A 411,758-nucleotide genomic window follows, 5' to 3' on the forward strand; every position below is an offset into this window, starting at 1 on the left:
GTAGTGAAAACTAAGGGATACAGAAAAAGCAGTTCTAAGAGGGAAGTTCATAGCAATACAGGCTTACCTCAAGAAACAAGAAAAATCCCAAATAAACAATCTTACTTTACACCCAAAGAAACTAGAAAAAGAAGAACAAGTGAGTCCAAAAATAGTAGAAGGAAGGAAATAATAAAGATCAGAATGGAAATAAATGGAATAGAGACTATAAAAACAATAGAAAAGATCAACGAAACTAAACTGGTTCTTTGGAAAGATAAGCAAAGTCAACAAACCTTTAGCTAGACTCACCAAGAAAAAAAGAGAGAGGACTCAAATAAATAAAATCAAAAAGGAAAGAGAAGTTACACCAGATACCACAGAAATACGAAGGATCATAAGAAACTACTATGAACAATTATATGACAACAAATCGGACAACCTAGAAGAATGGATAAATTCCTCAAAACATGCAATCTTCCAAGAGTGAATCATGAAGATATAGAAAATCTGAATCAATGATTACTGGTAAGGATAATCAAAAAATCTCCCAACAAACAGAAGCACAGGTCCAGATGGCTTCACTCACATATTTCTACTAGGTCATGTCCTTCAGCCTTGCACGTATTTGCTTTCTTCAGGATCTCAGACACCTTCTGTGTGTCCTAACCCATCCTTCAATTTCTCTCAGCAGGTAAGCTGCAGTCTTCTCCATTTAACACCCTTGCCTGTGTTTAAAGAACACTGGTGCCCTGAGGTTTTAGGGCAGATAAACAGCACTCAGCTGACAGGTCCTGACCTCCAGGCAGGCCAGCCTTTGTTCACAAGGTGGAGGATTCAGTGAGCCTGCAGGGCTGTCAAAACATTTATTCTTGTCTACGGAGAGAAAACTTGGCAGAAAATATCCTTCCTTGCTCAGAGTTCCAGAGTCCGAGGTTTGAGCTAGGTCTCCTTATTGCATCTTCATAGTTTTCTCTTCACTTGTCTCATTGGTCCTGATTTTTGGGGTTTCTTTACTGAACACTGAAACCTAATCACTCTCTATACCTTTAAATCATTTTATGATTAGGTGGATTTATTCAGCTTCTAGTGACTTCTAAACATTACCAACTTGAACTTTCTGCATTCTGTTCCTCATATAGGTTTTCTTTCATTAGCTCAAAAGGATCACATATGTCTTTCATGGGCCCGGCACTGTATTGGGCATTGGAGTGTCAAACTAGTTAGGATGGGGCTGAAAAGAATACTATAAGATTTAAAATAAAGGAAACCTAAGATTTGTTTCATTAGATAACACATAGATAGCTAAAAGAGCAAAACATATACGCGTGTATTATAGTTGGGATTGAAGATTAAGGACAAGAAATAAGAGTAAATAATTAATAAAAAGGGTTATACTTTTTAAAGAATCATAAAGAGATTAGGGAAAGATGGTAAATTAGAAAACCCCATAAAAATACAATTAAGGGTATAAATGAAGACAATGCACTTAAATATATTAAGATAATTGGGATATTTTTAAGTAAATTGAGATATTAACAGAAAAAAAATTGTGACGAAAACCCAAAAGGTTTCCTTAGAAAAACAAATAGTCAAACCAAAAAAAAGAGAAAAAAACCAACACACCAGCTGGCAGCAAGGCAGTGATACATGAAGCCTTTGAGCACTTGCTGGCCTGACGTGGCTCTTCTCCCCTGGGCTCAGGGTCCTCACATCCTGAAGAGGGTGCCTGGGGATATCCCCTGCCCCTCTCCCCACCTTCCCCACTAGCACAAGTGAATACTTCTTTTTCTGAGTTCTGCACATTCATTGTATTCTATTTTGCTAAGGTTTTATTCAAGATTTTTTTCATCTCTGTTCATATATATTTGGAATTGTTCATTATCCATTTGGGATCCCCAAATCGTTTTTGTGAATAAATTAGTTTTTTTTAAAGATTCTTTGGTTATTTGGAGGATTTTTTTTCCCCACTGAATCAGGGCCAGATGCCTTTTATTGGATTACACTATGTCTTTTATATATTGTATATATATACAATGTATACATACAATTACAGTGTCTTGCTACGTGTTTGGAAATTTTGTATATTCAAAAAATGACTATGGAAGTTATGCCTCAGTACTATTATTTCTCTCCATTTTGTTTCTTTCTGTTAAGTTTCTTCTTTCTGTATGTTGTGTCTTAGTCTTTATAACAATACAGATGAAACTACAGCTTAGAGATGTTAGGTAATTTAGTCAGAATTAATAACTGAAAGATACCAGAAGCTACTTCAGTCAGTACACAGCTTCCTGGGTAGGATGGAATCTATCTGTAGATAGTATAATCCAATACACTTGACTTTATTTTCTATTTTTTAAAAATGTGACCAAATATAAAATTCTTGATATAATGCCTGGTATTTTGTTATCCCTGCCCCTGAGATGTTACCACAAGGAAATCTCTTCTTCTATTGCTTTTGAAAATTCATCTTTAATTTGCAGGTTAATTAGTCTTGAATCCTGCGTCCATCACCTACTAGCTTTGTGGCTGTTTTCTCATTCATAAAGTGGGGAGAATACCTATTTCCTAGGATGTTGTGAGGATTAAATGAAAAAATACATGTGATTCATTTTACCAGATCCTCATCTTGAGTGCTACCTTGCACAAAAGAGCTCCTGTTATGTCTTCGTACAAGTAGTAGTCCAGAGAAAAATTCGGTTCTTCTCAGGCTATGCTCTGCTGAAGAAACTTGGGTCGGTTTCTTCAAATCTGGCTCTAGGAATGCCTAAGTCTCTCTCTAAACATCAGCTATGTGGGAATGAAAATGAGAATGTCACCAGTGACATGTTATGAGGTAATTTACAGAAAAATTGAACTGAAAAATTGGTTAGGAGATTCTGGGGGAGTGAATTTGAAGCTTGGACCTCGTTGGCTTCCTTCCCATGATGCCACCAGGAGAATGTGGCTGCAGCTGAAGACTGAAGCTTGGCTTAGACCAGGCCTGACCTGAGGCTGGGGAAGGAAGGACAGTGAGAGCTACCGTTGGGCTGCGTGGTCCTGGAGAAGCCATTGCACCCTCTTGTAGGTCTGAAAGGGAAGTTGCAGCCTTCTCCCTGCATCGACTGGATCTGAACTCTGTTTATGACAGTGGGTGCCAAGTCCTTTTGCTGGTTTTCTAATTCGGTTTGAGGGACACACCCTAATGAAAGCCGGGAAGAGTGATTCACCTGTTGTCATATTTACCATGACCATATTCCATTTGCTTGAACTCTTCCCTGGCCAAATGTCTCCAGGGATTGCCTTCAAAGTAACTGATGACACCCGCCCCCCTACTTCCTCCCGGACAGGCTATTGGGCTCATTGAGAGCCTTTCAACAGCTCAATACCCAATAGCATCTGACCCCAGCCTGTTTCCAGGGCCCACTTGAAAGTCAGACTTTCCAGATAAGGATTATGAAGCAGACAGGAAGTGCTCTAAAAGATATTTCCCCAATCTTGTCTGATTGTGTGTTTCATTTTTACAGTAAAGTATCCACATTTTAAATGTTTAGTGATTATAAAGGAAGGTGGGGACACCAATCTTGCATTCAGTTATTCAGTTAGCATCCCCTTTACTCAGTGCCAGTGCCAGCTGCTGTCCTGGGCTTGAAGATACAAGGACGGGCAAAGACAAACACATCTCTGCCCTCAGCTTATAGACCAGACACGAGAAATAAATTACCCAATACTATAGAAATAAATATAAAATTGCAACTCTGATAAGTACTAGAAAGAAGAGATGCATGGTACCCAAAGAACTTATAACCAGGGGATTTGACCCACGTGGGGAGGTCAGGGAAGACCTTGGAAGCCTAAGATCTGGGATCTTTGTCCTACTTTCCAAAGTCACGGGATGAAATTTGGGGCAGGCTTTTAAAAAGCTTGTGTCTCCATTGTCTTTTCTCTAAATCCGGTGTCTCCATTCACAACAAGGGCAAAGATCCTTAAGCCTATCCATTAGAGAGGAGATAACCAAGTTAACATAAAGCTTTGAGAAACATTAAAGAGAGAAATCAATTAGCCATTGTTAAGTGCCACTTGCTCTTCAAGGCATTATTCCAAATTGTAAGCACTTGAAGATAAGAGGCCAGTGACCCCGGGGGCTCGAAAATAACATATATGCCCATGGCTACAGCCATTTTACTAATCACATAACATCTGTTGGTATATCTAGCACTTTGAAGACAAAGCTGCAATATACTCTCTACCTTTTAAAAAGTATTTCCTTCTGTTTTAAATTTTACTCCAAGTACAATTTCAAAAAAAGACTTAGGTGTTAACAACACAATCATCTGAGTCCTGTTGTGTGACTTCAAGTCTGGCTCTCTTACTGAGTCTTGGGGCATGATGTGTCCCCTCTTGGACCTGCTTTTCCTCATCTGTAAAATGGGTTGATAAGAATACTGCCTCATAGGGTTGTTGTGAGGTTTAAATGAGATGTTACAACTACAGGGTTCTGGTTCAGTGCCTGTCTGGTAGTGAGCGCTCAGCTGAGGCTGCTCCCTTCCCTGCAGAAGTGTAGCAAGTAATAAAGGTAGCAGAGACCCATTGAGACCCTATGTATTTGTGCATGCCCCCCTCCCCAGTAGCGTGTTACAAAGCCATGTGGATCCTGGAAATGTTGGGAACACAGAGTGTTCCTTCTCTCTGTGTTAGTTTTCCATAATAGAGGTTGGAAAAAATACCATCAGAATAGCCTCCTGTTTGCCTCTGACACCAGGAATAAGAGTAAAATAACTTGAAATGGCTCAAAAATTTGTCTTGGTACTCTTCAATTTGCATGAGTGAGTACAGAATAAGAACGTGGATCTAACACCTGCCAAACAGTAGTCCCTGCCTCCCACCCCTCCCGGGAAAGAAACCCCAAATGAAGTGATGTGGGGAGGCCAGACTTAGAACTTTTCAAAGCAGGTAACTTCAAGGCAAACATTTCCTCTTCTCTCTCCTGAGCTGGCCGGGTGTGTTATTACTGGAACCAAGACAACAGGTATTGGGTAACAGCGAAGGACTGGATGGAAATTTTTCATCAGCTGGAGCCAAGTTCTCATTCTAGGTGACTCTGTGGGAAAAAAACAGCCTTGAAGTCAATTTACATATTGGACACTTTCTGTCTGTTCATGTTTCTAGCCCAACTTTTTCGATGGGGAAACAAGTGCTATAAAGGAAAAAGGTTGATAGCTTTTGAAAAAATCAAAGTGCTTTGTATGAGTTTCATATTATTCTATTTGCTGCTTTTTCTGCCTGTGTGATAGACCCTTAATAAATACAGAGACCTGGTTTTTTATTTTGTCATCAATTTATGTGAACATTTATTTATTCTCTTAGTCATTCAACAAGCACACGCTAAATGTTTATTATGCACCGGGCACAGTTTTTGAGTGAGAAATTTGGATACATGGTCTGAGAAATATAAATGAATTTATGAAGAAAATCGGTCAGCATGTTAGACATCACTCCTTCCCCAAAAGCCCATCATATATGGCTGCCAAACCTGTGTATGAAAATGGAATAAAGTGGGCTGGCACTTCGTATGTATTTTGAGCATTTCCTTTGAGGAATTCAAAGAACGGATTTATCCTAAAGGCAATACCTGTCACAATCTAGCAAAATATATTATCTCGGATAATTATTCATTGGCTTATTTTTCCTAGTAGGGCAAGATGCCGAGGACTCAGGAAAGCGGGACACACATCTTCACTGCTTCCCACGCTTACCCCTTTCCTGAGGGACGGCTGTGTCATCCCTGACCTTCAGCAGCCACCTCACCATGTGACCTATAAGTCCTAGACCAACAAAATTACATGTAGTTCTGAAAACACATCATACTGTTTCATACCTCTCTGTCTCCACACTTACTCTTCCTCCTTCTGCAATATTCTATCTACTGTCCACCTCCCTCTAGATATCTGCTCGTTCTTCAAATCCCAGTTCAGGCTTCTCATTATTTGCCCCCTCCCACACTTTCCCAGCCACTCTCTCCTTTCTGGTACTTGGAGACCTTGCTATACATCCACCAGACCTTTATACAGACCTTCCCTGATTTATGATGGGATTACATCCCGATAAACTCATCGCAGATTGAAAATATCAGAAGTCAGAAATTCAGTTCACACACTTAACCTACTGAACATGATGGCTGAGCCAGGCCTACCTTCAGCATGCTCAGAACACTTACGTGAGCCACAGCTGGGCAAAATCATCTAATACAAAGCCTATTTGATTATAAAATGTTGAATATCTCATGTAATTTATTGAATGCTGTACTGAAAGTGAAAAACAGCAAGGTTGTCTGAGTACAGAATGGTTGTCAGTGTATCGGTTGTTTCCCCTTGTGATCCAGTGGCTGACGGGGAACTGCGGCTACTGACCCTGCCCAGCATCACGAGAGAGTATCTTACTGCTTATCACTAGCCCAGGAAGAGATCAAAATTCAGAATTTGAAGTATGGTTTCTACTGAATGCAAATTGCTTTAGCACCATGATAAAATGGAGCCATCGTTAGGTCAGGGACCATCTGCGCACCTGTATTTTCCATTAAACTGTGTTCTCCAGCAGGTGCTGTGGTGCCTGGCACAGAGGAAGTGCATAGGAGATGCACAGGTGTCTGTTGGACTGAGAGCACTGTACAGGTATTTTTACAGTTCTTATTAGAAGTTTTATGGGAAAGGAACCATCCAACAAATATTTGTTGAGCACCTACTGTGTGCCAGGCACTCTTTGAAATGCTAGGCATAGAGCAGTGACCAGAACAGACAAATGTCCTGCTGTCATGGTGCTTACAATCTACTCCTTAAAGCTGTTGGTCATGGGTTCAACTAAAAATTCTATTACTAGGGAAGAAGAGGAAAAACTGATATTGAGACAATTAGCAGTCTTTGCCACACTGTTCTTTCCCTTTCTCTGTGTTTAAATGGGCATGTGGCTTTTTTATTCTTAAATAATGGTAGACTGTGATAATTCTGCTTTCTCTGACTTAAATGCGTGTGTTGAATTTTGTTTATCATGCATCTTAAGAGCCTATTTAATAGGCTGCCTTATTTCTTATTTGAGGCTGTGTGTGTGTGTGTGTGTTGGGGACAGCTAGAGAGAGCCCCCTTTTCAAAGTAAGTTATCGAAAACTCCTTCACATGCCGTTGTCTCCTCACAATAGCCCGGTGAGCTAGGCATGAACAACAGTGTTATTACTCCACTTTACAGGTGGGAAAATTAGGCACAGAGAGTTCAAGTAAATTAAGATTAGAGAGCTAATTGTCAGAAGAGCCGTGTCTCCCGACTTGATACTTTTTTATTCGGTTAAGGATGTGGTTAGTTATATAATAGTGTCAAGTAACTCAGGCTCACTGGGTGACTGAAATATTTACTGTTGTTTTTAACTACAGTTTTCTCTAGAAATGAGTGAATCAAAGTAAATCTTTCTGTATAGAACACAGACACTTCTTTCACCTTTCTTCTGATCCTCCACCCAAATGCCCACCTTTTCTTTACATTGTTAGCCCAGATCAGCCAGTTTTCTTCTTCACACAGAGATTGGATACTGGTGGTGAGTTCTCCCATCGTGCTTCATTTAGCCAGCCCAGTCCTTGGGCTGTGACTTTCTCGGTGGGGACACTGGCCCCAGTTCATCATGACCTGTTGTTTAATGGCTCTGTGTTTGGCCAGGGCATTGCCCTGCCAGGCCTGAGGACCAACTGTTTACATCGGTAGCCTTTCCCAGCTTCTCTGCTGAGACCTTGCGTGCTTGTTGACTGCCGCATGTTCCTGGGTTGCATCTCTTCCTATCATATACAGTCAAGACATTCATATAGCTGAGTAAAGGGGCCCTTTTTGTTGCATTGGAACAGAAAACTGAAAGTTTCAGAAATTAAGAAAAATACTTATCAGAGATGAAGCAGAAGTGAAAAGAGAACAAGCTTTGGGAGAGAGTCTCTAAGCCTCAGATTCCTCACCTGTAAAATGAGGATAATAACACCTACCTTGAGAATTACTATAAGGGTTAGAGATATAGCTGGAAAATGCCGAGCTTAGTGCCCAGAACATAGTGGATTCCCCATAAACGGGAGAGAATAAAATAAAATCTATTTTGTTCATTTTCCATAATATTTAAAATTTGGGCAACAATCCCAAGGGAAATGAAAATGCAGGTTGACACAAAAACTTGTACATGAATGTTCATAGCATTGTTCATAATAACTAAAAAGTGAAACAACAAACCTCTAATAACTGATCAATGGGTGAACAAAATGCGGTCTATCCATACAATGGAATATTATTCAGCCATAAAAAGAAATGAAGTACTGATACGTGCTACAACATGGATGGACCTTGAAAACATTATGCTAAGGTGAAAGAAGTCAGACACAAAAGGCAACAGTTGAATGATTTCATTAATATGCAATGTCCAGAAAAGGCAAATCCATAGAGACAGACAGAAAGTAGAAGAGTGGTTACCAGAGCTAGACAGAGGGGATGATGGGAAGTGGCTGCTAACAGTTACAGGGCTTCTTTTGGGGCTGACAAAAATGTTCTGAAATTAGATCATAGTAATGGCTGCACAGCTCTATGGATATGCTAAAAACCACTGAATTATACACTTTAAAAGGATGATGTTAGGTGTGTGCCTTGTATCTCAATAAAGCTCTTATTTAAAAATGGGGGCAACAGTAATTAGGCCTTAGTTGCTCTGCAAAGAGCTGTTACATATGGCATTTGTGGGAAGTGTACCTGTATGGTCAGCCCATGCCTGTATCATTGTTTTTACTTTTTTCTAACAGCAACTCTATTGCTATTAGACTGACTGAGAGAATTATTTAGACCTTGCTCAACCTGTGCATGTCAATCTTTCTTTGTCATTGAAGATGCTTTCTGGGTATGTGAAAGCAGGGCAGTGATATTACTGCTATCCTCCCAACCATATTTGAAATATTTAATTACTGAAATGTGTGCCCTGAACATGTGCGGATGGATGGGCAGTGGCTGTTAAGAGGTGAAATAATGTGGTCTTTGTGTTGGGTCCCTGGTTTCCAGAGAGCTGCTGTCATGCTGGAATATATTCATGGCATTTCAGCCTAATGGGTTATAAACAGACTTTTATCTCTAAAACCTGGATATCTGGCTTCTCTTGAAATGATAGGAAAGTCTAGCATTTCTGGGCACACATTCTAGCATGGCAGCAATCAGGTGGGGCCTGAGTGTGTCTATTCTTAACAGCCCTTCTCTCACACTGTCAGCTCACTCCTTTATGTTATCTGTGCTCAGCCTTTGTAGGCATTTGGGTTGAACTGGGGAAAGTCCTCTTGAAATTGTTCATTCACTCACTCATCAAGCCCGTGATTAGTGCCTGTTTTACACAATAACCTGTTAGGTGCTGGAATAGTCCTGTCCTCAGGGAAGAGAGTCAGGTAATGGAGAAAGACATAGAACCAGTTAATTATATTACAGGAGCAGGTTCAATGTTGGGAGTATGGGCAGGGAATTGATGTGTAGTTACAGGTATGGGGGTGGGAGGTACAGGGCTCCTGGAGAATAACACCTTTCTGGATCCTGTGCTTTTCTCTCTCTAGTATTGGTGCTTTAGTCGTTGACCGTGCAGGAGAACATTTCACCAGTAACTCCATTTCTTCAGGGCACACCCACAAATTTAAAAACTTAATAGAATTGGAAAATCCAGCAAGGAAGAGAAAAGAGGAAATGAGGAGTGGGTGAAAAGGAGTGGGAAGAAGAATAAACAAAGGACAAAGGAGAAGAAAAACAGGGAAAAGTACTTAGGCCAACAAGAAACATACTTATCTTGTCTCAGACACTGCCACTGATGTTTTCATGGAATTCCAAGGGTTTTGACTCCAAGGAAAATTATGCTGAAGGGAACTTCAACACAGCTTAAAGGGAACTAATGAATCTTCCCATTTTTCTTATTTTATTTCCTCCCATCCTTTCGCACTGAGATGATCCCATTGGTCATGGTGATTAACATCTTTAACGATGCAGAGAATTCCTTCCAGTTTGACAGGTGGGCATCCACTCTCTGTGGGTGAGTGCGGTGGGGAGGGTCTGAGCTAGGGTTGGGAGGGGCACCAGAAGGCCTGAAGGAAGAGTCCAGGCTCTAACCCCCACCATTTGTGTGGCTTGAGCAAGACATAACCTCTCATCCTCAGCCTTCTTACCTATAGCATGGGGAGATAAAAAGAATGCCTACCTAGCTAATCATGAGGCTCAAAATGGGACAGTGCAAGACATACAGGTGAGGGGTTCTTAACATCAAGAGAGGAAAACTATAGCTCACAATCAAAAGTAGCAAGAAATGGCTAATTTGTAATATGTTTAATTAAGTTCATCCTGATTTTATTAAGATGATATTGGGCTTTGGAATTGACTGTTAATGGGTCAGTCGGTAAATTTTAACCACTTCTGCCCTTTAGGAATGAAATTGATTACTTGGTTGATTGTATTTTCAGAATTAACATTTCTTTTTACATCACTTTTACCCAGTCTTCAGGTGTGTAACGCCTATGATTGTTTCTGGGATTAAATGGTACATACTGAGGAAGGATACTGAGAGAGTATAAATATTTATTTGTTGGTGAGGACGGTTTCATGAGAAGTGAGTTTTCCTGATTTCTTAGTTCATTAGGAAGAATTGCTACTAAGTGACTTGGTAGGACCTAGGAGAAGGCTTTTGTTGGGAGAGATCCCCAGCCCCCAGTTCATATTCGTATCCTGAACCGTATCCATAGCTAGTTTCCACCCATCAGAAGGATTCTAGTTCTTTAAACAACTCTGCACAGTAACCAAGAGGCAAGAGTCTACCATCACATTTTGCCAAGTGGCCAAGCATATCTCTTCTCACCTTGGCAGAGCAGCTGCTGGTGAAGCTTTCCCTGAGAGCAGAGACAGAGGACTTGATGACATTCCCTTCCTTGAAGATGAATTTCACTAGTTGCTTCCAAAAGTGAAATTTTATTTTGAGGTGGAACTCTCTCAAGTTGGAAAATTCATTTTTTGCCAGATCGTTGGTCATGGTGTGAATCTTCCAGGTGGTGACTAACTTTGTTGTTCATTCCATCACAGTTCCCTTGAGCCTCTTGGAAGCATATTTTGCAGGTTCTAAGGCAGCAAAGATCAATCGCTGCACGATATTGCTTTCCTCCCGCCCCACTGACTGCAGTCCTGTTGTTCTGTAGCATCAGAAGTCTAGACTTTCTGGGGTGGCAGGGAAGCTAAGAACATTCCCTGAGGGTCAGTGCAGATGGAGGTGATCAGAAGTACCATGTCATCAGTATCTGTGTTCCACCTGCTGAGACATCCGGCCTGCATCTTTTTTTTTTTTTTTTAACATCTTTATTGGAGTCTAATTGCTTTACAGTGTTGAGTTAATTTCTGCTGTATAACAAAGTGAATCAGCTATATGCATACGCATATCCCCATGCCCACTCCCTCTTGCGTCTCCCTACCACCCTCCTTATCCCACCCCTCTAGGTAGTCGCAAAGCACCAAGCTGATCTCCCTGTGCTATGCAGCTGCTTCCCACTAGCTATCTATTTTACATTTGGTAGTATATATATATGTCAATATGTCTCTCACTCTGTCCCAGCTTCCCCTTCCCCTTCCCTGTGTTCTCAAGTCCATTCTCTACATCTGTGTCTTTATTCCTTTCCTGACCCTAGGTTCATCAGAACCATTTTTTTTTTTTTTTTAGATCCCATATGTATGTGTTAGCAGACAGTATTTGTTTTTCTCTTTCTGACTTACTTCACTCTGTATGACAGACTCTAGGTCCATCCACCTCACTACAAATAACTCAATTTCATTTCTTTTTATAGCTGAGTGATATTCCATTGTATATATGTGCCACATCTTCTTTATCTATTCATCTGTCGATGGACACTTAGGTTGCTTCCATGTCCTGGCTACTGTAAATAGAGCTGCAATGAACATTGTGGTACATGACTCTTTTGAATTATTGTTTTCTCAGGGAATATGCCCAGTAGTGGGATTGCTGGGTCATGTGGTAGTTCTATTTTTAGTTTATTAAAGAACTTCCATACTGTTCTCCATAGTGGCTGTATCAGTTTACATTCTCAACAGTGCAAGAGGGTTCCCTTTTCTCCACACCCTCTCCAGCATTTATTGTTTGTAGGTTTTTTGATGGTGGCCATTCTGACCAGTGTGAGGTGATACCTCATTGTAGTTTTGATTTGCATTTCTCTGATGATTAGTGATGTTGAGCATTCTTTCATGTGTTTGTTGGCAATCTGTATATCTTCTTTGGAGAAATGTCTGTTTAGGTCTTCGGCCCATTTTTGGATTGGGTTGTTTGTTTTTTTTGATATTGGGCTGCATGAGCTGCTTGTATATTTTGGAGATTAATCCTTTGTCTGTTGCTTCCTTTGCAAATATTTTCTCCCATTCTGAGGGTTGTCTTTTCATCTTGTTTATGGGTTCCTTTGCTGTGCAAAAGCTTTTAAGTTTCATTAGGTCCCATTTGTTTATTTTTGTTTTTATTTCCATTTCTCTAGAAGGTAGGTCAAAAAGGATCTTGCTGTGATTTATGTCATAGAGTGTTCTGCCTATGTTTTCCTCTAAGGGTTTGATAGTGTCTGGCCTTACATTTAGTTCTTTAATCCATTTTGAGTTTATTTTTGTGTATGCTGCTAGGGAGAGTTCTAATTTCTTTCTTTTACCTGTAGCTACCCAGTTTTCCCAGCACTGCTTATTGAAGAGGCTGTCTTTTCTCCATTGTATATTCTTGCCTCCTTTATCAAAAATAAGGTGACTATATGTGCATGGGTTTATCTCTGGGCTTTCTATCGTGTTCCATTGATCTATATTTCTGTGTTTCTGCCAGTACCATATTGTCTTGATTACTGTAGCTTTGTAGTATATTCTGACGTCCGGGAGCCTGATTCCTCCAGCTCCGTTTTTCTTTCTCAAGATTGCTTTGGCTATTCAGGGTCTTTTGTGTTTCCATACAAACTGAAATTTTTTGTCCTAGTCTGTGAAAAATGCCAATGGTAGTTTGATAGGGATTGCATTGAATCTGTAGATTGCTTTGGGTAGTAGAGTCATTTTCACAATGTTGATTCTTCCAATCCAAGAACACAGTATATCCCTCCATCTGTTGGTGTCATCTTTAATTTCTTTCATCAGTGTCTTATAGTTTTCTGCATACAGGTCTTTTGTCTTCTTAGCTCAGTTTATTCCTAGGTGTTTTATCCTTTTTGTTGCAGTAGTAAATGGGAGTGTTTCCTTAATTTTTCTTTCAGATTTTTCATCATTAGTGTATAGGAATGCAAGAGATTTCTGTGCATTAATTTTGTTTCCTGCTACTCTACCAAATTCATTGGTTAGCTCTAGTAGTTTTCTAGTAGCATCTTTAGGATTCTGTATGTATAGTATCATGTCATCTGCAAACAGTAAGAGTTTTACTTCTTCTTTTCTGATTTGGATTCCTTTAATTTCTTTTTCTTCTCTGATTACTGTGGCTAAACTTCCAAAACTATGTTGAATAATAGTGGTGAGAGTGGGCAACCTTGTCTTGTTCCTGATCTTAGAGAAAATGGGTTCAGTTTTTCACCATTGAGAATGATGTTGGCTGTGGGTTTGTCATATATGGCCTTTATTATGTTGAGGTAGGTTCCCTCTATGCCTACTTTCTGGAGAGGGTTTATCATAAATGAGTGTTGAATTTTGTGAAAAGCTTTTTCTGCATCTATTGAGATTATCATATGGTTTTTATCCTTCAGTTTGTCAGTATGGTTTATCACATTGATTCATTTGCGTATATTGAAGAATCCTTTCATTCCTCAGATAAACCCCACTTGATCATGCTGTATAATCCTTTAAATGTGCTATTAGATTCTGTTTGCTAATATTGTGTTGAGGATTTTTGCATCTATGTTCATCAGAGATATTGGCCTGTAGTTTTCTTTTTTTGTGACATCTTTGTCTGGTTTTGGTATCAGGGGGATGGTGGCCTCGTAGAGTGAGTTTGGGAGTGTTCCTCCCTCTGCTATATTTTGGAAGAGTTTGAGAAGGATAGGTGTTAGCTCTTCTCTAAATGTTTGATAGAATTTGCCTGTGAAGCCATCTGGTCCTGGGCTTTTGTTTCTTGGAAGATTTTTTAATCACAGTCTCAATTTCAGTGCTTGTGATTGGTTTGTTTATATTTTCTATTTCTTCCTGGTTCAGTCTAGGAAGGTTGTGCTTTTCTAAGAATTTGTCTGTTTCTTCCAGATTGTCCATTTTATTGGCATAGAGTTGCTTGTAGTAATCTGTCGTAATCATTTGTATTTCTGCAGTGTCAGTTGTTACTTCTCCTTTTTTCATTTCTAATTCTATTGATTTGAGTCTTCTCCCTTTTTTTCTTGATGAGTCTAGCTAATAGTTTATCACTTCTGTTTATCCTCTCAAGTTGCTGGCTTTTAGTTTTATTGATCTTTGCTATCATTTCCTGTATTTCTTTTTCATTTATTTGAATCTGATCTTTATGCTTCTTTCCTTCTGCTAACTTTGGGATTTTTTTTTGTTGTTGTTCTTCTTTCTCTAATTGCTTTAGGTGTAAGGTTAGGTTGTTTATTTGAGATGTTTCTTTTTTTTTTTTTTTTTTTTTTGCGGTACGCGGGCCTCTCACTGTTGTGGCCTCTCCCATTGTGGAGCACAGGCTCCGGACGCACAGGCTCAGCGGCCATGGCTCACGTGCCCAGCTGCTCCACGGCATGTGGGATCTTCCCAGACCGGGGCACGAACCCGTGTCCCCTGCATTGGCAGGCGGACTCTCAACCACTGCACCACCAGGGAAACCCTGAGATGTTTCTTGTTTCTTGAGGTAGGATTGTATTGCTATAAAGTTCCTTCTTAGAACTGCTTTAGCTGCATCCCATAGGTTTTGGGTCATCGTGTTTTCATTGTCATTTGTTTCGAGGGATTTTTTGATTTCCTCTTTGATTTCTTCAGTGATCTCTTGGTTGGTTAGTAGCATATTGTTTAGCCTCCATGTGTTCGTATTTTTTACAGATTTTTTTCCTGTAATTGATATCTAATCTCATAGCGTTGTGGTTAGAAAAGATACTTGATATGATTTCATTTTTCTTAAATTTAACAAGGCTTGATTTGTGACGCAAGATATGGTCTATCCTGGAGAATGTTCCATGAGCACTTGAGAAGAAAGTGTATTCTGTTGATTTTGGATGGAATGTCCTATAAATATCAATTAAGTCCATCCTGTTTAATGTATCAGTTAAAGCTTGTATTTCTTTATTTATTTTCATTTTGGATGATCTGTCCATTGGTGGAGGTGGGGTGTTAAAGTCCCCTACTATGATTGTGTTACTGTCGATTTCCCCTTTTATGGCTGTTAGCATTTGCTCTATTTATTGAGGTGTGCCTATGTTGGGTGCATAAATATTTACAAGTGTTATATCTTCTTCTTGGATCAATCCCTTGATCATTATGTAGTGTCCTTCTTTGTCTCTTGTAATAGTCTTTATTTTTAAGGTCTATTTTGTCTGATATGAGAATTGCTACTCCAGCCTTCTTTTGATTTCCATTTGCATGGAATATCATTTTTCATCCCCTCACTTTCAGTCTTTATGTGGCCCTAGGTCTGAAGTGGGTCTCTTGTAGACAGCATATATACGGGTCTTGTTTTTGTATCCATTTCAGCCAGTCTATGTCTTTTGGTTGGAGCATTTAATCCATTTACATTTAAGGTAGTTATTGATATGTATGTTTCTTTTACCATTTTCTTAATCGTTTTGGGTTTGTTATTGTAGGTCATTTCCTTCTCTTGTGTTTGCTGCCTAGAGAAGTTCCTCTATCATTTTTTGTAAGGTGGTTTGCTGGTGCTGAATTCATTTAACTTTTGCTTATCTGTAAAGGTTTTAATTTCTCATCAAATCTGAATGAGATCCTTGCTGGGTAGAGTAATCTTGGTTGTAGGATTTTTCCTTTCATCACTTTAAATATGTCCTGCCCTCTCTTCAGGTTTACAGAGTTTCTGCTGAAAAATCAGCTGTTAACGTTACGGGGATTCCCTTGTATGTTATTTGCTGTTTTTCCCTTGCTGCTTTTAATATTTTTTCCTTGTATTTAATTTTTGATAGTTTGATTAATAGTGTCTCAGCATGTTTCTCTTTGGGTTTTTCCTGTATGATACTCTCTGTGCTTCCTGGACTTGATTGACTATTTCCTTTCCCATTTTAGGGAAGTTTTCAACTATAATTTCTTCAAATATTTTCTCAGACCCTTTCTTTTTCTCTTCTTCCTCTGGGACCCCTGTAAATCAAATGTTGGTGTGTGTAATGTTGTCCCAGACGTCTCTGAGACTGTCCTCAATTATTTTCATTCTCTTTTCTTTATTCTGCTTCCTGGCAGTTATTTCCACCATTTTATCTTCCAGGTCACTTATCCATTCTTCTGCCTCAGTTATTCTGTTACTGATTCCTTCTGGAGTATTTTTAATTTCAGTTATTGTGTTGTTCATCACCATTTGTTTGCTCTTTAGTTCTTCTATATCTTTGTTAAATGTTTCTTGTATTTTCTCCATTCTATTTCTGAGATTTTGAATCATCTTTACTATTATGACTCTGAATTTTTTTTCAGGTAGGTTGCCTATTTCGTGTTCATTTATTTGGTCTTGTAGGTTTTTACCTTGCTCCTTCATCTGTAACATATTTTTTTGTCGTTTTTTTTTTTGTTGTTGTTGGGTGGCGCTGTATTCCTGCCTTACTGGTTGTTTGGCCTGAGACGTCCAGTACTGGAGTTTTCAGGCAGTTGGATAGAGCTGGGTCTTGGTGCTGAGATGAGGACTTCTGGGAGGCTTCACTCCAATTGATATTCCCTGGGGTCTGAGGTTCTCCGTTAGTCCAGCGGTTTGGACTCGGAGCTCCCACCACAGGAGCTCAGGCCCGACCTCCAGCCTGGGAACCAAGATCCTGCAAGCTTCATGGCGCAGTAAAAAAAAAGGAAAGAAAAAAAAAAGGAATAAAGAAAAAAAGGACTAGTACAATATCAAAGAATAAAAAACAAAATAGAATTAGAAAGATACAAATAATATTAGGAAAAATAAAACCATAATCGTAACAACTGCAACAAGTTAAAATAAAACCACAACGGAAGAAAAAAAAAAAAGGTTGTGAGTGGGGGGAACAAGCCAAAAGGAGAGAACAATAACAAAGTGTAAAGAATAAAATAAAATTAGAAGAATAAAAGATTTATTAGGAAAAATAAAAATTATAAAAGAATCAACAATAGTGAATCAACAAGGTAAAACAGAACCTCAGTCTAAAAGAGGAAAAAGGAAAAAAGAAAAAAAAAAAGACTTGGCTATGGGGACGGAGTTTAGGTGGGGTTGGAAACTAGGCAGGGGAGGGGCTTAGGGTGGGGCGGGACCTAGGTGGGTGGGGGGTGACGTTTGAGCCTGGGGTGGGGCCTCTGCTTAGCACATGGGCAGAAGGCGAGAGGCAGCAGGTGGAAAGGAGGGCCTGTGGAGTGTGGAGTTCTGGAGTTGGGAGTTAGGGTCCTGAGTGAGTGTGTGTGGTGGGGCTTAGGCCCAGCTCATTGGAGGGGGTCTCCCTAGAGGTAGGGTCCTGGGTGGGGGTGTAGGGGTGGGGCTCGGGCTCTGTGTGGCAGGAGGGAGGCTCCAAGGGCAGAGGATTAGGCCCAGGAGCCCAACAGGCTCCCCAGTGCCTAAGTGAACAGGGAAAGAGCTGACCGTGTTCCCTTCTGTTTCTTCACAGCCCTCCCCACTGTCTCCCCCATCCCCTTTGGACCCCTAACCGTGGGTGGGTCCTGCTGGGTGTAGGAACTCCTCCCTTCCCCCAGCCATCCCTCAGGGGTGTGGGTCCTGAGGTCCGGCCTTTACTTTTGCTCCCCCTTCCCTCCCTCCCACTCCCTCAGGACCCGCATGGCTGGAGGGGACCTAGGTGGGCAGAGGATCAGGCCTGGGATCTCAGCAGGTTCCTGGGGGCCCAAGTGGGCAGGGGAAACCTGGCCACACTCCCTTTTGATCCTCTTCTCTCCCGGTGGTTCCCCAATTTCCCCCTTCGGGCGTGAGATCCCTTCCCCTCCCCCAGCCACCCCTCAGGGGCGCCAGTCCCATCCCGCCTCCACTTCTCCTCCCCCTTCACTCCCCCCATATCCCACATCCTACCTGGTCGCTGGGGGTCTCCCACCGGTGTCTGGTAGGTGCCCTAGTTGTGAGAAGACACGAATTCTGTGTCCTCCTAGTCCACCATCTTGACTCCCAAAGCACCGGCCTGCATCTTTAATATGGCTCCAGTGGCCCCACACTTACCAGTGTGAGTTTAGCCCTCACAACCTCAGTAGTTCTTGTAAAAGGAAATGGGTCAGTTGTAATTATTTCAAATTGGCTATTAGTTTAGGAGCCAAGACTGAGGAATGAAAACTGACCTTCTAAAACAAGGAGAAATGTCAGTGTGTTTAGACGTTGCCAAAGAAACCTCTATTTTATTTTTGGCCACAGCCATGTAGGAAAGCTCTGTCATCCTGCAAACATGTTTATCTACTGGTCTGCTCCAGGGTCTCTTGCTTTCCCCTGTAACAGTGACAATGCACCTGCTGGCCTGAGAACTTCATGAGCCAAGGAGATCCCTGAACATGCTGTTGATTGTATTTGCAGTATGTGTTTACCCCTGTCCTAATGTGACTTTGAATTGGAGACTCTTGGGCCTTTGCTGCCTTGCACAGCTAGGGAAGAGGAAGAGGCAAGAGGAACTAGAAGCAAAATCAGACAGAAAGCAGATGTGCAGCATTATGGTAAGAAGTGGCCTAGCCTTCCCCCTAAGGCCATGTGGATGCTGCGCCTGTATCTGCCACCTCTTCCATTTCAGGTACTAGCTCCAAAGAAAGCCAGCAAAGACTATTGGACAAAGAGGGGACCAACCATGAGCCTCACAGCCGTATCAGGGCCACAGCTCTCCTGAAGGTGGAGGAGGGAGACCTCTTAGTGGCTGGCAGGTCCTGGTGCTCCTTAGAGATAAAGGAAAGTCGCTGTCCCAATGGGGCCTTCAAAGAAAATTAATTATGTGATGATTGGCACAGCTCAAGGTCTGAGCTCTCCTTACTATGTCAGCCGGAGCCAGAGATTTAATGTGATTTAATGTGATTCTACTCTGGTTGGGACAATTGAAGCAAAGGTTGAACAGGCTTAGCCTCCCAGGAGCCTGGTCCTCTGGCCAGTGCTTGCTTGTGCTTTCACAAACACTGGTTTTCCAGTTTGATTAGTGAAATCACTAATCACTGTAAATCACTTGTAAATCACCTCTCCAGATGTATCTTCACTTCATTTGTTTCCTTCAAGGAACCCTTTAGCAATGTCCGTTACCTCTCTGGGTGCCTTTCCTGATCTGATTGGGAGAAGGATGGCAGACTCATTTTCCACGGGAGTGGGGGGAGCTGTCAGTTTGGGAGAGAGCCCTCGGCTTCTCATGAAGGGGTTCACACCTGCTGTGTCCTCAGCGTCCTAGCTTGATGGAAAAATCCATCTTAGCCACAAAGATTTTATTTTATTTTTTTTAAACATCTTTATTGGAGTATAATTGCCTTACAATGGTTAGTTTCTGCTTTATAGCAAAGTGAAACAGCTATACATATACATATATCCCCATATCTCTTCCCTCTTGTGTCTCCCTCCCTCCCACCCTCCCCATCCCACCCCTCTAGGTGGTCACAAAGCACCAAGCTGATCTCCCTGTGCTATGTGGCTGCTTCCCACTAGCTATCTATTTTACATTTGGTAGTGTGTATATGTCCATGCCACTCTCTCACTTTGTCACAGCTTCCCCTTCCCCCTCCCCGTGTCCTCAAGTCCATTCTCTAGTAGGTCTGTGTCTTTATTCCCATCCTGCCCCTAGGTTCTTCATGACCTTTTTTTTTTTTTAGATTGCATATATATATGTTAGCATACGGTATTTGTTTTTCTATTTCTGACTTACTTCACTCTGTATGACAGACTCTAGGTCCATCCACCTCACTACAAATAACTCAATTTCCTTTCTTTTTATGGCTGAGTAATATTCCATTGTATATATGTGCCACATCTTCTTTATCCATTCATCTGTCGATAGGCATTTAGGTTGCTTCCATGTCTTAGCTATTGTAAATAGAGCTGCAATGAACATTGTGGTATGACTCTTTTTGAATTATGGTTTTCTCACGGTATATGCCCAAGAGTGGGATTGCTGGGTCATGTGGTAGTTCTATTATTAGTTTATTAAGGAACCTCCATACTGTTCGCCATAGTGGCTGTATCAATTTACATTCCAACCAACAGTGCAAGAGGGTTCCCTTTTCTCCACACCCTCTCCAGCATTTATTGTTTCTAGATTTTTTGATGATAGCCATTCTGATCAGTGTGAGGTGATACCTCATTGTAGTTTTGATTTGCATTTCTCTAATGATTAGTGATGTTGAGCATCCTTTCATGTGTTTGTTGGCAATCTGTATATCTTCTTTGGAGAAATGTCTGTTTAGGTCTTCGGCCCATTTTTGGATTGGGTTGTTTGTTTTTTTGATATTGAGCTGCATGAGCTGCTTGTAAATTTTGGAGATTAATCCTTTGTCAGTTGTTTCGTTTGCAAATATATTCTCCCATTCTGAGCGTTGTCTTTTCATCTTGTTTATGGGTTCCTTTGCTGTGCAAAAGCTTTTAAGTTTCATTAGGTCCCATTTGTTTATTTTTGTTTTTATTTCCATTTCTCTAGGAGGTGGGTCAAAAAAGATCTTGCTGTGATTTATGTAATAGAGTGTTCTTCCTATGTTTTCCTCTAAGAGTTTTATAGTGTCTGGCCTTACATTTAAGTCTTTAATCCATTTTGAGTTTATTTTTGTGTGTGGTGTTAGGGAGTGTTCTAATTTCATTCTTTTACATGTGGCTGTCCAGTTTTCCCAGCACCACTTATTGAAGAAGCTGTCTTTTCTCCATTGTATATTCTTGCCTCCTTTATCAAAAATAAGGTGACCACATGTGCGTGGGTTTATCTCTGGGCTTTCTATCCTGTTCCATTTATCTATGTTTCTGTTTTTGTGCCAGTACCATACTGTCTTGATTACTCTAGCTTTGTAGTATACTCTGAAGTCAGGGAGTCTGATTCCTCCAGCTCCGTTTTTCTTTCTCAAGATTGCTTTGGCCATTTGGGGTCTTTTGTGTTTCCATACAAATTGTGAAATATTTTGTTCAAGTTCTGTGAAAAATTCCTGTGGTAGTTTGATAGGGATTGCACTGAATCTGTAGATTGCTTTGGGTAGTATAGTCATTTTCACAGTGTTGATTCTTCCAATCCAAGAACATGGGATATCTCTCCAACTGTTTGTATCTTCTTTAATTTCTTTCATCAGTGTCTTATAGTTTTCTGCATACAGGTCTTTTGTCTCCTTAGGTAAGTTTATTCCTAGGTATTTTATTCTTTTTGTTGCAATGGTAAATGGGAGTGTTTCCTTAATTTTTCTTTCAGGTTTTTCATCATTAGTGTATAGGAATGCAAGAGATTTCTGTGCATTAATTTTGTATCCTGCTACTTTACCAAATTCATTGATTTGCTCTAGTATTTTTCTGGTGGCATCTTTAGGATTCTCTCTGTATAGTATCATGTCTTTGTGTCCTGTTGCTTGTGGAGCCTCACAGCTGGTCAGGCACTGCACTGTTACATTTTCTACAGGACTCTGAAAATAGAACCTTTAACTAAAGCCTCATGTTTCCTCCAGGGAGCTTGCATCTGGGCCTTTGCTATATCTCTTTCTCCAACCCTCTGAAGAGACAAGCGCCTGCATGTTTTCATGATTACGTATTCAAACGGAAACACACTTTCATAAGAGGGATTAAAAGGCAGCAGTTAGAATTATCTGCCTGGATTTCTGTTTATTTGCCTTTGCCAGGGGAGTGGAGAGGCAGGGCAGTTGGTCTTGAGGGGGGAATGTAAGCCTTCCTCAGTGGGCTGGTGTTCTCTGGGACAGTGCAGAAGACTGGCCCTGCTCATCAAAGACCAGGGTGGATGAACCTGTGACCACAGCTGGAGGATTTGCTCATTTCCTCAGAAGCCTGAGAACAAAGAGAATCTTAACAATTTGGGGAAGTATCTGTACAGGAAATTTTTTAACTCCATCAGGACAGTATTTAAAATCTCTGCCTCTACTTTTAATTAGAGACATCTATCTTTGCATACACCAAGCAGTTAATTTCTCTGGATGTTTGTCAGTAGTGGATACTTAGGCAGAGTTTGGAGTTGTTTAGTCTGTACTCCAGGAAAGTAAATTTCATACAATGAGACCTTTGTTAAATTTAACTTTGTTAAAATGATTAGGAGGAAATGCATCAATGTGTATGGAGGACAAAGAGAATATAAATCCTGTGTAATGAAGAAACAACAGTCAAGGAAAGAAGTAGATGCTATCTAAATTTTCCTACACTATTTATAAGTAATTTGGGAATAATTTAGAATTCCTAAAACTTTTGGCTAACACTATCGTCAAGATTTTTTTTGTTTTAACATACTCTTACTCATAGTATTTTGAGTGAAGAATAATGTGCATTGGAGTGGATTCCCAGTTTCAGGAACTGCTCTACACATGCTTCATACTGTGAGATGAGTGGTTTGACAATTCTAGTGCCCTTCCTGGCTATGATGCTGGCCATCATGCTGGACATTAGTGGCTTGTGGCAGTGTGTGAGAGTGGATGTGATTTTTGCTGACATGCTACACTTCTCGGCACAGTTGCAAACTGGATGGAGCCCGTGTCTCTCTCCCACATTGCTTCCTGGCCCACTTTCTCACCTCCTTGTACACCCCCATCTCTGTCCCAGCGTGCTTACCTGGTATCCCCCAATACCGTCAGCTACACACATCACCTCTCTTCCCTCCAGATAATGGAATGTCTGGGTGGGCCTGTGGGTCTCTCTCCCTCCTAGACCTTGTTTTGAAGAAAGGAGCTGATTCTAATCTGATTTCCAGAAAAGACTTGAAATTAGATCAAGTGGCCATCGGCATCACCTCTTGATCTTCTGGTTTTTGAATAATGTTTTAAAGAAGGATAGTTTTCGTTCAAATATCCATTTTGTGAAATAAGATTTTCAGATATTAGCCATAGACCTCTGTCCTTCATTTTTCTATACCTTGTGACTTAAGTGCATACCTTCACGTTACTTGGTGTTTTATAGAAATTTATTCCCTTTGTAACATGGAGTTTCACCATGCTTTGCTTAACAATGATTTTTCTCTTGAACATTCCTAAATATTCTCTCTCTTAAAGATTTCATTTGTTACTTTTGGAGCAGCAGTGACCTCCAAAAGCTCAAGTAGGAAAAACAAAAACCATTATAGATTGGGTTTAACAAAATCCTATTTACTGAAATTGACATAAATGGAGGACATGACCACTCTTCACATCTCTTCATTTGCTCTTTTCAAGGCTCTCAGGGAACCACTGCTGCTGATAATTCCAATAGCTTTCCCTCCCAGGAGGAACTGCTGAATTGCCAATAAAGTATAAGCCTTTTAAGACTCTCAGACACCTCTATCTTCCCATGACTCTTTCTTTCCTGTTTGCCTGCCCTCCCTCCCTCCCTCCCTTCCTATTTTAATTTTATTCAGTGTGGTTTTAAAAAACCAAGAATAGGTGTTGAATTTTGTTAAAGACCTGTTTAACATTTACAGAGATAATCATATGATTTTTCTTCAGGTCTATTAATATAGTGAATTATATTAATGAATTTCCTTTATATTGCACAATCTTAGGCTATGATATATAATATTTTCTTAATAGGATATTGGATTCTCTTTGCTAATACTTTAGGATTTTTGCAGCATATTCATTGAAAAATATTGGCCTGTAGTTGTGTGTGTGTATCTTTATTAGGTTTAGATATCAATATTGTACTTGCATTATTAAAAGGACTTGGATTTTTTTTTTTTTTTTTGGCCATGAGGCTTATGGGATCTTAGTTCCCCAACCAGGGATTGAACCCAGGCCCCTCAGCAGTGAAAGCACCGAGCCCTAATCATTGGACTGCCAGGGAAGTCCCCATTTTTTTTTTTTTAAATGCTCTGGAGAACAAGCTACGTAACATTGGAAATATCTAATCTATTAAGATATCTGGTAGAATTCCCCTATGAAACCACCTGGGCCAGTGTTTTCATTTTTCTCTTTATTTCTTCCAAGAAAATTGTTCTGTTTAAGTTTTGTCTCTCTAATGGAGTCAGTTTTGCTAACATGTATCTTGCTAGGAAGTCTTCTATTATACCTAGTTTTTAAACTTATTTTTCATTGAGTTGCACAAAGTGACCACTTATGATATTTTTTAAAAATTCCTTCCATATCAGTCATATTCCCCTCATCTTTGTCATTTCTTATTTGTAATTTTTGTGTTGTCTTGGTTAGATTAACTAATGATTGTCTTTTGTTGATTTTGTTCTCAAAAAAAGTAACATTTCTTTTGTTTATTAGTTCTGCTCTTTTTCCGTTTTCTACCTCATGACTTTGTCTTTATTTCTTTATGCTTGTTTGTGTTGTTGCTCTTTTTCTAGCTTTTTGAGTAGGAGTTCAACTCATTTGCTCTTTTTCTAGCTTTTTGAGTAGGAGTTCAACTCATTTATTTTTATTGATTTAAGGATAAAAGAACTGAATTTTTCTCTGACCACTGCTTTAATTGTATCCCCCAGCTCTGATATCTAGTGTTTTCATTATTTATATTTAGAAGTTATAAAGTTGATTTGTAGCTCTTATTTCACTCAATAGTTGTTTAATAGAGAGTTTTTAATGGAATTTTGGGGGTTTTATTTTATTACTAATTTCTAGTTTTATGACATTGTGATCAGAGAATGCTGTTTATATTATTCCAATTTATAGAGGCTTTCTTCATAATGTAATTGTTGGTCAGTTTTTGTGAATGTTCCATGTGCACTTGAGAAAAAAGTATAACCTCTATTATTGTGTTCTGTAGATCCTCTATACATACTTTTTTCCCATTTGCACTTTCTTCAACTGAAAATGGTATATTAACATCTCTTATTATTGGTGCTTGTTTTTCCTTGCAGTTTCTATACTTTCTGCTAAGTCAGGGGTTGACAAACTACAACCTGCAGACTAGTTGCCTACTTTTGTAAATAAAGCTTTATTGGAGTACAGCAATGCTCATTCATTCATGTATTGTGTATGACTGCTTTACTGCTACAATGACAGAGTTAAGTAGCTGCAACAGAGAGTGTATGGTCTGCAAGCCTAAAATAGTCACTATCTGGTTCTTAAAGAAAAGTTTGCCAACCCCTGTGCTATATGAAGTTACATGGATATTCACATTTATTATATCTTTGATGTGAATTATATCCTTTAGCATTGTTAGTAGAATTACAATTTTGCTTTGTCATGTTTAATATTCTTTGGCCTGAATTCTGCCTTATTTGATGTCAAGTTTACAATCCCTGCTTTCCTTCTTTTTTTTCCGATTGACTGGAATATTGGTTCATTTTTAGGTGTTCTGAATAACTTTGTTTTAGATGTATATCTTATACTCAGCATGCGTTTGCTTTGTGATAAAATTTGAAAATACTTTTGTTTTAATAAGTGAGTTAAGCTCCTTTTGAAGTGGATCAGTTTGTTAAACTTTCAAGGTAGAACAGAAACAAGTTTTGTGTACATTGTTTGAAGACTTTTGAAGGTACTCTATGGTGTATAAATGATGGTAGAGTTAATCCAAAATAGATAGGTGAAGATACCTTGGAGTTTGAATTTTATACTGGGAACTGTTATTGTGACCTTCCCCTCTACTGCATACGATTAAAGCAGCACTGGCTAAAATTTTTGTTGGACTTGAAATGAAAACGCAACTCTGAATAATTGCTTAAATTGAGGGTTGTTGTTATGTAAGTTAAAAGGCAGAGTTTACATCTTGGATAACTAAGAATTAAAACAAACAAGAAACTTTCCAAGAATATTAGTTACCTAACTCTACTTTAATTCATTTTATGTATATACTACTTTAGTACAACCACTTATTGATTCTACTATTGGCCAAGTCCTGCTTAAGGATCTAATGACACAGAGATGGTTTAAAGCAACATCTCTCACTTCAGAAATTCATTGTCTAGTTTGGACCATGAGGGAGTCATTTTCATACACACAATGTCTAGAACTGGCCATTCTCCTTTCAGTTAATCTGGGGTCTTTTGGTTTTCCCCCTCTTTCTTTGGATGACATAATAACTGAAATGTGTTGTGCTTTCTTTCATGCAGGGCAGCCACTGATCACAATGTGGATAATACAACAGAAATACTCAGGGAGTGGTTGAAAAATGTCCAGAGAGCCTATCACTATGTGGAGTGGAGGCCTATGGATGAACCTGAGTGAGTAGCAAGAGAACATTTTGTGAACTCATTATTCACCCTTCGCCCCTTAACCAGTCTTCCAGCCATGTTAGGCTTCCAACCTTGGGGGCACATGTGACTTTCCCTTGTTTTTCATCTCTGTGTCTAGTAAGTTACAAAGACCTGCCATTTCTTCCTTTGACAAATCTTCATGTCTCTCTTCCTCTTGACTCCTGCAGCTACCGGCCAAGTTCAGGTTCTCATTAGTTCTTAAGTAAATTACCACAGCAGCATATATTTTTAAATATTGATATTATTTATTCATACTTTGAGGATAACCCTTTTATCCTTGAGGGAGCATAGTGAAAAGCCTGTATACTTCTGACATACACCTTGCTTTTTCACTCATCATATCTTGGTAATCATTCCAAAGCAATAGTTAAGGAGTGTCTTCCATTATTTTTATGACAGCAGAGTATCATTGTGTGGATGTATCATAATTGTTTAATCAACCTCCTACTGATGGACATTTACGTTATTTCCAGTCTTTACCATAGCAATTTCTTAGTAGCCTCCATCTTCAAAACATTCTCTATACCACACTGTCAAATCAGTCTACCTAAAATACTAGCGATGTGCTGTCATCTCTCTATTAAAAAGACTTCAGTGACTCTCTAGTACCTACAGAATGAAGTTCAAATACCTGATTTATATTTTTAAAAGATTTCATAAATTTAGCATCCCTACGTATACACCAATATTTCCTAAAAGAAAACTGCTTCAACTGGATGTTGCTACCGGTTAACTGCTACCAAAAGCTGTTGCTAATCATTCCAGTTACAAAGATGTACCTTCTCTCAACACTTGTATTGCTTATGTCCTATATCTTCTTGTTTGACACAACAATAAACTTAACTAACATTCACTATCTGATTCATGCATTTTTTTTCTAAGTATTTTTTTTATTTCTTTGGCAGGGGCTAAAATATACAAATACTTTATATTTCACTCAGTGGTATGTTCTTGGTGGGCACTAAATTTATACTTGTTGGATGAACAAATAAGTAAATGAGAACATGAATAAATATATTTAAACTTACTACTCTAAATGTTTCCAAGGCTACTACAATTCTAGCTTAAGAAATTGTAGAAATAGGATGAATTGAGCTGCTGAAATTTTGCCCAGGATAAGTCATTTATTGGAAGCCAAATATATATTATCATAATAAGGAGTGCTATTCCAGAACAAATATTTGTTCTTCTAGTCTCTCTTTATATAATATTTTTATTATGTGTATGTATGTACGTATCTACATATATATCTCAAATCTCAGTATATGGTCCATACATGGAGCAAAATTTAACAACCAAGTTTGAACACTGTAAAAAATTTTGAACAATCTTTTGGAGTTCCTTATAATGGAATTTGGTCTAATTAGAGTAGCCCAGAAAGACTCTATGTACCTCTCTTGCATCCTAGTAATTTTCTCCATTGCCAGATTTTGACTAAATATATTGTATGCCAAGGTCATTGTGAGAAATACCAGAGAAGGCGTTTTTGGGGGCAACATATTCAGAAAAACAGAAATTCCACTGATTTTTGTAGAAACAATAATTGAGGAAGACATTCCAGAGACTTCCTGTGCAAAAATAGTTTTATTAATTTTATTTGTATGGTTACGGTCTCATTGTTTTTTGCGGTTTCTCATTCACTGAGGGAAATGTACTGCCAATGCAGCATTAAGAACTTGAAGTGGTGGCCGGTTTGGGGCCACTGCGACTTTATCAATGACCATACCAGTTGGGAGCTTTCAGAAAGGTTCTTGAGGGTGTGCTAACCCACCTGCCTCCATGGCCGTGGACGAGTCCTGGCCTGGCTGCTTTGTGGATGTTGATAGAGAGCCCGGCATTATGCATCCGCTCCATGATCTCACTCCATCTGGGGCAGATCAACGTGTTAGACTCTGTGGAATCGTTTACTGAGACTTGACCATGTAAGGTAGTAAACCTTTGTTTTTCCTGGGAAACTCATATTTTGATGCTGTAACATTTCCAAATGTATTTGATGTCTAAATGTATAAGACTGTGTCTAGGAACATGAGCGTTGGGGTTATGCCTGGATTCCAATTCTGACTGTACCCCTTATTAACTGCATAAGGTTAAGCAAATGGTTTAACCACTCTAACCAAGTTCCTGAGCTCTGCAATGGGGAGAGCGGTAGCACTTACATCACAAGAACTCCGTGAGTTCTAATGAGAACCCACTGAAATACTTCATGTAAAGAGTCACGTGTATGGGAAGCAGCAAATTACTTAATCTCTCCTTGCTCCAGTTTCTTATCGGTAATAACGATAGCCATAACAGTATCGATTTCCTAGGGTTACTACTGGAAGATTAAATGAATTAGTACATAGTGCCTGGAATATATAGGCACTCAATAATTATTAGCTATCATTATTATTAATATTACTGTTATCATTACTATAGGTCTTATCCTGATGAAATTGGACCAAAGCACTGGCCTGGCTCCCGTTTTGCCCATGTGATGAAACTACGACAGGCAGCCCTTCGAACTGCGAGGGAAAAATGGTCAGACTACATTTTGGTAAAAACAGACGTTTAATTTCTTGACAACTGTTATCTAGAATGTTTCCAAATCAATTGTTGATAATGTAGGACTGTGGGAACAATCAAAACAACCCTTTTTTAGACATCTCCTCCTCAACGTTTTAATAAAGGCACAAGAAAAAATCTGGAGAACTTAATATCGGGATACCTGGATTTCATCTCAGACTCATTCCTGGCATTTTTAGTGAATAAGCAAATAAGCTCCTGAATTATTCAATCTCTTTATTGTAGTAGGCATAAGAAACTCTAATACTTTTTAGTTCCTAGAGAATGCTATGGGTAAAGCAATATAAAAGGTCTTGACTTTTTAGAAGACTTTTGGGGATATGAGAAATTGATTATGTAAAAAGAGATTCAAATTAACAGCTCTGAAATGCTATTATTCCCTTTTGCTCCCGAGTGTCTGGGGAATGGTATCTCTTGCTTGGCTTCCTGGTTGCTCCGAATTATGCTGGACTCTCCTGGAGAATTTCTCTCCGTGAAGAGGTTCCATTACTTCCCTCAGAACTTTGAGAGTGGTCCAGAAAGATGCTGGACTTGACAATTAAGAATCAATGTTATCCTTATCCTCCAGGAACCTGTCTCAGTTGGAAAGGACAGCTCCCTAATCAGCAAGAAGCTACAGTCCCTATTCCCTTTGGAAAATTGACACAGGCTTTTCTCCCCCAAAATTTATGGGAACAAAGTTCTTCCTCTGTGGCCCCCAAAATCCATTTAATTCTTTTGGCAAACATTTTCTAGCACACCACTACAAATAACGCCAGTAAAGCAAAGCCAGTGTTGTTTCATTAAACTTATGGACGTCTGTTCTCTGTCGCTAGACTCTGATTCCTAAAGGGAATACTGTTGACCTATGTCCATCCTCAGCCTCTCAACCACAACAAAAATCAGCCCGATAGTTTATCACACACATAATTTCAATACAAATAATTTCATAGAAGTTTCAAATTGTGCTGATGTTTAATGTTGTATAGCTGTTTAAATGTCCTTGAAGCGTACAAGCGCTGAACCACAGAATTTTTGGTGAAGAGATTGACTATCAAAGAATGAAAGCTTCTGATTATTTACTTTGTGTGTTGCAGGGGGGAGATATACATAACATAAAATCTACCATTTTAATTTTTTTAAGTGTACAGTTCAGTGTGATTATTTTATATGATAGAAACTGTTGCTGTACTGTCGCTGTAAATGAGTCAGCGTTAACATGGATTTCTGGTAAGAATGGGAAATAGCTTCATTGGTTAGCATGGGTTGCTATAATGTACTTTAAACAAAAATTCTCATTGTAACATTAAGATAGCATTTATGGATCGGTTTGAGGCCATTTTGGCTTTACTACAGACAACCTGAATAGGTGTGTTCATTTGTACCTAGAGTGGGCACTCAGTAAGTGTGAGTAAGTCCTTATTTAAGGGCTTGAGAGCCGTTAGTAGCTTATACTTAAACCGCTAACCAAGGTGTAGGGTAGGTCCTCATTGAGTTATGTGCCCAACGATGATACCAGTTCATTGCTCGGTGCCTTATGCAGAGCTAAACATGTGGAAGTTAGACTCAATGTATTTTGCCTGAATGAAAGCCATCCAGCTGCAAGGGGTTTCCATAAGGAAAACACGGATAACATGGATAGCTGGTTCCATATGTCATGAGCAAGTTTCCATGATCCTTTGGCAAGTGTTGGGTTACTCTTGTACCCGTTACTGAAAAGTACCTTTTCATGCGATGTCATCCTTTTCTTTTCCTAGTTCATAGATGTTGACAACTTCCTGACTAATCCACAGACCCTCAATCTACTGATTGCAGAAAACAAAACCGTTGTGGCCCCCATGCTGGAGTCTCGGGGCCTGTACTCTAATTTCTGGTGCGGAATCACACCTCAGGCAAGTCTTTTGGGTAATGAAGTAAGGTTATGAGTTTTAACAAGGAAACCACCTGTCAACAGCCCCATCAATCTTTTTCTGATTTTCTCCCTTGAAACATGCCTGTCATTGTGTTATCGGAGCAAGCATTTTTAGGAAAGGAGGTAAATCCAGGTCCAATGCCACAACCCCATGAGCTCTTCTGTATTGATGACTTATGAAGAAATTATTCTAATGAACTTAGCATTAGAAGCTTTAAATTAACCGCCATAGCTTGCTGAAATTTGTACTTTTTTTCTCCCTGATTCAGAGATTTTCAAAAAATTAAACATTTTTTTTGCTCATCAAAACTAACATAAGAACACTATAAAAAACTGGGAAGAGAAAAACGTTTTTTAAAGAACCATTTTAATCCCTACCACTCTAACATCATAGATGACAGCTTGCATGTTTTTAACTATATCATCAAGTGACTATAATGCAATTTACTTAACCTTTCTCTTAGTTTAAAAACATTTAAGTTATTTGCAACTTTTTTTTTTTTTTTCGGTATGCGGGCCTCTCACCGTTGTGGCCTCTCCCATTGCGGAGCACAGGCTCCGGACGCGCAGGCTCAGCAGCCATGGCTCACAGGCCTAGCTGCTCCGCGGCATGTGGGATCTTCCCGGACTGGGGCACGAACCCGCGTCCCCCGCATCGGCAGGTGGACTCTCAACCACTGCGCCACCAGGGAAGCCCTATTTGCAACTTTTAACTATTATAATGACAATCATATTTAATATAAAATTTTCCATATTTAATATTATTTCTTTGGGACAGCTTCTGAGAGCTGGAATTAGTGAGTCAAAGAGTATTAAATATTTTAATGACCTTTGATATGTTGCCAAAATATTTCCAAAGAGATCTAATAATTAGAACTGCCATGGTAGATGTTTTTACAAAATTTGAGTTAAAAAAAATTTCAAATGTCCATCATCTCTCTTTTCCATTGTAAAATATTCGAAGTCTAGAGATCTGTTGCAGTGAATGTTTATGGCTGATTATATTTTTTATTCTTTAGTTAATAAAATAGAGAGATAAACTGATCAATGTAGTACATATCAATGTAGGATAAAGATTCTTTAAGGGAAAAATTATATGTTAAGTGTGTTCTCATGCTCAAAGAGCTAAATTTTCAGTCCCTCTTTTATATTTGGTTTGGTTTTAGATGAAGAATGAGGCCAGTGGTGTGCTGATAAATATATAATGACTGGTTCTCTGTGGGGGAAAACCCTTGATTGGTAGCATTTACCAGTTTTCACGGTGTAAGGACTTCTACCATGCAAATGTTGTTTAAGCTGAGGGAAAGGTTAAGTAAATCGCAATACAGTCACTTGATGATATAATTATTACAAATATGCAAAGCTTGCTGTCTATGGTTTATTTACAATGGTGGGGATTAACGTGATTTTTGATTTTACAGATTTTAAGCTACCAACGTGTCAACTGACTTGCAAACTTCCTGGCCCTAGCACGCTGCTGGATGCGGCGGTACTCTTTCGTTACAGTTATCTCCCGTAGCTCCAAGAGATTTTGAATGCATGTTATCCACATCTCTTTTAGGGACAGATTAAGTTCATATTTATAAAAGCCAATCAGTTCCTTGGGGAGAAGCTGTTATATTAAATTTAAGTTCATACACTCTCAGTTAATAATCTGTAGTGCTTCACATGGCAGAATCACCTGGGGTGTTTTTAATGAGTTGTACATTGACACCAGCATCAAGAGTGGATTAACTTAGTAACCGCAGCCTCCCAGTTTCTGTTGTCTTATTTGCTTTAATATTAACAGTTCACTTACTCTGCACAGTAAAAGTAAAATCTAAGCAATTTAGAGGCAATTCTAATTTGTTTCTGTTTCTGGCTCTCTTATCATCCCCAGTGAGGCTTCTGCTAGGGCAGGAACAGAAACAGCCGATGACTTCATAAGCTTGAGGCAGACCTTGGTTTCCAGAGCCTTTAAGCACATCCAAAACCAAATGACCTCAGGTTTTGTTTTTTTTTTTTTTTTTTTTTTGCGGTACGCGGGCCTCTCACTGTTGTGGCCTCTCCCGTTGTGGAGCACAGGCTCGGGATGCGCAGGCTCAGCAGCCATGGCTCGCGGGCCCAGCCGCTCCGTGGCATGTGGGATCTTCTCGGACCGGGGCACGAACCCGTGTCCCCTGCATCGTCAGGCAGACTCTCAACCACTGCGCCACCAGGGAAGCCCTGACCTCAGTTTTATCTGGTCAATGAACCAGAATCATTACCAACAACATTCAGTTTATGTGGAAAAAATGACACATCTATTGCCTCTGCCTGTCTGCAGGAAGCATATTAAGTCTCTTTCTCTCTTTCTTTCCTTCTCTGCTTCCTTCCTCCCTGCCCCCAGGATATTCAGTGATTCATTATCATCATGAATTTTCCAAGCTTCTCATTCTGACAATATTGTCCTAAGTAGTCTAGAACCTTGTATTTGACATGTGTTCTTAGGTAGTCCTCTGAAGAACCAGTTTTCCCTTTGTCCCTTGGAAGAATATTGATAAGTTGAAGGATGTTAAGTGATCCTTAAGTTTAAGGCTTATAAAAAAATTGTAGGAATAATAATACTTCTTATAATGCATTACAGTTTCCAAAGTATCTTCACAGACCGTATCCCATGTGATCCCTTCTACAACCCTGTGAGATAGACAAATCAGCTCTTACCCCATTTTTTCAGGAGAAGAAACTTAGGCTCAGAGAGGTTAAGCATGGGCCTAAGATCAATCAGCTAGATGGTAAAGATGACTCTAAGACGCACATCTTCTAAGTCTTAATTTGTGATCCTTCTTCCTTACCACGTGGTCAGTGTGAGCATTAGCTCAGCTAGAACACTAGTTGAGACCCTGAAAGAAATGTCAGAGACGAGGCTGCAGTGCCTAATGTGTGGGTACTGACACCACTGCAGAAAGTGTGACCGTAAGGGAATGTGACTGATTAATGAATATGAGAGAACTTTTGCAACTACTGAGTATTGTGCCCTTCGGAGTGCTGGCCCTGTGAAACTTTACACTCATTCCATGAGCCTGCCGTTGCCTAAAATGTTTTTGGAAATGCCTTTCCAAGCTTCACATGCTTTTAAGTATGTTTTGTCAAGACACATCTTCACCTTCTCTGGAATGGGTTTGAGCTTTGGCAATAATCAAGTTATAATTGGTGCCACTGGAGTATAAAGCTCCAGTGGTTTCTGCACCCCGTGAGGGCTAATAACACTGGGGTTGTCAATTTACTGCTAAGCCTCCAGCATCTAACACAGCCTGGATTACACTAGGCACTCAGTAGATGTTTGTTGAATGAACAGTTGAGTTTGGAGGGAAAACAAGCTGGGTTGCTCCAAACCAGTGTGTTCAAAAACCACAAAGTAAGGGCATTGGTTGTCCTGTGTGCTTGCCCAGAGGGAACTTTCAAAAGGGGAATCCCCCCAAAAGTGTGGAGCAGTGGCAGCTCCATCAGGATAGTGAATAAGTAATTGCATTGAAAAAAGACCCCATTTATATGTTTAAGTACTGCATGTTTAGTTAAAAATATCAGCCAATGTAATGTAGTCATTTTAGTAATAGCCAATATTTATTGATGCTTTCTTGGTGCTAGGTACTGCTCTAAGCACTTTTCAGGTTTACCTTCCTTAATTGTTACAGACAACCCCGTGGAGTAGATAGCGCCATCATTCCTATTTTACAGATGAGGAAATAGGCACAGCAAGGTTGAGTAACCTGACCAATACCTACAGACAGTAAGTAGCTGAGTTGTGATTTAACCTCAGACAGCCAGATCCCAGAACATGTGTTCTGAACTGCTCTGCTCTACCACCTCTGATAACTCATGTCATATTCAATCATTAGTCAACACAAAGTATACTTTTATGAAACTATTAAATCAAGAGATATGCTGAAGCCAAAATTATTTCTGGTAACAGGACGCTTTTAGTATTGTTTTATATGTAAATAGCATTTCCTGAGCTCAGCTGGAAATTCTTAGGCCAAGATAAGAAGAGAGAAGGTGACTTTGCTTGGGGACTTGTACTTAACCGGTGATGACTTAGGAGTCAGCCAAAGAGAAGATTGGGAAAGAGGAAGCTCTCAGATCAGTGAACATAACCCAGCCATTTGTTCCTTACAGGGCTTCTATAAACGGACCCCAGACTATCTTCAGATTAGAGAATGGAAGAGGTTGGGCTGTTTTCCGGTCCCCATGGTCCACTCCACATTCCTAATTGACCTCAGGAAGGAAGCCTCTGACAAGCTGATGTTCTACCCCCCGCACCAGGACTACACCTGGACCTTTGATGACATCATCGTCTTTGCCTTCTCCAGCAGGCAAGCAGGTACTTGTTTGTATGCGGTTGTACTGCCACCATGGAAACACTACAAATAACCAGCTCCTTTGTTTTGGGCATTTTATTAAAAAAACACTCTTAATAAGGAAATAGTCTTCCTATTCAAGTAGTGTTAGAGGCAATTAATTGTCCGCAGTAACCATACCAGCACCCTCTGTGTTGCTGTCCCTGTGAGCACCAATGACCAAGAGCCAGGACTGGTCCCTACCCAAGAATCCACTCTCTTTAAAAAAAAAAAAAAAAAAGGTGGTGGTTGCCGTGGGCCTGTGATTCATTCTTTATGGTGCTATTGCATTGCTTTGTTCAATATAGGAGTTCTTTACTTAATTAGAAAACTGTGACAGAGGGCCAAAAGTACACTGGGGAAGACCCAGGCTTAAAAAATGGAAGTTTATTTCTTCTCAAAAAAAAAAAAAATCACAGCTAGTACAGTGGCTCTGTTCCACAAAGTTTTCAGAGACCCAGGCTCCTTCTCTGTTGCTTCTCCACCTTCCATGAGGTATTGTCCTTAATCCTATGATCCAACATGTCTCATCAGTATAGATGCATTTCAGCTGTTGAGTGAAAACCATAGAGGGGAGGGCACTCTCCGGCCCTTTAAGGGTACCATCCAGGAGTTGAACACATCACTGCCATGCATAGCCCATTAGCCAGACTTAGGACATAGGACAACACCTAGCTCAGAATGTTGGGAGGCTCAAAATGTTGTCTTTATTCTATGCAGTCTAGAGCCCCAATTCTCTCTCTGGGAGGAGAAAACAAATTTTGGGAGGTAACCAGCAGTCTCTGCCACAGTCCCCCTGGAAGGAAAGGCAAAACCAGACTTCACTCTTTCATGAACCATTGTAGACTTTTAGAGGACGACAAGTCAGTAGGAAAGTAGGTTATTACTCTTGTGTCCCTTGCACATGCAGTCAGGGAGGATATAATTCACTAAAGTGGTTCAACATGAAGATACACAGCATTCCTAAAGCAAGGCTTTCTTCTCAGGATCATTCAGACCTTCCTGACAGAGGCCAGGTCCCATTATCAATGAGCCAGAAATGTGCCACTTAACCACTAGCAAAAGTGAGTTTAGAAACCGGGCAGATGGTGTATAAATTCATGTGGCTGTATAGTCAGGGTGGATAAGATCATGCACAGACCCCAGGCAGTGGAGGCAGGTTGCTGGCAGCTGCGAATATTAATAAAATTCAAGCTACAGCTCATTCATCAGGCCATCCTAGAAGCCTTAGGTATCCCACTTATCAACTGTAGATTTGGTAGGAATGAGAATATTTGGTGGAAATGTGGAAAGCTGATTATTTTTTCCCTTGGCAGCTAGAACCATTTAGACCCTTTGGCCAGGTGTAGACATGTTTTAGGTCTGTGTCAGGGCAAAAGCAAGTTGTCATACTCATGTGGATTGGAAGTTTTCATGAAGGTCCTTGTGTCAGCGTTAATGGTAACTGCTTCTTTCCGCTTGGTCTGTGATTGGCTCTGATTTCTCCAGGATGGGAAGCAGACTCAGGGCCTTCCCAGTCCTTCAACTTGTGCCAGTCCTTTTGCTTAAGAGCTTGAAGTAAAGATGCTCCAAGAAATTGAGCTATTAACAATTACAATAATGATCTTTGCATAACAAAGGCCTCCTTGATAGACATTGCACAAGGCATTATTGTGACCCAGTCACTAAATTATTATGATACAGTTTTTAAAACCAAGAATTGGATTTGGGGCTGGAAGAATGACATGAGCTAGATAGGAATTTTTCAGCTATGCCCCTTGCTTGGCCTGTTCACTTTGACTTCGTTCTTTATTGGTCAGATTCCCATAGGCCTACCCAGGACATTGAAAGCAGGTGCAGAGGCCCAGAGCTGTTTGATGATTCCGCTGGGAGGAGAGAGGCAGAAAAACAAGGAGAGAGGGTCAGTCCTGTAGGCTTTCCTGCTGTGCCTAGCATTGTGTTAGGCTCTGTGACAGTGGGGGAGATAAGATCTTTACATGTGGAAACAAATAATAGTTATGAAGCAGTGAAAGCTGAGGGGTCAGATCAGTGGTACAAACTGTGAATAGGGCAGGAGTCAAGATAGGAAAGAATGACTGTCATTTGGGGGAATGAAAGAGCTTTCCTGACGGTCGTGTGGCTCTAAAATAGCACTTTTACTCAGCTTGAAGTATTTTTAGAAGAGACTTGAATGAGCCTGGAGTTCTGTGCAGCCCATGGAGTGTTTCTAAGCTCTTTCCCTCTTAGGTTCAAAGCAAAGCACTTCCTTTCTCTCTTGAAAGAGTCTTGATGAAAGATGATTTATATTCTTTTGTTCTCACTCTTATAAAGCTCCCTAGCTATGGATCATCCATTGGAGTATCTTTTTTTTTTTTGGTGTGTTGCGTCTTTGTTGCTGCACGCGGACTTTCTCTAGTTGTGGCGAGCGGGGGCTACTCTTCATTGTGGTGCGCAGACTTCTTACTGCGGTGGCTTCTCTTGTTGCAGAGCATGGGCTTTAGGCGTGCAGGCTTCAGTAGTTGTGGTGCACGGGCTCAGTAGTTGTGGCTCGCAGGCTGTAGAGTGCAGGCTCAATAGTTGTGGCACCTGGGCTTAGTTGATCCGCAGCACGTGGGATCTTCCCAGACCAGGGCTCGAACCTGTGTCTCCTGCATTGGCAGGATTCTTAACCACGGCACCACCGGGGAAGTCCCATGGAGTATCCTTTTTTAAATGTCCAGAAGGAAATAGAGGGTCCACATGTCCCAGGCAGGACCATCTAAGCACAAACCTCGACCCTTAATCTTTCACCTCCAACTCCAGGCATTGCCACATGTGGGTGAGGAGTGACAGGGGCAATCCAAGGGTGCTGGAGTGCTGGGGCGTGCCTGCCCATCCAGCCCAAGAAGAGAGCACAGGGGTCATGGGCAAGTCTCCGTGGCTCTAATGAAGCCAGGGCTGGGAGTTCACCTCCCGCTGTGGCCAGTGATCTGGGCTGTGTGTCACGGCCACAGTAACCATCTCTGGCACCAGCCAGTCATCCTCCACATGTCTGCCGCGAGTCAAAAGAGGCAAGAGATGTGGGTGACGGGCAGGCAGAGCTTCCTCCTGCATGTCACGGGGAGTGCTTGAAAGTGCCTCCCATGCACGGGGATGGCAATCCAGAGTGTTTACTGGTTTTGAGACTCGGTTTCCAAATCCTGGGTGGGTAGAGAGATACTTGACGTTGGCTCTTTAGGGGCAGACGTTTGGCACTAATGGCTCTTTAGCGACAGAGGTGTGACCTTGGGCAAATCACAGCTTCTCAAACTCTGAGCTTCCATCACCAAGGATAAAGGTAAGTAGATCAATCTTGCAATGTTAGGGTACTAAGTGAGTGCAAGAAAATGTTTGCTATCTTCATAAAAGAAGTACAGGCCATCAATCTTGATGGTAGATCAATCTTGCAATGTTAAGGTACTAAGTGAGTGCAAGAAAATGTTTGCTATCTTCATAAAAGAAGTACAGGCCTTCAAGGTATAGTATCCTTCACCATTCTTTTTCAAAGAGAAAATTGTTTGCCCCAGAAGTAGCTTTCACTGAGTGCCAAGTTCCTTCATAGATTTTATCTAATTACCAACACATTTTCTTTTAAATTTTTTATATTTTTATCCAATTATCCAGGTAGATAGTTGAATCAATTCGAATAGTCCCCCACAGTTTATTATAAAATCAGAAGTCCACTGGGTGTCACCTCCCTGTACCATTTCCTTCTTGTGGAAGACAAGCACTTTTAACTCTTCTAGATGATGGTACAAGTGTAATAGTCACATCCATGTTTCTAAGTAGCATGTTTATAATACTGCTTCTTGATTTTCTGGTTTTGCTTCAGGAAAATACCTATTGACTCACTAGTGAAGAGGAGGAGTTAGTCCTCTCCCCTCCCTCTGCCACGTTCACGCAAACGCATTCTTCCCGTCACCCTGTCCTCTTGATGTAGTTATGTGGTACTTTAAGAAAGAGCCATGGTCAGTGTTTTTGCTCTTATAATCATGTGAACCTAATTCCATTTATGGACTATGGCTAGTTTTCCTTTCATATCTGACTTAACAATTGCCTTTTATATTTGCTTAGTTTTATTATTACTAACGCCATCCAAAACTAATCCCTGACTGTCTAGAACTCCTCTTAGAATGGTCAGATTTAGCAGATGTTCTTTGTGTGTGTGTGTAAAGATGTCTGTCCTGGAGCCTCCTGTTGTTCTCTAACGTGAGAGGTGCCACAGCTGCGGAGCTGCAACTCCCTCCTCTTCTCTTCTGTATTGATTCTCCTGTTCACTATGTCCTGCGTATTCCTTGTTTTTTGGGGTTTTTTTGTAATCCTCCCCCTCCTCCTTTCCTCCCCCTTCCCCTCTTTCTTCTCCTTCTTCTTCCACATCATCCAGTCACTGTCTGAGGAAGTGTGATGGCAAGTAAATATGACCTTGCACGTCTGAAAATGCCTTTCTTCTCTCCTCACACTTGATGGATAGCTTGGCTAGGTCTCACCTCCCCTTTTTACTGAAGCTTTGGAAAATTGAATGGTAAAATTATTTACCTAATTAGGGTAGAGCGGCAACCTAAACATTAAATCATTTCCCTTCTGTTTCCTGAATTCATCACGACTTTGCAAGAGGGTCCGTTTGGATTTGAAGTTTCTCAGAAGCATTCATGTCGGCAAACGGTAGGGCTAGTGAGTCCTGTTGGTGAAGGCAAGAGAAGTGACAGTGCTTGCTGGACCAGCCCTGGTGGGAGCCGGGTTCAGTAAAGGGGAGGATAAGAGCTCTTTTCTTTGTTCGTTCTTCTCTGTTAATGCCACAAGACAGCTCCACCTGATTTGGCAGGGGATGCAGCTGACTGGAGGAAATTTCATCTGCACAAAATAGAGAAGTTGCTATGCAGGTAATTCTCTGTCTGCAAAGCATAGGTGATTATAGAAATTAACAGATCAGAAGCTTGGACACATGGACCAGTGCTTGGCAGACTCATCTTTTTACCTAAGCAGTCTTTTCATTAGTCAGGACTGTCAGTTGCTGGATCTCTCTGAGACCCTCTCGATTCCAATATTCATAGCTACCTGGTTGAACACAGGTGCTATATATAACTCTTGGAGTTAGCCAGCTGGGGCTGTGAAGACGGGTTTTGAAAACAAGAGGGCTGTGCTATGTCTCTGGTATTGTCATACTGAAAGTTCTTAACAGGACTTGAAATGCAGACTTTCTTTTGTCCCTTTCTGACTCTTTTATAGAAGTTTCATGTCTGTTGGTTGACTCCAAATCCATGCGTGCTAAGAGAAGAAATCAAACCATGGAGAATCATGGAAATTTTTAAGTTTCCTTTGTTTTTTATTTTTTGTTCTACATATGCTTAGAGTTAGTTTTAATAATCTGTCAGCCTTACAGGATTTTCCTGTTTGCTTTCACATCAAATGTGGCTTTTATTCCTCATTTTCTCTTTATTTCCTGTAGGTGGATTACAGTGTTCCATTCTGTTCTCTGGAGCGGGAATTCCTTGCCTCCTTTTTGATCCCGTCATGCCTTTAGTGTTCATTTCAGGCCACAAGGATGCTTTCTCTTCAGAGAGAAAAAAATCAATTTCCTCTGAGCCGAAGAATGGCCCAGGGTTTTTATTTGCCCCAAATTCTGGTTACACTTTCTTAATAAAGGAGCATTTTTGAGGTCTACACAACCTGCCCGGAACAACTACTTGTTCAGTTTCAGTGCCCAACTCAGCTTTGGCCACAGCCTAGTCTCTTTTTTCTTAGTTGTCACTGTAGAACTAAGAAGTGTATTTTCTGATTGGCCAGTTTTGTCCCTCTCTTGTGTCCTCAGGCATCCAGATGCACCTCTGCAACAGAGAGCACTACGGCTACCTGCCCATCCCCCTGAAGCCCCATCAGACCCTACAGGAGGACATTGAGAACCTCATCCATGTGCAGATAGAAGCAATGAGTGAGTGACCCAGGGGCCTGGTAGTGGCTCATGTTCCGTTGCCACTGTGAACATACCAGCCACTTTTTCCCTCTCCCAGGACTGGAATCTCACAGCCATCAGTCAGCCAAGGCTGAAACATAGTTGTTCATTTGTTCATTCATTCTCAAACTTTTCCTATGTGAAATATGAATATGACAAAGTCTTTGCCTTCAGGGAGCTTCCCTTCCACGTGGAGAGCTGGGTACACAGTAAATACCTTTCACACAGTGTCCTAAGGGCTATAATGGTATTTTGTCTATGGATTTAAAATCTAACTTTGTTGCTTTCTAATTATATGACTTTGGGCAAGTAATCTAACCCCCTTAGTTGTGAAATGAAGATAAAACATCTAGGGTTTGGGGGCAAATTCCCCATGATATATGTAAAAAGTATACTAGCAAAAACAATAATTATGACTTCAACTTAATAATAGCTTATGGTGTAACAGATACCATACTAAACATGTTTTGTACTTTGTCTCATTAATCCTTACAACAACTCAATGAAAGGTTTTATTATTGCTCATATTAAAGATGAAGACATTGGGATGTAGAGAGTTTAAGTATCTTGCTGTAGATCATTCTGCTAAATAAATGATACATTGGGATTTGAACCAACCTTGCTATCTCCAAAGCTCAGATTCTTAAACACTGTATCATATTGCCTCTGGGTCTGGCATGATGTCAGAACTGGTAAATGCTCAATGATCAGGGACTACACTAATTATTATGTGTAATGAGCAGTGGTGTCCAAAGGAGAAAGTAACAAAAGCACTCTGCCTAAGGGAAGATGCTGGAAATGGCTACCCAAAGGAGGGAATATTTGCACTGAATTTTCATGCAGTATCTGAGAAACTCTGTCATTCATCACTAGAGCATAGGATGTGTGTATGTTGACAGTCGGGGTGATTGGGAAGGCACAATGGGAAGCAGGGCTGGAAGGTAGGCAGGAGCCCAGTTAGAAGGACCTCTAATGTATAAGAAGATGTTTGGACTTTTCCTGAAGGGAAGGGAGATTTAAAAGAGATTTTAGCAGCGAAATGTCAGGTTGAAAGGTTGAAATGTCGGGATTTAGAAAGGTCACTCGTGGTAAGAGAAACATGGCTGGAGCAGCATGGGGCAGTGGGTGCTGGTCTTAGGTCAGAGGTGAAGAGACCGTTTTGGACATTACATGGTAAACTAGGCAAAAGATGGTGAGGATCTGAGCTAGGGCAGGAGCAGTGGGAACGGAGATAAACTTATGACATAGACTTGAAAGGACTTAACCAAGAATTTGTGGATGAACAAAAGGGAGGCAGAGGGAACCTTGTAAGTTCTGACTTGAATGTCTGGAATGACTGCAGGAATTTTAAATGCATGTAGATTAAAGGAGACATTTGCAAAGAAAAATCATGAGTTCATTTTTAGACCCATTGAGTTGCTTGTGAATATCTATTTCCTGCTTCTCACCTCCAGACAACAAATTCCTTGTTCATGTTAGTCTCAAGACATAGCCCATTCCCTGCCACCTAGTAGGCACCCAGTAAGTATTTGTTGAATGAATGAACGAGTTGCCCAGTGGATAGATGGAGAGATGAATCTGAAACTTAAGTTCTATCAAGTCTAAAGATGTTGAGTTGGGATTCATCAACAAGATAATGTGATATCACAGAATTTTAAGAAAACAGGAGCACGAGATATGGAAGGAAGTTCAAGTAAGATAAGGACTGAAAAAGGGTCCAGTGGGTTTTCTTCAGCTAATTTCCATAACAAGAATGGTTTCAGAAAAGGCTGACTCAGAATTTAAAGTGTTTGAGAAGTAATTAAAAAGCAAGGACATAGAGAGAAAGCAGAATGTTTTCTTTTAAGAAACATGGTTAGGACCAGAAGGTAAGACAATAATAATTATAAAGATTCATCAGAAGGGTCCTTTAGACAGCAAGCTCTCCTACTGTTTTTACACAGGATTGTGTTTGCAAAACATCAGTCAGCCCGGTATACCAGGGACATATTGGTGGTGATGAGCAAAGCGTATCTGTAGACGATACCTGGGATGGGGGGCGAAGCACCCCTGACATTACAGCCTTTGTTGCTGATACACATGATAGCTTGCAAGCCATTTGGTCTTTCCTGGTCTCAATGTCCCTGAGTTTGAAAACAGAAGCAAGAGATCACTACTGTTCTCTATGAGTACAGAGAATAATAGAGATAACGGAGAAATGATAGAGTATTAATGGTAGTATTAATACTCTATTACTAATAGAGTAGAATAATAGAGTATTCTTGGGGGGAATGGGGATTGAATGATCAGCTGGTTCACTGGGATAGTATGTCTAGGACCAGCCCTTAGGAATTTATTTTGTGAATTTCTTTAATCCATAGTGTCTCTGCCTCTTCTCTGTGTTGTAGACCCAGAGGCCAAGGGCAGTATCTTATTGCCTTCTATCCCAATCACCTAGCACAGTGCCTGACATATAATTGGTAACAAACAAATATTTGGTGAATGCATGACCAGGCGAGTGAATAAAAGAATGAGCAGATGAATAAAAACTGTGTTGCAAAGAACATGCAACATGAAGCCAGAATAATGGACTTGAACCCAGGCTCTATCATGTAAGAAGGGAGAATCAACCTCTCAGAGCTTTAGTTCCTTTATCTGTGGAATGAGGATAATAACACTGACTTTGCTGGGTTGAGAGGAGCAAATAAAAGAATATACATCAACTCCATAAAACAAAGAGGTGTTGCTATTATTAGGGCTCCGTTTAATGCTTGGTAATGTGTGTCTCCTTATCATCCCCATGCCATGGCTTTCAATCTTGACTCCAAGTAAATGTCCACCCAGAGAGGCTGACCAGAGCCTTGCCTTCTCTTCTTTTCCCCCACAGAACTGAGAGCATAGAAAGTTCCCTGTACACAGAAACACACACACTGTCAAAATCAATTTTAATGATTACAAATATGTACAACACTATGCTAGGCAGGTAGATTTCATTTGGGAAGAACCTGTAATTTATAGCTGTCGTTATTGATCCCCCGTACACTCCAACTCTAGTGAGAGGCACTTTATATATGGCGTTTTATTTAATTCTTGTATTTACCTTCTCTAGTTATAATTTTGTTAAAATTTTAGATCCTGAATTTTAAAAGACAGAGCATAATTGGGATAATAAAATAATTGGAAAATAAACCTTTGAGGGTAATAATGCAGAAACACACACTGAAGGCCTATGTAGGATTAAGAAGAGGCTGGTGAAGATGAAATCATAGCTGTCAAGTGTCCTCAGGAAAGATGAACTAGGTGCTAAACGCACTAGTTCATCTGGAGCCCAATGGGCAGTTAATAAATGGCTGCTAATAGACTGTACAACTGAAGCATTAGAAGAGGCATAAAATTTATGTACAAACACCGAATGCCTACCTACAATGTATGAGTCACTCTATGAGGGCACTGGGGATTCACAACATTTTACAACCAATTCTGTTTTGGGTGTTTATATTTAACTAGGGAGACAGGACAGACATTTTAAAAAGACCCCAATGATGCAGTATATTGCTTTGTGAAAGGAGCAGTTATAAGGGCAGTAGGAATTTGGAGTAAGGAGAGATTGCTGTGGGCTGGTGTGATCTAGGAGAGCCTGACAGTTCTTAAGCTGGGCTTTGATAGAAGTGTGGAGTTTAAACAAAGGGAGTGTTATGGTGAGGGCACTATACGTAGAGGAAACAGACTGAACAAAGGCATTGTTCAAAAAGCATTCACACCCTGGAAGAGAGTACGCTTTAAACAGTAGAAGGCAATAAAGTTTGAGTGTTGGAGTGGTTTAATCGTTATGATTCTTGAATGCTCAGCTAAAGTACGATGCCCATTCTAAAAGCAGTAAGGATGCAAGGAAGGCTTTAGAAGAGAGCATCAGGCTATAAGTATTTATTAAACACATACTATGTTCCATGGATTGTTCATATGCTGGGGATGCAGCAGTCAACAAAACCAGCAGAAGCTCTGCCATCAAGGAATTTATATTCCAACACAGAGAAATATACAATATATCAAGGAAGTAGCCACATGAATATTTGGGAGAAGAGTGTTTCAAGCAGAAAAAACAGCACATGCAAAGGCTGTTAGGAAACAGTCTGGGGTACTCCAAGAACAACAGGCCAGTGTGTTTGGCATGTACAGAATGAGAAGTTGAGTAGGAGATGGGGTTATGGTGGAAGAACTGTCCAGATCATGCAGAGCCTTGTGGCCACAATAAGGAATTTGGACTTTATTCTTTGGGTAACAGGATTCTATGTGGGTGGTGCAGGGAGAGTGGCATGATGTGATTTATGTATTTAGGTAAATCACTCAGGCTGGGGTGTGGATACTAGAGTGTAAAGGGACCAGTACATCTTTCCTGGTGAGAGATGATGGTGGTTGGAATGCAAACTGTAGTAGGAAGGTGATGAGAAGCAGGTGGATTTGGGATATATTTTGGGGGTAGAGCCAACAGGACATACTGAGACCTGGATGCAGCCCATGAAGGAAAGAAAGGAATCAATAATGACTCCAGGATTTTGGCCTAGTATACCATTTAGCGAAATGGGAATGGCTTTACAGGAAAAGACTTAGGGAGGGAAGTTGTGGTCATATAAGCTTAAGATAATTATTAGACATCTAAATTGAAAGCTTAGGAGATACTTGGATATATGAATCTGGAGTTCAGGGAAGAGACTCCAGTTGGAAATAGACATTTGAGAGTCATCAGCATTAAAAGGATATTTGAAGCCATGGAACAGTGTGAACTTGTTTTGTAGGAGAACGTAGAAAAGGAGAGAGTGGAGGACAGATCCCTGGAGGACACAAACAGGCAGAAAGCTGGAAGGAAAAATGAAGAAGTGTTTCAAAAAGGAACCAGATGCTGTTGAGAAGTGAAGTCAAATGAGGTTACAGAACTGATCACTGGTTCTCTCAAGGTAGAGATCTGTGATGACCTTGATAAGAACCACGTCAGTGCAAATGATTGGAATAAAGCCCACTGGAGTGGGCTGAAGAGAGGGCCATGGGGAGATGAGAAAGTGGACTCTTGTTGGCACGGGAATAGAGAAGTAGGGTAGTGGCTGTAAGAGAGTGACAAATCAAGGGAGAGGTTGTTTTGTTTTGTCTTTTATGCTGTTTGTGGGGGTTTTTTAGGTAGGGTTTTAGCATGTTTGTATGCTGATGAGAAAAATCCAAAATATAGGGAGAATTTAATGATGTAGCAAAAAGATAATTTAAGATCCTTGAGAAAACAAGTTCTAGATAGAACAGGGATGCTATCGCAGATGGGAAGGCAGAATGCGTAGGCAGAGATGCAGCTGGGTTTGTAGACTTGAGGTGGAAGGAAAAGGTAGGTCTAGTTTGGCTTTAAACATTTTCTCTATGACATATATAGTCCAGTCAACAGCTCGAGAGAGATGTTGAAGATTCCAGGAGAGAGAGCAAGACATAAAATAGACCTCTCAGGGAATGGGAAAATAAATTTACTAGGGAAGTACAGTTGCATCATTTGGCAGTATCGAGTGCCAATTTGACATCTGTGCTATAATTTTGAAGTGACTCAGTAAACGCAGTTGTGTGAATTTCTTTCATAGTGTTCTTCTTGGTGCTAAGAGGACAGTCAGGTTTGACTAGGATTGGGCTTTTGCCAAGAGCAAGATCAGTAGAGGGAATCAAGGGTCTTACAAGGGATGAACCATGAAATCTAGGTTGGGTACTGATGAGGGTGAGAACAAGAAGGGTGTGATGGATGCAGACATGGTAGTGGGTCACTGAAAGAATGATCGTTGGTTCTAGATTGTTGGTTGTTGGATGGATCACCATGTGGATGCTGAGGTTTGTAAGAACGATGGCAGGGACACTGAAACTGTGAGCCAGAGGTTGGAGTCATCAGTGGCTGAGGGAACATGATTAGGAGGTACAGAGTGCTAAAATATGCTTCAAAGAAGCCAGTTTTTGAAGGATGAAAGAGAAACAGTTTGCAGTGAGTTGGGGGACATGAGAAAAATCAGCATTCACTCTGACAGCTGAAAGGGAGGCAGTGTCCTCAAAGGAAAGCCAAGTTTTAGTCAAAACAAAAAGGCAAAGAGACATTAAGAAAAAGTGAAGGGACTGAAAATATCAGGGAGTTTATGAATTTCAGACTGGAGTTTCTGAGATCAGAGAAGAGTTTGGGCTGGGTGGAGATGGGGTATAACAACAATGGCTAACACTTTTTTTTTTTTAACATCTTTATTGGAGTATAATTGCTTTACAATGGTGTGTTAGTTTCTGCTATATAACAAAGTGAATCAGCTATACATATACATATATCTCCATATCTCCTCCCTCTTGCATCTCCCTCCCACCCTCCCTATCCCACCCCCCATCTAGGTGGTCATAAAGCACCGAGCTGATCTCCCTGTGCTATGCAGCTGCTTCCCAGTAGCTATCTGTTTTACATTTGGTAGTGTATATATGCCCATGCCATTCTCTCACTTCGTCCCAGCTTACCCTTCTCCCTCCCCGTGTCCTCAAGTCCATTCTGTACGTCTGCGTTTTTATTCCTGTCTGGCCCCTAGGTTCTTCAGAACCTTTTTTTTTTTTTTTGAGATTCCATATATATGTGTCAGCATACGGTATTTGTTTTTCTCTTTCTGACTTACTTCACTCGGTATGACAGTTTCTAGGTCCATCCACCTCACTGCAAATAACTCAATTCCATTTCTTTTTATGGCTGAGTAATATTCCATTGTATATATGTGCCACATCTTCTTTATCCATTCATCTGTCGATGGACACTTAGGTTGCTTCCATGTCCTGGCTACTGTAAATAGAGCTGCAGTGAACATTGTGGTACATGACTTTTTTTTTTTTTTTTTTGCGGTACGTGGGCCTCTCACCGTTGTGACCTCTCCCGTTGCGGAGCACAGGCTCCAGACGCGCAGGCTCAGCGGCCATGGCTCACGGACCTAGCCGCTTCACGGCATGTGGGATCTTCCTGGACCAGGGCACGAACCCGTGTCCCCTGCATCGGCAGGTGGACTCTCAACTACTGTGCCACCAGGGAAGCCCCCGACTGTTTGAATTAATGTTTTCTCAGGGTATATGCAGAGTAGTGGGATTGCTGGGTCGTGTGGTAGTTCTATTTGTAGTTTTTTAAGGAAGCTCCATACTGTTCTCCATAGTATCAATTTACATTCCCACCAACAGTGCAAGAGGGTTCCCTTTTCTCCATACCCTCTCCAGCATTTATTGTTTGTAGATTTTTTGATGATGCCCATTCTGACCACTGTGAGGTGATACCTCATTGGAGTTTTGAGTTTCATTTCTCTAATGATCAGTGATGTTGAGCATCCTTTCATGGGTTTGTTGGCAATCTGTATATCTTCTTTGGAGAAATGTGTATTTAGGTCTTCTGCCCATTTTTGGACTGGTTTGTTTGTTTTTTAATATTGAGCTGCATGAGCTGCTTGTATATTTTGGAGATTAATCCTTTGTCAGTTGCTTCATTTGCAAATATATTCTCCCATTCTGAGGGTTGTCTTTTCATCTTGTTGGGTTTCCTTTGCTATGCAAAAGCTTTTAGTTTCATTTTGTCCCACTTGTTTATTTTTGTTTTTATTTCCATTTGTCTAGGAGGTGGGTCAAAAAGGATCTTACTGTGATTTATGTCGTAGAGTGTTCTTCCTATGTTTTCCTCTAAGATTTTTATAGTGTCTGGCCTTACATTTAGGTCTTTAATCCATTTTGAGTTTATTTTTGTGTATGGTGTTAGGGAATGTTCTAATTTCATTCTTTTACATGTAGCTCTCCAGTTTTCCCAGCACCACTTATTGAAGAGGCTGTCTTTTCTCCATTGTATATTCTTGCCTCCTTTATCAAAAATAAGGTGACCATATGTGAATTGGTTTATCTCTAGGTTTTCTATCCTGTTCCATTGATCTATATTTCTGTGTTTGTGCAAGTACCATACTGTCTTGATTACTGTAGCTTTGTAGTGTACTCTGAAATCAGGGAGCCTGATTCTTCCAGCTCTGTTTTTCTTTCTCAAGATTGCTTTGGCTATTCAGGGTCTTTTGTGTTTCCATACAAAGTGAAATTTTTTGTTCTAGTTCTGTGAAAAATGCCATTGGTAGTTTGATAGAGATTGCACTGAATCTGTAGATTGCTTTGGGTAGTATAGTCATTTTTACAATGTTGATTCTTCCAATCCAAGAACACAGTATATCTCTCCATCTGTTTGTATCATCTTTAATTTCTTTCATCAGTGTCTTTTAGTTTTGTGCATACAGGTATTTTGTCTCCTTAGGTAGGTTTATACCTAGGTATTTTATTCTTTTTGTTGCAGTGGTAAATGGGAATGTTTTCTTAATTTCTCTTTCAGACTTTTCATCATTAGTGTATAGGAATGCAAGAGATTTCTGTGCATTAATTTTGTATCCTGCTACTTTACCAAATTCATTGATTTTCTCTTGTGGTTTTCTGGTAGCATCTTTAGGATTCTGTATGTATAGCATCATGTCATCTGCAAACAGTGACAGTTTTACTTATTCTTTTCCGATTTGGAAATCTTTTATTTCTTTTTGCTGTGGCTAAAACTTCCAAAACTATGTTGAATAATAATGGTGAGAGTGGGCAACCTTGTCTTGTTCCTGATCTTAGTGGAAATGGTTTCAGTTTTTCACCATTGAGAATGATGTTGGCTGTGGGTTTGTCATATATGGCTTTATTATGTTGAGGTAAGTTCCCTCTATGCCTACTTCCTGCAGGTTTTTTTTTTATCATAAATGGGTGTTGAATTTTGTCAAAAGCTTTTTCTGCATCTATTTAGATGATCGTATGGCTTTTCTCCTTAAATTTGTTAATAGGGTTTATCACATTGATTGATTTGAGTATATTGAAGAATCCTTGCATTCCTGGGATAAACCCCACTTGATCATGGTGTATGATCCTTTTAATGTGCTGTTGAATCCTGTTTGCTAGTATTTTGTTGAGGATTTTTGCATCTATGTTCATCAGTGATATCGGCCTGTAGTTTTCTTTCTTTGTCTGGTTTTGGTTTCAGGGTGATGGTGGCTTTGTACAATGAGTTTGGGAGTGTTCCTCCCTCTGCTATATTTTGGAAGAGTTTGAGAAGGATGGGTGTTAGCTCTTCTCTAAATGTGTGATAGAATTCACCTGTGAAGCCATCTGGTCCTGGGCTTTTGTTCGTTGGAAGATTTTTAATCACAGTCTGAATTTCAGGGCTTGTGATTGGTCTGTTTATATTTTCTGTTTCTTCTTGGTTCAGTCTCGGAAGGTTGTGCTTTTCTAAGAATTTGTCCATTTCTTCCAGGTTGTCCATTTCATTGGCATAGAGTTGCCTATAGTAATCTCTTATGATCCTTTGTATTTCTGCAGTGTCAGTTGTTACTTCTCCTTTTTCATTTCTAATTCTATTGATTTGTTGAATCAAAGTCTTCTCCCCTGTTTTCTTGATGAGTCTGGCTGATGGTTTATCAATTTTGTTTATCTTCTCAAAGAACCAGCTTTTAGTTTTATTGATGTTTGCTATTGTTTCCTTCATTTCCTTTTCATTTATTTCTGATCTGATCTTTATGATTTGTTTCCTTCTGCTAACTTCGGGGTTTTTTTGTTGTTCTTTCTCTATTTGCTTTAGGTGTAAGGTTAGGTTGTTTATTTGAGATGTTTCTTGTTCTTGAGGTAGGATTGTATTGCTATAAAATTCCCTCTTAGAACTTCTTTAGCTGCATCTCAGAGGTTTTGGGTCATCGTGTTTTCATTGTCATTCGTTTCTAGGTATTTTTTTGATTTCCTCTTTGATTTCTTCAGTGATCTCTTGGTTATTTAGCAATGTATTGTTTAGCCTCCCTGTGTTTGTATTTTTTACAGATTTTTTCCTGTAATTGGTATCTAGTCTTGTAGCGTTGTGGTCAGACAAGATACTTGAGATGATTTCAATTTTCTTAAATTTACCAAGGCTTGATTTGTGACCCAAGATGTGATCTATCCTGGAGAAGGTTCCATGAGCACTTGAGAAGAAAGTGTATTCTGTTGTTTTTGGATGGAATGTCTGATAAATATCAATTAAGTTCATCTTGTTTAATGTATAATTTAAAGCTTGTGCTTCCTTATTTATTTTCATTTTGGATGATCTGTCCATTGGTGAAAGTGGGGTTAAAGTCCCCTACTATTATTGTGTTACTGTCAATTTCCCCTTTTATGGTTGGTTAGCATTTGTGTTATATATTGAGGTGCTCCTATGTTGGGTCCATAAACATTTACAATTGTTATATCTTCTTCTTGGATTGATCCCTTGATCATTATGTAGTGTCCCTCTTTGTCTCTTGTAATAGTCTTTATTTTAAAGTCTATTTTGTCTGATATGAGAATTGCTACTCCAGCTTTCTTTTGATTTCCACTTGCATGGAATATCTTTTTCCAACCCCTCACTTTCAGTCTGAATGTGTCCATAGGTCTGAAGTGGGTCTCTTATAGACAGCATATATACATGTCTTGTTTTTGTATCCATTCAGCCAATCTATGTCTTTTGGTTGGAGCATTTAATCCATTTACAGTTAAGGTAGTTATCAATATGAATGTTTCTATTACCATTTTCTTAATTGTTTTAGGTTTGTTATTGTAGGTCTTTTCCTTCTCTTGTGTTTCCTGCCTAGAGAAGTTCCTTTAGCATTTGCTGTAAAGCTGGTTTGGTGGTGCTGAATTCTCTTAGCCTTTGCTTGTCTGTAAAGATTTTAATTACTCTGTTGACTCTGAATGAGATCCTTGCCAGGTAGAGTAATCTTGGTTGTAGGTTTTTCCCTTTCATCACTTTAAATATGTCCTGCCACTCCCTTCTGGCTTGCAGAGTTTCTGCTGAAAGATCAGCTGTTAACGTTATGGGGATTCCCTTGTATGTTATTTGTTATTTTTCCCTTGCTGCTTTTAATATTTTGTTTTTGTATTTAATTTTTGATAGTTTGATTAACATGTGTTTTGGCGTGTTTCTCCTTGGATTTATCCTCTATGGGACTCTCTATGCTTCCTGGACTTGACTATTTACTTTTCCATATTAGGGAAGTTTTCAACTATAATCTGTTCAAATATTTTCTCAGCCCCTTTCTTTTTCTCTTCTTCTTCTGGGACCCATGTAAATCGAATGTTGGTGTGTTTAATGTTGTCCCAGAGGTCTCTGAGACTATCCTCAATGCTTTTCATTCTTTTTTCTTTATTCTGCTCTGTGGTAGTTATTTCCACTATTATATCTTCCAGGTCACTTATCTGTTCTTCTCCCTCAGGTTTTCTGCTATTGATCCCTTCTAGAGAATTTTTAATTTCATTTATTGCGTTGTTCACCATTGTTTGTTTGCTCTTTAGTTCCTCTAGGTCCTTATTAAATGTTTTTTGTATTTTCTCCATTCTATTTCCACGATTTTGGATCACCTTTACTATCATTACTCTGAATTCTTTTTCATGTAGACTGCGTATATCCTCTTCATTTGTTTGGTCTGGTGGGTTTTTACCTTGCTCTTTCATCTGCTATGTATTTCTCTGTCTTCTCATTTTGCTTAACTTACTGTGTTTGGGGTCTCCTTTACACAGGCTGCAGGTTCATAGTTCCCGTTGTTTTTGGTGGCTGTCCCCAGGGCTAAGGTTTGTTCATTGGGTTGTGTTCGCTTCCTGATGGAGCAGACTGGTGCCTGTGTTCTGGCAGATGAGTCTGGATCTTTTCCTTCTGGTGGGCAGTACCACATCCAGTGGTGTGCTTTGGGGTGGCTCTGAACTTGTTATGATTTTAGGCAGCCTGTCTGCTAATGGGTGGGGTTGTGTTCCTGTCTTGCTAGTTGTTTGGCATGGGGTGTCCAGCACTGTAGCTTGCTGGTCATTGCGTGGAGCTGGATCTTAGCGTTGAGATGGAGATCTCTGTGAGAGCTCTCTCTGATTGATATTATGTGGGGCCGGTAGGTCTCTGGTGGACCAGTGTCCTGAACTTGGCTCTCCCACCTAAGAGGCTCAGGCCTGACACCCAACCAGAGCACCAAGACTCTGTCAGCCACTCGGCTCAGAAGAAAAGGGAGAAAAAAAAAGAAAGAAAGAAAGAAGAAAAAAATAAAAGAAAGTCATTACAATAAAAAAGAAATATTATTTATAATTAAAAAGTAAAAATGTAATAATAAAAAAAAGATAGATGGAAAGAAGAGAGCAACCAAACCAAAAAACAAATCCACCAATGATAACAAGCACTAAAAATGATACAAAAAAAAACCCAAACTGGACAGACAGAATGCTAGGACAAATGGTAAAAGCAAAGCTATACAGACAAAATCACACAAAGAAGCATACACATACACACTCACAAAAAGAGGAAAAGGAAAAAATATATTTAAAAAAAGGAAGAGAGCAACTAAATCAATAAATCTACCAATGATAATAAGCTCTAAATACTAAACTAAGATAAACATAAAACCAGAAACAAATTGATGCAGAAAGCAAACCCCAAGTCTACAGTTGCTCCCAAAGTCCACCACCTCAATTTTGGGGTGATTTGTTGTCTATTCATGTACTCCACAGATGCAGGGTACATCAAGTTGATTGTGGAGATTTAATCCACTGCTCCTGAGGCTGCATGGAGAGGCTTCCCTTTCTCTTCTTTGTTCATACAGCTCCCGGGGTTCAGCTTTGGATTTGGCCCTGCCTCTGCATGTAGGTCGCCTGAGGGCATCTGTTCTTCGCTCAGAAAGGATGGGGTTGAAGGAGCAGCTGATCAGGGGGCTCTGGCTCACTCAGGCTGGGGGGAGGGAGGGGTACGGAATGTGGGGTAAGCCTGCGGCGGCAGAGGCCAGCATGATGTTGCAACAGCCTGTGGCACGCCATGTGTTTTCCCAGAGAAGTTGTCCCTGGATCACGGGACCCTGGCAGTGGTGGGCTGCACAGTCTCCTGGGAGGGGAGGTGTGGATAGTGACCTGTGCTTGCACACAGGCTTCTTGGTGGCTGCAGCAGCAGACTTAGCATTTCACGACAGTCTCTGGGGTCTGCGCTGATAGCCGCAGCTCGCACCCATCTCTGGAGCTCGTGTAGGTGGTGTTCTGAATCCCCTCTCCTCGTGCACCCCGAAACAATGGTCTCTTGCCTCTTAGGCAGTTCCATACTTTTCCCCAGACTCCCGTCTGGCCAGCTGTGGCACACTAGTCCCCTTCAGGCTGTGTTCACGCAGCCAACCCCAGTCCTCTCCCTGGGATCTGACCTCCGAAGTCCGAGCCTCAGCTCCCAGCCCACACCCGTCCCGGCGGGTGAGCAGAGAAGCCTCTTGGGCTGGTGAGTGCCAGTCGACCCTGATCCTCTGCAGGAATCTCTCCGCTTTGCCCTCTGCATCCCTGTTGCTATGCTCTCCCCTGTGGCTCTGAAGCTTTCCCCCCACCACCCCCCATCTCCGCCAGTGAAGGGGCTTCCTAGTGCGTGGAAACTGTTCCTCCTTCACAGCTCCCTCCTAGAGGTGCAGATCCCATCCCTATTCTTTTGTCTCTGTTTATTCATTTTTCTTTTGCCCTACCCAGGTATGTGGGGAGTTTCTTGCCTTTTTGGAAGTCCGAGGTCTTCTGCAAGCATTCAGTAGGTGTTCTCTAGGAGTTGTTCCACGTGTAGATGTATTTTTCATGTATTTGTGGGGAGGAGGGTGATCTCCACGTCTTACTCCTCTGCCATCTTGAAGGTCCTCCTGTCTGAAATGAGTCTTTTATGTTTATTTACCTATGTTTACATCTTCAGGACCCATGTAATACTTCTGGCATATAATACATGGTCAGTGTACAAAAGTGGGGAAATTGGAGCCAAGGCACTTCCACTTCCCTCCAGGTGAGGAGAAAAGACCTCTCCAAGTTCCGGCTGTGGCTCCTATGGCAGCTGGCGTGGCGGCACTGGCTAACACTTTTAAAAGCACTCTTCATATACTTGCTCATTTAGTACATTAGGAGCTGTATGGAAAATTGGGAGATGAATGACAGGAGGCTAGATCTTGTAAAGGTGATAGTAGTAAGTGGGTTGTGAGGCATGAGGAGATTGGTTTTGCAAATCAGAGCATGAGGCAGTGGGAAATCTTAGGTACCTCTTCTCAGTAATGACATTTTGAGGCAACAGAATGTCATGTAAAGTTCATTAGGAATATTGGATCTGAAGTCAGAAGATCTAAAACTGAGCTCCAGCTCTGCCAATCACTCACTATTTGACCTTGACAAGACTACATCTGGGTTGGTCTCAATTTCTGTATCTATAAAAACAAACAATACCACCACCCCCCAAAAAAATAAAAGTGAAGATAAAATGACATGGTGATTATGAAATCAGTTAACAAATTGTAAAGCACTTAAGTGCCAAGTGTGACTGTTATGGGCAAGACTAGAGCTGTGCCTAAGGAAGAAGGTTATTTTGGCAACAGTGTGCATAATCAGTTATAACGAGGCAAGACGAAGAGCATACAAGTGTTTGAAAAATATTAAAATGGCCCAAGCCTGTGAGTGAGGGAGGACCTGAGCTAGGGTGGTGGCTGCCACCATGGAAGAAGTCCAGGAGAAACTATAGACAAGTGTTAGGATTCACTCCAAGCACAATCCCTCAAATATATTTCTGGGCATGACTGGGCTGGTACATTGTACACTGGATGGGGTGTGCACCAGTGTAGACCACAGAAAGAGCAACAAAGGAGCGAGGACTTACTTAACTGAGCTACTGTGAACCCAGCCCAGTTGCCCAAGGCCAACTTGATGCTAATGGCTACCAAGGTCTAGCTTTGGGGGTAGAGGAGAGTGGGGGTTAAGTGTTCAGGTGCAGGAGTCAGACCTAGGTTCAAATACCAGCTCTATGAGCTCTGTGATCTTGGGCATGTTATTTAAGTCTTTGTTTCCTTATCTGTAAAAATAGGGATACTCAGATCTATCCTGTGGTACATGTTATGAAGATTAAATAAATGTAATTACATATGTCAAGAGTGTAGCCCGGAGTGCAGTGAATAGTAAGATCTCTATACCAATAGTTATTATTATTCCTAGATCTTGAAACTATCCTGGAGCCAATGAAGCACATCCCACTTGGTGGTACAGTGAGGGACATGTATGGAGAGGGATTCAAAGAGGAACTGAATTAATTATGAATGATGGAGTCAGAAATGATCCCAAACAAAAGCTGGGATGTACCTAATCTTCAAGTCTGATGTCAGCAAAGGTGCATCCCTTCTCCCCCCATAGTAAGCTTCTTAAGTCTAATTAATATCATCTCCTGTTTTTCCCTATGGCTTAGCTCTACCTTCAGCGACAAAACCCAGGCCTGTGTCTCATATTTCTGCTCAACGGTGGTTTTCAGGACCAGCCACTTGTGGCTTTTGGGGGGATACTTGTCCTGTGAACACAATGACTACCCATGTTTGATGGAAGCAAAGTGGCTAAAAGCAGACTCTTTGGCTGAACTGTTAAAGCCAGGCAGCCCATGTGAGTGCCGAACAGAGACCAACAGGGTGGAAAGGGTAACCCGAAATATACCCCCCTCCCAAGTCTAAGGCCCGATGAGAGAGGGCCAGACAGCTCTTTAAACAACATGAACAGGAAGGAGTTTGTATGTTAAGATTTTTTCTCGTAAAAACCTAACGCTGTACATGGTGACCCCACAATCAACATTTGTTGATTTTAAAAGAAATTAATGGAGTGGGGTGGAGCAGGGAGGACCAAAATATTCTGGGTTGCTGAGGGAAACAGAAACACACACACTGTGTACTCATAGATATGTGACGGTTAGGATCAAGATTGAAATAATAAGACCAACTCTTGTGTTTGGCTTAGGAAACCTGTTTCACTACTTTCTACGGTTTCACATCATTTGGTCATAAGTGAAACTGGATGTTGTGGTTTCTCTTTAATATACCAGTGGAGGGTAAGTTAAACAAATAATACCCTTTGGACAGGATCTCAATCAGGACAGGTGATGTTATGCTGGAATATCAAAGAATGCTGAAATCTCGTTGGCTTCATACAACAATGGCTCATTTCTTGTTATGCAAAGTCTACAGTGGTCCTCGTATGTTTCCTGGGCAGCTGTCCTCCACATGTTGGCACATCATTCTAGGCTGTTTCAATTTTTTGGCTTCTCCATATCAACATAGGCTGCTAAGATCATTGAGGTGGGGCTGGGGCAGGGGTGGGAGGAGGGTTTGGAGAGTTGAGTGACAGCAACTCATGTGGCCATGACTAACCTGAAGGTGGAAAAGCCCCTCTCATATGCCTGAAATAGAGGGGAACGGATACTGGTGAACAGTAGCAATGGCCATCAACTATAGTTCTTCAAACAACCCAGTTACCAGCTTTCACTTAACATTTTCCTTGTATTATGTCTTCAAGGAAAACCAAGTGAGTACTTTGAGTTTGTGAAATACTAAAATTTTCAAGACCTTCTCAGGTTCTTTAGTCAATATTACTTTCAACCTTTAAAATATATAGTTTATAAAGAAAGCTTTTTTAGAGTATGAAATAAATAAAACTTTTATTACTTGAGATGCAACACCCCTCCCATCTGGAAACTTCCTTGATAGCCCTGTACCAAGTTCTGGGATGTGGGCTGGGCCTTGGAGGTGAGTTTGCATTAAAATAAAGGACCTTTTGAGTACCTGTAGCTAAACCTGCCTGGATGGGATCTTAAAATAAAATAGTCCCAGAGTTTTACAATCTTAAACATATAGAAAAAAAGCATTCTTTAGAAAAAAGTCCAGCCTATTTCTGAGCTCTTTCATCATGGGCCACTGTGAGTAGTAGCTAGGAGTTATTGAGCATTTACCGTGTTCATCTACTGTGGCTAGTGCTTTGCATGTAGGTCTCATTTAAATTTTATAACACTCTAAGAGATACACTTTTATTATCCTGATTTTACACACAAAGAAACAGGCTGACAGAGGTCACCTATCTGCTCCAGACCTTCATAGACCAAAGTTTGGACCCAGGTCATCTGACTTTAGAGCCCTCACCCTAAATCATTACCCTAGACTACCTTTCAAATGCTCTTAAAATAGCTCTTGAGGGAAATGGAGCAAATACTGCAGTCTGCCTATAAACAGGTGCTCTCAAAACCATCGTTGTGACCATCTGGGGTTCTTATATAGCCACTCAGTCCTAGAAAACTGCCCTGCCCTGAACATGCAGGCTGTGTTTCTAGAGGTCAGACCTGTGGTTGGAATGCTGTTCTCTGAGCCTCTCACTAACAAAGCACTCTGTGTGTTTCTCGTGTCTTCCAGTTGACCATCCTCCAATGGAACCTTCCCAGTTCGTCTCAGTTGTCCCTAAATATCCAGACAAGATGGGATTCAATGAGGTAGGAAAGGTGTCTGTGTGTATGTGCACGTGAGCCTGTGCACCTGTGTACATCATGCTTATATGTTTGTATCAGAACACAAGCCTGACACACGTCTGGGAGCCAGCCAGACCAGCTTGGCTGCTGAAAAGAAACCAAGGTCTTGGGAAAGGTTCTCAGTTTTTGTTGTGCCTCAGTTCACTTATCTTAAAAAAGGAGCATCATGGTAAAAGTAAATTAATGATTGAGTCAGAAAGACGTTACTATTTAGTCATGAAAGTGATATTTTCTAGAGCAGATATTGCCATATTTTATCAAGCTTCAAGGGTAAGGTAAGGAAGATATATATTTTAGGTATTGGAGGACTTTAACTTTATTCTGAGTAAGTGGAAACCATTCTGGAACATTCTTTGCTTTATTTTCTCTCCGCTGTTTTTCCATGGGAAAAGACTGGAGGGCAGAGTTTAGAGGACAAAGAAAAAGTGTAAAAAGAAACCTATTCTAAAATTCTCCCTTCAGCAGGCAAGAACTTCATAATAGTGCTCTGAGAGTCATATTTATTATTAAGTTTCAATTGTATAAAGAATGAAGCAGAAATATAAAGAGATGCCTGTCTTAGTAATATGCACAGCAGATACTTGGTGGGACCAGAATCGAGACTCCAAGTCACTGAATCCTTCCTGGGTCCCTCATGTCACATAACTGGTGATCAGTGTTCAGGAGCTTGGTGGTCTAGAAGCTAGGACAGTGCCTCAGGAATCCACAAACCGAGACAGCACTTTTCTGTGAATTTTGGATATGTTATAAGCCAAGCTTTGTGCTGCATGCTCATTGCCACTGATTAATTGAAAGAAAATGCCCTGTTTATCCCCCTGTACTATGTCATACAGGTCCCCAAAGTACAGCCATCTTAAATTGCTGTTGGAACTGGAAATTGGAATTTATTCTATAAAATTTATTTGCAGGCAGACTTCAGGAATGGAAAGGAGTATTTCATGAATATTAAGTAGAAAGGAATTAGCAGCTATTATGCTATTTCCACAGAGGGCAGGATGAGACAAGATGATTTTAAGTGTGGTAGAGAAGAATTAGACTAAAGTGTACATAGTTTTATAAACAATCAGGGTTGCAGAAAAGTTGGACCACCCAGGCACTGAACCCACTTCCACATATTACTACAGCTTTCCTTCCCTGCAGCTCTCACCAGCTCTCAGGTCTCCAGGTAAAAGAACTCAAGGGTCTTTACATATGTTCATTTTTCCCTTTATAAACACATTCCAACGAGGATCAAATCAGAGCAGATACTATGGGACAAAAGCAGGATCTTCTAGCTCTGCTCTTCCATTTAGAAGGACTGGGTCACTCTTAGAAGCCTTCTGGAAAAGGCCAACTCTGTAAAGGATGCAGATAGGGGGACTCTACTCTCCTGAACCCTGGTACTCATCTCTGTGTTTGGAACAGAGATAGGATAGTGGAAAAAGGGATTTTCAGGGACCTTTTCAACCTTCCCAGTACTCTGTGACCTTGTTGGTGGTGTCTGGGCTGCATTTGGCTGTGTGCCTTTTTGTTTGTTTACTATTCACTAAGTATGAGCAAGCCGTCTGTGTTTTTCCTTCACGGCTGCAATTTTTATTGCACTTGTCCTGGCAGGATTGTTGTTTACTAAAGTCTTCCCAGACTAGAGGTCTTGGATCTGAGGGGACTTTCTGTTGTACTTCTGTTAATTTTTTGTTTTTTGTTTTGTCTTGCTCTCCTGGAGTGACCTCAGGTAGCTCCGTGTGAACACATGAGGAAATGCCCATTCCTTTCCATAGCCTTAAAATTGGGAGATGGAACATGGCCCATCACAGTATGATTCTAAACAGGAAGAAAATGAAATATAAATGAACATGACTCATTAAGTTTTAAAATCCCAGGTAACAAGGCAAATACAGTCACCACAGAAATTGTTTTTTAAAAAATAATTGCCCAGTTATAGGGGTAAGACAGGAATAAAGACACAGACCTACTAGAGAACGGACTTGAGGATATGGGGAGGGGGAAGGGTGAGCTGTGACAAAGCGAGAGGGAGGCATGGAAATATATACACTACCAAACGTAAGGTAGATAGCTAGTGGGAAGCAGCCGCATAGCACAGGGAGATCAGCTCGGTGCTTTGTGACCACCTGGAGGGGTGGGATAGGGAGGGTGGGAGGGAGGGAGACGCAAGAAGGAAGAGATATGGGAACATATGTATATGTATAACTGATTCACTTTGTTATAAAGCAGAAACTAACACACCATTGTAAAGCAATTATACCCCAATAAAGATTTAAAAAAACAAACAAAAAAATAATAATTGCCCAGTTAGATAAACAACGGAGGTAATGAAATCATGACGTACCTAATCCACTTTGCTCTGATTCAGATGGATGATTTCTTCAGAGGACATCTTGCTCCTCCATCAGTTCTTTGCCCAGAGCTGTATAAATGGATAGAAGTGAGAATATTTTGTAAGGAAGAGTTGAAATTTTAGTTAATTTAGCTTTTGATTCGGTAAAACATATAGCATCTCGATGATTACATTCAGAACGACTGTGTGAACCACAGCTTAACCCCCAATAAACTCTGAACTCCAGCCTGCTTGTAAGACATAGTTTCTTCCTTATTCTAAACAGCATAAAGCAAACTTTACCATAAACCACATATCATAGACATTTTAATCTGTAGTGGTCTTGAGAGATGAGGTTGTTCAACTCCCTCTTTTTACAAACAAGGGAACTGGACCCTGGAACATTAAACGTCTTCCTCAAAGTCATCTAGATGGGTCGTTAGGATGAAGCCAATGTCATCCGGCTTATTCCTGGAGGGTTCTCCTTTCCCATGCTATTCAGTATTTCTTACTGGTAGCTGAAGTCTCCCTCTTTTGCAGGACTAGTTTAAGGTACAAAGTGAGTTTATTACTGCTCGTAGAAAAGAACCTTATTAAAGCACATAGATATCTGTAATAACATTCATGAGACTTTGGATATTAATTTGGCTCCTTAAATCTGGGAATAATCAGGCCAGCCTCATTATCTGTGTAACTCCCTGTAGTAGCCTCAGGATATGTGTGTGTTTAGTGCAGTCATTGGGAATTTAGGGGCTAAGGTGAGGGGCTGCAGGAAGACCCAGTCCTCATGTGGGACAATCTGAATGCACAGTTTTGGGACTTCATGGACCAGTATGTGTCCTGTCTATAAGGTTTCCCTCAGATCCACGTGATGTGGAAATGATGCCTTTTCCCAAAGGGCTACCACCAAGTGCAGGACCCTTTCTCTCTCTACTTCTTTCAGAAAAATTCTAAGGGAGTTGAAAACTTCTGGTAAAGAAGCTACTCAAATTAAGACCTTGGTAATTCAATTTGGAACCTTTGGAAATAAAAGGAATTTGTTAAGACTAGATTTTTCTTATTCTTTGAATGACTTTAAATTTTTCTACAGTGGATATAAATTATAAGAATAGCTAATATTTTGTACCCAGGTGACAGGACCAGTATTATCTCAGTTTTACAGATGAGATAGGACGCATAGGAACTGGTCCAAGGCAAACACTTAGTAAACTTAGGTCTGCTGATAAATCTAACCATTTGCCAAACTGCTTCCTACCCGCTTCATCTCATATGTTTTAGGTTTGATATACCTTTGGCCTCCTGAAGAATAACTTTTTGACCTGATATGAAATATAAACAAATCTTCACCACAGTTTTCCCTGTCTTTTCCAATCCTTATTCCAAAACTTTGTTCATTACATTTACTTTACTTTTCAAATAGCCTAGAAAAAGAGTTGACTAATCTGTGTTTCTTTTCCTGTTTTCTTCCTGCATTAGATTTTCATGATAAACCTGAAGCGTAGAAAGGACAGGCGGGACCGGATGTTACGTACCCTGTACGAGCAGGAGATTGAAGTCAAGATTGTCGAGGCTGTGGATGGAAAGTGAGTTGGGGTTTTTCCTCGAGCCCTTGCAGATGTGGTTGGAGTGGGGATGCACCCTCGCTGACAGAGGTTTAGTCTTGGTGGGAGGAGTCTGCACTCATTGCAAGATAGACACGTCTTCACAGTGCAGCCTACTTTGGGAAAACTTTATGACTCATAGTAGCTTATATATGTCAATTTCACCAAGTAGAGCAGAAATCCACTCACCATCCAGTGCTCTCTGGTCTTCATTATGCTGAAGGTTTGCACTGGTTGTGATTTTCCACTGTCTCTGGGGGTTCTTCCAGTGGTTGTGGTGGTTTCCAGCCCTGTAGTGCATTGGAAGGAATGCGATCAGAGTTGCATTCAGAGCCTGATTTAGAGCAAAGCGTCTAACCTTGGGTGACCTGAAGAAAGTAAATGGAAAAAATGCGTAACAGTCTGTGTCTCCTGTTGCATGAGATGCTTGCCACAGTCTGCCTGGGCTGATCACTTTTCCCAGGAACATGTTAGGAAAGTCACATAGGGTACCCAGTTAGATTCCTTCAAGGGTTTTTGTTATTGATGTTGTTGTTCTGTTTTGCTTTGCTTTGCTTTTTTATTTGACACTGTTATTTCAAGGCATAGATATTTGCAAAACCTGCAATTCCGTGTTATGTGAATTTGGAATATGAATGGCTCTAAGGAGTATGACTAGAAGCTGTTGTGGAAGTTTTTATGACTCCTTTAGAGAATCTCATCAGTGTTTCTCAAAGTGTGGCCTGGACACCCATGTCAGAGTCCCTAGGGGCTGGTTAAGAGGGCCAGCTTCCTGAGTCCCAGAGCCGCTGAATTATGATCTGTAGGGAATCTGCATTTAAGAAGTCTCAAGGTGATTCTTTGGTAAGGTTGCCACATAAAATACAGGATACCCAGTTAAATTTGTCTCAAACATTGCATGGGTCTTATTTATACTAAAAAATTACTGTTTATCCAAAATATAAATGTGACTGGACATTCTGTGTTTTACTTGCTAAATCTGGCAACCCTATTCTTGGATGCACTAGAGTTTGGGAACCACTGTTTCAAATACCTCTAATAGCCCCAATCTCCTTCATAGGCCACACGGACCAAGGAAAACTAGTTGAACTGTGAGAGTTTTTTATATACTCTGGATACAAGCCTCTTGTCAGATATATAATTTGCAAATATTTTCTCCCATTTTATGTCATCTTTTCACTTTCATGATGGTGTCCATTGAAACACAAAAGTTTTTAATTTGATGAAGTCCAGTTTATATTTTTGTTGTTGCTTGTGCTTTTGGTGTCGTATCTAAGAATCCATTGCCAAATCCAAAGCCACAAAGACTTGGTTCTGTGTTTTCTTCTAAGAGTTTTATAGTTTTATCTTTTATATGTATCTCTTACACATTAGATCTTTGATACATTTTGAGTTAGTTTTTTATATGGTGTAAGGTAGGGGTCCAATTCATTCTTCTGTACATGGTTATCTAGTCACTGCACCATTTGTTAAAAGACTATTCTTTTCCTTTACTGAATTGTCTTGGCAACCTTGTCAAAAAATAATTAACTCTAAATATAAGGGTTTATTGCTGGATTCTCAATTCTGTTCCACTGACGTGTACACCGGTCCCTATGCCTCACAGTAGCTTCTTATGCAAGGAAGTATGAGTCCTTCAACTTTGTTATTGTTTTTCAAGATTGTTTAGGCTATTTTAGGTCCCTTGGATTTCCATATGAATTTTAGCATTAGCTTGTCATTTTCCACACAAAAAAAGACTGTTTGGATTTTAATAGGAATTGCATTGAAGCTGTAGATCAATTGAGGGGAGAATTTCCATCTCAACAATATGAAGTCTTCTGATTCACGATCATGGGATATCTTTCCATTTATTTAGAGCTTTAATTCTTTGATGTTTTGTAGTTTTTAGCGTGCAAGTCTTGCATTAATTTTGTTAAATTTATTCTTAAGTATTTTACTCTTTTTGATGCTATGGTAAGTGGAATTGTTTCCTTAATTTCATTTTTAGATTGCAAATTGCTAAGTGCATAGAAATACAGTTGATTTTTGTATACTGATCTTATATCCTACAACCTTGCTGAACTCATTTATTAGTTCTAATAGTGTGTGTGTGTGTGTGTGTGTGTGTGTATGGTCAGGCCATTCAAGATGGCTCTTCTCTTGCTCTTTGTACGTCTGCTTTACCCGTCTCTGCTTCACTCACATGACTATCCAATCCCCTTAATTATAGGGCTTAATCAGTAACTGCCTGCATGTTTGCCCCTGCCCCAGCTGCTGGTTTCCCTGGTAACTGATGAGAAAGCGTGATGTTAATTCCCCCTATAAATGGTAAACTCCTCCCTGGCGTAGCGGAGATTTCTGCGGTGTCCTACCTGTTGTCTGCCGTACACAGTGGAGTGACGTTCCAGGACTGTTGGCTTCAGACCTGTAAGATCCCCCTGTCCGGTAAACCATTGATGTCTCTGTGGCTGTGTCTGGGCTCTTTCTTCAGTCTCGAGGCTGAATAATTATAAAGCTTGCAGACCTACGGGGTGCAGTTCAACGATTGTCGAGCTAGCCGGGAGGCTGAGGAAACTCCTGTGAACACCAAAGTGTTGGGAAATAAGGACAGGTAACGAAAAGTTGTGGGGGTAATCCTGAGGTGGCTGTCCACTAGCACATGGGGCCCTGTGGCTGCTGTCCTTGATGAATGGGGGCTGTCAAGAGAGCCTGGATGGTCAAATTGGGACCCCAAGGTATGGTATCCTACCAAGAGTGATGGAGGAGAGGAAGAAGATTGGGACGAGGTCAGAGGTCCCTTGTCCCACAGGATACAGATGGAGAGCAGCTCCTTTCCCCAGACTGGAGGCAACTGACCACCATGAGAGATGTCTTTCTCTTCTGTTATATCGATGATGTCCTGTTAATCTCAGAGTCTCTGACCAGTTTAGAAACATCAGCCCCATGCTCATGGCTCATCTGACTGCACAGGGATGGCTAGTGAATACAAACGCTTTGTTTAGTCTGCAACGTTACAGCAGGTGGAAGACATTACAAAAGGCCTACTGGAGTCCTGGAGCAACACAAAAAACCACTCTGCAGGATCTAGAACAGCCGTGCACGACATACCGGAACCCCATGGACATCTATGGAGACCAAGGAACCCACCTTACCGGCCATGAAGTTGAGAAATGGGCTGATAAAAGTGACATACACTGGCATTTCCACCTGCCCTACAACCCCACTGCTGCCAGGCTAATCGAAAGGATAAATGGACGATTTAAACAACAACTGAGATGGGAAACTTGCCCTCTCAAGTTTCCAGGAGGCTAATTCAAGCCCTACAAACTAAAACTGAACATCCCAGGAGCTATCATCCCAGTGCCTACGCCATGTTAACCCTGAGGCAACTAGTCAACACCATCCAAGTTCAGCTGTTGACCACCAACGGACCATTGCCAACTGTCGGTCAGGACAATAACTCACTTTTGCCCTTCCACAGGACCTACCCTCAGGGAAACACATTATAAAATAGCCCTGGGACTGGCAGATAAGTCCCCGGTGGTTTGGATTTGCCGCCCTGTGGGCAGTAGGATTGGAAAGATTTCACCTAGCTTCTACCCGGCCCCACCTGAGACTACTAAGGTAATTAATCAGGACGCCCTACTGGAAAAAGGCACCATTATATTATTCTTGTGCTCTGTTGTTATACCGTCTCTCTGTAATTCAGCATCAGCTGGGCTGCGGGGACTGAAGGTGGACAGGCTGTATGGTACAGCAGGCCAGGCAAAAAACCACAGGCGGGGGTATGATCTCAGAATGCTGTTACTGCTTATAATTTGCTTAATGGTCATAATCTCCCCTGTATTGTGCCTGTTGAAACATCACATTCCATCCCTAGCCTCAGTGGAGGGAATCTGTTTGAGGACTGGGCAAAAACAGTGGCCTTACTGCAAACTGAGTCGGATTACTGGGTCTGCAGTAAGATGCCAGAGAAAGCTGACCTCGTTAATGTGACTACGTTGGGGACGACTGCAGACTCTCACCTTCTTCCTGTCCTGCGAGCCAAGCCCCTGGCTTACTCTTGGTACTCCTTAGCTGCTGTTGTTTGTGTTGCATTTGTGGTGCTTGTTTGCAGTGCACCTCTGCATACCTGAGCCCAGGGATATCTCAGAAGAGGGGCAGACCAAGACTGTAAGGGTCGTGCAGGGTACTTAGGGGTGGAGTGTATGGTCAGGACACTCCAGGTGGCTGTTCTCTTGCTCTATGTATATTCTCTGCTTGACCAGTGCCTGCTTCATTCACATGACTATCCAATTATCTTAATTATAGGGCTTAATCAGGAACTTGCCCCCTGCCCCAGCCGCTGGTTTCCCTGGTAACTGATGGCCCACCTGACCTCAATTCCCCCCTATAAATGGTAGCCTCTTTCTTCTCCTAGGTAGCAACGATTGCTGCTGTGTCTTGCCTGTTGTCTGCCATACACGGTGGAGGGTTGCTCCAGGACCTTTCGTTTCAACTTGTAAGATCCCCTGGCCAATAAACCATTGGTGTTGCTGTCTCTGTCTCTGGGCTCTTCCCTCTTTCTTGAGACCAGGCAATTACGAGGCTTGAAGGCCTTCAAGGTGCAGCCCAACAGTGTGTGTATTCCTTTGGATTTTCTCTATACAAGGCTATGTCATCTGCCAATGTAGATAGTGTTACTTCCTCTTTTCCAACCTGAATATCGTTTTAGTTTGTTTACCCAATTAAGTTACCCTGGCTAGATCCTCCAGTACAATGTTGGATAGAAGTGGTAAGAGTGGACAGCCTTGACTTGTTCCTGATATTAGGGAGAAGCATTCAGTCTTTCACCATTAAATACAATCTTAGCTGTGGAGTTTTCACAGATGGCCTTGATTGGGTTGTGTGTTTTTTATCATGGAAAGGTGTTGGTATCTTAGTTTGGGCAGCTGTAACAAGTTACCATAGACCAGGTGGCTCAGATAACATTTATTTCTCGAAATTCCAGAGGCGGGGAAGTCCCAGAGAAGGGTGCCAGCATGGCTGGATTACAGTGAGAGACCCCTTCCTGGTCTGTAGGTGGCTATCCTCTTGTGCCTTCATACAGCAAAGAGAGGAGAGAAAGCAAGCTCTTCTTATAAGGGCACTAATCTCATTTATGAGCATTGCACCCTCATGACCTAAGTCCCCGCCTCCTAATAACATCAACATGTGAACTTGGGGGGAATATAAACATTTAATCCATATACAGTTGGATTTTTGTCAAGTTTTATGTCTATTGAGATGATCATGTGATGTTTGTCTGTTAATAATTAACAGACAAACATCACATGACTTTTTTTCACATGTTAAATGAACCTTGCAATTCTGGGATAAATCCCACTTGTCAGGATGTATAATGCCTTTTATGTGATGCTGGATTCTGTTTACTTGTATTTTCTTGAGGATTTTTCTATTTATAGTAATAAGGGATATTGGTCTGTAGTCTTCTTGTGATGGCTTTTTCTGGTTTGGGTATCAAGATAATACTTTATAGAATGAGTTGGGTGGTGCTCCCTCTTCTGTTTTTGGTAAGAGTTTGTGTTAATTCTTTAAATGTTTGGCAGAGTTCTTTAGTGAAGCTCTCTGGTTCTGGACTGTATTGTGGGACTTTTTTTTTTACTAATTCAACCTCTTTACTTTGTTATAGGTATATTCAGAATTTCTATTTCTTGAGTCAGTTTGTATCTTTCTAGCAATGTGTCCATTTTATTCAGGCTGTCTAATTTGTTGGTGTATAATTGTTCATAGTATTTTCTTATCCTCTTTACTTCCATAAGGTCAGTAGGGATTGCCCCCTCTTTCTTTCTTCATTTTAATAATTTGAGTTTACTCTCTTTTTTTTGGCTAAAGGGTTATCAATTTTGTTCTTTCCAAAGAACCAACTTTTGGTCTTTTTTTCTCTATTTTTCTATTCTCTATTTCATTTATTTCCACTTTAGTCTTTGTTTCCTTCCTTTTGCTTGCTTTGGGTTTACTTTGCTCTTTTTCTAGTTTCTTAAAATGGAAAAGCAGATTATTTGAGATTTTTTTTTTTTAAATCATAGGCATTTGTAGCTGTAACTAGCCCTCTAAGTACTGCATTATGTGCATCCTGTAAGCCTTGGTATACTATGTTTTCATTTTGATTTGTCTCAAAATATTTTCTCAGTTCCTTTGTGGTTTCTTTAACTCATTGGCTGTTAAGGAGTGTGTTGTTTAATTTCACATATTTGAATTTTCCAAGTTCCTATCAATTTTTAATTTCATCATGATTGTGGAACATATTTTATATGATTTCAGTCATCGTTTTAAGTGTACTGAGGCTTTATGGTCTGTATAGTCTTTATGGTCTAACATGGTCTTAGAGAATGTTACACGTACAGTTGAAGAATGTGTATTTTACTGCTTCTGGGTAGAGTGTTCTATAAATGTTAGGTCTAATTGGTTTTGTTTCCTGGCTAGTTCTATACATTACTGAAAATGGGGCATTAAAGTCTCCCACTATTTTTGAATTTTCTGTTTCTCCTTTTAGTTATGTCAGTTTGTTTCATGTTTTTGGTCTATTGTAAGATGCATATGTATTTATAATTATGTCTTCCTGATGGATTGACTCTTACCGTTATAAAATATTCTCCTTTGGTAATTTTGTCTAAATTTTTTGTCAGATATTACAGCAGTATAGCTCCTCCAGCTCTCTTGTGGTTGCTGTTTACATGGTATATCTTTCTCTATCCTTTTACTTTAGACCTATTTGCCTTTGAATCTAAAGTCTGTCTCTTGTAGATAGCACATAGTTGGATGTCTTTCTAAAAACTCATTCTGCTAAGCTCTGTCTTTGATTACAGGGTTTAATCCATTCACATTTAATGTGATTACTGATAAGGTAGGATTTACACCTGCTGTTTTCTATTTGTTTTCGATACATCTTATGTCTTATTTGTTCCTCTATGCCTCCATTCTTATGAGGCATAAGAATGTCCATTCTTTTATGTTTAAAAGATATTTTCTACTTTAACATTTTAATTCCTTTGTTTCTTTTCCTATATATATTTTTAGTTATTTTCTCAGTGATTGCCCTGAGGATTACAATTAACATCTTAATTTATAGCAATCTAGTTCATATTAATACCAACTTCCTAGAAGAAAACAGGGGGGAATAAACTCCTTGACACTGGCTTAGGTGATGATTTTTTGGATTTGACACCAAAAGCAAAGGTGACAACAACAAAAAATTAAACAAGTAGGACTGTATCAAACTAAAAAGCTTCTGCACAGCAGAGGAAACCATCAAAATAAAGAGGCAGGCTACCAAATGGGAGAAAATATTTGCAAGTCATATATCTGATAAGGGTTTAACTTTCAAAATATATAAAGAACTCGTACAACTCAACAGCAAAAAAAAAAAATCTGATTTAAAAATGGGAAGAGGATCTGAATAGAGATTTTTCCAAAGAACACATACAGAAAACCAACAGGTATTGATACATGAAAAGTTGAGCAACATCACTCATCATCAGAGAAATGCAAATCAAAACCACGAGATCTCCCGTCCCACTTATTGGACTGTCTGTTATCAAATAGACAAGAAATAACAAGTATTGGGAAGGATGTGGAGAAAAGGGAACCCTTGTTCACTGTTGGGAATAAATTGGTGCAGCCACTGTGGAAAACAGATGTTCTTCAAAAAAAATAGACTACCATGTGATCCAGCAATTCCACTTCTGGGTATTTATCCAAAGGAAATTTAAAAACTAACTCAAAGATATATGCACCCCTGTGTTCATCTCAGCAATATTTATAATAGCCAAGACATGGAAGTAACATAGTGTTTGACAGTAGGTGAATGGATAAAGAAAATATGTGTGTATATATACAATGGAATATTATTTGGCCATGAAAAAGAAGGAAGTTATGCCATTTGTGACATCGTGGATGGACCTTGAGGGCATTATGCTAAGTGAAATAAGTCAGAGAAATACAAATATGATATCACTTATATGTGGAATCTAAAAGCACACAAAACAAAACTTGTAGAGAACAGATTCATTGCCACAGGTGGGATTGGGAGGTGGATGAAATAGGTGAAGGGGTAAAATGTATAAAATTTTTTATAAAATAAGTCATGAGATATAATATACAGTGTGGTGACTACAGTTAATAATACTGTGTGGCATACTTGAAAGTTGCTAAGGATAAATCTTAAGTTCTCATCACAAGAAAAATTTGTAGCTATATAGTGATGAATGCTAACAATACTTATCATGGGATCATTTCACAAAATATACAAAATATTGAATCCTTATGTTGTACACCTGAAACTAATGTTATACGTCAACTATACCTCAATAAAAAAATACCAACTTCAATACTATATAAAAACTTAGCTACTATATAGCTTCATTCCTTCCCCCCCCTTTGTTCTATTGTTACACAAATTATTTCTTTATACATAATGTTCTTTATACATTATTTGCTCTTATTGCTTTATGCAGCTATAATTTAAATCAGATAAGGGGAAAAGTTATAAACAGAAGAACACTTACATCATTTGTATTTATTGATACCTATGCAGTTATATTTACCAGTGCTTTTCTTTCTTTATGTGGATTTGAGTTATTGTCTAGTTTCCTTTCGTGTCAGCCCAAGGGATTCCCTTTAGTATTTCTTGTAGAGCAGATCTACTAGTGACACTCTTTTTGTTTATCTGGAACATCTTAATTTTTCCATTTTTGAAGCCTAGCTTGACTAGATATAGAATTCTTGGTTGACGGTCTCTTTCAGTCAGCACTTTGAATATATCAATCTTCTGCCTTCTGGCCTCCACGGTTTCTGATGAGAATCAGCTATTAATCTTACTGAGAATACTTTGTATGTAGTGAGTCACTTCTCTCTTGCTTACAAGATTCTCTCTGCATTTTTATCTTTAACCTTTTTTATGTCCAAAGGAAAGATGTACACATGCACACAATTTCTCTTCTGATTCCTTCCTGTCCTCATCCCTTCCAGTGTTTAATAGTATTTAAGCTTTCTGTTAGCCACTCTCCTTCACTAGGAAAATACCTTTTCAAAGTTGTCAATAGTGATGACACTTAAGAACTGTGTCGGGCATTGCGAGGGGTATATAAAGTATAAGACTCTTTCTTGTCCTCACAAAGCTCATAATGCTACCACAACACATTAACCCTGAGGAGCTCCTAAGGAATAATGGGAAGCATGAGGAGTCCTTCTCAGTGTGCAGAAAGGCTCCGGGGAATATGCAGAACTCTTCCTTCTGGCTTTTGTGGTGGGGACCTCTCAACCTGTTAATTTTGGGGCATGTTCTGTCTTGCAGGGCACTCAACACAAGCCAGCTGAAGGCCCTGAATATTGAAATGCTGCCAGGATATCGAGATCCCTACTCCTCCAGGCCTCTAACTAGGGGTGAAATTGGCTGCTTCCTTAGCCACTACTCTGTCTGGAAAGAGGTAAATAACGCTTCATTTCAATGTGCAGTTCTTTAATGAGGAGGAAGGGGAGTGGGACCTTGTAGGTGAACTCGGGCCAGATATAAAGTGAACCCGTAACTGTTCTGGGAGTGTGCTTGGAAGCTGTCATTGCCTTATGTCTCCCTCTGACACAAGGCCAGTGACAAACAAGGAAGGATAGCCTTGGTGCCACTTGGGATGATGCTAGGGGAAGACACCCACTTTCTGGGGACCACACTCCTAGTGATGCATCCTCATCCTTAGTAGGAATGCCTTGTGTTTATCTAGCATGTCATCATTTATTAAGTGACTCAGTATAAGAAATCACCCGGAAGTCATGTGAGATGGGTTAGGAGAGATGGGCCCATTTTACCCAAGAGAAAATAGTTATCTCGTTCAGGCAAGAAGGGGCAGAGCCAGGACTTGAACCCCTGTCTTACAGATCAGACATTGATAGGGGTGGTATTAAAGTGTGGGGTTCTTGGTTAAGGGTCAGTTCCCACAAGAAAAGAGAGTCCCCAAAGAAAGCCCTCTTGAAAGGGCCTTCTCCCTTTTAATGATCCAGTCTATGCCTATCTTTTTTATTCAAGAAACTTTGTTTTATAGATAAACTTTAAATTTTATAGGAAAAAATATGTAGATCATAAGATACTGGCCAACGACATTTCACAAATTAAATAATACAGCCAGGTTAACCAGCACCTACATCAAGAAACTGGTTACCAGCACCCCAGAAGCACAGCCCTTCTCTGCATTTTTTCCTAGCCATCAGTTCCCCAAGGGTGACCACTCTCCTGACTTCTAACAGCACAGAATAATTTTGTCTACATTTTTCCTTTTATTATGTGTACACACCATGTGGTTCCATTCAATCTCTCAACATTACATTTGTGAGATTCACCTATAACTTTGCATTTAACTGTAGATCATTTACACTCATTGCTGTAAATACACCACAGTTTATTTATCCATTTTACTGTTGATGGACTTTTGCTTAGATTCCAGTTATGAGCTACTACATGTTGTGCTACTATACTTTTGACTTTTTGATACCTATTTTTTATTAGATAAATAAGTATCAACTTTTCATAAGGTATCTTCCCACTGACCTTTACAGGTAATTGACCGAGAGCTGGAGAAGACTCTTGTTATTGAGGATGATGTGCGTTTTGAACATCAGTTTAAGAAGAAGCTCACGAAGCTGATGGATGATATTGATCGAGTCCAGCTGGATTGGGAACTGATGTGAGTGACAAGATGACAAGCTGTTCAAAGAGTACTGAGAGGCTTTCAGTTCTTTCCAAGGGGCAGAGAGCCCCAGCTCGTAGGAGATGCAGCTCAAGCTTCCATTTACCTGGTTTTCTCTCCATAAATGTTCCCAGAAACAAGAAGTGAGTAGGGGATAACCATTGGATTTTGCATCTCTATGCTCCTCAGGGTGAGAAAGAAACTTTGGGAGATTCTTTGAGACCTGGAGTCTACCTGCAGATCAGGGGCCTTCAGACTGAGTGTTCACCTGGGAACACAGTAGAAATCCACTCATGAACCAGTGTGGTACATGGAGGGAGTATGTAGAGGGAGGACCCATTCAAGGGCAAGGTTCCTGTGCCACACTTGAGCCTCAGCTCCCAGGAGAACAGGTTTCCTCTGTAGCCTCTGATGGTGTGGGAGGTTTGGAAGGTCAGTGGGAGAGCTCCTGTTGGGGAGGGAAGCTGTGCAAACAGGGAGAACACTGAAGTTGGGCTTAGTGGAGGCTCAGAGGCTGTCTTAGAAAAACCAGGCTCATCAAGGGAGTACTGGCTCCAAACTGACAATTTAGTTAATGCTCGTTGCCTGCTACCTCTGGGAATTGAGCTCTCTCTTTTTCTTTTTATGCTAAGATGACACTTTTTACTTCCCTCCAATGAGGCAGAAAGTTCCCAAGCATTATGTTCACTTCCCAGCTGTGTGTCAAAGGCAGTTTCATCAAATCAGAGGCTGTTCCTTTGGAGCAGCTGCAGCAGACAAGCTGTCCCTGCTCCTGCCATCCTTGGAGGGAAACTTAACTGTGGGCCCGGGTGGAATACTTGTTCTCTTAGAAAATGTACCATTCTGAGCTCAAAAGAAACCCAGTAATGGCTCAAGTAACCTGTGGGAAATAGACCCAGGACTATGTAATAAAGAGACTGGCACCCTGTCATGTGATTAGATTCTGCACTGTCTCTTCAGATCATTGTTCCTAAAATCCTCCAGAAGTCCCCGCACCTCAGCCTTTCTGAATCTATGGCTCTGCAGCCTGTGGTTAAGGCCCCACAGGCATGGAGCCCGAAAGCTATTTTATGCTTACATGACATGTGCAAAGGTGATTTTCACTTAAGCCTTGGAATCACAGAGGACTGGACTTGGGCAGTCTAAGGCTTAGAGGTGACATACATCCCAGTTCACTTCCAATTTGGTTGATGCGTTTCTCAGGACAAAGTACCAACAGATCCAAGAAAGAAAAGTTATTGTCCTGGTAAGGATACAGGAAAAAAAGATGTTTCCTAAATTTCCCGGACTGATCAAGTCAAAATATTTCATTGAAATCTATTATGTAATCATAAAGAATTAGTGGTTTCACATTTTTCACATCTCATTTTCTGAAATGAATAAAGCAAATGTTATTTGAACTCAAAACATGAAACCAGATAGACTGTCTGTGACTGCAGTGTTAAGTTTCTCCGGAAAAAGAAAATAGTAAGTGGGAGGAATAGAACAAGCCATTGAAATCATCTAGGGCAGCATGTCAGTAGAAATATAATGTGAAAAACATCGTTTAAAGTTTTCTAGTAATCATATTAAAAAGATAAAAATAGGTGAAATTAACTTTAATAATACATTTTATTGAATCCAACATATCAAATATTATTTTAACATATAATCAATATTTTAAAAGTATTAATGAGATAGTCTATATTCTTTTTTCATACTGTCTTCAAAATCCAGTATGTATTTCATGCATATAACACATCTCAATACAGCTGCTAAATTTTCAACTGTTGAAGTAAACTGTAGTCCTACTGAAATAATACATTTTGTCTAACAGAAAATATTATTTTACACATCTTCAATTTTTTAATTACAATTTGAATCTAGTAAAATTAATAAATTGAGTACAAACTCAGTTCCTCAGTCACTCTGACCACATCTCAAGCGCTCAATAGGATTTTCTCTTCCACTTGGTACATGAGAGAAATTCAGGCTCTTTGCTCTGAACAGACATTGGCTGAGAGACAGGTATATTTGTCCTCAGAAGAACTGAAGGTGAACATAGACTTATTCTACAAATCCTAGGATGTTTCGACAAGTGGGATCCCTTGAATGTTGAAAGATAGTTTTAGGGCAAAATAGAGCAAGTCAACTTTACCTAGCAGGTAGGAAGCTGGACCTCCTCAACTTGGTCCAGGCAAGTGGAAACAACTAGGCTCCAGACAAAAGTAATGGATCACAGATGCATGAGTAGACTGGGGAAGGTAGGAATGGCTGAGGGTACATCCTGTGTTGCAGGAGTTGTTCATGGAAGACAGGACCCAGGAGGAAGCATAGGCAGAGCTGGGTGAGAGGGAGAAAGCCAGGCAGGTGTTGTCATTCATTCTCCCCTGGAGGAAACCCCCTTGGGGCTACTCTTGGCTTCCTAGGTCTTTTACTGTGGACTATATCTTTCCCAAAGCATTTTCTGTCTTGTGTTTACCACAAGAATTTGGAGAACTGTGCAGAAAATATCAAGTCCCCAGGCTGAAACTCTGGGGACTTGAAAGCAAACTCAGGATTCTCACATCTGGCCTTTGTTGTCCCCTTCCAACCACTGTAAACACAGCTAGAAATCCTATACCATCTTTGGGAAATGATCTGAAAGACCTTTTTTGTCATGAAATGTTTTTTATTTTTATTTTATATTGGAGTATAATGGACTTACAATGTTGTGTTAGTTTCATGTGTATAGCAAAGTGATTAAGTTATAATTTTCAGATTCTTTTCCCATATATGTTATTACAAAATATTGAGTATATTTATTTCCCTGTGCTATACAGTAGGTCCTTGCTGATTATCTATTTTATATATAGTAGTGTGTGTGTGTTAATCCCAACTTCCTAATTTATCCCTCCCCTCCACCTTACCCTTTTGGTAACCATAAGTTTGTTTTCTAAGTCTGTGAGTCTGTTTCTATTTTGTAAATAAGTTCGTTTGTATCATTTTTTTGGATTCCACATATAAGTGACATCATATGATATTTGTCTCTCTCTGTCTTAGTTCACTTACTATGATAATCTCTAGGTCCATCCATGTGGCTGCAAATGGCATTATTTCATTCTTTTTTTATGACTGAGTAATACTACATTGTATATGTGTACCACATCTTCTTTATCCATTCCTTTGTCAATGGACATTTAGGTTGCTTCCATGTTTTGGCTATTGTAAATAGTGCTGCTCTGAACATTGGCTGCATGTACATTTTTGAATTACGGTTTTCTCCAGATTATATGCCCAGGAATGGGGTTGCTAGATCATATGTAGTTCTATTTTTAGATTTTTAAGTAACCTCCATGCTGTTCTCCATAGTGGTTGTACCAATTTACATTCCCACCAACAGTGTAGAAGGGTTCCCTTTTCTCCCCACCCTCTTTAGCATTTATTGTTTGTAGACTTTTTGATGATGCCCATTCTAACTGGTGTGAGGTGATACGTCATTGTAGTTTTGATTTGCATTTCTCTAATAATTAGTGATGTTGAGCAGCTTTTCATGTGCTTTTGGCCACCTGTATGTCTTCTTTGGAGAAATGTCTATTTAGATCTTCTGCCCATTTTTGGATTGGGTGGTTTGTTTTTTTGATATTGAGCTGCATGAGCTGTTTGTATATTTTGGAGATTAATCCCTTGTAGTTCACATCATTTGCAAATATTTTCTCCCATTCTGTACATTGTCTTTTTATTTTGTTTATGGTTTCCTTCACTGTGCAAAAGTTTCTAAGTTTAACTAGGTCCCATGTGTCTATTTTTGTCTTTATTTTCATTACTTTAGGAGGTGGAACCAAAGAGACATTGCTACGATTTATGTCCAAAAGCGTTCTGCCTGTTTTCCTCTGTTTTATAGTATCCGGTCTTACATTTAGGTCTTTAATACATTTTGAGTTTATTTTTGTGTATGGTATTAGAGAATGTTCTAGTTTCATTCTTTAACATGTGGCTGTCCGTTTTCCCAGCACCACTTATGGAAGGGACATCTTTTCTCCATTGTATATTCTTGCCTGCTTTGTTGTAGATTAATTGACCATAGGTGTGTGGGTTTATTTCTGGGCTTTCTGTCCTGTTCCATTGATATATATGTCTGTCTTTGTGCCAGTAGCATACTTTATAGTATAGCTGGAAGTCAGGGAGCCTGATCCCTCCAGCTCCGTTTTTCTTTCTCAAGATTGCTGTGGCTATTTAGGGTCTTTTGTGTTTCCATACAAATTTTAAGATTTTTTATTCTAAATCTGTAAAACATGCCATTGGTAATTTGATAGGGATTGCATTAAATCTGAAAATTGCCTTGGGTAGTGTAGTCATTTTGACAGTATTGCTTCTTCCAATCCAAGAACATGGTATATCTTGTCATCTTCGATTTCTTTCATCAGTGTCTTATAGTTTTTGGAGTTACAGGTCTTTTGCATTCCTAGGTAGGTTTATTTCTAGGTATTTTATTCTTCTTGAGGCGATGGTAAATGGGATTGTAACCTTAATTTCTCTTTCTGACCTTCTGTTGTTAGTGTATAGAAATGCAACAGATTTCTGTGTATTAATTTTGTATCCTGTCACTTTACAGAATTCATTGATGAGCTCTAGTAGTTTTCTGGTAACATCTTTAGGGTTTTCTATGTACAGAGTCATGTCATCTGCAAACAGTGACAGTTGTTTTTTTACTTCTGCTTTTCCAATTCGGATTCCTTTTATTTCTTTTACTTCTCTGATTGCTGTGGAGGACTTCCAAAACTATGTTGAATAAAAGTGGCAAGAGTGAAAATCCTTGTTCCTGATCTTAGAGGAAATGTTTTCAGCTTTTCACCATTAAGTATGATGTTAGCTGTGAGTTTGTCATATATAGCCCTTATTATGTTGAGGTAGGTTCCCTCTGTGCCCACTTTCTGGAGAGTTTTTATCATAAATGGATGTGGAATTTTATCAAAAGCTTTTTCTGCATCTATTGAGATGATCATAATGGTTTTTATTCTTCAGTTTGTGAATGTGGTGTATCACACTGATTTGTGGATACTGAAAAATCCTTGTATCCCTGGGATAAATCCCACTCAATCATGGTATATGATCCTGTTAATGTCTTGTTGGATTTTGTTTGCTAATATTCTGTTGAGAATTTTTGTGTCTATGTTCATCAGTGATAATTGGCTTGTAATTTTCTTTTTTTGTCTGGTTTTGGTATCGGGGTGATGGTGGCCTCATAGAATGAGTTTGGGAGTGTTCCTTCTTTTGCAGTTTTTGGAACAGTTTCAGAAGGTGTTAACTCTTCTCTAAATATTTGATAGAATTCGCCTGTGAAGCCATCTGGTCTGGGATTTTTGTTTGGGAGTTTTTAAATCACAGTTTCAATTTCAGTACTTGAGATTGGTCTGTTCATATTTTCTATTTCTTCCTGGTTTAGTCTTAGGAGATTGTACCTTTCTAAGAATTTGTCCATTTTATTGGCATATAGTTGATAGTAGTAGTCTCTTGTGATCCTTTGTATTTCTGTGGAGTTGGTTGTAACTTTTCCTTTTTCATTCCTGATTTTATTGATTTGAGCCCTCTCCCTTTTTTTTCTTGTTGAGTCTGGCTGACGTTTTATCAATTTTATCTTTTCAAGGAACCAGCTTTTAGTTTCATTTACCTTTTCTATTGTTTTCTTTGTCTCTATTTCATTTATTTCTGCTCTGAGGTTTATGATTTCTTTCCTTCTACTAACTTTGGGCTTTGTTTGTTCTTCTTTCTCTAGCTGCTTTAGGTGTAATGTTAGGTTGTTTAAGATTTCTCTTGTTTCCTGAGGTAGGGTTGTGTTGCTATAAACTTCCCTCTTAGGATGGCTTTTTCTTCATCTCATAGGTTTTCGATCAATGCATTTTCATTGTCATCTGTCTCTAGGTGTTTTTTGACTTCCTCTTTGATTTCTTCAGTGATCACTCCATTATTAAGTAGTGTGTTGTTTAGCCTCCATGCGTTGTGTGTTTTGTTTTAGTTTTTTTTTTTCTTGAAGTTGATTTCTAATCTCATAGCATTGTGGTCAGAAGAGATGCTTGATATGATTTCAATTTTCTTAAATTTACCGAGGCTTGCTTTGTGGCACAGCATGTGATCTATCCTGGAGAATGTTCCATGTGCACGTGAAAAGAATGTGTCTTCTGCTTTAGGACAGAATGCTCTATAAATATCAATTAAGTCTATCTGGTCTATTGTGTCATTTAAGGCCTGTGTTCCTTACTGATTTTCTGTGTGGGTGATCTGTCCATCGATGTAAGTGGAGTGTTAAAGTCCCCCACTATTATTGTGTTACTATTGATTTCTCCTGTTATGGCTGTTAGCATTTGCCTTATGTTTTGAGGTGTTCCTATGTTGGGTGCATATATATTTACAATTGTTATATCTTCTTCTTGGATTGATCCCTTGATCATTATGTAGTGTCCTTCTTTGTCTCTTGTAATAGTCTTTATTTTAAAGTCTATTTTTTCTGATATGAGAATTTCTACTCCAGCTCTCTTGATTTCCATTTGCATGGAATATCTTTTTCCATCCCCTCACTTTCAGTCTGTATGTGTCCCTAGGTCTGAAGTGGGTCTCCTGTAGACAGCATATATATGGGTCTTGTTTTCGTATCCATTCAGCCCATCTATGTCTTTTGGTTGGAGCATTTAATCCGTGTACATTTAAGGTAATTATCTATATGTATGTTCTTGTTGCCAGTTTGTTAATTGTTTTGGATTTGTTTTTGTAGGTCTTCATTCTTTCCTCTTTTGTTCTCTTGTGATTTGATGACTATCTTTAGTGTTTTATTTGGATTCCTTTTTCTTATTTGTGTGTATATCTATTGTAGATTTTTTTTTGTTTGTGGTTACAATGATATAGCAGTCTATATAAATACAAGATTGTTTTAAGTTGCTGGTCTCTTAATTTCAAGTACATTTCATATATCCTGTATTTGTACTCTCCTTTTCTCATGATTGCTGGTTTTAATACCATATTTGTGTGTGGATGATTTCCTACCTTTATTGTATGTTTGCCTTTACTGGTGAGCTTTCCCATTCATACTTTTCTTGTTTCCAGTTGTGGCCTTTTCTTTTCCACCTAGAGAAGTTCCTTTAGTATCTGTTGTAAAGCTGGTTTGGTGCTGGTGAATTCTCTTAGCTTTTGCTTGTCTGTAAAGCTTTTAATTTGTCCATCAAATCTGAATGAGAGCCTTGCTGGGTAGAGTATGCTTGGTTGTACCTTTTTCCCTTTCATTACTTTAAGTATATCATGCCACTGATGGCCTGCAGAGTTTCTCCTGAAAAATCAGGTTATAACCTTATGGGGATTCCCTGTATGTTATTTGTTGCTTTTCCCTCATTGCTTTTAATATTTTATCTTTGTTTTTAATTTTTCTCAATTTGACTATTATGTGTCTTGGCATGTTCCTCCTTGGGTTTATCCTCTATGTACTCTCTGCACTTCCTGGACTTGGGTGACTGCTTCCTTTCCCATGTTAAGGAAGCTTTCAGCTATTATCTTTTCAAATATTTTCTCAGGCCCTTTCTCTTTCTCTTCTCCTTTTGGGACCACTATAATGTGAATGTTTATGAGTTTAATGTTGTCCCAGAGGCCTCTTAAACTGTCCTCATTTCTTTTCATTCTTTTTTATTTATTCTGTTCTGCAGCAGTGATTTCCAATAGTCTGTCTTCCAGCTCACTTATCCTTTCTTCTGCCTCATTCATTCTACTATTGATTGCTTCTAGTCAATTTTTCATTTCAGTTATTGTATTGTTCAACTTTGTTCTTTATATCTTCTAGTCCTTTGTTAAATATTTCTTGTATCTTCTCAGTCTGTGCCTCCATTCTTTTTCTGAGATCTTGTATCCTCTTTACTATCATTACTCTGAATTCTTTTTCAGGTAGATTGCCTATCTCCACTTCAGTTAGTTGCTCTTCTGGGGTTTTATCTTGTTCCTTCGTCTGGAATGTACTCCTCTGCCATCTCATTTTGTCTAACTTTTTGTGCAGTCTGTCTTCCACAGGCTGCAGGATTATAGTTCCTCTTGCTTCTGGTGCCTGCCCCTTGGTGGGCAAGGCTGGTCTAGAGGCTTGTTCAGGCTTCCTGGTGGCAGGGACTGGTACCTGCCTACTGGTGGGTGGAGCTGGGTCTTGTCTCTCTGGTGGGCAGGGTTGTGTCAAGGGGTGTGTCTGGAGGCAACTGTGGGCTCAGGAAGACTTTAGGCCTACAGGCTCTTGTGTGGGGCCAGTTCTTGGTGTCAAAATGGCAGCCTCCAGGAGAGCTCATACCAATGAATACTCCCCAGTACCTCCACCACCAGTGTCCTTGTCACCACAGTGAGCCACAGCCTCTTTCCTGCCTACTCAGGAGACCCTCCAAGACCATCAGGTAGCTCTGCCCCAGGCTCCTCTGAAGTCATTGCTTTTGCCCTAGGTCCCACTGTGCATGAGACCTTGTGTGCATCCTCCAAGAGTGGAGGTTCTGTTTCTCCCAGTTCTGTGGAGTTTCTGTAATCAAGCCCTGCTGGCCTTCAAAGCCAAATGCTGTGGGGGCTCTTCCTCCTAATGTCAGAGTGCCCAGAACAGGGAGCCTGATGTGGGGCTCAGAACTCTCACTCCTGTGGGAGAACCACTGCAATATAATTATTTTCCAGTTTGTGGGTCACCCACCCAGTGGGTATGGGATTTGATTGTATCACAAATGTACCCCTCCTACCATCTTGCTGTGGCTTCTTCTTTGTCTTTGGATGTAGAATATCATTTTTGGTAGGTTCCAGTCTCTTTAGTTGGTGGTTGTTCAGCAGTTAGTTGTGATTTTGGTGTTTTTGTGAGAGGAGGTGAGCTCAAGTCCTCCTATTCTGCCATCTTGTCTCGAACCTCTGAAAGGTCTTTTAATCTCTACATCTCAACTTTCACGCTTCAACAGTCTGCTAGGCAAGAATAGTTGGGATGTTGATAAGTGGAGCCACAGAAATGGCCCCATTGATGGGAGATGACAGCCATGGTTGATGTGATGTGCCTTGTTGTGTGATACATTTAAATAAGACACACTTGGTCCAAGCTTTCAAAAGTCTGCAAAGCTGTGCTCCATTCTTATGGATGTCTAATACTAAAATTGGAATTTTCTCCTCCACCCATTTCCTTTTAGTTATATTGGCAGGAAGAGGATGCAACTAAAAGAGCCAGAGAAAGCTGTGCCCAATGTGGTAAATCTGGTCGAAGCTGACTATTCTTACTGGACTCTGGGCTATGTCATCTCTCTGGAAGGAGCACAGAAGCTTGTTGGAGCCAATCCTTTTGGGAAGATGCTACCAGTGGATGAGTTTCTGCCAATCATGTACAACAAGCATCCTGTGTGAGTTACCCTGAACTGCCTGCCTATCCCTTGAGCACAATCCATTCATCAATTATGCTACTTGGTTTCTGGGTAACACTTAATATATTTTAAGGGGTACTACTTTCCTAAGTGATCTTTCCATAATCATGACCCAGAGAGGCCGATTTGAATGATCATCCCCTTTTACAGATGGGGAAGATGAGGCAGAAATGGTGAGTCTTGCATAGGAGTCCTCTTTAATACCCAGCGGGTAGTTTAACTGGACGTAATCTGCTCAGTCCTCTCATCTCTGATTTTCTTACTTCCATAAACCCATATACACCTCAAGGTGAAGGTCATCTTCCTAAACACCTCAGATTTTTCTGTTCATTTCTTAGTTCATTGAGTGTACTGTTGGCCAGGCAGTAGCTCACAGGCTAGTCGGGAACCCAGACTCGAGAACAGTCATTGTGATATATTGTGATACCTGCAATCACAGAGATGTGTTAGAGGCTCAGAGAGAGTGGAGGTGGCCTCTGAGCAAGGTGTCCATAGAAGAAGGCAGTGTGATGCTAGAGTTCCTGTAGCCTGGGGGTTCACTCTGACGTAGTGCTTATCAAGGGCATGGTACATTATGGGTTTATGTGTCAGTCTCCCCAATAACCTATGAGCCCCTGAGGCAGGAACCATCTTTTATCTCTGTGTCCTTAGAGCCTAGTCCAAACTCTATACATAATAGCTGCTTGATCAGTGCTTCCTTAAATTCATTACTGGAGCAGAAGACCAGGTTCTAACCTTGGCTTCTTCTCTCAGTTGCTGGGTGATTCCTCCCTAGATGGTCTTCATGTTAGCAGTTGAGTGTTCTTGTCCTGCATCTTGCTCATTTTGTCTCCTGTCTTCAGTAAAGATGGACAACATGTCGGAGACTGATTTTTATCTCTGCTTCCCAACATAAACATGGAGGTCAATCATCATTCCCTCAACAGAAAGGAAATTGAGACCTAGCAGCCAAGCAGATGTCACCTCATGTAATCTGCACAGGAGCCCTGGGAGGGAGGGCAAGTCATCCCTCCACTTTACACTCACTTGTCGCTGGAATGCAAAGCCATGCTGGTGTGCCTCCAAGCCTACACCACATCACTCAACCCTTCATTGCCATCCAGCTCCCAGCTGTCTAATTTATTAATCCAGGAACAGAGCATTTTTCTACAAAGTGATCACATTTATTTATTATTATGGTCCAACAGAGCTTAATCCTTAATTTTTAGAATAAGACCTGAAATTCATTTTTAAACTAGTCTATCCAAATACAACAGAAACATCCTGACCTTTTTCTTTGTGCATTTGTTTAGACCATCTGAAAGCTTTTAAAGAAAACTGTATTGTGTTCGTAGACTAAAATTTTCCATACAGGAACACAACCTGAAAAATAATCAAATGAATCTATGAGAATTTAAGAGATAACAAGTGGGGCTCTTTTCCCCTGTTCTGTAAGTGTCCTGCCCCCTCACCCACCTGTACACCTCTTGTTTTCAGTGCTGAGTACATGGAGCATTACGAATCCAGGGACTTGAAAGCCTTCTCTGCAGAACCCTTGCTCATCTACCCAACACACTACACAGGCCAGCCAGGGTATCTGAGTGACACGGAGACCTCAACCATCTGGGACAATGAGACAGTGGCCACTGACTGGGACAGGACACATGCCTGGAAGTCCAGGAAGCAAGGTCACATCTACCGCAATGCCAAGAACACAGAGGCCCTGCCACCGCCAACCTCCCTGGACACTGTGCCTTCGAGAGATGAGTTATGAGGGCTCCATGGGGGGTTTACTGCCCTTTGGTTTTCCTAATGGGCTGTTGATGTGTTTGTTCCAGTTTCTTTTCATGGTCACGATCATCTAACCAAAGTGGTCTAATGTGATTGATCAAAATTAGTATATTTTGACAGGGGAAGAGAATAGGGAAACTAAACCCAAATTTCCTAGATGGCTAGAAAATAGGCTTTATGGCAACCATTAAGATGAACTTCAATCCAGACACCTTGTCCCTCAGTTCATTACCCATATGATACTGGTTCTCACATTGAGGTTGAACAGCATGGCTCAGAGATTCGTCCAAGGGAAAGGTGATCACCACACTATCACGTCAATAAATGGGTAGGCCTGGCAGCCAAGTCAACTGGACCACATCTGTTGGTCTAGTGGGCCCATTTTATGTCATAGATGTGACCTTGAAAACTTGAGTATGTTCCAAGTTCGGGGTGTGGGGGAGGGGGAATCAGATCATTTAAAATCGAATTAATTGGGCTTTTTCTTTAAAGGCATTTGCCGTGAGCCTTATTACAAAGTGACTTTTTCATCTTAGTCCCCGTTATCCAACAGGGATGGGTATTTGGGTCTGTGTGTGACTTGGCATTTGACTATCATGGCCATTGAAGCTCCCATGAAGAGGTGTCCATTTTGCCATGAGCATATAGTTTCATAGATATTTGAGGGTTTGTGTAGCTATTTGAGGAAAGCACTCAAACTTTGGCTTTCTTTATTATGGTCGCTTGAGTTGGGATGCTCTATTTATGAAGATAAATTTAATATATAAGGGGCTGGGACTGGTGTGTAATTGCTGTCCCGGGGGGTTCATGTGCTGCCCCAGCACGTCAGACTGTCCTCTCCACCCTGAGCCTGGGAGTGAGTTGCAGGTGTGAGTTTTATGAGTCACTGTTAAGAGGCAGAGCACATCTTTAGGCCAGAAACTGTCCTTGCCTGGGATTTTCATTCTATTTTGAATTATTTATTTTACAAAATGTGGGGGAAATGTCTGTAGGATAAGGCAGAGAAACATATGTGTTAGGCTTTTATTGCCCCCTGGGAAGTGGTGAGTGTAGACACATTGGTTCCAGAATCTGGTTCTTCTGCATTTCCCAGCCTGACTCTTACAAGGAGGCCTGTTGAGTGGGAGATTCTAACCTTCTGGAAACAAATGATTCTCCACCTCAGGCGAGAGACCTTGGTTAGAAACAATGGACTGATCAACTGATTTAGACCAACAACCAGGGAAGCCTTGGAGTCAGGATCCTGGGCAGACCACCTCTCTGCTTTCTTCATAAATGGATTTTATGTAAAATGCAGAGTTGGACTACATCATCTGTTTCAGCTCCACAATCTGTGATCCTTGGATATCTCATGATGGTTTGTTTTAGGTTTCTGTTCTCATGCCTGCAAGCAGTAAAACTTGGTCTCCAGAAATCCCCTCCCCAAGCATCCTGTCCACACACGCTCCTCTCTCCGTGTCCTGGGTGTTGACTCTGAGCTTCATGCTTTGGAGCAGAACCCGTTGGTGGCCTTGCTGGGTGCACCAAGCTTCCTGCTCCCCATGAGGGCCCCAGGCTGCAGGACAACCCGGCAGCTTCCTTCCACAGAACACCAACCTTGGCCTTCCCTCTTGACTTAGGGTTGGTTCTTCTGCATTGACCAATAAGCCAGGAGACTGAGGGAAGGGATCTCAGCTGCCTGATTTTTACTGCTTAGACATAGCTATCAGAGCTTGACTCTTTGTCTAGAAAAACAGAGCATCTGGGGAGCTAGTGAAAAACCCTTAGGCGATTCCTAAGGTTTCCTTGGGTATGCTGTACTTCGTTTGCGTATTTGAGTGTGTGCAGATGTGCGTGAATTTCATGTTTTGTTTTTTTTTAAAGGGGTGGGTGGAGGCTGAGGTATTGGGAGTAGAGGAAGATTTAATTAATTTTTGTGTGGTTATGTTTCATAGAGAACATTGGTGGTTTTTTTTTTTTTCTTTTTCCCTGTCAGCTGGTCTGGTGGGTTTATGAATTCCCTTTTTTTTGAATTCTCATTCTTAAAAGACATTGTTCATAAATTCTAGAATTTTAGATGAGGACTGTTCTACTGTGAATAAAATTCTGGCTCTGTTAGCCCAGCCGTTGCTTTTCTCCACTCAGGTCTAGAATCCCAAGCAGTGTTCTTTCATTGTGAACATTGTGAGCTGCAGACGCAGCTTTTCTTTAGAAGGTCATCTCTTCAGCAATCCAGGGATTCCTTGACCTCATTATTCTTTCCTGCCTCCCGTCTAGCCTTAAGTCAAGACATTAGACCTTTGCGGTGTCAGAGGACTTTGCCTCCGTCATGGCACCTGCTGTCTGCCTCTGGAAGTTAAACCCTCTCTGGATCTTGAGATCCAAGGTGTAATCTTCTGGATGGCCGCCCTGACTTCAGCAGTGCTGGTGCTGCTAAGCGTGGACTGAGTGTGTACAATATGCAGACGACACACTGCACGGGCCTTGCTTTGTTCACTGGGGCCTGCTCCAGGAACTCTGGAAAACAAGAGCCAGCATCCTACACTGTCTGTCATGCTCTGTCATTTCAGGGTGGGGAAGTGATAAACTACTTGCCTTCTAGAGCACTTTGTGAAAAATTTAAAAACGTGCAACTCTATGATTGTTCATTGGTTCCTCCAACGCTGGTCAACAGCCAACACTGCTGGAATTTCCAGGTCTGCACCGGCCAAGGATGTCAGAGGCCAAAGGTAATCGTCACTGCTGTGCAATCCCTGTGGCAAAGAACAGAGGGTGGTCACCAGCCTTCCTGTCCAGTGGGATATGTTTTAGACTGCTGGAGAGGTGGGTAAGCCAAAAAGGATTCTAGGCCTCCAGTGGGAGGGTGATTGACGGAGGATTCATTTTGCATTTCTGTGCTATTGGTCAGCCTATCTATCCATTCATCAAAAGATACTGAAATGCTTGTCCCAGGCCAAAGAGATTTATCTTGGGGCAAAAAAAGGAGAACCCATGTTGGCCTCAATGACCCCCTGTATTTCAGCTCAGGCTCCCCCAAAACCTCAAAAACCAGGTGTGAGCGCTCCCTTGTTTCAGGCCCTGTGCTGGGCACTGAGATGCTCAGAGGTCTAGAAAAGGTCCCTACTGCTGTGGCATCTGTGGTCCAAGGGAGCAGCCATGTAAGCAGGATGGCTTTCTTTCAGAGGCTGGAACAAAAGGGGCCATAGGACCCAGGGAACCTGGTTCTGCTGAGGATGGGGCCATGGGAGGCAGATTTGCTGGGAATGTGACAGTTGTGTTGGGTTTGGGGCTGTGGAAGGGCCTACTAGGGAGTGATGGGGAGCTGGGTAGGACCAAAGAGTCAGCTATGTGTTGGGGTTATTGACAGGAAACAGTCTTGAGAGCCGATAATGACGGCAAGGCGGCTACCCTCCTGCTCCAGACTATTCTCACGAACGCAGAGGCCGTTGTTTCTGGGGGGAATTCTAAGTTTCGTTGCTTTCCTGACAGACAATGCAGAGATTTCCAGTAAAATGCTGGTGTCGGAAACAAAATTCCCATTCAGCTACACACATGGGAATATTTTCACTTACAGTTGGAACAAATCCATCTAATTAGTAACTGTAAGATAAAGGTGAGTTTTCCCAAGAGGCTTCTACAATGTGCTTTCAAGACATTCTTTCCAAGTAAGTGATCTTTATGACTGACAAGAAATTAATTCAGTGAGGATTTAACTAATGACAAAGTGAGAGTTAAAGTGAGGCTGGCCATTTGATAAAATAGCATGTCATGGATGATCTGTTCAGAAACCTCAGCACAGGCAGCCTTGGAAATAATCATTTCACCCACATTTTATGTTTTGTGGCGATGTTTGTTATCTCAGAGAGAACCTTCCTTCCCTGGAGACTTCCTGATTAAATGTGTCAGTGGGAGGGGAGCCAGGAGGAGAGAGCAGTGACATGGGAGGGGACTCCCTGTGAGTGGGCTGATGGCATTCCCTAAATCGAGCAGGGTGGCTGAGACAAGGGTGAAGAGTCTGGCCAGTGGTGGCCAGTATGTTGTTTTTGGTTTTGTTTTTGCCTGCTTGGAAAAGAGAGAAATGATAGGTTTTAGTACATTGTGTTAACAGATTACATAGAAAATGGTGCCTTCTCTTTAACTTTTAATTAAAAAAAATTTTTTTATTGAAATATAGTTGATTTACAATGTTATGTTAGTTTCAATGTACAGTGAAGTGATTCAATTATATATGTGTATATGTATGTGAATATATACTTTTTTTACATTCTCTTCCGTTATAGGTTATTATAAGATATTGAGTATAGTTCCCTGTGCTATACAGTAGGTCCTTTTTGGTCATCTGTTTTATATAGAGTAGTATGTATATGTTAATCCCAAACTCCTAATTTATCCCCGCCTCCCCTTTTGGTAACTGTAAGTTTGTTTTCTATGTCTGTGAGTCTATTTGTTTTGTAAATAAGTTCATTTGTATCATTTTTTTTTGATTCCACATATAAGCGCTAACATATGATGTTTGTCTTTCTGTCTGGATTACTTCACTTAGTATGATAATCTCTAGGTCCATCTGTGTTACTGCAGATGGCATTATTTCATTCTTTTTAATGACAGAGTAATATCCCATTGTGTAATATATGTGTGTGTATATCATATATATACACATTATATATGTGTATATGTGCCACATCTTCTTTATCCATTCATCTGTTGATGGACACTTAGGTTGCCTCCATGTCCTGGCCATTGTAAATACTGCTGCTATGAACACTGGGGTGCATGTATCTTTTCCAATTATGGTTTTCTCCAGGTATATGCCCAGGAGTGGGAATGCTGAATCACATGGTAGCTCTATTTTTAGATTTTTAAGGAACCTCCATACTCTTCTCTATAGTGGCTGTACCAATTTATATTCCCAACAACAATGTAGGAGGATTCCTTTTTCTCCGTACCCTCTCTAGCATTTATTATTTGTGGACTTTTTGATGATGGTCATTCTGAACAGTGTGAGGTGGTACCTCATTATAGTTTTGATTTTCATTCCTCTAATAATGAGTGATGTTGAGCATCTTTTCATGTGCTTTTGGTCATCTGTATGTATTTTTTGGAGAAATGTCTATGTAGATCTTCTTCCCGTTTTTTGATTGGGTTTGTTTTTTTGATATTGAGCTGTATGAACTGTTTATATATTTTGGAGATTAATCCCTTGTCAGTAGCATCATTTGCAAATATTTTCTCCCATTCTGTAGGCTGTCTTTTTGTTTATGGTTTCCTTTGCTGTGCAGAAGCTTTTAAGTCTAATTAGGTCCCATTTGTTTTTTTATTTTTATTTCCATTACTCTAGGAGACGAATCCAAAAAGATGTTGCTGTGATTTATGTAAAAAGTGTTCTGCCTATGTTTTCCTCTAGGAGTTTTATAGTATCCGGTCTTACATTTAGTTCTTTAATCCGTTTTGAGTTTATTTTTGTATGTGGTGTTAGAGAATGTTCTAGTTTGATTCTTTTACATGTAGCTGTCCAGTTTTCCTGGCACCACTTATTGAAGAGACTGTATTTTCTCCATTGTGTATTCTTGCCTCCTTTGTCATAGAATAATTGACCATAGGTGCGTGGTTTTATTTCTGGGCTTTCTACCCTATTCCATTGATCTATATTTCTGTTTTTGTGCCAATACCATGCTGTTTTGATGACTGTAGCTTTGTAGTATAGTCTGAAGTCAGGGAGCCTGATTCCTCCAGCTTCATTTTTCTTTCTCAAAATTCCTTTGGCTACTTGGGGTCTTTTGTGTTTCCATACAAATTTAAAAAATTTTTGTTCTAGTTCTGTGAAAACTGTCATTAGTAATTTGATAGGGATTGCACTGAATTTGTAGATTACATTGGGTAGCATAGTCATTTTGACAATATTGATTCTTCTAATCCAAGAATATGATATATCTTTCCATCTGTTTCTACCATCTTTGATTTTTCTTTAATCAGTGTCTTATAGTCTTTGGAGGACAGGTCTTTTGCCTCCTTAGGTAGGTTTATTCCTAGGTATTTTATTCTTTTTGATGCAATGATATATGGGATTGCATCCTTAATTTCTCTTTCTGGCCTTTCATTGTTAGTGTATAGAAATGCCACAGAGTTCTGCATATTAATTTTGTATCCTGCAACTTTACCAAATTCATTGATGAGCTCTAGTAGTTTTCTGGTAGTGTCTTTAGGATTTTCTGTGTATAGTATCATGTCATCTGCAAACAGTGACACTTTTACTTCTTCTTTTCCAACTTGGATTCCTTTTATCTCTTTTTCTTCTCTGATTGCCATGGTTAGGACTTCCAAAACTATGTTGAATAATAGTGGCGAGAGTGGACATCCTTGTCTCATTCCTGATCTTAGAGGAAATGTTTTCAGCTTTTAGCATTATGTATGATGTTAGCTGTGGGTTTGTCATATATGGCCTATATTATGTTGAGGTAGGTTCCCTCTGTGCCCACTTTCTGGAGAGTTTTTATTGTAAATGGATGTGGAATTTTATCAAGCTTTTTCTTCATCTATTGAGATGATTATATGGTTTTTATTCTTCAATTCATTAATGTGGGGTATCACACTGATTGATTTTCAGATATTGAAAAATCCTTACATTCCTGGGATAAATCCCACTCGATCATTGTATGTGATCCCTTTAATGTCTTGTTGGATTTTGTTTGCTAATATTTTGTTGAGGATTTTTGTGTGTATGTTCATCAGTGATAAGTGGCCTGTAATTGTTTTTGTAGTATCCTTTTCTGGTTTTGGTATCAGAGTGATGGTGGCATCATTGAGTTTGGAAATGTTCCTTCCTCTGCAATTTTTTGAAATAGTTTCAGAAGGATAGGTGTTAACTCTTCTCTAAATGTTTGATAGAATTTCCCTGTGAAGCCATCTTGTCCTGGACTTTTGTTTGTTGGGAGTTTTTAAATCAGTTTCAATTTCAGCACTTGTGATTGGTCTGTTCATATATTCTATTTCTTCCTGGCTAAGTCTTGGGAGATTGTACCTTTTTAAGAATTTGTCCATTTTTCAAGGTTGTCTATTTTATTGGCATATAGTTGATAGTAGTAGTTTCTCATGATCCTTTGTATTTCTGTCGTGTCAGTTGTAACTTCTTTTTCATTTCTAATTTTATTGATTTGGAGCCCTCTCCCTTTTTTTCTTGATGAGTCTGGCTAAAGATTTATCAATTTTGTTTATCTTTTCAAAGAATCAGCTTTTAGGGCTTCCCTGGTGGTGCAGTGGTTGAGAGTCCGCCTGCCGATGCAGGGGACATGGGATCGTGCCCCAGTCCAGGAAGATCCCACATGCCGCGGAGCGGCTGCGCCCGTGAGCCATGGCCGCTGAGCCTGTGCGTCTGGAGCCTGTGCTCTGCAAAGGGAGAGGCCACAACAGTGAGAGGCCCACGTATCACAAAAAAAAAAAAAAAAAAAAAAGAATCAGCTTTTGATTTTTTTCTATTGTTTTTTAGTCTCTATTTTATTTATGTCTGCTCTGAGCTTTATGATTTCTTTTCTTCTAACTTTGGGATTTGTTTGTTCTTCTTTCTCTAGTTGCTTTAGGTGTAAGGTTAGGTTGTTTATTTGAGGTTTTTCTTGTTTCCTGAGGTAAGTTTGTATAGCTATAAACTTCCCTCTTAGAACTGCTTTTGCTGTGTCCCATAGGTTTTGGATCATTATGTTTTCATTTTCATTTGTCTCTAGGTATTTTTTTTATTTCCTCTTTGACTTCTTTAGTGACCCATTAGTTGTTTAGTAGCATATTGTTTTGGTTGTTTAGTAGCAGGTTGGTTAGCCTCCAGGTGTTTGTGTGTGGGGGGCGGTTTGCAGTTTTTTTCTTGTAGTTGATTTCTAATCTTATAATATTGTGGTTAGAAAAGATGCTTGATACAATTTTAATTTTCTTAAGTTTACTGAAGCTTGCTTTGTGACCCAGCATGAGATGTATTCTGGAGAATGTTCCATGTGCACTTGAAAAGAATGTGTATTCTGCTACTTTGGGATGGAATGCTCTATAAGTATCAATTAAGTCTATCCGGTCTAATGTGTCACTTAAGGCCTGTGTTTCCTTACTGATTTTTCTGTCTGGATGTTCTGTCCATTGATGTAAGTGGGGTGTTAAAGTCCCCCACTATTATTGTGTTACTGTTGATTTCGCCTTTTATGGCTGTTCGCATTTGCCTTATATATTGAGTTGCTCCTATGTTGGGTGCATATATATTTACAATTGTCATATTTTCTTCTTGGATTGATCCCTGGATCATTATGTAGTGTCCTTCTTTGTCTCTTGTAACAGTCTTAATTTAAAGTCTATTTTGTCTGATATGAGTACTGCTACTCCAGCTTTCTTTTGATTTCCATTTGCATGGAATACCTTTTTCCATCCCCTCGCTTTCAGTCTGTATGTGTCTCTAGATCTGAAGTGGGTCTCTCGTAGACAGCATATATACAGGTCTTATTTTTGTATCCATTCAGCCTATCTGTCTTTTGGTTGGAGCATTTAATCCATGTACATATCTATATGTATGTTCTTATTGCCATTTTATTAATTGTTTTGGATTTGCTTTTGCAGGTCTTTTTCCTTCCCTTCCTCTTTCGTTCTCTCCTCTTGTATTTTGACGACTATCTTTAGTGTTGTGTTTGGATTCTGTTTACTTATTTGTGTGTATATCTATTAATACATTTTTGGTTTACCGTTACCATGAGGTTTTGATATATGTATGTTTTGATATTTGTCTGTGTATATATATGATAGTTTTAAGTTGCTGGTCTTTTCATTTCAAATGCATTTCAAGATTCTGCATTTGTACTCTCATCCTCTCACAATCATTGGTTTAGATAATCATATTTGTGTGTGGATGATTTCCTACATTTACTGTATGTTTGCCTTTACTGGTGAGCTTTCCCATCTTGTAATTTTCTTGTACCTAGTTGTGGCCTTTTCTTTTCCACCTAAGGAAGTTCCTTTAGCATTTGTTGTAAAGCTGGTTTGGTGGTGCTGAATTCTTTTAGCTTTTGCTTGTCTGTAAAGCTTTTGATTTCTCCATCAAATCTGAATGGGAGCCTTTCTGGGTAGAGTATTCTTGGTTGCAGGTTTTCCCCTTTCATCACTTTAAATATATCATGCCACTCCCTTCTGGCCTGCAGAGTTTCTTCTAAAAAATAAGCTGATAACCTTATGAGGATTCTCTTGTATATTATTTGTTGTTTTTCCCTTGTTGATTTTAATATATTCTCTTTATTTTTAATTTTTGTCAATTTGATTACTATGTGTCTTGGTGTGTTCCTCCTTGTGTCGATCCTGTATGGGACTCTCTGTGCTTCCTGGACTTCGGTGATTGTTTCCTTTTCCATGTTAGGGACGTTTTCAGCTATTATCTTTTCACATATCTTCTCAGGCTCTTTCTCTTATTCTTCTTCTGGGACCCCTATAATGTGAATGTTGGTGTGTTTGATATTGTCCCAAAGGTCTCTCAGACTGTGCTTTTTTCTTTTTATTCTTTTTTCTTTATTTTATCCCATGACAGTGATTTCCACCACTCTGTCTTCCAGGTCACTTATCCGTTCTTCTGCCTCATTCATTCTGCTATTGATTCCTTCTTGTGTTTTTCATTTCAGTTATTGTATTCTTCAACTCTGTTTGGTTGTTCTTTATTTTTTCTAACTCTTTGTTAAAAACTTCTTGTAACTTCTTGCTCTGTGTGCATCCATTCTTTTCCTGAGTTCTTGGGTCATCTTTACAATCATTACTCTGAATGCTTTCTCAGGTATATAGCCTATCTCCACATCACTTAGTTATCCTTCTGGGGTTTTATCTTGTTCCTTCATTTGGAACTTATTCCTCTGCCATCTCATTTTGTCTAAACTTCTATTTGTATTTTTATATGTGTGGAAGGTTAGTTACATTTCTTGACCTTGGAGAAGTGGCCTCCGCTGTAGGGGATGTCCTATGTGTCCCAGCAGTCAACTTCCCTCTCATCACCCAGTGTCTGGGCACCAGCTGGTCCCAGGGTAGGGTATTTGTAGACTTAGCGCCGCAGGCTGTGGGACTGTATATTTCTTGCTTCTGGTGTCTGCCCCCTGGTGGGTGAGGCTGGTTTAGAGGCTTGTGCAGGCTTCCTGGTGGGAGGAGAAAATGGTGCCTTCTCTTATTATGCAAATGGAATGAGGAAATGGCTTGAATTGCAGCATGAAGAGTTTAGGTGTGCTTTCAGGAAGAATTATTAAATACTGAATGGGTTCCAGGCAAGTGGTGGAATGGCTCCATTAGAATTTGTTGTTGGGCTGGAAAGTGGCTTCCTTTCTGGTCTATAGATTTGCCTAAGATGGCCTGTGTCTTAGCCTCCACCCGTAGGTGTACTGATATTGAGATGATCTTAGCTCAGGTCCCTCCTGCCACAACAGGGAGGCCACTCACAGCCCCAAACCGCCCTCCCGTATGCCCTCAAAAGGGATGGAAAGAATGAAGGATCACCTCTGAACACTGGTTTCTCTTTAATTTACTGAGTTTATTTTTTCTGCCCCTCCCTGGAGTTTCTTCAGCTTGGCTTCCTCTGCTGTGGGCACTTTGACCAAATCTCTATGTCTGAACACCAGCTTCGTGCCCCCCCACCCCCACCCCGCTGGTGCAGAGGAGGCTCCTCTGGGTGCTTCCTGTTCTAGGGGAGGCTGGGCAGGCATCTGGGCTCTTGCTCATGAGGGAACATGATTTTCAGTGTCCTGGACAGCCCTCTCTCTCTGTTCTTCAGAGAAGATTAGAAAATAACTTGTGACAAAGTGTCCTCTCCCAAAGGGAACTGGCAGTTCGGGGAAGACCCTCAGACAGGAGTTGAGATGTTTGTATTGATGGTGTGGTCTGAAGGGTTTTAACTGCTCTGTAAAATGCCAGCATGAATTGGGAAGACTTGAAGGGGATATTACTGTTTAGAATGGCCACAGGGAGGAAACCATGCCCATAGCTGAGCAGGGAGGGGACAGATGAGGGGTGCAGGCCTTAGGGAATTAGAGGGGAGAGGAAAGAGGCAGCTTCCAGGGCACAGCACAGAGGTTTATGTCCAGGAGAGAAGTGCAAGGGCCAAAGGGATAAGAAAACAGATTCAGGCTCATTAGTGGAGAAGTGAGGCTGGTGCACAGGCTGGAAAGGGAGGGAACCAGAGGGAAAAAAATAGTAGAAGAGAGGCTTGGAAAGGAAGTGGCAACCCAAGTCCTTAAAATGACTATTTTATCCTTGCAAACCTGCAACAACGGGAGAGGCTGAGGTGGCAGTGAGCTGGACAGCATGCAAAGGAATAATTGGGATGCCCAGGGCCCCCAGTGCCTGTGGAACAGCAACAATTCACTGTCCTGCACGTGAGTCATCCCTGGGCAGAGGGAGAGTCAGAGCAGAGAGCCCCATTCTGCAGGGAAAGAAAGATACAGGTCTGGGAGAACAGGGGAATGGGGGCTCAGCTTCTGGTGAGAGACCTGTCCCCCCCTGACCACAGAAGGAATCCAAAAAAGGTGGGGACCCTGACAGGAATCACCTTAGGCTCTGGGAGGGGGATGCTCCAGCTCAGGGCCGTCTCACACAGGCCAGTGGCTCCCTTCCGAGTCCGCCCAGTGTGTGTCCCTGTGCAGCCTCAGCCCCGCCAGGAGGCACTGTGGTCAGGGCTGCGCTGGGCCCACACTCCCCTCTCCCCAGCCTCTTTGGAGCGGGTCTGTGGAGCAAGCTGCAGGAGCCCTGGCTGCCCTCCAGCTCTGTGAGTCAGTCTTTCCCCAAAGCAGCAGCAGGCTCAGTTTTCCCAGGGTGCTGTTCAAGCATCTCAAGTCCCATGTCTGAGTGTCACATCTGCCCTGTGTCATTGCTTATTAGGGAAGGAGGCTGGAGGGCTTCTAAGAAGACAGCACGCCCCCCCCTCCTTAGGCCACGAGCTTCCCGGGAATAACAGCAGTGAACTCTTAAAGTAAGCACCAGAGGGAAGTGCTTTCTTTACGTGTGCTGTGTAATGTAATATACTACGTGAATCTCCAGAAGTAGGAACTATTTTCAATCCCCACTTTTTAGACGAAGCAATAGCTAAATGACTTGCCTAAGATAGTAAGTGGGCTGGGAGTCAGAGCTAGGCAGTCAGATCCCACCCACACCAAACTGAATCCATGCAAAGCTTCTAGAGAGAGAGTTTGCCTCATTTCTTGTTTCCTCACTAACATCCAATGTTTCTGTCGTTCTCTCTCCCATACACACGCAGCCTGATGTATAAAGAAGCTCTGCAACCCCATCCCCCGTTTACTTCCCATCTATGAAATCTCATACATTAATTCTTTTTAGCGGATTAGACCAATTCGCTGACTTGCTGGAGGCTTGGATGTCAGATGTTATATAAACGAGGATCATCAGAAGTAGACATCTGGGGGCAAGGTATTATTTAGAATGCTTCTCCCATTTAGAATGCTTCTCTCCCATTTAGAATGCTTCTCTCCCATTTTGAAACTGGTGCCCTGGTATTGGGCTGGCCAAAAAGTTCGCTCGCGTTTTTCCATGAGCTGGTATGACAAGCCCGAACGAACTTTTTGGCCAGCCCATCTTTTTTTTTTTTTTTTAAAAACGGCTGGAGCAATCTAGAAACAGTTTAAATCATTTACTTTTCTTCTTTTCTCAACTTGACTTACCGGTACCCTTTGTGTGGGAGATTGTGACTACAGCACAAAATGTTGCTCTGAGTTGAGACAATCGTAGGAATAAAAATGATTTCTTTTGAGGAAACTGTGACGAAGTACTCGATACTGATCACTGGTGTTTGCTCCTTTAACTCCTCATTCAGTTGGTGCTTTTCACCCACCCCACGGGTTCATCATGCATCCTAGGTGGGAGTTAACTCGCAATGCCATCCTGGTCCTTACGGCCCCGTTTCCCCATCTGCAAGATGAAATGATGCTCAGGATATCAGGCAGCAGTTCTCCGACCAGCAGCAGATCTCTCCTTGGAGACTTGACAGAACCAACCAGATGCACATGTAACCAAGGTAGCCTGTGGAAATTCACGTGTAGCTTTTGGAAATTCACATGGTTGGAAGGCTGGGGATAGAGCCAACAGACCCCAGGCATCCTGTCCAGCTCCAGCAGGCTGTAGAGGAGCATCTGTCAGGAAAGCCCAGTCCACTGTGACACCCACATAGCAGGGTTTGGTCATTCAGAGCCCTGCACTTGACCTTTGGCAACTGACGTAACTGCTCTGGGCCTCAGCCCCGGGATCTGTAATACAAGGGCGAGGACTACATGATTTGTAAGATTCATTCCAACTCTTAAGAAAATGTTAAATACCTCAAACTGTTAAATAAGTGAATTGCCTCCACACAGTTTTCTGGGTAGAGATGTTGAAAAACCACACCAAGTGGTGGTTTTCTAATTCAGAGTCTTAAATTAACTAAATTTGTCTGGCTTCTATTTGAATCTCACAGTTTATGTGTAAACACTTTAAATTTCCTAGATTTTTAAAAATTTGACATACAACTACGTCTGTAAAGTAGCTCCTAGTTTAAAGTAGGGACCACATTAGAAGCATGTAAATTGGTGGTGACCGCATGTTAGAAATAAATTCTATAAGGCTAATTCTAAACAAAATTAAATTACTCCTGTTTTTTCTCCTCCTTTGAGCACCTCTCTTTCTTCAACCCTTCCTTTGCTCTGTGCAGCCCCCATCTCAAGTCCTCACTGCCATCTCCTCCAAACACTTTTCGGAGAATGTGGGAAGATGAACAAAGCCATGCACCCTAGTGAGAAGACAGAACTCCTTTGTGCGGGGACGGAAATGCTCGTCTACTCCAGGTGCCCTCCTACATTTCCCCACCTCCCCTGCGTTTAGATTGGGGCCATAGACTGGCCAACGGACTGTGAATGGAAGTGATGTGGTCCCTTTCGTCTAATGCAGTTGTGAGTTCTCGCTACCATCACTGGGAGTTGAAAGAAAAATCTGAGATGGCGGAGTTGCAAGATGGAAGCTGCCTGGACCCTTGGAGCCGCTAAGGAGAGCTGCCCGATTTGCAATACCTAGCTCAGTTTCCAACGTGTCATATCTTAAGTTACTGAGATTTCATGGTTTGTTACTTTAGCCTAGGCTAAATCCCTTCCAGAATTATTTCATTCTAACAGAGATCCTAGGGGAAACGGTAACTCAAAACATGACAGAAATAACTTTTCATAGTGGAACTGTGGATACAGGTCGTCACTGGTGCCATTGCGGCAGCCCTGTAGAAAAAGACGGTTGACATCGGGGAAACTTCTCGATACCACTAAAACTGGGACACGGGGCAATACCGTATGCCTCTAATGGTCCTGTGCTGCATGGCAAATTTGAAAAGGCTCCAAAGAAGGAAATTTTAAGACATTATTCCTTCAGGCAAAATCTCACCAAGCTGCTTCTACAGGGAGGCAAAACAAGGGAACCCATTTTCTCAGATGATCTTGAAAACATAGTCACCTAGTGCCAGACATAGAAATCCCTTTTTTTCCTGCCCATATTATCGATTATTAGAACACCTACTTGACTTTCTCCACTATCCCACAAGGACCCAGAAAACTTGATAATTTGGATCCATTTAAGAATCCCTTTTTATTTTTGGAAACAACGTGACGGAATGACAACATGCATCTGTTGAATGAAGCTGCCTTTTGGGAAGACCTTGTTTCCTTCCTCCACAGAGGCCCTCCCGGCTTCCGGAGCACCATGGACGGTTTCAAGAATTGTGCAGATGGTAGCAATTGGAGACTCAGGAAAGGCTGTCAAAAAGAAGGCAAAGTACTGCCTTGGATCCCAACTCTAAGTTTGATTTTATACAAGGTGTCCCCAGCCAAACTGCTCCTAAGAATGCTGTCCAGCAAGGCATCACATCTGATGGCAGTCTCCTAAGACGTCATTCTTTCCCCTAAATGCGCATGACACTTACCAGTGGAGAGGGTCCCTCCTAACTGTGCCACTGGCTTTCCCTCTGCTCCCTCCAACTGAACCAGCATGGGCTTCCAAAATGCTCCTTGACATACCTGGAACCCAGATCCACCAGATTAATACTCCAGATACAATCCCTTTGGGTCTGGCCGCACATGCCAACCAAGTCCCAAGCCAGTTTATTAATTTGACCAAAAGGTAAACAGATGATGGAGATGCAGAAAGACAAGCATATGCGAGCAGCTAAAAGTATTAACCCGGCTGTCCACCAGGAAACAAATTTAAGACATTTAAAGTGGCATTAAATAAATGAGGCTATGTTTTATCTACTTGTAACTTCCATTGTCTTTTTTAAAAAAGGAAAAAAATATATATATATTTTACATTGCAGTATATAAATCTAGACTCTACATATACAGTATAAATACACAAGGCGAGCACATGGGCACAACACGTATGTCTTGGTAGCCGCGCCCTAAACCAGGCCAAACCAACAGTTCTACATTTTCTTTTTGACCTTCCAACCAAGAAATTCAGGCTGAGGCTATGTTTCCTTCAGTCCCCGTGACGTCTAGCACCCTGGCCATCCCTCCTCCACGCACAGAAGCACAAATCGAACCAGCCTCGCAAACACAGAAAAAAAGTGCTTTTCAACTAGTTGAAACCACTCGGTCTTTACAATGCAGTCTGATCTAGAAAGACCTAAAGGAAATCTGAGGCCTTCCTGGCTCATTCTCGTTCTTTGGTCCACCACCACAAATCTCTAGCCTTTCCCTGGTGTTTCTTGCAGATTTCATATGGCTATTTATGTAACATAAATCACACATAACCTTTGGGAGCTGTCTTACAGGATAGGAAAAAAAAAAGCTCCACATTACAATCTGCGCTTCATATCTGGGTTCATTCTTTATTTTTGGAATAAAAACTGGTATTTTGAGAATTTTCTTCTTAAAAAGGACAACATACTGAAAGTGCTTCTTAAACGTGTCAGTATCCCACGTATGGCTTTGTAGTTCAAACCCCAGCCACAGCTCAGATTTGGAAGGGAGAGGATGATGGTGGTACTGGAGACAAAAGTGTCACTAACAGTGATACTGTGATACCAAGTGTGGAAACCTGAAAAAAAAAAAAAAAGTTATTGATTCCATCTGGAAGAATGTACCTCTTTAGAAACGAGTTGGATAATATACGGAGCCCCATTTCTTTCCCCATGACTAGGCACAGGAAGGCTATAAAAGTTAATAAGTAAAACAGGACACTGCTCTCAGCAGTGAGCATCTCCCGAGGGGCTAATCACAGAGCAATCGCTGTTCAGAAATCGTTCACAGGCTCAAAACCATCAGTTACAGTCAATCGCAGTAGGAATTTCTACACCTGAGGAACAAATTGCACGTAATATAGAGGTACTGCGATCCAGATGGCAAAAGACTGCAGACATGTAGTTTCACATGCAAAAGGCAATCAGAAAAAAACAATGAAGTAGTGGCATTCCGAGACAGATCAGAGTCCACGTGAGTCATCATCCTTTTGTGCTTTCCTTTCTGGCTGATAAGTTACCAAAGAACATGGCTGGATGTGCAAGAATGATTGTGATATGTTCTTTAGGGGGGGGAAACAAACAATGAAGTTGCCAGAAATCAAAATGGGCTTGTGTTGCCTCCAGAGGTGTCACAACGGCTGGACCAGTGGCTCAGACAGTCCTCCAAAGCTGCTCCTAGCCCTCCCTGGGGTAGCAGAAATTGGCCGATGCAAGCAGAGGTCAAAGCCACTGGCTCATCCAAAGCCTTTCCGAGGTGGCCTTTCATTCAGCCTGTGGCAGTTCCCGCCTCTGCGGTTGTTCTTTTCTGGTGGCACTTGATTGAGAAAGTAATCCTCTCCCTTTATAAAAATAGTTTGGACTGCTTATAATACTGGCACAAAGGACACTCTATTTCTAGGGTTGATTCCGTTTACTTGGAAGGTATGAGACGAGGTTCTCAGTTCCTTCTAGTTCCCTGTAAAAAGTGACCTCGACTTCCCAGGCCATTGTGCAAATTTGTTTCTCCATAGTCCAGAATATCCCATAAGTCCCTCATATTTATATATATACACACACATACCAAATATGTGTACATACATATATATTTATAAATGTGGGTAGTTTTGCATTTCGGTCTCAGGTCAAAGAGAATCATCCTTCTCGTGTCAAGTTCATCTCCGATCTCCCCACGACGCCTATCATAGTGCCTTGCACACCAGAGGTACTCCATAAATATCTGTCCACCTCACCAATGATCCTCTAACACTGGGTGGTAGCTGCAATCACCACGGCCTGTTCTCAGCCCCACCCTGCCTTTGGCAGGCAAGGGGCCACTGGTCTCTCCTTTCAGAGGGTGATTTTGCTGTGTCTGTTGCTCCAGCAGCCCCGTTTGGCTGTCCTGGGCAACGTCAGGCTGGTCCGGCTACGCAGTTTTACTTGCTCTTCCACAGAATTCTTTTTGCGTAAGATGAAGTCAAAGTTCACTTGGCTGTTCATGGCATAGAAGACATTTGCCGAGTCTGGGATCACGAGTTCTAAAGAAGATGAGGAAAGAGAAGGTAGTCAGCTCGTGTAGGTCAGCCCAGCACTAACCGTGGCAGGTGGAAATTCTGCTCAGACACACGGCTGGGACTATGGCCGTTTGTCCCTGGAATGCAAATGGAACCAGACAGTGACCACCACTCCCTCCCCGCAAATCGGTTCCAACAATTTCCCAATCCCAAGTTAAAAAACCTAAGTGCGAATCCAATCTTAGAAATTCAAGCCATGAACCAAATGCGCAAATGCAGGATGCTTTAGCTGGAAGGAAGTGCAGTAGGAAGCAGAGGCCTACAGGAGTTAAAAGACATTCCCAAGAGCACAGCTCATCAGGGGCAGAACTGGGACCCAAACCCGGGTTCCTAGCCTCCTGCAGGCCATTTTCCACTCCACTATGCAGTTTTGCACAGAGACTAAGCGAATCCAATAACACGGGGAAAAGGCAGAAAATCTACACCGTTTTCCAGAGCTCTTTACTTGGAAAATCAAAATATTTTTTAATTAATCCCAAATCAAACCAGTATGTTACACCATTTGAGGCCTTGCTTCCTTAAGAACTTGCATTTTAATATTAAAGGGCAACCAAATAAGACAGTATCTACCTCTTAAGGTTTAAACCATTGCCTACTGCAGTGACTCCCACCTATATAGATAGCTGCAATTTTTGAACAAGGATTATTCCAAGCATAATATGAAGTTATTGAGCAAAGTGATTTGAATTTATTTTTAAGAGAAGCTATATACTCTTTAGCACTCAGGGGTAATGGATAGCTTAAAAAACCAACAGGGAAAAAAAAGGTAAAACGTGCAAGTCTTGCTTTGCGGCAGTGGAGTGACGGAGGCAACCAGGAGAGGTGTCTGCCTGCAGAACTGGATTAAGTCGACCTTACGTTAACTTCGACCACTGAGATTCCACAGCACGACTGATGCAGTCAGGTTCTGCGTGACTCCGCTACATTTTGCACAAATGTTCTATAAAGGATAACTCCCTTAAAGTGTCCCCAGTCTCCTGCCCACATATTCCTGGGTCAGTAACAACCTACCTCACAGCTATATATCAACACATCTCCAATACGGTACACTTTCGGGTGCGTTATTTCCTGTCATAATCACCCATGATGCACAAGGAACCAGTAGGGTATTGTCGCCATTTAACTAATTAAGGACCAAGGCCCAGGGAGGTCAAGCAGCCCACCTGCCACCACACAGCTGGTGAAGCTGGGCCCCAGCTGCACTCCAGGACTCCTGGACCTTCACACCCACTGGCCTCACCTTGGCGTGTTGGTTTGTGGACGACACGGTAAAACCCAAGAGACCACTTTTCAGGCTTGGACTTTTAACAGTAACTACATTAAAAGATGAAACTGAGAAAGGTTTGCCCCACGACCTAGGGCTCAGCTGGATGAAAGAAAACGTCCAAGAATTTTCTCAGAGGCTATAGTTTTTCATCGCTAAGAAAAGGTACGACTCCAACTTCGCCTACTCTCGTCGGGGCCTGAGATATAGCCCTGGGTGATTTGTTGGTCAAAGGGAGTATGAATAACTGCTCCCTTCCATCATCCCCGCCTTGTATAATTCTTCTTTTCCTTTCTAGGGGGAATGCTTGTTGGGGAACAGCCCTCCCTTGAGACACTTGCATTGGTCTGTGCTGGGTCTGTCAGCAGACAGCGTTGGCCTCAGTCAACAGTATTGGCTGTTCCTTGTGCACTTGGAAAAGAGACTCAGTCTGCCTGAGTCTCCTTCTCAGATGTGACACGGCATAGAGGAGTTACCTACCAGCTCGCCTCCTACCCCTCAACAAATACAACCCCAATTCAGATTAGCAAATCGATACATGCAGGGGGATTATGTGCCTGGAGTTTTCATAAAAGGGATTTCTTCAACTAATGGACTCCTAGGCAAACTGGAGCATTTCATAATCACCAGTTCTTTGCCTCAGTAAGTGTGAGGTAAAGAACCTTCCAACCCTGGCGCTGGAAGCTTTTGCCGCTTGAAGATCAATCATGAATAAAGATAACTGAAGGACAGACTCTCATAAGTGGTTAACTGAAACCATGAGAAATTATCGCAGGAACTGCGACCTTTCTGGACACACACTATTGGTTAATGGAGGTGCGTGGCCGTCTGCAAAGAGCCAACAGACCCCGTCCATCCCCCAACTCCTGACACAGGGAGGGACCTCCTCCTACAGGAAGGCTTGAGGAGAAGTTTACAGAGAACGGGCGGGAGGAACACTCAGCAAAACCGCAGAAAGCAACAAGGGTTGCTGGGGGACCAGCCTGAGACGCTTGATTCTACAAGCGAGGTGATGGCATATGGCTCCTGGCAACTCCGCCCTAGCGTGATTAAAAACCCTCACTTGGGCTTCCCTGGTGGCGCAGTGGTTGGGAGTCTGCCTGCCCATGCAGGGGACGTGGGTTCGTGCCCCGGTCTGGGAAGATCCCACATGCCGCAGAGCGGCTGGGCCCGTGAGCCATGGCCGCTGAGCCTGCGTGTCCGGAGCCTGTGCTCCGCAATGGGAGAGGCCACAACAGTGAGAGGCCCGCGTACCGAAAAAAACAACAACCCTCACTTGGTTCCATTTAAGAAAGACATTGTGTCCACTTCCCGTCTTCTCACACTGGGGCAATCTGCCTTGAGAAGGAACACGCGCCTACCTTTGTCCTCCGAGATGACCTGTACCAGCTCGTACCCCTCAGCCGGGTCCGAGTCCAGATTGTGCTTCAACATCGCCCTCTGGATCACGGCGGGAGTTTTATCCTGGCTCGTCAACTGGAAAGACAATGAAAGGGTGTGTAAAGCATTTAGCTTCATGTCTCCTGGAAGAGTTGTGCTGACCTTCTTATTCTTGCTGTCTTGTGCCTTCCTGGGAGAAATGGCCAGGTGGAATGAGAAAGGACCAAGAGCCAGCACTTCTAAGTTCCAGTCCTGGCTCCATCCTCAGATAACAGGTCATCTTTTCTCTCAGTCACCTGCTTTCTCAGAGCCACAGTGTCTTAACCCCATCAAAACAGAGAGACTGGGTGCCTTGCCAGTTCCAATGGAGGTTCCGGTGGAAGAATATATATGAGGGAATTGTGAAAAATGCACAGCGTTTGCAGTCCTGGGCCAAAATTATCCTCACCTGTTGAGCACTGGTTACAACCTGTGGGTCAGAACGGCCACGGTTCTGTACGCTGACCATTTCAAAAAGCACAAGTGGCTCTACAACCCAGGAATCCCACCCCTAGGTATCTACCAAGAAAAATAAAAGCATTATGTCCACGAAAGGACTTGTACACAAACATTCATAGCAGATTTATTCGTAACAGCCCCAAAGTGGAATCAACCTGCATCTCCATCAACAGGAGAACAGGGGAGGATAAAGACAGTGTAGTGCGTTCACGATAAGAGCACGACTCAGCAGCTAGAGGGAGCTGAGAACTGAAACATGCAACAACGCGATGCATCTCACAAACATCACGGGTGAGCCAGAGAAAGCAGACGCAGAAGATGACACGCTGCAGGAGTCTGTTCTTTCAAAAACAGGCCAAATTAACCTGTGGGGTTAGAAAACTAGCTAACCTTATCTTCAACTAAGGTTAAAGCAGGATTGAAGGGGCATAAGGGAATTTTGGACGGGGCGGATAAAAAATGTTATTTATCTAGACTTGGGGTGGTGGTTATTTAACAGAAGTATACATATGTAACTATATGTATACATATATATGGTTATAGTTATAAAAACCCAAAGAACTGAACACTTCAGATCTATGTATGTAATTACATGTAAATTACGCTTCAATAAAAATGAGCTTCTGAGTGTTTAAAAATAATAAATCTAACATTTTTTAAAGTGCAAGTTAAGCCTCCTCTCACCCCAATTCTCCCCTTCATCTTTGCCCATCAGCCAACTATTCTCAGGGTGCTCAGAGCAACAGGAAAAGGGGGCTGACTTATGTAACTATCCCTTGGGTGATTTCTTTAAATTTGAAAGAAAGCAAAATGAAACACACATTATTCTTACTTAAAAATAAAAGCTGTTCTCACCAAGAGGTAAGAGGAGAGAGACAGCCAAAAAAAAGAAGAGACGACGACGTAGTAGTCTGATTTTTTCCAAGAAACTCTTATTGTGAGCCCAAGGATGTCTGGGCCCACAGGCCTCCCTCCGATCTGGGGCAGCAGCTGTATTTGTGATTCAGTAAACAATATGCATTACAATGGGGTCCCTATAAGTGACAAAGACCGTGCTCAAGGGTCTGTTACCAAAACATCTGGCACCTCCTTACACAAGGGAGAAAGAGATGCATACAAAATTCTAAAGGGGAAAAATAATTTTTTTATCGTCTGAAGGAAGTACTCCTGCAGCTGGATCAAACTGGTCCAGGAGCATAAAAAGCCAGAGGAGAAAGGACACCAACTTGCGGGATGGTTGTTGGGCTAAGGTGGTTAATGTTAAGTTATCAGCTTTAAACCTACCTAAGGAGAAAACCAGGCTACGCTTATTTTACCTTAAACCTCCCCAGGTGTGTCCAAACAAGGATGGGCTGGCCGAGGGCTTTCCTTGAGGGTCTGTCACTTTGTACCATAAACGCTACTGCGGGGAAATGATGATCACAGACAATACTAACAGCTCAGCCGTGCAGCCTTACGCTGATATCCTGAACCAGCACTGGCCAGTAGATACATATAATTCGAGTCTCATCTGTAATTTAATTAATTAATTTATTTTATTTTATTTGTTTATTTTTTTAGATTTCTTTTTTTAATGTGGACCATTTTTAAAGTCTTTATTGAACTTGTTACAATATTGCTTCTGTTTTATGTTTTTGGTTTTTTTCTGGCCGCGAGGCACGTGGGATCTCAGCTCCCCGACCAGGGATCGAACCCACACCCCCTGCGTTGGAAGGCAAAGTCTTAACCACTGGACCGCCAGGGAAGTCCCTCATCTGTGACTTTAAATACCTAGTAGCCACATTTAAATTTTTTTCAAAAGGGAAATTTTAATAGCTTACTTAACCCAATATGTCCAAAATATTGTATCAGCATAAAATCAATACAAAATTGTTAATAAGCTATTTTACGTTCTCATTATTGTTATTTTTTTGTACCAAGCCTTCAAATACCTGGTGTGTATTTCACGCTTACAGCATATCTCAATTTGGACTTTGCCCATTTCAAATGCTCGGCCACCACCTGTGGCTGGTGATTACGTTACTGAACGATGCTTGGGTGTCACCCTCATCCGCCTTAAATAGGAATGCGATACACTCCCTGTGCCCTCCCCGGAGCTTAGTTTTCTAACGCCACAGGTTGGGCCTGCTTTTGAAAGATCAGACTCCGGCAGGATGCGGGGTATCTGATTTCTTTGGCTCAACGTGGTGTTTTAGAGACTCATCCACATCGCTGCGTGTTCAGTGCTCGGTTCCTTTCAGTTCAGAGACACCGTAGTTACACAGCTGGCACTTACTCCCCTGGTTGGCGTATGTGAGAGAAGCCATGTGAGTAAACCACCCTGAAAATACAATAATACCACTGATGACCTCGGCTGCCTGGTGGTGGCGCCCCTTCCTCTCGGACACTCCCTTATCACTCCTCCCTCACTACCACGTGGGTTCCGCCTCAGCCCTACCTCACTCGCTGCACGACCGCATCCAGCCGGTGGAGCTGGACAACTCCCAGCGTTCGACCCCAGCACCACCAGCCTTGCACCAACCTGTGTTTCTCACCATCTACTAGGTGATGCCATTTGGATGTCCTGTGGTGACCTTGGATTAAGTGCACCCCAAACCCCCTGCTCCAGTAGTTACACTGCACTGGACGGGACCACCAACCATCCGGCTGCCTGGACAACCTTTCGTCCTCCCTCTTCCACTCCCCCAGAACAGTAAGCAAAAAGTTCATAACTAAATGGATGAATTCCATCATTCTAACTTAGAAAAATCTTGCAAAAATCTTGCAAAAATCCATACCATCTCCAGACCATCATTCAAACCCTTAACACGTCCTACATGGAATATAATGGCAGCTTCTAACTCGCTCCGCCACCTCCAATCTACTCCCCCTGCACTTCTGAATCAGGTCTCCACAATGCCAGCTACTTCTCTAAAGAACAAATCTGATCGCCACCTAAAAGCCTGCGATAAGACTCTCCTGCAAGACTAACGCAAACTCCTTCATGAGGCCTGCAGGCCCTTTACAATCTGATCTGACCTCTATTAAAGTATTTAATACGTTTTGAAAAATGCTTTATGATCTCCTTTTTGATTATAAGTTCCTCAAAGACAGAAATGTCTCATTCATCTCCCTGTTCCCAAAGCCTGGTCCAATGACTAGTACACAACTAATGTTCAAGAAATATTTTGTTGATTCAGTGAATGCTTTAGTAAAGCTTTTCTTCAGATGTGAAAAGACAGTGTGACTCCTTATCACTTACATCATATTCAAAGCTGAGCTTATAAGCAGTCAGTGTGGCTCGAAGAAGGCAAGTCATGAAGATGCGGAGAGATGCGAGATTTACACTTTACTGTGGGGTTTTACTGCAAAGGAGAGTCTGCTTTTCAATACATGATACATCCTTTAAGATAAGGAGTCTATTCTTGTAATGAACACACCAGACCTTACACACCTAACGTTATTACCAGGAGAGGCTCTGTACGTATTCCAAAAAGACTGCCATTATTGAACACATTTTTGGGACTGTGCTCAGAAACAGAGTTTTTATAGGAAGCTCAAGAAGATGTCTTATTTATAAGCATAGCTCCTCGCGGACGCAAACTGTACGTCCAGCTTGATCACCCACTTTACTAAGTCTGAGTCCAAGTGACTAAAGGAGAAAGCTTTGCCACCACCGAGGAGATTGCTAAGAATGCACAGCAATTCAGTGATAAACGCAGACACGTTAATCCCCAGGAAGACCTGCAAGGAGGCGTGCAGCAGTGGCATCTTCCCTGGGATGCATTTATGTAGTCATCCCAACCGAGAGTTTTGAAGAGGGTGATACTGACCCGGATGAATAAGGTTTAGCAACTTTTAAGACGTAAAAATTATATCCTATACGCACTGCTGATATGCAGAGTTTTATGTATTATTAGTCTATATCCAGGGAGATTTCGGCATCGATGCATGTGGCACATACTCATTTTGTGTGAACGCACGTATATGTGCTGACACGGCACGTGAGCACTCGGGTGTCGGTCTGAGCGCCTTACCATGATGCTCTTGTACATGTTGCCATTGTTGTCCTCTATGCTGATGCGGATTATGCAGGTGTCTTCGTTCTGTTGGTTGTAAACGGGGGGCAGCACTGTCGAGGTAATGGATGTCACAGAGACAGAGCGCTTGTGGATTTTCGGGTTGTTGTTGCAGGGCGGAGGGGAGGAGAGGGGGTTCATCAAGGACGACATCCCTGAGGAAGCTGTGTCCATAGAGTGGATGGAGGAACATGAGGAAGAGGACTCGGAGAGCTGGAAGGGTAAACACAGCCCAGAAGGAAACAGAACTGTTAGGAACCCTGGCCAACAGTGTGCTTCCCAAGTTTCAAAGCAGAGGTCGAGGTTGAGACTAATAAACTTCCGTTATTTCCTCCACAGCAGCCCACAGCACACGTGTGTCTTATTTCTGGTGGAAGCACCCCCATGGCAGATGCCTGTCAGTGACTCAGTGCTCAGCCGAATCACTCTGCATCATGGGAGGCAAGGTGGTCCTCTCATTTCCAGAGCTTTTAGCTGCTCTGAAGGAGGGTAACCAGCAGGTGGCAGCAAATACCAGAAACTAGAGGCAATATGGGCTTGTGAAGGAACCCCGAAGCTCACCGGGCAGAAAGCCCAGTCCTACTGCCTCGAGCAGGAAGGACGCTTGACCTGCCCCCAGAGATCCTTTCTACTGTGATTCCGTTTCACCGTCAGATTTTGGAGGAGAGAAATGGCTATATTTTTAGAAGTCTCTAAGATGAGGACCACAGATTATCCAGCTCTGCAGGGAACATGAGCCCTGGAAAGGCACCTGGAGATGGCCTGGCCCCAATCCCTCTCTACTGCTGAGGAACCTGAGGCCACAGCTGTTGACAGCACCGGCAGGCTGTGCTCTCAAGTTTCCCGACTTCCACGGCCAGGTTCGCAGAGCAAGGGTGCAGCAAGGGTGGAGTCGGTGAGAATGTGGTGACTGAACACAGCGCACCACTGCCCCAGGGATGCCCAGCACCGTGAGGCTGTGAGGTTTGTGATGAGCTTTCAGACATCTTATCTCATTTTGGTCTCCCAGCTATCTTGTGAACAAAATTCAGAGCATTAGAAATATGAGGGAAACACGATTCAGAGAAAGACAGTGACTTGCCCAAGGGAACACAGCCTATGAGAGGCTCCACCACTTAACCACATGTGCTTCCAGAACCAACTGTACACATTTTCATGTTGTATACCAAGGATAATTAAAGAATGAGGTACTAGAGTTAATGGGTTTTTCTGATTAACGACAGGGTTCTTATATGTGCAACACCAAATACCAAAGAAATAGGATGCCCCGAACTCATTAGGTGGTGGTCCAAAAAATACCATTAATTGAATCATTTGAAATATCAATTCTTTTTATAGAAAATTACAAATAATTTCTCAAAATGAGCTGAGCTAAATTATACCACATTAATCCAATAAAATAATCTGGAAGTCATTTAAAAAATAAATAACTTACTAATTTCTTTCGTACCCATCTACCTTCCCATGGAAACAAAGTACAGAAATTTAGCTTTCTGATTCTCTGGCTTCCAAGTAAAATGGAGTCTCCTCTATTTTATTTCCTATGACTTCCCTTTCCTGTGGCATAACTGTACCTTAAATAACCGTACATTCAATTCGACTGCATCATTAGTTTAATAGAGCCAGCAAGATGATGTGACAACTCTAGTAATGCAGGAGTCCAACTGAGGCTTTATCATAACATTGTTTAGTTACTTTTTTTTTTTTCTTAGCTTCCCAAGTGAATCAGCTTAGTGGCTCAATTTGAGGGCTAACTGGTGGTGGATAATTTTCACAGCCTGACTTTGCTTGCAGGTATACTACACAGTAGCCAAGAGGGTCCCCTTTCCAATTACTGGTTCAATTTTTTCCCCTTCCCTTTCCTCCACATAAATCCTTTTTCTTTTGTTAGATTTTTTTCCATGATTTTAATGACATTTAAGATAAAGCCTTGAAGATGCCTGGGTTATACAGCACCATGAAACAGACCACCTCTTGAGCCCAAATTCTTACTGGGAATTTAAGTAGTGTGGAGCAAATGTGAAATAAATGTTTAGAAACCATGATCAGGGGAATGAAGAAAAAGGAATGCAAATTACACTTTACTCAAAAGAGGGGCCTCACAGTGTGGCCAGTGGGAAAGGCAGGGTGGGCGGGGAGGGCTGCAGGACCTCAGGGTAGGGAGGAGCTGTGAAGGTCTCTGGGGCCAGCCAAGCACTGAGCAGAACTGAGGCCTTTCCAGTTAACATTCGGGGCTTCTGCAGCCCAGCAACTACTTGCGTCCAATTCAATTACTCATTTTTAAACCCACAGAAATTCGTGACTCTGAAAACCGTTCATCCAAAGAATTAAAATTCATGACTTGTGCAAGAGACTGAAGAGCCAGTGTGATAAGGGGGGAGACAAAAAGGATGCAGCAAGGGGTGTGCACAGGACACACGCAGGGCTTCTGCATAGCTTTAAAAGGGATGACCCGGACCTGTGTGCACGTCCACTGCATCAACAGATGCAAATGTGATTCTACCTCCTTCCTGGACAGGTAGAAATCCCACAAAGATGTGGGCAATAGCTTAGTTGTCACTGTTGTACAATGTCCATCATCAGAAATGGGGCCTAAAAAGCTTAAGAACCTGTCAAAAGGTGAATGATGGGGCCTCACTCCAGATTTTGACAAAGTCAATGCTGAGTGTCAAGTCACGGAGAATGATTCCATCCCTGATTAAGGAGATATGCCTGAGAGAACAGCCAGTCCCTGGGTGTTCGCAGAGCTTTCCTTCAATATTTGGAGCATTAAAGATGTGTCTCCAGATTTCAAAGCAAAAAGGTGAGAAATCCCGCTAGGGCAGCATCTGAGTCATCTCAGGTCTAATGAGCCCTTTCTGGATTGGCTATTTTGTGACAAGGTCACCTGAGGGTTCCCAGGTTGCTGCTGGTGCTTATAACGCAATGTGAAACAGCACACACATCCCCTTGCAGAATGGCAGATACAAATGAAAGGAAGGAATTGTTACCAACACTCTACCTCACTGGCCTAAGCGTAAAGCCACTTACACAGCAAGTATGGCAGCCAAGATCCTCCCCAAATGGTGCAAGTCCTAGTCACATCAAAGTTGACATCTCTGACTCAAGCTCCTTGACCAACAGACTGAAGCAGGTGTGTAGAGAAGATGAAGGTGGATCTTTTGTTTCCTTTTCACTTATTTATGCAGCTATGGAGAACAAAAACTCTCTCTGGGAATTCCTTTATCACTTCTCATCACTTTCCCTTTTGGGGGACACAGTAGATTATACCCTTATTACCAATTCCTCAACCTCCCCTGCATCCGTGCCCTTTGCCCTGAGACTCCACAGTTCCTCCCATGAGAAGTGGCATGTAGTTCCCCACCTCATTCATTTATGTGGGATTTGGCCACATGATTTGCTTTGGACAACAAATTTTGGGAGACAGAGCCCAACTGAAGCCTTGTTACGCACTTGCAGGACTGAGACTGCCCTCTTGCTTATCCAATGTAGTGCAATAAGAGCATGCCCTGGGTGGCTCATAACTCCAAAAATAACGAGAGGCAGGTAGAGCAGACCTGGACCAAACCCATGGCCTAGGGCCAAGCGCAATCCAACCTGCAGATGCAGGACAGAGGATAAATGGTTGCTGTTTGAGGTCTCTAAGTTTTGGAGTGGTTTGCCCTGCACCATTATTGTGGTAAAACCTTGGGTGAGACAAGGTATGACACCGAGAGACTGACACACCTTTGGCTCTTGACTTTTTGCTCCAAGAAAATTCTCCATCTCCTGAATAAAGTGTAGCTCATGTTACAAGTCACAGTCCTTCAGTTGCCTCTGGATGTGGGAATGGAACAATATTTCAAAGCCTCAATGAATGTCGCTTCTAGACATGTTTCTATAAGGAATGAGTCCCCAGATTGAACTCTGCTTTTAACACCTCTTAAAAACATGACTTGCAAAATGCTGTAGAGTGATCAACTGGAAAACAGACACCCCTCGTGTGGCAAACACTAGGTCAGGTGCCCGCATTCGGAATTACGGAAAAGGGTGAAGTATATACCTTTTTTTGAGCCTCATCAGGCGTGTCCATGGGAGTGATGGAGCCCTCCTCCGCCTCTGAGTGATTTGACTCACAGGATGACACACTGACAGAGTCCATGCTCTCACCAGAGCTCCCGCTGGCAGTGGACTTGGGCTGTTCTTTGGTGGGAGTGCTACTGGTGATAATGTCCGACCCCAGAAACAGTCTGCAGAAAACATAATGCCAGGCATTCAGGCTCTTACAAATCTGGAATCCATGATTAAGCAAATATTTTTGTGTTAACTGAATCCTCGATGTTTTCTCAGTCTTGTGTACCCTGTCATTATTATTTTAGGGAAACATTTGCTACAAAGTTTCTAACAGATCACAGTAAACATCTTGTCCCAATAGATTATTCCCAACCTCAAAGAACACACAGATTGCTTAGCTGAATGAAAGGCCATATTAATCTGAGGTCTTTCTGGGTCAATGGTTCTCCATTTTTTGAGAGTTCTGTACCACTTTGGCAGGGTCAAATTGTGGCCACACCCCTATCACTTCCCACCATAAAATAAAATCCAGGAGGCAGAAGAAGGAGGCCGGCACTGTGCTGGACAAGAAACCAAGAAGGAAGACTTCTTTTCTAACAATCTAGTGAACTAAAATAACCTAAACTCCTTCACTATAAAACAACTAGATGAGAAACATTAAAACTTCTTTTTAAAGTTGGGCTTGCAAGACAGTAAGAAAAGTCCCTGCAGGCCAGAGATGAAAAGTGCACTGAAAACCAGAACATGCAAACTAATTCTGCTCTGGATGGGGAGTGGAGGTACCAACCCTGGCGAACTAGGCACATGGGTTTCAACACGTACGCAGGGTCCAAAGATGAGGGCTTCTGTCTATGTAAGGTGGGCAGTGAGTACTGACATCCTTTACAAAGAGCCAGGATCCTCAGAGGGCTGTACCCTTAGTAAAAAGATGGGCTAAAAGAAAAATCTTCCTACTGACATAGGAAGACAGCAGTGAAACTTACCTGTTGGCCTGAGCTTGGGTAGGAGAAAAATGTCTCCCCTGATCATGTGTGATTTTAGCCAGCACCTCACTCAGATCTGCTATTACTTAGCTGATCTAGGAACTAGGAACTCTCAGGCCAGTGATCCTTCTGAAGAAACTAGCATTTAAAAAGCAACAGCAACAACAACAAACTTCCTGGAGGAGTACACCTTCAACATAGGCTGCAGAGAATTCCCTGATAAAGATGAGCTCACTATACAAAGTTACAAAATACACACAAGGAAATAACCCACCCGAAGAGAGAGTCAACCGGCATAACAAAACAGCAAATCTAGGCTCCTGAGAACTTTAGATTACAAGAACTGTCAGAAAAAAAGTAATAATTGATTCATTCATTCATTCAACAAATATTTGAGTATCTACCATGAGCCAAGTTATAAAACAAGTATGTTGAAAAACATTAAAGACGTACAAGAAAAAACTGAAAATGGGAGTTAAGAGTGAGACGCTCTGACGAAAGGACAGGAAGATAATTTGCAAAAACAATTTCACTTCTAGAGTGAAAAAGGTAGTGACTTAAATCTAAAAACTCAGTGGAAGGATTAAATAAATGTGGAAGAGAAAAATTGTGAACTAGATGATAGTTCTGAAGAAAATCCTCAGAGACCAGCATCAAGATATAAAGGCATGAATAATAAGAGAGGGTAAAAGACACAGAGAATGGAATAAGAAATGCCTGCATGTACGTAGGGAGAATTCCAAAAGAAGACAAATGAGAGAATGGAAAAGGGACCACATCTGAAGAGACAGTGGCTGAGGAGATTCCAGAACTAATGAACCACATGAATCCTCACATCCAGGAACCACACCTTGAATAGGATAAATAAGACTAAATCCCCACTTAACCTGCACAGTGGTACATCAAAGACAAAAGAAGTTCTTAAAAGCAACAGGGCAGGGGGCATAATGCAAAGGAACAGAATTCAACAGACATCTCAAAAGCAACAACAGAAGTCAGAAGACATGGAATAATATCTTCAAAGTGCTGAGTGAAAATAACAGTAATCCTTGAACTCCATACCCATCTAATATAATTCCAAGAGTGAGGGCAAAATAAAGACTTTCTCAGACAATGACTGTTTACCATTAACAGACAGCAAGGAAGGAAGTTGTAAGATGCAAGAAGGAATGGCACGTAAAGAAACTAGCAGACAGACCCAAACCCAAACAAGCACTGGCTATATAAAATAACAGAAACAATGAAGATGGGTTTGGTTTTTTTTTTATTAAATAATTTTGGGAATCACAAGCTCAAATTCCAAGACCTAAAGCATATCTTTGTTCTGTCTCATCTCCACCCCACCATCTCTTGCCCCATTTTCCATGTCACCTCCTTTCTTGGACCTCCAAGCACTACTGGGGCTTTGGGAAAAAAGCTAAACTGACCACAATTCACAGAAGAGAAAATAATGCTACTGTCTTACTTCTCCATGAATTACAAGGTAGACCTTGGAAGGCTGTGAATTAGTGGTCCTTAGCCCGTTAACTGAGAGTCTCTAACTTAGAACTAAATTGTTCAAAGACTAAAGGTTCTTCCATTGGTACAATCCCATGAGGTCATTCTGCTTTGCAAAGATTAATTCTAGCACAACATTAAGCGTCTCTGACCTTCAAATGAGGCACCTCTACCCCTAAGGCTCCAAAATTCTCTCCGATCTCTTTGGATGATGGGTGATTAAATGTGGGGAGAGGAAAAAATACATTTTCAACACTTGTAAAAAATGCTAAGATCATAAAATTTTTTGAAAATGAATGTTATACAAACACCTTTATATGTACAAGGAATAAGATGGGGGACATGTGACCTGTGCTATTCCTAATCAATGTTCAAACTCAACTGCAGATACCAAGGGTTAAACTCAAGCATATGGGCAAGATTTCACTAACGAGAGAGATGTATGGAGTGTCCACCACACTTTGTGCAGGACTCTGCACCCTGACAGTACTGCCTCTCCTGGATTTCACATGAATATCCTCACAAAGGCTGCACGCTGCCAGAGTGGGTGCTGGGAGAGGACCCCGAGCTGCTAGAGCACCCAGCACAGTAAATACAGATACTCGGAGTCAAGGGAAGCAGTTATATAAAAATGAGCATGCAGTGGCCGCTTCCAGGCACAGGGTCTAATTAGACTGACATCAGTCTTCCTTTCCTTCCTTCCTCCTGAGCCTTTCTCTCCTCCTACTTTTCTTACTTCCCTCCCTCATCTTCTCCCCTCCTCCACTTCTTACTTCCCATTCCATCTTTCCTTCCCCTCTTCCTTCAGAAAGTATTTCTCCACTAGGAAGACGGTAAAAGAGTTATGACCTTGGCTCTAGAGCTAAATCTTGCATTTGAGCCCAGATCCTACAATAACCAGCATACTACTTACCTTGTCTGTGCCTTACTTTCCTGGTTTATAAAGTTGGTATAATAGCAGGACCTACTAGGTTATTTTGCGGATTGGATGAGAAATACATGTATTGTTTTCTCAGAACAGTGTTGGCACACGGCTCAATGTATTCATTCAATAAATATCTATTAACCGTCTATGTGTCGGGCACCAGTCTAGGTTCCGGGGTTAGCAATGAATAAAAAACAGACATAAATGCCCGTCTTCATAGGGTTTGCATTCTAGATAATAAACAGACACATACAACATAGAGCACGTCAGCCAGAGGGAAACGCAATGGAGAAATCCAAAGCAGCGGAGGGTGAGACAGTGTGCCACGGGTAGGCAACGTGGACAGGCTGTACTATTAAATAAGGTGGTCAGGGAAGGCTCATGAGAAGGTGACAGAGATCTGGGGGAAGTGAGGGAGTGAGCCATTTGGCTATCTGGGGAACAGTGCTCTAAGCAGAAGAAACAGCAAATAAAAATGAGTGTGACTTGTGTGCTCAGGGTGGCCTGGGGGGCCGGGGTTCACGGAGTAGAGTGAGAGGGAAAGGTGAGACGACAGACGGGGATGGGACGGGCAGATGGGGTTCAGTTGGTACTGCAGGTCTTGAAGGGTCTTGAGGGCCACTGTAAAGACTGGATTGTACTCAAAGGGAGACAAGGTGTTACGAAGTTAGCTACGCCTTGCACTGAGCTGGGCAAACAGCCATGGGTATGATTCACAAGGCTCCTGCTCTCAGGTGGCTTACATTCCAATGAAGGTGACAGCCGGTATGATTGGGACTGACTGGGCAGACGGCAACATTAGACAGGATGCTCTCTCGGGAGGTAATGGTTCTGCCGACATCTGAAAGGAGCGAGCCCCAGAGAGAGCACACGCCAGGCCACAGGGACATCTAGTGCAAACACCTGGTGCATCTAGCGCAGAACGAGCCTGGTGTGGTTGAAGGATGGCTGGGAGACAGGTAAGCCTGGATCCTGGTGAACAAGGGGGTGTGTCGGACAAGAGGAAGCTGGTAAGAAGAGTAGGGGAAAATCACGCTGCACCTAGTGAAACAGGATAAGGAGTTCAGGGCTACCTTAAAATAAGACCATCAGAAGTTGTAAAGTAAGGAAGCGATGTAATCTGGTGTACATTTTAACACATGACCAGACTACTGGGTGGAGAACAGATTGCTGGAGCAAGGGTGGGGCCGGAAGCCAGTACTGATGTTGCTGGAGTGCTGCAGGCAGGAGATGATGGTGGTTCAGACCAGAGGGAACACTGGGGAAGAATGAGTGGATTTAGAAAACCTATTGAATTCATGACAGAAAGATAAACTATTTAAACTATTCAGTGAGTGAACTGGCTCAGGGGAACTCTGTTGGATACCCTTCCCCTCCCGACTCAGACGGGACCCCCTTGGGGCCCCGGGACCCCAGGGTGGCACTCACAGGCTGAGCCTCTTCACCATGCTCTTCCGAGGCTTGGGAGAGGTGGCACTGGCATCGGCCGCCGCTTCTATCTCACAGGAGAGGGCGTAGCTGGGGGAGAGAGGGGAGCTCGTGAGGGCAGAGCTAGGGAGGTGAACAGATTTAAATCCACATGATTTACTGGCTTCCTTTTAGACGTAGGCTCTGAGTATTCAAAGTAAAGATACGTACCATGTTGTTCTATGGCGAATGTCAGAGGGTACTGACTTAATGACCAGATTGTACAAATTGGCACATCCCTCCTCAAAGCCCTACTGGTGTACAGAGTGAGGCTGTTTAGTTTTGCAGGCGTCAAACACATGACTTTGCCTGCTCTGGCAGCATCAAAAGCTGACTCCCTTCTGTTTTCCTGATTGTTCTCAACCCACTGCTGGGCCAGGGGAAGAATCATTTCTTCTCTCCCACCTCCCTCCCATTGCTCTGTGTGTGTGTGTGTGTGTGCTCGCGCGCCCCTGCACGTGCTCAACTTACTGTTTATCTAAGGGAAGTGAAAGAAGAGACATTTGTAAATGATCTAATCTTCGGTAAATAGACATAGGCAGTTATATTATTGATAAAAATATATAAATATGATTTCTAATTGACAAAACCTCCTAAATTAAAAATGCTCCAGATTCAGACGTCTATATGCCAGGCAGATATAACTTCCACAGGCACAAGAAGAATTTATATCTGCCTTGAAATGTCTTTTATGAAAGCTTGGAGCTCTAGCTAGGAGATGTACTTGATTCCCGGTAGGTGAGGAAGGCTAAGTGGTGAATATTAGCTTGGGAAGTTGCTTATTATGTGTACTTTTTTTAAACCTGAAGATGTATCCAGGTAGTTGGTCAAGCAGAAGTATTCATTGAGATGGGAATTATTCAAATATTAACTTAAGCCGTAGGGGTTTTATAAACAGCAAGAAAAAAATGGGATATGTTTAACAAGATTCCTTTAATCATTAGAAAGTCAATTCCACAGCTGATATTCTGAGTCTGAACTCTCTGATCCAAACCACCAGCCATGGTGTGTATGTTCCATACGTGAGAAGGATATCCACAGAGGCAGTTCACACACACTGATCATCAGACCAGAAAATGTAAAGAGAGGCAGCAACTGTTTTGTTTTCTACATAGCAAAGAAAAAGTCTCATTAACCGATGGGTACTCTGAATTAAAGGGTTTTTTTTTTTTTTCTTGAATCAAAGGTTTTAATGTAACAGGACCAAGCCATTCTGAGATTTAAAAGGACCTCAGAAATCATCTGGCTTTCAAATGAGGAAACAGGCTTCCAGGGCTTGCATGACCTGTCCAACATTATACAACCACCTTCAGAGCTTAGGCTTAGAGTCAGGCAGACCTGAGCTTGATTCCAAACTCTGTCACTGACCAGTTATAACACTTCTCTAAACCTCAATTTCCTCATTGGCAAAATACTTATTTTGCTGTCAACTTCACCCTCCCTGCTGATAAACTTTCAAGGAAATCCCCTAGTCTACAGCAAAAGTCAGCAAATATTTTCTGTACAGGGCGAGTCGCTGTTGCAGCTACTCAATTCTGTCTCTAAAGCACGAAAGCAGCCATAACTAGGAGGGAAATGAATGGGTTGTGTTCCAGTACAACTTTATTCATGGATATTAAAATTTTAATTTCAAATAACTGCCTCACGCCACAACATTCCTCTTCTTCTGTTTCTTTTTCAACCATTTAAAAATGTAAAAACGGGAGGTAGGCTGGATATGGCCTGTGAACTCTAATCCTCTGAACTACAGGGTAAAGGCTACACACCCCTCCCTGCTGGGCCAACATTCAAGGCACTGGAGTTAATGTACCTTTCCAAGCTCGCCAGCCTCTATTTTGACACCCGTCCCTTGTGAACCAACCAGAGTCCAATTGTTCTTCCAAATGCCAAGCTGGTCAGGCCACCAGGCCTTTGCTCACGTTCTCCTCTCTGTCTGGAATGTTCTTCTCCAGTTCTCCTGGTGAAATCTTTTCTTTCTTTCACAGCCCAGCCCAAATGTTGATGCCTTCATGTTATCTTCCCTTTTTCCCCCCCTTCCTTGGCCAGGTGAACTGTTCCTGCCTATGGGTCCTGCAGCACTGTGACTATCCATTGTTATTTCAATTCTTCATGAGTCTGTCTCTCCTCCCCACTTGAAAGCTCCCTCAAAGCTAGTACCAATTACTAACAGTGACAAACATGGTAACGATGCTGTCTCAAATATGATTACATTTAATCATCTTAAAGAAACATTTTAGAGTAAGCATCCTGAAGATCAGGAAGAAGTGACTTGTTCAAGGTGACAAAGATAAATAAATGGTAGAGCAAGAATCTGAAAGCACATTTTCTGATGCCATCAGTTCAATTCTTCCTGCTATACCATTAACCTTTGAAAACCGAGGATCTGGAACCTTGGAGCTGCTCACTAAATAGTTGTTGAATAAACGGCCAAATGAGGAACCAGATGCAGTATCCCTCTGGCCAACACCACAGCTCCGCCCTGATGGGCAATGTGTCCTCCTACCTCTCCTCCTCTGTTAGGAGCTGCTGCCTCTGGAACCACTGGATGAACTTTGGGTCTGGGGTCATACAATAGCTGTTGCAGGCAGACTGTAAGAGCTTGATTTGGGCAATCACTTCAAATTCCTAGAGCAGACAGAGCACCAAAGAGAAAGAGTGAATTAAAAGGCCAACCAAATAGACATGTTTTCAACATGAAAACACACCACAGTAGGATAAATGATGGACAAATGCACCTAGGAGGATTCTAAAGTACTGCTTGTAACTCTGACTCACTGGTGCCTTTGCATGCTTTAGTGGTCAATCCTTCTTTCTCCTTGAAAAAAGCAATTTATGTGAATAAAACAAGCTACCAAAGCGACCCAAACTAGGTACTACCTAAAGTCATAGTGACTTCCTTTTTCTCTTTTCCATCTCCATTCTTGAGACAGAAGAGTTACTTTTTAAGCCTAAGTCCTTCTAAAATGTATTTAAAAATTCTACTTCCTAAAAGATAACGAAAATAATTACTCTTAAGTCAGGAAGCGCACAAGTTTCCCACCCCCATCTTCTTCAACCCTTACCCCTCAATAAATAAGTTTTGGTAGGTCTGAATATCTAAACAGTCTAGGGCCTCATAAACTTGAATGTTTAGATTTCCTGAATCTTTGGGGTTTTACTACTCCAGTAAATCATTTAACTCGGTCTTTTAAAGCTCACAAGAGAAGCAAGTGTATAATTATGTCCAAAATTATTTATACTTCTTTAGATGTTTCAATAAAGATGTTTTTAAAGTCAGCAATGGATATAAGCTTTAGCTTTAGGTTTTACACTGAAACTTTCCCAAAGTTTAACACGCTAGTCTTAAAAAGAAAGAGATTACCGTCCAGGGTTATTCTGAAGGGAAAGGACAGAGACGGGTAACTGTGGAGGCAATAACTGAATTTGTTTTAATGTTACAAGACAGAAGCAGCCCAACAACTGGCAGATTCCGTAGGTGTCAACTTCCCATCCAGTCACCTCCACCCTTGGTCTCAGTATCCAAGGAACATTTATCATCAAACACTAGCAGGGACAGAAGGCTTACATTCGTCTAGGGTAGTATATCTTGTCACTGATGAGTTCAGCCTGGTCAGCTCCTAAAACTTTGGTTTTAACTGCAATGTCATTTCCTCCAGGAAGTTTCTCTGACCCCACAGGTTGGGGCTAGATGCCCCTCCCATGTGCTCCTATAATACCCACTACTTCTGCTCACAAGCCCTTATCAGGCTGCATTGTAACTGCCTGTTTGTCTACTTTCCTCCTTGACTGTGAACTTTATGAGGGCAGGGAGCTCTGGGCTTTTTCTGCTGCAATCCCTAAACCTACCACACTGCCCGACCCCTGTTAGGTCTGCAGTCAACGTTTGTGGGATGAAAGAATGAAAGAATAAGTAAAGAACAATGAGAGTTACTACGGGGTGAAGTCATTATTTTGCTCACTCATATTCCTTGGAATTGTTTAAATGTACGATTTTAAAAAACAGTAAACCCATAGCGAATTTTCAAAACTCTGTTTTATCTTTTTTCAGGCAGTGTGGAACTCTTCTACTCTCCACAGAAAAATTTCAAATTGATGTTGCACACCCCTTCCTATGCTGACAGGAAAGGCAAAGAATAATTATCCACATGTTAACAATGAAGACCGTTTCCTTTCCTCTCTTCAATAGGCCTACAGGAGTTAACCATCTTTATTAACCCTTCCATAACATATACTCTTATGAAACCCTTTCTCCTTAATAGAATGGACCTGTTATTGCTGAAGCTGATTGTAAAGAAGGAGATGATGAGGGGGTAAAGGAAGAACTGAAGGCTCAGGAGAGACAGGACAGCATTTGAACCCTGGCTGTGCTACCCAGTGACTCTGGTCAAGTTACTTCATTTCTCTGCGTCCTGGTTTCCTCACCCTTGAATTGAGGATGATAAAACCTACCCCACAGGGCTCTTGGGCAATACCACATAACAACATGCCAAGGACAATGACATCTGATAAATTTTCAATAAATGCTAATTTTTTTCTGCCTCTGCAAAAAATTTAAGTCTCCACTCCTCTAATTTTTTTCGTGCCCAGATGAAGTAAAATGGAAAACCACAGCCAAGACCCCTACTTACCCTTCTCCTCTTCTCAAAGTTTATCAGCCCACCCTGAAAGAAATTTTTTTAAATGAATTACAAACCAAGCTACTTTGAAACTCAGCCTTATTTGTTCTAGGTTTTTGTTAAAATAGCTCAAAGGGATAATAAAGTCACAATTATTCATGACACTGTAATTATGGCTACAATGGAGGAAAAGAAACATCATTCACTTAAAAGAAAAACATTCTTTTAATTATAATAGGACAGGATTGGCAGACGGCCTTCTCTTAAGATGTCTGAAACCAACTAAAACAGTAATGATAAAGGATTTACAACACAGAATCCAAATACATTTGCAGAGACAGTAAAGACAAAAGTTTGAGTGAATATTCTGTTACACTTTTTTTTCTTTACCAAAAGCAACAAAAACAGATGGTCATTGACTCATACTGGAAACCACATTGTCAATGTTTTATCAAAAGAAGTTTATCAAACTTCTACACAACATCATCACCGAACACCAAAGTTAAGTTTCAATTCTCCATCGTCCCAGCTCCTATTCTCAGTAGGCTGAATTTAACTTCTAAATCATTGGTCACTCCCCTCAAATTCCCCAACACTGATGAGTGTTTCCTGAGATAAGCTGAGGCAGAGGATGTGAAGAGACACGGAGCATCTCTCTCTGAGGGAGCATGTCCACAACATTTACAACCACCTTGGAGGTGGGAATTTGCAAGATAACTGCTACTCCTTCTAATTATGATAGAGTAAAAGCAGACTGACTGACTGCATGTGATAACCAGGAAGGTGAGATAAACTTAAATATACAGGAAATCCTTAAATTTCATTTCAAATATCCAATCTCTTCTCCATGTAATATTCTACTGTATTACTGTTACTAACAAGTAGCTTGTTTCACTTCTTTCCCCATTCTGAGAGAGAAAGAGAAGGTAATAATCTGAAACAATAAAGCGATACTTAAAAATCCACGAGCTTGACTGACTCCTTACCCCAGCAGGTAGAATGTGAGGGTACACTATCCCCCCAGCTCCACCTGCCAAAGTCCCACCCAGCACCTCGGTCTTTGCTCAAACCCACTCCTTCCTAAGGATCTGCCATGACCTCCCCTCACAAGGAATTGATCGTGGCCTGTCCTCTTCTCTCTTTGCATTTCTGTTTGAATTCTTACTATTTCTGTCCATCACTGCCTGCTTTGATATATCCCTTCCACTGGATTGTGAGCCACTGCTGGTGTCACTCATCTTCGTATTCCTCAGAGCATCTAGCGCAATGCCACGTTCATAAAAAGCCCTCAATAGGTACAAACAAAGGTGTATTTCTCTCTTGGGTAACCAGCGAGAAGGCTGCCGATCCACCTGCACCATCAGCCTGGAACTCACCTCAACGTAGTCCTGAAGGGCAGTGTCAAGCATGGTCAGGTCAGTCAGGAAGGTGCCCAGGTAGGGCACAGTTCCCTGCATCACACCCTGAAGAACAAGCACAGTAAAACCATCTTCGCTGTTATTGAAAGTTCAGGGTTTCAATAATCTCCACACTGGACCAAATGGACTTGTGGCCCGCTACAGTCAGCAACGTGCCCATTTGCAGATGGAAGCAGCAGTCTTCGAATGGCTAGGTGATCCTCGACAGCATTTGGAGAATAATTAAGGACCATTCAAGGCCTAATCTAAGGCCACTAGTGCTAACCTACATGAATGAGATTTTAAAAAAATCCCTACACAAATAGGTCAGGAACTCTGTCACCAAGGTAACTTTCAAAGTCATGAAAACCAAGCCTCAAAGCCAGGAGATGGTTCACATGTGTTCACAGTGGGGTTTACACATTGCTTAGGCTCAGGTCAGAGGGACCTCTGTTCTCTTTCACAGCATGTGGACACTCCCGGTGGTTCAGAATGGCCCTGGGAGGGATGGTCTCACCATTGGTAGAGGATTGGGCTGCTGCCCACTGGAGAAGTGTGACCGCAGGAGGACGGGGTGTCACTAGTAAAGTGGCTTGGTGACTCGGTTCTGAAGAATACAGGAGGGAAAGGGAAAAATAGTCCCTTTAAAGTAGAAAACCTGCCAAACTCTACCTTAACCAAGTGATGACAGCTAATATCACCAGTGACATCAGATGTCATGCTGATGTCATTCACTCCTTGATACGATGAGAAGACACTTCACATCTGTGATATTCTTCCCCAAAACCGTGACCTCAGTCTAATCACTAGAAAAACAACAGACACCCCCTGGTTGTGGGACATTCTAAGGATACTAGAACAGTCTTCCTGAAGACTGTCAGGTAATGCCAAACAAGGAAAGACTCAGAAACTGTCACACAGCAGAGGGTACTAGGGTGGCAACTAAATGCAGTGGGGTGCCCTGGGTTGGATCCTGGAACAGAACGAGGATGCTCATGGAAAACTGGTGAAATCCAAGTCAAGTCTGAGTTTCAGTTAACAGCAGTATGCCCATGTCGGTTTCTTAGTATTGACAGATATGCCACGGTTACAGAAAATGTCAATGGGTGGGGAGGTGGGGAGGTGGGGAGGTGGGGAGGTGGGGAGGTGGGGAGGTGGGGAGGTGGGGAGGTGGGGAGGTGGGGAGGTGGAAGGGGGATGGGGGAGGGATTCACAGAAACTCTATGTATTATCTGGAACACTTCTCTAAATTCTAAAATTAAAAGTTGATTTAAAAAGAAATATCCCCGGGCTTCCCTGGTGACGCAGTGGTTGAGAGTCCGCCTGCTGATGCAGGGGACACGGGTTCGTGCCCCGGTCCGGGAGGATCCCACATGCTGTGGAGCGGCTGGGCCCATGAGCCATGGCCGCTGAGCCTGCGCGTCCGGAGCCTCTGCTTCGCAACGGGAGAGGCCACAACATTGAGAGGCCCGTGTACCGCAAAAAAAAAAAAAAAGAAAAAAGAACTTTCCTTCAGAAATAAAGGTAGAAGCACTTCCACTTCAGGTATATACATACTATATTAATTTCACCAAATTTCCTTTGAAATCATCCCTATTCTCCATAAGGCCACAGAGGCACTAACCATTCTGAAGAGAAAATAAAAAGGGGCTTCCATGGACACCTTATCCTACAGTCCATTAAGGCACTTATGGAAATTCTGGCCAGAAGACAAAGTCTCCACCAGGGCAGGACAAGGCTGCCTGATGTGTGTGCAGCTGGCTGCTTCCTCAGCCAGAGCTGCTTCTTGAGGTTCACTCCAGGCAGGGCTTTGTCCTTCAGGAGCTCTATGTCAGCTGCAGTATGTCCTTCCCTATCATGTGTACAAGGTCTCATCCTGAACTGAAATAATCTCTCTTTTTTTAACGGCTATTTTTAACTTGTCTTTGAACCACCAAAAAAGTCTGAAGTGCTGTGAATGCTTTACAGGCTTTATGTTACAGAAGACTCCCATCACTCAAAACCAGCATTTCTGATTTATGCCCAGCTTTCCAAAGAAGGAGAAAATCTTCTCAAAGCAGGGATGAGAGTATTTTGAGTTTGTCCGTCTCCGTTCTCCTCTCTCTGGTTTTCCCCTTCTATGCTAAAAGTTAGGAGCGTGTTAAAAATAAAGCCAATGATGTCAAGGACTACCTTTCAGTCTTGAAGAGGGAGGTATCATGTTCCTTTGAGTACTGAAAAACTAGAAAGATTTGGCTAGTACTTGGGGTTAGTGACGAGAGCCAGAAAATGACTAGAGGATTTGGAACAAATGAAAAGATCTCCGAGTACAAGGACCAAGTCCTCCTGGGAGCTGACACTCTCTCTCCCCAGCACCCAGGTACTGGGCCACCGTGTGTTCCAAGCTGGCTACAGTAGGCATTCCCGTCGGGGAACTGAAGCCCAGGGGTCTCAAGGCCAAGGTCGTGGTAGCTCCTAAGTGCAGGAGTGGATAAAGAAGACAGCAAAAGGGACAGAAATCTACCTGCCGCAGATATTCCCTCACTTCCAGAAAATAAAAATGTTCCAGAAAACAATGTGATTTGTGACTTTCAGTGTTTATTTCCTGCTGGGTCCAGTGGGAGTGAAAATAGCTTCAGACCTCCCAGGGCTGCTGAGAACAGATGGGGTAAAGAATGGAGAAGTTCTTTGAGGGCAGGGGCACCCTGCACACTAAAGGGTCCAGGGCCATGCAGGAGCCCAGCCCCCGACATAGGGCCGCTCTCTGGTGGGCCCTCAGGGAGACCCAGGGCCTTACATACCATGTCCTTCTGGAGCTGAAGCCGCCTCTGAGTGCGCTTCTGGTTTTCCTTCACACTGCTGTCCAGGTTTGCAAATTTTGAGGTTCCTTCCTAAGAAACAGAAGTACACACAGAGGAAAGTGATACAGGGGCAAGTGAAGGGGCACCTAGTTTCTGGGGCGGAACCTCTGCACGACTATCTGGACGCCATGCAAAGTGAAGAGGCCTCCAGCAGGCTCTGGACTATTATGCAAACACTTGGCTGGCTAGTGGTTGAGCCATCTATTCTTGAGGGTGCCTGGTGGCCATGGCTTATCCCGTTTCCCCCCCTATTTTGTAAGAAGAGCCCCTGATTTGGTTATAAAATCAATCATTAATACAAGGCAGGCAATTCCTGGAACTGGAGACAATTTTTACACATCCCAAATTTCACTTGAAGTAATCACACATCCTGGAAATGAAGATCTCTTCCTCTGTAAATTTTATGATTTCTTGATCTTGGCCTGAAAGGCCTGTGCCAGCATTGTGTGAAAGAAAAGGGACTATTTCTGTGGTATTTCTTAGCTAAATGAAACTTTTTATACCGGAAGTTTTCTGAGGAAGTCCAGCACTGATCTATGAAAGCCAGACCTTCATACATTTTTCTCCCCTTTTTCTCCCCCAGTCCATCCTCCCAACTTGCCTCTCAGGTTTGGAACTCCTACAAATCAATCTTTCCTCCTGGCGCCTGAGAACAGATGGCTACCCTTTCTCTCCTCCCATCTGTTGCGACAACAAACTCTTCTACATAATGACTAATCTCCAGTTTTGCTGACTGAACATAAAGTATTTTTGGTTTTGTGGTTTGGGGGGTCTTGTTAAGTTCTCATTTTCCAGGAACTGCATGAATGGGAGGCAAATTTCACAATTCAGTAGTGCATAATTGCATTGTTTTTCCATTAGTCAGTTCTCCCTGGGTTTATTATATGACCACAGCATGTGACTTTTCACTACTGTACGACTACGAGGGAATCTTTTCCAGTGACTTAGCCTTTCCAATGACAGTGCGACATCAGTATCTTGTATCATTCACCAGCCTTTACCCAGGTCCAGGTACATCACTGGGGACAGAACCCATAGTGACTCATTACCTATTTTCAGTCTCCCTATTACAAATGATAATAAGAAGAGGTATCGTTTAATGATTCCCTGCTTACAGTTTTTCCTGGGGATGAATGAAAGTGTCCTGAAATGTGCCACTTCCTGTGCTGGCTGGTTGAGTCCTCCCAAACTATTGATAATTTTTCTGTTGAATTTTATTTTTTTATACAGCAGGTTCTTATTAGTTACCTATTTTATACATATTAGTGTATACATGTCAATCCCAATCTCCCAATTCGTCACACCACCACCACACCCCCACCACCAGCTTTCCCCCCTTGGTGTCCATACATTTGTTCTCTAAGTCTGTGTCTCTATTTCTGCTTTGTAAATAAGATCATCGATACCATTTTTCTAGATTCCACATATATGCATTAATATACAATATTAGTTTTTCTCTTTCTGACCTACTTCACTCTGTATGACAGTCTCTAGGTCCACCCACATCTCTACAAATGACCCAACTTCGTTCCTTTTTATGGCTGAGTAATATTCCATTGCATATACGTGCCACATCTTCTTTATCCATTCATCTGTTGATTTTTAGGTTGGTTCCATGTCCTGGCTATTGTAAATAGTGCTGTGATGAACACTGGGGTGCATGTGTCTTTTTGAATTATGGTTTTCTCTGGGTATATGCCCAGTAGTGGGATTGCTGGGTCATACAGTAATGCTACTTTTAGTTTTTTAAGGAACCTCCATACTGTTCTCCATAGTGGCTGTATCCATTTACATTCCCACCAACAGTGCAGGAGGGTTCCCTTTTCTCCACACCCTCTCCAGCATTTGTTCTTTGCAGATTTTCTGATGATGCCCATTCTAACCGGTGTGAGGTGACACCTCATTGTAGTTCTGATTTGCATTTCTCTAATAATTAGTGATGTTGAGCAGCTTTTCATGTGCCTCTTGGCCATCTGTATGTCTTCTTTGGAGAAATGTCTATTTAGGTCTTCTGCCCATTTTTTGATTGGGTTGTTTGTTTCTTTAATATTGAGCTGCATGAGCTGTTTATATATTTTGGAGATTAATCCTTTGTCCATTTATTCATTTGCAAATTCTGAGGGTTGTCTTTTTGTCTTGTTTACAGTTTCCTTTGCTGTGCAAAAGCTTTTAAGTTTCATTAGGTCCCATTTGTTTAGTTTTGTTTTTATTTCCATTACTGTAGGAGGTGAGTCAGAAAAGACCTTGCTGTTGATTTACATCAAAGAGTGTCCTGCCTATGTTTTCCTCTAAGAGTTTTATAGTGTCTGGTCTTACATTTAGGTCTCTAATCCATTTTGAGTTTATTTTTGTGTATGCTGTTGGGGAGTGTTCTAATTTCATTCTTTTACATGTAGCTACCCAGTTATCCCAGCACCACTTATTGAAGAGATTGTCTTTTCTCCATTGAATATCCTTGCCTCCTTTGTCACAGATTAGTTGACCACAGGTGCATGGGTTTATCTCTGAGATTTCTATCCTGTTCCATTGATCTATATTTCTGTTTCTGTGCCAGTACCATATTGTCTTGATTACTGTAGCTTTGTAGTATAGTCTGAAGTCAGGGAGTCTGATTCCTCCAGCTCCATTTTTTTCCCTCAAGATTGCTTTGCCATTTGGGGTCTTTTGTGTCTCCATACAAATTTTGAGATTTTTTTTGTTCTAGTTCTGTAAAAAATGCCATTGGTAATTTGATAGAGATTACACTGAATCTGTAGATTGCTTTGGGTAGTATAGTCATTTTCACAATACTGATTCTTCCAATCCAAGAACATGGTATATCTCTCCATCTGTTTATGTCATCTTTGATTTATTTCATCAGTGTCTTATAGTCTTCTGAGCACCTTAGGTAGGTTTATTCCTAGGTATTTTATTCCTTTTGTTGCAATGGTGAATGGGATTGTTCCCTTAATTTCTCTTTCTGATTTTTTGTTGTTAGTGTATAGGAATATGAGAGATTTCTGTGCATTAATTTTGTATCCTGCAACTTTACCAAATTCATTGATTCGCTCTAGTAGTTTTCTGGTGGCATCTTTAGGATTTTCTATGTATAATATCATGTCATCTGCAAACAGTGAGAGTTTTACTCCTTCTTTTCCCATTTGTATTTCTTTTTCTTCTCTGATTGCCATGGCTAGGACTTCCAAAACTATGTTGAATAATAGTGGTGAGAGTGGACATCCTTGTCTTGTTCCTGATCTTAGAGGAAATGCTTTCAGTTCTTCACCACTGAGAATGATGTTTGCTGTGGATTTGTCGTATATGGCCTTTATTATGTTGAGGTACGTTCCCTCTATGCCCACTTTTCTGGAGAGTTCTTATCATAAATGGGTGTTGAATTTTGTCAAAAGCTTTTCCTGCAACTATTGAGATGATCATATGGTTTTTATTCTTCAGCTTGTTAGTATGGTGTATCACATTGATTGATTTGCATATAGTGAAGAATCCTTGCATCCCTGGGATAAATCCCACTTGATCATAGTATATGATCCTTTTAATGTGTTGTTGGATTCTGTTTGCTAGTATTTTGTTGAGGGCTTTTGCATCTATATTTGTCAGTGATATTGGTCTCTAATTTTCTTTTTTCGTAGTATCTTTGTCTGGTTTTGGTATCAGGATGATGGTGGCCTCGTAGAATGAGTTTGGGAGTGTTCCTTCCTCTGCAATTTTTTGGAAGAGCTTGAGAAGGATGGGTGTTAGCTCTTCTCTAAATGTTTGATAGAATTCACCTGTGAAGCCATCTGGTCCTGGGCTTTTGTTTGTTGGGAGATTTTTATACTTCTTTTTTTTTTTTTGCGGTACACGGGCCTCTCACTGTTGTGGCCTCTCCCGTTATGGAGCACAGGCTCCTGACACGCTGGCTCAGCGGCCATGGCTCACAGGCCTAGCCACTCCGTGGCATGTGGGATCTTCCTGGACTGGGCCACGAACCTGTGTGCCCTGCATTGGCGGGCGGACTCTTAACCACTGCGCCACCAGGGAAGCCCTGTTGGGAGATTTTTAATCACAGTTTCGATTTCATTACCTGTGATTGGTCTGTTCATATTTTCTGTTTCTTCCTGGTTCAGTATTGGAAGGTTATATCTTTCTAAGAATTTGTCCATTTCTTCCAGGTTGTCCATTTTATTGACACAGAGTTGCTTGCAGTAGTATCTTAGGATGCTTTGTATTTCTGTGGTATCCATTGTAACTTCTCCTTTTTCATTTATAATTTTATTGATTTGAGTCCTCTCCCTCTTTTTCTTGATGAGTCTGGCTAATGGTTTATCAATTTTGTTTATCTTCTCAAAGAACCAGCTTTTAGTTTTATTGATCTTTGCCATTGTGTTCTTTATTTCTATTTCAGTTATTTCTGCTCCGATCTTTATGATTTCTTTCCTTCTACTAACTTTGTGTTTTGTTTGTTCTTCTTTCTCTAGGTCCTTCAGGTGTAAGGTTAGATTGTTTATTTGAGATTTTTCTTGTTTCTTGAGGTAGGATTGTATTGCTATAAATTTCCCTCTTAGAACTGTTTTTGCTGCATCCCACAGGTTTTGGATCATCACGTATTCATTGTCATTTGTCTCTAGGTATTTTCTAATTTCCTCTTTGACTTCTTCAGTGATCTCTTGATTATTTCGTAATGTATTGTTTAGCCTCCAGGTGTTTGTGTTTTTTACGTTCTTTTCCCTGTAATTTATTTCTAATCTCATAGCGCTGTGGTTGGAAAAAGATGCTTGATATGATTTCAATTTTCTTAAATTTACTGAATCTTGATTTGTGACCCAAGATGTGATCTATCCTGGAGAATGTTCTGTGTGCACTTGAGAAGAAGGTGTAGTATGCTGTTTTTGGATGGAATGTCCTATAAATATCAATTAAGTCTATCTGACCTATTGTGTCATTAAAATCTTGTTTTTCCTTATTAATTTTCTGTGTGGATGATCTGTCCATTGGTGTGAGGTGTTCAAGTCCCCCACTATTATTGTGTTACTATTGTTTTTTCCTTTTATAGCTGTTAGCATTTGCCTTATGTATTGAGGTGCTCCTATGTTGGGTGCATATATATTTATAATTGTTATATCTTCTTCTTGGATTGATCCCTTGATCATTATGTAGTGTCCTTCCTTGTCTCTTGTAATATTCTTTATTTTAAAGTCTATCTTATCTGATATGAGTATTGCTACTCCAGCTTTCTTTTGATTTCCATTTGCATGGGATATCTTTTTCCATCCCCTCACTTTCAGTCTGTATGTGTCCCTACGTCTGAAGTGGGTCTCTTATAGACAGCATATACACGGGTCTTGTTTTTGTATCCATTCAGCCAGTCTATGTCTTTTTGTTGGAGCATTTAATCCATTTATATTTAAGGTAGTTATCGATATGTGTTTTCCTGTTGCCATTTTCTTAATTGTTTTGGGTTTGTTATTGTAGGTCTTTTCCTTGTCTTGTGTTTCCTGCCTAGAGAAGTTCCTTTAGCATTTGTTGTAAAGCTGGTTTGGTGGTGCTGAATTCTCTTAGCTTTTGCTTGTCTATAAAGGTTTTAATTTCTCCATCGAATCTGAATGAGATCCTTGCCTGGTAGAGTAATCTTGGTTGTAGTTTCTTCTCTTTCATCACTTTAAATATATTATGCCATTCCCTTCTGGCTTGTAGAGTTTCTGCTGAGAAATCAGCTGTTAACCTTATGGGAGTTCCCTTGTATGTTATTTGTTGTTTTTCCCTTGTTGCTTTTAATAATTTTTCTTTGTGTTTAATTTTTGTCAATTTGATTACTATGTGTCTTGGCATGATTCTCCTTGGGTTTATCCTGCCTGAGACTCTCTGTGCTTCCTGGACTTGGATGGCTATTTCCTTTCCCATGTTAAGGAATTTTCAACTATAATCTCTTCAAATATTTTCTCGGGTCCTCTCTCTCTCTTCTCCTTCTGGGACCCCTATAACGCGAATGTTGGTGTGTTTAATGTCGTCCCAGAGGTCTCTTAGGCCATCTTCATTTCTTTTCATTCTTTTTTCTTTATTCTGTTCCGCAGCAGTGAATTCCACCATTCTGTCTTCCAGGTCACTTATCCGTTCTTCTGCCTCAGTTATTCTGCTATTGATTCCTTCTAGTGTGTTTTTAATTTCAGTTATTGCATTGTTCATCTCTGTTTGTTTGTTCTTTAATTCTTCTAGGTGTTTGCTCTTTAATTCTTCTAGGTCTTTGTTAAACATTTCTTGCATCTTCTCAATCTTTGCCTCCATTCTTTTTCCAAGGTCCTGGATCATCTTCACTGTCATTATTCTGAATTCTTTTTCTGGAAGCTTGCCTATCTCCACTTCATTTAGTTGTTTTTCTGGGGTTTTATCTTGTTCCTTCATCTGGTACATAGTTCTCTGCCTTTTCATTTTGTCTATCTCTCTGAGAAAGTAGTTTTTGTTCCATAGGCTGCAGGACTGTAGTTCTTCTTGCTTCTGCTGCCTGCCTTCTGGTGGATGAGGCTATCTAAGAGGAAACTCTTGAGAATTTTCTTGGAGTGAGAAATCAATTCTTTCTGACTTGAATGCAATGTCCACCTCTTTCCAGGGAGTAGGTTATTCTGGTTCCCTTTCAGTTTCTCAATCACTGACAGACATTTAATGTATGGACATTATTGCAGGTATACCTAAAATTATTAAGAAGGATTTCTGAAAAGTTAAGAGGCTCCTGAGAATCACAGAAGTAGGATCCTAAAAAAGCACTTAGGAAAACCTCCTCATTGGGAGGACAAAGATCTGGGATGAGGAGCTGGAAGGTTTGCTGATTTCATGACTTCACGAGAGCTAGATTCCACTCCTGGATAGATAACTAAAAGAAGACTGACTAGTAGTGCCAGCTCTTCCAGGTGAGGTGTCAACTGAAATCCCCTATGTGCCACATCCAACCATGTTTTGGATGTGGAAGTGTTTTCCTTCCTTGGCCGTAAATCCTTTGCCCTGCAAGGTCTCACAACACCAATCCCTTGACACTTCTTGAGACTCTTCACAGGATTTGTGATTGCATCGCTCTGGGTCCCTCCTCTGGCCTCCTTTTCCTGCCTGTGTTCACTCTCTCTTAATGACTCTTCTTTCTGACAAAGTCATCTTGTTTTTCACTCTACTCAGGTATTTGGAAATACTATCCAGTCCCGTGACCTCAATCATCACCCATGTTTGGATGAACTCCAAATCTTGCCCTCCATTAACCTTCCACTCTCCTCTTGTCTCCTCTCCTCTCTGTCCTTCTTTCTCTCCCTCTACTGCAAACTTCTCACCTGAGTCTCGCTTTCTCTCTATCTCCATCTGTGGCAAAGGACAGCTGCCCTCATCCATCCTGTTCCTGGGCCTCAGAGGGGCCTCTTCTACTTGGGTGCTACACAGACATTTGGATCCCTCTCCATACATGTTGATTAAATGACAGCTCAGCAGTTAATGGTAATTATGTGAATAGGCCTTCCCAGCCCTACAGTCTTCTACCCCAGCTCTGACTTCAATGTGCTTGGAGCTTCACTAAACAGACATCTCCACCAGAGCCTGGGCCTTTCTAGCATTTGTTTCTAGCAATGTAACCCAGAAGAGTTCTCACCAAGAATCCCAAGAAACAAGAAGATTTGGTGAGATTCTGCCTTCCTGTTGGTTTGAAATGTGCAGACTCCATAGATAACCTGCTTGGAATGATCCAAGTTTCGGAAATCATAAGACAGTAACAGGTTTAAGATAGTCTCCGAGTAAAATAAAAACATTTGTCTCCAACAATTAAAAGGAAAACCACAGATTTTTGCTAATTTTGATGTTGCCTCAGCCGTAGTATTATAGAGGTAGCACCTTACATCTGTTCAGAAGCAGAAGAGAAGATAGGTCATTCACAACTAGGATTACCCAACCACAAATCAGTTTAAGTCCAGGAGTGGCATATTAAAAACAGAGACCAGCCATGGTTCTTCTGAAAACCCAGGTACCTTCATTTCGTTACAACTGTGCTGAGAATTCATATCCAGAATTATATACTTAGTATGAAGAATAATAAACAAAGATGACTGGAAAGGGACCCACAGAGACGTATGACCTGCCCAAAACATTCCACTATCGTTAACGATAATGCGCAGACCACATGAATTCATAGCCAAGTTTTTCATCTTTGGAATTCCAGCCACGTATAAGAAATTTCACCTAGAGCACCGAGGTAAACTTCTACATTTCAGAAAGTTTTATGGGACCTTTAATGTCTAGATATAGCTCTGCTTCTAAGGTTTCAGCCAGAAGACGGCCACCAGGCAATGAGCTGCACAGTATTCAATTTATCTGCTTTGGAAGGATGACTCAGAGCTATTGGGATTTGAATGTGTGGCTCCAATTAGTCCAGCTTTGTATTACTGACAGGGAGACCACTAAGCCATCTCCTTCCAGCCAGATGAGTTTCCATTTAAAGTCTGCAAATCCAAGGGGATGTGAAGCAGGGAGTAACACGACATCAGCAAGCCAAGCATTGTTTAGCGTGCAGTTCATCAGGTGAGCCTAATCCAAAGTCAGACAGCAGACACCCTGCCTTGCTCACATCATCTACGCCAGGAAGGGCTAAGAGTGGGCACGTTGTTAAAGTCCTGTGAATTAGGAGGTCCATCAATGGATGTCAGTTTCTGAACACTTGCTACATGCCCAATGTGTTAGGCATTAGAGACATAACAGTGAAAAAGGCCCTGCCTGCAAGAGGCTTACAGGCCAGCAGGGAGACAGGTGAAATGCACAAGCGATTCTAATGGAGCATATGATAAGTGTTGGGACAGAGGAATGACGGGCTTCTGGAGGACATGGGAAGGGGCCTAATCAGACCTGAGGGTGTCAAGGAAGGATTCAAGCAGAAATTTAGTCCTCACTGAGACATGAAGGAAGAGAAGCAGGACTTAGGAGGAGAATAGTCGAGAAGACCGTAACAGATGCTCTTACAGGAACGACTAACCTAACAGTTATCAACTGATACCTTTTCTAAGTAACCCCATCCCCACTTGACTCTCATTCCTACTCCAAGTGTCTACTGTAAGCTTACATGTATCACTTATACTTTCTTCATTTTCATTTGTTATGCATACTTTGGTTTCACATGTAGATAGCTTGCGAAATACTAAAAAAAAATGGACATTTGCACATGGCTTTCAAATATTTCCTTAGTCAATCTTCCAAACAATTCCATGAGATCAGTAGACTAAACAGTACTATTATCATCTCCAATTCACAGAAAAGGAGACCAAGGACAAGGGTCCTCTGTTCTCACAGCCCAGTTCAGGGCTTCCTCCTACAGTAGCACATATCATAGTTTTTTTGTTTTTATTTTTGGTTTGGGGTTTTTTTTTCATAATTGCCCACTTCGCCTCCCCCATGAGACTGCAGTCTCCTTAAGATTGGAGGCTGCCTTCAGAACGGCTGTACCTCCCTCACCCAGCACACAGTGAATGCCCAATCAGGATTAACTGAATTACCAACTTATTTTCCTTCTCCATGAAGTTTCACATGACATACCCTGCCTCCTACTCCCAAGTGGTCAGAAGAAACAGTTTTATGCCTAAGTGATGAAAGCACTGGCTTTACAGTCTCACCAGGCTGGACTCACATTCTAGCTCCACCACCTACCAGGTGTGGGACTTCGGGTTTGTTCCTTACCTCTCTGAGGCTTGCCTAGCTGCAAAATAAGGAGGATAAAATCTACTTTATAGAGAGGCCGTGAAGATAATATCTGGTCTATGTTCCCCTCTGACGATTGCTCACAACCTATCTTTGTACCTTTCTTTGACTACTCGTTCTTGTTTAGTGTCTATATCCACCCACCAGCAGGTAAGTTCCTGAAAACAGGGTCTGTGTTCTTCTTCATACTCCCAGAGGCCGGTCAAATGCTTTACAAATATCAGATGTTTAACAAACATCTAGAGAAAGAAAATGAACCGAGCTGTAGCTTTACCTAGCCTGCCGTTCAGAAGCCAGCACTCATCTGGTGTTCGATAAATACTGCTGACGGACTGGCTGTGCAATTTAGTGCAAATAAAGGATGTAGAATTGCAGGCTTGGCCCCTGTCCTTCTAGAAGCTGTTTTGCTGAGAAGGATATTCCAGGCTCTCTCACCCACCTCACTGCCAGCACTCAGTGTTTCCAGGGCAGCTTGTTGAGGAGCTACAGGCAGCAATGCAAATTTCACAATCTGGTTGCGTCGCAGTGAAGCTGAGGAGCTGGACTTAGAATTTTCTCAGCCTCAGGCTTCTTCGATTTGGCATAAAAACCAAAAGTCCTGCCTTCCAGTCCCTGTAGCCTCTCTCAAGGGACTGCAGGCATCCAAGGAGCCCTCAAGCTACCCTTCCGTTGAACGGATGCCAGAGCAGTCAGCACAATACAACCCAGCGCCCTCACCTTCATCAGTAGCTCCCGGCTGGTCAGGTGGTTATTATGGTCTGAGAAGATGTCCGAAAGTTCTTCAAACATTAGCATTCGGTCCCTACAAAGGAATGAAGAAAACATTAACAAATGAAGATTAGTAAAAGTCCCACACCTTGGGCCCAGGTGCCCTCAGTACCTCTGGCTACAGAGGGGAGGGCTACGTGAGCACAGACAAAGCCAATGACCTTTCTCATGCAGGGTGGCTTTTTTTTTTTTTTTTTTACAGGTAGACATGATCACCTGTGTGAAGAGAGGGATATTTTCTAAACATGCATGTTATAATCATAAAAAAAGATCGTTAAACTGGGGTATTAAGTTGTCTAATTGGGACATGTTCTCTTCGGCAAGTTAAAAAAAATTCTCTCTTAGCAACACACCCACAGCCCTACAGGACCTGAGAACTCTTCTTGGCCAGTCCCCTCGTTTGAGAGATGAAGATGCCAGGGTTGGGGATTTGTCTGAGCTTCCACTACTAACTGCTGAGAGCTGCAGTACAGAACCCAAATTTCCTGAACCTCTTAGAGTCAGAGTAGATGGTGGAACCAGAACGGGCTCTGGAGTCAGAGGGGATGGGTTCCAATCCCAACTCGGCCACTCACTCCCTAAGTGATCTTAGACAAGTTGCTCAACTTTCCTGAGCTTCAGTTTTCTTATCTGCACTATGGAAACAGTGACAGCCCCCTCGCAGGATGGCCGTGAAGGTCACCACGATCACACATGTGAAGCACCTACTCCTCCCTTGCCCCTCCCTGGTACACGACGTCTCCATGGGCCTCGCACTTTTCTCTACACCCCTCCAGGGTTACTGAGAGGATGATCTGAAGGCAAAGAATTAGCAGAGGCAATGTCATTCTATATGCAACACTTTCATCATTATGAGAAAGCCATTCCTAAGAGCTGATGTGTCTTACAACGAGTGTAGCATTACTCTTAGAATTAAGAAAATCATTAAAGCTATTTATATTTTGGAAAAACTCATTAAGAACTTAATTGCATGTGGGCCTAAATAAACAGAAAGAAATAGATGTCTTCTCTGTCCACTGAAAGTTATTAACATAAAGGGTTATCAGGAAAGTAATAACTGAATAAAAACTCTTAACCCTGTTCCTTGAATTTAGCAATAGAAACTATATAGAGCTGATATGCAAGTGGCTTCTCTCGGGAACTGTGATACTTCTCCAGCAGCCCTGCTAAAATATGAACCCACCAACCAATGAAGACACAAACCAGACACCCATGTTGTAAAGAATAGGGCTTTGAGGTTTGTTTTGTGGTGTTTCTTAAATACAAAAGCCAGCTGGTATTTGTAATGAGGTGGATAGACCTAGAGTCTGTCATACAGAGTGAAGTAAGTCAGAAAGAGAAAGACTAATACCGTATGCTAACACATATATATGGAATTTAAGAAAAAAAATGTCATGAAGAACCTAGGGGTAAGACAGGAATAAAGACACAGACCTACTAGAGAATGGACTTGAGGATATGGGGAGGTAGAAGGGTAAGCTGTGACAAAGCGAGAGGGAGGCATGGAAATATATACACTACCAAACGTAAGGTAGATAGCTAGTGGGGAAGCAGCTGCATAGCACAGGGAGATCAGCTCGGTGCTTTGTGACCGCCTGGAGGGATGGGATAGGGAGGGTGGGAGGGAGGGAGACGCAAGAGGGGAGAGATATGGGAACATATGTATATGTATAACTGATTCACTTTGTTATAAAGCAGAAACACACCATTGTAAAGCAATTATACTCCGATAAAGATGTAAAAAAAAAAAAAAAAAAAAAGCCAGCTGGAAGAATGGACCTTCTCATATGGTAACCAAGGAGATGAAGAAACAAGTCCACTAATTTTTTTACTTGTGTTTTAGCCTCAGATTTGCTATGGTAGAAATCTTTGCCTGGCTAAGTGACTTTCTATAGTGTTCTACTTATCAAGCACCAAGGAAAGACAGGATTACCTTTCAGTGCCACCAGAGAAGGGTGCAGTGGGGCAAGTCTTCATTTTAGCCCCTGACTGTCCCGTTGCTGCTGATACCACAGTTGAGGAGCAGGGATGAGAGGAAGGAGCGGGGCTGGGGTGCTGAGGATGGGGATGCTGTACGCATCTGATTTTCCCATCATATTTCGCCAGGGCCTAACATCTAAATGATTTTATGTGATCCTTATCTTTCCTAAGACTCCTGTGCAGAGGAAAATCAATTAACTAATCTCTCACACAGAGTCACATTCTTCATTCAAACTAATGAAGAGGAGAAAGAACCCAGGAAAAGAGTGGTCATCGAGAAAATTGCACTGGACTTTGAAAAGCCTATCTGCCACTTTTTCTCCTGAGAGATAACAGAACACGAGCTCTGGAGTCCAAGTGGGCTGAGGCGTCTGCAGATCTATAACACCAGGCAATAAGATCACCTGCTTCAAAACCCATCAAAGAATTATATAATAAATAACGTGACTTCCCCTAAGCAGCCTTTCCTCTGATAGAGAATGTGAGCTTATCAGTAGGTTGAACACTCTGGCACCCCTTTTTCAGCATAAATCTATGAAACTCTGGTTTACCAATCTGGATCTCTGTTGAGTTTGGGTAGTGTCAGTCCCTTCAGGCTTACGCAGCTCTGAGGGAGTTGATGAAATTGAGTACCTAGACCTTCCACTCTAAGGACAGAGCCCACCAAATGCACAAGGCAGGCCTGCCTGGGGAGCAAGCTGGCCTGGCTCCCGACTGGAACTGACAGTGCCTCACACGGCACAGACTGCACTGCACACAGTATAGACTGTACTGCATACAATATAGGTTATAAACAGTTCACGCATCCTTCCCTGTTATGGCCTGACTTCTTGATTAGTGCAAACCGAGAGAGACTTTGTTGAAAGTAGCTGACCTAGTTTGTAGTCACGACACATGCCCCAGCATCTAAATCTGTACTCATTTGGGGGACCAGAACTACCTCCTCACTCACTCTTCCCTCCTTTGCAAAAAGCCCTCTGGTCTAGAGTTCAGTGAAGCTCTGGACATGGGGGCGAGAGCGACAGTGAAACAATAAGGAAGGACACAATTGTTCATTGTTCCAAAGGTTACGGCAAGAAATGTGAAGAAAAACACAATACAGGATGTGGGCAGTTAATCATTTTTAGGCAGGTACCTAGGAAGGAATACTTAGAGGTTTTTAATATCATTAAGATAGCTCTTAATAGGCGGAAGCAGAAACAAACTAAGTGGATTCTTGTTGAATAGCAAGAACTAATGTCCTATCTGCACACACTATCCCTCACAGCTTGGAACAGCTTAGGGCTTTGGAATGTGGCTGAAAAATAACCAGAACTAATGGCAAATTGCTGTAACTTCATCACTCCACAACCTTATCCCTCAAAGCCCAGATAATATGCACATCCTTAAAATCATCCCCAAAGCCAATCATCTTGGCTTTGGCACCCTTTGAGAATGAGTTTGATTTCTGCAGCAGCCCTGCCTCAAAACTCATTCATGATGATGTGTAAAACACACCCTGCCTGGAACACACAGAGGCTTTCAAAGATGTTTCTCTAGTTATATAATATGAGCTTTGAAAATGAGGACCCACACCATTTATGCAGCAACGAATCAGCCCAGCCAAAGAAAGCAGAGCAGAATACTTGGGAACTTACTTTGGGACCGCGGCCCAAGTCTTTTTTAACCGATAGATGGAATTGGACTGCAGTGCCGAAACGATGGCCCTCAAGGAGGAGAAATTCTTCAGGATTCTACATTCCTGGAGGGAGAGGGATTAAAACATACAAGGCATTTAAATATCAATAAAACAGTGAGTTGGTGGTTTCCTGTTTTAGAGGTAGCACAGCTGCCATGAACTCTTACCACTAAACAGGCGGCTGTATAAATACTGAACATCAAAAAGTGGCTCCTTTGCTCCCACCCCAGTCACTGAAACACTTTACAGATTTTGGCCCTGAACGCTTGTTTTTCTCCCTTTAATATATTTTCTGTGTTGTTGTTACAGTTTTATAGTTTCCAGCTTTCCCAGTAAAAACACGAGTGGAGGTGAGTCTACAGAGCTTTGCTAGAGAAAGCAAACTTTCTTCTGAAGAAAGCATACATATGCCCTAAAAATACACATGAAAGATGACTGTATCCTTCAGACCCACAAAGTGAACGGGGCAGAAGCTGCTTCGAGGTCAGATGCTATCAAACATCTCATGACCAACCCTTGTCCAGAGAGGGGTATATAACTTGGCAATAAAAACTCACCACAAGTTGAACTTTGGCTTTTATGTTCTTAGCCAAGAGGGAATATTTTTATACACATCCATTCGGTTTCAAATGGGCTTGTGCCGCAATCATAAACATTCAGAAACACCTTGGTACTTACAATGGTTCCAAAATAACTTGGGCTTTTAAAATAAAATTCCCTTTGGCAGCATTTTCAAACAAAATAGAAAGAGAACAGGAAACATTCTGGATGTCATTTTCTGGGGAAGGAGAAAGACTGCCTGATCCTGAAACTTCAGCTACCATTCAGAGTCTGTAGCATCAGCAGGCAGTGACCCTGAAGTCAAAGTCCTGCTGAACGAATGGCAGGGGACAGCGAAACAGTCAGGGAGAGGGTCCCATTTGCGGCCAGAATGGGGAAGGTGGCAGCCTCGAGAGAGTGGACAGTGCCTTATGTCCAAGGAGATGCTCCGTGTGCAGGCGTATGGGGGAGTGTACTACATCCACTGTTGACTATCGAGTGCACTGTGTGAGCATGGGCTTGGCTTCGTGCAGAACATCTGGGGCAAGAGGTCCCAGGGTGGTTGGGCATAAATGCACGTCGCTTGAAAGATCACTTCATGAAGTCACGCGAGTCCTGACTGGGAAGGAAAAGTGGCATTCTCTGACTTGGCGCCCCCAAATCTGGCTACTTAACATTACTACGCCAAACAAACCCCACAACATTTTCTTAGAGTAAATGCCAAAGTTCTTTACAAAAGTCATGCCCACGCTTTTTAAACGCCTCAATGCTTTCCCTTTATTTAAAAAGAAAGAGAGAGAAAGCTAAGGAGAGAGAGAAAGCTCCCGCTCTGAATTACAGTCAGTCTGGAAACCAAGCCCATGACAGCATGGTTCAACGAAGGTTCAGAATCCGAAAGTTATGTTCTAAAAATCAGGAAACTTGCAATAAATAAAGGGACTCAGGCCCAGATATTTCATGCAAATTGTGATAAACATATGGAACACATTATTCAGAAAGCTAAGGGTTTAAAGGAGTACAAGGGGCATCTGGCCCCATTTCTAGAAAAGGAATGATCTTTGAGGAGAGGTGATACAAAACTAAAAATGTAGCAGTAAGGCCAGTCCAAGAAAATACAGTCATGTTAGGTCAGAAATATTTTCTGCATGTAAAATTATCATTTTTTCAAACATCCTCTCAATAGAAAATGACTGATTAATGCAGGAAAAGTAAAATAAATCTTGGCTGGAAACCACCTGTGAGTCTTGTTATTTTATTAAGTTACCTACACAATTTCAAGGGACACAGCATGCTCCACACTGGGAAACTGCATCACCAAGCGTTAAGGACCCTTGGCTTTTAAGCACGTGCTATGGGATTTGGAATATATCTCAAATTATACAACTTGTATTTCTTATTATCACATAAACACACGATTGATATTTATATGGGCCAAAGTCATTGTTTGAGTCACCCTGTCACATATACAGATGCTACACGCTTGCTACAGATTTTCTAAGCAGTTGAACAGATTAAAAGTAGATAGACTATTTTCTTTTGAGACATGTAGATGACTATAAATGATATGGCGTTTGTGGCCAAAAAATACTTTTTCTTATCAGTCTAAGAAGACAGAGTAATTCCATGCTCTATCAGAACTTCTTTTGTAGCTCTTACTTGTTGATAAATAACCTCAGTTCAGAATAGGAGAAGTCAAAGTTGCATAAGATATTTTTTTGTTTTTTTCCATATAGTATTTTTCCATGTACTAAAAAGTCTGTGGTATTAGACCACCTACAGACTCAAAATAAAGCAAATTCTCTGGCACAATTATGGCTTTGCTATTTAATCAAAGACCACAAAAGAGAATGTGAAAAAAAAAAAGAGCAAAAATGTGTAAGTTTAAGCCTTATGCCCACAGATAGGGGCTTAATGAGAAAAATATATAATGGGGTAGAAAACAAAATGTGTTTTGGTTAGGACTGACTCATATAGCCCAGAACAGAGTATATTTACATAATAATTATTTGTCAAAATTGTTGTTAACTACATAGCTCTTGCTGATGTAATTTCTTCTTCTGAGAAAAAAAAAATCTTCCCAAATCTTCAAATACCCAAAATCCTATCAATTATTCAAAGCTAAATTCAAATGTCATCCTACCCATGAAACCTTCCTGGATCACCCCAGTCAGAAGTGATTTCTCGCTCCTCCACTTTTGCAGCACTTATGTCATACGGCCCTACTCCTCTTCAGCCCAGGCTGAGATAATTCCAGTATATCTTAGCTTCCTCGTTTGACTATAGGCTCCTGTAGGATCAAATTAATTGTGTTTAGCTTATCTATGTCCGCAAAGGACATAAAATTGTAGCTCTGAAGCATTTAGGGGCTCATGAAATGTGTGGTGACTGACTGAATACTGTTCACCTTTCCTCACTCATGAAATAAGATGCTGATAAATGAAGGTCAAGGTCATAGGGCATGGAAGGAGTTGATCCGATAGACTGGACTGACACCCAGGAGAATGTAATTCAGGCCTAGGAATAGACTCTGCCCCTCCAACTTCAGATATAAAGCCCTCAGGAAAGCCCTTGATTAATGTGAAATCTGTATATTTCAGTCTTTTAGAAAAGAGGTTCGAGATCCTAAGAAGGTATTGGCTCTTCAAGTCTGCAGAAAATAGAATGCTCCCAGGTACTGGAAGGGTGCGAGATAATCCTTCTGCATTGTCAGAGCAGTCCATTTGACACTGAGGCCACCGTTGATATTTACTGAACACGGCGCAGAACCAACACTCAGGCTGTGAAAAAGCAGACATTCCACTGCACCCGGAAGGGGCCCACAAGCAGAAAGAAGTGAGCAAGGGACGAATTTTTTTAAAGAGGAAAAATAAATAAACTCCCACGTTAAGAAAGGCAACTTTTCTCTTACTTTGGAAGGACAACAAAAACTATACTAAAATAGTATAAAACTCTACTAAAAACTACACTAAAAATAAATGGTTCTGAAAAACCTAGGGGCAGGACAGGAATAAAGACACAGACGTAGAGAATGGACTTGAGGACACAGGGAGGGGGAAGGGTAAGCTGGGACTAAAGGAGAGAGTGGCATGGACATATATACACTACCAAATGTAAAATAGATAGCTAGTGGGAAGCAGCCTCATAGCACAGGGAGATCAACTCTAGCACAGGGAGATCAGCTTGGTGCTTTGTGACCACCTAGAGGGGTGGGGTAGGGAGGGTGGGAGGGAGATGCAAGAGGGAGGGGATATGGGGACATATGTATACGTATAGCTGATCCACTTTGTTATAAAGCAGAAACTAACAAACCATTGTAAAGCAATTATATTCCAATAAAGATGTTAAAAAAAAACAAAACCCATGGGCCCTCACATATGGTCTTTTGACTGCTTTTCAACCAAATGGAAACATCAGAGTGATGGCAGCATACTCTCCCATATCTACTAAACCCAAAGAATATTTTTAAAAAGACAATTACATGAGCAATGTTAATCCACTTCTCGATGATTTTGGCTCTCTGCTGAGTTTTGAGTTCTTTGCCCCCCAGAATGGTGCTGACAACGCATTTGGTGAGGGTATTAAACTGAGAGATGGTAGCACGGATCGTAGGAGCCAAGTGTTTGTTTTCCTTCTTGTCCCTTCGAGACCAAATGCAGCCCAGGCAGTGGTGAGGCACTACTTTCTTGAATAGTTGCTAGAATAAAAGAGGAATTGACTTTAAGGACAACACACACATTTCATATGGCAAAGCATGTCATCTGTAAGTTGGTACTTTGTGAATGGACAAATAACCCTTTCCTACTTGATTTGCCTCATGGTGTTCATTTCAATAGAAAAAAGTAAATAATTAATACATTAATTGATCAGAAAAGCCCACGTGTTCCTTCTAAAGCTGCTCAACTGAACAAATGGAACACGATGACCAAAAGAAAATTTAAATGTCCAAAAACATTTTGACTTTTCTGTCTTGGAAGGAAAGCCAGGTAAAAATCTGTACTACTAATCTAAAAGAAGTGGTTAAGATTATTTTGACCTCAAAATCATATCCACGGTACGTCCTGGACACTCATGATCATGAACTGTGTATAATGCATATGAATGACCACCTGAAAAGTGATTCACAGAAGTACAGTACTTGTGACACTCATCAAGGTCACTATTCTATTTCCCATTATTTAAAATGAAGAAACTAAGAAACATACAAAAGGAAAAACTATTCAACATCACACAGTAAAAGGAAGAAAGAGGGATTTAAAGCCTGGTTTCCAGGTCTTTGCCTAAAAGTCATAGCCAATGAAGTCTTCCATCTTTCTCTTCTGCTATCAGTGTGTGAAACAACAACAAATTTGTTGAACAAATCTGATTCTCATTTGTACAACAATTTCAATACAAGATGTGCAAGGGCTTGTGTAAAACAGAGAACACCAGGATTTACTTTATATAGACTATCTGATTTACTTCTGAGAATCTATTTGCATGTTAACTAGATGGAAACTCTATGCTGCTTCCTCTAAAGTGCTAAGTGTGGAAGAGCTAAAAACCATTGTGATCACTGATAACAGCCCTTTTTTCTTTAACCAGCTAGCACTGAGCTATGAAATGTGGCTGATGAAACCAAATATGTACAGCTAACAAAAATATCCAAACTTCAAAAGACCAGGAAGCACATGTGGAAATGAGCTGCCAGATATAGTCACATGTGGATTCAGTGAATTTATTTTATCCTAACTTATACTTTGACCCCTTTACAATCCTCCAAATAAACAGTTTGGATCTTGAAATATTCATGAGTCTAAAGGGAGAGAAATACCCATGGAACAGGATAGATTTTTGTTTCCCTAGAATTAGAATTCTTATTTCCCTCTGGGTATTGAGTGCCAAGTAAAAAGCACCTTCTCCCAGAATTGTAAGAAGAGCTTAGGCCTGAATTATTCAGATGATAGATTCAAATCACATCTTCACTCTGCATTTACAGGCACAGCCTCTCTCGGGGATTTGGAAAGACTTAAATCATGTGACCCGGGGCCACCAGTACTGTCACTCCCCACATTCTAAGTAGAAGCACATCGGAGGCACAAAGAGAAGACGTACTGCATCCATGTAGGTCAGCTGCTCAGCCACGAGATCTTCTGAGAAGCACGTGAACTCTGCAGATCCGCCACCCTCCAGTTCCTCTTCCTCTTCCAGGCTGAAGGAGATGGTGCTGGGAAACCCATCTGTTCACAGGTGGAAAAAAATTAGTAATTTGGTGCTGCTGTATACAACCTTGTTTACAGAGTCCAACTGGACTTTTTTAATTTAGGAAGAAAAGAGCTGCTCCTTTAGAAAACCCACAGGGAGAGAACAGCAAGGACAATAAACCTGAGTGAAATGGAGGTTTTCCCAGTCTCTGCTTGTTCCTAGCTGCGTTATTAAGTTCAGAGGCCTCATGTTGTCACCTGGACAAACACTGGTTCCTTGGTCAAGGACAGAGCCAGGTTAGGCAAAGTCTAGAGAAACAAAGCTGGCCTACATTCAGGGGGTCACCCTCATTTGGGGGCTCCCTCAAACCCTCTGATCAGCTCAAGCACTGATCCAACTACTTCCTAAACCCCAACTATGCAGTTCTTAATTACTGGGCCATTTATAATCAGAAGGCTGGAAGGAATGGACATGAAGGCAGGCCAGGCTCTGGGGGTAGAACAGGCCATTCTGGTGTCAGAAATGTTGATGAAGTCCTCAGAATTCTCAAGAAGTACTTAGAATCCTCAAAATGTTAGGATTAGCTTTCAACTTCCACCTAAAATTAAGTATGCATGAGACTACTACAAGCAACTCTATGCCAATGAAATGGACAATCTGGAAGAAATGGACAAATTCTTAGAAAGGTATAACCTTCCAAGACTGAACAAGGAAGAAATAGAAAACATGAACAGACCAATCACAAGTAATGAAATTGAAACTGTGATTAAAAATCTTCCAACAAACAAAAGCCCAGATGGCTTCACAGGTGAATTCTATCTAACATTTAGAGAAGAGCTAACACCCATCCTTCTCAAACTCTTCCAAAAAATTGCAGAGGAAGGAACACTCCCAAACTCATTCTATGAGGCCACCATCACCCTGATACCAAAACCAGACAATGATACTACAAAAAAAGAAAATTAGAGACCAATATCACTGATGAATACAGATGCAAAAGCCCTCAACAAAATACTAGCAAACAGAATCCAACAACCCATTAAAAGGATCATACACCATGATCAAGTGGGATTTATCCCAGGGATGCAAGGATTCTTCAATATATGCAAATCAATCAATGTGATACACCATATTAACAAATTGAAGAATAAAAACCATACGATCATCTCAACAGATGCAGAAAAAGCTTCTGACAAAATTCAACACCCATTTATGATAAGAACTCTCCAGAAAGTGGGCATAGAGGGAACCTACCTCAACATAATAAAGGCCATATACGACAAACCCACAGCAAACATCATTCTCAATGGTGAAAAACTGAAAGCATTTCCTCTAAAATCAGGGACAAGACAAGGATGTCCACTCTCACCACTATTATTCAACATAGTTTTGGAAGTCCTAGCCATGGCAATCAGAGAAGAAAAAGAAATAAAAGGAATACAAATTGGAAAAGAAGAAGTAAAACTGTCACTGTTTGCAGATGACATGATACTATACATAGAGAATCCTAAAGATGCCAACAGAAAACTACTAGAGCTAATCAATGAATTTGGTAAAGTTGCAGGATACAAAATTAATCCACAGAAATCTCTTGCATTCCTATACACTAATGATGAAAAATCTGAAAGAGTAATTAAGGGAACACCCCCACTTACCACTGCAACAAAAAGAATAAAATACCTAGGAATAAACCTACCTAGGGAGACAAAAGACCTGTATGCAGAAAACTATAAGACACTGATGAAAGAAATTAAAGATGATACCAACAGATGGAGAGATATAACATGTTCTTGGATTGGAAGAATCAATATTGTAAAAATGACTATACTACCCAAAGCCATCTACAGGTTCAGTGCAATCCCTATCAAACTACCAATGGCATTTTTTACAGAACTAGAACAAAAAAATCTTAAAATCTGTATGCAGACACAAAAGACCCTGAATAGGCAAAGCAGTCTTGAGGGAACAAAACGGGGCTGGAGGAATCAGACTCCCTGACTTCAGACTATACTACAAAGCTACAGTAATCAAGACAATATGGTACTGGCACAAAAACAGAAATATAGATCAATGGAACAAGATAGAAAGCCCAGAGATAAACCCATGCACCTATGGTCAACTAATCTATGACAAAGGAGGCAAGGATATACAATGGAGAAAAGACAGTCTCTTCAATAAGTGGTGCTGGGAAAACTGGATAGCTACATGTAAAAGAATGAAATTAGAACACTCCCTAACACCATACACAAAAATAAACTCAAAACAGATTAGAGACCTAAATGTAAGACCAGACACTATAAAACTCTTAGAGAAAAACATAGGAAGAACACTCTTTGACATAAATCACAGCAAAATCTTTTTTGATCCACCTCCTAGAGTAATGGAAATAAAAACAAAAATAAGCAAATGGAACCCAATGAAACTTAAAAGTTTTTGCACAGCAAAGGAAACTGTAAACAAGACAAAAAGACAACCCTCAGAATTTGCAAATGAACAAACGGAAAAAGGATTAATCTCCAAAATATATAAACAGCTCATGCAGCTCAATGTTAAAGAAACAAACAACCCAATCAAAAAATGGGCAGAAGACCTAAATAGACATTTCTCCAAAGAAGACATACAGATGGCCAAGAGGCACATGAAAAGCTGCTCAACATCACTAATTATTAGAGAAATGCAAATCAGAACTACAATGAGGTATCACCTCACACTGGTTAGAATGGGCATCATCAGAAAATCTGCAAAGAACAAATGCTGGAGAGGGTGTGGAGAAAAGGGAACCCTCTTGCACTGTTGGTGGGAATGTAAATGGATACAGTCCCTATGGAGAACAGTATGGAGGTTCCTTAAAAAACCAAAAATAGACTTACCGTGTGACCCAGCAATCCCACTACTGGGCATATACCCAGAGAAAACCATAATTCAAAATGACACGTGCACCCCAATGTTCATTGCAGCACTATTTACAATAGCCAGGTCTTGGAAGCAACCTAAATGCCCAGCGACAGACGAATGGATAAAGAAGATGTGGTACATGTATACAATGGAATATTACTCAGCCATAAAAAGGAACGAAATTGGGTCATTTGGAGAGATGTGGATGGATCTAGAGACTGTCATACAGAGTGAAGTAAGTCAGAAAGAGAAAAACAAATATCATATATTAACGCATGTATGTGGAACCTAGAAAAATGGTACAGGTGAACCGGTTTACAGGGCAGAAATTGAGACACAGATGTAGGGAACAAATGTATGGACACCAAGGGAGGAAAGCGGCGGGGGTGGGTGGGGGTGTGTGTGATGAATTGGGAGATTGGGATTGACATGTATACACTGATGTGCATAAAATGGATTACTAATAAGAAAAAAAAAGTATGCATGAAGCAGTAGGATAGCCTTAAGCTAAATTCACCTGAGCCTTATTAGAGATAAGATCATCGATTAGCAAATTAATCGGATACAGACTGAAGAAGTAGGAAAAAATAAATATTTTCTACCTAGGGCTCCAAATCAAAAGCATAAGTGCTCAGCACATGGAACAGGACCTCCAGTCTCCATTGTGAAAGACTGTGGACCTGGAAGACGTTTACCTTGGGTCCCTAGCCTCTCTTCCGGGGAGACCTTCCCCAATTCCTGGGTTGTTCCCCAACCTCATCCCCCTTCACACTCCTTGCTCTTCTGCCTGTCAAATCCATTCTCAAGAAGAAAAATCTAGTTGCATTCAGTTATATCTTAGCAGACATTTAAATCAGGACGTTACTACTCCCCCAGAATGTTTACATTGTAAGCCTTTGCAGAATAAAAGACTTTTAGGCATCTTGGATCAAGTTGGGGTGGCCGTTTCTTAGTTTCCGAGGGGAAAAGGGGCGCTGAGTGGACCCTACATCACCTACCCTGTCAGAGCACCACGTGGGTATCTGCCAACTTTGGTGACAGGTATGTGATTTAAGACTGGCCGCCTCACCCTGGAGTTGAAGGTACTGATGTGAACGGGGTTGGTTACAACCAGGTTAAGGAAGGAGGGGATCTCTGCCTGCCTCTGGAGTCTGAGACACAAACAAGCATGAGCTAAAGAAAGCTAAAACCCCATGATTTCACCACTTTTCCTCCACACAATTCTGGTCCTCTTCTCACTGGGTGGAGAAATAAGATATTTGAAATCCCAAAGGTTCAGAATGGGCCTCTCAACCCTCTTGCTAACCACTGTGCATAAATCCGTCCCAGTCGCTCTGCAATGCAGAGGCTGGCCCACTTCAGCCAAGGAGTATATGTGCTAAGGCTTGATCTCATTCACCCAACACTCCATAGCAGCCTGATATGTGCCTTGGATCAACTCTGCTGTATCTGAAGATTACATGGTCCTTTCTCTCCGGGGTCTAGTCCATGCTTTCACTGTTTCTGCTTTTGATTCTTTTCCAGTGGTAAGTAGGTAAAAACTTGAAGCAAGATTTCACTTTTGGAAAACATGTAGGAGAGCTTGTTTGCTTTTGCCGGCATGAAACTGGGTAAAAAAAGCACATGGGAACCAAGCTCCTAAAACTCTGTTTTGGTAATGATTCCTGTACTTAATAAACAGAGAGTTTAGAGAGTTCTTGATTAAAAATTTCCAAACACAGAAAAAATTCATTTCTGGGATTGCCTAAAAACTTTACCAAAATCAGGCCATCTCGTTCTCCCCCGCCTCAGCCTGCCAAATGAGCTGGCCTTCCAGTCCCGGTTGGAAACAATGAACCACTGGTCCCACCGGTTCCCCAATTAGGCCGGAAGCCAGGGGCAGCTCCCGTGGGGACAGCTGGGCTCTAATGGTGTATCCACTCCAGCACGAAGACAGGAGGGGAGGCCCTGAAGGGAGTTGAGGTCCGGCAGCTGGAGGAGTGCCCCTGGTATTCAAACATTCCCGGCAAATGAAGTCATCGGAGATACCGAGGACTTGGCAGTCAGCTTTTAATGATGCAATTGCATTTTCCCCTCTCTGGTCCCCCACACATAAAAAATTCAACAGGTCCTGTTTGGAATTTAAGGTTATTTTCTTTGGCGCTGACGCAGCTTCCCTTATCGGTGTTGAGGAACCATTTCCTTTCCCTCACTGAGGAAATCAGGCGTCACTTCAGGGAAGTGCCTGTCAGAAGCTCCAAGGGGGTCAGCTGCCATGGCAACCATCCCCCAGCAGCCAGTGAGGGGATAAAACGTCACACTGAAAGACCGCCCTAGCCTCTTTCTGACTTTCTTTAAAGCCTGATGGTTCCAAGCCGCCCGTGACCCGCAGTGGTGGCCCTTCCTCTGTCCTTGAAAATAGGCAGTCAATTCCTCAGATAGGAAAAAACAGCCACAGAAATTTCCTCTGGATGAGGCCATCAGAGATGCGAAATGATGGTAATCTGCCCCAGTAGGGGACAGATTACAGGGATGCTTTCCGGCTGAAGGAGAAACATCTTTTCTGAGCTTTTCAAGCTTTTGTGAGGACAGGAGCAGAACTGGATTTAATTCCTCGCCTGCTGAATGGGGGTGGTGGTTTGTGAAGCGTTTTCATTTGCTAGAAGGAGGAATCAATTAGGCAGATAATGAAGAGCAAATTCAAGTTCAGCAGGGTGTGTGATGACAAGGAAAGGTAAAAGACCATCAAGGAGATCGTCCTCTTTGTGGTATTAAAGGAAACCCTGAGAAATCATTTCACCTCTGAGCCACTGTTTCCTCACGTAGAAAATGAGGGAGTTGGACTAGGTGATCTTGAATATCCCCTTCTCTGCTCTAAAATGCTATATAGGTCCTGTAATTAGTACTTCAATAACCTTGAGAATTTTACCACAGCCCCCAATCCCCCAGCAGCCTGTCCTGCAGGAAACCAAGGCCTCCTATTCAACAAGTACAGGGAGAACATTTCCTCACTGTGGAGGTTTGCAGGATCAGAATTTAGCTTCTTCCCTGGAATCAAACAAGTAAGTACTCACTGTCAGTTTCTACTTCTTGCTTGTGAAACTGCTCAAGAAGATTCTGTGCTCTTCTCTCTGGGTCAGAGCCTGGCATCATCCCCTTGAGATAATCCAGCAGTTTCCGTAAGCAAGGGAAGTGAGGGGGCTCTCGGAAGTCCTCTGCGCACTGGTCAAGCCAGGCCCTCAGGATGGAGGCGATTGCACTGAGAAAGAGAAAACAGAAAGTCACTGCACTCAGCTGGCTCTGGAGACGCAAAACCAGCCCTGGACACCAGAGCCTGTCCCAGCCATGCCTCAGGAAACCTTGGGCAAGTGATCAACTGATAGTTCCCTAGAAGTTCCCAGCGATGTCAGTGAAGTTAAAGCATCTGAAAACAGCCTGACTACCTTTCATTATTTTAAGTGGTGGTTGGGGAGCTGGGGAAAGACTGGTAAGTTAAAAAAAAAATAACAAAAACCGGACCATAAACTTTGGAAAAACCCACACAGGGCAAAAAAAAGACACGGAAGAGAAGATTTAGTGAGTCCTGAAGCAACTTCAAAGTAACCTGTATACAACAAGATTATGTGTTTCCAATTCTGGATTCACTCAAGTCAGAGACCACAAAATCTACTGTGATAACATTTTAGGAAATAACAGACAGTGGGCCAGAACTTTGATGGACGGAAGGGCCTAGATTTAGGAAAGATAATGTGTAAATTTAATTTTACAAAGATCACCAGGGTTTCAGCATAGCACCAAAAACGTCCTCACAAAATTATCCTTTCACTTTTCAAATTCCAGAGGACAATGTGTTTCCATTCCAGTGGGAGAAACAGTATGAGTAGAAAGTTAGGTTTTGAAAAGTAAAGGAGAAAAACTTGATAAGCAAAGCCATTCACTGAGAGGGCGACTTCTTCTGATGGCTCAGCTGAGTCCACCTTGGGTGAAACAAGGACCAGGGCAGAAAAAGAGACTGGGTCACCATGGGGGCACATTTCCCTCCTTTCATGTTACTAATAACACGAGCTTGTTCTCTTTAAGGTAGGTGCAGCCCCTCACTCAATGGAAGAGACAAACAGCTGACAAAAAGGACAACTTTTGAGTGTTATTGTCCTACGCTTCATATTCAAAGAAGGCTTTACAGCCACTCCTGAGTCGGGCACTTGCTGGGCTGTGTCCCATGCACATGGTACTTTGCCTCACTAATGACCAGCCAGCCCCAGGAACAAGCTGCATCCATTGATGATGGCCAGAGAAGATGACAGGGACTCTAAATTAATCCAAGCATGTTTTATTGACAGAGCTGGGACACTCTGTTTTAGCGAAAGACCTAATTAAAATTTTTCAGCTGAAAAAAAAATGTCTAGCAGATTTTAAAATTACCATCTGATTAGACTTCAAACAAATTGTTCGCTTAGTTAACGAACTGTAAAGAAACGAGAAGATATAATGATCCATATATATGAAACCGCCGCCTGGACTTTCATAGGTGTGTCTAAACTTCACAGGTCTCAAGTTCATAGCAGAGAGCTAGACTGTGATCAAGGCAGAAATGCAGCTAAAGCCAATCTAATGCTGAACTTTTGGAACTGACGTACAAACACAGAAGGGAAAGAAATTAACTGTTTTCACTGCTGTGGAGATCACTGTTTCACCAATATGGACATGAAGACATTGGGAATGATACTATTCACATAGCTACAGCAGAAGTAGATTACATAAAACCACTAATTAAGGTTGGCATGTAAAACCATAGAAATAATTCAGTATTTTCTAAATCTTCAGTGCAGATTCAAAAAAGAAACAAAAGTTTCATTCCCTCACAGAAAGCTAGAAGAAATTAATCTGGGCTCTGGGATTAATTGAAAGAACGAGCAAAATGAAATTAATGAACTTCTAGTCAGTGAACCTTCAATATTCGGGTCACTTGTCACATCATGTTATTTATGAATGTTTATGGCCCCCCAAGTTCATATGGTGAAGCCCTAACTCCCCCTGAAATGATGGACTTCAATTATTTTGAGAGCCCACACACGGCACTCATTATTTCTCCTTTCTTCACCAAAACCAAATATCATGAATTGAAGAAGATAATGATGAGGCGGCATCCTGATATTTCATTTTTATAAGGGAGATGATTTTTTCTGTGAATAATTTCCCTTCTTTGCTGACAAGCATTGAGTCCAGAACTGGGGTAGGCACATAGGTGGGGTGATAGCACAGAACTCAGGAAAACCTGACGTTTGCATACATTATGGTGACTCTTACAGAACGGTTTTGCACTCCTCAAAAGAAGGGTGATTTAATTTAATTAGTACTATCACTCACTTAATATTTTTTAATATTTCAATGAGGGAATACTCTTTCGATGACAGTGATTAAAAGACAGATATGGAGGGATGATAATTCACATCACTAAATTAAAAATCTAAAAGAGCATCCAACCAACAACGAGACCAGCAACTCAATGACCCTGATAACACCTCAAAAGCTCATAACCTGAAAGAAACCCAGGTAGAAATCCAAAATTATAGTAAAAGACAGATGTTAAAACATATCAATATGTCATTTATTCATTTACCCCCCATAATTGCTAGTTTTAAAATTACAAAACAATTTATTGAAAAAAGTAAATATTACAAATACACAAATATCTATAAATTAAAACAACAAAATATCTACCCCCCTTCATTCTAATCTTATTACCATGACCTTGTGTGAACAGTTTGGAGTATATCCTTCTAGACTTTTCTATGGATATGTTTACATATTTAAGTAGATGTCATATGTATAAACCATGGATTTTTTTTCCCCCATGAATAGTATGTCATAGACACCTCTCCATCCACACCAGGACCTCTAGCTCTCACTGTTTCTCAGGGTTACATAGTATCCATTGCATGCACACACCATAATTAATATAGGTATTCTACTAGTGCACAGGTAGTTAAGTTATTGTTAGGTTCTCACACTTACAACTACAAAATGAATATCCTTGTTTACATCTCTGTGTACTTGTATATTTCTATGGGGCACGTTGTATAGGACTTCCTTCCATGGAAAGCTGCAGCCTTGGAAGGTCCAGGGGAATTCTGAAGGGGGACCTTAATCCATACTGGACTCACCTTTAGGTGCACATTTTGTCCTCCTCAGACTGGTATTTTCTACTAGCGTTGTTAATCTACTCATTTTACTCTTTGTGACAGTGCCCTTCCCACAGCTTAGCGCAAGAAGGCTTTGAAAAGTCACTACAAACCCAGACATTGAATTAAAAAGCATTTTCAGACAAAAGAGAAATGAAGGAGAGGAGGAAGAATAAAGAGAAGAAGGAAAAGACATATACAGACAGCACAATACAACACGAGGCAGACCCCTGCCCTCTTATTAGCAGAGTTTTATCAGCATCCCAGGGAGGCAGGCTTTCTGGAAAGGCCTGGACGTGTGCCCAAAGCTCAGAGCAGCTTTATGTTTGCCAGTCCTGGGAAGAAACTTTCTGTTCTTGATAGGCTAAGAAGCAGATAAAATGTGAAACTTTTGAAATCTCAGAAGGGAAAGCAACATCACAAAATCATGACAGAGACAACAGGATTACTGGCCAGTGACTTTTCCATCTTACCTTTCCTGGCTCCACTCCTAAGATCTAAGGTACATCCTAACCAGAACTGGTTAGTTGGAAGGTGTAAAGAACCTTAATAACGAAGGGAAGCCCTCGTTAAAAGTCACAACCTTACAGGAAAGGTGTGACTGTTAAACTAGAGAAGCTACTTGGCTCTATGCACAGAACAAGAAATGAGGTTCCAGAGGAAAACCTGGTTCCCATCCTCACTGTGCCACCTGTGAACAATGGGAGTGGGACTGATCACTTAGCTCCACTGACCCTTATCTGGAGAAGAGACATAATAATACCTGCCTTCATCTACCTGACACTGATCGGTTGAATTTCAAATGACATAATGTCAATAAGGATATTGAGGTATCTGGAGAGAAACATAACTGTTAGCAGTCTTAAGACTACTTGCCGTAAATCACAAAAGGAAGGGATTAAAAAAGACATGGCTCAATGAACATCAATGAGCACTCATGGAAAGAACTCAAGGAAACTGCCACGTAAAATAGAGTGATACAGAATACAGACCATGCTCCTGCAACACTTGTGGCTCCAGGCCTGCTGGAGGAAGGCAAACACTGTGAACAAATACCACCACCCACACACACAGACACCACACAGTCACACACACACACCACACACTCACCACACACACACACACACCACACACACACCACACACCCATACATACACTCACACACACACACCACACCACACACACACCACACACTCACACACCACACACTCATACATACACCACACACTCACACACACCACACCACATACACACACATACCACACACACCCCACACTCACACACACCACACACACACCACACACACACGCCACACACACACATACCACACATACACTCACGCCACACACACACACACCACACACACACCACACACACACCACACCACACACACGCCACACACACCACACCACACACACGCCACTCACACACAACCACACACACACAACCACACACACACCACACACACCACACGCCACACATATGCCACACACACACAACACACACAACACACCACACACACACCACACACACACGCCACACACACATGCCACACACGCCACACACACACACCACACACCACACACACCACACCACACACACGCCACACACACACACACCACGCCACACGCCACACATACTCCACACACACACTCACACACACACAACACACACAACACACCACACACACACACACCACACTCACACACACCACACACACTCACCACACATACACTCACACACACCACACATACACACACACACCACACACACACCACACACTCACTCACACCACACACACACACACACACACACCACACACTCACACACCCACCCCTGAGTTAGCCCCCCTCAGGACAGACCAATTCAGGAACATCAATGTGTAATAGAGGGACTTCCCTGGTGGTGCAGTGGTTAAGAACTCGCCTGCCAATGCAGGGGACACGGGTTCAAGCCCTGGTCCGGGAAGATCTCACATGCTGCGGAGCAACTAAGCCCGTGCGCCACAACTACTGAGCCTGCGCTCTAGAGCCCGCGAGCCACAACTAGTGAAGCCCACGTGCCTAGAGCCCATGCTTTGCAACAAAAGAAGCCACGGCGATGAGAAGCCTGCGCACCACAACAAAGAGTAGCTCCCACTCACCACAACTAGAGAAAGCCCACGCACAGCAACAAAGATCTAACACAGCCAAAAATAAATAATAAATTAAAAAATTAAAAAAAAAAAAACTTGTGAAGACTGAAGAAGTAATTTCTGAAGCCAAATGGAAAGATTAAGATTGTGACATAATCTAAACTCAGTAAGGAGAAAAGCCAGCACTCCTCACTCCCAAGGGAACGTTGTGTGTCTGATTAAGAATGACTGGATGGGGGGTGGGGAGAGCAGGGGCAAGACCCAAATCTGATGGCAGAGCAGACAACCAGGATTGCTTTCTCTACCTCAGACATCCTTGGCAAGGTGCAAATTCTTGCAGTATGTGAAGGAAGGAAGTCGTGTCCAGACCCAGATGTGGTTTCTAAGACTTTTACTTGTAATAGAACAGACCCCTGGGGAAAATGAATTCACTAATCCAACTAATATTTATTGAGTACCCTTTATTTTCCATATTTACAAAAACTATTTATGTGATGAATGTCACAGTAGGGGAGCCTAGGGTATTTACCTTCAGAGAGAGTAAACCTGGTCAGGGCTCCATGGAGTGCTTCCCTGAGGAAATGACGTTAAAGCTGAGATCTTAAGGATAAGGGAGAATTAGCAGGGTAAAGACTCTGGGGTAACAGCGTAAGCAAAGGTCCTGAGGTGAGAGAAAGCAAAACACTTTTAAGAGACATAAGGAAGAACTGTTTAAAGAATAGGAAAAGAGGGGAGAAATGGAGCATGATGAGATTTGCTATGCTCATTTGATTTCTTAGCCAAACAGAAATCACACTTAAGAATACCTGGTTGGAAGACATCAGACAGATGTCTTAGCTGAGAGGTATAAGGAAATAGTACAAAACTTCTAATCACTCTCAGGGACCTTCAGGGATGCAATGCAGAGTAAGAGGGCTGACTGAGGTGAGCATTGGGCTATTATGCTCAAACCACAGATTTTTAATACGTACAGGGATTTTAAGATAAATGCATTAAATCATGTTAAAATCGCATAGGTAGTAAAATACTCTAGAATTGGTAAAAGGTTTAATAAAAAAAAAACCTTCTAGGTATGAGGTCATCGCTCCCATGATGTATAACTTCCAAGCCAAGAAATAGGATTATTATGACAAAAAGAATAACTCTGTCCATGTAGAGCTTTCTCTCCCCAGAAATCTATTTGAGGTAATTTTTTTTTTTTGCGGTACACGGGCCTCTCACTGTTGTGGCCTCTCCCATTGCGGAGCACAGGCTCCAGACGCGCAGGCTCAGCGGCCATGGCTCACGGGCCCAGCCGCTCCGCGGCATGTGGGATCTTCCCGGACCGGGGCACGAACCCGTGTCCCCTGCATCGGCAGGCGGACTCTCAACCACTGCGCCACCAGGGAAGCCCTGAGGTAATAACTTATCGTTACTTAATCATCAGCAGAAGATTAGACATGGAAACATTTTTTAAAAGCAGCAAAACATTTTTTCTATTTTAGGATACTCTCCAAGAATTGGATCTTTCCCTAATATAGATAATGAAAAGGTAAAAAGATCTATGTAGAGGGTGGCCTTTGAAGCAGTGTAGCACAGGACACTGCCAGGCCCTCTGGGTGGGAGCCAATGCACTTTGCCCTTCAGGGAAAGAAAGCAAAGTAACCTTGACACTGACTCTGAGCTAGACCCTCCACCTTGTTCTCCTAGTCACAGAATGATTTTCTGCTGTTTCTGGGAAGGCTGCCAGTTACAGTCTGCCTCTAAGACCCCTGGCTAGATGGTTTTCCTGATGAGAAAGAACAAAGGGAGATGCAGAGATTTTTTTTTTCCTTTTTTTGCCTGTAAAAGCATGTAAAGGATGGAAACATTATCTAGACTCATCAAGGTAATCTTGCAATGCTTTCTTGTACATTTTCCATTGTACATTTTGGTACTGGTGATGAGTAGAGGTTAGAACGCTGGGAGGGAAAGTAAAAGAGGAATTAAGAGAGACCCAGGGAAATAAATGTAAACAAAGCCAGAGTAGGGACTAAGCACCAGAAGGCAATATAGGGCAGAAAAGCCAGTGAAGGGCCATGGGCAGTTAAAGAAGAGGAAAACCTCCAAGGCAAGAAGCAGGAAGAAAAAGACTGGGATAGGAAAGACACACAGTATAAAGAGTAAATATGGGTGGGAAAGGGTCAAGAGTAGGAGGAGATGAGCTCAAAACCAATAACTTAAAATCAAGTGTTTACACACCTGTCTTTCATTCCCAAACTACATGTGCAGATCCTGGCAACTGAATGTAAATTTACAGAAACTGAAGGGAATTGTTGTGCAGAGACTCAATCCTATATTACCAAACCTTACTCAGTATGTCAGTGACTGCACTCCATTAGAAAAGGAACAAAACTAAGAGGTCTCCTAAATGCCTATTTTTCATGAGCAGTATAGCCAATGTGGTTACACACATTCTCCAGAGTCAGACTGACTCTCTGGTTAGTCAGACAAACCCAACCTCTTTATGCCTCTGCTTCCTCATCTGTAAAATGCATACAGTAATAGATCCCTCCTCACAGAGTTCTTATGAGGCCTAAAAGAGATAATATATCTGAAGTATTTAGAATAGTCCCTAAGACATAATCAGTGCTCAAAAACATTAGCTATTTTCATTATTTTAAAAAAGAAGAATTACAATCTATAAGATTAAGGACTAAAGGCAAAAGGAACTACACATCAACACTGGACTCTGGTTGAGAAAGTTGTTTCCCTCAGGGGTATGAGTTAACGATTCTGATACTGCTATACATATATACTGAAACTGAACAATTAAGTAAATGGAAGGCAGAGGGTAGAAGCCGGTTTTCTCACTGCTGGAGAGGATACTCACAAATAAGCAAGGGGAGGAAGCTAGAATGGTCCATGTGGTAAGGATCAGAGTTGAAGGCATCAGTAAGAATTCATATTTAGTATAATATATAGATGGTTATACATAGAAGTATTTATAGGTATATGCATTTACACATATATTTCCTAGCCATGTCAGCTGACAGGGCCAGAAGAAATGACACCCCAGCAGTGATAAGCACACCTAGCACCCAGATCTTGGTTTCTAATATCATTCTCCAATAAAAAGAACCAGGTTGGGCTTCCCTGGTGGCACACTGGTTGAGAATCTGCCTGCCAATGCAGGGGACACGGGTTCGAGCCCTGGTCCGGGAGGATCCCACATGCCACGGAGCGGCCGGGCCCGTGAGCCACAACTACTGAGCCTGCGCGTCTGGAGCCTGTGCTCTGCAACAAGAGAGGCCGCGACAGTGAGAGGCCCACGCACCGCGATGAAGAGTGGCCCCCGCTGGCCGCAACTAGAGAAAGCCCTCGCACAGAAACGAAGACCCAACACAGCCAAAAATAAAGATAAAAAAAAAATAATAAATAAAACTTTAAGGTCTCCTGAAAATCTAAAAAAAACAAAAAAAAAGAGCCAGGTCTCCTTGAAGAAATGGCTGATTCTAAGACCGGGATGGGAAATATACAAGGTGAGTCTAGAACGTCTTGTAGTGCCATAAAGTAAGGAAGGGCTCAAATACAATAATAGGGATGTGTGAAAGTGACACAGGAGTCAACCAGAAGAGTTCCCAATGGCCAAAGCTGGAATAATCTGAGCAATAAAATACATAAAGTAGCATTGCATTATATCCCACAGTATAAATAAATTTCCATGAGTCCATACTGATATAAATAAAAGACTGAATAAATTAATAAATGGGTGAGACAAATCTCCCATGCAGAAGTTTTCCAAATAAATTAGGTAGATACTTTACCCTAAAAGAAGGGAAGCAAACCAAAGGGGTTGTGCATAGTGACTTCCTTCCAAACAATATAGTATAGAAAGGAAGGGGGAAAAAAGACATATGCCATGAAGAAACCTGAAAAATAACAACTTCATCCAGGTGATCAAGGCCAACATCAACAGTCGTAAATCATGTTGAAAGTATGTGATGAGAATGGTATTTTATCTCTGTGATGTTTCTCTCAAACCTCATAAATTCAGTCTAACTATGAGGAAAAATATCAGTCTAATTACAAGAAAAATTCTAATAAAGGGGTGTCCTAAAATATATCTGGATCAGTACTCCTCACCACTGTCAAGGTCATAAAAAACAAGAAAAGTCAAAAACTGTCACAGCCAATAGGAACCTAGAGAGATATCCCAACTAAATGTAATGTAGTATCCTGGATGGGACCCTGGAACAGAGCAGGGCCATTACGTAAAAATACAAATAAGGAACTCTGACTAAACTATGAACTTTAGTTAACAATGCATTGATTCATTAATTATAACACATGTGTATATTCGTGTTAGAAGTTAACAATAGGGGAAACTGTGCGGAAGGTATATGGGAACTCTGTATTATTGGCTCAATTTTTATATAAATGTAAAACTGTTGTTTAAAATGTCCTAAGGGGGAAAAAAAGATGAACAAGAGGGTCCAACCTAAGTACTTAAGAGAAATAGTCTCATTTTTATCACAGGGAAAGAAGTAGAGACCACACAGTGTTGAGGTTAAAGCCTGGGTTAAATCCCACTCTCTCATTTATTCACTGTATGACCTTGGACATGTTCCTTAACCTCTCTATGTCTCAGACTCCCCATCTGTAAAACAGGAATAATAACACATAGGGTTATTATGAGGGTATTAAAAGGATACTCAGTACTTAACACAGGGACTATTCCTATGAAGCAGCCAATGAACTCTAGCCATTATTATTAGAAAGAGACACCGCCGCTCCCCAAAGTTATTTTTCAGGGACCTCAGTAACTCATTATTCTCCAATTCCTCACAGTCCGAGAAGGGAGTTTTTATGCTATAAATAGGCCTCTAATGAAAAAATTACTGAGGCGTTCTACAGTTTTCACCATTAGAATGGAGTTTCCGTTGGGGATGACAGATGCTACAAGGCACCAAGAACAGGAAGCAGGCGCTCAGATTGATGGGCCTGGCCAATCTGGTCTTCCTTCTTCTTTCCTCACATCCTCCAACCCATCTCCTTCCCCAGGAAACAAGCCTAACTTCCACATTTCTAACAGCTGTTTGGGGACCTTGTTCGGGGTGTTCATTTCATTAAAAAGCCAGGCAAAACAACACAGGCTAAAGGAAATAATCCCAAACTGTACAATCTCAGAATGCTAACAAGCTAAAGCACTAGTCACAACGGTGAGACTATACCCTAGTTCCTCATGTACTTCTCTCTGCAGCTCTTTTACTGTAATATAGACAAATATGGCGGGAGGGGTGAGGGGGCAGGGGGAATTTGTGAGCACCAGAGATCCCAACCGCTATTTTTGAAATAACAGGCCTGAGAGCAAAACGGTGAGAAATCCAAGTCCTGGAGTCAATTGGACCTAAGATCAAATATCAGACCTGTCATTAACCAGTTGCTTGATCTTAGTCAAAGCATGTAATTTTTCCGGAGCCTCAGTTTACACACCTATAAAATCAGGACAATATCTCACAGCATGTCTGTGATGGTAAAAAAAAAGGTACAAAATGCCTAGCGGAAAGCCTTGCACTAAGGTAAGTACACCCCAAACTGTAGCCAGTGGTGGTGGTCGGAGAGGTGACAGTGGTATCATCATTTCCATCATCTCTGACGCTGCCGGGTGATCAAGGGATGGAGTCTGGTTGTCATGTCTCTTTACCTTTCTCTAACATGTAGAGGGCCTTAGGAGATTCTCAGGGGGCCATTTATTCTTCTCTCTGAATCAATGATTATCGATGTTGTTTCATTCCTCCATTATTAGAAAAGTAATTTCTGCTTGGGAGCCTGCACTCTTCCCTTAAATGCATAATTTTGATTCAAGATTTCAATGACTTTTTTAAAACTATACTTTGTTTTTCTTTGTCCAGTATGGATGTTTTAAAGACAATACCAGGCTCTTTTATGTGGCTTATTGCATCTCCATTTCTACTTTTGTTTTACTTTTTAAAAATATTCCTTTCACATTATAGCCTTTAATTGTTCTAAATTTGGAGTTTTAAATCTTATTTTTGCTTTTTTCTTTACTCTTCTTTCTTTGCCCCATTTTTGTTACAATCACTCAGATTGATTTCAATTGCCTTCTTAGGTTATTTGAATTTGATGGAATGAACATTGATTGCGAACTCACTGGGAAGATTTGTTAATACCTTCCACTGTAAAGTTTCCCAGATATAAAGAATTACAGCCAACTTCCTTTAACTCATCTCCCTTTTCTTTAAAATGTTTCTAATATCTTAGATACTAATATTTATAGGACTCTTTACCACTGAACTAAAACCTGGTGTCACTATTTACAACTTCTGGGAAAAGATTACAAGAATGACTTTTATATCATCTGAATGTTTGGAGATGAAAGCAGTATGATTTCAGTGGTTTAAACCACTGCTATGGTAAAGAGTTTGAGAAAACAAAACATGGCATTCCAGAAGGGAAGTGATGAGAGTCAATTAAAGAAAAAAAACCAAAACTATTTCAACATTACAATAGTAATTTTTTAAAAGGAATAAAAAAGCGTAATTCCTGAATAGTTTTAAACATCTTTAAATAGAGTTCTGTGTGTGTATACATACATATATATATATATATATATATATATGATATTCTAATCTCAAATACATTTCAGAGAGTGAAGATTCACGGTGTCAAGGCTCTGTATGGTTAATATCCCTTCTTCATGTTCTCTTCACTTCTGAATTCAATGACTGTAATAAATCTGCACTAAGGAAAGTTTCCTTTTCCCATCTGGTTCAGATTTTATTATTCTAAATAGATAGCATTTTCTCATGTAAAAGTGTCTGCAGGAAGGAGGAAAGGGGCGCAGGTAGAATGAATGCTGGCAGAGATGTTTTCTTCTGTCATAGGAAGTGAGTTCCCTGATTTCCCAACAGTGACAAGTTTAGGGATTGTAGAAACAAACATGGTATGACTTATTATTTACATCAGTCTAGTGCTAACATCAGAAATCACTGTGTGGCAAAGATTCCAACATCTAAAATCCTTGCAAGTTGAATTCCCTGCAACTGAAGGAATTCTTACTTTAGCCAGATAACTTTAAAGGTCCTGATATCACACAAAGCCTGAACCGGGCATACTCGGGACTGGAATTACAAGTGAGAGTCACAGCACAACCAGATACTTTTTGAAATTCATGAAGAACACTAGCCAGTTGTGGTCCAAGACACCAGAAACCAATCTTTCATCTTGACTGTTTCATCTGTTATTTCCACATTTTTGCCTTCTTTTAAGTTCTTTTATCCTTTGAAAGGTTCATTAGATCCATATTCAGAAATACAGGAAAGACTGTTACCTTGGGACTTGGGAGCCTGTATCAAATGTAAGCCTTGTCCTATGCTTTACAACAAAAACTGAAAAACCAAACAATAGTTGAGCATTTTCCTTTTCATAGTTAAACCCAGTAGTGATTCCCCACCTCCACCCCCCCATATCCCTGGGCTGCAAAACTGAAGGCATCTGTCCTAAAACAGGATGTTTACTTCTTAGAATGTCACTGAATTCCTGCCGTCTGTTTCCCACCTGAAATCACAAGAACACAGATTTGCAGCAAAGGAAAACAATGGGCATTTTGCTGCTCCTTGCCTGACCCCACAATACAATGCTTTAGCCCATCTCTTTATTTATGATCCTAGCCAGCAGTTCTGATGTCACGATTAATAAGAAGCAAATCAAAGAAGCTGTGTATATTTTCTTTCCTATTTTATCAAAACTGGTTACCCAATCTTTCCAACAGAGACAAGCAGTAAAGGGCACCTCTCAAACAATCAATATAATATTCGGACCATAACTCTGCTTCTGATATTCATTTTCATTTTTAAGAAGATGAAAAGAGGGATTCCCTGGTGGCGCAGTGGTTGGGGGTCCGCCATCCGATGCAGGGGACACGGGTTTGTGCCCCGGTCCGGGAAGATCCCACATGCCGCGGAGCGGCTGGGCCCGTGAGCCATGGCCGCTGAGCCTGCGCGTCCGGAGCCTGTGCTCCGCAACGGGAGAGGCCACAACCGTGAGAGGCCCGCGTACCGCAAAAAAAAAGAAGATGAAAAGAAAGCTAAATAAATTTTATCCTAGGCATCCTTAAACTTGAAAGGATCTCAGAGCACTCATTTTTCAGGAAAAGAGACTGAAACCGAGAGAGGTGAAGTGACAGTGATGGAGGAGGAGCTTGAGTCCGAGTTCTCCAGCCTCGTTTCCCAGGGCCTGTCACCTTCCATGAGGCTGGCTCCACGGCCACTTCAGCACTGGATTCGCCTAATTATAAGAAGGGGCATAAATAAATAAATTTCCAAATAAGTATGGTATTCTTTTTACATATATTTAGATGTTCATAAATAAAGACAGTTTTCACTTGAGCACTGCAGCAGCCTCATCGCCATCCAGCAGGGTTTCTTACCTAGGCACTATTGATATTTAGGGTCAGGTAATTCTTTGTTGCAGGGGGGAGAGGGGCCGGTCTTGCACATGGTAGAATGTTTTGCAGCAATCCTGGCCTCTGCCCACTAGATGCCAGAGCACCTCCCCACCAAGTTGAAACAACCAAAAATTCTCCAGATCTTGCCAAATGTCCTCTGGGGGCAAAACTCCCCCACTGAGAACTGGCATATAGCCATATCTCCTACACATCTATCAGCCATCAGGAAGCCTTCAGTCACTGCTACAAGTCAGCTGCTGCAGCTCTGAGATGATCGAGGAACTTTCCATGTGTTACATGTGGAATGGACAAGGTGCTTCCCTGATTTCCTCCAAAAACAGACAAAGCAGTGACCCTATCAAGTCACAGAAATGATCAGAAGGGTAACTTGTGAAAAAGAGAACAAAAAGAGAATGCTCAAGTGAGATGAAAAATAATAAAAGGAGAAGCGGAGGGAAAAAACCCAAAAAAGACAGAAGAAAGGGAAATGGAAAGAAGAAAAGAGGTCAGCAGAGAGAAGGGATTTTAGCATTCCAGTATCTGTAGGACAGAGTGACCCATTATACGATAAAGTGGCATATTTTCATCAGGCATAATTTTTTAAAAAGGCAACTCAGTCTGAGGAAAAGGGTCAAGAACTTTCTACCAATTCACTGTGAGGCTTTAGGAAAGGACGATTGTCCTCAGATGATGGACCCCTCAGGGGAGTTCTATGTGAAGCTCTTTGTTAAGGCCTCATATGCTTAAAACTGTAAAGCCCTTTAAAACAGCTTATCCTGGAGTCTCACCCACGTTACTGTTCCTGGTGTACAATTCATTTGAATGAAGTTTTAGAACAGGCCTTTGAAAGAATGAGCATGACTCTTCACGTGCAGAGTACAAATCAATTTGCTTTAACTGCTACTTCCCAGAAAACTATTTAACCTCAAAACACCCCCTGGGAAACAGCAAAGCTCTCGATAGTTTTCATACTGTTACTCTCCTCAGAGTTTTCAGGTGGCTGGTTGAATGGTAGCTCTAGACGTGGCGCAATTCCAAAATACGTAGATAACAACACGCTTATTGCCGCATCTGGTCACAGATCGAGGTTACATTTGACAAGCTGGCCACTCAATTCGTAGAGTATCTCTTCTTTAACATATGTTTTAAAATTCATTCTAAAAAGGTTCTTGTTTTAAAAAAATTATTATTTCCGTAAGTTTTCATGGATAAACAAAACTAACAACAACATAACCCCTCTAATCCTACGATTCTCAAACTTTAAAATGCATAGGAATCACTTGAGGATCTCATTAAAATGCAGATTCTAATCGAGGTCTGGGGCGGGGCCTGAGACTCTGCATTCCTAACAAGTTCCCAGGCGATGGTGATGTGGCATTTATGGGCTAGGCAGTGGCATCTGGATTGGGCACAACAATGAGATAATAAAGAACCACAAGAAAAAAAAAAAAAGGTTGTAAGTCTAATCCATTCCCTCAAATTACCTATCTGATTATACGACTTCCCTCCTGCAAAAACTTTTTAGGGCTGACTGCCCACTGCTTACCAGGGAAAGTCCAAACCCTCTTGAATTTGTGAGAAATTCAAACCTTTCACGATAACTTCAGCTCCACTAGCTGCCCTCACCCAACATGTACACAGTGAAGCAGCTGCCCCAATTGTGTTGTTCCCCCAAATATCATATACTCTGCACTTCCCTGATTTGATCCCACTGTCCCCTCTTCCTAAATGGCTCTACCATCCAAAACTTCACGCTCCTTCAAAGCCTGCTTCAGATGTCACCTCTTCCAAGAAGCCTCCCTAAAGCCCTCTAGGGATAAGGTATCTCTTCCACTCACCACACCTTGCACTTGGCATTCAAATATCTACACTGGTGTGTTTAGTTTTCTGGAAGGTTATGGCCCATCCAATAAAATTATGAAACTACCTGACAACTAACTCAGGAGTTAAAAAGATACCCAGTTTTCTCATCTTTATATCCCTGGCTCCTGGAGAAAGGAGTCCATCAGCCAATTGCCTGAACAGTTAAAAATTCCATAGGATTACCTCCCTGAACTTTTGATCCCAAAATGAAACCACGAGTGGTTTCAAGCACCCTAGTATATAACCTATCTACTCAAGAACCTCACTCCTTCAGCAGCCTGTACCCCTACATCGTGGATTTCTTCTTCACTGACTGCTGGATCAAATTCATCAGCATAAACTACCTCCCATTTAAAAAAAAAAAAAGGCACAATGAAAAGACCATCCCTTGCCCTCATCCTCCGCCCCATTTCTGTTTCCCTTTACAACATAACTCTTCCAAAGAGTCATTAAACTTGTCGTCCCCACTTCCTCCCCTTCTAACCTCTCTTAACCCACATCTGCATCCACCAAAACTGCGCTTGCCATGCGTGCCAAAGACGGAAGTGTGGCAAAATTAGGAGTCACTCCCCAGACCCCTCTCTCTTGATGTCTGGGCAGCATCAGACACAGTTGGTCACGCCCCCTCCAAAACCCCCTCTCCGCTTGTCTTCTGGAACACAGCTTCTTTCCTCGCCTTCCCCCTGCCTGCTCTGTTCCAGTCTCCCCTGCTGGACCGTCCGCTTTCCTAAGTCTCAGTACTGGAGGGAACCAAGGCTCAGTCTTTGGACCTTTCCCTTCTAGATTTACCCTTCATCCACAGGAGGTCACATCCATTCCCATAGCTTTAAACACCACGTCTAAACTAAGGATGCCCAAATGCATGCTTCCAGCCTAGACTTCTCCCTGGAATCTACACTCACCCAATTACCTCAAAATTAACACGTCTAAGATGAAATTATTGACACATGCTCCCCACCAAACTTTCTTATCGCATAAAGCCGGGGCTCCATTCTATCACTCGTTCACACACAACCCTTGGAAGCATCCTTGCCTCTTCTTTGTCTCATATGCCGCACCCACTGCATCAGTACATCCTGTCAGCAACACCTTCAGGACTTCTGCAGAAGCTGTCATTACTACAAGCTACTACTTCTTGTTACCACTCCTATAATGACGATGTTGACAACTACTACTACTACTCACGTCCATGCTGTCATCACCCCTTGCCTGGACCCACGTAAGGGCCCTAACCGGGCTCCTTGCTGCCACTCTTGCCCCTGTCCCCAATGTCATGGTCTATTTTCCACACAGAGCCAGAGTAGGCCTTTTAAATATAAACCAGGCCATAGCACTATTCTCCTAAAGGCCTGTTAGGTGTTTCTTATCTTTCTCAGAATAAAATTCAGCATCCTTCCCAAAGCCTCCATGTGATGAGGGGCCCTTACAGATCTCATGCCCCAGTACTTGCCACTTCATTCACTTGGCTGCAGCCTCATTCACCCCTCTACTTGTTCTCAAACACTGTTCCTGCCGCAGAGCTTTTTCCATATTCTCCCTGCCTGGACATTCACAAGGCCTCACCTGCACCACATGCAGGTTTCTGCTCCAATGTCTCCAGATCAGATCAGAAAGCCTATGTGAATCAAAGTCTCCATCAGGATCTAGCCCCCCTGCCCTCCTTCATTCTTTTTTGCCTGGATTCTTTGTCTCTCTCTCTCTCTCTCTACTAAAATATAAACTTCATAAGAGCTTGGACTTACTTATTTTGTTCATAGCTGTATCCCTTAGCACAGGGCCTGGCCAAGAGTGGGTGATCAATACATGTTTACTGAATGAATAAACGAATAGCATTAGATGGTCAAAAAATACTTCTATGACTTTATATGTATTATGGAAAAAAACCATGGCAACATTCCAAAGGAAATTAAAAACTCCACTAAATTACATTCTTTTAAGATAATAAGTCTTGACTGAGAGCTTGTAATGCAGAGAAGAGGCAGACTCACTTCCTGATCACCGTCTTAGACTCTGATGAATTTTGGCCTCCAACTTCTTCACAGTTTGGGCTTGTCAGGTTTCCATACCTTTATAGATAAAAACAAACAAACAAACAGACAAACAGAAAATACAGTCAGTAGTGTTGGAGAGCAACTCTTTTCCATTTCAAACACAACAGTTCTACTTTTCAGGAGTATTTAAGGAAAGTAATATCTGTGAAATAACATCAAAAATGATACTATATTATTGATATTTATTTAATGGGTAAACATATATATGTGTGTGTATATATATGTGTGTGTGTGTGTGTATGTATAAATATACGGTCTACAAGGAAAGTGATTTAGCAATGAATCACATTACTTAAAACTTTCTCTTAATATTTAACATTTCTTTGGATTTTTTTCGATGAAATTACTCTTTTCCTCTTAGCAGGAGAATCAGGCGTTATGTGATGCACAGGTGGGAGATTCCTCATGAACTCTGGAGCATCAACCTCTCTGTGTAGCTACTGAAGGAAGATGTGGCTTTGCTTGCACAACCTTCACGCCTGTGCCACACATGGGCACAAGATGACGACTCCACGCTCTGCTTATGAGTCTGGTCTCCTTGAGGATAGGTCCTATTGGAGGAAGGTGATGGAAATAATTCCAAACCCTCAAGTAAAGGCTGAGATAGAGACAAGGACTGAAGAACAGAATCCTCGTGTCTCAGCAACCAAGAGGGCAGCAGTGTGTACACCGAGGTCAGGCTGATCTAGGCTTCCCCAGCCACTGGGGAAGGGGGACAAAGGGGAACAACGGTTTAGAAAGCAATAGGTGCCTAAATTTTAAAATTTGTCTCATTACAAACTCAAAACTTATTAAAACATTGATCAGGGGCTTCCCTGGTGGCTCAGTGGTTGAGAGTCCGCCTGCCGATGCAGGGGACACGGGTTCGTGCCCTGGTCCGGGAAGATCCCACATGCCACGGAGCGGCTGGGCCCGTGAGCCATGGCCACTGAGCCTGCGCGTCCGGAGCCTGTGCTCCGCAACGGGAGAGGCCACAACAGTGAGAGGCCCGCGTACCGCAAAAAGAAAAAAAAAAAACATTGATCAGTCCCTGGTTACACTGTTAGATGTCCTTCCAACTCCATAGGTAAGCAAGTCTATTTCATACAAATATATCATGCTTTGTTTGGTTCAGAATGTTCATTTAGTAAATTCACTTTAGACTCCTAAGGAGGAGCCTTTATGTTAACTTATAATGCCTGGACTATTTCTGCAGTTTCTCTTCCCATCAGTGGAGAATTCAGAGATTCCTTGGAGTTTCACAAGCTGGTAATCTGTCCCAAAGTTTTGATAATAGAAATTCTATAACTGGTGGGGTTTACATTTTTAAAGAGAACACTTCTGTCTTCTACTAATAGGATTAAGAACCCCAGTACCCTTATGGTTCCTTGTTCCTAGGATTTACAAGCCCTTTTAAAAATAAAAGCCCACCATCTGGTTTGACAGAATGCCAGTCCATCTGGTCTCCCCATCGCCCTATCCCGGCAGGTTCTACTTTACGCCCGCAGGGATCAGCCCCCTTCCCCATCCACGTGCTCCTTCTCAAGCTCATCAGCCTTATAGACTCCTTGGCCTCCCAGAGATATTTTCCACTGGCCTCCGCCCTCCCTGTTCCTCTTCATTCTGTCCTGCACCTGCTATTTAGAGGCTTCCAGGGCTACCCTTTGCTTTCCCTGAGATAAGAACTCAGTCAGATTAAGATTTATGCAGCCCCATGTGGGCAAGGCAGGGCTGGGAAATGAGATTCCTAGTAAATAAATAGAGTGGGATTTCTTGGCTCTCTCTTTGGCCACCGTCATAGCAAACCCTGTCCTCATGTTCCCTCACAACAGACTCTGGTTTATTTAAGTAGGAAAGATGGGGTAAGTACAGTGAAGAGGGAGGCCACTGTGCCCGCCACCCATCTGACTTGAGTGATCCATAAACTCCCGCCTTCCAGCCCTCGGTGACTAAATGCGGGACTTAACCTTCGTTTTGGTCACATTCTGTGTTCCTTCATTAATTCTCTTTCTGGTTATCCCGGAAATATTGCATCTTTTATCTTCCAACTGGAACCTCTGAGAGGTCGAAATAAAAGCGAAAAAGCTTCACGAGGGAAAGATACACATTTTATTGCACCTGATATTTTTCTTTCCAGAGATGTTCATACTAAAAATCCCCTGGTCTTCCTATTCCTTGTCTTTACTTTTGCTTCTCACACTCTGCTGCTCTTTCTCTGCGTTTTTCAGACTCAGAGCTGAGATGCTGGCTGGGATGACATGAGCACCCATCACAGTTCTGTTCCCAGAATGCGATGCCACAGGTGCAGTCAGACGGTGTCACAAAGCACTAAGTAACTTACACTGGTGAGGGAGCAACGTCCTCTCTCCTTAATGAACCCGGTACCATCTGCTCAGAAGACCACATGGATACTTCTCCCGGCCAGCAAAGTATTATGAGTAGAGGCTCATAGTCAGGACCAGCATGATTGGTTCGTAATAACTTGGAGACCAATCAGGACCATCAATAACAAGGCATGTGTGTGGTGGCGCACACGGTCCAGGCACTCAGGCTCTTTAAAGGCTGCAGCATCCCTAACTCTTTCTTCTCTGCCCGATCCACTAGAAAAATCTTTTGGCTCTGCCTTTATGACATATCCTGAATCCCAGCACTTCTCATCACTCTGCCCTGGCTCACACTGCCACCATCTTTGGCTGGATCCATGCAACAGGCGCTTAACGCCTCTCCTGGCATGTCTGCCTCAAGCCGCAGCGATGCTGTTCATGCCGCTGCTCTGCTCAAGACCCTCCCCCAGCTCCCACTCTTCGGAAAGGCCAACATCTTACCCATCTCCTGAGGCCCTAAGTGACCTGCCCCTGATATCTCTGACCACGTCTCCTACACTCACTCACTTCCCCTCAGCCTCACTGGCTTCCTTGCTGCTTCCCCACACCACACACACGCACGCACACACACGCACACACACACACGCACGCACACACGCGCACGCACGCACACGCACGCACACACACGCACACACACACACACGCACACACGCCAGGCATCCTCCTGCCTCAGAATCTCTGCACACTCACTGCCACCGCCTCCCACGCCCACACCGATGGTGCACTCCCTGGGCCCCTGCAGGTCTTTGCTCCAATGTCACTTTATCAGCGAGGCCTTCCCTGACCATCCTATGTAAACCAACACTAACACCACTGTTTTATTCTCCTCCACAGCCTTTAACACATTCTAGTATACTGTGCAATTCATACAGCTATTGTCCATTAGAACACAAACCCCACGAGAGCAGGACTTCTGTCTCTTCTGCTCATTACTCTTTAGAGCTTAAAGCAAGGGCTGGCACCCAGCAGGCATGCTGATGGCTATTTGTTGGGAGCAAATGAGTGGTCTAGTGGGGTTCCCTAGGCAGACATGGAAATGAACTTCCCAGCGACTAGGTTCATATTTGTCTCTATAAAGGCATTCTTTGGCTTTTTGCTTATACAAGTGTCTTAACCTGTCTGTGCCTTCATTTCTAATGGTCCAGGAGCATAAAAAAGCTTTAGGATAGCTGTGATCGTTACAAAAATCTAAAATTAAAATGCGAAAGGAACTTTTAAGATCTTAAAGCTGAGACCTTGAAGGTGTAAGCAGTATAAGAATACAAAAAAAAATGTATATACAGTTTTACAAAGGAGACCTTTAGAAGCAAGATAAAATTAAAAAGCCTATAACCCTCTGGAATTTAACGGACTGGGGAGGGGACGATTATTTGCCCCTGCACTTTTCTTATCATTAAGGAGAATTAAAGCCTTACAGAAAAGAAACTAGACCAGCACTGGAATCAAGAACTCTTTGACGTTCAAGCTAGGTCGTTTGAGAGTTAGGAGTTAGTTTTATGAGATTAAGAGTGTTTCTTTGATGTTTCCTGGACCCTCTCATAGCTTCCCATCAAAAACCAAAGTCAAGTTCAATGCATTTACTCCAGGGGAGTAAATGAAGGGTGTGTATGTGTGTGTGTGTTTAATTAATGAGTAGCTACAGACAAACCTGTCAACAATGTCACCTCCAATTTCTGCAAAACCTCCCTAGAATTTAAGATCAAAGCTCGAACCTCTTAAGAAGGCTTACCAAACTGCCCTTCTTTAAATGGCAATTCATAAACCTTAAAATACAAATTATCAGAATGACTTCTGACATGGTTTTCTCTGTATCACAAGGCAAAAGAAAGATTTACAAACGTCTCCTAAAGTACAGCCTTGCGCAATTTTTACTGCAGCCTAAAATTTACTAGAAAAAGAAAAAAAAAACCTCAATATAACGTTTAACTGGTTGCTAATATTTAAACAGGAAACAGTTATTTCCAGGGGGGATGGATGTATTGTTTGGAGCCTATCCGTGCAGATAAAACGTTTAATATGTGTTTGAAGGGACGACCAGGGATACTTGTGGTTCAAAGAAATCTTAAGATAAAGTTATCCCCAGGGACAGTACTTCTGGTGGTGGCGGCGGGGGTGCTTTCTAACCTTTACTCTCTAACAGAAAAGTCTCAGCAACATCAGACCAGGATGGGGATAATCCTGAAGAACCTTTCAGGCTCCACTTGATTACGGCAGGTGATCCCATGATAACAGCAGTTAATAATTAGTGAGAGCTCCCTATATACCAGGCACCATGCTAAGCACTTTATATGGATTGTTTCATTTAATTCTCACAATAATCCTAGATGATGGTATTATTATTCTTCCTATTTAATGGATGAGAAAATGAGGCCCAGAGAGCTTAAGTAATTTGCCCTCAAAGACACAGCTAGTAAGTAAAGGAGGGATTTGAACCTTGACAGTCAGACTCTAGAGCCCAGTCGCTGAGTCAACACCCGATCACACAAACCATAGTTATTTTGTTTATTTATTTTATGTCTCCCTCCACCAAATGATAAGTTCTTTGAGGCTAGAAACCTTGGGCTTTTCACTTACTCAGTCATTCATTCTTTCACTCATTTAGTCCTCATTCAATGAGTATTTATTAAAGCCTATTTTCAGGTACTATTCTGTGCGCTGAGGATACAGCAGTGAACTAACCAAAGCCCCTGTTTTCATGGAGCACAATGTAGTGGGGGGAGATAAGCAATAAACTAGTAATTAGTTAATATATACTAGTCAGATGGTGAAAAGTGCAATGGAGAAAAATAAAGTAGGCAAGGGCACTCAGACATGATTGGAGGGCCTGAGGTAGCTGCTTCACATGAGTGCCCAGGAAAGGCCTGACGTGAATGTGACAGTGAACTAAAATCCTCCAGAAGGCGAGCGAATGGGCCACACACATCTCTAGGAGGAGAGCCTTCCAAGCGGAGGGGAGAGCCAGGGCAAAGGCCTTGGGACAGTGGCAGGATGGTGCGCTTGAGAAACGTCAAGAAGACCAGTGAGGAAGGAGCAGAACAGATGAAGCGGAGACAGAGAAGGAGGTGAGCATGCAGGTGGCAGGGGCAGATCACGAGGGCCTGGCCGGCCATGGTCAGGGCTTTGCTTTCACCCTTTTACCTCGCTTACTGCTATATGCCCTGAGCCTGGAGTAGAGCCTGCGCTTAGCGGACACTCACTAAACATTTGCCAAATGAATTCATTAATGCCCTCTACTATCACGAATAGTTGAGGATGGGGAGGGGAGGGAAGGGAAGAAGCTACTTACTGGGGATGATGAAAGAACAGAGAGGAGGAAGTTAAGGCAGGAGAGACCTCACATGAAGCTGCTGACTCAAGGACCTCTGGGAGCCTTTGCTTTTCTAATCAACCCCAGCCTGTGAACATCTGAAGCATTTTTTCTTTAACTGACCCACAAGAACACAGGTCAGGTATGAGGAAAATGTTCAGAAGCTGACCTTGACTCAGAAGAATGACACAGTGAAACAGCCTGCAGATGTCGGGAACACCAAGTGAGGCCTTGATTAAGGCTGCAGACCGCACACCACAGAGCAGCCAGGGGCTTGCTTTTAATCACTCCGAGTAATACCCTCCACGGCAGGCACCTCTCCACCCAAGGGTGACCTGACAACTGGGTCACGGCCACCAAGCCTACCTTGGAAAGGTCTTGCTACCACCATGGAGCCAGTTATTCAAGGAGAGGACAAAGGTCAGAGACAACAGGCAAAAACTCCTTGTTCTCTTGCAAGAAAGGAAGGGGTCAATGATGCCGAACAGAGAACCAGGCAGTGTGATTTCACTCACGAGGTCTCGTTCTCTAGGCAAAGTTCTCCCATGATCAGAAAAAAAGTCAAAAAACCCAGAAGGAGCCTCAGTCCTCCCCTCCAGGCCTTTGCTGCGAAGGGCCCTCCACCTTCCTTGCCCTTCAATTCGTCACATTATCTCCATATTATTGATGATGGTAGCAGGAACATTAATGTTCCCTTTACCATCTCCCTGATAGTTAAGGGAACATTAATAGCCAAAGTACCTAGTATTTCTGTTCCACTTGATGGTTTCAAGACACTATAAGACTTCCCTTGACAATACTATCTCCACCTCCAGCCCCAACCTACAACTGTCTGAGAGGGAGACCAAGAAAAGGACAAATACTTTACAGTCACTATTCAGCCAGGGAAAGAAAATGAAAAGGTGTCTCTTGCTATAACTTGTTTCTCATTCACATTTAAAGTTTTTTCTCAAGTCTGATGGCCTTCATGCCCTTGCTGTCAGGTTTCTTCTATTTTCTACTGCAGGTCCTTGTCACCCATCTCTCTTCTCTGGCCCGTTTACTGCCCCCAAGAGCTTGGTGGCTCATCGGTGCCTCCTTCTTCCACCTGTAATTGGTAACAATTCTAAACCATCAGCTGCGAATCTGTCTTGTTAGCATGCTACAGCCGCTGCAGACACAACAAAGGTCAGAAGGTCGACAGAAGAAACCCGTTACAACTGGGGGCAGGGAGCAGGCAGCACCCTGACAACCACAGAATCTGTCTACAAGTTGGGATTTTCCTTAGGTTTAAGATGAATTAATACATTATTAACAAGTCAGTGCGAGCCTGTGGTTCAGTTTTCCCCGACCACAAAAAGATGCTCTTGCAGAGCTCTTCAAGAATCTTCTCAGACTTACCTGGTGGTGCAGTGGTTAAGAATCTGCCTGCCAATGCAGGGGACACGGGTTCGTGCCCCGGTCCTGGAAGATCCCACATGTCGCGGAGCAACTAAGCCCGTGCGCCACAACTACTGAGCCTGTGCTCTAGAGCCCGCGAGCCACAACTACTAAGCCCACGTGCCACAACTACTGAAGCCCGCGCACCTAGAGCCCATGCTCCGCAACAGGAGCTACCACATTAAGCCCGCGCACCGCAACAAAGAGTAGCCCCCGCTCAACGCAACTAGAGAAAGCCTGCGTGCAGCAACAAAGACCCAACGCAGACAAAAAATTTAAAAAAAAAAAGAATCTTATGAAAAATGCTACGTAAAATCAAATACAATGACAATGAATTTAGTATCATGGTATCCCATCAGTTTGGAGACTACTTTTCTCTCCTGTGCTCACAAAACTCAATATAACATCCATTTATCTAAATTGGTGCTTGCTGGCAACTTCAGTAGAGACCAAAGGCAAAAGAATTACATTTCCCAGGACTAGGATCTTGAAGTCATTCTCCAGGGCTAAGTTCACTCCACAAAAGGTTAAAAAAAAGAAATGTCAGGGCTTCCCTGGTGGCGCAGTGGTTGAGAGTCCGCCTGCCGAGGCAGGGGATACGGGTTTGTGCCCCGGTCCGGGAAGAGCCCACATGCCGCGGAGCGGCTGGGCCCGTGAGCCACGGCCGCTGAGCCTGCACGTTCAGAGCCTGTGCTCCACAACGGGAGAGGCCACAACAGTGAGAGGCCTGCGTACCACAAAAAAAAGAAATGTCAAGTAAGAGAAAAGTGATTAAAAAAATAAATAAATAAAATTAACTCAAAAACAGCCAGTCCCCTTTTCCTTTTAAAGTTTCAGAGATATACCTTTTAAAAAAAAAAAAAAACATTGCATTTACTTTAATGAAATTAATGAATTTACTTTTCAGAACCATACTCATACTAGGAGCAGTGCCCTCCTCTGACTCCTAATGGCCACCCACAGGGTCCTGTCACTCATGCTAGGAAACCTTTGCCTGGAGAGTCACAACCTAGGGTCCCTGGATGAACTTAGGGAAGTTTGCGAATCCCTAAGCCATAAGCCAAATTTGGTGATGTGGTTTTTTTTTGTTTTTTTTGTTTTTTTTTTGCTAGAGAGGGTCCATAGTTTTTAGCAGATTCTTAAAGGGGTTTGTGATCAACCCCTCCCACCAACTGCTAGAAAATGGTCAAAACCATAGCTTTAGGTTATCAAAGGTGAATTGAAAACTTTCTGATAATCACTCAGAATGTATGCACCTTGCCTTTCAGGTTTTTTTGTCAGTTTTGCTTTGTAGTTTCCAAACATAAGCACATTTTTTAAAAACCTGCTGGGCAATTTGGTATTCTTTTCTAAAAAAGAAAGATAACTGCATGTGCTGCCTCCCTTTGCCAAGTGAAATTTTTTTTTCAAAAAAGAGCTACTTGAGAGAAACATTTTTCTTTCATTCCCAGAAAAGAAAGCTAGCCTGGTGAAGCTCTGAGGCTCAGTCCTTGACAGCAACCTTTTAGTGTTTATTCTAGCAGAACCATCACTACCATCCAGATTCTGCTGTCCAGCCACATGTTCCCATGGAGAATCCCCACTGTGATGCTGGGTGAGAGTTGGGTCCTTTTGACAAAAATAAAGATTTACCAAAGACAAGCAACCCAGCAGTGAAGAGAACTTATTTCCATTTTCCCTCGTGTGATTACAGTTGGATGTAATTCTATAGCAGCACCAAATTAAACTTTTCTGGCTAACCCAAAGCAGAGCCACAGGTACAGGGAAGAGAGAGGAACAATGCTTGTAGGTAGTGGCTAAGCCCTGTCCTTTGTTTCAGGCCATGCTTCCAGAGCTGAGTGTGTGGGCCACGCTGAACAGGGCATGAGGGCCTGAACAGAACAAGGTGAAGGTGAGCGAACACTTGACCTTCAACTTCCCTAAGCCCACAAGCACTAGATTTTTAGAGTCAATCTCTCTGACAAGAATTCCTTGTTTCCTATCGAATCATGAACAATTTCCCTTGTTCCCTAACAAGACCAAAAGTTTTGTTGATGTTGTATTCGTTTTCTATCGCTGCTGCATCAAATGACCACAAACAAATTACACAAAATTACTATTTTATAGTTGTGTAGGTCAGAAGCCCAACACAAGTCTCCTTGGGCTAAAATCAGCTGCTCCCCATCGCTCGCATTACTGCCTGAGCTCCGCCTCTTGTGAGATCAGTGGCGGCATTAGATTCTCACAGGAGCATGAACCCTACTGTGAACTGTGCACGCGAGGGATCCAGGTTGCGCGTTCCTTATGAGAATCTAATGCCTGATGATCTGAGGTGGACCTTCGGGTGTCACTGTCTCCCATCACCTCCAGATGGGACCATCTAGTTGCAGGAAAACAAGCTCAGGGCTCCCACTGATTCTGCATTATGGTGAGTTGTATAATTACTTCATTATATATTACAATGTAATCATAATAGAAATAAAGTGCACAGGAAATGTAATGCGTTTGAATCATCCTGAAGCCATCCCCTGCCCCACCCCCACCCCGGTCCGTGGAAAAACTGTCTTCCACGAAACTGGTCCCTGGTGCCAAAAAGGTTAGGGACCGCTGCTATAGGAGACAATCCATTTAACTGCCTTTTCTAGCTTCTAGAGGCTGCCTGCATCCTTGGGCTCAGGGTCCCGTTCCTCTATCTTCAAAGCCAGCAACATAGTATCTCTCTGATCTTGTTTCCATCCTCACATCTTTTTCTCTGACTCTCTCTTTTGCCTCCACCTTTCACTTTTAAGGACCCTTGTGATTACACTGGTCCTAACCAAATACTCCAAGTTAACTTCCTTATTTAAAAGGTCAGCTGATTAGCAACCTTAATTCTGCTTGGCCATGTAACCCAATATATTCATAGGTTCCAGGGATTAAGACTGGACATCTTTGGGGTGGGAGGCATTATTCTGCCTGCCACAGTTGGGAGTGTAAATTATTATAAATGTTGTATCTTCTGTGGCTTAATGAAATAAACCCTCTTTCTCCCCCTGATAAAGCATGAGCCAGCAAGAGCACGGGACCCTTCACAAAGCATGTGCCCTACAAAAGTTTTCAACGTTCTTTTCGATGTTAGAAGCATTTCGATACCCAAAGATTCTCATAGCCCTTGTTATAATCCTCTTTTCTATCAGCAATACTTTCATCGTCCTAATAGCCACAGGAAATAAGATCTGAGTTCAATTTACCTTTAAGCAATCTGTCTTTTTTTAAAAACCTATAACATATACACAAACAGAGGGTTTTCTTGCCTATGTGGTCATCAACACTCAAACCTGGACAAAATCTATTCAAACTCATCTGCTATAACAAAAATCCTAAGAAATGGCCTTCATGTTTAAATAAATTCTCACCCTCGTCAGGATATCCAGTGTATCTGTATTTAAAGCTAAAAAAGGAAACAAAGCAATGTTAGGATTTCCTGAAAGCTTTCCCACTCTATAAATGGGATGAGCATCCTGGAATCAACTGACCAATAAATCTCAACTTCTTCATGCACGGTGGGACAAAAGATTCAATGGATGAACCAACCACTCTGTTTGTTTCCACTTGATTTTGTTGAGAGTTATGGAGGGAAGTTACTAAAATAAATGAAGAGAATGGCATGGTATTGAAAAACTTTCCTACATAAGTGATAGAAGTTAGACATAAATCACTCTGAGACAGAAGTGTAGAAAAACTGTACTATGAGTTTAATAGTAACATTTAATATAAGTGTTACTGTTATAAAGAGACAAGCACCTGGAAGTGACTTATGGTCGTCACTAGTATAAGATGCTGTGAGGCCCTCTAAGTAGGTTAGATTCCAATACCTGCTCCCTAAGTGCTCTCTGCTCATAACCCCCTCTCTTAGGACCTGGAAGAACAAAGGGAAGATATTAGTAAACCTTGCTCCTACCAAAAGAGAAGGGAGTTAGGGAATCCAATGAGCACTGCATGGCAGCATGAATCTAGGAATATTTGGCAAGTGCCTAGTCTAATTACAGAACTAATTTTCTTTTAAAGCTTAATTATTTTTAAGTGAGGTTTCACAAAAAGTAATTTGGAACATTTCTGTGTGCAATTCAAAAATGCTTACCCAGCTTCTTATGCTAAGGAAGCATTTAAGAGCTGAATGGATCTGTGTTATGAGCTTTTAAAAGGAGGTTCGCTACAACCACCTCACAGTTCCCGGGGTGGTGGTGGGGGGGGTAGGGTGCGGGGAGGGGGGGGTTCTTTAAAGTACACATTCAATTGAGAAACTGATAAGATAAGCCACAGACAGGGACAAAATATTTGCAAAAGGCATAACTGATAAAGAACTGTTATCCAAAATGTACAAAAACTCTTAAAACTCAACAATAAGAAAATGAACAACTTGATGAAAAAATGGGCAGAAGAGGACTTCCAGTTTCCAGTCCAGCAAGTAAGGAGCTTAGGAGTCACCACTTCATCCTAACAACACGTAAAAAGCTGAACAAACTGGAAAATCAACAACTCTTCTTAGATCCGTCAGAGAAGTGTGGTCACAAGGCAAACCCGTGCCCACTAAAACTGAAGAGACCGTCAGACTGATACAGAAAACCACAACAGAGCAGAGCAGAAATCTCCATGGGAAACAAATGCTGAACTGTAATTGATGCAGACTTAGTGTGGACAAGTCTGAGGGATAAAAACTCCAGGGGGACCCAGTCATAGACACAGCACCACACTGCTATGAGTTTTACCTCCAGGAACTTGACCAGGTTATCATAGTTAATATAGGAGAAAAACCTCCTCATGCTTCCAGCAAGGGAAGGGGAAAAGGAACCATTAAAATACACTAGAGCACTCTGTTCTTCTTAACAACACCTGCCCTCAGGACAAAAAATTTTACCAGAGTCTAACCTGCTGGGGCTTTGTCACAGCTTCACCTACCTTGGGTAAGGAAAATACCTAACTCTAGTCTTCTCTAGCCTTCCACATGGGGAAAAGGAAATACCCGTCTCCAGGCCCTTCTAGCCACCCTTTCCCTAAGGGAGGAAATAAAAACAACAGAGAAGCACTGATGAAGTTCACAGTCCAGGGGCACAGGCTAACCAGAAGACTGAAAGCTAATCACAGGACTACAGAATGCCTTCCTGTCCCCCACCCCCGTACATTACAAGTACGTTACTGAATGCCATTTCCTTCCACCTGGTACATCATATCCACCTTTTATTCAAAAATTACAAGGCATGCTAAAAGGCAAAAGAGCACATTTTGAAGAGACTAAAGAAACATCAGAACAAGAGTCAGATATAGCAGGAATGGTAGAATTATTAGACCAGAAATTTATAAAGACTACAATTAACACGCTAAGAAATTTAATCAGAAAAGTAGACAACATATAAGAGCAGATGGATAATATAAGCAAAGAGATGAACATTCTAAGGAAGAATCGAGATCAAAAACACTGTAACAGAAATGAAGAATGCCTTTTAGGGGCTCATTAATAGGCTGGGCATGGCTGAAGAAAGAATCTCTGAGCTTGAGGATAAGAAAAGAGTTCTAAAACTGAAAAGCAAGCAAACAAATAAACCAAAAAAAAAAAAAAAGAGAGAGAGAGAGAAAAGAAAAAACCAGAACAGAATACCAAGTACCATGGGACAACTACAAAAGGCATAACATATGTGTAATGGGAATACTAGAAGGAGAAGGAAGAGAATGGAATAGAAGCACTATTTGAAGGAATAATGACTGGGAATTTCCCCCAAATTAGCATCAGACACAAAACACAGATCCAGGAAGCTCAAAGAACACCAAGCAGTGTAAATGCCAAAAACACTACATATTCGAACTTCAGAAAATCAAAGATAAATAAAAAATCTTGAAAGAAGCCAGAGCAAAAAACAAACCTTAACCTTAACTAAAAAGGAGCAAAGATAAGAATTATATATGCCATCTCCTTAGAAAGCAAGAAAAGAAATATTTAAAGTGTTGAGAGGAAAAAAAAATACCAACCTAGAATTCTTTACGCTGCAAAATTACTCTTTAAAAGTGAAAGAGAAATAAAGACTTTCTCAATCAAAAACTGAGGGAATTTGTTGCCAGTAGGCCTGCCTTGCAAGAAATATTAAAAGAAATTCTTCAAGGAGTAGGAAAGTGATATAGGTCAGAAATTCATATCTACATAAAACTCACACAAGAAGAAATAGACAATCAGCATAGAGCTGTATTATTAAAGAAATTTAATCAATAATCAATAGCCTTCCAAAACAGAAAGCACGATATCCAGATGGGGTTCACAGATGAATTCTTCTGAACATTTAATAAAGAAACTTTACCAATTCTCTACAATCTCTTCCAGTAGACAGGATCAGAGGGACTGCTACATAACTCATTCTATGAGGCCAGCTTTACCCTAACACCAAAACCAGGCAAAGACATTATAAGAAAAGAAAACTATGGACCAAGATCTCTCATGAACACAGATGCAACAATCCTTAAAATATTAGCAAACTGAATCAAACAAGGCACAACCAAGAGGGATTTATTCCAAGTATGCAAAGGTGGTTCAACATTTGAAAATCACTTAATGTAATCCACCATATCAACAGGCTAAAGAAGAAAAATTACATGATCATATCAATAGATGAGAAACAGCATATCCAACATCCATTCATGATAAAACTCTCAGCAGACTAGGAATAGTAAGAAATTTCCTCGACTTGATAAATAACATCTACATAAATATAGCTAACATCATACTTAACGCTGAGAAATGCAAAGCTTTCCCACTAAGCAAGGATGTCCCCTCTCACACTGCTTTTAAACATTGCACAGGAAGTCTTTGCTGATGCAAAGAGAAAAGAAAAGGAAATAAAAGGTATATATCAATAGATTGGGAAGGAAGAGATAACAGATGACATGATTGTCTATATAGAAAATCCAAAAGAATCAACCAAAAGCTTTTGGAACTAGTATGTAAGATTGCAGAATACAAGGTTAACATGCAAAAGTCAATCGCTTTCCTATATACCAGCAATACACAAGTGGAATTTGAAATTAAAAACATATTACCCTTCATTTGCAGCAACACGGATCGACCTAGAGATTATCATACTGCGTGAAGTAAGTCAGGCAGAGAAAGACAAATACCATGTGATATCACTTGTATGTGGAATCTAAAAAAAAAAAGGCTACAAATGAACTTATTAACAAAACAGAAATAGAGTTACAGATGTAGAAAATAAACTTATGGTTACGGGGGGGTGGGGGGTAAGCGGCAGGGGAGGGATGAATTGGAAGACTGGGATTGACACATACACACTACTATATATAGATAACTAATTAGGACCTACTGTGTAACCTAGGGAAATCTACTCAATACTCTGTAATGGCCTATATGGGAAAAGAATCTAAAAAAGAGTAGATATATGTATATGTATAACTGACTCACTTTGCCGTACACTTGAAACTAACACAACGTTGTAAATCAGCTATACCCCAATAAAAAATTTTTTAAAAAAATATTACCCTTTACATCAGCACCCTCCCCCCCAAATTAAAATATTTAGGTATAAATCTAGTGTATATATATATATATATATATATATATATATATATACACACACAAGATCTATATAAGGAAAACTACAGAACTCTGATGAAAGATATCAAAGAAGAACTAAATAAAGGGAGAGAGACTCCATGTTCATGGATAGGAAGACTCAATATTGTCAAGTCAGTTCTTCCCAATTTGATCTGTAGATTCAATGCAATCACAATCAAAATCCCAGCAAGTTATTCTGTGGATTTTGAAAAACTGATTCTAAAGTATATACGGAGAAGCAAACGAACCAGAATAGCCAAAAATCCAAAACACCGACAATACCGAATGATCACAAGGATGTGGAGCAACAGGAACGCTCATTCACTGCTGGTGGGAAAACAAAATGGTACAGCAACTTTGGAAGAGAGTTTAACAATTTCTTACAAAACTAAACATACTTTTCCCATATGATCCAAAATTCTTGCTCCTTGGTATTTACTCAAAAAGAGCTGAAAATTTATGTCTACACAAAAACCTGCACATGGATGTTTACAGCACCTTTATTCATAACTGCCAAAACTTGGACACAACCAAGATGTTCTTCAGTAGGTGAGTGGGTAAATAAACTATGGTCCATTCAGACAATGGAATGTTATTCAGCACTAAAAAGAAATGAGCTATCAAGCTTTGAAAAAACATGAAGGACCCTTAATTGCATGTTACTAAGTGAAAGAAGCCATTCTGAAAAGGCTACATACTGTATGATTCCAACAATAAAACATTCTGGAAAAGGCAAAACTATAGAGACAGTCAAAATATCAGTGAGTGACAGGGACTAAGGTAGGGTAGGGAGGGATGCAGAGGCAGAGCACAGAGGATTTTTAGTGAAGCAAGATTATTCTGTATGGTACTATGATGATGGACACATGTCATTATACGTTTGTCCAAACCCATAGAATGTACAACACCAAGAGTGAATCCTAATGTAAACTATGGACTTTGGGTGATAATAATGTGTCAATGATTACAATAAGTGTACTATTCTGGTGGGGGAATGTTGATAGTGGGGATATGATTGGGTGCAGGAGTTATATGGGAAGTCTCTGTACTTTCCACTTAATTTTGTTGTGAACCTAAAACTTCTCTAAAAAATAGTCTATTTTTTTATTGAATTATAGTTGATTTACAATGTTATGCCAACCTCTGCTGTACAGCAAAGTGATTCAGTTTTACACATACATACATTCTTTTTTTAATATTCTTTTCCATTATGGTTTATCCCAGGAGATTGCATATATTTCCCTGGACTATACAGTAGGACCTTGTCATTTATCCATTCTAAATGTAATAGTTTGCATCTACCAACTCCAAATTCCCAGTCCATCCTTCTCCCTCCCCGCCCCCAGAAACCACAAGTCTGATCTCTATGTCTGTGAGTCTGTTTCTGTTTTGTAGACAGGTTCATTTGTGCCATATTTTAGATTCCATATATAAGTGATATCATACTGCATTTTCTTTCTCTTTCTGACTTACTTCACTTAGTATGATAATCTCTAGCTGCATCCATGTTGCTGCAAATGGAATTATTTTGTTCCTTTTTATGGCTGAGTAGCATTCCATTGTATATATATGTACCACATTGTTTTCTTTTATCCATTCATCTGTTGGACATTTAGGTTGTTTTCATGTTTTAGCTATCGTGAGTAGTGCTGCTATGAACATAGGGGTACATGTACCTTTTTGAATTATAGTTTTGTCAGGGTATATGCCCAGGAGTGGGATTGCCTGATCATATGGTAATTCTGAAAACAGTCTATTTTTTTTAAAACACACATTGAGCCCTAACTGCCTTGACAGTAACGGTATGAGTCTGTAGATTTATTAGTCTCTCCCACTGAATGTAGGCAGAAGCTGGGTAACGTTCACTGTTGTATCTTCCAGTGCACCTGCTCATAATAGGCATGAATAATAGTGATTACTTATTTGTTAGACAAATAGTTCCTAAGCATCTACTGCCAGATACCGTTCCTCTCTAAGGTTACGGCAGTGAAATAAACAGACATGGTCTCTGCATAGGAGCAGCTATCAGGAAATAAGCAAGATAAACAAGAAAGGTACTTTCAGGGGTTTCCCTAGTGGTCCAGTGGTTAAGAATCCATCTTGCAATACAGAGGATGCTAGTTCGAGCCCTGATCAGGGAGCTAAGATCCCACATGCTGTGGGGCAACTAAGCCCGCATGCCACAACTAGAGAGAATCCAGTGCACTGCAACTAGAGAGAAGCCCACATGCTGCTATGAAGATCCCTTGTGCCGCAAGTAAGACCCGACCCAGCCAATAAATAAATAAATAAGTATTTTAAAAAATTTTTCTATTAAAAAAATAAGAAAGGTACTTTCAAATAGTGATAAGTGCCATGAAGAAAGGAAAACAAGGTAATGGTAATCTCTTAAGCACTTAATATTTGCCAACCACTATAATAAGAATTCTATATCATCAAGCTTAACCCTCATAATAGCCCTATAACGTAGGTTATTTTTCACTCATTTTATAGATAAGGAAATGAAGCTAGTAAGATAAAGCAACCTGCCCAGTGCCGCAGAGCAAGTAAGAAGTGCAAAACCAGAATCAAATTCATTTTCTGACTCCCAAGCCCACGCTCTTAACCATCACTATACCTCAGGCATAAATCTCATGACTAAAACAAAGACAGGAAAACTGCTTTTCCCATAAAATATCTTCAGACTCTGAAAGGAAGGGGAAGCATATTCGGCACTTATGACAAAATCTATGGAAATAAATAAACTGTTTTCAAGTTTTATATTTGATCGCTTTCTCTATGCTGTGGAGGAACTGGCTTCACTGGCAAGGGCAGCTCCATTCTTGCCGGTTATTGGTGGTGCATCAGCTTTTACACATGATGGTGTTACTACTCCAGGTGTCATAAAATATGGATTTAAGATTACTATCCCCATGGTGGTAATATATCTGCATAAATCCTCCCAAGCTTCTTCACTTGCTATCTCCCTACCCTCCAAGAAGAGTTCTCTTTGGGAAGTAGTACATTCAGGTCAGGGGATTTGGTCTGAGTACATCAAACAAACAGAAACACTCCAGACCCATGGACCCAGCAGGGACCTTGATGGCCCATGACCTATCTAACCATCTAATATCACTGGCCAACATCCAGTTTTGTTTTGATAATATCGTCCTCCTCCACGCAATCCTCTCTTATTGTCTCTGTCATAGAACCTAGCTCTTACCTCCCGAGGATTGTATCGATTTTAATTACACACATTTGTTTGTATGCTTATTTAATGTTACTCTCAGCCGTTAAGCATGAAGAGGGCAGGAGTCATGACCAGTCTGTTTACCATTATATGCACAGCACCTTGCACAATACATGGTAGATATTAAACACCTGGTAAATATCATGTCAATGGATGGATGAATAGGAGCACTGATGTTCAAATGACCTGCTCACAACTGTGTGAAGGGAGTGTTCCTCAGGAAATCCAGTTTCCAAGGAAAATCAATTGAGGTATCAGAGAAAAGGATAGCTGAGTGGGATACCCAAGTCATCCCTTTCTTTAAAAATGACACTAACATGGGGACTTCTCTGGTGGGGTAGTGGTTAAGAATCCGCCTGCCAATGCAGGGGACACGGGTTCAAGCCCTGGTCCAGGACGATCCCACATGCCGCAGAGCAACTAAGCCCCTGTGCCACAACTACTGAGCCTGCGCTCTAGAGCCTGCGAGTCACAACTACTGAGCCCGTGTGCCACAACTACCGAGCCCATGTGCCACAACTACCTAAGCCCGCATGCCTAGAGCCCATGCTCTCTTTAATTAATTAATTTTTTCAAAGTAACATTTTTAAATGACTTTTTAAAAAATATTTATTTATTTGGCTGTGCCGGGTCTTAGCTGCAGCACATGGGATCTTCATTGTGGCATGCGGGATGTTTAGTTGCCGCATATGAGCTCTTAGCTGCATGTGGAATCGAGTTCCCTGACCAGGGATCGAACCCGGGCCCCCTGCATTGGTAGCGCGGAGCCTTAGCCACTGGGCCACCAGGGAAGTCCCTTAAATGACACTTTAAATGACATGGGAGGCGATTTGGTGTGCTTGAAAAGAGCTTCCAAGTCGGAAAGAGATAGGTTTTAATTCCAACTCTGCCTCTTACTGACTGAATGTTTCTGAGCCTCAATTTTCTTATCTGTAGACATGCAGGTAATGATAAATGGACTAAATAAGATATAAGTCTGTGAAAATGCATGGCAATCCAACATGGGAATAAGAAATAAGTTCAAAGACCCACTGAATTAGTCTCCTCTCTACGACCTAAAGCAAGCAAATTCAAGTCAGATTGGTCTGAAAAGCATAGTGTTTATGGGATGGCTTCAACCTTTATTCTCTAAAAGTCCTGCACTGGGAGAATTCACTCAAAATGAAGGGGCAATTCAGATTATTACTCAGTCCTTTCCAAACTGTGACCTGAGTGCCATTAGCGGCTTAGCAAAAGTTTCTAGAGATTTAGTTCACCCCATTACGTTTGTCCTTGGCAGTTCTGCTCATTCCTGATATCAGAGAAAGAGAGAATGACCAAGAAAGAGCCCAAAAGTAGCTTATGTGACAGCTATCTGAAGAAAAATCTAGATATTTGTATAGACACTTCATGGTTCTCAGTGAGGGTCACTAGCTGAAGTAGGTTTCTCCCTACATCTGAGGTTGGGTATTTTCAGTGGTATCCAATTTCCTCACTTTTTTTTTTTTTTAATGGTATGGTGGGAAGAATATATTTTTAAGTGAAATGTATGTTTAAAGTTAGAAAAAATAAAATCTCGAAGCCCCAACACAGCTAAACCACAACTCAAACTTTCTCTTAGGATAAAAGGAAGCCAATGAGCCCTAGAATTAACTCTGAGCCACAGTGAGAAGCACAGAAAACAGGATTTCTTGTTAACTGCTGATCGCCCCCAAGCAAGGGATAAAGCAAACACAAGGAATTAGCCATATATGACTTCAAACCACTGTCCACTGGTCAATCACAAAGGCTCATATTAGCAAAATGAAAAGAACTATTAAAAATATTTTTAAATCACAGAAAGCAAACAGTTCCATATGAGAAAAGCCACACGATTGGAAGTCTTAAGAAAAATCAAAGCTTGATTTCAAATATACTTTTCTCTGGAGGGAAATAAATGCCACAGCATCTGCCTTCAATTCATTCATGACTGGTTAGGATTAGCACATCCCGTAATAACTTCTCGGCGTTAATTTCACAAAGGATAAGTAATCTACTATTAAGAATCCAAGAGAAATCATTTTAAAAATAACATCAGAACACCAGCGACCCAAAAACAAGTCTACCACAATTTACTAATAATAAAATAGAGTATCTAGCTTATTTTCAGAAAAGGCAAGTTCATGCAGCTTTACTGCTTACCTCCCAATTGCAGACATTAAAACCCCCGACAACCAATTTAAGAACCGAGTGTTTCACAGAATCTGCGTTTTGGTTAAAATCAAAGATTAACGTTTGGCCACAGGATATAAGAGAGAGTAGGAAATGGAATGAGGAAGAAATATTTATAATGAAGTTTGTACATATATGGACAAATCCAAATTTCTGCAGAGGAAGCATAATAAGTGGGATTTATTTCTCTGAACTTCCATAGAACATGTCAGAGTTTCACTATTACACCATTTTAAGTAGTTGTCTACTTGTTTTCTGCACGTAATTATCTTCTGCACTAAAATATTAAGTTGTCAGGGTGGATCCATGTTTTGTGGGGCCAGCATATGTAATCTGAGGGCTCCTCTCTAAGAAAAAGAATATAAAATTATGAATATAAATTACGTAGAGTGTACTGCAAGTGAGGGCCCCTGGAGGTTAAATACCAGCAGCTTCACAGTAAATTCATCACAAGGGTGAGAACTTACCAAGTCTCAAATTTCTGCTTCGTCCACATGGTGTCTTGCAGAGCACTGGGTATTTTATAGACATTCAGTATGTGTTGATTCCACTCATGTCAGAATCAAAGGATCTGACTATGAGATTAAATTCAAGGTCAAGCCTTGGCCTACCTAAACAGTTCAAGATATATCTTAACTCTTCATTCAGTTATACCTTAAATGATTGTTTGAATTAAATGTAATTTGAATTCATGTTGATTCTGTCATTTAACAATTGTCATCTAGTAATATTTTAACAATCCAAAAATGTCTACCCACCGTGATAGGAGAACAAACCGATTTTTTTTAATCATCAAATAAAAGCTGGATGTACATAAGCCACAGACTAAACACTCTAGTTCCTGTGTGTATGCCCACTATTTATGATGAGCAGCTGGAATTCACGTGTACTCTTTTACTGACTATGGACATCTGTGGCCTATTATCAATGGAGTTACCCCATAAGCAGAAGAGGTTACCAATTCCAAAGAAAACTTGTAGGAGTTTTTGATGTGTTGACCTATTTCCTCATACTGCCTGCCAACAGTTAGCATACTGCATCCTTTTTATAAATATGAAACAGTGGAAAGAAAATTCATATAATTCCTCAGGTTCTATTTATAGGTGTGAGGTATTATACAAGCAAACAAACTATGAAAGAAATGACTCACTAATCCCACAGGTTTATACTCCAGGCTTAATATTTTAAGTACTGCTATGTGAAAAAAAACTACAGAACTTCCCACCTATGTCGAAGTCCAGAGTTATCTTAACCGGATCACTGCATAATAAAGTATAGACGTTTTGTGAATGTTCCTGAATATGAACATATCGATAACCATTGGTCCAAACGATTTCACTCTATATGCACCTATGAGGAAAATATCTTGAGAAAAACTCACTGTTATCAACAACCTTATTCACATCGTAACAGAATTAGATTATTAAAGGCCTTTCTTAAGACTGATAAACATGACTGCATAAAAAGAATTTTTAATGTCTTCATAAAAAAGAATATTTGTAAACAACTTTTAAAACCAAGGGACAAATTAGAAAAAAATATTTCCAACATATGATAGGCAAAAAAACCTAATTTTGATAATATACAAAGAGCTATAATTAGATGATCAACAATTAGATAACAAAATAAAAATAAAGATATGAACAGAGAGTGCACAAAAAACACAAATGACCAATAAGTATTTTAAAACATGCTACACCTCACTCATAAATGTAAGAAACATAAATATAAAAACAATGAGCTACTTTTCAATGGACAGATGATAGCAGAGATGGTTTCAATTGCAGACATGAAAATACAGCTGGCAAGAGTGTAGGGAAAGCAAAGGGACACTCTCATTTTCTATGGACAGGAGAGTGGTAGGTACAGCTTTCTGGAGGGCAGTCTAGCAACATCTTTCACATTTTAAAATGCTTATAAGTTTTGACCCATCAGTTGCTCTTCAATGAAATTATCCTACAGAGTTCTCAACAAATACTTAGAAAATATATACTCAAAGACACTCTTTGCAGCATTGTTTAAAAGTTTAAAAACAAATTAAACTGGAGAGAGCTTAACTGTCCATCCATAGAATATTCCATTCAATAAGTACTGTAAAGCCACTAAAAAGAATATAGTAAATCTATCTATATGTGCTGACTTTAAAATAACAATAACTTACATTTCTTGAGCTTTCACTATGCCAGCCGCTGTTCTAAGCCCTTTACATATGTTGAAGAACTTACTGAGTAAAAACATCTCCAAGATAAAGATAAGGGAAAAAAGCAAGGTGCAGAACACACTGCGTACTATGATTTCTATTTATATCGTAAATATATATGATAAATATCATACATAAATAAAAAAATATAAATACACATTTCTATGCACCCAGAAAAACTTGGGAATAATACAGAAGGAATAATTTACAGTTATTATCCAGGAAGAATGGGACTGGAAATGGGACTTGGGGAAATAGAAATGTTTTCTTTTTATTTCTTACTTTTTTTTCATAATTTTCTGAATTGTTTGAACTTTATATACATGGATTACTTCTATTTTTAAAATGTTAATATGTGTTACCTGCCTAATTAGGTTACAGTCTGTGTCTATTTTTTTTTCCTACTTCCACGTATTTTAAAAAACCTAATAAATGTTATTTGGGAAATAGTAATATGAGAAAACATTAACGTTTCTCTTTATACCCTTCTATGGTATAAGAATTTTTAACACGAGCATCTATTACTTTCAAATTTTAAAAAATCTAGTTAAAAATCAATATTCACTAAGTCCAACAGAACACCCTATCTTCCTTCCTTCCTTCCTTCTGCAAGAAACCCCAGAATACACGGATGTGGATGAGGACTCTCATGATTCTAAAGCAATCGTTTAGCTGACAGTTTTCTTCTTCCCAATACCAAGTCAATTTAATAATAATTTTTAAAAGATCAAGCTTTGGGCTTCCCTGGTGGCGCAGTGGTTGAGAGTCCGCCTGCCGATGCAGGGGACACGGGTTCGTGCCCCGGTCCGGGAAGATCCCACGTGCCGCGGAGCGGCTGGGCCCGTGAGCCATGGCCGCTGAGCCTGCGCGTCCGGAGCCTGTGCTCCGCAACGGGAGAGGCCGCAACAGTGAGAGGCCCGCGTACCGCAAAAAAAAAAAAAAAAAAAAAAGATCAAGCTTAATTAATGGGGGGAAATACAGCTATCAATTATCAATGTGTGAATTATAATGCACACTGCTCTATTTATTCTATGTAACATATGACTTAACAACATAGATCAAGGACGATATGTCTGTGCATACCCGTAAAGCAGCCAATACATGGTGATTGTTAATAGTACATTTAGCATTTTAATTCTCACAACAACCCAATAAGATTCCTGGTTAATTGACTAAGCTAGAAAATTATGAAAACATGGAGAAAATTTTAGAGTGGCAAATGATAACTGAAATCTATAAACAATTGAATCTACCTTTATGATAGGCACTCCTAACTCTTTTATAGATGTTTTTGTGAGATATTTTTACAGAAATGGACCGTGAAGAAGCTCCTGAATAATCTCCATGCCCTTTGTTCCAAAGGTCCTTCCTTCCAGGCAACCCTTCCTCACGCGTCTCTCTCTCAGCATACCAAGTGCAGGCGATTCAGAACCTCATGCCTTCACTCTGCAAACAGCCTGACCTTTCTGTCGCCTCTCACACCCCTTCAGATTCTTACCTGTCCAGCAGCAGCTCCAGCACTTCTTTAGTGGAGGCAAAGCCTCTGTACGTTGACAGGAAGATGCTGATGTAGGTAAAGTCATTGTCCCCAAAAGCTGTCAGCAGGTTCTCCACGAGCTTCTCCAACGTGCCAGCTTTTATGGTCCTGATCTTACACGTCTCATACTGACTGACTGTATGCCCCGGAGGCAGCTGGTCGCCTTCAACCTGTACAATAAATTCATGATTTTGATCAGGAGGAATGACTCCCTAAGGTAAAACTGAAAACATTGAAGTAGTGGAAGCATGTTTTCCCTTACTCTTAATTTCCCTGCAGGAAAGTCAGGTAAGGCAATCCTCTCACCTGTGAGTGTAGTAGAGCGGGATGGGCGAGCGGGGGCGCGTAGGGGTGGTATGTGCATTCCCTTCCTCTCTAGAAGTAGAGGTATTACTTCATAGAGGTTACATGTGCTTCTACTTACTTCCCTATCAAGAACTAGGTTGCTGGCATATTCTGTCGAGAATGCTTTCTATGACCCCCAGGATCAAGTTTAGCAAATCTTTATCAATCACTCCCTTTGTATTGTTCCACGGTAAGTTTTCAAACTCATTCTCGAAAACAGCTCCTACTATGGTGTGCCGGAACCGATCGTGCTGGCTTTGGAGAGCTGATAGTTAAATTTTTAGATTTGTGTGAGCCAGATGACATCATGCTGATAGCTGGAAAAAATCAGCCATGGGAGGAATATGTTCTCCACAGACATCTAGGGAGATCTGACCGCAATCTGATGTTCTTTAGTTCATGGGAGGCGATAGACTTTCTGATTCAGTATCACTGGCTGAGAAGTGTCTGTACGGAGCAGACCTCGGCTAATCGCTGACGAGTAATGGAAAGGGTAGGTGGGTGCGTGACCCCTGCCTCCTGGAGACTTGCAATGTACAAGAGAAGATGTTTCCTTCTGAAAAGTAGCTATCACATGAGAATGAAACTGTGAATAGTATTGGTAGGTATAACTGCACCTTGGAGACATAAACCATAATACTAAAGAACAGATTAGTGATAATATCTGTAAATCTTCAAAACTGAGCATGGGGGAAGTGAAATAAACTGAAGAAAAATACAGGTGTGCCTTACATTCTACAATAAACCGGTGCCTAACAAATTATACGGTGACGTGATTTTCAAGGTTTAACCTGTCCTTCATAGGCATAGGGGAAGATGCCCTACAGAGAGGAACTTTTTCTAAGCAAATAATCATTCTAAGTGATGCAAACAATCACCAGGCGATGTCTCTGAATTTGAAGTGTGAATTGTTTTATATCAGATTTTCCTAAATTGAAATCATCAGACGTGTGAAAATTAAAGAAAAGGGGCAAAAAAGAGAGAACCGAACCTCTAAACGATGATATTGTGCTTATTAAGTCACATGTCTGCTATTTCTTCGCCTGGCCTGTCAAAAGTTAAACCGCTGGAAGGAAATTAGCAGGCAAGATTGCCTTCTGTAAGACCAAAGCCAAGGCCATCACTTTTAGGAGGGGCTTAGAATAGCTTAATGTCATCACAGCTAACTGCTAGTTGGAGTTAATATTAAGACTCCAGCATATGCGGTGGATGACTTGATTTCTTTATTTAATTTTTGAAAGATACTTTTACTTTACCAAGGAAAGGGTTCTGGTTCAGTCAAAATACCAAATGTTTCTTTAGGCCTCTTAGGCCTGTTGACTCAGATCATGGCCTTACAATCATTCTTTATCACACTGTACGTAGTTTTAGCATAGGCCTAATAGTATCCATCTGTCTTCCAGGAGCTTCAGTTAACTTTAACTAGAAACAACAAATGAAGAATATATATGGCTTCAAAGTCTAATTATGTTTTTAATTACTTGGTACAGTGTTGTCCTAAGTGTGTGCTGTAAAACAAACACTAGTTCCAAAACAAAAGGTCCTGCAGTCAAGTTTGGAAACTACAGAGTTAGACAAAGTCCAATATACTTCTTTGTTGGAGAATTTCTTAAAGTTTTTAACATGTTAACATGGTATGAAACTCCAAAAGAGGGATATGGTATATGACATTTTCTAATGGATTTCCCTTTAGTCTCAGAGCATCTTGCAGAACATCAGAATGAACAGACTCTGGGAAATGTTAGCTTAGTAAGTCACTGTGACGCATTTCAAACTTAATTCACATATGCCACTTTTTACTTAAAAAAAGAAAAATCAAGACACTGTAAAATAAAATGTTAATTTTTATCTTCGAACATCTATGTTCCAAACTTACGGTTACCAAGTGGGAAAGAGGGGGATGGGATGACTGGGCGATTGGGACTGACATACATACACTACCGTGTACAAAACATATAACTAATGAGAACCTGCTGTATAGCACAGGGAACTCTACTCAGTGCTCTGTGGTGACCTAAATGGGAAGGAAATCTAAAAACAGGTGTATATATGTATACGTATGACTGATTCGCTTTGCTGTACAGCAAGAAACTAACACAACCTTGTAAAGCAACTACACTCCAATAAAAATTAATGTAAAAAAAAAAATCTATGTTCCTTTGATCTCTTTCTTACTACCCAAATTTAGGGATATTTTGTGTTTTTTACTTTGTCACCTCAAAAGATCTGGCCAACATAATGATCAGTCTGATAATATTAAAAAGTAGTAGTTAAAAAATATACCTCAATTTCAAATGTTAACAACAACAAAAGGAATGGCTTCTCAGTTTCTACAGATATTCAAGCTCTAATCCTAAATCAAGTTTCCTTACCTTGTGACAATGTCAGGGTTCCCTCACCAATTTTATAATTTGATGATTCTTATTTTACTCACAATGCAAATTCCACTTTAAATCTTTTCTTACTAGAAGTAATAACTATTTAAAAGAACTGATTTTTCCCTAAGCAGTGATGTCGCCAAAAAATTCAAACACAGAGAAAAATGCTTGTCAAAGACCCTGATGAAGTGGGTCCCTTTTCCTGCCAGAAAGCAGATTTGGCAGGAAGCCAAGTTTCTCCCTTGGGAATGGAATCATGTTACTCATTAACCCAGTCGCCTCCCTTCACTCCTCCTTTTACTCTGAAAAAAAAATCTCAGTATGCATGCTTGATCCCCATAAGTCCCTTTAATGGTTTCTGTTCCTCAGTGTTTTTATCTGTACATTAGGAAGAACCATGATTGAGCTCACAGAATGGCTAATAGAATATTCTGCAATATTTAGATTTTAAAAATCATTCTCTCATTGCAACAGGTGAGCATCAATGGCAATATCATAAAATGAAGTACAGGAATTGCTCTGATGCCTAAAGTCATTCTCACAAAAATTAACAATGCAATTTAAGATGGCAGAGCACTTGCTTACTCTTATTTTCTGCACATTTGCTAAGTACCCTAATATCTCTTTGCTATAGCAGGGGGAAGGCCAGATTTTCAAAGATGAGTTTTAATTTACCAACATTCAGATAAAGTACATTTTTATGAAATAAAAATTCTGTAATTATCTGCTTGTTACTGGAATTGAAATAAAATTATACAAAAGTGAAACACACAAAAATACACCATGCCTATGGTTAGAATGGAGAAGCTAAAATTGTAGTTTCATTTTTGCAGCAAAATATTCAATAGCTACATGACCCTTAAGAGACTTTAGGGTCTGTTTTTGTTTGTAATATCTCAATACCTTTAAATTCTAGTTTAAAAGAATAGTTGGGAGAGGCGGCGGGGAGAGCCTTGGCAGACAAGTGTTTAAAACCCCAGACTTAGAGAGCAAGACATGGAGAGCTGAGCATGCCCTCTGGGTTAGCACGCTAACAGGAAACAGCTCAATCTGGATTTAATCAGAGACCATCGCTTTACTGACAAGATCATGATACTGAGGCCACAAGAATGTTTCATAATTGTTTTTTTGGCCAATCCTTCTGCCATTAGAGTTCAGCTTTTCCTAAGAGAACATGCCTGACTCCTATGGGGTAAATATCTAAAACCCTGCCCAACTGTCCTAGCCATGGAATTTCCATAATTACCAATTCTGACATAAGGGGAACAAGAGAAAGAGAATGTGAGAGATGAAATGTGCCATGTTTCAACCGTGTTTCCAGTCATTGAGAAATATACTCTTTCGCATTCTAAAATGTAAACTGTTCACAACTTGGGTGTTTCTAATTTTTAAAAAATTGTCTTCAATCAATATAATCCTTTAGTCATCTGATACTTTAACAGGGAACATGTTAAGTAAACAACCTCATTAGACTGGAGACAGTATGAAGTCCTTCTCCAAGCCATGCTTAATCTTCAGTACATCAGTTCTCAGGCAGCCTGGCTTGAGCAGAAACGTAAATAGTGAGCACTCTTCCAGTCATACATAACTCCCTAAGAAAATCTAAATCCCAGAGCCAAGGTTTTACAGAACTTTAAGAATAGCACATTGCTCTCTGTACGCTCATCCCAGAACACCAAGGGTCCATTTTCTAACATCTATTCAAATGCTCTGTAACCACCACCCAGAAACAATAAGAAACCACCACAGTATAGGAAATGCTGTGAGATGACTCACAAACTCTGATCATTTGTCCATATTGCCCAAATACATATAGATTAAATGTCCTTGCCATGCAAAGAAAAAATATGTGTATGTAATGGCACAAAGCAGAACGTTATGGAGAGGCCAGTGCATCTGAGTATAGAGATCTATTTACACGTGGGACGTTCAGAGACGTAAGGCATAGTCTATACGAAACTTAAGGCATGTGATGTCAAGCTCAGTGTGAACTTCTGCATCGTGTGAACTTCTACTCTGGGTGTCAACTAACTTCCTTTGCTAGGTTAGGGTTGCTAGGATGCCCAGCTAAATTTTAATTTCAGAAAAATAATAAATGAGTAATTTGGGAGCGTAAGTATGTCTCATGCAGTATCTAGGACCTACTCATACTGAAAAATGATTTGTTGTTTATCTGAATTTCCGAATGAACCTGGCATCCTGTATTTTTATTTCCTAAGTCTGGCAATTCGGTGCTAAGTGCATACAAAGGGTACAGAACGGATCTCTCATTTATTCATCTACTTATTCAGGCACACATTAACCAAACGGTACTATGTGCCAGGCACTGTGCGAGACAGTAGAGATACAAAGGTAAATAGCATGCAGTTCAGACACCAGGATGTTCAGTCTGAAGGAGGAAACAGACACAAAGAAACCATTATAATGCAATATGAGTAAAATGGTGGACAGATACGCAGATACCATGGAAGAACCAGGAGCGACTTTACATAGAGGCAGCATCTGAAAGTGACTGGAAAGATAAGGATACCACCCACATGAAAGAAAATTGAGAAAGAGAAGCCAGATTCTTGTGACGCAGAGGCACTGAATTCCACTTCAGTGATGTAAAACTTGGGAATTCCCTGGCGGTCCAGTAGTTAGGACTCTGCACTTCCACTGCAGGGGGCACTGGTTTGAACTCAGGTCGGGGAACTAAGATCCCACATGTCGCACAGCATGGCCAAAAAAAGGGGGAAAAAAAGAAAAGTAAAATGTGAAGTATCTTTGGGATTTTCCAATGGTACCGTCCAACAGGCAGTCAGAATCCAAGAGCTGGGGGATAGGTCTAAGATGGAAATATATAGAAGTCACATCAATTAAAACAGCTTCACCCTCCAGGCAGAGTGAACAGAAGAAAAGACTAGAGGGCAGAGGATGGCATCTAGAAGAATACCCAAATTAAGAGGGTTCCAAGAGCAAAGATGTCAAGCACCAGAAGAAGCACCTGCACATATGGCCAGTTTACACTCACCTGATCTGTGGTAGCACTTCTGGACAGAGAATCCAGGAGTAATCTTCACTGCCAGATTCATATAGATGCCAACATATGCACCTTCCACCTAATTACACAAACATATCGAGGTCTAGCCAGCAGCATGCTGGAGCCAGCCCATCCCACTTGCAAGAGCTGATTGTAGACATTCCTCAATCCTATGTTCCATGACATCATGTTGGTATTGTGAATCTGGCCATGGTGGAAATATCTACACCATGGAAATTGGCAAACTGGCTAGAAATCGGGGCTTTGGGTCTGGAGAGTTGATTTACCCGCACACCACTGCCTAGAAGTCCCCCTCAGATTATGCCAATGGCAAATTCAGGAGAGACTTCATTCTGGTAGAACATTTTTCTCTTTCTGTGTCCACTCCAGTTAAGGCATGTGTGTTGTCACCATGACCTTTGACCTCACAGAAGATAGAAAATTATGCCTCTGAACTAAGAAAAAAGGAGAAGAGGTAGAGGAGCATGTGCCTGACAAATTAACGTGCTCTGAAAAAAATTACAAGATCCCCAAGAGCTGACTTTGCTTGAAGCCACACACGTTAGAATGTGGTCAGATTTCTACGATGAGTACGCTTCATCCTCAGGAAAATGCTAAGAGAGCTGTAATAACAAACAAGGGCCAGTGTTTTGTCAGACAGAAATCCCAGTCCCTTCCGCCATCCTGTCTCAGCAGAGTTTCCTAGATCATCCCAAAGAGTCCAGGAACTCTCCAAGGGGAAACAGGAAGTTGTGTTTTCCATCTCCTAAAACATGGTCATCCTCCTGGCTGTGAATCTGTTCTGCCCGGTGTTAACCCATAACAGACTGGATCTTCTCTCACACAAACCCCTACTGCTGTCATTCTGGTCCTCCTCCTTTAAGGATTTAAGGAGTCTCTAAGGAGGCAGATTCAAAAATTAAGCGGATTTAAGGGAGTTTGCTGACTCTGTTTTTCAAATAAAATAATTTCACTTTTATATGCTCCTCTGCTGCTTGAGACTCAGAACGCTAATGATTAAGATGATTAAACGGCTTCCCTTTCCATCTCTGAGGCCAATTTACTATGGTACCTAGGGCAATAACTTAAAGTTTCAATGCCTCGGTCATTGGCTTTGCAAAATGAAGAAATCACATGCTATTTTGAGAAGTTCAAGGATTTACAAATATGGGGGGAGGGAGGTTTGAACTAAAATAGTCACCGCTGCACGTGCCAAATTACATCACAAATTGTCACACAGGGTTTTTAGCGTCCAGAGTGAACTTGCAAAATTCACAGCTCCCTCCTGTCTCACACATTCAGACCTCAAATGCCCAAGGTCTTCCTATGCTGAGGTCATAGGTTAACAGGCGCCCTGGCTTTCTGGAACTCATTCTGTTTTTGTGCAACCGAGCCAACCTCTGTCTGAAAAGGTCAGCAGGGAGTAGTGAGCTTCTGTGGGACCTAATATTCTCTGTGAATGAAGCCTGCTTTGAATGGAAAGGCTTCCTCACAGCCCAGCAACTTTCCCAGCCCTCCATAAATCCCACCGACAGTTCCACGGGGCTTCATCTCCCGTTGAGATGTAAAGTGTTCCTTCACCAGGCTTTGCGGGAGCAGAGGGTGGCAGCTGCCTGATGTTTCCTAACGGAATCATTAGCTTGATTCTTCTTCTGCACACCACATTGAGGAATCTCTTATCCTCCCCACTTTCCTATGGGATAAATTCAGTTTTAAACAAAGTAAACATTCAGTTCCCACTATTATTATCACCTATTACGATACAAGCATAAAAATCAAGCCCCATTATCAAAATGCCAGCAAAATCATTATTCCCCTGGGTTTCAGAATTTGAGGAATGACTATCCAGCTTGCTCCTTTTCTGCTCCAAAAATGAATCTTTCAAGCCTATGTGAGCTTATGAATTCAAATGTACAGTTGCACTTTACAGTTCCCACAAAGCTCTGGGACACAGAGTCCCTGGCAAGCACTTTACCCTCAGCGCTGCATTTGGCACAGGTAGTATTCCGAGATCATGCACGGGCTTGTAGAACTGGCCACCTACAGAGTGACAAGGTATCTTTCAAGCATCCTATCAGGTGATCCAATCTAGGGCAAAGTATGAAGACCGATTTAGTTTATCTTGAGTACCTCTCTCTGAAAGATACACCGAACTTAACTGACTTTTTTAAAAATAGGTTTTCCTATTCATAAGCTGCAAATTAATTCTAAGAAAATCATCCGTATGCCCTGAATAAAAAGGAAGAGAGGGTTAACAGATATTTATTGAGCCTTTATGGGTTAGCTGCTCAATCCTTATAACAATCCTTGGGTATAGGAATTATTCTTACTTGACTTGAGGACACTGAGGTTTGGAGAAGTGAGCTGTCTCACCCAGTTAGCCAGCCAATTAGCATAACTGACAGAGTCAGGATATAAAACTAGCCCTGTCTTTCTATTACAGCATGTTGCATTAAAACGCAAAGTGAGGGGCTTCCCTGGTGGCACAGTGGTTGAGAGTCCGCCTGCCGATGCAGGGGACACGGGTTTGTGCCCCGGTCCGGGAAGATCCCACATGCCGCAGAGCGGCTGGGCCCGTGAGCCATGGCCACTGAGCCTGTGCGTCTGGAGCCTGTGATCCGCAATGGGAGAGGCCACAACAGTGAGAAGCCCGCGTACCGCGAAAAAAAATAAAAACACGCAAAGTGACACAGTGTTGGGTATTCGGTCTCCTTATTTGTACACCTAAGACTAGAATCTCCATACTTCATAGGACTGTTGTAAGAAAGAGATAAAATTAGATAATAGATCTGAAAGCATGTTGAACGGTTACAAGAACTATTCAGGATTCTACAGGTAAAAGAAAATATTGTATGTCATACTAAAATCCTTCTCTTTTCACTTTCTTTCCCCTACCCCAACTACTTTCACCAAAATTAGGCCTTATGACAGCAAATATTCTCTGGCATTATCCCTCTTACTTCCTGACATTGACTGAGATCTTTAACACCTAAAGATTTAAAAAAAAAATACTGTTTTTGTGTTAAACACCCTCTTTGGAGGAAAATGAAACTTCCCCTTCATTATTGTGGTTTCTTAAATGGGTAAATTAAGTCCAAGAAAGATGAATGACTTCGCTCAAGGGCTCCAAAAGATGCCAGGAGAACAAGGTCAGTAAGATGCATGAGAAGTTACTGGATAACACAGTGTAGGATCCCTGGGGGTTGCAGGGGGACTCATTAATAATCCAATTTCCAGATTATTAATTAGTTTTCCTACCTGCTAGTTTTATAAATCTCTCTAGTCATGAGACAATTGCCTTATATTTTTAGAAAGAAAGGAAAATGAAAGCAAAATGACAATATGATTGGTTATGTGATATAGCCAGACAAAGTGGGGCTGACACTTAATAAAAATAGATAGAGGAGAGGGCAGAGGATAGAGAGAATTGATACCTGGCAAAAACACAGATCCAATTTCCCCAAGCAAACAGAAACTTTTGAAAAGAGAACCATTTTGTCCACTAGACTTTAATGTGTCAAAAATATATGTAAAAAAGTAGGCATGTCAGTTGTAAAGAAAATATTTATCTTCCTAATAACATGCTCATCATTCCCATGGCTCATGACCCACTCTTGATGTCAGTTAGTAAAAAGAGTATTAAAAGAGCTCCCATTATGCAAAGAATCCAAATGAGGGGCTAAGGGAATCTACAAAAGAAATGAAAGACTATACTCTAAAAAAACAGTAGAGGTTATATGAATGTGAATTTTTTCATTTAATGGGATGGAAGGAACGATGTGTAGAGCTTAACATCAGTGAATATTTAATAAATTAAATAAATGCCAGGTAAATAAGCAGCGGCCTTACAGAGAGAATTTCAGCACTGATGGGGATAAAGGTCTCTTGCAACCCTGGACTTCAACTTCCATGCCTTCATAAGGAAGGCATGGAACTAGATTCTTTTTCTAGTTCCAGGTCAATTAATCTTCAAATACTTGTTAGTGCCCTCTGTTTGTCTCAGCAGTGAGCTAGAATAACTCTTTCTAATTTAATTGCTTTTATTATTTCCTAAATACACTTGAGAGGATCCATTCATTCAACATCTATTTGTTGAGTTCCTACTCATGTGACTGCTGAAGGCCAAGGTAACAACAGAGAACCCAACAAGACGTTGACTTGCACAGAAAAGTCCCCTTCCTCTACAACTAAAGGAGAAGAAAGCAGATGGATGAGCCGTCATGACTGGATCTGGGCTTGGTCTTATGAAGCCCATTCCCTAGAGTCAGAGTCTTCAAATTACCCAGTCCTGAGAGTTTAAAGCTACTCTGCAAGGAATACCACAGAGAGATATGGCTGATTTTACCATGACACGCAAATAGATAGAAGCTATGACTATAAAGAGAGCGACTCTTTCTAATCAATGCTATATAACTGTAAATAGTAATTGGAGATGGAACCACTGGCCAAATTAAATATATACAGTCCTCAGCCATAGCTTCTCTGTGACACCTCCAGCCATGCTCTGGTAACAGACCAATGGACTGCGTCATTCATTTGTATAGATCGAATCAGTTTTATTTTTAACCAAAGGCACTACTCAACTTCATAAAGACCGTATGTTTAGAAAAGCTTCTAAAGTTTTAGTTATAGTAGTTTGAGTTTCTGAATATAAGATATTTTAAGATCTTTTTGGTACAAGATGTCACTAAAAACAATGTACATTTTGGAATTTGTCTGTTTCCTTGAACACACTAAGCAGTTTTCAAGAGGATCACTTGAGATGCTGGGTAAAATCAGATTCCTGAGTCCATATTCCAGAGATTCTGATCAGTAGACCTAAAATAAAGCCAAGGGATCTGCATTTTAGCCAGCATCCCAGATAATTTTAAATGCAGAAGATCTACTGATTACCCTTTGAGAAATACTGTGTTTGACAATGCAAAAACCAAAGATGAGTAAGGTTTATTGATGGGATAAAGGAGTTGATTAACCAATATAAAGCTTAGACAAAGTCGTGTGGCCTCTCTTAGTCTTAGTTTCCTCATTTGTAAAGTGGGAACAGTTTTACCTTTACCTTCCTTTACTCACCTTGATGTTGCATGGGTGATTCCCAAAAAATGTGGGATAAGCTTTGAACCGCTTGAGATAAAAGAACTACATAGTAAACTAAGGTATTATTGACACTTATTCAACGGCCAGAGATGCTTTCAAGCAAACCAAGTGATCTTTCTTATGTGTTTATCTTATGAAATTCAATGGGTTTTCCCACAAGAAGGGAAGGTATTACATGGGCCTACAGAGTTTACTTCTGCCCTCATTACTCCTCCACCTGGTTGTCGATCCCATGGAAATGCTTCCTGCAGAACTGGCACCGTGGATTCCCGCCTGGAACTGTCTGCCCCTTGTGCTTACAAACATCGCCTTCTCAACAACAATCAGTAATTCTAAGCGCTTTCTATGTGTCCCATAATAACCTTAGAGAGCAGATAAATTTCTTATCCCCATTTTACAGATATTTTACAGAAAAGTGAGGCCCAGAGAGGCTAAGTGACTTGTCCCAGGGCACACAGCTAAAAGTGGCCAAAGCCAGGATTCAAGTCCGAGTGGTATGGACCCACAGTCACACTTAACCAGAATTCTATTTCATCTCCTTCAAGGGTCTCCTGTGATACTACGGGTGGGTCACTAGTTCTTGGTCCTTCACTTACCATCAGTATGGAAACATTCCCAACCTCAAGCCTCCTTCCTTCTTAGTCTATACTCTCTTTCTGGCCATTCCATATATACTACGCACTGCCCCCACCCCCCGTTTCACCTAACACAAATATTATACTAACTCCCAAATCTTTAACTCCAGTTCTTACTTTCCTTCTAAATTCTAGACATGAATTTCCAATTACTACACATCCACCTGGATAATCCATAAGGAACTCTAACTCAACGTGTACAAAAAAAACCTCATTTTATTCCTCTAAAATCTCACCCCTTCTCTAGCTTCTGACTTCGTTAATGATCCAAGTCATAAACCTACAAATCATCTTTATTCCCGACTTATCTCCCCCTCACCTCCAAAATCCAACCTGTCCCATTCCCTAAATATCTCTCCATTCTATTCTTCTCCCCCATCTTCACTGTCTTACCCTAATTTAGACCTCATTTCTTAACTGGGTATGTATAACAAGCACTTAAATTGTTTCACTTGCCTCTAGTCTTGCTAAAATCATCTTTCTAAAGCACAAATCCTAGTTTCAGAATAAAGTCCAAGTACCTGCCAAAGCTAAACATGCCTATCCGATGACTCAGCAATTCCATTCCTAAAAGATACGAGTATTATGCCCACCGAAAGACAGGGACAGAAACATTTATAGCAGCTTCATTTATAATAGCCAAACACACTTTCCATAGTATGTTGTAAGCATTTGTTTACTGACAGGCATCCTCTGCTAGACCATAAAATTGTTAAAGGCAAAGTCTAGTCATGTGAATATTTATAGCTCCAGAAATTAGCCTATAACCACATCAATAAGTACTTCGAGAATATTAAATATGTTTTTAAGATAAAAATGAGTTTTTCATCTAACAAATCTAATGATACTATGCTCCCTAAGTAACATTTTTCTTGATTCTTCTAAATTCAGTCAAATAAAAAAATGTACATACACACAAGAAAAGTCTGTCCATACACAATAAAAGTATACAATGCTCGCTCATCACCTCTGAGTTGGACTGCTAAGGTAAATACCCTTTCAAATTGTTTTTACGGCATCCCTAGTAATCTTTTAAAGACACAAATCAGATCATGTCACTCCCCTGCTTAAAGCCTCTCGCTGGCTTCCCATGACACTTGGAATAATAGGCAGACTCTACCATGGTCCACAGGCCCTTCCTGCCTACCTCCCTGACTCCACCACCAAAATCATCTCCCTCCCTCCCTAAGCCCCAGCCATACCAGTCTTCTTTCGCTTCTTCAAACACAGCAAAGCTCATTCACACCTAAGGATTTTTTTGTGTTTGTTCCTTCTGCCTAACACACTGCTCAGCCTGATTTTCTCCTCGTGGGTCCTTCCCCTCATTCACTGCTTTTGATCAAGTGGTATCTCCTCAGATACACCACCTGGACCATCCCTCCGGTGTCTCACTACCCATCTTCCCCGGCCAGGCCAGATCATGTCATCTAGGTTAACTGCCTTATAGCCCTGGCTTGTTTGCATGTTTGCTGTCTGTAAATTCTGCAACAGCAGAGCTCTTATCTATCTTGTTCACTACTATATCCCTGGGGTATAGAATAATGTCTAACACACAAGTGCTCAGTAAATGTTTGTTGTAGTGAGTGAAAAACAAATTAATGTTGTAATTAAATGGCAAATCATTTAACAATCTGAACGAAAGGCTGATTATACTCCATAGATCTATTGAAGAATGCCAAACTCTCCTCGGAACTAAAAAATCTTAGGTAAACAAAGTTAACTGTTTCTATCTCTTCACAGCAGTTGAGAACTACAGTGAATTCTCAAAATGACTATTTGGAGCTTTTTTTGAGCCTCCATTAATTCCATACTTGGTTATCATGATTATAAAAATTACTGAAGGGCTTCCCTGGTGGCGCAGTGGTTGAGAGTCCGCCTGCCGATGCAGGGGACACGGGTTCGTGTCCCGGTCCGGGAAGATCCCACATGCCGCAGAGCGGCTGGGCCCGTGAGCCATGGCCACTGAGCCTGCACGTCCAGAGCCTGTGCTCCGCAACGGGAGAGGCCACAACAGTGAGAGGCCCGCGTACAGCAAAAAAAAAAATTACTGAAGTCATGGGGGTTTTCTTCTCCAGAATTCATCAAGATCGAGTCCCTGAATCAAACTACACATCTCAAGGATCTCTCATTCTCTGAGGCTGACACTGTCCTCACTGTTCTGTCAGAGGTAAATGCCACTGAACCAATTTCTTGCTTTGAAAACAAAGAGTGGGAATATGCTCTTGTTTTGACTTCTTGCAGCTCCAACTGGGAGTATCTGAGGAAACGAATACACAAGCTAATCAACCAGCTACATAATGTAAGTGTAAATACACTACAAGTTTACTTATGAGGTGTTGGACTACCAAGAAGCTTCCAATACTTTCTGCATGAAAGACATGGTATAAAGTAAGTAAGGAGTTTATTTGAAGCCTTTTACCGTCCCCTTTCTTCTGTGCCAGGTTCTAAGCCTTGAACACTAAGAATGCTGTTTGAGGTCCCTGAATTTATAGTAAGTTGGTATTACTGAAACAAATAAGTGCTCTAACGTCGCATTATAGAATGCTAAGTAAGGGTGCTTTCCACCTTATAACAAGGCTAACTTGCTATCCCAGGCATTAAACCCTCTTCAGTGGAGGTCTAGAGGACTGCAGCTTTACCACAAATCCTACTTTCATTCATTCATTTATTCCGAAATATTTAGTGAGCTTTTACTATGCTTAAGTTGCTATATTATAAGACACTGCAGATACAGAAGTGAACACAGACATGGTCTCTATCTGCATGAAGCCAACAACATTCAAGCAGAGAAGACAAATACTAAACAGATAATTTAACAATTAACTATCTAATGCCAAGAGAGATCACAGCTCTCCATAAAAAGGTGCTAAAAGAAAATAAGGTAAAGGGATCAGACTGTGTCCTGGTGATCAGGGAAAGTTTCACCGAGGAAACAGAGATCAGAATATCAGCAGGTGTTCACCAGGCAAAGGTTGAGAGAGAGAACATTTCAGGTGAAGGAACTGCATGCAAATGCCCTGAAGGAGGAAAGAAACCTGGCATCCTGGAGGATAAAGAGAAGCTGACGTGGCCAAAGGAGAGGGACCCAGGGTAGGTAGGGTGGCAGGAGACAAGCTTAGCCAGGAGAAGAATGCGAAGCCACTAAAAGATTTTAAGCAGGGAGGTATACCATGATCAAATACAACATGGATCTACAAGAAGAATGAACTGCAGGAAATAAGAAAGGATTCAATTAAAAGACTACTAAAGAATGCAAGGGTTTCTCAAAATGTGGAATGTGATCCACTTGCATCAGAATCACCTGAGGTACTTGTCAAAAGCAGATTCACGGAGCCAACCTCCAACCTACAAAATGCAGGTCCCTGTAACTGGGAAATCAGCAGTTAGTCCTAGATTATTATAATAAACTTTAATGATTAAGAAGCACAGTAATAATGCCAGAGGAATTCCAATGATCGTCAAATGAAATAAACCAGGATTGAAGTAAAATCCTCTGCTTTTACTTGGGCATGAGTTCCCTCTTCCGATTTTATTCTTTCTCCATAGTCATCAACTGATATTAGTTTTACTCAGAGCAGAAGCATACACTTACTTTGACTTGTTCCTGACAGGAGCAGATCAGAGTAAATGAACGCATAAGTTAATCAGTGTTACTATACAAGTCCATTTCTGACTAGAAAAGCTCAGGTTGGGAATGATGTTATCTTGCGTTTGTGTGGCCCTAATATTCAAAGCTCTTGTATATACACAATCTCATTTGATTCTCACAATAATCCCAATTTATAGACGAGGACACTGAAGGCTCAAGGGGCTAAGTAACTGACCCAGTCACATTCCTAGAAATTGAGAGAGGCCAGAGGCCAGCCCGGACCCTTCAGACTCCAAAGCCACGTTCAAGGAGCAGTGCCACGTGGCTCCAGCAGGTCGGACCCCCAGGTGCTCATGGAAGGTCCCCCATGTACTGCCCTCTGCCCCTCATGCCACACACGTCAAATAGTGAGAGCCGACTGACTCCACGTCAGGTTCTGTGAATGAATCACCAACTCTCAGGTCCTATACTCAACAGCAAGTCAAAATTCCCTCTATGGGGTACTGGGAGGGAAAAGACGCCACCGTAGACAAATTACGACAAAGCTGTTCCAAGTCGCCAAAACTACTTGAACATAAATATTTAGATTTCGTATTAACACAACAGAGGTCACGGGGCTCTGGGAAATTATAACTGTCTTAATCAAACAAAACATAAACTTCTCTTGTCAAACAGGTGTAATGGTCATGTTGCCAGTAGTAATTGTATGTTTGGATTTTCAAAAATGCATTCTCCTCTCCCATTTAAAAGAAAAAAAAAAAGCTGCAACATTTCCCTTTCCAGGAATGTGATTGAACTTAATAGCTAAGCTAATAATCACTAACTGCTTATTTGGTGCAAACAAAGAAAGCACTGTCTCTGCAAGTGGGCACAATGGTTCTGAATGTGAGATGGATTTAAGTATCTGGTTGTGAGCGACCATTACGTTATGTAACGAACGGAGCTGCATGAATACCTATTACATAACTCCATACTGCCTGGGCACTCTAATTAAAGTGGGGGGACTTTCCCATCACATGAAAAAGCTCTCCTGAGTCGCTTCTATAACTTGTAAGGTTAAAAAACTTAAATTATACTGAGCCAGGGAAATTGTGTACACAGCTGTTGTGTCCAAAGTAAACCATGAAAGAGGGGAATAAGAAAAGAAATGTTTCTGTAGGGACTAGAAGGTAACTGTCCTGGAAGAGGTAGAAGGTGGCCAGGCTGGAACTGAACTGAAGAGCTATGCTTTGTAGCTCTAACTGGGGAGAAATGTAGCATTTTTCAAATATACTTATGTAATCTGATGGACACCTAGCACTTAGTTGGAAGCACATAAAGTCGTCCCTCGGTAGGTGTCCGCGGGTGATTGGTTCCAGGACCCTTGAGAATGACAAAGTCCACAGGTGCTCAAGTCCCTTACATAAGATGGTGCAGTACTGTCACACAACCCACACACATCCCCATATACTTTAAATCATCTCTAGATTACATATAATAGTTAATACAACGTAAATACTATTTAAATAGTTGTAATAACAATGTAAATGCTATGTAGATAGTTGCCGAAGTGGCAAATTCAAGTTTTGCTTTTGGGAACTTTCTGAAGTTGTTTTTCCCGAGTATTTTCTAGCCACAGTTGCATCTGCAGGTGGGGAACCCGTGGATACAGGGGGCCAACTGTATTGATTCATTTTGTCAAAAAGGCACGAGAGGCACAAGATGTCATATAAGAAAGCAGTAGTCGGTGTGGAGGCAAAACCAGTGAGGGTTTCTAATTTATTCATTTGTAAGTTTAGCCACCACATACTTCTCTGTAGCTCCAGCATCTAACTAATTCCACACCTTCTGAGACTGGGAAGGAAGGAGGCAGTACCTTTAACATTTCCTTCCAGTAGCCCTGGAAGGAAGCTGTTCAGGGTGCAAACGAGGCCAAGGAAAAAAATCAAAGTTTTAACAAACCAGTACAATTTAAATCACGTAACAGTGATCCTTCATGGGGAAATTTAATGTTCAACCCAGAAAGAGCTGTTTTCTCAGTGAGGAACCTTTTAAACATCAACATTCTAAAAGTTTTATTAATTCGATGGAAATGTCTCTGTTCTTCTGCCTTCAGAAGTAGAATATCCTGAGCATGATTGAAACCTTCATTCAGAGCTCCATGAGCCATCAGCGCTACAAGGGATTGTACATGTGTCCCCCAGAGACAATGACAGAGAGCAGTGCTTAGTCCAAGGCGAAAGGATCCCATACGGTTCAATGCCTGCTATCTAACCATCATCACTTTCTCACATTCATTTATTCAACAAATAAATATTCATTGCGTCTTCTGTCTGCGAGGTACTGTTCTAGACTCTGGGGAAGAAAGGACCAAAACCCACGTCCTCTTGGAACTCACCTTCCAATGCAGGAGAGAGGCAATCAATCTGTCTGTCAATTACAAAACAAAAGCAGTACCTTACACAGTGGTTAAGTGGCAAGGAGGGTGAAGCTGAAATGGAGGTCGGTGAGTTCCAGGCTGGGGGGGGGCTGCAATTTAAGTGAGTGGCTAAGAGTAGGCCTCACTGAGACAGTGACATATGAACGCAGCCTTCCACTGGATGGTCCATGTCTGTTATTATGAGCATGTCTACCTCTAAAAGCCCCACTCTCTTCAAATTTGCCATATCCAGTATGACTATACATAAATAACCAACTTTGTTATGTATTAGGAATTAACGTGGTATATATTAAGAATGATGGCCTTTCCTACGGGGTGAGAGCTATTTGGGCTACTCAGAGAATTTTTTCAATAACTTTCAGTTTTTAAGTGTGCTCTGGAAAGCTGAAATAACCAAAACTGAGAGAGTGTTACCCTGCTGTTTTCTAGAGTACGTAAGCCTCTAACTCCGGCGCCGCCGTCCCCTGCGCTAATGAACTAGCCTGCTTCTCCCCCTTACCGCTCCAGCTACACGTCTCCTGACTCCTAGACCAGCTGCTCTCTGCCTTCTTGCCTCCTGAATATGACATCACCCAAGGCCCTCACCCGTGTTCTATTTTCCGTATCGTCCATTCTTACTGCTTCACTCGTCGCTGAGTGAGCAACACCCAAATGTATTCCTCTAATCCCAAACCTCTTCTAACTGGAAAACTTCTCCAGCGTGCTATGTCTAAAATTAAAATGGTCATGGAACCCCCTTCCCATCAGCACCACAAAGAAGCTCTTCTTCCCGAAATCCCATTTCTGCCAATGGTATCTCTATCCTCTCAGCTCAACTGCACCGAAAATCTTAGACTCATCTTTGACTCCGCACTGCGGTCACCAGGGAAACAGCTGCTGATGCTTTCTTCTAGGTTTTTATCTGCTCTGCTGATAGGAGGGAATGAAAACAATAATTTGAAGACGTAGTTGTGATCACTAACAAAGAGTCACTGCTGCAGGATTTACAGGAACCTTGGGAGAAAGTGATTATGTTCTCCTACAGGTGTCAGATAGAATCCCAAACATTAGGAAAACACTGTTTTTTAGGGATAAGTTGGGAGATTGGGATTAACATATTCACACACTACTATACATAAAATAGATAACTAATAAGGACCTACTGTATAGCACAGGGAACTCTACTCTACTCTGTAACGACCTACATGGGAAAAGAATCTAAAAAAGAGTGGATATATGTGTATGTATAACTGCTTCACTTTGCTGTACAGCAGAAAGTAACACAACACTGTAAATCAACTGTACTCCAATAAAAAAATTTTAAAAATAAAAAATAAAATTAGCATAAACCTTCTGTTACAGGGAAGAGGATTCAAGAAAGGTAGGACAAATATTCCAAGTACAAAGTAAAAGTTTTAAGAAATCAAGGAGGTTGTACAGGTTTCCCAAATTATTTTTTAAATTTATTTATTTTTGGCTGTGTTGGGTCTTCGTTGCTGCGTGCAGGTTTTCTCTAGTTGCGGTGAGCGGGGGCTACTCTTTGTTGCGGTGCGCGGGCTTCTCATTGCAGAGGCTTGTCTTGTTGCAGAGCACAGGCTCTAAGCACGAGGGCTTCAGTAGCTGTGGCACACGGGCTCAGTAGTTGTGGCTCACGGGCTCTAGAGCACAGGCTCAGTAGTTGTGGCGCACGGGCTTAGCTGCTCCGCGGCATCTGGGATCTTCCTGGACCGGGGCTCGAACCTGTGTCCCCTGCATTGGCAGGCAGATTCTTAACCTCTGTGCCTCCAGGGAAGCCCTCCCAAGTTATTAGAGACAGAAAGAAGGCCCCATAATTAAGGCTATATATTTAGGGTCTAAAAGCATGGTAACATGGAAGTTAACAGTCATAACGAACTGAGTCTTATGAATATGTGAAGGTCAAGTTAAAGAGCTCTCTTCAGCTATATTAGGAGCAAAATGAGGAAAAGAGCTGCTCATTGCTGATACGTGGGGTAATGTTAACTGATAAGAGAAAAAAGAGAACTACTTCACTCCCCGTAAGCTTCTATCTTCACTATCAAGGAAAATGATCTTCAAACTGGAAAAAGGGCAGGACCAGCATGATGAAGAGGAAACTAGAGCCCAAGATAGAGAAGGCAATATTAAGAAAGCTCTTAGCCCTTTAAGTGACTTCATGTCTCTGGAGCCAGAGAAATAGCCTGAAGGGCACTGAAAGGACCAGAAGATGTGATCATAATATTGATGAATGGAATCTTCACAGAAGCAGAGAATCATACAAGTGACTGAAGCCTGGCAACAAGAAAACAGCGATTTTCAGACAGGAATTTAAGGTGGACTAGAAACAATGGACTGATTTGCCTACAAACCGCTTTCTCCAATATCCCAGATGGTTTGTAAGCAATGAACACTTGGAGCTAACATGAAATCACTGAGAAAAACAAACCAGATCAAACTAACTTTCCATCCTATTCTGACCCTAGACAAGAAAAAAGGAGTACTACAGACATGACAGATGTCTCACACATTCAAAAAAACCATTCCACCAACTCTCTCCTTAGATCTTTTTTTTTTAAACATCTTTATTGGAGTATAATTGCTTTACAATGGTGTGTTAGTTTCTGCTTTATAACAAAGTGAATCAGCTATACATATACATATATCCCCATATCCCCTCCCTCTTGCATCTCCTTCCCACCCTCCCTATCCCACCGTTCTAGGTGGTCACAAAGCACTGAGCTGATCTCCCTGTGCTATGCGGCTGCTTCCCACTAGCTATCAGTTTTACGTTTCGTAGTGTACATATGTCCATGCCACTCTCTCACTTTGTCCCAGCTCACCCTTCCCCCTCCCCGTGTCCTCAAGTCCATTCTCTAGTAGGTCTGCGTCTTTATTCCTGTCCTGCCCCTAGGTTCCTCATGACCTTTTTTTTTTTTTTTTTTGATTCCATATATATGTGTTAGCATACGGTATTTGTTTTTCTTCCTCTGACTTACTTCACCCTGTATGACAGACTCTAGGTCCATCCACCTCACTACAAATAACTCAATTTCATTTCTTTTTACGGCTGAGTAATATTCCATTGTATATATGTGCCACATCTTCTTTATCTTTATGGATCTGATAGAGCCCTAGGGGTTCAACGGTTGTAGAGTTGTATTCCAGTCAAATACAGTTAAGTCCCCTACATACGAACCTTCAAGTTGCGAGCTCTCAAAGATGTGAACATCCAATCATGTAAGTTAGTTCACGTGGCTGGTGTACATTGTCACTTGTGTGTTTCCTCTACAAGTGGCTGTGCTTTTGTGTACTTTACTGTACAGTACTGTATAGAGTACAGTAGCACAGTACCTTTATTTCAAGCCCAGGATGTCTGGAAGCAAGCTTAAAAGCAGCAGTACATAGCCAATTGTGTTAGTTGGGTACCCAGGCTAACTTTGTTGGACTTATGAACAAATTGGACTACAAATGCGCTCTCCGAACTGAACTCATTCGTATGTAGGGGACTCACTGTAGTCAGGGAACGCTGAATGGTAAAGCAATGTCAACTAGTGAGTACGGCTAGGAGCAGGGAATGTCTCTAGTAATATAACAAAGAGTTTTGTCTTTGGCCATGTTGATTAAATCATTTTAACAAATGAAGCAGACAATTATATAGAACCTTATTAAACTGAATTGAAAGTTATATATGGTAGGTTGACTTATGGAATCAAAATTTTAGAAGACTTGTTTTAAAACCAGGAATATTGGGCTTCCCTGGTGGCACAGTGGTTGAGAGTCCGCCTGCCGATGCAGGAGACGCGGGTTCGTGCCCCGGTCCAGGATGATCCCACATGCCGCGGAGCGGCTGGGTCCGTGAGCCATGGCCGCTGAGCCTGCGCGTCCGGAGCCTGTGCTCCGCAACGGGAGAGGCCACAACAGTGAGAGGCCCACGTACCGCAAAAAAAAACACCAAAAACAACAACAAAAACCAGGAATATTAGCTAAGACTAATAAAATTAGATTTAATAAAAATAAATATTTTCTACAACTAGGCCTTTTTAAAATCAGCTCTCCAAGTACAGGCTAAATGAGACTTAGTTTCATAAAAGTTAATATTACAAAAATTAAAAAGACCAAGGAATCTTAGGTAAACATGAGTCATGAGTGTAGTACATGTGTAAAGAGACCTAATTTAAGTTCCACACATGAACACTAATATTAAAAAGAATAAAAAATTGCCAATATTCAACCATTTTTAACTTACTAATATGGCAATCTCATACGGTTCAACCTAATACGATTACATGTGAATCACAAGAGAAGTACAAAGTGCTACAGAACTCAGAAAAGGATAATTTACCACCATTTGGGAAACCGAAGTGGATTTGTGAAAGAAATGGCATGTGAGCTGGAATTTGGGTGATGGCTGGGATTTGCACAGGAGATTAGGGGGAAGGGGGACATTTCAGACAGCGGCAACAGTTGGGGAAAAAGACCCTGGGACAGGAAAGTAGTGTAGTTAGGTTAAAGTGTGGAATATGTAAAAGTGAGACACAGGAAATAACACTAGAGAGGGAGAGACTGGAACTGAACTTTGGAGGCCCTCAAATCCACTGTAATAAAAGTGCTCAAAAATTCTATGAGCTGCCTACAGAGACCAAGAACAGTACTGGGCACATAGCAGGAGTCAAATTTGAATGAATAAGTGAATCAATGAAAGAAAGAGTGAATTATTTGTTATGGGTACAGAACAAGAAGAGGTCAACATAAACACAGCTCCTGCTTGCCAATCCACTACATCACCGACATCATAGTACTTTCCATCTACAAGGGATCTTGGAGATCATTTCGTCTAACTCCCTCAAAGATTCTGGGTAACTACCAACAGGACTGGAAATACTCAAGCAAAAGAGGCGAAAGGCTGCCTGGCCCTCTGCCAGTTCCTAGGGTAATCTGATTCACCACAGCAAAATCTCCAAAGAAGATTTCAGTTCAATAACTCCTAAATATTGTGTTTTGGACTCTTTACTGAAAATGAATGCCATCTAAGTCTACAAGTTTCGGAAACAAATGTTTGGTGGCTTTTGTGGGCAATTGTTTTTAAAACATCAAGCATGTCTAAGGTATAATTTTAAAGAATCTGGCTCCAGGAGAAAAAGCTGAAGCATTAGTCACATGTTTTACATTTCTTACTCTTGCCTGCCAGATTTTTTTTTTTTTAATTAAGAAAGGAAAAATGGGTCAGCCCAAAAGAATTTTTACAACTGTCAGAATAAATACAAGGCCCAAGCAACCCCATAAACTTCATTTTTGGAGGCTTATCTCCTCCTCTCTCTGTGGCTTTAAGTGTCCTTTATTTAGAACCCAGCCAAAGACACAGCCCTGGTGACTCCCCCTACATCTTGCATACTGTAAGGACATGTTTTCTTTCTGTCAAGAGGGAAGAAGACTGGTGTGAGCCTAGATGACAGTATAGCCTCTTCTGATTTCAACAGGACACGGTGGGTGGAGGATCTAAGGGTCAAAGAGAACCCTCGTCCAACCCAGCTTGACTCCAAGGTCCTTAAGAAACCACTCTCCTTCTTAGAAAGAATCACCACCCATGAGGCAATTTTGAAGGCATCTTCAAGAAGCAACTCATCAGATAAAAGAAAGTCTCTCCTGGGCTTAAGGAACACTTTAGTGCTGAGCACACGTGTCCAGACTTCGGTCGCCAAAACTATAACCATTCTTAGTCCGCCCTTCACTCTGGGAGTCCCCTGAGGAGCTACTGCTTTTAGGATGAGCACCAACGCTCAGGTTTACTTTCTTGCAGGGTCTGGTTTGGTTGAATTGTTCCAGAAGAGCTTCTACCAACCAGACCTAACATTTCTATGGTGTTGCCGGTAGCAACCTGCCCTCTTACAAATCAGACCAGGCCTCCTGGTGATGCATTGATTAAGCTGGACCACACTGGAAGAGTGAGTTTCAAACTTCTTAACCATGAGTCACAGTAAAAAGAAAAGATGCCTTTTACACATGACTCAGTACCTACTTGCACATATTTAAAACAAGTTTCACAGCGTTATTCTAATATTTTTTATCTCATTCTGTTCCAATTTTGAAATATTGATTTTTTAACCCACTAAATTGATTTCAGAGCCCACTCTTAAGCTATACCCTGCATTCTGAAAGGCAAGGCCCTAGAGCAACACTGTCCAATAGAAAGATAGTGCCAGCCACAGTACGATATTTTAAAGTTGCTAGTAGCCACATTAAAAAAAAAAGTAAATAGAAACAGGTGAAACTCATTTTGACAATGTATTTTATTTAACCTGTTATATCAGAATATTATCATTTTAACATGTGACCACTATAGAAAATGACTGAGCTGTTTTACAGTATTTTAGCATACGAAGTCTTCGAAATCTGGCGTGGACTTTGCACGCACAGAACGTTTCAATTCAGACTAGCCACATTTCAGGTGCTCCATAGGTACATGAGGCTAGTAGCTACCATACTGAACAGTGCAGCCCTCAGAGCTCTGGTCCCACATCCCCCAGAGCAGCAGGACCCACGAAGGTGCCCGACAGCAGAAGGGAGGGGAGCCATCCACCCCTGCTGAACTGCACTGCATATTTGCTCACACGTCCTCAACTCACACCGCACTCTCAGGCTCCTAGTGAAAGCTCACAGCCTGGATAAAGGATAGGAGATTTCACAAGGAAGAAGAACAGAAATGAGGCTTGTTAACTAATAACAAGCAGTATCACTCTGAAACTCCTCCAAGTCCAAATGCATTCTTTTGTCTGTGACATCAGAAATATAACAAATGCACATAAGATTCAAACCAGAGAGTAACTTTTAGAGAATTTGTTCTGAAAAATATATCTTACTGATTAAAAAAACTGAATAAATAGCACGATTGCAACTATGTTAAAACGTGTGCCTGTGAACGAAGATTGGAAGATAAAAAGCAAAAGTTTAAAGAACTGTGTTACTGTGGTAGAATTATGGGTGATTTTTTCTCTTCTTGTAAAAATAACGTGTACAATGTTGTGGCATCACTCTTTTAAGAATAATATTGTTTTGAAAAGGTTCTTCCCTCTTTTCCAAAGCAAACATGTATGCCATTGAATCCCTATAAAAAGAAAAGGGTAAGGATAACATGCTTGGATAAAAGGCAAGAAGGACCAGAAGCAGTCAGAAAACTTGACCTTGACAGAGCCAATTACACTGGGACAGTCTGACGGGAAACACCTCACGACAGCTGGACTGCCAAAAACTTCTAGCGTAGGCTTTACGTTTTGCCTGAAGTAGAAACTTAAGAGTTAAGAATGTAAGACCACGTAGCAGAGGAAACTTTGAGAGGGTAAGAGAGCAAAAGCAGCTGAATTTTACTAACAAAAACTGAAAAGTCTACAGATACTATTGTGTTATATAATAGAGTATAATTTATGCCACTTTTTAAAAAATCCCCTCTTGCCAATGAATTCTGGTAAGAGGAGCACACCCCAGAAAGTGCCGTACACAACAAGCCTGCCCCCAAAATCTCAGAGAAGCAGCTTCATCATTATGTGCATAACCCTAGTGGTTATGAGCATAAAGGGTGTCAGATCCCTTTACAAAAATGCGTTCTACAGAACAAAGCCAAAGTGGTTTGATACTGGGTTAATACAAGCTTGAAGCAAATTGCAGCCCTCAGATAAGAGACCAAATAAAATATGTGAAAACCCTAAGTAAAACAACTTTGGAATCCAAAGCAGGATTGGGTTCTCAGAGGTCTATCCTTGACTCATGATTCAAACCTGTATGTCACCAAGAAGCTTATGGATTAACTTTAAATACCATGTTATTCTACCTATAGAGGTCACCATAATAGTTAAACCAATTTTCATAAGATCATGAAATGTGTAGAAAAAAAGCAATGATGACAAAACTGAGGCAAAAGCAGCATTTTTCCTTTTTTGTCTTGTGTCATCCGTTGAAGTATAAAATACAAATTAGATTTAGCTTATTTATTCAATATTTTCCTTTTTGTTTCAAAGAATGCGATTTACATTACCAAATGGCCAAAAAAAAAAAAGTCATGAAGACACATGTTTTATAATAGAGATTAGGTCAAACAACTTGTAAGATTCTTACTGAATACTGACTATGGCTTGGACATGGTTCCAAGTGATGGGAATATGAAGGTTGATTAAAGATGGTCCTACCTCCTGCCCTTGAGAAGCTCAAATGAACAGGGCAAAGTGAAACATTTTTTTTAAAAAAAGGATACAATGTGACAAGTGCTGTAATAGAGCTTTTCCTAAAGTGCTAAGATGACCCAGATAAAAGGATAATTATTCCCGAAGAGGGATCAGGGAAAGTAGAAGAGTACAGATGACATTTGAGCTGAGACTTGAAAGGTAAGTAGTTTATCAGTCAATCAGTGAACAGAAAAGCACTGCAAGCTGATACAATAGCATATGCAGTGACAGGAGGAGGACAGAGCTGCATATAAACGTGGACTTCACCATGGATGATGAAATCTACAACTCTATATTTTCAACTAAGAATAGGGCTAGTTCTTTTAATGGAGACATAACCACATAGGGAGCTGGAGGGTCAGAGAGATGGAAGGAAAACTTTTAAGCTTCCATCTGCCACATAGAAGAGTATCATCAACCCTGTTGCTGTAACTCTTAGCAAAATAGGGAGTTCAGGTTAGGGATGGGGGCTGAAATCAGAGCTGCTGCCATCAGCACTTTGCGGCCCAGTCATCTAAAGTTTTACAAGGCTTTATCCCTCGAGCAGACACTCATTTGTGGATTGTCTAGGTCAACAATGGATAGAAAGTCATTTTTGTAAAGAATATCATAATCCTTCAATGCTGAACAAAGAATGTTCTCGAAGAAACACTTGAATCAACTTTAGCTCCCTGAGAAACACTTGTGTGGGAGCGAAGCGGCAGCAGGGCCCTCCAGGATACCCAAAGCAGCGTGATGGGTGAAAGCTGGTCCTGGGCCCAGCTGATCTCGGCCCCGCTGCTTTGCACATAGATGATGTTACACAAGCGCCTTGAGTCAGTGTGTAAGATCCCTTCTTTTGTTCCACATACAGAGTCAGCACACGCAGGGAGGATTCAGTGTCTGTCAGTAACACTTAACCTGAGCAAATCACTTATTCAGCATCTTTGTGCAAGAGATTTAATTTTTCAATTACAGCTCGGAGTACGAGGGTCAGTTAGCCCCACAAGTCAGCTGAGAACAGGCGTAAAAATAACAGAGAATGGATGCAGGAGTCTGAGTATCCTGAGAGCATAGGAAAGGATCTTACGATAGTCAGGGGGGACCCTATATGAATAGAAGAAAGGCCAAGTTCGTGGGCAAGAAGCCAGAGACCCCGGAGACTATTTTTAATCCAGAAGAAGGACAGGAAGGAACAGGAACAAAACAAGGAACTCACACAGGAGAAATGGAAAGCAAGAAGGAAGCGACTGTAATAAGCAAATGGAAAGACGGTGAGAAAAATAGGTCTTAAAACTAAAATTGTATTCCTAACAGGGAAGCCAGGAGCGCCACAAGAAAAGGCTGAAAGAGAGAAGAGAACCCAAAAAGCAACAAGAGGACTGACTACTCAAAGGAAGTATTTTAAATGCCTGCATCTTATGAGGGTCAGTGTGGGCTGGTTGGTAACACTTTGCCTATGGCATTAGGTCATGAGTTCAAGTCCCACATCAGGATTTGGCCTAAAACCAAGTGCTGATTTTCCAGCAGCTCTGAAAGGCTGGAAGCACTTTCCATTCCTGGGCACATTAACTTTACTATCCTTCTCTGCAACAAATTAAAAGTACCCCCAAAGAAAGGGAGAATCAAAGAGAATCAACAGCCACTATCTCAAAACAAAACAAAATCATACTGGAGAGGGAATAAGAAAATAAAGAGAAAGTAGGATGTTTTCATATGCAAGATATTTACTGCATTTGTCTTTAGAATCCTGTGAGTATGGGATAGTTGTTCCCACATCCCGTCTGTTGAGAGAAGCCATCTCTGCACTTTCAATGCACCAAGAATACTACTAGTAACAGTGGTCATGATGGAGGAAACACTACTCCTTGCTGAGCATGAAGATATCATTAGGTAATCAGCAAGTAGGAAGAAAAAAATATAGAAACGATTCCCACTGGGATGAGGGAAGAAAGGCAGGACTAATGAACAGACCATATGCCAATCACGCACTTAGGTGGTGAGAAGAAAAAAAAAAACGGCCTTACGGTTAAATAACAATAAGAATATCCTTGTATTTGTATAATAATTTACATATTAAAAAGTACTTTGATATACATTAACTCATATGATCCTCACAAAACCCACGGGCAGAACGATTATCCCCATTTCACAGGTGATGAAAGTGAAGGTTTAGAAAGTCCTGTGACATTGTGAAAGCCACAACCTCGGGAGCAATTCAGCACAGTCCTAGTTTGGGGCTCAAGTACTGCATTAGCTAATCAACATGCAGCCCAATGAGAAATTTTACCTTTACTTGAACTTGTGAAAACACAATTTACTCACATCCTAAATTATGCCCAACGAAGAATGATTAGCATAATGCTTACCAGGCAATTTTTAGAAAAATTGTTTCCTACCTTCCCATTTTTCAGGCAGAAATGGCAAATACAGGAGACAGAATACAGCCCGTTGTTAACTAGTACAATATTTTTAAAGCATAAAAATCAGAGCACCGACAAATTAACTATACAGGAAAACTGAAGGAATTTGAAATGCGAAATACTGGAGCCCAGGCAATCATCATCTTTCACTGTACAGGCAGCCAGACAGAGAAAACACGACAATAGATATTACTTCTACTAAACAAGGATTACTAAACCCTGCCACGGCCCTTCCTCCCAGATGTGCAAAATGAGAAAGGGATGTCAGGAACACAAAGCCTCGCTAAGACCGTGTCTCAATCAAGCGGTCTGGATTCTACACAACCACAAGCGTCCAGGGCGGAACCACGCCTCTGCAAGTTTCCACCATGGGGTTCAAAGAGGACCCAGATGGTGGGGTCCCGATGAGAGCCCCACCACTCAGTGAGGGAGGGCAGACCATACCCTAGGTTCTGCGCCAAGCACCTTACACACACAACTCACTCCTCACAGTAACTCTGTCCAGAGAGGACCGCTCATCTCCTCCCTTTCCAGGTGAGGAGCTCGGGCTGAGAGAGGTTAAGTAACTTCAGAGCCGTACTTCACGTAGCCGCACATGGGGCAGAGGCCAGCTCTGGATTCACACCTGTCTGGCTCCAAAGCATAGGTTACCTCCCTCAACTGGCGCTCCTGCTGGAAACACCCGTGAAAAGAAAGAGCATATAGGAGGTGCCGTCTCCTACAAAGGCCCCCAGCCAGGAGAAAGAACCCCAGCCACGCCCTGATGGCTCTGGGCCCTGTTAATTCTTGGTTAGGTTGCAAAACAGATATGCTCATCAGATATGCTCATTGTGTTGTGTCATTAGGAGAACTCAGCATTTGGATAGAAAACAGCAAATGTTTTCCCTGTGCTCCACAAGCTAACCCAATGCTTCCGATTTCCTGAATTATCTATTTGGGGGTATCAGTCACCTCAATAAAGAATTTCAAGTATTGCAATTTTAATTAGAAAAGTCATGACTGTAAAGCATTTTATTTTTAGCCAATGTCTAACCCAGTTTCAATTATTTTTACCTATATCCATTACATGTACTTTTGTTAGACAGAAATTGTCCACAGATTCTAGCTCTGTCACCAGCAGTGACAGCATGAGAACAGCATCTGACTAGAAAAGAGCTGCTGCCAAGAAAGTTGCCAAGAGCCTCAGCTGATGTTACCTACCAAAGACATCCTACTTTTAGCAGAAACACTTTGTTTCTGGCCTTCAAATTATCTTTAGAATGATGAAGCTGGAAGGACTCAGCCTTGGCTTTGCTTTTATAAAAGATGAAAATGGGTACTAAAATCGGCAGGAAACAAAATAAAGGGGGAAAGTTGAATTGCTCAATTCCTTGCTGAAAGAGCAAACAAACAGAGAATGTCTGGGGGAGTTAACATGGGATGAGATTAACTGTGTGGAAATGAATTCAAATGAATGGACCACAGATGGCACAAAAAATTATACTAGAAAATGTAGGGTAATGACTCCGTGAGTGTGGAAGGATATACAGAACCAACAACAACACGCCATCCCACTCCCAACCACCACCGTTATTATCCTTGGAAGTCAGTCATACACGGCATGACATAAAGGAGAAGACGGCTTTGAGGAACGAAGCTAGGCAGAAACCCCATTTATCAGACCACAATACACAGCCACACTGGTGAAAAGGCACAGGTATTTCTACAGTGTTAAGCCCAAAGGATCAGTGGTAAATGACATGCCTCTCTCTCTGCACAAGACTAACTGGGCTTCCTCCAAGAAGGTGTCTTCTACCTAATGTAGTCTTGTCCTACCTTTATTCCTTCATTCCTCCCTCTATTTGTATCCTTTTGAAGACAGTTCCTAAACAGAAGAAAGTTAATCAATCACAATAATGACACAAGGGAAACCAAGCAAAACATAACAAAGTCAGACTTTGATCAGTTATATAGAAGAGGTCATGAGATGACATTAGAAAGGTGCACCAAATCCTAAAAAATGTGATATGAAAAGACATTTTAATTTATGGTGTACGTGTGTCTGTGTGTGTGTGCAAGAGAGAAAGACTGAAATTGTGGAAGCGGTAAACTAAGGAAGAATTAGATCTTATCAAATTTTTTCTTCTGTACAAGTGGAGTCAGCAATCAGAGTGAGCCTCTAAGAGCACCAATGCTAGCACCCAGGATAAACAGTTTCAGAAAGGGTTTAAAGACGTTGAGGAGGAAGAGGAAAAAAGACCAGGACACCTAACCATAAAATTTCTTGCGTCCCTAACAACACAATTATAAGTGTAACCGCTGTTGTCTAAAATACAACTCTGTAATCATAGTCCTGTGGGTTCCATATTTATTCTCTCTCCATGGCATACAGATTCAATCTGTTTAGTTTGTAAGGAAACAGAAGACTTTAGAAGGAAAAGAAAAAAAAAAAAAAAACAAAACCAGAAACCACCAGCTCTCCAAAGTGCTCTGGAATCTGAGAAGCAAGCAGTGCTTGCTGCCCCGTTCATGAGCCTGAACTGAGATTCGTCTCTGGACAGGACACAGCAGGCATGCCTGGGTCTGGTCTGCAGGGCCTGCTGACAGGAAAGGAGGCATTTGCTAGTGTTTACATGGAGCAAGGCTGCCTTGAAGTCCCCAGGACATTTCATCCAATAAGAAGAGGATGGCACTGACCCCAGAAAGCCAGAAGGCTTTTGACCTGCTCTTTGAAACCAGGGTGGTTAAGATCCACGCCTGCCAGACCTCCTCTCGTCACCCTCCACTCCCACCACTGTCCCGCCTCTCCCTGCACTCTCCCCCGTCCACCCTCTTTGTTCCGCTGCCCCGGTTTCATCTGGATCCTCATTCCTTTCCTCACTTCATGACCACTTTTGCCTCCTCCCCTAGTCCGGCTCCTTCCCGATGCATCCACCCGTCAGCTGTCAGTCATCTTTCTCAAATGCAAATCTGATCACCCCACTCAGCTGAAGCCCCTTTAGTGCTGACTATAGAGCACTGAGGACCAAGCAGATTCTACAGCTTAGCACAGACATGGCTCCAGTCTTGCTCTCTGGCCTCCTTTCCCATCAGTCCTCCAGCAGGGGCCCTTCCCCCTTCCCCCTTCCCCCTTCCCCAGGCTGAGCCTCACACAGGGCTCTCATCTCTGGCCCCCATGCTTTTCCCCATGCTGTGCTCTCTGACTGGAATGCCTGTCTCCTGTGCCCCACACACCCTCATTTAACTCCTATCATCCGTCAACTCTCCACTAAAGGGCCCTTCTTCCGTGCAGCCTTCCCGGAGTGCCCACTCCCCACTCCCATCTGATTTATATGCCACCCTTTGGGGTTCCCCTAACACCCAGTGCAGATCTCTCACACGGCACTGATCACACCTACCACAGTATATGGTAATTAGCTTACGTTCCTGTCTCCCCTACTACCTGAAATTTCCTTAAGAACAAGGGGTGTCTTGCTTTACTTTGGATTCCCAAGATTTAACGTGGTGTCTGGCATAAAGTAGGCTGTTGATGAATAAATGAATCCTATCGAAGGTGAGGTTAGCAGACTCAAATGCAGATGACAGAACCATACAGAGATAGGCCACAGCAGCCAGGGAGTTCACAGTGGCTGTTTCACTAGCAAACAACCCAGAAACTGCCCCGAACTCCAGATTCCAAATCAACTCTGTGGGGATAACCACACCCATCAGCAATCCAGACACGAGCTAAGCTGAGCTTCTCTCACAGAATAAAGCTACATTCCTCATCTCCCCCCATTTAACCAATACTTTCCTTGCTTCGTTTACAGAAATCTTTTTTTTTTCTGTAAAAAGTATATCTTGGTAGAAACTTAAACGTTTTATTTATGTCAGCTTATTACTGCATATTTTAATGTAAAATGTATAAGACAGTCACTACAAGATTCTGATTACGTAGAAGGGGGATATGTACAAGGATATGCATGCCACGGACAAAGGAAACTAAAATTAGTGGGATGGGGCAGTGGTGAATTCCAGCTAAAGGGGAAAGGTACAGTATCGACTTCATTGCTCTACTTTTCTTTCTAAATTTAAAACTCCAGGAAATTTTTCTTTATGCTTTTACAGAAATAACAATGAAATACGCTTACAATATTAATTTAACAGCATGTATACTTTAAGCATAAGGAATTAATGTGACTCATAGTTACGCTGTTATGTATTTGCTGGGGGCAGACATGTATCTTGCACTCAGCTGAGTGGCCCCAGGATTGCTGAACTGAAATGGATGTTCTTGGGTTACATGCTAAATATTCCTTACACAGACCCCCAAAGATTCTGAAAGCAGTGAAGGACTTAACATAATAACGATAGCTCAGGCAATTGAAACTGACCGTATTTTCTTGATTGGTGTACGCCACATGCTGTACTATTGGATTATTTTAGAAACGTGTTCCCAAGGTCAAAATGAAAAATATATCAGTTGCTTCATTTACAGGTGGTTGCTAAATTTTGGAATTTACTTTCTAAAGCCTAAATTAAACATTCCGATAGACAGGAATAATGCAACCCGAGGGCCTGTATTCCTAGATGAAAACAAGGATGACAGACTGTAAACTGAGGGCTCCTCTAGGGCTTATCTCCTTACAATTCTAAAACCCTCGCTCCTGAGCGCTGACCATACATAATGGTAACGCTTGCCAACACTAACTTGTGCATTGCCTTTCTTTCTTCAACGTTCAATACTATCCGACCGCTCGCCTTTAAAAGGCACTGGGGGATTGTCTAGTTAATTCACTGCCATGATTTTGTTGTTGTTGTTAAAATGAATAATCACTACCTTTGTTTGTGCCCTGCTTTGTTACAGAAAGGATGTAAGATAGCTGTAATCGTTAGCTAATTAGTTTTTCTCACTCCCATGCACCGCTCCTTTTCTTTATAAGCTAACATCTTCATGCTGATTTGGGTTTAAATGAGGAGCAACCATACATTCAGATTTATCAAGACAATATTTGCCTCGCAGAAAGGCATGAAGCTTGATCCGCTCATTCAACAAACACTTACTGAGTGTCTGCCAACTAGATGGCCATAGTTCTCACTTCACAGAGCTTACAGTCTAATGGGAAATACAAATAAACAGGCAATTACAACAGAGTGAGGTAAACGCATCACAGAGAGACAGGGAATGCTTCTGGAACGCGCAGAAGGGGTACCTCCTCCAGACTCGGGAGATCGGAGAAGCTTCCCAGAAGTGAAGTTTGCCGAAACTCAGGGAACTATGTGCCATTTAAAGGCAATATGGAGAGCAATGCCACGGAAACACCAGGTAGAGTCAATCCAAATAGTGCATCAAAGCGAGGTCAAACTTCTCCATTCAGATGTGACAAGTGGTTATCTTACCACTGCACTCATATAACCCACTGGGTTCTATAACAGATTTCCAGTCCCTTTTATTTCTAAATGCATTCTTTTTTCTCCTGTCCTATTTTACTATCTTTACCAGCCTCCCAGCTATCAAGTATTTCAATTCAAACCAACAAGGGCCTCTGTGGGAGATAGTGTGATAAATACAGGACACAGGGCAGGGAGGCACTGGGGGCCTCCCCACAAGGACCACGCAGCCACAGAAGCACAGAACTGAGAAAACCACGTGACTATCCGCTGACCATTCCACTCCCCACAAACCTTGCAGAGGTGACCTGGCACTACCAATCCTGCCTGTGAAACAAATATCCCCACTTTGACTTTATCTTGGGTTTGATACATTTTTCTGAACCCTGAGGCTGCCATATTCCGAAGACAGCAAAATGGGCTCTTGACACTGAAGCCCCTTCCCTAACAGTGGGATCCTTTTCCTCTGTCCATTTGAGTATTCCTCCTAACATGGGACATTTCCTCCTTCCAGAGAATACTGGTATTTTCTTAAATTGCTTCTACACATCATTGTCAATGTACAATCACAATGCTGGGACCAAAGAAAAATAACTTTTCACCATTTGCTCTTCCAAAAATTACTCGAAATTTTTCTACAAGCTAATTGAATGGTTGGATAAAATTACTTTTTTTTTTTTTTAAATGTTGGGGGTAGGAGTTTATTAATTTATTTATTTATTTTTGCTGTGTTGGGTCTTCGCTTCTGTGCGAGGGCTTTCTCTAGTTGTGGTAAGCAGGGGCCACTCTTCATCGCGGTGCACGGGCCTCTCACTATCGCGGCCTCTCTTGTTGCGGAGCACAGGCTCCAGACGCACAGGCTCAGTACTTGTGGCTCACGGGCCTAGTTGCTCCATGGCATGTGGGATCCTCCCAGACCAGGGCTCGAACCCATGTCCCCTGCATTAGCAGGCAGATTCTCAACCACTGGCCACCAGGGAAGCCCTGATAAAATTACTTTTTAATGTCTCTTCCAGTCCTGAGATTTTATGATTCTCTGACATAATCAGAACCATTTTTCCTTGAGGGCTATAGTTGGGTAAAATTATCCCAGTCTAAGATGTTATTGTAAAGGAAAAATTGGGTCAGTATTTCAATAATATTTAGTTTTTCAAAGTTGCCCAACATAACCTCACAAAGATGCAGCTGCTGTACCAGTAAGTCCAGCCTGGTAGTTGGTTGAATATTTTACGATCAAAGACAGGGTTTTTCTTCAAAAGATCAACTGAACACAAAATCTCACAAACAAAACAAAAAAGAATGTCCCAAATGTTTTTGGATTGTATGATACTTCACATCTAAGGATGTGCAATTATTTTGCTATCATTCCCAAACTGGATCTTAATTGTTTTGTGATCTGAGTACTAGAAACTACAAACATGGTACTCAGTCACTTAGGCTTTTTGACATGTAGTGAGAGTCGTGCCCACCCTCAGGTGCTACATAAGCTCACACGTCTTTGGTGTACGACGCTTTATACACTCAAGACGGAGAGCTTATCATAAGATACACATCTTCACAACAAATGTCTCAATTTGCAGCTCAAGTTATCATTCAAAACATAAAGAAAAGAAAGGTGTGTCGCTCAAGTCTTGCAGCAGCTGCAATATCTAGGGGGGAAAGTACATCATAAGCATCCTTGTTCTTCTGAGTTGAAGTTCTCTTCCACCACTATGGAAACAGCCTTAGGGTCCCAGGCAGCTCCCAACAGCAAGGAACTAAACATCTGGGTTCAAATCCAGCCTCTACCACTTCCTAGCTGTGTGACCCTGGCAAGCAATTTCATCTCTCTGGACCTTTATTCCTAATGTGGAAAGAAAGAGATAATCACAATATTACCTTCCTCAGAAATTGTTGTCATATTTCGATATACCCTCACCTCACTTCAGTCTCTAGTTCACTCTAAAACCAGTTGCTCTGACGTGAGGAATATGGTCAACAATATTGCAATAACTTTGTATGGGGACAAATGGTTACTAGGCTTATCATGGTGATCACTTCACAGCTAATGCAAATGTCAAATCATTATGCAGTACACCTGAAACTAACATCAGAGTGTACGTCAACTATATTTCAACAATAAGTCACTAAATAAAATGGTTGCTTTGAAGAATTTTGAAAGGGTTACTGGAAAAACAAATATAGAGAAGCCACTCACGGCCTAAAGAGAAAGGCTTTGTAATTGCTATGGCTCGATTGGTTGAGTCACATTTAATTAAATCTGGAATTTCCAAGGACAAAAACAGTGCTTCCCAACAGGACACCTAAGATAAGAAAACAAGGGGGATCTGGGTTGGAGAGTCCCTAGGAACTGGCTTCTGAGAACAGATTCCTCCATCAACTAGAAGCAATCTTTTTACATATTTCCCTCTTGATATTTTAGCTCTACCGCTAAATCCAGGGTGAACCAACTCTGAAATCTGTATAAATATGAGAACTCTGGGAGAGGGGGAGAGAAGAGGAGTCCAGTGAACGGAACAGTCAGTGAGAATAACTAAATAACTGGGAGCATCTAAATGAACCATACTTCGTGTGTTTGGGACCTCCAGAGTTAACCCCTCCATTTCTCCATGACTTACTCATTCACCGCTATTGTGTTTGGCCAAAAACTTAAAACTGTCGCCCAAGCAACATCAGTCTTACTATAAAAGAGGAACAACCTGGCATCAGAAAATGTAATGACCTTTTTGAAGGCAGCTGCTTCAGAATTTGTGAATCATTTTGAAATACTCAGGCCAAACCACATCAATACCACATTTAAATAAAATGCAATAAATACAACCACCAAAAACAAAATGACGACTTGTCAGAACTCTAGTTCTGCTTTTCCTATCAGGTCTGGCTGGTGATACACCTAATTAACTTCAAAATCATATTCCAAGTAAGGTACCTACTGGATAAGTGAAGACCTCAGGTTTTCAAAGGAAAGGTTCCGACTTCTCCAGAGCACACCTGCAGATGCCACTAACAATTTACGGCCCTAGTGGGCGATACCTCAACCCCAAGTACGGAGCATGAAGGGCCTGACTTGAAACAGCTGGGGAAGCCCAAAGCAGTGAACGCCTGTGTCAGCAGCCCAGCAGACCCATGGCAGAGGAAATCACTGCTGCTGGCCATCCTGCCTTAAACTCCAGGAATTGCAAGTCACGTGCTGCCTCTAGTCTTAACACAAAGTCCTGGGTAGTTTTGTTTCCTGTCCTCCTTCACACCCGACCTTTGATTTCTGCTCAAAAAACTGAATTTTCTGAAACCCAAAGCCAGTAAAGATTGGATGCCAGTGCATAATCTTCATTGCTCTCAAGCCCATCAGCTGTGAAGCCTCAATATGGCCAAAATAAGGCCAGGTGAAACCACACTCCATCCTCTCTGTTCGCCTACCACTATGTTCTTTTCTCAAGGCTTTTTGTGTCATCTGTCACTGCTCTCTGGTGATTACTTCTACCTCCAGATGAAGAATTCCTTCGTTCTTCCACATGATGATGTTTGCCAAAGCAGCGCTGTTTGCCCGGGTTTTCCATTCCTCACATCCCCTTTAGCTGGGATATGTTGAATGATCCATTAGGAGATAATGAATAACCCACATGATCTCACCCATCCCTTTAAAATCTCAGTGGAAAAAAATCTCGTTTATGGAAGCTGTGTTTCTCCAAAGACCCAGCCCTCTACGCGTTCTACTCATGAAGTCGTGGGCACTAAGCATGCATTTGCCTCCTCGTAGGCTCTGGAAAGGATGAACAGTGGGAAATCTGCCATCCCCCATAGGAGGCAGATTTGGAATGTCAGGTCCCCTGAGCACACTGGGTACTTGGTAAAGGTACAGGAGTAGGAGAGGGGCTGTCAGCATCAAGAGTGGGGAAGACAGAGAGAGAAAAGGATGCCATCTGGGCAAAATGGCTCTCGTCTAACACAGTGCTATTTTTTGGTCCTGTTACTCTGTGTCACTTTCTGCCACTCCACTCCCACTATATTTGTCAAATACCTCAAGATGTTTCTAAGAGGTTCTGAATTATTGATAAACCTAAGGGAGATGCTTTGGAAAACAGCAAGTACAAAAAGAGACCGGTACTGCTAGTGCAAGCACTTGGTCATTGGTGGTTTCCTTTTTAAGGCCAAAAGAGAAGAAGAAAAAAAAAAAAAAAGCCTGCCTCTGCTAAATAATAATGATATTCACAGAACGAGAGACACTGCAAGTCCAAAGTTCACAATCTCTCCAGCTTTACTCACCCCTAGCCATCTTGCTCCTTTATTGGCAGCCTGTTGAATCTGGACTCTTTTGAGGGTGACATGGTACACAGCTCCTTCCTCTACCTCTTCACCCCAGTCCTGAATCGAGCTCTGCCAGGAGATGGGACAAAGAGAAAGAAAAAGAGTTGTTTTTTTTTTTCCTCTCCGCTAACCACAATCTATCCCAGCTGCTTTGCTGCTTACAACAGCACTCGGGGCATAAGATGGGCTGTTCAAAATAAATGTTACAATCAGAGGAACACAAGACACATTTGCGATAGAGGGAATGCTGAGATTTTCTTGGCCCCCAGCCCTTTCCTGATATCAGGATCCCCGGGCTTTTCCATTTAGTTATTTTTCCTAGACTCACTCACATATCTTAAATAGTTTTTTAAAGTCTTTTTTTTCTTCTTCTTCTTAAAGAAAGTGGGGTTTAGTCCTGATTAACTTTTCCTCCTCAAGTGAGAGGAAAAATAATTCATTTGCAGAAAAAGGTTGTCCTTTTATAAGTGGCTCCGTTATTCGAGCAAAGTACATTTTAAACTCTGCCACAAACAAGTGTTTAAAATGCCAAGAGTGCTCGCTCCTTTGGAGTGAAATGCTTCGCATGTCTTTTTCTCCTCTTATTGTTTTGGAACCCACAAAGTTAGCGGGAGGTAGAAAGTTTTCATTCCCGTCAAATAATCTGGCATGTGCAGAAAAAGCAACACGTCAACTGTGTGCAGCGACCCCCCTGGGTTTCCCTAAACTCGAAGTTTGTGTTGTTTAAAGAGCCGCTGGGACACAGAAGCGCTCCGCGGTTCACCCAGACTCACAGTCCTTTTGCCTTAAAAGTTTTCCTTTGCTGACACACATCTGCCCAGACACACCAAAGGCAACTGCTGAGAAAGTATGGCTTAAAGGGAGAAGACACGCAGAGAGGAAGGCGTAGAAAGCCAAGGGAGAAAGCTTTAGCTCTCAAGCCTGGAATCGGATTGCTCCGTTCACTCCGAGTGAGTTCCAAAACCCGCCCAGAGAAAGCGGGAGGAGATTCCCCACCAGAGCAGCCTCGGGAGAAGGCAGAGAGTTCTCGTTACCATTTTAGCTTGCCAAAGCAATTTCATTCTCAGTTTTCTCTCCGGTGTGTGGACGCGGCATGATGCGCCCTGCTCCCAGGCGAACGCAGTCCCCGCCCGGCTCAGCCACGGCGCCTCCAGCCCCGGCCCCGCGCGGCCGCCGCGCACCCAGCACAGACACGCGCCCGCCGCCGCCGCCGCCGCCGGTGCGCGCGACTCGTCCACAAAGGGAGCGCGGCGAGCGAGCGAGCGAGGGCGCCGCAGACTCCTCCCCACGCCACTCCGCCGCTCCGTGATGTCAGGCTTTCCTGTTTGTGCTTAGGAGCACACTCTCCGTCTCTGAAATCCCATGGATAAAGTTAGCTTAGCGCACAGTGATTTCTCCAGCTCTGATAGTGATCGGCAGACAACTACCCTTTCAAGTGGATCAGGTTTTCCTGATTGGCCACCAGGTGCCAAAAAAGATCTGGGTGTGGTATGAGGAATCAAGTGTGTTTCTCCTTTCCTTCGCTCAAAGAAATAAAGGGGGAAGGGGAGGTGCAAAAAAGGATGGGAGGAGGCGGTCAGAAAAACGTCTGTTATCTGCCTGTTACCTATTGAATTTAGATTCAATCAGGGCGACCCCAATGAGAGTGGCAATACTAGAAGCCCGGAAGTTTTTCATTAGGACAAGAAAAGAATTGGTCAGAGAGTATTCCAAAACCCATGCCCAAGGGCTGCCCCTGTCCTGCATCAGCACACCATCAACAGGAAATGGCTCTGGACTTCTTTCTACCACCCATATGATAAAGGCTCATCCAACTGTAACCGGCCATAGTGGGAGGGAAAGGGACAAAGCAGGAAAGGGTTTCGCTGAGACTGACAGCTTGGAAATGGGGCCACCAGTGGCCCCGGAGGTTCTGTGAGTCTTTGTGACTCATCACCATGGGTTGAATTGTCTGTACTGTAGGGACACAGTGGGATAATAACTGCAGGGAAAGAGCCATTCATGAGGAGACTGCCAGAGGGAGTTTTGTCCTAACAGAAAGTAAATCAACAGCAAGATACCAGATGATAATATAATCAAACTTTGGCACGTGACAATTCCATGCCAATTGCAAAAACGTTTAGGGCTCATGTCTTTTATACTATTCAGCCCTAAATGGATTTAGTCGCCTTTAAATTTTTTTTAAAGAAAGGCCTCTCACTAATTGCCATGCTAAGGCATAAGGCTGGGCTTTGGTTAATAATAAATAAATTACGAACTGAAAAGCTAGAGAATCAGGTGTACTGATGTACCCAGGAGAGCAAAATAAATGACAGTGAGGCCATATCAAGGAAAAAAAAATCTTTGGACACTTGAACATCTTCAAGTCACTCAGCAAAGTTCCCCGCATACAACCAGAACCTACGGGGCTCAGTAACTGTGGAGAGACAGGACACTCTTTTTATAAAACGGAAGTGATCATTTCTATTTTTTAAAAAAAACACATAAACTAGACCCTTCTGTGACCACCAGGATAGAGTGTCCCCAGTGTCCAGAGGAAATGGTGTGGAAGACCTACCTCCCTGCTTCTTAAGCCATCCTCAGCCCCCAGGACCACCCCTATTCAGTGATCTTGAAGTACACAAGATGCACCTGGGGACAGTTAAGGAACCCATAAGATTAATTTCACCACTACTTTAACCTGATTTTTAGCTGTGAATTTGGAGATTACTCCTTAAAGTTTTCCACTCCAGGGATATCGAGAAGTTTCTTCAACCACGCCCCTCCCGGGAAGCCCTCCTGGACAGGGCAGCTTATAACTCACGAGGCTCCACTCAGGTTTCATATCTCCTCAGCCTCCTCTCTACTCCACCAATTCCCAGGCTGGTCACCTGGTGTGTAAGGGAAAAACAGGCTTCCAGCAGATGCAACTTCAAATCCTGGTTTTACATTAAGAGTGAACCTGGGTGCTACTTCCCTGGGCTTTCATTTCCTTATCTGTAAAATGGGACAAACATCGATCTCATAGAGTTTGAAAAAGGAGTAAATGGAACTTATATACAAAACACCTAGCACATGATCAGAAAAAGCTCCATTCCCTCATTATTACTGCACTTCCTCCCAAGCTGCATTTTCCCAGACTCACTGAAAAGTTGTACACATGCAATGTGGGGAAATCTAAAATGATGTCTTCTTGCTGAATAATTTCAGAGAGGTTTTCTCTGAATGACTACTTGTATTTATATCTGATAATGTACGTGATTTTATCCAAATGTTGATCCTCAAAGAAAGGTTGGTTTTAGATACAGCAATCAAGTGTTGCAGTTTATAATTTTTAAATATTTATTTTAAAATATTCCACATGCAGGCAGCTCAAGTCAGTATTACCTTATTACACATACTTTTGGGTTAAAATACTTCTGGTCAATATGTGGGAAGGATAAACCAGTAAGCCATTTATAACTAAGTTTGAATTTAGTTACCAGATTAATCTACCCATGATCTAGCATGGCCCTTAGAGAACAGGTCAAGTTTTGTTAAAAGGATATCAGCAATGTTTCGTACTTTTCAGCATACAAGTCTTTGAACTCCTTGGTTAAGTTTATTCCTAGGCATTTTATTCTTTTCAATACTATTGTAAGTGGGACTGTTTTCTTAATTTCATTTTCAGATTATTCATTATTAATGTATATAAATGCAACTGATTTTTATATATTGATTTTAAATGCTGCAACTTTACTCAATGCATTTATTAGTTCTGACAAGTTTCAACACACAGTGCTGGGAAAACTGGATATCCACATGCAAAAGAATGAAATTGAACACTTATCTTACACCATACACAAAAGTCAACTCAGAATAAACTAAAGACTTGAAACTATAAAACTCCTAGAAGAATACATAGGGGAAAAGCTTCATAGCATTGCTGTCTGCAATGATTTCATGGATATGACATCAAAAGCATGGATATGACATCAAAATCATGTAGTGAGACTACATGAAACTACAAAGCTTCTGCACAGCAAACAATTATAACAGAGTGAAAAGGCAACCTATGGTATGGGAGAAAATATCTTCAAACAACATATCTGATAAAGAGTTAATATCCGTAATATACATCCATAATATATAAGGAGCTCCTACACTCAATACCAAATAATAATAATAATAATAACTGAATTTTAAGATGGGCAAAGGACCTAAAAAAAATTTCTCCAAAGCTGTACAAATGGCCAACATTATGTGAAAAGAGGCTCAACACGACTAATCATCAGGGAAATGCAAATCAAAACCACAATAAGATATCAGCTCACACCTCTTAGGATGGCCATTACTTTAAAAAGCAAAACAACAACAACAACAAAAAGACCAAAGACAAAAAAAACCCCACAAATGTAGACCAGGATGTAGAGAAAAGGAAACTCTTGGTAAGAATGTTAATTGGTACAGCCATTACAGAAAACAATGTGGAAGTTCCTCAATAAATTAAGAATAGAACTACCATATGATCCAGCAATCCCACTACTGGGTATTTATCCAAAAGAATTTAAGTCAAGATCTCAAAGAGACCTGAGTGCTCCCACATTCATTGTAACACTACGCATAATAGCCAAGATGTGGAAACAAACTAAATGTCCATCAATGGATGAATGGATAAAGAAAATGTGGTACATATATACAATGGAATATTACTCAGCCCTAAAAAGAACGAAATTGTGCCATTTGCAGAGATGTGGATGGACCTAGAGACTGTCATACAGAGTGAAGAAAGACAGAAAAACAAATATCATATAATATCATTTATATGCGGAATCTAGAAAAATGGTACAGATGAACTTATTTGCAAAGCAGAAATAGAGACACAGATGCAGAGAACAAACGTATGGATACCAGGGGGGAAGGAGGGGATGAATTGGGAGATTGAGATTGACATAAATACACTACTATGTATAAAAAAGATAACTAATGAGAGCCTACTGTATAGCACAGGGAACTCTACTCAATGCTCTGTGGTGACCTAAATGGGAAGGAAATCCAAAAAAGAGGGGGTATGTGTATACATATAGCTGATTCACTTTGCTGTACAGCAGAAACTAACACAACATTGTAAAGCAACTATACTCCAATAAAAGTTAATATAAAAAAAACAAAAACGAAGATGTGGTATATACAGACAATGGAATATTATTCAGCCTTAAAGAAAGGAGGACATCCTGTATGTGTGAGAACACAGATGAACCTGGAGGACATTATGCTAAGTAAAATAAGCCAGTCACAGAAGGACAAATACTGCATGATTCCACTTAGATGAGGCATCTAAAGTGATCAAAGTGGCAGAAGCAGAAAGTAGAAAGGTGGTTGCCGGGGGTTGGGGGAGGGAGAAATAAGGAACTGCTTTTCAATATGTATCGAGTTTCAGTTACGCAAGATTAAAAAGTGCTAGATAAAGGTTTTGTTGCATGGTAGCAAAAAAAAAAAAGTGCTAGAGATCTACTGTACAATATTGTGCTTATAGTTCACAGTAATGTACTGTACACTTGAAAATTTGTTAAAGTTGAGGGGGAGGTGAAGGAGATCAGAAGAGATCTATACTTAAAGCATTAGGATGTTACTAGGAATAGTTTTATGTTGCCATATTTGGTGATGACTGACAGTCAGTAGCAATAGAAGATTCTTAGGATATAACAGGAAAAAGGAAGAGGTGTGGAAGAACCCCAAACTAAAGGAAAAAAAAAAAAAGCTTTCTTGCTCTACAGTTTCAGCAGAGCCGATAAATAGAGAACTTGTAAGAGCAAACGTAAGAAGCTGGTGTGCAGGTTCTTTAAGAGAATCTATCTAGAAGTGGAAACACGTAGTTTATATACTCCATTTTTCATTTATTTATTCATTGGCTTCTATGACACCACGCTTTTCTAGATTTTATTCTACATCTCTGGCTGCAAGAAAAATATAAAAATTATGACAGTATACTTATGCACATAGGTTGACATGTAGTAATACTTATGTGCCTAGGTAAATGATGAGACATTTGGCATCAAAGAGCCAGGATTTGAATCCCAGCTCTAGACAATATGTCAACCAAGAGTTTGACCCTCACTTCTCACAGGTTTGGTGTCCTCATCTGTTTCCTTTCATGCTTATCATGAGTGTTAAAAAAACTATCCTATATAAAGTATCTAACAGAATAAACTATGCTATATAAAGCACCTAATAGAGTGCTTGGAACATAGGGGGCCTTGAATAAAAATATATCTCCTTCCCTCCCTAACCCCACACTCTTTCCCTTTAATGTAATTCTGTATTCATTTACTGCATTTGGTTTGCAATCTGCATGTTCTTTAGATGTCCGCTTAGGTAATAGATTGTACTGCATGACAGAGAAGTAAGAGCAGTGCAAGTATAACAGACGCTGGACTTGGAAATAAGTAGTTAAGAACTTGCCTTAAAGATGGCAATATCCACATAAGATGGTATGAAATGGGAAGGCCGTGGCTTTGTCCTCAAACTCAATGCCAGCCTATGATATCCTGCTCCCAGTTAAAAGTACAGAGGAAAACAGTCCTAAGAGAGCATTAGTAATAATAATAACAACAACAGCTAAGTGAAAAAAGCTAAATAATTGAGAGGTCAGGATTCTCCTTCCATGTGTTAGGACTGCTGAGTGCATATTGCTTCTACTTCCTTAAAGACCTCACCTAAACAGATAAGTTTGAAAACCTTTCCCACTTTTGAATGGAATTGACAATAGCCATTTTGCAACATTTTATTCACAAACTATACCTTTAGCTGTCTGTAGGTCCCGAAAAAAACGTTTGGTGGAGGACATAAGCAAATAAGTTACTTATTTGCTTCTTAACTCCTTCCCCTAACAATATCAAAGGTTTGTCAAAATGCAAACTGCTTAATCCTCCCAGCATCCCTATGAAATGCTTCTCCCTACTCCTAAGGCTTAGAGGCTGTGTCGCTCATTTACTTTCCATCTTCAGCTTCCCACTATCAGCCAGGCATCCTGCTATGGTTGTTTCTAGCTCTGCTAACTGGGGTTGCCCCCATTCACCTACACTTTGCTTGAACTTTCAACCTTGCTTTGCAAAAGGTAAGGAGCCAGCCATGCTTGGTTACAGATGGCCAGTCCTCCAAACACTCTTAAAGAAGTAGACAGTTGCTTCTATCTTCTGTGAGCCCAAAGTGATTTTTACTAATTATCACAGAGATACTATGAAGTATAAGTTAAAATTTTTCAGTTCTCTATTAGGGGTTTTTTATTTAGGCAAGCAAATGACAAGTCAATTTTAGTTGGACCTACTACAACTAGAGTAGAGGCTGCCCTAGGGGGCAGAAAATGGAGACAGAAGAAACATAAATAGCACTCAACAGATGGCAGGCCAAAGGCACAGGACTCCTCTGGCCATGATGACAAACACTTTTCAACTAATAGTTTACCAATTGTTGGTGGTTACTCCTTTTTTTCAACTTGAAGATATATATTTTTTAATCTTTATTGGAGTATAATTGCTCTACAATGGTGTGTTAGTTTCTGCTTTATAACAAACTGAATCAGCCACACATAAACATATATCTCCATATCTCCTCCCTCTTGCATCTCCCTCCCACCCTCCTTATCCCATCCCTCTAGGTGGTAACAGAGCACCAAGTTGATCTCCATGTGCTATGCGGCTGCTTCCCACTAGCTATCGATTTGACATTTGGTAGTGTATATATGTCCATGCCACGCTCTCACTTTGTCCCAGCTTACCCTTCCCCGTCCCCGTGTCCTCAAGTCCATTCTCTAAGTCTGCATCTTTATCCCTGCCCTGCCCCTAGGTTCTTCAGAACCGTTTGTTTTTTGTTTGTTTCTTTTTAGATTCCACATATATGTGTTAGCATACAGTATTTGCTTTTCTCTTCCTGACTTACTTCACTCTGTATGACAGACTCTAGGTCCATCCACCTCACTACAAATAACTCAATTTCATATCTTTATATGGCTGAGTAATATTCCATTGTATATATGTGCCACATCTTCTTTATCCATTCATCTGTTGATGGATACTTAGGTTGCTTCCATGTCCTGGCGATTGTAAATAGAGCTGCAGTGAACATTGTGCTACATGACTCTTTTTGAATTATGGTTTTCTCAGGGAATATGCCCAGTAGTGGGATTGCTGGGTCATATGGTAGTTCTATTTTTGTTTTTTTAAGGAACCTCCATACTGTTCTCCATAGTGGCTGTATCAATTTACATTCCCACCAACAGTGCAAGAGGGTTCCCTTTTCTCCACACCCTCTCCAGCATTTATTGTTTGTAGATTTTTTGATGATGGCAATTCAGACTGGTGTGAGGTGATACCTCATTGTAGTTTTGATTTGCATTTCTCTAATGATTAGTGATGTTGAGCATCCTTTCATGTGTTTGTTGGCAATCTGTATATCGTCTTTGGAGAAATGTCTATTTAGGTCTTCTGCCCATTTTTTGGAGTGGGTTCTTTGTTTTTTTGATATTGAGCTGCTTGTAAATTTTGGAGATTAATCCTTTGTCTGTTGCTTCGTTTACAAATATTTTCTCCCATTCTGAGGGTTGTCTTTTTATCTTGTTTATGGTTTCCTTTGCTCTGCAAAATCTTTTAAGTTTCATTTGGTCCCATTTGCTTATTTTTTGGTTTATATCCATTTGTCTAGGAGGTGGGTCAAAAAGGATCTTGCTGTGATTTATGTCATAGAGTGTTCTCCCTATGTTTTCCTCTAAGCGTTTTATAGTGTCTGGCCTTACATTTAAGTCTTTAATCCGTTTTGAGTTTATTTTTGTGTGTGGTGTTAGAGAGTGTTATAATTTCATTCTTTTACATGTAGCTGTCCAGTTTTCCCAGCACGACTTACTGAACAGGCTGTCTTTTCTCCATTGTATATTCTTTCCTCCTTTATCAAAAATAAGATGACCATATGTGTGTGGGTTTATCTCTGGGCTTTCTATCCTGTTCCATTGATCTATATTTCTGTTTTTGTGCCAGTACCATACTGTCTTGATTACTGTAGCTTTGTATTATAGTCTGAAGTCCGGGAGCCTGATTCCTCCAGCTCTGTTTTTCTCTCTCAAGATTCCTTTGGCTATTCCGGGTCTCTTGTGTTTCCATACAAATTGTGAAATTTTTTGTTCTAGTTCTGTGAAAAATGCCATTGGTAGTTTGATAGGGATTGCATTGAATCTGGAGATTGCTTTTGGTAGTATAGTCATTTTCACAATGTTGATTCTTCCAATCCAAGAACATAGTATATCTCTCCATCTGTTTGTATCGTCTTTAATTACTTTCATCAGTGTCTTACAGTTTTCTGCATACAGGTCTTTTGCCTCCCTAGGTAGGTTTATTCCTAGGTATTTTATTCCTTTTGTTGCAGTGGTAAATGGGAGTGTTTCCTTAATTTCTCTTTCAGATTTTTCATCATTAATGTATAGGAATGCAAGAGATTTCTGTGCATTAATTTTGTATCCTGCTCCTTTACCAAATTCATTGATTAGCTCTAGTAGTTTTCTGGTAGCATCTTTAGGATTCTCTGTGTGTAGTATTGTGTCATCTGCAAACAGTGACAGCTTTACTTCTTCTTTTCCAATTTGTATTCCTTTCATTCCTTTTTCTTCTCTGATTGCTGTGGCTAAAATTTCCAAAACTATGTTGAATAATAGTGGTGAGAGTGGGCAACCTTGTCCTGTTCCTGATCTTAGAGAAAATGAGTTCAGTTTTTCACCATTGAGAACAATGTTGGCTGTGGGTTTGTCATATATGACCTTTATTATGTTGAGGTAAGTTCCCTCCATGCCTACTTTCTGGAGGGTTGTTATCATAAATGGGTGTTGAATTTTGTCAAATGCTCTTTCTGCACCTATTGAGATGATCATATGGTTTTTCTCCTTCAATTGGTTAATATGCATTATCACACTGATTGATTTGTATATATAGAAGAATCCTTGCATTCCTGGGATAAACCCCACTTGATCATGGTGTATGATCCTTTTAATGTGCTGTTGGATTCTGTTTGCTAGTATTTTGTTGAGGATTTTTGCATCTATGTTCATCAGAGATATTGGACTGACATCTTTGTCTGGTTTTGGTATCAGGAATGATGGTGGCCTTATAGAATGAGTTTGGGAGTGTTCCTCCCTCTGCTATATTTTGGAAGAGTTTGAGAAGGAGAGGTGTTGGTTCTTCTCTAAATGTTTGATAGAATTTGCCTGTGAAGCCATCTGGTCCTGGGCTATTGTTTGTTGGAAGATTTTTAATCACAGTCTCAAATTCAGTGTTTGTGATTGGTCTGTTTATATTTTCTATTCCTTCCTGGTTCAGTCACAGAAGGTTATGCTTTTCTGAGAATTTGTCTATTTCTTCCATGTTGTCCATTTTATTGGCACACAGTTGCTTGTAGTAATCACTCATGATCCTTTGTATTTCTGCAGTGTCAGTTGTTACCTCCCCTTTTTCATTTCTAATTCTATTGATTTGAATCTTCTCCCTTTTTTTCTTGATGAGTCTGGCTAATGATTTATCAATTTTGTTTATCTTCTCAAAGAACCAGCTTTTAGTTTTATTGATCTTTGCTATTGTTTCCTTCATTTCTTTTTCATTCATTTCTAATCTTTATGATTTCTCTCCTTCTGCTAACTTTGGGGTTTTTTTGTTCTTCTTTCTCTAATTGCTCTAGGTGTAAGGTTAGGTTGTTTATTTGAGATGTTTCTTGTTTCTTGAGGTAGGATTGTATTGCTATAAACTTCCCTCTTAGAACTGCTTTTGCTGCATCCCATAAGTTTTGGGTTGTCGTGTTTTCATTGTCATTTGTTTCTAGGTATTTTTTGATTTCCTCTTTGCTTTCTTCAGTGATCTCTTGGTTATTTAGTAGTGTATTGTTTAGCCTCCATGTGTTTGTATTTTTTACATATTTTTCCTGTAATTGATATCTAGTCTCATAGCATTGTGGTCAGAAAAGACACTTGATGGTTTCAATTTTCTTAAATTTACCAAGGCTTGATTTGTGACCCAGGATATGATCTCTCCTGGTGAATGTTCCATGAGCACTTGAGAAGAAAGTGTATTCTGTTGTTTTTGGATGGAATGTCTGATAAATATCAATTAAGTCCATCTTGTTTAATGTATCATTTAAAGCTTGTGTTTCCTTATTTGTTTTCATTTTGGATAATCTGTCTATTGGTGAAAGTGGAGTGTCAAAGTCCCCTACTATTATTGTGTTACTGTCGATTTCCCTTTTTATGGCTGTTAGCATTTGCCTTATGTATTGAGGTGCATAATATTTACAATTGTTATATCTTCTTATTGGATTGATCCCTTGATCATTATGTAGTGCCCTTCTTTGTCTCTTGTAATAGTCTTTATTTATTTATTTATTTTTCTTGCTGTACGCGGGCCTCTCACTGTTGTGGCCTCTCCCGTTGTGGAGCACAGGCTCCGGACGTGCAGGCTCAGTGGCCATGACTCACAGGCCCAACCGCTCCGCGGCATGTGGGTTCTTCCTGTACCGGGGCACGAACCCGTGTCCCCTGCATCGGCAGGCAGACTCTCAACCACTGCACCACCAGGGAAGCCCATAGTCTTTATTTTAGATTCTATTTTGTCTGATATGAGAATTGCTACTCCAGCTTTCTTTTGATTTCCACTTGCATGGAATATCTTTTTCCATCCCCTCACTTTCAGTCTATACATGTCCCTAGGTCTGAAGTGGGTCTCTTGTAGACAGCATATATACAGGTCTTGTTTCTGTATCCATTCAGCCAGTCTATGTCTTTTGGTTGGAGCATTTATTCCATTTGCATTTAAGGTAGCTATCGATATGTATGTTCCTATTCCCATTTTCTTAATTGTTTTGGGTTTGCTATTGTAGCTCTTTTCCTTGTCTTGTGTTTCCTACCTAGAGAGGTTCCTTTAGCATTTGTTGTAAAGCTGGTTTGGTGGTTCTGAATTCTCTTAGCTTTTGCTTGTCTGTAAAGGTTTTAATTTCTCCATCAAATCTGAATGAGATCCTTGCTGACTGGAGTAATCTTGGTTGTAGGTTTTTCCCTTTCATCACTTTAAATATGTCCTGCCACTCCCTTCTGGCTTGCAGAGTTTCTGCTGAAAGATCAGCTGTTAACCTTTTGGGGATTCCCTTGTATATTATTTGTTGTTTTTCCCTTGCTGCTTTTAATAATTTTTCTTTGTATTTAATTTTTGATAGTTTGATTAATGTGTGTCTTGGCATGTTTCCCTGTGGATTTATCCTGTATGGTACTCTCTGCACTTCCTGGAGTTCACTATTTCCTTTCCCATATTAGGGAGGTTTTCAACCATAATCTCTTCAAATATTTTCTCAGTCCCTTTCTTTTTCTCTTCTTCTTCTGGGACCCCTAAAATTCAAATGTTTGCATGTTTAATGTTGTCCCAGAGGTCTCTGAGACTGTCCTCAATTCTTTTCATTCTTTTTTCTTTATTCTGCTCTGTGGTAGTTATTTCCACTATTTTATCTTCCAGGTCACTTATCCATTCTTCTGCCTCAGTTATTCTGCTATTAATTCTTTCTAGAGAATTTTTAATTTCATTTACTGTGTTGCTCATCATTGTTTGTTTGCTCTTTAGGTCTTCCAGGTCCTTGTTAAACGTTTCTTGGATTTTCTCCATTCTATTTCCAAGATTTTGGATCATCTGTACTATCATTACTCTGAATCCTTTTTCAGGTAGACTGCCTCTTTCCTCCTCATTTGTTTGGTCTGGTGGGTTTTTGCCTTGCTCCTTCATCTGCTGTGTATTTCCCTGTCTTCTCATTTTGCTTAACTTACTGTGCTTGGGGTCTCCTTTTCACAGGCTACATGTTCGTAGTTCCCATTGTTTTTAGTGTCTGCCCCCAGTGGCTAAGGTTGATTGAGTGGGTTGTGTAGTCTTCCTGGTGGAGGCGACTGGTGCCTGTGTTCTGGTGGATGAGGCTGGATCTTGTCTTTTTGGTGGTCAGGACCACATTCAGTGGTGTGTTTTGGGGTGTCTGTGACCTTATTATGATTTCAGGCAGCCTTTCTGCTAATGGGTGGGGTTGTGTTCCTGTCTTGCTAGTTGTTTGGCATAGGGTGTCTAGCACTGTAGCTTGCTGGTCGTTGAGTAGATCTGGGTCTTAGTGTTGAGATGGAGATCTCTGGGAGAGCTTTCACTGTTTGATATTATGTGGAGCTGAGAGTTCTCTGGTGGACCAATGTCCTGAATTCAGCTCTCCCACCTCAGAAGCACAGGCCTGACACCCAGCTGGAGCACCAAGACCCTGTCAGCCACCCGGTTCAGAAGCAAAGGGAGAAAAAAAGAAAGAAAGAAAGAAAAAAATAAATTAAATAAAGTTATTAAAGTAAAAAAAAAATTAAATTATGAAAAATAAAAAAAGCTTTTAAGTAATAATATAAAGAAAGAAAGAAGAGAGCAACCAAACCAAAAACAAATCCACCAATGATAACAAGTGTTAAAAACTATACTAAAAAAAAAAACCAAAAAAACGGACAGACAGAACCCTAAGACAAATGGTAAAAGCAAAGCTATGCAGACAAACTCACACAAAGAAGCATACACATACACACCGACAAAAAAGAGAAAAAGGAAAAATATATATATATCTTTTGGGAAGTCTGAGGTCTTTGGCCAGCATTCAGTAGGTGTTCTGTAGGAGTTGTTCCACATGTAGATTTATTTCTGATGTATTTGTGGGGAGGAAGATGATCTCCACGTCTAACTCCTCTGCCATCTTGAAGGGCTCCTTTTTGGTTACTCTTAATTGTTGATGATGCTTTCCTGAGGAGGAAGTTGGTTACTGGAATACTATTTGTAACTTGGGCTAATAAGCATTATAAGCTCATCTAATTATAGATTTCTGTAAAGAAAAAAGGACATCCAGAGATGTGTTCACATGGTTGAAAAGATCAAAACAGAGAACAATCAGCTCAAACATAATGCCAGGTCTCTGTGACATACAATAAAACATTCTACAAAATGGGAGACAGGTGACCTGATGCCATGAAGGGCTTTAACCAAGATTCTGGAAGGAGTTACTGTGCAATTAGCCAAATCATATCTTGTTTCAGGGCTAAAGGAACCTCCTTTTTCCATAATAATGGTGTTGAAGTAGTACTGAAAAACCCACTAAATTAGACCTGTTAGAACATAGTAGCTAGAATGACGACAATGTAGTCAGAGACACCTAGATTTGAGTCCTGATCCATCACTTCTCTCTGAGGCAAGATCTCATCTCTAAGTCTATAAAAAATAGGGATATAAACACCTTCCTCATTAGCTCATAGTGAGGGTTAAATGAAATAATCCACATCAAGCCTTTGGCACCATAGTTAATAATGTTGATGACGATGATAATGGTGTCAAGTTAACACATTGCAAAAGCTACAAGAGACTGACTACTTTAAAAATCAGACCTATAGATTGAGTAGTTCAAGATTTTGTAGCCTGAAGCTAAAACTTCATGTTACAAAGAAGCCCCATAAGCCTCACAAACTGGTTAGTCAATGAGCAACATTTACTGAGTTGCTACATGGCACAGGAAAAAACTGTGCTCTGTATCCTTTCCCACCTCAAACTACCTCCACACAGGGATCAGAGTAATCTTTTCCAATCACCATACCATCAACTCCTATCCTTAAATCCCTCCAGTAGCTCCCCATTTTTAAGGATAAAAACCTAAATCCTTTTCATATTCTATAAGGCCTTGCCCAGGTGGGCCCCTTCCACTTTACTTTATGTACATTCTCTGGACTCAGTGACCCCAGTCTTCTTTCAATGTCTTGAACATATCTGGCTCCCCACATCACAGAGCCTTTACTCATGTGATTCCCTCTTTTGGGGAACATCCCTCCCTCTTCTCCTCTCCCACTTGGGCTAAATCCCCCTCTTATGTGCTCTCATGGCACCATGTTCCTCCCTTTGTAGCTCTATCACAGTTGTAATTTTTCACTGAATTGTATGATTATTTGATAAATATAGATTTCCTCCAAACTCTATGAAGGTAGAGGTAATGTTAGTTTTTTTCTCATCTCTGTACTCTAGCACCTCACACAGTGCCTAGCACATAGTAGATGCTAAATAAATAACTATTTGATCTACTGATAGAGTGATACATAGATGAATGTCATGCTGTAAATTCAGCAAATGCTTAGTAATTGTTGCTGAGTAATATAAATAAATCTTAGATATTACCTCTACCTTAAAGTTGCTTATACTCTAAAAGCAGAAAAAGAACAAAGGGAATAAACAAAAAATGACTTTACGAAGCCACAGACCAGCAGGTACAGATTTAGAGAACAGGGCACACTGAGCAACGTGTCTCTGAGAGGACACTGAGAAAATTAGCCACGTGGTGAGCACCCTTAAAGGACTTGCAGATAATTACGGTTTTTATTAAGACTGTGTTAACCACTAGCTTTGAAGAAAAAGAAAAATATGAACTGGAAGGAAGAAAGGAAGATCTTCCTATAGAGAGAATGAAAGCTTCAAAGGATGATATTTGCTTGGAAAAGTGGCTCATGTAGTCCAGGGAAATGAGGTTTGGATAAAGAAGGTAGTTGGTGGAGATTCCTGAATTGTTCTTAAGAGGAAACTGAAATGATAAAAGAGTGTGAACAAGATGATTCTAATACTTGTCCAAAGGATAGCTTAGAGGGAAGAAAGCAGAGAGGTAGAGCCATCTGATAGGAAGCTATTATAGTCATGTATGTGCCAAATAATTAACACCTAGGCTGAGATAAGGGTTTTGAAATAAAGAAATGAGTCTGAGTGATATTTTGGAAAAATAAATGTTGCAACTTGAGGATAGGCAGCATGTTGCAAGTAAATGAGGAGAGAAAGAAAAGAAAAAAAAAAAACCTGCAGGGTTTTAAGACTGGGACGCTGGGATTGTGGTGGAGACGTGAAAATAGAGAGAAAATGGGAAGGACATTCTCCTATGGGGGAAAATATGATCAGTTCAGTTCTGGGGAGAAAGAAAATAGAGATATTGAAGTGATAGGAAGGAAAGATAAAGACTAGAAATGAAGGAAGTGAGTTGCAAGTTAGTACTTACAGGAAGTTGTTTGAAACCATGAACGCACATGATTTTTCCTCAGTGGAAGAGACGCAGAGTCTAAACTGTCTCAAAATGTACCCACAACTGAAGACGACCAATCAAAAGTAACAAGAGACAAGAGCAAGGGGGAAAGGAAAACTGGGAGAACTTGGGTTATGGAAACTAACGCTGAAAGGAAAACTTACTGCCACTAATAATTCTCAAACACACTAAAATCAGTCTTGGAATACAGTTCAGTGTGCTTTAGAATACCTCAAATGACAAAAGATTTACCTTCTCTCATTATCACAAGACGATACACACATTTAAAAGGATTTTCCCTGTTTAAAAACATCCAAAAGTTTTTTTAAATTATCACCAGTTATTCTGTTCTGTGACACTCTTCAGTAAAATGTAACCAAAGTTAATTGAACCTCTTAGTGTGGTCAGTTACATAACATCAGAATTGCTGAATAGCTTAAATGTGGTGTTTTCCCAGAAATATTTGTCTTTTGGATGAAACCAAGAATGGAAAGTTTCTGCCTTAAAGGAGAACTTTTGAGAAGGCAGAAAGAAAAGAAAAACATATATAATGGAAATATAACTTTCACAATAATTAACCAAAATCCTGCAAATACAGTAACTACTCACACAGAGATACACAAAAACACAAAGAAAAGTGAATTTTACCACTTTAGAGAGCTACTTGTGGAATGTGTATCAATTAGATAATATCTTTTTAAAAATAAAAAATATCTCAAATGTTGCCTTTGCCAGGAACAAATTTAGACAGATCTTTGGTTCTTGTTATTTTCCTGTTAAACTGGCAGAATCAACTCATACTAACCCATACTGATCCTGTTTTGTCTAGGACACGAAGTAAGGTCCATAGAATGAAACTGTGTTTAGTTCAGGGCAGGAGAAGGGGAGGAGTCATAACCTTGGCTTATTCAGCTTCTTACAGATAGGAGAACAGCTGATGCTCTAGAAAGCTGTCTACCTTGGTTTTTCTCCCCTTTTCATCCAGAGATTTTGTGTGTGTATGTGGGGGGGGGGGGTGTCTGTCTGAACTGAGTGTGTGTATGTATTATGGGATAAGAGAATTGATAGAGTAGGTTGGCCTTGATCTTGAACCTTAATCATAAAGTCTAATGATTTCTCTCCAGAATAATGTAAACCCAACAGAAAGGCACTGTAAAGAAATGACGGTGCAACTGTAAGTTATACAGCAACCTTAGAACAAAATAAGTAACATACTTTTACTTATAGCCAAATAGATAATGTATTTAACATTATTCAAAGGAATTCCTCTCCTTAACTTACCAGGATGCCCTGCTGTGAAGTCAGTGTGTCCTCAGTCTCAGGAAACCACACCCCCCTTGGTTGAGGCTCATGACCTTAGCAGGAGGACCAGCTGGCTTTCCTGGCATACCACTCGGGCTAAGTTCTTGGTCTTTGCCACCTGAAAAGGCTCGGGGGTAAAGTGGACATTGGGCAAGCAGTGGGAAATCCCTCAATTTGATTAGCCCTGTAAATCCATACCAGACTCAAGCTGCCCAAAGAGGGTCCAGAAGGTCCTAGAATCAGTTCCAGTACCAAAAAGAAACTAACTTCACTGTGGGTATAGGTGCCCAGGATTCCAGGACCAAATTGGACCTCCTAGGATTTTGTTGTGACCATGAACCACGTGAAGGGCATCATCCTAGGATGGGGGAGCAGCAAGACAGAAGAAGCCCAGCTGTACCATCTCATAGAACAGAGCTGCCGTCACAGTCCTGGATGGCCTATCTCCGGACTGTTTTGTGGGAGAGAAATAGAATTCCTTCTTGTTTAAACTACTGTAAATTTGACTCCCTGTTACAAGTTGCCAAAGCTACATCTTAATATACCTGTTAAATAGAGCAGAAATCATTAGAGGTAAGAAAGTCACTTAGCCAAAGGCTGAATCATAATATTCTGAGATTGACTCTCGTGCACTCTGATTCTGAAATTGTTCTGGGCTCTGAAAGGGATTCTTTGACCTATTTATGAACTCCCGTGCGATGAATATCGACTAAGTGTTCACTACACCACAGGCACTGTGCTAGGCATTGCAGAAATAACTTTCAACAAGACAGTTGTGGTACCTGCCTCCTGGTGCTAATGGATAAGAGGGAGAAACAGAACAAACCATGTACATTACAATACGACAGATGCGGAGAGAAGGGTTGCTACTGGAGTATAGAGGCTGAGCCTATAGGATTTAGGGATCGCTTCCCGGAGAAAATGATCTCTAAGTTGAGCTCTGAAAGATGAGATGGACTTAGAAGTAGTAGAAGTGGATGGGGGAGGAGGAGAGAGCAATCCAGGCAGAGGGAACAGACTAGGGGAAGACCCGGGACTTAGAGGGATCACAGACCAAATAGAATCCTAGGCATGATCCCGTAGTTCACAAAACATGCCAAATATTTTGTACCAAATGGTACTACATATTTTTCCTAAAAAAGAAGTAGCACTATAGCTTCACTTTCTGAGCACTAATTTGGTGTAATAGTATAATATACTAACTGGATGTATGTCCCTTGGAAACATGAAGTATGTTTTGTTTTATTTTATATAATCACATAATCCCTCAAATAATCCTCTGTGAAGGGTCAGGTAAATAAATAACTATTTTAATGACTTTAACAGAGCACACACTATGTGTAAGGTGCTGATTGCACATCCTGGTCCTGGGTCTAAGTGAGGAAGGCAAACAAGGGAATGACCTAAGTAAGCAGGCAAGAGGGAAGGGCATGATTGTGGGCTTCTATGGAACTGTATAGACTCCAAATTCCAAATCAGAATGCTAGTGTTGCAGTTTGTTCCGCTTAGAACAGCCATCCTAGCACATCCCAGGTAAGAGTCTGACCCCTGTCTGGGGGCAGGAATACAGGCTGGATGGAAGGACCTCTTGCAAGTCCACCTTGGAAATACTCGGTGTTGGTGCTACCCCTGATCATTGAATGAGAGAGAAGAGTGGGATCTCTTTTTGAGGGAAGAAAAAGAAATTTAGAGAGCGTGAATGCTGTGAGGCTCCTGAAGGAGGCTTGAAGTAGGAATAGAATTTCTAGGTGGCAGGGAGGGGGTTTTAGGGAAGTAGGGCAGGAACGAAGGAGAGAGCAGTCCGAGCAGAAGGAAAAGTGTGAGTCCAAGTTTAGAGTCAAATGTGAGACCATGACAGACCAGGCAGAGGGAAGGAGGCCACCCAGCCCTGCCACACCACCTGGGCACATGTGCCCATTGCCCCTCTGGCTCACTCTCTCACCAAAGCATTCCATGAGTCATATTGATAGAAATGTGTAACTTCACCCAGCATAGGCTGTCCAAGTTCCTCCGTGCTCTGGTGGTTTGTTTGAGATTTACATCCCTTCTTGGGGTAGGTCAGAATTTTGTATCATTTAGTTACTACAGCATGATTGTCACCTGTTTGCAGGTATGAATACCTTTGCATTGGTAATCACTAACATTTTCTGTCACTTTGCAGTTTACAAAGTGATTCTACATGCATTAGTTCCCTTAATCCTCACAACAACTCCCAAAAGTAGAGGTATTACTATCGCCATTTTATGACGTAAGAAACAGAAATGTCAAGACTACAAAGACAATGTACATGCTTGGAGCCAGGTCTTTCAACTCCAAATATCATGCTACTTTCAAAAGAATACATTTTTGGTTTTAGAACATTTGTCTGCATCTTTGCTTGTATTTTTTTTTAGGACTTACAGCACCTCATGAAGTACATTAGTTTTTCATCCCCATTAATAAGTAGAGGTGCATCCACACAGTTGCCAGCAGTCAAGGATTATGTCCTTTCTGGCTCTTTCATGAGTGTCTTATCCTTCTCATTTCCAGTGCCACTATCCTGGTTCAGGTTCGTACTGCCTGGCACGATGGCTCCATTCGTTCATTCATACAATCAGTCATGCTCCAGGTACAGTGCTAGTGCTGGGTGTGCTGGGGGATCAATACAGAGCCCTTGCTTTCAAAGGACTTACAGTCTAGGGTGGAGAGAGACAAGTAAATAGGACCTTGCAAAGAACGTGAGAATGCTTCATGGAGGGAGCACATAGTGGGGCCCCTAGCATCAAGAGGAGGCACTGAATCCAGAGTCAGGGAGTTAGGGATGCCTAAAGCTGAGACTTCAATGGGAAGCAAAAATTAGCAGATGGAAAGGGGGAGAAATGCTTAGTTCAGGAAAAGGAATGACATGAGCAAAAGCATGGATGCTGATGAGAAGAAAGTAATTTCTCAGACAGAAATGAATATAGTTTGATAGACTGAAGGATGAGTGCAATGGGAAGGGGCTGTTGAGAGATGCCATAAGAGTCCGATTACGAAGAGTTTGGGAGCCACATTAAAGAATCTGGACTTCATCCTGGAGCAATGGAGACCATCGAAAGCTATCACACAGTAAAGTGATTTATTTAACCCACAGTACTAGAAAGAGGTATGGAGAGAAGTGAACACACTGGAGAAGTATTCAGGAAGGGGAATAGCAGAAATTTGTTACAGGTGAGAACTTACTTTAGTTCATGTTTTACACTAGGATCAAACTAATCTTCCTGAAATACAGCTCTAATTAGGATATTCCCATGTCTTCATTGTTCCATTTCTCGCCTTTTGCCTACCAAATAAAGCCCAGACTCTTTAGCCAGCAGTGGACGCTGTCTTTCCTCCAGCATGGGCATCCTCCCCTCCACACAGCTGGGCCTCTTCGCTCCCATCTCTAGACCCGGTGTCTAAGACCAGTCGTAACCTTATGCAGAAGGAATGAAAAGACCTTGGCTCAGCACTCTGGAATGGAGCATCAAACCATTCCTCCTTCGAGTCAGGCCCCATGTTCCAGGTCTGACTCCTGGCTTGGAAGTCTGCCTGGTCCCTTGGGGGCGGGGGCCCTGCTTCTCGCTCTCCATTCCACGCTTTCCTCCTTCCAGAGCTTGGGAGTCTGCCTGTGAACCTGAGCTTAGCGACACGAGCCTGCTAACTGCTGACAGACTTTCTTATTTCCTTATTCTTGACTACAGTTCTAGATATTGCTAGATATTGCAGTACCAGCACCTCCCAGCCTCAAGACTTGTCACCCACCTCCCAATGCCAACTCTACTCACCCAGGCAAGTAGAGTGACCACCTTTGTCATCTGTTGCCATACTCCTCTGCATATCCCTTCCAACACCTTGTCTGCTGGCCTAGACTTCTCTCGCAGCTCCTGCCCCATCCCCATGGGCAGATCTAGTCTCTGCCAGTTCGCTCTATCTTTGGCAGTGAACCAGGCCATTTCTAACAATGTCTTGAGCTATAACAATTAACCTTCAAGGCCCTGAAGATTAGGGCCCACCCACCACTGAACTTTCTTTCTCACTATGTTTGTGTACCCTTTACTCCAGTCAAAATAATCTCATCATCGTTTGCCTTTTGTGCCCCATGCTTACAGACCCCCAATTCATTCTACCCACCCACTCAGCCTGGAAAGGGCTTTCTCCCATCCATTCCATCCCCATTTTCTGAGGAATTCTTAATAATTTTTTTTTTTTTTTTGCGGTACGCGGGCCTCTCACTGTTGTGGCCTCTCCCGTTGCGGAGCACAGGCTCCGGACGCGCAGGCTCAGCGGCCATGGCTCACGGGCCCAGCAGCTCCGCGGCATGTGGGATCCTCCCGGACCGGGGCACGAACCCACGTCCCCTGCATCGGCAGGTGGACTCTCCACCACTGCGCCACCAGGGAACCTCCCTTAATAAATATTAAGCCCCCAAATATGACAAGTCATAATCTCCTCCCCATCCTGACTGCAAATTACATCTCCCTCCTCTGAACTCCTGCAGCTCATTATCTGGACTTCCATTATGGACTTTATTACATTCTTCCTTATTTTAAATGTCTTATCTCCCTAAGAATATAAATAAACATCTTGGGAATAAGACCCACGTCTGATTACTTAGCAAAGCAAAATAGCTAGGGGAGAGGGGAGAAGGGAAAGAGAGACTTGGCTCAATTTCACAAAATGAGTAATGGTCCACCAAGGATTATAAGTGAACAAGCTCACACTGTCAAGTGCCTGCTTAGCATCCTTAATCAAGTCATTCCTGAAACATGGGGGTTAAGGGCCCCTGTTCCTATAGACTTCAAGGAAATTCACTGAGAGCCCCTTAAGTAATAATACAATATTATTCTATATAGCCTCTCTATTTAGAGTTATTTCTTTGCATCTCCCCCGCCAACCCCAAATGCATCTGGAAGCCCCCATCCCCACCCGAAGTTTTGATGGTTCCCTGAACAGAGCTGAAATAAACTCAGTTACCCAGTTTAGATCCCTTCAGTTCCTCTTTTGGCACCTACTAGGTCCACAAGTGTGACAAAAGGGGGCACAGCAGCTTTCCCCAATGATAGAAGGAAACTCATGGACCCAGGGGACACAGCTCTTCCCCCTAGCATGAGTAGGAAAACTAGACTGACGAGAGTGGGTGTTTATGTTTATTATTAAAATGGGCAAAGTTAGTTCTTGAACCCTGAATGATACTCAGCCTCTTGTTCCCTCTACAGCAGTACATCCTGGACACGGAGATTGTTTTGCCAAATGTCTATGCCACAGTGTAATGGGGGAGAGTTAAGCTCATTGCGCATCACTATTTTGCACTCATTTTCCAGCTTTCCTCTTAGGAGCTCCAGATTCTTTACAAAGCATGACAACTATCTCACCAAATCCAGGTACATTAGGTAAAGGACATTACCAAGAAAAATAAAATGATTATAATCCGCCCACCACAATGTCTGCTCTACCTGTGTTATTCTGTAATATTTGACATCTGAGTGGCTTTCATGTCTAACATTCCCATTCAACTATAAAAATACACAGTGCCAAATCCTAGGCCAGGAGATCTAAAGGCCCAATGGTCAGGAATCCTATGACGCTAGACAGACGTCAAAATGCCAGGTTTTATGAAGAAGCATTTAACTGTGAGTAAACATGCTTCAAAGCCTTTCAAGTGGTTAGTCATTCCTCCCTGCTTCCCTGTCTGAGCAATGAGCTCCAATCCCTGATGAAGCTAAAAGTGCTGAGTATCCTTTAGACGCATTAAAGAAGATTCTCTCTTGTCTCACAAATTTGATGGAGCAGCAGAGTTGGTGGTGACTTCTCAAAACCTCATGTGTCTGGTGTGAGATAAAATGGTCAAACCCTATCTTTTAGATGCTTTACCTGGAATCGAAGCCCTGGTGTCCTTGTGGCAGGTACCCTGCAGACAGAATTCCATCACCGTGGACAGTCCTCACAATTAGAACCCACATCCTCTTCTGGCCCAACACAGGTTGAAAATTAACTTTTATGGTTTGGCACAAGAATTACTCTATTGATTGGCTTTAGAGCGTGACGACGCTCAAGGGAGGCAGGAAGGAGAGAGCTGATGTAAGCTTCATTTATTTATGTATCAGATTCCAGAAGCAAAAACACAGAAAGCACTTTAAGAAGAAAAACAGAAATCAGCTACACAAGTCTGAGAAAACATTATTTTTCTTTCTACTCAAAATAGATTTTATAATCTTGAGAGTGTAAACGGGCATAACCTTTTTAAAGCACAATTTGGTAACATCTATCAATATTAAAAACACGCTTTCCCTTTGAACAAGTAATGTCACCACTAGGAATTTACCTGATGGATATACATGGAACACTTCAACAAAACATATGTCCAAGGATGGCCACTGAAGCATTATTTGTCATGATTTTTAAAAATACATCAAAATGTCCGTCAATATAGGGACTGGTTAAATAAAAATGACATATCCGTATAGTGGATTAGTTCAAAGAATGAGATGGATCTGTGTGTGCCAATATGGAAGGATTTCCATGACACATCACTAAGGGAAAAAAGCCAAGTGCAGAACAGTATGTATAGTGTGATCCCTAAGTGTTAAAATACACATAAGTATGTGGAGAGGAGCACATAATTACATTCAGGCATGTGCATAAAAGCATCTCAGGAAATGGTTAGCAGTGATGAACTTTGAGTAAAGGACCTGAGATGGGTGGAGGACCAGCTTAATAGGGCAGGGTGGCATTTGAGAGAGAGAGCAGGGACCAGTGAAGGTTTCTTATTTGTACTACCCATTATTAAAAATACTAACAGGGGCTTCCCTGGTGGCGCAGTGGTTGAGAGTCCGCCTGCCGATGCAGGGGACACGGGTTCGTGCCCCGGTCCGGGAAGATCCCACATGCCGTGGAGCGGCTGGGCCCGTGAGCCATGGCCGCTGAGCCTGAGCGTCCGGACCCTGTGCTCCGCAACGGGAGAGGCCACAGCAGTGAGAGGCCCGCGTACCGCAAAAAACAACAACAACAACAACAAAAAAAAAAAACTAATAAATATTCTATTATTATTTAAATGGTTTCTAAGTTAGTGTCTTCAAGAGAAATTGGGTATGTGGCCAAAGAGGGAAGAAAAAAAGAGATTCTTGGTTGAGAGATCGATAATGCCCTCAGCCATCTCGGCTAAAGAGGAAGTATTCCAGTCCACAGAGAGGGGGAAGATGGCCTCTGCAAAAACTGTTCACTGTGTATTAGGGTGGAGGGGGAAGTGGAAAGAAGAAGAAGAATTGCCTCATGTGGGATTTTAATTGAATTTAATTTTTTCTACTTGTTTTACTTTGGAAAAAAGACTTTGATAAGAGGAACTAGCCCTTGCCCAAGAGTATGAGGGACCAAAACGTTGTCTCAGCTACCTAGAAAGACTCGGAAGGAACACTCATCCCTTCCCCACCCCACTGGCCAATCGGAAGACTAAAAGAGGTGTTCAGAGGGAATGTTGACAAAGGGTAGACCTTGAAGTAGGAGGACCGTAAACCAGCCTCAGTGGACAGAACTTTCAGAGTTGCTGGTGGCTCCCTTTCTACTGAACAGCATGACTCTTTCGTGTTCTTGGACTTGGGGAAGAACCGAAGTTTCGCTAATCCATTTCACAGTCCAGGCTGCTGTGGCATTTGCCATTGTCCACCCAGACAGAGTGAAGAGAGAAGACAAGCCTGAGATTCAATGGAGTCCACTGCACTGAAAGACTCACCTGCCACACGACTCTTGTTTGTGATACACATGGAGGCTTTCTATTGGCCAAAACCAACCTCAATGGCTTTCATTACGGAGCAAGATTGTCAATATTTATCTGAGTAAAATATCCATGGCATTAGTCTAGATACAAATCCTATAAAATAAGCACGACTTTAACATTATGTTCTACGTGATGGTGATCCCAGGACCACCAGTCCCAGGGTAAGCACAGAATGTTCCCCTCTTTCACTCACCATCCAGTTATTCATCACCAGGGCAGAGGAGGGTGGTCAGCATCATTATAAGCCTCGTTGGATAATTTCTAAATGCTGGAGCATCTTCAGGGAAGTGGACTTTCCCCCAGGCCAGGCTACTTCAGCGAGTTACAGCACAGGGCTAATAAGGCCAAGGTCATGAGCTTATTTACCCTGAGGGCCAATTAGCTTTGATCTGTTTCATGGCCATATCCTGTATCCCTCAACCCAAACAGCTGTTTCAAAAATGGATGCCCTTGATGACAAGGGGGACTGGTCCAAAGTAACATAGATGTATGAGTTCAGGATCATGCTCATGCTCATGAGTTCATGCTCCTGGAAAAATGACATACAGCATATTAAGAATATTGAAATTACATCACCTGATCTTTGTTCCAAAGAGATCAGGAATAATAACACCAAGCAGATCTCAAAGATCTACACAACTGCGAGATTGGTCATCAGGCAGAAAACAGCTACATATTCATAACAGCTCACTTTTGTTTTAAGAAGAAGGCTATCATACCATGAACCCATTTTTCCATTAAAATAATTCTTTAGAGAAAGTTACTTTGTTTAGTATATAAAGAATTTTCTACTTGTTTACAGGTAGTTCCTCAGGGAGGAAACTGAATTCAAGATGAGTTTTATAAAATTCTATGCCCTTTATATCTCATTAAGTATTTTATATAAAAAGTAAACTAAATGAACATTTTGGTCACTGTTTGATCTGAGCATTTTTCACGCTAATTATGTACTGATTTTTTTTCTTTTATAAATTGATAGTTCTTCCAATTGCCCTGGTTCTTTCCTCACAAATATGTTCTTCACCCATATACTAAGCATAAAATACCTTCTTTTTTCAATTGGTCCACAGAACCCAATACTTATGCTTTTCCACCATTCATAAAAAGAAACAAATTTCCAAACTGTCTTTTCTCACACTTCTATCTAGCTCCTTGTTTCTGAAGTTCCCAACACAATCCACAAACATAGTCAATATCGGAAATACCACGTGCGCCAGTATCTGAAGCACATATAAAGACCTAGAATTAACCTTGGGGATTATCTCACACACTCACTTTGACCCAGAATTAATGTTGAGGGCCTTCTTACATGCTTCGAAATCTGAGTGCATCTGCAACTGTAAACTCTCTGACCTCAAGATAATAAAAGTTTGCAATACTACAAATAAGAATCACCATTTTTAATCCCTGATCCCAGAAAACGGGCAGCTATACTGCTCCCTTACTGGTATGAGTCTGTCCTCTGGGGGGAGAAGGGAGTCTTGCTTTCTCTGTTTTCCTTCCAGCCACCTACAGATGTCCCTTGAAAGACTGAGAGAAGAGTCTACAGAGGCTCCCAGATCCAAGAGTGCCAAGTGTAAAATTCTGCCGGGGGTGGAGGTAAGGGGTTGGAATGGGACCTTCTCTTTCAGAAACTCCTCCATTTACCACTGCTCATTTGCCTTCAGAGGAACCTGAAGCCAGCCCTCAAGGAAAGATACAGCTAATTCTGTGGAGGTAGGTAGTGATCTGAGAAAGTATGTCACCCTACTCAGAGAGACTTATGCTGACTATGTAAATCTTGATCTAAAACCTAAGGCTTGTGGCTGAACCATGGATGACATACATCAAATCAGGCTGAGGACAGAGAATCTGGGATATGGAATCCACACCTTTTTCCATCCTAGAATTTCTATGCTTCCCAGCTTCTTTCAAGAGCCTCTCCCAGTCCTCCACAGGCTATCGAGCTATCCCATATTCCCCTGTTTACCCTGATAAAGGACAGGAACATATTTTAAAATAAGATGCCCCCAATTCCTGCAAACCATGGAGGATGGTATATGAACATCATTTTACTCAGTAGAACTGTACACAGTGTATATAGTTTCCTCCTCACTACTTATCTATGAGGTCACTAGGAAAACTGCTACTCTTTTAATGTCTTCCCTCTCCTGTTTACCTTTGATATCCCCCTTCTCCCTCCCTAGCTTTTCCCTTCTTCTCTATCCTGTAGTACAGAGCCTCTTTTCTTCACTACTATATAATTCTAAACACAGGCTCTGACAATAACCCTAAGCTATTGCTGCATCATGCTGATTTGCACCAGCTGTGCCTCATGGCGGTTAACCCACACTTATAACAGAGCCTCCTTAGATCTTCCTCTGAGAACAAGATTCCACATATACATCTAAAAGTCATAACCAGTGGGGTGGAAACTGAGCCAAGAATAAATAGGTCCTGCTTTGAACTACTGACTACATTAAGTAAGAAAAATAACACGACTGGAGGAAAGAAAAATGCTACCCAGAGGTGTAGCTTAAAGATTTTCTTGGACATGTACAACAAACTATTAGATGATCTGCCCCCTCAAACATCCCACTCCCAAATTTAAGGTCAATTTTCTCAATGAAAGGAAGATGCAGGTCAGGGCAGGGAGTGAAGGAAGGAAAGACTTCATTATGAAGAACTCAAGTGACAATAAAAAGTATACTCCCAAATGAGAGCATCCAGGAACTTTACCATGTAACAAGAGTTTGCAAAGCTTAGAGTCTTTGAGACCCTTAAACAGTTGGGAAATACCAAATGCACGGAGTTGGGAATTAGAGTATAATGACGTTATTCTGCAACTTTGGGCAAATCACAATCTCAGATCATCAGTTTTCCTATCAACTCCCTCCTGAGGAGTCACTGGCAAGGCCACTACCTGGTTTGTGTATACTGAATTATCTGGCCCATTTATTTTCCATTATGAAACCATGTGTAATGGTCCTGTGTCTGAACATGATCAGATAATGTGAATGACTATCATTAGAACGTAATCATCCTTCTTTGTCTCTGTCCCAGTGCGACTGTGTTACAGATTCTTCAAACTCCATTCTTCCTAGCTCCATAGTATAATAGACAAATACCATTCTTTTTATTAAAAGAAAAATCTTCCAGATTGTAAAATTATTTATTAGTCTCAAAAACTCTGGCTAACTTCAAGATCAGGGACACAAACATGATCCATCTGATGCAAGAGGACATCAGCAGTCTAAGAAAAATATGATAAAACTAACTTTTTATTACAAAGCTCATCTACTTACAGATCAGGTTCCCAAAGGCTACATTCAAGTCTGTTTCACTGTAAGTCCAGGAGGATATTAAACAAGTCACTGCTAACAATCTCCTGTTGATGGCAGGCAGAAATGGTGTACAGGGGCTTCCCTGGTGGCGCAGTGGTTGAGAGTCCGCCTGCCAGTGCAGGGTACACGGGTTCGTGGCCCGGTCCAGGAGGATCCCACATGCCGCGGAGCGTCTAGGCCCGTGAGCCATGGCCGCTGAGCCTGCGCGTTCGGAGCCTGTGCTCCGCAATGGGAGGGGCCACAACAGTGAGAGGCCCGCGTACCACAAAAAAAAAAAAAAAAAAAAAAAAAGAAAGAAAGAAATGGTGTACAGGACACCATTTCAGGACAGCTTCAAGCCGTCTACAAAAGTTCTTAGGTTGGAAATATGTAGGAGACAGAATTTCTATACTCACTTTATTCACTTGGAGTAAAGTTTTCTGTCCACTAAAAATAGCAACAAAATTTCAGGCTCCCCAGAAAACACGGCATTCCGTTAGTCTTTAAGCACTGAATTATCAGTTCCTAACCACCAACAACATTGGTACAAAAATGGAGACCCACCCCCCAACAGTGGCAGACAGGGGTCTTGACGTTTGGAGGACAAACCCTCCCCCAGAGTCACAACGCTTTCATGGCCCTTCATGATCTGACCCCTGCCCTCCTTTCAAGCCTCATGTCCCCCAACACCTCCTGCCTTAAACCCTATCTTCCATCCATATTGAACTACTCTCTATTCCTCCATCCCCTCTAACCTCTATGCCTTTGCACATGCTTTTCCCTCTGCACATGCAAAGGACTTCCTTCCCCACCTCATCCCTTGGTGTAGTTCACCCTAGTCATTCTCCATGTCTCATATTATATATCACTAATTCCTACACATTATTAATTACTCTTAGCTTTTCCAAACCTCCCAAATTTAGGTAAAAATATACCTCACATATGCTCCCTTAAAACCTGTATTTCCTTTTAATTGCCGTGATCACATGTATGGTGCATTAAGAAAAAAAAATCTGTATCGCTCATTGGACTGTAAGCTCCCTGAGGCAGGGGTTATATCAGTCCTATTCATAGTAGGTACTCAACAAATATTTATTGAGTAAATGACTCAATTTCACTATTCTATATTTACTAAGGTAGGGATTAATTTATTTTAGATGTTTTCTTTATTTAATGACAGCAGTCATTTTATTCAACCCTTTTGTTTTGACATGTTTAATTTTTAGAATTGTAAAAGATAGAGAAATACAAAATGGATAATCGTGTTCGTATTACCACCATCTGGAATTGACAAATGTTAACAGTTTTGCATAGTACTTCCAGTCTAGTCAAGACTATTTTCAAAGGGCCAAAACTCAGATGATTTTGTGATCAGTCCTGATTTAACTAGAGAGAAAAAAAATGGAAACAATAGTATAAGCACTAGCTACATGCTAATCATTGTCCTAGGTTTATATATACTCCATATTCAACCGTCCTAAGAGAATATTATTATCCACACTTTATGGATGAAGACACTAAGACTTAGACGATTAACTACTGCCTCAGAGAATAAACCCAGTAAACGTTACTACCATGTTCAAACCAAATTCTAACTAAATCCAAATCCATGGGGCTTTGCCCCTTATTGTCTAGATCCTCAAATCCTATCCTTATCTGGAAGGCACTTGCACTTTTTGAGCCAGAGAATGTACTTTCACATATGTTATTCATCTATTCATTTAAAAAACATCAATTAAGTGCCTACTAAGGGTGTGTGCTGTTACCTCATAAATGTGCGGAAAATTAAGTTAATCAGGGCACTGCATTCACAAGCATTTTGAATAATTTAGCTGTGAATAAATTCAGTGGTGATATAATGCCGTGGAAGTTTCTCCAATGCAAAAGAAACATGCAACCATCAAGGCAATGAGAAAATAGCATTAAAAGGCTGAATAGATTTCCTCCTACCCCCAATTCACACAGGTAAAGGATGAAAAATGACAAGCTACATTCACATTAGATGGCCCCTGAAAGTTTATCCTGGTCCTACAAGGACTATAATGTTGTAGTTTTGGTATGAAAAGACTTTACAAGGTGGCTAGATATTTAAGAGTCATATTTAAAACTTGGTTGTTACTTATGATTTCTACAGTGTCCTATACTTTTGTCTTAACAGTTAAGCATATGAAACCTAGGGATAAATAATTTGGCTTTCTCAGTATATCTTCTAGGCTCTCAGTTCAAATTCTTACGGTTGTTTAACGGTCGGCATGTGTGTGGCCCTATAGTTCACGTAGGGTACGGTTAAGCCCCTGCACTTTCTTTCTTGTGTTCCCTGTCTCCCTTCAGAAAATGGATGACACCTTGTTCCCTGCCCCCAGAGAAACTGCCTGTCCCTGTATGTATACTTTTTATCAAAGGGCTGGCTATATTTCTTCCAGTAAGTCCTGAGTGTTTGGGAATCACTCACTTTTTTGTGACAGTGCTGTCAGCAGTTTGGACTTCTCAGTAAGTTATAATACTTCTGGACTCCCATTTGAAATCCTGGCTCTTTCTTGCTTTCCCATAACTACCACCCTCCATGATTCCTTAAAAATAACTTTTCCTACCTTGACTGATAGAGCATGATTCTTCCATCTCAGTGTTTCAAGTCTTTTTGCCATTCTTAGCTTCCTTGATCAACATTTTTACTTTGAAACAATTCAGATTTGTCCTTGTATTGCATCCATCCTACTTAAAATGAATGTTCTGAGGCAACAAGTTAGTTTGTAAGCATGGTTTGACCATAAGGGTAAACAAGAATGGGTGGAGAGGTTATTTTGCTTACTGAGGACTCTTTTCAACAGGCTATATGTTTTTATTGTCACTGTATTTTTTTCTATACACAAATGGTGTTGATTTCTCGGAAATCCAGTAAAATTCTAATGGTTCCTATTATTGGCAAGTACAAGCCACGGAATAAATCATATGGTTCTGGGCCTTGGGTCTGTCCTTTTATGATGTCAGAGAAAACACCACTAACCCCTAGAAATTCTGTCACTTGGGTGTTCTCAGAGTAAGCATTAACACATGAGATAGTTGTTTATCCGTCCATTCCTTTGTGCATGCATTCATTCATTCATTCAACAAACGTCTCAACAGGTAGTGATGTAACTTTGAATAAAGCAGACACAGTTCCTCATGTTAGGAGCTCATAGTATACTGGAAAAGAATATAAAATAAGTGATTGCCATATAATGTGATAAATGTATATAAAGGAAACACAGGGTGCTTTAAAAAAAAGTTAAGAAAAAAAATGACAAGGGCATACAACATAGTCTGTGGAGATCAGGGGAAATTGCCAGGGTCTGAAGGATGAATAGGAATTAGCTAGGCAAAGTGGAAGGAAGGGTACCCTAAACAGAGATGACAGCATGATGTGCAAATGCACTGGGGCTACCAATATCCTGATATCAGAGTGCAATTTTTTAAAGAATGCTAACCCTTTCCTACCAGTGACCACCCCTAAATCTCTACCTTTCTGAAATGTCCTCCATCTATAAAGTTTCCTGGGGAATTCCCTAGCGGTCCAGTGGTTAGAACTCCGCGCTCTCACTGCTGAGGATCTGGGTTCAATCCCTGTTCGGGGAACTAAGATCCCACAGGCTGCACGGTGCGGCCAAAAAAAAAAAAAAATTTTATAAAGTTTCCTCAGATTCCTAGACCCAGGTTTTTCATCATGTAAAGCAGGTACATTTCTCAGATGCCAGGTCATAAGAGAAGAGTTTATAGTGAAAGTTTTCAACTATTTCCTCTTCTGGGCCCCTGAAAGAGAGTGGGCCTTTGAACTAGCTACTCACTGCTGTGGGAAGGAATTGAATCTCTCCCAAATACCCAACATTTGTAATCCAAGGGCAAATTTAAATAACATCATTTCTTTCTCATATTTGTCCCCTCGAAGGAGAGATAAGCCTAAAGGACAGAAGACACTTCTTTCCCTTTCATGGGCACTATTTCAGTGTGTAAGCTCCTCTCCTCCCATCATTTGCCTCTTTATTGCCTCATGCCAAGCTTGTCCTGACGCCATGGAGTTTTCATGGGAATAAAAAGAGACCCTGAGGTTTACAACGAACACATCTTGGAAAACAATGAGCTGAAATAGAACTGCTTTGCAAACTTTTTCTTGGAGACCTAAGACCCACATGAATGCAAGCCCCATGAAGGAATGATTTCCAGGCCCTCAAGAAAATGGTCTTTTTCCCTCCTTCCTTCCTTCCTTCCTTCCTTCCTTCCTTCCTTCCTTCCTTCCTTCCTCCCTTCCTCCCTCCCTCCCCCCCTTCCTTCCTCCCCTCCCTCCCTCCCTTCCTTCCTTCCTCCCTTCCTCCCTCCCTCCCCCCCTTCCTTCCTCCCCTCCCTCCCTCCCTTCCTTCCTAAATTCACCTGGAGTTTCCTTTACTCTCTGTAGCAAAATGCAAAGAAATGTTCATGTCTGATACCGTGAAGGCGCGGTGCATTCTAGGACTGGGAGGCAAACAGAACAGGCTAAATTGGTTGCAAATGTCTAAGAGAGTTCTACAGGAGAAAGCTCTCTACATAACAATTTTATCCTCCTAAAAGGGCTTGGCCTTTTCGCACTCAAATGGTCACCTGAGCAACTGAGTCAGCAGCTAGGATAACACAAGGTTTAGAACCCAGCCTGCCTACTCCTTTTCAGGAAGAGGCCCTTGAGGAGCACACTGCTGGCTCAAGTGTCGTCCCTCCTCACCCACAGGGGAGAGAGGGAGGAGCTGAGTGGTTCAGAAACCCCCCTATCTGGCCACTCCCCGGAATTATCTGTATATCTCAACACAGTGCTGTTTAGTTGGGGTTGTCTTCCTCCCGGAAAGATCACCCATAGGAACCTTGGTGGTGGCAGTCTCATTGGAGTCAGGCAGCTGTGTCTCCAGTTCAAATCCTGTAGTAATTTAAAAACATAAAAAGGATCGCCGGGCTTCCCTGGTGGCGCAGTGGTTGGGAGTCCGCCTGCCAATGCAGGGTACACGGGTTCGTGGCCCGGTCCGGGAAGATCCCACATGCCGCAGAGCGGCTGGGCCCGTGAGCCATGGCCGCTGAGCCTGCGCGTCCGGAGCCTGTGCTCCGCAGCGCGAGAGGCCACAACAGTGAGAGGCCCGCGTACCGGAAAAAAACAAACAAAAAAAAAGGATCCTGGAGTGTGAGGCCTTCCAGAACATGGGGGCAATCTTGAGCTTAGACGGCACGGGTCAGAAGCAGCTATTGTAAAATTAGCAGGCCAGTATGGTGTAACATTTTGTACTCTTCCCCCCTCACTGATTCACTCAATAATAATAAAAGTCTGCATCTATTGCTTGTTATGTGGGACCACTGTTCTAAGCATTTTGCATAATATCACGCAGTTAATTCTCACAACCTATTAGTATACACGTGTTACAGATCAGGAGACTGAAATACAGAGAGATTAAGAAATTTAACGAGGTCACACAGCAAGTCTAGCTCCAGAGTCCACGCTCTTAATTCCCCTATATATTTTCCGTATTTGGTAAATACTTCTTAAGCACCTACTAAGTGCCAAACACTGTGCATAATATTGGCATATACAGATGAATATGACAGAGGCCCTGCCCTTGAGAAGCTTACATTCTAGTTTGAGAGACAGCAAGACATAAACATACAAGTACCATTTATGTGATGAGTCTTATGAGATAGATAAGCAGAGGTAGGACCACACGGTAGGGCCACTAACCCTGACCAGAGGGGTCAAGGATGTCTTCCTTGAAGAGCTGGTACTCGAGCACCTTCTAACACCAACACTGAAAAGTAACCAATATGAAACGTTTGATATCAGGGGTATCCCCCTTCAGTTTAGACTATGAAGCTTATTGGAAACCTCATGCCATAACTCAAATGGTCTTCCATGGGGCTACTTGGGACTCTGGCAGCAAGAGCCAAGGGGTAAAAATATGAAGATACAAGGTGGGTAGATTGGAGCTAGAGAGACTTCCCTGATAGTAGGTCTGTGCCCCGTGGTGACAGCAGACTGTTTGGTGAGCAGTATCTCAAGGGCATAGGAAAACTCTGATGTGATTCTGGCAGGCTTTAATGTCCAAGGAAGCAACAGTAGTTCAGGGAATGGGTGAAAATACCCAGGTTCCAAACAATCAGGCTGTTCACACAATTGGACTCCAGTCAATAGCTTCGAGTATGCGGAGCAGTATTCAGTTATGCAGAAAAAAGAGCTATGAAGAGCTTAGTTAGCAGAGGTTTAGGGCCCCATTTAAATGGGATGGAGTTAAGGGCAGGGTGCAGTCTCCATGAGATACCTGGATACTACATGGGAAAACTGAGATGGAAACACAGCCACATACTTGGACAACACTTTGAGGAACGAAGGAGAGTTATGACTCAGTGGGCACGTTGGTGTTTCTTCCCACGAGACACCGCTGAGCCAAGCCCTAGGAGAGCAAGACTGATGCCATTTATTGTGCTGAGGACGCTTGAGCTTGAATCTTACTCTGCCACTTACCAGCTATGTATCCTTGAGCATGTGCCTTAACTTCTAATCTTCAAAATCCTTATCAAAAATGTCCCTATGGCTGTGACAATTAAATAGATTGATGAATATAAAAGAGCCAGGGACAGTTCTTGACACAGAGTAGGTGCTCAATAAATGATAGTTTCCCTCCCTTACAGACCCCAATTGAATATTATTCGGTCTCAATATTTCATTTCTCACTATTGATGATAATGTCTACTTTAGTCATCTCAGTAAAAATACTTCAAAGCATGTTTATATATTAATAAGGTCCTAGGCAGGAAATTTCTATCCCTTTGCCTCATGTTAAAATTTGTGGCAGGAGAAGAAGTCATTCAGAATCACAAAGAAGGAGCCTAGCGCTGTCATCGAACCATAGCCTTTAAGTTCAGCAAAGAGCTGACTCTTCAGAGATGAATACAATGCACACCCATTGCTTGTCCAAATTGTCATCCAGCTTTTCTTTTTTTTTTAAATTCTCTCTCTTCTTATCCCTCAGATGAGTATGATTTAATCTCCAAAGTATGCATGATGAACACATACTATTTCTTCCTCCAAGAATGTGATGTTACAATGTGGGCCCACATTCCAGAACTGGATTGAGAGAGATAGTCTCCATACAGGCGTTCACTAGTTTAATTTCACACAGAGAACATCTCTGTTTCACAGCCACGGAGAATATTGCTTATCTTGGCAGCCTTCTCACAAATGTAAGACATTGAGCACAGATAAGTCCAGTGCATAAGGAATGAGTTGATGCAATTTCAATCTGTAACAACACCAACAACAAAAAAAAACACCACCACTTAGTGCTATACAATGGTGAATCAAATGAATCACCTTTGTACCCAGAGATGGCAGCATTTTGGTTGATGTTAAAATTTAGGGAATCAACATATTACTATGAAATCATGATTACAGAATCACTATGAAAATGATTCATCAATCAACCATCAGGTATTTATTTCAACTTGTGTCCAGCGGTATGCCAGTGCGTTAGGGTTTCTAAGCGAAGTAGAATTAAAACTAATGGACACGGTCTCAAGGACCGACAGCCTAGCTGGAAAGAGAGAACTCCCATCATGAAAAAAAGAACAACCCCCAATAATCCCTAGCATAGCGTGGACAGAGAAGAAGGACACCAAAATGGCCAAGAGCGGTTTTGAAGTGTTCTAGGCCACCCTTCACATGTCTGACAGAGCAGCATTTCTAAAAAACAAATCTGACCATGTCACTACCCCTGCCTGAAACCCTTTACTGACTCCCCAAGGTCCACAGGACAATTTCTGAATATCCAAGTGAAGCATATAAGACTTTTCGTTATTTGGTGCTTCTCAGCAGCTTCATCTCTTGCCATTTCTCTTCTGCTACAGATGCTCCAAACTGCAGGATGTCCTCTCTAATACTGCCCTTTTGTACAATTTTCCCTCTTCCAGGAATATTTGCTCTGGTTCCCCTTCTAAAACCCCATTTTCTGGGCTAACTTCTACTTTTCTTTTAAGAATGAACTCAAGCCTTACCTCTCTGGGAAGCTTTCTTTCCCTGACACCCACACCTACATAAGCTTATTCACACCTATGCTGGACTACAGCTCCCTGCTGTAGGCTCTGAAAATACCTGTTGATGTATTTATTACAGCACTCATCACATTGCATTGCAATTATTGATTTATTTAACGCTGTTCCCCCAACCTATTGCCCATTTTTTAAGATCAACTTCATTGAGGCATAATTGACATATAATAAAATGTATCAATTTTAAGTACATAGTTCAGTTAGTTTTGAAAAATATGTATATTCATGTAACCACCATGACAATCAAAGGACAGAACGTTTTCATCTCCACAAAAATATGTCCAACCTCCTCACTGCTCCCTTGCTCATTTAAAAAAATAAAAGATACCGAGATTTTATAAAAATGGTACAAATGCACTTATTTACAAAACAGAAATAGAGCCACAGATGTAGAAAACAAACATATGGTTACTGGGGGGAAGGAATAAATTGGGGGATTGGGATTGACATATACATACTACTATATATAAAATAGATAACTAATAAGGACCTACTGTATAACACAGGGAACTCTACTCAATACTCTGTAATGACCTATATGGGAAAAGAATCTTAAAAAGAGTGGCTATATATATATATATATATGTAAAATTGATTCACTTTGCTGTATACCTGAAACTAACACAACATTGTAAATCAACTATACTCCAATAAAAATTGAAAAAAAAAGATACGGAGATTTTATAAAGACATTTATTTTTCATGCTTGATCATTCATCAAAAACTTCATTATTTTCTGCTATATGCGGGTATTATTTATAATTTAACAATTAAATATTTATATTTAATGGTACATTTAGAATAGTTAAAATTAATCAATACATTAAAGATGGACTTGAGGATATGGGGAGCGAGAAGGGTAAGCTGTGACAAAGCGAGAGAGAGTCATGGACATATATACACTACCAAACATAAGGTAGATAGCTAGTGGGAAGCAGCCGCATAGCACAGGGAGATCAGCTCGGTGCTTTGTGACCACCTGGAGGGGTGGGATAGGGAGGGTGGGAGGGAGGGAGACGCAAGAGGGAAGAGATATGGGAACACATGTATATGTATAACTGATTCACTTTGTTATGAAGCAGAAACTAACACACCATTGTAAAGCAATTATACTCCAATAAAGATGTTAAAAAAAAAGAAATAATATTTTAAGTTCAAATATATTTGACAAACTGATTTGTGCCTACATAAAATTTATAAATGATTCTAAGAAGTCAGTTATAAATACTGTGTAAGAAGGTACTTAACTAAATGTGGCCAAAAATAATAAAGATTCAACATTATCTAGATGATATTTTCTGACCAAGTGAAATACTTTTTTAAAAATAAGTTTAAAAAGCATATATTTTTAAGACACACTTTAACTCATGAAAGAGTGTAGGACTCACATGTCCAGCAGTATTGTGGACTGAACACTGTAATTAACTCTCCCTTTAAGAACAACTAAAAAATGCTTGATAAAATAAAACTAAAATGCCTTTTTCAATATATTGATAGGCTGACAAAAAATTAAGAACTCTTAAAAGCCAAACCTATATGAAAGAAGAACCTACAGAGATAAGCACTGAAGTCAGCCTCCATGTTGAGGGCATTGGCTTAACCAGGTGAAGTCAGCCTCCATTTTGAGGGCATTGGCTTAACCAGGTGAAGTCAGCCTCCATTTAGAGGGCATTGGCTTAACCAGGTAAACTTAAGCTTTGTTTTTTGCTAGACACTTATTTAACTGCCCGCCAAAATTCAACTTGTGCTCCCCTTTCCAGAGTACTGAGTCATCACTAGGAAGTGGTTGCCCAGCCAGAGATTATATTTCCCCACCTCACCTCCCTCATATCCACATAGGACAGTGGGATTAGTTCTCAGTGATGATAGAATGTAAAGTGATGTGATGTATGTCACTCTGGTCCAAGAAAGTTAAGAACTGGGTGTGTCTTCTTCAATCTCATTTTTTGCTAATTGCTATCTGAACTTAGAAGATTCCTAGGCCCCAGAGGATGGTGGAGCTGCAAGAATAAAGTAATCTGTGACCCTGAATCATCATATGGAGAAAAGCTTCATTCTCATCAGAAACACCTACATTGGGTTATTATGTGATTGAGAAATAAACTCTTATTGCATTAAACCACATGCCCTCCATGACAACACAAGGAAAATTGCTTATCTTGAAATATGGTGCTGGATAGGGGCAGGGAGAGGGGAGTCATTTCCCCCCTAGAATTAATTACCACAAGCATACATATCTATAGGTTTCCAGCCTATATTCACATTGAGTGGTCTGAAAAACCTCAAGCTAAGAATTTATTTTAAAGTGCCTTCCAGTTGATAGTGCTCCCAGAAGTAAATGCAATTTCTCTCCAGAGAAAGATCCTTTCATTCCAAGAAAAATGAACCCACTTTCAAAAATCATAAAACACACAAAGAACCAAAACACCAAGTGCAAGAGCCAAAAGAAAAAACAGATAGTTGAATAAGACTCACAGCTATCAGAACTGCCAATTTAGAATATAAAACCATTATACTTAATATTGTTCAGAAACACTCCTCCATGAGTCTCTCTTGTTCCTGCATGTCTTGCTTTGTATACAAAAAAACAAAAACAAAACAAGAAAACCAAGGCTCTAGCTGATCTTTACCTGGACCATTTTTCAGGTCTGTGTTTGCAGTGAGTATCCTTCAAGGATAAAGTAATGTCTCACTAGGAGAAAGTGTAGGCTTTCTTACTGTCTACTATAAACTGGCAAGTTCCCCAAGGTCAGTGATCCTCTCCTGTGCAAGCAGCTATCTAGGCCTATCTGTGTCATTCCTGTAGGAACTGGGACATAGGGAACCAAAACAAACATGCTGACACTCTGGCTACTGCTTCTTCTGTGACTAATAAAGTCTTTTGTCTCTGAGACAAGTCTTGTGTCTTCTTTCAGCTAATTTGCAAACAGTGTAAAATCTCATACTCTTCAAATGTCTTGACAAATAGTCTTTAGAAATAAAAATATGAACAGGAAGCAAGAAACTAAAGTAATGCCTGGAAGATTTTAAGAGAACAAAACTGAACTTCCAGAAGTAAAAAATAGAATAACTGAAATTTAAAACTCAATGATTAAAGGGCAAATTAGATACAACTGAAGAGAGAATTAGTGAATTGGAGGATAGATCTAAAATTAATCAGAATACAGTACAGAGAGGAAAAAAGATAGTAACTCTGAAAGAGAGGTTAAGGGACATGAGCAAAGTGTAAGAAAAATGAGCATAAATCTTGGAGTTGCAGAAGGAAAATGAAGCAAAAGCAATTATTAGAGAAGAAAATTACAGAGATGTTTCCACACTGATGAAAGACACCAATCCATATATTTGGGAAGCCCTATGACTTCCAAGAGGTTAAACAAAAGAAACCCACACCTAAACACAGAAGAGTAAAACTGCAAAACAGCAAAGATGTAGAGAATACCTAAGCAATTAGAGAGAAAAGACATCACAGATGGCCCTCCACTTACAATGGTTCAACTTACATTTTTTCAACTTTACAAAGGTGCAAAAGTGATACACACTCACTAGAAATCATACTTCAAATTTTGAATTTTGATCTTTCCCCAGGCTAGCAATAGGCAATACAATACTTTCTCATGATGCTGGGCAATGGCAGGAAACCACAGCCCTCAGTCAGCCACGCAATCACAAAGGTAAACAATCAATACACTTACAACCATTCTGTACTCATAAAACCATTCTGCTTTTTCACTTTCAGTACAGTATTCAGTAAATTACATGAGATATTCAACACTTTATTATAAAATAAGCTTTGCATTTAGATGATTTTAGGCTAAGGCAAGTTTTCTGAGCACATTTAAGGTAGGCTAGGGTAAACTGTAATGTTTGGTAGATTAGGTGTATTAAATGCATTTTTGAGTTATGATACTTTCAACTTATGATGGGATTATCAGGATGTAACCCCATTGTAAGTCAAGGAAGATCTGTATATTCAAAGAAATAAAACTTAGACTTTCAGCTAGTTTACAACAGAAACAACGGAAAGCAGAAGACAATGGAATATTTTCAATGTACTGAGATAAAGTAACCTGAAATTCTATATCCATCTAAACTATCGTTCTAAAACTGCACTTAAAATAAAGACATCTTCAAACCAAATAATAATAATAATAAAACACACAAAGAAAGACTTTTGCTAAAGTTAGACCCTCAGAAAAGTAAACTCTAAAAGAAAAAGAAAAATTATCGGAGATGGGGTTGAGATGCAAGAAGGAAATGAGGAAAGAATGAGATTCTATTTTATACAAACTAGACTGGAAAAATTAAGAAATGTGACAATTCCAAAACTTGGCAAGGATATGGAATGGGGGAAATTTATGCACTGCTGGTGGGAGTGTAAACTGGTACCACTTTGGAAAACAATGTGGCAATAACTTGCAAGATGGAACTTGCACATAACAGGTATTAACCTAGAAAATATGGACATTCTTATACAGGGGCATAAGACATGTATAAGCATGTTCACAGTAGCATTGTTCATAATGAAAAAAAACTAAATAATTGAAATGTTCATCAACATAACTATGAATAATTAAGTCATGGTATAACCACATAACGGCATATTATTCAACAGTAAAAATTAATGCATTACTACTACATGTATTAATGTTGTAAGTCTTGAAAATCTTAGAAACAGGTTGAGTGAAAGAAATAAGTCACCAAAGAAATCAGATATATATCACACATATATATGACTATATAAATAGCTTATATGACTTAACAATATTTTGGGAGGATACATATGTATGTAATAAAACTGTTTAAAAGCCAAAGAATGATTGATTAAACACAGATTTCAAGAACATGGTTACCTTTGTAAGGAAAGGAATCCAGGGGAAAGGATGTGAAGGATTATACATACGGATTCAACAAATCAGTAAAATTCTAGTTCTTAAGTTGGTTGTGAGCTCACAAGTGTTTGTTTTAATATTATACACTATAAGTTACATGTATATTATTTTGTAGGTATCAAATATTATAATGTAAAGAAATTAACATTTAGCACAAAAAGAAAAGGAATAGAAGGAGCTTCCTTAACCTTTGTTATAAAAATCTTACAGCAAAATGGTATAGGATAAAATATTGGTGAAATATTGAGGGTGAAATATTGAAGCATGCCTTTTAAAGTCAACAATGAGACAAGATACTCACTGAATCATAAATATGTTGATACTCCCCCAAATTAATCAACAAACTTATTGCAATCCATATCAAATTCCCAGCAGACTTTGTTGTTTCTTCATATTTGCAGTACTTAATAAGGTCATCCTAAATTCATATTGAAAATCTAAGTTCCAAAAGCAGCCAAGACAATTTTGAAGAGCAATAACTCAGTGGAGGGACATGCCCTACCAGATATCCAGGTTTCCTTCAAAGCTAGAATAGTTGAAGGAGTATCACATCAGCAGAGAGAGTATGTAAAGAAACATGATACACGAAATATAGCATTACAAGCTAAAGAAGAAATGATGGACATTCAAAAATGGTATGAGGATAATTGATTATCCATATGGAAAAAATTCATGTTAAAACAAGAAGGCCCCATTTCAAAATAATCAGATTAACCAATATTTAAAGGTCTGATGATATCAATAACTGGGAGAATGTAGAGTAGGGAAAATTCTCATATGCTTTTAGTGGGGATATAAACTCATGTCCCCATCTTGGAGACAAATCTGGTAATAACTAGTAAAACTGAAGGCTTTCATACTTTATAATCCAGCATGCCACTTCTAGGTGTCTATGCTAGAAACATGTATAACGCTGCCTTGTATTGAAAAAAACAAAGTTAATCAACAAGAAAATGGATAAATAAATCTGACCTTACTAATCAATAGAGTATAAAAAGCAGTTAAAATGAATAAACTAGAACTACATGTATCATCATGGAAAACAGATAAAACAGAAACAAAATGTTAAGTAAAAAAAGCAAGGTGTAGAAGTAGATACACAGTATAAAGCTTGTGTAAAACTTAACAGATGTAAGTCAATACTATATATTGGAAATACAGATAACATGTATGCAGTATACATATTGAAATATGCATAAGGATGATAGATGTCAAATTCAAGATAGTGATTACCTTTGGGTAAGGAGGGAGGGGCATAAAATTGGGTGCCAGGACTAGGGTGAGGCAAGCAAGTCATCTAGCATGCAAAACATCAGGACTCATTAACTTTCAAGTTTGTGCAAGTGCAGGACACAAACCTAAGAGTGAGCGCCTCCTTAAATTTTGTACCCTCAGCACCTCCCTTATCTGATCCTAGTCTTGGCCCTGTTAGGTAAGATACAAAGACTTCAAGAGCTCTCTGCAGAGTTTTATTGCTTAAAAAAAAAAATCAGTTGTGCAAGTATTTCCATAGAAAGTGTTTACAATTTCTTTGGCTGGATTTCACACGTTTAAGACTGCAGTTGTTATGTTAGTTTCTTAGATTGGAATTGTCACAACATGCAGGTATTAGAGATTTGGACACCAAACACAAGTGCTCTGAGGACTTGGTACAACGATTTCTCATGAGATTCCTTTTCTCTTTACAGAATAACCAACAGAAAGACATGTGACTAAGCTTGGCAGTGACCGCCTCACTCCCATGGCTTTGCATCTTGAGCAGAGAAATGTGAGAATGAGGAGAGGGTAGAGACCACTTTGGAATTTATACCAGGGGTAGGGCTCTGAGTAGTTCCCGCTGACTTGGTTCCTGTCCTGTTTCCAAACATAGTTCTCCAAACTTCCCATCAATTCTGTGAGCCTCCCAATATCCTCCAATAATTTCCCATTTTCTTTAAATTAGTCAGAGTCAATTTCTGTTGCTTGCAACTGGAGAGCCCTAACTGATACTTAGCCTCGTGCTGTCAAGGAATGAATTTATATAATTCCACATGTGTTAGTTGATCCTTAGGAATCAACTTTTTCACCACGATTTGATTTCCCATTTAGGTATGGTAGGATTCTACAAGGACAATGTCTACTTGTATATTTTAAGCCCTATCGGTCAAGGCTAACTCCCTTGGCTGAATCACTGTGGAGTATTATTAATGTCCAAGGGACACACCCCTGACTTCTTATTCTCCAGCTGTGGTTGTGCCTATGGTCCCAGAATAAAAAATTGCCAAGCTGGCCTATGATAATGGCTACACTAAAAATGATAATTTCAAGTCTAAGAAGATACATCACTGCGTCAACTGTGTCACTTAAGAGTTGTCTTACCTCCTCTGTCTTTAAAACTTCCCATATCCGAGCGTGATCTTCCACCAGCCAGTGTCCTGCGCTTTCTACCTTGGTGGAAAGTTTGAGTTTAGACACCACATGAGCAGGCTCTCCCACGGGCTTCCCCTCCATCTTGAAAGAGCCAGGCAGGAGGCATTACGGATCTGTTTGGAAGAATAAAGTGAGATCCAGGTTAAAACACTGAGTAACATAAAAAGAGATAGGAAAGCAAATGATCACGCTTGATTTGTGGATAATGAGACCATCAACAACAGTATCACAACAGGCACCAACTTTTATGGCCACTTTTTATGTTTTAGATATTCATGATTGGTATTTTAATGCAGGAATCTGGAGGCAGGGATGCATTCTGATAATGGATGAAGTGATAAAAATTGTAAAGCAAAGTAAAAAGCATCCTCTGCCTGTTCTATCTGCTTGTCACTTTGCTCTGGCCCCTCAGTAGGAGAAATGAAAATGGGTGGATGTAAGACAAGCCTGAGCGACGTTTTCGTATTTCCATGCCATGCAGTGCATGAGGAAGAAGCACTGGTTCTGGTGTCAGGAGTTTTACTCTTCAAACATCTATTAAACACTTATTTATTCGAGGCTCCATGCAAGGCATACACAAATAATTTGGTAGTTTGGTCCTTCACCTTAAAAAGCTTACTGTCTCAGGGCAGAAAGTGCTGTAAACAAGCAATCACAACACAGTGTATTACAGCATAATGTGTGAAGCACCTCAGTAATCATGTTTCCAAACTGTAGTGGAAGCACAGAGGAAGGTTCTCTTCAATATTTATTGGCTGTGTTACTTTCCTGAGTCTCCATTTCATCAGCAGTTTCTGCAGAGACAGTATCTAAAAATTGATAACAATTCTATAAAGTCTACTTCCTTGACATCAATCTACCTGCCATTGGCTTGTTCAGAATCACGTCATGCCTGCCCAGCACCATACTGCCTAAGGAATCTCCTTACCTCCATTCATGTCCCCCGGGTCTATCCTTCTCAGGGTAATTTTTCTAAAAAGCAAATCTGATAATAATGTTCTACCTACCAAGAACTTTGCCTGGAGAATGAAATCCAAACTCCTTAACACAGCATCCAAGGCCTCCTCTGCCTCTCTTCTCCCACCATGCCCGGCTGCCTCCTCTGTTATTCTGTTTCAGTCCTTTGAAAGTGCTTATGGGGCTTCCCTGGTGGCACAGTGGCTGGGAATCCACCTGCCAATGCAAGGGACACAGGTTCGAGCCCTGGTCCGGGAAGATCCCACATTCCATGGAGCAACTGAGCCCATGCGCCACAACTACTGAGCCTGCGCTCTACAGCCCGCGAGCCACAACTACTGAGCCCACGTGCCACAACTACTGAAGCCCGTGCACCTAGAGCCCGTGCTCTGCAACGGGAGAGGCCACCGCAGTGAGAGGCCTGCACACCGCAATGAGGAGTGGCCCCTGCTCACCGCAACTAGGGAGAGCCCACGTGCAGCAGCGAAGACCCAATGCAGCCAAAAATAAATAAATTTATTTAAAAAAAAAAAAGAAAGTGCTTATGGATCTCAGATACATCTAGGAACTTTAAGCCTTTGTTTGTGTCACCTCCCCTTCACCCACCACGCCAAGAGAATAAAGGCCCCTCCTCCTTTGTTAGTATCTATATATACTCTGGACAGATCTCTATCATGTCACCTAAAGCACTTTATTATAATTATTTGTTTTCAACTTTATTTCTACTTTCTGGTCTTTCAAGCATCTTAACACTAGAGATGACGTCATGTACAGAGTAAGTACTAAATGAATGTTTGATGGATTAGTTAATTCAGTAATCATGAGACTCCAGTAAAAATAAGGCAGCAGATCTAATATATTCAAATAACAGATTAAAAGTCGAATTATTCCTTCACTTCAACTTTTTTTGACTTAGTGGGCTGTAAGCTCTTCAAAAGAAAGGGTCAAGTCTAACATTCATCCTGCACCCCCAGGCAGCTAATTCTGCAAGGAGCAATTGCTCATTAGTTAACAACAGAGTAGTTTTCTTGGAAATGTCTTCAAGGAACTGAGCATGTCTGCAAAAAGCAGGTCTTATGCTCACATAGCCTACTGCCCAAATAAAAGTAAATGGAAATCGGTGTTGATAAGCTGGGCAGGGGTGATAGGTCAGAAGATTCGAGGGAAGGGTCTTCTGCAGCCAAGTTACTTCTCTGCCTCACATGCTCCACCTGTAAGCCATGGAGAGCAAGGAGTCTGCTGGCAGAGAGCAATGATGAGGAAACTGTTAACCAAAACCATGGTGAAGTACTTAGAAGCATGGAGCACTTAATACACTCTCCTAGGAACCAGGAAACAGAACCTTTATAATTAATGAACAAAGTTCTTCTGAGTGGACATAAATGATGCTGACACATACATGCAAGGAAATAAACAGAAGAGAGTCATGTGGAGGTTTCAGTCCAAAAAAAGGAAATTAAAATAAACAGGCAAAATGGAAACAGGCCAAATTAGTAGGGAAGGAAATTCCATTGTTGTTATTGGAGATAATACTGTAAACCACAAATAATAAATCAAAACAAAGTGGAAAAACTACATAAAATGGTTTTGGCTGTATCCTCTGTATATCATGGAGACGTAGCTGGATAAAGTAGACAAACTGTAGCATCTCAGGGTGAACAATGGAACATCTGTAAGTGTAATACAGCCCAGTGACCCCTTGGCTCTTCCTCTACTGTCTGCCCACAGCTGCTTTCTCATCTCCACGGTGTGGGTGAAAGTTGGCAAATTTTCAGTGTTAGAGACTGAACTCTACTGTGTATTGACTTCCTACAGATTGTTCCTTACCCTGTTTGGAAGACGATGCAATTCTGAGCTTTAAACCATTCCAAAGTACTTGGGAACTTAGGATGGATGCAGAGAGGCAGCCAGTTCTTATGAGGCTCTTCAAGCATTTTGAGATCCTCCACCCTACCTGAGACTTGAGGCCTTTTCACCCATATTCAGTACATTTCCTCACTCACACACACAAAAAGGCCATATGCATAATATTATTGAGATCCCATTGCATCCCAGTCACTGCGCTAGGTATTTTCCATATTATGTCAAGTCCATATGATAATGCTTCAAGGTAAATGTCACAGTTTTACAGCGATGAAAAATTTGACTCAGAGAGATTAAGTAACTGCTAGAAAGTTGTAGGGTTCCCAAGTTCACGCTCTCTCTCCTAAGTCAGTTCAGAAGGCTTTCAACGCCTACCCTTTATCTCATCACTGGTGGAATGAGACGTCCCTCTCGTGCCGCTTCCCCCATGGACTAGAGTTAAAGTGTCACTGTCTTAGGTAACTGGCATAACAGTGCCCCTTGGGAGATGGTCACATCTGATGAATCATAGGTAAGAGTGAGATAGACAGAGGGAGGGAAATTCCATGAAAAAAATGGATCATTCCTTTTCCTCTTTACTCCCATCTTAACTTCTGACCAGGGCAGGCTTTATGGGTGTGACCTGCACAATCACACATGGCCTTTGCTAAGAGGGGCCCTAAGCATGGTTGAACGCTCTGCTGTCACTGTCTTAAAATTCCTAATATTTCAACAAGGGCACCCTGCATTTTCATTTTGCTCTGGGCCCCAAAATTATATAGCCAGTCCTGCTGCTGGCCCATGCATTATAGGTTTCATCATACCTTCATGCATTATAGGTTTCTTATTTTCCTAAAACGAGCTAGAAGTCTATATAGTGGAGCCATTTTTGGGGTAGAATTAAAACTTGAGGCATATGTCGACCTTCTTCTACCTCTGAGAGGCTGCATGCCTTAAAGCTGAACCACTGCATTCTTTTTTAAAGCACACGGTCAAGGCTTACAAGCCGACTTCCATGCACATGTGAGCCCACTCAACAGATAAGTAATCACTGTAAACCTAAAAGGCAAAATCTTCAACTCTACTTAATAATTAGTCTAAAATAGCGTAGTCCTTATAAGCTCTTTGGGAAATCAGTTTTGAAGAACTGTCATCCTAAAACACCTGATAACCAAAGCAGAATTTTTTTTAACCACAGAATGATGAGGACATCCTTAAGTTGGAGGTGGGGTGTAGAAAGGAACTGTACGTCTATAAAGGCAAATATCTGATCAGAGAACAGAGAAGCAAAGTTTTGCTCAAAAATTTAAAAAGAATTCGCTTGAGAGCTGTTTTTTGGTTTTTTTCTAATTGTAAAAGAGTTGTGATTATACATTGTCTCTACTGCCTGAAACAGAGAAGTCAGATAAGAACAGGGAAGACAAGTCTGGTGAAATAGAGGAAAGATGCTTTCCATTGACACTGAGAAACAATCTGCAGATGAGAAAAGCCATGTAAAGGTTTTTGAGGTTACTGCATTCAAGTCCTAGAGCTCTAACATTCCCACCAAAGCTGAAAGGTTTTGCTTTATTTTGTTTTTTAAGTTAGGTTAAATCCAAAGACCATTCTAGTCAATATTTATAAATCCTAGTCGTCTTATGATAAATTGATAGCTGTTAGAAATTTGTGAAAATAATAATTTATGATTATATAAGTAATCAAAAAATTATATGATTATCAATGTGAAAGTATGCATTTCCTTAAAACTTTTAATTTCTTTAAAGTTTGTGTTTTTAAGATGTGAATTTTCTTTTTAAAATATTTACTACATTTTGCTTATGACATAAAATACATAATAACACATTTCTCCCATTACTTCAAAAATAATCGTTGATTGGAGGTCATAACATTTTCTGTGGTGATGACAAAAGACACGTTTGAGAGCTTCATATCCTAAATGATCATTAAGTACCAAAAGTAAATAATCAACTTCTCAGGGGCTAATCTTAAAAACGTAAGTATTAAGTGACAATCTAAGAACATAAAAATTTGCCATTACTAGTGTCTGTTCCTGCGATTTGATAAATATTATCCATAATGCCCATGAATAATATTTTTGAAACACGGTTTTAAAAGTAAGTGCTAGGGCACAATTTCACTGAACTCTGTATTTATTTTATTAATCCCCACGCTGGACTTTGATAAATCAATCGGTACTTTATTAAATTTGACTTTCCTTCTATGATAGTAAATAATGTATGAGACATCCCTCTAAATCATTATCTTTTTTCTCCTACCTCTCCTCTTTACATATTTTTGGAAGGAAAAAAAGTGTTTAGTTTTCAGAACATTACTGGAGTGTTGTGGTGTTTCTTGTCTTTATCTATTAGGTCCATGCTTTTCTTCAGCCCTTGCAGATTCCATCATTCATATTAATAATCTGTATTATGTATTTCTGCTTTATTCCCTTTAGACACATAAACTCTTGCTTCTGCCTAAAGAAATCCTTTGATTTTTTAAACTCAACTCAGATTTCTTCTAATCTTGAAAAAGCCTGGCATTGCCCTGTCCCGGTCTCTTCTAGGATCACTTGTCTTGCTGCCATTTCTTTCCTCCTACCTTCTCTCTTCCTCATTCTTCTTCCTAATGAGCTGAGGTCCTGTCCAGATAAGACAGGTTTGTTTATCTTTACCTCCTATTATCTACAACTCTTCCACCTAAAAAGTCTATCTATCAAGAAGAGTCTTTGCATCTTAGTTTTACTCAAAGGTTTAAAATTGCATCATACAAAGAGCAGTGAAATTCCAGTCAGGAGACCTGGGTTCAAATCATGTGGCCATAATAATTTCTCTATGTAAGCCTTGAGCAAACCATTTCACTTTTCAGCCTCCGTTTCCCCCTCTTTAAAATAAATAGATAAACTACAAGGCTGCTGAGACCCCTTACAGAGATAAAACACTCATCTCCCCCCAAATGTAGAAAGCAAAATATGCATTAAATTTGTTTCCAGTAGAGCTGAGGGATCTACACTACTAAACAAAACAGCAAAAAGGTTGTGATTTCTGTGGGTCACTCACATATTGTATTTATTCCCGTATTATGCATGCATTCACTATTCGGAAGCCAAACGAACAGCATGATAGCCCCTTGGAATTGATAGATATAACCTCTGAGTTTTGACTATTCAGGAACAGCCCCAAATTTTCGGTCATGTAGTCAATTGTAAGTTGGCTGAGGCTTTGTAAAGTTGGTGTTTAGGGGTGCTCACCAATCCTTAGCATCCAAATCTAAGGATGGTTGGGTGGTAGATTTCTCTAATCATGATTGCTATTGTGGTGCTTACAAATTGGGGGATCCAAGAAGGTATTAAGATATAGCCTCCCCAATTGTGGGAGTGCGTCACGGTGGTCTCACCAGTGTATTCCATCTGAAAAGAGAGAAAGAAGCAGCTGTCTGGAAGCCAGGATTCCTGGTGGGAAATGGAGACTGGGACACAGACAGATAATCAGACAGAAAGAACTCCAGGGAGCCATGACATAGAGAGAGATTTCTAGGTCTGGGAAAGGGGGCATGTCAAGTCATCTTACAGCAATATTAAAGTTATTTGTGTTTGAAGTGACAGCATGTGTCCATGTATTGGAAGGTAAACAGATCTTCATTACCTCTTCCTCTTTGGAATCTCAACAGCATTCTAGTCTGTATAAGGCAATTCACTTATATTCTGCATGTTGCTTTCTTTTGCTTTCCTCAGCTCTGGTCTCCCCCGCTGGACTGCCAGCTCTTTGAGAGCAAGACTGGACATAAATTTATTATACTGCTTCAATTTTTTTAAAAAAGCTCAATCACTTTTTTTTTTAATCTTCATTTTATTTTCTTTCCATTAAAAAAAAATTCACTGGAGTCCGAGATAACACATTTACCATTACGATGTATTTTGGAACAAATGTCAATCACCGGGCAACCATTTCCAAAGGAATTTTAATTATGTACTGTCTCACTGAACACGGAGCAAAGTTGCACAATAGTCTGTGGAGTTAGAAGTGACTTTCTCTGAAAGCAACTGTCTCCCGTTAAAAGTAGAAAATTAAAGAAGTGCAAGGCATTCCATTCCTTCTTCATTCAAGTTGATACTTTTTTAAAGGCTGGTCCAACTGCACTTCAGACTTTGTGTACTTTTCCCCCCTCACTGATAGTATTTGGCAGAAGTTTTTAATAATAATTCGAAAAAAAAGAAAAGAAAGAAAAATCCAGACGGAGTTTGTACTACCCTTGTGAACCTCCCTGGAGAAATGCTGCTCTTTGCTCAGCAATTCCTGCTTGAAACAGAGAGCCAACACAAGGAAAACAGCTGGGCTCCCTTCCTGGTCTCCATTCAGAGCGGCCAGTCTGGAAACAAATCTGCAAAGGCAGACGCGGGGGAGGGAGAGGACACCTAAACAGAATAGAGGCTGAGATCACGAAGAATCCTTCAGTGTTCTAAGAGAGGTAGAATTCTAAGGGACTGACTACTTTATGGCCTGCATTTTTATTATAACAAAAAGCTTAGCGATTATGTTGTTTGAAAACTTAAAATGAGATGAAACTGTAGATCACATGACTGTCCCAGGCTCAATATTTCACAGTTCTGTGGACTCCAGCTTTAACTGGCTGGATGAGGGCAAAATACAAAAACCACTAGGGGAGCATCACCCAGTTCACTAGTCCCAGGCTAATTTTTATCTTCCAGTTGAAGACAGTTGAGCTGATTCAGGTCAGAGCCATCTTTTAAGACCCAACAATAACAACATCAATAGGGATAACATGCCCCTCGCCTCCACCCCAGTGAATTCAGCATTCACCGTGCCAGGCACTGGACCTGCACTGCGCAAGCATCAATTCCTCCTCAGAACAGACTCAGGAGAAGCTCAGATCAAGAGAGATGAAGGAACCGGTCCTGGAGTTTCTCTCAAGCCATCCTGACCCCGGAGCTGTGCCCTCACCACGGTACTACACTGCTACTACCCTTTAACAGTCAATGCTCCACCTACAACATGACACCATGTAAATGCTGAAAAATCGGAATTCCCAGGAATCTGAGCTCCTGAAAAGATTCAGAAGAGGGCTTCTCATGGGAGGAATGTGAAATTTTTTAAATGTTAGGTTCAGGGAAGGAAATCTGTTGGGTTTATCAGTTAATGCACAAAATCATTTAACTTCCAAATAGATTGGCCCTCCCACATCTCAGGTTAAAGAGCAGTCTGTTCTCAATCTTTTACTTTACCAAAAACAGAAGTCTAATCTATTTAATTACAGTCACTTTTACTAGGCCATAGGATAATGGCAGGTCCCAAGGCGGGGAAATCTCTTTCAAGAAAACACTTCTGGGCGAGGCGTCTACAGTGAGCTGGCACTAGATCAATCCTTTTCCTCTTTCTCAGTCTCTAAGCAGCAAGGACACCATGAGTTTTACATATAACATGTATTTTTTTTTTTTTTTTTTTTTTGCGGTACACGGGCCTCTCACAGTTGTGGCCTCTCCCGTTGCGGAGCACAGGGTCTGGACGCGCAGGCTCAGCGCCATGGCTCACTGGCCCAGCCGCTCCGCGGCATGTGGGATCTTCCCAGACGGGGGCACGAACCCATGTCCCCTGCATCGGCAGGCGGACTCTCAACCACTGCGCCACCAGGGAAGCCCATGTAGTCTTAATTACAATTCCTCTTTCGTTAGATCAGATAACACCTTGCCCCACTCTGATTAGTTTCACATAGTAATGATTAAATCCAGTTACTCTGCTGAATACCCCAGACACCAGTTTGCCAGACTAAGTGCAGTAAGATTTATATTCAGAGTAGCATCTTCATTTCCATCTAACTGTGTTGTTCCTTCCTCGATCTTGACCTCTGAAATAGAAACAAATGCCCATATGTGGTGCTAAGGCCAAAAGAAGGGGCCCAATATTCATCCAGCATGGGGGAGGGAGGGATCTGTGTATCTTGTGTCAGGATGACTTTTACCACTGGCTCACATTTTTTACTTTCTTCTCAGCTTCTTTGGCCTGCACCCGTGATGTAACATGACGGACCTAACCCATGTGGTCAAAAACTCAATGACCCCAATGAACACAGGAACACTAAGAGACAATGAAACAAGAAGGAGAAACCACTAGAGATGCTGCTTCCCAACTCTGACACTTGCATAGACCTTGTGGGCTTATCCCCGGGTGACCTATGCACCCAGAGCGAACACAACAGAAAGTCAAAACCATATCTTACGGAATTGGACACAACCTTCCCAAAGGCTGGCACACTGTAGCACAATGACATTTTCACCAGTAAATGCAGTTACGGTGGTCATGTTCCACGTGTATTGGAAAAGATGCAATCGTTATTTTTGAATGATTTTCAATATTTCCGATTGTTTCAAAGTCTTTTAGTGAACTTTATAAAGACACTCCAACTTCTTTTATTTCTTCTATTCCTTTCTTGTCTTTCACATCAAGCTCTATGAGGGTGTATCATAGAGGATGCATCCTGCATTCATGTGTATATTAGATAAGAGGAAGCTTTTGAATTTACCCTCCATAGTCCATGAAGGATAGAACCCTCACATTATTTTGGATTGAACCAAAAGATCTTAAGCCAAAATGAGGCCACTGAAAACCAAATTCCACTCTCAAATCTCAAACAGGTTTCCAAAGCATATTGGAAAACTGCTTTGCATAGCAACAGAGTCAGGAATGTTTTCAGCTCAGCCTGGAGGGAGGACCTTGGTGGGATATATGAAATAGTTCCTGACTTAGAACCTACTTTTTGTTTAAGATTGCAAATATTCCTAGCAGGGCCAAGCCTGGATTTCTCATTAGGCCTTCAGAAAGCAGCAGCCATCCGTCACAGTCTTTTCAAAGGCTGCATTAAATGGCTTGTGTACATCTGCAGGGTTTCTGTGTTTGATCCTAGATTATGTTTTCACTAAGGTTAAGGGTTAGAGTTTTGACAGATGTGGCTGTAGTCTAACTGGCCCACGTTATCTGCCCCTTTTCCACACACATACAGTATGCGATAGCCAAGTTTGTGACATGTCTCAACTTTGATACCAGCAAACGAGGGGTGGGTGGAATGTGGGCTTGAATACTTAGTTAGGTTTGGGTTTTAGTTTCAGAGTCAGTATGAAATCCAGTGCGGCATCTGAGGGGAAATAGGATTATGTCATTCTGTCACTGTTTCATTCCAACTAGGTTGCAGTTTCTTTTCTCTTTCTTTTATTTTCCCCTCCTCTAACTTTTACAGGACTTTCCACTTTCTCCATTTTTTTTTCATTGCCACAGCTTGACCTTGCTATTTCCAATAAACCAAAGTGAAAACTGAATGACAGTGTGTCTCGGATTCAGACCTCTTCGTGTGAATAGCTATTGTGCAAATATACGATGTAGCATCCCTGGCTTCCTCATTGAGGAGATCAGTGGGCCAATGTGACTTAACTGCAACAAGATGGCAAATTTCCAGGGACATGACAGTTATGTTGCTTAACCTAAATTAAGTTACCAGCACCACACTATGCACAGGAGGGATGCGCAAGTCCCTAACATTTTACTTATTTAGCCTAATCAGTGTGCCAGGTGTGTATGAGGCAAGGAGGATAAAGATAAATAAGCACGTGTCCTCCTTTAATCGGCCTACCTGCTGGGAGTTCTTACTCTGAACCACGGGGAAGTCCACAATTATTTGAAGAGAAAGAGATATATTTCAAAATGATAGGATAAGTGTTAGAAGACAGATATGCACAAGGGCATTACATTGAGAGCTCGGAGAGGAAAGTGTGAATCCCCCAGTCACTGAAGCTCTGAGAAGTTAAGTGAATCGCCCAAGGTCACATAGCAGAACACAAATTTGAAAACAGATCTGTCTGATTCAGAACAAAGCTTCCCTTTCCATTCTATAATGGCTTTTCACAATTTTCACAGAATTGTGGCTATGTTAATTTGGCTTTGTAACATTAATGTTTAAAGAGAAGCACTAACTCTTTGCACTCAGGTAGACGAGGAAAGGCCAAGAGGGTTATCTGAAATCTGTGCTTCCTTATCTGTGCTTCCTTATCTACCAAAGCTGAGAGCCCGCTTCTTCCTAGGGCCTTTCACATCCCACTGTGCCAGCTCCTCTCCAATCCTGGGTGCCTATCACCCTTCCCCAGGCCTGCCCTTCCAGAGCTAAATAAACAATTATGCCACTATTGCTAAAAAGTGGCAGAAAACAGAAGCAAAAACTGACATTGTCGGTTCTCTCACTTCTCAGTCCCATATGGACATTTTTGCTACAAAAGTATGGTGATCTGAAAGCCTAATTATTTTTTAAGACTTTCTTTAAAACAATATATGGACCCTATTACAGGACTCACTGACTTCTTCACTCTGCCTCTGCTCTGGGGGTTGGTGAGTTTATGATTTACAGCTCAAGTGAATGCTGTGCTCAGGTTCATTGCTCCAATGTGATTATAGCTGACAGTGGTTCTGGATACCAGAGCGATTTTAACGATTATTAACCTCACTGTGGGCTGAAAAATGACTTACACGCTAGTGAAGCTTAAGTAGGCTCAGTATCACAGCTTCTGTGCACTTTACTCCATTTCTCCACTTTAGTCTGTACACAAAGAAAGTGTGGGGCTTTATTTTTTTTATCCTTTTGTGTGTCCTAAAAGGGAATTCCAGGCTAGTTGCTTTGGACGTATAATATCATCCAGAGGATGAACTACCATGAAATCAGGTCCAAGTAGTTTTGAGGTCTTACCTGAGAAATAAGGGCACTGACTAAGTCAGCCTAGAAATCTGTCAAGAGGCTGCCTGGGTGAAAGTTGATTGAGTCTCTCTCCCTCTCTGTTTCCCTGCTGTAGACCTCCAGAGTTGTTTAGATTTACTCCAGTTTCTACTAGACCAATTAGTCAAAAGTAAGTTCTGTATTCTCCCAATTAAAATCCGGCAACACTCACCTTCCATGTACAATGGGCTGTCCTGGCTGGTCTCACACAGCCAAAAAGGAACTTAAAATAGAAAGGCAGGACTCTCAGTACACTTGAGTAGCACATGGAGTGTCACATCAGTTTTAAACGTTAAGTGTCCCCATTGCTTTAGTCTGAGCTCTTGAGCCAAACTAATACCCTCACTCTCCTTTTCCATCATCTTGGGGAGACGAGGTAGTGGAATGAGCTAAAAACTCCTTAGCTGATCTTCTCTGGTGGGCCAAACCATGCAAGCACCATCCTCTGGGTCCAGTTTGGGACTTTTACGAGAGAACCTCTCTGTCTCTTGGTCTTAGCCAGTATTTAGGGAGTAAGTGCTATATATCATAGCCAAAGTTTGTGCCAAAATAGTTAAATTTTGCTCATTTGAACTACAAGGAACTCCTAGGGCGATGCACTACAGATGTAAAGAAAGTTTGACAAATATTGGTCAGAGTGAGTAATGACTTGCATACCTATTCCAGGGGGGAAAAAAAAAAAAGATCTAGAAAAAAGAATAAGAAGAAAGGAAGGGTCAGTAAGACTTCCCCAAGGTGAAGAAAATCTATCACCTCTCTATTCCATAATCCTGCAAATGGGCCTGACAATGGCTTTTATACCCCAGTGAGTCTAAAGTAGGTTGCACACCCCTGACTTGGTACCCAAGACTATACACTGGAATGCAGAGAAAAATTACAACTTTGATTTGTATGCTTATTTCATCTCATCTGTTTCATTTCTGTTTGTTATATTTTATAGTACATATAAATGTTAGAACAATGGCGCATGTATACAATTTAAAAATAATTGTATGTATATTGGAGGACACTCCAAAAAAATTGAAGTGAGAAGAATATTCAACCAAAACACTTTCAAAATCACTGCTTTCCACAAATAAAGCACCCATGGTTCATACTTTTTAACTCACTACAGAATCCTTCTCTTCCTCATGGATTTCCTGTATCCTCTAACGGCGAAATACAAACTTTATTTAGGTGATACAAACGAAATTTAACACGTCATGAACTGGACAGTCTCCTGTCAGAGAACTACAAAGTGAGGCAGAAGGCAAGAAACTTTTATAGGATAAAGAATAAGGAACAAGGAAGAGACGAATAGGAAATATCAGATAGTCAACGTTGTTTGTGGCGAGAAGGCCCAGAGTGCGCTTGGTGCGTTTGGGGACCGGATGACTGAACACAGTTATACTGCACTTTTGGTCAGGCAGAGCTTTTACAAGGATACAAAGTTATCTAAGTTTCAGTTTGATGACATGACACCCCAGGCAAGAGTGGCTCCATCTTGGGCCTAGAGATTTATTTCAACACCATCCACTCAGATACGCAAGCTAGCAATCTCAGACTCATCCTCAACTGGTCCCTGTTACTAAGCTCCTTATCCAAGGGATCACAAAGTCCTATTGATTACTTCTTTGAAGGCATCTCAGATCAGAGCCTTTTCTATATTCCAGCCACCACCTTGATACATACTTTCATTATCTCTCGGTTGAACTACTCCAATAGCCAAGTTACTAGACTCTCTGCCCTTGACTCTTCTAGTCATTCTCCATACCACCACCAGAGTAGCCTTTCTAAAAACCTTTAATTAGATCACTGGCCTCCTTAGGAACCTGCAATAGGAATGCACCATCACAGGATAGAGTTCAAGGTCCTTAACACAGTATGTCATGGTCTGACTATGTCCTAACCTACAAGTCATATACTCCTCCCTGCTGTGCTCCAATTCCCCAACTCTCTCACATTGCTGGACTTCTCACCGTTCTCCAAACAGCGCGTTCATGCCTTTGTTTATGGACTACTCCTACCCCAAATACTCTTCTTCCCCTCACCTTTTCTTTGTCTTTGTTAGAGCAGCTTAGCCTATGCCCTCCCTAATACAACAGCTATGACCTGCTTGAGCATATACATGTCTGGTACTGTAATACATTACCTCATAGCACCCTATTTTGATTCTCATTTGACATAAGGAGTAAGTAGCAGAGCCAGGATTCCAATCTATATCCATGTGGTTCCAAAGCATATGACATTAATCACTGGGCATTAAATTTTAAAAGCAAATGCAAATGTCACCTCCTGGTGACAAACCCATTGGGGAGTGAATTGCTCTCCCCAAGTAAGTTGTTCCTATTTCTGTCACAGCATTTATAATACTGTGCTTTAGTTTGCATCGTAGTAGACTGTGAGCTCTTACAGGTCAAGGACTATTTATACTCACCTTTACATGTAGGGTACCTAGGACATGCTGACACATACAAGATGGTCAGTAAATATTTGTTGAATAAATCAATTCACAGATGTTCTGTCCTTCTTTCTTACTTATTTTTTTTCCTCAACTCACTATGTTCCATCCCATCTTTAATATAAATGCAAAGGTGTCAAGAATGCCTGACACAGTACCCCACACAGAAAAGGCTTTATACAGCAGAGAAATTGTCAACACCTTTACAAAATTTCCCTACACTGACTCCAAGACCTTGCCTCAAAAACAGAGCAACTACTACACACAACGACAATTTTAATGAGATATAATTTACTTATCTCACCTTAAGTGTATATTCAATGGCTTTGGACAAATGTATTCACTCAGGTTATCAACACTAAAATAAAAATAACGAACATCACCCCAAAAGGTTATTTGCTCAGTCCTCTTCCTAGTTGATCTCACCCCATAGCTGTATTCAGGGAGCCAGGGATCGGCTTTCTGTAAATACGTGGGGCATTTTTCTTTTCTAGAGTTTCGTTACACTGAATATCATACAATACCTCCACCTTTGTGTCTGAATTCTTTCACTTACCATGCTTATTCTGAGATTGATCCATGTTGTCATGTCTTAGTAGTGCATTCATTTTCACTGCTGAACAGAATTCCACTGTTAAATATTGTATTTATACATTCACCTGTTGGTGGACATTTGTGTTGTTCTCAGTTTGGATTCCATTAAATAAAAGAGCATTTGTGAACAACTCTTTATGTGCACATATGCCTTCATTTCTCTTGGATAAGTACCTAAGAGTGAATTGCTTTATCATATGGTAAATATATGTTTAACTTTATGAGAAACTGCCAAAACTCTTTTCCAAAGTGGCTGTAAAGTTTTACATTCCCATCAGTAGTGTATGAGGGTGCCAGGTGCATCATATCCTCACCAACAGCTGGTGTTGTCGCTCATTTTAACTGTGCCCACTCTAATGTTCTAATGGATGTGTAGTGATATCACGTTATGGTTTTAATTTTCATTTCCTTAATGATGAATGACAGTGAAGATCTTTCCATGAATATATTGGCTGTCTATCATCTTTGGTGAAGAGTTTGTTCAAATTTGTCCATTTTTTGTGTAGACTTTTTATTGGTTCTTTTAGTGAGTCGTAAGAGGTTTTTTTTAATGTATTCTGGAAAGCCGTCTTTTGTCAGATATATATTGATAATATTTTCCCCCAGTCTGAGGCTTGCCTTTTCATTTTCATTTTCTTGCTGGTATATTATGAGGAACAGAAGTTTTAAATTTTAATGTAGCCAAATTCAAACATCTTATATTCATGCTTTTGTGTCCTATCTAAGAAATTTTTGCCTACCTGAAGGTTACAAAGTTTATTCTAAAAGTTTTATAGTTTTAGCATTTACATTTAGGGCTATGATCCATCTCACGTTAATTGTAGTGTGTGATAAAGTAAGGGTTGAGGTTCATTTTTTCTATGTCGATAATAAGTTTTTCCAGACCATTTGTTGAAAAAGTAATCCTTTCCATATTGAATTACCTTGGCATCTTTGTTGAAAATCAATTGACCTTACATATGCAGGCCTACTTTTGGACTCTCTATTATGTTTCATTGATCTATGTGTCTGAACTTATGCCAATAACACACTGTCTTGATTACTGTAGCTTTACAGTAAATGTTGAGATCAGTAAGTTTTCTAACTTTACTCTTCTTTTTCAAAAAATTTTTGGTTTTCCCAGGCACTCAGATATCCATATAAATTTTAGAATCAGCTTGAAATTTTCTACAACAAAGCCTTCTGGGATTTTTATTGGGATTTTACTGAATCTATAAATCATTTTGGAGACAAGTGACATTTTAATAATACTGACTCATAACAATATTGATTTTATTGAGATTTCATTGAATCGAGAAATCAATTTGGAGAGGGCTGAAATTGTAGCAATATTCAGTCTTCCAAGCTATCAACATGGTAAATCAATCCATTTATTCATTAATTTCTCATAGAAACATTTCTATTTTTCAGAGTAGGGTGCTCCGGACGCGCAGGCTCAGCGGCCATGTTTCACGGGCCCAGCCGCTCCGCTGCATGTGGGATCTTCCCAGACCGGGGCACGAACCCGTGTCCCCTGCATCGGCAGGCGGACTCTCAACCACTGCGCCACCAGGGAAGCCCAGAGTAGAGGTTTTATGTATTTCATGTTTGGGGATGCTATTGCAAATAATATTGTCTTAGTTATTATTCTCATTTCTATTTGTTTATTGCTAATATATAGAAATACAATTGATTTTTGCATATTAATTTTTTTTTTTTTTCTGGTACGTGGGCCTCTTACTGCTGCGGCCTCTCCCGTTGCAGAGCACAGGCTCCAGACGCGCAGGCCCAGCGGCCATGGCTCACGTGCCCAGCCGCTCCGCGGCACGCAGGATCCTCCCGGACCGGGGCACGAACCCGCGTCCCCTGCACCGGCAGGCGGACCCTCAACCACTGCGCCACCAGGGAAGCCCTATACTAATTTTGTATCCTGAAATCTTACTAAAATAACTTACTACTTCTACCAGGTTTTTTTGTTTTTTGGGGGGTTTTTTGGTAGATTTGTGAGGATTTACAGCATATTTGATCATGTCATGTGTGAAAAAAGGTGGTTTTACTTGTAGCTTTCTAATTTGTATACCTTTTATTTCTTTTCCTTATTACACTGGTAAGAATGTCCAGTAGATTGTTGAACAGAAGTGGAAAGGGTGAACATCCTCATCTTATTCTTAATCTTAGGGCAAAAGGATTCAGGTTTCACCATTAAGTGATTTGATAGTAATAGGTTTTTCTAAATAACTTTATTGAGATATAATTCAAATGCCATAAAATTCAACCATTTAAAGTGCACAATTCAGTGACTTTAGTATATTCATAGAAACGTGCAATCATCAGCCTTTTATCAGATTGAGGAGGTTCCCTTCAATTCTTGGTTTCCTGGGAGATTATTATAATGGATGTATGTTGAATTTTTTCAGATGCTTTTCTTACATCAACTGAAATGACCATATAGTTTTTCTCCTCTATTGTAATAAGATGAACTACATTAACTGATTTTTAATGTTAATCAACCTTCTAGTCCTGGGATAAACACCACTTGGTCATGGTATATTATGCTTTTTATATATCTCATTGTTGGTTTGCTAATATTTTGCTAAAAAATTTTGACCCATGTTCATGAAGGATATTGGTCTGTAGTTTTCTTTTCTTGTATTATTTTGTCTGGCTTTAATATCAGGATACTGCTGGCCTTGTAAAATGAGATAAGAAGTGTTTCTTCTGTTATATTTTCAAAATGAGTTTATGTTGGGTCGGCGGTATTTCTGCCTTGAATGTTTCATACAATTCACCAGTTAAGCAATCTCGATCCACAAGTTTCTTTGTAGGAAGGCTACTAATTATGAATTAATGTCTTTAATTCATATTCAGGTTTTCTATCAATTTTTGGAATAATTTTGATTGTCTTTCAAGGAAATTTTCCGTTTCATATAGGTTGTTGAGTTCACCGGCATCAAGTTGTTTATAATATCCTGTTAGTTACCCTTACAATATGTGCAGGATCATAGAGATATTTCCTTTTTCATTATTGATATTGGTAATATTTATATCCTTTTGGTTTTTTCATCAATATAGCCAGAGGTTTATGTATTCTATTGATCTTTTCAAGGAATCAGCTTTTGATTTCATTGATGTTCTTTATTTTTTTTTCTGTATTTTATTTCATTGATTTATTATTTGTTTCCTACTGATTTGGGGTTTAATTTGCTCCTGTATTTCTAGCTTAAGGTAGAAGTTTATATTGGTTGGGGTTTTTTTTAAACATCTTTATTGCAGTATAATTGCTTTACAATGGTGTGTTAGCTTCTGCTTTATAAAAAAGTGAATCAGCTATACATATACATATATCCCCAAATCCCCTCCCTCTTGCTTCTCCCTCCCACACTCCCTACCCCACCCTTCTAGGTGGTCACAAACCACCAAGCTGATATCCCTGTGCTATGCAGCTGCTTCCCACTAGCTATCTATTTTATATTTGGTAGTATATGTAAGTTCATGCCACTCTCTCACTTCGTCCCAGCTTACCCTTCCTACTCCCCATGTCCTGAAGTCCATTCTACACGTCTGCATCTTTATTCCTGTCCTGCCCACAGGTTCTACAGAACCTTTTTTTTTTTTTAGATTCCATATATATGTGTTAGCATATGGTATTTGTTTTTCTCTTTCTGACTTACTTCACTCTGTACAACAGGCTCTAGGTCCATCCACCTCACTACAAATAACTCAATTTCGTTTCTTTTAATGGCTGAGTAATATTCCATTGTATATATGTGGCACATCTTCTTTATCCATTCATTTGTCAATGGACACTTAGGTTGCTTCCATGTCCTGGCGATTGTAAATAGATCTGCAATGAACATTGTGGTACATGACTCTTTTTGAATTATGGTTTTCTCAGGGTATATGCCCAGTAATGGGATTGCTGGGTCGTAAGGTAGTTCTATTTTTAGTTTTTTAAGGAACCTTCATACTGTTCTCCACAGTGGCTGTATCAATTTACATTCCTACCAACAGTGCAAGAGGGTTCCCTTTTCTCCACACCCTGTCCAGCATTTGTGGTTTATAGATTTTCTGATGATGCCCATTCTAACTGGTGTGAGGCGATACCTCATTGTAGTTTTGATTTGCATTTCTCTAATGATTAGTGATGTTGTGCATCCTTTCATGTGTTTGTTGGCAATCTGTATATCTTCTTCGGAGAAATGTCTATTTAGGTCTTCTGCCCATTTTTTGGAGTGGGTTCTTTGTTTTTTTGATATTGAGCTGCTTGTAAATTTTGGAGATTAATCCTTTGTCTGTTGCTTCGTTTACAAATATTTTCTCCCATTCTGAGGGTTGTCTTTTTATCTTGTTTATGGTTTCCTTTGCTCTGCAAAATCTTTTAAGTTTCATTTGGTCCCATTTGCTTATTTTTTGGTTTATATCCATTTCTCTAGAAGGTGGGTCACAAAGGATCTTGCTGTGATTTATGTCATAGAGTGTTCTCCCTATGTTTTTCTCTAAGAGTTTTATAGTGTCTGGCCTTACATTTAGGTCTTTAATCCATTTTGAGTTTATTTTTGTGTGTGGTGTTAGGGAGTGTTATAATTTCATTCTTTTACATGTAGCTGTCCAGTTTCCCCAGCACCACTTATTGAAGAGGGTGTCTTTTCTCCATTGTATATTTTTGCCTTCTTTATCAAAAATAAGGTGACCACATGTGCGTGGGTTTATCTCTGGGATTTCTATCCTGTTCCATTGATGTATATTTCTGTTTTTGTGCCAGTACCATGCTGTATTGATTACTATAGCTTTGTAATATAGTTTGAAGTCCAGGAGCCTGATTCCTCCAGCTCCGTTTTTCTTTTTCAAGATTGTTTTGGCTATTCAGGCTCTTTTGTGTTTCCATATAAATTGTGAAATTTTTTGTTCTAGTTCTGTGAAAAATGCTATTGGTAGCTTGATAGGGATTGCACTGAATCTGTAGATTGCTTTGGGTAGTACAGTCACTTTCAAAACGTTGAATCTTCCAATCCAAGAACATAGTATATCTCTCCATCTGTTTGTATCATCCTTAATTTCTTTCATCAGTGTCTTACAGTTTTCTGCATACAGGTCTTTTGCCTCCTTAGGTAGGTTTATTCCTAGGTATTTTATTCTTTTTGTTGCAGTGGTAAATGGGAGTGTTTCCTTAATTTCTCTTTCAGATTTTTCATCATTAGTGTATGCAAATGCAAGAGATTTCTGTGCATTAATTTTGTATACTGCTACTTTACCAAATTCACTGATTAGCTCTAGCAGTTTTCTGGTAGCATCATTAGGATTCTCTATGTATAGTATCATGTCATCTGCAAACAGTGACAGCTTTACTTCTTTTCCGATTTGCATTCCTTTTATTTCTTTTTATTCTCTGATTGCCATGGCTAGAACTTCCAAAACTATGTTGAATAATAGTGGTGAGAGTGGGCAAGCTTGTCTTCTTCCTGATCTTAGAGGAAATGGTTTCAGGTTTTCTCCATTGAGAATGATGTTGGCTGTGGGTTTGTCATATATGGCCTTTATTATGTTGAGGTAATTTGCCTCTATGACTACTTTCTGGAGGGTTTTTATCATAAATCATTGTTGAATTTTGTCGAAAGCTTTTTCTGCATCTATTGAGATGATCATATGGTTTTTATTCTTCAATTTGATAATATGGTTTGTCACACTGATTGATTTGCATATACTGAAGAATCCTTGCATTCCTGGCATAAACCCCACTTGATCATGGTGTATGATCCTTTTAATGTGCTGTTGGATTCTGTTTGCTGGTATTTTGTTGAGGATTTTTGCATCTATGTTCATCAGAGATATTGGACTGACATCTTTGTCTGGTTTTGGTATCAGGGTGATGGTGGCCTCGTAGAATGAGTTTGGGAGTGTTCCTCCCTCTGCTATATTTTGGAAGAGTTTGAGAAGGAGAGGTGTTGGTTCTTCTCTAAATGTTTGATAGAATTTGCCTGTGAAGCCATCTGGTCCTGGGCTATTGTTTGTTGGAAGATTTTTAATCACAGTCTCAAATTCAGTGTTTGTGATTGGTCTGTTTATATTTTCTATTCCTTCCTGGTTCAGTCACAGAAGGTTATGCTTTTCTGAGAATTTGTCTATTTCTTCCATGTTGTCCATTTTATTGGCACACAGTTGCTTGTAGTAATCACTCATGATCCTTTGTATTTCTGCAGAGTCAGTTGTTACCTCCCCTTTTTCATTTCTAATTCTATTGATTTGAGTCTTCTCCCTTTTTTTTCTGGATGAGTCTGGCTAATGGTTTATCAATTTTGTTTATCTTCTCAAAGAACCAGCTTTTAGTTTTATTGATTTTTGCTACTGTTTCCTTCATTTATTTTCTAATCACTATGATTTCTTTCCTTTGCTAACTTTGGGGTATTTTTGTTCTTCTTTCTCTAATTGCTTTAAGTGTAAGGTTAGGTTCTTTATTTGAGATGTTTCTTGTTTCTTCAGGTATGATCGTACTGCTATAAACTTCCCTCTTAGAACTGCTTGCTGCATCCCATAGGTTTTGGATTGTTGTGTTTTCATTGTCATTTCTTTCTAGGTATTTTTTGATTTCCTCTTTGATTTCTTCAGTGATCTCTTGGTTTTTTAGTAGTGTATTGTTTAGCCTCCATGTGCTTGTATTTTTTACAGATTTTTCCTGTAATTAATATCTAGTCTCACAGTGTTGTGGTTGGAAAAGATACTTGATGATTTCAATTTTCTTAAACTTACCAAGGCTTGATATGTGACCCAAGATATGATCTATCCTGGAGAATGTTCCATGAGCACTTGAGAAGAAAGTGTATTCTGTTGTTTTGGGATGGAATGTCCTATAAATATCAATTAAGTCCACCTTGTTTAATGTATCATTTAAAGCTTGTGTTTCCCTTATTTATTTTCATTTTGGATGATCTGTCCATTGGTGAAAGTGGGGTGTCAAATCCCCCACTATGATTGTGTTACTGGCAATTTCCCCTTTTATGGCTGTTAGCATTTGCCTTATAAATTGAGGTGCTCCTATGTTGGGTGCATAAATATTTACAATTGTTATATCTTTTTCTTGGATTGATCCCTTGGTCATTATGTAGTGTCCTTCTTTGTCTCTTGTAATAGTCTTTACTTTAAAGTCTATTTTGTCTGATATGAGAATTGCTACTCCAGGTGTCTTTTGATTTCCATTTGCATGGAATATCTTTTTCCATCCCCTCACTTTCAGTCTGTATGTGTCCCTAGGTTTGAAGTTGGTCTCTTGTGGACAGCATACATACAGGTCTTGTTTTTGTATCCATTCAGCCAGTCTGTGACTTTTGGTTGGAGTATTTAATCCATTTACGTTTAAGGTAGTTATCGATATGTATATTTCTATTACCATTTTCTTAATTGTTTTGGGCTTGTTATTGTAGGTCTTTTCCTTCTCTTGTGTTTCCTGCCTAGAGAACTTCCTTTAGCATTTGTTGTAAAGCTGGTTTGGTGGTACTGAATTCTCTTAGCTTTTGCTTGTCTGTAAAGGTTTTAATTTCTCCATCGAATCTGAATTAGATCCTTGCTGGGTGGAGTAATCTTGGTTGTAGGTTGTTCCCTTTCATCACTTTAAATATATCCTGCCACTCCCTTCTGGCTTGCAGAGTTTCTGCTGAAAGATCAGCTGTTAACCTTTTGGGGATTCCATTGTATGTTATTTGCTGTTTTTCCCTTGCTGCTTTTAATATTTTCTCTTCGTATTTAATTTTTGGTAGTTTGATTAATATGTGTCTTGGCATGTTTCTCCTTGGATATATCCTGTATGGGACTCCCTATGCTTCCTGGACTTGATTGACTATTTCCTTTCCCATATTAGAGAAGTTTTCAACTATAATCTCTTCAAATATTTTCTCAGTCCCTTTCTTTTTCTCTTCTTCTTCTGAGACCCCTATAATTTGAATGTTGGTGCATTTAATGTTGTCCCAGAGGTCTCTGAGACTGTCTTCAAATGTTTTCATTCTTTTTTCTTTATTCCGCTCTGCAGTAGTTATTTCCACTATTTTATCTTCCAGGTCACTTATCCGTTCTCCTGCCTCTGTTATTCTGCTATTGATTCCTTCTAGAGAATTTTAAATTTCATTTACAGTGTTGTTCATCATTTTTGTTTGCTCCTTAGTTCTTCTAGGTCCTTGTTAAATGTTTCTTGTATTTTCTCCATTCTATTTCCAAGATTTTGGATCATCTGTACTATCATTACTCTGAATTCTTTTCCAGGTAGCTGCCTATTTCCTCTTCATTTGTTTGGTCTGGTGGGTTTTTGCCTTGCTCCTTCATCTGCTGTGTATTTCTCCGTCTTTTCATTTTGCTTAATTTACTGTGTTTGGGGTCTCCTTTTTGCAGGCTGCAGGTTTGTAGTTCCCGCTGTTTTTGGTGTCTGCCCCCAGTGGCTAAGGTTGGTTCAATGGGTTGTGTAGGCTTCCTGGTGGAGGGGACTGGTGCCTGTGTTGTGGTGGATGAGGCTGGATCTTGTCTTTCTGGTGGACAGGACTGTGTCCGGTGGTGTGTTTTGGGGTGTTTGTGACCTTATTATGATTTCAGGCAGCCTTTCTGCTAATGGGTGGGGTTGTGTTCCTGTCCTGGTAGTTGTTTGGCATAGGGTGGCCAGCACTGTAGCTTGCTGGTCGTTGAGTGGAGCTGGGTCTTAGCATTGATATGGAGATCTCTGGGAGAGCTTTCACTGTTTGATATTATGTGGAGCTGAGAGTTCTCTGGTGGACCAATGTCCTTAACTTGGCTCTCCCACCTCAGAGGCACAGGCCTGACACCCTCTCTTCTTTCTTTCTTTTTTTTATGACAGGCCAGGTGTCAGGCCTGTGCCTCTGAGATGGGAGAGCTGAGTTCAGGACATTGGTCCACCAGAGATGTCCTGGTTAGAGCACCAGAACCCTATCAGCCACATGGCCCAGAAGAAAAGGGAGAAAAAGAAAAAAGAAAAAAGAAAATAAAATAAAATAATTAAAATAAAGAAGTATATTAAAAATTAAAAAGTCATAAAAAAAGGAGAGAAAGAGGAGAGCAACTGAACCAATAAACAAATTCACCAATGATAACATGCGCTAAAACTATACTAAAAAAATAAAAACAAACAAAAGAATATGGACTGATAGAACCCTAGGACAAATGGTAATAGCAAAGCTACACAGACAAAATCACACAAAATAGCATACACATACACACTCACAAAAAGAGAAAAAGGAAAAACATATATATATATATATATATATAAAGGAAGAGAGAAACCAAATCAATAAACAAATCTACCAATGATAATAAACTCTAAATACTAAACTAAGATAACATAAAACCAGAAACAAATTAGATGCAGAAAGCAAATCCCAAGTCTACAGTTGCTCCCAAAATCCACTGCCTCAATTGTGGGATGATTCGTTTTCTACTCAGGTATTCCACGGACGCAGGGTACATCAAGTTGATTGTGGAGATTTAATCCGCTGCTCCTGAAGCTGCTGGGAGGGATTTCCCTTTATCTTCTTTGTTCGCACAGCTCCTGGGGCTCAGCTTTGGATTTGGCCCCGCCTCTGTGTGTAGGTCGCCTGAGGGCGTCTGTTCTTCACTTAGACAGGACGGGGTTAAAGGAGCAGCTGATTAGGGGGCTCTGGCTCATTCAGGCCGGGGACAGGGAGGGGTACGGAATGCGGGGCAAGCCTGCAGCGGCAGAGGCCAGCATGACATTGCACCAGCCTGAGGCACGCTGTGTGTTCTCCCCGGGGAAGTTGTCCCTGGAACGCGGAACCCTGGCAGTGGCAGGCTGCACAGCCTATGGGGAGGGGAGGAGTGGATAGTGACCTGTGCTTGCACAAAGGCTTCTTGGTGGCTGCAGTAGCAGCCTTAGCGTCTCATGCCCGTCTCTGGGGTCCACACTGATAGCTGCGGCTCACGCCTGTCTCTGGAGCTCATTTAGGCAGTGCTCTGAATCCCCTCTCCTTGCGCACCCCAAAACAATGGTTTCTTGCCTCTTAGGCAGGTCAAGACTTTTCCCTGGACTCCCTCCCAGCTACCTGTGGTGCACTAGCCCCCTTTAGGCTATGTTCACGCAGCCAACCCCAGTCCTCTCCCTGGGATCTGACCTCCGAAGCCCGAGCCTCAGCTTCCAGCTCCCACCCATCCCGGTGGGTGAGCAGACAAGCCTCTGAGGCTGGGGAGTGCTGGTTGGCACTGATCCTCTGTGCGGGAATCTCTCCACTTTGCCCTCTGCACCCTTGTTGCTACACTCTCCTCCGTGGCTCCGAAGCTTCCCCCGTGCCACCACCCCAAGCCCCCCCCCCGCACCGTCTCCACCAGTGAAGGGGCTTCCTAGTGTGTGGAAACTTTTCCTTCTTCACAGCTCCCTCCCCGAGGTGCAGGTCCTGTCCCTATTCTTTTGTCTCTTTTTTCTTTTGCCCTATCCAGGTATGTGGGGGGAGTTTCTTGCCTTTTGGGAGGTCTGAGGTCTTCTGCCAGCGTTCAGTAGGTGTTCTGTAGGAGTTGTTCCACATGTAGATGTATTTCTGATGTATTTGTGGGGAGGAAGGTGATCTCCACGTCTTACTCCTCTGCCCTCTTGAAGGTCTCCTCCATACGAATTCTTTAAAACACATAAACAAGCCTTGAAGAAAGAAGCTCCCAGCTGTTATAATTTGTCTCATCCATTGCTCTCTTATAGAACCAGCCTTTGTTCCTTTTTTTCAGTGCCAGGGACTTGCTGTGTTTCACCTGATGTAATTTGTCCAGGCATTAATAATGCATCTTCAAAATGCAAGATGCATGAATTCCTTTAGTAACAGACCTGCTGGCAGAGGGCTATATTGTATTGTGCAGCTTTGGTTTTTTTTTCCTTTGTGCTTATTCTAGTTTCACTGGCTCACAGGATGCTGCATGCAGAGGCCTCACACCTGGCCCTTCAGACTAGAGTTCCTCATGCAAAATGCAGAAGTCTATATTGTTGCTTGTAGAGTTTTATCCTTTTCTAATATAAGCTTTTAAACCTATAAATTTCCTTTTAAGTTACATTTCACAAATTTTGTGAAATAATATGTTTTCTTTTCATTCAGCCCAAAATATTTTCTAACTTTCATGTGATATCTTCTTTGAATCGTGCATTATTTAGAAGTATGCTGCTTAATTTCCCAATGTTTCAGGATTTTCCAGGTATTTTTCCATTACTTATTTCTAATTTAATTGCTTTTTGTCAGAGAACACACTACATATGATTTCAATCATTTTAAATTTCTAGAGAGTTATTTAACAGCTGGACATATGTTTTATCTTGGTAAATGTTCCCTGTGTACTAGAAAAGAATGTGTATTTTGCATATGTCAGGTGGCGTGTTCAACAAATGTCAGTTTGTCCAAGCTGGTTGAAATGTTTAAATCTTCCATATCCCTAGTATTTTCTGTCTGCTTGATCTATCAATTGCTGAAAGGAGTGCTGATATCTGCAACTATGAAAATAATTTTTTTTTCTCTTTTCAGATCTGTTGGGTGCTTCATGCATTTTGAAAGTCAGTTAACAGGTGGATACACACTTAGGATTATTATGCCTTCTTGATTTATTGACCCCTTTTATCATGGTGAAATATCCCTGTTTATCCTTGATAATATGTCTTATTCTGAAGTCTATTTTTTTCTACTATTAATATAGCTAAAACAGCCTTATCTTTTCCCAACACTGCCCTTTTGTGTCTTTATATTTAAATAGAATTTTTTATAGACCACATATTGTACGGGTTTCTACTATCCTGTCTAACAATCTCTTACCTTTTATTATAGAGTTGAGACCATTTATATTTAATGAAATTATTGATATGATTGTATTTAAATCTACCATTTTGCTACCGTTTTGATATTTGTCTCATCTATTCTTTGTGGGGGTTTTTTTCCTATTTTTTGACTTTCTTTTGGATTAATTGAGTATTTTTTAATTCCATTTTATCACCACTATTGGCTTGTTAGGTATAATATCTTTTTATATTTTAAATGCTCATCTAGGGTTTATAATATGCATCTTTATCTTATTTATGTTTAGCTTGAAATAACATTATATACTACCTCACATATAATGTAAGAATATTACAATAATATACTTCCATTCCCTTATCCTGTCCTTTGTGCTATTGTTGTCATATATTTTGCTCTTTCATGTTAAAATTCCCACAACATATTATTATTTTTGCTTTAAGCAATCAATTATATTTTAAGAAATTTTTAAATTATAAAAAAAATCCTTGATATTTATCCACATATTTACCATTTTTAGAGCTCTTCATTCCTTTGTATAGATCCATATTCTCATCAGGTATCATTTTACTTCTGCCTGAAAAACTACATCCTTGTAGTGCAGGTCTGCTGGCCACAAACTCCCACAGCTTTTCTTTGTCTGAAAAAAGTTTTTATTTTATCTTCATGTTTGAAAGGTATTTTTACTGGGTATAGAATTCTAGGTTGACAAACTTTTCCCCCCACACTTTAAAGATATACTACTGTCTTCGACTTAACATAGTTTCTGAAGAAAATTCAGTTGTAATTCTTACCTTTTGTTCTCTGTGCATAATGTGCCTTTCCCCCCTATATCTACATTTAAGATTTTTCTCAGAATCAGTAGCTTGCTGTGGTTTGATTGTGAGGTTCTTGGAGAGGTTTTCTTAGTATGTTTCCTGCTTATGTATGTTCATAGAGCTCCTTAGATCTTAGTTGGTATTTTTTGTAAAATTTGGAAAATATTTGGTCATTATTTCTTCAAATATTATTTTTGTTCTCTTTTTTTTCTCTCTTCTCCTTCCAAAGACTCCAGTTTACATGTTAGTCAATATGACATTTCACCACAGGTCTGTTTATTTTTCTTAATTTTTAAAATCTCTGTGTGTAAGCTTCATTATGGTTAGGTTCTACTGCAATGTCTTCAAGAGGTTCTACTGCTTTATCCTCAACACTATCTATTTTTTATGTCATGTCTATCCTGCTATTAATCCCTTTATCAAGTGAATTTTTCATTTCAGATAGAAGTTCTCTTTGCTTTCTTTTTATGTTCCCCTTTTCCCTCCTCATCATGTCCATATCTTCCATTTAATAACTGATCATATTGAGTGTAGTTATAATACCTGTTTACATGTCTTTGTCTGATAGTTTTATAATCTCTGTCATTTGGGGGCTTATTGGTGTTGACTGGTTGTTCTCCTGGCTTTGGATCACATTTTCCTGCTCTTTTTCATGTCTTGTCATTTTTTATTAGATGCCAAACATTGGGAATTTTTCATTGTTAAGTGCTAGATTTTGTTTAATTCCTTTTAAAAATGTTGGACATTGCTCTGACAGAAAATTAAATCTTTTGCAGATTAGTGTGATTTGTTTGATGCTTATTTTTAAGCTTTTTGATGTGGGTCTGGATCATCCTTTACCCTACGGCTATTTTAGCGCTACCACTAACACCCGAGTCTTACAAGGTCTTTACTAAATGTTCCATGTGTGGAATGGGATCTCTCTACTCTAACTGGTAAAAACTCAGATTATTCTTGGTTCTATGTGACCTCTAGTAATTGTTCAATTTACATGTACATAAAAATTTTTCTTTGCCAGAAATCTCACCCTACAGTTAGGCAGATTTCTATTCAACCAAGGACTCAAATGGACCCATAGGCAGATTTCTGGTGCTCTTTCTTAGCATAACTCCCTCCTTTCCAATACTCTGTTTCACAAATTCTAGCTGCCTCAGCCCACCTAAATTCTAATCTCTGTCTTCTCAATTCATCAAAATGCAGGGTTCTGTTTGGTTCCCTCTCCCTGTACCATGGTCCAGAAACTGTCTGGAGGGAGAAAGCCAGGGCAATCACTGGATTCACATCATTTGTTTCCCCTCTCAGAAATCATAGTGCTATGCTGCCTGATGTCTGAAAACATATGTTTTTTCCAATTTTCTAGTTGTTTTTGGTGGTAGGTTAAATGGGGACCTTACTCTCCCCCATGGCTGGAAGTGAAAGGGTATGTGAATGCTTTTGTTTGAAAAAAAACACTATATTTTAAGTACATATTATTTGTATAGCAACTCCATATAACATAAGACAGTTCCAAAAATACAACTGCTAACCTGTAAATCAAATGAAGAATGATATAAATCACCTAATATTTGAAGAAATTGTAAAAATCTTTGAACATGTAATAAATGAGGAGTTAGTATGTTATTCCCAAAACATAATGGAAGCTTGTCAAGAAATCTAAGAATCGTTTGCATCTGAATAATACAATAACTAGTTTTAAGGAAATAAGCAAATTTTTTTCAGCACTTCATCTGATAGTATTCAACTACCTAATGTTTTTTGCTCTTAGGAAAATTTTCTGACCAAATAGCCTCGGCTCTTTTTGGTTGTTTCCACTTCTCCAAAATGTAAAGATGGTTTTCATACTAGGGTACTATACAGAGGATTGCCTATGACACTGGATATCTCTCTAGAAAATAAAGACTCCTCCAAATTTCAAGACTCACAATTATTAAGAAAAAACGTTCTACACTACGTCTTTATTTTTATTGGGGATTGAGATTCTTCTTCCCAATCCTCTATGCCCCACAATCCTTCAACAAGACCATTACCACCACTACCATACAACCAGTCCCAGCTTACACGTAGGTTAATTTACAAACTCTTTTTTATACCACTAGTTGCTTAGAACTTGGAATGCATTTTTAGACAGGTTAGAGACTTTCTGACATGCTGTGGTATATGTTAGAGATTCTGTACAAGATCCACACCAACTTAGAGAGAAATCTTTTTTAGAAAGAAAATAGCTAAGCATGTTCACAGCACAACTTAATGACTATGGAGTTCACCTGTCCTCTGTTTTCCACAAATATTGATGTACCACCTCATGAGCATAAAGATTGGATTAGTCCTGGCCTTGGTACTAAGGCTTGGATTAAAAGTGGCATCTCAGCAAATTGCTAGCGAATTGGTCCATAAGTTGGCCAAAGGGCAAAAGCACAAGCCAAATTTTCCATTAATTCTGCTCAACATCCCTGTCATACTCAATGAACTTCTTTCAGTGCTGCAGGCTCATTGGTGCCTAGCACCTGATTGCCCCGAGGATGTAAAACATATATTTCACTGTTGTCTCAGACGCTTAAAAGAAATTCCCTGCCAGAATAATTGGGTACTATGAAGGGGAAGAAACTCTTGTCAAGTTTCTAACTTAAAAATTTCATTATTGGGACTTCCCTGGCGGTCCAGTGGTTAAGACTCCATGCTTCCACTGCAGGGGGCACGGGTTTGATCCCTGGTTGGGGAAATAAGATCCCACATGCCATGCGGCCAAACATAAATAAATAAATAGGGAAGATTCCTTAAAAAAAAAATCTCATTACTGATTATTGACTATGTGTCAGCTTATGTAATCCTCACAAATCTGCAAGGCAGGTATTTGTATTCCTACGTTTTGGATAAGGAAAGTAAGCCTTAGAAAGGTTAAATAAGGTGCCCAAGGTCACATGAGAAGTTGTAGAGGTAGAGCCAAAATTCAAACCCAGATCCATATGACAGCCAAAATTGTGTTCTTAATCACAGAGTTATTTTGCAAGTCCATGTTTGGCTTTTCACAGGTACAACTCTACAACATCCATAATCCTTTCAAGTGAAACTAAACTCTCAAAAGAGAATGAATGCAAGGCTGGGTAAAACAGGAATAAAACTAACCCTGCAATCCAAGTTCATCCTGGGTTCATAATTTCTTTCTCTCCTTTCTTTCCCTTCCCTTGCTTCCCCTTCCTCCCTCCCTCCCTTCCTTCCATCCTTCTTTTTCAATTGAGGTATAACTGACATATAACATTATATTAGTTTCAACATAATAATCATTTGATATTTATATATATGGCAAAATGATCACAATAAGTCTAGTTAACATCTATCACCACACATAGTTACAAATTTTTTTCTCTTATGATTAGAACTTCTAAGATCTATTCTCTTACAGCTTTCAAAGATGCAATACAGTATTACTAACTATACTCACCATGCTGTACATTACATCCCCATGACTTAACTTATTCCACAACTGGAAGTTTGTACCTTTTGATCCCCTTCATCCATTTCACCCACCCACCCCCCAACCCCCACTTCTGGCAACCACCAATCTGTTATCTGTATCTATGAGCTCGTTTTTGTTTTGTTTTCAGATTCCACAAATTAGTGAGGTCATACGGTATTTCTGTCTTTGTCTGATTTATTTCACTTAGCATAATGCCCTCAAGGTCCATCCATGTTGTTGTAAATGGCAAGATTCCCTTCTCTTTTATGGCTAATATATATTCATCCATTAATGGACATTTAGGTTGTTTCCATATGTTGGCTATTATAAATAATGCTATAGTGAACATGGGAGTTTATATGTCTTTTCAAGTTAGTATTTTCATTTTCTTCAAATACCCAGAGGTGGAATTGCTGGATCATATGGTAATTCTACTTATTTTTGTGGAACCTCCATACTATTTTCCATTTTGGCTGCACCAATTTACATCCCCACCAACAGTGCACAAGGGTTCCCTTTTCTCCACATCCTTGCCAACACTTGTTATTTCTTGTCTTTTTTATAATAGTCATTCTAAAGTGTGAAGGTATAGCTCATTGTGGTTTTGATTTGCATTTCCCTGATGATTAGTGATGTTGAGCATATTTTCATGGTGGCAATCTGCATGTCTTCTTTGGGAAAATGTCTATGCAGATCCTCGACCCATTTTTTAATCTGATTTTTTTTTGTTTTGTTATTGAGTTGTTTTGCTATTTTGGACATTAAGTCTTTATCAAATACATGATTTGCAAATATTTTCTCCCATTCAGTAGGTTGCCTTTTCATTGTGCTGATGGTTTCCTTTGCTGTACAGAAGCCTTTTAGTTTGATGTAGTCCCACTTGTTTATTTTTGCTTCTGTTGCCTTTGCTTTTGGTTTCAGATTTTTAAAAATCATCACCAAGACCAATGTCAAGGAGCTTACCACCTATGTTTTCTTCTAGGAATTGTATGGCTTTAGGTTTACATTCAAGTCTCTAATCCACTTCAAGTTAATTTTTCTGTGTGATGTAAGACAGTGGTCCAGTTTCATTATTTTGCATGTGGCTGTCCAGTTTTCCCAACGCCATTTATTGAAGAGACTGTCCTTCTCCCATCATATATTCTTGGCTCCTTTGCCACAGATTAATTGTGTGGGTTTATTTCTAGGCTCTCTATTCTGTCCCATTGATCTATTTGTCTGTTTTAATGCCACTACCATACTGTTTTATTACAGCTTTGTAATACAGTTTGAAACCAAGGTGCATAATAACCCCAGCTTTGTTCTTTCTCAAGATTGCTTTGGTTATTCATGGTCTTTTGTGGTTCCATATAAATTTTAGAATTGTTTGTTCTATGTCTGTAAAAAAAAGTCATTGGAAATTTGATAGGGATTGCATTAGTCTTTAGATTGCTTTGGGTAGTATGGACATTTTAACAAAATTAATTCTTCCAATCCATGAGCATGAAGTATCTTTCCATTTATTCGTGTCTGCTTCAATTTCTTTCATTAATGTCTTATAGTTGTTAGTGCACAGGTCTTTCACATCCTTGGTTAAGTTTATTCCTAGGTATTTCATTCTTTTTGATGCAATTGTGAGCAGAATTGTTTTCTTAATTTTTCTCTTGATAGTTCATTATTAATGTATAGAAACACAACAGATTTTTGCATATTGATTTTATATCCTGCAACTTTACTGAATTTGTTTATTAGTTCTAACCGTTTTGGGGGATTTTTTGGTTTGTTTCTTTTTTTTTTTGGTGAAGTCTTTAAGGTTTTCTATATATAATATCATATCTTCTGCAAATAGTGACAGTTTTACTTCTTCCTTTCTGAGTTAGATGCCTTTTATTCCTTTTTCTTGCCTAATTGCTCAGGCTAGGACTTCCAATACTATGTTAAAAGTGGCAAGAGTGGGCATCTTTGTCTTGTTCCTGATCTTAGAGGAAAGGCTTTCGGCTTTTCACCATTGAGTAGGGTTAGCTGTGGGCCTGTTATATATGGCCTTTTTCATGTTGAGGTACATTCCCTCTATACTCATTTTGTTGAGAGTTTTTATCATAAATGGATATTGACTTTTGTCAAATGCTTTTTCTGCATCTATTGAGATGATAATATTATTTTTAACCTTAATTTTGTTAATGTGGTGTATCACATTGATTGATTTGTGGAGGTTGAACCATTTTTGCACCCTTGGAATAAATTCCACTTGATCACAGTGTCATCATCTTTCTATAAGAAAGAATGGTTGAGCTTGCTACCTCCTTCATAAAGTTACAGGAATCACAGTGCAGAAATTCCCTTGGCATCTTATCTGCTTCCTAACCTACAAACACCTCTACATGCACATTGTTCTTATCTTTCAAATTTTTAATTCATTTATTGCATACCCCACCCTCACAAGCAAATACATTCCTCCTCTTAATCAAAGCTTATTTCTGTACACATTTCAAAACACTCCATAACATCTGTGAAACTCTCCATCAAGTATCCTATCTCTTGCTTATATATTCAACTCCATCTTTACTTACTCCTTCCTACAACTTATAAACATTTTATAAAATCCCTTTTCAATTCTATATTGTCTTCTAACTACCTCCATGAATCTTTCTCCTTCAATTCAGAGATAAGCTTTTAAAAGCTTATCTCACAACATGCATTCATTGTCTCCACTTTCCACCTCTCATAACTCAACTCCCTAAAAACTGGCTTCCAGCCCCACCACTCGATCAAAATTACTTCCATTATAATCTCCTAAGACTTTCTAGATAACAAATATAATTAATGCTCTTGAGTATTTATTTTTGTGGATTTCTACAGCATTTGGTCCTACCCCATTCATTATTCCCTCCATGCAATTTTCTTCATCACTGGTTTCCACGACACCATTCTGCCCTGTTCTTTTACCTTCTGCAGTGCTCTTTCTTAGACTTCTTCATGGGGTCTGCTTTCATGTCCACCCCCTTAAATATTGCTGTTCCCCAGTGTTCTGTCCTGGCTGTCTTTTCTCACTCTTAATTCTCTCTTTGAATGATTTCATCTATATCCATTCCTTCAACTGCAACCACAGGGGCTGAAATCTCAATGGTAAACAGCCCTGTTCCTATGAAGCTTATGATCTAGTGAGAGAAACAGTCATTAAATGAATAATCACATAAGTAATACCACCACCATTGTGATAATTGCCTTGAAGGAAAAGAAGGCTCTTTGGGAGTGAAAGCAGGGGAACTAAATTAAACTGCAGGCACAGTGGAGGTTTCTATGAGGTCAGATTCAGCTGACCAAAGAGCAAGGTGGGAGGGACATATTCCAAGCTGAGAAAATACCATGCAAGGTGGCCTGAGGTGGAGAAAGTTCATTCTGAAGCTAGGAAACAACGTATGTAAGGCTGCAAAAGTTAGCAAGTATCACACATTCAGATAAAAGCAGGTTATCCAAAGCGGTGGAGGAGCTGAGTGGGAGAGGGAAGAAGATAAGATTGATATATGCAGAGGCCAGAGGGGAAGGGCATTTTCTGACATACTATGGAGTTTAAAACCTATGGTTATTATTGGTGAGGAGCCTTTGAAAGATTTCATCTGGTGGCAGCAAGGAAGTGTACTTGAAGTTGAGGAACTTAGTGTCAGAGAGACACTAAGCTATTAAAGCTATTAAAATAGCAGGAGTAAAATGAGCATCTGTAAAACAGTGGCAGTCAAAATGAAAATGAGAGAATAGAGTTAAGAAATGTGCAAATCAAAGAGACTAACACAGTGTGGGCGGATTGGATTTGCAGGTCAGGGAGAGACAGAGGAAGGGGGAAAAGATCATTCCCACTGAATGACTGGGATAATGGGGAGAGCACCGAGCTTTGGGGGAAGAAGATAAATTTGAATTTTAGACATGCTGAGTGTGAGCGGCCTGTGGCTCTTCCAGGGGAAAGTGTCCAGTCAGCAGCTGGAAGTAGAGATCTGGGATCAGGAGAAAGGTCAGGTCTAGAGAACTGAGGGCAAGGGGACCTGGATCTGAGCTCCATATATGTAACTGCCCACTCAACCTCTCCACTTGGGTTTCTCAGGGCTTTTATCTCCCTCCTAACCTCTTCTCCAGTGTCCTCTGTTCGAGACAATTATACCACCGCCCTTCCAGAGCTCTGTCCAGATCATCCTTGACACCTCCACCTTGTTCTACCTACATCCAATCAATCGCTGAGTCCTGCTCTGTCATCACAACATGTCTCCAAAAGGTCTCAAATAGACACTTCCCTAGGCTGCAGCTTCCAACTCCCTGAATCCAGTCACCTTTAACTCTCACTAAGTCTGCTTCTTACCTGGTATCTGTGCATAAACACCTACTCCCTCCCTATCCATCTCCACACACTCAGTACTGGGGGATTAATGAATAATCACATGAATAAAGGGGGATTATCAATCAGACACTTGTACTATGGATGAGTCAGTAGTATGACAGGAGAAATGGGCAACGTAAGCAAATTTTGCCAACAGAAGGAAGCCCAAAGATGCAGATCTTGGCATACTGGCAGCACCTCTGGGTCAGTTCTTACAGGTGCATAAACGGTTTGGGCCAGTGAGAATGAAATAAAAGAATAGCAACTACACCTGTGTTTGAAGTGGGAGTACAGGGTGGTATGAAAGACTTCATTTCAGGGCACACATGCTTGTGTGGGTGCCAGAGGCAATAGAGCTGGCTCTTCTGTGGTATTTTTTATAAGCCAGACACAGGCAAGCCCTGTACACGCAAGCATTTTTTTACTCTAATATTTTAGCATTAAATTTTCCATTAATGATTTTTAAGGTCCTTGCAATATCTCCCTGGTGATTTACCAGCTGTATTTTTTTCCCTTATTTCATTTCACATTTTTCCTACTGCTATATATTTTAGGGAATCCTTCCTTTTCATTTTGGCAGACTCTATTTTGTTTAAGGCTAATTTTTCTACCATACTTTAGATTCATCTTCCAGTTTCTTTCCTCACTCCTTCCCTCAGGTCATTCTCAGTCCTCTCTTGTAATGCCATCTTCACTTGGCTTCTCTTCACCCCATCAGACCATGTGAACTTGCTTCTAACATCTCCTTTCCTTTGAAACATTTACCTCTTCCCTCTAACCCCCAGGTGTGTCACGTTAAGCTCCCATGGCCTTTAGAAAACAAAAGATAACGCCCTATCAGGGCATCGGGAGATAGAGCCCTCAGCTTCTCCTCAGGGACAGGCCACTCTCTTCAGGACTGTATCTCATTACTCTCTACAAAGAGATACAAGTGCATTGGAAAAGATGGAATGAAAAAATCTCAGATCTCCTCAGCAAGGCTTCTCTTTATACCTACGAGAAGAGGCCACACATAAGTGAGAGCAAGACCCGCAGAGACGTGCAGGCCTCCTCAGCAAGTGTCTCAGCATATAATCTGCTTGGACGGTCAATCAATGAACACTAACTCCTGGGTCAGGAGCGCTAGCATTTAGAATAGAAGCAATATGGCCCTTGACCTCAGATCTCAGGGTAGAGAAGCACATGTCATGCAGAGGCAGTGTCATATACTGATAAAAGAATGACTTTGGCCCTTATAAAGACCTGAGCTGTAATTCCAGCTCCAGCCATTTCAAGCTCTACCTTTATTAGCTGAGTGACCTTGGATAGGCTACTCAACCTTCTGAACATCAGCCTCCGTATCAGTGAAACGGGGAAAACGGTAACTTGCATTGGATTGTTGTGGCACAGGAAGCGATTAGGGAAGAATCACATGAATAGTGTGCTTCTAGGTTTGCCTCTGGGTGCTAGCCCAGGTCAGCAGAGGGCGGGATCTGACAATGTACCTTTCAGCTTGCTCTGCAGCCATGAGCGACAACAGAGTTGTATCAGCCCTATACAGTTGAGAGTAAAGCTATAATATTGATAATACAGATAATATTTATTGAGCCCTTTTTTGGAGCTAAGCACTTTACATGCATTATCTCAGTTAAACTTCAAATTTTGCTCTATGCAAAGTACTGTTTTATAGATGTGGACACTGTAGCTCACAGAACTGACGCATAATTACCCAACCAGGATTCCAACCCCAGGGGCCTAAACTCAAAGCCCATATTCTAAGCCACTACACAAAGGTCTTGAAAGTTCTTTGCTCATGTATCCCTCAAAGAATTTTGATCAGCTATTTGGCACTTGTACACTTTAGGTTAGAATCAAAATTTTTCATGATAAGTTTAAATAGTTGCAAATGACATCATTTCTGGTATATGGTAGCTACTGAAACACTTGAAATATTTAAAAATAAACATATCACTCTTAAATATACCCAGCGGAATTTAAATACCACAGCAATTTGATCCCCATTATTATCCATTTAAAATATATGTAGGGCTTCCCTGGTGGCGCAGTGGTTGAGAGTCCGCCTGCCGATGCAGGAGACATGGGTTCGTGCCGCGGTCCGGGAGGATCTCACATGCCGCGGAGCGGCTGGGCCCGTGAGCCATGGCCGCTGAGCCTGCGCGTCCAGAGCCTGTGCCCCGCAACGGGAGAGGCCACAACAGTGAGAGGCCCGCATACCACACACACACACACAAAATATATATTTATATTTATATATATATGTGAACGCAATCTTCTTTAACAGAAATAAGTTCTGCTCCCCTTCCCAAGCTCTCCTTGCCCCCAACTGGGGGGGGGATGTATTTGTTCAAAAGGAGAGACCCCTCTTTTGTGCCCACACCATGTCACCTCCTCTGAGGCTCTCCTTGGCCCAGTTTACTTTCTTCATGGCATCTATCATGATATGAAATTATCTTGCACATTTACTAACTTATTCATTTACATTCTGTCTCTCCTAAGTAGTACATTAATCCATGAGGACAGAGTCTGTCTCAGTCATCACTATATCCCGAGCACATAATCGTTGCTTTAACTCCATGAAATTGTATTTCTGTTCCACCTCTGCTATACAATTTTTTTTTTTTTTTTTTATGGTACGCGGGCCTCTCACCGCTGTGGCCTCTCCTGTCGCGGAGCACAGGCTCTGGACGCGCAGGCTCAGCGGCCATGGCTCACGGGCCCAGCCGCTCCGCGGCATGTGGGATCCTCCTGGACGGGGCAGGAACCCGTGTCCCCTGCATCGGCAGGCGGACTCTCAACCACTGTGCCACCAGGGAAGCCCTGCTATACAATTTTATTGTAATAAAAACTAACTTTAAATTTGAACATATTTTGTAGCTAAATAAAAAATAATTTTTAAAATTTCTGTGACTATAAGGCTATAAGTTAAATAATGTTTTCTTTGTTGTATTTTCAATTATTAGTAGTATATAATTGGTCAAAGTGAAACCATGCACCTCACATTGGACTTGAACCCATGCAGCCAGGACTCGAACCCAGCCAAAACCCACAGTCTTCCAACTGAGATCACACACCTGGTTTCAGGACTTAATGAAGCTCAGGTTCTTGATGTCTCATTGCAGAAAGAATTCAGTGAGAGACAAAGTGATAAGTAAGAAGTGGATTTATTTAGAGAGAAACACACTCCACAGACAGAGTGTGGGCCATCTCAGAAGGTGAGAAGGGTACCAGGGTATGGGGTTGTCAGTTTTTATAGGGGTGGGTAATTTCACAGGCTAATGAGTGGGAGGAGTATTCCAGCTATTTTAGGAAGGGGCGGGGATTTCCAGGAATTGGGCCACTGCCCACTTTTTGATCTTTCTGGTCGGTCTTGGAACTGTCATGGCACCTGTGGGTGTGTCATTTAGCTTGCTGATGTGAGTGTATACTGAGGCTCAAGTTCTTGTGGAAAAAGTCTACTTGTCTGCCATCTTGGACCCATTTGGTTCTAATCAGTTTATGTCATGTCCTCGGGCTTATGTCATTCTTTCAAAGGTTGTGCCCAGCCCCCTTCCCTCCTGCTTCAAAAGCAACATAAATACACACATTTTCATAACTAATTACTAAACATATAAAGATTTTATTGGAAATGTGTCTCTTAATGAGATAAAGTATTTTTAATATCTTGAATATGTGATGCCAATTATTTCAAAAAAACATTTTGTTTGGTGCCCTCAAGGTTTTTACACTTGGAACAATGAACTATGTCAGAGTCGGGATGAGTAAGCAGTAGATCTTCCTTTGTAAAAGGGGGAGAAAGGAGAACTGACAAAACTCCTTAACTGTAGTGGGTCTGTGTAGACTAGCAAAGTAGAAGTAGGTTGGAGTAGGTTCTCTCTCTGATCTTTCACACTAACGTGGTCCTTAGTTTAAAAAAGAGTAAGATAAACCACCTTTCAAAAACTGCACATGGCCATCAGAAAGCTGAATAGTATCGTTCTCTGGCATAGGGTTAGTGTGACTCACATGCAGAGAAAAAAACAAAAACCAGTAGTTAGGTTAAGTTAAACATCACAGGGGACATCTGAATGACACAGTAAATGAAGCAAGAAAATAAATGAGTGTCTGCCGAAAAGAGGAAAAATCCCCCACCCATGATATGCATTCATTCAAGAAATATTTACAGAAAGCAGTAGGGGAAAACTTTGGGTAGTCTTTTCACAGAAAATCACTCCATATTCCTTGTGGCTTAAGATTTTAGCACAGAGGTAACTCCAAAGGGCAAGAACTAACTGAGACCCAGAGGTCATGCCCAATGGGAGGCCATATCGCTTTTTCTGATTGATTCATTCGTTAAACAAATATTTGTTGAGCACCTTCTATATACCAGGCTCAGTTCCAGGACCTGGGGATACAGTGTGAATAAAATATGCAAAATCCCCGCATTCATGGAAATCACATTCTAGTGGTTAATTTGCCTCTTGTCCTGGAATTTGTAAGGTAAGGTTTCAGTCTAAAAGCTCATTTTAAAATGGGGCACTACACTTCTATATTAAAAAAAAAAAAAAAAGGGCTTCCCTGGTGGCACAGTGGTTGAGAGTCCGCCTGACGATGTAGGGGACACGGGTTAGTGCTCCCGGTCCAGGAAGATCCCACATGCCGCGGAGCGGCTGGGCCCATGAGCCATGGCCGCTGAGCCTGCACATCCGGAGCCTGTGCTCTGCAACGGGAGAGGCCACAGCAGTGAGAGGCCCGCGTACCGCAAAAAACAAAAAAGATAAAAATTAAGAAAAAAAAAAAAAGCAATAAAGTTTCTTTTTATTGTAAAACCCCCATCCACCCCATCGGCATCCAATCAAAGGCAGAGGAAGGCCACACAGGTCACGGCTGCACTGCAGACTGTTCAATGCCAACTGATAAAAATTACCTCCTCACAGTTGGTTTGTTTAACAGGGGCAAACATCTCTAAGGCTCGGAGCCTGCGATCTTCATAATTTGCAGTGGCAGAATTAAGGCTCAGCAGGGACTTCCCAATTTGTTCCTCTTATAAGAATGACACACAACATTTCTTTATTGTAACACTAAAAAGCTTGATTTCCACAACTCCATTCTACTGTAAGAATTGGGATTTAGGTCCATATCAGAATGTCATCCTCCATTGCCCTTGCTACCAACCAACCCCTGCAACAATGAGACATCAATGAAATTATTATGTGACTGTGTTAACTTCTTTGTCCAAAACCCAGATCATCCTAGTAAAGTTTGCTTAATACCAAGCCTCAGAAACCTATGAAGAAGATGGCCCGCTGGTAATCACAAAGTAAGTGAACAGGAATTGTTCATGTGAATGCACACGCACACACACACACTCACTCAAGCATGCACAGAGAGTTCCAAAATCACAGTACTAAATCGCCAGCAGGAGTTATTGGAGCTGAACTAAAAACGAACCATTCACAACCCGAGGCTGTCCTTCTAGGCACTGACATCTTCCTCCTGAAAGAGTTGACAATGGCAGGCTGTCAAGTAAATACCTCACGGCCTCCTCCCGCTGTCCCAGGCCTCACACCGCAGCTTTACAAAGATAAAATAATAACTAATGCGTCAGTCAGGCCCTCTGTGCAATGTCTGTCAAGGCCCCTCCCAGGCCAGTTCCTGCCAGGAAATTATCACTGCCCCAGGAATGGCTGACGGTTCAAGTACAGCCCCTCCCTGGGTCTCTTGGTAAGTATGCTTCCCATTTCCACAACTCTTCAAAGTTGAAAATTACTTTAGAAACATTTTAATTACATGATTTAGGGTACTTTAATCCTCAGAACAGCCCTGCCATGTAAATCTATGCTGCTATTCTGGCATTATAGATGGGAGAACCTAGAGACTTACACAAGACCACGTAGCAGTTCACATCTGTGACCAACCATTCAGTTCTTGGATAGATAAAGCGACTTGTAATGGTACCTATTTGCTATCAGAGATGTCCACTATGAATGTCCTCTGCTTCTCCTCTGTCTCTTTCCACCCCCTCCCTATTCCCAGCATTATGGGAACATGGTGGATACTTGAGAAATACTTAATGAGTTACCTGGCATAGCACCCCGGGGCAAAGATGTTGTTGAATCCACTGAGCACCACAGGTTCAACTGAACATAGAGCAGGATTTCCCAGATAATTACAACAGGGGAATGGATTGCCTTCCTAGTCTTGCCAAGAGGAAGCCAAAGGAATCCCTAGACGTTCACCATTCTGCCTTAGTGACCACAAGTGACCACAAGAGGGAGCTAGAGAGACCCAGTAAAAGTGGGCTACTTAACACTTAACACTTCACTCCTCTCTGTGGTGTTCCTCTGTCACTCCCACACACACACCTAGCCACCCATTAAGTGCACTGGGGGATGGGGGCTAGCTGGAAGGCTCCCAGAAAAGTGCTCACTGAGGCTGGGAGTGATTGCAGACATCACTGACAAATGTTCACTGAACTGAATCCAGGGACAGTTCATGGGAGAAACTGATGGATGTTCCCTGCAATCTGGTTGTCTGTGGACACAGAGCTTGGGCCTGCTTGCCATTGAAGAGGTTGAGCGGAGCCAATGGGCAAAAGCAGAGTGCAGGGGGAGGGTGGCAGGCTACGCTCTCAACAGGAAGATGCTGGAGTTTCCTAGGATTCAAGTGGACACTGTGGGACATCTTGAGGGGACCCTGTCTGAAACGGCTGGCTCAGTAACAGGTTGTGAGGCCAACCTCCAGAAACAGGAGCTCAGGGAGTAGTCAAAGAACACTAAGGCAGAGAGGTCCCCAGGGAAAGGTCTCCGAAGAAGCCAGAAGTGCAGCCCACAAGAGAGAAGACACGTGTAAGCACATCAACCATGGAGAGCAACAAGGACCAAGAGAGAGCTGGATAAGCAGCACCCAGATAAGCAAAAGGATTTTGCTTTCCTTCTAGTCACCTACTTCCACCACTGATCCTAGAAACAAACAAACAGGAATAAAACAGGAGGTGGAAAAATGAACAGCAAGAGTGTAACATTGGGCTTCCCTGGTGGCACAGTGGTTGGGAGTCTGCCTGCCGACGCAGGGGATGCAGGTTTGTGCCCCGGTCCGGGAGGATCCCACATGACACGGAGCGGCTGGGCCCGTGAGCCATGGCCACTGAGCCTGCACATCCGGAGCCTGTGCTCCGCAACGGGAGAGGCTACAACAGTGAGAGGCCCGTGTACAGCAAAAAGAAAAAAAATAGAGTGTAACATTATTGAAGTGGGGAGGGGGCAGGAAACTGATTTGTGTCCGTTTACTAAACCTGGTTGCATAATAGATTAAGATAAATCTTGAGGTCCTTCCTGATAGATCATACCCCAATCCTGCTCTGTCACTCCATTTCTTCCAATCACATGATATGGGGTGAGAAAGCAAAGTAGGGAAATGGAGCACACCTTCTATTCTCTTGTGAACTTCATCATGAGCACCTCAAAAACGAGGGTTCACACTAATAACCACGTGATCTCCAAGGTCAGATCCAGGCCAGCTCTAATGTTAAGTAACTTTAAGACTTCAGAGAACTAAACATCATCCTTTCTTGGTCAAAAGGTTGGGAGGCCCTGGTTTAGTGGACTGGTAGTCCTCAAAACCAAAATCTAGAATCTGTTCAACAAATCCCTGTGTGACTTCAGGGGTGACAGTTCATTAATCCAAGTTTCAGTTTCCTCATCTGTTGCCTAAGATTCTTTTTATTTTTTTTTAAATTTATTTTTGGCTGCATTGGGTCTTCGTTGCTGCATGTGGGCTTTCTCTAGTTGCAGTGAGCAAGGGTTACTCCGTTGTGGCACACGGGCTTCTCATTGCGGTAGCTTCTCCTGTTGCGGACCACGGGCTCTAGGAGCATGGACTTCAGTAGTTGTGGCACACGGGCTTAGTTGCTCTGCAGCATGTGGAATCTTCCCGGACCAGGGCTCGAACCCGTGTCCCCTGCCTTGGCAGGCGGATTCTTAACCACTGCTCCACCAGGGAAGTCCCTGCCTAAGATTCTTGAAATCTGCTTTCTGTCCATTTTCCTGGGACATGGGAAGACTTCATATGAGACCCATGTTAATAGTATTATATAGATGCTCCCAATGTAATACTACAAAGTTGAAACCTGGCCAAAATGTTTCCCTCAGGGGCTGGACCCAGTGGTACTAACTTGACAAAGCCACCATCAGAGGCTTGCAATTCCTTTCTTCTCATATAGCCGCTCTTCATAACAGAAAAGGCCAGTGGTTAGTGGTGCAGTTTGGTTTATCAGTGGGCTTAACTACGTGGGCAGTTGCCTATTATTTCGTTCATGTCCGAGCAGGTTGGGGATGGGAGCAGGAAGAGGGATCAGAACATAGAATTAGTCTGGTCACAGCCTGGGAGAACAGGTATCATTCCATGCAATAAAAGGAGGCTCAGTGTGGCAGGCAAAGCACATCCAATAGACATATAATGGTCCAGACAGCAGTGGCAAAGGCAAAGGGGATGGAGTGGTGCTATCTCAACAGGTGGGCACGACACAACAGCAGAGAATAGTCAGATAGACACTCCAGAGAAGGTCTGGAAGGCAGACCATAGGCTTCAAGAAAGTCTCTCAACAGATGGTAGATCCCAGACTTCAGGTTGGAACTTGGGGCAGATCTTTAGGCCTTAGGAATAGGATAAGTAAAAACAAGGAAGGAACAGATGAATAGGCAGGTAAATTAGAACCAAGAGGAAGGAATGAAGGTGGTCAGAGGGCCAGTTATAAAAAAAAAAAAACAGAGTACAGGGATTGCATATGAGAACAAAGCAAACACTCAAACATTCAAACCAGGGCTAAAGGGTGGAGGCAGACCATCAGCAGTGAGGGGAATGAAACAGAGGAAGCCTGTACATGAGATCCCATGGCTCCAGCTGGGGAGAGGAGGAGCGTTGGACAGGGAAAGCCAGGCTGGACCTAACACAATTTATGTCAGACTTGAGCAGAATCTGAAGATGAAGAGATAACACTAAAAGCAAGGTATCTCTCACATTGTAGTTCCTTGCTTGCTCCACTCAGAATAAAATATGTTGATCTAGACAGAAAGATGGGCTCTCTAGAATACTTCTTGGATATTTTGTAAGGTGGGCATAGAGATAAAAGATGGAGTTACAATCCAAGTCCATGGCCTGGAGCAAGTTTGGAACAGGCCCTGATGCCGTACCATAGATGAGATTACAATATATTGATATTTTCAAGGATGCTGAATCAGTCTGGAGCAGCAGCATTCAAATAGTGAAAATGAATTCTAAAACATCATTCAGGGAAAATCACAGCAGCACATGTGAGGGAAACACAGCGAGTGAATTCTGGGCTACTGACCCTGAAGTGAGTGTATGAGACGACAGGGTTGCCTTGCCTCAAAAATATTAGTACCACTGGCCAGACATCACAGTGCACAGTATCCAAAAATGGGCACACAACATATGTGATGAATAAGAAGGCTAAAATCTTTACAATTCAACTAAGCAGGAGTATGGACGTTATACCTCTTCCTGTTCCAAAGCAAGGCAACGGTACAAATATTTCAGATGAGACCGCTTTTGTTTTGCATTGCTGCTAAAGATCCTCTCTGAGTTCACTCAAACATAGCATGGTTACTCTAGCTACTTTATCAGTCAGGGTACAGGAAAACAGAAATCACTTCCTGTTTGTACAAGGGAAGCAATTCAGTGCAGGGAATTCCTTACAAAAGGGATCGAGGAACTGAGTCCTAAACAGCTTCTGACACAGGAGTGTGATCCAGAGATCAGTGACAGCTGGAACACTGCCCACTGCTAGACTGGAGGGATAAAAGGAGAAGGGGCTGTCACCAGAGCCCACCGGCTGGGCCCATAGGAGCATGCTGGTAAATGTTTCACAATGACTCTCTGTCGGAAGGAAGTTTGCAATTTTCAGGTGTAGATGCTCCCACCAAGGCCTAAGTCATCAATGTGATATCACTAAACACGGAGGTAGGAGAAAATGAACAAAATTGTCCCTCGTTAGCACATACGAGCTGGTTCCAGGGCAATCCTAGGCTAGAGTCACTTGATGGAGGCTGTAGGCCCATGTGGACGCGGCTGCTGCCAGTGCAGCCGACAGAAGCAGAGAGGGAAGGGGAATACACCCCATCATCTACTAGTGCCTCTTACTGACCCAACCCAGCCAGGAAGATGCCCAAGCAGGGTCCCCCCTACAACACAGAGCAGAGTGAGGAAAGGAGAGCATGGATCTGGAGTACTTGTAATCTTGCTGATACGTTTCACATACTCAATTAGATTAATTTGGCAATGCAGGGTTGAAATGCATGGTGCTTAGGACTGCAGATGCAGTATCAGCATGCAACTACAAGTTCAAATTTGGCCTCAACGTACAAAACCAATGACAGTTTTGAAACTCTGAGTAAATATTTAAGAGATGGGCTTTGAGGTATTTGAGATTTTTTAAATGACATTATTGAACATCTCATAATATAATAAGATACATTTAAGAGGTATTTTGTGTACTACAAGGAGAATTTCAACCGACCAAAATTCCAGTCATCACATATTTTTCTCATTAAACACTCGCCATCATTCATTCAGCAACCATTTCTTGAGGATCCACTCTGTGTAGACTCTGTTCCAGACACTCGGCAAACAGCAATGGACAGAACAGACAAAATCCCTACCTTCAAGGAGCCTACTAGTAGGGGAACTAGACAATAAAAATAAACAAGCCAACCACATAGAATATTACAAACTGATAAGCATGATGGAGAGGGAAAAGGCAATAAAATAGGGATAGGGAGGGATGAGGGGGTTCACAATTTTTAAAAGATTGGTCAGGAAAGGCCTCACTGAGAAGGTGTCATCTGAGCAAAGACTTGAAAGAAGCAAGAGAATACACCATGGAGATGGGGTGGGGTTGGGGGAAGAGCCCTCTAGGAAGAGGGGAGTGTCCCCAGGGTGGAAGTTGCCTAATATATTATAGGAACAACAAAAAGATTGGGGCAGAGTCAGGGGAAGGGGCAATACAGATCATGTAGTCCGTTGTAAGGTCTTTAGACTTTGCCTTGAGTGAAATGGGGAGCCACTGAAGGTTTTGAGCAGAGGACTAACATCACAAGAATCATTCTGGCGGCTATGTTTAGAGTAAATAGTAGGGGTCCAACAGTAAAAGCAGGGAGGCCAGTTAGGAAACTACTGAAATATTTCCAGCTCTCAGGAGATGATGTGGCTTAGGTCAGGGTGGCAGAAGTAAAAGTTGGAAGAATTGGTCAGATTGGGGATGTATTTGGAAGGAAGACACAATAGGATTTGCAGAAGGATTGGCTATAAGGTATGAGGGTCAGAGAGAAGTTCAGGGATGACTATAATTTGGGGCCTGATAGACAACTATGAGTGGATTAGCTTTAGGGAGAAAAATCAGGTTTTGTGTTTGAACATGCTAAGTTTGAGATGTCAGATATTTAAGACAAGGTGTTGAATAGGTGTTGGACAGAACACTGTACCTTGTGTTCAGGTAGAGGTCTAGGTTGGAGGTATAAATTTGGGACAGAACACTGTACCTTGTGTTCAGGTAGAGGTCTAGGTTGGAGGTATAAATTTGGGAGTTGTCATCAGGTAGATGGAATTTAAGGCCCTGAAACTGGATCAGATACCTAACACCTGTGGACTGAGCCTGGCAACCCTTCTGACCTGAGGTTCTGTAAAATTATTTTTAAGGCCGGACAAGAAAAATTTAACATAAAATTTTCTCTGCTATTTGAACCACGATCTCCTCCCTTTCAGTGTGTGTTGTACATCTGCATTACACATTAACTACATCCCCTTAGAAGACACTGAAATGCCTACTTGCCAAAAAAACAAAAAAAGAAAGAAAGAAAAGGCAATTTTCTCCTGGTGCCAGCAAGGTAACTCTTTAGGAGATAACATTCCTTTCTCAATCCTGTAGGGGGTCACAATGACCCACTACTCCCCTTTTTGGACTATGTAAACAGTTAATATGTTACTTTGGTGTATAACCCTTTGTCTCAAAAACTTATATAACTGTGCTTTGGCATCTAACTGGTGGAACAGTCCTCAGAGCTTTCTGAAAGACTGTCTTTCGGGTTATAATCCTCGAGTTGGCGTGAATAAAATTTTCCATTTCTTTCTTGGATTGACTAATGATTAGGTTTTTTCATCAACAGACATTTAAGGCAAGATGTTGAATAGATGTTGGATGGAACACTATCTTCAGTGTTCAGGTAGAGGTCTAGGCTGGTGGTGTAAATTTGAGAGTCATCAACATGTATATGGAATTTAAGGCCATGGAACTGGATCAGATACCTAACATGTGTAGACTGAGTCCGGCAACCCTTCTGAGCTGAGGTTCTCTGAAAAACTTAAGACAATTCCCTAAGGCACCCATTGTATGCAACAAATTAATTTCCCTCCTATGCATCTAGAACAGTACTAGTTACTTCCCTTGGGAAAATTGAGAAAATGGTCATTCAAATTGTTTTCTGTGTTGTGTGGTTCAGATGAGAAACCATCATTGGGAGAGGCTGATTAGGGCACTCTAAAATACAGGGCAAAGAAGAGGAGGGAGCAGAAAGAAAACTGAGAAGTGGCCAGTGAGGTAGGAAGAAATCCAGAGAGAGTGGAGACCCGGAAGGTAAGTGTAGGTAGTGATCAAGGGTATCAAATGCAGCTGATGCATTCCACAAGGTGAGCACCGAGAATTTATGTACAGATTTGGCTACACAGAGGTCTAGGGACCTTGAGAAGTGCGATTTCAGTAGATAGGTTTGGACTGGTTTTCAGAGAGAATGGGAAGAGTGAGCCTTCCTTAGATTAGAGTTATACAGTGATTTGAACTGGATCAAAACTTCCTATTAATAATTTTTCAAGCTTCTGTGTCAATCTGATTGAAGATTATTCTGAGTGGGCTTAGCCGTTCAGAAAATTATACCCATTTGCAGGAATTTATCTCTTAATCAGATTTTTTTTCGATGCTGGACAATCAACAAAACAAAAATATATCAGGTATTGAGGCTCCAAGCGATTACACAAATCCAGATTTTAAATATTTGTGTTCATCATAGTCTGTTGAGTTACTGGTTAACTTGAAAGATGGTAGTTATTAGAAAACTGAACTTTTAAGAGAAATTCATGCTAATAAAATTGAACCTGTAGCTCAACGTATTGGACTTTCATATAAGTTTCATTTGCCAAAAATACCTAAATGTCACTGATACAATCCAATCATTCCTATTGTTTCAAAGTTCCTTAGACACATCACCTATATGGAGAGCTTCAACCACTTGAAAGTTGACAGCTAACAATACAAAATATACTGTTCTATAGTTCTCATGATCCAGTGATCTGTTTATGTGATTTGCACAAATCACATAAATTCTCTAAACCCTAGTTTCTTTTTCTATAGGCCAAAAATGATAATACTGGAAGGATTCATTAAAAATGTTTTAAAATATAGTTTCTCAGTAATGAAAGTAAGTGACATATTAACACTGGAGTAACTGGACCAACTAGAAAGTTTGAGATGTTTACTGACCTCGACAGATGGCTCAGCTGACTCAAGTGAATGGAACAAAAAGGATCTAAAATAACAGAAGGTAGAAATATCATGTGCAGAGCTCTTATAAAGGACTTTCCAGCATGATTGCTATAGAACCAATGTGCTCTGCCGCTTTCAGGTGCCATTAGCACGATGTCATATCTGAAAGAGCAACTTCCACACATGCACTACGTCACCCACACCTTCACTTAAGTGGCATCAACTCTTTCCCTCTTAGATCATCCAAAAGCTTCGGTGACTGGGGTATAGATGCTTGAGATTCTGTGGACTACTTGTTTTTCATTTTCGAGACTTTCTGAAGACAATGGCAGAAATACCAAGACCTTTGGGAAAAGGGCTGATCTTACTACATTTGGAGCCAGACTGCAAACCAAGAGAAATGGAAATATTACAAGCCTATTTTCCTGAAATCCCTGTCAGAGCTGCTCCAGCAATTTCTTGGCTTTACGCTTGACCTCAAAACAGGACAATCTCGTCTTCCAAATCCATCTGCTTTTTTAGCTTTAGCTCTAGCCTTATACTTAAATATGCAATTGAGTCAGGCACAGGGCTGGTAGTACCCAGACTGGCAAATCTGAATTATGATATGACCACTAGATATATAAATCAGATGGTAAACTCAAATCACAAATCCTATACCACAATATTCAACTATAAGGAATCTAGTACCAGCAATGTACTGCCACATATTTTCAGACTATCTAAAAGACCCATGCTTCATGTTTAAATGATCCTAAGCCAGGGTTGTGGCTCAGGTTAGCGAATGTCAAGAATTGCAGTTGACGTTATCTCATAGCTAGAGTTTTAAAGTCCTGAATAACTTAGAGGAAAGTCTGAAAGAAAAAGTGGTTACCAGTGTTTAACGTACAGACTGCAAGTTGAGAACTTCAGACTAATCTTTTACTCCATCAGTCTGGTATTAGCAGACTCAGGAAGCTGTTGTAAACGGTTGGCACTGCATAGCTCACTCCTGCCTCCGTGGAGCTATATGCTCCGGCCACTGCACTCTCCCGAGGACGGCTGTGTCCAAGAATTCACACAGCCAGTGCTCTTGGAAATAAAATGTAACCTTTCCCTTTGCAAGAGATATAAAACACTCTCCTATGGTCCCTCATCCAGAGCCGTTTCCTGGGCAGGTGACCAGAGGAACATCCATTCAGAAAATCAGAAATCAGGTTGCCAAGCAAATGAGAAGTTAAAGAGACAATACTGAGGGAAGAACCCATGTCGTCCTGATCCTTGTTTAATAGCCCTTCAAAATCTCTAGAAGATTGGTTTCAATTTGTTCCAGGCCCAAGACACAAATTTATTCCTTCAAAGGGACAGAAAGATAGTTTTGGACAAGAGTAATCCCGGGAGGTCTAACCCAAAGAACACTAAAAGGTCAAGATCAACTTAAGTCCTACTCCAAGGGCCCTCTCGTCAGTTCCGGACCACAGCCAACTTCTGGAGCCTGGCGCAATTCCAACTCAAACCACATGCTCGGCTCCAGAGCAACGTTTAGTATTGTCTGAACCAGAGAGGCCTCCAGGTTGCGTCGGATGTCATAGGTGTGTTCTGGTGAGCAGCAGTGCTTACAGTTTGATTTTATTCTGGCTCAACTGTCCACCCTCACGTTTGAAGCAGAACGGGACCATCTTCTCATCCCCTCTCTTTTCATACCTCTTCCATGTAATCAAGGGTGCCACTTTATCATGTCAGATAGCATAAGCTTAATTCAAGAAAGAAAGAGAAGTAGGAGAGAAGGAAGAAAGTAAGGAAGGGAGAGAGGGTGGGATGGAGGGAGGGAGGAAAGTCTATTAAAAGAGAGGGAGAAAGATAAAAGAAAACCTAGTGGGGAAAGAATTTTAGGCCTCCATGTAACAACTTTGAAGTGTGCCCTCCACCAACCTAAAGAGCTAAGAAACATGCAAACCATACACCTCTAGGACCCTTGCTTTCCACGGCTTTCTAGGACTGCTCTGGTATACTTTGCTCCATCGTTTGCCTCTTGTATAGCAAAAAGATCGTTTGATTTCCCTGCTAGCATTTTGTGCTTTGTTTTGGTTTTTTTTTTAATTATCATGAAGTAAAATGGACTTTATTGGTGTACAGTTCTATGAATTTTAACACATATATAGATTTGTGTAAACACCACCATCTGTCAGGATACAGAACAGTACCGTGAAGGAACTTCCTGGTGCTATTCCTCTGCAGTAACACCCTCCCCAGACTCCTAACTCAGCAACCACTGACCTGTTCTTCATAAATAGATTGTTAACAGTTTCTTTGGTCCACATTCCCAAACTAGAAATTCTACTATTTATAGCTTGAAAGTTAAGCATCTTGTTATGGCAGTACTTTTAATTCATATTAAAATGTATTCAAAATAAAATGTAAATTTATGTTAATAAGCATGAAATTATAAAAGGTGAGCCATCTGAATCTGTACCTTTAATTCCAGCCAACATCAACCTGGGATCAGGCAGCCCAGAAAACCCAACGCTGTTTATGAAGGCCTAGACCTTCTCTCTTGCCCCTGTGAACTTTCATTCACCCTGCTCTTGAATGCCCTTTAATCAGCCTCTCATTCAGAATTGACGATGTATATAGTTTGTCTAGCTCTGACCTGCTGCTCCCTCTTGGACATGGACTGCACTCACTCCTGCACACTCTGCACTTCCGGATTCTCTAATTATTTTACCTGGGCCACCTCCAGCCTTTAAGCCCCAAGCCCCAGGAGTGGCCCATTAGACCAATATACTTTCTTGGCCCAACCTGCTCTCAAGCAAGGGACAAGTTCTGAAGTTACCACATTCCCCAGCTTGCTGTACAATTATCCGAAATGTAAACCACATATACAGCTTTTCTGAAAATACAAGATATTAAGAAGTCAAAAGGTATATTATACATCACTATATTATGACCTATAATATATAATATTAAAATGTATATTATATGATTTTAACATTATATATAATGTGCATACAAATATATTACTACCAGATTTTAAAAATGGGTTTAGACTACCATAGAAATGATAATACATTTTGAACATTCACTGAAGTGGCCCTTTATGTTGAATCTTTATGGGTTGAACAGTCTATTTCTTATAAAATTATATGATCTGAGAATTGATACAATATATCTTTCTTAATACTTTAAGGCTATTAAAATCCAACATTATTAAATTAACATTAGTTATGCATTATTTAGGTTTATAAATCTGAATCAACAAGTTCCTAGCATCATCAAATTGCTCGGCTCTTTGGATTAAACGGAATTCTATGTAAAAATATGGCTTACTGATGATTTAGATATAATTGCGGTTTATATGTCTACTCCCTCTCTCAGCAGCACTATCTTCTTTAACTATTGTCAAATTAGTTAACTTCCTAATGACAACCAGAGAAAAATCTCCTGTTGCACTATTTCTTTGCATAAACTTACAGCTTGTTTGCTACTCCATTACTGAGCTCTTATCAATCCCATAAACCAATAATTATGAAGCACTTCTTCATTGCAATTCTTTTGGGAACAAGCCAAAGAACAAATGAACAGACATTTTTTTCATGTGTCTCTTTCCTCCTCATTAACTCACACTTGTGACATGACTAAGCTATCATTTCAAAGCATGTTTGTGATAGTGAAATGCTCACTAAACCCGAAGTATAAATCCATCATTCCTATCCCTGACGTGTTAGTATGTTAACCTCTAGTTGGCAATAGCTGAAAAAGAGCTCCAATCTCAATGTTTTCTCTATACATTGAGCATCTAATATTAAAAGACTCTGCATCTATGGCAAATAACCAAGTCAAGTTCATTACGTTCAATTTGTATAAAGAAATACAGATTTTTATATTAAGGGAAAAATTCTTAAATTCAAAAGGTTAAATACAATACAAAGGTAACATACAAAAATGAGTTTCTATTCACTAACAACAAATTTTCTGAAAAAAAGAAATAAAGAAATCTATCCCATTTATCAAAAACAATAAAATACTCATGAATAAATTTAACTAAGGAGGTGACATATCTCTATACTGAAAACTATAAGACGTTGATAAAAGAAATCGAAAAAACTCAAATAAATGGAAAGGTACCCCACATTCATGAACTGGAAGACATGCTACTGTTAAAATGTCAATACTACCAAAGCCACCTATAGATTCAATGCAATCCCTATCAAAATTCAAATGGCATTTTAAATAGAAGTAGAGAAAACACTCCTATAATTTATATAGAAACACAAATGACCCCAAATAGCCAAAGATATCTCCAGAAAGAAGAACAGAGCAGGAAGCATCACACATCTGATTTCAAGCTATACTTTAAAGCTATAGTCATCAAAGGAGTATGGTACTGGAGTAAAAGCAGACAAACAGACCAATGAAACAGAATCAATAGTTCAGGAACAAAATCGATAGCCCAGAAACAAACCCAAACGTATGTGATCAACTAATATTTGACAAACAAGCCAAGAATACTCAATGAAGAGAAAACTGCCTCTTCAATAAATGGTGCTGGGATAACTGGATATTCACATGGGAAAGAATGAAACTGGGCCCATATCTTACACCACTCACAAAAATTAACTCAAAATGGATTAAAGACTTTAACGTAAGACATAAAACCATGAAACTCCTAGAAGAAAACATAGGAATAAAACTCCTTGACATAGGTCTTGGTAATGATTTTTTGGATATGACACCTAAAGCACAAGCAACAAAATCAAAAATAAACAAGTGGGACTATATCAAACTAAAAATCTTCTGCACAGGAAAAGAAACCATCAACAAAGTGCAAAGACAATCTACAGAATGGGAAAAATATTTGCAAACGATACATCTGATGAGGGATTATATTCAAAATACATAAAGAGCTCATACAACTCAATAGCAAAAATAATAATAACAATCACCCAATTCAAAAATGGGCAAAGGACTTGAATAGACACTTCAGATACATGCAAGAACAACAGATACAGGAAAAGATGCTCAACATCACTAGTCACTAGGGAAATGCAAATTAAAACCACAATGAGACATCATCTCATGCCTATTAGAATAGCCATCATCAAAAAAGGCAAGAGATACAAATACTGGCATGGATATAGAGAAAAGGGAACACTTGTGCACTGTTGATGGGATTGTAAATTGGTGCAGCCACTATGGAAGACAGTATGGAAGTTCCTCAAAATATTAAAAACAGAACTGCCACATGATCCAGCAATTCCACTTCTGAGAATATATCCAAAGGAAATGAAAACACTAACTCAAAAAGATATCTGCACCCCCGTGTTCACAGCAGCATTATTTACCAAGAGCCAAGACACGGAAACACCCTAAGTGTCCATTGATGGGTGAATGGATAAAAAAGTTGTGAAAAATTATATATATATAATTCAGCCAAAAAAAAGAGGAAATCCTACCATTTGCAACAAAACAGATGTACCTTGAAGGCACTACATTATGTGAAATAAGTCAGACAGAGAAAGACAAATACTGGAAGGTTTCACTTTCACTTATATGTGGAATCTTAAAAAAAAACCAAAGAACTACAAATTCATAGAAAAAGAAAAAGAAATCATGTTTGAAGTTATCAAAGACAGAGGGTGGGGGAGGGGGAATTGGAGGAATGTGGTCAAAAAGTACAAACTTCTAGTTATAAGTTAAATAAGTACTAGGCATGTAATGCACAACACAATGACTACAGCTAACACTGCTGTATGATATTTAGGGAAGTTGTTAAGAGTAATTCTTGAGTTCTCATAACAAGAAGAAAACTTTTTTCCTTTTCTTTCTTTTCCTTTTAATGTATCTGTATGAGGAAATGGATATTAGGTGAACCTATTGTGGTAATCATTTCACAATACATGTAAATCAAGCCATCATCCTGTATACCTTTAACGTATACAGTGATATATGTCAATAATGTCCCAATAAAACTGGGAAAAAGGGTTAAATAGAATAATCCTTTAAAAAAATAGTTGATGAAATTAAAGACCCTGACAAATAAAACCAAAAAATCTCGGCCAAGAGGCTTCCCTGGTGGTGCAGTGGTTGAGAGTCTGCCTGCCAATGCAGGCGACACGGGTTTGTGCCCCAGTCCGGGAAGATCCCACATGCCACGGAGCGTCTAGGCCCGTGAGCCATGGCCGCTGAGCCTGCGCGTCCGGAGCCTGTGCTCCGCAACGGGAGAGGCCACAACAGTGAGAGGCCCGCGTACCGCAAAAAAAAAAAAAAAAAAAAAAATCTCGGCCAAGTCTGTAACATTGTCTGCCTTTGAATTTAGTATATGTTCATTTGGGTGACAATGGGATAAATTTTCATTCACAGTATTCAGTAGTAGTTCAGTACTTGGTTTCTCTCAAATAAGCAGTGTTGGCTCCAGAAGTCTGGCCTTCAATGCTTAGATGATCTCTCTTGATAATCAGCTAAAGATGCCTCATGGTTACTGATAAACTTTTGGGGAAATGTCGTAAATAAATATTAACACCTATATTGTTATTTTGCCTCTTCAAACATTAGCACAAATCTTCTTCCTCTCTCTCTTTCTCTCCCCTCCCCTGTCCCTGAATTCTTCTTTTTCCCCCTCTCTTTAGGACCTCATGAAAATACAAATGGTTAAAATGTTACCTATTCTTGATTAACATTACAAAATTTAGCATTCTTTTAGAATTCTACATCCACATCTTTAAAAGCTGAACATTATCACTGTTAAACTGCCCATATACACACACAAACAACATTTTGCAAGTATTTCCAGGGGTTCAAAACCCCTCTAAAGCCTATCCATGGATATACAAAGGGTCTATAGTCCCCGGAGTAAACCCTGCTCCACAAGTTCATTCCCACACAGTCAACCATTCAACTCTCCCCTATCCCAAGTCTTGCCAACTCCTCAGCCCTTCGGGCAATACTGCTGAGCTCAAATTAACTTGTGACTGCCCCAACTTTCCCAACTCTTTCAACCCACAAGGCTTTCTACCTTTTCTGGCTTCCTTGTAATTCAGCATTCAATTTCCCTCTAAATGATTCATCTAGGTAAGTTATACCTCTAAATCTAACTGGTAAATCCCTGAGAGCAGGTACAGTATACCTTACATCTCTGCAATTTCCCCTGCAGCATTTGAAATAGTGCCAGAAGCCCAATGAATATTTATTGAATAATCAACCCACCCATCTGCTTATCCTTTAGGTAGCCTCTGACCTACCACCACTACTTTGCCCAAGGAGAAGGATGGGGCCAAGAACGGAATCTTTTTGAGCAGTACCTAGGCTATGCAGAGTTCAGGCACTATCACTCACCATTTTGTTCATTCATTTGAATGTACATTGCAAATAGGTATTAAGTTCTATGTGTCAGGCACTGAGCTAGGCACTGGCGATACAAAAAATGACAGAAATGTAAGCAAATAATTTATGATGTGTTACATGCAATAAGAGAGGCACACACAAGGCAGCAGTAGAAATGGAGTAGGAAACTATCTATCGAGAGGTGTTAATATAAGTCATCACTGAGAACAGGATGCTTGAAATGGATGTTGAAAGAATTAGTAAGAATTTAACAGATGAGGTAGAATGGGAAAGGCCCCCAGGAGACTAACAGCAACTTTAAAGCAACAAACACATGGAAATAGCATGGCTTTTTTAATCCCCTCCTCACTTTCCTTAGTCAGCCAAGTCAACTTTCACATTCACTCACGTTTCAATAAAGCCAACTCACTTCACCTTCAGGATTATTTACTTGAACTTAATGGGGATTTATTTTTAAAGATTGACTAAGGTGTATTGGCTAGCAAATATGAATATCAAAATACTAAATAAATTTAGAACTTTGGACTTGAAAATCCAATCCAAATCCAAATTATGGATTTGGAAAAAAATACATGTGACTGACTCAATATTCATATTATTAGGTTACATATTTTATAGAGAAAATGTTTAATACAATATTAATTTTAATGATCTGTCTGTCTTCAAGGGATAAAAGAACATCGAAAAAATGGTTTTAAAGTTATTTATTCAATATTTCCATTCCTGCATCATTCACTTCCCCAAGTCGGTTTCACTTTCTCTGTCTGCTGGCTTTATTAACCTCTCTTTGGGCTTCAACAACCATGGAATCACTTTTACTGTGAAGTTTAATATCCTGCTTTAAAATCCAAATATGATTCACATATTGCATCTTTAGTGTTTCTAAAACAAAACAATCTGCTTGGACTTAAAAAAAAATTACTTTTCTCCAAAACACTTAAAAACATGTTTTCCAATATCTGGGAATGGGACTCATTTAAACACATGCGGAACTACAACCCTGCAGCCTGTGGAACAAAAACCACATTCACAGAAAGACAGACAAGATGAAAAGGCAGAGGGCTATGTACAAGATGAAGGAACAAGATAAAACCCCAGAAAAACAACTAAATGACGTGCAAATAGGCAACCTTCCAGAAAAAGAATTCAGAATAATGATAGTGAAGATGATCCAGGACCTTGGAAAAAGAAAGGAGGCAAAGATCAAGAAGATGCAAGAAATGTTTAACAAAGATCTAGAAGAATTAAAGAACAAACAAACAGAGATGAACAATACAATAACTGAAATGAAAAATACACTAGAAGGAAACAATAGCAGAATAACTGAGGCAGAAGAACGGATAAGTGACCTGGAAGACAGAAAGCTGGAATTCACTGCTGCAGAAGAGAACAGAGAAAAAAGAATGAAAAGAAATGAAGACAGCCTAACAGACCTCTGGGACAACATTAAACGCAACAACATTCGCATTATAGGGGTCCCAGAAGGAGAAGAGAGAGAGAAAGGACCTGAGAAAATATTTGAAGAGATCATAGTCAAAAACTTCCCTTGTTAGGGAAAGGAAATAGCCACCCCAGTCCAGGAAGTGCAGAGAGTCCCATACAGGATAAATCCAATGAGAAACAGACCAAGACACATAGTAATGAAATTGGCAAAAATTAAAGACAAAGAAAAATTATTGAAAGCAGCAAGGGAAACATGACAAATAACATACAAGGGAACTCCCATAAGGTTAACAGCTTATTTCTCAGCTGAAACTCTACAAGCCAGAAGGGAGTGGCATGATAAACTTACAGTGATGAAAGGGAAGAACCTACAACCAAGATTACTCTACCCGGCAAGGATCTCATTCAGATTCAATGGAGAAATCAAAAGCTTTACAGACAAGCAAAAGCTAAGAGAATTCAGCACCACCAAACCAGCTCTACAACAAATGCTACAGGAGCTTCTCTAAGTGGGCGACAAAAGAGAAGAAGAGGAGCTACAAAAACAAACCCAAAACAATTAAGAAAATGGTAGTAGGAACATACCTATCGATAATTACCTCAAACGTGAATGCATTAAATGCTCCAACCAAAAGACACAGGCTTGCTGAATGGATAAAAAAACAAGATCCATATATACAGTATCTACAAGAGACCCACTTCGGACCTAGGGACACATACAGACTGAAACTGAAGGGATGGAAAAGGATATTCCATGCAAATGGAAATCAAAAGAAAGCTAGAGTAGCAATACTCATATCAGATAAAATAGACTTTAAAATAAAGAATGTTACAAGAGACAAGGAAGGACACTACATAATGATCAAGGCATCAATCCAAGAAGAAGATATAACAATTATAAATATATATGCACCCAACATTGGAGCACCTCAATACATAAGGCAACTGCTAACAGCTATAAAAGAGGAAATCGACAGTAACACAGTAATAGTGGGGGACTTTAACACCTCACTTACACCAATCGACAGATCATCCAAACAGAAAATTAATAAGGAAACACAAGCTTTAAATGACACAATAGACCAGACAGATTTAATTGATATTTATAGGACATTGCATCCAAAAACAGCATACTACACTTTCTTCTCAAGTGTGCACAGAACATTCTGCAAGATAGATCACATCTTGGGTCACAAATCAAGCCTCAGTAAATTTAAGAAAATTGAAATCATATCAAGCATCTTTTCTGACCACAACTCTATGAGATTAGAAATCAATTACAGGGAAAAAAATGTAAAAAACACAAACACATGGAGGCTAAACAATACATTACTAAATAACCAAGAGATCACTAAAGAAATCAAAGCAGAAATCAAAAAATACCTAGAGACAAATGACAATGAAAACACAACGATCCAAAACCTATGGGATGCAGCAAAAGAAGTTCTAAGAGGGAAGTTTAGAGCTATACAAGCCTACCTCAAGCAACAAGAAAAAATCTCAAATAAACAATCTAACCTTACACCTAAAGGAACTAGAGAAAGAAGAACAAACAAAACCCAAAGTTAGCAGAAGGAAAGAAATCATAAAGATCAGAGCAGAAATAAATGAAACAGAAACAAAGAAAATAGCAAAGGTCAATAAAACTAAAAGCTGGTTCTTTGAGAAGATAAATAAAATTGATAAACCATTAGCCAGACTCATCAAGAAAAAGAGGGAGAGGACTCAAATCAATAAAATTAGAAATGAAAAAGGAGAAGTTACAACAGACACCGCAGAAATACAAAGCATCTTAAGAGACTACTACAAGCGACTCTATGCCAATAAAATGGACAACCTGGAAGAAATGGACAAATTCTTAGAAAGGTATAACCTTCCAAGACTGAACCCGGAAGAAATAGAAAATATGAACAGACCAATCACAAGTAATGAAATTGAAACTGTGATTAAAAATCTTCCAACAAACAGAAGTCCAGGACCAGACGGCTTCACAGGTGAATTCTATCAAACATTTAGAGAAGAGCTAACACCCATCCTTCTCAAACTCTTCCAAAAAATTGCAGGGGAAGGAACACTCCCAAACTCATTCTATGAGGCCACCATCACCCTGATACCAAAACCAGACAAAGATACTACAAAACAAGAAAATTACAGACCAATATCACTGATGAATATAGATGCAAAAATCCTCAACAAAATACTAGCAAACAGAATCCAACAGCACATTAAAAGGATCATACACAATGATCAAGTGGGATTTATCCCAGGGGTGCAAGGATTCTTCAATATATGCAAATCAATCAATGTGATACACCATATTAACAAGTTGAAGAATAAAAACCATATGATCATCTCAATAGATGCAGAAAAAGCTTTTGACAGAATTCAACATTGATTTATGATAAAAACTCTCCAGAAAGTGGGCATAGAGGGAAACTACCTCAACATAATAAAGGCCATATACGACAAACCCACAGCAAACATCATTCTCAATGGTGAAAAACTGAAAGCATTTCCTCTAAGATCAGGAACAAGCCAGGGATGTCAACTCTCACCACTATTATTCAACACAGTTTTGGAAGTCCTAGCCACGGCCATCAGAGAAGAAAAAGAAATAAAAGGAATACAAATCGGAAAAGAAGAAGTAAAACTGTCACTGCTTGCAGATGACATGATACTATACATAGAGAATCCTAAAGATGCTACCAGAAAACTACTAGAGCTAATCAATGAATCTGGTAAAGTTGCAGGGTACAAAAGTAATGCACAGAAATCTCTTGCATTCTTATACACTAATGATAAAAAATCTGAGAAAGAAATTAAGGAAACACTCCCATTTATGATTGCAACAAAAAGAATAAAATACCTAGGAATAAACCTACCTAGGGAGACAAAAGACCTGTATGCAGAAAACTATAAGACACTGATGAAAAAAATTAAAGATGATACCAACAGATGGAGAGATATACCATGTTCTTGGATTGGAAGAATCAATATTGTGAAAATGACTATACTACCACAAGCAATCTACATATTCAATGCAATCCCTATCAAATTACCAATGGCATTTTTTACAGAACTAGAACAAAAATTCTTAAAAATTTGTATGGAGAACAAAAGACCCTGAATAGTCAAAGAAGTCTTGAGGGAAAAAAAAAAACGGAGCTGGAGGAATCAGACTCCCTGACTTCAGACTATACTACAAAGCTACAGTAATCAAGACAATATAGTACTGGCACAAAAACAGAAATATAGATCAATGGAACAAGATAGAAAGTCCAGAGATAAACCTACGCACCTATGGTCAACTAATCTAAGAGAAAGGAGGCAAGGATATACAATGGAGAAAAGGCAGTCTCTTCAATAAGTGGTGCTGGGAAAACTGGACAGCTACATGGAAAAGAATGAAATTAGAATATTCCCTAACACCATACACAAAAATAAGCTCAAAATGGATTAGAGACCTAAATGTAAGACCGGACACTATAAAACTCTTACAGGAAAACATAGGGAGAACATTCTTTGACATAAATCACAGCAAGATCTTTTTTGATCCACCTCCTAGAGTAATGAAAATAAAAACAAAAATATACAAATGGGACTTAATGAAACTTCAAAGCTTTTGCACAGCAAAGGAGACCATAAACAAGACAAAAAGACAACACTCAAAGTGGGAGAAAATATTTGCAAGCCAATCAACAGATAAAGGATTAATTGCCAAAATATATAAACAGCTCATGCAGCTCAATATTAAAAAAACAAACAACCCAATCCAAAAATGGGCAGAAGACCTAAATAGACATTTCTCCAAAGAAGGCGTACAGATGGCCAAGAAGTACATGAAAAGCTGCTCAACATCACTAATTATTAGAGAAATGCAAATCAAAACTACAATGAGGTATCACCTCACACCGGTTAAAATGGGCATCATCAGAAAATCTACAAACAACAAATGCTGGAGAGGGTGTGGAGAAAAGGGAACCCTCTTGCACTGTTGGTGGGAATGTAAATTGATACAGCCACTATGGAGAACAGTATGGAGGTTCCTTAAAAAACTAAATATAGAATTACCATATAACCCATCAATCCCACTACTGGGCATACACCCAGAGGAAACCATAATTCAGAAAGACACATGCACCCCAATGTTCACTGCAGCACTATTTACAATATCCAGGTCATGGAAGCAACCTAAATGCCCATCAACAGATGAATGGATAAAGAAGATGTGGTAGATATATACAATGGAATATTACTCAGCCATAAAAAAGAAAGTAATTGGGTCATTTGTAGAGACGTGGATGGATCTAGAGACTGTCATACAGAGTGAAGTAAGTCAGAAAGAGTAAAACAAATGTCGTATATTAACGCATATATGTGGAACCTAGAAAAATGGTACAGATGAACCGGTTTGCAGGGCAGCAATTGAGACACAGATGTAGAGAACAAACGTATGGACACCAAGGGGGGAATGTGGTGGTGGGTGGTGGTGTGATGAATTGGGAGATTGGAATTGATGTGTATACACTGATGTGTATAAAATGGATGACTAATAAGAACCTGATGTATAAAAAAATAAATGAAATAAAATTCAAAAATTCAAAACAATAAATAAATAAAATAAAATAAACAAATGCAATAGTACTGCTTCAGGATCATTTTCCTACCATTTTAAGAAGAAAAATCAATAACACTGCTAAACTAAGTAATAGGTACTAATGGCATTCAGATGCATCAGTAGTCTGGCTTTTAAAAAGTTTTTTTTAAAAAGTGAAGAACAAATGGTAGCAGAGATGCCATTCCTGGCACTTAATCCTTTTTCAGAGACCTGAACCTATAATTGCTTTTAAAGACATGAAAACCTTCATTCTTTCTCCCCTGATATATCCAAAGAACACTTCATATCTGAGATCCTAGAAGATGGTCAGAAATTTATAAGAAGAACATAAAGCCTCACTGATGGTGCTACATAAAAGGTGTTTTCATTGCTGTTGTTAATTTCAGATACACATAAACAATCAGTTAAACAAGCAAGCAAAAATTTCCCAGAAAACTCATTTAAAACTATTTTAAGTTGTTTCATGAAACTCTGAGTTCAGATCTTGGCATCTTCATAGCTATTGGAGTTCTAGGACCCCAAGGTTGAAAACAGCAAGAGAATGAAAACCTGGATCCTCATACTAGAAGGGTGAGATAATGATAATAAAAATAAAACTAGAACTACCATATGATCCAGCAATATTCCACTCCTAGGTATTTATCTGAAGAAAACAAAAACACTAATTAGAAAAGACATACGCACCCCTATGTTCACTGCAAAATATTTACAATAGCCAAGATATGGAATCGAGTCAAGTGCCATCATAGATGAATGGATAAAAAATGTGGTATATACATATACAATGGAATATTACTCAGCCGTACAAAAGAATGAATTATTGTCATTTGCAACAACATGGATGGACCTAGAAGGTATTACACTAAGTGAAATAAGTCAGACAGAGACAAATACTGTATGATTTCACTTATATGTGGAATTTAAAAATTAAAACAAATGAATAAACGTTAACAAAATTGAAACAGAGTTATAGATACAGAGAACAAATAGGTGGTCACCAGAGGGGAGGGAAGTAGAGGAAGGAAAGAAATAGGTGAGGGCAAGGGAGTCCCTGGTGGCACAGTGGTTAAAAACCTGCCTGCCAATACAGGGGACACGGGTTCGAGCCCTGATCTGGGAAGATCCCACATGACACGAAGCAACTAAGCCCGTGAGCAATAGCTACTGAGCCTGCGCTCTAGAGCCTGTGAGCCACAACTACTGAGCCTGTGCGCCACAACTACTGAAGCCCACACGCCTAAAGCCCGTGTTCCGAAGCAAGAGAAGACACCGCAATGAGAAGGCCGCGCACCACAACGAAGAGTAGCCCCCACTCACCGCAACTAGAGAAAGCCCGCACGCAGCAACGAAGACCCAATGCAGCCAAAAATAAAATAAATAGAAATAAAATAAATAAATTTATTTTTAAAAAAAGAAGAAATAGGTGAGGGTGATTAAGAGGTACAAACTTCCAGCTGCAAAATAAATGAGTTATGAGTATGAAATGTCCAGTGTGTGGGAATACAGTCAATAACTATCTAATATTTTTGTAGGGTGACATACTGTGTGATCATTTGGAAATGTATAGAAATATCAAATCATGATGTTCTGTAATGACAGTGTGGTAGGTCAATTACACCTCAAAAACAAACAAACTCATAGGAAAAGAGATTAGATCTGTGATTACCAGTTGTGGGTGTGGAGGGGGCTGAAGGGGGAACTGGATAAAGGCAGTCAAAAGGGACAAACTCCCTTTACAAGTTACAAGATAAATGAGTGCCTGGGATGCACAACATGATTAATATGGTTAACACCGCTGTCCGTTACCTATGAAAGTTGTTAAGACAGTAAACCCTAAGAGTTCTCAGCACAAGGAAGAATACTGCTTCTTTTTTCTAATTCTTTAATGTTGTATGTATGCGACTTGATGGATGTTCACTAAACTGTGGTAATCATTTGATGATGGATGCAAGTCAAATCACTCTGCTGCACACCTTAAACCGATACAGTGCTGTATGTCAATTATATGTGGAAGGGAAAAGAGTTTTTTAAACTCTTTTTTTAAAAAATCTGTGCCTTTTATAGCTTATAAATTATATCTCAACAAAGCATTGTTAGCATTACAGAATAATAATACTACATTGTATTTGTATCATACTTCATACTATTAAGAATTCTTTCCCGAGATTCAGCTCATGTGATCACCCTAAACCGCCAACAGAGATAACAAACCTAGATTCCAGAAGCGATGTGCCCAAGGACATGGGGCCGGCTAGCGGCAAGATTCGAATCACAGCCCAGATCTTGCTGGTTCAAGAAAAATATTTTCCATTACACCAAATATAGAATAACCAATCAATCTCTCTCCCTACCTTTCCCTCATTTTGTTTTGCATTTCTTAATAGAGTCATTGATTTTTTTTTAAATATAGTATTTCAGAATCCTTAGACCTTCATTTTAAGTTTCCAGCTTTAAAAATTTATTAATCAACCCAATATCAATTGCCTCTTTATTCAAAGTTAACCTTACTGGAAGAAGGGCAATGCAAAGCAAATAGAGATGTTTTTTGCATTCACTTCTCTTTTCTTCTCTTTTAAATCACTGTTGAAGGGTATACTGAATGCCTCTCTCAACCAGCAACAGTTTCTTCCCATTCATTTATTGGGCCAGGCCTTTCCCAGAAAACAGTATAATTGGTTTCATTTTTAGGTTTCCACAGAAAATCTCTCAGAAATATCTCAGGGAGCACAAGGTGCATGCAACAAGTCTCAAATGATACCATATATTTGAGATTATAAAGCTCTAATACCAAGCTCAAGAACATATTATTAAATAAAAGTCTCTCAGCACTTTACAAGAGTCCTAATAAAACCAGCAAAGGAGGGGCTTCCCTGGTGGCGCAGTGGTTGAGAATCTGCCTGCTAATGCAGGGGACACGGGTTCGAACCCTGGTCTGGGAAGATCCCACATGCCGCGGAGCGACTGGGCCCATGAGCCACAACTACTGAGCCTGCGCGTCTGGAGCCTGTGCTCTGCAACGGGAGAGGCCACGACAGTGAGAGGCCCGCACACCACGATGAAGAGTGGTCCCCGCTCACCACAACTAGAGAAAGCCCTTGCACAGAAACAAAGACCCAACACAGCCGAAAATAAATAAATTAATTTCCTGAATCTCCAACTACTGAAAAAGCACCAGATTTCTTCCTTTCATTCATTCATTTGCTCATTCATTCATTCATTCATTTGCTCATTCATTCATTCAACATGAAATTCACTATTGCCAGCAGTGTTCTAGGCCCTGGGGATTCAGTGGTAACAAGACAGGTTTCTGCCTTGTAGTGCTTACATTCTAGAGGGAGCAAGACAGGCAAGAAATCCATAACAAATAATATCCTATATTGTTAAGTACAATGAAAAAATGAAACAAGGTAATGGGGAACAGAGTAGAAGCAGGGAAACCAGTGGGACATGATTATGGTAGCCCAAGTAAAAGATGAAAGTAGGTTGGTGAAAAATAGTTAGGTTTAGCCCTTGCTGATGGATTTGATGTTGATGCCGAAACTCGGCCTCTGAGCAATGGTGCCAAATTGAGTCTCGGAGACAGAGTTCTGGATGATGTAGAAAAGAATAGCTTTATTGCTTAGCCAGGCAAAGGGGTACACAGAGGGCTCCTGTCCTTGAAAACTGTGTGTCCCAACCCGGGAGGATTTAGTGAGGAGTTTTATAGCAATGGTTCAAGGGTGGGGTTGCTGATAAGATTAGGGTGTGTGCAGGGCCTGCACCCCTTTAATCTGGTCTCAGGTGGTCTCCTAATCTTGATGAGCTTCTCTGGTTCCTTTAATCTGGAATGAAGAATACTAACACCTTTCATTTGTTGGGGGTGTTTTAGTTCTATAAAGAGCTCAAAGATATTGTCATGTGTATCCCTTGAGGAGAACCAGGACCTGCCCCAAGGCTGCACTAGTGTTTCTTGGCCGCTCCTCCCTTGTCTCTGCATCCCCTCCTCTCTCTGATTAGCAACTGTTCAAATCTGCCCTTTGGAACTCAGGAAATGTCATGGAGGCTGGAGTCTGTTCGCTATCAAAAAGAAATGGGGGACACAGAAAGGCTTCCATGCCCCGGAGCCCCATGGGGTCCTGCTCAGTTTCAATGTCAAGCTTGAGAAAGAGAGAAGCTGAGTATTACTTCATGATTTTGCCTGAGCAAATGACTGGCTAATGATGCCATTAGCTAAGATGGAAAAGACCTTGAGAGAAACTGGATGGGGTGGGGACATCAAGGATCCTCTTTATTGTGAAATCAAGTTTGAGATACCATCAAAGTGGACAAGAAGAAGAAGGAGAAGGAGAAGAAGGGGAAGGGAGAGCAGGAGGGGGAAGGAGAGAGGACAGGGAGGACGGGGAAAAGGAGACAACAAGAGTTGGATATACAAGTCTGAAGCTCAGGCGAGAAGCCAGGGCTGGAAATACAAATCTGAGAATCATCAGAATTCAGACAGCATTTAAAGTCATGGGACCAGATGAGTTCACCTCAGGACACGTGCAATCAGAAGGCATTCAAATCATGGCTTTGCCACATGTGAGCCAACTTGGGAAAAGTCTTTAACCTTTCTATAACCTTTCTGTCCGGGGTTGATATATATCTGAACAGGCCAGGAAATATGCATAGCGCTACACAAATACATGTTGCTGTCAAGCGCGTAAGAAATTAAATGCCACAAAAAGGTAGAAACAGTAAAACCGGGAATGAAAGTGCAAATTTCCTGACCATGGTAATAAATTACCAGTTACCTTAGCAGAAAAAATTGCCAGCAAATTCCCTGGAAGAAAGCACCACTGAGGAAAGTGAAAATAGGGTTGCCCCTACCTTTGGTCCACTGGAGAGAGAAAAGATTTTCATTAACAAATATAGCAATTGAAAATAGTACACCAAGCTATTAAAAGTGGATATTTCCAGGGGCTGAGTTTATAAAGAATGATTGATACCTGAAATTTTATCATGAACACATATTACTAACTGTCATGACATATACTACTAATGGGGAAAAAAATAGTAACTCATGAGCTATTGTCAAGAAGCTTCCAATGTGAGACACTTCCAATATGAAACTTGGAATTACCAAAGGACTATTAAAACTGGTCTCGATGGTGATTCTTGCTAAACTGTAAACTAATGTGTGTTGGTAAAGTAAAAAGCAAAATAAGAACCAAATGAATACTCTTACAAGTGCTAAGGTTTTAAAATATAATTATTCTAGAAATTTCAAAGATCCCATACACTCACCTATTATAAACTCAAAACTAATGAATAGGCAGACTTTTTTTTCTGATTGAACCCATCAATATTTGTTAATCTTTGGAAAGCATTTTTTAAAGTAGCAGATAAATTAAGGATTGCAAAATTACTGTATTACCATACAGTAAGTATGGAGGAAGCAAGATTATTGCCTGATTATATTCCTGCCATGCTTTTGCTTACTTATATATGCTTACCCTATTTATGTTATAGATTTTTTTCAATTTAACCTATACTCCATGGTTTTATTAGAACATCTTAGAGAGCTGCTACTCAGAAAAGACTTCATGTAATCTTTATGAAATTATAATTGCTGTTTTTAATGTCACTGTATGTTTTTAAAAATTCAGCACTAAGGGGGCCTTAAAGAAAACTGTAGTCTTTGCTGGTTTGAATTAAAAGGAAGACCCCTTCTAATCAGATAAACCTAAAGTCTTAACATGGTGAGAAATACTTTTCACGCTCTAAGTAAATCACTGAACAGAGAGCAGAATTTCTTAGTCTCCCATATCCCTTGCTGGCACTTCCATTCGTAATTCAAGGTAGTAAGCACTAGATGGCACTGCTGATTCTTAACCACGCAGTTGATTTTCCAGGTTTTATGCCAAGCTTAAGAATCCTATTAACAACATTCAAGTTCTTGGATAATTAAAGAAATTTTACACATTTCAAAGGGGGAAAAAAAACCTTAAGCCAGTTTAGCATGTTCTCTACTATAATCCTTTCCTAATTGCTATTATTCTAAATCAAGTTCTCTAGATGAGGTTTTAAATATATAACTTTGTATAAATATAACTATAAATGTAAATATTAAAATTTTTAAATCAAATATTGGTGTACTTTCAGATGATAATTATAATTTAAGTGGAAAGAAATAAGGTTCTCCAAAGGAAAGACTCAGTTTTCAGCTTTGTTAAGCAACTTGCCACTAACATCCTAAGAGCAGGAGGGGCAAGGAGCAAATTATGGGTTTAGCTTCTCAACTCTATGATGGTCTTAGGATCTTTATATAAACGCTCTTCTGTCCACTTTGGGACTGAAGTCTCCTGGTCTGTCCACTTAAAAACTAGAAGTGTCAATATGGCCAGTGCCCCACGCTGGCAGCGTCTGTACCTATTCTGGGCGTGTAAAGAGGGACTGACGGCGACAGTGAGAGGGCTCTTGCCTCACCCTTGCACATGCTCTCCTCAACTCTTCCCGTCGTTCAGATAAACAGCCAGGGCCGGGACTAGATCTTCACCAAGCTAATAAAACTGCTCCAAAATCAAAAGCCTTGGAAAGTAATCTTACGTTTTGAAACATCACAACTTTTTTTTTTAAGAATGTTTCTCTTTTACAAAGAGATACAAAGTAGCTTCTCAACTCACCACCAACAAAAGAAATACAAGTGATGCGGAAAATCTCTTAAAGCTAACACAGAGTGCCATTCACCAATTCATTCATTTATTCAATTAATGTGGCCATGTGCCTTGGATGGTGCTCAGAGCTAGTAACGTACCAGTGAACATAAGAGATGTGGGTCCCGGTCTGTATAAGGCCTACTATTTAGTAATAGATATTGTTAGTCATACAGTAATAATATTTTTAATGTTGCTTATAAGTCAACAGACACTGGCATCGCCTCAAATCCTTTTTGGAAGTAAGCCTGATATAAACCAATGAAAATTTAACTCACTGATCATGGTATCATGGCAGGAAAGAACATGGATCTACGGAGAGTGAGAAAATAATTCAAAAGAAGGCACTTTGGTCTTTGGTGCCCCAATCTGTTCCACGGAAAGCAAACTGCCTAGGTGGTCACACACAGCTGCACATACTCTTTGCTTCATTTTTATGAAGAAAAGCAAACAAACAGACACTGTAGATGCTTTACGAGAAAACAAATTGGGTGGTCTTCCTCAAATTGTTACTCCTTTCCTCCCAAAGTTCCACGTCACCTACATCTGCTTTAATAACTTCATCTTTACGGAAGTAAAATATTAACATTTTAAATACGGACTATGAATCATCAAGGAAATGATAAATTACAAATGCAAACAATTTTATCACATTAGAAGAAAGGCTTCCATTTTAGAAGGCTATTTTATCAAGAACCTCTTTCCTCAATTTTAGTCCTGAGGGTACACCATTCTCCAGTCATTCTGTCATGACAGACTGGTTTTAAGTCCCCGCTCTACACCTCACTCCCTGTGTGACCCTGTATTCCTCATCTCTCAGACGGAGATAATTCCGATGTCACGGTGATACAACACAACTAAGGGAGATCAGTGTGGAAAATGCTTGCGACAGTGCTTTGTACATAGTGAGGGCTTGATAACAACAACTGTCACAGTGTCCAAATTTCAGTGAAGAATTCCATTCATATATTCATAACAGGAATAGAAACCAATGATGAGTAAGATTTTAAGAGAGAAAAGCATCTAGCTTCTGTAAAGAAGATCAAGTCTCCTGGCTTGGCCATACTATTTTCTAGGATATGGGAAAAATTTAGCAAATCAGATCACTGAGCCAACGGCGGGCATCTTTAAGGAAACTTAGCAAACAAGAGATGAAACTGGCAGAAAGAAGAAGAGTCCCAATTTTCAAAATGACAGAGAATGCAAGTTCTGCAGACTACTAACCCACAACAGCATTCTAAGCAGACTATTAAAATATGCGGTTACTTAAAGAATACCATGGGGCCACCACTAAGGTTCAGTTAGTCCAGACAACACCATTTCCTTCTTTCACAGCAGACTAATACATCTAGGAAATATGACAGATATGATGTAGCAAGAAAAAAATGCCTTTGACAGTAGGTTTATACTATCCTTTGGATAAGAAGAAGAAATACGATTGAGTGATAATACACAGACTCATTATCTGCTAAATGGCTGCCAAATGCTACTTTTAATGGATACATAATTTCAATCCAGAAGGAAGTATCTAGTGACCAGTCTCGGGGCTTTATGTCAGTCCTATTCTGGTAACCCCAGTTTACTTGAATTAAGCCACAAAGCAGCCCTTAAGGTATGTCAGTGCCCTAAGAGAAGGGACGTGTCAGCTGGTCCTTTACTCCATCCCGGCTCCTAGAACAGGACATGGCATCCCGTGGGAGTTCATTAAATACTTGTTTGAATGAATTAAAAATGTGTCACTAATATGAAGTTAAGGGGATTAATAAATATCAGCAATGACTTAATCAGAAACCAAAAGGTCTTCACAGAGCAGAACGATGGCAATAGACCCAGGTAACTGCACGCAGAGGGAAAAGCCTAGCCTTTGTTGTTAGGTGAACCCTGGTTTCAATCTCGGTTCTGCCACTTGTCAAGGAGGGAAAGAGGGGTAGTGGGCAGAGAATTGAGGTGAACTTTCAATAGAAAGAGAAAAAAGGTCTTCCACATAAATCCAAAATTGATCACGTACGTAGTGAGAGAAGGTACAGTTTTTAGCTAGGGTGGCATGTAACTGGGGAAAATATTAATTCCTACTCCAAGAATATAGTTTAGAATAATCAGACATGAGGTTCTATCTGGACCACTTTTGAGAGTAAAAGCGGTCACTGTTAATTATGCTAGGACAACAGGTGCAAATTGGGGCTGCCCTCGGCAAACTGGGACATACGATTGCACTATTTACAGCACACATCAAAAGTTCTAGACATTTGAGTTGATAAAAAGTTAAATGGATCAACGATTTGCTGCAATTGCTTTAAAAATATATTAGTTCGGGCTTCCCTGGTGGCGCAGTGGTTGAGAGTCCGCCTGCCTATGCAGGGAACACGGGTTCGTGCCCCGGTCTGGGAAGATCCCACATGCCGTGGAGCGGCTGGGCCCGTGAGCCATGGCCGCTGAGCCTGCGCGTCCGGAGCCTGTGCTCCGCAACGGGAGAGGCCACAACAGTGAGAGGCCCGCATACCGCAAAAAAAAAAAAAAAATATATATATATATATATATATATATTAGTTCACTGAGTGCTTACTATATGCCTGGCACTAAGTCCTTTACATGTATTGACTCATTTAATATTCACAAAAATATTACGGAATATCATTATCTTATATGCAGATGAAGAAATGGAGTCACAGAGAGGTTAAATAACTTGCTCAAGGTTACTATTCAGCTTACCCTAAGGTTTACAGTAGCTGAAGAATTGGACTCCAAAGCCAGTGGCCCCTGGGTGTGTGCATTTAACCACTACAATATATAACCTTGGGCTGCACCAAAATGCATTGAATCAGGCAAAGGATAGTCCTGCTTGCCTCTGTTTCCGTCAGAGCACAGCTAGGGACATTGTTTTGATTCCCGGTCCATGGTTTTCATACAAACTAGGTATATGAGCATGTATTAAAGATGGCAAGGAGATGTGAGATGATGATACATATGGATGAGTAGAAGGAAATACTTAGCTTAGGGAAGAAAAGAGTTGGTAGGTCATGAGAATGGCTCAGCTATAGGATGGTCATAGGGAAGAAAAGTTAGACACAGTCTATTTTTTTTTAGACACATTCTTCTCATCAGCTTACAAACTTCTTTTAGCCATTGGGATCCAGTTCACATATGTAGTTAATTATATAATTAAATAATCATTCAATCAAGACAAAAGTTTCATGAAAACCTTACTACTTGTGATACACTCTGATATTTTCTATTCTATTCTACTCCATTTCTTCTCCTCCTCTTCTTTTAATGCTGGTCATATCCAACTAAAATTATTTTACAACCCCGGATTTTAGCCTAAAATTTGAAAAATACTGCTGTATATGGTCCCAAGGCGAGAAACTAAAGAGCAGTGGACAGACGTTACATGAAAGTATGTTTTAACTCAACATAAACAATAACTAAATACCTGCCAGAGCAGTTCAAAGTTGTAATGGGCTATTTCAGAACAAGGAGAGCTCCCCATCACTGTAGGTGATGTAGGTATCCCATCATAGGCTACAAATAGAGTAGAGGGGATTCAAGTATTAGTTAAATGGCTGGAATAGAAAAATATTAGGTTTTCTTTCCAAACCTGAGATCTCATTATTCTGAACCACATTTTTGTAACAGAAATAATATTTTCCCTTCAACAATGTCCATTTTCCAAAATACTTAGATATATTCCAAGCTACCAAGATGTAATGAAAGAAGGAAAGTTGTAAGGAGACAAGAAAAGAAAGAAGGGAGGCAAGAAAGGGAGGGAGGGAAGAAGGAGGAAGGGAAGAAAGGGAAGGAAAGGAAAGAAGGAAGAGAAGGAGGGAGGGAGGGAGGAAGAGAAAGAGAGAGGAAGGGAGGGAAAAACAGAAAAAAAGAGAACAGAGAGAGAGAGAAAAGAAATAAAACTAAATAGAATTTAAGTGCTTCCTAAGTAAATTAACGAGTTTTGCCTTCAAAATAAAGTCTAAAATCCCACTTTCCCAATCTCAACAAAAATGTAAATTGGGTTCACCAAGAGTGCAAGATTCCTAAGTACCCTGCATGAGAAAAAGAAGAAAAAAAGGCATCTGAAAATTACTCTGGGCTCTATAATTAGCTCTCATGGTTTTCTTTCAGATCATTCTGGATGATCAGATCAGAACAGAAGAGTGGAGACTGGCTCAGGACTTGATGTGTAAAATAGCTTTCAACAGGGTTCGGGCAATCCTTTTTGACAGGTATACACATTGCAACAATCCTCAAAGGCCACTTCTGGGAGATCCTTCTGACTCCTTTTGAAGATACTGCCAAGAAAGAGAAGAGAGAAAGTAGGAAGAGAAATCTAAACAAGAACAAAACAATTGAAAGGAAGACACTAACGCAAACCCCAAAGGATACAATTGATAAAGATTAAAAATTCTATTAGACTTGACCAACCATACAACCCGCGATTCCTGTGGGCTTATTACTAGCACATAGTGCTCTCTCACCACCAGGTATCTTGTTTAATCCTTAGAGCCGTGTTCATGATCAAATGCTAACACCATTGGTACGGGGCTACGGGTTGCTTTCTGAGTAAGACTGAGGTTTCAGTGGTGATCTCCACAGGGCTTCCTAAAAGAAATAAGAAAGTCCAAACTGGGGTAAATGATCTATCCAATACTGTCAAGAGCTCACTGGATGCTTTTCACCAAACTCAGTTTCCTCACAAGGTCTCAGAGGAAAAGGGCGCATGGACCAGAACAGCTACAATCCAGCCACAGCTGGTTTTATTTGGTATTACAGGGAGATGGCTACACATAAATTAAACAAATAAAAGTAAATAAAAAGATATCCTCAACTGTAAACTCCTCTTTCTGACAAAATGAAAAATTCAGTATTTACCCTCAATTAATACTATAGGTACATATACTACCAACATGTAATAGAAAGTCTTTGAAATTTACATACTCAAGCTAAGTGGTTTTGAAATGAAGTGGAAAGTAAGAAGCTTTTTGCTAAGACCATCTGGGCATCTTAGAAACCTGAATCCTGAGTTGGACCCATTCCCACATTGCTATAAACCACACTACAAACTCTCAAATCAGGGACAGAGTCCTTTGTGGAAAGATGAGTTCAGGAAATAAACTGAAACCAGACTTAAGTTTGACAAGTCAATGAAGACAGAGATTTGGAAGCAGAAGAAAAAGAAAGGTTGACATAATTCAGGTAGGGTGGAATTCGAAGCATGATGGGACCTTGGCAACACAGACCAGCTGGACCAAGATGAAGCCAAGACCAGGCCAGGCACTGTCTAGGGAAACACATACAAGCTCCAGAGGTCTGTCTACCAGGTGGACGCTTGCAAACCCAATGTACCATGGCCAAAGACACAGCAAGTTCACACTTGATTCAGGCAGACTTTGGGAACAGGAGAATGAATTCAAGGACAAGGTATGGCCCTGAGGTACAGATTCACAGTCAGAGCAAGACTTCTATTTCCAGCAATGTTGTGATCTAAGTCCACAAAAAACAAAACAAAACAAAAAAAACAACCTAGAAGTGCTGGATAAAATATGAGTCACAGGGAAGTGAGGGAAATTCTAGAAATTTGGGAAATTCTTCCTAAAACCAAGGAAGAACATAAACATAGATGTGTTATATTGGCACTGACACTTAGGCTGTCCAGAGAGTACTTGTTGATATGGGTAAGTAGGAAGCTTGGGTTTTCACAGCCATGTGGAAATAGATGATAAAGCCTCGGGTTTGTTCAATGTGCAGAAGTGGAACAGAGCCCCTCCTTGCCCCTATAAGCCCTCAAAGGGCTACTTTCTCAGTAAAAAGAGATGACAAGGAAACTGTCTATCTCGGCATAGACGTCTGGGGCCGGGGGAGCTTCCCAAAACACAAGGATCAAATTTTACTACCTAATTGAAAGGAAGGAACACTTCCAAACTCATTTTAGGAGGCTGGCATTACCCTGATACTGAAGCCAGGTGAAGATGCTACAAGAAAAGAAAATTACAGGCCAATATCCCTGATGAACATAGATGTGGTGAACATTCTCAACAAAATACTAACAAACTGACTTCAACAGCACAGTAAAAGGGTCATATATCATGATCAAGTGGGATTTATCCCTGGGATTCAAGGATGGTTCAACATACACAGATCAATAAATGTAATACACACCACATTAACAGAATGATAATTTCATTAGATGCAGAAAAAGCATTTGACAAAATTCACATCCCCTCAAGATAAAACTCTCAACAAATTAGTTATAGAAGCAATACACCCCAACATAATAAAAGCCATATATGACAAGCCCACAGCTAACACCTTACTCAATGGTGAAAAGTTAAAAGCCTTTCTTCTAAGATCAGGAAAAAAACAAGCATGCCCACTCTCACCACTTCTGTTCAACATATACTACTGTAAATCCTAGCCACAGCAATTAGGCAAGAAAGATAACTAAAAGGTATCCAAATTAGAAATTAAGAAGTAAAATTAATCCCTGTTTGCAGATAAGATGATCTTAGATATGAAAACCCCTAAAGACTCCATCAAAAAAACCTGTCACAACTAATAAATGAAATCAGCAAAGTTGCAGGATAAAAAATCAATATAGAAAAATCAATTGTGCTTCTATACACTAACAATGTGCTATTTGAAAGAAATTTTAAAAGCAATTCCATTTACAGTAACATCAAAAACAACAATATACTTAGGAATAAATTTAACCAAGGAGGTGAAATATCTGTACACTGAAACCGATAAGGCACTGATGAAAGAAGTTGAAGAAAACACAAACTAATACTGGAAATCCAGTGTTCTTGGATTGGAAGAATTAATATTGTTAAAATGTTTATACTACCCAAAGAGATCTACAAATTCAATGCAATCCCTATCAAAATTCTACTGTCATTTTAATATAGAAAAACTATACTAAAATTTGTATGGAACCACAAAAGACCTTGAATAGCCAAAGCAATCTTGTGAATGAATAAAGCTGGAGACATCATACATTCTGATTTCAAACTATACTACAAAGCTATGGTAATCAGAAGAGTATGGTACTGGCACATAGACCAATGGAACAGACTAGAAAGCTTAGAAATAAATCTTTTTATATAGAGTCAACTAAACTCAGAAAAGGACACCAAGAACACATAATAGGAAAGGGCAGTCTCTTCAACAAATGGTGCTGAGAAAACTGGATATTCACATGCAAAAGAATGGAATGACTGGACCCCCCATCTTACACCACTCATAAAAGTTAATGTGAAATGTATTAAAGACTTAAATGTAAAACCTGAAACCATAAAACTTCTAGAAGAAAACATAGGGGAAAAGCTCCTTGACATTGGTCTTTGCAGTGATTTTTTTGGATAAGAGACCAAGAGCACAAAAGCTAAAATAAACAAGTGGGACTACATCAAACTTAAAAGCTTCTGCAGAGCAAAAGCAACAATCAATAAATTGAAAAGGCAACTTACAGAAAAAGAGAAAATATTTGCAAACCACATATCTGATAAGGGGTTAATATCCAAAAAAATATGAAGATCTCACACAACTAAGTGGCAAAAAAAAGCAAATAATCCAATTAAAAATAGGTAAAGGACCTGAACAGACATTTTTCCAAATGGCCAAAAGGCACATGAAAAGGCGTTCAACATCACTAATCATTAGGGAAATGCAAATTAAAACCATGATGAGATACCATCTCACACCTGTTAAGATAGCTATTATCAAAAAGACAAATGTTAACCAACATTGGTGAGAATGTGGAGTAAAGTGAATCATTATACACTATTGGTGGAAATGTTAACTGTTACAACCATTATAAAAACCTCATAGTGGTTCCTCAAAAAATAGAACTACCATATGATCCAACAATCCCACTTCTAGGTATATAGCCAAAGGAAATGAAATTGGTAGCTGGAAGATGTATCTGCACTCCCATGTTCATTGCAGCACTATTCACAACAGCCAAAATATGGAAACAACTTAAATGTCCATCAACAGATGAATGGATAAAGAAAATGTGGTATATCTATACAGTGGAATATTATTCAGCCATTAAAAAAGGAAATACTGCCATTTGCAACAACGTGGATGAACCTGGAAGGCATTATACTAAGTGAAAGAAGCTAGACAGCACAGAAAGACAAATACTGTATGGTATTACAAGTGGAACCTGAACAAAACAAAACAAACCTGACTTCATAGAAAGAGAGTAAAATGGTGGTTACCAAGAGTTAGGAGGAGAAGTAAATGGGAAGATGTAGCTCAAAGGGCCAAACTTTCAGTTATAAGTTTTAAGAATCTAATTTACAGCAAGGTGACTATAGTTAATACTATGCTATTATATACTTATATACTTGAAAGTTGCTGAGAGTAGATCTTAAGCATTCTTACCACAAGAAAAAAAAAAAGAGTTAACTACATGAAGTGATGATGTATTAATTAGCTTGATCTTGCATAATCGTTCTACAGTGTATACATATATAAAATCATCACCTTTTACACTTTAAATACATACAAGTTACATTTGTCCATTATTCCTCAATGAAATTAGAAAACAGAACAAAACAAAACAATCAAAAAGAATCAAATTGGTATACTGATATTCCCTATTAAAAATGTCTTTCTACTGTTGAAAAGAATTATCCTACCTATGTAATTCAGGAACCCAGAACTGAGAAATTAATATTAAAGTAATTCAGGAACCCAGAGCTGAGAAATTAATATTAAAGTGATCAAGGGTGGGAAACACACTCGCAGTACCTGTAAAAATGAAAGGCAAACTCTCTCTGGAGCAGTGGTTCTCAACCTTGATGGTGGAGCTTTAAAAACTTTGAGGCTTCAGTCTCACATTCAGAGTATCTGAGTTAACTCGTCTGGGATTCAACCTGCCATCCTAATTTTAAAGGCTCACTAGGTGATTCCAATGTGTAGCAAAGACTAAGAACCACTGCTCTGGAGGGATATGCCTTCAGTGCAGGTCACACAGGATCTCCACCAAGCATGACTGAGAAAACAAAATTTTACAACACCCAAAGGAGCAATCCACCATAAGCAAGAATAGGCAGAAATAACAAAAAACAGAGTTACACCCACAAGAACTTTAGAGATAACTGAATTATTTGTTACAGACTATATAATAAGAACATATAAAATAAAGATGAAAAACCCAAAAATATAAAACTGTAGAAAAATACAAGCACAAAATAAAATTAGAAATGATACACTCATTGATTTTAAATACTCAATAAGTGAGTTAAACAGCAGATTAACAGACCTGTAGAAAAAAGTGGAGGCCTAGATGACTGACCTGGAGAAAATACCTGGAATGTGACACTGAAAGATGAATAACTGGAATTGCAACAGACAAATTGAGTCATGCAGGATAAATGAGAAGGTTCAACATATACCTAATCCATGTTCCAAAAGAAGAGAAAATGGAGGAGAGGAATATTTAAAGAGATAATGAATGACATAAAATAGTTCAGAAAAAAGTACAGAGAGAGAGAGAGACAGGGAGAGAGAACAAAGGAGATGTCAAGAAGCACAAATGACAAAGCAAATGATGTAAATGTTAACAGTAAGTGAATCCAGATAAAAGGTCTAGGAGTGTTCCTTGTTACTATGTTTACTTTTGCAACTTTCTTCTAAGTTTGAAACTATTTACAGATAAAATGGTTTTTTTAAAAAAAATTTTTTTGGCCACACTGCTTGCAGGATCTTAGTTCCCTGACCAGGGATTGAACCCGGGCCCTTGGCAGTGAAAGCACAGAGTCCTAACCACTGGACCTCCAGGGAATTCCCTATTAAAATTTTTTTAAGAGATAATGGCTATTTTCCAGAATTAATGAGAAATAAGGATTACCAAATTTGAGTTTCAAGCAGGATAAATAAAACTAAATCCACACCTTAAGCACATCACATTGGAAACTATAAAATATGAAAGGCAAAGAAAGTGTCTTAAAAGTTATCAGAGAAATCATAAATTATCTATAAAGAGCAAAAGAAAATCACAATGAGACTATGTCTCACACATGTTAGAATGGCTATTATTGAAAAGACAAGGAATAACAAATGTTGGAGAGGATATGAAGAAAAGGGAATCCTACACTGTTGGTGGGACTGTAAATTGGTACAGTCACTATGGAAAACAGTATGGAGATCTCTCAAAGAACTAAGACTAGAACTATTATATGACCCACCTATTCCACTTCCTGGTACTTACCTGAAGAGCACAAAAACACTAATTCAAAAAGATATATGCACCCCTATGTTCACTGCAGCATTATATACGATAGCTAGGATATGGAAACAACCTAAATGTCTATCAGTGGATAAATGGATAAAGAAGATGTAGCATATATACACATTAGAATACTGTTCAGCCATAAAAAAGAATGAAACCCTGCCATGTGTGACACCATAGATGGACCTTGAAGGAGTTAGGCTAAGTGAAATAAGTCAGATATGATTTCATTTATATGTGAAGCCTAAAAAACCAAAACAAATGAGCAAACAAAATAAAACAAAAACAAACTCATAGATACAGAGATCAGATTAGTGATCTCCAGAGGGGAAGGGTGCTGAGGGTGTGTGAAATGCGTGAAGGGGGTCAACTGTATGTTGATGGATGGTAACTAGACTTGTGGTAGTGACCACTTTGTAGTGTACACAGATGTTGAATTACAATGCTATATATCTGAATCTTACACAGTAATCAAAACAATATTATAGGCCTAAAAAAAATATCTATAGTGAAACAACAATTAGACTCAATAGACTTCTTAACAGCAACCACCTGGAGGATTTTCAGAGCTCACCTTATCTTCTACTGAGTCTATGATCATAATATTTTCTCTCAGCTGCCACATATTCTGTCCTAATTGAGGGAGAAGACTGAACTGAGCTCAACTCAGCACTATCAAGGACTTCAATTGGAAGAGATTGGGACAAGAGGAGCTGAAAGTAGTGATAAGCTAAATATCAATAAGTATGGTGCCCTTGGAGATTTATTGAGCATTAGCAATCCAAATGAAGAAACAGAAGTACTACAGAATCTCATCCACTATTCACTCCCTTCCAGCCAAATGACAAGCTTAAAAGAAACTTGTCTTTCTAAATTGATATGTTAAATACTTCCTTTCACTGACAATATCAAATGTTGGCAAGGATATGGAATAACTGGAATGCTCATATGTTGCTAGTGGGAATATAAAATAATAAACCACTTTGGAAAACAGTTTGGCAGTTCTTAGAAAGTTGAGATGCATTTATCATACAACCTAGCAATTCCACTCTTAAGTATTTGCCCAAAAGAAAGAAACACATGTCCCCACAAACACTTGGACATGAATGTTCAGAGCAGCTTTTTTTATAATCACCCAAAACTAGAAACAATACAAATGTTCATCAACAGATGAATAGATGAATTATAGTATATCTATACGATGGAATATTACTCAGTATTAAAAAGGAACAAACTACCGCTATACATAATTACACGATGACTCTCAAAAACATTATCCTAAGCAATAAGCGAAAGACCCAGAGTTCATAATTCATGAGTCCATTTATGTGAAACTTTGGAAAACACAAATCTAATCTATAGTAACAGCTAATAGATGAAACTTCCCTAGAGCCATGGGAGATGGTGATTAATAGGGAAGGCAGCGACACAGGGGAAATTTGGGACTGATAGAAATGTTCTCTATTTTTATTGTAATGATGGTAACATGAGTACATACATTTGTCAAAACTAATAAAACTGTACACTTGAGATGGATGCATTTTATTATATGTAAATGTACCTCAACAAAGTTCATTTTTAAAATTTCCTCTTGCCACAAACATTTTCAGCTGTTTTCCCACACATACTTATCATTTCATCATGATATACTTTTCCTACATTTTCTTCTCTTTGTTGTCTTTATCATTGTCTCACTTTTGAAACATAATTTTTCCCATTCATCTTAGGCTAGGTCATTAATTTGAAATTATTTTCTTTTTGCTCTAAAAAGTAGGATATGATGGAGAGATCCTGGTGTAAAGAAAAGAGTTGTAGAGTGCTCAAATCCCAGCTTTACCGATTACTGGCTATGTTACCTTGAGCATTAGTTAAACACTCTGAACCTCAGTTTCTTTATCTGTAAAATGGAAATTGTAATAACACCACCTCTTAAGGATGTAAGGCATGTAAAAATTTTGGCAGAGTAGGCATTCAGTAAATGTTCATCTCAGTTCAACAAACGATATTTTCATTTAAATTCTTTATCATTTATATTATAAGCTAGACAGAGGAATTAACCTAAATAAAATTCAGTGAACTTAGTTAAGTAGAATCACTACCCAATAGTGACTTAAGTGGGACTGAAGAAGTACATGAAAGCAATATCACTCAAAGCTGAATCTGTGAACCAGTGCCCATCCATAAACTGCTACCAGTGTGAACAAGATAAGTATAGAAATTCCAAGTATTTAGAAAACTTTAGAGAAATTTGATATGATCCTGTATGATCTATATCAGTAAATGTGATTCAGAGTTTAAATCTTGTATAGGAGAAGGTTCTAGAGTAATTGCTCAGATTAAGGAGTTTGAGCCAAAATGTAAAGCAACACATTTCTTCCTTCATCAAGAAAATCTTACTATGAAAAAAAGTCAGCCAAACTAATGTGCTTAGTGACATAGTAAAAATTATGAATTACATAAAAGCTAATGCATTCCATTTGAGAGTATTCTCTTTATGTGATAATATGGAAGCTGATCACAAACAACTGCAATTGTATACTAGGTACAGTGGTTATCTAGGAGAAAAGTTCTGTAGAGAATGTTTGGACGTTGAATAAATTCAGAGTTACCGATAAATAAGAAACCAGTTTGGGCTCAACTTTTTTTTTTTTTTTTTTTTTTTGCGGTACGCAGGCCTCTCACTGTTGGGGCCCCTCCCGTTGCGGAGCACAGGCTCCGGACGCGCAGGCTCAGCGGCCATGGCTCACAGGCCCAGCTGCTCCGCGGCATGTGGGATCCTCCCGGACCGGGGCACGAACCCGTGTCCCCTGCATCGGCAGGCGGACTCTCAACCACTGCGCCACCAGGGAAGTCCTGGGCTCAACTTTTTAAAGATATGTATTAGACAGCGAGACTCGCCTATTTTTCTGAAATCTTTATGTTAATAATCTTAATATTTCCAAACAAGGAAGAAATGTAACATGTTTTCTAGTAGCAGATGACTGAAAAGTCAAAATAAACGTTAGAAGCATGGAAGAACAGTTTTCACAGATTGTTATGTCATGTTTCATAGTTTAACAACAATTACCCATGCAGCAGGTAATGATTTTGATATTGCACATCTGCACAAAATGATTACCAAACACCTGACAGAATTGATAGAATGTTTAAAATTTTTATACTCCATCAAAAGAAGATCCATGCATAGGAAATTCATGGAACCATAAACTCATTCATTGAAACATAATTTAAATTTAATATAACTTTACAGGATAAATTGTTGGAACTGGCCACTGATGCAGCATCGACAATGAGTTTTGAAAATACTACATCACTTTCTTTGTTTTTAAAAAACATTAAAAATGAATATCTTCAGCCGGTGAAATTGCTTTAAAATCTCTTCCTCTATTCCTATCAGCATACCTCTTGAAACTGGCTTTCTCTATTATGATGCTATTAAAACAAACATAGAAACAGTCTGGATATACATTATATGCTGCAAATAGTGTTATCATCAATTGAACCTGGACTGGATAAAGTAGCGAGCAAGAAGCAAGTTGATCACAATAAAAGTTTTTAAATGGATATACATGATGTCCATAAAATGTACATATATAGGACATGGAATATAGAGATTTACTATATCCTTCATAAATGTTTTGTTTAATATAATTGTAGAATATAGTAATAGTAATCTCTGTACTAATCATCTATACATATACTTTCAATAAACAATGTAAATAGTTTTGGTAACTCTTTTCTCTTTTTATTCTGTGTTATGCTTGTTCTGTTTATATTTACATAAAGACAGACATATAGGTCACTGAGACAGAATAGAAAGCCCAGAAGCAAACCACACACATACAGTCAAATGATCTTTGACAAGGACGCCAAGATTACACAATGGGGAAGAGATAGTCTTTTCAACAAACGGTGTTAGGAAAACTGGATATCCACATGCAAAAGAATGAAACTGGACCCTATCTTAAACCATACATACACACACATATGAAACCCTCAAAATAGATTAAAGACCTGAAACTATAACATTTCTAGAAGGAAACATAGAGGGAAAGCTTCATGACATTGGTCTTGGCAATGATTTCTTGGATATGACATCAAAAGCTCAGGCAAAAATAGCAAAAATAGACAAGTTCTGTTTATATTTATTAAAATGTAATTTAAAAATTTTTATGTTCATCTGATTATATCTGTTGAACTACTTATTTAAAAAATAAGCTTAGGGGCTTCCCTGGTGGCGCAGTGGTTGGGAGTCCTCCTGCCGATGCAGGGGACTGGGTTCGTGCCCCGGTCTGGGAGGATCCCACGTGCCGCGGAGCAGCTAGGCCCGTGAGCCATGGCCGCTGAGCCTGCACATCCGGAGCCTGTGCTCCGCAACGAGGGAGGCCACAACACTGAGAGGCCCGCGTACCACAAATATAAATAAATAAATAAGCTTATGATTTCAATGTCTTTTTGTTCATTTTTAATACAATCATTTTCATCGAAATTTTACAAAATCATTAGTGTATGATGATTTGGTAACTTAAGTTGGTCCTTCCTCACAGATAGTTAGAAACCTTTTTTAGAGCATCTATACAGAATCTGGGAGTAAAGATAGTGCCTTATGCTGCATTTTTCCTCAGTTTAAGTTTTAGGAGAGACCTTTGATTCTGAACATCTGTTGGTGTTTCCCTAGGATAATGGGGAAAACCAACATGGAGGAATTCTGAGGAAAAAAATGTGGTTTTACAAGGACCCACTGTATAGCACAGGGAACTCTGCTCAATATTATGTAACAACCTAAATGGGGAAAGAATTTGAAAAAGAATAGATACTTGTATATGTATAATTGAATCACTTTGCTGTACACCTGAAACTAACACAACATTGTTAATCAACCATACTCCAATATAAAATAAAAAGTTAAAAAAAAAAAAGGGATAAAATAAACTGTTGGGAGACACACACACACACACACACACACACACACACACACACACACGCACTGTGGTTTTAGCAAACTAAGGGTGGTCCAACAGAAAGTTTCCCGCTCTTAAGACTGTGCTGCCACCCTGTGGCCATTCTTCTTATGACCCCAAGCTAGAAGATGCATCCTCTGCTATTTATCTCCCTTTCCTCTCAACCCTAACACTTATCTTTCCCACCAAATTCTGTAGTGAACTTCATGAAGCCTACTGAACTCTCTGCTCTTCTTTATTTCATGCTTGCTTTTTTTCTTCAGTTTCTTTTTTGAAGTAGTTTGTTACTGCTACATGAATGTGGACATCATTATTCAGTGTCAACCAAACTGCAATGAAAGCAATGAATTATATAATTAATTGGGCACAGTACGTTCAAGTAAAAGTGAAATATTTTAGCAATAACATAGAAATTATTTTACTTTTTTCCATCCAAAGTGAAAGTCACCTTATATGAAGCAACTAGCAACACACAGACCATCTTGGATATATCCCAAATTGGGATGCCAGAACATAGATTAGAAACAAATTTTAGTTTACAACTAAACTAAGTAAAGGTCTTTTAGAAACATATATCAGTGTACAAGAATTTGGCCTTTATAAGCTTCTTCATTATAATTTCATATTACTTTTATATAGATAATATATATCATAACTCATCTGACTAAAGATGAAACATGGCAAGTTAACAAAGGAAGACAGAAGAAAGAAGTCTGTTTGAGAATCTAGATGTTTCTTCAACCCTTCTCCCTTCCTGTAAATGTCAACTCAGCAATAATAATTGTGAGCAGGAAGCCCATGATCAAGGTCCTTTGTTTCTCTGTGATTAAATTCAGCTTTAAAAGTCATTCTGTGCAACCTAAAGGAAGATCTGCAAAGTCAGTCTCCTTTAGAGTTTTCAAAACTAACAGATGTAAAAACAAACAAACAAAAAAAAAAACAGTAGCTTAAAAAATGGTGGCTCATGCAAAAGAATGAAATTGGATTAAAGACTTACATGTAAAAGCTTAAACTGTAAAACTACTAGAAGAAAAAATAGGGGTAAAGCTGCTTGACATTGATCTTGGTGATGATTTTTTTGAATATGACACCAAAAGTGCAGGCATCAAAAGTAAAAATAGACAAGTGGGACTGCATCAAACTAAAAAGCTGCTGCACAACAAAAGAAACTTAGGGTAAAATGGCATCCTACAGAATGGCAAGCAATATTTGCAAACAACATACTCGATACGGGGTTAATGTCCAAAATGTATAAGGAACTCATACAACTCAACAGCAAAAACAAAACAATCTGACTTAAAAAAGGGCAAAGGACCTGAACAGACATTTCTCACAAGACATACAAATGACCAACAGGTATATGAAAAGGTGCTCAAACATTATTAATCATCATGGAGATGCAAATAAAAACCACAATGAGATATCACCTCGCACCTGTTAGGATGGCTATTATCAAAATGACAAAAGATAACAAGTGTTGGCGAAGATGGGGAAAAGAGAATCATTGCGCATTGCTGGCGGGAATGTAATTTGGTACAGCCATTATGGAAAACAGTATAGTGGTTCCTCAAAAAATTAAAAATAGAACTGCCATATCATCCAGCAATCCCACTTCTGGGTATTTATTCAAAAGAACTGGAATCAGGATCTCAAAGAGATATCTGCACTCCCTTACTCATTGCAGAATTATTCACAAGCAGTGATGATACAGAAACAACCTAAATGTCCATTGACAGACCAATGGTTAAAGAATGTGGTATATACATACAATGGAACATTATTCAGCCTTTCAAAAGGAAATCCTGCCATTTGCAACAACATGGATGAACCTGGAGGGCATTCTGTTAAGTGAAATTAACCAAATACAGAAAGACAAATACTGCATGATCTCTTACATATATGAGGTGATTAAAATGTTAATTAGCTTTATTGTTATGATCATTTCACAACATACAAATACATCAAAAGATCAAATTATACACGGTAAATATATACAATTTTATTTGTCAGTTACATCTCAATAGAGCTGTTTTAAAAACTGGCTGGCTACTTGGGATTGCCTATCTCTAAAATTACCTTAAAATGCAATTGGTAAATATACTAGTGGATAGAGGCTCATTATTAAGGTAATATTTTTAAGTGGAATATCATTTGTTAAGGTCAAATAAAAGGTGAAATTTGAGGATCAACTTTTGGTTTTATATTTACCAGTTCACTGAGCTAGCAGGCGAAAACGGAGGCAAGAAGTAGGGACAGAAAGGCATGACCAGTGGCCAGTGGTGGGGAAGGAATGGGATGCAATAGAGTGAGCAAGCACCAAAGAAGGAAAATGTCACTGAAAATTAGCTATTAGCTGAGGAGGTAATGAATACACTTGAGACCCGTAAAAGGCACAAAGATCAACCTAAAATACTGACGCTAGAAGGAGCCTCCGAGAGGAGAAGGGAAAGGGCTGTTGCTATTGTGGAGACTGGAAGTTTGACTATGAGAAACAAAACTGAGTGGTGACGCTGCTGCAAGAAGCCTTCTAGGTGCTTCCATCATCCCTGATGGATTGTTTTTAGAGTAGTATATATGCTTAAGAACTTCGGGTGGTAACTAATGGAAACACATACTAGTGATCACCACGCACTCCTTCAAGTGGGCTGAGGAAGAGGAGAGCGAGAATAATGAGGGTGAGCACAATGAATCATGGTTATCAACACGGCGAGTGCCCTAGGAGAGGTGTGGAGACGAAGGGGGCAGGGGGAAAGCATGCAGAAGGATGAGTGGCTCTTCCATCAGCCACAGAGGAAGGGTCACAGCTGATACAGGGGCAAAGTTTGTCTTAAACTGGAGGGAACCACACACATAATAGCAAGAGTCTCCCAGGGAATGTGCAAGATGAGGGAAATTGTTAGCACGTAGTAACCCAGGTTTGGACAAAATAAAGAGCTCCCCACCCCCACCCCCGCCGCCCTGCCCTGGCTTCAGGGACTGTGGGGCTATTAGTAGAAAGTGCCTCCCTTTGGGGAAGTCTAGTCTCTGCTCCTTTTGCAGGGGCCTCCCTCTCACAGAAGGGTGAGCCTCCCAAGGAGGGGCCCTGGCACCTCCACAGGTAACAGGACCAACAAATCTTGTCCACACCCCAAGCTTGGCACCTACTCTAGATCAGAACAAAGGTGCTGAGCTCAGGACTTGATTCTCGCAGCCAGAGGGAGAAAAACCCCAACACGTTCACTTAAACAGTAAGATATTACACTTTTATCCAGAATGGAATATGCATTCATGTATATTTTCATCTCTGGAACAGGTGGTTTGAAATGCAAATAAAGTAATAAGTGTCAGAGCCGTATCCTAGCAGTAGCTACTTTGCAAACGTTACCATGGCACCAATTCAACAGCGTTCTTAGAGGCAGCCACACCTCAGCAAGGTCTTTCTAACTCAGGACAGCCAAGTTCAAAGGAACTGACAGACACAAACTGGGAAAGAGTCCTGAACCGATACAGGAGGTGAATTTTACAACACAATTGCCCGCTGAATCTACTTGAAACAGGGTATGGGACTTCAACGGGGAAAAAAAGGGAATGGACCAACTCCTAGAACACCTGGAATGTGATCCAAGGCTGGAGACAAAATGATGGTAATTATAACTGCTAACATTTGTTTTTAGTTGCTAACAGATTGCGCACAGATTGGGAAGGGCAAACTCCATTTTCCAATTACTCCAGTGCAAACCGTGCTTTACCAGTACTCACTAATCCTAGTTGAGTGAAAAGAAAGCAGATTGTCCTCATGTATGGATCATTTGTGTTTAAACTAAGGAAGGCTGTCCTCTCACAGCCGTAGCCCAGGGGGCCACTCACAGGGAGTAGATGCCGGGAGCTGGGCTCTGCAGCTCTCTACTTCCTACTGCCAGTAGATCTGCTTGACTGAGGGCAACATGCATTTCCCAAGCACAGACAAAGCAGAAGGAAAAGGACTAGGTGGTAGGGACACAGGATGGTGGGGAAGCCAACCCAGCCTGTGAACCAATCAAGGTTCCTGAGGTAGTCCCTGGGCTAAACAGGACATGTCTCAGCCTGATTAGGAGAGGACGAAAGGTCAGATACCAAAAGTTAACAAGACAAGACAGTCTGTCGTAAATGGCAAATTGATGATATAAACTACAAATTCTGTAAGTGTTCAAAGGAGGCAGGAATTCTTTCCTGCTTCCCCTTCAGATGAGGGTGATTAAAATCTGCTGAAAAAGTGAAGACCTGCCAATACGGAACCGCCGTTGGTTGACCCTAAAAAGCCATCAACAAGAAGGAAACTCCAGAACTCCCATCATTACATATAAAAGCCACTAGTCCTCAAGATCTCCTTTAAGACAGTAATGATGCATCATTCATGGCCAAAATAGCTATAGGAGAGGGAGGCAAAGGAAGGCGTGCTTAGAAAAGCAATCAGGACTTTCCATACTGCCTTTATCTTGAAAACACGAAGACTTCTCCTTCCCAGAAGGATAATTCTGGGACTATTACATATAGTTATCTCTGCACACCCCACTCCAAAAAAAAAGTAAAGGCAGAAAAGGGCCTCTTGGTACTGCTTCCATAACATTTTAACCAAATCAATCTGTAAATTTCCTATGGGTGAGTTGACATTGTAATTTAAGTTGTAACCTGGATATCAGGTATGCCGCCCAATGGCAGACCACATTCAGGGCACAATATTCAAAAGAAAGTGAGACTTTGGTCTTGGTTTCAGCAAGCTTTGATATTCGGAGAGATCCAGTTTCATGAGTAAGGCTGAGAGAGGAGCAGATCCAAGGAGAAAACAACACTCAGGATCAAGCAGGAGATGCTGTCAGGTTCTAGGTGATCAGCCCACTGCCAAGGGTTAAGAAGGAAAAGAGTCCAGGATCCCATGGAAAATCTATGCAAGGTGTAAGAAGCCTAAGGGAAGGAAAATACAGCACTAAGGAGCCAACTGCGGTAAACACCCAATTCTATGGACTAAGTTGACATGTCAGAGATTACATGAAATCTGGAATTTGATGGGTATGCGGTGCCCAGAGTTACTGAAGAGATATCAGCCATTAGGATAATGGTGACATGGGTAAAGTTATATCCCATCCACAGCTGGACTGAAGCTCCTAAAATATTTTCTTCCCAGGACAGGATTAGCAAAGGAACGCTGCAGGTTTCAGCCTGGAGATCAGGCTGTATCAAATACAAATACTGAGGTGATCTGGGTTGAGGAAGACAGAAGTTGATCAAAAAGCTTCCATATGAGAGGCTGTAATAAATACTTTTGAAGCGATAAATTAGATTTCGAAAAGTGAGAAATTAATTTTGTTGCAATGGTCAGTTTATCCCTTTAAAATTTTCTGCTTTATTCATTTTGCTGCCTGGACAAAGAGTTTAATGTACAAACAATACACACTAGAAGAAAATAACAAGGAATACTTAAACTCTTTGATGGGAAGTCTTTTCTAAATACAGTAGTAAAAAATAAATCATAATGGTAATTAGACCACATAAAATGTAAAATTTGGCTCAATTAAAAATACCATCAGCATAATTGGGCTTCCCTGGTGGTGCAGTGGTTGAGAGTCCGCCTGCCGATGCAGGGGACGCGGGTTCATGCCCCGGTCTGGGAGGATCCCACATGCCGCGGAGCGGCTGGGCCCGTGAGCCATGGCCGCTGAGCCTGCGCGTCCGGAGCCTGTGCTCCACAACGGGAGAGGCTCCAGCAGTGAGAGGCCCGCGTACCGCAAAAAACACAACAAAAAAAATACCATCAGCATAATTAAAAGGCTCTATAAACCAGGTAAGATATTTGCAACAAATATGACAGCTAATGTTCTTGATACATAAGGAGTTATTGCAAATCAATCAGAAAAACCTCAAACAAACAAAAAAAAATGGTAAGGGATCATATATCTTTCACAGAAGAATAAATACTACAGACCAATAAGCATGTAAAAAGGTATACTTTGTACCTTTTCACCAGGAATTGAAAAGGTACAAAGTATAACCATAAAGAGATACGGATGCTCACTTCTCAAATTGACAAAGGGCGTAATAAGCAACACTGGGAGACAGTGACAAAATTGGTACATCATCCTAGGAAGCAATCTGACACAGCTTGGCCTAATAATACAACCTTTAGTACTCTACATTAAAGAATTGGAGACATGAACGATTTATTTACAGAAATGTTCATCAAAGTATTATTTATAATAATGATAAGAGGAAAGAACCTGTTATCGTTTTGTGATAAAATAGCCATGAACATTGTGTTTTTTGAAGAAAACCCTCATGACATAATACAAAGTGAAGAAACAAAGTATAAAACATGGTTATTATGTTGTGCATTGCAAACATACACAGCAAAAAGACTGGGGGGAATAGACCTGTTAACAGTGATGGGAATGTAAACTGATACAAAGTGGTATGAGGGTTTTTTTTATGTACCAGCATTTTAAAAAATATTCTACAAAAGAAACACGTAATACTTTTAAAATAAAAAGTTACTTTAAAATGTTTCTAAAACTATATTATAATGCCCTTGGCTGCTGCTTAGGAACAATGATACTGAAGGAATATTTTTGTAAAGGAAAAATCATTACTTAAAATCTTAACTTTGGGGGCTTAATGTCCAAGAAGCTATTTATTTGGAATATCCTGAAGAATCATCTTTGCTTTCCAGAATAGTAAAGTTTCCGAAATGCTCTAATAAGACCCACCCACTGGAAATAAAACTCTCAAATGTCAATGAATGAGGGTCCACAACCCAAAGAATGCTCAAGTGGCACTTCTCCAAGAAGTCTTTACCATTAAGCAAAATAGACCCTAAGATTCTATTCCCCAAAAGAAAACCACCTCCAACTTATTGCCAGTGATTTGAAGAAATAGCTGATTTTAAATGCAAGCACACTCAAAACCTCCACACAATATATTAGATACTTTCATATTCAGAAAAGAATCAAAGGAAGAATATTATGAACAAAATGCAAAACCCCTGTTTATTTCTCTGTACTGTCATAAACCAGAATCATGATAACCTGGGGGATTTATACTGTTACTACTGAGAGCTAATAGGTATCGAGTCCTTAATATGTGTCAGGCACATAATAAAGCATTTTATATTTATTCCATCATTCAATCCTCGACATAATCTTGTGAGATAGGTTCTATTCTTATCCTCATTTTACAGAGAAGGAAGCTGTGGCTCCCAGACATTCTATAACTTGCCAAAAGTCACAAAGCTGGTAAGCAACAGAGCCTAGATTTGAAACAAGACAATCTGTTTCTAGAACTTGCACTGTTAACCCATTTGCTCTACTGCCTCAGAATCTATGGAATAGGTAAAAGTGTATTGTGCCTTTCTTTTTTGTCTCCTACCCAGGATCTGTCTAATCCTCAGGATTAGAATCCAGAACTTCCTAATCTATGGCTATAAATCACTATCTTTTAGAATCAAAGATGCTACCATAGGGCTTCCCTGGTGGCGCAGTGGTTGAGAGTCCACCTGCCGATGCAGGGGACACAGGTTCGTGCCCCGGTCCGGGAAGATCCCACATGCCGCGGAGCGGCTGGGCCCGTGAGCCATGGCCGCTGAGCCTGCGCATCCGGAGCCTGTGCTCCGCAACAGGAGAGGCCACAACAGTGAGAGGCCCACGTACCGCAAAAAAAAAAAAAAAAGATGCTACCATAGTTGCTAGGCTAATTCCTTTAAAGAAAAGTATGGCTCAATAGATTCATGCATTGTCTTTCATTTTCCCTGCATTGGTTTTATATATAATTTCTCTTCCTTGTTTAGGGTTGCAGCTAGAAGACAATAAAACGAGTAATGGAGCCCTTATATGAGGAATACCTAGCCAATCGTGGAACAATAGTAAAACCTTATTACTGGCTGAGATTCTCTCTCGATTGCTCTAATTGTCCTTACCATATTCGGACAGGTGAAGAAGCAAGAGTTCCCTACACAGAATTTTGTCAGATTTTTGGATTCCCTTATGGACCAACATATCCTCAAACAAAACACCTCACATTCTATGAACTAAAAACTTCTTCTGGAAGCCTGGTGCAAAAGGGCCATGCTAGCAGTTGCACTGGGAATGATACCCATCCGGAATCAATGTTATTTGAGATGAATGGTTACTTTGACTCCACCATACACAATAACGACGGCATTAGGCATATCATTTTGTATTCCAGCAACTCCCCTTGCAATGAAGCTAACCATTGCTGCATCAGCAAAATGTACAATTTCCTGGTAATGTATCCAGACGTCACTCTTAGTATTTACTTTTCTCAGCTCTATCATACTGAGGCTGAATTTCCTGCCTCGGCGTGGAACCGTGAAGCTCTCCGGAGCCTGGCCAGTTTATGGCCGCAGGTCACTTTGAGCCCAATAAGTGGTGGGATTTGGCATTCTCTCCTCAACAACTTTGTGAGTGGTATGTCTGGAGCGACTGTTTTCCAGCCCATTTTAAACGGGAGAGCACTGGCAGACAGGCGCAATGCATATGAAATCAATGCCATAACAGGGGTGAAACCCTATTTCACCAATATTCTTCCCCAGGCAAAAGAGAATCAGAACATAAGAGCTCAGGCAGCTTTAGAGGGCTACCACTTCAACAATGTCTTTCCCAGACAGTCTTTTCAAGTGACAAGTGGACAACTGCAACCCAATCTGACCCTAGACCCCAGGGTTCCTGTCATTTTTGTACTGGTGCCTTTCAGAAACCTACCACCAATCCATGTAGGACAAAACCTACATAAACCCAGGAATATTGTAAAGCACTTAAATATGCCTCAAATATCATTCCAGGAAACCAATGATCTCAGAATGCCTCCCGTTGTAATGCCAGTGGAGAGAGTAGAAATCACCGAACAGTTTGCTAGTAGCAAAGAGGCAGATAAAAAGAAGAAGAAGAAAGGGAAAAATTAAAATTGGCATTCCTACAACAAGAGACCAAACTACTACCAGAGGACTTGATTAGCTAGGCAACAGAAATCTGGGAACTTTCTCTCTTAGGTCTGATCCAAGATGGAGATAAACTGATACACTAAAAGCAAAACCTGAATTATTTATTATCTCAACTATTATAAAGCAACACTGTTTTTAACATAATCCACAATGTTTCCGTAAGCAACTTGATCTCTCTCCTGTATTTTAAAAGTGACAGTATCAAAATGGAGCCATTAGTAACTTGCTAATATTCTGATGTGGATAAGAAAATGTCATTACACTACCCACATCACCTTTCGACTAAAGAAGCCCATGGACTAAATGGCTTCCTAAATTGGTTTTGGTATAAAAATTTACTGCAAAACTGGAAAACAGCCTGAGTTACTGACACTAAGTGCTGCCTGCAAAGGCAAATCAGTGATTTTCCATTAATTGTTAACCGTGGACAGATTTTAGGCAGCTCTTTTTTTTTTTTTTTCTAAAATGGTTCAAAATAGTTTGTGTGGAGAAAAGCTCTTTTTGCTAATTGATTAGATATAGCTGTCAAAATTGATTTTTGAAACCAGCCACCTGCTCAGTTTGATCTTTCCCCCTTGAGCAGATAATAGAGGCAGGATAATACATGAAAGTCTCCAAAACGCCTTCCATCACACACCACATAAAATCCAAGCCACTCTTACTGGCTTTTAAGGTTCCTCCTCTACCTTCCTGTTGCTCTGTCTTATCAGCAGGAGTGTAGGTTCCTGTAGATCAAGCACTGTCTCTCTCTCCTCTTTGGTTTTCCCTTAGGGTCTGGCACAGTAGCCAGGCAAAACGTGGGTAGCAAGACTGTGAATCTACATCTCAATAACTTTACCAATCGCCACTCCCCAACATTCCTTTTCCATTCCAGCCAAGTGCCTGCTTAATCATACTGCAATGAACATCTTTTTTTGTTAGGATCCATTCCCCCCTTTTCTGATATAGCTTCCCAATGCATAATTTGTTTTACTTCCCTTTTATTCTGACACCTTTCTTTTTTACCAGTGCACATCTATACTGTCTCTTAACATCTTGTTCAAAACACACTTCTAAGAAGTGCTCCTTGACTAACCCTTTGAGCATGTACATTAAAGCACCTTGTTTACGTTTAACTGTTTGCTGCCTCACTCCCCTCTTAGAAATATGTAAGAATGCATTACAAGAAAAATGTGTATTCATCTGTAACATGCTACTAAATATTTTCTTAATATGTGTAAAAATGAATGCTAAGCTAATAAGATTGTTTTGCCATTAGAAGAAAAAACTTAAAGTGCATAATACTCCATGCAGAAGGAGCAGGAGGCGGAGGAGGGAGAGGAAGAAGTGGGGGCAGGGGGAGAAAAGAAAAATGTTGCGCTTCCCTGGTGGTGCAGTGGTTGAGAGTCCGCCTGCTGATGCAGGGGACACGGGTTCGTGCCCCGGTCCGGGAAGATCCCACATGCCGCGGAGCGGGTGGGCCCGTGAGCCATGGCCGCTGAGCCTGCGCGTCCGGAGCCTGTGCTCTGCAATGGGAGAGGCCACAACAGTGAGAGGCCCGCGTACCGCAAAAAAAAAAAAAAGAAAAGAAAAATGTTTACAATAGAAATTTCTATTGTGATTAAAATAAACACGAATAAAATTTTAAAAGGAATTTCTATTGTTAACCTGAATTTTTTATAGATTTATTAGAATATAATTATATTGTGGGTATACAGTAATTATTATTTAAAGAGGTACTGTTGAAGTTTATTATTGGATCATGAAATCATGTGTCTACAACTTGGGATGTAGAGTTTTTTAAAGAAAGACCCTAAGATGACAAAATCAGGATCTCTGATCATTGTAAAAGTAGACAGATCCAGGTGGGTGACTCAGCTAATAGCGTCAGCAAGTCGGAGGGGCCTGGGGAGCCAGCTCTGAAACTTCTTGCCTTGTGGGCTCCTCAAAAACAAAAACAAAAACAAAAAGTACATCCAATTAGTTAATATGAGATGTGTCTCCAAAGTGGTCAAAAAGACCACAGTATCATTCAGGATACAAAGGATCCAGTTAGAAACATAGTGTGAAATCTATGACGAATTTGTATTTCAAATGTAAGCCTGGATATCAGCGGTGTATAACAAAGGGAGAAATGTTGCCAAAACAATAGGAAAGAAAAGTGCTTTTGACAGTTAAATTTTTGTACTGGTTAGATAAGACTGGGGCTAGGAAGAAGAATGTTACTGATAGATCATGAGTCCAGGCCAATAAAGTCAAGCTTTAGACAAGAGACTGTTAAAAGAGCATAAAGATATATGACCCTAGGCAAGTAGTCTCTATTTCCTCATCTGTAAAACAAGAGATATGAGCTAGCTCATCTTTAAGGTTCCCTTGAGCTCTTTTTGCTCTAAGATGGCACATATCAAAGCAATAGTTCCATGGAGTGAGCTCTTATGGCGCAAGGATCAGGTCTTTCTGCTCACCATGCAACGGATTCTTGTTTGTGTCAAGCTGGCCCAGGGATTTAGGGAAGAGTAGAAGTTGGAATGCTCCACCTTTCCTCAGCAAACTGGCAATGGTGATAGCAAAGAATTATAACTACCACCACACATATGGTAATTCCAATAAGGAAAATACAAGCCAATAAATTAAAGGAGCTAGTGGTGTGCTGATCTAAAAAAGGCAGGGGAGTAGGTCCCAAGAAACTGATGAGAGTCTGGGGGAGGGGAACATTTCCTTGGTGAATCAAACATGGTGCAGGGTTTGGGTCTCACCGTTGTAGGCTCCACCACATACTTAGTCATTATAAAGAAAATGGATTTATAAATCACGGGCAGACCAGATTAACAAAACTCCCAAGATTTACATATAAAAGCAGAAAGCTAATTGATTTCCAGTGAGACTTACAACTGGATATGAAACCAGATGTTCAAGTTGTCCAGCCTATACAGTCTCTCCATGTAGATAAGCTACATGAAAAGCCAAACTATAATAAGAAGCTTGCTCTGTGGATTAGAGGAGTTCATAATGTGATTCTAATGTTTACTGCTGTCAGACTCTGTTTACCAGGGACAGACATCTGCCACTTGGAATGAAACGATGAGATATGCACAAGGGCACCTGCCCCCTGGACAGTGTTTAGGTGGGCCAAGGCTGTGAGAAAAAACATAAACCTCTATAACCATTTCCTATCATGACTAGTATTGATTTTCTATAGATGTTAATATTTCATCAAGCTACAATCTAATCCTGGTAGCCTGGGAGCAAATCTTATCTCTTTAAAATGATATTAGATATCTTTTCTTGATTCATAGTGCATGCAATCCGAAAAGTTTAACTCCCACAATGGAATGTTATTTATCTCGTTTCCAAGGGTTTTAAGGAAAGCCAAATGGTAACCTATACTAATTAAAAATAATATTATTACTACTTAACATTTAGTGAGAGCTATAGGTCAGGCATTTTTCTAAGTACTTAAATTATTAACTCATTTAATCCTCCCAATAATTCTATGAAGTAGTTATTATTATAGTACCTATTTTACAAATAAGGAAAGCTTAAGTAATTGCTCAAATAGTAAAGGCTGATCTGAGAGTCAAACCTAGGAGGTCTAGCTCCAGAACCCATGTTCTTAATCACAATGCTTTAATGCCTCTCAAGATAATAATAATGTGGACTCACTATAAAGGCTGGAAAAATCAATATCTATTTAGTACCAGTCCTGTGGCTTTTCTGTGATCCTGCTCAAACTAGTGTACCAATGGGCATCCTCTAGACTCTGGCAGCTAGGTAGGCTGAGTGGGCTGGGGTGGAGAACTTAAGTAGGTTCTAGACCCCAGAGTTTTGGTACTTTCCCCATCCCCATTCCTTGTTACCCAGGACCTCAAAACAAACATAAGTCCTGAGATTGCCTTACCTTGGATGTCCTTGACTCTCAGGGATATACCAAATCAGAGGCCTTAGGCTTGGGAACATTGCTTTATTACCCAATTTAAATAATTAAGTAGAACTGGTTCCTTAAAAAACAAAAACAAAAAAATGATCCAGCAATTCCACTTCTGGGTATAAACCCAAAAGAATTGAAAACTGGGTCTCAGAAAAATATATGTACACACATATTCAAAGCAGCAATATTCACATTAGTCAAAAGGTGGAAGCAACCCAACTGTCCACTGGTGGATGAATGGGTAAAGTGTGGCATATTCATACAATGTAATATTATTCAGCCTTAAAAAGGAAGGAAATTCTGACACATGCTACAACGTAGATGAATCTTGAGGACATCAAGCTAAGTGAAATAAGCCAGTCACAAAAAGACAAATGCTGTATGATTCCACTCACATAGGGTACCTAGAGTCATCAAATTTATCATCTCAGAAAGTAAAATGGTGGTTGCCAGGGGCTGGGGCGAGGGTGGAATGAAGAATTATTGTTTAATGGATACAGAGTCTCAGTATTGCAAGACAAAAAGAGGTCTGGAGATGGATGGTGGTGATGGTTGTACAACAATGGAATGTACTTAATACTACTTAACTGTATACTTTAAAATGGTTAAGATAGTAAATTGTATGTTATGTGTATTTTGCCACAGTTTTTAAAAAATTAAGTGGAATTACTAATTGACACCTACTGATCTCTCCATACACACACACACACACACACAAAGGTCATCTTTTGTGGCGGACTAAATATTAGGTAACAAGCTCTATGTCTAGTCTCAAAATACTGAGATAAGGTGTGGAAGGCTCACAGGAATATCTGAAAACCAAATACATTTTTTAAAAATCATTATAAGTTTTTTAAAGCTCACAAGTTATAGTTTATTTCAAGCTATTGTGTGCGTTTATTTAGACTCTCAGTACTTAGCTATACCCTTATTTTTAGCAAAAGGTAAGTAGTAGAATTGGGAATTAACAGACTTACTGAAAGTAGACATAATTCCCATACGAATCTGCCACTTGCTAGTTGAGCATCATTGGCTGAGTTACACAACCTCCCTGAGCCTTAGTTTCCTCATCCATAATATGGGAACACTAATTCCTAGGCCCTAGATTAAATAAAATAAGTAAAGAGCTTATTTACCAAGTATCTAGAACACAGTAAACACTCATTAAGTGGTTGTTATTATTCATAAAATATTAACAGAATAAGGATAGACAGTAGAAAGGAATAGAAAATGTAGGATCTTTCAAATTTTATCAACCCTATAAGTCTGAGATAGCTACTTTCTATAGGAAGTAAAGATATGTTACTAGAACTTGTGATAATCAGGTTGGGGGGAAGAAGAAAAATATGTTGATTTTAATATTTTGCTTAAATAGTTAATAGTAGCAATGAGAAAAGCAATATGTCTGTGGTCATGGAAGATATTAAAATAATTGTACGAATTATTTTGTGGAACTTCTTGCCAATAAACTGGCAATCTAGATGAAATGCATGATTTACTAAGAAAAATATGAATTCTAAAATTGACTCAAAAGGAGAAAAAAAACCAAACAAGTCAATAACCACAGAATATAAAGATGATCAAAGATCTACCTCTAAAAATCTGAGCAAGCCCAGATAATTCTGTAAGCACATTCTACAACTTTCAAAGAAAAAACAGCATGGTAATTTTCTATTATTCAAACTATTCCAGAGCATAGAAAAAATGATGAAATCTTCTCAATTCATCTTACAAAGCTAGACTAATCCTAATATCAAAACTGGATAAAGATAGCACAAAGAAATGAAACTGTGGACCAATCTTATACATATAGATTCTGAAATCATGTAAACAAAATATAAACTAACCAGATCTAAGAAGTAATTAAAATAGTCAAATAGAGTTTATTCAAGAAATGTAGGAATGATTTAATGCAGAAAAAATATAATTCATCACATTCACAAATTAAAAGATCCAAATCTATAAGATTTTAGCATTAGATTCCCCAAAAAAACATTTGATAATTTCAGCATTCCTAAAAATCACAAAGAAATAGGAAATAAAAACTGGTAAAATAACAAAGACATTTCCATTAAAATAGAAACAAAGAAGAGAAGCCTACTATCCAATTTTTCAACACTGTTTTTGAGCATCTAGCTAATGCAACAAGATAAGAAAAAAATAACTGTTATATAAATATTGGAAAAGATGTAAATTAACATTACTTCAAATACTATGATTTATATTGTGACAATAAATGTAGCTTTAAGACAACAGTTAGCATTAATAAGAGATCCCAGGAATGGGAAAGAATATAGAATAAGTAAACTTTTAAACCCATAGCTTTCCTTTATATTATCATAAACAGGTAAAAAAATTTTTAAATAGAAAGATTCCCATTCACAAGGATGTTTAAAAAACAAGGTTTATTCTTTGATTGAGCTCTAAACTTTTTTCCTGAGATAAAAGTACAGATTTAAAATTTTTTTTTAATCTTTGAAGAATAAAGGTCCTATCATAAAATAGTTCACCCTATCTGCTCTACCTCAGTTTGTAATCATGAAGTTATGTAAAGCTAAAATTAATCACAAAGAAAAACCCAAAGATTTGAAGGTTAGTGTTTCAACACTGAACCAGTTCATTTGGATATTAAGTACAAGCATTAAACCATAGCATAGTCTATGGATAACATGCATTTTTATATTGTAATAATTATGTTGCTAGAGAACAGTGGTATTAAATTATCATTACCAGAACTGAAAATTGTTTATTTTATATTTATAATACTTTTGACATGTTTGATTAACATTGAGTTCACTTCCACTTCAAATAATAAAAACAATAGTGCACAGGATTCAATGTTTTGGTTTGTTAATTAATAAATATTGACAAATTTGGGGAAAAGAGCATATAGTAGGTAAAGTACTTGGTTTAAAATATCTGAAAAGAGAGATCTATTACAGGATAGTTTCATTAAAATCCTTTCTAGGGCTTCCCTGGTGGCGCAGTGGTTGAGAGTCCGCCTGCCGATTCAGGGAACACGGGTTCATGCCCCGGTCTCGGAAGATCCCACATTCCGCGGAGCGGCTAGGCCCGTGAGCCATGGCCGCTGAGCCTGCGCATCCGGAGCCTGTGCTCCGCAACGGGAGAGGCCACAACAGTGAGAGGCCCGCGTACCGCAAAAAAAAAAAAAAAAAAAAATCCTTTCTAACTAAAAAGATCCTTCACTCTTTGCATCATCACAGAAAATCAGAAAGAGGTACATATTACCATTGCAGCATTAACCTTGAGAAAATTCAGATTCTGCATTACTTTAGTAACCAAACCAGGTTACTTGCACAATAAATAAAATGTCTTAAAACCATATGGATCCTTTATTTCAGGGATAAGCACTCATTTGAAACATTAAAATAGGAAAAATAATACTACTTAAAATGAGTTAAGTGCCATGATCAACATAAAAATTTGGAATTTGCAAGAAAGTAGAAGAATGTATATTTTCTAATTAAAAGATTATTAAGGACTGCTTTCTTCACACACACACACACACACACACACACACACACAGAGAGAAATTTCCCTAAAGCTTTATATAGAGTTAACTATTAGCTAATGAGGGTAGGGAGATAATTAATGTATCCATTAAAAAAAGCTCTATCTCTAAATATGATTCCAAAATTAACTTGTCAGGTTAATTCATTGGATGGAAAGGTGTTGAGTACCCACTGGGCACTAGGTACTTACCACTGTGAGACAATAAAAAATACTGCATTGGAAAAGGACATTTTTAACATGATTACATCTCAAATGTAATATGCTTTATGTGGCTAAGAAGTAATTAATTATATTTAACACATTCAACATACAGAGCAAAATTCTGAGCAATCAAAACAATTATACACTTGAACAACTTGATTTTTAAAATTCCACTCACTATTCCCTTAAGTTGATTTCTACTCTGGTGCTCTTTCCTAGTTCTAAAAAAAGAGAATAAAGAAATTTCCTAAATAAGCCCTAATACAAAAGAACAGAAATGTAAGAGAAGGGATGTATTAGCTCTTGAATCCTTGTTTCCATTTCTTCTCAAATGTGCTTCTAATGTTCAATTTTCTCTTCAAAGAAAATCTTGATTTAGAAGAACAAAAAGTACAATCATCTTTAGCATTTAAACAAGTATATTGTTTAGCTCTTACTAGAGTTAGCAAAAGATTGAAACTGAGAAAAAAATATTAAAACAAATCTTTATTCTAAGTTATATAATGCCATTCACCATAGTAATGATCTGATACTTTGGTATACAACTTTTTAAAATAAATATTACCAACAGGTAGAAAATTTTCCTTTGCTGTCTTAAGACAGCCCTTGGGGGAGTTTTTAGCAGTGTGTTTGCTCGTAACTTGAGTGTTGACTTAAATAAATGTCACTTCTGTCACTTAAATGATATTCTCATAGAAGGGTAATTTAATTGGGAAAAGAAAAATGCCATACTGCTTCTTCCTCCCAAGAAAAAAGGATGCATTCCATTCCTGAAGGGTCTCTAGCTATCTACCTATCTATCTATGTATACGTATATACGTATTGATATAGATACAGATATATATACACATATGTATGTATATATGCCCAACAAAGGTTGACTTTGAGATCTCTCTTCCTCTTCTTTCTGATTCATTATTCTCAGTGTGACCCTCAAGCTGTACTGCCTATCACATTTATTCATTCATCAATGAATAATTGAGTACCTGAATGTATTGAGTACCTTCTGCATGGTTAGCTTTATGTCAGATGTAAAGGAAGATACAATATACACGTATAACTGAATCACTTTGCTGTACACCAGAAACTAACACAACATTGTAAATCAACTATACTTCAATTTTTAAAAAAAAGAAAAGGAATATAAGACAGTCTCTGCCCTCTAGAATCTACCTCTTCCAGCCGCAAGATAAAACACAATATATCATTAAGTAATTTATAAGATTAGTGCCAAAATCAATGGTACAGATAATATGCAATTTATATTTATGCAGAATTTTAGAGTTTCAAACACTTTCTTGTATTTAATCCTCAGAACAATCTTGTTAAGTACACATTATTAGCCCCACTTTTGCAGTGAGGAACCTGACGTTCAGAATTTTAAGTGGTGTGCCTCAGTCAATAGATTATGAGTGGAAGGAAGAGTCAAGACACGAGCCAGGGTTTTCTGATTCTAAGCCCAGTTCTCTTTTCAATTACAGCACAGGAAACCAAGGACTGAGGTACTTAGGGCAGCAGCCAGCCTTCTGCTAGACGTGAAATTAAACTAAACCTGACAAACGTCCAAATTAATTTTATTCTGCAGATATTTGTATTTCAGTGTTACACACACAATCCAACTACCATTTCCTCAGTTTTAATGCTTTTTACCTGCTCAATAAGAGCTTTGCTCTCATAAATGGAGATGTCAAATACAATAAAAATCTGGCCTAGTGGGATCGTATAAATCTTAAACCATAAAGATAAATCTTAAAGGTCTGGTTTCAACTAATCCTTACACATTTTGTTTCCCCTCAGCGCCAGAGAGTGTAACTCGCCCCTACCCTTTTCTACCATTCCTGCTCCAAACAACCACCTATTTTAAGATGTCAATGACTGTCCCTACCCCAAATTCCACAGGTTCACCCCAGTCTTACCACCGGACCCCAGCCCCTACCCAGACACCTCCCCCTCCTTCCCAATGGTTACGATACCTAATTCGAGTTCTGCAGGTGCAGCCGCTATGCTGTTACACAGCACTGACATAAGATATGACCTTTCAACTCCGTCCTTGGGGACCTCCCGCTGGCCGCGCAGCGTAGGTCCAACCCCGAGAAAGGGGCTCCCGGCTCGGGAACGAAGCCACGGGCAGCACACAGTCCGAAGCGATGCCTCTGACAACTAGAACGATGCTGGGCGGCTGGGCGTGCATCACTCCGCCTCATACTCCTGCCAACTGCAGGGGACTTGGTCCGGCAACCAGTCCATCCCACCTCACAGGCAAGTCCGTGCCAGCCGGGCCTTACGCAGGACCCTGATGACAGGTCCTTGACGGCGGCGGCTGCAGCAAAGCCAAGGCCTCCCGCCCCCAGTGCCCATCGCAGCCAACCTAAGACCCCCTAGACTGGACCGCAGAGAAGCGTTTCTATGGAAACCCCCTAGGGATCACGTGACGCACTAGGAGGCCCAATCGCCTCTTACCTCTGCCCGCCGCACCGCTTTCCGCCCTCCCTCCTGCCCCGCCCCCTCCCGCCCCCGCCTCCTTCGCCCCGCCCCGCCTCTTTCTTGCAGAGAGGCCGCACCTGCGCACTGCGTCCAGCGCGCTCCCTCCCTGGTACGCTCCCCTTGGAGGAGAGCAGGGGCGGCGTAGGAGGCTCAAGAAGAGCGTGAGCCTGAGGAGGAAGGAGCTCGGCCAGCGCGCAGGCCCAGAACCACCCGAGCCGCGGCTGCCCGCGACGCCTCTGAGCGGAAGAGGGAAGTGAAGGCGCCAGTCTGCGGGTTCCAGCTGGGCTGGGCTTGCTAAGGTAGAGGCAGCACCGAGAGGAGGCCTTGGCCACCGATCTGGATCGGGATGTCGAAGAACACGGTGTCGTCGGCCCGGTTCCGGAAGGTGGACGTGGATGAGTATGACGAGAACAAGTTCGTGGACGAGGAAGACGGGGGCGACGGGCAGGCCGGGCCCGACGAGGGCGAGGTGGACTCCTGCCTGCGGCAATATCCTTCTGTTCGCCTGCCTCCCCACCCCACCCGACCCAGCCCCTCTTACGGGCCCCGGCTGCGGGCAGGGCGTGAGGGCGGCGGGCCCCGGCCGGGCACCGGGTTCGGAGCTGCCCCTAGCACCCCCGTCTCTTTGGGTCCCCGGTTCTGAGAGGGCAGGGGGCTCTCCCATTTCTACCGAGTCGCCCCGAGACCCCAGGGTCCCGCCCTCGGAAAGTTGCCCTTCCTGGCGCGCCGTCCACGCCCCCGACTCCTCAGGTTGCTCCCGGAGTTCTCGCCTCCCGGGAACCCGCGGTGCAGGCCGCGCCCTCGCGGCGCTGGTGCTGGACAGTCGGGCTGTTGCGGGGCGCTGAAGTTGTCCTTCCAGAACCGTATTTACCGGAGCCTCATTATCACCCATGTCTGATTGGGAGGAACGGGCATCTTTCTTCAGTGATGTTCTTTTAATTGTGGTGTAGTTTTGTTTTGGCCCCGTTAGGATAGTTTACTTCATGCTGGGAGAGATGGGGTGGTTTGCAGAATTGAGGCCCCTCTGTCCGTGGCCTTTTTTTTTTTCATAAGAGGAAGGGATTTGGCAAAATATAGATTGCACAGAATTTGTTAACCGGGGGAAAGGTAGTGAGTACAAAACCACCAAAACTGCCCAGAAGGAAGCTGGGAGCCTTTCACCTGTTAAGCAAAGGGCAATAGAAAGAAAACACGGAATGCATGTAGAGAATCCCTGGAAATATTTAAAATAAACCCCAGTGAATAAAATAGAAAGCGAATCATTTGTACAAAACAGAATCATTTTGTAATGCTGGAATCGTTTCCATTTAGTTAAAATGTGGCTGTCAGTTCCTGGTTGTTGTTTCTGCATATTTAAATACTCATTACTTTGAGGACGCATTTGCATCAGATCTCTTTTAGTAAAATGTAAATGTTGCAATAACCAAAGCTGTAGTTTTAGAGATTCTCAATTACTGAATTCACTCCTTTCTAATTATTCTTGGATGTATTCATAAGGTTAGGAAGCCTTGTTAGACTCTTTCCTCATCAGTGTCCTATTAAATTAAATGGGGAAATGTATGAGTGAAAATATTTGGTAGCAGCCATAGCTGGTCTTAGAAGTACCTAAAATAGAGCATTAGACATTTATCAACATACAGATGTTTCTTTGGTTTCCATGACTTTCCCAGTCAGCTCTTGCTGTTTTGCATTATTTAAATACTTAAGTGTTTGAGGTCTTATAAATGAGCCAGTCTGCAAAAGGCATGCTTCTCTAGAAATCCATTAAGCCTTGAAAATAACAGCCTACCACCAACCATGGGTTTTTTTGGTCAGACCTTTTTCTTCAGAACATAAGTGGTGAAGATTATTCTGTGTAAAAACATTCTTGGTGATGCATAAATGATGTTTTGTGAGACTTAACTTACTTTAGATGACATGTGATGACTCTTAAATGGTACTGCTGTATCCATATAGTGAATCTTCTTTTTAATCAATTCATCTTAAAATATAAAGATATTGTCTCTTCTACTCTTGTTACAAGAAGAGACAAGCCCTGTTCAGGCACTACAGATGGAGGAACAAGTGAACTCTGTGTGGTTTTCCTTTTAGGGGAATGCCTGTATGTTCTGACGGTCTAATTGGCCTTCGGTTTCTCATACTTGCTAACTCACTGGTGCTTTCAAAGTGAGACTGAATTTAATAGGTGTGGCCTAAGACAGTTTGAATGATATCTATTGAAATACGAGAGAAAATATCCAAAACAGAAAAATTAAGCTGCCACCTAAGGGTCATTGAATTATATCTTCTATAATGCCTCTTTTCATCCATATTGAGAGATTGCGAAGGTATATCATTCAGATTGCTAGAGTAATCTGCCCGCACTTTCTACCAGCATTTCAGTTAATATAGAATATAATTCTAGTTAAAGTTTGGTCTTTATTTTTCCACTTAGAATCACATAAAAAGATGTATTTTGGTTGAGGATAGGCTATTTCATTTTGGTGCCTAATAATTCTGATGTATATTTTAGAATTTTAAAAAATATCACTCTGGATAATGTTTGCATATGTGTCTAACTGGAAAATGAAAGGTTATCAAGGTGTTCAGTTACTAATTAGAACAAAGGATGAAACAGTTTTTGCTTTACTTTTTAAAAATTGAGTGTTCTCTTTTGTTTTCAGTATTTTACCTATGATGGACATCCTTGAAACCAACATGTTGAATTTTCCAGTATTGAACATAGCAATCATACTAATTTTTCTTTCTATGCATAACGTCAACTCTTAAGAACCAGTGGTTCCTGGGAGTTACAGCGCTTTCCTGAAGGCTGCCCGTTTTGCTATCCCCTTAACCTCCATCACAGGAAACATGACAGCTGCCCTACAGGCAGCTCTGAAAAACCCCCCTATCAACACCAAGAGCCAGGCAGTGAAGGTGAGTCACAGACAACACGCGTTCTCTGCTGATATCTTAGCATTCTTCCCAAAATCCTCTGAAGCGTCACACAATCAACAAATATTTTAACTATTTACTATCTTTGACATAGAAGAGCTTACAATGTAGTTTGATAGGTAGAAAATTTATATATGAAAAAATAGCACTCTAACATTGAGTTGTGATAATCCTGCATGGTAGACACACTAAGTTCAAACATTGGAGAGATCTGTGTGTTTTTAAATTTGCTTAAATTCAGGTTGAATTTAAGCAAAGCCTTGAAGAATAAAACTTTCACAAAATAAAGAGTTTCTACTTGCTTTTTAAAGGTTTTTTTTAATTCTACCATTTTCATAGAATTAAATTCTAATATTTAATTCTGTTAAATATTATAGAAAACTCAGAAATGTGGGGAAATAAAAAAGTAATCATCCATAATCCCACCGCTGACCCATAGATAATGATTACTTTTTGGTGTTGCTGTATGCTTATAGAGTTTTTCTATGAGTGTTTTTTTTTTTTAATGAAAATGGAATTTTATAACCATTTTCAACTGTATAGCAGCATACATGAACGTCTTTACTTGGAAATAAGTTTGTTTCTGCAATATCTTTTTTAATGGCTGCATATAGATAATGCTGCAGTTTAGTTATATATAATCTTTTGTCATATATTTAGATAATTGACCTTTTTTTCTGTCATAAACAGTACTGAAATGAACAATTTTTGGTAAATTCTTTGAATAAGTTTCTAGAAGTGAATGCCTGCATTTTAGACTGCACTTTTTTTTTAAGGCTTTGGTACCTATGGTATTGCCAAATTGCCCTTCAGAAAAGTTGTATAATTATATTCCCTGTAGCAGTCTTTCAGTAATTCTTAAGAACCTATTTACTTATTTATTGTTTAAAATGAAGCCCAGAACATTGACCCCACTGTCCACAGCTATTCATACATCCTAGGAGCCCCAAGAATCTCCTTAGTTGAATACTAGTAAGTAATAACTTAGGTAAATGCATAATAATTATCTAGGCCACATAATCTTTTATAAGGGGAAATATTTCCTTGGTTTTTAAAAGTGAGTAATGTCATTGAAATTTCAGTTTTACCACCTTCTGCTTTTATATGGGTGGTTTTTTATCATAGCTTTGGATGGGAGGTTATAGCTCTGGGTGCAAGGATATTTTTCTACATAGGCTAATTGCATAGCCTTTAAGCTGAAGATAACAACAGGTGGTAGAAACATACTGTAAAATCTGACCAGTTGGAATGCTGAAGGTATCACTTTGTGTTGAATAGAAAGAGAAACGTTGAAAGGGGAAATGAAGTGTTCCCTGTGCTTGGCTTGAAGGGTAAAAAAATAACTTTGCTGTTGGAGCAGCCTTTTATCAAAGAAAAAAGATCATTATGAATGAAGATCACTATATCATATCTATAGTCAAGTGACTATAGATATGAAACAAAATAAGTTTTAAAAACTTAAATTTTTGTTTATTAATAACATTTCTGAAGGATGGTTGAACTGCAATTTAGTTTCCTCTTTTTTTGTTTTGTATTTTTTTTTAAGATCAAGAAGTGAAATGTATTGATTTAATAAATTGATAACTTATCACATCTGTCTGTAAGCAAATCCTTTCGGCTCTACCCTCAAATATATCAAGAATCTGTCCACTTCTGACCACCTCCACTGCTACCATGCTAGCCAAAACTGGCCTGTCTTATTGCAGTAACTTCCAAACTGGTCTCCCTGCTTCTGCGTCTGCCTTGTCTCCTGCTCTCCCCGCCCTCCTCCAACCCCACTGCCCCCGGCTTATTCTCAACATGGCAGCCAACTGGTCCTGTTAAAGTGTAAGTCCCCACCCTCCTCCAACCCCACTGCCCCCGGCTTATTCTCAACATGGCAGCCAACTGGTCCTGTTAAAGTGTAAGTCAGATTATATCCCTGTTCTTCTCAGAACCTCCCAGCATCTTCTCACCTCTCCGACAGGAAGCCAAAGTCCTCACAAGGGCCTGCAGGGCTTACGTGCTCTGTCTTCCCACTACCTATCTGACTTCCTGTCCTCCACTCTGCTCCAGCCACCTTGGGTCTTCTTGCTCTTCCTTGAACACACTGAACACACACTAACAGCAGTTATCCTTTTCTCTGTCTGAAATACTTTCCTCAAGTACGCCACAAGTTTCCTCTTTCCTTCAGGTCTTTACTCAAATGTCACATTCTCAGTGTGGCCTTTCTAAAACTGTAACCCCACACGCAAAAATGAGTCTAAATGATGTTACTTATTTACCCTCAGGATCGAGCAGGCAGCATTGTCTTGAAGGTGCTCATCTCTTTTAAAGCTAATGATATTGAAAAGGCAGTTCAATCCCTGGACAAGAATGGTGTGGATCTCCTAATGAAGTATATTTATAAAGGCTTTGAGAGCCCCTCTGACAATAGCAGTGCTATGTTATTGCAGTGGCATGAAAAGGTAAGTTATGAATTATACACTTATATGACTGATTCCTTTGTAATAGAGAATAACAATGACAGCCTCTCACCTAAATAACTATTTTGACTTTTTGGTTATACATCTTTGCTATTACAAATAAATGCATGAAAATGAAAGTTTAGATTTATGCTTACTAGCCTTGGTCTTAAGAGACGCTGATATGCAACACTTAAGTTTATTCAGTAATGATTATTAAACACAATCTTGAACTTTGAACTAAATCAAAACTTTGAAAAGAAAATAATTAAATCAAGAATTCTTTAACAATGGCCAAAAGGTGGAAACAACCCAAGTGCCCATCAACAGATGAACAGATAAACAAAATGTGACACATACATACAATGGAATATTATTTGACCAAAAAAAGGAAGTTCTGATACATATTACAGCATGCATGAACCATGAAAACATGCAAAGTAAAATATGCCAGACACAAAAGGACAAATACTGTGTGATTCCACTTCTATGAAATATCTAGAATAGACAAATTCATAGAGACCAGAAGTAGATGAGAGATTACCAGGGGCTGGGGAGAAGGCAGAATAGAGAGTTATTGCTTAATGGGTACAGAGTTTCTATTTGGAGAGCTGAAAAAGTATTGTAAATAGATAGCAGTGATGGCTGTACAATATTTTGAATGTCATTAATGCCACTGAATTTTACATTTAAAGATGGCTAACGTGGCAGCTTTTATGTTATATTTTACCACAGTTTAAAAAAATGAACCCAGAGGTGGGATCAAGAATTCTTACATTTTTTTCTCTTTTCATGCGTTTTGCTTTGCAGTATAAGCAGATGCTAGCATACTATCTGCCCCCCGCCCCCCAAAATAATGGCTAAGGGGAATTTTTAGCTTCAGGTTGGTAAGGTAATCTTTAATACCCAAGTCTTATCTTATATTGGTATAGATATAAGCAGTGTAACATTCAAATAGAACCAACCACAGGTAAGGTGTATATTCGCTAACACCTTACAGTTACCAAAACTCAGTTTTTCAGAAGCTATTATCTTGGTATCTGAGTAAAAACACACATGTAAGCTATGAATAGGTAGCAAAACTTGCTGTTTTACCTGGATCAAGTCACTTTATTCCTCATACACTGTCAAATATAAAGAGCTAACATTTATGGATAGGATTATCATACCTCCCAGTTTTCCCAAGACAGCCCCAGTTTATGCCTGTGGTCCCAACATAATTATGAATAGTTCCCTTTTACTCTACAGTGTATCAGTTTGGAGAGTAATTGATATAGTCATCCTATTCATGGAATACTTTTTATTCACCAGCTGCTGTACTTTTGGTTTATGTTTCATGTGATCCTTACAACAGCCCTATGAAATATATAAATATCTTTATCATCCTCAATTTACAAATGAAGAGCCAGCATTAAAACCTATCAGCCTAGTTTCAGTATAGTTTCAGGATTATAGCAAACATTGACTGAGCAGTTACTGTATTCTAAGCACTTTATAAATATTAACTCATTTAATCCTCATAAAAATGTTAGGACGGAATGCTTGCTATTCCCCTTTTGTAGACTGGAAAACTGAGGCGTGTGTTAAGTCTTCATTTCTTCCTAACAGTCACCAGTTTTTGACAGTCTTACCTCCTACATACTTCTCAGATCATCCACTCAACCATCTCTAACATTTTGTTGCTATAGTTTCCTAAACTGGTCTCTTGGCTACCAGTTTTGCCTCCGTCAAATCTGTTCTCCACCCAGTTGCCAGAATGCTGTCTCTAACTTCCAAATCTACCCTTGTGAATCACCTGCAGAATCAACTCCAAGTTCCCAGGTCGAGCCTCATCTTCCATGTTGTTCTTCCCCTTATGCTCCAGCAGTAAGCATAATAATGTGTTTTCCCTGAACACACCATAATGTTTCACACCTCTATGCCTTTGCTCATGATTTTCTCTCTGCCCCAGTGCCTCTTTACCCTTTATGTCAGTCTGTCACCTACTTATCCATTTAATGTATCGTTTTCTCCAGGAAGCCTTCCCTCACCATTTCACATTCCTCTATGCCCTCAGGTTGGGTATATGCCCCTCCTTGTGCTTTTATAGCACCCAAAGAAATAGCTCTGTCATTTCATGTATTATATTATATTTAAATGATTTGTTTATATTGTCTGTCTCTTCTCAGTAGACTCGAATGCTGTATTTGTTCACTTTTGTACCCCCAGCATCTAGCACAGTACCCAGTACACAAAGGTATTCAGTAAGTGTTTCCGACCACAAGTAAACCAGGGCTTCAGATTCCTAATTCTTAGTCATTACTTCCAATTTTCCAAGGCAAAGTCAAAGTTCCTAAGTTCTTAGCTATTAAATAGTATTTTCTTAACTTGCAAAAAGAAAAATCTGACAAACTGACTAGTCTAAACGGAACTTAAAATGGTTGATCCCAGTTTGAATTTCTTCCTGACACTGGTGAGAGCAGAACAAATGTCCTAAATTTATATTTGAGCACCTGTTTGTGGCAAAAACATCATGCTGCAGATCTTTAAGAACATATTATTATTTGAAAACAACACACTAGAATGTAAACTAGGATCTCACTAGAATGTAAGCACCTGAGGGCAGGAACTCTGAAGGTTTTTTTCTTTTTTAATTACTGTATCCCCATTGCTAAGAACAGTGACTGGCCCATAGTAGGTGCTCAAGAAATACTTGTGAAAATTAGTGAATCCAAAATCAATTGCTGCACACATTCTTCCTTTAAGAAAAATGTTTTTGGAAGCAACCTAAGGGTCCATCATCAGATGAATGGATAAAGATGATGTGGCACATGTGTACAATGGAATTTTACTCAGCCATAAAAGGAAACGAAATTGAGTTATTTGTAGCAAGGTGGATGGACCTAGAGACTGTCATACAGAGTGAAGTAAGTCAGAAAGAGAAAAACAAATACCGTATGCTGACACATATATATGAAATCCAAAAAAAAAAAAGAAGGTTCTGAAGAACCTAGGGGCAGGACAGGAATAAAGACGCAGACATAGAGAATGGACTTGAGGACACAGGGAGGGGGAAGGGGAAGCTGGTACAAAGTGAGAGAGTGGCATGGACATATATACGCTACCAAACATAAAACAGATAGCTAGTGGGAAGCAGCCGCATAGCACAGGGAGATCAGCTCGGTGCTTTGTGACCACCTAGAGGGGTGGGGTAGGGAGGGTGGGAGGGAGATGCAAGAGGGAGGAGATATGGGGATATATGTATACGTATAGCTGATTCACTTTGTTATACAGCAGAAACTAACCATTGTAAAGCAATTATACTCCAATAAAGATGTTAAAAAAATAAAAGAAGAAAGAAAAATGTTTTGCTTGGTGTGAGAATTGAGCCTTTATGATTCTGCCAACATTGACACTTTGGTTTGTGTTTAGGCACTTGCTGCTGGAGGAGTGGGGTCCATTGTTCGAGTCTTGACTGCAAGGAAAACCGTGTAGGCCGGCGGGAACGGATATCTCCCATGGGGTGGGAGTTGCTGGTACAAAGACCAAAACAACCAAATGCCACCGCTGCCCTTTGGGTAGCATCTGTTTCTCTCAGCTTTGCCTTCTTGTTTCCTTTTCATATCTATAAAGAAGAAAATTACATATCAGTTTTTCTTTAATGAAATTGGGATAAAGTAGAAGAAATGTTTCAACAGGAATGTCTCATTCTCTCAAAATGATTTCAGTGATGTGTATACCAGTCTGTACATAGCGTAATTTACATTCAAGTTTAATTGTGCAATTGTTAACCCCTATTGGCTGGTGTGGGGGGTTTTTTTGTTGTTTGGTTTTTGGGAGCGGTTTTTTGGTTTTGTTTTTGACTAATAGTGAGAAATTTAATCAGAATTTGAGGCCGGTTTCCTAACTCATTGCTAGCCAGGAAATGATCTTTATAAAAAATTTTTGAGAGACTGGCAGCTATTAACATTGCAAAACTGGACTATACTTCCCTTATTTAAACGAAATGTGTTTCTGGAACAAGTGGTGGCTGAACACCACAACCAAGTTCCAACTCTGTTTCTGCTTGCCACCAGATTATGTGAGTTTAAGTACGCTTCTTCCTCTCAGCATCCAGTAATCGTGGCCTCTTGATTTCTTTGTGGTCACCCAGGGTACAGAGCAAGGAATCTTGCTCTACACAACTGTATCTGTAAAATGCCAGACCCTGTTTGGCATGAGCATAAAATTTTTTTTCTAATAATATGGCCCTATTTGGGGAAACTACTCCAAATCAGGAAGGATGTGGAAACTATGATGTAGTTGAAACTCTGGGCAGCCTCTGAATGAAATGCTATTTTCTTTAGAATTATAGTAGCTGCCTTCGACATTATGAGGTATATAACTAGTATTTAATATGTCCTATAAATGTCTTCAGTGTTCTTCAGGGTAATTATTGGGATCTCAAAAGATTTGGTTAGGATCCAAACACATACACATTCTGTATTTTAGCTCAGTGTTTTTTTTAAAAAAAGAAAATGCCACACATCAAAAAGTATTCACTTTGTTGGACAGACCAAATTGGTTCTCAAAAAATGACCGGTGCTTATGTAAAAATAATTATTCGGTAGCTCTAAAACAAATCACCTGAATGCTTATGACCATGAGGGAAATCAGACTGTATCTAGTATTTACATTAGACACCAGTGTCATAATCACTGACTTGTGTGGAAACTGGTGCAGAAATTCTGTAAACTCTTTGCTGTTTTTGATACCTGCTTTTTGTTCTGTTTTGTAAAAATGATAAACTTCAGAAAATAAAATGTCAGTGTTGAATAATTTATTTTTCTCTTACTTTAATACTTATGAATGCATAGTTAATGAAGAGGAAAGAGTTCCTGTTTTACCACCAGGTTATTATACTCTTTGACAACTAATTTTGTGTAGAAGGTTTATAAAACTACTTTATTCAAACATAAGGTAGTAGAGACGAGGAGAGTCATTAATATATTAATAATGAAGCCTCTGCAGTGATTCCGTAGCCCTCTGGATGTCCGCCGAACACCTGTAGTGTCACTGCTCAGAGACCTAGACTAGATTGTGCCAATGAGTCCAGCAGCTGCAGTCGTTTATTCCCAGCTTCTGAACTCTCTCTTACACCTCACATCTACTGTCCTTACCTACTCAAGGCAACCTCTGATTGCCTTCCCACTGCACCTGGCTAGATCCCCACTTTAAAGCTTTAGAAACTTGCAGGCAATTCAGAGGGCTATGAGTAAGAAAAGCTAAGCTATAGGTATTAGAGGTGGTCAAATAGGTATAACATAACCACATACAAACTTTAAAATGAAAACAGAAGTGATATTGCAGTACCTTTTCATAAAATTCGTCTTAACATCACTTTCATGACTATAGTGTTGGGGAAAATTCCGGAATTCCATATTTTATAGTCACAGGAATGGGTGTATTCGAAATTTGCCAACAGCTTTACTCAACGGAGATAATTAAAATATGTAACAGAACAGCACAGGGGCTGAGTCAGAACGGACACCAGCTGGAAACAAGTGGCTCAAATGATGCATCTCGGCTAAATGTCAGCCCAGGTGATACTAACTGTGACACCGCACCGTCGTGGTGGAGAGAGGGAGTATAGTCAGCATGAATTGTGGAAAACAGATGTAAATGCTAAGGGACACTCTGGACACCCATTCCTTTCTACTTGAATCTCAGTGGTTTGTTTTTAACTACTGCTGTGTGTTTTGTTTTTGCCACTTTTAAAGGGGAAAAAAATGGCACACGTACCCTTTGTTGGTCACTCAATAACAGTACCGTTTAGGTAACTGTTATCGAATGTCATACTTGATAGTAAGTATGATGATGTGTTACAGCATTCCATCAACACACAGGTGAAATTCATCTGTAGATGGGACAAATTAACTGAATATTTTTTAAGCATGAACTGTGTTCCCCATGATCACAAAGGACATAGTGGAAAAGTAACTTTGATCTTGCTCACAAGTTGCTTTCAGCCTAATTGCGAAGTAATTAGTATTTGTAAGTGCAGTTAATCAGTGTTGAGGCAGTAGTGAAATCAGGGTGGACTGGAATAAACTGAGACAGATCAGTCAGAACTAGGTCGTGCACAGGCAGAAGGGGCAGGTCCAACTGAAATGGACAGAGTAGAAAGAAGAGAAAGTCGAAGTAGGTTTTTGGTTTTTTTTTTAGCGGTACGTGGGCCTCTCACTGTTGTGGCCTCTCCCGTCGCCGAGCACAGGCTCCAGACGCGCAGGCTCAGTGGCCATGGCTCATGGGCCCAGCAGCTCCGCGGCATGTGGGATCTTCCCGGACTGGGGCACGAACCCGCGTCCCCTGCATCGGCAGGCGGACTCTCAACCACTGCGCCACCAGGGGAGCCCCAAAGTAGGTTTAATTGTCACTGTCCTTATGGTTTTAATGTTTTTAACAAAGTTATAGACAGTGAAATTTATTAAGAGGATTAGGTTGTGGTAAAGTATCTCCAAGGGACATTTCAAGAAAGTCATGAGCTTTTTGATAAAAATTTTTAGCTGAAATAGACATTGATGGTCACTGAGTCTCACCCCTTTTACAGTAGTAAAAGAATGGGAAATTTAAATTTTATAAGAAAGAAAGTAATAAAGAGCTTCACTTATAAAAAATGGATATGAATAATTTTATCCTTTAAGTATTTTTGATCATTTCTTAAAACATCAGTTATGTTTAGTGTTCATTTAAAAGTAGTCTGAAACATTGAAACAATATCAGGAGTCCTGCATAGGTCCATGTGGCCCAGAGTTACCCAAGCTTATGAGATATAACACAAATAGATATAACACAAATAGCAGGAAACCAAAGGCATAGCACCCCCAGCGTGTGGTAGTAATAATGGCTTTTAATTTCCGAAGCAAGATTCTGAGAGTAGGTGGACTAAAACACGAAAGCCACCCTTTATTGAGTACTTAACTATGTGTCAGTCTTATCATACTTTATCTTCAGAACTGAAGCTTAGAGAATATGCAGAAGACACACAGTTTGCAGGAAATGAATTCCAACTCACATCTGCCTGACTCCAAGGTTGTACCACACTTGTCTCTCAACTCTGGTGATTGGGGAGCACAGGTGTTTCCAGGACAGATGAGCATCGGGCTTTCTCTAGGAATCTCTAATCTTGATGCTTGAGCGTTACTCTTGAGAGGTAGAATCCACTCCGGAGCCCTTAAATGAAGCAAAAGTTGACAAGCAGAGAAGTCAAAAGAAAGATTTGGAGAAGGGCTGCTACGCTAGAGGCATACTCAGTAGCACAGAAAGCGTAGCGTTGCTATTTTTATATCGTGAGCTTTACTTGCCTTTTGATGGTTACTAAAGTGTAAGGTAGAGGCCAATTCCCAAAACATACATAACTCCACTACAAGAAAGTGACTGAGGGTTGGGTTTCTCAAAGCATGCAGTTTCTCTTGTGCCTTGCCGTTTACCCAGTATTTTTAATAGGTTCCTCTTTTCCATGTTTTCATAGATGATGTCTTTTAACTAATGAAGTTCTGTTTTCATTAGTTTTTGTCATAATTCCATTTAGCAAGAACCAGAGCTGCAATCTCTCATTTCATTAGCCAAGTTAAAGAGTTTATTGGTCATAAACTAAAAATTATCTGCTTAATTGATCCTAGGAATCACTTTGGCCACCTTCAATATAATTGCCTGGTGTTCCATTTTGGAGGTACCCCAAATTGGAAGCTTATTTCTGTCCACGCTTCTGGAGTGCCCTCACATCCCAGTTTCAAAGCCAGTTGAAGATTAGTTTTGAGGAGAAATCCTGGGAAATGGGAAATTCCTGAGATAACTCTGGGTGTGAGGAAATCAGGATCAAAATCACAGACTGCATGGATAAGGAACCAACCCACCATTCACCAGGCACCAACCCAATAGCAAATATTTGACTGTGTTCCTCGTGCATGGCGCCATCACATGTTGGCCAGCCTTGGGTTGGGTTTGGATAAATTCTAACCTGCTGTTGTCTTCTCCACCCTTCCCACTTGTGGTTTTCCTTTGCCTTGTATCCTTTCCTTTCCCTAATTCTTTTCTTCTCTATTTTATTTTTCTCTTTCTTCAGTCCCTGCATCTACTGCCTTCCTTCCCTCTCTTTCCTCTCTCTACCCTCCTGCCTCATTTTTCCAATTAGTTTATCTTACACTCATGCTCAGGCACTCAATCATTTCTACTAATTAAATATGTGGTTCTCAGGCAGATTAAGTAATGCCCTCCCACAATTCCCCAAATGACTCAAAATATTTGAATTGCTTATTTCTAAACTGCAAAAATGCTGATTTTTATTTCCATAGATTGCTTTGGCCAGCAGTTGAACAAATAACCCGAAATCTAGGACCAATTTTTAAATACGTTATTTTCCCTTTCGATTTACGAATAACTTAACCTTATAGACAAAAGGAGTACAAAAGAGCACCAAAGTGATTAGGAATGGGAAGGTAAGCCCAATTAAAAAACAAATTAAATGAGCTCAGAACACTTTAGAAACGAGTGCTCTAAAAGAAGGCTTCTTTTGTCCGTATCCCTGCCATGGATTTTTGCCCCCCCACCCCGCCTCTCCACCTCAGCCCAACATCACTGACAGAATAGGTGAAAACCCCAGCATTAAAATGTTCTGTGTACTAAAATGCAGTTGCCTCTTATACCAGCCCGTCAAGCTACAGAAGCCTGGGACGCATAGAAATACGGCATCTCATCAGCCTCAAGGTGGTGCTACTTCCCCACATTGATGAACCACAAGCACCAGAGGACCCAGAGTTCACGCTTACATTTCCTTTTTCCTTCATCATTTATGTTACTTGTATGTTTAAAGAGAATAAGCATAAATTATCTATGTTTTCATCTCTTTCACTATGAGACAGTTGTGTAAAGGCCGGATACATGAAATACAAATTGAATGGTATGTGACTCACCTACTGAATTCCACAGTCCAGCTTTCTAAGACTTAACACATTTTCCAGCTGAGCATTTAGCTAATGTTTCCCAGGACACCCTCTTGACCTTCCTATGAGTCTTCCAGAAGACTCTATGGCCTTCCTGGTGTCATAGTAGCCATGTCTTACTCATTCTCCACAATCCCTTGACATAGTTGATGCTCAGCAGATATCTATTAGTTGCATAATATTGATTGAGCCAAATCATCTGACTAAGATATCTCCAAGTTCTATGGAATAGGAGAACATATTAGAAGCAAAAATTTGAGAGCTATGCAGAGAGTAAAATCCTCCTTAGGTTCAAATAGCCTAGATCCAATCAAGTTTAGTCACAAATTCAATTCACTTCAATGTGGACATTTAGGCAGAAAATTTATCAGCCTTATGTGGAAATTAGAGCCATTGTGGGTAACATGTGCAGCCGTTACAGTGTGTGGCTCTGCAAGTTACCAGAGAAAGTGACCGAAGGACAGAATTCCGGCTCACATCTGACTGCCAGTGGCATCAAGGGAATTTACAATGGACCAGCTTTCATTATCCTGTGGCATCACCTTCTAAGATCGGAGATGTGTCCCAATACTTTTTGTTTTCCTTAAAGATAAAAATTATTAAATAGCATCCATGAACTTATAACCACCTTTCCTGACTATTTATACATAAGGTTTTCCAATCATGTCAACTCTTAGGGTCATGAATGCTGTAAATGGACAATGCTGCTGAATAACACAATGCCTCCTTTTGTTTATCCAAAAACTGAATCAAGATTCCAGAAGTACCTCTAAATTAAGCTTTTCTTCTATTTGATGTCTGAGTTAAAAGTCAGTGTATTTTATCTTTTTTAATTTACTTATTTATTTTCAAATAAATTTGTATTGTTCAATATCCAAAAGACAAAAAAGATGTACTATGGTTATTTTCCCCTCCCCCACCAGTTCCCCTTTTAACAACCAACTAATATTACTAAATTCTTGGGCATCCTTACAGATATACTGTATGCATTTATAAGCAAATGCCTATATATTTCCCCCTTTGTTTATATAAATACTAGCATACTATAAATAGTGTTCTGCACCTTGCTTTTTCGTTAAGTATATTTTGGCAATAATTTCCTGTCAGTACCTAAAGAACTCCCTTATTCTCTTTTATGACTGTGTAATATTCTATTGTATAAATAAATGTATAAATAAATATTCTATTGTATAAATAAATAAACCATAAGTTACCTAACCATTTCCCTACTGATTTAGGTGGTTTCTGATCTTTTGTAATTATAAATGATGCTACGATGAATTAACGTTTAACAACATTGCATAAACCATTTTACATATGTTCAAACCTATTTATAGATAAATGTCTAAAAGTGAAATTTTAGGTCAAAGGGTACGTATTTATAATTTTGATAGATTGCCTTCCTTAGAACACCAATTACACTTCCTCTGGTGATGTAGGAGAACGTTTGTTCCCCTCCACCCATCTTCCCTATGTGTTTGTAATCAGACATTTATATCTTTGCAAATCTCATAGGTTAAAAAAAATGATATCATATATTTGCATTTCTTTTCATGTAAATGAGGTTGAGCATCTTTTCATATGTTTTAAGAGCCAGTTTTCTTTTCTATTTCTATATTTCCTTTGCCCAATTTGATGGGGTTTTTTTCTTATCGATTTGTGGGAGCTCTTTTTATCATAGGGATATAAGCCTTTTATTTGTCATAGAAATATCAAATATTTTCTTGCAGTTTGTCTTTTGACTTTATGATGGTTTTTATTATGAAGAAAAAAGTTATTTCCTTTTTCTATAATTGAGTTTATTAATCTTTTCATTCATAGTTTTTAGTGCTCAAGTCATACTTAGAAAGGTTTTCCCAGCTCCAAAATTTTAAAAATTTTCTAAAGTTTCCTTTATTGTTTTTATGATCTTCAATTTTAGATTTTTTTATTTGAAAACATTGATTTTTTTTTTCCTTCTCAATAATTACAGTTCCAAATTTAAGGATCCCAGTGATTAGTTTGTCCTCAGGCAGAAGTCCCACAGAGTTCCTAATTGACTAACTTGCTTGCCTTTTTCAGGACTTGAGGGTAGTTTTCTTAAGATGGACAGCTAACCCTACCCTAAGTATTTCACATGTTAAGGTACAATTCACTGTCATTCAATCAAGTATCCATGGGGTTGGCCAGAAAGTTCGTTCGGATTTTTCCATAAGATGTTACAGAAAAACCCAAATCAACCTTTTGGCCAACCCAATACAAACCAGGGGCTACTTGGTGTATGTAAGATTCAATCCTTATTTTTCAGGTATTAAAACAAGTTAATTAACTGATATCATGGTATCACTAAGTGATTGAACATTGGTTCCAATTTTCTTAGTCCTCAGACAAAAAGCAAAAGATTTCCTTAATTCGGATATAATCCCCAGTGTTTGTTCCAGCTAGAGGGAGAAACATCTGCTGCTGAGACAAAGCCATTTATGAATGACATGCTACAGCTGTTGGATCAGGAAGTATATAGGCAAGGCACATGCTGCTTAATGGTGACTGGAGTGCTGTGCTGAGTAGGACATGTTGGGAGCCAGCAGGAAGGCGAACCATGATCATTAGTGATGTCTGCATTGGGTTTTAGAGGGGTGAAGTGACAGTACGCGTGCCATTCAATTATATTCAATACCTGAGTTATTTGGTCCTGGCCTTTATCTACAGCCCCATCTCCAACCAAAAATAGGACTGTCTAATATCACAACTCCCGGGGACCCCATTCATTGGGGTCGCGTTCTAAGGCATGACACTCATAGGAAATCGGCGTAAATGGTGCTACCCGATGCTGTAGAACATGATATTAACTAAAGCTTTGCTTAACCTTATGTGCCTACTACCTAAAACTGATACCTACATTTCTCTGCAGGTCTGCTCCATTCTTATTTTTATTACCAACCAGCTTCCTCTCCTTTACCAGTCAAGTGACAAAACGTGTCCATCAGAAGCCCCCCAAGTTTTCCATCTTGAAGTTCAAGCACCCAGACCAAGACTGACTTCTCTTTCTCAGTTCAACTTCCAAAGTCCCAGAGAAGGTTTCTGATTGGCCCAGCTTGGGTCTAGAACCAACCTCTGGACCAATCAACTGTGAGGAGTCGTCTGGATCTCACTTTACTAACATGCAAACTATCACAGTAACTCCGTGGATGGAACATAAAGGAGAAAAGTTTCAGGAACGGGATTCTTCTTTCAGAAAACAATAAATATATGTTTCATAAATAGATTCTTCTAAGGCAGAGTCCATGGATTATTTATCTCTGGTCACTTTATAAAACTTGCATGTAATTGGGGTCCCTCATATATGTTATTGAAGGACAAGGCACCTTTTGTTGAATGATGAATGCATGAATATTGGTATAGTCCCCATTTTAATGAAGTTAGCTTGGAGAATTATATCGCCTAGAGAAATATATACATTACAGTGATCAACTAGAATTTAAGAGTTTGGTTATAAACAAAACTTTTTCCACTACATGAAGGACTTCAAATGGAATATTATAAGAAATGCAGGTGATATGGTGGAATAAAACAAGCTTTTACTTTGGAACAAACAGACCACACAAGCTATGTGATCTCTGTTAACTTGCTTAACCTTTCTGAGCCTGTGTATTCATGTCATCTGCAGCATGAAGTTGTTATGGGGCATAAATCAATAAGGAGTGTCAAATGTCTAACATAGCTATTGGATTTTCAAGAAATGTTCGTTATATTTTCTTTCTGTACTAATTGACTGATTGATCTCGGTCTTTGCTGGAGTTACTTCTCAATTTTCCAGCTATCTTATATGTCTGCATGTCATCCCATTTGACTCTACCATTGCTGATTTTTTACACGATAGGCTCCGAGAGGCCAAAAATTATGTCTATATAACTCACTCTTTGTAAAGAATACTAAGAAGAAACCTGACTGTGCTTGGGAATAGTAAACATGCTATTTGATGGTAACAGTACCTGGATTACTGAAACAACCTTCTCACTGATCTCCTCACAGATGCCTTTCAATCCATTCTCTACACAGTCAGATTTAAATAAAAGATTTTAAAATCAAAATCATATTATATTTCTCTACTTCTTAAAAGGCTTCAAAGGCTTCCCATTGGTCTTAGTATAAATCCAAACTCCTTAACATGGCCACAAAACTCTGTGTGGATTAGCCTCTGTCTCTGAGCCTCATTGCTCCTCCTCAATCTCTGAGCCCCAGCCACAGGGCCTTTGCACATGCTGCTTCCTCTGCCTGGAATGTCCTTCTCTTCCCCTTCCCATTCACCTAACTCACTCCTCATTCAGTTTAGCTCCTCAGGAAAACTTTTCCTAACTCCATCTGATCTAAATTAGGTCCCCTTCATAGCCCTGAGTAGCTATAGCCCTTTTCTTGTGTAGCACTTGACACTATTGTAATTTACATGAATTTATATGATTATCTGATTATGTTTGTCACTACTAAATGGTCCACTCCATGAAAACAGGCATTACGTCTGTTTTTGCTCACCATATTTCTCCCCTGTCTAGCACAGTTACCCAATATATAGCAGATGTGCAGAAAATGTTGGTTGAATAAATGAATGTTAAACAATAAAGATGACCAAGAATGTAGTTACTTATTGCCACATAACAAATTAAAACACAGTAGCTAAAACCAACAATAATCATTTTAAAAATTCTCCATTATGGTTTATTACAGTATACTGAATATAATTTCCTGTGCTATAGAGTAGGCCCTTGTTGTTCATCAGTTTTATATACAGTAGTGTGTATCTGTTAATCCCAAACTCTTAATATATCCTTCTCCCACCCCCTTTCCCCTTTGGTAACCACAAGCTTGTTTTCTATGTTTATGAGTCTGTTTCTGCTTTGTAAATAAGTTCATTTGCATCATATTCTAGATTCTACATATAAGTGATATCTATGGTATTTGTCTTTCTCTTTCTGACTTATTTCACTTAATATGATAATCTCTAGCTCCAACCATGTTGTTGCAAATGGCATTATTTAATTCTTCTTTATGGCTGAGTAATATTCCATTGAGTATGTATACCACATCTTCTTTATCCATTCATCTGTCGATAGACATTTAGGTTGTCTCCACGTCTTGGCTATTGTGAATAGTGCTGCTATGAACATTGGGGTGCATGTATCTTTTCGAATTATGGTTTTACCCAGATATATGCCCAAGAGTGGAAAGGCAGGATCATATGGTGGTTCTATTTTTAGTTTTCGGAGGAACCTCCACACTGTTTTCCACAGTGGCTGCACCACCTTACATTCCCACCAACAGTGTAGGAAGGTTCCCGTTTCTCCACACACTCTCAAGCATTTATTTGTAGACTTTTTAATGATGGCCATTCTGACTGGTGTGAGATGGTACCTCATTGTAGTTTTGATTTGCATTTCTCTAATAATTAGCGATGTTGAGCATCTACTCATGTGCCTATTGGCCATCTGTATGTCTTCTTTGGAGAAATGTCTATTTGTCTATTTGGGTCTTCTGCCCATTTTTGATTGGGTTGTTTGTTTTTAAAACTATAATAATCATTTATTATCTTTCACAATTATCTTTATTATCTTTCACAATTCATGTGGGTGAGGAATTTGGTGGTGACTTATTGAGTACATGTATATATATATATTTTTTGCGGTACGTGGGCCTCTCACTGTTGTGGCCTCTTCCGTTGTGGAGCACAGGCTCCGGACACGCAGGCTCAGCGGCCATGGCCCACGGGCCCAGCCGCTCCGCGGCATATGGGATCTTCCTGGACCGGGGCACGAACCCGTGTCCCATGAATCGGCAGGCGGACTCTCAACCACTGCGCCACCAGGGAAGCCCTATTGAGTATATTTTGCTTTGAGTCTTTTATGAAGTTGTAGTCAAATATAAGCAGCGCTACAGTCATCTGAAGGATTGTCTGTGGCTGGACATCTCCTTCCAAGGTGGCTCCCTCACAAGGCTGGCAAGTTTTTGTTGACACTTGGCAAGAAGCCTCAGTTCTTCTCCATATGGGCTTCAGAGCAGGGCTTCCTGAGTGTCCTCATGACATGGCAGCTGGTTTCCACCAGAGAAAACTGTCCAAGTGTGCAAGGCAAGAGCTGCAATTTTATGACCTAACATTGGAAGTCACATACAGTCATGCCCTCTGGTGGTCTCATGGGTCAGCTCTGACTCATTGTGAGGCTGCACAAGGACGTGAATACCAGGAGGTTTGGATGATTGGAAGCCATCTTGGGGGCTGGTTACCACAAATACTTCTTTCCAACATTCACATTTGAAGACCCCCAATGTATGAAACATTTGTACAAAGAGGCGGGGCATCATTCCCCAAGGCATCTCTACCTTCCCTGGAAATACCCTTGTTTTCCAAATTCAGAAACGCTAGTGAAAGTCTTAAAAGGTGACCTTCTCACACAGGTAGAGTAAATTAACAAGGTACTGCCCCCTCCCCCAAAGACTCCACCCCATTTGAGTGAGTAGGAGGTCACGTTCGTTTCCCTACTGTATCACTTCAAAACTTATCACAAAACTGAGAGGCTGAAAACGGCACACATTTATCATCTCACAGTTGCTGTGGGTCGAGAATTTGGACACAACTTAGCTGGGTCCTCTGGCTCAGGGTCTTTCTCAAGGCGTAGGGCTTGGAGGTGCACTCAGCTCAAAGTTCAACTAAGGGGGGGATCGGTTTTGCACATGTTGTTGGATTAAGGGCCTCAGTTTCTCACGGGCTGTTGCCCAGAGGCTGTCCTTTTGGCCACACTGGTCTCTCAGTCATGTAGCTCACAACATGGCAGCCGACTTCATCAGAGTGGGTGAGTGAGAGAGGATGAGACAGTGCTAGCAAGACGGAAACACAGCCTCTGTCACCTAATCTTGGACGGGACATCCCATCACTTTTGTGGTATTCTTTTTTTTTTTCTTTTCATGTTTTTTCAGTTTTTAAAAATTTTTTTATTCCTCCTTTTTATTTTAGTTATTACTGGCTTATTTTATTTGCTGTGTTCTGTTCACTAGAAGCAAGCCAGTAGGTCCAGCACACATTCAGGGAGAGAGGATTGCACACGGGTGTGAACATCAGGAAGCCGGGATCATGGGGGTCACTGGCTGCTTCCTACACCCACCAGCTCCCTGACTGAAGGAGAGTCTCTGGGCCCAGCAGAGACTTTCACTGCACACTCCACCCCAGTTTTACTATTTCCCTCCCCTTGGGACCCGTTCTGTAGATAGACTAACCTGGAGTTTCTGGAAGCAGTCATGGGAAAAATTCTGTCCTCTCACCAGCATTAAGACTTCTTCCTTTATCTTAAAAGAACAAAAAAATAGCTTTTCATATTTCAAAAGTAATACAAGCTCGTTGTGAAATTACAACAATCCCAAAATATAAAAGTTATAAATAAAAGTCCCCTAGCATTTCTCCCATATCCCAGAGATGACCAGTGTTAATCCTGCAGTCTCTCCCTTTTTCCAATACATGTGCTAATATCATATTCTTATTAATTTATCAAAAAGGTATGAAACTCTTCTGTAGGTTTTTGTTTTGTCTGTGTTGCTTTATTTGTAGTAGCTTGGCCATATTTCATTATCAGCACATGTAGATCGACCTCATTCTATTCCTGTACACATATATCATAATTTACCTAAGCACCTCCCTGTTGGTGGTGGCGTAGCTTTAAAAAAATTCTTACCTATTATACTCATTATAAACATTGCTGCAATGTGTATATGTGCTGCGGGGGAAGGGGGTATTTGCACATTTGCATATTTCCGCAGAACAGATTTCTTGAAGTGGAATGCCGAATAAAAGTGTATCACAAGTATATCCCAAGGTGCTCTCCAGAAAGGTTGTACCAATTTCAACTTTTCCAGAGCTGACTGTGAGCATCTTTCAGAGTAAAGTCCCTGGAGGAATTGGTCTGTTGCCTTATGAGGGGACCCAAGATCCTGTTAATTGTGGGAACATCTAAAAGCAGTAGAGAAAACTTATCAAACGTCATGGATGAAATCAAAAAACCTCAGATCTATTCTCAGCTGATAGCCTAGTCCTGATTCTGCTTTGTGGCTCTGTGCTAGTACTTGACCAGGGAATGCAGCTGTGTGGGCCTCACCCACAGCTCAGCCCACACCACAAGCAGGGTGACGCTGAGATGCTCCCAGAAGACGTAGTTCCTCATCCTGGGCAAGACATTCACATGACTGATACGTCTAGAATAGACCCACTGATTCTCCCATCTGGGGCTTTGCAGAGGTCGGTCGGTGACAAGTTCCTTCCCCAGCAGGTTGAGAGGACCCTGCAGGGCCTCTGGGTTGGGAAGTTTCCTTGATGGAGCCTTTCTGACCCAGCAATCTGAGCTGGGGCGGAAGGAACTGAGGAATTCAAAAGCCACAAACCCCTATAAACAGCTGGCACCCAAAGTCAGACCATTTTGTGCACAAATTCAGGCTGTATTTGTCCCAGTTGCACGACTACACTCATGATCTCCCATGAAAAGGAAGCAGCACTCTGGTGGTGATGACACACACAGGTAATCATTCACTTAGCTATACACTTAGCATGTGTGCATTTGACTACTTGTAAATTATATTTCAAAAAGAGAGAAGGGAAGGAAGGAGGGAGGGAGCATGAAAGAGAAAGAAGAAAGGAAAGAGAAGGGAAGGGAGGGACAATAGGGGACAGGGTCCCACATCTGCCCATCCAAGCACACCTTGCCTCAGGTTGCTGGGAGAGCGAGGACCTGTGAGCCCTGTGCCCCGAGTTCCAGCCTGGACTGAGTGAGAATGAGCCGCTGGTGTGGCCCTGAGCCCTTTGCTCAACAATGGGGCATCCACTGTTGAGAGTCAATAGTAGAAGGGGTGGAGCTTTAAAGAAGAGCTTCTCTGCAATAACAACTGCGATGATGATGATGTAATAGTGTGAAGTGTTAATGGAGGATCATGTCCCTCACCCTCCCTTTCATTTTGTGACCTTCCCCCAGATTCTTGTGGAGAAATAAGAGGCTGCCATTTGTCTCAGAGGAGAATTGTCATGGTGGAGCCAGAGAAGAAAGACAACAAATTTTGGGCTTTTAAATTCAAAAGCAATGGTCCTAAGTAACACTGAAAGATAGGGTGGAGGGATGGAGAATGTTTGCAGGGGCGGTCTCCTCTGCTGTCCACCGTCCTCCCCCTTCCAAACCCTCTCCCCTGCTACCACTCTCCCCACCCCTGAAAAGATAAAAAAGGGAGAGACCAGTTGGATGGGTACCGATAAGAGAGACGCTGAAGGCCAAGCAAGCCAGAAGTAGCTAGTTTCAAAAAGGAGGGAATGACAGATGCCTAGAAAAGTTTGGAAATTTCAGAGTAGGGAAATTTGAGTAGGTTTAAACTTGAAGTGTTTGAGTATGCCTGGAACTGAATGAGATTATGTTTTCTGCCACCAGAAGAAAAAGAGAGGTAAAAATAGAAAGTTTGGAAAAATACAGACTTTTTTGGCATATCCCTATTGGTGGGAAAATGAATATTTGCCACAAAAGTACAGTTTTTTGGAGTGAATTTTTTGCTTGTCTTCTGCATCACCCTTATGGCAAAGATGCATTTTCCAAGCCTAGAAATCACATATGTGCCCTAACTAGGACAGATAAGAAGAGAAAAGGAAAAAAAAGAAAAAAGAAAGGATAGTTACAGCTCAGCTCTTGTCCTCTGGAGATTTTCATCCAGAATGTCAGTTCAGACACCGAATGGGAAAATAGAAGGCACTAGATTTCCCTTCTACCCTTGCCAAGAAATATATGTTTCCCAGGCCCCTGTGCCCAGGCCTGCCAGACCAAATTAGGAAAAGAGAACCACATGACAATGAGCCTCATTTCACAGCCCCTTTTACTTCCTCATTCCTGAATATGACTCAAGAGACACCCAGGAACTGGGTGAGGGAGAAAGGGTTCGGGTTATTGAGAACTGCCTGATGGCCAGCTATGGGTCAAGCAAAAAGAGATACTATGAATAAGGGCTTCTGCAGCCTGGATCCATCACCTGGACATGTGGACCCCCCTCCCCCTCGTCTCCCCACATCCCAGCCTAACACCGGCCTCCAATAGAAGTGGAAACATCCCCCTGATTCACCCTTGACATGGGGGTTTCAGTCCTAAGTGTTAAACTGGAGGACCAATTGGCTAAAGGTAACAGGTGAGCCTTTTTCAAGTTCACAGGGAGCAAAAGAACCTAAGAGTCTATGGTTTTATCTCCCCAAATGGGTTCTTGGTGAACAGAAGCATGGAGTGCAGCTGAAGTGCAGAAACCCCACCTTGGGTGCTTAAATGGTTGGGAAATAGTTTCTGAAGCAAGAGCAATAATGATAACAATCAAACACTAGCTCGAGATTTTGCAAACTGGTCCCAGAGGAATCATTTGAGGTCTAGACAGGTGTTGTAGTTTCACACGTTATAAAAAGCACAGAGTATCTTATTGAAAGCTAGGTGGCTGAAAGACAGCCAAAAGAGAAACAGGAATCCCTTTTGTTCATGGGAGATGGCACGTCAGAACAACCAATCTACTGAAACACTTGAATTCTGGAGGAAAGAAGAATTAATTTGAATACATTTGTTCAAAGTCCTAAGAACTTAAGCATAAGCCATTTCCATCTTCTGGGAATGGCTTCCAGCCCACACACCGTAGAGCATATTTTCAGCTGAACTGGTATTGTCCCTGTTGTTTTACTCTGGTTCTTCTTATCAGCCCCAATCACATGTAGGGTTTTTTAGGACAAGGACCTTGAGCCAGCCTTTGCTTAAGAGGACACTAGCGTATGCAGATTGGGAAGCTTGATATCAACCTTGGATTTCAATTCTCCATTTCTTTTTCACAGTTAAAACGACAAGTATGAAGATTGATAAGAAAATGATCACAATGTAGTTTAGAAAACAGCTAATTCAGGGGTGTGACAGTTTGCCTGAACAAAATGAAAGTGAATTGCTGGTCCTTGAATTGCTAAATTTAAAACGTGAACATTTGACTTAAAAACATAACCAAGAGCCAATTTGTTAATCATTGTCCTGGAATTGAGCAAAAGAATCTGATTTTTAAAGCTAACTTCATGGTCAACTAAACACATTTTTTTATTCCTCAGAACTCATCTTGAAAGAAAAAAAAAAAAAAGCCCTCTGCAAAAGGAGACTTCCTGTTTGTCACCTGTTCAGTGCTTTTCCTCAGACCTGGTAAGCAGGGCGCTGCTGGATTTCAGGTCTTCCAGCTGGTACCCAGGTTGCTACGGAGATCCAAGGAGCAGAATCCAGAGTGAGCGGTTATCCGAAGAGTCCCTGCTTGGGGCCTGAAAACAGCTCAGTGGGAGCTTCAGCAGATGACACAGATTTCTCCAGAGTTAAAATGAAAGCCCTGGGGAGCAAGGATTCACCTGCTTCTTTCTCCAGGCAGAGAAAATCTAGTTGTTTAAGAGTCTGTCTCAAGAGATAAGCATTGGTGAGAGGATGGAAAAAAAGGGATCCCTTGTGCACTGTTGGTGGGGATATAAATAGTTTAGCCACTATGGAAAAACTGTAGAGGTTGCTCAAAATATTAAATATAGGACCATATGCTGCAGCAATACCATATCCTGGTATATAGCAAAAGGAAATAAAAACAAGGTATCAAAAAAAAAAAAGAGTCTGTCTCCATTTGACTTTAGCAAATGACCTCAGCAGTCCTTTATTCGTAGTTTCACAAATCACCTCAGGAAAGCTAGGAGTCACCAAATCTCCAGTCCCGCCAGCAGGGACAATCTGCTTCCTACCCACCTCTCTATCAAGGTGCCCCAGCCGGAGCCAGAGAAGAATTCTAGACCATTCAAGGGGCCCCTGTGGGATCGGAGAAGGCACCTGGGCCCAGGGCAATGGCTAAGGGAATGGACGGAGCTGCAGGCCCGGTTTCCTTCAGCTAAAATGTGCTCGAGGCTGAGGCCCACAGGGCCAGGTCCCTGGGAGGCACAAGCACCGTGAGGAAGAGCACAGGACTCTGCCAGGGAGTCCAAATTCCAGATTTCTCAGACATTTGTTATATTTCTGGCTATTTTTGTATTTGTTTTGGTATTCATTTACCTTTATAGAAATTTGTTTGAGGTCACAGAGGAAACATTTCCAGTATATTTAGGCTTTTAAGCAGCTAGGAAGTCAAGGCCGTGTTGCAGAATCCCCTAGTGGCCCGTGTGCTGATGGGAGACCCCGCCTCTCCCACTCCCAGCCTCCTCTTGCCCAGCTGCTGAGATGTTGGTGGGGATCTCAGATTTATGCCCTGCAGAGACAACATGGCCAGAAGCATCCTTTGAGACTTATTTGTACAAAGCTGTGGGAGCAGATGGATGACCTCTCCATCTCCTCCATTTCCTGCCGCAGCCACCGGTGCCACCGGCCTCCCAGCCACTCTGGCTGGAAACACCAGGGGCTTCTTTTTATTTTTCCAGTACGCGGGCCTTTCACTGTTGTGGCCTCTCCCGTTGCGGAGCACAGGCTCCGGACGCGCAGGCTCAGCGGCCATGGCTCACGGTCCCAGCCACTCCGCGGCATGTGGGATCCTCCCGGACCGGGGCACGAACCCGTGTCCCCTGCGTCGGCAGGCGGATTCTCAACCACTGCGCCACCAGGGAAGCCCCACCAAGGGCTTCTTTATCTTTGATTCCTCTTCCTCTTTATCTCCATGTTATTTTTTTGCTAAACTTTATCTTCAGTTATTGACAAGGCTTTAGGGATCATACTCACAAAATCTTTCAGTTCCTGGGACTTAATGAATCTGGATTAAATAACTGGAATTTCTTCGGAGCAGCTATATCAGCTTCCTCACCATCCTCAGTCTGGGTCTTCATTCCCTGTGTAACTCAGGAACAAAGTGGAAGCTGAGGAGTTCTGCTTTTTGACATCTGTTGATATGACGCCATCTGCACCGAGCAGCGACCCTCCCTGCTCTTCCTCTGACACTAAGAGCTCTTTGTGTTGTCCTTGGTGTTTTGTGCGGCCTCAGCTCACTCTGGGCTTCAGCTTTCCCTGTACTCTGCCTTTGATCTCTGCCCAGCCTGTGGATTCCTTCTTGGTCAGGAGCCACATCTTCTATCATTTGTGCGTGTCTGGCCCCCTGAGAGAATTCCCTGGGGTGGGGGGGTCCCGTTGCCTCTCCATTTCCTTTATCTCTAGGATCCCTGTGTCCCAGGTGGCTGTGTTCACCTCTGAGAATCTCCCATCTCTCTTTAGCAATCTGTTGTTTTAGAGTCCTGGGCTGGGGCACACATCTAGTTTTCATTTTTTATTGGCCAAGGCTCTTTTTAGTTTTCATTTTTAAAAAATGTTTGATATGCAACAAAACTAAGTAGAGCAAACTGAAGCAAACCCTGAAATTTAGTATAAGGGCCTACAAATGTCCCTCAGAGGATAAGGGTGGGAATTCAGATGGGCCTCAGGAAAAGCTGGAATCAGAGGCTGGAAGGTAACTGAGTTTCACTGTCTCTGTGTCCCTAAAGAAGGAGGAGGAAGAGCACAGCCTAATAGGGATTTACTCCCCATTCATTCATTCAGCAAATATTTATCATATGTCTGGACACCGTTTTAGTTGTTAGAGACACTTACAGGGGAAGCAAAAGAGAATCTTTAAGAATTATGTTTTGCTAAATGGGAGGTACATTTCTAACTCTCCCGTACCCCTCCCCTTTTTTTGTATTATGAGGTGGTCAGTTTCTAAACCTTCTACACCAGTCACTGTCTTGCTTAAAACAGCATTTCCCCTTAAACACTTACTGACTTAGGAATATGCTTACCTGCGGGGAATATGCTGAAGAAACACATAAATGAATTATCCAGAGACCTGACCTTCCTGGAGAGAAAGACCCATGGAGTATTTAAGCACATCCAGGAAAGATGCAAACCACATTCCTGGCTCTGTGGCTAGATCACATTTAGTGATGGATACTGTGGAGAGAAGACACAGGACTGAAAAGGCCAATTGCATCCAAAAAGAGAAAGTTACAAAATGTGTAGGACTAGAATTAAATCAGATTAGCCATAATTATTTTTTTAATTTTAGATCCGTGCATATTGATTAAGTTTTTGATGTAAGATGTTAGATGCTCGGTTCTGTGGAAAACGTAAAGAAATGGAAAGCATACTCCATGCTTTCAAAGAGCTTACAGGTCTTCCCTGGTGGCGCAGTGGTTGAGAGTCCGCCTGCCGATGCAGGGGACACGGGTTCGTGCCCAGGTCCGGGAAGATCCCACATGCCGCGGAGCCGGTGGGTCCATGAGCCATGTGCGCCTCCGGAGCCTGTGCTTCTCAACGGGAGAGGCCACAACAGTGAGAGACCCGCGTACCGCAAAAAAAAAAAAAAAAAAAAAAAAAGAGCTTACAGCTAGCTGAAAAGATGAGGTAGAAAACAGATAATGTAACATAAAGTGCTTGTGTTTTGACGTTTGATTATAAACGCTATAGGAATTCAGAAAAATGAAAATTGTTGAGACTAAATTAGGTAAGGAAAGGCTTCATGTAGAAGAGTCTAAGCTCGGCTTTTAAAGAAGGGCAGGATTCATATGTGCAGAAAAAGTCAAAGAGCCATTTTATAGTGAGGAGCCAATGTCTTTACTTGTCCTACTCAGGGTTCAGAGCTTCAGTCATTATGTGTTCCTTCATTAATTCATTCATCAAACTTTTACTGAGTGCCCAGCAATGTAGGTGCTAGATATATTGTGTATAAGGATTCATGTAACCAACCAAACTAAATCGTTACAGTGACTTTAAAAGCACCTTCCACACCATTGATATTTAGCACATATTTTGAGAGTCTACCATGTGATAGGCATGAAAGATAAGACTGGAAAAATCAGATGTAGGTCCTGTACTCCTGGAGCTTACAGTCTAGTTGGGAAACAGTCACTTAAACGAGTAATTACAATCATGAGCAGTTGAACACGTGGTTGGAGAGGTGGAGAGAGGCTGCTCTGAGGGCACAGGGCAGGAGTAACTAACCTCACTGGTGGGTCAGGGAAGGAGAAGACTGTAACCCTGTAGTTGTGGTAGGCAGAATTCTAAGATGACCCTCAGTCCTAAGATGCCCTTGTGTAATCCCCTCCCCTTGTGTGGGCAGGAACTATGACTTGCTTCTCACCCACAGACTATGGCAAGAGTGAAAGGACTTTGCAGAAGTAATCGAGATCCCTAAACAGCTGATTTTAATCAAAAGAGAGATTATTTTGGGTGGGCCTCACCTAATCAAGCAGGCCCTTTAAAAAAGGGTCTAGAGATCAGAGACTCAGTGAAGGAGAGACCCTCTCTCCATTGCTGGTCTTGAAGAGGTAAGCTTCATAAACTCTATAGCTACAAGGCAATGCATTCTGCCAACAACATGAGGGAGCTTAGGAGAAGGTTCTTCCCCAGTCAGGCTTCCAGGTGAGATACAGCCTAGCCAACACCTTGATCTCAGCCTCCTGAGACCCTGAGCAGAGGACGCAGCTGGGCCATGCCTGGACTCCTGCCCCACAAAAACTGTCAGAGTAAACATGTATTATTTGAAGCCACTAAGTTTGTGGTGATTTGTTATGCAGCAATAGAAAATGAACACAATGGTAGACTAGACAGGACTAACTTGTGATGTCTTCCTGGAGAAGGAAGACCTTTAGCACTGAGGTTTTCAACTAGCATTGCTGAATAAGGAGACCCATGCTGAGTTTTCTGCATCCTCCCTGTGAAATCCAGGCCCAGTTTATATGTAATAAACAACGTCTCCCTGCCCACTTCCTGAGCATTTCCTGTCTGGTACACTTGAGGACACAGAAAGTATTCCTGGCTGTTATAAAGGTACCTCACTTTATGCAAATAAGGTGATACTGCCAAACTCCATAAAATTCTGTTTTTTTCAAGTAGGGTTGTATTTGCTTAATTTTTGTTCATTTGCTCAATTAACAAGGGTTCATTGAACTCTTGCTCAATTAACAAGAGCACCTGTCATGTGCCTAGAACATGAAAGAATGAGGGAAAACTGAGACCTGGTCCCACCCTTTGAGGAGTTTGAGAGAGAAGCTTCATGTAGTAGAAGTTAAAGAATGATGAAACGCTGAGCTCTAAAAGTGGGGAGGAGGACATTATTGCTGAGTGCCAAGGAATAATGAGAATAATAAGTGATTTCACAGGCTCCTCCCTCAGAAAAAGGAAAGCATTAAGAATGTTCTTAGCTTCCCACTGAATGAACGCATCCAACAGGGGCTTGTGATCTGTTAGCAAAGCAAACGTAAATCTTGCTTATACAGAATTTTGAAATAATTTTGAAGACTTTGAGATATCCAACCAGTGTCTTAACAAAATTTATTCAATAAATATTTTCTGGGGGACTTCCCTGGTGGTCCAGTGGCTAAGACTCTGCCCTCCCGGTCCAGGGTACCCGGGCTTGATCCCTGCTCAGGGAACTAGATCCCACATGGTGCAACTAAAAGATCCCTCATGCCGCAACTAAAGATCCTGCATGTGGCAACGAAGATCCTGTGTGCCGCAACTAAGGCCCAGCACAGACAAATAACTATTAAAAATAAATAAAACGTTTTTGTTTATTTATTTATTTATTTATTTATGTCTCTTATTAGTCAACCATTTTACACACATCAGTGTATACATGTCAATCCCAATCTCCCCCCAAAAAATGTTTTCTGAACACCTACTATATCAAGTGCTTTGCCAGGAATCGAGAATACAGTGGTATATCTGTTAGAATGTTTTAAACGATAAAGAACAGAAAACACTATTCAAACGGCTTAAACAATAAACGGATTTATTATTTCATCAACAAAGAAATCCTGAGTAGATTAGCTCCAAGATTGGTTAATTTAGGAGCTCATCAACATAATTAAGGATCCAGGTTCTTCTTAGTTTTTTCTTCTCTTTTCCTTAAGACAATGGCTTGCTCTTAGCTGGCTCTCCTGATGGTCATAAGATAGCTGCCACTGTTCCAGGCACATCTTCACACTACTGTCTAGGAGAGAAACAAGTACTGTTTCTTCCCATGTGTCCTTTTTTATCAGTCAGGAAAAAAATCTTTCCCAGAGATCCTCAGCAGACTTCCCCTGATGTCTTATTAACTAGAATTCTATCTCACACCTGTGGCTAAACCAGTCAGAACCCCAGTCCCTGGGGCAGTGTTGGGAGTTCACCTCTCCTGAAGCACATGGCCTCCAGAGAGCAGAGACTTGAACAAAACGGGGGTTCTACCAAAGGAAAAAAGGGGAATGAAGAGGGCCTGAGAAGGCCATCTACTAACAGTATCCATGACTGTTGTAATCAAAGACAGCAGTACTGACTGTTTCTGCATTGGGGTGCAGAAACAATCTCACAGATGATATACAATTACAAATTGTGACAAATGTCATGAGCTGAGAGAACCGTGTGTTGTGAGGGAGAAAGCAGGGTGATCACAGGGAGGTCATGGATCAAGAAAGGGCATCCAGGGCTTCCCTGGTGGCGCAGTGGTTGGGAATCTGCCTGCCAATGCAGGAGACGCAGGTTCGTGCCCCGGTCCGGGAAGATCCCACATGCCGCGGAGCGGCTGCGCCCGTGAGCCGTGGCCGCTGAGCCTGCGCGTCCGGAGCCTGTGCTCCGCAACGGGAGAGGCCACAACAGTAAGGGGCCCGCGTACCGCAAAAAAAAAAAAAAAGAAAGGGCATCCAGAGGAACTGAAAGATGAGTAGGAACCAGCTGGGCAGAGGGTTGGGGGAAAAGCATTCCAGGCAGAGGAAACCATCTGAGAACATGAAAGGAGACTGGTGCCCAGGAGCACTGGAGGGACAGATGGGAAAAGGCGTGGCATGGGGCTGGGGCGTGGAGAGGGTCCTTCCTGCACCGTGGGAAAGAATTTGGATTGTATCCTAAGAGCAATGCTAAGACACTGAAGGTTTTAAAACAGGGGCATGATGTGATCCAACCAATGTTTTTAAAAGATTCGTCTGGCTACTCTGTGGGAATAGATGGATGAGTGAGCAGAGGTTAGGAGACTATACGTTCACCCACAAGTTGATGGTGGCTTGGGGACGGGAGGGAAAGTGGACAGAAATGTGTGAACGCCATTGCTGGGTCTCTGGGGGATACAAGGATGGGGCAGTCCTAGGACATCCCCCCAGCCCAGGCAAACAGTCTGTTCGAGGGGCTAAGACACACGTGCACACTTTAGTGAGAGTGATTGTCACGTGGGAGTTCAGGAGAAAGTAAGATCACGGGTTTGGAGGCTTGAGGCTAGGCCTGATTTCAGCATAGCTTCCAGAGGAAGGTGATATTCGAGCAGGACACCGAAGGGCGTGCAAGGTGAGTTTGAAGGTGCACATATGGGAAGGGCAGCCCAGGGAGAGGAACCAGCATGAAGCAAAGCAGAGAGGCAGGAAATGAAGGCCTAGGGGGAGAGGACAAAGCAGTCGAGTTTGTAGGGAGTTATGAAGGACATTCTTGGAAATAAGGCTGGAATAGTCATGGACATCAGCTTAAGGAGTGTTCTCTCTGGCAAACTCTGATAATAAAATAAAAAGGGGACTAGACTTAAGTAAAGTCTATGTTAGCTACAAAACCACTTAGTTTTCCTAGGAATACTCAATGTGCTAATTGAGTTTTAATTTTTTTTTTAACACAAGCAAATAGTCCCTTTCCTCAATAACTGAAGTCTTTTTTTTTTTAAATTTATTTCTTTATTTGGCTGTGTTGGGTCTTTGTTGCACGCAGGCTTTCTCTAGTTGCAGCGAGCAGGGGCTACTCGTTGTGGCACGCAGCCTTCTCATCGCGATGGCTTCTCTTGTTGCAGAGCATGGGCTCTATGTGCACAGGCTTCAGTAGTTGTGGCACACGGGCTCAGTAGTTGTGGCTTGCAGGCTCTAGAGTGCAGGCTCAGTAGTTGTGGTGCAGAGGCTTAGTTGCTCCGTGGCATGTGGGATCTTCCTGGACCAGAGCTCGAACTCCTGTCCCCTGCATCGGCAGGTGGATTCTTAACCACTGCACCATCAGGGAAGTCCTGAGTTTTAATTATTTATTCACTGGATGGAATAGCACTATCTCTTCCTGCCATCACTGCTGCCTGCAGGTCATTTGCCAATTTCTAACTTCTTTTTAGAATATATCCCTTCATCATTTATTGAGTATTGGTGCTGGGGATCCTAGAATAAAAAGGC

At 40.7% G+C, this 411,758-nt stretch overlaps 4 protein-coding genes, 1 long non-coding RNA gene and 1 other non-coding gene across 9 annotated transcripts; 3 read left to right on the plus strand and 3 right to left on the minus strand.

The window, feature by feature from the left end:
- Nucleotides 1-24,353: 24,353 nt before the first annotated feature.
- Nucleotides 24,354-86,233, plus strand: COLGALT2 (collagen beta(1-O)galactosyltransferase 2). Its single transcript, XM_022593346.2, has 11 exons — nt 24,354-26,348; nt 28,797-28,914; nt 30,680-30,814; nt 34,969-35,173; nt 40,996-41,115; nt 58,380-58,456; nt 62,283-62,389; nt 71,724-71,856; nt 72,974-73,101; nt 82,233-82,439; nt 83,937-86,233. The coding sequence occupies exons 1-11, from the start codon at nt 26,335-26,337 to the stop codon at nt 84,211-84,213; spliced, it is 1,521 nt and encodes a 506-aa protein (XP_022449054.1). The 5' UTR covers nt 24,354-26,334; the 3' UTR covers nt 84,214-86,233.
- Nucleotides 86,234-96,785: 10,552 nt separating this feature from the next.
- Nucleotides 96,786-378,274, minus strand: RGL1 (ral guanine nucleotide dissociation stimulator like 1). Of its 4 annotated transcripts, XM_022593340.2 has the most exons (19): nt 377,772-378,274; nt 275,409-275,572; nt 231,580-231,690; nt 193,856-194,064; nt 170,014-170,091; nt 152,493-152,677; nt 146,455-146,579; nt 144,842-145,057; nt 140,783-140,886; nt 137,115-137,199; nt 126,648-126,737; nt 123,847-123,933; nt 122,483-122,515; nt 120,358-120,479; nt 117,816-117,905; nt 112,972-113,158; nt 108,888-109,142; nt 104,355-104,469; nt 96,786-101,693 (listed from the first exon to the last, which is right to left on the minus strand). In XM_022593340.2, exons 2-19 carry the CDS (start codon nt 275,538-275,540, stop codon nt 101,506-101,508), a joined length of 2,412 nt encoding a protein of 803 aa, XP_022449048.1. In that variant the 5' UTR covers nt 275,541-275,572; nt 377,772-378,274; the 3' UTR covers nt 96,786-101,505. The 4 variants fall into 4 exon arrangements, with proteins under 4 accessions (XP_022449048.1, XP_022449051.1, XP_022449049.1 ...); XM_022593343.2 differs by lacking the exon at nt 231,580-231,690; XM_022593341.3 differs by lacking the exons at nt 275,409-275,572; nt 377,772-378,274 and adding an exon at nt 232,656-232,815.
- TRNAG-ACC (transfer RNA glycine (anticodon ACC)) lies at nt 188,686-188,758 on the minus strand. The gene has a single exon. It is a non-coding gene; the product is annotated as a tRNA-Gly (tRNA).
- On the plus strand, nt 366,961-368,403 carry APOBEC4 (apolipoprotein B mRNA editing enzyme catalytic polypeptide like 4). Its single transcript, XM_022593348.3, has one exon. The coding sequence runs from the start codon at nt 367,014-367,016 to the stop codon at nt 368,115-368,117; it is 1,104 nt and encodes a 367-aa protein (XP_022449056.2). The 5' UTR covers nt 366,961-367,013; the 3' UTR covers nt 368,118-368,403.
- A 162-nt stretch (nt 378,275-378,436) lies between the features above and the next one.
- Nucleotides 378,437-388,457, plus strand: ARPC5 (actin related protein 2/3 complex subunit 5). Its single transcript, XM_022593339.2, has 4 exons — nt 378,437-378,771; nt 381,126-381,198; nt 383,487-383,663; nt 387,072-388,457. Exons 1-4 carry the CDS (start codon nt 378,629-378,631, stop codon nt 387,132-387,134), a joined length of 456 nt encoding a protein of 151 aa, XP_022449047.1. The 5' UTR covers nt 378,437-378,628; the 3' UTR covers nt 387,135-388,457.
- A 1,813-nt stretch (nt 388,458-390,270) lies between these two features.
- Nucleotides 390,271-406,628, minus strand: LOC111184644 (uncharacterized). Its single transcript, XR_002647330.3, has 3 exons — nt 405,346-406,628; nt 399,860-399,928; nt 390,271-390,851 (listed from the first exon to the last, which is right to left on the minus strand). It is a non-coding gene; the product is annotated as an uncharacterized LOC111184644 (long non-coding RNA).
- Between the last annotated feature and the right edge of the window lie 5,130 nt (nt 406,629-411,758).

This window comes from Delphinapterus leucas, chromosome 1, assembly GCF_059928025.1.
Source record: "Delphinapterus leucas isolate spDelLeu-1000000601 "Yukka" chromosome 1, BTC_Dleu_Yukka2, whole genome shotgun sequence".
Lineage (NCBI taxonomy): Eukaryota > Metazoa > Chordata > Mammalia > Artiodactyla > Monodontidae > Delphinapterus > Delphinapterus leucas.

What these genes read in the sequence shown, in the direction of transcription:
- COLGALT2 (XM_022593346.2), top strand. An exon ending in GGTGCGGAATCACACCTCAG is followed by an intron (nt 30,815 to 34,968) that starts GCAAGTCTTTTG and finishes TGTTCCTTACAG; the next exon opens with GGCTTCTATAAACGGACCCC. An exon ending in ACTACTCTGTCTGGAAAGAG is followed by an intron (nt 71,857 to 72,973) that starts GTAAATAACGCT and finishes TGACCTTTACAG; the next exon opens with GTAATTGACCGAGAGCTGGA.
- RGL1 (XM_022593340.2), bottom strand. Translation starts at nt 275,540, where the DNA reads ATGGAGGGGAAGCCCGTGGGAGAGCCTGCTCATGTGGTGTCTAAACTC. An exon ending in AAGTTTTAAAGACAGAGGAG is followed by an intron (nt 231,691 to 275,408) that starts GTAAGACAACTC and finishes ATCTCCTGGCAG; the next exon opens with AGCTCGATTCAGGACTGGGG. An exon ending in ACTTTGAGAAGAGGAGAAGG is followed by an intron (nt 120,480 to 122,482) that starts GTAAGTAGGGGT and finishes TGTCTGCTCTAG; the next exon opens with GAATTTGAAGTGATTGCCCA.
- APOBEC4 (XM_022593348.3), top strand. Translation starts at nt 367,014, where the DNA reads ATGGAGCCCTTATATGAGGAATACCTAGCCAATCGTGGAACAATAGTA.
- ARPC5 (XM_022593339.2), top strand. Translation starts at nt 378,629, where the DNA reads ATGTCGAAGAACACGGTGTCGTCGGCCCGGTTCCGGAAGGTGGACGTG. An exon ending in CCAAGAGCCAGGCAGTGAAG is followed by an intron (nt 381,199 to 383,486) that starts GTGAGTCACAGA and finishes ATTTACCCTCAG; the next exon opens with GATCGAGCAGGCAGCATTGT. An exon ending in TATTGCAGTGGCATGAAAAG is followed by an intron (nt 383,664 to 387,071) that starts GTAAGTTATGAA and finishes GTTTGTGTTTAG; the next exon opens with GCACTTGCTGCTGGAGGAGT.